The sequence below is a fragment of the Balaenoptera ricei genome, chromosome 3, assembly GCF_028023285.1.
Source record: "Balaenoptera ricei isolate mBalRic1 chromosome 3, mBalRic1.hap2, whole genome shotgun sequence".
Classification (NCBI taxonomy): Eukaryota; Metazoa; Chordata; class Mammalia; order Artiodactyla; family Balaenopteridae; genus Balaenoptera; species Balaenoptera ricei.
This window is the reverse complement of record NC_082641.1, coordinates 52224269-52800984: the sequence shown is the minus strand read 5'-3', so window position 1 is coordinate 52800984 and position 576716 is coordinate 52224269. Positions and strand designations below refer to the sequence as shown.

General features: G+C 36.0%; 9 protein-coding genes across 24 annotated transcripts; 5 read left to right on the top strand and 4 right to left on the bottom strand.

The window, feature by feature from the left end:
• Positions 1 to 199: 199 nt before the first annotated feature.
• Positions 200 to 97861, bottom strand: NLN (neurolysin). Of its 3 annotated transcripts, XM_059916488.1 has the most exons (14): positions 97669 to 97861; positions 56408 to 56667; positions 52512 to 52660; positions 43674 to 43781; positions 41029 to 41131; positions 40256 to 40416; positions 35288 to 35423; positions 32893 to 33259; positions 24850 to 25051; positions 14462 to 14648; positions 14217 to 14375; positions 13796 to 13924; positions 12444 to 12580; positions 200 to 2151 (listed from the first exon to the last, which is right to left on the bottom strand). In XM_059916488.1, exons 1-14 carry the CDS (start codon positions 97707 to 97709, stop codon positions 2017 to 2019), a joined length of 2274 nt encoding a protein of 757 aa, XP_059772471.1. In that variant the 5' UTR covers positions 97710 to 97861; the 3' UTR covers positions 200 to 2016. The 3 variants fall into 3 exon arrangements, with proteins under 3 accessions (XP_059772471.1, XP_059772472.1, XP_059772473.1); XM_059916489.1 differs by lacking the exon at positions 14217 to 14375; XM_059916490.1 differs by lacking the exon at positions 97669 to 97861 and having other exon boundaries at positions 56497 to 56563.
• A 135-nt stretch (positions 97862 to 97996) lies between these two features.
• Positions 97997 to 146297, top strand: SGTB (small glutamine rich tetratricopeptide repeat co-chaperone beta). Of its 3 annotated transcripts, XM_059916484.1 has the most exons (12): positions 97997 to 98181; positions 99326 to 99447; positions 109136 to 109239; positions 112235 to 112304; positions 115847 to 115946; positions 135759 to 135863; positions 139924 to 140062; positions 140165 to 140227; positions 140918 to 140955; positions 142234 to 142317; positions 142487 to 142593; positions 143409 to 146297. In XM_059916484.1, the coding sequence occupies exons 2-12, from the start codon at positions 99348 to 99350 to the stop codon at positions 143456 to 143458; spliced, it is 960 nt and encodes a 319-aa protein (XP_059772467.1). In that variant the 5' UTR covers positions 97997 to 98181; positions 99326 to 99347; the 3' UTR covers positions 143459 to 146297. The 3 variants fall into 3 exon arrangements, with proteins under 3 accessions (XP_059772467.1, XP_059772469.1, XP_059772470.1); XM_059916486.1 differs by lacking the exon at positions 142487 to 142593; XM_059916487.1 differs by lacking the exons at positions 142234 to 142317; positions 142487 to 142593.
• A 545-nt stretch (positions 146298 to 146842) lies between these two features.
• Positions 146843 to 182300, bottom strand: TRAPPC13 (trafficking protein particle complex subunit 13). 5 transcript variants are annotated; one of them, XM_059916483.1, is made up of 13 exons: positions 176975 to 177375; positions 171163 to 171231; positions 170493 to 170592; positions 169285 to 169369; positions 162764 to 162891; positions 159941 to 160013; positions 158815 to 158859; positions 155895 to 155912; positions 153849 to 153982; positions 152008 to 152206; positions 150836 to 150936; positions 148467 to 148617; positions 146843 to 148341 (listed from the first exon to the last, which is right to left on the bottom strand). In XM_059916483.1, the coding sequence occupies exons 2-13, from the start codon at positions 171227 to 171229 to the stop codon at positions 148234 to 148236; spliced, it is 1209 nt and encodes a 402-aa protein (XP_059772466.1). In that variant the 5' UTR covers positions 171230 to 171231; positions 176975 to 177375; the 3' UTR covers positions 146843 to 148233. The 5 variants fall into 5 exon arrangements, with proteins under 5 accessions (XP_059772466.1, XP_059772464.1, XP_059772462.1 ...); XM_059916479.1 differs by lacking the exon at positions 176975 to 177375 and adding an exon at positions 181633 to 182300 and having other exon boundaries at positions 146845 to 148341; XM_059916480.1 differs by lacking the exon at positions 176975 to 177375 and adding an exon at positions 181633 to 182299 and having other exon boundaries at positions 146845 to 148341; positions 148467 to 148614.
• On the bottom strand, positions 177527 to 178636 carry SHLD3 (shieldin complex subunit 3). The gene has a single exon (XM_059919325.1). The coding sequence runs from the start codon at positions 178549 to 178551 to the stop codon at positions 177796 to 177798; it is 756 nt and encodes a 251-aa protein (XP_059775308.1). The 5' UTR covers positions 178552 to 178636; the 3' UTR covers positions 177527 to 177795.
• Positions 182301 to 182384: 84 nt separating the features above from the next.
• On the top strand, positions 182385 to 221491 carry TRIM23 (tripartite motif containing 23). 2 transcript variants are annotated; one of them, XM_059916477.1, is made up of 11 exons: positions 182385 to 182509; positions 187091 to 187253; positions 192840 to 192961; positions 201740 to 202018; positions 202588 to 202770; positions 205388 to 205603; positions 209653 to 209787; positions 214492 to 214621; positions 215114 to 215224; positions 216838 to 216962; positions 219124 to 221491. In XM_059916477.1, exons 1-11 carry the CDS (start codon positions 182429 to 182431, stop codon positions 219301 to 219303), a joined length of 1725 nt encoding a protein of 574 aa, XP_059772460.1. In that variant the 5' UTR covers positions 182385 to 182428; the 3' UTR covers positions 219304 to 221491. The 2 variants fall into 2 exon arrangements, with proteins under 2 accessions (XP_059772460.1, XP_059772461.1); XM_059916478.1 differs by lacking the exons at positions 182385 to 182509; positions 187091 to 187253; positions 192840 to 192961; positions 201740 to 202018; positions 202588 to 202770 and adding an exon at positions 202862 to 203013.
• On the top strand, positions 189377 to 190900 carry LOC132362050 (F-box only protein 27-like). The gene is given in 3 exon segments (XM_059916020.1): positions 189377 to 189474; positions 189556 to 190078; positions 190080 to 190900. Coding segments are annotated over 3 exon segments (999 nt in total). The 3' UTR covers positions 190458 to 190900.
• A 1731-nt stretch (positions 221492 to 223222) lies between the features above and the next one.
• PPWD1 (peptidylprolyl isomerase domain and WD repeat containing 1) lies at positions 223223 to 251134 on the bottom strand. 2 transcript variants are annotated; one of them, XM_059919323.1, is made up of 11 exons: positions 250942 to 251134; positions 247677 to 247779; positions 245725 to 245825; positions 245461 to 245581; positions 235939 to 236386; positions 231659 to 231849; positions 230624 to 230813; positions 227335 to 227516; positions 226023 to 226104; positions 224522 to 224704; positions 223223 to 223483 (listed from the first exon to the last, which is right to left on the bottom strand). In XM_059919323.1, exons 1-11 carry the CDS (start codon positions 251129 to 251131, stop codon positions 223340 to 223342), a joined length of 1935 nt encoding a protein of 644 aa, XP_059775306.1. In that variant the 5' UTR covers positions 251132 to 251134; the 3' UTR covers positions 223223 to 223339. The 2 variants fall into 2 exon arrangements, with proteins under 2 accessions (XP_059775306.1, XP_059775307.1); XM_059919324.1 differs by lacking the exon at positions 250942 to 251134 and adding an exon at positions 246252 to 246344 and having other exon boundaries at positions 247677 to 247733.
• A 4097-nt stretch (positions 251135 to 255231) lies between these two features.
• On the top strand, positions 255232 to 288541 carry CENPK (centromere protein K). Of its 2 annotated transcripts, XM_059919322.1 has the most exons (10): positions 255232 to 255281; positions 262075 to 262225; positions 263931 to 263987; positions 267382 to 267454; positions 272213 to 272259; positions 280956 to 281038; positions 281129 to 281227; positions 281566 to 281692; positions 285628 to 285681; positions 288311 to 288541. In XM_059919322.1, the coding sequence occupies exons 2-10, from the start codon at positions 262109 to 262111 to the stop codon at positions 288467 to 288469; spliced, it is 816 nt and encodes a 271-aa protein (XP_059775305.1). In that variant the 5' UTR covers positions 255232 to 255281; positions 262075 to 262108; the 3' UTR covers positions 288470 to 288541. The 2 variants fall into 2 exon arrangements, with proteins under 2 accessions (XP_059775305.1, XP_059775304.1); XM_059919321.1 differs by lacking the exon at positions 255232 to 255281 and having other exon boundaries at positions 262065 to 262225.
• Positions 288542 to 304856: 16315 nt separating this feature from the next.
• ADAMTS6 (ADAM metallopeptidase with thrombospondin type 1 motif 6) lies at positions 304857 to 574705 on the top strand. 5 transcript variants are annotated; one of them, XM_059916474.1, is made up of 25 exons: positions 304857 to 305157; positions 312117 to 312491; positions 314674 to 315038; positions 324680 to 324848; positions 330417 to 330628; positions 331075 to 331158; positions 331672 to 331817; positions 412112 to 412155; positions 416248 to 416353; positions 454056 to 454202; positions 462452 to 462593; positions 473887 to 473994; positions 483836 to 483981; positions 486127 to 486190; positions 502152 to 502254; positions 509691 to 509824; positions 511448 to 511571; positions 512096 to 512176; positions 522709 to 522872; positions 523310 to 523436; positions 539808 to 539937; positions 547351 to 547555; positions 556276 to 556452; positions 558945 to 559101; positions 571611 to 574705. In XM_059916474.1, exons 2-25 carry the CDS (start codon positions 312395 to 312397, stop codon positions 571718 to 571720), a joined length of 3342 nt encoding a protein of 1113 aa, XP_059772457.1. In that variant the 5' UTR covers positions 304857 to 305157; positions 312117 to 312394; the 3' UTR covers positions 571721 to 574705. The 5 variants fall into 5 exon arrangements, 4 of the variants coding, with proteins under 4 accessions (XP_059772457.1, XP_059772455.1, XP_059772458.1 ...); XM_059916472.1 differs by having other exon boundaries at positions 523298 to 523436; XM_059916473.1 differs by lacking the exon at positions 304857 to 305157 and adding an exon at positions 305758 to 305793 and having other exon boundaries at positions 523298 to 523436.
• The last annotated feature ends 2011 nt before the right edge of the window (positions 574706 to 576716 follow it).

Genomic DNA, 576716 nt, shown 5'->3' with positions numbered 1-576716 from the left:
TTCGTTTTTATGGCTGAGTAGTATTCCATTGTATATATGTACTACATCTTCTTTACCCATTCATCTGTCGATGGACATTATGTTCTTTGGTAGATTCTAAATACTGGATGTGAACCCTAAATAAAAAGAACACCACAGCACTTTTGTTTTCTTATGCATTTCAGTTTTAACATTAAAGTATGAAAGAAATGTGAGTTCATTCTCATGGATAATAATGTAATTTTATTGTGTGCAGCCTTTTTCACACCAAGTATTAGTTTTTCTATGTGAAATAAGTTAAGATTTAAAATGATAAAGTTATTGTTAAGGAGACGCATTGGACGATAGAAAAAGCTGAAGAGAGTTTTTGCCTGAAACTGCAAGACAGAACAGTCTGGAAAAAAACAAATATGAGAAAAGTATCATACATTGCTCAGACCAACCCCCTTCCCCCCAAAAAAACCAGCTTCACGGACCTGAGGTGGTGATGCTGAACAAATGTCGGGGAGAGAGGGCCAGGCAATCGTCTCAGAAGGGAGGGTGGGATTTCCTGTGATGTTAAGGGTATTTGCTTGACAATAATAACCTGAATTTTCTTCTGTGTCTCTACAGCTCTTGATTTTTCCTGCTGTCTACAGTTTGACTATACAGCATAATCTTTTTTTTTTATTTAGCACAAAGTCCATTTGGACTAGAGAATGGAAAGGTTCTAATTTTGTTCCTGGCCAGCAAAGTCATACCTCAGGTAAACACTGGACAACAATTAGAAGTCCTGTGAAGAATGCATACATTCAAAGTTACTTTTTTTTAATTAAAAAAAAAAAAAATTATCCTGTTTTGGTTTCTTTATTGAGTAGACTCCTAGAGGAAAAATAAGTATGTGAGTTTCCTGGTCTGCTGCAGAATTGGAATTTGGGCCTACAGTAAAGAGAATTAAAGTGATCCAAAGGTTCACTTACAATCACCAGACAAAATAAGCCATGGAAGAGCCTCCTCGCCATGGCTGAGTGGCAGCACACATAACACTTGGGGCAGCCGTCCTCAGACACTTCTGTGCAGACCCCACTCCTCTCCTGGAATTCCTGGACTCTTCATGCTCTACATCAGCTTCAGCTCTCTTCCTGTGGCACTCGAGGTAGACCTTGTGACATGTCCACCTGCCACTTCGGGTGAGGGGTACAGTAAAGGAGGCAAAGTCCCTACCACTTATTAGAAACATGAGAAGAGAAAAATGTCCTTGGACTTGCTTTAGTGTTCTACTTGGCAAATATGCAGAAAGCCTGACACTCTTGTATGCTGAAGTGGAAATGAACCTCTAATCCAAGATCCAAAATTCTCTAATACAAGATATTAAAACCTGCAATATGCATTAGGTAATTTCAGCTAAAACTCATAATTTTCTGGTGTTCTCTGACTGGACGTTAGACAGAAAAGACTAAACCAATTGGAGTAACATTATTCAAGTGTGGCAGAAAGTTGGAAATCAGGAGGCCTGAAATACAAAGATAAATGCATTACTGAGGCATATTCCCCGGGCCCTGAGGTACGCAGGCAAAGAGGTCAGTCACACTTTACTGGGAGACAGAGTCAAAGTGGATGCAAGGCTCCGAGACAATATTTAACAGAGGAACGTGGTGATTCATTTATCAGTTCAGAAATCCCAAGTACAAAACTTCAAGATATAAGAAGGATCAAAGTATATAATGTATATGATTCAATTTAAAAATTCTTAGATAATAGTAATCTAGATTACAACAGTAAAAAAATCAAATTACATTCATATGAAACTTTTATAAAATGAAATCAAATCCATTTTTATGAAATTTTATAGTACAATTATTTTCTAATGGGTCTTTTCTTAGGTCACAGTATTTATAATTCCATTTACATCTGTATAATTTTTCAAATCAAAAAACAAAAGGAAGTCAATAGAAATCTACATTTTCATTTGCAAAACTCCCTTCAGTTTCCAGGCCAGTAATACAAGATGATGTCAGCTTGTCCTCCAGACATGGACTGCTCCCAAAGATCCCCAGTTTACGGAGCATGCAGGCCTCTACTCATTAGGAACGCTTTTTGGTTTGGCTCACGTTTCAAGAAATTCTGGAGCATGTCCATGCCGTCCATAGATCCCCCAGGTTTCAGGATTAGGTTTCTGTATTTCATTCCAACCTGATAAAATAAAACATGCCTAATAATTCATGGTCATAGCAATTTCCCAAATCTCTAGATACGAAAGAGAAGAGAAAAAGGGACTTCAGCTTTGTCTGGATGTTCCCCCTCACCTAGACTGCAGCTCTGTATTATTTATTTACTTTGGTAGCTAAGAGATCTGGAGCTTCGACCTTGGTCTTCCACATTTCCCTTTATTGCTGTCTTGTCTCCTTAGACTCTTAGCAGCATGCTGACTATGTGAGCAAACAGACAAACAAAAAATAGCCAAGTGGAAGATAGAACAGGCTCTTATTTGCCACCCCATCCCAAATGCGATTTCAAAAGGGTTAGTAAAGCAAGTGTTCAATTAGGCTACAAACAGGGGTTCAGTATACCTGGAAACAGTAGCCCAGCTACTGTCAAAATGGCTTCTGCTATATTTTTATGAGGGGCTCAGTAAAAAAACCCTTTTTCCTTATGGATGGGGGTAAGGCAACAGCACATGTCCCATGGTGTAGGGTAGGACATTTCTGTGGGCCCAGCATGGGGAAGGAAGACCTTTGTAAAGTTTTCTTTGGGGACAAGGTCTGGAATTTTAAAACACATCATAGTTCTTCTGCCTTTATTTACACACATACATGAGCAGATAAAGCAAAAGAAAACAACTGTAATTCAGTATCAGCATTATTCAATATTTTCACCGTCCTTTTAGGAAAGAAAGGCAAGACAATTCAGTGAAGCCTAATTCTAAATCTACGCATAAATAGTTCACAGAGTAATACTCAAATTTATATCCATTATATCATTTGAACAATCACTAATAGTCTCTCCAAGTACATAAATAGCTTGAGAATTTCTGGAGACAAAAGTAGTCTCATTTTTGATTTATGACAATGATTCTGCTTGGTACAACCATCAGAGATAAGTCTAGTCAAACTGTTAAGGAAAATAAAATGTTGATGAATGAAATCCACCAGGTTAGATACAAACCTACTTAATGTTTTACAAGGGTTGTAAAATCAAAACTTTCCGGGTTATCTTTTAGTTATAAACAGAAATAATCTTCAACTTATTAATGATCTACAGGCAAAGAGCTAACTTCACAGATGGGCCTTCATCAGGAGTAAACAATTAGTCAAAGTTACTTCCTATAAACTCTAGAGAGCACTGTCCAGTAGAAATATAATGTGGTCCATATATATCTTTAAATGTTCTAGTAATTGCATTAAAAAAGGGAGGAAAATAGGTAAAAGTAATTTTAATGAAATATTTTATTTAAACCAGTATATCTATAATGTTATCATTTCAACATGTATCAGTATAGACTGCTATTGAGATTTATTTTTTGTGGTATGTCTTCAAAATCTAGTGTGTTTTTTACATTTACAGCACATCTCAATTCAATTCTTCAGAAGCACTGGCCACATTTCAATGGCTCAGTAGCTACATGTGGCTATTATACAGGTCTGGGGCCTAGCGAGTAGCAATCTTGTTGCCTTATTTACAAGCTTTGAGAAAATTTTCTTAAAAAGTGTGGGCCTGTAATCACTGATATTGGACTTCCTGAAAACCTTGGTAATGACAGTTTAGAGCTAGATCTAATTTTGTTTAGGAAAAAAAAAAAAAGATATGTCATTTCTTGCTTGGTCTGCATCAATTAATTACTGTTAGAGTAGCGATATAGAACCTAAAATATGAGTGATGGCTATTCTCATCATAGACTTTATTATTCTAAGAAGTAGCAGATCAGAGCTCTTGAGCCCAGCACAGCTTACCCCACTTCCCTTTCTTTCATTGCCCAATGTGTCTAAATTTGACCAGTGTTAGATTAGTGGGGGGGGGTAAGGAAGGGCAGTTATCTCTGGACAAAGCAGTATAGGAAGAACTTAGAAAATGTGAATTAAATTGATCTGAATGATAAAAATATTTTAAACCACTTATTACGGAAAAATTAATAGTAGAGAGAACAGTATAGTGAACCCTCTTGTACCTATCATGTAACCTCAATTATTAATATTTACCTGCAGAGGGCTTCCCTGGTGGCGCAGTGGTTGAGAATCTGCCTGTCAATGCAGGGGACATGGGTTCGAGCCCTGGTCCGGGAGGATCCCACATGCCGCAGAGCAACTGGGCCCGTGAGCCACAACTACTGAGCCTGCGCGTCTGGAGCCTGTGCTCCGCAACAAGAGAGGCCGCGATAGTGAGAGGCCCGCGCACCGCGATGAGGAGTGGCCCCCACTTGCCGCAACTGGAGAAAGCCCTCGCACAGAAATGAAGACCCAACACAGCCATAAATAATAAATAAATAAATAAATAAATAAATAAATAAATAAATAATAAAAAGAAACGTCAATCTTTACCAAAAAAAAAAAAAAAAAATTTACCTGCAGAAATTCTTAATGCTCAAGATCTGAGAGTCTTTTATTTATTAAAAAGACATACTTCATTGCACAAATATTATAGGAACAGTAATGAAAATTTAAATAAAGTAAAAAAAAATTATCACCAAAATGTGGACATCTGCCAGAATATTCTCATTTTGTACAGAGAACTGTAGTTGTTGGTAGTAAAGAAAAGCAAGCGTTAGAGGACCTGCATGTAGCAGTGAAGAGCCAGCTCATGCCTCCTCTGCCGTAAAATCACTGTGGAGCAGGGCACCGTTTGGTCTCACAATATGTGACTCAAGGCAGTGCAAGTCCTCCCCTGTTTATAGCTCCAAACAAGTTGATTCAATTTCCTGAATTACAGAGCAATCGTCTTTTAATAGTTTCATTTCCTTTGCAATGAAGTTTGGAGGAGAGTTTAAGAGTCATTTTGGTAATCGGATCTTGCTTTTCTTTAAAAAAAAAAAAAAGTTAAGCAAATTTGTGTGTTAGGAAGGTACCGGCTTCTCTGGGCGAGAGAACACTGTTTGGGAGACATATGCCACAGGTGGAAGGAGTCTTTGCTGTGAATTGTTCTACTCTGTTTATATAATTAAGGAACTGTAACGCTGAGCAAAGCAGGAAGAGAAGCTCTAAGGCAACCACTAAAAGTTTTCACGCTAAAAAAATCGTTCAGGGGGATCTGCATAGCGCAGGAGCTCCTCTTAGTTCAGGGAAGGAAATCAGCAGCAGTCACCTCTGTGGTTTTTACTCCTGGAAGGTTAACATGTATCTTTTGGCAACTGTGCAAGTCCTCTCTAACACTGATGTTTTCTTTCCTTCTTTTCTTTTTCTTTATCTATTTATTTATTTTTATCTATTTATTTTTAAAATTTTATTTATTTTTGGCTGTGTTGGGTCTTTGTTGCTGCGCGCCGGCTTTTTCTAGTTGTGGTGAGCGGAGGCTACTCTTCGTTGTGGTGTGCGGGCTTCTCCTTGCGGTGGCTTCTCTTGTTTCGGAGCACGGGCTCTAGGTGTGTGGGCTTCAGTAGTTGTGGCATGTGGACTCAGTAGTTGTGGCTCGCGGGCTCTAGAGCGCAGGTTCAGTAGTTGTGGCACATGGGCTTAGCTGCTCCACGGCATGTGGGATCTTCCCGGACCAGGGCTCGAACCTGTGTCTCCTGCATTGGCAGGAGGATTCTTAACCACTGTGCCACCAGGGAAGTCCTTCTTTTTCTTTTTTAAAAAATGTTCAGATGATTGATTGATTGATTGATTGCCAGGCCATGCAGCAATGTGGGGTCTTAGTTCCCTGACCAGGGATCGAACCTGTGCCCCCTGCAGTGGAAGCGTGGAGTCCTAACCACTGGACTGCCAGGAAATTCCCCAACACAGATGTTTTCTAAAGCAGGATCAGGAGTTTTGGAGTCAGGCCCAGGTTTGAATCTCAGCTTCACCCTCACCTATGTGGCCTTGGGCCTTGGTTTCCTTACCTGTAAAGTGGGAATATGCCTACCTCCCTCAGTGTATGAGGAATTAGAGGAGATGATTTTAGTACCTTGCCTGCTCCCTAGAATCATTCCTGCCATATGGTGGTATTCAATAAACTTAAGTAGTCATCCACCCCTCCTTTCATTTCCCTTCTCCTCACACCGCCCCTAAGTTCAGTCACTTATACACAGTCAGGGAAACAAATGCATTCCTGTTTTCAGCATTTCCTTAAAATTAGTTCTGTCTCCTAATAAAGCTAGAAAAAAGCACAAGAGATTTCATCTCCACTATTAGTATAAAATAGAATATATAGTTCAGTAGGAATACTAAGAAGAGACAAGGTACTCATTTTATGCAAGAATCTATGCCCTTTATTTGAGGTAATATTTTAAGAGCAATCATAATTATCCGAATGAAGGACACCCATCATCTACCAACAATGAGAACACATAAATTGGGAAACAGATTGGGTCTCCTGCCATCTCTGGCTTCTCTGAAGGAGCACATGCAAGCTCCCACAGCCTTCCAACCCTCCCTTCTTTCTCCTTCCTCTTGTGACAGACAGGGAGTGGAGCCAGGTATCTCCTTCCTACACTGAGTAACAAGCAACAGGGCAGAAAGCATCCGCCCAAGGGCAGGTGATGACGATCAGGCACCTCCCAGCCTCACCAGCTCGCTTTTAAAGGGGACTTTGAAACCTTTCCTTCCGCAACTCATCTGTAAACTCCTTTCCAACAGCACATACTTTGTTTTTTATGAGTGAGGGTGGGGAGGTTGAGGGCAGAAAAAGGATACCTTTGACAACATACAGGAAGGAGGGAGAGAGTGAAAGATTGGTGGTGATGGAAACAAAGAATGGTGGTAGGAATCTTCCCTTGAGTGAAAGAGGTCTTCTGGAAACCTTAAGCGAAGTTTCAATTTGTGAGGATGGAAGAATAAATAATTATGGGGAGGGAGGAGATCTGGACAAAAAAGGCACCCTGGGAAGTCGTGTGTAGTAGTGGGACAGACAAGTGGAAGCAGTTGGAGCAACTACCAGTTGGGCCCAGTAATAGTTCAATGTTCTGAAGCAGAGGATGAACACCAAGATGAACAAAACAGTTCCTATTACAAGAGCCTTATGATCTAGGAGGTGAGATAAAGAAATAGACAATTAACAAGGCAGATTATTAGAGCTCTAAGAGAAACACAAAGAAGGGCTGTAGGAACACAAAAAGGAAGAAAAACTGCTTCCAGCTGGTTGGGATTCAAGGCTTAGAAGGTCTGGCATTGTAAATATTCAAAAAGTAGGTTGGAAATCAATCCCATTTCCTTCCTTTGTCCCTTAAATCAGGCAAAATTTAATGCTGTTAGAAAAAGTTGAAGTGTAAGAAAAATCAGCTTTGGGGTGGTAGACCGGGAAGCTGAAGCAGAATTTAATCCATTTGTAAGGACCGTCAGGAGAGGAATTTCATATTCTCTCTTAGCAACATATTACAGCAGGAATTGGTCCTAGGATTCTGTTTGAAGAGTCCTGGAACACTTAGCTTTATAAAACACTTTCTGTCAGGTAATTCTTTTCCTTATTTAACCAAGATTCTTCCTATGTTTCTGTGTCTGTTATTGAATGTAAGATCTAGCTCCTTCCATATGGCATTGTGGATAGTTACACTTAACTGTCTTGACTTTCTCAGTATTCCTTTCTGCATGTGATACTTGCTTGTATTTCTTCTTCACTGATGGAAAAAAACAAAGCTTAGCAATTACTCTAAATGCAGAAGAGGAGGAACATCATTCTAGCTTAACAATATAATTGCCTTTGAATCCACAGTGTCTATTACCTTTTAGGACGATTTCCCACAATGAAGTTGCCTTATAAAAAGAAATGGCCTGGGCTTCCCTACTGGCGCAGTGGTTAAGAATCCGCCTGCCAATGCAGGGGACACGGGTTCGAGCCCTGGTCTGGGAAGATCCCACATGCTGCAGAGCAACTAAGCCCGTGAGCCACAACTACTGAGCCTGCGCTCTAGAGCCCACAAGCCACAACCACTGAAGCCCGTGCGCCACAACTACTGAAGCCTGCGCTCCTGGAGCCCGTGCTCCACAAGAGAAGCCACCACAATGAGAAGCCTGCACACTGCAACGAAGAGTAGCCCCCGATTGCTGCAACTAGAGAAAGCCCGCCCGCAGCAACGAAGATCCAACGCAGACAAAATCAATTAATTAATTAATTAATTTTTAAAAAAAGAGAAAAAAAGAAATGGCCCTAGTTAAAATGCCCTCATTCTTTCAACACTATGATTAGCTGCTAGATTTTGAAACTACATTTGGCAACCTTAAAGTGCTCCTGAAAGAGCTAGAGTTTGCTGGAAAATGTTACTCCCAAGCAGCTCCCTTCCATAGTTATTTAAGAGATGAGTTGGAAAAGTAAAAGGTACGTCTGTTGAGACAACTTCTCCATGTTTACTAGAAAAGAAGGCTTTAGGTAATATTTAACAAACGAATTAAACAGTCAAGATGTTACACCTATTTACTATGAAGAACATAGAAAATTACAGATAAAACCAGAGGTAGCAAACTTTTAGGCTATTACAGGTAAGTGGCCAGTTCTAACACTTTGATAGAGGCCATCGAAACAATAAAAACGATTGTACTGTAAAATATTCTATTGCTAACATTTGATATTCAGAAGGCTGCAGGTTTGTATTTGACCCGTCCCATTACTGTTTCCCCAGTGAGTAGCACACTTTCTACAGTTCTGCTTGTTAAGATCTGAAATGGTTCTCAACCAGACCCTGGGCTTTGCAGGATGGTAAGAGGTTACAGAAGGAGGGCCTGGAGGTGTTCTTTTGTCGATACTAATGACCATGAACAATAATGTCAACAATACATGATCTTTCAGCCCCCAGCCTCTCTAGAGCTGGGGACTAAGAAGAGCAGGCACTGACTCCTTGAAGGGGCATCCTGCTATCTTCTCAAAATGCTCCAAATATACACTAGGGAGTGTGAGGGGCCTTGAGACAACAAAGTCTGCATGATATATTGTGACTGCTCTGATTCCCATGACTTCAGATCAAATTCAGTATTTCTTTATACCACAAAAATTCTTTCCCTTCATCACAACATAGTTGTAATAATGACTGAAGTTTTTTTGTAGAATAGGGTTGTTATTCCAAAGTGTTAATTTTAAATAAATGGATATTTGAATTGTGTAAATTGGGTGTTATTTTAGAGCAAACATTTGTAAAAATAAAAAAAAATTAAAACAAAACCAAACAAGCAGTACACTGTAGGAGGGAATAGAATGGCTATTTAAAAAGCTGTTCCTGGGCTTCCCTGGTGGCTCAGTGGTTAAGAATCCACCTGCCATGCAGGAGACACGAGTTCAAGCCCTGGTCCAGGAAGATCCCACATGCCGCGGAGCAACTAAGCTTGTGTACCACAACTACTGAGCCTGAGCTCTAGAGCCCGCGAGCCACAACTACTGAAGCCCATGCGCCTAGAGCCCGTGCTCCGCAACAAGAGAAGTCACCGCAATGAGAAGCCTGCACACCACAACGAAGAGTAGCCCCCGCTCACCACAACTAGAGAAAGCCCGACGCACAGCAATGAAGACCCAACGCAGCCAAAAATAAATAAATAAATAAAAAATAAAAAGCTATTCCTGTAACTGCCACAGCAGTGAAGAGCGTGAGGGTGGGTGCAATGGGATTCTCCTTGGCCACTGGAGCCAGACTCACTATCGCTGTTGACAGCAGGGGAGCAAGAAATGACATGATAGTCCAGAGTATTTAATAGGAAGGAAAAAAGAAGGGATTAAAGCCAGCTTCCTGGCATAAGATGAGTAATAATACATAGTACAGCTGAATTCAGAATTTTAGTAAAACTGAAAACTGTTTTTTAACATCACAAGGCAACAACTCCAAGTTGTAGGGAATCTTGCTTTCTCCACATTCAACCCAGACCTTTTGTCTGAATTAAGAGTAGGCTGGCTGCCTGCCAAGCTGTGAAGCCTGAGAAAACAGGAGGTACCTAGAAGCATAATGGCAGGGATCGCTCCTGCTGGACCTGCAAGTTCCTTGGGATCCACTGGGATCAGTACTTTGGCTGTTACCTTGACAGCCGGAAGAGGAGAGGAGACAGTGGAGGCTCCTGGGGATGTGGTCATGTGAGCGGACCAGGGGCGGTGAAAGAGGTGCTGTAGCAATTACGCCAGGAAGCCTCGCCAACTACTAAGAGTGAGTGGAGTTCATAATTGTACCTCTGCATATCTGGACCTTGTGTCTCTCTAAACATTGTTTTCTGATTTCTACAATAATTCATGCTCTATGTAAAAATATGAAAAAGCTCCATAAAAAGTACAGAAAAATATTTAATACTCAGAAACTTACCACTCAAAGATAACAACTGACAACATTTTGATGTACTTTTTTTCCTGAATGTATATTTTAAAATCAAAACTTGCGTTCTATGGTGTAAAATATTTTATAACCTGATTTTTTTCATTTTGTATAATAGTTATATTAAACATTCCAGACACAAGAAAAAGCTCATTGAAACCCTTACCCCATGCCCAAGTTCACTCTTCTGTTCAGAGAATGGAAAGATCACTTCTGATTTCGATGATGTGGAAGATTTCATTTGAATAGGGCCTTTATGAATGGTACGATTTTGGACAGGCATAGACAAGGAAGGCATACGTTTCAGGTGGAAGAAGTACAATGAATAAATTTGTGAAGGAGGAAAGACGCAAGGGAACATACAAATTTGGCTGACACACTGGGAGTTCTGGGAAGTGCAGAGGGATTTGTTTGCAAAGCTAAGGGCTGTGACAAAGAGAGGAATACCAAGAAGCAGAAAGTAAAACAAAAGGTAGATGAGGGCCTTTGGGAGTTGGCTATTGGATCATCAGTGGTAGGTAACCCTGGAGGGAGGGTAACTTTCCAGTTCAGTTGGTGGAGGCAAAAGCCAGGAAACAGAGGTTTGCAGAAACTGTTTCTTACACCAAGAGAGTAGGCTGTGAAAGGAAGAACAACTGAGTAGTAGCACTGAGATTATCAGAGTCAGTGGTAAGTTTTTTTCCTGAGATGGCAAACCAGTAAGTCTTAGAATTACAGACATGTCTCCTGAGATAGGAGGAAAGAAGATAAATATTGAAGTACAGAAAGAGAAAGAAAGATGAAGGTACTCACTTTCAATAATCTTAATGTTCTTAGTACAGAGGAGAGAGCATCTCCTGAGAGAGAGAGAGAGGGTGGGGACCCCAATAAGGTAAGTAGAGCAGGGCTGTGGAGTCACACTGGGGGTCCAATGCAGGTTCGACAGCGTGACTCTGCAGTGGGGCATTAAGTGGAGCCGCACGATCTTCCCCAGAAGACTGAATCCCAAGGTCACCATCTCTAAACGAGACGGTAGAGGAATCCAGGGCTGGGCACTGGCTGAAGGTCATGCAGGAGTCAGGGTATTTATGAGAACAAGTTAGTGGTTGATCGTTGTAAGTGGGGTGGCCAGGGAATGGAAGGAGACTTACAGGGACCTAACAGCCTGGGTAGGGTGGGACTGAAGATGCAGGGATTGGAAAGGTTAGTCTATAGAATGTTAAGTGTCCTGGAGGTGGTGTTTTGGGGGCGAAGGGTGGGGGGAAGGGACGGTGGCCTAAATTACATCAATGTCTTTCAGTGCATATGTGTAAGGTAGTATGCAATCTAGAAACATAAAGTCTGGAGAACAAGTCAGTTGGTTGAAATAAGCACAGAGAACCCGATTTTGATAACTTGTTCTTCTAATTTCTAAATCAAACAGAAGGAAAAACACACTGGAAAATCCATCAGCCCTAGAAATAATCTGACAGCTGAGTCTTCAGCAAGAGTGGAGACTGAGGGGCTGTAACTCAGGAAGGTCTGGCTGGCAGCCACCTGGCAGTCAATTCACTGTACTCAGAAAGGAACGGCTCAGGTTAATGAAGCAGCTTAAATTACTTAAAGGCATTTAGGTTACAAACCATGTAGTAGGCGGCGCATGCCAATCACAGAAAAAAGGGTGCCTTCCACCGCAAATATATAATGAAAGTGTGTAGAGCGTATCAAAACATAGGCAGACCATTTATATCAGGAAGGAGTTTACCTTTCTTTCCCAACCTCCCATAAAACTAAAACACTGTATGGCACATGTCAAAACTGGCAGCTGTAAATGCTCAAATGCATAAACAAAGCTTTGAATTTTAATTATGCAATATATTGGAATGTTAATAAGCAAGAAAATGCAGTAGGGTTTTTCTTTAACTTATAGGATTAATCACTTACACAAAGCAACTTAATGATGTATGATGATGTGAGAAGATGCCAGACTTTAAAGTTAAAATTTGTTATCAGATCTCTTCCTCTAAAAATCTAGGTGTGATAAATATTTTTTTTACTAGGAGTTAAAGGGGAGGGGGCAACTACAGAAGTAACAAAAGGAGGAAAAAAAATACAATACCTCTGGATTCATTATCCCTTCTTCTTTAAAACAGCTGTAAAACATGTCCATGGAAAATACTTCACTCCAAAGATATCCGTAATATTGGCCATCATATCCCCCCGCCAAATGTCCAAAAGTTGCTGGCATATTTGTGTCTTTAAAGAAAGATACATTTCAATCAATGTGACAGCAAATGTTAAATAGCAGGTTCTCAGCTAGCTAAGGTTTCCCTATGGGGAGTCCAGCTGTGGGAGGAGACAGTGATAGGTCCTCACCTCTAGTACTCCCTGAGTTTATGGGTGCCGTTGGCCAAGATGTTTACAAACTTCTCTCCTATGACAGCTCCACCTCAGAGCCGGTTTCGGCCCTAAGCTCTGGAATGCCTAACAATAGTTTCAGAGGCTTTGTCCACACCTATCAGACAACTCACTCCTTTCTTATCCCTTAGACACATATGTGTCTTACAAATACTCTAATAATATTAAGCCTACTCTTTGTCACACCTATTTATATCTGAAACGTATCAGTATGGCACTTATTTGAGGTTCATAATTACTGAAAAAGAATTCTTTACGTGAAGAGCTAAAAAGGTCTTACCAATTCAATCTACCTCTAGGGCTACTTTACAAAAGGATTTTGTCAAAGTGGCCTGAGGCACAAAGTTGCTGTTCAGTCTACTAGAAACAGATCACAAAAGGAAGCGAGCAGCCTGGATGAACTCAAAGGACTATTCTGACCTTTAATATCGCTATAAAATGTGACTGACTCAATTAAACAACAATTTCTTTGATGCAAAAAACTCACCTTTCCAACTACGTATACACGTACAGCTACATGTTTGCTTAAAATATACAAATGTAAACGTAACATAGCCTATGTCTGAGCATCTCCCACCCACTCACATGAATCTCATAAATAATACCAGGTTAGAAACTGCTAGTCAAACTGCCTTAACTGACCTCAGAAGCAGAATCAGACACAAGGTAGAAGCTTGTGCCTTTCTCTCAAACTGCCCCTTCTGGCAACATCTTACCGAAACCCTAGGGAAGTCACGGTGCATACAGGGAGGGCAGAGCCAGGCGGTGCTGCCAAACGCAGTGGCTTTCTCTGCTCTGGGGTGGAGGCCGACTGCTCACGCCTGATCACACTAAAATGCTGCAAAGCTGGCGCCGCCTCCCCTTCAAGCACATTTGGACAGGATAACTCTGAGGACAGAGTATGCTGACCTGAAAGTCATGGCCTGATTTCAGAAATCAGAAACAAATTATATTAGGCAACCTGCCTGACAAACTCTACCTTCTCTGGCAGTGTTAGGAGTATACCCTGTGCTTCACAGGAAGAGTGAACTTTTAGTGATCGTATTTACGTACCTGGAGTAGCTGCAACACCTAAAATTTCTGTGCAGTATTTGGCATATTCACTTGCAGCATCCAGCGAAGTGTTGGTATGGAGAGACTGATCAACTTTGCTCAAAACAATCTGGCGTAAGGTCAGGAGACCTGATAACATAAGAATGTTGGACATGTTTTGGAGAAGAGAGAACTACGTGTTCTGACCATAGATCATAGATTTCAAAAACTGATTCCTGTAGTACTCATTGCAAAATCGGAGCAAGACATCTCATTCTATTTAAGATTTTAAAGGAGATGTATTTTTTTTTTCTTGGACATAATTTCAGGGTTCAGTATTCCAATATACGTAGCAGTCTTCCCTTCTCATATTAACACTCTGGGGGTACTATCATTACAAAAGACAAAATAAGTTCTATAGAAGATTCAGCAGGCCTCTTGCCTTCTGAGATGGCCCACACCCAGTCCGTGGAGAGTGTCTCTCTCATGGCCGCTCTCACTTTCTGAGACGACTCCATGCTCTGGTGCCACTCTTGCCTTTTGAGACAGTCCACATTCTGTCTATGGAATGTGTATCTCTCTAAATAAATCCACTTCTTACCTAAAAAAAAAAAAAAAAAACAAACAAGATGCCACCAATCCTCCATTAAGCAATTCTAGTTTATTTTCTAAAATTATAAGTCATACCTGTGTTGACCAGTCTAGAAGCCACAAGTTTTTCAAGCAGATCATCTGTAATAGGGCTTCCATCTTTATAATGTTTTGACAGTCTTCGGAGGGAATCAGCATCCCACACCCAATTTTCAAGCATTTGTGATGGCACCTCTACGAAGTCAGTTTCCACATTTGTTCCACTAAATCGTGCAAAGTCGGTCTAAAAAGTAAACATAAAGGTCTTTTTTAAAAAGCACTGAATGAAAACTACATATATGATGAATTATAATTAAGACTCACCAAAACTTAAGTCAGAATCAGAGTCAACTGCTTCTTTGAATGGTTAGGATAACCTCAAATTTAAATGAAAATAAAACACAGTAGCCAAGCAGCCTGAAAAATAACCCCCAAATACCCTATATTAAACTAATATTTCATTCTTTTGAATCACAGAACACACTTGAAACAATCATTAAGAAATCATAACTGAAAAAAATCAGTCTAAGTTAAAAGAAGCCTTAAGCTTTGAAAGTAAAAGTATTTTAGAAGAATTTCCCATTAGAATTCCCTGGCAGTCCAGTGGTTAAGACTCTGTGCTTTCACTGCTGAGGGCATGGGTTAGATCCCTGGTTGGGGAACTAAGATCCCACAAGCCATTCAGCGTGGCCAAAAAAAAAAAAACCAAAAGGAATTTCCCATTAAAAATGAAGAGATCCATAATCTAAGACAATCTCTCCCTAGCTCCCCTTTCTATTTGCATATTTTTGTTTACTCAATACATGCCTTTCTGGGGCATTCATCAGTCTATTATTTAACTACTCAAGTTTTCACCTAAATCAGTTAAAGAGTTAAATTACAACATTACAGACAGATGCCCTTTTCATGTGTGTGGTGTTTTGTGTTCTAAACTTTATATAAGTGTTTCTAAGACAACCGTGTTGTAGAAAGCCAGAGTTGTACCTCTCAGATTGGGTAGAAGATGTTACCTTAAAACAAGAAGCCCCTTCAGTGGGATTTAGCACTATAATAGTTGGCAAGTGAGGTGAGTTAAATGCAGCTATGAGAAAAGAGAAACAACTGATATACTCAGAAGTTAAAGTACCCACTGTAAAAAATAAGGGACTTATTCTGAGGGTGTGGGCTAAGTGTTAAAAAAAAAGTTTTATTTAAAAAAGGAAGGTTTAGTAAATTGTTGAATCAGATGTTAGAAAGCTCTTGAGCAGAAAGATGGGAATTCACTAGACAGGCTGGTGTTTTTCAACCTTCACACCATCCAGAGAACTCATGTAAAATTGCCATTGGCAGAGGAATATTTAGCATTTACCCAACTGGGTCAGCAGCAGAATGGGGGTTATTCTGTTATCTTTCCCTGAACCTCTGTCCTGTTTCCCTATTTAGACGCTTCACATCCCAGTCTTCTCTCTCTGACTTCATCATCCCTGGGGCTCTAAATGGAAGGAAGGGAAAGGAAGGGGACTTAACCACTGGAGAAGGCAGCAGATTGGTTGCCAAATCAGCAGCAAATAACCATTCTGTTTTTGGCCCAGGGCAGAGGCACAGATGTCAACGCCACCTCACATTCTGCCTTCCTCTCTTTATGAAAAAAAATGTTTTGCTTGACTTCCTATTATAATTGTGCTGATTCTAGATATGAAGAGCTGCAACTACTGAAGGGCCAAGGGAAACTAAATTCACTAGGCACTGGAATTAGGTAACCTCTGTTTGAGGACAGATACATAATTTTTTATCCCAATAAAAAATTCTTACAGGGAAAGAGTCAAGGGGTCCAGAAAAATGAGTATTTTGCCACTTTCTTGTATATAATCTTCTAAAAATAACTACATCTAACATTATAGATGAAATAATTTTATACAATAATTATAATAGTCAACATCTATGGAGACTTTACTATGTCAGGCATTTTGCTAGGCTCTTTGCATGGATTATCTGATTCAAATTCCAAAACAATTGTATAAAGCACTGTAATCTCCATTTATGAGATAAGGAAATTGAGCTATACTGAGATTAATGGTAGAACTAGGATTTTAAACCTGGTGGTCGGACTACAGAACCCCAATTTTAACCACAAGTGTTATTATACCACTCTATCTCAGAGAAAAATCAAAGAAAAAAAGGCTAAATTATAATGTGACAAATTGATGAAATCATCTTGGATCTAGTCTTATATCAAACTTGCCTTTATGTGAATAGTAAAAGCGAGGTTTCAGTGTGCTTCCTTAAAAATCTGATTTCCTCTATATACTGGAAGATTTTTCAAAGATCAAACATGAGATTGAGGTGTAAACGCCAGCCTTTGTAACCAACTATCCTGGATTTGGGATTCTGTAATACTAACTGCATAGCTTTCTAAATATTATAGTTGTAAAATAAGTAAATAAAGACAAAATCACACCATCAACTATCACTGTACAATATTTTGAGAAAAATATAAATTTTGTATATCCTGCTTATGTGAACATTTTTTGGTTAGTGTTTGCTGATGAGAGGGAAAATCAACCCCAAATAACAATAAAATGTATGTGCGTATTTGGTGGTGGCGGTGGTATTTCAGAACCTAGAAAAACATGAACAAATGAATAACTCATGAGTTAAAATTAAATTAACACAATTCTGTCACGCAGAGTAGAGAAGAGAGGGCTTATTCTATCTGAAGCCACCCTGTAGTTGGGGAGAGAGCACAGCACATGAATGAACAGATCAACAATGTCTTCTAAAGAACAAAAGGAAATGTTTGCTAGGAGTAAAAGCTAAAAATAACTCTACTGCTTACTAATTTCCCGAAAGTCATGCTGTTTCTCTGTGTGCCCTTTGGGCAATACCATTTAAATATTTTCAAATGAGGAGGACAAAGAACTTACAAAATCCAAAAGCTCAATTTCCAGCAAATAACTGAATTTGAAAGTGCTAAGGAATCCACAGTCAGTCACTGTGTACGTCCACAAAGAAACCACGGGCAAGTCTTAGGATCCAGCAGCCTGATGGGGGCCTGACGTGCAAAACAGCCTGGCTGTGGAATTCCATTACTCATTGATGACCAGCCGGCAAATACCACTCCCCAGTTTTCAACTGTAGGTTCCAAAGAACCCAAGAAGTACTTTATACAGTTTTCAACACGAATAATTCAATGGTGTTGAATATAGTACCTTATGAGCATTTTTGTTGCAGGAAATATTTTGACAATAAAAGCCTAGAAAACAAGGTAAACTAGGTTCCTGTTTGGTTAGAAGTTCTCGAGAGGAAGAAAGTTGTCTAAAACTATGAGACTTATCTATATTATCTTTTTAAACAGACAGTCGGATGCCTAAAATATACTCCGTTATAGATTTTTACAACAAATGACTTGATGCTACAGAGATTAATTTCTCAATTGATACAACACAGTGAGAGCTGGAGCAAAATTATATAAACTAAAGCTCAAAAAGTTATGCGAGCTTTAAAGACCAAATCCTATATGGGTTATTGTTCTAATTAAGAGACTGGTTGCTTTTAGCATTTACAAAAAGGCAGTTGCTGAAGTCAATAAGTGTACTGTGCTGAGGAAAAAGAACAGGGCTCAGGAGAGCGGACCTTGGTTGTCTGAGATGATCCCCTATTGATTTCTTAGCAGTCATTCCATGTCCCCTGTCTGATCTACCCCTAAATCCAGGGATGATGAAGTTTAAGTAACAAGGCATTGGAGAAAAAAAGTGCCACTGTCTCCTAGGCTTTGCTATAAACAGAAGGTTAAAGGTCATACTTTTAACTTCACATATACCTAGCAATCACTGGCAATGAAAATAGTAATAAAGAGAACTTGAATAACACTTTGTTAACTTTTACAACAGCCCTATAGTTCCACAGGTCAGTATTACCACCATCATTTAAGACGTGAAGCAACACATTATCTGCAGAAGATTTTTCTTTTTGGCCACGCCACGCAGCTTGTGGGATCTTAGTTCCTCAACCAGGATCGAACCCGGGCCCCAGCAGTGAGAGTGCCGAGTCCTAACCACTGGACTGCCAGGGAACTCCCTGCAGAAGTCTTGAATACTGCACCTTAAATTCACATGCTCACCCCCAAACTGGCTATACGTTCCTGACTACTACTTCTTATACTAAACTACTTCTTTTTAGAGGAAAACAAAAATACTATTCAAACTCAAATGCTAAGAATAACCCTATATGTATGTATACCTAATTAAGAACTGTACCTCCAAAATCCAGCACATGCACAGACAGTTGTAGATGGTCAACTAATCTTTGTGAAATAAGTGAAGCTGTGAGGAGAATGTTTCTGTGTGAAGACCCAACCTCGAACAACTCTGAGAGAGTTCTCTTATTCTCATACTTGACCTCTTAGCTTCCCACCCAACATTACCTCTCTACTCTGTCTTCTTTCAATACTTAATCAGTATATCATTTGTATCATTTTACTTAATAATATTCTGGTTTTAATTTTTTAATTGTTACATTTCATATCCTCACACTTAACTCTAAACATTCAAGATACTGTATCTTTTGAACCCCATTCTACCATATCTAGTATAACAGGTCAGACACAATAGATAATAACTCTGTTTCTAAGGAGTCAATGAAACATTTCTCTTTTAAACAGATTTTTCTAATTATTAAAAAAAAAATGCAGAAAATACAGTAATGAAATGAAAAAAAAAGTCTCTAAACAGAAATAAACAATGTGTATGCCATCACATTTGGTTTATGACTTCAGCATTTATTCTATGTACAGGTGTCTATGTGCTTGTGTATGTAAAAACAAACACACAAATATTCAAATAAAAAAAATTGGGTCCTGAAAGAAATTGCTCCTAACACTGATGTTGGAAACTGTAAAAGTGTGCAGGGTTGGGGGCAGGGAGTAGAGGCTACAAGGTTGTTGATAGGTCTTCAGTGTACTTCAGGACTGAGACCTAAAAGGTCAGCTTACACAGAGGGAAATGTGGAACTAGATAAACTCATCATTCCACACAAGTTCACATGAGATTGATTTAGAGGGAATGCGATTTAAGAAACTTGGGAGAAAGAAGTCCATCCAACAGGAATACACACCTGGGAGCCCGAATTCAGACCACATGACATAATGCCGTCTCCACCACAAGGATGGGGGGATGCAAAGAATGGTTACAGGCAATAAAGGAGAGGGGTGAGGAGCACGGTGGTCAGATCTTGGGTGAACATTTAACCTTTCTAAGTCTCAGTTTTTTTCCACTTGGAAATGGGGGCAATAATAGTATAATAATAGAAGTAGACAGGTAAACCCACTTCAGAGAACACTATAAGGATAAAATTAATTAATGAATGTAAGGCACTGACTATGATGCCTGGCACATGGTCAGTGCTCAGTGAATCTTGGCTGCTATCATACTTCTTGGCCTGCCCAGTTTGCCTGACCGAGCATGATCCTGGCTCGTCTGACCAAGCCTGTCCTCGGCTTCCTCCAAGTACCTACTCCTTGGTGTTAATGCTGAAGATAAATGGACCCACGTTTCCCTTCGACTAATCTTCCACCTTTGCCAATACTCTAAACTGCTCATTCTGTTGAACTCCCTGGTGTTCCAGTGGTTAGGACTCTGTGCTCTCACTGCCGAGGGCCCGGGTTCAATCCTTGGTCAGGGATCTAAGACCCCTCAAGCTGTGTGGCTCGGACAAAAAGAAAAAAAAAAAGATACTTTCAAAAATAAATAAATACATAAATAAAGCGCTCATTCTGCTCCAGCTCCAGGAATCAAACTTCTAAGTAGGCAGTAATCATTAAAACAAAACAAAAATACAAACGTGATGTTTTCCAATCACCTTCCACAGATGTTCACCCAAAACCCATGGCGGGTAAGCATTTGTGAACTCTTTAAAATCTGAAGGGACAGTGCTTTTCCTCATGGCAATCTTTTCCCCCGCCTCAATTGGACCTGTATGCACTTACTGATTTCAAAAGAGTTGAATTATATATAAGCATAGTTACAAGAACACTTCAAACGTGTATGGCACTTTATTCTTTCCCAAGTACCTTTTCACACATTATTTAATCTCATCAGCACTCCAGGGAAGCAGATATGAGAATTGTTGTTGTTTCTTATTTTATGAATAAGAAAAAAGAGATGGCCCAAGGAGGTCAGAAAACGTGCGAAAAGTCACATAGCCAGGCCTACAAATACACGGATGATTTTTAATCCAGTTCTCTTTTCATAACACTAGGGTGCCTTCCTAACTGATATAGGCTACATTTATTTAAAACAACATCTAATCCACAATATTTAAAGCAGACAAGATGCTCTACTAGTCTTTAGATGAAATAACAGGTTATGTGAAATGTGAAGTTTTTCTTTCACTTTAATAAGGCTTTATTGTGATTCTCATGTGTTGCTTTAAAATAACGATCTCTAACAGTCTAAAACTCATTACTGCTCTTAATGCACAACCAACACAGAGACATCACAATGGAGGCTGTTAAGAAGCATTACTCTTCTTTTCTACAGGAAGTTCAAAAGTCCAGCGATTACTGACGCCCAAACCACAATAAAGCCATGAAACAGGAACAGATACTAAGGATGCCACCTCCTGACTGCTATCTTCAAAATTATCTACCCTGTAGTGTAAACACAAAAATATGAGTGAAACTCATTCTCTTGAATGATGAGATAGTAGACACCTTGAACTAGTCCATCTACATGTTTGAAAACTGGATGTTCCTGCTGACATATTTAAATATTACTATGACAAGCTCTAGCAAGCTCTTCTGGTCATCAAACTTGCAAACTGCCACAGTGGAGAACTCAAACACTTGGCTGCCATATCTTAAAACCAATCTACTGAATATGTATGGCAAACTTATAAATTCACTATATATTTCTCAGATAAGTCAGAAGTATTACTGAACACAGAAACTATTAAACTCCTTTTTCACTGCCATCTACTTTAGGTCGGTACAAAAGGTTTTGAAATCATTATAAAGCTGCAAATATATGGATCTGCGTCTGTTACTTTTAAGACAAAAGCAGTGATCACTGGTTTCAAATACGTTACTTTAAAAGATCTTAAAACATTACAGGACATTTGAAAGGATTAACAGACAAACAAGAGATTTTTCGAAGATAATGTCATTAAGTGATGACCCCACAAGGGACTGTACTAATACACTATTCACCTGTATGACACATTTCGTGTTCAAGAAGGAGGTTAGGCAAATTCTAAGAATTGAATATAATCTACTGTTTCAAGAAAGAGACATCATTCATCATCAGTATATACACTGATTCATGTATATATTCATATGTATAGTTGTCATATATATATGTTCGTATATATAGTTGATTCATATGTATGTGTATATATGAAACATACATGTATTTCATTCATCAGTATATATATTGATCAACAGTAAATGTTATCAGCAGAATATCAGTATATATACTATCATCAGTATATCAGTATACATACTGATTCATATATATTCATGTGTGTAGTTCAGTCATATATATGTTTGGGCATATATATAATTATATATTCATATATAGTTCATTCATATATAATATGTATATACATTTCATTCATGAGTCACAGAGCTTTAAAATGAAATAATACCAAGACAGTTATTTTCCAGTACTAAAATGAGTATTTCAAAGAATCAAAATTACTGTAAGAAATAATGAGAATAACAGAGTTGTAGAGAACTGTATCGTGAATACATGATAAGCATACAATATTACGGTTATAAGAGGGCTGTGTTTGAACACAAGAACATGCATCAAAAGCATGGAAAACCCTATTTGAGGATCAGTGTTATTTTAATAAATGTGATTAAGACACCAAATTACTTCCTCAGAAATCATTAGCTAATAATCAACATCCAAATAAAGGAGGAAACTGCTCTAACCCAGTTTTTAACTTGGAATTCAGTATAGTCTGGGCTTCAGGGGGTCGGTGTGCCTTTGAAATTTCAGGTAGAAATCTGACTGTATAAGTGTATGTGCATTTTTCTGGAAGGGGTATCTATAGCTTAAATCATATTTTCATAGGTTCTCAGATCCAAAGAAGTTAAGATCCACTGTTCTAAAAGCAGACTATTGTTTATCTGTGTACAAATACGTAACTAAGATCTTAGATAATCTAAGTAACCTAAGTCTGAAATTAAGAAAAATATTTGACTTTTCCAAATTATTCATAAAATCACTTGAGAAAAATGGAACCTAGACTTACCCTAATTAAAGGAAATGTCAGTCATAGAATGAACACTGATGGAAAATAAATATTTCAGGAACCCTATTGCTGTGAAAATAGACTTTAAAATTACCTAAGAAAGAAAATTTAGGTTATTCTGAAAGCTTTATTTTCCTTGGATTAAACAGAGAGTAGAAATGGCTATATCAGTATATTAGGATTTATTTATCTGAATAGATTCATATCGGAGTCCCCTCTGTTTTTTAAAATAAAACATGGAAACACCAGAATGTAAAGATAAAGTGTTCAAAGAACTAAATACTTTTTTTTAACAAAAGTGATAGTAGTATTCTGGAAAAGAGTGGGTACATTTTTGGTTATTACAATGATTAGGGGCTGCTCTGGGGGTGGGATGCTGGATGTCCAGGACTGAACTGCACATGTCAAGACAATAAAAAATTGTCCCCTATTCTGCATGTCATTCATATGTCCTGCTGGACATTCATATAAATGAAAAATCTATAATTAAGTGAGCCTAGAAACTAACTCCATTGCACATATTTTTACAAAAATTTTTTTGCACACTTAAAGTTTCCAAGACTCTAACTTCTAGAATCAATCGTGTAAATCAAAGTAAGATTACTTTCTATTTGGAAGTGTCCCAAGAGATAGTCACCATTTTGGAAAATCATGTCACTACTGAGGCCTGAATGTTTGTGTCCCACCCCTAAATTCGTATGTTGACACCTAACCCCCAATGTGATGGTAGGAGGTGGGGCCTTTGGGAGATGATGAAGTCACGAAGGTGAAGTCCTATGGATGGGATTAGTGCCTTATAAAAGAGATCCCAGAGAGCTCCTTTCCACTATGTGAGGACACAGTGAGAGGGTGCTATCTCTGAACCAGAAAGCAGGTCCTCAGCAGACATCAAATCTGCCAGCACCTTGATCTTGGACTTCAGCTCCCAGAACTGTGAGAAATTTCTGTTATTTTTAAGTCACCCAATCTATGGTATTCTTTTATAGCAATCTGAACTAAGACAACTGGCTATACCATTCTTGGACTTTAATGGACAAAACAAACCGCTTACGTATCAGTCTGCAGTTTTTGCTGCAAGATTCAGGGTCATTCACATATAACCTGAATACTTCATTATGTCTTACTACACAGCCATGCCCAGGCATTACAATTTGAAAAACATAAACAAAATGTTTTCTTTTATGCAGTGAGGATATTGCATAGATTAAAAAAAATTATCTGTATAGAAAAAGACCGTTAGGGAAAAACTAGTTAAATCCAAATAACGTGTTGAGTTTAGTTAGGAGTACTGTACCAATGCTGTTAGCTTCTTAGTTGTGGCAAATGTACTATAAGATGTTAACAGTAGGGGAAACAGGGTGAGGAGTACTGTCTTTGCAACTTTTCTGTAAATCTAAAACTATTCTGATAAAGAGGTTATTTCTAAAAAGTTCATCTTTAGAGATGCATGGATATTTCAAATTTGGAAAACTGCCCCTCCACTTCTGTAAATATCAGTTTTTTAAACTGTTAGGCTGAACAACTGAACTAGATGTTTTCGTATGTCAACAGCGGTTAAATATTGGCATGTTCATATGGTTCATCCTAGAATAGTGTGGGCCTAGTTTACTGGTCTATGTTACAAAGTTTAGAATAAATACACTTTTCATTTTTAAAAATAAAGAGAAATTAGTTGCAATCCGCTGCATACACACATTCTCTTTCTTAGTAAATTCTCCCCATGGCTATACCATGCTATCTGCGATTTTAATTGAAGGCTAGTAAAGGAAGGTGTTACAAAATATTTATTATTAAAAAAGGAGTACAAAGTCTGGATGAATGAAAACCATTGAACTAAACAAAGCATTAATAAGCAGAAGAGACAGATTACAGCACAGTTTATCTCTGAAGCTTACACCAAATTCCTATGAGGAAAAGATTTAAAAGGAAAAAACACAGTACTTGTAACCCTTCCTTAACGACAGTTTTCATTTTTTTTTCATAGGGTGGTATTCAATGAAGCTCTCTCATTAGTGGATCAATCTCTGAGTAAAAGTATGTTGTGAAACATAGTAAGAAAAATTTTGTGTTTTTGCAGAAGGCCTATGACATTTTTGAACATGTTCAGATTCTGAGAAAGCATGTTAAGAAACATGTTTCTGACATCGGTGGAAAAAAAATCTGGAAAAGCAATTAGTAGGTCTATCATAAAAAAAAAAAAAATCACTCACCTGTGCACAAATCTGATGCATGACGTGACCAAATTCATGGAAGTAAGTCCTCACCTCATCGTGTCTCAGGAGAGAGGGACGACCTGCTAGTGGCTGTGAGAAGTTCACCACGAGGGCAGCCACAGATATCATGCGGCTCCCATCAGGCAGGAGGCAGCCAGGCTGGAGACCGAAGCAGGCTGCGTGGTTATATTTTCCTTCCCTAAGGAACCAGAATCACAGTTGGTGAGATACAAACACTCTTCTCTGGCAACAACATTGGCATGGCCTCTCTCAGTCATTTAACCATATTTGATAACAGAAGATGCTTTGAAACATTTAATTCACCTTTTACAAAGTAGGTCGATGTTTTGTTGAAATGAAACAACGAAAACTAGACAAACAAAAACCCCACTATCACTTGATATGAGTTATATTTCCAAGGTTTCTTTTGTTGAAATCTTAATATGAATTAAGAATATACACAAGTAGGGTACAGCTGAATGTCCAATTTATTGTAACAAGCTCCTGCTTTTCGTCTTCAAAGATAGAGTCATTAAACACTAAATAGTGCTGAAGCAAAAGTGAAATAAGGGAGTTTGACTTACTAGGTAGTTTTTCCTTAAGGTTAAAATTGATTAAAAAAAACTGATAAAAACTAAAATCCAGACAGTAATATTGTCCTTTTATTCAATGAGGGAAGAATCAGTACTCATAATTAAATGAGCTCCTTTTATAAACCAGACAGGCCTTTTTTGAAACAGAATGCTTTTAGTTAGTCTTGGAAAAGGCATAAATTATACTATAAAGTCATCTATTCTAGGACAATGTGATACCAGTGATGGTAGCTCTCAAAAGCTATGGGCCATTAGACTTTATTACAGGGATAGGTTTCCTCCCTTTTTCTTTGCTCATAACATGAACGTACATTCAGGTTCAGTGTGAATTTTTTAGTTTGATGTTTTGATTTGTATATCTTTTTCTGTATTATCTTTTCTTGGTGACTCATAACTGTTTTTTCCTGAAGTTATTCAGGTAAAACAAAAACAAAAACAAACTAGTCTTTTTACTGCTTCCTATTAAGATGTAGAAAGCTGAAAAGGGCATTGCTCCTATTCTTACAACAACATGCTGGACAATTTGCAAATCACAACTTTTCTTGAACCCATCAGAAAGTGAAGGTTGAAAGGCAACCAACCTACAATCTATCTAAGACAGATGCCTCCAAGGAGAAAGAGAAAAGAAGCAAGCACTTTTTTGGTTTTTCGTTTGTTTGTTTTTAACCTGGGGCAGACACTGCAGACACCAGTAAGAAAATTTTTAACAAATTGATAAAGATTGATGGTGGACCAGCAAAAATAGGGAACCACTAGGAGTTATTAGATAAGGGAAATTTTGCATTCATTTGCAGGGTCTTCTCCTTAGACCTCACTGAGTACACACAAAAAGGACAGGGGCAGGATGAGAGCTCTGAGAAAGAATCAATGCTGATGCAAGCCTGGTGGAAGGGAGCATTTCCTAGATCCATTTCACCTCTCTCCTAGTGGACACGAGCCTTGAACCTCTCATGGAAAGGCAACAAACCCTGTTGCCCTAAGAGCACTGGTAAAAACCCACTGCCACTGGGGGGATGGTAACAGAAAAAACACTCTACTCCTGAAGGTAGGGCAGGAAAACATCCTGGGCCCAGACCTACAGCTGAGGGTGGGTCAGTATCACTATATAGGTCTACTCCTCAGACCCAGGGTAAGACTGAACAACAGAAAAGACCCTCCCCTTTCCAGGCTAATAGGCATCTAGTAATAAACAATAGCAGTCTACTGCAGGGAGAGGAACAAGAGCATGAAAAGAGACCTGCTCTAAGGCACAGCACAAATGAACAACCTCAAACTAAGTGGAACAGACACTGAGGAAAACTCTGGCAAATAAGCTCTCATCCTAAACACATACAGGAATCTGAAGCTTTGGGTTCACTGAGGTTAACCATAGCAATAACAAGGTCCAAACCCAGCTCAACTACTAAATGGAATGAGTCAAACATTCACATTAAAGGCCTAGCAGAAGTACGTATGTGCCCACTGCCAGGTATAAAAACTATTTACCTTAGTCTTTTCTGTCTAATATAAGTGTCTGACTTCAAAAAAATATTGTAAGGCACATGGAGATGCAAGGAAAAAAGACACAATGTCAAGAGGCAAAGAGAGCAAGAAAAATAGACTCAGATATGACAAAGATGTTGGAGCTATCAGACAGAGTATTTACAATAACTTAAATGTTAAATGTTAAAGATTCTGGAGGAAAATGCACAGTCAGATGGATAATTTTGGCAGAGAGCTGGAAACTATGAGAATAAAATGAAAATGCTAGAACTAAAAAGCACAGTAATGGGGATGAAGAATGCCTTTGATAGTCTCATTGATAGACTTCCCACAGCCAAGGGAAGAATCACTGAACCAAAGGATAGGCCAATGGAAATTACCCTAAAACACAAAGATTTTTAAAAGGGTGCCAAAAACAAAACAAACAAAAAACAAAACAAAGACTCAAGAGCTGCAGAACAATATCAAATGATCTATTATATATGTAAGTGGAATTTCAAAGGAGAATAGAGAACAGGATAGAAGAAATATTTGAAGAATAGCTGAGAATTTTCCAAAATTAGGGAACTCCCTGGTGGTCTTGCGGTTAGGACTCTGCGCTTTCACTGCCAAGGGCCTGGGTTCAATCCCTGGTTGGGGAACTAAAAGCCTGCAAGCCGCGTGGTGTGGGCCAAAAAAACCCCCAAAAAACCAAAAGAATAGCTGAGAATTTTCCAAAATTAACAACACTAAACCACAGATCCAACAAGTTCAAAGAACACCAAGGAAGACAAATACAAAGCAAACAACCAAAAAAAGAAAAAAGAAAAAAAATTATCCCATATGCCTAAGTGCATGGAACTACTGAAAGAGAGGAACAAAGAGAAAATCTTGAAGGCAGTCAGAGGAAAAGAACACAGTACAGAACACAGTAAGAACACAAAAAAGAACACAGTAAGAATTACAGCCAATCTCTTGTCAGAAACTATGCAAGCCAGAAGACAATGGAATGCCATCTTTAAAGTACTGATAGAAAATACCTGTGAACCCAGAATTCTATAAATAGTAAAAAATATACTTCACAAAAGAAATTAAAGGAAAGACTTTCTCAAAAAAAACTGGTATATATTACCAACAAACTTTAACTACAAGAAATTTTAAAGGAAGTTCTTCAGGCAGAAGGGATGTGATACCACTCTAAACTTGTATCTACAAAGCAATTAGTGCTGAAAATATAATAAATGAAGATATATTACAATCTATTTTGAATTGCTGTGAATAATAGTTGACTAATCAATAATACTAACAATGCACTGGGTGTTAAGCATATGTGAAAATAATATGTAGGCCAACGATAGCACAAATGATAAGAAATATAATATAACTTGAAGGTAGACCATGATTAATTAAAGATATTGATATATACTTTAAACCTTCAGGCAATTTTTTAATTTAAAAATATTAAAAGGAGATGTAAATAATAAGCCAATGGTAGATACAAAAATAAATCATAAAAAAACCTATCAACCCAAAAGAAGTCAGAAATGGGGTTAAAGTATAGATGGGACAAAAAGTAAGATGGTTATACTAAATGTAAGTTTCCTAAGCACGCCAATTAAAACATTATTAGAGTGGATAAAAAAGCAAGCACCAAGTACAGTGTCTATAAGAAACCCACTCTAAATAAAAAGACAAAGGTAAAAAGTTAAAGGATGGAAAAAGATACACTATGCAAATGCTAATCAAATGAAAGCTGAATGGCTATAGTAATAGCAAACAAACAGAACAAGGAATATTACTAAAGATAATAAGGAACATTATAAAACGATAAAGGGGACAGTTCTCTAAGTAGATATAACAATTCCAAATATGTATATAACTAAAAGCAGAGCTTCAAAATATACTAACAATTCAATATCCTGTGACAAATCATAATAGAAATGAATATAAAAAAGATTGTGTATATATATGTATAACCGAATCACTTTGCTGTACAGCAGAAATTAACACAACATTGTAAATCAACTATACTTCAATTAAAAAAAATACATGAAGCAAAAACCGATAGAACTGAAAGAAGAAATAGACAAATCACTTAGAGACTTCATTCCTTTCTCAGTAATTAATTGAACAGGCTGAGAGAATATCAGCTCAGATATAGAAAACCTGAACAACATTATCGGTCATCTTCACCTAACTGACATTTATAGAACCCTCAACCTAACAACAGAAAACAAATACTCAAGTGCACATGGAACATTCACCAAGACTAATTACATGTTGGCTGTAAATCAAAACAATTTAAAAGAATTCAAAGGATATAAAGTACATTCTCCAACAATAACAGAACCAAACTAGAAATAACAGAAGGCTAGCTGGAAAATACCCAAATATTTGGAAAGTAAAAATATACTTCTATAAATATTGTCAACTTCTCTTTGACAAAAGGGCAAAGGCACAGATAAAGACAATGGAGCACAGACACTTTTTTCAACAAATGATGCTGGAACAACTAGAAGTCCACATGCAAAAAAATGAGTCGAGACACAGACCTTACACCATTCACAAAAAATAACTCAAAAATGGATCACAGACCTAAATGCAAAATGCAAAACTACAAAATTCCTAGAATATAACATAGGAGGAAATCTAGATGACCCTGGGTTTGGCAATGACTTTTTAGATGAAACACCAAAGGCACAATCCATGAAAGAAAAAAAATCAATAAGCTGGATTTCATTAAAATGAAAATTTTCTGCTCTGAGAAAGACACTGTCAAGAAATTGATAAGACAAGCCATAGACTGTGAGGAAATATTTACAAAAGAGACATCTGATAAAAGACTGTTATCCAAAATATACAAAGAACTCTTAAAATTCACCAATAAGAAAACAAACAATCTGATTAAAAAATACACCAAAGACCTTAACAGACACCTCCTCGAAGGAGATACAGAGATGGTAGTTAAGTATATGAAAAGTTGTTCCACATCATATGTCATCAGGGAAATGCAAATTAAAACAACAATGAGATACCACTACACACCTATTAGAGTGACCAAAATCCAGAATACTGACAACACCAAATGCTGACAGGGATGTGGAACAATAGAAACTCTCATTCATCGCTGGTGGGAATGCAAAGATGGTACATGCACTCTGGAAGACAGTTTGTGGTTTCTTACAAAACTAAACATACTCTTACCATACAATCTAGCAATTGCACTCCTCGGTATTTACCCAAAGGGACTGGAAATTTATGTCCACACAAAAACCTGCACATGTTTATAACAGCTTTATTCATAATTGCCAAAACTTGGAAGCAACCAAAATGTCCTTTAGTAGATGAATGGATAAATAAACTGTGGTATATCCAGACAACGGAATATTATTCAGTGCTAAAAAGAAAAGAAATGAGCTATTAAGTCATGGAAAGACATGGAGGAACTTCAAATGCATAATGCTAAATGAAAGAAGACAATCTGAGAAGGCTACATACTGTATAATTCCATCTGTATGACATTTCAGAAAAGGCAAAACTATGGAGAAAGTAAAAAGATCAGTGGTCGCCAGGGGCTGGGGTGGTGGGGTAAGGGATGAAGAGGCCGAGCACAGGGGATTTTTAGGGCAGTGAAGCTACTCTGTATGATACTATAATGGTAGATACACATATGTTTTTTCAAATCCCAAGAAAGTATAACATCAACAGTGAACCCGAATATAATTTGGGTGACAATGATGTGTCAAAGTAGGTTATAACAAATGTACCACTCTGGTGGGGGACGTTGATAAATGGGGGAAACTCTGCATGTGCGGGGCAGGGGATATATGGGAAATCTCTGTACTTTAGGGTCAGTTTTGCTGTGAATCTAAAACTGCTCTAAAAGATAAAGTCTGTTTAAAATAAATAAGTAAAAATAAATAAATAACAACAACAACAGAAAAGAACTGTGTCAGGCTGAGCTAGGAGTGAGCAGGGACATGGGAAGGGAAGGCAGACAGAGGAGGGGAGAGAAGGGAAGAGAACCGACGGACATGTACACCAGAAACCGTGCACTGAATTTGATAACATTTTCAGCCGGTCCAGCCTCTGGATGTTCAATGGGCCCATCAGTGTTTCTGGAATGATTTCATGTAGTTAGACTGAATTGTTTAAACAGGTAAACAGATCTATAAATATTATTTTTACCGGGGAAAACAAACTAATCTGCAAGGTGTTTATCCTGTTATATTTTATACATCTTGGTCCATTATGAAACACCATAAGGACTTTCAACCAATTTAAAAATCAGTGCCATTGAGGGGTTTTTATCTTTCTTTTTTAAAAATAAACTTGATTTATTTAATATCAAAGGTTTCCTTACTCTGAGAGTATGTCTTTTTTACATTGTGTTTATAAAATGATGGTGATTTAAAAAGATGCCCTTACCTGGCAATCTTATGTTGGAACCATTAGAGGGTTTTTTTTCCTGTTGTTTTGATAATCTCAGTGTTTGATGAATAAAAATTGATACGTGATTTAAAAAAAGAAGAAACTGGTCTTTCCTAACCTACTACAAATATCCTTTTTTTTGAGTCAAGTAGACAAAGAAAACAAGAAGGAAGCACGTCAGGTGACAGAAAGTGAATATTAACTAGGTCACTACCCTCACAAAACATCACTCTCTGGTCCCCATACCTGAGTGCTGGTAGCAATGGCCAGATCTCTGAGAACAAAAGACACCAGTTATATCTTGGCAAAGAAACAGCAGGATGGGGTAGCCAGACTTGCTATCTTTGGCCATGGAAAGAGAATCCGGGGACAGTTATAGGAGGCTCCAATGCTGAAGGAGTTCCCCTGAAAGAATTCTTGGCCTAAAACTGTATCCTGACACTTTTCAATTAAAAATAGACTTATCCAATTTGACATGGGTTTATTTTTAGATCATATCAGAAGTGAAAGTAAGTCCATAAAGCAGTGGGATCAGACAACTCTGCCTCCTGTCTGGTTGACAATAGTTAACCAGCCTCCTTCCTGAAGTCATGCAAAATCAGTAGGTTACGAACTTGTATGTGCTGCTGATCTAGAGATGCTATTGATATAATTTACTCTGGCCTAGTTAGTAAAATTGCAACAGGCTGGCTTTGTTTTAGAAAGCAGCCTACAGAGAAAGTAATCCAAATCCTTTCATGTCTGATGAAACACTGTGGAGTCCATAGTTACTACATGCTACAGAGACAATAATAATAATATTTTTAATTCTTACTACTGATTGAATGCCCAGGCTGGGTGATTAGCATATATAGTCTAATGCACAAAACAAACCTGTAAAGCAAACATCATTCCCATATAATAGAGGTGGATATAGAGACTCATAAAGGTTATGTCACTCAAGCATTCCAACTCAAGTTTGACTGACCGCCAAGATTTTGCTATTCCTTTATACTGTGCTGCCTTTCAGCCAGACTGAAGGGAGTGGACATAGACTTAAGAGTACTGGCAGACAGATCACCTGAATAATAAACATTTTGAGGTCCATTTTAAATTAAGAAATGCAGGGAATTCCCTGGCGGTCCTGTGGTTAGCACTCTGTGCTTCCACTGCCGAGGGCCCAGGTTTGATCCTAGATGATGATGATGATGATGATGATGATGATGATGATGATGATGATGATAGAAGCTCACATTTATTAAGCACTTGCTGTGTGCTGTGTAGTCTTCTAAAAGCTTTGCATGTAATTAACCATTTTAGTCCTTACAACGACCTTACAAAGCAGGTATGATTGGTATTCCCATATCATAGGACCCTAATATAGGTAAGGAAACTGAGGCAGAGAAAAATTAAGTAACCTGCCTATTAAGTGATGGAGCCAGACATTCTGGCTTCAGAGCCCACATTTTTCATCCCTTTACTAGGAATCACATATGAGAATTATGAAAGACAAGAATCTTAATCTGGGTAGGAGCTGAATCCCTAAGGTCCCTTCCAACACAGTGATCCTCAGTACCTTGGATAGAGGTCCAAGTAGAACTGTCCTAATACTTCTCCCGTAGCTTTATCCTTCACAGTGTAAAGTGTAACACTTTTATGCCAAACATGAGCATCTGTCACTTGCTCAAATGAAAGTCCCAACAGCTCCTGGTAGATGTTCAGTAAGCCTTCAGTGACCACTTCAATTGGGAAGTATTCCTTGAGGATCTCTTGGTCTACAGAGTACTTGAGTTCTTCTGTCTGAGTCATGTAGTAATATAGATCCCAGGCATTGATTTTCCCATCGTATTCAAGACCTCTCTCTTCACATTCCTTTTTCTTCAAATTCAAAATAAACTCTCGTTCTGCTTCACCCAAGGGTTTTAATTTCTGGCTTAAATCATCTGTGAGGAGAGGGAAAGGTTGGCAATTCATTGCTCTTGGAAGCAAGCATATTCATACATACCACCAGTATTTTAGCATGGTGCTTCCTCCTTTGTCACACTCAATACAGATACATCAGGAGAAAAGAAGGAAGGAAGGGTGGAAGGAAGGGGAGAGGAAGGGAGGGAGGGAGAGAGGAAAGCAGGCTTTATTATGACAGCACTGCTGTTCTCTTCAGGGTAATTTATTTTATGGCTCTTCACCCTTTTTTTTTTTTGCACCACCCAAATCAGGCCACAACTTCCTTACAGCATCAACAAAGCTGAAGTTTATCTCAGAGAACTCTGCCTTAAGAATGTTATAATTCAGGGAACGAAGCGATAGTGAAACTAAACTCATGTACGTGATTATTCTTCAATGAGGTTAGGCTCCTCAGAGACCTAGGGAAAACAAATCAGAAGTGACCTGTGGTCAGAATTACTGAAAACTGTTCATTGCCTTTGATAGCCATGGGTTTAGTTAATCACTACCCCATTCCTATGAAGAAGGTCTATTTGGACATGGCAATTCTACTTTTTAGATGCATACTGCAATTTAACACTGTGGTCAGTTTTTGACTATTGCACTGTATTTGGCTAAAGGAGTATGCTTTTATTATGTATTTATTTTCCACAATTTGCTACATATGTAAGATAAAAAGCTTTGCCTCTGTAAGGGGCATCCCCATGGTGTGAGGTGAAGGCAGCGGCTTGAGGAGTGCTGCGAAACAAAAAGAGGAAAATCAGAGAAGATATAGAGAGATGCAATTCTGATTAGAGAGAAAACTGCTTTTAAAAAATTAAGTTAATGAGGTATTATTAAGGAAAACTTTCAGTATACACAGTCACCACTAAAGGAAACATTCTCACCAAACCTATTAACTCCACAAGCCAATCTCTTGTATAAAATACATCAGAACAGATGGCAATTACTGGTTCACATCTCTGTTGTTTCCGCTCAGCGGAAAATTCATTGAGGAAAGAACCTTGCCTTAGCCCTTTCTATAGTCCAACTGTGTATCATGCACACTAATACAGGGCAGTTATTTCATAAATGTCTCCTGAATGAATAAATGAATTATATAATAATGAACAGCTACTATTTGTGCAACACCTGCTACATGTCATATATGATGTCAGCATACACATTAATAATTCAAAGTATGGCCATCGAGAACACAAAGGACTAAATTGCAGGCTGCATGCTGATTTTGACACATTATTAATCATCTCCAACTTAACTAAGCTAATAAAATTATACACTAGTTGTTAAAGGTGAATAAAGTCTGAAAGGGGTCAATTTGAAAGTTAAAAAATAAATCATACTCTGGTAAACTCTGATTAGAGAAGATTAAAACAAAAATTAGTATTTTTGCAATGGTTATGTTATTCAACCATTTTCACTAAAATGAAAGAGAAAACCAGAGTGACTGTTGGAATAGTGACACTGAGATTGAGAGGGGTAAGGGTGATAGAGTGCCACTGACTAAATGTCATGGACATAAGCTCTATGGTTTTAAAAAGATTAATGAAAAAGTGATTTTAAATGAATGTGAAGATAGTTATTAGATAACAGTTTTGATGCATATTATTTTATATTCTTTTATGTATTAACAAGTGGCTTCTGGAATATAAAATACTTTTTGTTTCTATATGCTCTATTTTCATTTATGTCCTATTTGTCAGCTTATTTCATACAACAGGCTAATCCTCTCTCTGTAGGTCCCTAGATATCTTCTTAGAAATTAATATAAAAATCCCCATCAAGATACAAATAGAATGAAGCAAGGACCATAATAGTAATATAAACAATGAGCAACTCTTAGGGCCAAGCACAGTATCTAACGTATAGTAGGTGACCAATACATTTCTCTTGCATGAATGAAAAGCAGAATGTTCTCAAGGGCATATTAAGTTCTGAGGCCCTCTGTCAAGTTGGTACTATGCAGCAAAACAGTCACAGAAAAAGAGAAATGGCAATATACAAGGGATTAAGAAAAGAAGACTAACCTAGAAAGGCTGTTACGTGGCTTGTACTCTTCGCAGTATTCATTTCAAGGACAAAGTCAGCATGTGTGCTATAGCCGAGCAGTTTGGCTACTTTGGCCCGCAGTGGGAGTAGCTGATGCAGAATTATGGTGTTTTCCTGGTAATAGACAACAATAATAAAAACCAAAATAAAGGTTAATAATTAACTGGATCCAAAACACTAAAAACAAGAGTTTCTACATTGCTTTCAGGTTGGTAAAACTGTCAAATATTTTTAGACCATCTCAACTTCTAGTAAGTTATTCCATTTCAGTGTTGCAGACTTTTTTCTGGATTCATGATCCAATTTTATTTCTGAAATAATTGACTTTTTAAGTCTCAGGAGATAGCTATGAAGGTCTTAACAAAATTTTAGGTACTGTTAAATTTGAGTAAAAACATAGTCTTTTTTTTTTTAACATCTTTATTGGAGTATAATTGCTTTACAATGGTATGTTAGTTTCTGCTTTATAACAAAGTGAATCAGCTATACATATACATATATCCCCATATCTCTTCCCTCTTGCATCTCCCTCCCTCCCACCCTCCCTATCCCACCCCTCTAGGTGGTCACATAGCACCGAGCTGATCTCCCTGTGCTATGTGGCTGCTTCCCACTAGCTATCTATTTTACATTTGGTAGTGTATATACGTCCACGCCACTCTCTCACTTTGTCCCTGCTTACCCTTCCCCCTCCCCGTGTCTTCAAGTCCGTTCTCTAGTAGGTCTGCATCTTTATTCTCATCCTGCCCCTAAAAACATATTCTTAAGGACTATACTGATTCCACATTTAGTCTCGTCAATACTGCACCAAATATTGGTACTTAAAATTTTTCTTTTATTGTGGTAAAATATACATAATACAAAATTTACCACTTTAACTTTGTACCCATAAGTATGGCTATTTAAAAAAAAAGGAAGGACTTCCCTGGTGGCACAGTGGTTAAGAATCCGCCTGCCAGTGCAGGGGACACGGGTTCGAGCCCTAGTCTGGGAAGATCCCACATGCCGCAGAGCAACTAAGCCCATGTGCCACAACTACTGAGCCTGTGCTCTAGAGCCCGCGAGCCACAACTACTGAGCCTGCATGCCTAGAGCCTGTGCTCCACAACAAGAGAAGCCACCGCAATGAGAAGCCCGCACACTGCAACAAAGAGTAGTCCCCGCTCGCCGCAAGTAGAGAAAAGCCCGCGCGCAGCAACGAAGACCCAATGTAGCCAAAAATAAATAAATAAATAAATATTTTAAAAAATAGAAAAAAGGGAAATAATAAACATTGGTGAGGATGTGGAAAATTTGGAACCTTTATATCTGATGAGAGTGTAAAATGGTACAGCTGCTGTAGAAAACAGTATCATGATTTCTCAAAAAATTAAACATAGAATTCCCATGTGATCCAGAAATTCCACTGCTGGGTATACATCCCAAAGAAATGGAAGCAGAGACTCAAACAGGTATTTGTATACCCATGTTCACTGCAGCATTATTCATAATAGCCAAATGGTAGAAGCAACCTAAATGTCCATCAATGGATGAATGGATAAAGAAGATGTGATATATACATACAATGGAATATTATTCAGCCTTAAAAGGGAAAGAAATTTTGACACATGTGAAATTATGGATAAACCTAGAAGACATTATGCTAAGTGAAATAAGTCCGTCACCAAAGGACAACTACTGTATGGATTCTACTTACATGAGGTTCTTAGATGAGTAAAATTTACAGAGACAGAGAGTAGAATGATGTGTGCCAGGGGCTGGGGCTGGGGCTGGGGGGATAGGGAGTTAGTGTTTAATGGGTACAGAGCTTCAGTTGGGAAAGAAGAAAAAGCTCTGGAGATGTATGGTGGCGATGGCTGCACAACGATGTGAATATACTTAATGCCACAGAACTCTATGCTTAAAAATGTTTTAGGGATTTTGCTCAAATTATTACAAACATTTTATATATTTTATTTGTATTAAAATGCAAATAATGATTTTGCTTTATTGTTTTCTTAACAATAAAGGAAAAAATAACCTCCTAGAGAAAGTAAATAAATGTTGAGGTCAAAGAAAAACTACTATTAAATCATCAAATTATTTATAGACATGCTTCTAAGGAAGATCACACTCTGAGGTCAGACTACCAGGGTTCAAAATTTGGCTCCACCATTTACTAGTTGTCTAATTATTGGCAAGCCCCTTAATCTTCCTAAGCCTCAGTTTTCTCATCTGCAAGACGTAGATAATAAAAGTAGCTACATCATAGGGTGATCATGAAGATTAAGTGAGAATATAAGTAAAATGCATAGAAAAACTCCTGGCACAAGAGCAAACACCATATAATTATGTTATTATTATTTTAAAATGAGAATGGAAACATGGATATGAGAAACACATAATACATTTCTCCAAGTTCTAAAGTTAACTAGTTTGAGTCTTTCAAACTAGTCTTGGCCCCCTTCTTCAGTTTCCCTAGACCTTCTCCCTAGACTGCCAATTTTTTCCTAATATCTATTCCCCCATTCTTCCTTTTAGTAACAGAATTCTCTGAGTTTTTGCTGGACACACGGTCACCTGACTACCTTTCCCAGCCTTTCTTAAAGCTAGCTGTGGCCATGTGATACACAATGGGACAACGGAATACGAATGAGGCGATAAGTGAAATTTCTGGGTCATCTCTTTATAGATGCTTGTCTCGCTAGCTGTGAACTGAAGATGAGAACAATGACCTTGGAAGCCATATACTAAGGACAGCAGAGCTGTCTTCCAGCTCTGGACCCCTCACCTCTGTACTGTTAGTTGCAAGAGAAATAAACCTTAAAAAAAAAAGTGTACTAAAACATACCTAACACAAAATATACCATTTTAGCCCATTTTTAAGTGTACAATTCAATGGCACCAATTACAATTTACACTGTTGTGCAACCATTACCACTGTTTCCAAGACTTTTCTAACACCCTAAACAGAAACTTGGTAACCATTAAGCAATAATTCCCCAGTCTCCCAGCCCCTGGTATCCACTAATCCTTTCTGAAGAAAAATAACTTTTAGCTTATTTGAGTCACTGGGCTTTTGGTTGACTTTGCACATTTGTTTAACCTGTAGCCTAATACCCACAGAGACTAATAGTAGGAATAGGGTGCTGCTATAACCCAAATGAAAAGTGTACAGGAATGGAAGGTGAGGACACAGATGCTGTTAAGTGGGAAGCTGGTAATCCTCATGATATCATGGATAACATTTGTTAAAACTGTTGCTCGCCATAACTTGGAAGGCAGGCCAGTCACCTACTGAGTCTTAGCTCTAGGGTAATTGTTTGGGAAAACTAATAATGTTGGTGTCTGTTTGTTGGTTTTTGTTGCTTTTGGAAAGATTACATGAGAGAGAGCTCAAGTGAGGATTGGTCAGTTTGCAAAGATGGAGGGAAAAGAGTTCTGCTAAGAGAGGTTCTGCCTGTGGCCCCTGATGTGGGGCTTCAGGTGACTGGAAAAGGTAATTGCTCTGTTCTCCGGAGACCAGGAGAAAAGACTGCCACTCAGAGTTACTGAACTGTGAAGATTAGTGCGAGGGTGCTGCCTTTTTCCTCAAGCCTACTGTTTCAGGGGGCCCTGAAGCAGACTCCATTAAATTGAAGAACAGCAGGATGGACACCATACAGGAGCCTGTATATAAGGAAAGATATGGTGGATTTGAGGGCTATGACCAAAAGCGGTATTTGGGTGTTGTTATTTTAACATGAATCTGATCGGAAGCAAACAGATAAGAAAGCTGTTAAGTTTTTGAGGGAATTTTATTACCAAAGATGTCATTAAGCCTGGCCTACTAAAGCAACCCTCAGGCTTCAAAACTGGCATCAGCAGGAATCTATACCAGCAGCTGCCCAGGATATGGTCATGGAGGGTAACAGACAAGAAAGAATTCCCTGCAGGCAAAACCAGGGGCCATGGCATACAATTGCTAAAGGAATTCCTGCTAGAAAGGAGACCCAAGTAAGTCCAACGGGCTATCCCAGGAACTTCACCAGAGCTCGGAATCCTCACAATTCCTGCCAAATTGTTTCTGAAAATTGGTATGGGCTTAAAGTTGTTTCCCATTCTTTCCTTTTCCAAATGGGAGTCTCTAGTGTGGTTTTCTGTTCCTATTCTACCACTGGGTACGTGGTGGAGGTGAGCGGGCTAGACAAGTTTTCTAACCTTTCACACGCGGCCAGATCACGAGAAGGTATAACTGGGGAGGACTGTGTACCACTCACAGATCCTGGTCTTTGAGCTAAAGGCAGTAACTGGTTGGGATCTGACATACAGTGAATGGGTTCTATGTGGGGAAAAAAAGGGTGCTCAAGATTACTAGGATAGCCAGAGAGGCAGACTGTGGTGAAGCTGGCTAGTTGACTCTTAGAATTCATTTCTAATTCTTCCTTTTTTTCCTTTTAGTAATAGAATGCCCTCAGCTGAGCAAATGGCTATCAACTGAAGACTATATTTCCCAGTGTCCCCTGCAGCTAGATACAGTTATATGATGGAATTTGGGTCAGTGGGATGTGAATAGAGTTGATGGATGTCATTTCCAGGTCTTCTTCTTAAAGATGCTTGCTCTGTGTTTTATTTTCCCTCTTCCCAACAGGCTGGAAAATGGTGACAACTGCCTTAGAAGTCACTTGTTGAGGAGAGAGAGGTATCCCGCCAGCCCTGGACTGTTGACTTGGAAGAAGATACAACTTTTAGTTTCTTTAATCCATTCTATTTGTATTAGAACAGCTTAGCCTATGGCCATACCAAGCAGGTTGCCAAAGAACAAGGAAAAAGGTGTCTTGTAAGTCTGAGGATTTAGGAGGCATAACCTTCACACAAATAGAAATTCACACAGAGGAATCAGCCTCTGGTTCAACATTGGTAAACAAAGCAAACCCTTTTCTTAAAATCTTCCATAAAAACAAAAGAAAGACAAACATCTATAGTACCTCTTTGCATCTTGTATTAAAAGCCATTTCCATCTTCCTTCTGGTTTCAGGGATACAACATTTCTTCATGACAGGAAAATAGTGTGGATATTTTAAGGTAATTTTATACTTGTCATCATCTGTCTTTTCCAAACTGTCAATGAAATCATCAGGAAGAGCACCTGCAAAAAAATCATTTTCTTGTACTTCAATTTTTCCACTCATTATTGGTTTATTTAGCATTGGCATGGTGCCTTTAAGAAGCTCTAGGAATTTTGTGGAGTAATTGAAATTCAAGTAAAATCATGACAATCCTTATAATATCGCTTTGACGTATTGTAATGGGGGTGGCAGTTAGAGGACAGGTGGCCTGGGAGATGGTAATTCAAAATATGAACAGGCTTCAGTGCGCTTGTATAGATGGCGTTTTGATGAAGAACAGGCAAAATTAAGCCAGGAAAAATCCATCACAGAATAAGGAAAGACTAGTTTAAGTTACAATGTAGAGGACATTGTGAGGCAAAAAAAAATTCAAAGCACTGAAGGCTGTTAAACACTAGCATGAGTTACCAAGAAAGATTATGAAATTTCTTCTGGACTGTCTCTAGAAACAGTATACATTCTTATAGCCTAAAATCTAGACGTGGTTTGGTTGTGTTTTTTTGTAGAAGGGGTGGTGGGTTCTGTAGAAGGTACATTTTAAAAAGAATTCTTCTAACTTTGATTTGGCAAACTGTGAAGTGACATTATTTGCCTAAATTACAGATTTAATCTAAAAAACAACAAAACTTTACCAAGTTCAGCCTTGGAAAATTCAAGGAAGGTATCATCCTCATTGAGGTTTTTGTTAAAGTCAATACATAGTTCACTCATTCTTTTCTTCATTGCTTTAATTTCCTGAAACAAAGATACAAATGCAGGACCTTAGCAATAAAATGAAATTTTCATTTTTATTGCCATCAGTCAAGTAAGTTTCACTTTTATATGAAGACTGGGTTCTGTACCCAACTCTCAGGAAGTACTTTCTTAGAGATGTGCTTGATACCATAGTTTTCTGCAATCTTCCACATTGTGTCCATGAGTATTTGTATGTAATATGTACAAAAAAGCAATCCTGGTGATGTGTGAGAAATTAGGCGTAAATTTGTAAGAACTAAATACATTTAGGAGGTATAGTCAAAGCAGAGTCTGGCATATAGCACATACACAATAAGTAGCTTGCTGAGTGAATGAATGAATCTAGTAGCCTGTTAATAATTAACACTTCGAATCTTTCCAAATTCTAAATTTTAATTTAGTAAATCAGTATTGGGTACTGAAGTAAGCCAAGAGATAAGAACTGAGTGATTACTTCTATGGTTCCTTTGGAAAACAAGATATGTCTTAGTTTTATAGAGCGTTTGCAAATAAAGGCGATTTATGGGCCCTAACATTTACATAAAAAGTACTAGGTGGGAAAAAAAAAAGTATTAGCTGGGAGATCAAAGGAAGCAACAGAAAGAACACCACAAGAAACCACATGAGATAATTTATTAACCTGTCCCACTCTTCTAAAAGTGCTAGATAATAAAACTTACATAAACTGCACACTTTCTCAAAGTGTGCTTCTGACCAGAAGCATCAACATCACCTGGGAACTTGTTAGAAATGCTCTTTTTTTAAAAAAAATAAATTTATTTATTTATTTATTTTTGGCTGCGTTGGATCTTTGTTGCTGCGTGAGGGCTTTCTCTAGTTGCAGCAAGCGGGGGCTATTCTTCATTGCAGGGCGCTGGCTTTTCATTGCGGTGGCTTCTCCTGTTGCGGAGCACGGGCTCTAGGCACGTGGGCTTCAGTAGTTGTGGCACACGGGCTCAGTAGTTGTGGCTCGTGGGCTCCAGAGCGCAGGCTCAGTAGTTGTGGCACACGGGCTTAGTTGCTCCGCAGCACGTGGGATCTTCCTGGACCAGGGCTCGAACCCGTGTCCCCTGCATTGGCAGGCTGATTCTTAACCACTGCACCACCCAAGTCCAGAAATGCCAATTTCGAGACCCATACCAAACCTGCTGAAACACAAACTCTCAGAGGTGGGGCCTTGTATAATCAGAGCTTTAACAAGCCCTCCAGGTAATTCATATACACAATAAATTTGAGACTTAACACATACTGTGCAGTGTCATTTTTGGACACTCTGGTCGTGTCCCCAGCTCCCTTCCACTTCTCCCCAACTCTACAGCAGCCATGCAATTTAGGCGGGACAGGATCCTATCTGAAGTCCAGGGTGTGACCTCTACACCAGTCAGGTAATCCCATCATCACTGCAGCAGTGACTGGTTCAGGGAACCCAGGCCTGGCATTTCCCTGACTAAAGAAGGATTCAGGATTAAGCATGTGATCCCATCTGGGCCATTAAGACATGAGGGGAGGTCTAATGTGGGCTTCTCTATGTCCTTCTGGATGGTGGGGTTTTTATATTTGCAGCCATTTTAGTAATAAAAGGAAGCCAGCCTTTGGATAACTTAACACTGAAGGAGACAGAGTAGAGAAATAGAAAAATCAGGTGGCCAATGACACCACTGAGCATCTGACTCAAACTAACTCCTGAACCCCAACTGCCTCTGGATCTTCCGCTTATACAAGCAAATAAAACTCTTCTATTGTTTGGACTGTTTCAACAGGGTTGACTATTACAATGTTCATGAAGGCAAAGCGAGATCAGTCACACTTCTCCTGTAACTAGGATGAAGAAGATACAAGGTGTCTGAAGGGCATTTTGATGGAGGAAAGGTGCCCATATCTCAGTGGTGCCTTCACATGTATCTACCATGCTGACATCACTTGGTTTGAATTTCTTTCCAACTTGTTTCCAGTTCTACTGGCGAGAAGAATAACCTGGAAATAAATCATGGGTTATATATCCTGTCCAGAAGAATGAGTTAATTCTGCAGCTGAGTTTACTTCTGAAACTGAAAGATCTGAATGGTATTAGACAAAGGAGAAAGTCTGAAAAGCTAATCTCTCCGCCTTTAAGGAGCATATATTACTCACGGGGTATTCCATTCCAAAATGCTGGTTTGAAAACTCTCCATCATAGGGATTGTATTACCAGTGCCCTGTCTCTTTATGAACAAGGGAGTAAGAATACAAATCAACGATTAAGATCTGAACTAGCTACCAGAGAATGTACACTAGAGCAGGGAAAATAAGCCTGGCACACATGAAACAAATAAAACCTTGACAGGATTAAAGAACAATTAAGTTATCAGTTGTTTGTCAGTCATCATGAGGTTAATAGGAGTTGTGGAATTTAAAATCGTTGACTACTAAATACATTGTAAACTGATTTGTATTATGGGTTATTTCCCATATTACAAACATGTGTTTCCCTAATTCCTGTTTTTTGTTGTATTTTGTTTTATCTATTCTTTTGTTTTCTAATAAGAAAAGGAAACAAACTCACATTTTGTACTTGTTCTGGAAGATGGAGTCCGTTCCTTTTTCCCATTTTCACTGATTTTTCCAAGTATCGTCTGGCTTCAGGCTTTATCTTTCCCAGATCACACGTTTCCTGAAATTAAAGAATGTGACAACCTCTTTGATTTCTGTTACAACAGTGCATGGGTAAATTATAAACTATGAGGCCAACAGCAAAATTTATTCAACATCTCTGGTGGGCTATGAAGTACATAGGTGATTATGAGGCAGGTCTTTTTGAAAACCTATGTTCTTTTATGCTTCAGTGAGCTTCTGCTTATTTAAAACTGAAAAATTAAATAAATAAAAAGCTAACCAGAATTTCCTTGCCTTGCATCAGAATCAAGCGTGCCTGTACCACTTGAAAATGCGATAATAGGGAACATTTGCATAATCTCATAAAACATTCTTTATGACTGAGTAGTCTTTTTCACAAAACATATTTCTTATCACAAATCATCTGGATTTAATTTTCTATCATTTGCTAACCTGGTTCCACTTGAGAGGCAAAAATAGAAATAATGGGCAAATTCTCCAAAAATGGAGAGTAGGACTCTTTTGCCAACATACCAAACAAGGACAGCTGGATAGAACCCCAGCAAAAGGCTTCCAACACTTCAAAAATGCCTTACTGTCATTTGGTAAGAGAGATCAAGGGACCACATCAAGCTGCATGTGGGCAAGTATCTGGGGAAAATGAGTTAGCACTGCACAAAGAGGAGGAGAGCTGGACAGTACATGTGAACCTACATGCAGCAAAGCAAACAACACTCACTCAAAAGGACGGAGGACCCTGAAGGAGAGTGGAAAATTCCCCCAGCCACAGCAAGATAGTAAACACACCAGATGTTTCTTCAAAACACGTGGCAGAATATACATGGCACATCTGGGTGGCTGGTTAGTTTGTGGTCCCTGGGAGGAAAGGGGCGCCAGACAAATTCAACAGGTGCAAAGGATTCAGTGTGGTCGAGAGCCAACGAGGGACTTCTGTCTCTAGAGCCTTAGAGCCCTCCCAGCCTCAGAGACCTACTCTGGTTACACTCTCTCCGTGAAAGACTTGTGCTGTTCACCCCAAGCTTTATATTTTCCCACCTAATCAGATCTTTAAAAGGACTGTGCTTAGCTTTAGAGTCTGCATTTTAGACTGCTGGTAAAAGGCTCTTGCTGCAATAGGTCTCGTAATTTTTTATATTTTGTTGCAGCAGGTAAACAGAGTTGTATTTTAACTGAGGGTCCTACTTAATACAACAATCTGTATCTCACTTTACCTGCCAATAAATAATTTTGTGTCATAGTACTAAAGCACTTGTTATGCATACATTACTCACAGTTTCCTCTGAGTTTATTCTCAGTGGGGGCAGAGAACTGTTAGACCCCTTTTTCCATAATAACCCCTTCTGTGCCCTTGGAGAATTTCTGAGCACGCTGGCATGAGTGGAGTGGGAACCCTCCCTAGCTGGTATTGGCACATACTGGGATCCTGGCAGCAGGTGCCTGCAATGGCAAGAAACCCAGAATGGCTAGGGAGATGGCTGGGCTGTGGGCTGATTCCCTCAGAGACGGCCAGCAGTTCAAATCACAGTGTTCATATGGATGTGATTAACGTGGGTTGACTGAGGCTGGCTTTAACAGCACCAGGAAGTCTGTACTGAGATATGGGGCATGGCAACAGGAGTCCCTAGACAGGATGATACTACAAGTTGTAAGATTGGGGAGAATCTAGGCAGTAGCTATATGCAGTGGAAGAGAGGAAAAAAAAATCCCTGGTGAGCAGGGCCCGGCAAGGGCTGGGTACACTGTGAGGACCCAAGTGATCAGGTTGAGGTACAAAGCAGAGGACCTTCCCACCTGGGCAGTGGGCCAAGGCAGAAGCAAGGCACACAGCTGGACAGCAGCGTGGGTTTTTGGGTTCCTGGCATTCACCTGGTCACATGTGGCCCTGAGCTTAGGACAGAGGCTCGTCATAAGCCTCACCAGCTGATGTAAGCAGAATTCTTACTCTACTCCAATGCTTGATCAGGATGGGCTCTCATACTCAGTGGGCCTGGACTTGCCATATCTGGGAGTAGCAGGGCTGCTACTTCAGAAAGCCTGAAAGTGTACTCGGCACAGTAAACTCAAAACTCCTGGTCTAAATTAGGTAAAACTACCTATCTCCCCAAATAGGTAATCCAAGTGTAAACAGGTAGAAGGATGTTCTGAGAAAAATCAGCTCTGAATTAGGTCTAATTAAATATGAACAAATTACCTGTACTGAAATATTCGACTTACCAGAAAAATGACACATAGCAAAAATCTGATTCAATTATATCCAGATACCCTTTGCCAGTCAGACTCTGAGGTCTTGGGAAATCTCCGGAGGGCTCTGGTAGGAGTAAAGCATGTCTAAAATGTGCTTCTAAAGCACATTCCTCTCCCAAAGCTGATCATAATAATATTCTCCCTTATAATCTCCAGGCAAGATCAGAATTACTGCCCAAGGATTTTCTAAGTGGGAATCAGCCAACACTTCTAGACTGCTCTGCCGCAGTTGCATCTTCCTTCCTGAAAAAGAATTTAATCCCCTTGAATCTGAACCAGGTCTCATGCCTCTTTGGGGGAGTAGGGAGCTAAAGTTCTCTGAAGTAATTTTCAAATTTATATAATCTGACAGCAGGGGATCTTATTTTAAACTCTGTGATGACAAGATTTAGTTTTCCCCATCTTCCTCCTGTAACTAAGAATTTTTATATAAAAGTGTGAGCGCATACACACACACATTTTTAAATGTATGCTTATATACTAATTTCACAGACAAGAAAATTGAGATTAAATGATTTCTCCAATATCACACAGCTGTTTAGTGGTAAAAATGGGGGTAGAAATAAATTCTTTTATATTTGCAGTGTCTCTCCCTTTTTTTCTGTTTTTTTTTGTTTTGTTTTGTTTTTTCAATCACATTTGCTGTCAGGTTTCTTTCTTTCTTTCTTTTTTTTTTTTTGCTGTCAGGTTTCTATCCTACTACTGTGAAGAGGACGCTCTTAGGCAGCTGCCTGCACTCTGGACAGGAGGGCTGCAGAAAGGCCTCTTGCTGACTCCGAACTCAATACCCTATCATGAGTCTCTGCTTTCGAGTGGGCCACAGGCAGAGTGAGGACACGGAGAGGGGAACCGCACTGCATGAAGACACATTTAACTGAGACTAGCTCTGTTCCATTCAACAACCATTTACTGAGCTCCAATTTACGTCAGGCACTAGGAAAACAAAGATGAATATCCTTGAGGCTCTTTAAGTCAAATGAAGGGAAAAAAAGATATATCAGCAAATAATGTTAATATCATGTAGTGAGTGAAAACAGAGTAAGTATTGTATTTGAGAAGCACAAAAGAGGGACAACTGGCTAACGGGGAAACTAAGGCAAGGTAGTTGATGCTTTATATTGGATCCCTCGGCTTTTAAGAGCCTGACAAAGGTACAAGGTTCAGTAGTATTATGACCAATGACTAGACTTATGCATTTCAAAATCAAGAAGGCATGGTAAGTAGAGGGAATTACCACTGCTATGTTGAATTTTGGACAGAGCTTTTCCTCTTCAAAAAAAATTTTCTTTTTTCTCTCTCTCTTTTTTTTTTTTTAAACCGTAGTTTTAGGGCACTGATTCTTCCACAGCTGGTAGATCACATAATGCTTAAAAGCATCTATACTTAATTCTGTGACCTATTCATTTACAATGTAACATTAAAACTTTTCTGTTTAAATTACTAATTGGCTAAGATGAACTGGCAAAGACCAAATTCCACAGCTCTGAAAAAAATATAAATAATATTACAATAGATAATTGTATTTCTCAATTTAGCTTGTATAATTCACTCAATTTCACTAAAGAATCCCTTTCCTGTACTTACTACTCAGTAGGCCACTGGAATAAAATATTACAGGCCTGGATTGTTTCAACATGGAAACATTGTACATTTTTTCTCACCAATGTGGCTTTTTTGATCTTTGCAGGCTTTTTAGCCAATGATCGAGAGAAGCCTTTGTCAGCACAGGGAAACACCAAGACTTCAGTCCATACTGCTGGCTTTTGATAACTGGACATTTTTTAGCTAAAGGGATGAGGACAACCTTGTTTTTCACTTCTTTTTGTTTTCTTCTAGAAAATTAAGAATCAATTTTAGAATTAAGGATACATTAAATGTTATATTTTTATGTAATATTTGAAATCTACAAATGACTATAACTACATATATATGTTTTAAAGACAAATTAAATCCACCCTTAAACTTATGAAATACAATATTAAAACACTGTTGCCTTTATCTATGTTAACAGGTAACCACTCTCTTGAATTTTGTGTTACACATTTTCTTCCAGCATTACCACTTATGTATACATTGTTTAGTTTTGCTCCTTTTTGGCCTTTTTATTATTTTTTTATTTATACTTTTTTTAGTACAAACCTTTTATTTTTAAATGATATCATGTTGTATGCAGTGCTCTGCAATTTTTTTTCTTTCTTTGTTCCTAAGATTCAGCCATGCTGTTGCATGTTGCTGTAGTTTATTTCCTTCACTGCGAAAAAACATCCCATTGTAAATCTACTACAATTTATTGCTCCATTTTCCTGTTGATGGAAATCTGAGTTGTTTCAGTGTTTTGCTATTATAGATAATGTTACGAATACATGTCCCATGTCACTGTGCACAAACGCAAACCTATTTCTAGGTAAATGCTGAGGTGGGGGTGGGGAGGGTATGCTAAGTTATGGAGAATGTAAGATCCAACTTCATAATATTAGATTTTTCTCCGAATTAGTTATTACTATTATTTAAAAAATCATTTTACACCTTTACTAGCAGTGCACAAATATTCCCAATGACTCACATCCAGACAGATACTTGGCATTGTCAGACTTGTTCATTTTTGCCAATCTGGTGAGTGAAAAATGGTATCTTATTGCAGTCTTTATTTGAACTTCCCTGACTTAATGAGGTTAAACATCTTTTCATATGTTTAATTGCCATTTGTGTTTCATCTGAAATACCTTTCATGTCATCTGCCCATTTTTCTATTGGGATGTTTGTCTTTTTTACTGATTACAGTAGCTCTTTATATATCCTAGGTACTAATGCTTTGCTAGTGTCATATTTTGTAAATTTCTTTTTTTAGTATTTGAGTATTTTTTTTTTGTATTAGTGTCTTTTCACTTTATTTATTTATTTATTTTTTTTTTTTTTTTTTAATTTTTTTTTAAAATTTTATTTATTTATTTATTTTTGGCTGTGCTGGGTCTTCGTTTCTGTGCGAGGGCTTTCTCCAGTTGCGGCGAGCGGGGGCCACTCTTCATCGCTGTGCGCGGGCCTCTCACTGTCGCGGCCTCTCTCGTTGCGGAGCACAGGCCCCAGATGCGCAGGCTCAGTTGTTGTGGCTCACGGGCCTAGTCGCTCCGTGGCATGTGGGATCTTCCCAGACCAGGGCTCGAACCCGTGTCCCCTGCATCGGCAGGCAGATTCTCAACCACTGCGCCACCAGGGAAGCCCTCACTTTATTAATAAAAGTGCTTTATTTTAATGTAGTCATGTTTATCAGCCTTATATTTTATAGTTAAGTACTTTTGGTGTCTTGTTTAAGAAATACTTCCCTGATCAGATGTCATAAAGGTATATTTCTATATAAACTTCCAGAAGCTTTAAAGTTTAACTTTTTAAGACTTTAATCCATTACGGATTGTTTTTCATTTAGTTGTGAAGAGCAATCCAGTATTTTTTCCCCCACATGGATAACCCAGGTCCTTGCATCAATTACTGAAGGCCTATTTTTTGGATCTGTCACCATTTCTCACTCTAGTTTGAAGAACATTTACTAAGTGTTTACTGTACTTTGTACCAGGCACTCTGCCAGAGATGCAAAATAGAATCAAATGTGACACCTCCCTCCCTTGAGGGTTTTAATGTAAAGTCTACATGATTTCTGGCAAGCATTTACCAGCCGCTTCTATGGCTCCTGGAAAGTCACCATTTCTGAGCCTCAGTTTCTCTACTAATAAAAAGGGATACTTCACAAGATTGGTATAAAAGTTAACTTAGATAACTATATTGCTATACAAATGTAAAGTAGTATTACTAGCCACACTTGGGAAGGAGGTAGGAAGACTATAGCACACTGGTTAGTCTCATGCTCTACTATGATTTCATCTATCCATTTAGTCAACAAATTGCTTATTTTAAAGGTTTTGAAACATGACTGCAAATCAGATGATACTTCCTAGACTGTGATGTGGTGCCCCTTGAATCCGGGTAGATCGTAGCGACTAGCCCATCAGTATGGTATTGCAGAAGTGATGCTACATGACTTCTGAGACAGGTCATAAAATGCAATGCAGCTTCCATGTAGTTTATTGTAACATCCGCGTTGAAGCCCTCTGTCTCCATGAAAGAAGTCCTACCACCCTGACGCTGTCATGCTGTGAGGAAGTCCAAATTAGCCTACATAAAGACACTACATGGAGGTGCCCTAGGGGCACACGAAGACAGAGATACCTGGTTAGCCTCTACATGCTCCAGCTCCAGCCACCACTGCCTGAAACCACATGCAAGACCCCAAGCCAGAGCTGCCCAACTAATACCTTCCTGAATTCCTGATCCACAGCAACTATGAGAGAAGATAAAATGATTGTTGCTATGTTCAGCCACTAAGTTTTAGAGTTACATATTGTACATCAACAGATAACTAGGATGCTTACTGAGCACAGATTTTGCCATAAAGAACTGTGAAAAGTAATTTCACATTTCTATTCATCAATATTAAGTGAAAAATAACATAAGAGCTAAAATAACATTTTATATCTAATTAAGATAATACATTTGATTATTGCCTACATTGGTGGCATCTTGAGACCTCAATATTATTCAGAGCACCCTCATTTTAGGAGAGCATGCCTGACATTGATGACTCTACATAAATTTAAAATCCTATTACCCAGCCTAAGGAAGGCTTCATGTATTATATCATGGTAGCCCTATTTTATTTACGGTGTTACAGGAAAAATTAAATACAAGATTTAGATATATCTAACTTTGTCCTTTAGGTAAGAATGGGATGAGATTTACCATCTATTAAAGTGTCCAACTCTAGCAGAAAACTGATTCTGATAGTTCTAGATTTTTAAAAATACTGACTAAAAAATGTAACTATTTGTCAAGGAAGGTATTTAAGTTCACCAAATAAGCTCCAATTCATAAACAAACACAATAGTTATTTTTAAAATTATTCTGATGTAGCCTTAACATTCTAAATGCCCCTGAAATTGTTCACACAATAATCCACACGTATGAGAATAAACCCCTGTGGAAAGAGGAAAAATTATGGAACTAAATCTGAAACTATTATAAATTAATATAATAAAACACTGAAGTGAACCAGCTCAAGTAAATGAACAAATCTGATAAATGCACTGGTGTTTATGAGGTCACTTACAGTGTGCTAGGCTGCTGTCTCGTCTACTACGCAGGCAGCAATTTGTTCCCAAATTTAGTGGGATCAGAGGCCAATATATACAAAATTTAAAAGTATAACAAAGAACTCTAAAGCGACAAACCTCCCATATCTTGATAACATTTGTAAGAATCAGAAACAGTGGAAAAGTAACAAAAACATTAGACTCAATAACATTAAGATTGCAATACCTTTTTGAGGCTAGAAAATCCCAAATGAGAACTTAGAAGTCAGGATGAAAAAAGAATTAATCAAAGGAAATTAGAAATGTGGGGGAAAAGCTCTATAGTACATATATAATATCCAGATAGAAAAGAAATAGATTATTTTGGGATGAAATAAAAATAGGAGACTATAAGGGCCATGATTTGAATTGTACAGAATAACAACTGAAGCTAAAAGTTGAAAAGAGAACAATTTAACTAGCAAAAAATAGTCATAGTTATTTTAATTTATGTTATTTTTATAGTGCCAAAGATGAACAATTATGAACCATCATAGATGAACATAAATTAAGGGTGAAAAATGTTTGTCTGACATGAGAAAATAGGCAGCATGTACGTCTTACATGTCTAAATAAATAAATTCTGGATTACATATTCTACAGTGAGTTACAAATAAAACATTTGAAATAAAACTGCTTTTTATTTCAATCCCTGTCATAACTTGCTAAAAAGAACACAAATTTTGACATTTTGCCTATACAACGTGCAAAATTAAACAAAAATGCCTAGGATTGTAAAACACTGGTTGTTTTCCAAACAAATTGCTGAGTGCCATGAAAATAAAAATTCAAAGCAAAGACATGATGAAAATGCTAGGAAGCAAACCACCATCGTTGATGAAAAGACCCGAAATACTCAAGGCAGACCCACTTAGAGCTTTCTTAATACATAATTTCTGTGAGTCCTGAAAAATGTAAGGATGACAGATAGGAATGTCTCTGGCATACAGCATCAACAGTATGTCATCCGTATTATCGCCAAAACCACATGATATTTATAGATAACTCAACTCCATTTGCTTCTAGTTGATCTGATCTAATATAAACCTTGCAAAATTTTGAAAATTCAAAGAGGTTTTTACATCAAACCATTAAGTTCATGATGGCTAAAAAGCCTTAGATTTATGGATGCACACTCTTTTATACTTGGTCTTAAAAATTTTAAGTGAATGTAATTAGTAACTTAACATAAACCTAAGTGATATAACACTATGTTGTGCCCACTATCATAATAATTAGAAACAAAATCTAGGAACATTCAAATACTTTTTATCATTGGTCAAAGATTTTTACTTCTTTATTGTCAGTTTTTTTTTCCTTTTAAAGGGAATTATAAGACCATTTACCTTTAAATGAACAATTCTCAGAAAGATATCTTCTCTCATGCTCATCTCGATATCAAAACGAGAAAGTCTTTTGTCTGCTTCTGTACTTGCTGCTCGTACTTCTTTGTCAGAGGAGACGTGCTGGGGAAAGTCTAGCATGGTTCGTTCCACTGTTAACAGAGGAAAAAACCAGAAGGACTCATTAAGTCAGTATTAAGAAAAATACCTCGTACCTAGATGAATGATTATCCGAATATAAGTTTTTCATTACATACTTTCCATAAAGGCTCCTAGGGCTATCAAGAAACAGCATCTAACACAGGACTTGGCTATTCCTGGGGCATTGTTAGGAACAATAAGGGTGTACACTGAGTACTTACCAAAGGATGTTTAGTGTGCAATTTATTAACTGGGAATGTAGAAAAAAAAAAAGATGTAGTCCTTTTTAAAAAAATTTTTGTTGGAGTATAGTTGATTTACAATGTTGTGTTAGTTTCAGTTGTACAGCAAAGTGAATCAGTTACACATGTACATATATCCACTCTTTTTTAGATTCTTTTCCCATATAGGCTATTACAGAGTATTGAGTAGCGTTCCCTGTGCTATACAGTAGGCTCTTATTAGTTATCTATTTTATATATAGTAGGGTGTATATGTCAATCCCAATCTCCCTATTTAAAAGATGTAGTTCTTGGGGACTTCCCTGGCAGTCCAGTGGTTGAGACTCTGTGCTTCTATGGCCGGGGGTACGGGTTCGATCCCTGGTCGGGGAACTAAGATCCTGAATGCTGAGCGGTGTGGCCAAAAATAAAGAAAAGAAAAGAAAAGATGTATTGATAGTTCTTATACTGAGGCATTTTATAGTCTGGGAGTCGGGGGTAGGGAACAGTACATGAAAAGATAACAATACAGGACAGAACAGCTTAGCTGTCAAATGAATGGGACAGAAACTCAAAGCCTGCAATACCGAGGGCTGGGGCATTATGCCATGCCTTGTGGAGAAGGCTGGATCTTAGAGGATGGGCGGGGTGAGAGGAAGAGCTCAGTAGGGGACTGGAGAAGTAGAGACTGAAAGCATGGGGACCGGCAAACAAACAGGATGTTTAAGAAACAAGCAGGCCAATTTAGTGGGATGGGGCTTGTTTAGAAAAGAAGTTCTAAACCTTCATGACAGACTCCTTAGAAAATCTAATCCAAGTCATGGACCCTCCCCCAAATGCAAACATTCATACACATATAAAAAGCTGCATAGAATTTCAGAATTCTCAGAAATCTCAGTGGACATATTCAGTAAGCAGCTGAATACTGGGGCTATTCTTGTTAAATGATGGTAGTAATGTCATTTGCTCTTATTTTCACATATCAAAGTTGGTTGTTGGGTTTTTCAAACATTTGCATTTTGACTTTAATTAGGCAAAAATCTGATGTCAGTGAAATAATCCATACTACAGCAAAAAAAAAAAAAATCAGTATGGTTTATAACCATAGTTGTGGTTATGCTGTGACAATGAATACATTTTAATTTTACTATCTTTAGCACTTTGAAGGTATTATAAATAGGTAACATTTACACATGTGATATATGGTAGACAGTAAAGCTATCCTTTATATACCATGGAATTGTCCAGTTAAACAAGCTACCTTATGCATATCAGTCCCCTTAAAACACTGTCACAAAGAAAGCTGTAAAAAAATTGCCACAGATCAATAAATTCATAGTGTCTGTTTTTAAAAAATCAAATTAGATAATTATTATTTTAGGATTTAATATATCATTTTTGTCCCTTGATTAAAGAAAGAATAGAATGCAAGATTTAACATTTAATACATACAGCACTTGTTTAAGTGAGTTAACTAGATAGTCACAATTTCTGTTTACTTTTAAAAATTAGCTCAAAAAGATATTAAGAAGGAATCAAAATTGCTCAAGAACTTAAATGAGCAGAACAAAATGCAGGAGTCTAAAACTGGAAACATATTCTTAAACAAACAATAATATTGAAAACCATTTCCTTCCTTACTTTGCCACAAAGACCTGGAACCAGACTTATGTTCTCACTGCCAAACTATAAACAATGCTGATGCCCGGTACCTGACACTGGACAAATGGGGTTTTAACAGCTACTGCAGGAGGCTGAGAACATACACAGATAAGAGAAAGTTAGTCTTTAAAAATCTATTCCGAAACTCAAACATTTTTATGATTAACCCATAAAGATAAATTTACAGGAGAGGAAGAAAAAAATCACAAAACTAAAGGTATATTTAAAAGATGTATGATTGGGAGAAAAAGCAGAATTTAAGATAATTCTGTTTTAAAGATTTTTTCCCCACCTTTTTTTACATTTGCTAAATGCATAAGCTACTAGGCTGGCACACCGTCTTAGTCATAAGTGACTGAAGAAGTGAGTATGTGAACCAAGGACAAACCACGTACAGGGTGGGAGATGCACACGAAATTGCCTGCTGGGAAAGCTCTGCTGAATGGGGACCTCCTCCATTCCTTTGCCTTTAACTACAAGACCAACCAGACTTTTTTTACTAAAGAGTTTAAGCTCAAGGCTTGTAGCAAGATTTAGTGGCTATTAATGAGAGTGAAGCAGTTGGTAGTAAGAGGCAGAAACTGAAACAGAAATGCAGAGGGAAGAGAAAGTAGCCAAGTCCCTATTACGGTGGGACATAGGGTAGGGAACTCTTGGTGGGGAAAAAGAGATGACTAGGTCACTAGGGCTGTGCAGGATTTTGGACAACCTTCCAAATTCCAGAATCCATACAAATGCTTATGATAATTCAGTTCTACAGATAACCTATGTTCTTATGATGCCTGGCTACACAGCCAAGGTTGTTTAGCCATAATTATCCTACAAAATATATCCAATTCTTTGAGAAAACGGGCATGAATCTGCATTCTTTACAACTCAAAGGGTTTAATACTTATATTATTAAAATAATATATTTTAAGTGTAGGAAATATGGAAAATAGAGAAAAGCATGAAGAGTAAATGAAAAATCAACTATAAACCTGAAAAAAAAAACGAATGGCTGCTTCCACTGTTCCTTGAGAAAGATCACTTAAAGTATCAAATTTATCTCAGCTCAATTGTTCTGAAAGTCTCCTCTGGATCATTTATTTTTGTGATCATTGTTTTAATCCATATACTGGCATTTAGACAGGTGGGACAGATGGACAATATCTTAAAAAAAATACAAATGTATAAAAATGCACCCATTATATCTCTACTGAAATATTAATGATAAAGAAACTAAATTGAATGTGTTCATTTTTATAATAACTTTAAAGAATTCATGTTTAACTAAAAGTGATCTATAAATCACAATAAAACTATAAACCTAGTACCAAAAATATTGGCCATTATTAAAATTTGTTTTCTTTCTTTGTCCTTTTAATGTTATTAAATACTTCTCCTAAACATATTTTAATGGCTACATAATGTTACAGAGGGTGAATGTACCATAATTTCTTTAGCTATTCTACTTGTTGACACTTAGGGGTTGTTTCCAAGCTTTTGCTGTGATAGAGTACCTGTTTATACATAAGTTTATACATTATTTTTCCTATATCTGATTATTTCCTTAGATTATGCCTAGATGTGGAATTAATTACGGGGCTAGGGTATGAACTTCTTAAAAGTTTTGATATACATTGCTCTCCAGAAAGCAGTTGTAATGAGAGTGTACATTTTACAGCACCTCTGCCACATAATAAAATTTTTTAACTCAGGTAATATAAATAATTCTAAGCAATTATGAATCATTAATCATTAAAGCAATTACAAATCATTATGTAAAAATCAATGTCTTGTAAAATTGGAAAATGAATTGCCAAGACAGGAAGCATAAAATGGTTTATGATGCCCACAAAATGCAATATTGATGTGCTTTTGCATCCTACCCACCTATATACTTCACTTCTACATCTGCCAGTGCCTGCAAACAGTTCTTGTAAGTTACTTCCTCAATGTCAAGCATTGCAATAGCATCGTACACCTGTTTGGTCTGTGCAACAAGCTCCTCAGTTCTTGTTTTAATTTGCTCTGGTGAAAGATCCCATCTTAAAACATTTCTGCCAGCTGCAGTATAGGAAGACATTGCCTGAAGAGGAGACATCACTTCTTTTCCTAAAGTCATTCCGAATAAAATCCTGGAACCACCAATTCTACAAAGAATCAGAAAAAAGATAAAAATTAGGCATTTTGTTGGTCCAAAGTCAACACACAAATGTGTATTATCTAATTAAATTTTAAAGTAAAAAGAACTTTTTACTAAAATTGAGCAAATTTCTTTCAGGTGAATACATATGCACAAAACTAAATGCTCTTTACTTTCTTGTTTTCTTGAATAGTTACAGAGTTAATGGAATTTGGACTTTCCAAACACTGAATTGCTTACGTAATTAAATCATACAGAGAAATAAAGTTAGGTGTCAAAGACATAATAATTGTCCTTTATAAATTAAACCAGTAATCTTTCTTACTTAAACATTTTTCCTGTGCTAATATCCACCTACGATGTATGCAGAATCAATATTTTGATATTCAGCACGGAAACATTTTCAAAATTCTTTCTATATTGAACAACAATTTAAAAAATGTTTTACCAAAATTTCATGAAAATCAACTATGGCAATTTGAATTTAAGACTTAAAAAATAAAATCTGGTATAGCTATGGCATTATCCTGAAAGATAAAGGAATGATACCAACCCTTTATCCACTTAAAACACTGAAACTAAAAACTGATGCCATGTGTGTGTATATATATCTATAATATATAATTCTAGAACTTATAAATAAAAATATTATAATTAATAGCTAACATTTATTGTGTTTAGGCACTGTACTAATTACTTTCCATTTATTAACTCAGTCCCTACAACAATGCTGAGACAGATACTGTGGTTATTTCCATTTAGCCAAAGAAGTAACTAAAACACAGAGAAGTTAAGTAACTTGCCCAAGGTCACACAGCTGGCTACATGGTGGGAACTAGGATTAAAAACCAGGTAGTACAGATCCAGAACCCACTCTCTTAACCACAATACTAAACTTAATTCCTATTATCTTACAAGACCCCAAAACAACCATAGGCAGGACAATATTCCCTTTTAACAGATGATGCAGTTGAGACTCAGAGAGGCCAAGTGACTTGTTTAATGTCATTTGTTCAACAAATATTTATGAGCATGCACTGTGTCTGGTCATTGTGACAGGCACGAAGGATAAAAAGGCAAATTGACTGGGACCCTGCTATTTATATCGTGGAGAAGACTAATTGATAAACGGGCAATTGTACTGCATTGAGATGAGTGCCATGATAGGGTAAACAGGGAGAACTCTGAAAGAGCAGAGGAGCTTTTCTAGAAAGATTTTCTAGAAGGAACAGTGAGCAAGCCAAGATCTGAACAATGTGCAGAAATTATCCAAAGGTCAAAGGTTGTAAGGAAAGAAAAATCTGAAAAAGTTAAGTAGGGACTAGAGAATGAAGAGCCTTGGGAATCATCTGAGTTCAAACCTACTCTGAAGACAATGACAGAGCCACTGAAGGGTTTTAATCAGGTGAGAGATGAGCAAAGACATGCATTTTAAAGAAATCACTCAAATTATAGTGAGTTGAAATGTTTAGAAGAGAGATCTTTCCCAGAGAGAAGCTATAATGGTTAACTGGGGCATAATATTATGGTATACCTAACTAGGAAATAGGGGGAATTGGAGTGATTTAGTAGATATTCACTAAGAAGAATCAATATGACTTGGTACTGAATGGATGTCAGGAGGAGGTGAGATACTCAAGGATGACGTCCAGGCTTCTGTCTTGGAATTGGAGGGATGCACAGAAGCTCTGTCGCTAAAACAGGGGACTCAGATGAAGGAGGAGGCTCTCTGGTGGGACAAAGGGAAATTCAGTTTTGGACGTGCCAAGTCTGAAGCGGCTGTAGCACACATAAGTGGAAATTCATTACTAGTAAATGTAATTGGAAGGGACTTCCCTGGTGGTCCAGTGGTTAAGAATCGGTCTTGCCATGCAGGGGACGCCGGTTCCATCCCTGGTTGGGGAACTAAGATCCCAGATGCTGCAGGGCAACTAAGCCTGTGCAGCGCAACACAGAGCCCGTGTGCTGCAACTAAGACCTGACGCAACCAAAAAATAAATAAATAAATAGATAGATATTTTAAAAAAATGTAATTGTGGAGGTACATGGGAGGTTGAACTAGCCCAAGGGAATTTGCAGAGTGAGAACAGAAGAACAACTGAGCTCTAACTCTAGTTTAACCATTGAAGTAGAAAGAAAACCAAGTAGGTTGGGTTCTAGGAATTGTGAAAAGTAAGCACTGAAAAAGGGAGTGAATAACAGTATGAAATGTTGTACAAATCTCAAGAAAGATGCAAGAGTCTCTGTTGAATTCAGCAACAGGAACGTCATTGATGACTGGCAAGAGCAGTGTTAGTGGGGTGGTAGAAGTGGAAGTCAGGTTGCTATGATTGAGGGCTATGGAGATGGTAAAGAACCGGAGAGAGTGCACCTCAGCAACTCTCCATAGAGCTGGCTGTGAAAACAAGGAGAGCTAATGCAGTATAAGGGGCTGAGACATACAAGGGTGCATTTTTAACATAGGAGAAGCCAGAATACTGACCCCCTTTAACTGTCTCTCCACAATAACTGATATTGTCTATGTGAAACATACTGGTTGATGGTTACACTCAAGGCTGGCACACTATTTTCCAATGTATTTCCACATTTCTCCTTCAACCAGTTGAGTTATATATTCACCAAGAGTCAAGTTTAATTGCTCCAAAACCTGTTTATGCTTACTATACTCATTTCCTTTTAATTATTTTATTTTATAACAATTTTTTATTGGAGTATAATTGCTTTACAATGTTGTGTTAGTTTCTGCTGTACAATGAAGTGAATCAGCTATATGTATACACATATCCCCTCCCTCTTGAACCTCCCTCCCCACCCCCATCCCACCCATCTAGGTCATCACAGAGCACTGAGCTGAGCTCCCTGTGCTATACAGCAGGTTCCCACTAGCTATCTATTTTACACATGGTAGTGTATTTATGTCAAACCTAATCTCCCAATCCATCCCACCCTACTCTTCCCCCCGTGTCCACATGTCTGTTCTCTATGTCTCTGTTTCCATTCCTGCCCTGCAAATAGGTTCATCTGTAGCATTTTTCTAGATTCCACATATATGCATTAATATACAAGGTTTGTTCTTCTGACATTTCACTCTGTATGACAAACTCATCTCTACATTCATAGAGACGTGGATGTAGGTCCATCCACATCTCTACGAATGACCCAATTTCGTTCCTTTTTATGGCTAAGTAATATTCCATTATATATATGTACCACTCTTCTTTATCCACTCATCTGTTGATGGACATTTAGGTTGTTTCCATGTCCTGGCTATTGTAAATAGTGCTGCAATGAACATTGGGTACATGTCTCCTTCTGAATTATGGTTTTCTCAGGGTGTATGCCCAGTAGTGGGATTGCTGAGTCATATGGTAGTTCTATTTTTAGTGTTTTAAGGAACCTCTATACTGTTCTCCACAGTGGCTGTATCAATTTACATTCCCACCCACAATGCAAGAGGGTTCCCTTTTCTCCACACCCTCTGCAGCATTTATTTTTTGTAGATTTTTTGATGAGGGCCATTCTGACCAGTGTGAGGTGTAGTTTTGATGTGCATTTCTCTAATAATTAGTGATGTTGAGCAGCTTTTCATGTGCCTCTTGGCCATCTGTATGTCTTCTTTCGTGAAATGTCTATTTAGGTCTTCTGCCCATTTTTTGTTTGGGTTGTTTTTTTGGTATTGAGCTACATGAGCTGTTTGTGTATTTTGGAGATTAATCCTTTGTCCGTTGATTAGTTTGCAAATATTTTCTCCCATTCTGAGGGTTCTCTTTTTGTCTTGTTTATAGTTTCCTTTGCTGTGCAAAAGTCATTAGGTCCCATTTGCTTATTTTTGTTTTTATTTTCATTACTCTAGGAGGTGGTTCATAAAAGATCTTGCTGAGATTTACGTCAAAGAATGTTTTTCCTATGTTTTCCTCTAAGAGCTTTACATTTAGGTCTTGAATCCATTTTGAGTTTATTTTTGTGTATGGTGTTACGGAGTGCTCTAATTTCATTCTTTTACATGTAGTTGTCCAGTTTTCCCACCACCACTTATTGAAGAGGATTTCTTTTCTCCATTGTATGTTCTTGCCTCCTTTGTTATAGATTAGGTGACCATAGATGCGTGGGTTTATCTCTGGGTTTTCTATCCAGTACCATGGATCTATATTTCTGTTTTTGTACCAGTACCCTACTGTTTTGATTACTGTAGCTTTGTAGTATAGTCTGAAGTCCGGGAGCCTGATTCCTCCAGCTCCATTTTTCTTTCTCAAGATTGCTTTCGCTATTAGGGGTATTTTGTGTTTCCATATAATTGTAAAAGTTTTTGTTTTAATTCTGTGAAAAATGCCATCGGTAGTTTGATAGGGATGGCACTGAACCTGTAGATTGCTTTGGGTAGTATAGTCATTTTCACAATATTGATTCTTCCATCCAGGAACATGGCATATCTCTCCATCTGTCTGTCATCTTTGATTTCTTTCATCAGTGTTTTATAGTTTTCTGAGTACAGGTCTTTTGCCTCCTTAGGTAGGTAGGTTTATTCCTACCTAAGGTATTTTATTTATTCCTCCTTAGGTATTTTATTCTTTTTGTTGAAATGGTAAATGGGATTGTTTCCTTAATTTCTCTTTCTGATCTTTTGTTTTTAGTGTATAGGAACGCAAGAGATTTCTGTTCGTTAATTTTGTATCCTGCAACCTTACCAAATTCATTGGTTAGTAGTTTTCTAGTGGCATCCTTAAAATTTTCTATGTATAGTATCATGTCATCTGCAAACAGTGACAGTTTTACTTCTTCTTTTCCAATTTGTATTCCTTTTATTTCTTTTTCTGCTCTGACTGCCGTGGCTAGGACTTCCAAAACTATGTTGAATAATAGTGGTGAGAATGGACATCCTTGTCTTGATGTTCCTGATCTTAGAGGAAATGCTTTGAGTTTTTCACCATTGAGAATGATGTTTGCTGTGGGTTTGTCATACATGGCCTTTATTATGCTGAGGTAGGTTCCCTCTATGCCCACTTTCTGGAGAGTCTTTTATCATAAATGGGTGTTGAATTCTGTCAAAAGCTTTTTCTGCATCTGTTGAGATGATCATATGGTTTTTATTCTTTAACTTGTTAATATGGTGTATCACATTGATTGATTTGCGTATGCTGAAGAATCCTTGCATTCCTGGGATAAATCTCACTCGATCATGGTGTATGACCTTTTTAATGTGTTGTTGGATTCTGTTTGCTAGTATTTCGTTGAGGATTTTTGTGTATAAATTCATCAGTGACATTGGTCTGTAATTTTCCTTTTCTGTGATATCTTTGTCTGGTTTTAGTATCAGGGTGATGGTGGCCTCCTTGAACGAGTTTGGGAGTGTTCCTCCCTCTGCAATTTTTTGAATGAGTTTGAGAAAGATAAGTGTTAGCTCTCCTCTAAATGTTTAATAGAATTCGCCTGTGAAGCCATCTGGTCCTGGACTTTTGTTTGTTGGAAGATTTTTAATCACAGTTCCAATTCCATTACTTGTCATTGGTCTATTCATATTATCTATTTCTTCCTGCTTCAGTCTTGGAAGGTTATACTTTTCTAAGAATTTGTCCATTTCTTCCAGGTTGTCCGTTTTATTGGCACAGAGTTGCTTGTAGTAGTCTCTTTTGATGCTTTGTATTTCTGTGCTGTCAGTTGTAATTTCTCCTTTTTCATTTCTAAGTTTATTGATTTGAGTCCCGTCCCTTTTTTTCTTGATGAGTCTGGCTAAAGGTTTATCAATTTTGTTTATCTTCTCAAAGAACTAACTCTGAGTTTTACTGATCTTTGCTATTGTTTTCTTCGTTTCTATTTCATTTATTTCTGCTCTGATCTTTATGATTTCTTTCCTTCTATTAATTTTTGGTTTTCTTTGTTCTTCTTTTTCTAGTTGCTTTAGATGTAAGTTTAGATTGTTTATTTGAGATTTTTCTTGTTTCTTGAGGTGAGACTGAATTGCTATAAACTTCCCTCTTAGAACTGCTTTTGCTGCATCTCATAGGTTTTGGGTTGTCATGTTTTTTGTTGTCATTTGTCTCTAGGTATTTTTTGATTTCCTCTTTGACTTCTTCAGCAATCTCTTGGTTATTTAGCAGTGCACTGTTTAGCTTCCATGTATTTGTGTTTTTTACAGTTTTTTTTCCTGTAATTGATTTCTAATCTCATAGCATTGTGGTCGGAAAAGATGCTTGATACAATTTCAATTTTCTTAAATTTTCCGAGGCTTGATTTGTGACCCAAGATGTGATCTATCCTGGAGAATGTTCTGTGTGCACTTGAAAAGAAAGTGTATTCTGCTTCTGGATGGAATGTCTTATAAATATCAATTAACTCTACCCGGTCTATTGTGTCATTTAAAGCTTGTGTTTCCTTATTTATTTTCTGTCTGAATGATCTGTCCATTGGTGTAAATGGGGTGTTAAAGTCCCCCACTATTATTGTGTTACTGTTTGTTGATTTCCCCTTTTATGGCTGTTAGCATTTGCCTTAGGTATTGAGGTGCTCCTATGTTGGGTGCATAAATATTTACAATTGTTATATCTTCTTCTTGGATTGATCCCTTGATCACTACGTATTATCCTTCCTTATCTCTTGTAACAGTCTTTATTTTAAAGTCTATTTTATCTGATATGAGTATTGCTACTCCAGCTTTCTTGTGATTTCCATTTGCATGGAATATCTTTTTCCATCCTCTCACTTTCAGTCTGTATGTGTCCCTAGGTCTGAAGTGGGTGTCTTGTAGGCAGCATATATACAGGTCTTGCTTTTGTAGCCATTCAGCCAGTTTGCGTCTTTTGGTTGGATCATTTAATCCATTTACATTCAAGGTGATTACTGATATGTATGTTCCTATTACCATTTTCTTAATTGTTTTGGGTTTGTTTTTGTGGGTCTCTTTCTTCTCTTGTGTTTCCCTCCTAGAGAAGTTCCTTTAGCATTTGTTGTAAAGCTGGTTTAGTGGTGCTGAACTCTCTTAGCTTTTGCTTGTCTGTAAAGCTTTTGATTTCTCCATTGAATCTGAATGAGATTCTTGTGGGGTAGAGTGTAGATTTTTTTCCCTTTCATCACTTTAAATATATCCTGCCACTCCCTTCTGGCCTACAGAGTTTCTGCTGAAAAATCAGCTGATAACCTTATGGGGATTCCCTTGTATGTTATTTGTTGCTTTTCCCTTGCTGCTTTTAATATTTTTTCTTCGAATTTAATTTTCTTCAGTTTGACTAATATGTGTCTTGATGTGTTTCTCTTAGGGTTTATCCTGTATGGGGCTTTCTGCACTTCCTGGACTTGGGTGGCTATTTCCTTTCCCATGTTAGGGAAGTTTTCAATTATAATCTCTTCAAATATTTCCTCTGACCCTTTCTATTTCTCTTCTTCTTCTGGGACCCCTGTAATTCGAATGTTGGTGCGTTTAATGTTGTACCAGAGGTCTCTGAGACTGTCCTCAATTCTTTTCATTCATTTTTCTTTATTCTGCTCCTTGGCAGTTATTTCCACCATTCTATCTTCTGGCTCACTTATTTGCTCTTCTGCCTCAGTTATTCTGCTATTGACTCCTTCTAGTGTATTTTTCATTTCAGTTATTTTGTTGTTCATCACTGTTTGTTTTTCTTTAGTTCTTCTAGGTCTTTGTTAAACATTTCTTGTATTTTCTTGATTTGTGCCTCCATTCCATTTCCGAGATTTTGGATCATCTTTACTATCATTACTCTGAATTCTTTTTCAGGTAGGTTGCCTATTTCCTCTTCATTTATTTGGTCTTGTAGGTTTTTATCTTGCTCCTTCGTCTGTAACATATTTTTTTGTTTTCTCATTTTTTTTGATGGGTGGGGCTGTGTTCCTGTCTTACTGGTTGTTTGGCCTGCGACATCCAGCACTGGAGTTTGCAGGCAGTTGGGTAGAGCCGGGTCCTGGTACCGAGATGAGGACCTCCGGGAGACCTCACTCTGATTAATATTCCCTGGGGTCTGAGGTTCTCTGGTAGTCTAGCAGTTTGGACTCGGTGCTCCCACCATAGGAGCTCAGGCCTGACCCCTGGCCTAGGAACCAAGAACCTGCAAGCCATGTGGCATAGTGAAAGAAAAAAAAAAAAAAAGAGCAGTAAAATAACAAAGAATAAAAAATAAAATAAAATTAGAAAAATGAAAAATATACTAGGAAAAATAAAAATATAAGTGCAGTAACAACAACAAGATAAAACAGAACAACAGAAAAAAAATGGGGGGGAGAGCAAGCCAAAAGGAACAGAACAACAACAAAGAATAGAGAATAAAATAAAAGTAGAAAACTAAAAAACTTATTAGAAAAAATAAAAATATAAAACAGAACCACAACCTAAAAAGAATAAAAGAAAAGAAAAGAAAAGAAAAAAAGGCCAGGGGCTTCCCTGGTGGCGCAGTGGTTAAGAATCCGCCTGCCAATGCAGGGAACGCGGGTTCGAGCCCTGGTCCAGGAGGATCCCGCATGCCACGGAGCAGCTGAGCCTGTGCTCTAGAGCCTGCAAGCCAGAAGTCCTGAGCCTGCATGCCACAACTACTGAAGCCCACGTGCCTGGAGCCCATGCTCCACAGCGGGAGAGTCCACCGCAATGAGAGGCCCATGCACCACAGCGAGGAGTGGCCCCCGCTTGCCGCAACTGGAGAGGGCCCACGCGCAGCAGCGGAGACCCAACACAGCAAAAATAAAATAAATAAGATAAATAAATAAATTTATTAAAAAAAAAAAAAGAAAGAAAGGCCAGAAAAGGCCTTGGCTGTGGGGGGTGGAGCATAGGCAGGGGGCACGGCCTAGGCTCAGGACCCACGCAGGTGGAGAGAGGTAATAAGGCCCTGGGTGGAGATGTGGGGGTGGGGCCTAGGCTCAGCACGGCCAGAGGGAGTCTTGGAGGGCAGACGATCAGGCCTGGGACCCGCCTCCTGTCCTACTTCCACTTCTCCTCCCCCGTCCACCCTCCCCCCCCACGTCCTACCCAGTCGTTTGGGGGTTCCTTCTACCCCCTTAGGTGTCCATGGTCCCCCACCAGTGCCTGGTAGGTGCCCTAGTTGTGAGGAGACTCGAACTCCACATCCTCCTGGTCTTCCGTCTTGACTCCACCCCTCTATACTCATTTTAACGTAAGTTAAATATTTAACTGATTAAATGCATGCAAAAAGAATGATCTGTTTTTTCGGTAAACTATCTTGGGAATACTTTAAAAAAGACAGTTACTAAAAAGCCAACCAAAAAACTGCTGTTATAGAAGATTGAGAAAAGAATTACAAAGATTCAGAAGGCTTCTGAATTCAGATTACTTATGTGTGTCTGGAGTGTTCTTGCTTCACTTTAAAGAAACTGAAACTGGAAATGAAAATAATGCATTTCTGGTAGAGTTTATTCAAGGACAGTGAGGGATGCCAATCAAGTGATTCACCCTTAACCAAAAGGCCTTGGTCTTACCTCAAAATATTTGAAAATAAATACTCATTTATGTTTTCTTTGAATACATGGCTTGAGCAATTTAACATTTTTTATGATTCTATTTGGAACAAATTTTAAAAATTAATTATTAAATGACATAAGCACTGGGACTTCCCTGGTGGTCCAGTGGTTAAGACTCTGTGCTTCCATGCATGGGGGCATGTGTTTGATTCCTGGTCAGGGAACTATGATCCTGCATCCGCATGCTGCACGGTGCGGCCAAAAAAAAAAAAAAAAAGACATACGGAGCAAGGTCTTAATGGAGGTAGGAAGAAATGGCATGTATACCATGAGCAGAGCAAATTGTTTTAGATAGGAAGAGACTACAGTCTCAGTAAAATCAATGAAACAGGTAAAATGGAAGTAGTTAGGTTAGAGTAAAAAAAAAAAAGAGAGATGTTTGAATTTAAGAAATCAAAGATTAAGCCTGACAAGAACCAGGATACTTTCTTGGAAGTGGACTGATATAAATGAGTTGAAGAGTGCAAAGAACCGACAGCCCAGTACTGGACAGACTGTCTCCGTGAACACTGGCATCAGCAGCTTGATGGCTGGGCCTGGGAGTAGAAAGGAAGACTGAACCAGGAACCAAAACCTTCAAAGAATGGAGGGGACCAACCAGGTGGGTGAGAGAGGACATCATGAGCAGGGTCCCGTGAGCCTTGAAGGTGTTTTTACACCATGGTGAAGAAGTGTTGGTCTGGGAGTATAACGGGAGACATGGTGAGAGTCGGGCAACGAAGAAGATGTGGATCTTTCCTCCTTACTTAGTGGGATGGGGTGTAGAAGAAACAGAGATGCGGAAATTTTCCTCAGAGTTGAGTGGATTTCAGTAAAGGTTAAGAGGAGAAGAGAGGATCCAGAGAATATGAAGAAATGGAGGAGTTTGTTTACTATGGGACAAGGGCTCTGGAAATAACAAAGGAGGAGTCCGAGTACAACCAATAGCTAAATATGTGTTGGCTGTCCAGTCATTCACCTCTCCCCCATCTTATTACATACGCATTTTCTTCCCAGTGGCCACGCCTCCCCAGCAAAGTCCATGACCTTTGAAGGTGGCTGCCCCCACCCTCAGAACTCCTGTGAGAGAAAGGGGTATCATTCCTATTGAATGTAACTGAGCAAGCTGGTGCCCTTGACTGCAGCTGGCATCTCTCTTATGAGAAAGAGTGGAACCTGACTTATGATGAAATAAACACTGTGACTGGAAGAATAAAGGAAGGAAACCAAATATTTACTGACATCACCGATCCCTTAGATCAACTAATTCTGAAGCCTGACCTAGAGCTAGACTTTCTAGTTATGTGAGCATATTGTTTAAAGGCAGTTTGAATGTGGTTTTATGTTATTTGCCTCATACGGGATCCTAACGGAAAAAGGAATGAAAACTGATAAAGGAATGAGCACGGAAAAAACAAGTAAGGAGGTCAGAATATAAGAAATGATGGATGACTGGAGGGTCTCACAGGCTTGGTGGTGACCTAAAATAATAGGGATGTGAAGTTCAGTGTGTTGGCTGAAAACTTCCAAAATAATTATTCCCACAATCCCTCATGGATACACAGAACTGAGGCCTTAAACAAGGAGTCAGCCATGACCATGACTGGTTGGGCTTCCAAGGAAGTTGCAGTACAGGTGAAGGGACTGGCCATGGGATTACTGAGGTAAGGAACAGCAAGAGGGAGACTGATGAATAAAACGTAAGACTTCCGCATCTCAATACCCTGCTCTTTTCACCACTCCTCTTAGTACAAACCAATTGCTATGAACAAATTTTCATTATTGTTAAACAGCTTTAAAAGAAAATTATGTCAAACATTTCACTGATAAGATGATCTCCACTGGTTTTCATTTACTTCCGAACATTTATCAAAAGGTTGAGTGTTTGGCCACAGCACACCTCAGTTAAACTGATAAAGATGTCAGCAGCAAAAAACAAAACAAAACACGAAAAGATGTCAGCAGCTCTACCTTGGCTAAACAGCTATATCAATAATCACCCTTGCACAGTTTCTATTGCAACTAATGTAAAGCTACCCCTTCCTTAAAGTAGTATTATTCCCTAAATGTGGAAGGGGTAAGAAGAAAGGAACAGAAGTTAGAAATCATGACTTCATGGGTCAACAGAACACATGAAAATTTTTATCTTATACCTTCTTTTATTGCCTTCTGGAATTTTGTCTTAATTCCTTTCAGGATTTATAATTCTTGTTACCAAAGAAAAGAAATGGAGACAGAAGGATTCCCTTATACTTCTAACTAAAACATTTTGATCTATTGAGAATTTTTCTCCCTGCACTGTCTCCGCTTTTCCTCTTCCACAGTTTTTTTGCTGAGTATCCCTCCTTTTCCCCTTTATTACGATTTCAAGCTCATTCAGTACTTCGGATGCTGGTACACTGATCTCTTCCTCCCCTTCAGTGTCTCTGCAGCCCTGGAGAACTGCACTTGGGTGGGAAAACCAGTGCACCTGCAGTCATTCTAGCAACTGTGCTTGTACCCTTGAGAATCTGGTGAGGATTTTTTATTGACTTTTTGCAACTGAGAGCTACAAAATTTGAAAGCAGGCAACACACCATGATCTTGTCTTTCTCTACAGGAGTTATTACGTGCAATTATGTGAACATGAAAATCTAGATTAAATCCGAGATTCCTACTGTCTGATTAAACTCTAGGCTTTTTTTCCCCCTACAAACTCCCAGGCTATTATTTCAGTCCCAACTACACCTTCATTTTCTCCTGTCTTTAAAGCACTTTCAACACACAACTCTGAATTTCTAACCAAGAAATAATACAGAATACCCTACTAGAATTGACAGGAAGATGCATTTGTTAGGGTTCTAGTCTCCTATGTCCAAAAACCAAATAAAGTATTTAGGCAAAGAAAGCAAGTAGCACAGATTTTGACTGAGATCACCAGGCTAAAGAATTTCGTTTGGACAAATGAGCATGCTCCAGTTACTGTGAGTTAATTATTGTCCGAAAACTTTAGCAAAACATTTTATGGAATGTACTTTCAGAAATGTTCTGATTTGCTGGATTCATTTTCTTTTGAAGCATAGTTTAAAGGCCTCCAAGTCCTCCCATCAAGGCGTCTTTGACTGTTCCAGTTCATACAGATCTGAGCTTCTATCACCTTTTATCTGTGCCATTCATTTTAGACATTTAAATTACTGTCATCCACCTGTTCAACTGGTTTGTGTATGTCAAATCAGACTAGGACTTGTCCAGCACAATAACCATTGTACATACCTTGTGTCACAACCCTAGCACATTGCTGAGCAAATACAAGATGCTTTATGTATTTGAAATGAGATGGTATTGACGTGGCTAAAACATTACTGCAACACCATCTCCTTTCATCATCACAAATAAACATCCATGCAGGAAACTGTGTTTTACTAGGGCCAGGACTAGAGTGAAACTCCACTATGTAAAATGTCACAACTTCCATTTTCCCAGACTTTACGTTTAATCCATGCTCCCATCCTTTCCCTATAGTGTTACTGTGTTGTAGTACACATTTTGCATGGCATTTCCTGAAATTTGCCCCAATTCTTTAAAATACTTGGCAAATATTCCTAGTATTTACTTTGGAACTAATGTTTCTCTACAAGCTATGAAGGCTGCATTTCATCAACCCCTTCGACTGGAATTTCTATACGTTTCTTTTAGTTATTTCTCATCTGGTTGTTTTGTCAGAACCATTTCTTTTTAATCTTGATCCCTACTGGTCACAAAGTTGTCATTTTCAGCCATTGATTTAACTAAATCGCCCCTCTCCTTACAACTTACAGGCCACAGCTCAAGTCCAGGCTCCTTTCATCAGAGCACACAGGGCTCCTTAATTTTGGATTTCACCAGTGCCAAAGCCCAGCCATGCACCTCCCCAAGGCTCACCTGTTCTTTTAGGCACTTAGCCTACTTCTACCTTGAAGCCTCCAGCCAAGCAGCACTTTATCCACTACATCTATGCTTTCTAATACAGTAGCCACCTGTGGTTATTTAAATTTAAAGTAAATAAAATTAAAAATTCAGTTCTTCAGTTGCACTAGGCACATTTCAAATGCTCAACAGCCACCATGGCAAGTGGCTCCCATACTGGACAGCACAGATAGAGAACATATCATCACTGTAGAAAGTTCTAATCAACAGTGCTGAGCTAGATGATCTCACTGCGCAGAATGAGATGTACGCCTGTATCCTCCTATGGGTATCCTTTCTCTTTTCCACTCGCAAAGCAGTTCCCCTGGTGTCTTCTTTGGAGGGAAGAAAGAACAGAGAAAGTGAGGAAGGGAGAACTCATTTACTGAGTAGTTCCTATGTGCCAGGCAGTGTTAAAAACACTTATTTAATCCTAACAACATTCTGAGAAATATGTCTGAGGAAGCACTATTTTTAAGAGCATTGGTGTAGAAGAAAAGACTTTTTAGTTCTTTCTACAAGAAGCAGGGCCAAAAGGTACTGACAATATCATTAAAATATAAAAAACACTTTTCTACAAGATTGTTTAAATTCCACAAATCCTTTATTTTTACAACTGAGAATCAATCTTAATAAGCTGTGCTTACCAAGATTGAAAATTCAAGTTACAAAATTTTACCTGAAGGTTCTTGGTACTAGTCCCTCAACATATCAAACATATATGAACTTACTGTTTTCTCTCTGCTGTAAGTGTCCTGTTATGTCTCACATTCCTGCCAATGTCCCAAAGGTTAAAGCATCTCCAACTGGTGAACCCCTCCCAGACTCCCAGTCTCTCTCCTGATACTCAAGTTCCTGTACATCCCCAACCTCTTCAGAGCACGGTCTTTTCCACTGTCTTAACTGAAACCTGGATCCGTGCAGAACCCATCGCCTTCCCCAGGACGTGTGCTCATTCTCTCAAGCTCCTCATGCTACTGGGCCTTGTGACAGGGTGAACTTTCTCCTAGATCCCCAACATAGTTTCCAAATCATTACTGTGCTACAACCGTATTCCTCTGAGGCTGCTGCCTTCCTGCTATACTTCTAGCTATTATCAACCAACCTCTTTGCCACCCCCTCACATTTATCAAGATTTGGCTCTACACTCTTTTCCATCTTAAGCTCTAGAATCATCCCGGGAAGACCCTAAGGAGAGATGGATGAGCTATACCACTACCTTAACTTCAGTTTCTTGACCTACTTCCAAGAACCTTCATGCTTATTCTTCTTACCACCACTTGGAGATGCTCCTAAGAGATGATAAATTCTGATATTCTACTCTCTGATCACAACCTTCTATCTTTTCAGCCTCCATTTCTCTACTCCTATGATTCTTACTTTTCTATCTCCTTTAGACCTCAGGTCCTTTGATCCTTCTCTTTCCTCACTCTACTAGGCATCTCCTGTAGCTCCCCTCAGACCTGGGAAATTACTGCACTTTAGAGGGGCTCACTTTGGCCCTCCTGCATCTGCACTCTGATCAAAAGAGCTGAGAGGAGGTGCCCATGCAGAGCCTCACACCTGCTGACCACACAACCATGCTTTGAGTACCCAAGATCCCAGAATCCCTTGCTCAAATGGCTCCCAGAGCCTATGCGGGTCTCTTCCCTGGGTCAGTCCTCCAGAGGTTGAACTGTACCATTGGTGTGTACATCTCTTGGACTGAGGGGTGGTCATAGGTAGGAGAGGGTGTGGTTGGAGCTTGGACTTACAGGTGGAGATACCCATGCACATGTGAGGCGCACCTCAAGGTAGAGGAGGGAGCCTGGGTGGTCTTCCAATTGGACTGTTCTCCCACGTTGCACAAATGTCAAAGTGAGCCTCATCTATCAATCCAACATCCTTCACTAAAACCCCAACTGCCCTGCTCCTGGTCCTTCTGCTGTATCCACCTTAAAAACCTCTGCCCAGGACCATTTTAACCAGCTACCTTCCCTATTCTTACATCCAGATTTCTGAACAGGGCTATGGATTTTTTTTTTTTTATAAATTTATTTATTTATTTATTTATTTTTGGCTGTGTTGGGTCTTCGTTTCTGTGCGAGGGCTTTCTCCAGTTGTGGCGAGCAGGGGTCACTCTTCATCGCGGTGCGTGGGCCTCTCACTGTCGCGGCCTCTCGTTGCAGACCACCGCTCCAGACGCGCAGGCTCAGTAGTTGTGGTGCATGGGCTTAGTTGCTCCGCGGCATGTGGGATCCTCCCGGACCAGGGCTCGAACCCGTGTCCCCTGCATCGGCAGGCAGACTCTCAACCACTGCGCCACCAAGGAAGCCCCCAGGGCTATGGATTTTGATGTTACTGTATCATGGTCTCTAATTTGAGCTGAACTCTCAAGGCTTCAGGAAATCCATCCATGAAGGTCTGCCTCCCATTTCCCACACCAATTACTTCAAACCATGACCAGCCTCCCCAAATTTCTCCTCTCACTGTCACTAGCTGACCTTGCTGCCTACATTACTGAGGTCATCAGACAGAAATTCCCTCAACTTCCCACCTACAAACATAGCTACATCTGTATAATCTTCTCCGCTGTACTCCTAACTAGTATAATGGGTACCTTGTTCAAAGCCAATTTCTCACTCTGTGCTTGGGTCCTATCCCATCTCCTCTAGGACATCACTCTGAAATATTATCTCTTTTAGTAGAATCTTAAATGTCTCATTTGTACTGCCTCTTTATACACATATACATGCTTGAGCACTTAGGTTTCTTCATCTAAATAAAACAAAATCTTCCTTGATACTGGGTGCCCCACTAGAAAACACACTATTTCTCCCCTTTCCTTCATCCCCAAGATTTTTCAGAGTGGTCTAGCCAGCCCTTGCTGTTTTCATGTCCTCATCTCTCTTTGACTCTTCAACCTACTTCAGTCTGGGTCCTGGCCTCATAAAGGATGAAAACTGCTCTCAGCAGGGTCCCCAATGATTTCTAATAAACCCAACTGACATTCTTCAGTACTTACCTATCCTGACTTTTTGTGATATTTGACAGTGTTGCAATTCCTTCTTTTTTTACTCTGTTTTGGAATTTTTTTTCCCCTTAGCATCTGTGATAATGATACCTCTTTTCATTCTATGTCTCTGGCTGTATCTTTACAATCTCCATCATCTGCTCTTTTTTTATCCTCTTCCTTACGATTCTTTAGTGATCCTCAGGATTCAGTTCCATGCCTTCTTTTCTTCTCTTTTCATTTTGTACACACTTCCTGGGTATTCTGGTCCACTTGCATGGCTACATATGCCTCCTGTAGCTAAAGACTTCCACATCTGTATCTCTAGCCCAAATCTCCTAAGTTTTAGACCCATATAGCTAATCCTATTGGACAGCTCCACTTGGCTGTCAATGGTCACCTCAAACTCAGTATGTCTAAAATTAAAGTGACCATTTCCCTTATTTCCCAGAACCAAACTTGTCTTCCTCCTGTATTCCTTATCCCAGTGAAGATCACCAGTGTGCATTTAGTTGCCCAAGTCAAAAGCCTAGGAGACCTTTCTGGATGCCTTCTGATCTATTTTCCAGATTGCTTGCAGAGTAATCTTCCTGAAAGGTAAGTCTGATCATGGCACCCCTTCAGTGGCATGGTTCAGGATCAAGTTTTGACTTCACTGACTACAGGATCAAGTTCAAGCTACTTAACATACAAGGCCCTCTGGATCTGCCCCTATTTTGCTGGCTTTCTCAATGCCACCTTTCTGCCCTCAAATCTATGCTCTAGGCATCAATAACTACTTTCACATCTCCCTAAAATTGTTAGGCTTTCTTCAGGCCTTTGCAGTATTTTCCCTCTCCCTGGAACACCTTTCTTCTTCCTTACCTGAGGAACATCACCTCTTTCATGTCTCACTTATCTTTCAAATCTCAGTTCAGACTTCATCTTCTCCAGGAAGGCTTCTTTGACTACCTCCAGCTGTTTCAGAAATTCCTTCTCTGTGCTACTAAACTATCCTACATGTACACTGACCAAAGCACTTATCACAATGAAGAGTATTCACCTACTTACTCAGCTGTGTCTCCAGTAGACCCTGAGCAGACACTGGGTTTTAGTGATATTTGTAGACCCTGAACCTAACAGTTTGTGGTACACGTATATTTTAACTGTGACAAGTTTACCCAAAAAATTCCACTTAGAGTTATTTGTTTAATACTTCTATTATCTACATGTCTAATATACAAGTAGTTCCATCTGAGAGCATTTAACTTCCATGGAGCATTATACAGATCCCTGATCTGCAATGAGGGAATATAGACTGGATAGAATGGCATATATTGGATACTCAAGTATCCTGAATATTGCTAATAATTCTTCTTCTGAATGGACCGCTGCATTAGGGAATCAGACTCAGGAGTAGTACTCACCAGTTATTGAGCCTCCCAGTTTGCGTACGTATAGCCCCCTAACAAAGCTAAGCATCTGGTATTTGAGCCACTAGTGTTCCAGACAACAGCTTTTTCATTTGCGGACCTTTTAATCTGACTTAGGATCAAACTGTTTTATGAACAGAATGCTCTGGAATTAAATGCCTTAGAATAAGTCAACTTTAACAGCAAACAGAGAATCACATTCTTAGCCAAGACTGTTTCTTTTAATGTTCTTTAGTAGAATTAATGTCCAGAAAGGTCATTCCAGCTTGTTTCTAAGTTTATAGAAAATGTAATTAAAATATGATAAAACGTATTTATATCTCTACTCATTCCCATCTTCTTTCTCTCAGTTTTAAAGAAAGATGTGTCCCCCAACCTATGGTCTTCAGCTTTGAGTCCTGTAATTTTCTCAGGTACTGACTACACTGCCTTGCCTATCACTAATTCTTCCACATCATTCCACCAAAAGTGCTCTGGCAAATGTCACTTTGCTATTTTCCTAGTCCTTCTTCCACTTTTCTGACCATTTCTTCTCAGTCTCCTTTGCTGGCTTCTTTTCCCGTACCTATTCAAAAAAGTTGGGTGTTTCCCATGAGTCCATCTAGATGTCAAGCTGGAACTCCAGACCCACAGATATCTCAAATGCAACATGTTCAAAACTTGGTCTTTCTCATGACTTCCCAATCTCAGTTTACCACTCTTCACCTATGCTCCTAAACTAGAAAGTTGTCACACATATGAATGATGAGTATTATCATCACCCCTAAAATTTATTAACAGTCTACTAACGTGCCAGGCACTATACCAAGAGTTTACATCCATTTTCTTATTTAATCCTCCCAACAAGCCAAGAGGTAGGCATTATTAACACAATTTTACTGGGCAGAGAGAAGTAGCTTGCTCAAGGTCACACAGCAGGTATGGAGCTGGGATTTAAACCGAGGCCTGACTACAGAGCCCACATTCTTAACTACTATGCTATATTCATGTTGCACCTGAATCCTAGAAAAGGAAAACATCAGATGTGTCACCAACTGCACCTCCCTGATCTTCCACCCCACTTGTAATGGGGAAAGAATAAGGTAGGTAGTTAAAGCATATATACTGACATCACTGGTCTGATCTGTTATCTACACCACTCCCTGAAGGATTGCTGCAAGGGCTGTGGAGAAATGCTCCACTTCAGCTTTCATCCAGCTCTGAAAAACAGGCCAGCTAGGCATGCGCACCTCTTAGTCACCCATTTCCAAAGAGTAAAACAACTCAAACTCGGACAACCTGATGGTGACCTTTGCACCCAGGGCTCACTTTTTCCAGAGCCCTTTGATTAACTACTCTTAGGTAAGCGGTAAACCACTTGATAAAGTGTATTCCTAAGAAGTTGCAAATGCTTTCTTAAAGTACTCAGGCAAACGAATAACCTACATTTCTTGTGGATAAGGTTTAGTGGAGGCATTGTAAGAAAACTTTCTATACAACAAATGCTAGTTGTCTATTCCCTGGTGATTTCTCAGATAAAGATATTGACTTGTTACCATCCTCTGTGATTATGCCTACATTGCAGATTATATTCCTCCCCAAAAAGGGCTCATCACAAAGGGCTTTCCCATGAAGTAAATTAGTTGACTCAGTCACTCCTTCAGTAAACACTGAGGTTACAAAGATGAATAAGACACAGTTACTGCCTTCCAGGAGCTTACAGACTTGTGAAGATGAGACACAGAGATGGATTAGAATATCAGGCAGCAAATTTTTTTTTAAATATATATGTATATTTTTTATTTATTTATTTTTGGCTGCGTTGGGTCTTCGTTGCTGTGCGTGGGCTTTCTCTAGTTGCAGCAACTGGGGGCTTCTCACTGCAGTGGCTTCTCTTGTTGCAGAGCACGGGCTCTAGGTGCACGGGCTTCAGTAGTTGTGGCGCAAGGGCTGAGAAGTTGTGTATCATGGGCTCTAGAGCGCAGGTTCAGTAGTTGTGGTGCACGGGCTTAGTTGTTCCACAGCATGTGGGATCTTCCACGACCAGGGCTCGAACCCGTGTCCCCTGCATTGGCAGATGGATTCTTAACCACTGTGCCACCAGGGAAGCCCCAGGCAGCAAATTTTACATGAATAAAGCAATGGGGAGTTTAGAAGACAGAGCAAGTAACTCTACGTTGGGGAGGTTCTTATATTTCTCTCACTCTGCACACACACACAACCTTAAAACTTGGTTCTCCTCTTTCTTTTATATTCTTTGTATAAAGTACTTTATTATTATTATTATTATTACTACTACTATTATTAGCTGTCAGTAAACAGCTAACAGAATTGATCTAGAATAGCTTACTTTAATTTTATTTTGACTAGCGTTTGTGGAAGGTCTTCTAAGTATATTCCAGGAAATGTCCCTCACATTAACTACTTTTAAATCCTTAAGTTCAATGTTTTAGTGTCCATATGTCAACCTGATCTATATAATATGAATTGAAAAATTTTAAAATGAATGATACTTCTCCTGAAGAGCATTTCGGTCTTTTTATGGTGGCGCAGTGGTTGAGAATCTGCCTGCCAATGCAGGGGACACAGGTTTGAGCCCTGGTCTGGGAAGATCCCACATGCCGCGGAGCAACTGGGCCCGTGAGCCACAACTACTGAGCCTGCGCGTCTGGGGCCTGTGCTCCACAACAAGAGAGGGTGCGATAGTGAGAGGCCCGCGCACCGTGATGAAGAGTGGCCCCCGCTTGCTGCAACTGGAGAAAGCCCTCACACAGAAACGAAGACCCAACACAGCCAAAAATAAAAATAAATAAATAAATAATTTAAAAAAAAATTGGTCCTTTATTTAAAAAAAAAAAACAAAAAAACTCTGTTAGGAAAAAAGCACAAGTTTAGTAATTAAGCCCCTACATAGTACTTGGTACCCAGTAAATATCTGTTGAATGAATTAAAATTTCCGTGAATACTGAATGCCAGCCACAGGTTACTTGGAGATACACTAGGAAGGCTGAATGATCTGTTCTCCCAGGTCAGGGGAAGAATGAAGAAGACATTCTCCTTCTCATTCCACTAGAAAGTAAGCTCTTTGAGAATGCAGACCATGTCTTAGTCATCTTTTTACTTGTTGGCAAATGTGGAAGAATGTATCAGCGCATAGCATATATGTTGTACCTGTTGAATCAAGTATAAGAAAGCAATGAAAAATCTAAATTAGCCTGTCTTAGAATGACTAATAGTTTCGGCCCCAGACACTAATAAGGTGATAAAGCAATCAAGAGAAGGTGCTAAGACAATAAAGTTGTTAAAGAAAAGTAATTAAAGTGATATATCAAAGATACTCTGAGTCATGGATAGATTATCTACAGGACATGCTGGTACACTTAGAAAGCAAAGTACTACAATTTGACTGCTCTTGCTTCCACCTGCTGGTATAGGAAAGTAATTTTTAGATTGGGCAGAAAATGTTTAGCAGCTCTAGAAAGAAACCTTATGAAAAGACTGAACTTTCAAAGTGCTCTTGCCAAAGTTACACAGTACACTGCCCATAAACAGCCATTCACAAAAATGTACACCATGAACTCAGCTACAAACATACTGAGAACAGAGCAGATCTATCCTAAACATGCAGACATTCCAGTGGCCTTTATTCTGAGTAGCCTCCAGCATCTGATAAAGCCAAAAGCATTACCCATTTTCTTTTATTGTGCCATCCCATTTTGGTATTCACAAATGTAGCATTCAAATTGGATGACTAAAGTGACCAGTGCAACAATAATGGTCCAATCTTGGTCTTACACAGTGAAAACATACTATTTTGGAAACAGTACCACATAAACTCTCAGTTGTGTACAATTTCCTATATCAACGAGGCTTAAAAGTAGAATTAATTATATTATACAAAGGCTCCCTTAGGAATGAATGATTTACTTTCAACTCTTTCTTAAAATGTTAGTGACCCATTTAAAAAAAGGAAAAAAGGCAATTTTATTTTGGATTTTGGAATGTAATGGAAGTAAGTTCTTGTTTCCAAATTTCATTGTAAATAAATGAAAAGGGCCTCTTCAAAGTCATCTTTTCCAAGAAATAGAAATAAAAATTAAAAAATGTTAGAAAGAAACTGCTTAAGGTCTTTTTTTTTTAAACATCTTTATTGGAGTATAATTGCTTTACAATGGTGTGTTAGTTTCCGCTTCATAACATAGTGAATCTGTGTGACACTATGAATGCTTGTAATATTTCTACTCTTAATAAATAGAACTTTTAGGGCTTCCCTGGTGGTGCAGTGGTTAAGAATACGCCTGCCAATGCTCGACCATGGGTTTGAGCCCTGGTGGTCCGGGAAGATCCCACATGCGGCGGAGCAACTAAGCCCGCGAGCCACAACTACTGCAGCCCGCGCGCCTAGAGCCCGTGCTCTGCAACAAGAGAAGCCACCGCAATGAGAAGCCCGCCCACCACAACGAAGAGTAGCCCTCACTCACCGCAACTAGAGAAAGCCAGCGCGCAGCAACAAAGACCCAACACAGCCAAAAATAAAAAAAAATAAAAATAAAAAAATTTATAAAAAAAAATAAATGGAACTTTTACAAAAGGTTCATATCACTAAGTTATAAAGAATGAAGTAGAAAAATCTCAGGTTCTGAAAATAAGAAACAGAAGATAATAGTCTAATTGACTTGTATAGGACAAGTGGTTTAATAATTACAGGTTTTAAATAAAGTTATAATAAATGAACATGCAAAGACTTCTTTTCTTAAATCCTTTAACTGGCTTAAGAAAAGCCACCTGAGACCACAGAGCATCTAAAATCAAGTACTGTGTCACAAATGAAATCAAGACTTCTTCAATAATTCATTAGTAAAGGGTGTACCTACATACGTGGAAAACCACAACTCAAAAAGACATTCCACTTTTATTTTTCTCTAGGCGGATGAATCAATTGCTTCTGGCACATTTAATTGGTGTTTGGGGCATAATTTTCAGAATTGAAATGCTTAGTAAATTACTCAGGAGAGAGACTTCTCTCCTCAGTACATTATTTAATACTTAGCCTCTTTTTTTTTTTTTTTTTTTTTGGGTCATCTATGCATGGGTATTTTGTTGAGTGAATAATGATGCCTAAATCCTCTTCCTAGGCCTGGATAATAACTAGTTTGCTTTTATTTTTGAAGACTGGTTCAACCACAAATGGGTGTTTATTATTTTTACATGTGACAATGGTATTGTGATTATTTTTGAAAAAAAATTTTATCTCTTAGAGCTATTTATATACTGAAATACTTATGATTAAAGTAGTATCAATAAAATGTTGGGCATACGTTTAAAAATAATTGGAGGATGAAGAGGTATATGAAAAGAGATTGGCCATGAGCTGACAATTTTAAAGCTATACTAATTTCATGACTTCTATTTGTGGCTGAAAATTTACATAATAAAAAGTAAAATTTTAAAGCTATACTAATTTCATGACTTCTATTTGTGGCTGAAAATTTACATAATAAAAAGTAAAATTTTAAATTAAAAATAGCTCTAGTTGCTATTCTAACCTCAGACATGTGGTTTGAAAAACATAATAACTCAACATTAAAACAATACTCATGCTGACAAGCAGATTAAAAGGGATAATAATGGAGCAAATCCTAAGGGAAAACTAGAGCACACGTAAGAAGAAGCTAGAAGAAACTACAGCACAAAATATATTTGACCAGTAAATGAAGGTTCATAAATTCACAGTTGGAAGGGGCCTAAGAAACCAGCTGGTTCAAATCCTTTAATTTAGGATGAAGCTCAGTGATGTTAAGTCAAGTAATTAACTATACTTCACTGCAGATACAGTGAATGTTACATTATAAATGGATTATTAGAGAAGATTCAAAGTGATACTGCCTTCTAGTGTATCTAAAACTTGAGGCTGACAACTTTGGACATAGCTATCAGATGGCTGGCTTGCTACTTCATCTAGTTAATGAATAAGCTTCTAGTTGCTGTTTGGCCACTGCCACTACCATCAATAAGAACAGTGTCAAACATTTACACAGCCGGCACTGCTTTGCATATACTAACTCATTTATTCCTTTGAACAACACTGTGACAGAGACTCTATTTTATCTCCATTTCTAGAAATGATGAAACTGAGGCACAGAGAGGTCAAATAACTTATCCAAGGTCACACAGCTATAAGTGGTAACTCCGGCAGTCTTGCCCTGGAGTCAATGCTGTTAAATACTAAATCACCAATCACACCATTCACTTTGGCAGTTCTGCCATTCTCTTCAAGTTGCCCACAGTTATTAACCTAACACCTTGTCAGTGCCTGCTACTTTTCTTTACTCTCTCCTGTCCTTGTTGAGACAGACAGAGACATAATCAGAGGGCATGGTCCATGTGGCTCTGTGTTGACCCATGCCATATCCCAATTCTCCTGCTGGTCTGGCCAGCAACCCTTAGAAGCCAACTGTCATTTACTTATGTGAGAAATAAGTAAATCAACAGACTATGTGAGAAAGGAAAATAACAATGACACCTTGTATTTAATTTACTTCGAGATGGTAAAAATGATTTCAAATTCTTTGACTGTCTGTATATCAGAAGGCTATTCTTTAAAGCAGAGAAGAGAGTTTCCTCACCGATAAAAGATAAAAGGCAGGTTTTAAAAACACTTCCTAACAAAGATGAAGGATGAATAATTACCAACCTGAGGTCCTTGAGGTTTGGAAGTCACACTGAAAGCAAAGAAAAGCACCTACTTGAATATAATACAAAGTCACTTATGCACTTATGAAGTGCTAATTATGTCCATGCACTGTGCTGTTTTTTTAATGCATTATCTCATTTAATCCTCATTGTACAGATGAAGAAACCGAGGCAGAGAAAGGTTGACAATCATGCCAGAGTCACACAACTAAGTAAGTGGCAGGTCTGGGATGTGAACCAGGCAATCTTATTCCAGAGTCTGAAATCTTAACTATTTACTAAGCTCCTTCTTTCAATCCCCAAAAGTTATATTATTTCGCATAAGCCAAGCTGCTGCTTACCAACAGAACAACAGAGTTTCAGAACTGGAGGGTCTAGACTGAATCTTTCAACAGCAGCCCCACAACACTTGGTGAGACGAGGGTGGGAGGAGAGAGGGAGTCTAAGATGACCACTTTTGGCTTTGCATGGATGTGAGTGATAGCTAGAGGGTTCAGGAGGAGAAGCAGATTAGAATGTTTCCTTCTTTTTCTTTTTTGGGGAGAGAGTGGGAAGACTGGGGGAAATTGGAGCTTTACAGGCATGCAATTTTAGACATACTGAGTTTATAATGTCAGTAAGATATCCAAGTAGAGAAGTGGAGCATGCATTTGGAGCTCTGGGGGGAAGTAAGCACAGAGCTAGCTGCTGAAGATAAAAGATGAATAAGGCTTCAAGGACCCTACTGGCTAGTATGGCAGAAAAACATACTAAAATGAATGTAGCAGATACTTATTGATATTATGTGTATCAGACACAGATAACAACAATATCATGTAAATGCAATTACAGAATTATATACAAGATGTTACAGTTGGACAGAGAAACAATACACAGACTGGGAAGTCAGAGCAAGCTTCTTGGGGAGGGGGCATCAACAGGAATTATCCAGGGAAGGATGGGGTGTGGTGTGTGAAGAAGCATAAGGGCAAGCCTGGAATAGAGGACAGGATTAGCAAAGGCCTATTTTCAATCACTGGTATAGTGTATTGCAAGAATTACAACCAATTTGGAAGTTAGAAATGGGAATCAGAGGAAGATGAGGCTGGTGAGGTTGATAGGCAAGATTCCATGGGTTTATTTATGTCATGCTGGAGACCTTAAACTTTGTATCGAAGCCCTGAGTGAGAAGGTAAGATCTGTATTTTATTTATTTTTTTATTGAAGTACAGTTAATTTACAATGTTGTGTTAGTTTCTGGTATACAGCACAGTTATTCAGTTATACATATATATTCTTTTTCATTATGGTTTATTATAGGATATTGAATATAGTTCCCTGTGCTATACAACAGGACCTTGTTGTTTATCCATTCTATATAGAAGAGTTTGCATCTGCTAATCCCAAACTCCCAATCCATCCCTCCCCCACCCCCCTCCGCCTTGGCAACCGTAAGCTTGTTCTCTATGTGAGTCTGTTTCTGTTTCGTAGATAAGTTCATTTGTGTCATATTTTAGATTTCACATATAAGTGATATCATATGGTATTTGTCTTTCTCTTTCTGACTTACTTTCGCTTGGTATGATAATCTCTAGGTCCATCCATGTAGCTGCAAATGGCATTACTTCATTCTTTTTTTATGGCTGAATAATATTCCACTGCATATATGTACCATATCTTCTTTATCCATTCATCTGTTGATGGACATTTAGGTTGTTTCCATGTCTTGGATATTATAAATAGTGCTGCTGTGAACACAGGTGTGCATGTACAAGATCTGTATTTTAGCTAGGTATTCTAGCAGCTGTGGGAAGTATGAAGGGTCCGTTTTAGGAGGCAAAGGAGGCCAGTTAGGAGGCTTCAGTAATTTAGATGAACAACTAAATTAAAAGTGGTAGTAGGAGGCCTTCCCTGGTGGTCCAGTGGTTAAGACTCTGCACGCCCAATGCAGGGGGATGGGTTTGATCCCTGGTCAGGGAACTAGATCCTGCATGCTGCAACTAAGAGCCTGCATGCTGCAACTAAGAGCCCACATGCCGCAACTAAGATCCCGAAGATCCCGCACACAGCAACGAAGATCCCACGTGCCACAACTAAGACCTGGCACAGCCAAATAAATAAATAAATATTTTTAAAAAAAGTGGTAGTGGGAGTGGAAGAGGAAACAATGGGTTCAAGAAATATTCAAGAGGTAAAACTGGCAGGACTTTGTGAAAGACGGGATGTCATAGTTTCCAGTTTGGGTGGGTGGGTTGGTGGGTGGGACTGTAGCAAATGAACATAGCACATTTACCCTTGCAAATAGAAAATGCAAGAGCAAGGTCAGGTTTGGGGAAACACTACTAGGTAAGTTTCGGAAATGTTGATTTTTTTCAGTGCTTATGACATACGCCAGGGTATGAAACTGTGGTGATCTGGCAGTTGGATATATGAACCTGAAGGCAAGGAGAGGGCTCTGGGTGGGAGACATAGCTGTAGATGTATTCAGATGTACAGTTCTTAGAATGGACCAGGGCATCTAAGGACAGCATGTAGATAAGAACACTGGGGAAGTCTGGAACAGTATGGAAAGGAAAAGTGCATATCAGGTGGGTTGAGGGAAGGTTTCAGACAGCAGGGTGTGTGGGAGAGACTCCAGAATGTATGTCTGCTCAAAGAAAGGAGACAAAAAAAGAGATTTACAGTAGAAGTTAAGAATAGAAACTTGAGAAAAACTAGGGCTTGAGAGGCAAGTGTCAGGAAAAGGAAGCTTGAAAGAAATTTGAGGATTGCTTGTAATAAAGGAAAATTAGGAATTTGATTCTCTGGAAGTCAAGAAATCATGTGTGGTCAACAGTGTAAATGTTACATGGAGACCAAGCAAAGTCAGGACTGAAAAATATCCACTGCATTCGGCAACTAACACCCAAGACTTAAAGTGTCATCTGATTAGTGGCTCTTTCCTCTCTTGTTCTTTGGCAGCCACATCAAGCTGCTAATTCATACTGAAACCGAAAACAACTCAAGGTTCTAAGTTTTTCCCATGTGCTGCTCTTACATCAGCCTGCTCTCAGACAGGTGATGTGTTTAGCTTAAATATAAGACTTCATATTTGATACTATTAAGAATCTCCTCCCGATTAGAATGGTGTTATAGTGAGTTGAGATCCTCTGGAACTTTAATTTTTCACTACTAATTTCATTAGTAGGTCATTTATATCCTCCCCCCAGTGACTGATAAAGCATTTGTGACTTTCAATATTCACAAGTATAGACAGTCCTTGAATTACAGTGGCTAGACTTAAGATTTTTGACTTCATGATGCTGTGAAAGCGATACGCATTCAGTAGAAACTATACTTCAAACTCTGAATTTTGATCTTTTCCCAGGCTAGAGATACATGGGACGATACTCTGTCATGATGCTGGGCAGTGGCAGTGGGCCACAGCTTCCAGTCTGCCATGCAATTATAAGGGTAAACAACCAATACGCATACAACTATTCTGTAACCACACATTTCTGTGTTTTACTTTCAGTAGCGTATTCAACAAATTACACGAGACATTCAACACATTATTATAAAATACGCTTTTGCTAATGTAAGTGCTCTGAGAACATTTAATGTAGGCTAGGCTAAGCTATGATGTTTGGTAGGTAGGTGTATTAAAAGTATTTTGACTTTTCAACTTAAGATGCGTTCACGGCGACATAACCCCACTGTAAGTTGAAGAAGATCCCTAGTCAGTTCTTAATTATCCAAGTCCTTAGGGCTTCCCTAGTGGCGCAGTGGTTAAGAATCTGCCTGCCAATGCAGGGGACACGGGTTCGAGCCCTGGTCCGGGAAGATCCCACATGCCGCGGAGCAACTAAGCCCGTGCGCCACAACTACTGAGCCTCCACTCTAGAACCTGCGAGCCACAACTACTGAGCCCGTATGCTACAACTACTGAAGCCCGCGTGCCTAGACCCTGTACTCCGCAACAAGAGAAGCCACTGCAGTGAGAAGCCCGCGCACTGCAACGAAGAGTAGCCTCCACTCGCCGCAGCTAGAGAAAGCCCGCACACAGCAACGAAGACCTAACACAGCCAAAAAAAAAAAAATCCAAGTCCTTAGAACTATTTTCTTCTACCTTGAATGGAAGGGAGCAAATTATAAGTTACTATGTACCCACTTGGAATCAAGCACTGTGCTAGATGTTCTCACATAGGATGGTTCCTGCACTCCTTACAAAAACTGTAAGAGGTAGTAAATGTTATCTCTATTTTCGGGATGAAGAAACTGAAGCTTAGTGAGATTACACAAGCATTTGAAACCAGGTCTGCCTCCAACGCCACGTGGTTTGCAAATTCTCTCTTTTTTATTAAATGTATTTTTTTTAAAGATTTTTTTTGACGTGGACCATTTTTAAAGTCTTTATTGAATTCGTTACAATACTGCTTCTGTTTTATGTTTTGGTTCTTTGGCCCTGAGGCATGTGGGATCTTAGCTCCCTTACCAGGGATCGAACCTGCACCCCCTGCATTGGAAGGTGAAATCTTAACCACTGGACTGCCAGGGAAGTCCCTGCACATTCTCTTTCCCTTTTGTTTCTTTTTTTTTGGTGTAAATCTCTACATACTGAGCTTTGTTCTTTTTCCAGCTTTATTGAGCTATAATTCCCATATAACATTGTATAAGTTTAAGGTGTAGCACATTCTCTTCCTTGGAGTCATTTCATTAGTTTTTACCATGTTTGCCTTGGACACTCAACTTACTCAATGTGCCTATTTCTAAATTCAGGTAAACAGTCTGAAGGGAAGAGAACTCCCTCCCCTGGTCTTCACACATCCAAATCCTACCACCCTTCCAGGACCAATTATGACCTTGCCGCTTCCTTTTATCCTGAAAATAATCTCTCCTTCCTCTGAACTCCCATATCAATTTCTCTATTACTCTCTGTGGTACATATCACCCTCCATCTTGTATTCTAATTATTTATGTATGTGCCTTATCACCCTTACTAGCCGGTACTGCCTTGGCCTTTTAAGAAAGATCAGAATAAGAAATTGCCCATACAAAGTCTACTGATGCATTTACTATGTAAGTATTCTTGAGGCTATTATTCATTGCATTCACTCAACTTCCCCTATATAACCCACATGATAAATTTATCTCACGAACAGTACCAGGAAAAACTCTGTTTCTGATAACTTTTAACGGTATGTTTTCCTTTTGCCTTTACTGCCAGAAAGTTAACAGTTCTGAGCCCAGTTAAAAGAATTAGACTGACTCTAATGTTTAAAAAAATTTTTTGCCTAACATTCTTTTCCCTTTATTAATCTTAAGGTGTATTTTTAAGGTAAGCAATCACAAATTAATTATGGTAAAGAGGGGGAGTATAAAGTAAATTTCAACGAGCAAATATTGGGCTGGCCAAAAAGTTCGTTCGGGATTTTCCGTAACATTAACTGCATTCAGTTAATATTTGTGACATGAGTGAATGAAGATTTGAAAGTTATGTATAGGTTTCAATCAACCACATTCTACTATCTGTCATTTCTGTAACTTTACAATTTTTCAGTGGCATTAAAAACATTTTTAATGAGCTGTTATACACCTTACTGAGCAGCCTTGGGTCCTTTTTGCCATTCTAAGCAAGTTTTTCTTGTTTTTATTTCCCTTCAGTTTCTTCTGTGCAGTTATGGGAGTATGGTACTTATAGCACAGGGTCTAGATCTAATAGAACAGAAATGAGATATGTTCCAGTATATGAATCCACCATCATGACTCTTTTGGGTTCTCCTGGGTACTTCTTCCACCAAGTAGGGCAAGCTGCATGTCATTACCTTCCTGGTCTGAACAACAAGTTAAGTATTTTGGCTTTTCTCAGGATTATGCTCTGCTTAATGTCATGTGTTTTTCCAGTGCCAAGTAACTCCCAGGTCATACAAGTCCAAAGAGTCTGGTTTCTCTGCCCTGGGCTGACCCCAGACCCACTCATGAGAAGTTCAACTTCTGTTACTTCTCAGCTTGGTTGCTTCTGACCCAGTACTTCAGAAACTAGCACCTCTTTCAACTTCTTTCATATCCAGGTTGACAATGTAGAATGAGCTTTGCTATTAATATATTAATGTATATTAATATACAGAGTATTCATTAATTAGACTATTAATCTACAGATCCACCAACTGGTCTGTAAGGCACCAAGTCACTATTTGAATGCCCCCAGTGGTGACAAGGGAATATGACAAAGATCATGTCTTTTAACATATGGCTTCTCTTCTGCCTCATACCACCTAGTATATACTCAAAATTCCTATGAGTCTGTTGGTTAGGTTAGCTTCCTACTGTGTATTACTCTACTCTGTAATTTTTTATTACACGACTACACCTAAATTAATACTTAGACATAAATTTCCTCTTGCAACTTTTTTTTTTTGCATAAAGAAATTCACAATGAGCTATTTCATATAGGGTTTGAAACATTTACTTCCTACTAGAAGTTATACTGTCATTGTCAATATAAAAATGTCAAATCTAGGCCTTTCATAAACATGAAAACAGCTCAAACGCATTAGTAAACACAGCAATACATAAAAAACCAAGAGATACCATTTTACAACCTTGGATTGGTAAAAGGTCTGACAACACCAAGAATTGCTAAGGATGGAGGATCAATGGCTACTCATGAAGGATATACAGCGAGAGGGAGTAAATTAGCATCACCACTTTGGAAAAGAATTGGACATCATTTGGTAAAGTTGAGAATGTACATATGTCCTACAAACCCAGCAATTTTTCTTAGGTCTTCCCCTTGCACATATGTATCAGGAGAAAATACAAGAATATTCATAGCAGTATTGCTTATAATAGCAAATAACTGGGAACAACCCACTGACAAGAAAATGGATAATAAATTTTGGAATGGTCACACAAGGAAAGATCTAACAACCAAAAAAATGAACCACAGCCATGTCAAACTAGTTCCATCGTGTGAAACTAAACCATATATTGCTTAGGGAAACATATATTTGTGATAACATTTTAAAGAAAAGCAAGAGGACAATAAATGTAAATTCAGGACAGTGGTTATCTCTCTGGGATAAGGAGAAGAGATATGGTTGGAGAGGGGCACAGAAGAGCCTTCAAAGATGCCAGAAATATCTTTTTAGATATATATACCTTTTCTCATTCTTTTAACTACATATATATCTATTACATTTTATGTATAATATTTTATAATAAGTTTTAAGATGAATGACAAGTATTAGGAAAGGTGGAAAGGTAGGGGAAGAGAAGCATACTCCGAATAAGATATTAACATGTGTTAATTTAATGCCAGGAGATGAGGATATGAATTCTCTGGCTGAAACGTTGAGTAAGAGAAGCCGGGAGAGTTAAGTCATGGTCAGACTGTATAGGGCTTTATAAACCATATGAAAGAGTTTTGATTTTATCCTAAGATTCATGGCAATCAAAAGAAGAATTTTAAACTGAAGTGTGGCACATCACATTTGCGTTTCATAAGGATCTCTGTTTTCATAAGGAAAGTATATTAGTAGGAAGCAAAAATTGAGGCTGCGACTGATGATGACGATTTGGATTATAGCAGTGGTACCTCGAATAGAGAAAAGAGAAAGAATTTGAAGACTTGGGAGTTGACGGAAAAGTTACAGAGAGAAGAAGGCCAGGAACAGCTCCAAGGCTTTTGACTTGGGTAACTGGTGACATTCACTGAGACAGAGGACAATGGCAAAAGAGAGGATTTACAAGGGAATGCTGTATAGTTTAGGATAAGGTGGTGCTGAGATTAAACAATAACATAACAGATGCTCAGTAAATATTTGTAAAATGAAAAAGTGACTGAATATGAGACCTTCAAAAAAGCTGTCCAACTGGTAGTTGGAATCTACTATCATTCATTTTCTTCTCGTTTGCATAAATAATTTGTGTTTCTTTATGTTGTGTCTTGGCAGAAAATTCCTATGAGGATGTGAAAGCTGTATAAATATATAATTTTCAGTGTTAGAATAAGATCTAACAATGTAGCCTTATAGTATATATGTCATGCTTTGTGGCAAGCAGGCGTCAACTGAGAGCTATGACTGTTTCAGTCCCTACAACCCTGTCTACGATGTGAGGTAGAAAAAGAATTTTCTCTTGGTCTTGACAGCAAATAAGATTAGGTATCAAAGATACCAGCTAAGTGTGGCTGAGAAATAAGAGGGTGCCCTTTCGAATGCTAAGCAGGAGGTATAGATAATCTCAGAGTAGGTGGAAAAGGACAGGGTCTTCCAAAATAAGCTATGGTAAGTCAGAAACCCATATTTTGTAAGCTGGACTTTCTCTTATACTTACTGCAGTTTCTGTGTTGATTTCCTTTTGTTTCACTTAATAATAAGAAAATGTCTTTCAAAAAAATGTCAGTCTTCATGATAGAGAAAGGGTTTAACTGTGAAAAATGAAACATAAGAGTACTAGAAGAAATGTAGGTGATTTAAAAAATTTATAATCCTGGGGTAGGAAAGGGCTTTCTAGGCATGACACCAAAGGCAGAAGTCATAAAGGAAAAAAGACTGATATGCCTTATTACAGTAAAAATTTAAACTTCTGTAGGGCAAAAAAGCAAAAAGCAATAACAATCTACCCCAAATTTCAAAGACAAGAAAAGTCTGCAACATCTATGAAGGGCTCTTACAAATTAATAATCTCAATCTGAAAACCCCAAAATACAACTAGGCAATTCACAAATGTAAAAATAATAGCTAATATTTATTGAGCTTTTATGTGCCAATGTGGCAGACTAATCACTAAAATGGCCTCCACCCCTCTATGTATCTATGTCTTCCTATAATTTGAGTTTGCTGTTCCCTTCCATCAAAAGACAGGGTCTATTTCCCCATTTCTTGAATCTGGGCTGGCCTTATGACTTGCTTTGGCCAGTCCAGTAAAATGTGGCAGAGCTGACGGCCTTCCAGTTCTAAGCCTAGGCCTCAGGAGGTCTTTTTACAATCCCACGCTCATGGAACCCTGCCCTGCCATGACAGCAAACCACTTAACCTCCTGTACGATGGGAGATAATGTGAAAGAGAGCCAAGTGGCTGCAGCTTTGGCCATCCTAGATCCCCAAACATGTAAGAGAGCTCAGCCAAGATCATCAGAGCTTCCTACACAACCCATGGGTGATTGGAGGTGCAGAATGAGCCCAGTCAAGACCAAAAAAAATGCCCAACAAACATGTAGATTTGTCAGCAAAAATAAACATTTATCATTGTACTCCAACAGAGATTTAGTTTGTTATACGGCGTTACTGTGGCAATAGTAATGGATTTAGCCAGGCAATGCTCTAAGTGCTCTATATTTATTATGTCTCAATCTTAAAAAGGTGATGTGAGTTAACAGAAAATATATTACATATTGTTCTCTGCCCCTGGTTCCTGGCACAGCACTCCTAAAACCCTTGTAATTTCCTAAGTGATAAGAGCATCTTTTGTTCTAATATTTGGTCTCTGACCCTGGTTCCTGACACAGGGCTCCTGAAACCCTTATAGTTTCCTGGGTGATAGGACTGTCTTTTGTTCTCATGAGGTGAGTCTGGGTGGGCTCCTGGATGAGGGCTGGTCACTAGAAAGACCAAGCTATGATTAAAAGCTTGGAATTTTCAGCCTTACCCCCCATTCTCTTGAGAAGGGAGAAGGACTGAAAATGGAGTTAATGATTGATCATGCCTACCTGATGAAGCGGCCATAAAATCCCTTCAGAGAGCTTCCAGTTCAAAGAACACATCCACACTGGGAGGGTGACACACCCCAACTCCAAGGGGACAGAAGCTCCTGCACTCAGGATCCTCTAAGACCTTGCCCTATGTATCTCTTCATCTGGCTGCTCACCTGTATCCTTATAATATCCTTTAATAAACTGGTAAATGTTAAGTAAGTGTTGGGCTTCCCTGGTGGCACAGTGGTTAAGAATCCGCCTGCCAATGCAGGGGACACGGGTTCGAGCCCTGGTCCGGGAAGATCCCACATGCTGCGGAGCAACTAAACCCGTGCGCCACAACTACTGAGCCTGCGCTCTAGAGCCCGCGAGCCACAACTACTGAGCCCGCGCACCACAACTACTGAAGCCCGCATTCCACAACTACTGAAGCCCGCGTGCCTAGAGCCCGTGCTCCACGAGAAGCCACCACAATGAGAAGCCCACACACCACAACGAAGAGCAGCCCCCACTCGCCACAACCAGAGAAAGCCCACACGCAGCAACGAAGACCCAACGCAGCCAAATTTATTAATTAATTAATTAATTAAAAAAAATTTTTTTTAATGTAAGTAAGTGTTTCCCTGAGCTCTGTGAACTGCTCTAGCAAATTAATCAAACCCATAGAGAAGGTTGCAGGAACCTCAGATTTACAGTTTACAGGACTGTAAATCTCACGTGACAACAGGGACTTACAACTGGGGTCTGAGTCGGGTGGGGGCAGTCTTGTGGGACTGAGTCCTCAAGCTGTGGGATCTGATGCTATCTCCAGGTAGAAAGTGGCAGATTTGAGTTAAATTACTGGACACCCAGTTGGTGTTGCAGAGAATTGCTTGTTGTGGTGAAACACCTCCAACACATTTGGTGATCAGAAGTGTCAGAAGTGAAGTGTTCTGTGTGAGTAGTAAAGGAGACTCACAGGGGAAGGGAGAACTAGGTTTTCTAGTACAGGTGAGTATAATTTTCCCCTCTCTTGTCTCATCTCCCAGTCTATTTGAGGCACAGGATCACCTTCTCAGGGAGCCCTTTCCTGTCAAATCTATAATGTTGTTCCCACCAATACATACTGGGTAACCCCCTTTGCTGCGTTACTTTTGCTCTTAGCACATTTCCCCATTTAACATACTCTATATTTCCCTTAGCTGTCTCTTCTGCGAAGGTACGGACACAGGGATTTTCGGCTGCTTTATTCAGTGCTGTATCCCTAGACTAGAATACAGTTTGGCACATAATAGATGCTCAATAAATATGTGGTGAGTGAAGAAATCAGCCAATCAATTCCCAATTTATGGATGAGGAAACAGACACAGAGAAGTTAAGTAACTTTGCCTGAGATCACAGTGCTAGTCAGTGGCAGAGCCAGAATACAAATTTAGGCAAACTGGCTCCAGATTACTATAGCCTGTCTAGACTAGTCTAGACTACTGGGCTACATGCCTTCCTAATGCAGAGCTTGGCATATACATATGTACCCAGTAAACATCAATTTCCTTGGTTCTTCAGATTTTAATCTAGGTGCCTCATGGAAGTTCTGTGCTTTGTCTTAATGAAAGAGGTGACAGAACAACAACAATAATAAAAATAAATCCTCCTTTACAACTTTTAAAAATCCATTTTTATAAACAATCTCAGTCTAGCTTTTGATAATGTACCTAAAACCTTTTCTTTATTAGTCGATTTTTCTTTTTCTAGCACCATTGCTCTAAAAATTGGGGGCATATATCTATTGGATTTGGGGTAAGAATTTCAATTTTATTTAATTACAGTCAGATATATAAATATTGCTAAATTTATGAATGACTGTAATTTAACTTGTCTAAGACTTCCCATATGAATAAATTCTCACATCAGACAACAAACAACTTTTATTATAAGAGAAGTTTCCACTTATCAAATTGGTAAGGATAAAAAATATTAAAATGCTCAGTGTTGGTAAAGGTGTAGGAAAGTAACATCGCATATTCTGCTGGTATAAGCATAATTTGGTAGAAACATTTTGGAGGAGAATATGTAGTAAGTACCAAAAGCCTGAAAGATACACATACCATCTGATGTACAAATTCCATTGCTAAGGACTCATACTATGGAAATAATTAAGGACTTAGGAAAAAACTTGATAGCTAGAATGTTTATCTAAGCACTGTTACTCATAGCATGAAGTTGGAAATAGTTGATATATCCAAAAGTAGAGATTAACTGGATTATCATACATCCCCAAATGGACTACATTATAGGTGTTTACATTATGGAATGATGTTTGTATTACAAAAAAACTATAATAGAATAAGTATTATATAATCTCATATTTGTTAAAAAATATGTCTCTACACGGGAAAGATTTTGGAAGCTATTAATAATTGGTTCTTCTGGATGGGTGGATTGTGTATATTTTCTTTTGCTTATCAATATTTTCTAAGTTTTCTACAAGGAACATGCATTGCTCTCATAATTTCACAAACCAAGTTGCTTTTTTTTAATTGAAAGAGTAAACTAGGGCTATTATAGCTATAATTTGGACTAAGTACTGTTAAATCACTTCTCTCATTTTTTTGACCATGCCATCCATCCCTTACTCCATAATGTACATCAGATTTTGCTTGGCTCACATGCTCTGCAATCTGGCCTCTAGGAGGGGAAATTCTTTTGGTTTAATCGTTATGGCAATAAGAGTTGAAAGAAATCTTCGATGTCATTTAATCTAGTCCTTTTCATTTTACAAAATAAGGAATTCAAGAGAAATCCGGGAAATTGGGTGATTTAATTAAGGTCACAAGGTTAGTTGAACAGCAACTACAATTCAATCTCCAGATCCCCAGTCTACTTGTTCTCAAGAAATTGGCTAAATACCCCCATCAATGATCCTGGCTGCAAAGCTGGCTTTGGGAAACGGGTATATAGCAACTATAACAACAGGAAAACGCAAGAGAAATCATAAGCCAGTTGAGTAAAAACCTAGTTACTCATATAACACTAAAATGAATTCCCAAGTGTCAAAGGAAATAGGAAAACAATCGGGAGTACATAGAGGGCCTTCCATGTGGTCGGTCAAGTACTGACTCCTTTAGGAAGATACAGATTTTGAAACAGAGATTCTGCGATTAAGTCACTCACAAGAACCATGGGTGGATGACTACTACTACTGTAGAGTATGTTGATTAACTGCAATATATGCCCTTAAGTAACAAAATAGTTAATATATTTACGGTAGATTGCTAGCTTCTAAAAAAGTAATAATTGTACGGCTTTTTACATTTATTTTCTTCCATGCATAAACAAAGAATATGCATAACACATACCAGTGGTTCTCAAAATGTGGTCTGCAATCCCATGGGGAGTGGTTCTTGAGACCATTTCAAGGAGTATGTGAGGTTGAAAGTATTTCATAAAAATACTAAGACACTATTTACCTTTTTCACTTGGTTGACGTCTGCACTGATGGTGAAAAGCAATGGTAGATAAAATTGTTGGCACCTTAGAACAAATCAAGGCAATGGCACCAAACTGTCTTAGTAGTCATTATATTCTTCACTGTCACTCCCTCATGCTAAAAACAATGTGAATTTCACTTTAGAATGTCCTTGATGAGATAGTAAAAATTATTAATTTTATTAAATCTCAACCATTAAATATATGTGTGGCAAAGTAGGCATAAAGTGCACTGGCTGCATACCTGAGTACAATGGTAGTCCAGAGGATTTGGTTGTGCAAATTAAAAGCACTTGTGCAATTGACTGAATTGTGAACAGAAATAGCTGCTTTTCTCATGGAACACCATTTATACTTGAAAAAATGACTGACAGACAAACCATGGTTACTCAGACTTAAGTGTTTCGCAGAAATCCTCTCAAAAAAGGAACATAGTAAGGCTGTCACTTCAAGGAAAACAACTGATAGTATTTGTTACCGATGATAAAATTTCAGCTTTCAAATGAAAATCAGAATTTTGAAAAATTGTATCTGCCACCATGAGCTTGCCAGCTTTCTAGTATTTGAAGACTTTTATGATGGGATGATGATATTAAGGAATATGATTATTTGATAATGTAAAATATGTCAACATTAGGAAGCTATGTATAACACAGTGAGCCACTATTTTCCAAATGAATAGTGTCTGATATTACAAAATCATGCATAGATAAGACTCATTCCAAGTGTAAGACAGCCTATGGATTTTAACGTAACAGTAAGAAAAAGTACGTTGATAGTTTCATATTTCACATTGCAACCATTCTTAAAAAAACTACCCCTTGTCAAACTTTGATGTGATATCAAAGAATACCCATGATTATCTAAAAAGTCTATTAAAATTAAAATACTTTTCTTTTTCCAACTATATGACAGGTGGGATTTTCTTCATCTTCTTAAACCAAAACGAACCAGTGCAACAGAATAAACACGGAAGCAGATGTAAGAATCCAGCTACCTTCTATTAAGTCACACATTTGTTTTGCAAAAACACAAAACAATGTCACTCCTAGGATGGTTCTTATTTAAAAATAAATAAATAAATAAAACAAGTGTTGATGAAAATGTGGAAAGACTGGAACTCTTGTGCTTTGCCAATAGAGTGTAAAATGGTACAGCTGCTGTGGAAAACAGTAAGGTGGTTCCTCAAAAATTAAACAAAGAATTATCATGTGATCCAGTAATCCCCCTTCTAGGTACCTATCCCAGAGAATTGAAATTAGAGACTTAAACAGAAATGTGCATGCCAATGATCATAGCAGCATTACTCAAAGTAGCCAAAAGGTGGAAACACCCAAAGTCCATGGATGAATGAGTGGACAAATAAAATGGGGTATATCCATACAACAGAATACTACTCAGCCTTAAAAAAGAAGGAAATTCTGACACATGCTACAACATGGATGAAGCTTAAAGACATTATGCTAAGTGAAATAAGCCAGTCGCAGAAGAACGGATATTGTAAGATTCCCCTAGTATGAAGTACCTAAAGTAGTCAAATTCAAAGAGACAGAAAGAATAGTGGTTACCAAGTACTGGAAGAGGGGATAATGAGAAGTTTCAGTTTGGGATGATGAAAAAGTTCTGGAGATGGATAGTGGTAATGATTACATAACAATGTGAATGTACTTAATGCCACTGAATTGTGCACTTAAAAATGATTAAAATGGGGGCTTCCCTGGTGGCGCAGTGGTTGAGAGTCTGCCTGCCAATGCAGGGGACACGGGTTCGAGCCCTGGTCTGGGAGGATCCCACATGCCGCGGAGCAACTGGGCCCGTGCGCCACAATTGCTGAGCCTGCGCGTCTGGAGAGGCCACGATAATGAGAGGCCCCGCGCACCGCGATGAAGAGTGGCCCCCACTTGCCACAACTAGAGAAGGCCCTCGCACAGAAGCGAAGACCCAACACAGCCATAAATAAATAAAATAGTGTTAAAAAAAAAAAAAAGATTAAAATGGTAAATTTTATGTATATTTTACCACAATTAAAAAAAAAAACCCAAAGGAAAAAAAGCCACAATATCACTCTTCTCACTGATTTTTTTGGAGATGTTTTGGAAAATAGTTATTTTTTGTTAAAAATGTTATTTATGCATGTAATGAATTTATTACTGTTTTAAAAATAAACTAATAAATACTTAAAAAATCTCCCCGGTTTCATTTCTAATATGGTAAATATGGAAAGATATAACCCACATAAACAGAAGCTCTTAGGTCCTCAGCAATTTTTGAGTGGTAAAGAGGTCCTGAGACCAAAAAGTTTGAGAACTACTGTCATATATGAAATTTATTCTCTCTTCTCACACCTGCGTTAAAGGAAGATATGTATTTCTTCATTTGTTGGTATAGCTTCATTTGAGAGCTATACCACTTGCAGCCTGCAGACTAAAAGGACAGTCTGAAATATGGTCAAAATCATCACATTAACTCTTTATGATCACTACTGTCCCCAGATGCGCCCAAACTATAAGGACTGAGCAGCCTAAAGCTCCACACAGATGAGTGGCAACGTACAACAGAAAACTGATAAAAAGCTTACAGGCTGATTGCTAGGTTCTAAAGTGGTTTTATAAGGATCTAGCAAGAAAAACACATTTCCCTTTTTCTGTTGGTTCTTCATTCAGATTTTCGGTTCAAAGCTAGATTTGGGAATGCGGGTGGTAGTGGCATTGTTTCTGAAAACCATTCCATCCAGCGCATCCGTGCAAAGAATTTAATTCTCTCACCATCTTGCTACTGGTCTATGGCACAGGGGTGTGGCGAGGGCGCTAAGGAAGCAGTCTAAAACAGCAGCTGGGGCTGCACCAAACCGTGTCCAAGCAATCATTTCCTCCATTTGGGGCCAACTCAATTAGCCCCGGCCAGAGGCCGAATGTTTTATGGGAAGTAAATAAAAAGGAAATTAGAAAGCATGGACGGAAATAAGCAGCAAAATCATAGCGGCTTCATCTTGTGCGAGTGTTAAACGATGTGTATGCTAACGATGTGCATGAGGGGTAAATGAGAATTGTTATTCGAGTCTACAGCTGCTGGCACTGTTAACGACAGGTCTGCAGTTCTGGATGGGGACGAAAGTCAAATGATTTTCTTATCCCGACCATCTTTCTGCCATTCGTTTTGGGCTGGGCCTGGGACCAGTCTCACTGCTTTCAGCTGAGGCAGTCCCAAACAAAGGGGAATGGACGCCCTCTCAAGGGAGCGGATGAAGGAAAAGTGGCCCCAAGTTCCCGCGCCAGGTGTCCCTCGGGGTAGACCATGCGGACTGTGGGGGGGGAGGGTTCCAGAAGCGTCGGAGGGGTGCTGTCTGGAAAGGCTGGGAGGAGGCGCCTGGCAGTGACGGGGCAGAAGACCCCGCTCTGCCCAAGGTCAAGGTTAACCCGCGCACGGGAGGTACCTGTGGAGGCTTCGCACAGCCGAAAAGCACTGGGCGATCATGGGAGCGCCGAAAGGCGACGGCGGCTGAGGGCGCGCTGTCCTCCGCTTTGGGGGTGAGGGATTCGGGACGCCGGGAAGCCGCGCGGCGGCCTAGCAGAAGAGGCAAGAGCGGCGGCGGCAGCGAGCTCCGCCTGAACCCTCCCACGTGCGGCAGCCCCACGCCGGCGCCCACTTCAGCTCCGCCCCGGCCCCGCCCCGGCCTGCGCCCTGCCCCGCCCCGCGCCCGCTCCGCGTCCCGCCCTGTGCGTCTTGCAACGCCCCGGGGGCGGTTCTGGCGAGGCTCATCAGCCGGGTTGAAGCGCACAGCTGGGTGGGCTAAGAGGTGGCGGCCGTCTGGGAGCTGGGGAAGTTTGGGCCACCGCTCGCAGTGCTGCGCTTCGAAGCCAGGCTCAAGCCCGGAGAACGAGGGGGCGGCGGACCGACTTACGGACGCCCTCGGGCCCGCTGCCACCGTCTCGCGTCCTCTTCCCTGGTAAGGGGCTTCTGTATGGGAGGGGTCCGTCTCCCGCCGCCCCAGACCGGGCCTGCACCGCGCACCCGCAGCAAACCCCGTCAGGGCCAAGGCGAGGCCTGGGTACCGAAGGGAGGGAGATGGAGGTCGATGTACTCTGGGGAGAGGAAGCGGGAGAAGCCCGGAGGAGGTTGCCCTTCTCCATTTCCCCTCGCACCCCCGCTCCCCTCCCCCCCACCCCATTCTCTTTTCACCATTTTGCCCTGGGGCCTTATTTAGTACTTGCAACCCCGTGGCCTATTGGCTGGACTCGCTTTTAAAATAAGCACACAAATAATAAACGTGCTAGTGGTGGGTACCACACCCTGGCTTTGAATTAGGGAACCTGGGGAGCAGATGGATGATTCGATTTAGTGGAAATAAGCCATTAATGCCTGATGGCCCTGCGCCACCGTTTGGATGCGATAGTATTCCATGTGAATGAACATGACCCAGAGCTTCCAGTTTGTCCACGAGAGCACAGCTACTGCAGAGAGCATTGGCCGGTTTGTAGTATCCATCGACTTAGGCAATGATTTTCTGACATGTCTGTTGATTAAATAGAAATGCCGTTTTTATTAAAAATGACACTCAATGGCTGAACAACCTTTCCCTAATATATTTCCTCATCACATAACTGTCTCCACCTACAAAAGTAGGTGGAGTGTAAATTGTGCATACATTTGAAAAAAATCTCATGAAACAGGGGAAAATACTCAGCGTGGATCAGCTTCTGAGTCAGCAGTATGAAATCTCCCTCAATTTAGTACTAAAGCCTTTTGGGGATTTCTATATCTGTATCTATACCCCTGTCCTTTTCTGGATCTGTACCATATACACTGTTAAGATACAGTGAACTATTCAGTGAGAATCTAAGCTATGTTGTACATGTTTTGAGAAAGATTTTACTTTTGCAAGTTTTAACATAACCTAATATTACTGGGTGTAAATGAAAATGTCATACATTAGCATATCTATACTTTGTGCTCTCTTGACTCTTTAAAAAGAAAGGAGTGAAGATAGTACAGGCTTTTTACTTTTAATGTAATTTATGACCCTTGTGATTTATAATCTTCACTGATTCTTTAAAATTACTTATTTCAGTGTTTTCCTTTTTCTTATCAAGGAAAAGTGTTTAAACTCTAAAAATGTCATCCATCAAGCACCTAGTTTATGCAGTTATTCGTTTCTTACGGGAACAAAGTCAGATGGATGCTTATACTTCAGATGAGCAAGAAAGTTTGGAAGGTAGGCACCTGTTCTCTATGTTCATTTGTGTTATAAGTAAAGACTAAAATAGTTATAAGCGTGACTTTATGATCTGTTGTATCAAAATCAGAACATTTTGTTGATTTTTCAAGGAGAGAGACCTTACAATAAGGTTATGGTGTTTTCATTCTCTGAGGCTTGTTTTGTTTTTTTCAATTAACAACAAGAGGACTATTGTTTTTTATTTATTTTAAAAATTATTTTATTTTATTTATTTTTGGCTGCATTGGGTCTTGGTTGCTGCACTTGGGCTTTTGGCGAGTGGGGGCTACTCTTCGTTGCGGTGCGCGGGCTTCTCATTGCGGTGGCTTCTCTTGTTGCAGAGCACGGGTACTAGGGCACACAGGCTTCAGTAGTTGTGGCTCGCGGGCTCAGTAGTTGTGGCTTGCGGGCTCCAGAGCACAGGCTCAGCAGTTGTGGCGCACGGGCTTAGTTGCTCCGTGGCATGTGGGATCTTCCCGGACCAGGGTTCGAACCCGTTTCCCCTGCATTGGCAGGTGGATTCTTAACCACTGCGCCACCAGGGAAGCCCAACTATTGTTTATTTATTGAACAACTATTATGTGTCAGAACTATGCTACTCATATTGTAGGGAAATTTTTCTCCACAGTAACTGTTAAGTTAGATATTATCCGCATTCAACAGATAAGTAAATGAAAGCAGATAAAGTAATATAACACAGCTAATATGTGACAAAGCTGAGATTTAAATCCTGGTTCTTACTTTGAAGATCTTGTTGTCTCTTCCTAATAGGAAAGCATCCAGTTTAGAGTCAATATATGAAAACACCTTAGTCATCATAAAAGCACTATGCAAGTCTAATAATTATATCACTATTAAGCTCTGATAACTTCCTCTTGGGGGACTTGAAATAAGAGGATTTCACCCTTGTCTATGTTAGCTTTAAATATTAGATTCAGTAATCTGTAAAGTTGAGCAGGACTTGGATGATAGCATCACATGTTTCCTTGACACCATCTTTTCTGCTTCATGTTTATGCATTAGAAAATTTAAATTCAGTATAGCCGTAACAAGATAGAATTCTGCAGCTGGGCTTGTGGAGGTTCAATGAGCCCAGCTTCCTTGTGGCCTAAAGATTTAATTATTGCAATGAGACAGTACATTTGAGAGAATTTAATAAAAGTACAATTTGAATTGCCCATCTTGAGCTGTTTCTCCTCTAAAGGGGACACATCTATTAATTTCAACAAGTACTTCCCTTGTGAATATGCTTTTAGGAAGTTGGAATGAAAATTGGGCATTTGCTCTAAATCTGCTTGCAATCTGGTGAGATTATCTTTCCAGGTGGCAGTGAAAGGAGCTGCTGACACACAGTTGGAGATTGCAATCAGTCCATTAGGGTCTTTTTGTCCTCCTTTATGGTTAGACTATGTGAAGATAAAGGCGACTGGTTATCTAAGGAAAATGTTGTTTATGGTGCTCTGTAGCAAACAGATAAATGGAATCATTTAATAAAAGATGTTTTTTTCTCATCAAAGGCAGTATAATACTTTTAAGGGCCAGAAAGAAAATTGAGAGTTTTTTAAAAACCAAGATGTTGTGTCCTATTTTTAGGATGGTATTTGGCCAGAACTATGTGCCTTCAGCTGTGTGTTATATGGCAGTCAGAAGTGGTGCCAATTGTTTTTGACCAACCCCTATTTTTGACTCTGTGAGTCTAATTTAATTGAACATGAAATCATGTGGAAATGTCTGCCCACCTTCTAGACATTTAAAAAAGCCCTAGGAGGACTTCCCTGGTGGCGCAGTGGTTAAGAATCCGCCTGCCAGTGCAGGGGACACAGGTTCGAGCCCTGGTCCAGGAAGATCCCACATGCCGAGGAGCAGCTAAGCCTGTGCGCCACAACTACTGAGCCTGCGCTCTAGAGCCTGCGAGCCACAACTAGTGAGCCCATGTGCCACAACTACTGAAGCCCGCATGCCCTAGTGCCCGTGCTCTGCAACAAGAGAAGCTACCGCAATGAGAAGCCTGTGCACTGCAAGGAAGACTAGCCCCCGCTCGTTGCAACTAGAGAAAGCCTGTGTGCAGCAATGAAGATCCAACGCAGCCAAAAGTAATAAATAAATAAATAAAATAAAAAAGCCCTAGGAGAGGAGCCTAAGTTCTCATACCAGCTTTACCACTACAGTGAAGCTGAGGTATTGTCAGCTTTGAGCCTTGTCATCAGATTATGTCACTCACTCCTAATTATTGTCATCTGCTGACATCTGCTTCATGTTTTGACTATCGTGGCTCCTGCTCACTGTCTCTCTGGCAGTACTCCTGTCTTAATTCTTGGCAATTGTAATACACTCATACATGATTCTTCCAGTTCTCTCCCACTTGGTTCCTTGACCTTCTCTACTCCAGTGATCTCAACCACTTTCACTTGCTTGGTCATACCCTAGACCGGTGGTTCTCAGTTTGGGGCGATTTTGTAGTATCTGGAGATATTTTGGTTGTCACGACAGGGGGGGCTGGTATTATTGACATCTAGTTGGTAGAGGCCGTGGATGCTGCTAAAGATACTACAAATGCTCAGGACAGTCCCGAACAATAAAGAATTGTCTAGTCCAAAATGTCAGTAGTTGCTGAGGTTGACAAACTCTTCCCTAGACCTTGTTATTGTTATCCTCCATAATCTCTATCTTAAACATTTCACTTCTTTTTTTTTTTTTTTTTAAGAAATTCACGTTCTTTTATTTATTTATTTATTTATTTATTTATTTATTTATGACTGTGTTGAGTCTTCGTTTCTGTGCGAGGGCTTTCTCTAGTTGTGGCAAGTGGGGACCACTCCTCATCGCGGTGCGCGGGCCTCTCACCATCGCGGCCTCTCTTGTTGCGGAGCACAGGCTCCAGACGCGCAGGCTCAGTAATTGTGTCTCACGGGCCCAGTTGCTCCGTGGCATGTGGGATCTTCCCAGACCAGGGCTCGAACCCGTGTCCCCTGCATTGGCAGGCGGACTCTCAACCACTGCGCCACCAGGGAAGCCCAAACATTTCACTTCTGCTGCCTGTCTTTCCAACTCACTCCCTATAGAATCCCTACCCCAACAATTCTTTGACCTACCAATACCTCCAAGCTGTTGATCCCTTACCTTTTCACACCCCTCTTCTTACCCAGCTTAAATTCCATTGTTGATCATTATAATCATGCTGGTGTATATGGCTCCCTTTCTTGTAAAACCCAACCTTGTTTGAATCCAGCTCTCTACCTACTCCATGCACATATCCATGTGACTGTGTATAGATGGAATGAAACACCCAGCTTTACTGACTAGTCCCACTTTGAGTTCATGACTGTGAGCCTCAAGTGGACCTTTAATGCTGCCCTCTGTTCCAAGTTCATTCATATTTTTGCTCTCTAGATGACCACTTTAACACTTTCTCATGCCTTCTCAAAACCCCAAACCTCCTCCCCCGTACTCACTTTTTGTTGATGACCTTGGTTCTTACTCCATCAAGAAAATTGAAGTAATAAGAAAACAACTTCCACAGACTCTCTCTGCCCCATCTACCCACCTACCAGCATCTATACTCACATACTCTGCCTGTCTGCCTGTCTAACTATTACCATATACTATGGATTAAATATTTGTGTCCTCCCAAAATTCATATGTTGAAACTTAATGCCCAGTGTGATGGTATTAGGAGGTGGGGTCCTCATGACTGGGATTAGTGCCCTTATGAAGGAGACCCCAGAGAGCTCCCTCACTCCTTCTACCATGTGAGGACACAGCAAGAAGGTGCCGTCTGTGAACCAGAAAGCAGGTCCTCACCAGATGTTGAGTCTGCTGGCACCTTGATCTTGCACTTCCCAGTCTCCAGAACTATCAGCCACCGAGTCTATGGTATTCTGTCATAGAAGCCCAGGCTGACTAAGATACCATAGATGAACTATCCATTGTCCTTTCTAAATGAAACCCCTCTACTCGCAGACTGGATTCCATCCTGTCTCACCTACTCCAGGATCTCACTGTAGTTATTTTACCCTCCTTGTCTTACATGAGCAAATTTTCAATCTCTTCTAGATCATTTCCATTAGAATATAAACTTTCTCCCTTCTTAAAAATTCAAAAACAACAATTAATTATTCTTGCCATACTACTACCTACCCCTCCCCCCACTGAAATATTGCCTGCTTTTTTTTGTCTCTCTTTTGCTGGAAAGCTCTTTGAAAGAATTGTCTATACTTGCTTTCTGCAATTCCTCTCCTGTCCTTCTTCCTTCCTTCCTTCCTAATATTTATTTATTTATTTATTTTTGGCTGCGTCGTGTCTTAGTTGCAGCATGCGGGATCTTTTGTTGCAGTGTGTGGGCTCTTCGTTGTGGCACACGGGCTTTTCTCTAGTTGTGGCATGTGGGCTCCAGAGCTCATGGGCTCTGTAGTTGCGGCACATGGGCTCAGTAGTTGCGGTGCGTAGGCTTAGTTGCCCTGCGGCATGTGGGATCTTAGTTCCCCGACCAGGGATCCAACCCGCATCCCCTGCATTGGAAGGCAGATTCTTAACCACTGGACCACCAAGGGAAGTCCCATCTCCTACTCTTTCTTAAGCACTCCAGATAGGCCTTTGCCTCCATCTCTCCACTCATACTGTTCTCATCAAGGTTATCAGCAATTTCTGTGTTAGGTAGTTCAATCGTCAGTTTTCAGTCTTCATCTGACTTACTAGCTGCCTCTGATAAAGTTGATGATGGTTCCCTCATCCCTCTCCCCCCATATACTTTATTCACTTGGCTTCCAGGATACCTCATACTCTTTTGGTTTTCTTCTAATCTCATTGTTTGCTCTTTCTCTGTTTCCTTTGCTTGTTCCTCTTGTTTTCCCTCACCTGGAATATCCAGGGTCCAGTGCTTGATCTTCTTCTTTTCATTATCTGCACTCACTTTTTTGATGATACAGTTCAGCTTCTTGGCCTTAAATATTCTTTTTTATATGCTGATATCTCTCAAATGTATGCCCTCAGGTCAGACCTTTCTTCTGAACTCCAGACTTCTATATCTAACTGCCTACCACCTATCTCTACTTATATGTCTAACGGGCATCTCAAGTTGAACATTTCCAAAACTGAACTCCTGATCCTCCCACCCAAAATCTGTTCTATTCCACAACTTCCCTAACTCAGTTGATGACAACTCCATCTTTTCAGTTGCTCTGGCCAAAAGTTTTGTTATCATTCTGGACTCTTGTCTTTCTCTTAGACTCTGCATATAACTGTTCAGTAAATCTTGTTGGCTGTGACTTCAAAGGATATCTTGACTTTTTCCCACCTCCACTGATATTACGCCTGGATAGAACTAAGTATTTATTTTACAGTGATGGCCTCTAACTGGTCTCTCTGCTTCTATAATTGCTGCTTCATTGACTTTTCTAAACGCAGCCACCAGTGATCCTTTAAAACAGACTGTGTCAGATTCCATCATTTTTCCACTCAAAATCTTGCAGTGACTCTTCATGTTACTCAGTCATTGTTTAAAGGATCTATATAACTGGGACTTCTGTGATGTGTTGTTCACAGACACCTCCGCTTTCTCGTTTGACTTAAGTCAAATTAGCTTCCTCACTCTGGATGTACCAAATGCTCTTTCCTAAAGGCTTTTGCTCCAGTTGTTTTATCTGCCTAGAATGTTCTTCCCCCAGATAATGGTAATATCCCCATCTCCTTCAAGTCCTCTTTTCTGAATGAGGCCTTCCCTGAGCATGCCATTAAATCTGCAGCCTGCTTCCCTGCTCTGCTCCCCACGCTCCCATCCTCTTCACCCTGTTCTACTTTGTATAGTTTATTGTTTACAGTCTACGTCTCCATCCCCCACTGCAATGGCAGCCCCAAGGAGTCAGTAATCTCTTCTGTTTTATTCACTGTTATATACAAAGCTCCTAGAAAAGTGCCTGACACATGATAGGTGCTCAATAAATGTTTGTTCAATTGAATTGATGAATCAAGTGATCCTGGGCATCTCACTCACATGGTCTGTTTCTTTTTTTTTTTTTTTTTTTTTAATTCTGGCACTTAGTAGATATGTATTCTTTTTTTTTAATTAATTAATTAATTTATGGCTGTGTTGGGTCTTCGTTTCTGTGCGAGGGCTTTCTCTAGTTGCGGCAAGTGGGGGCCACTCTTCATCGCGGTGCGCGGGCCTCTCACTATCGCGGCCTTTCTTGTTGTGGAGCACAGGCTCCAGACGCACAGGCTCAGTAATTGTGGCTCACGGGCCCAGTTGCTCCGCGGCATGTGGGATCTTCCCAGACCAGGGCCCGAACCCGTGTGCCCTGCATCGGCAGGCAGATTCTCAACCACTGCGCCACCAGGGAAGCCCCTGGTCTGTTTCTTAATTTCTAAGTCTGTTAGGTGGAGCTCTCTGCCCCCTCCATCTAATAGATTTGTCAAGACAATCAGAATTAGTGATGGCAGGTAATATAGCATATGGAAGCTTTAGTATAAAGTGCTATATAGATGGGATATGGTATTATTGAGAATTCTTCCCTTGTCCTTCTCCTTATCAGTACCAAACAGACTATTATTGTTTGGTGTTAAAGTGGAGCAAAATTGTATATAGAATTTCTTTAGATTTTTATGATTTATTCCTGAGTATAACCTTCTGAAAGGAGGATCATATATAATAATCCCTGTTTCATAAATGAAAATCTTGAGGTAAAAGTAAGATAAATTATTGCACCCAGGTTATTAGATTTTTTTTCTGGATTAATAATGATAATAAATGTCCTGAGTTCCAAGGCTGTGGTAGGTTTTTTCACTAAACCATTTATCTCTCTAAATATGTGTTAGTGTTGAACACTAAACATTTTGGCAGCAAGTTTACATATCAAAACAATTGTGTTTACTTAATGTGGAATCTAAAATAGTCAAACGCATAGAAGCACAGAGCAGAATGCTGGTTGCCAGGGGCTGGGGTAAGAGGAGATGGGGAGGTAATGGTCAAAGGGTACAAAGTTTCAGTTATGCAAAATAAATAAGTTCTAGAGACCTACTGTTCAGCACAGTGCCTATAGCTAACTGGATTGTATACTTAAAATCTAGTAAGAGGGTAGATCTTATGTTAAGTGTCCTTAACACATACACACACACACACACACACACACACACACACACACATACCCCAATAAAGGGGACAAGAGGAAATGTTGGGAAGTGATGGGTATGTACATGTCTGTGGCCTTGACGGTGGTGATGGTTTCACGGGTGTATACTTATCCCCAAGCTTGTTGAGTTGTGTCCATTAAATATGTGCCGCTTCTTACATGTCAGTCATACTTCAGTAAAGTGATTTTAAAACAGACGAACAATTGTGTTTAAAAAAAACCCCAAACAGCCACCTCCTTTAGTAATACTTGATTGTGTCTAGAATGTGCCAGATCTGTGTTCTAAGGTCAGTGGCAGCAGAGGTAAAGGAGCTGGACTGGATTGCCTCAACAAGTTAGAGTGTAAAAATCCCTCATATATTTATGTGGCCTTTTCCCCTGTCAGTGTTTAGCTGTGACGTTCCATACTCTGGTTCCGGTTAAGGCCTCGGTTGGGTTCTATCCACCTTTCACAAGGCTGTGAATTAATGTTTTGGGGGGAATAAGTGCTCTCTTCTGCAGATTTTATTGTTTCTATTTCCTCTGAAATTAAACTGTTACTTCCACTGTAAACAAAGTCGTAGATTAAATTTATTGAGCATCTATTATTTGCCAGGCTGTGTTAAAGTCAAAAGATAAATAAAATATAGGCCTTATCGTCAAGGAGACAGTCTAATATGGGAGACCGATGTTTTAAGTGCATGTAATGTAGTATGTGTGATAAGTACGATACTAGAAACATGTACCAGCTAGCTACATGGCACAGTAAAGTAAATGACCAATATGATCAGGGAAGAAAGATGCCAATCAAAAATAAATATATACATATACATACATGTATTATTATTAATAATAATTGATTTTTAATTGTCTTCATGGCAATGAGAGCCTACTTTCTTGTGGCCCAGTGTGTTTAGTGCAAGTACAACTGAAGTACAAGAACAACTACTTAGTAAGGATAGAAAGGGAGAGAATGAGGGTTGGGTGAACAGTGCATTATTTTCTTTCTAAAAGACACTTTGACTTTTGGTAGTTGGTAACTCAGTTTGTTATTCAGTCCCTTTTCTAAGGAGAATTGATCTGTGGATAGTGACAGTAATAGTGTTTCTTTTATGATAGAGGTAATTTTCTCAGGATCATAATGTGTCTTTTAAAAGTCATACACAAATGTAATTGGATCTGTAGTAAGTCAGAGTAAGACAGATATATTATCTCTCTTATATGTAGAATCTAAAAAATAAATAATAATAGTAATAAAAACCCAAGCTCATAGATACAGAGAACAGATTGGTGGTTGCCAGAGACAGGGAGTGGGGAATGGGAGAATGGGTGACCTGTTTTTAATTTTTGTTTTTGGTTTAAACAAACTGAATTAAAAAAAAAAAAAGTCCTACACAAATGTAAGTGAATCTATTCCACACTGTCTAGAAGTACACTGGACATTTTGGCTACATCCCCATCTTGTTGAGCCAGAAGAGAATTCTTTTTCAAAGGAGAGGACTCTCAGGATAAGAATCTGCCTCCATTCCCCTCAGTGAGGACTTGTAAAAAGGGCAGGATATGCTTTCTTCACTGTTTTTGCCCTAGTCTAGGCTCCTTGTTTGTTTAGGTCATTGATGTAGGAACCCATAAATGGGTTCCTGGTTTTCTGCTCCCATTTTCTCCCTCAGCTTCCCTCTCTAATTCATTCTCAGCATTCTTACTAGACTTCTAGTTCTAAACACAAATCCAGTTATGTTGTTCTCCTTCACTAAAATCTTTAATGTCTCTCCATTTGCCCATCGCATCAAATCCATGTCCTTTAAAACTATTATTTAAGGTGCCTCATCATCCAGCGACAGACTTCGTTCTAGCATAATCGCCCACCATGTCTTTCCACCCAGTCTGTACCCTAGCCATACTGGTTATCTTGCCATACATCAGTGTAGATGAGGCACCTGTCAACATTTAACATGCCGTGTACTTTACTTACTGTGTTTGTCTGCCTCCTTCTATTAAGGGTGAGCTTCATCACGTGGATCGTGATTTTTGTGTTAGGTTAACTGTTGTATCTCTACCACCTTATAACAGCACCTTGAACATAGTAGGTGCTTGGTAAATTTGCATGCCTGAATGAATTTTTAAAAGCCAAACTATTTTAACATAAGTAAGTACACCAGGATGAATATTTAGTGTTTCCTATGTGCCAAAGACTGTTTCTCTTACTATTTTTAATCAGGTTGAGATTTCTGTTTCTCACATTAAAAAAGATAATTTTTAAAGTTTTATTCAAGATACTGGTAATGGGGAATATGTTGTTAATGACCTGCTTTAAGAAGAATATGATGTAATACATATACTGAGAAGTTATATTCTAGGTAACATTTTTCTTTAAGTGAGGAATAAGAAACTAAGTTGTCTTCCCTCAATAGCTGGTCTATAAACAGAAATCTTTATGCAGATGAACCATTTAGTTTTCCATATGTTCTGTGATCAAAATGCTGAATTACCACAGATTGCAGAGTGCAGATTTCTACCAGGAAAAAAGGTTGTTTCTTTTTTTAGGTTGCTAATTTTTTTTCACTATTAAAATTTATTTCAAGTTGCAATTCAGTGCTTGGAGACAGTTTTTAAAATCAGCGCAGAAGATACACATCTAGCAGTTTCACAGCCTTTGACAGAAATGTTCACAAATTCCTTCTGTAAGGTAAGCTGTTTTTGTTTTCTCATTAGTATCTCATTATCTAAGTATGACTGCAGTATTATGTTGGATTGTTAATATTTGAGGGGCCAGGCTTCAAGTAACTAACTTCTTCCTGGGTATAAGATAGTTGGTCCACATGGATGATTTGGGCCCTAAAATATAACTTTTAATGTGCTTTAGATTTTCATATTAGTAACTCTTCTCATCCTCTCACCTTCTTTTATATTTAATGATATATCGTAGTTGACTTTTTAAGTCCTTTACGGTATCCGGGTGTTTTTAGATTTCTGACATCTGAATTGATATTCCCCGAAAACATGAAATACAAGTTAAAAGTAAAAGTCTTAATGTTTAGGAAGAAACCATACAGAAAAGGAATCATCAGGAATTGCATCATCATTTTGAAGCAGATTTTATCAAATTTGGCCATTGATGGGGCTCTTTAAACAGGGAAAGGTTCAGGGTCAGTGTGCAAAACCAAGACTGAAATCCAAGTGTTCAGATCCCTGCTCCCTAGGACTGTTTGCATGGTCTCTGGTTTCTGGCCTTTTCAGGAAATATGGACTATAAGATTGAAAAATCTTAAGGCTAGTGAGTTTAGGGCCCCAGGGGGATCGCCCACGTGGTTTTTCATTACATTTTGGTGACACATGAACCTCTTTTATTATTCTAACTCTGTATTCAAGCTTCAGTACAGAATGAGGAACTCAGGAGAGGAGCTGAAACATGCAGGGTATACTTCAACTTGGCAGGGACATTGCTGAGAATACTGCACAGACTGTTTCTAGAATTTGTTGGGAAGAGGTTCTTAGAGTTGCAATGAAAATGGTAATTTGGCAGTAAACTGCTCCCTCTTTTTATACTTGGAAAAAGGATAATACAGTTATACATTAATTCATCAAACAGATGAATTCTAGTTATCTGACAAGATGCAAGGAGATAGTGGAATGTCTCTGTGGTCCTTTTCTTCTCTTTGGTTTTTGTGGTTCTTTCATTGTCTGAGCTTGTGGCATCCTTAGGGAGCCCTATTTTAGAGGCTGGACATGGCTATGGCAGAAGTCGACCTTCTTTACTCCGTGATGCCCGAGAGGCTTGTATGTGAGACGGCACTTGGATTTGCTCACTCTTTAGCTCCTGTTATCACTGACTAGTACTGAAGAGATCAATACTTTTTTTTTTCCTCCCAGGAAGCTCAGATTGACTGAATAGAGCTCTTTTTTTTTTTCCTTCTATTTCTCTCTGATTGTACTTAATTGTAAAAATTTGTTGCTTACTATTTTAAAAATATAGTTTCTTAAAACAGGCTCCATAGTATATCTACATGGTGTTATTTGTGGTATCAATCCTTTAACACTCCTATTTAACAGCTGTGGCTTCATTACGTATGCGTCTGTTAGCAGAGTATCGCAGGGAAAGTCTAAAACTTGTTTGAAGCAGCATCAAGACTGTTATAATTAAAGAAACTACTGCCTCTCCAATTGTACTTGGTTGTTAAGTTAAACAGTTTATTTTTAGGATACTGCTTTTCCCCCAATTAAGTTTATATACTAAAAGGATTCATTCCTTTTATATAATGTGGATAACACTTGTCCTCACATCATGGGCTGCTCAAATGTATTGAATGAACATGAGAATTAATTTTCAAAATTGTTAAACTATGGCAATTTCATTAAAATAATTCAAAAGGATTTGGAAGACAGAATGGATTATAATCCATTTTTCCATATGCCATTTTTCTGACCCCCTCAAAAGTCACTTTTTTCACATATAAACTGCCTAGGCTTGTTAGAAGATTTGAAGTAGAAGGAACCCTAAAAGCAAGTACTGTAGGGCAGTAATGAGTCTTTGAACTACACTTACATCCTGAGTGGCTACACAGTCAGTTTTTAGTATTGATCTCTACTTATTAAGTCTCCCATTTTGATTCCATACTTTTTTATACTAATACTTTATGTTTAGAAAAACTGACTGATAAAGATTTTTTAAAAATAAGAACAACTCATATACTTTATAGTGATTTTGTACTTGTGAATACTTGTGTGTAATTAGCACAATGTATTTCAAATGTTAGAGCTATCAAGTTCATTGACGTTTTAGTCAAGACAAAGGTAATGGTGAGTATATTTTAAATATGGTACATAGGTATATTGACTACAAATTATACTTTTTTGAAAATTATAAACATTTATGAACTTCGGAGTCAAGTTTAAAAGCAACACAATTTAAAAAGAATCTTCCAAAAATGGAAAAATACACTGTGTTCCCAGTGCCACTCAAGACATTTCTAAATTTTCATTTAGTTTTCATAAGCACTTTGGTTTGAACCGTATTGAAAAAGAGGTTTGAGGATGATAGTAGGTGCTAAAAACAGGAATCTTATACTGCTTATTATCTTAATGAGGAAATAAATCTATGACCATTGTTTTAAAAAGTTTAGACAATATGGAAGGATATAAAGAAGAGACTGAAAATCCTACTTCCAAATATTCCTACTGTTAACCTTTTGTGTATACCTTTCCAGTCTTTGATTTTCAGCCTGTGTGCATGTGAATGTATGTGCATATATTTAAACAATAAGATCATATTATAAATGCTTTTTTTGGTACCTGTGAATTTGACTTTCTCTTCGGATATTAACGTTATGTTTCAAAATTTTCACTAAACAATCCTTTGAGCATAATTCTATTACTATTCTTTGTATACTGATTCTATTTTTGTTTATGAAGTAGGATTTCTAGATACAGTGAAAGCAAGTAAAAAAAATTGATTCACAGTTGCCCATTTTTTTCTAGAAAAAATTCCATATATTTGTTTTTCTAATAAAAGTATGTGGGGGGACTTTTTCCCTATTTCTTGCTGACAGTGTTATTTAGATGTTAGATTTCATGACATAGATTTACAGATGATATACTAAATAATTATTACTTTAATTTATAGTTCTCTGGGATGACTCTTTAAGTAGCTAAATGGAAGTACATTGTATTTTATTTAATTTCAGAATGACATTCTGCCTCTCTCAAACTCAGTGCCTGAAGATGTGGGAAAAGCTGACCAATTAAAAGATGAAGGTGAATATTTCATAGAAAAATTACTTACTTAGTAAAGCTTTCTGAAACTCTAGGGAAAGTGACTCTGTCACCCAATAAGATTCTGGTTTATACTGCCAAGATGGGGTTGTCATAAGTCCTCGTGGCATTTGTGAAACAGAGATGAGCCTGGAAATATAGAATGGCTTGTGAACAATATAGGTATGGCTTGCTTCAAGAGAAGCAGATCTGTTGTGAGTAAAACTTGCAAAACAAGTCACTTAAGGGTTGATTATTTGCAACTGTATTTGCTGTGTGTACTCTAGGATCCCAAATTCTTTATGCTTAATCAAAGACATGAAAATGATTTTCAGTATTATTTTTAACTTTTGTGTATTTAGCATTTTTGAGTTCTTTGAAATTTAATATATGTATATGGCACTTAAGGATTTATTAACTAGCACATTTGATTACTATGTTATTAAGTTTTCTAATAGTGACTATTGGAGCATACTTGATTTTAATAAATACGTCACCATTGAGGATCTGTGTTCAGTTTTTATATCATGTCAGTTTTGTTAAGCTATAGAGGCAAGCCAGGTAAGGCCTACAAGATTTGTACTAAGGAACTGTAGGGCAGAGTCCTGATCTTGACCAGTGAATGAGAGCCAACAAAGACCCTGTCCTATAGGCAGAGAGTTATTAGGGAATGTGCAATGTTCTGAAGCTGTACACAAATGGTTCAGAACCATTTTCTGGCCTTTTCTTTAGTTTATACTCTGAAGAAGGCAGTTGAGTTTTTTCTTAAAAAAATTGGTTGGTGTCTAAAAAGGTAGATATGGAAAAGAGTATGCTTTTCCTATTCCTCGGGCATGGTCCTTTCTATTAGGTCTATAAATTACACTCTATCACTGCTTTTAATGGCTGCATAGTGTTCCATGGTACTGTTAGACCATGATTTACTTACCTAGACAGACAATTTTGTAATCCTAAGTAACACTGTCTTAATATCTTTGTCTATATTTATTTTCACTATTGTGTGATTATCTTCTTTGGATTATATTAGAAGGTGCTGTGTTTCCTACAAATAGACTGGTTTCAGTTTTTTATTTCCTCTAAGAAATCTTATCACTACAGTGACTTAAAATTTTAGAATTAGGACTTTCGTAAATTACATGTAAAATAAAGTAACAACCAGATCCTCATTGTCATTTGAATTATAGTATTCCCCAAAGAATTTGCATTTGAACTATCCAGATACAAATGCATTTTTCATATATTATTCTAATTGAAACAATTTAATCTGATGTTTCTTTTTCCTTCTACTTAGACTTTTGTAGTGTGTGAAATCCTCAGTGATGTAATATATGCTCCACTAACATTTTGCTTTTGCAGCTCTCTTGTTTTAGCTCTAGTACTAAATGGCAAATTGAAATTTTATTTTTGTCCCTCATATTTACTCCCTCTGCATGACAGAACACTGGGAGACTGCATTCCCTGTAGAGTTTGTTTTGATATAATGAATGTTAGTAAGTTGAGGGTTGGAAGGGGATGCAGGGTGAGGCTCATTTACTCTGGCAGCATGGGTAGACTGAATTACCTACTGCTTTCGGCTTTAACCAAAAGCTCTTATTCTTTGTTACTAAGACATGTCACATCTAAGACATGTTACACATAAAGTTAAAGCAACTGTCATACAGATTTTGCTACTCGTGTGAAAACAAATGGCCATGGTAGACTGTCAAGCATAAGGTTATTCCAGGCTGCATGTTATACTTACCTGAGTTAATCAGGGCTTCTGGCCAGCTAGTGCCTTCCTGGAAGGTTGCTTTCAAATATTTTTGTGTGCTTTGCTTCTGAAGAGCTGCAATAAGATCAGACAAAACCAAGAAGGGTTCATTGCTCTAATTCCCTGCCATGTCACAGAAGTAAAGGCATATCTCAAAGGGTTGTCTTGAGGATTAAAGGAGACAGGAGAGTTCTATGTATAAATATAGAGTGCTGTGCAGTGCCTAGTTATATTTATCTTCACAAATATCTGTGTCCTGAGTTTTTGTATATTGAATATTTTCTGACTTGAAGCTTTTTATCATTAATATCGCTATATATATATTTAGTATCTGTACACTTAGTGTGGTTTACGGGAAAAGACATACACTAGGGTTTACTGCTACCCAAGAAATGCCATCCCAAGACAAAAAGACCCAATGGCAACAAGAAAATCCACATAACCCGGAGAATTTAAATCTTTTACGTGGAAGAAGCAAATCTATTTAAGTACTGAGGCTAATGTAGTTAATTTCTTGCTCAATCATAAAAGCTATGTAACCTTTTAGCTTCATTTCTTTTTGGGCGTGGAAATCTAAATTAATTTTTTTACCTTTGAAAAAACAGCTTTATTGAGCTATAATTGACATACCATGCGATTTACTGTAACATGTATGAATTCATTGGTTTCTAGTATGTACACAGAGTTGTGTAGCCATCACCAGAATTTTAGAACATTTTATCATACCAAAGAGAAATTATGTAGAAATCACTTTTTATATTCATTTAGCAATCACTCTTTATATTCATTTCTGCTTCTTATTTGAAGTTACGTTTGTATGATTTTAGGTACTCTTATCTACCTGTCTTTCCTTTAATCTTACTGTTATCTGCAAATTTACACTCTCCTCCCATTAAGTAGCTAATGATCTGTTAAGAAAACAAGGCTAATAGGAGAGCTTCTGGTTCAGAGAAAGCTGGAAGGAATAATAGAGGCTTTTGAGATGTAAACACTTCCTCGTAATCCCAGTGTTTTAAAAATTTCAATTTTGAGCATTGGTTCTTAATAGTGATCGTGACATTTTTTTTCCGTTTAATGGATTACAGAAGATAGCCACGAGAAATCCCTTATTTTGCTGACCAGTCGTTAACGTAGCTAAATTATTGCCAGATGTATCTGCAGAAGCCCTTCCTGAAGATCAGTATGCTGTGGGCTAGCTGTGGTATCTGAAATTCTGTCTTTCTAGAAATTAATCTCCAATAATCTTCTTTAAAAGAGAATCTATCTCTGGAAGGGATAGCACATAAAAATATCTGCCAATGACATTGACATGAGTAGTTTCACTAGCTTACCCTCACCGCATGTTCTGAGGGCTTGCTCATCAGCAGGTGCATGTTTTGACAGGGAAGGAATGGAAGACCAGGTCCAGACTGAGATAGTGATTGTAGAGGGTGGTCCACCTGGAATGGGGTGGGGCAGCTCTAAAAGGAAAGAGAGAGATGAAGACAAGGAAGGTGAGAAGAGATTAGGTTTTGCCAAGAGGTAATCATAATTGTTACACTTACTCACTTATTGAAGTCTGGTTTTATAAGATATTTAAAGATTAATTTTTTAAAGACTCTCCACTGTTAAAAATCATTCAAACACACTGAAAGCTAAGGGGTATCAACTCTATAGTACAATATAAAATTTATTTCCAGTATGAATGAAAAATCATGTTGCTGATCTTCATATTACTGTAGTTTCTATGATTAAAATTTATCTTACAGACTTTTTTTCTGTATATTGTACTTACTGTACCTATTGGTTATTTTAGGCAATAACCACATGAAAGAAGAAAATTATGCTGCTGCAGTGGATTGTTACACACAGGCGATAGAATTGGATCCAAATAATGCAGTTTATTATTGTAACAGGTAAACTGGCACTGTTGTGGCAGGTTTACAGTTGTTAAACATTTGCATTAATAGCTCTGAAGGAGTTTTTTATAGCTCTGTAAAATTTGTTTTTTTATTTAGAAAATTTTGAAAGTTTGGAAACGTATAAAAGAAGGAAAAAATAAACTCATAAATTTACCACTTAGAGGCAACCACTGTTACTAATAACCTTTTGGCATATGTTGTTTGATGTAAGAGTAATCAATTTCAGATTAATCTTTATTCACTAGGCATATCACAAACACATCCTTATTTTATTGAAATCCTTCATAAACATTATTTAAATGGATACAAATTAGTCTATTATTACCTCTTAATCTTTTTTATATATCTAGCACCTTTCATTGTGGCTGGTAAACAAGCAGTATTATTTTTTAATAAATTGATAGATGTACCTGACTTTGCCTTACTTTGCTTTGTCCTACTGGTGGACATTGAAGGTGTCCTTTTTATTTCAATATTATAAAGCTGCAATGAACATCTTTGTTTCTAAAATTATTTTCTGGACTTAAGATTTTTCTAGACTTTGTATCTATCCTTGGAAATGCACTCAGTTGGTCTAACAGTATAAACATTTAAAAATTTGTTGATGCTAATTTCAAAATTGTTCCGGCTTCCTTGAAAATATTTTGAAAATTCTTTTCTTCCTCTAGGATATGTGACTGTATCTGTTTTTACCACACGCTTATCAGCACTAAGTACTTGAATTATTATTTATTATTGTTAATTTAATATTATTCTTATTTTAATAGTGATTTGTAATTTACATTTAATTACCGGTGAGGTTGGACATTTTTCAAATGTTGGCCATTTGTGTTTTTTTTTTTCTCTCTAAATTATTTGTACCTGTGCCAGACCTCAGCCTGTTTGACCTCAGACATTTCTTTCCTTTCCTTTTCTGCCCTTTGTAACAGAGGGTCTGACCCCTGCAGGCTGTATTTCCCAGGCTCCTTTGACACCTGGGTTTTGTCTGTGTTCAGCCGTGGGAGGTACTGGCAGGAGATTGGAGGGCAGAAGGAAGGCAGAAGTTAGGTATTTCTTCCCCTCTTTTTACATCAGGGTGTTTATCCAGCAGGGGCTGCTTCTCCTCCTTGTCTCCAGCTCCCACCTAAGACACCCGCCATGGTCCCAGCTTTTTCCAGGTGACATTGGGTTTTGGGCTCTGCCCTCTGTTCTGTCTTAGGGACGGTAATGGCTTCCTGATGTTGCTAATCTCTGCACTGATGCACAACCCCCTGTTTGGCATCTCAGCTCTTCCATCAGCTATGTAATGAATTCCCTGCACTAAATTTTTTAAATATTAAAATTCCGATAGAACTTTCTGCAGTGATGGAAATGTCCTGTATCTGCATTGTCCAGTACAGTAGCCACTAACCACAGTGGCTGTTAAGAACTTGAAATGTGGCTAGTGCAATGGAGAAACTAAAATTTTAATGTAAGGTCAATTTAAATTAATTAAATTTAAATAACCATATGTGGCTTGTGGCTGCTGTACTGGACACCATAGCTCTATATTAAAGATAAAATCCCTTTGTCCTAATTGCATAGCTTATTGTTTGCCTTTTAATGTTTTTCATATGTAAAAGTTTTAAATATTTCTGTAGACAAATTTGTTTATCTTTTCTTTTGCATTTTATTACAGTGTTTTTAAGCTGAAAGCTCTCTGCATTTACAGACTTGGCAAATAAGTTTTATTTTTTATTTTTTCCTTTACGTTTAAATTTTGTCATGCCAAGTCTATTTTGGTCACTGATATGACTATTTTAATCAATCTGAAGCTTTTTATGACAGAGATTTATAAAAATTACCTTTTATTATATAGTAAGTTCTTAGATTTGAAAGAGATCTTCAGGTTAATTTGGTCCAATCGTTCATTGAGTTATTTTTTATCATATTTAGGGTATTCATACCCTTATGAGATAGTCCCTTCTTTCCCACCTTTTCTTTTGTGGTTATATCTGTTAGAAAAGTCTTCCTTGACTCTGATTTTGTTTCCATGTAGCTCCTGTAGCTTCTCTCAATTGACTTTATTTTTATTCTTATGGACAATTACAGAATAAGTGTGATTCTTCTTTTTCATGACAGTACCTTACATTTTGAAGTTTGCTACTGTGTTCATTTAAGTCTTTCCTCCACATTAAATGTTCACAGCTTCTTCCATTGTACCTCACATAGGTCAGTTTTAAATCTTACACTTTTGCTCTGAACTTTTTCCAGGTTACCTGCATCTATTACTCTGTAGTTCCCAGAAGTTAGCACAGCATGTCTGGCGTTGGTCTGACTAGAACAGTCTTGCAGAGTGCTCATTTAACCTACTTCTAGGTAACATGGTTATATATTAGTGTTTTGTAGCATTACCTATTAAATTTATATTTTGCTTTGGTTTTATTAAAGCCTGTCCTTTCTCACACACTCTCTCTACCCTGCCGCTCAATCGTACATTCATTTGACAGGTTCTTGCCCAACACCTGCTGTGCACCAGTGTTGTCACAGGAGGTAAAGTTGGTTGTTTGGACTCAAATGCAGGATCTTATATTTTATCCCTATGGGATTTTATCTTGTTAGTCTTTTATTTATATGTCCCTTAATCGTTTGGGATAAATTGTAAAGTAGTATATTTGCTTTTGCTCCTAGCTTCATGTCAACCACAAACTTGACAAGAGCACCGTATATGACATTGTATCAGTTACAGAGTCAACTAGGGGAGCAGTCATGGGGAAGTGGTTAAGAGCAGGGGTTCTGACCCACACTCTTTGGATTCTAATTTCTGGCTCTTCCACTTACATGTATGTGACCTTGAGCAAATTATCCTAACATCTTAGTTTCCCCATTGGTAAAATGTGGATAATAGTATTTATCTCATCGCATTGTTGTAGAGATCAAATAGTTAATACATATAAAGTGCTAGGAAAGTGTCTAGTAAAGAGTATTGTACACAGCAGTAACTATTATCATTATTATTTATGCAATCTGGGGGTTTTGCCTTAATCAGATTATGAAGAGAGATCCAAATTTATCGGGGTCCAAATACATTGTCAATTGTTTTTCTCTGAGTTACCAGTCTGGTGGTAATCCCGGTAAAATAGAAAGGAAATGATGTTAGCCTCATAGGACTTGTTCTGAATTAATCTAATGTTATTTTCCTTCTTTTTTTTTTTTTAATCTATAACATATTTTTAGTGAAAATTTAGAAAAATCAAAGAGGTTTCCAGTGAATATGCATATATCCACACCAAGATTTTGCCATTAATATTTTAGTATATTTGCTATATCAATATTTATTCATCTATCTGTGCCTATCTTATTTTTGTTGCATTTCAAGGTAAATTGCAGCCATCAGTACGCTTTCCCCCTAAATATTTTAGTATGCATGTCATTGATACAGTTCAATATTTTACATTCTTTTCTTTTGAGGCAAAATTTACATGCAATAAAACACACAGATCTTAACTGTATGTTCACTAAGTTTTGACAAATGCATACACCTATATAACTCACCACCCCTGTCAAGATAGTGAAGATGACCACCAACCCGGGAAGTTCTGCCTGCCCCTTCAGAGTCAGTTGCCTAAAACACTCTCCAAAGAAAACCACTGTTTTGTTTTGTTTTGTTTTTCCACCATAGATTAGATTTGTCTCTGTTAGAATTTCGCATAAAAGGAATCATACTGTGTATACCCTTGTGTGTGAGACCTTTTTTACTCGACATAATGGTTTTGACATTCAATCCTGTTGTTGCATGGTTCTTTTTTTTAAACTGTTCAGTATTGGTTGTTTGAACACATCACCGTTTGTTTAGGCATTTTCCTATTCATAGGCACCCAGGCTGCCTTTAGTTGTTGTTGTTGTTGTTTTTTGTATTTTGTCCAGAATTTAGAGTTGTTATTTTTGGAAGCATTGGATCCATAAGGAATTTAGTTGGCCATACTGAAAACCTACATTTTCTCTCTTCACACACACACACATGCACAAATCACTTTGTTAATCTGTTCTAATAATACAGCTCAGAAAAATAGAAAATCCAAATAATTTGTGGAGAATTAATTTCCCAAGCTCTGCTTTTATGTTTGAATTTTATTCTCTGTAATCAGATGACTAGACATGTTTTCATTTAGCGTATGAAATCTTGAAATAAATACATTTAATACTGCACAGAATGTTATGACCAGGTATAAATGTTATCAGAAAATTGATTATTTATAGAGCTCCATAAGCCATATACTTTTAACTATGAATATGATGAATCTGAGCCTAGATAAATCATTTATTTTTAATGAGATTAGTGTTTGTTAATAGTCGCATGTCCATTAGTACAGTATTAGAAGAGATTCTTGGCAGTACCTGTACTTGCTTTTCATTTAATTATTGTTAAATTGAAATGAATAATTATGCTTCTTTTTTGCATTTAAATAGTATCTTCTTCCCTGAGGAGTTCAGTAATAGAGTATGCAATTTAATATTAAATAATTAGAAAACTTTATTTGTATATGTATTGCAAATATTAAGTAAAGCTTTAGGAATTTTTTTTAGACTCTAGTGGTTATAAATATCTCAATAGCCTGTAGTTTGCCAACTACCCCTTGCCATTTTTCTTAGCCAGCTGACTGCCACAAGTTGGAAGCTCAGAATAGCAGATCTAAATCTTTCTTTTGATATTCATTTTCACAGTTTATTACTAATCAAAATATTGTTCACATGTTAAACTTGCTAGGATGAACCAAAGTTTACTTTTTATAGAAGTGACTTTTTTATATGATTAGAAAACAATCAATTGGTATATTTCTTAGGCATGAATCTTTCTTTTCTAGACTTAATCTTCTATTTTGGGCTTTTAGGATCCTAATGATGCTTTAGGCTCAGCTCAGATACCAGGACAACATGAGTCCTTCCTTGAAAACCTGTTATTTAGTTTTGCTTTTATTCTATGTTCCTAGCACTTACTATGATATATAACACTTATATAAGTTTATCATATATGTTCTGCCTTATAATTATATGTATACTTGTTTTATTTCTTCAGCTGAAGGGCAGAGATTGCATCTTGTATCTATTCGTATTCCCTGTAATACCTAGCACTGTGCCTCACAAGAGTTCAGCCAATTTTTGTTGGATGCATGGAAGACTATAGAAGAAATATAAGAAATTTCCAGTGATGTTGAAGTGACCAGACACTCAAATTAACACTTGTATACATAAAGCAACAAATGATTTATAGGTCTAAAATATTTCCAAGTACTTTATAATATGAAATGATATTTCATATTAAACTCGCTAGTTTTCCATGTCTTCCGTCCCTAAACAGTACAGATCTTCCTCGACTTACGATGTTACATCCCGATAAACTTGAAAATGTCATAAGTCAAAAATGCATTCAATACACCTAACCTACTGACACAGCTTAGCCTAGCCTATCTTAAATATGCTCAGAACACTTACATTAGCCTCACAGTTGGGCAGAATCATCTAACACAAAGCCTATTTTATAATAGAGTGTTGAATGTCTTGTGTAATTTACTGAATACTGTACTGAAAGTGAAAAGCAGAATGGTTGCATGGTTACAGAATGGTTGTAAGTGTGTCATTGTTTACCCTCGTGATCGCATGGTTGACTGGGAGCTGCAGCTCGCTGCCACTGCCCGGCATCACGAGGGAGTATCATGCCACTTATCACTAGCTCTGGAAAAGATCAACATTCAAAATTTGGAGTACGGTTTCTACTGTATGAGTATTGCTTTTGCACCATCGTAAAGTCAAAAAATTGTAAGTTAAACCATTGTAAGTTAGGGGCCATCTGTATTCTTATAGGTATTTCTTTTTTACAGCCTCATTGCTGAGTACATTACCTTACACAGAATCATCTCCTGTTTCTGGGATGGATAGGTGGTTCAATGACTGAGTCAATAAATGGAATTAAAGATATCGGGAAAGAGAGTGCATGATGGAGAGAGTTTGTCTGGAAGGCCTGTCACGTGATGGGGAATTTGAGTTGAAGGTGGATTTGGTGGACGGGTAGAACTGGGATAAACAGAGGAGAGGGGAAGGCATTTTAGGTTGGAGAGCGTAGTTTAAAAGGCAGAATTAGGAAGCATCAGGGCATTGTACCAAGGAATGCTGGTGACAGCGGGAGCTCTAGAAAGATGGGAACAGAGACCTCATTGTTTTGCACTTTGTTTTCTTCCACCTCCATAAGCAGCATATAGTCATTGGGTTCAGTGGGACTTGACTTTGGTTTGTTGAACTTAGAGTTGAATCTCAGTTCAGCCACTAACTAGCTGTGTGACCTTGGGTAGCCACTAAACCTTTCTGAGCCTCAATTTCCTCACTTGTAAAATAGAGATAATACTAACCGCTTCACAGGGTAGTTGTGAAGAGTAATGATATGTGTGTGTATATATATATATATATATATATGTCATAGTTCTAGGCTTTCAATATTTGTTTCTTTCAAAAACAGTGTAATTCCTAGTTGTAGGAGTAGGCTTTTGCTATAATTTATTTATATGTGATATACAGTATGGGAAATGTTAGGTACCTGTAATTTTTTTTTGCCTTAATTTCCTATAAAAATAGAGCACAAGTTATATTCATGCTCTCGCTCTAACAAGGTAAAGAAAGCAAGGGTGTCTGAAAACATGATGACTCTGACTGTTTTGTTCTGCTGGAGTTTCATTAGTTATGCCCTGATAACTAGACAGCAGGGTCAGAGAGAGCAGACCACATTGTTATTCAGTTCAGGCACTGGTGTGTTTGGCTGCATCTCACAGAAGCTTCAAATATAGCCTGATTTCTCTTCCCTTTCCTGGATGCAGATTCAGACGCCTCTCCTCTTTCTTCTGTGAGCTGCACAAATCTGCTTTCATCCCAGCTTGCAGTTTGTGATCTAAAGCTAAAGCTTTCAGTATTGAAACATAGTCATACTCTTTCCTTCTGCCCACTCTTCTTTCTGGGTCTGATTCTCCCTGCTTTATTCCTTGTTTTATTATCAGTATCTGAAGCTAAATATCAGGGAGTCTTCCTCTTTGTTTCCCTTTTCCATATACCTTCCAAATAGCTCATTTGTTCCCTCTTTCACTTCCATCCAGATTCTTAACTTTTGCTAAACTAGTGCAATAGTAACTTCAATTGGCTTCCCGTTTCTACTAGCAGTCTCCACTTCAGTCTTCTGTCAAAATGATCGTTCTAAAATATGAAATTAATTGTCTAACTCTTGCTTTCTGTTCACTAGTTCCAAATACCGTGATCAGATTTAAGCTCCTCTGGATGATACATCAGATCTTTTATAATATAAGCTCTCTCTTTTCTTTTAACTTTATTATCCTCACTATTCTTCTTACCCCATTCCTCTCCTCTGCTCTCTATGCCCATGTGACGTGAAATTTACTGATTTCCTAAAAATGCCATGTTGGGACATCTCTTCATACTTTTATGTGCTTCTTTCTCTGCATAGAGTATTTCCTACCTTATCTAATTGGGCAAATTCCTGTCATCCTTCAAGACCCTGTTAGATGTTGCATCTTTTGGGAAGACTTTCTTAATTTCTTCTCTCTTCAACCTCCCCTTCCCTGCCATGCCCTATGGAGTGGTGCTGTTCAATATGGTAGCTTCTATCCACATTTGGCTGTTCAAATGTAAATTAATTACAATTAATAAAATAAAAAATTCAGTTCCTCAATTGCAGTAGCATATTTCCAGTGCTCTTTAGTCACATGTGACTAGGGACTGCTGTATTGGATAGCACAGGTAAAGAACTTGTCTATCACAGAAAGTTCTATTAGACAGCTCTGCATACAGTTAACCATATCTTTCTCTGTGTTGCCTCTTCCTTTGATATCTCCACTGTTGCACTTATCATACTATTTATTTATTTACATGTCTGTTTCCCTATTAGACAGTGAATGTTTGAGGGCAAAGATATAGCCTCTTCATTTCTGTATACTTGATTTTTAGCTGGATTTAGCATATTGCAGGTGTTCAACAAAATTTTGAGTTGAATTGATTCAGTGAATTTTAGAAGGGAGACTTGCCTCTACTTGAAGACTTCTACTGGTGAAACAGTCACATGGCAGGCAGCATGTTGCATATATATATTCACAAATAATACATATTTATTATATATAATAATTTTATATGATATATATTTAGGGAAACAAATTTCAACATATTTAAAACCTATTTAAACTTACTGGAAGAGTAATACAATGAACATCCATATATGTTTACCCTAGAGTTAATAGTAGCTAACACTTTGCCGTGTTTACTTCCTCTCTCTTTCTTGCTCTCTGTCTCTCTACAAGGGTGTGTTTGTGTGTGTGTGTGTGTGTGTACACACATATAAAATTTTCTTGCTGATCCCAAATACTTTAGTTATATCTCCTAAGACATACCCTGCATAACTACCCTACCATTCACATGTAAGAAAATTAGCATTAGTATTGAAATTTCTCCACTTGTCCCTCAAATACCATCTATAGCTATGTTTTTCGATCTAGAATCCAATCAAGGACCACACGTTGCATTTTGATATATCACTTTAGTCTCTTTTAATCTAGAAAATATTCCTGTCTTTTTTGGTTGTTTATTTTTCATGACATAGATTTTTCCAAAGAGTTAAGGCCAGTGATTTTATAGAATGTGCCATATTCTGGATATGTGTGATGGCTTCCTCATGATTAAATTTAGGTTACATTTTGGCATGAAGCCTACATAAATAATTTGTATACCATTTATTGCATTATATTAGGAGGCCCATAATTTCAAACTGTCCCACTGATGGTGATTCTGAAATTTATATCTTAGGGTGGTGACTACCATATCTTTCTATTACTCCTTTTATAATTAAAAATAATGTATGAGGAGCTTCCCTAAGATGGCTGAGTAGGAAGACCCTGAACTCGCCTCCTCCCATAGGCACACCAAAATTAGAACTGCTTACAGAGCAAATATCTAGGAGGATGACCTGAAGACTAGCAGAAAAGATTTTCCACAACTGAAGATATAAAGAAGGAGCCACACTGAGGAGGGGCAGAGATGTGGTATAGGCAGGATACACAACCTCAGGTTGATGACCCACAAACAAGAAAGATACTGCAACTGCAGAGGTCCTCCTCAAGGAGTGAGGAGGAGTCCAAGCCCCACCTTGTGTTCCTCAGCCTAGAGGTTCTGAACCAGGAAGGCGAGTCCCCAGAAAGTTTGGCTTTGAAAACTACCAGGGCTTACATTTGGGAGAGCTGGAGGGCTGTAGGAAAGAGGAACTCCACTCTTACTGGGCGCATGCAAAATCTAACACCCTCAGGGTCCCAGTGCAGAGGCAGTAGTTTGAAAGGAGCCTGGGTTAGACCCACCTGATGGTCTTAGAGAGCCTCCCAGAGAGGCAGGAGGCAACTGTCTGTCTGGGGACAGAGACACTGGCAGCAGCCATTTTGGGGAGCTTGTTCTACTGTGATGAGACTGGCACTAGGAACTGCCATTTTGGAATCCTCCCTCCAGCCTATTAATGCTGGAGGCTAGCACTGCCTACCAGCATGCCCACAGTAGTCAGCCCACCACAACAGAAGGGTGCCCACAGCCCACATAGAGGGCACTCTTAGATCATATAGCCTGGTGATCAGAAGGGAGCATGGTGTTGGGCCCCATAGCACATCTCCTACGTAAAGCTACTTCTCCAAGATTGGGAGATACAAGTGACCTACCTAATACATGGAAATAAGCAGAGAGAATTAGGCAAAATGAGGAGACAAAGGAATATGTTCCAAACAAAGGAACAAGACAAAACCTCAAAAAAAGAACTAAACAAAGTGGAGATAAGCAATCTACCTGATAAAGAATTCAAGGTATTGGGAGAAGAATGGATGAACACAGTGAGAATTTCAACAAAGACTTAGAAAATATAAAAGAATGAAACAGAGTTGAATAGTAAAATACAATAACTAGAATAAAAAATACATTAGAATCAACAATAGATTAGATGATAAAGAAAAATGGATCAGCAATCTGAAAGACAGTAGTGCAAATCACCCAAGCTGAACAGAAAAAGAGAAAAAAATAATTTAAAAAAATGAGAATAGTTTAAGGGACAATCAAGTGTACTAACATTTGCATTAAAGGGGTACAAGAAGGAAAAGAGAGAGGGAAGGGGGCAGGTAACTTATTTGAAGAAATAAGTTAGCAGAAAATTCCCCTAACCTGAGGAAGGAAACAGAAAAGAAACAGGTCCAGGAATCACAAAGAGTCCAAACAACATGAACCCAAAGAAATTCACAGCAAGACACATTATAAATAAAATGGCAGAAAATAAAGGTAAAGGGAGAATCTTAAAAGCAACAAGAGAAGCTACTAGTTACATACAACGGAACTCCCATAAGGTTATGAGCTGCCTTTTCAGCACAAACTTTGCAGGCCAGAAGGGAGTGGCATGATATATTCAAAGTGCTGAAAGAAAAAAACCTACAACCAAGAATACTTGGCAAGATTATCATTCAGAATTGAAGGAGAGATAAAGAGTTTTACAGACAAGCAAAGATAAAAGAGTTCAGCACTACTAAACTGGCTTTACAAGAAATGTTAAAGGGACTGCTCTAAGTCGAAAAGAAAAGGCCACAACTAGAAATATGAAAATTATGAAAGGAAAAATCTCATTGGTATAGGCAAACACACACTAAAGGTAGTGGATCAACAGTCTATAAAGCTACTATGAATCTTAAAAGACAGAAGTAGTAAAATTATCTATATCTAAAATAATTACTTAAGTGAATCACAAAATAAAAAGATGTAAAATATGACATCCAAAACATCAAATGTTGGAGAGGATTAAAAATGTAGTGCTTTTAGAATGCACTTGAACTTAAGCAATATCAACTTAAAATAGACTACAGTGTACAAAGGTTGTAGGTATATGAACCTTGTGGTAACCACAAACAAAAACCCTATACAGATACAAAAAAATTAAAAGGAATAAAGACACAACACTAAAGAAAGCAATCAAATCACAAGGAAAGAGAATAAGAGAAGAAAAAAGAAACAGAGAGGAACTACAAATACAACTACAAAACAATTAACAAAATGGCAGTAAGTACGTACCTATCAATAATTACTTTAAATGTAAGTGGATTCTATGCTCCAGTCAGAAGACTTAGGGTGGCTGAATAGAGAAAAGAACAAGACCCATATACATGCTGCCTACAAGAGACTCAATTCACATATAAAAACACACACAGACTGAAAGTGAAGGGATGGCAAAAGGTATTCAATGAAAATGGAAATGAAAAGAAAGTTGGGGTAGTAATACAAATGTGAGACAAAATAGACTTTAATACAAAGGCTGTAACTAGAGACAGGAAAGGACATTACATAATGATAAAGAAATCAACCCAACAAGAAGATATAATTGTGAATATATATGCACCCAACATAGGAGCACCTAAATACATAAAGCAAATATTAACATAAAGGGAGAAATTTTTAGTAATACAATAATAGTAGAGGACTTTAACACCCCACTTACATCAATGGACAGATCATCCAGACAGAAAATAAGGAAACACTGGCCTTAAGTGACATATTAGACCAGATAAACTTAAATGATATATATAGAACACTCCATCCAAAAGCAGCAGAATACACATTCTTTTCAAGTGCACATGGAACATTCTCCAGGCTAGGCCACAAAACAAGTCTCACTAAATTTAACAAAATTGAAATCATATCAAGCATCTTTTCTGACCACAGTGCTGTGAGACGAGAAATCAACTGCCAGGAGAAAGCTGCAAAAAACACAAGCTTGTGGAGGCTAAATAATATGCTACTAAACAACCAGTGGGTCACTGAAGAAATAAAAGAGGAAATAAAAAATACCTGACAAATGAAAATTGAAACACAGTGATCTAAAAACTATGGGACTCAGCAAAAGCAGTTCTAAGAGGGACGTTTGTAGTGATACACACCTATCTCAGGAAATTTAAAAAATCTCAAACAATCTAACCTTACACTTAATGGAAATAATAAAGAAGAACAAACAAAACACAAAGTTAGTAGAAGGAAAGAAGTAATAAAGATATGAGCAGAAATTAATGAAGTAGAGACTTTAAAAAAAAGAAAAAAAAATCAATGAAACTAAGAGCTGGTTCTTTGAAGAGATAAACAAAATTAATAAACCTTTATCCAGACTTATCAAGAAAAAAAGGAGAGATGGCCCAAAGAAACAAAATCAGAAATGAAAGAGGAGAAGTTACAACAGACACCACAGAAATACAAAGAATTATAAGATATTATTATGAACAAATATACACCAATGAATTGGACAACCTAGAAGAAATGGATAAATTCCTAGAAATGTACAATCTTCCAAGACTGAACTAGGAAGAAATAGAAAATATGAACAGACCAATTACCAGTAATGGAATTGAATCAGTAATTCAAAAAAAAAAAAAAACTCCCAATAAACAAAAGTCTAGGACCAGGAGATTTTCAGGTGAATTCTACCAAACATTTAAAGAAGAGTTGACAGCTATCCTTCTCAAAAATCTGAAGAGGAAGGAATGCTTCTGAACTATTTTATGAGGCCAGCATCACCAAAACCTGATACCAAAACCAGACAAAAACACCACAGAAAAAGAAAACTACCTGCCAATATCACTGATGAACATAGATGTAAAAATTCTCAACAAGATATTAGCAATTTGAATTCAGCAAGACATTAAAAGGATCACACACCATGATCAAGTGGAATTTATCCCAGTGATGCAAGGATGGTTCAATGTCTGGAAATCAATCAATGTGATATACCACATAAACAGATTGAAGAATAAAAGTCATATGATCATCTCAATAGATGCAGGAAAAGCTTTTGACAAAATTCAACATCCATTTATGATAAAAAGTTTCAACAAAGTGGCTATAGAGGGAACATACCTCAACACAATTAAGGCCATCTGTAGCAAACCCACAGCCAGCATCATCCACAATGGTGAAAAGCTGAAGTCATTTCTTCTACAATCAGGAACAAGACAAGGATACCCACTCTCACCACTTTTATTCAACATAGTTTTGAAAGTCCTAGCCAGGTCAGTCAGACAAGAAAAAGAAATAATAGGAATCCAAATTGGAAAGGAACAGGTAAAACTGTCACTGTTTACAGATGACATGATACTATATATAGAAAGCCCTCAAGACACCACCAAAAACTATTAGAACTAATAAATGAATTCATTAAAGTTGCAAGATACAAAATTAATATATGGAAGTCTTGCATTTCTATACACTAGAGATGGACTAACAGAGAGATTAAGAAAACAATCCCATGTATAATTGCATAAAAAAGAATAAAATACGTAGGAATAATTCTAACTAAGGAGGTGTAAAAGACCTGCACTTGGGAAACTATAAGACATTGATGAAAGAAATTGAAGATGACACTAACAGATGGAAAGATATACTGTGCTCATGGATTGGAAGAATTAGTATTGTTAAAATGACCATACTACCCAAAGCGATCTACAGATTCAGTGCAATCCCTATCAAAATACCAATGGCATTTTCTACAGGACTAGAACAAATAATTTTAAAATTCGTATGGAAATAATTTTAAAATTTGTATCCAAAAGACCCTGGATAGCCAAAGCAATCTTGAGAAAAAAGAACAAATCTAGAAGTATCATGCTCCCTGTTTTCAAACTAAACTACAAAGCTAAAGTAATCAAAACAGTATGGTACTGAAACAAAACCAGACACAGATCAATGGAACAGTATAGAGAGCCCAGAAATAAACCCACACTTACATGGTCAATTAATCTACATTGAAGAAGGTAAGAATATACAATGGGGAAGAGACAACCTCTTTAATAAATTGTATTGGGAAAACTGGACCAGTTTCTCACACTGTATATCAATACAAAAATAAACTCAAAATGAATCAAATAATTAAACGTAAGGCCTGAAATCATGAAACTCCTGGAAGAAAACATAAGCAGTACACTCTTTGATATTGATCTTAGCATCTGTCTCTTCGAGCTAGGGAAACAAAAGCAAAAGTAAGCAAATGGGACTACCTCAAACTAAAAATCCATTGCAGAGCAAAGGATACCGTCAACAAAATGAAAAAGCAGCCTACTGAATGGGAGAAGATAATTTGCAAATGATATATCAGATAATGGGTTACTATTCTAAACATACAAAAAAACTCATACAATTCAGCATCATAAAAACAACCCAATTAACAAATGGGCAGAGGACCTGAATAAACATTTTTCCGAAGAAGATATACAGTTGGCCAACAGACACATGAAAAGATGCTCAACATCACTAATCATCAGGTAATTGCAAATCAAAACTACAATGAGGTACCACCTCACACCTGTCAGAATGGCTATCATCAAAAAGACAGCATATAACAAGTGTTGGTGAGGATGTGTACCAAAGGGAATCCTCGTGCACTGTTAGTGGGAGTGTAATTTGGTACAGCCACTATGGAGAACAGTATGGAGTTTCCTCAAAAAATTAAAACTACAACTACTGTACAATCCACCAATTTCAGTTCTGGGTTTATAAATTAATAAATTTATTTTAAAAAAAAATGTTCAATCACTATGTAGTTCACCTGAAACTAACATAAAATTGTACATCAACTGTATTTCCGTTTTAAAAAAGGAAAAAATTATCTATATGGTCAAATCATGTGAATATCCTGTTTCCCAGCAATCTTTTTTTTTTTTTTAATATTTATTTATTTATGGCTGTGTTGGGTCTTCGTTTTCTGTGCGAGGGCTTTCTCTAGTTGCGGCAAGCGGGGGCCACTCTTCATCGCGGTGCGCGGGCCTCTCACTATCGCGGCCTCTCTTGTTGCGGAGCACAGGCTCCAGACGCGCAGGCTCAGCAGTTGTGGCTCACGGGCCTAGTTGCTCCGCGGCATGTGGGATCCTCCCAGACCAGGGCTCGAACCTGCGTCCCCTGCACCGGCAGGCAGACTCTCAACCACTGCGCCACCAGGGAAGCCCCCCAGCAATCTTCTAATGTTTTTTCGGCTGCACCATGCAGCATACAAGATCTTAGTTCCCCGACCAGACATTGAACCCAGGCCCTGGCAGTGAAAGTGCCAAGTCCTAACCACTGGACCGCCAGAGAATTCCCCACAACGATCTTTTACTCAGTGTTTTATCATCCACTGATGATCTGTCCCTGAATCATTAATACATTGATGGTTACAAAATGGTGATTTTTCTAATTTTATCATTTCCTTTACATAATATTTTCTCACATATTTCTGAAAAGAAGAGTTTTCTTTCCTTTTCACTCTTTTTGGCTTTCCTCCTCCTTTGTCCTCTGAAAGTATTGTATGGACTCATGAATTTTTAAAAATTTACTATTCAGTGTGTTATAATAAATTACCATAATTATTATTTTGACCCTTAAATTATTCTATACAGTAAGTCCTCTACATACGAACGAGTTCCATTCCAAGAGCGCATTCTTAAGTCCAATTTATTCATAAGTCCAACAGAGTTAGCCTAGGTACCAACTAACACAATCAGCTATATAGTACTGTACTATAAGAGGTTTATAATACTTTTCACACAGGTAATATATAAAAAACAAACACAAAAAACATTTTTAATCTCACAGTACAGTACCTTGAAAAGTACAGTAGTACAGTACAACAGCTGGCATACAGGGGCTGGCATCGAGTGAACAGGCAAGAAGAGTTACTGACTGGAGGAGGGAGAGGAGGTAGGAGATGGTAGAGCTGAAGGATCGTCAGCAATAGGAGATGGAGGGCAAGCTGCAGTTTCACTCACGTCTGACATTGATGGCACAGGTTCTGGTTCCTTGCTGGAATCAATTCTATCTACCTTCTTGAAAAAATGATCCAGTGATGTCTGGGTAGTAGCATTTTTTTTTCTCATCATAGATGGCATAGTAGCAATGGATTGCATTTTGAACAGCTGCTGCCACCTTTGTGTACGTGTACTGTTCTACATTTGGGTCTTGTGCCTCAAAAACTAACAGTGCCTCCTCAAATAAAGAAAATCCCCTTGCCATTTCCTGCATCATGAATCTCTTTGGCTCTTCAGTTACTTCTTCCTGTTGTCTCTCTTCATCCTTTCTCTGGGCCTCCAATCCTAGAGCTTCTTAGCAGTACCAGCTACATCACTGTTGCTTTTACGCTTGCCTCCTGACGTCCTGGGCTTGAAATAAAGATACTGTACTACAGTACTGTATACAGTACTTTACAGTAAAGTACACAAAAGCAAAATCACTTGTAGAGGATGCACGCACATGACAATGTATGCCAGACACGTGAACTAATTTATGGGATTGGACATGCAAACGCACGTTCACATCTTTGAAAGTTCTCAACTTGAAGGTTCATATGTAGGGGACTTACTGTATTTGTCTAGTGGGAGTCCCTTAAACTGGCTGTGTGCCCTCTTACATACCTTCATTTGTTTTTGAACACTTTCTTGTTTTGTGGGAGAACAGGATATTCCAGATTTGCCTTGTACTTTCTCTGCCCCTAGACCTGGGCTCAGCTATTTCTGCAAGGAGCTCCTGTTCCTTTTAGTGCAGAAACCAAGATCTGATTGCAAGACCTGATCGTTGCTACTGAAGTGTTACTGCTTCTAGGTCCTTTTAAAGGACAGAGCTAGGAAATATATTTTTGGAAAAGTCATCACTTTATCCAGATACCCTCAATTCATATCCAGTGTCACAGAGGTTATCCTTACCTTCCCCCATTTTATATTTGTATCTCTCTCTCAAGAGAGCCCTGCTTTCCAACAGCACCAGAGTACTTACTCATTAGCTCTGTCCTTCAGTTGATATTACAACACCAGTGTTACACCACAAGCAAGCCTACTAAGGAAACTTAAGGATTTCTTTGCAATTTATTTTTTATTCTTAGACTGCATCTCACTAAGGATATATACTCAGAATACTGTGTTTAAAAGTTACTGGGTTGGCCAAAAAGTTCATTTGGGTTTTTCCATTAATATCTTATGGAAAAACCCAAACGAACTTTTTGGCCAACCCAATACTTGAATTCTTTCTTTTTTTTTTTTTTTTTTTAAAAATATTTATTTATTTATTTTTATTTATTTATGGCTGTGTCGGGTCTTCGTTTCTGTGCAAGGGCTTTCTCTAGTTGCGGCAAGTGGGGGCCACTCTTCATCGCGGTGCGTGGGCCTCTTATTATCGCGGCCTCTCTTGTTGCGGAGCACGGGCTCCAGACGCGCAGGCTCAGTAGTTGTGGCTCACGGGCCCAGTTGCTCCGCGGCATGTGGGATCTTCCCAGACCAGAGCTCGAACCCGTGTCCCCTGCATTGGCAGGCAGATTCTCAACCACTGCGCCACCAGGGAAGCCCGAATTCTTTCTTTTTGACATACAGTTAGGATCATTTGTTTCTGGTTTATTCCGTTTGAAGGTTTTCTTTTTCATCCTTTTTGAAGTGTCATTCCCATTTCTATCCCATTTACCCCATTCCCACCCATCCTCTAGAGGATGAGAGTGGGGCTTTTAATATAGGTTTGAATTCTGAGTCATGTAAATGTTTTTCATAAAATTAAACGAAAAAGACTGTTAATAAATGATGACTTTGTATGCTTAATAATGTTCTTTGCCTTATGTCTAATATTAGTGTTCCTACACTTGCTTTCTTTTGCTTGGTTTTCAGTTTGTCTCATTGTCTTTTTCTACCCCTTTAACTTCAGCCTGTGTGTGCTTATGTTGTAGGTGATACCTTATGTGTACAGTTTTAGAATCTGATGTTTATCTAGGCAACTTTGTGATTACTTATATATTTGAATTATTTTCTGCTATCTTATATTTTGTCTTCTTCTCCCTCTCCTTCTCTCTTTTTTTCTTTTGCCTTCTATTGTAGTGATTGTTATTTTTACCTCATTTTTTCTTTCTAATTATTTGGAAGTGATACATTCTGTATCTCTCCTTTTAATGGTCATTTTTTTTTAAATTTATTATTTATTTATTATGTTTATTTTTGGCTGTGTTGGGTCTTCGTTTCTGTGTGAGGGCTTTCTCCAGTTGCGGCGAGTGGGGGCCACTCTTCATCGCGGTGCGCGGGCCTCTCACTGTCGCGGCCTCTCTTGTTGCGGAGCAGAGGCTCCAGACGCTCAGGCTCAGTAGTTGTGGCTCACGGGCCCAGTTGCTCCGCGGCATGTGGGATCTTCCCAGACCAGGGCTCGAACCCGTGTCCCCTGCATTGGCAGGCAGATTCTCAACCACTGCGCCACCAGGGAAGCCCTTAATGGTCATTTTTAATGGACATTCTTGTCATCCTGTTAGTTTTTTGTTTTTTCTTTTTTATAAATTTATTTTATTTATTTCTATTTTTGGCTGTGTTGTGTCTTTGTTGCTGCACACAGGCATTCTCTAGTTGTGGCGAGTGGGGGCTACCCTTCCTTGCAGTGTGCGGGCTTCTCATTGCGGTGGCTTCTCCTGTTGCAGAGCGCGGGCTCTAGAGCACAGGCTCAGTAGTTGTGGCAGACGGGCTTAGATGTTCCGCAGCATGTGGGATCTTCCCGGACCAGGGCTCGAACCCGTGTCCCCTGCATTGGCAGGCAGATTCTTAACCACTATGCCACCAGGGAAGCCCCATCCTGTTAGTTTTGTGTTGAGTATTCAGTCAAATAAACCCATACCACTTTTCCACATGAACTACCAAAATGGGTTTATTGAATCATCTACTTTCATATTTATATTTTTTAACTCAAGCAAAGAAGACTATGTGTTTATTTTTTTCAAATTTTATAATCTCAGTTTGAGAAGTAGTCTCGGTCATGCAGTATAAACAAAGGTTGACAGAAAACTGGACTCACCACAACCTTTTCTTTATAGTCTGCCAGCCCTCAGCCATCACCCCTGCCCCCGGCCCAGAATCTAAGCACTATTAAGGCCAGGAATATTATTTTGATTACTGTTCTGTCCATTATGTCTAGAAAAGTATCTATGCATTAGCTCACCCTTAATAGATATATTAGTTGAATGTATAAGGTAGAAATACTTAGTCTGGAGAAGAAGGAATGGGGTAATGGTGGGATGGAGGGTAGGAGACATTACGTAACCTTTTAGTTTGAAGGACTTGCGTGTTGAACAGTAATTCTACTCGTTTAGTATGGCCCTGAGGGTTGAGGTGAACACTACTACAGGGAAACAGAGAGCTGTATACTATCAGGATTGTGTGGAGGGGGGTAAGTAGCTTCATTGTCAAGTCCCAGTTATTTCAGGAGAGTTTTGTTAGAGGTAACCTGGACGGGTTTAAATAGTCCTTAATTGCTCTGAGATTCTATGCTAAGTAGGTGGAATACATTGCCATACTTAATTTACAATCAGATTTAGGCACACAGGTTAAGTTTCATTTTTCATCTTAGACTTGTAGATGATCTTAACTCTACTAATAAAGTGATCATTTAACAGCACAACACTCTGAGTGGCAATTCACAGCAATCAATCACTCTGTGTGCCTCCCCAGTAATCCCAAATGTTCTCGTGTTTTCAGTTTTCTGTTTGGGCAAATTAGAAAGGCAATAAGCAGGTAGATCAGTTGTAGGGTTCTCATATTTATCTTTTCTATAGCAAAGCAAACTGGGAAAAGCAGACTGCATATTTTCTCTGAATTTTGTTTCTGAGTTTTCATTTGATTACAGAATTATCTTAGTTTGACTTAGATATTTACTGGGAGTGATACACAAATGGGGACAAGTTAAATGTAGTTTTATTAGCACCTGGAAATCTAAATCAGTGCCTTGAATGCTCCTTATAATAAAAATCTCTTCTTTTTCTCTTAGGGCTGCTGCTCAGAGTAAATTAGGTCACTACACAGATGCAGTAAAGGATTGTGAAAGAGCAATAGCGATTGATTCAAAGTACAGCAAGGCCTATGGGAGAATGGGGTAAGTTTTGGGAGAACGTTCAAAGTAGTACCAAGTAGTATCAGATATGCTGTTCTTAATGGCTTGGTTTTGAATTTCCTGCTTCATATTGTACCCTCTGAACTAAAAAGAAGATAAATATAACATTTAGGTAGGAAATGACTGCAGTTTCTGACTGGGGAGAGAGATGATTAGTGTATGATGAGTGGTTGGTTTTGGAGAAAATCATAACAACCATACTGAATAGACCTACTTCATATTCAAGGCTACAAATCTCAAGTAAGCACTCAGTATTTTGGCAGATAATGCTACTACAGTTCCTTCTGGATTCACCTTAGTACTCTCTGAGTTGACTGTTTCACACCTACTCTTTTCAAATTTCCACTGCACATTCCATGGTGACTCTCAACTTTTTACTCAATTGAAAAATAGAATGTATTTAGAAGAAAAGTGATTCATCTTCTTACTTGCAGATCCACCAGTCTACTTACACTTATATCTACAGAGATTGCCTTTTTTTTGTTAAAATGGAAGGGTTCTTATCTAAGACTACTGCATTCATTCATGCTTGAGATCTCATTCCTTTGTACCTTCTCCAGGACTTTACACTTGTAATCATCTCCTTTATCTTCTACAACACCAGCTTTCCTATCTCTAACAGTGCTAATGACTGCATGTGAAAAGATCATAAAAAATCATCTGTTAGAACCATCTTTTACACAGCTACATCATTCCTTAGTTCCTCTTTCTCTGCAAAGACCCTAATAGTTGTCTGTACTTGCTGTCTCGTCTTCACCGTCTCTTACTCTCTCTTCAGCTCACTCCAGTAGGACATTTGTCTGTATCACTCTGTTGAGAACTCTATTCAAAGTCACCAGTTGTCTATATTTTTCCAAGGTCAGTATTCAGTTCTGTATCCTCACCCTCCTGCATCTTTTAGTATTTGGCATGATTAACCTTTTTTTTATTTTTGGCAGTGAGGCTTGAGGGATCTTAGTTCCCCAACCAGGGATTGAACCTGGGCCATGGCAATGAAAGCGCCAAGTCCTAATCACTGGACTGCCAGGAAATTCTCTTGATTAGCTTCTTTTTGAAATACTTCATTCTCTAGGCTTCTGTGACACCACACTTTGTGGTTTTCCTTCTATTTCACTGGATGCTCTTTTCCAGTCTCTCTTACTAGTTCTTCCTCCTCTGCCACCTCTAAATAATGGTGTGCTTCAGGGCTCTTTCCTCTGCTGCTGCTGTTCCTCTGTTTATATTCTCTCTTTGATTTCATCCTGTCCCATGCTTTTAAATTCCATCTACAGTCAATACTCTGTATTAATGAATACTGTATTTATGATTCACGTACTTGCTAAAATTTTTTTTGTTATCTCCAAATCTGTACTCAGTATGCTTTGTGGTCATCTACAGAGTGGTGAAAAACTTGAGTCATCTGATGTGCAAGATCTCAGCTGAGGTCAGATAAGGCAATGCTCTACCTTTTTGTTTCAGCTCTCATGCTGTAAAATGAATGTCCTTTTCACAGTCTATTTAGTGCTATATTTTTTGCATTTATGTGCTTTTTGTTGTTGGTTTCTCTGTTTACAGTGGCCTGCAAACATAGGCTGAAGTGTTGTCTATTGTTTTTGCATGCAAGAAGGCTTCAATGTGCCTCACCAAGAAGATACATGTGTTAGATAAGTTTTGTTCAGGCATGAGTTAGTACACTTGGCTGTGAATCAGTGCTATGTATTAAATAAGGTTTCTTTAAACAGAAACATACATAAATCAAGGTTATGTGCTGATTGGTTGATGAAAATATTGTTGACCAGAGGCTCACAGGAACACAACTTTTATTTCCCCTAGAAGCAATTGTTCCATATTTGCTAATTTAGTATTTGCAGTGACCTTTTAGAGCATAATTACTGTGGATAAAGAGAATCAACTGTATATGTTGATGGATCTCTTAAGTTATATGTCTGAACTCCATACTCATATATTCAGCTATTTTTCATCTCCACCTAGATGTTTAATAGGCATTTTAAACTTAACATGTCCCAAACAGAACCCTTGTTCTCTTCTTAAATCTTTCTCACCTCAGTAAATATACTGTCATTCTACCTACCCAGTGCTCCAGTCAAAAGTCTAGGAATCGTCCTTCATTCTTATTACACCTGACACATCTAATCTATCAGCAAGTCCTACAAATTCTAGTTTCCACATATAACTTGAATTCAAGTATTGAGTGCTCTCTTGCTTGCAACTGTAGTCCAAATTACCATCTCTTACCTAGGCTGCTGCAATAGCTTCTTAACTGGTCTCCCTGCCTTCACTTCACTCTCCCCAGAGAAGCCAGAGTGAGCTTTCTAAAGCATAAATCAGATCATGTCATTCTGTTGCAACCAGAGTAAAATCCAGACTCCAAACCATGGTCCTGTAATATTCCCTGACGTCATCTCTTCCCACACTTTGTTTTCTGTGCTCCCTCCTCAACCTTTGTCCTGTTCCTTAAGCATACCAAGCTTGCAACCTTCTCAGGGCCTTGGTGCTTACTGTTGCTTCTATTTAGAATGTCTCTCCTTTAATTTTCATATGACTGCTTTCTTCTCATTGTTCAAGTCCTTTCAATATGGCTGCCTTTGAGCAGCTCCCCTATTCATTCTCTTTAAGATTACTGTTTTTTTATTTGCATGTTTATTGCTTATCCTCCCCTGTAGAATGAAACTTTCTTAAACTCAAGAACTTTTCCTTTTTCACTGAGGAATCTAAAATAGTGCCTGGTACATAGTAGCATTCCAGTAAATATGTATTGACTTAATTAAGTGAGAACTCTGATGAAGTATCTTTCATGGTTGACTGGTAGAAAACTAATTAGGTTCTGAGATTTTTTTCTGTGATTAGGCATTATATTTTATCTAGATCAGAAGTCTGTGAGATAAGTTGGCCAAGAAAGAATTGGAGTAATTTGTTAAAAATAAACTTAGGAAAAAAAACACTCTATACTATCTCTCCATATATACCATTATTGTTTAGTTCTGAAGTGATTTTCCAAAAAATAAATTCTAACTAGGTGGAGGAAAACATTAAATTTAGTAACTAACTCTTTGACCTGTGCTAGGGATAATGTGTTATTGAGGTGTAAAGGTTCCCAATTTAGTTAGTTGTTTAACAATTTAGTTAGTTGTTAACAACTAACATGTCTTATTCAGGAGTAGTTAGCTGATACCCCACAGCCTACTTTTATTTTTTATTTTTCATGGTAAATTGATATTTATTGTGTCTCAATGTCTCTGCTAAGAAGGAAGAAAGAAAGTGGGACATAGTGAAGGTCAAATCTAGTTCAGAGTTCTTTAAACGGTTTTAGCATCATGGAGTTATATGACCACAGAATTGTTAGTCAGCTCACATCTTTATGGAGCTTAATCATTCATAATGCAAATTACTTCACATATTAGGCTTAAAAATGGAAGGGTATGTAAGGTTCATTTCTAATCATTAAGTTCTTTTTAAAAAAATTATTAAAGTATAGTTGATTTACAGTGTTGTGTTAGTTTCAGGTGTACAACAAAGTGATTCAGTTATATATACATACATATCTATTTTTTTCAGATTCTTTTCCCTTTCTAATCATTAAGTTCTTGATTCATGTAGGACAGCCGAGGTTGTCACCAAGGAGAATGGAGAGAGTCCAGACTTACAGAATCTTGGAATTAGAAGGAAGTGGTACTCCTGTGAGCCATAGTATGGTTGACCCTTGAACAATGTGGGTATTAGGGGTGCCGACCCTCCGCGCTCAAAAATCTGTGTATAACTTACAGTCAACCCTTTGTACCTGCAGTTCCTCCACATCTGTGGTTCCCCTGTATCTGCAGATTTAACCAATCTCAGATCGTGTAGTACTTCTATATTTACTATTGAAAAAACTCCATGTATAAGTGGACCCATGCTGTTCAAGCCCTTGTTGTTCAGGGGTCAACTGTACAATGAATAAATTAAGTGTAATCTGGATTCAAATTGAATACAAGATAGATGTTTGACTACATTTGTGGTGTCCTGATGTTCTTTAATCATATATCTTACACTGTATTCTTTTCAGGCTGGCCCTCACTGCCATGAATAAATTTGAAGAAGCAGTTACAAGTTATCAGAAGGCATTAGATCTTGATCCTGAAAATGATTCCTATAAGTCAAATCTGAAAATAGCAGAACAGAAGTTAAGAGAGGTATCTAGTCCTGTAAGTTACTAATGCCAAATGAGTGAAATATTTTGTCATTCACAATTTATTGTAATCAAATTGTAGTGTTTAGAGTAATTTTTATATATAATTGTTTTACAGACAGGAACTGGATTGAGTTTTGACATGGCCAGCTTAATAAATAATCCAGCCTTCATTAGTATGGTGAGTATATTTCCTTTTCTGCTTTGCTGGCTCTATTTTCCGTTAGAACTATATAGTTCCAAACTTTTTAGAAACAAGTAAGAGAGCTTTTGTGATGGCTGTGGTAGGAGAGTGGTGATATAAAGCTATGGCTGAGGTTTTAACCTGCCCCTGTACTGCTTTGTGAAAAAGCCATGGGTGGACTTCAGGAAGCCCATGGATTCCCTGGAATTGTAGATGAAAATTTGTGTACATGTGGATACATGCATTTTTCTAGGGAGAGAACCATATTTTTCATCAGATTGGCAAAGGGGTCTGCAAATCTACAAAAGGTTAAAAACCACCCTCTTACATGAAAGTGACCCTAGGAAAGTCTAGTAATCAGACTTCTAATAGGATTTTGGCTATTGTGGTTTCCTAAGCTCTTTTGGCTTTATTGGTCTGATAGTAGGAAGTAAACTGCTGTCAATATCCTTAGTTTATAGTGTTTGTAATCTCTTTATCCTTGCGATATATTTTTAATACCATTTTTTCCTAGTACCTCCTTTTTTACATTCCCACTCACTTTGTATAGCACACTAAAACTCTACAAAATGTTAGTATATACATGGTTTAGCTTTCACTCCTCTGCTTAAAAAAAAAAAGAAATCCTTGTTAAAGATCCCTAAATATTTACTGCCTTTAATGGGAGATGCCATTTTTCAATTCTAGGCAGCAAGTTTAATGCAGAATCCTCAAGTTCAACAGCTGTAAGTATATAGAAAGAGCATATTACGTTTCTCCCTTCCACTTGCCAGGCTCCTGATTTGAGCACAGTAGCTCCAAAATGATAAAACTGGCCCAAATGCCAGTCAGTTGGAACTTAAAGCCACACCCAAATGGCCTAACCTACACAATGTGGGTATATCTACCTGCTTTTCCTTGCCGGTATCCTACTTATTAAGAATATATGCCAATTCTTTTTAAGTGCTTTGACTCAGAAAAGAATAATAGACCATCAGTACTAGGGGTTATTTAGGTTTATGAGATTGGGTTTCCACTTGATATGCATAATGATTTCTGGGTTCTTATTGTGAAGGGTAGGCAAAGATGCCAAAAACTGACTGACTGGGGCTTCCCTGGTGGTGCAGTGGTTGAGAATCTGCCTGCCAATGCAGGGGACACGGGTTCGAGCCCTGGTCTGGGAAGATCCCCCATGCCGCGGAGCAACTAAGCCCGTGAGCCACAATTACTGAGCCTGTGCGTCTGGAGCCTGTGCTCTGCAACAAGAGAGGCCGCGATAGTGAGAGGCCCACGCACCGCGATGAAGAGTGGCCTCCACTTGCCGCAATTAGAGAAAGCCCTCGCACAGAAACGAAGACCCAACACAGCCATAAATAAATAAATTAAAATAAAAAAAAAATTAAAAAAACAAAACAAAAAACTGACTGACCCCACACAGAATTGCCTTTTTAAAAAAAAAAATTTAGTTTTGGCTGTGTTGGGTCTTCGTTGCTGCGCGCGGGCTTTCTCTAGTTGTGGTGAGCAGGGGCTACTCTTCTTTGCGGTGCACAGGCTTCTCATTGTGGTGGCTTCTCTTGTCACGGAGCACGGGCTCTAGGCACACGGGCTTCAGTAGTTGCAGCACGTGGGCTCAGTAGTTGTGGCCCGCGGGCCTTAGAGCACGCGGGCTTCAGTAGTTGTGGCACGTGGGCTCAGTAGTTGCAGTGCGTGGGCTCTAGGGTGTGCGGGCTTCAATAGTTGTGGCTTGTGGGCTCTAGAGCGCAGGCTCAGTAGTTGTGGCACACGGGCTTAGATTCTCCCCGGCATGTGGGATCTTCCCAGACCAGGGCTCGAACCAGTGTCTCCTGCATTGGCAGGCAGATTCTTAACCACTGCGCCACCAGGGAAGTCCTGCCTTTTTTTTAAAAATTAACATTCTAAAAATACCAATCAGTGAACCAATTTTTAAAAATACACTAATTTATTCCAGCAAAAAATATATATATATATGCCAATTTGAGTGATATATCTCTTGCCTACTCTAGAATGTCAGGAATGATGACAAATGCTATTGGGGGACCTGCTGCTGGAGTTGGGGGCCTAACTGACCTGTCTAGCCTCATCCGAGCGTAAGTGTTATTTAAAATAGAAATAGTAAAAAAGTATTTTATATTTTACAGTTTGTCTCTAAGGTAAGGGGACCAAGGCTTTCTTTTTAAATTTTCATCTTTTACTGTTAGTATCAGTTACCTCATTAGTTATTAAATTTAAAAGTGGTTCATAAATTGAAATTTTCAGACTGAAGGGCAGGAATCCAGAAGATCTGGATCCAAGAAAACCTTTCTCAGGAGACTTGAATAGCTACTCAAGGATATATATGAATGTCAAATATCAACTTAAAGTAGGTATGAATTTAGGTACGCGTACATATTTAAAAATCATATATTGCATATATTAGTGTTCAGACAACTTAGGCAGCTGTTTTATTCAAACTCTGCAGTGCACTTCATTGCTAAAGGAACTCGTTTCATCTTCTCATTACTTGAACACATTACCTCCACCTCCAACCAAGTTGCTGAAACTCTGTGCTTTTTGAATCTGTGTGATGCTGTCACTGGAGATATTATATGAAGCAACAAGTATTATTTTCTGTTTGTGATCACAGCTATGTAAACTCACTTGCAATATGGCATTTTTAGAGTGATCTTTAAGTGGCATGATTATAGTGATACCTAACACTTGCAGTTGGGAGGCACACACTCAGGAATTTGGATTAAATTTCTTTGCCTTTCTAAAAATCAGTTCTGTTGGGTGACTTCATAAGCATCCCAAAATGGGTGTGACACCTGTTATATGAGAGACTAAGACTTGAGTACAAGAACAAATACCCTGCATTATATTTGTGCACATACAATAAAAACATATACTTTTTAGCCCTTTACTTATCTGTGGTTAAGCACTGGGCGGGGGGTGGATTTCACTCAATTCAGGAACTCACTTTTTAGCTTGGGTGTTTCATTTCTCATGAAGAACACTGCACTGTAGTAATACTATATGGAGGCACTGGTAAACTTGCAGATACTAAAGTCATGAATCTAAAACTTGCTTTAATAGAAAAAGTTCCCTTTGGGTAGTACCCACATCTTCTGCAGTTCTTTTTGCATTGGTATTGTGTGATTGGAAATTCCCTAATTCAAATGACTTTGCCTCTTTACTACAGGGGACAGCAGTTTGCTCAGCAGATACAGCAGCAGAATCCTGAACTTATAGAGCAACTTAGAAATCACATCCGGAGCAGGTCATTCAGCAGCAGTACTGAAGAACATTCCTGACTTGACCAGGGGCCCTAGCCCAGAATGCAAATGGCGATGGCTCTGAAGTGTCTGCTGTAGATAGTGGCCAAAACAAAAACAAACCTAAAAAATAAATCTGTCTAGACAATAGGTTTATCACAAACAGACTTGAACATAACACGATTCCTTTGTAAACGAGTGATCATCAGTAGCCTTGTTAAGTGCCAGTATAGCACTTAACTGGACAGGGTTCCATTTTCATATCTTCATCATATTTGTATACTAGATTTAATAGCAGAGTATATTTATTGAACAGTAAGGCTGTTTACTGGTGAATTCTCTAGCACCAAATTCCTGTAGGCAAACTTTTTGAAAGGGGAGATGACTAAGAGGAAAGGTTTCTCACGCTGATTTAGGGGAAATATACTTGCCACTGAGCAGCATCTCTAGAGAGAAGAAATTCGATACTGGGTTTAGCTTTGATAGTGCAATCAGTAATGAATAGATGATATGATATGGACCAGTACTATCTTTAATGCTGCTTGTTCTGTTGGGTGATGAAATCTTAAGAGTTGGTGGAAAGCAGTATTCAGTGTTGTTTAGAAAAGCAAAAAATAGATGCTGTGAATGTATAGAAAGTGAATGTAGGGTGCTCAGGTTTTTTGCATAGTTCTTAACTAATCTTGCCTGCAGTTTGGTATTGATAACATTAGCATGGCCACTTACGCTAAGTACGTAATAAAATACATTTAGAAACCCTTAATGATACTGGTTAGGTCAGTTGTGTAACTATTCAGTTTAATTAGCACAATTTCCCCAGTGGTGACCTTACCATGGAAACTCTCAAATATATCTACATTTAAATAAACCAATGGCTTGGCCCTTAAGTTAAGGATTTTCTAGGTGGCATTTAATTATGTGCCTGTAAACACTGATTTTTTTAAACTCAGTAATTATTTGATGGGTTACAAAAAGCATCTATCACTATCACTGCTTGTTCATGTTAATCCTCTGCTATAATTTGGCTTGGCATGTCGCTTTTATGCTTAACCTTAATTTGATGTAGCTTAAACGTAACAGGGGACTTGAAATATTTTCTTGAAATTAGAATACATATTAGTGGAGAGACGTGGCACTAAGTGTTAGTGGAACGGCTTTAACTATAGTGATGGATGCAACTGTTCTAATTCCAACTGGAATTTCTTTGGTTTGTTATTATGAAATTGGTAAGGTTGGCGGACACATAAATTTCACAAATGTTGTGAGATAAAACTGAAATAGAAAGTAATATAAAATTAAATCAGTAATACCGATGATGATCAGGGCTTTACTATAACTGTTCTCCTCAAAAGGCTAATTACTTGGTATTTTGAAGTTTAAAAGCCAACTTTCCCTTTTTTCCCTTTGTGAAATTAGAACAGTGGTTCTAATCACTGTAAGAGTCACCTGGGGATTTGTTAAAAATGCAGATTCAGGGGCACACTTTTCAGTTTTTATTTAGTAGGTCCTGTAATAAGGTCTGGGAATCACCATTTCAAATAGCACACCAAGTGGTTCTGATGTAGGTCCAAAGGACTCTTAATTTAAAGCAACACTAGGTTAGAGATTTCTTTTAGGCCAGCAAAACACCTAACTGCCTGGGTTCAGGCTACAAGGAAGAGCTACATGAACCTACAGTTCTGGTCAGAGCAGAGCGGGACTTAAATCTAAGCTAAGCCTTCTGAATTAAGTCTCCTATATTGCATCTAAATCAACTTAATTTTTCATGAAGTTAAATTCAGATCCTGGTGTTCAAATGTTACACACAATAAAGTACTAACTAATCATAGGAAAGTGATGACTGTGATAAAAAAAAAAAGCAGAGTTGATCCTTAATTAAAAGTTAATCACTCTTGGGAATTCCCTGGTGGTCCAGTGGTTAAGGCTCGGCGCTTTCACTGCTGAAGGCCCAGGTTCAAATCCCTGGTCAGGGTACTAAGATCCCACAAGCTGCGCGGCACAGCCAAAAAAACCCAAAAAACACTCTTATCCAGTGTTGAGTAAGAAAAGGTTCCTAGCATAACTATCATCTTGAGTGCATTAAAAATGCTTTCAGATAAGTAAAATTGGTAAGCCTCTAACTGACTAGGAAAATAGAGAAAATATGAATCAACAGTATCAGAAGTGAAAGAGGGGATATCACTGCTGACCCTGTAGACATTTAAAAGATTATTAGAAAATACTATGACCAACTCTACACCCATGTATTTAACAACTTAGATGAAACAAATTCCTTGTAAGATGCAAACTACCAAAGCTCACTGAAGAAATAAAGATATCCTCCAGAAAAGAAAGATACAGGCCCAGTTTCAATGGTGAATTCTACCAAACACTTAATACCAATTCTACACAATCTCTTCCAGAAAACAGAAGAGGAAACACTTCCCAACTCATTTTATTTCACCATTACTTTGATACCAAAATTGAAGACATTATAAGAAAAAACAGTTTAAAACAAATGTTTTGATTTACTAATATCTGTAGTTAAGGTAGCCATTCTTTTTACATGCAGTAATGCGAATTGGTGTATTTCTTCCATTTCATCCTTCTAGTTTGTTTCTTTTCTAATATACCATCCATAACAAATTAAACCTAGATAATCTGTCCACTTACCTGGATTTCCATTCTATTCAAGCCATTTTTGCTTTTTAAGTACTTTCATCACTTTGGAATTACTGCATTGCACGCTATTGCAAGAAGGTTTTGTGTAGCTGTATTGTGTTAGCTACTCTTAAAATGATAAACAATGCTCCAAAAGTTATTTTGCTTGTCTGAAACAAGAGGGCATTAAAGTAAATCTTTTTTTTTTTTTTTTTTTTTAAATTTGATGAAAGTTCATAATAATGCAGTTGACAAGAAAATTAGTTATTTCTGAGATATACATTTTAAGGTAATAACTAGGATTATGACTTATAACATTAGTAAATCTTTATATACATTCTACTTAGGAATAACTGACTTCCATTAACCACTTTTCATTATAGTAGCTGTAGCTGTTACGATGCTATGTAAAATTTACAATGTCCTTTTTACGCAAATGACATTTCCACTTAATGTACCAAATTGTTTAGCTAATTTTTATAACATGGTTTAAACAGATCCTTTCTAAGATGACATTTTCTAAACTTTACTTAAAGAAGGAACATTATGTGTCTAGGTATTGCTTATAAAAGGAGTCTTTGTAATTAAAAGTCAAATTATATAGCAGATTCCAAGTGACCATTATATGTTACTTTAAAAATTTGAAACAGAATGAAACAGAAGGTTCAGTCATGAGAAGATGCTTGAAAAGTTATCGCAGTATCCAGTGCAGTGGCTATAAAGTCTTATTTCATCATTTAATCAATTGTACTCATTTTGGAGGAAACACAAGACTTCAATTTTATACTGCTTGCACTTTATTTTGCACAGACATTTCATTGATTACCTCTCCAATTTAAGGGCACATCTCATTCTGAATATAGCTTTCATTTTGGACCAAACAGTTTGTCATGGCAATAAATAATTATGCATTTAAGAAAAACCAACTTTTGTATTTGACTTTATGCACTCTTTACATGTAAGCAATTATATATACATCCTTGAATTTCAACTTAGCAAAATAAGTTTTTATTTAACAGTATTAGCTTTTGTTTTCAAAATATTGAAACTTTTATTACATTCATGATGTAAAGTTGTTTATAGTCTTAACTTTCTCATTGTTTTGTATATGGCATAAGTAAATTAGTGTGATTACATGCAGAGATAGAAAGTTTTATAATAATACATGATGTAGAGTTCAAAAGCAAATATCAGAAGCTGGAAATCCTTTAAGTATGCCTTATGAAAATAACTGGCTTATTTTTCAATGGGAAAAAAAAACAGGACTTTTTTGGCTTAGAATTAGGAAATTATCAGACTTCTTAGTTAACAGAGTAATCAACAATTTAAGAAATAAAACCAATTCTGATCTGCTGTTAGTAACTGAAAGTTAGACGTGTGTTTGTATGTACACACAAACACAGATACCAATACGATAATTTTGAAAACAGGTAGAAAAACTCATATTGTGTTAGCAAATACAAGATTACATGAGGACCACCCCGGTTATTTTAAACTTTTTATATTGACTGAGGGAAAAAACTGGGGTTAACGGAAATACTTCTAAGTAAAGTATGGTAAGAATTCTAAAGTTTTAAGAAACAACTGTATCTTCTAGATTGAGGTCAGCAAACTACGGCCTGCAGGCCATATCTGGCCAGCTGTCTGTTTGTGTAAACGCTGCTGTGCAATTTTTGCCTAATGGCTGCTCTTGCACTACAACAGCAGAGTTGAGCATTTTCAATAGAAACCGCATGGACTGCAAGGTCTAAAATATGTAGTATCTGGCCCTTTACATGAAAAGTTTGCTGACCATTATTCAAGATACCTGCTAGGGACAAATGGCCTCAAATATAGAGCTTTTGGAGAACAAAGTCCAATGGTCATTTAAAATGAAACAAAATAGCATATGTGTGGAAAATATACAAATGTTCATCTAGACTGTAACTCACAAGATAAAATCAGTAGATGGTTCTTTTCAAAACAAATATTTAATATTTTAACTGTTTTACAGGAAAGAAATGTAAATAATATATACTTATTTTTACTGTTGACTTGATCATTTTACAAAAGTGACAAAAATACAGAAAGTTCTGGGAAACTCAATGACAAGCATAACGTTGGAAATTTTCTTCAGCTTTCCACTTTAATGGCCGAAGATACCACGCAGACTTGTGCGATGTCATCATATTCATATGTTCTCTTTAAGAACGTGTCTGTTAGTCTTAAGCCGGAGACACTCTATTGAGAGAAAAATATAGACCTAAGATCTCATTCACTGGTAATGAACAGAGAAAGAATGGATATAATAAATGACTATGGATTAATAGCCCCCAAATACCGAAATTATTGAAAAGAGAGCATACTTGCAGTCCCTGTACTGAAGACAGTAGAGTGAGGGCAAGGCAGAGAGAGGAACTTGGATGGAGCTTTCCAAGCTGTCTTCCTGAAATGCCACACCAGTGGATAGAACTGGTATTGCACATTTCCAAAACGAGATCCATCGTCCTTTCACTGCTGGAGGAATCAGAAAAACAAGAATAAATCTTGTTCCTTTCACAAAGAGGTACTGCAATATTTCTTCCACTATTGTGGGTGAATTTCTTTTCTGGGTGTCCAACAGAAAAACAGGAACAGAAATGAAAAGCTATCATATCATTTTTATTTCACTTAAGGTAGAATCAGGAAAATGAAAGATGGTGTCTTCTGGGATTTACAGTGACACTGAGACTAATCTGCCTGTCTGGATGTAGGCTTTCTGGTTCTGTTATTGAACACTGGCTCCCTGGTGCTGATCTGTTAACAGTTTGCCATTTCTCTGGAAGACTTCCAGACATCTGTGTCTAATCTTGTTGCTATGCATCCTTCCTATTTCTGTAGGGCACTCTACAGGAAAGAAAAAGATAAACTGAGTCTGGTCCAGTGCTTTTTCTATTTAATCTATGTTCCTCTACCATGCAGATAACATAGAAAATGGCAAGATTTATAAGTAAAACTATTCAGATGTTCAGTTAACACGAAAAGACTACCTCTGCTTATAATTGATACCACCAGTTCAACTTAAACTTAAGTTAAAAAAAAAACTTTTAATGAAAGTATGCACATTGTTTTTAACAACAAAACCAAAACCGAAAGGCTCATAATGAAAACGGTCTGCTACTCTACCACCATTCATGACTTGCTTTCAACTCTTTAAAGCTCTTTTTTGCTGCTTGGAGTTGGCTCCACATTTTAAATACTTATTTAAATTTTAAATTCAAACTTGATTTTTAGACATGTTGATTTAATGATGTTTAAGCTTTTATATGTCTCCATCTCCCCCCCGCAAAATGTGAAATGTTCACTGTGTGCCACAGGCCAGTTTAGGTGCAATGCATGAATTTTCTCATTACGTTTCACAAAACTCCGGTAAGTGTATGTTGTGTGTATGTGTCTTTGTGTGTTGGGGGGAGTGGAAATCCCATTTTTAGAGATGAGGAAACTGAAGATCTAAGAAACAAGTGCTTTTTAAAAAACTTACTTGAATCACCAAAAGGTAAAGTGAATACCCAAATAAACTTCTTTATTTATTACAGCACTTTGTCATTTGGTCAATAACTGATTTGTTATAACTCAAAAATGCAAAACAAACCAAAAATCCAAAAGCACACCCTATATGCACAGGGTCTTTATCCTGTGTGTGTTGTCTACTGAGCTCCTATGATGTGGCAGGCACTGCATTTATAATGCTGGGTAAGACATGATCCCTTTTCTTGAATTATTCACAGTTCAGTGAGGAAGAGACTAATGATTATAGCAATATATTAATACCACTAAAAAACTATATTACAATTTGCTATGACAGAGAAAGGGATGATTGCGCACGGGAGGGTCTAGGAAGCTTCACAGGAGAAGTAGGTATTTTTGTAATTCTGAAGGATGAATACTTCTTTCTTATCTCCCTAATATCATAAAGTTGTAAGGAATATAGAATTTAAAAGGATTATACATTTGGACTAAGAGGATAGGGATTCATCACTGCAATATTATCAAAATGCCCCAATTAATCATACACACCAAGTAGTAATACAAGCAGTAGAAAAGTGATAGGACTGGGATTTAATCCTAGGTTTTTCTGGCTTCAAAGCCCTGTGCTCTTTGTTTCGCAATAGCTAGATTATACTCTATTATCAAAGCCCTGTTTTCCAATCTATGGTTATCCCCTATATTAAATTCATAACCACTTCTAACTTTCTTAATACTTAAGATACAGGTCAGGTATAAGTATGGCTCAGAAAAATCTATCTCATTACAGTAAATCTATAATGTATTCCATAAGAAACTACTAGTTCATGTTTTACTAATCTGAAGTGTGAAGGAAGTGTAAATGAGGAAAAGAACATGGACTTTGAAGTCAAATACACCCGATTTCAGATTCTGATCCCATCTTTTCTAGCTCTCTGAGGGTGAATAAGCCACAACCTCTGAATTGGCTTTCTCTTGCAAAGAATGTGAATAATTAATACCTACCTCATAGGTACGGAAACAAAATACAAAAAATGCCTAATACAGTAGGACCTCTAAAATATGTAATATACAGCTACCAGATGAAGAACTTTACAGCATTCAATGTCAACATCAGAGAAGACTATACGGCAAGAGGAAACTTACAAGGAGATAGCATATTTAAAAGATTTTAAAATTCTCTCAAGTAGGTGAGGAAGAAAGGACATCCATCCACAAATACTGGCATTACCTGCAGTTTGTTATTTTACAAGTAATATGAAAAGGTTCTTCTAGGTTTACAGTATCTGGGATTGCCTCCAAAGACAACCTAACGTCTCCATAACCTGGAGCCTAAGAGAAAAAGCAATACAGTTAACATAAATCTATTACAAAACCTTTCCATTTTAATGAGGGTACCACAGTCATTCTAACTTCTTTTGCTGCTATTGCCTACAGAATAGCACTATAGACCCCGACTGTTTTTGTTATAATTACTCCATGTTACTCCAATTACTCCAAAGTTAAAATGAATCTCACAGGTAAATAGTAAAGGAATTTCAGGGGGTCTGATCTTAAAGGGATATTTTCCAAAGATACTGTAGCTTATACATACGTAACTCTTCATAGGTAAAACAGGAAAAGGAAGGTCACTGAAATGATCCAAGAAAATCATGTCTGTTCACAAGACACACTGGCAGGGACAGACAACAGAATCAACATGCCATGGCAGGATGATAGCTAATGGCTATATTTAAAAATAGGCCCAGTGATAATCTCTCTCTCTCTTTTTTTTTTTCAATTTTTACCTCAAACAGTAAAAGAAAAGTAAATTTTAGAATATATCACAGTAGGTGATATGCAGTATAAACAGAGGACTCTGTAGTATAGTCTCACTAGCACAAGAAAAAGAAGGCTGGTAGCTATCCATACTCTCGGAGTAGAAATTAGGTAAAATATCCAACCTATGTTTACAAGATAATTTGAGTGGGACTCGCCTGAGTTTCAGATGACCCACATTTTAAATATCTTTAAAAAAGGTATGAACTGAGTAGGTAAATGTAGTATAAGTCCAAGAGTTCCAAGACATTGCAAAAAAAGAAAACTTTAATATAGTGGAAGTCAGATAATGGTGAGGACAAATTACCATAGGAGGAAACAATTGATATGCAGTTATTTTAATTTGTTTGGTAAAGTAAAAAACCATGTATAATGCATAAATTAACTTTGAAAATTTCCCATTCATATCAATACCAATTTTCTACCTAGATATCAGTGAAATTATTAGTCTTTTTATTCTCCAGTAATATCAATGTCTTTTATAGTGCTCTGAATTTTTAGTGACAGACCTAGGAAAATTTAAGTTGTTCTAACTATCTACACACCACACACCAAAACCCCCATCAGTTTTTTTTTTAGACTCACCATTCTTTGAAGTTGGCTGGTCTGTAATCTTCCCCTTTCACCTAGATTTGTTTTCCATACTATATCCAATTTTCCAATTACCGTTACTCCCTTAATGATGCCTGCTTTTTCTGCAAACTCCTTCTTGGGTTTTAGGCAGTACAAGTACTGGCGTGTATCCATTGGCTGCAGATATGCTCTTGACCCAAATGTAGTTACACTGTGGGGTGGAGATAGAGATGGAAAAAATTCTCTAGAACCTTTTAGAAGAAAAACCATAGCTGTGATTGTTCCTTTGGACAGGAACTGAATGATTTACCATCCAAAGATCCAGAATACAACAGGTCGGTGGTTTCAACACAGTGAAAAGGACTTGTACTGAGAGGACTTATTTTTCTTTAATTTTTTTTCAGTTGATATGGAAAATCTTGAGATTCTTTATAATAGAATGCAATATATTACCTGAAGCATTGGACATACATCGATTAACTGAAAAAAAGCAATAGAAATCAGAACCTTAATTATCCTGTCTCTTCTCTAAAATTATGAAAGCAAATAGTTTAGAATAAAAAGAAACATACCATTCTAACTAATCATTTTTCAAAATTAATTAAAAGATCAGGGAGCTTCCCTGGTGGCGCAGTGGTTGAGAATCTGCCTGCTAATGCAGGGGACACGGGTTTGAGCCCTGGTCTGGGAAAATCCCACATGCCGCGGAGCGGCTGGGCCCGTGAGCCACAACTACTGAGCCTGCGCGTCTGGAGCCTGTGCCCTGCAACGGAGGGGCCGCGATAGTAAAAAGGCCCGCGCACCGCGATGAAGAGCGGTCCCCGCACCGCGCTGAAGAGTGGCCGGCACTTGCCGCAACTAGAGAAAGCCCTCGCACGAACCGAAGACCCAACACAGCCAAAAATAAATAAATAAATAAAAATAAAGTAGCTATAAAAAAAAAAAAAAAATGGAACTCCTTTAAAAAAAAAAAAAAAAGATCAGGAAATGAGTGGAAAATTATTGTTTTCCTCTGTGGGGGTATGAGAGGCTATGAACTTTACTGTAACCCCCATAATAAGTAAAAGTAAATTTTTCATTCTTGATTATTAAAATCAGGTACTTTCTCCAGCTATTACCTTCTTATCCATATTAATATCAACCCTACATTTATTTATTCTTCTTTTTCTAAATTACCTATAAAGATGTGTATTTCATTTTCATGAAAAATTAGATCATCTATTCCTATGCTCACTCCTTTTGATGTTAAGAGAATACTCCTTAAAACTCACTGCTTACTCTTACCCCTTCTAACTTCTCCATCATTTCTTCCCATGCCTCAGTTTTATCATTTGCAGGATAAGGATGAAATGTTCCATATTTATCTCACTGAATTGTTACAAAAATTTAAAAGAATAAGTGCTTCAAGTACAAATGGCTAGGATCTTATTTTCATGTGAAGGGAGGGCTGAACAGGTGGACCATAGATTTTTAGGGCAGTGAAACTATATTTTATATCCTACAGTCAGGATGGCTACGTGTCACCGCATTTGTCAAAACCCACATAATGCACAACACAAAGAGTGAACCCTAACGTAAACTATGGACTTCAGTTAACAAGTATCAGTATTAGTTCATCGATTGTAAAAAATGTGCCACATTAAACAAGATGTAAATAACAGGGGATCCTGTAAGTGGGGAGGAGGGCATGAGGAAATGCTCTGCTTTCTGGTCAATTTTTCTATAAATTTAAAACTTCTCTAATAAAATAATGTCTATCCCTTAAAAAAATATTTAAACCACCCACGAGTAACAACGTTAGAAAAGTTCATATCTTTCAAAATAAAAGCAAACACTTCATAATCCATATTCACCATTCTCCAGCTTGGTTGACTGAATTTAATTCTGCTACATTGTACATTATAGATGGCTCCAATGAAACTTTCTCCATAAACATGGGTGAGGTTGTAATATTCTGAATCTGGGCTTCAAGAAATACTTCATCAGTCTGAAAATATGAAAAAAAAATACACCAAAGTATGCTGGTGTTTAAAGTACTTTACCACAACAACAATATCTGATTTATATGAAGAAAAAACATTAACCACAAATGTGATTAGTTCATGCCTGCAAATCAAAGTTATCATAATTAATGCAAGAAAAGAAATTGTTCTCCTAACATAATTCACAGGGGCAAAGTCAAGTGTTAGTCAACTAGTAAGTTGTCAAACAATGGATGGGGGATAACTATAATATTTTTTGTATTGATATCCAAAAACGCTTAACTGGAATTTCATTTACATATATCCTAAATTTTCTGGTAAGTCATTAAAATGTGAAAATGCAATTTAGTATAATGAATATACCTGTGCACCTATCATTTCAGAGATGTGTTAAGATAATTAGGTCTTTGTTATAATATTCCAGCATAATTTATTAATTTCAATTTTCATGTTACTTCAATTTAGATAGTATAGCAAATAACCTATTTTATAATCTTATAAGAATTTAACTTTATAATTAAAGCATTTTTTTAAGTAGTCATTAGTGATTTCTTGGTTCATTGAAAATGTATATTTAGAGCAAAAAAATATGTGAATTATACTTGAAATCTTTAAGTTTTTAAATCAAACAAAAGGTATTTTGTGGTCTTAGTGACTTAGTGAAAACTGGTGCTATACAGCAGTATTTCAGTCAATGGGTAACTTACATATGTACTTTTACATAATATTTTAAATTCCCTAATTATTTACGTTAAACATTCTTCTTTTTATGCTATTTGGTTATTTTGGGGGGTATATATTGGAGGATAACAGAAAACTTGGCTCATTTTTGATAAAAACCTATACATAAAATGGTATACTAAGGATATTCTAGAATTATTTTATTCAGAAGTTTCATAGTAATATATATACAGAAATAAAATAAACTATGACCGAAAATTTTTGGCACTTATGAGCTTTTTTAACACTAAATCCAGGAAAGTAGAAATCATTTGCAAAAATATAATGATGAAGTTATAATTTAATGTATTATTATCTAAAACAAAACAGATCCTTTAGTCCTTGGCACATGTGCTCTAATGAAAATAGAAATACGATTTATCAGTTTAAAAGAAGTACACACTCAAAGGCATTATTCTGTTACTTTTTCTCAAAAAAAAAATATCCCATCGATCCATTGCTTTAAAAAAAATAACCATAGACCCACATTTCAAATTTAAAAATGCAATTTCTGCATAAGCTTAGAAGAGCTTAGATAAAATGAAAGAAAAACAAGCTGCATAATGGAAAATTAAGCTAGTTTGAACAGTTAGCATGAAATAACTTGACATTTAAAAAATTAAGAATTCAGTGCTAAGGCAGTTGATGTTTTTATCATGTATATAATGTGTTATAAGCAAATGCTGCTTATATTAAATAGAAATTTGAAAATATGATTTTAGTCAACATGGGAAAACTTAATTTTCTTCTGTTTACTGTTGTCAAAGGGCCATCTTTACCTGACCCAGACTTAAAACTAAAACCACTGCTCATTTGAAGATGAATTTCAACTACACAGTTTACTCAAAGAATTGAAGTATAGTAGGATATTTTATATTAAGAGGTTGAAAATCCTGAGGCTATTTTAAACAAGGTTAATATGCCTCTTTTTAAAAGTACCTACAGGAAACACACTAAAAATAAGAATATAATTGTTTCAATATGACAATTTAATCTTTGATGTATTTTTTCCCATAGAATAAGACGATCAATATAATATAAAAAGTACAAGTTATATACATGTTTTTGAAGTCACGTAAGTATATTCACAACTAACTTTGTTTTTCCACTATGTTTTGTAAAGAGAGATTAATTAGGCAGAGTCAAAAAGTGGTAAGTAAGAAAAGCATATAAATTTATAATAAAAAATCAAATTACCACAGAACTGAGGTCACTCTAATGGAAAAATAAAAAAGAAAAATTAGAAAAATCAGATTAAATGTTAAAGAAAAAGAATAACTAACTTTAAAATAAAATGCATTTCTGCATTTTTTTAAATTTACTAAACAAGACAGCATTAGTAAAACAAGGAAGTAAACAGAAAGTAACACAAAGAAATATGACAAATCATTCTTCTAAAAAGGTGAAACTGCTAAGGTTAAATGAATAGAGAAGAACACTATAGATGAATACTTAAACAGGAGCAAATATTCAAGGGCATATCTTGGGGGAGAGAGGTATATCCCATGCCTTTCTAGTTCTATAAATCCTTTACTCACTTTGTAATTCTTCATAGATTACTTAGGTTGGGCATATACTATCTGCCACATTCAGAATAGATACACACTGTATAGCTTCTCTTAAATTTATCTAATAATGGAATCATTTTTTCAAGGAGGATCTTGGGTGATTAGAGTTCCACTGATCACACTTCAGGGAATGCTGGGCTAGACCACTTCAGACAACTGAGAGTTAACAGATTTCACAGTTTGTCTTTTTTTCACATATATATTGCTAAAGCTACTTATTTACCAAGGGCCATCTCAAATGTCAGCTCTTTCATCAAACACATAGCTGGAAATCATTTTTCACCTATGTTCCCAGAGAATAAGTACACTTCATGATCGGGGTGGGTGGGGATGCTTACACTGTATTTATGTCATGTCAGTCTCCTCCACTAGATCTAAATACCGTGAGGACTGGGAAGATGTTCAGTTTATATTTATTTCTCTTTAGTACCTGGCATGGAGCTGTCACCAAAGGTTTGACGCCTAGCTTCTAATGTTACCAATTCTTTTTTTTTACAAGGCTTTCTTATATTAGAAGACTACAACAAAGTTTCTCACAAAAAAAGTTTCTTGTTTTCCCTTAGGTGATTCACATAGTATTAGAATTTTTAGAAGCAGCATAAAAAACATGTTTGAGACAAATGTGGGGCTAATAACAGTTGTCGTGTAAGGACTAAGGCATAGTGTAATAAACATGAACTACTGATATCAGAGTGGTTAACTAACTCCTACAATTTACCTGAATTTCCTAGATGGAGTCCATAGAATCTGCTTCATGTTACAGGCAGAACAGTATTTGTTTGCCTAATAGGTAATACCAAATATCTTAGAGAGATTCTAAATGCTATTTGTTCACTCCTCATTTTTAAAAAAATGTCTATTTTCAAAAGTTCAGAATTTTACTAAAATTTTTTAGCTGAAGTTTGTTGGCAAAGTTTAGATTAAAAATTATGTCTACACTTAATGTTAACTGAAAAAGCAAACAAAATTGTTACTATGATTATAAAAACAGAATATTATATATAAATGAGTAAAGACTGAAAGAGAATATGGGTTAATAAAGAACCAACTACTTTTTAGTGTGGTGGACTTGTGGGTTTTTTCCTTTCTTTTTGGGGAGTATGTTACTTTTATGTTATTTATGGAATAACTAGCAATTTAAAAAACAATTTGCAACTCACTCTGAATATTGCTGTGATAAAACTACTTGACAAGTATCTTAATGTACCACCATACTTCAACAAAGAAAACCTGAAATAGTTTAATATGTGCCTTCCTGTATGTGCCTTTAAATGTCTAGTAATCTCCTTGATGAGACTGTATCCTCGCATCAAATACGTATACTCTTCACTACGTACTCTATGTTCCACTTGTATTTCCAACTCTGCTTGGAATGCCTTCACTGCTCTGACACTCTGACGTTTCTAACACCTATTCCTTCTAGACACTGATGCAGTTCTCTTCCTTTTCCATGAAGCTTCTTTAGACTACTCCAGAATCTCATCCCCTGAGTTCCTGTAGCACATCCTTTTGTGTCATGCTCTTTTCGTCTCACTATATACTATACCAGCTACTTTTGTTATTTTATGCACTTTTTTCTTTTCTCCTAATAGGTTTTTACTTTAAGGTTAGGTTCCTTATCTTAGATGTCTTAGTATGCCCAGCTGTAGTATAAACTTTATAGTGAATAAAAATTCAGATGCTGATGGTAAAAATATGTATCAAATTTGACATGTGACTACAAATTTCTGATCACCTGGTTTTGGAGTAATAGACAAAATTTTCATTTCAAAATACTGCATTTGAATATCTTTGAGTTTATCACTGTGATATGAAACACATGATTTTGGGGGGGTAAAAGGCCCATTAAGAAATCTGCTTTTTCTGGAGATCTAGATACCAGGATAAAATAGAATTTTGTAAAAGAAATCCAAGCCATAAAACCTTTTCCTTATGGAAAATTCTATTTTATCTCTTTTGTTAGGAAAGAAGATAATCTTCTATTCTAAAAGTTACTTCTTTCTGTATTTTTGCCAAATTTGTTTCTCCCAAGGAGCATTTCAAACCATTCACTAAACTTAGCAACCTAACTCTGGCTGGCACACTGACTTCCCAGGACAAAGAATTTAATGTACTGAGCTCTACTTAATATTTTTCTATGTGAATATTAAATCTTTTTTGCAGGGTTGGATCTACCACTTCAATTTTTGTAATATCACAACCACATTTATAAAATATTTAACAGATTGCTAATGTTTTTAGACAGTAACAACAACTATTAAATGGAAGCACAGGGCAATCATTTAATGAAAGGGGGTGAAAGCCTCACAAAATTAACGAGAATAAAAATCAAGGCATATTGATTCCATGTCAGTTGAAAACAGCAGACTAAAAGAGATCTGCAGTGAAATTATTCACTTTCAATTGAACTTTATGCTCATTTTTCACAAGTAATTCACAGTCATATCAGCAATTTACTCTGATATGAAAAGAAATGTAATACATGAGAATTTTAGTCAAATAAGATCTTAATGTTGAACCTGAAATCCCATTAAGTGCTCAACACTTACCTCTGCATTGTAAAATTTGGTTTTCACATCCAATGGTTTGAGAACCTAGTTGAATAAAGCATATCAATCAAAGGAGATTATTATCATTTGACCATTTATTTTGTTTATCTGTTTTAAATCATAGGGCTTAAAACTGTCAAAGGCATTTTCCAATTTTAATTGTAATAGACTTTTCTAATGGGTATGCAATACTCTTGTAAAAACAAAAACAATCCCAAATGCATTTTTAAAAAAGCCACCGTAATTTCTTGACTGGGTAATAGTTACATGAGTTATATGGATTTGTACTTCATAATAGTTTGTTAAACTGAACACATATATTTTTGTGTATTTCTCTCCATATATTTCACAAAGCATGTTTATCAAAATAAGCAATCAAACCTTTTATTTTCTCTTAAAAGGCATGCAAAATCTTAAACAGATGAGTGATAACAAAAGCAATAGAATAAAGCAAAATTTTTCTTCCTATTGCTGGTACTTTTTCTTCCACTTACAAACAGAGGAATGAAAAATATATATAGTATCATATCTAGCTCTACATAACTGTATATGGTAATCTCATTTCCCTATCCACACACATACATGTGTTAAAACAGTGGTTTTTAACTATTTTTGATTATGGACTTTGAAAATTGTGTATAAATAAAAAGTTCTAACTACAATTTCAGTGACTCATGAAGTCTCTGAAGGAAGCTTGGTCCACTTAGCCCAAGACAATAATCTCTCATTTAAATATTTCTTTAGAAATCTGATATTGTTTACACTTACTTTGTCTGGACTTTACACTCATTTTATCCTTCTTCTAGATTCTTTTGTGTTTTGTCAAGGAATGAAAACACAACAAATTTTTTTTCTGGATAAAACATTACATTGCCAATGATAATTTCTCTGCTTTTATTTAACTTACTTTAGTCCAACTTTAGATTGCTAGTAAGCACAATGATAATTTCTCTGCTTTTATTTAACTTACTTTAGTCCAACTTTAGATTGCTAGTAATAAGACAAATCCAAAAATATTAAGCTATTTGCTTTATTTGGAGTTTGTTTTTACTGCAGATAAATAGTAGTAATTTCCTAGGGGAAAAAAGGGCATCTAAACACTATTTACCACTGTCATATTCAATACCTGAAATTTGAAGAATTTTCTAAAATACATTTTTTCTCCACCCTGAGTTGTATAACTCACTGCACACACCAAGCTGAAACAGAAAGATGTTTTAATGATTTTGAATCACTTTCAACTTTGTTTTTTAATAGTTAATCTACTACACTTCAATTCTACCAACGAAGTTGGAAAATATTTATACCAATAACACGAAAGTGTAGCCAAATGAGCCTAGAGCAGGAAAAAGAGAGTTCCAGTAGATATGGATATAATTCCATGAACAAGAAAGCTCTGATTAGTAAAATAAGATATACCATTTTTAGAGCAGGAAGTCAGAAACTTTTTTCTTCAGAAAGTAAAGCATAAGCCAAAATAAATCACAGGATAACTAAATAGTTGAATGTAAAAAGTTAAGTTCATATAAACTAGAAGAAAATACAAATTTTTTTAAAATTCCAGGATGAAGAAAGACTTTTTAATGTAAATGCAATGGAAAGGAAAAGACTTCCACAAATTGAGAAATTGGATAAATCAAAAACACTAAAACAAAATTTTAAAAAGGACAACAAACTGGGAAAAAATGCTTCTAACAATATGAAGAGAAATTCTTGTGAGCAAAACATTAATATCTCATTCAAAATAGAAGAAAAGGATATACACATAAATTGTAGTACCATAATCGACTAACAAAAATGTGTAAATGTTCAGCCTCACAAGTAGTCAAAGAAACAAATTAAAATAATGAGATAAGATTTTTCCTTATCGTAGGATTTGGCAAAAATTCTTTCCAAGAAATATCAGGGTTGGTGAGAGTTTAGAGAAACTGACTCTCTTTATACTGTTGGTGGTTATGAGAAATTTAGAAAAGAATCCTTCAGGAAAGGAGTCTTAAAAATGCTTATATGCTCCTATAGTAAACCCACTTCAAGCAATCTATTACAGGAAATATTAAGATGCTCACCGCTGCATTATTTATAATAGTGAAAGACTGGAAATAATCTGAAGTCCAACATTAGGGTAAACAAATTACAATACACAGTCCAAGTGTGTAAGATAAAGTCATTTTAAAAAGAATGTTTTCAAAGAATACTGACTCAACTGGGTTCATGGTGTATTAAAAAAGATAAAACCATGTGTAATATGATCAAAATTTTATAAAATATTATTTATTACTTATACACATCTGTTTTTTATATATATGCACATAAAGGATTGAAATATACCAATATTATAATAGTGGCTATACTAGGTGGTGACATTACAGGTAATTTAGTCTCTATTTTATACTTGTACCTAGTACTAAACTAGGTGTTCGGTATTTAGAGTTGATCAAAACTCAATACCTGCTCTCCAAGTGCTCACAGTTGGAAGCAGTGTAGCAAGGTACAGGTTATGAAGTCAGATTTAGATTTGAGTTCTGTGCCATTATGTGCTAGCTATTAAATTCTCTAAGAGTCTCATTTTCTGTAAAATGGGGATTTTACACATTTAATGTCATTTCAATAAAATCAATTTCAACAAATACTGACCATTGTTCTCGCTAAATCCCGGGGATGCAGCTGACTTTGTGGAACTCATACTTTAATGGGAATGGCAGGCACTCAGTAAGTAATGACAAGCATAAAAGACATAGAAAAAAAATGACAAGTTGTGGATGCTATAAAATAGACAAGAAGGGGGATTTTATCTAGTCTAGGCAGTCAAAAAGTCTCTTTGAGAAAGTCATGATGAATCTGAGATATGACGAAGTAAAAGTAAACTAAACAAAATGACACAGGCATTCCTTTGTAAGGGAAGGATACATTTCAAGTCACAGAGCAGTTCAGAGGTAAAAGAAGTCCAATATGGCTGCAGAGTAGAGAGGGAGGGAAGCATGAAGGTGAGAACTAGAGTACGTAGTTGGTAAGGATTAGTTGTGGAGAGCTCTGCAAAACCTACATAGTTAGAATTTCCTAAGGGTAGTAGGAGATCACTGAAGTGTTAAGTGACTTATCCAAGATCACATAATTAAATAAATAATCAAGCTAAAATTTGAACTCCAGAAAATCTGACTCAAAGCTCATAGCAACCACAGAATATATATTAAAAAGTGCCTACAACAGAGCTTGTCACCAAAATGAATTAAATAATAGATAATATTACATATTTCTTTAAGACAAAGAAGAGAAGCAAAAATGGTGACGTTAAGTGGAGATGAAGAGAGGCTACTGAGAGACAGTTAACAAGAACTAACAGGACTTTGTGAATCAACTGGATATGGGGGTGGTAAGGCAGATAGAGAAGTCTAAAATTACTTTAGCTGGCTGAAATTTTCATATTTTTCTCTCAGACAAAGAAAAATACAGCATTCACATTCAAATACATACACAGGCCAGGAATACAGAATTTGAGATTTTTTTTCCCTCCTACCTTTACTTTGGTTCTCTATTTTTGAACTCTCAGGGTAGAGTATATTTGTACAGCTAAATACAGAACTGAAAAATTGTGAATTTAAAAATAAATGTTATTAACATCAGTTGTTAGCATTTCAAAAGAATAAATGTACTTTTAGAGTGCTACCTGGGTTTTAAAGGTTTGCATGGACTTTTATTTTTAGATAAGATTGTAGATGCAAAAATGAAACTAGAGATAAGTGAAGATAAATTAAGATACTTTTTCCTTTCAAAAATAAACATTTTGTTTAAAGTTTGTTTCTGGCAAGTATGTAAACATGGTACATAAAATTCCTTCTGAAGTAGGTTCTTAGGCTTAATAACAAGTGGAATAAGTGGAAATAAGGCAAAAATTTCAAATAAAGGCATATATAAGTAAAAGCCTCTGAGATCTAGTAAAATTAATTCTTACATGTGTGTTCCAATCTCCTTTACTTCATGGTGTATGACATCATCTATACAACAATCAGGTTTAAGTTCAGCCACTGCAGCATTGGAGGCTGAAAGATTTAAACGCTGAGAACTTGTCTGAAGATCAGCCTTGAAAGAGAGAATAAAATCCAAATGAGACTGGTTACCTACAGGGTGTGGATAAGTATAGGTGGAAAGAACAGGGGAACAAGAACAAGGAAGTAGGGATGAAGAGAGAGCAACAAGTCTCTGTGTACATCTTTTTGTATAGCTCTGATGCTTAGGAACAGGGTAATGGTTCACACACACACACCTAAAAATAAATATTGATAAAATCAGCTATAAAGTAGGGGGAATCCAAAATGGAATACAAACAGTACCAAATGAATCTAACTGTATTACAAATGAACACAACCATGCTGGGAGGAGGAAAGGGAAAAAAAGAACTAACTTAAGTTTGGCAGACAAAAGCTAAAAATGAAAAGAATGGCACACAAATGTTTTACTCTAGCTAGCCCATTTGCTGTTTTGCAGGGGTATGGATTAGCAGTTCTGAAACTTCTACATGTATACTAGGACTAAACAAAAAATATATATATTATGGATAACAAGAGACAAGTTTCTTACCTTTGGAGAAAAAAAGGTACAAATAAGGAAAGGGAGAAGCCTGCAATGAAACCTTTGGTGCTGGGCTGGAATTTGGGGCATCAGTATGAACATACGGTTTTGAAATTTATATATATACAGATGGATATTACAGAAACATATATACATGTGTACACATGTGTTAGTATATAACACTAAAAGGTAAAAGGTAAATAATCATTCAAAACAGTATTAGATGTCAGAGACCAGCTGATTTGTAGAACTAGAGATCAGCATTAAAGTCATCAACTAAGAAAGGATCACTTTCTCTCTTGCCCCTACCAAGTTACTTTCTATCATATTCCCTCCCTTATTCCTTTTGAACATTGATCATTTTCTCTAATTCTCTTAAATGGCATCCTCCCTTAATCTCAGCTACTTTCTATCACATTCAATTTTAACTTTCTTTGTAACATTTATTATGATCTATAATTACCTTATTTATGATTTTGTTTACCTGTTTTCTTCTGTCTCCCCTACCAAAGATGTAAGGTCTGTTGAGGCAGGAACCTCTTGCCTTCTCTTGTTCACCACTGTAACATGGTGCCTGGCACACAGTAGGCAATTAATAAATGTTTGTTGCATACTGAATGAAGTTATGATAAAACTTCAAGGCAAATGTCAAGAAAAATTCAGAGAAAGCAAAGATCACATTAAGTCATGGGGATTAGGGGAGGTTTTGTCCATAAGGGCGCAGATTTTTTAAAAGCTTTTTTTTTTTTTTTAAATCAGTTAACACGTTTTCTGCAGTTAATTCTAACCTAACATTCTTAATGCAGGCACTTCCAAGTGGGATATTTATTAGTGCTGTCTTTTTTGTTATTATATTCAGTTATTAAACAGTAGTAGCTCACATTTATTGGGCACCTACTATGTGCAAAGCCCTGGTCTAAGCACATTACTCATTTAATGCCCACAACCCTGAAGCAGGTCATTATACTATCCCTATTTTACAGACAAACCAAGGCACATGGAAGGAACAACTCCCCTTAGGTTATACAACCAGTAAGTAATGAAGCTGAAATTCAAAATTCTTTAACAAACATTTTAGAAATTAGAGAAGAGGGGGAAAAGAAAAGAAACAGTCAAACCCATGGGCTTTCTGTCCAATGTGTTTTCCTATGTATCATTTTTTAAACATTAATCATAACTACAGCATGTATTATATATGGCTGAACACTTTTACTTTTCTCCTTTTTCATCTTATAAACACTGCTGCGCTTAACATTTATTTCCTAATTACCTATGAGGGCTTTTCCAGGAGCTGGAGATACACCAGTGAACAACAGACCAAAATCCCTGCCCCTAGGGAATTTAAATGTTTGGGGAAAATAATATAGAGTAAAGGAGGAATGGAGGGCTGGCTTGGGGTAGGGGAATACAATATAAATTACAGGGTCGGCTTCATGCTGCAAATTGGTTTTTGGATGAACAGGATTTAAAAAGGGAGAGAGGAAAAGGGAAATGGAGAATCATTTTAAGTAAGTTAAAAAAAGCAAAACACCTTAAGTGTAAAAGCTCAAGATCAAGAAAGAGTTCGGTATAATTAAGGAATTCATGTTAAAAAATAAGAAAAAAGCATTTAAAAACATGTAGACTAAACTTCAAGTGAATAGAGGCCTTGTCTCTTTTGTTTCCTGCTATAACCCCAGTATCTAGAATTGTGCCTGGAATATATACTTGTTGAATGAATGAGCAAATGCCTATTACACACCATTGGTTCTCAAAGTATGGTTCCCAGACTAACAGAATCAGCATCACCTGAGAACATGTTAGAAATGTAAATTCTGGGAATTCCCTGGCGGTCCAGTGGTTAGGACTTTGCGCTTCCACTGTCAGGGGCCTGGGTTTGATCCCTGGTTGGGGAACTAAGCTCCCACAAGCCCCGCGGTGTGGCCAAAAAAAAAAGGTAAATTCTTGGGCACCATTTCAGATTGATTAAATCAGAAACACTGGAGGTGAGGCTCAGCAATCAGTGTTTTAAAAAGTCCTCCAGATGATTTTAATACCTTCTAAAGTTTGAGAACCAATAGTACAGGGACTTCCCTGGTGGTCTAGTGGTTAAGAATCCATCTTGTAGTGCAGGGGATGCCAGTTTGATCCCTGGTCGGGGAACAAAGATCCCATATGCTGTGGGGTTACTGAGCCTGTGTGCCACAACTACAGAGCCTGTGCACTCTGGAGCCCATGCAACGTAACTAGAGAGAAGGCTGCAAGCTGCAACTAAGACCTGATGCAGCCAAAAATAAATAAATAAAATAAAAATAAACAACCAATGGTACAGATCATTAACGTTATTTTTTTAAAAATAAATTTATTTTTTTATTGGCTGCGTTGGGTCTTTGTTGCTGCGTGTGGGCTTTCTCTAGTTGTGGCGAGCGGGGGCTACTCTTTGTTGTGGTGTGCAGGCTACTCATTGCAGTGGCTTCTCTTGTGGCGGAGCACAGGATCTAGGCACGCGGGCTTCAGTAGTGTGGCACACGGGCTCAGTAGTTGTGGCTTGCGGACTTGGTTGCTCCCCAGCATGTGGGATCTTCCCGGACCAGAGCTCGAACCTGTGTCCCCTGCATTGGTAGGCGGACTCCCAACCACTGCACCACCAGGGAAGTCCCTACTATTTTTTTACTTATAGTACACTACCCTGTCTTTTGTTTATAGAACACTTCATTTTTTGGTAGCATGCTAAGGTTTCCAGACTTATTGCTGAAAATTATTTTTCAATTAAAAAACAAACAAAAAACCCCCTAGTGGTTTCCAGTTAAACATGATAGATTATATAGCATTTTTATTCTCAAAAACAACACTAAGATGTCAGTACAGGAATTTAAAAAGTACAGATTCATAAGCTCTTTTCCACATTCCAAAATTCCAAGAGCTATAACAAATTAAACTTTTGAGAGCAGAATTCTGAGTAGCTGAAGTAATGGCAGTAGAGTAACTGAATCTCCCGAGTCATCCTCAAATAAATAAATAAAATTTAAAAACTATACAAACTCAGTGTTAGTATAGCTAGAGAGCAGCAAATGTCTAAACTTCAAATTTCTGCAAGCTATTTCTCATACTCTCGTCATAAGTCTTTGCAAAGAACAAGAGAAGTTCATGAAAAATTGAGCTTAAGAGAGAAAAGGAAGGTAGAGACAGGCCTAAGAATGATGAAAAGTACTGCCAGAAAGACAAAGTCTATCCTAAGTGTCAAAATACTGAGAAAGTGCATTACTGGAAGATGAGAGCACAGCCTACAGGAGACATAACAGTATGTTTAATGGTGAAGAGGCAATTCTGGAAAGATAACAATTCAGGGGAAGAAGAGAGTTAAAAAGGAGAAGAACCTTTTGGAAACTGTCAGTGAAGAGAAAATGAAGCAGGAGGAGAAAATTGAGGATGCTGTCACTTAAAAGAAAGAGAAAAACTGAGGAACACTCAACCCTTTCTTCTTCCACCACCCTCCCAAAAGCCACCCGATAAAGAAACGACACTTTGCTTGCAAGGCTCTAAGAGAGTATTCTTGAACTAAGAATATCAAAGCACCCCAAACTGCATTTCACAGAATGCAAAGCTAGCAACAGTCTTAATCTATACAAAAATACTATTAAAAAAAACACACAGGGGCTTCCCTGGTGGCGCAGTGGTTGAGAGTCTGCCTGCCAATGCAGGGCACACGGGTTCGAGCCCTGGTCTGGGAAGATCCCACATGCCACGGAGTGGCTAGGCCCGTGAGCCACAATTGCTGAGCCTGCGCGTCTGGAGCCTGTGCTCCGCAACAAAAGGGGCCGCGATAGTGAGAGGCCCGCGCACCGCGATGAAGAGTGGCCCCCGCTTGCCACAATTAGAGAAAGCCCTCGCACAGAAACGAAGACCCAACACAGCCATAATTAATAAATAAATTAATTTAAAGAAAAAAAAATTAAAAAAAAAAAGAATGACTGCATTTATAAAAAAAAAAACACACACAATGATAATTTAAACAATTCACTGATCCAAACTGCCACCCCAAACCAATAGTGAAACAGAAGAAAACTGCAACACAATATTCAAAGTGAACTAAATACCCTCATAAAAACATTTGGAGATAATTATAAGGCACCCAAGGAAATATAGATTTGAATGAAAATTTACTAAGGGGAACTAAAGAAAAGCAGGCAAAGAAGAGCTAATTTATATGTAATTGGAGTCTGTAAAATGATAAACAAAATGCTAGTTCTTAGTTAAGAGTAAGAAGACTCTTGGTGGGCACTGTACTGCTCAATAAACATTAGCTATCTCTGTTATTATGCCAAACACCACTGCCTTTATAGAAATTAATACTGAGCAAAGCCCACAGAAATATAATCACATATTTTATAAGAAATACATTATGGTAATATTTGTTCTTTTTAACATTGACTTAAATTACACACATTTGCTGATTTATTCATCTTAACAAAAATAAATTCAGCATTTACTGAATGCCAACTGTATGACAGGAAAAAAGTATACATTCTAGAAGTTCTGAAAGTCAGTCCTTTTCATAATCAAATGCAGAGGTCAGCAAACTTTTTCTTTAAAAGGTCAGATAGCAAATATTTTAGACTTTGCAGGTCATACAGCTTTTGCAACTACACAATTCTGATGTTATAGCTTGAAATCTGCCACAGATAATACATAAATGGATGAGTGTGGCTATGTGTCAATAAAATTTTACCTACAGACTGAAATTTGAATTTTATATAATTTTCACATCACAAAATAAGCTTTGTTTCTTTTCAATATTTAAAAATGTAAAACCTTTCTTAGCTCGTTCCTAGCATAGCTTCATACTGTCTTGCAAAAACAGGCAATGGATCAAATTTGGCCTGCACGCTGTAGTTTGCCAACCCCTGATCTAATGAAAGGCAGAAACCCTATCCATAGAGTGACAAACATATGCACATGTATGCAAAAATTTGCATCCAGTTTCTGGAAGTTGGGTCATATACGGAACTTGGAATATTTGCTCTCTGAGATCTTTTTCAATTCTAGTACTTGTTGATCATTTTTCAATCTCATTCTAACTGGACTTCCCTTTCCCTTCCATAGGCGATGCTCTAGTGACCTAAACTCACCACTTGAAGACAGCTTTGACCACTTCTCAACAACATACGATGAATTTTTCCTTTTTTTATGCCCTTTCTTTTTGGGAATAAACTTCCAGTTGTTTAACTGAGCTAGCATATTCTCTCTCTTGATTTCTCAAAACTGCAAGAATATTCTAACTGGCCTATTTCCTACAAACCATCCCATACAATGTTTTCATGACAGTCTTCCAACATAGCCTGAATACCTCTGCTCAAAAGTCTCCACTGACTGCATACTGTCTTAAAATAACCTTAGCCTTAGTCTTGCTTTTAAGATGCTCCACTGTATGGCTACTACATATCTCTACAACCTTACCTACTCTTACTAAGTGAATTCTTTTCACTGCTACAAGAACACATTACGTATTCCTATGTCTCTGCTTCCGATTACCATGTCCCTTTTTGTCTTTTCTTCTAAATCCTGCCATTCTTTCAAGATCTCTTGTGCTCCCTCTCCTTCAATAAGCCTTCCTGAATGATGCAATCCCCAGTGATCTTTCCTCCTCTTTCAAATTTTATTATGTTAATCACAAATTATTAACAAAAATTTAAAGTGTTATTTACCTGTGGTACATTTTCTCATCCAAGCTATCACAAATTTTGAGGATAAGGAAAAATGATTCTGTGCATAGCATATCTTAGAACTTTAGGTGTTCAATTAATAGTTGTTATTAATGACAATTAAAAAGTCCAGTATCAAGCAGGCATTTTAATGAAGTTTCAACACATAAGAAGAGAAATTAAAAAGTTAAAAAAAATTATCCCAAATAAGAATGCCACTTACTTTAACCAATATATCTTTTACAACTTGATTGCTATCATTATGAACGCTGATATAACTGGAAAAGGTCTCTCCCAAAAATATATTCCTGTGAAATAAAATAAATTTTTAGGCAGAAATCCATTCAACTTTTATCATAAATCTTCTATTTGTGCACCACTGAGAACGTCAAATGGAGAAATTACTAAAGGATAGAGATCAGGTGAAATACTATTTCAATATTTCTTTGTTTACACTAGGCTGCTCACTCATTACCTAGTGCAATTAAAAATACAGATTTAATCTATAAAACATGCTATATATCTTGACCCTCAACTACTGCCAAAACTGCCAGCCCTCCTAAAAATAAGTCATTGAAATCAGATCCATGTTGAGAGTCTGAAGATTTGATACTGAGGAGGCTACAGAAAGGCAGTTTTTGAAATAACTTATGCCCCGAATCTAGAAGAGACCAAGTTACTGATCTCAGCGTATTTTTTACCAATTTATTTTATTTTTATTTTTCTAAGTCATTCTAATAAAAATAATGACTAGTGGCATTAGTTTATATGTTATATATATAATGCATATAAACATATAAATATATGTAGATATATTTATACAAATATTTTAATATAAATACGTTTTTTACATGAATATATTTCTAAGCTTTCAAGACACTAGTCAATGACCACATTCTGTAAATCTTTTGAAAAAACCTGAAAAATTCCTTTTGGTCTAAAATTGTCTCAGTTGCAAACAGAATGGAACCAGGGACTTCTACCTCAGTAATAATCTAGAGTAAGAGAATAGCTAAGAGCAAGAGAAGGAATAAAATATTTAGAACTCCTAATGAGCTGACAAGTCCAATAACTTAAGTTGGTAAAGGGCTGTGATGGTGAATAAAAGAGCTGCTTCTGAAAGACACTGAGATTAAATCAGTTAAAATAAAAGGAATATGTAGGCATTAAAAAATATAATAAGATCTAAAGAAGAAAGTTAAAATTCTACCACCCCAGGAACCACTGTTAATATTTTGGTATGCATCTTACTTTTTTAATTAAAAAAAAAAAACAGAATCACATAGCATAATTTTGGTAAAACTTTTTTTTGTTTTCAGCCACATACATGTATCATGAGCATTTTGCCATCCCATAGTTACTTTTTTAAAACATGATTTGTAATGGCTTCAGAGTGTTGTTGTGTTTCTAATGTGAACATATCATTCTTACCCAAAATTCTGTGGTAAAGTCAACATTTCTCCCAACATTAAAATTTCTGCACCATTTACAGTTGAAGGATCATCTCTCATGAGCTGGTTAAAGAGGTCTCCTGTAGAAAGAGAAAAACATCAAATTCTAACACCTACCTTGGAAATAACTTTTATTTATGTGAAGAAACAGCTGGGAGAGATATTTAAAAAAATAATCTCATAACAAAAATTATATTTAAAAAAATCTAATTTCTAATCTTCACTACAACAAATGCATGCCAAAAAAATTCTGTTTCTACAGAAAACGAACACTTCAGGAACAAAGGAAAATGTAGGTCATGAGATATATAGAAAGCTCCAATGATTTTTAAATAAAGGGAATGCTAACATACATTGATGGAACATTTGAGGATAAATGAAATTTTAATAGTGTCATTATGAGGAATGTATTTTTACTAAAACTAAAATAAAAGTCTCTTGTTGCCATGGGATATCAATAGTATTTTGATGTATAGATTATGACTGAGACCTATTACTCAGATGGCCACCATTCACATGTACAAAAACAGGCAACAAATAATGCAGTAAAGAGTTAGCATAAGATTGGCAAGGTTAGGCTTATTCCAAGGTAAGGCAATCCAGGTTTCAAATTTTCCCTAGGTGCAAGTAGGATAAAGCATGTGTCATACCAGGTAAGTCTTTCTCTTCACATGTTACTGGAATATTGGTGAATAAAGTAGGCTTAGTCAACCGCATCACTGTGAATTGGGAAAGTAGAAAAAAAAGAAAAAAAGAAAGAAAGAAAGAAAATATTAATACCATTTTATGCCAGTATTCGCAAGTTGAATGTATGGTATTCATCAATTTTATACTAGTATAAAATATAATCTGAATACTTCCCAAACAATATAATATTAAGTATTTCCTAAGATTATTACACAGCAATGATTTACTAATAAAAATCTTAGTATATAACAAAAAGAATTTTATATATGACAAAAAGAAAGAACAATTTTGCTTTTATTTACAACCTAATGAATTATAAAAATTAAATGCAAACACAATATGGCTCATTATACAAAAAGTAGAAAATAAAATAATTTCAAAGCTTACAGTATATTACAAGAATAAGGCTTTAAAAAAATCTTGAATGACTTCACTGTAAACAATATCAACAAAATATTAACCAATGTTAGTCTGATAGGGACAAGAATTTAGATGTACCATTCTGAATATGAAACAATAATTTTATGCCAAAAGGATTTTTGTTAACTTTATTCCTTGTTTATAATCACAGGCCACTGAAGTTCAGTAAGTGGCCCTTTAAGTAATAGTAATTCTTTGTAAAAATTATGAAAGTGTCAGTTAATGTGTAGGTTTATAGAATTCCAACCAAAACTAGTATTTGTTCTTGGAACATGACAGAATGTATCTAAAGTTTATCTAGAGAAACAAATAAATAAAAATAAGCTATAGAAATTAATAGGAAACAATGATAAAAAACTGCACATGGGTTTCCCTAGTGGCTCAGTGGTTAAGAATCTGCCTGCCAATGAAGGGGACATGGGTTCGAGCACTGGTCCAGGAAGATCCCACATGCCGCGGAGCAACTAAGTCCATATGCCACAACTACTGAGTCTGTGCTCTAGAGCCCGTGAGCCATGACTACTGAGCCCACGTGCCACAACCAGTGAAGTCCACATGCCTAGAGCCCATGCTCCGCAACAGAGAAGCCACCGCAATGAGAAGCCTGTGCACCACAACAAAGAGTAGCCCCCGCTCGCCACAACTAGAGAAAGCCTGAGCGCAGCAACAAAGACCCAATGCAGCCAAAAATAAATAAATTAAATAAATTAAAAAAAAAAAAAAAACTGGACATAACATGTAGTAAAACATTTAAGTCCATAATCAACTAATTGGCTTATTAATACAAGACCATACTGATATGTTAGATAATTTTTAAAAATTATTAGGATGCAGCAAAAACAAATCAACATTATAAGGTGCTAGGACAACTGGTTCACTATCTGAGAAAAATGAAATTTAGTTTACAAATTCATTTCAAATATCAAGCTGCATATGTATCAAATAGTTGGACAAAAATTAAGTAAGAGAAAACTAGAAAAAGTGAAAATTAAACCTAGTCTAGCGGGGACAGGACATTCTAATTAAAAAACCTTTTTCAATTTTTCGTTAAGATTGACATTTGACCAAATCAAAATAAAGACAAAAATATAGAAGTAAAAATCATACAAACTCATAAAACATTTCAGAAAATGAATCCCAGAAGACTGTTTCTTTATAGTCTATTAAGATGTTCATTCAACTCAAAACTCAAATCTTTAAAGACTATTGATCTAAATGGTCAGTGCACAATATGTGGTATTCGTTAACGTATGTAAAAATGTACCACCTAACTACTAATTAACTAGCTATATCATTCATATCAAATTTAGTGCCTTTCTCATTTTGGTCTTATCTTAAATGTCATCTTTCTCAGAAAAGAAGTAACAGGTCACCCTGTTTCTCTCATAGCACCTTGTATTTATCATGAATTATGTTTATTCACTTATAAGTTTATAGCACTTCTATCCAAACTCCTTGAAGTTTAGGCTCTTATGTATCATGTTAAGTTTTGTGGGCTCGGTGCTTGACACAGGTTCTGGCACATAGTCTGGCACATAGTATTAACACCTCACCAAAATCTTCAAGTAAGTGGTATTTTTGATGATGTAAAGTTTCAAGAACTGAGGCCATTAAATAATGTTATATTAAATAGATGACCGCAGACTTCACTCTGCTCAAAAATAATTTTCCCTATTATTAATTATAAGCCCAGGGTCATAAACCTGGAATGTCATGCTTTATTAGAAACATCCCATGGGAACTCAAAGTCCGACTCTATTTCAAACAGGACATTAACCAGCTACACATCAATGATGTGGGTGGGGGAGTGAATGGGGAAGCGTTTCAAACCTCTTTCACTCTTACTTTTAACCAGGAAAATATTAAAATTAAGCACAATCTGCAGGGGATAAAAAGGTGTTCTGAAAATGACATACAGGAAACAGTTTTTTTCACAATCTTTCAAGACTCTAAACTCAATTTTAACACCAATTGGTGCTCTCTTTCTCTCTCTCTTTTTTTTTTTTTCATTTCAGGTGAGACCAAATCTTAACAAATAAAGAGGAAATACACTCTCAAGGGAATCCTGAAACACTTTTTAAAAAGTGTTCTTCACAACGCTGTACATCAACTATATACCCCAATAAAAATTTTTTAAAAAAGAAAGTTATACTCAGTTAAGAGTAAAAAGTAAACAAGTTAAAATAAACATAAATTTGGAGTGATCAAAAAAAAAGTGTTCTTGAATTCACCTAGACGTGTAGCCAGCTTACTTGCTTATTATATGCTCAAACTTCCATTATGTACAAAAGTCCTTTAAAGCTTAGTTTTTACTGATGCTATGGTTTTCTAGGGGATGAGATAGTAGAGGGTGGGTAAAGAACAACCCTCCATTAAAAGGAAAAACATCCCAAGCTGGTATTTAAAGTACCAGTTTTCTTCCTATTTTCAAAAGAGGGTAAAAAATCAGCAAGAGGGGATAGCAGTTGGTAAGAAATACTATCATCCTGTGGAGGCAAAGAAAATTACTACAAAGCACAATTTGTCATACTGCAGATTTTTAAACACAAACTGAGAAAGCCAAGTTTGTAACATAAAACTATCTCATTCCTTTAAAGAAGATGTGGCACATATATACAATGGAATATTACTCAGCCATAAAAAGAAACGAAATTGAGTTATTTGTAGTGAGGTGGGTGGACCTAGAGTCTGTCATACAGAGTGAAGTAAGTCAGAAAGAGAAAAACAAATACTGTATGCTAACACATATATATGGAATCTAAAAAAAAAATATGGAGACGCAAGAGGGAGGAGATATGGGGATATATGTATATGTATAGCTGATTCACTTTGTTATAAAGCAGAAACTAACACACCATTGTAAAGCAATTATACTCCAATAAAGATGTTAAAAAAAAACAAACAAAAAACTATCTCATTCCTTGAAGGATGATCCAAAGTATGTCCATATCAAGTATAGATTTAAACCTTAGTATTTCCTGTCTTATAATGAATTAATGAAACTCAAAAATTAAATACAATGTTGGAAAAGAGCAAATATCAACAAAAAACAGGGTTTTAAAAAAAACTGGCAGAGAAACTACAATAAAGCACTGGTTATTAAATGGTAATTATGTATCCAGTCTTGAATGTTAAAGCAGGTTCTTGGTCAAAAATTAAAGAGGCAAAAAAGAATATGTGATTTTTAGACGAGTGACAAATATTCACTACACACAACGCATAGTTAGTGCCATCTGTAGAAACACTCTCAGTGGAACTCACAAAATACAGACATTTGATTTACTTATGAAATTCAGGTTTCATCTAAAATCTTATAAAAAAAACTTTTTAAAGTCTTCAGTAAATTAAAAAAAAGATAGGCTTGAGGTTATAAACTAATGAATTAGGCCAGTTCAACTTACATATACATTTTGCTTGGCCAGAACATTAAAAAAATTATGTCGAATCTTCTTCACTTTCAGAGTCCTTACCACATTCTATAGTCTTACTTTTCTAGTTCCTGAAGGCATTCAAGTTTGTGAGCCTTGGAATAATCTGGGGCGTTTTGAGCAGATTAAATCAAAGTGAACCATTATGCAGGAACTCATCTTAGAAATTTTCAAAAAATGGTCTTTAAATTATTTGCTAAGTTGGCAAATAATTTAGTTAAATTCATGTGATGCCCTCCACATCTTTTTTCTTAGAATTTGAGTTAACATTTATTTGAAAGTGGATAGCTCGTCAGGGAAAAATAAAATTATGGCACTGTTGCCACTTTCCTAGAGTAAATGCTTCGGCATTTTACCAAATGCCCTCAGATTCACCTTCCTGCATATGTCTTTGTTTCCCCAATTTATTCATGTCTGTGACTTAGCAGTGGAACCCAGAAATACTGGTGAGCCCTACTATTAGCTAGTGCTAGAATCATCAGTCCTAAGGTTCTCAATACTCTAAGAAGCCTTCAAAGACATGGCAGCGGATTCTAAATTCTTAGCCCTTAATTACTACCTAAGCATTGTCTAGGTAGATAAGTGAATCGCTTCTTCCTTTAAGATCACAGCACTAGTTGCAGTAAAACTCAATCTTCATTTTCCCAGTTCTGATTCACCTTTTCATTGTTTCTCAGAGGGGTAGAAAGCAATTTATACAGAGTAAATTAGAGAAATTTAAATCTGCCACATATGAAGACAAAGAAGCTCTTTTTAATGTGTGATTCTTGAATTTAAAAACTGCTCATAAGAAGCCCATAAGAAAATATTCATAAGAATATTTTCAGTTCTGTGTATAATCATTGCAAAATAATAAAAATGTATCATAAAAGAAATGCTGTGGTCTATATAAGTGACCCTGTCTTATGATTGCCTAACTTTTAACCCTTGATTAGCAACCTAATGCTAAATAAGACCTGAACAAAAAAACCCCAAATCCACCATTTATGATTGCCTAATAAGATTAGCCAACTCTTATTTGCAAAGCTCGCTGGTAATAATGAATAACTTCTTGACTTTTCTCCAGCACTCTTGATTGAAAAGTAAGATGACTAATGAACGAAAGAGGAAGTAATTACTGATGAAGTTACCTTGGAAACTCCCTCTACACCTGGTGATTTTTCATTTAAAGACTTTTGGAAGCATTCATGCACATGATGATTATTTTCTACAGAGCTGTCTCATTTGAGACAATAAAAAAGGTATTAAAAGTTAAAAACAAAAGAGTGTTTGGATAGTGTGAAACCTAATTAGAAAAGATAACCTCTTTAGTTAAAAATTGGTAGACTCCTTATGTTTTAAGGAACCTCAGCCAGCTCAGGCTATGAGAAACTCCCCCAGAGGCACATTTACCATGTATTATTGAGCCCCTACCATGCCAGGCACTGTGCTACAAGGCAAATGTGTTTCTGCCTTCCTAATGAGTACAGTCTTACAGGTTTTTTTTCAGGGATATAGTTTAACTACTTAAGAATAGTGACTCTATGTTAGCTCTGTGAGGGCAGGAGCCATGTGTGTCTCCTTCCCTACTTTACTCTAGTACCTAGCTCATGGTACGCATTCAAATTTGTTAAATAAATATACTTTTTAATAAAACTTTTATTATATAATCACTTTGAATATTTTTATAAAATGATGTGTAAACCCAATTTACAACATTTTGCTATGGGAAACCCATGACTCCAAGAACCAGAGCATTAGTAATCAGCAATAACAGTCATTAAGATTGAATTATCTGTATTAAATAAAGAATAACTTGATCTCTTACCCATATTTGATACCTCACTTCAAAAGAGCTTATTGCCTTAAAGATATCATGGTCTTAGACAAATTATACATTTTACACTTTTGTTTCAGAACAACACATCAACTATTGTCTATTACATACCTTTGGAAATATCGGCAGAATCTGGGCTGGTCTCTCAATTTGAATACCACATTCACGGCACTTGAATACCATTCCCAACAGAACTGGTTTTAGTTTCATTTTTAAAAAAATCACTACACTTGGGGGCTTCCCTGGTGGCGCAGTGGTTGAGAATCTGCCTGCCAATGCAGGGGACACGGGTTCGAGCCCTGGTCTGGGAAGATCCCACATGCCGCGGAGCAACTAGGCCCGTGAGCCACAACTACTGAGCCTGCGCGTCTGGAGCCTGTGCTCCGCAACAAGAGAGGCCACGATACTGAGAGGCCCGCGCACAGCGATGAAGAGTGGCCCCCGCTTGCCACAACTAGAGAAAGCCCTCGCACGAAACGAAGACCCAACACAGCCAAAAATAAATAAATTAATTAATTAAAAATCCTTCCCTCTACTTTAAAAAAAAAAAAAATCATTACACTTTAGGTGAGTAAAGAAAAAATACTATAAAATTAGATTTTGGGGATTTACCAAAATCCAAACTAGTCACTGTAATTCATAGGAATATCTAATTCAACCATTGGAAAAGTAACAGAACAAAAGGAATAGAACATTTTACCTTTAAATTCAGTAAAAATAATAATTTATCACAATTCATTTAAAAGAAGGCTGCTCAAAGTAAAACGCAGCAAGTTCCTGACTTAAGTGACAAGCCTAGGAATTCACCTGGTATTTATTTCTGGGATACAAACTGTACATATATTACCACACAATTAAAAATTTATTCATCTGTTTCAGTTCCTACTCAGTTCATTCAGAATATTTTTCTTTTTGACAATTAGTGGAATTCATTACATACTAAAAATAACACCATATTTATGCACAAATAAGTTAATCTTCCCAGTAAGAGCTAATCTTCCTTTAAGAAGATTTCCCACATATTCACAGTACATAACATCACAGAACACCCATATCTGGCCTAAATGTCTCTGAATTGTAGCATTACAAGATGGAAGTTCATTGCACCTGATAATTCGATTGAGTTTTGCCCAAATATCTTCCAGAGTTTGGTTGTTACAAATAGTGTGCTCTATTGTCCATCTTGCTCTATAAAATGAGTGCAAATTTAGTGCCTTTAAACTATCTTGCAATTTTTCAGACAAAGGAAAAATATTTTCAGTACAATTACTGCTGGGAAGTGAAACACTCCAAGACCTCTTCTTGTGCCGTTTTCCTTTTTCTGATTGTTTATCCAGACTTGCAGAATTAGTCTGTTCATTCAGTGTGTGTGATTGGATTAAGTGCTTCTTTTTTTTCAAATTAGGTTGAAACTCCAGTAGATCTACTGTGCAATCATAACTCTGCAATTTAATATCATGTTCTGAGATGGTTAAGTACTGTCTCACATCTTCAGTTGCCTCTTCAGAAATCACAGGTGGTAATCTTTTAGGTTTGAGTGGAAGTCTGGACCCATCAGGCAGAAACCAAGGAATAAATCTTGATAGTGGACGTGTAGGAAAGTCTTGAATTGCTTTCTCTGCAATTTTTGGCAGTTGTGTGGTTTCACTCTCATATGGTCGATAATGTAATATTACTTCTGTAGTCATTCTGCAGTAATCCAGTTACTCTTAATGAAGAGAATATTTCTTAGCTGAGCTCCTCAGAGCTAGAATGCAATTTATAATTACAAGACTCTCTCTCTTTCCAAATCAGAGGGAAACAGGACCTAAAGTGGAAGTATTGCAAAGAATAAGATATGGTAGGGATAGCCTATATACAGATAGGCAGGGAAAAAAGAAAAAAACAAAACCAATTCCAATATGATATTTTACCAAAGTGCTATTGGTAAATGTGAATGTAATCCACAAAACTGGAAATACTTTCTCTTACCAAAATAAGGGATCTGGATTAGATGCCCTGTCATATCCTTTCAGCCTAAAACTGCTAGTAGTCAACATGTTTAACTGAAGAGATATAATGGATTTGGAAGTACTGATATTAATATGTTAGGTAATAATAATCTTAAGACTATAGCAGAAACAAAAGGGAAATTAGTGATTTTTAAAATACTAGATTCAAATGAAGATAATGAACAAAAATGTAATAATACTAAAAAATTTGAGACATGTGAATTGAGGACAATGAAAATCACTGTAATTTTTAATCTATTTTGAAGAAAATGGATCATTTTATACTTTAAAATTACATGAATTCTACCAAACAAATATATAGACAGAATACTTAATGATTTTTTATTTCATTCTCAGTAGTAAATACTGAAAACACGAAAATGGTTTAACTTTGCATTTTAACCATGCTAGAAACTAGTTTCCTGACAAAGTCTCATTTGTATAAATGAGGCACTTAAGCAGTGTCAAAACCTTAGTAGCACGGCTCCTGAATTCCAATTTGGAGGATGAACAAGAAGACTGGAGCCTTACTTTTTTTCCTCTTAGAACACAGATGTCTTCAAGTTGCCCCAAATTAAGTCATCGATAATAAGTTCCAGCATACAGTACACAGGCTCAAGAATGGAGCCTACCAGGATCTGCAAGTTGGGTTTCCTAATCGGGCCCAAAGTTGCCTGAGCCATAATGCAGGCTCTTTCAAATCCTAGCTACCAGAGAAAAAAACAAGAGGTCAAATCCCTTCTTCCAAAAATCATTAGAGAACTACTTGACGGGGGTTCTCCCATTGCCGGGATGACTGTGAGTGGGGTCTCCTTGGCATGATGTCACAATACTCATTTAACCACTGACTCTGAAAAGTCAAAAGAAGTAACCAATCTCATAATAATTCTTTTCCTTACTGTTAACGTCCACTGACTGACAGATTTGGCAACTCAAATTCATAAAGGACTGTGATCCTTAACGTCCATAATTTTAATATGGATCTAAATATAGATAGCATATTCTTTCAAGAATAATGCTTTTATTTTTTTCTTCCCTTTTCCTTACATTTTCACATTTTAAGACATGCCACTGAGAATTCTTTCATTGTTGTCTGAACTTACTCAGTGCTGTATTCCAGGGACACTGATGTTGTGAGAGCTCCTTAATATTTTACATACACATGAAAGTAAACTTATATGACAATACAAATTGATATATTTGGCATCCAACATAGGTAAAATTAAAACTTGTGAAAATTCTTGGATAACTAGAACAGTGGGGAAGAATGGGGCCAAAGAGCTTTAAGAAAGCTGAAACTAACACTGAATTTCAAAGCACTTGTCCTCTTAGGTTGCTAAAATACTCTTCTCCAGGAACCTTCTGTTTTGGAAAATAGAAAATACCTGGGAAAGACTACTGTAGCAGCCGAAAAGGACTACGGCACTTAGCCTCCACATCACTGGAATTTAACTGTATTTAATAGCTTCCAATTTGTATAAAATGATACCTATCAGCTAACAGAACTGCTCTAAATTCCCATCAAACTACTAATGGAATGATATCTGAAAATGCTCTTTCCTGCATTAGGAGGCAACATGGAGTCTTGGAAAGATGAAGGCCTTGTGTTGAAACATTACCTCAATCACTTACTAGATGTGCGATCTTGAAAAAGTTTAACTTCTGAGAGTTAAGTAATATATATTTCACATACTACATATGAGTCTGAGATAAAGAACATGACAATTTCTCTTCTTTCTTCAGGAATAAGCCATTTCAGTCCAGGCTAAGCTCACAGGTTCTATTGCTATTACATTAGTTAATATTTTAGTTTCTTAGTTCTACAGTCAGAGACAGTTCTGATAACCCCAACTATCAGTATATGATTTTATGCTACAAATGAAACTGGTGAGCTTCTGGAAGGTGTGATGCTTACAACATAACTAAGGGGATAAGGGTCCCTCAAAATGGATCCCACAAGTTAGGTAAGTGCAATTCACTTGAGTTCACATGTCTATCGAGCATCTTTTCAGCTCAGTCCAAGAAGATACTGGTAACCACAGAGTAGGGCATCCAAGAAATAAGTGCATTTGTGGTAGTAGAAAACAGATGAAATAAAGCTGAAAGCGTTTCAAATAAAAGGTTTCACAAAACAACAGGAATTCCAGAAAAAGAATGCCCTGCTCATTTCCCCTAAATAATGATCCAATGAAATCATCAAACTTTCTCAAAATTGTTTGCTGTGTATGCAAACTGACATGAATTTCCCCCTATACACAATACTTTGACGTAAACAGTGAGTTTTAACAAACCTAAATTATATGTTGTAGTACTATGTATTTCTAAATCCTTGGCACAATACTAGACTAATTTCACAGATGAAGCTGAAGCCTGGTAACTTTGTCATTGCCGCATGAAGAGACAAGAGACAGAAGGAAAAACCACTTTAGATACCCGCTGTTAATCATCACGGTTCACAAGGCTCTCCCCGGGTAGGGTGGGGACGTCAGCATCTGCGGCTAAAATCTGTCTGGTGACTGCAGCAGCATGTAACAGAGTAAGTAATTTACCAGGTATCTATTCCATTCTAACGGGGGCTCTCAAACCTAAAAAGCAAAGAGGAGAAATAGTTTCCTTTCGCTCGGCGCCAAGGAACCAAGCAGGAGGGCCTGCATTGACAGTGTTTAAGAAGGACGAGGCCTATATCCCAGAGGCCAGGTCTATGTGTCAAAGGCTTCGAGAACTAGTGAGAGAAAGGGAGAAAACAGATTAAAGGGAGTCGGGTTCGCAAAAGTTTACCTTTCAGGGCCAGCAGGTGCTCCTGTTTGGGGGGATTCACTTCCATTTTGACCGGCACTTTGGACCCACTGCCTACGGAGGCTGAAGAGGGTCAATCAGCTCGGAAGAAGACAGAAAAGCGCACGTTCGGGAAGACAGGGCATCAAACACACTCCCAACAGTTTCTCTCTGCCGGTGGTGCCTTAAATTCTCTTCTTACCACGTCCTTTACGAACCCAACCGCTTTTTTACCAAAGCCATCTCTTGCCTCTTAGAGACCTATACATAAAATACTTCTCTATTTTCCAGTCACAATCACACACCGCGACTTCAAGAAACCACTCCTCGGTGACAATTCACGGCCTCCCAAATACCTACATTGCAGATTAAATGATATAGATGTGGCATGCTGGGACTTGTAGTTCAAAAGCCGCAGGGCATGCAGGGACATGTAGTCCCCTCTCGCCCCGTCCGTTTTGCAGTTGGGGAGAAGAGGTTGTTCCTGGAGCGGGAATTTCACCCCAAAACTTTACTTTTGTTTTATCCCTTCTTTTTCCTCTTAATTTTACTCCTTCCATCAATTTCAGACTCCTCAATAATAACAATAAAAAATAACAAAGTACCCACGCACAGGCCTGCGAACCCAAACACCTAGCGGCTGGCGGGAGGATACGCGAAGAGACCGTCCCAGCAGCGCCCCGCGTGGTACTGCGCCTGTGCGCCCCCGGCGAGCGCCGAGGCTTCTGGGTAGGTGGCTCTACCCCGCCCATCAGGTGAAGGCCTTGAGGGCTGTTTCTGCGGCGCCGCTCGTTCTAGGATGGCTGCCCTGGTTGTAAACAAGCCTGGAGCCGGACTAGACAGTGGTCGTCAGGGCAGCCGGGGGACGGCCGTGGTGAAGGTGAGGGACCTTGCGTGCTCTGTTCTCCACCATCGGCCTCCCTTCTGTTTATCCCGGAGATCTGGCGGCTGCACCGCGGCCCTGGCTTTTTTGGGGCGGGATGCGCGGCCTCTGGCCCCTCTCGGCTTTACAAGCCTGTCTCTCGCCTCCGGACCTTTATCCCAGCAGGCCTGAGGTTACCTGGTCTTCTGGCCACGCTAGTCCTCTGCTTGGAGTCGCCAACGGGGACGTTTGTGAAAAGGAGCTAATGGGCCTGGGAGAGTGACCTGGGCTGGTCTTTCCCCAGGCCCTCTGTTTTTAGTTAAGCCCAACAGGCATTAATTAGCTTATTTTTAGGAAATTGAGCCGTTATTATCGCCAGGTACTAAGTTAGGTATTTTAGCTCGTTAATATCTGTTTAGGAGGTAAGTGTTGATTACAGTCTTAAAGGTGAGGAAACTCAGGTTTCAGTTAACATTGTGTAGCAGAACCAGAGTTGACTGGCTGTAAAGTATGCTTTTAACTATCGCACTACTTCTGTAATCAGACCTCTGTTATTGGTTGACCCGCCTCCTCCTTCTTTGGGAGTACGGTCTGTCAACACCTTTGAGAAGTCTCCAACAGCCCCATTAACGCTGGGGAATATGAATTACCCTGTGCTTGAAGTTTGAAATTCTAACATGTGTAAATGCTCCAAAGTGGGTTTACTAAAAATTCAGATGAAGTATGTAGAATTCACTTTTCCATAGGTAGATAGATCTGAAAGGGAGAACTGATCTTAAAGGTTTGTAGAATAACCTTCAGGATCATCTGTAGTCTGAGATATTGGCAATTCTTATTCCTGGCTACATATTAGAATCACTGAGGACTTAAAATTAAAAAAAAAAAAAAGAAACTACTTAATCCCCCATTTCTGAGTAAGTTGACATCAGTATATATTTTGCAGTCCCAGAGTGATTTTAATGTGCAACTAGGATTCAGAACCACTGGACCAGATATCTGAAGTTCTTTTAAGATCTTGAGTAATAGACACCTATGGTTTTTCACCTAATGTTGGTTTTATGTGACAAAAAATGATACATTTCTGCTTACAACTGTATTATCAATCAGTATTGGGGGTTGTTGATTTATCTGACCTTTATATATTAATGAAGTTATTCTGAAGGTACATAGCATATCTGAGATGCAGAGGAGCCCTCTTATTATTCAACTTGTTGTATGGTTGAGATTTTATTTATTGAATTGTGCTTTTTCTATGTAGAGAATACCTGAAGGTTATTTTGTGAATTAACTTCAATTAAGAAGTAATTGGAATGGATATTATTGCTGTATCTACTTTTGTTACCCTGTTTGCCTTAAAATCTGAAAAATATACCAAAGCCTGATGTAACTCCAGTTTATTATAGCACAGAGTTTGATAAATTAGAGGCTCATTTTGTTAATCTTCATTTTTATGTGTAAATTGTGACTGAGATGTGCAGTAGGATAGTCCTTTTTGGCAAGATCCTCATGCTGTAATTTGTAAGAAATACAGTGGCATAAATTTAAAAAAAATCTCACAGATGAAAGCAAGAAGTGTTCATTGGAAAGTAAAAGTTGAAGTATATAATGGTAATATATATATATGTAAAATGGCTTCTTGCTTAATGAACAAGTAGATGATGACAGGGTTTTTATCGTTAGGAAAAACAGACCAAAGTTGGTCCTTGCATTCACAAAAGACTAGTGAGCTTTCTTAGTCCTTTGAAAATATGGCCTGGTGTATTAAAATTTGATTTTCACGTAATAAGTTTGAAGCCCTCTTTGGCATATTGTGAAGTTTGTAAAATAAAGAGCTTTTTTCCTATCTAGGACTTAATTTCTTATGCTGTTAGCCACAATTCCTATTAATAAATACTGAAGAAAAAATTTCTTACTCTTATTTGCTGAGTTGATGCAAAATAGTCTAATAACTGTTTTTGGAATTATGTTTGGTTTACTAATCAGTGGAATTTTACTAGTGCTTTTTGGAAAAAAACCTACGGTTGCAACATGAGTAAGTTCTCTTATCTTGTGTAATGATGGGGTTAAAGATGAATGAAAAAAGTAAAATTTTAATTTGGTTCTTTGGAGTTTATTGTCATATATAAGTTTAATATGGTGTCACTATAGTGAGGACATTTATTTAAAATGTTGCATTTATAATACCTAATTCTGTTGTGAATATCTTTTCTGTACTTAGTTGAATTTGATATTTAAGTGAGGATTTTTTTTCTTTTGTTCTTTTTTTTAAAGTGAGGATATTTAAGTGAAACTTTTTTCCTGCCTTTTTAAAAAATACAGGATAATTTGAAGTGTGTGTATTGTGTGTGTGTGTATGTGTATATATATATATATGATTTATGTGTAGCTGTTCCCCAGCTGTTTCCATTCCTCAAAGAGAACTACAATTCGAATATAATGTTTCCTGTGTATCTTGCCAGAAAGATAGTATGCTTGTAAAACAATATATATGAAAATATATGCTCTCTTTATTTCCTTTCCTTTATGCAAAAGTTAAATATTCTATGTCATTTTTCACTTTGCTTTGTTGATATGAAATCATTCTGTGTTTGTACATAAAAAATTTCCTAACTTTTCCTCCCCAGATTGCACAGTTTTGCAGTATATGAATGTGCCATAATTTATTTTCCATATATATTTACTTTGTTTCTAATCTTTTGCTAATGCAAAAGGTGCTCTAAGGAATAGCATATAGATCTTTTCACACATGTGATATTTGTAGGATAAATTCCTGGAGGTAGAATTACTAAGCTATTCAAACTTTTGATAGGTATTGCCAAATTGCCTTCCATAGAGGCTATATCAGTCAATAAACATTTCACAGCAACCAGCAGTTTATTTATTCTCCCACACTTTCACTAGCACAAAGTGTTATCAACTTTTAAAAATCTAATCTGAAAAAAAGTATATTGGGATAGCTTCAACTGACTTCAAAATGTTTTGGGTGAGATTGGACACCTTTTCATATAATTAATGAGCTGTTTTCTTTTCCTTTTCTGTGAACTATGTGTTACACTTCAGCTTCTTTTGAACCGTACGGAGATGCAAGCCAGCTATGAATTATCAGTTTATTTACAGTGAAAGATGTTTACATTTCAAGCACTGACTCCAGTTTAATTGTGGAGTTAAGATTAAAATTTTAATGAATTAAGTCTGACTTCCACTCTGGGTTTTCTGTTTTTTACCTTGTATTATGCATTTGTTGGGGGATGGTGGTTGGCTGTTTTAAAAATTTTATTTTGTTGGACTTCATTAATATAAGCATGTAGGTGCTTGGTCTTTGGAATACCCTGTTCCTGAGGGCTTTTTGGTCTAACAGGGAAAGACAGGCTGTAACGCCAATAAAAGTATTAAGGTGTTTTGGATGTTAAGATCGACACTTATCCATGGTACATGGGGGCCCAAAGGATAGTGTGTTCATTTACGAATTTGTTGGTTTATTAATGTAAAAAAAGAATCCACTAGGAAAATGTCTATTTAGCTGTTTCTTCAGCATTAGCATAAAGAAAGAGGCAAAAACAGTTTGTTACGTGCTGGGAACTACAAATTGTTTGATATAGTTTGAGAATAGAGTTTGGAAGGGAAGAGAAGCAATAGGACGGGGGCCAGATTGTAGTAGGTCATGGATGGTGGGCACCGAGTTCGGGGTACAATCAAACAGTTCAGTGTGGGTATTTTTAAAAAATTAATTAAATTGTGAAACACTTCAGGTATATTAAGAAATAAAAGTACCTTCATTGATATAAATATAGTTTGTTGACTAATTATAAAACAAACTGATGGACCGGGGAATCAGAATATGCCGCTTCTTGTCACCTTTCTTTCTCTCTTTTTAGTTGAAGTATAGTTGATTTTTTTTTTTTTTTTAATTTAAGTATAGTTGATTTGTCACCTTTCTTTTGACTGACTATGTGGCCTTGAGCAAGTCATGTACTTGTAATTGGAACTAGATAAAGAAAATATTTTCTGTTTTCTAACCCAGGGGCATATTTATTAATTGAGAACAAGGAATTGAAATTTAAGTCTAATTGCATTCTTATCTTTACATTGTATAATGTAAATGAATAGTATAAGACACTTGAAAATTACTTATAGTCTTTTCTTAACAAGTTCTTTATAATTTACAAGGTAAGTTGTCATCCTAGCACATATTTCAAATTATTTTTGTCCAAATTAATGATGGTTTTTTGAGGGTTAGGTAATTGCGGAGAAATTGTTTAAGAACCCAACTTCGGTAGAGTTATATATGGTTACGGATTCAGATGTAATGAATCATGTCACAATTTTCAAAAGCTAAAGATGTTTGTTTACAATGTTATCTTGATCCCTAACACTTACCCTTTCAAGGAGATTTCACTATGATATAATTGTGGTAAGATCTGTCAGATGAAAGGATAAAAGGTGATTTAAGATTTTATACCTAGACCGTTTTTTTCATGGAGGAATAAAGTAACTTAACAAGATTGATTCATTAAATTAGATCAGGTTTTTCTTTTTAGCCTGAAATATTTATGCTTTTAAAGTCATTTAAAGAGCACATGTGTCCTTTCCAAATATTAGGTGCTGGAGTGTGGAGTTTGTGAAGATGTCTTTTCTTTGCAAGGAGACAAAGTTCCTCGCCTTCTGCTTTGTGGCCACACAGTCTGTCATGACTGTCTCACTCGGCTGCCTCTTCATGGAAGAGCAATCCGTTGCCCTTTTGATCGACAAGTAACAGACCTAGGTAGGAAAAAATATATATAAAATTGTTCACGTAATACAAATATCATAGAAAACAATTTTTTTCTACTTGATTTTAAAAATCATAAAATTCTGGGAATTCCCTGGCGGTCCAGTGGTTAGGACTCTGGGCTTCTACTGCAGGGGCCACGGGTTTGATCCCTAGTTGGGGAGCATGCTGTGGTGCAGCCAAAAAAAAAAAGAAAAATTATAAAATTCCAAGGAGGTTTCAGTTTCTATTAAAGCCAGTAGTCTTGAAGCTATAAACTAGCCCACTCTTAGGTACTAATTTTATTTCATCTTGTGAAATTTTTATATTCAGTACTTATAGATCAATAGTTTTAAGACACCTGAGAAAAACATACTAACCTTTTTCATTTGCCTGTAAAACAGGGTTTACCTTAGACATGAATAGGCCAATAATGAAAATACAGGTAAGTAATTTGAGTTTCAGCATGTTGTTATTTACTGATATCTGAGGCAGAAGTGTTTGTAGCTAGTGATAACTACTAACTACTTGTTTTCTGTTAAAATGAATTTAAAGGTCTGGTGGATTTTTTTCAGTTTCCTGCATACTTTTATTTATTTTATTTATTTATTTTTAAAATAAATTTATTTATTTATTTTTGGCTACGTTGGGTCTTCGTTGCTGTGCGTGGACTTTCTCTAGTTGAGGTGAGCAGGGGTCTACTCTTCCTTGTGCGTGGGCTTCTCGTGGAGCACAGGCTCTAAGTGCGTGGGCTTCAGTAGTTGGGGCACGTGGGCTCGGTGGTTCTGTCTCGTTAGCTGTGGAGCACAGGCTCAGTAGTTGTGGCACATGGGCTTAGTTGCTCCGTGGCATGTGGGATCTTCCTGGACCAGGGAACGAACCCATGTTCCCTGCATTGGCAGGCGGATTCTTAGCCACTGCACCACCAGGGAAGTCCCCCTACATACTTTTAAAACTTCACTTTATATTTTTCAAAATGAATTAATTACTGTGGGATACCGGATTTGGAAATAACATTTATTAACATTTGAACAGTTACTTTACAACCATAAATTCTATGTTTATTCTTTTTAATAATTGAATTTCTCCAAAAGTAATAGTTTAAGGTTGTCAGTTTTTTTCAGGTCAGTAGCACTAATTGTTTTAAGACTGTTTTAATGTATTCATACTATATGTCAAGTGGAACACATTTAAATAATTTAACCAGCAAAAAAAGGAAGCAAGAGTACCCAGATGTTTAGACTGAAAAGCTTTAAGATGCTAAGAAGCATGGTTGTAAAATATTTTCTTGTAAGGAAAGAATGGGTTTCTTAAGGTTTTGGTAGTCCTTGATTTAAGTAAGTAGTATGCCCATTTGCCAGAAAACTAATATAGGAAAGTGTTAGCATTAACTTACTGTTAGCCAAGAAATAATAAAGTGGAGGGGGGAGATGTCTATTTTGACATTCTTTTATTTGGCCTTTTATTCTGTAATTTATATATATCATACCATCTTCTTTATATAAAACTATATAAAAGTAGTAATATTTTGCACACAGAGGATGGACCCTTCCACCACTTTGAAGGGCACTGTCTTCTCTACATAAATCCACAATGTGGGTTGTTATCATCCTCACTGTGATAAACTAGGAATTTATGACAGGTAATGGTTAGTCGTATCCTAGGTTGAAATCAGACATGATTGCTGTCATATCAACATTAGAAAAAACAAGCAAACCAACAACTCTGCCTCAGGTATAGGTTGTAATTATTATAGGTAATTACTATAGCTTGTAGGTAAGATTTTTGCCGTGATTCCAGCCTACGGAATATGTGCTAATGACCTTTGCTATAGTTTGCTGTCATTGTTTTTTAATCTATTTTTAAATGTATTCTAGAAATAATGTATATATACATTGCAGAAAATTTGAAAAATCTATTAAAAAGTATAAAGAAGAAAAAAAATCATTTTTTGCTTCTAAAGAAGCAAATTACTGTTTTTTTTTCCATTATGGTTTATTACTGGATATTGAATATAGTTCCCTGTGCTATATAGTAGCACCTTGTTTATCCATTCTGTATATAATAGTTTGCATCTGCTAATCCCAAACTCCCAATCTCCCCCCCACCATGCCCCAATCCCCCAAACTATTGTTAATATGAGAGAATCAGAATTAGAATTCTTCTCTAGTTCAAGAATAGTATCAGAGTCAGAGGGAGGATGGGGCTGGGGCGGGGGGCAGGGGTCTGGGGCTGGGTATTAGGAAGGGAGGGGCGGGGGAATAAAAAGGGCGGAGGTGGAGAAGGGAGCACGTGAGGCAAGGTGATGGCCCACCAGGGAGGAGCAATGGCTGAGATGCCCACAGTGGCAGCCGGGCCTGGCGAGGAGACCACGCACGTGCACCTCAGCCTCCAGGGGCCTGCCCGCCAGAGTCTCCGCTCCGGACCCCGAACCCGAGGAGGCGCTGGGTCTGGGCCAACTGCCCATGGAGCTCCTCGAGATGGTGCTGAGCCACGTGCCCCCACACATGCTCCTCGGGCACTGCCGCCGGGTGTGCTGGTGCTGGCGTGACCTGGTGGACTGCCAGGACGTGAGGCTGAGCATCCTGGCCCGAGACCGTGCTGCCCTGTCACCTGTCCTCCACACCTACCTGCCCCCCGCTGACGACCTCAGGCCCTGCATCCTGGGCTGCTTCTGCGAGCGAGGACCGATAGGACGCAACCTGCTCCGGAACCCCAAGGGCCTAGAAGGCTTCCGGGACTGGACGATGCAGAGCAGTGGAGACGGCTGGGGAGAGGAGGATAACTTGGAGGTCAGGCCTGGGGCCGCTTCCCGGGCCTCCTTCCTGTCTGCCTACAAGGTGGTGTCACAAGAAGGAAATGTTGGACCTGGAGGAGGAGGGTCTGTGGCCAGAACTCCTGTATAGTGGAAAGGTTGAGATTTGTGTCTCTGCCGGGTGGACAGACCAACAAGGCAGGGCCTGTGTATATGAGCTAACTGTCCAACTTCTAGATGCCAACCAGACCATGCTGCATAATTTCTCTCCTATGCGTGTTTCCATCCGGCAAGGTAGAAACAGTGTCCGCTTTGAGGTCAACCATGTGTTCTTCAGCTTCAAGATTGGTGTCCGCTTTGTGTCTGTTGAACACTGGGTTTGGGACTTGGGGTTCTGGCCTGAACAAAATGGAATCTATCTGCCCAATGCCAGTGTGATTCCACGGGTACATCTGTTCAAATGAAGGACTGTCCTAGTAAAACAACCTGACCGTGCTTTCCAGGAGTTGGGACCATTAGCTGGGCCATCTCATTAATCAGGCTCTTATAGCTCCTGGCATCCTGGGATCTGCTGGGGCCCATCGAGGGTCCTACTGGGCCCTGTCTTTAGAATCTGGAAGCTACTAGAAGAATGTTCTTCCGTCAGATTTACAGCTGCTGCTGCTGTAAGGCAGCCCCTGGTCTATTGAGTGGAAACCCACAGTGAGCACAGGGAAATGCTGGATTGGGAGAGGCCCTCACCCTCCCCTCACACCAGGCCCTTGAAACCACCTTTTGTGGTTTCAAGACTGGGACCAGGACTCAGAGCTGAAAGTCAAACTAGCTCCAAAAATGTTTGGAGACAGAGGTTTCTGTCCACCCTGTGAACAGTGAAGTGGTCCCCTGAGCCCAACCCTACCCTGAATTGTATGGTGTATAAAATCATTTTGTTGTTTTGAAATTCTTTTCAAACATGGAGAGAATAAATATATTTTATTTATAAAATATCTGCCAATCATAGGTAATAAAGGTATTATTTTGCCAAAAAAAAAAAAAGAATAGTATCAGTAGTTGTTTGTCATGGTTATTAATACTGGTCAGCATTACTTATGGTTCTTCTCTTCCGTTCGCATGGTAAAATTACACTTCCCTGCCCTCTTATGATTAGGTAGGAAGAGCTGTGTGATTTCCCTTTAACCAGTGAAATTATGAGTAGAAGTGAAGTGTTAACTTCCAGGTAGAAGCTGTTAAGAATGGATTTATGATGGTTTGCAGTAAATCCTTCTCCCTGCTATAGTGAGGTGGTCCAGGTGGTTGGAGCCGCAGTGGCCTGTGTCCCCTGATTGTAGGGAACAGAGCCTCTCTTGGCTTCACCAGCCCTTGAGCTGCTGCGTGAGCAAAAAGCAAATCTTTGTTGCTTTAAGCCATTGAGATTTTAGAGTTATTTTGACAGTTACAGGAGTATTAAGTGATATACTAGGCAGTAGATAGATACTGCCTAGATACTGCTAGGAGTTTACGTGTATGTGTTTACTATATAATGACAGTATTTGGATATCGTCAAGATAATACTTTTAAATAAAGGACTCAGTATACTTCTTAATCTTTTATGAATAAAGTGGATAGAACTCAGCTTGAGGTAGAATATGTGTGAAAAATTAAAACAGTTGAGAAAGCCCTGTGGGGTGGCAAGGCTGAGGCCCTGCCCTTCCCTTCCCTTCCCTTCATCTTCCTTTCTTCCTTCCTTTTTTTCTTCCCTCCCTTCCTCCCTTAGAAAAGAGAGGCCAAGAGGAAGGGGAGCCATGTAGCCAATGACCCCATCATCCTTTTATTTATTTGCTTTTTTGTATTAGGTGGCAGCTTTGTGTCACATGGTATTTGTTGTATAGAAGCTCATCATAACAGACAGATATTCCTTCTAATTGCTGAAGGATCTGGCTCTTATTTATAGGCTTAGGAAGAGTTTGTGTGTGTGTTTGCACGTGTGCATGTGTGTATGCACATGCCCATATTGTGTGGGCACACGTGCGTGCACATATGAATGCTTACCTGGCCTTTTATGGTCAGTTCTGGGGAAAAGAAGCATTGGTCCTTATTCAAATGTGCCTAGATTCTTACCTACCTAAAAGGGACTATTGTCATGCCTTAGTGTGAAGCTCTGTGTATTTGTGTGAGAAAGAGTTTATATGTTCATTGACTGCTGTTAGGTTCTAGGTTAGATGAGGGGTGCGGAAAATACTATCTTTAGCTGTTATAGTTTCAGTTTACTTAAGAGACGGACTTATTTTTGGTTAAGTGTATCTTTCATACAGTGGTTTTCAGACATGAGTCATAGCTTATTTGTAGTCATAAAATCAATTTAATTGGTTGTGAATAGGATTTTTTAAAAAGAAATAGAACAAAAACCATCAGAGTGTGTCGCAAACTGTGAGGGTGAATATTGGTGTGTAAATCTTTTGTTTCAGGTGTGTGTGTGTGTGTGTGTGTGTGTGTGTGTGTGTGTGTTATCCTGGGTTGCAATGTGAAATGTATTTCTTGCTGTAGGTTGCTGTTAAAAATATTTAAAGCACTTGTTTTAGTATATGTAGTAAAAGTCAGTGACAAAATAGGATTTATAAAGTTAAATTATAGAAAAATAATAGAACTTTAAAATATGTTTCCACTTAGAATGCTAAGGAATTCTGTATTTTAAAGAGAATATTAAGACAACTGTTATAGCATTAACAGAAAATGGAGAAATTTTGAATTTTTAAAATTTAGACATTATTAATGATTGAACTATGAGACATAGAAATTACTATTGAGATTTGAGGTAAAATAAATAATATTCCATTTTGTTAGATTTAGTTTTTATTTTTATATTCTAGGAGATTCAGGTGTCTGGGGATTGAAAAAAAATTTTGCTTTATTGGAGCTTTTGGAACGACTACAGAATGGGCATATTGGTCAGTATGGAGCTGCAGAAGAAGCCATTGGGATATCTGGAGAGGTATTGATTGAACTTGTTGAAATTTTTGTTATGAGCATGAATTTTTTCTTTTAGTTTAAAATATTTGCTATTAGATGCACAATATTACCTTACTTACCCCAGCAGGTAGGATTCCAGAAACACAACTTTTCATTACATTATAGTTCTGAAGGCAGCAAAATCCCCAACCAAACAAAAGTAAAACTGAAATTTGAATTCTTTGAAAATGCTGTACCCAAAGTATGTTTAGTGTATTAACTTGTTTCCTTATCATCATTAATTCTATCTAAGGGTAAAGTGAAAAAGTAAGATTATGGATGAATAAGAAGGATGTGTAAGCTACATTAAAGCAGAGGATGCAAAAGTGAATCATTCAACAGTAAAGCACAGAGAAAGAAAGAGGAACTCCATGAAAGGGGCCTTTTAGTGTAGAGGCAGAATGCCTTAAAGATAGCAGTAGCTCCTGAGGGAATTACTATTAAATATCTTCATGAAAAGTTAAATTGTGCGTAGATGTACTCTCTTTATCCAGATAGGTAAGTATCCAGTAAATATTAGAAGACCACTAACACAAATTAAAATACATTTTTTTTCCCTTTATAAATCTATTTATTTAGTTATTTATTTTTGGCTGTGTTGGGTCTTCGTTTCTGTGAGAGGGCTTTCTCTATTTGTGGCGAGCGGGGGCCACTCTTCATCGCGGTGCGCGGGCCTCTCAATGTCGCGGCCGCTCCCGCCGCGGAGCACAGGCTCCAGACGCGCAGGCTCAGTAGTTGTGGCTCACGGGCTTAGTTGCTCCGCGGCATGTGGGATCCTCCCACACCAGGGCTCGAACCCGTGTCCTCTGCATTGGCAAGCAGATTCCCAACCACTGCGCCACCAGGGAAGCTCTAAAATACATTTTTAACACTTATAAAATTGTCTGCATAGCTCATACACTGTTCTGATTATAGGAATAGTTGTAGTAAATAGCAGGTAATAGTTTTGATGATCAACTTTAAAACCACATGTTTATTATGAAGGAAAACATGTCAGATTGACTTTTTACTTCTCTTTTATTAGATCATGATTTCCTTATATAAAATGAATCAGTGAAATGGATTTCAAACTGAAGCACTGTTTTCTAAAATTTGCAGTTTTTTCCCATGATTTATCTTTTATCTTTATTTTGAAAACCATTGAGTATTATCCGATGTTGGTCTTGTAAATTATTTATCAGGTCTGGAAAACAGAAGACATGACTTTTAATTTTATATGTATATATTTCTCATAATTGCAAACAAAACTGTTTAACTTTGGGTTCATTTTTTTATTTAGCGTGATATTGAATGACATCATTGATATATTTTCTAATTTTTATTTCTGCAAAAATTTATACCAAATCTTTCCCTTTCTAATTATGGCCTTTTAACATGCAGAAAAGTTTTCAAAGATTCTTGAATATCTGACATGTAAAATTTACAACTCATAATGCTTTTTACTAATTCATAAAAATTATAAATATTTAAAAGGTTATGTATGACATAGGGTTTTTGTTGTTGTTGTTGTTTCTTAAATCAGTGATTTTCAACCAGGATAGTGCAGTGGACTCACCTGTGGAGCTTTAGAAAAAATACACAACTTCCACTTCATCTCTCCCTATTGAGAAATAAGTGTTTCTCAGGTTGGGGTCTAGGCATCTGTGTTTTTAAAAGCTTCACTTGGTTATCTAAATAGCATTTGTGCTTCTCTTCTCCTATACATCATACTGACAAGTAATAGTTAAAGCAGTGAGGATGTATTTACTATCAGTTTTTTCAGTCTTAAAAAAAAAAGACTTCTATCCTCTATTGTCAGTTTCTTGCACGTAAAGTGACGGGATTTTGCAGAAGACATCTTTGCACTAGCTGTGAATCTATAACAGTGGTTTTATTTTTGACCTCAAATTCATAGCATATATTGATAATCAGTTTTGGAAATACCTTCTCACTTACCTATAGAAATGAGTAGCAAATGACCTTTGTACTTAATTACCAGTATATTTTTATGTATGAAGTCTGGTCAGTTAAAAAAAAAAATTATGGGCTTTTATATTTCAAAATTTGGCATGTTATTTATTTATGGTTGAACAACAGAAATTTATTTATCTTAATCACAGTTCTGGAGGCTGGTAAGTCCAAGATCAAGGTGTTGGCATTCTGAGACCTCTTCTTTTGGCTTGTAGGCCACGGCTACCTCACTGTGTGCTCACCTGGCCTTTCCTCAGGACATGTGCACAGGGAGAGAGGGAGGGAGATCTGTCTCTTCCTCTTCTTATGATGCCACCTACTGGATTAGGGCCACATCCTTATGGCCTTATTTAACCCTAATTACCTCCTAAAGACCCTATCTCCAAATGGCAGTAACACTGGGGGCTAGGGCTTCAATATATGAATTTTGGAAGAACACAGTTCAGTCCGTAGACCTGGGAAAGTCTATTCTAGGAAGGAAATAAAGATGAATGGGAAGGAGGTAAAGGAGACAGTAGAAGAAGAGAGGCATCCTGTGATGCTTACTCAGATTTTTTAGAAGTCTGACATTGAGGTGAGAGTAAAGGATTGAAATAGGATCCTAAAAGTACACAAGGAGCTACTTTTATTAATACTAAAATTACCTGTTGGGAAGCAGGTCCTGTGCTCAGTGCTGTAAATGCAGAAAACAGTAAGACAGTGTTCTTGCCTTCATGCAGCTTATACCTAGTTGATGACACAAACAAGTAGACGATTTCATTATCATGAAAAGTTCCAAGAGATTATCTCAGTAATGGTAGGCTTGGTTATAGACACTATCTCGTCTGCTGAAAATAAAGTGGAATTAATTCACTAAAAATTACTTTAAAAGCATTAAAGACCTGATAAGTTAGGAACAAAATATCAGGCCAAATCTGAAGGGAAAATGGAAATTCACTGAGATACAGGAGCAAAGAATGTGCTTTTGCCCTGAGGGCATTAGCCTATTCAGGAAAATGTCTGGGTTTTTTAATGGCCTTCAGTGGTGAGGAGGCATAAATCAAATACCAAACCCACACCTAGATGAGACATCCAGCAGAAGACATTCACAATAAGCCAGGACACCAGTTGAAACAGACATGCTATTGCACAGAATTAGATTCAGAGTTTGAATCTTTGGATTGTCCAAGTAATACCCATTTTTGCACTCATATTAAGGTGGTCCACTATTGATAATACGATAAAATCATGAAAAAATAAATATGAATCCCTTTCTAGAGTAAACTACCTTCATCCTAGGTCTCAGTTACCTCTCTAAATAATTTTTTTTGTCTTTCCTTGTATTTTCTTTTTTTTCTTTTAATTGGGGTATAGTTGTTTTACAATGTTGTGTTTCTGCTGTACAGCGAAGTGGAGTTCCCTGTGCTATACAGCAGGTTCTTATTAGTTAACTATTTTATACATATTAGTGTATATATATCAATCCCAATCTCCCAGTTCATCACACCCCCCATCCCCTGCTTTCCCCCCTTGGTGTCCATACGTTTGTTCTCTACATCTTTATCTCAATTTCTGCCCTGCAAACCCGTTCATCTGTACCATTTTTCTAGATTCCACATATATGCGTTAGTATACGATATTTGTTTTTCTCTTTCTGACCTTACTTCACCCTGTATGACAGTCTCTAGGTCCATCCACGTCTCTACAAATGACCCAATTTTGTTCCTTTTTATGGCTGAATAATCTTGCATTGTATATATGTACCACATCTTCTTTAACCACTCTTCTGTCGATGGGCATTTAGGTTGCTTCCATGACCTGGCTATTGTAAGTAGTGTTGCAATGAACATTGGGGTGCATGTGTCTTTTTTTTTTTTATTATTATTAAATAGGAACTGCTATTTATTTATTTATTTATTTATTTATTTATTTGCTTTGTTGGGTCTTTGCTGCTGCGAGCGGGCCTTCTCTAGTTGCAGTGAGTGGGCTTCTCATTGCGGTGGCCTGTCGTTGTGGAGCATGGGCTCTAGGCGCGTGGGCTTCAGTACTTGTGGTTCGCAGGCTCTAGAGCACAGGCTCAGCAGCTGTAGCACATGGGCTTAGTTGCTCCGCGGCATGTGGGATCCTCCCAGACCAGGGCTTGAACTTGTGTCCCCTGCTCCGGCAGGCAGATTCTCAACCACCATGCCACCAGGGAAGCCCACATGTGTGTTTTTGAATTATGGTTTTCTCTGGGTATATGCCCAGGATTGGGATTGCTGGGTCATATGGTAATTCTATTTTTAGTGTTTTTAAGGAAACTCCATATTGTTCTCCATAGTGGCTGTATCGATTTACATTCCCACCAGCAGTGCAAGAGGGTTCCCTTTTCTCCACACCCTCTGTGGCATTTGTTGTTTGTAGATTTTCTGATGATGCCCATTCTAACCAGTGTGAGGTGATACCTCACTGTAGTTTTGATTTGCATTTCTCTAATAATTAGTGATGTTGAGCAGCTTTTCATGTGCCTCTTGGCCATCTATATGTCTTCTTTGGAGAAATGACTATTTAGGTCTTCTGCTCATTTTGTGATTGGGTTGTTTGTTTTTTTGATATTGAGCTGCATGAGCTGTTTATATATTTTGGAAATTGATCCTTTGTCCATTGATTAGTTTGCAAATATTTCCTCCCATTCTGAGGGTTGTCTTTGGGTCTTGTTTATAGTTTCTTTTGCTGTGCAAAAGCTTTTAAGTTTAAGTCTGCTGATCTTTTTTGACCCACGTCCTAGAGTAATGGAAATAAAAACAAAAATAAGCATGGTGTATCACATGATTGATTTGTGAATATTGAAGAATCCTTGCATCCCTGGGATAAATCTAACTTGGTCATGGTGTGTATGATCATTTTAATGTATTGTTGGAGTCAGTTTGCTAGTATTTTGTTGAGGATTTTTGCATCTGTATTCATCAGTGATATTGGTCTGTAATTCTCTTTTTTTGTAGTATGTTTGTCTGGTTTTGGTATCAGGGTGATGGTGGCCTCATAGAGTGAGTTTGGGAGTGTTCCTTCCTCAGCAATTTTTTGGAAGAGTTGAGAAGGATGGGTGTTAGCTCTTCCCTTAATGTTTGATATAATTCACCTGTGAATCCATCTGGTCCTGGACTTTTGTTTGTTGGAAGATTTTTAATCACAGTTTCAATTTCATTACTTGTGATTGGTCTGTTGATATTTTCTATTTCTTCCTGGTTCAGTCTTGGAAGGTTATACCTTTCTAAGAATTTGTCCATTTCTTCCAGGTTGTCCATTTTATTGGCATAGAGTTGCTTGTAGTAGTCTCTTATGATGCTTTGTATTTCTGCAGTGTCTGTTGTAACTTCTCCTTTTTCATTTCTAATTTTATTGATTTGAGTCCTCTCCCTCTTTTTCTTGATGAGTCCGGGTAAAGGTTTATCAATTTTATTTATTTCTCAAAGAACCAACTTTTAGTTTTATTGATCTTTGCTATTGTTTTCTTTGTTTCTATTTCATTTGTTTCTGCTCAGATGTTTATGATTCTTTCCTTCTGCTGACTTTGGGGTTTTTTTGTTCTTCTTTTTCTAGTTCCTTTAGGTGTAAGTTTAGATTGTTTATTTGAGATTTTTCTTGTTTCTTGAGATAGGATTGTTTTGCTATAAACTTCCCTTTTAGAACTGCTTTTGCTGCATCCCATAGGTTTTGGGTCATCATGTTTTTGTTGTCATTTGTCTCTAGGTATTGTTTGATTTCTTCAGTGATCTCTTGGTTATTTTGTAGCGTATTGTTTACCCTCCACATGTTTGTGTTTTTCACATTTTTTTTTCCTGTAATTGATTTCTAATCTCATAGCATTGTGGTCGGAAAAGATGCTTGATACGCTTTCAAGTTTCTTATATTTACTGAGGCTTGATTTGTGACCCAAGATGTGATCTATCCTGGAGAATGTTCCATGTGCACTTGAGAGGAAAGTGTAATCTGCTTCTTTCAGATGGAATGTCCTATAAATATCAATTAAATCTATCTGGTTTATTTTGTCATTTAAAGCTCGTGTTTCCTTATTAATTTTCTGTCTGGATTGTCTGTCCATTGGTGTAAGTGAGGTGTTAAAGTCCCCCACTATTATTGTGTTACTGTTGATTTCCCCTTTTATAGCTGTTAGCATTTGCCTTATGTATTGAGGTGCTCCTATGTTAGGTGCATGTATATTTATAATTGTTATATCTTCCTTTTAGATTGATCCCTTGATCATTATGTAGTGTCCTTCCTTGTCTCTTGTAACATCCTTTATTTTAAAGTCTATTTTATCTGATATGAGTATTGCTACTCCAGCTTTCTTTTGATTTCCATTTGCATGGACTGTTTTTTCCATCTCCTCACTTTCTGTCTGTATGTGTCCCTAGGTCTGAAGTGGGTCTCTTGTAGACAGCATATATATGGGTCTTGTTTTTGTATCCATTCAGCAAGCCTGTGTCTTTTGGTTAGAGCATTTAATCCATTCACATTTAAGGTAATTATCAATATGTATGTTCCTATTACCATTTTCTTAATTGTTTTGGGTTTGTTTTTGTAGGTCCTTTTCTTCTCTTGTGTTTCCCACTTAGAGAAGTTCCTTTAGCCTTTGTTGTAGAGCTGGTTTGGTGGTGCTGAATTCTCTTAGCTTTTGCTTGTCTGTAAAGCTTTTAATTTCTCCATCAAATCTGAATGAAATCCTTACTGGGTAGAGTATTCTTGATTGCAGCTTCTTCCCTTTCATCACTTTAAATATATTGTACCACTCCCTTCTGGTTTGCTGAGTGTCTGCTGATAAATCAGTGGTTAACCTTACGGGGAGTTCCCTTATATGTTATTTTTTTGTTTTTCCCTTGTTGCTTTCAATAATTTTTCTTTGTCTTTAATTTTTGCCACTTTGATCACTATGTGTCTGGGTGTGTTTTTCCTTGGTTTTATCCTGCCTGGGACTCTTTGCACTTCCTGGACTTGGGTGGCTATTTCCTCTCCCATGTTAGGGAAGTTTTCAACTATAATCTCTTCAAATATTTTCTCAGGTCCTTTCTCTCTCTCTTCTCCTTCTGGAACCCCTATAATGTGAATGTTGGTGCATTTAATGTTGTCCCAGCGGTCTCTTAGGCTGTCTTCATTTCTTTTCATTCTTTTTTCTTTATTCTGTTCTGCAGCAGTGATTTCCACCATTTTCTCTTCCAGGTCACTTATCTGTTCTTCTGCCTCCATTATTCTGCTGTTGATTCCTTCTAGTGTAGTTTTCATTTCAGTTATTGTATTGTTCATCTCTGTTTGTTTGTTCTTTAATTCTTCTAGGTCTTTGTTAAACATTTCTTGCATCTTCTTGATCCTTGCCTCCATTTTTTTTTCCCCAAGGTCCTGGATCTTCTTCACTATCATTATTCTGAATTCTTTTTCTGGAAGGTTGCCTATCTCCACTTCATTTAGTTGTTTTTCTGGGGTTTTATCTGATTCCTTCATCTGCTACATAGCCCTCTGCCTTTTCATCTTGTCTATCTTTCTGTGAATGTGGTTTTTGTTCCACAGCCTGCAGGATTGTAGTTCTTCTTGCTTCTTGCTTCTTCTTGCTTCTGTTGTCTGCCTTCTGGTGGATGAGGCTATCTAAGAGGCTTGTGCAAGCTTCCTGATGGGAGGGACTGGTGGTGGGTAGAGCTGGGTGTTGCTCTAGTGGCCAGAGCTCAGTAAAACATTAATCTGCTTGTCTGCTGATGGGTGGGACTGTGTTTCCTCCCTGTTGGTTGTTTGGCCTGAGGCGACCCAGCACTGGAGCCTGCAGGCTCTTTGGTGGGGCTAAGGGCGGATTCTGGGAGGGCCAATGAGTACTTCCCAGAACTTCTACTGCCAGTGTCCTTGTCCTCAAGGTGAGCCACAGCTGCCCCCTGCCTCTGCAGGAGACCCTCCAACACTAGCAGGTAGGTCTGGTTCAGTCTCCTGTGGGGTCACTGCTCCTTCCCCCTGGGTCCTGGTGCGCAGACTACTTTGTGTGTGCCCTACAAGAGTGGAGCTTCTGTTTCCCCCAGTCCTGTCTACATCTTGCAGTCAAATCCTGCTGTCCTTCAAAGTCCAGTTCTCTGGGGATTACTCTTCCTATTGCCAGCCCCCTAGGTTGGGAAGCCTGACGTGGGGCTGAGAACCTTCACTCCAGTGGGTGGACTTTTCTCCAGTTTGTGATTTTCTCACCTAGCGGTTATGGGATTTGATTTTATTGTGATTGCACCCCTCCTACCGTCTCATTGCAGTTTCTCCTTTGTCTTTGGATGTGGGGTATGTTCTCTGGTGAGTGCTAGTGTCTTCCTGTCAATGATTGTTCAGCAGTTAGTTGTGATTCCGGTGCTCTCACAGGAGGGAGTGAGCGCATGTCCTTCTACTCCGCCATCTTGAACCAGTCTCTCAAAATTTGGCATGTTATGATGATTGGGGTTCTGTTTAAAAAATTTTTTTATATTGAAGTATAGTTAATTTACAGTGCTCTGTTAGTTTCAAGTGTACAGCAACATGATTCGGTTGCTGTACACCTGAACCATGATACATATATTCATATACATGATACATATATTCTTTTTCAGATTCTTTTCCTTTATAGGTTATTACAAGATATTGAGTATAGTTACCTGTGCTGTACAGTAGGTCCTTGTTGTTTACCTGTTTTATATATAGTAGTGTGTATTTGTTAATCCCAAACTCCTAATTTATTTCTCCTCCCCCTCCCTTGCTATCTATCCCCTTTGGTAACCATAAGTTTGTTTTCTATGTCTGTGAGTCAGTTTCTGTTTGATAAAGGGGTTTAGTTGTAATACGTTACTTTTTTGTTTATCAGAGCATCATTCGTTGTGATGAAGATGAAGCTCACGTTGCATCTGTATATTGCACTGTATGTGCAACTCACTTGTGCTCAGAGTGTTCCCAAGTTACGCATTCTACAAAGACATTAGCAAAGCACAGGAGAGTGCCTCTAGCTGATAAACCTCATGAGAAAACCATGTGCTCTCAGCATCAGGTGCATGCCATTGAGTTTGTTTGCTTGGAAGATGGCTGTCAAACTAGCCCACTCATGTGCTGTGTCTGCAAAGAATATGGAAAACACCAAGGTCACAAGGTATGAATATAGTTAAACTGGATGACTCTACCTAGTTTACCAGCCCGCCATTTATTTTCACTGACTTGGTTTTTTATGCTAAGAGTAGAGATCAAAGAAGAACTAAATGATGAATGAGTTGAGCTGGGTAGCATGAAAATAAATGAGAGATTTATTTTCTGAATATTATAACAAGAATTTCAGAGTCCTCATGATTCTTTCTTTATTGATAAATGGCTTTCCAGCATGAAACAAAAGTTCTTTGTGTGCCTGTTTTTGTAATGCACTGGATTATTTTGATAATAATTATGTCTGTTGACGACCTAATGCTTGTGGTAAAATTTTAGAGAGGGTTTCTTGGATTCTTGTTTAGCAGTAAATGGACTTCCTAATTTTAAATTATTTCTTTGAAAGGTAAATAGTTTTGGGGCGAAGGCAAAGTAGTATTTCTTATGCTGTGTTTTTTGTAAATGTGTTATAAAAGCCTCTTGTGGCTGATGCTTTTTTATTAATAGGAGCCATTTAAGTAGCATTTTATATCATTAGTCAATACTGCGAGTTCTTTTCTATAATTATGTTGCATCTTATAGCATTCAGTATTGGAACCAGAAGCTAACCAGATCCGAGCATCAATTTTAGATATGGCTCATTGCATACGGACCTTCACTGAGGAAATCTCAGATTATTCCAGAAAATTAGGTGGAATCGTTCAGCACATTGAAGGAGGAGAACAAATAGTGGAAGACGGAATTGGAATGGCCCACACAGAACATGTATGGGTTTTTTTCTTCCTCACCCTTTTCCTTGTCACTTTTTCACCTTGTAGGATTTATTGAGCAATTACATTGTGCCAGTACTGCACTGGTCACTGGAAATAAGTTTTTTAAAAAGTCTTTGTCTTTATGGAAATTTATAATTCATCATGGAAGAGAGCCAGTTTCAAGTGTGGTAACTGTTACTTTGTGGGGGAAGTACAGGATGCCCTGGCAGTGTGCATAAAAACAGCAATAACTTGGGTAAGTCTTAGAAGGCTTTCTAGAAGATGTGGTGTCTAAACTGAGATTTGAAGGAGTTTAGTCAGGGAGAAGAGCGGGGTGGGGAGTGAGTTGTTCCAGAGAGGGAAGCATATGTTAAAATACATGGAAGTGAGAATTGGACATATCGTAGAAACTTAACTAAGTTCGCTATGGTTGAATCTTTGAGTATTGGGGTGGGGCGTGGCAAGAAAAGATGTTGGAGAGTTAAGGGCCAAATCCTGCAGCATCTTGTTAGACATGTTAAAGAGTTTGGACTGTATCTTACGGGCAGTGATGAGCTGTTGAAGAATTGGCATAGGAATAACATAATCAGGTTTGCATTAAGAAAGGTTGCTCTTTAATATAAAAAATGAATTGGAGGAGCAACAAGATTGGAAGCAAGGAGGCCTATTGTGAGGTTGCTGAAATTATCTACTTGAGAAATGTTTATGGCCCATAATACTGGAGTAGTGAGAATGGAGAGGAGTACATGGATTTGAGATTTTAAAGAAGTAGAATAGTGATTTACTGATAATATTAGTGATTTAGTGATAATACTGATTGGATAGGTACTTTGCAGGGTCAGGCATAATGCCTAGATTTCTACCTTGCCCAACCTGGTGGATGGTGATATTGTGCTCTAATGGGGGAGGAAGAAGAATTTGGGAGGGGATAATGGGACCAAGGTGATAAGTTTAATTTGCATGTTGAATTTGTTATTTCTGTGAGATAAAAGGAGATACCCTTCAGTAAATTGAAGAGTCAGTGGGTGTTAGGAACTGTGTCTAACTTTTAAGAAGTTTGGCTGTGAAGAGAAGGAAGGAACTTAGGTGGTAGTGGTAATTGCATTTTAAAATTGAATTATAGAGGAGAAAGGGATATTTTCACATGGGAATATAAAGTACAGGGACAGACACAATGTAGTGTTTTTCTTTTGTAAAGAAACCAAGTTAAGCTAAGTCATTGGGGAATAATGCTAGAACTGCTCTCTGTCAAATATAGTAGCCATTAGCCTCATGTGGCTATTTAAGTTTAAATTATTTAACAGTTCAAGAAAATACAGAATTTACTTCCTCAGTCTCACTAGCTACATTTCAAGTACATTTTACGTGCATGTAGCTGGTGGCTACCATATTAGTCAGCACAGATATAGAATATGTCTATCATCACATAAAATTCTATGGGACATTTTTGTGCTACGGTGGAAATATTTTATTTATTCCCTCAGCAAATATTTATTGAACACATCCCAAGTGCTAGACACTGTTGAAGTCAAAAATACCTGCTTTTGCAAAGTTTACATTCTAATGTGGGGAGAGAGACAGTACATAAGTAAAATACAGAAGTATGTCATTAGATACTTTGGAGAAAAATAAGGGAAAGGGGGAGTGCACTTTTATATGGGGTGTTTGAGGACAGTCTCCCTGAGAAGGGGCACTGAGCAAAGACCTAAAGGAGATGAGAAAGGGAACCATGCTAATATTTGGGGGAAGAGCATTCTAGGCAGAGAGAAGAGCAAGTACAGAGGCCCTGAAGTTGGAGTGTGCCTCGTGTGCTTAAGAAACTTTGAGGAGGTTGAGTTAGCTAAATTAGAATGATTGATGGGGAGCATAGCAGGAGTTGAGGTCAGAAAGGTCCTTAAAGGCACTTGCTTTACTTTCTTCCAGGAATGCCCTTGAAGATATTCACATGGTTCCCTCTCTTACCTCCTTCAGGTCTTAGCCCAGATGTCTCTTTCCCAGGGAGTCTGTCGTTGAACATCCCCTATAAAGGACTTTGGCATTTACTCTGAGTGGGAAACCACTGGAGAGTTTTGAGCAAAAGAATAATTATCATTCTGACTTAACATTTAAAAAAGGATCAGTCTGGCTTCTGGGTGGAGAATACATTATAGGCGGCAGAGGTAAATCTAGTGAGCCCAGTTAGGAGACTATTATAATAATCAGGTGAGAGATGATAATGGCTTCAATCAGGTTGGCAGAGGTGAAGGTGGTGAGGCATGATCAGATTCTAGATATATTTTGAAGTCAGCAGAATTTGTTGAGAAACTAGTTGTGAGATACGAAAGAGAAGTGTTAAGGGTGACTCCAATTTTTTTTAGCTTGAATAACCTGGAAGATGGAGTTGCCATTTATTGAGATGGAGGAAACTAGGTTCAGGGTTGAGAGAGACTGGAGATTAGGTATTCCTTGTTGCTTGAAATGTCATTTAAACAGTTGGATATCCAAAGGCTGTGGTTAAGGGGAAAAATTTAGTGTGGAGATAAACATTTTGGGATTTTTAAGGATATAGATTGTATTTAAATTTTCATTATTTCACATATAAAATCTTTGTTAAGGTTACAGTTGTTTAAAACTTATTTTTATTGCCTTAGGTACCAGGTACTGCAGAGAATGCCCGATCATGTGTCCGAGCTTATTTTTCTGATCTACATGAAACTCTGTGTCGTCAAGAAGAAATGGCTCTAAGTGTTGTTGATGCTCATGTTCGAGAAAAACTGATTTGGCTCAGACAGCAGCAGGAAGATATGACTATTTTGTTATCCCAGGTTTCAACAGCCTGTCTCCATTGTGAAAAGACTTTGCAACAGGTATGTGTTTTTTGTTTTTTTTTTTTTTAAAGGCTAGTACTCCAATACCAGTAAACGAAGTCAGTTTTTTGTTTTTTTTTTAAACTTTGGGTTTGTTTGTTTATTTATTTATTTATTTATTTATTTATTTATTTATTTATGGCTGTGTTGGGTCTTCGTTTCTATGCGAGGACTTTCTCTAGTTGAGGCAAGTGGGGCCACTCTTCATCGCAGTGCGCGGGCCTCTCATTATCGCGGCCTCTCTTGTTGCGGAGCACAGGCTCCAAACGCGCAGGCTCAGTGATTGTGGCTCACGGGCCTAGTTGCTCCGCGGCATGTGGGATCCTCCCAGACCAGGGCTCGAACCCGTATCCCCTGCATTGGCAGGTAGACTCTCAACCACTGCGCCACCAGGGAAGCCCCAGGTATGTGGTTTAAACATGATGAGGACATAGTTTAAGAAGGAGGATTTGTAAGCTTAAGTATATCATTACCAGAGGTACACACTAGTCTATTTTATTAATTTAATAAATATTTTTATATTATTACTCTGTGTTACTGTGGGCATTAACATTGTGCTTAGGACATGGTCTCTAACCTCAAATTGCTCCACTCAACCATATCAATGTCCTCTCTTTCATGTGTCTTCCCCACCATAAAACCATAGGTTCTAGAACCTAACTTCTTGTCATTCTTCAGTCATCCCAAGCCCATTAACCCTTCTTTGCCAAGCATATACTATTCTTTCTGCTTGATGGGCTTATGTCTCCCTTTTCTGATATTGGAAATCCTTCTTCAAATGTTTGCTGTTCTTTGAAGCTACTTACCCTTCCTTGCTCTTTTTTGTTTTTGTTTTTGGTGGTGGAGGTGGGGTGCCTCTCTAGCATGTACTCCCTATCTCTGCTCTAATTTATTGGTTCTTAACTTTGATGTCACAGAAAACCCGTGTTTTTTCATGGTTGAGGTATCATAAGCAATTTGTTACCCAGTTTGCAGATAATGTGCTTTTAAAATAGATTTAAGGTTATTCTAACAAAAATGCCAGTCTTACTCATTACTATTTTGGATCTGCCTTCACGATGTGCAATTTAAGGCTAATTATTGCCCTAGGAATTCCTGATAAGCTTCAGTCACTCTCATCTTTTGATATATTGCTAATGATTGTGTTGATATCAAATCATCATAGAGCTAAACTTTTTACTGTTGTAGAGCTTTTTCTCTTAAATATCTGATTAGACTTAAATGAATGTGGCCAGGCTGTAACCACATCAGTCTAGAGTCCTTTAGTCCTTATCACATTGAATTGTAATAATTGATGTTTATGCCATTTATTAAGTTGTCTTTGAGCTCCAGTCCTGTTCTATCCTCTGCTTTGTGATGCTGATACTGGAACTCTGCAAACCACATACCAGCTCTGCCAGCTGCCTCCATGCGATTTTAGGCTCTGCCAGTAGGGGACAGTAGAAGGAAGCTGAAAGGTGGAGGCGGTTTCCTGTGCATTCCCATTTGCTTGGGGTTCCTGTGAATGACACTGCTCATACTATGAGACCACTTTCCTTAGAGATCTGAATTTCAGCTCCATGGGATCCCTCCTATAAGTTTTTAAGTTTTAATAATTCTAGCGTCTCGCCTTTATTCTCCCAGCCCTGAGGGTGGTAGCCATTTCCTACGGTTGTTTCCTCCATGATACCTCAGAGTTCTTTTCACCCTTTCAGTTGCCTACTTAATAACTACACCTAGTTAACAGTTCTTCATATTAATTTTTTCTATTCATAATGACTGTTGTGGTTTTTATCTCCTGATTTGAACCTAATGATACAATATGCACATTTGTCCTTCTGGATGTACCTATCCAGATACAAAGAATTTAGAGATACAAAGAGCTTAATAAATACTTGTTCAGCTCAAGCTACACAGCAAAATTACAAATGGATCATGTCCTAAATCATACTTAAGTGAATACTTCGAAGTATTTTTATATTTATTTTATTAAAAAGAAAGCTCATAGTTACTGAAATATTTAGAAGTATTTGGAAGTATTTTAGAGTTTCTGAAGCATTTTGTCAAAGTGACTGATAATTGTTAATGACATGGTATTATCTCACTATGTTAATGCAGATGAAATTGCGGTCTTAGATTCATTCTTCATATGGACCTATTAGTTTTGTTCTGATTTATGGACACAGAACCCTAATCTCAATCAATATTCTTAAAAGTTCCTGCCACAGAGATAACTGAACAGAGGAATGGATGGAACATCACATATATATTACCAATTTTGAGAACAAAATCATCCCTCCCCTCCAGAAAAAATTGATGCATCATCTAAGTTCAAGGCATAATACTGAATGGTTAGGATTTGTTTATTAGGCAAATATTTGTTGTGTGCCTACTATGTGCCATGTATATTCTAGGTACATGGAATATGTCAGTAAACAAAGCAAGCAAAAAGCCATAATCTTGTGGAATTAGCATCCTAGCAAGGAGAAGGCAGACAATAAGCTATAACCATATCTAATAAGTAAATTATATAGTATGTTAAAAAGTGATCAGAGCTAAGGGAAAAGAAAAAAGTATGAGGGTACAGCAGATTGTATTTTTAAATAGGGTAAGCATCACTGAGAGAAGGTGAGATTTGAGCAAAGACTCAAAGGGGAAGAAGGTGAAGGGAACTAGCTCACACCTTAATGAAGAAGATTTCGGCTGAGGAAATGGTTAGAGCAAAAACCCTAGGTGACATGCCTGGTGTATTTGAGGAACAGCAAAAGAGGGCACTGTGGCTGGAATAGAGTAAGCGATGGAGAGAGTAATAGGAGCTGAAATTAGAGGTAATAGGGAATTATATGTAAGGAGGGCCTTGTGGGCCATTGGAAGGACTTCAGTTTTTTCTGATTGAATTGGGGAAACCATTGTGGGGTTTTGAGCACAAGAATGATTTGATCTTACTTAAAAGGATCTGGCTGATGTGTAAAAAACAGATTGAAGGAGGGCAAAGATGGAAGGAAGGAGCTCAATGGTTAGAAGACTGTTGTAGAATTCCAAGTGAGAGAGAATAGTGGCTTGGATAGTGGGGGCTAGAAGTACCCAAATTTTGGATATCCAGTAGGATTTGTTGACAAATTATATGTGGGAATAAGGGAGGAGAAGGCAAGAATGACTCAAAGTTTTTGTTCTGGCAATTGGAACAACCAAATTGCTATCACCTAATATGAATATGCAACTGTGAGCAAAAACTGACAACACCGCTTCTCTCATGGAGGTTAAATATTGTTGGGAAATCTCTGTCTTATGAAGAATATATTGGTATATGTATAGAATATCTCTGGAATAATATCTGAGAAACTGAAAAGTGCTTAACTTTGAGGAGAGGGCCTGGGAATCTAAAGTGAGAGGGAGACATTGCAGTTTGACCTTTAGTCTTTTTTTTTTTTTTTTTAAACCAATACATGTGTATCTTAAATTATTTAAAAACTTTTTATAGGAGTACAATATATATATACAGAAATATGTGCATAAGTGTTCAGCTGGCTGAATTTTCAGTCTGGACATTACTGTGTAACGAGCATCCGGATCAAGTAACAGAACATTACCAACCCCAGAAGCCCCTCAGACTCTCTTCTAGTAACTACGCGCCTTTCCTCCTAAGGATAAACCACTATCCTGATTTCTAATATATACCTTGTTTTGGCCTGTTTTAGTAATTAATAAAAGTGGGAATCATGCAGTACAAACTCTTCATGTCATTTCTTCCCTTACTGTATGTTTGTGAAATTCATATCATCACATGTAATTGTAGTTCATTCTTACCTGAATGAACCTGTAGTTCATTCAACCATTCATTTTGGTTGTATTGCATTTGTGAATATACCATACTTTATTTATCTACTCTTCTATTGATGGGCTCTTAAATTATTTATTAATGCCTGATTATTGTTAACTTAGTCAAATTTATATATAAGTTAACTTTCAATACTGTAATGTTAAATGAGCTTTTCTTGAGTTTTAGTGATATCTCTTTTTTCGTTGTTTCTTTACAAAGTTTATAAGAAATACCGTCTTCTCTTTTCTAGGATGATTGTAGAGTTGTCTTGGCAAAACAAGAAATTACAAGGTTACTGGAAACATTGCAAAAGCAGCAGCAGCAGTTTACAGAGGTTGCAGATCACATTCAGTTGGATGCCAGCATCCCTGTCACTTTTACAAAGGTAATATATTCTATACTTCGTTTTTAGGTGTGTTTTTGAACAAATCATAATTGTTTTACATTCCATGATAATCAGCTAAGAGACAACTAAGAAATTAATGAACCACAGAATTAGGGAAAAAAAAAATGACTGTATCAGTGGAAAATAGAAGGTGGTGTAATGAGTCTCCCTGTATCATCACCTACTTGAACAATTAAAAACTTTTTATTTCATCTACCCTTTCCCCCAGTCTCTTTCTACCTATAGTCTCCCAGGTTATTTTGAAACAAATCCCAACATATTTCATCCTAATATATCATTTCTTCTATGTAATATTTTCATGTTTCTAAAACACGGGTTCTGTTCTCTTTTTCAAAACACAACCAGAATACCGTTACCACACCTAAAAAATTGAATAATAAATCTCTAATATTATCCATTATCCAGTTAGTATTCAGATTTCCCAGATTGTTAAAAAAAATTTTTTTAGGTTTGAGACAAAATCCAGCAAGGTGTGTATTTGGCATTTGGTTGATATGTTTTGGTCTCTTTTCAAGTGGATTCCCCCTAATTTAAAAAGGTACGTGTATTCCATTTTGCTCTCTATTTTTAGGGAGTGGCTTTTTTTTTTTAATTTATTAATTTAATTTATTTATTTTTGGCTGCGTTGGATCTTGGTTACTGTGCGCAGGCTTTTTCTAGTTGCGGCGAGCGGGGCTACTCTTTGTTGTGGTGCGCGGGCTTTTCACTGAAGTGGCTTATCTTGTTTCGGAGCACGGGCCCTAGGCACGTGGGCTTCAGTAGTTGTGGCTCGCGGGCTCTAGAGCGCAGGCTCAGTAGTTGTGGTGCCCGGGCTTAGTTGCTCCGCGGCATGTGGGATCTTCCCGGACCAGGGCTCAAACCCGTGTCCCCTGAATTGGCAGGAGGATTCCTAACCACTGCGCCACCAGGGAAGTCCTAGGGAGTGCCTTTTAAAACTTTTTTAATCTTGTTTTATAATTATGTGAAACATTCACATGGTCCAGAATCAAATCTACAAAGCAAGGTTCATTCAGAGAAGTCTAACTTATATTCCTGACCCTGCCACCCTTTTCTTCCCTTCTCCATAGAAAACCATTAAGAATTTTCCTTAGTTTTATTCATCATTTAAAAAAAATAGAGAAATATATTTGCATGCACACTCCCCATATTTAAAGGTAGAATACTGTATGCACTTCTCCACCTTGTACTTTTCTCTGAAGTGTACATCCTGGAGGTCAGTCCATAGCAGTATATGGTGACATTTTCTGTTCCCTTTTACAGCTGCAAGGTACTTTATTGTGAGAATGTACATTTTTTTATTATGGTGAAAAACACATAATATAAAATTTACCATCTTAATCATTTTTTAAGTGTTTAGTTCAGTATTGTTAAGTGTGTTCACATTGTGTGAAACATTTCCAAAAATTTTTCATCTTGAAAAACTGAAACTATACCTTATAAACAATGACTCCCCTATCCTCCCCCCTTCTCACTAGCTCCTAGTAGCCACCATTCTACTTTCTATTTCTTTGTATTTGACTACTCTAAATTTATCACGCAAGTGGAATCATATAGTATTTGTCTTTTTGTGACTGGCTTATTTCACTTAGCATTATGTCCTTAAAGTTCACCCATGTTGTAGCATGTGACAGAATTTCCTTCTATTTTGTCTAAATAATATTCCATTGTTTGTATATACCACATTTTGTGTATCCATTCATCTATCTATGGATATTTCGGTTACTTCACCTCTTGGCTATTGTGAATATTGCTGCTATGAACATGGGTGCACAGATATCTCTTTGAGACTTTGCTTTCAATTCTTTTGGATAAATTCCCAGAAGTGGGACTACTGGATCATATGGTAGTTCTGTTTTTAATTTTCTGAGGAAATGCTATACTGTTTTCCATAGTGGTTGCATCATATTATATAAATCCCACCAAAAGTGCACGAGGGTTCCAATTTCTCCACATTTTCACCAACACTTGTTATTTTCTGTTTGTTCTGGGGTTTTTTTTTTTTTTGATAGTAAAACAGGATGGCTTACACTAGTAGCCATCCTAATTGGTGTAAGGTGATATCTCATTGTGGTTTTGATTTGCATTTCTCTGATGATAGTGACACTGAGTATCTTTTTCATATGCCTCTTGGCCAGTTCTTTGGAGAATTTTGTACAAGTCCTTTGCCTGTTTTTCTATTGAGTTATTTGATTTTTTTGTTGTTGAGTTGTAGGAGTTCTTTTTATATTCTGGATGTGAATCTATTACCAGATACATGATTTGCAAGTATCTTCTCCCATTCTGTAGTTTGCTTCTTCACTCTATTGATTGTGTCCTTTTATTCACAAAAGTTTTTAAGGTTGATCTAGTCCCATTTGTTTATTTTTGCTCTTGTTGACTGTGCTTTTGATGTCATATCCAGGAAATCACTGCCAAATCCAATGTTATGGAGCCTTTCTTCTGTGTTTTCTTCTAGGAGTTTTATAGCTTTGGTTCTTATGTTTAGGGCTTTAATTCATTTATTTATAATCCAAGTATTTATAATTGTTATATATTCTTTCTTTATTTGCCCTTTTATCATTATATGATGAAATTCTTTGTCTCTTATAACAGTTTCTGACTTAAAATCTATTTTGTCTGATATTAGGATAGCCACCCCTGCTCTCTTTCGGGTATGATTTGCATCTCAAAGATTTGCATCTCTTTCCATCCTTTCACTTTCAGACTATGTATTTCCTTAGCTATGAAGTGAGTCTCTTGTAGATAGTATATTTTTGGATCTTGGTTTTTCACGCATTTAGTCAAACTGTCTTTTGAGTGGAGAGTTAAGTCTATTTAAAGTAATTATTGATAGGTAAATACTGTTGTCATTTTGTTCATTGTTTTCTGCATAACTTGATAGGTTTTTTTTGTTTCACCTTTCCTCTTTCATTGCCTTCTTTTGTGTTTTATTGATTTTTTTATAGTGTCATATTTGATTCCCTTCTCTTTTCCTTTGGTATATATTCTGTGGATTTTTTTTGTGTGTGGTTACCATTGCAATTACATAAAACATCTTAGTTACAACATTCTATTTTAAACTGATAGCAGTTTAACTTCAACTGCATACAAAAACTCTGTTCTTTCACAGCTCCATCCCCCTGTACTTTATGTTATTGATGTCACAAATTACATCTTTATTGTACACCTATTAGCACAGGCTTATAGTTTATTTTCATGTGTTTGTTATTTCAATTCTATGAAGAATTAAATTTATGCACCCAAATTATAATACAGGTTACTATTTGTCCATGTAGTTATTGTAACCATTTTAGATTTTCATATGGCTTCATGTTGCTGTCTACCGTCCTTTCATTTCAACTTGAAGGACTCCTTTAGCATTTCTTATAGAGCAGGTCTAGTGGTAATGACTCCCTCAGATTTTGTTTTTCTGGGAAAGTCTTGATTTTCCCTTCATTTCTGAAGGACAGTTTTGCCATATGTAGCATTCTTGGTTGACGGTTTTTTTCTTTCAGCACTTTGAGTGTATCATCCCACTCTTTCTGGCCTGCAGTGTTTCTGCTGAGAAATTTGTTAATAGTCAAATTTATGTGATGAGTCACTTTTCTCTTGCTGCTTTATCCTGTTTTTGACTTTTGACAGTTGGATTATAATGTGTCTCAGTGTGGCTCTCTTTGGACTTATCCAAGTTGGAATTGAGCTTCTAGAATTTTTATGTCCATTTCTTTCCTCAGATTGGGAAGTTTTCAGCCATTGTATCTTCAAGTAAGATCTCTTTGCCCCTTTATTTCTGTATCCTCCTTCTGGGACTCCCATTCCCATATGTCTCTTAGGGTCTTTTCACTTTTCTTCATTCTTTTTTCTTTTTCCTCCTCTAACTCCATTAGTTCAAATTACATGTCTTGTAAAAAACTAATCCTTTCAAAAATCCTATGTACGTTTGGTACAATTTTTAATCACCATTTTACAGATGGGAGAAGTCAGGCAGAGAGGTCATGCAGCTAGCAATATATACAAGTATGTTCATTGCAGCATTATTTGTAATATCAAAAAATCAGAGATGACCTAATATCTCTCAGTTGGTGATTGGTTAAATTGTGGTACATGGAATATAATAAAGCAATTAAAAGAAAAAGGTAGGTCTATATGTTTTGAAATGAAAGGATTCCATAATGTACTATTGAGTGTAAAAAGTAGTTGCAGTGTGTATTTTTTTTTTTTTAAGTGTATCTGCTTTGTGTATGTCAACCAATGTCTGCACAGGAAGATATCTTGTGGGGTATATGTGAAATTGTTAACAGTGGATATTTATGGGAAGTGAGTATCACTTTTCATTTTTAATTAATATATTTAACACAGAATGAAAAATCTTATTTAAAGAAGATTCAGTTGAGTTAGAAAATCTGGGAGAAATAAGTGGGTATGTGTATTTTTTTTAACTTATATAAAAACAAAGTAAGTAGTAAGTTTTACTAAGCTAAGATTTAGCAAAGCAATGAGGATTGATTTCCTCTTTCTAAAGATCAGAATAAGGGTATTTTAATAAGGGTATTTTAATAGGGGACTATAACTTTGATTTTAATGGATTAAGGAATGAGTAGGAGACACAATAATTAACAAAGGTATTTTATAAATAAAAGTGTAAGTACTAATACTTTTAATTCCATATCAAAATAAAAAGATTAATTTTTTTAAAAATTATAGGACAATAGAGTTCACATTGGACCCAAAATGGAAATTCGAGTTGTTACGTTAGGATTAGATGGTGCTGGAAAAACTACGATTTTGTTTAAATTAAAACAGGATGAGTTCATGCAGCCTATTCCAACAATTGGTAAGTATGAGTATTGCTTTTACCTTAATGGACATTTTACAGACAAACCCTAGCTTACAGCTGAGTCCTTTGGGACTTATTTTTTGTCAATCTGGTGTGGAGATTGGCTCTAAGACACCAGCATTTCAGAGAAAAAAATGCAAGATTCAGTGGCTGTGGGATTGAAATGTGGCTGGGGAGGATAGCAAGAAGGAACAGAATACTGGTGGGACAGTGGAAGGAATAAAGGATTGATGACCCTGGCTGAGGATTAGGGTAGTGATGCAGATCTGGTACTTGGGTGTCAAGGTCTTAAGGACTCTGGTGATTAGAGGGCTAACCCTGGTTAAAGGTATACATTTCCCCATGCATGTTTATCACGAGTGGAGTTGGTTGGGGAGCAGTAGATAGTGCTGTATGCAGATAATTTGTAAGTCACAGTTATAAACAGGGTTGCCTGTGTTTGGTGTGTAAATGTAAGTTCAGTATTAAAGTAAGTTTTTTTAAAAACAGGTTTTAATGTGGAAACTGTAGAATATAAAAATCTAAAGTTCACCATTTGGGATGTAGGTGGAAAACATAAATTAAGACCATTGTGGAAACATTATTACCTCAATACCCAAGGTAAGAATGTAAAAATTACATCTTAATTTTTCAAATTTTTAGGATGCCAGTTCAGTTTTCAATTCATTGATTTAGCTAATAAAACTGATATTTTAGCATTGTTTAAAAATGTGACTATACCTTTAAATATTGGTAGCAAGCTCCACATTATTAAGAAAATTAAGGTGGATAGACTGGGTTATGTACTCTGGTCTATTTCATGAAAAACCATAATTTAGCATAAAGACCAAATTTATCTTATATATGTAGGTAATTAAGTGTACTTTCCTCTTGCTGCTCTTAACAGTTAAAGTATATTATTAGTGTTCATATGAGCATGATCACTGGCAATATTGTGTTATAGGGTAGAATTTGTGGCATATAGTTCTCTTGCTCTATTCAATTAAATTCAACTCAACAGTTATCCCATTATAATCTCTCAATAGCGCCACTCCTTCATTTCTATTCACAATTAGCTGTTATCTGCAGAAGAAACTACAGTGGTTTGCTTTTTTTTTTTTTCTTTTTTTTTTTTTTTTTAAGTTTTATTTTTTATTTATTTTTTATTTTATGGCTGTGTTGGGTCTTCGTTTCTGTGCGAGGGCTTTCTCTAGTTGCGGCAAGTGGGGGCCACTCTTCATCGCGGTGCGCGGGCCTCTCATTATCGCGGCCTCTCTTGTTGCGGAGCACAGGCTCCAGATGCGCAGGCTCAGTAATTGTGGCTCACGGGCCTAGTTGCTCCGTGGCATGTGGGATCCTCCCAGACCAGGGCTCGAACCCGTGTCCCCCGCATTGGCAGGCAGACTCTCAACCACTGCGCCACCAGGGAAGCCCCAGTGGTTTGCTTTTGACCAAACTGTGTTATATCACATATATTCCACTTAGCATTTATTCACACTTGGGCCCCATTCTACACTTTGCCTCTTGTACCCCAACATAAAGCTTATTATGTTCATGCTACCTGTTCCATATGTCATCCTATTTTCCACCTAGAAGAAAGACTAGATAATTTTTACTTTGGGATTCTTGATATTAAGTTTAGTATGAGACAGTGATTTAGGGGACAAAATGGAATTTTGAACATGAGGAATGGTTGAAAGTCTGGGATGTTTAGCTACCATAAGGTAGCTGGAAAGATTTCAAAAGAGAATTAATTCAGTAGATATTTATGAAGTTTCTGCTGTGTATTTCGAGTACAATCTGTGGAAAGTGCTGTGCCAGGCACCTAGAGAGAATACTTTGGAGAGATAAAGACAGTGATTTATTTATTTTTAAAACACTATCTTTTGGTAAAGCAAGTAGTAATCAAAGAAATAACATCAGTAGGTAGATCATAAGAGCTACATTTTCATTCATTAAGAGAAAAATATTAAACGATATGCACAACAATCTGTGTTTGGTAGGCAAGCATTGTAAATCCTGTTATAGATGGGGAAACAACAGCTGAAAAGTTAGGTGAACTGTTTGAGATTATATCATTAATTATTGCTAGGTGTTCCTATAATAAGCAGCCTTTCTGTGAAAATAATGATGGTAGACTAACCATAATATATTAATGAGAACATTAAAATATTTAGTCCATTTACTGAAATTTAACAAGTGACTAAATGAATATTTTTCTCTTTTTTTGGTAGCTGTTGTATTTGTTGTTGATAGCAGTCATAGAGACAGAGTTAGTGAAGCACACAGTGAACTTGCAAAGTTGTTAACAGAAAAAGAACTCCGAGATGCTTTGCTCCTGATTTTTGCTAACAAACAGGTAACACATTTTTATTTCAGAATATTTATTTTAGCATTCCACATTATAAGTAGCTGTTAAGATTTCAAGGGAAATAATTCAGTAGATATAAAATTTCTGCTCTGTATTTTGAGTATAATCTATATGGAAGGTGCTGTACTTGGTACCTTGGAGTATACAGAAGGAAATAAAGTAGTTGATGCTCACTAGACGCTCCTATGTATTTAGGTAAGCATGTTAAGTGTATATTTTTAATACAAAGAAAATTGGTAAGTGACTTCAGTAATATTAACAGTGTTAAGGAAAATTGGAGAGTAGTTCTAAAGGTGGTATTTTGTAAGATTTGTAAAAAGTAGGATTTGAATTGAAACTATAAGAGTTGAAATTATGGATAAGACTTTGAGTTAATATGTGAAGGAAAGAACACTGCAGGCAGGAAAAAGTATTTTTAGGGAGCATCAAGGAGATCTGTATGTGAGGGGTAGGTAGAGGATGAAGAAATCCTAGAGTAACAGATGAGGTTGTGTGATAAAGGCCTGACAGGGCCAGGCTGAGAAATTTAGGTTATATTCTATGAGTAAAGGAGAACCATTAAAAGTTGGTGATAAGATCATATTAGTGTTTTAGGATTGTTATTTTGGGGGTAGGATGTAGAATTAATCAGGGGCAAGGGAGTAGAGACATGCAGATGCCGTAAATTGCTGCAGTAATTCAAGTGACAGTTAACAAGATCCTGAATTAAAGGAATGGAAGTGTAGAAGCAGACTGAAGAAACTTTATGGACATAGAATAGTTAGAATTTGGTGACCGAACGGGGAGGATGAAGGACGGGGAATAGCTGAAGATTCTTAGATTTTGGGACTAAGCTTCTGGGAAGATGAGAATGCTTTTCTTTAGTGCAATAGGGGGGCTTAGATGTCATAAGAAGGAAGAGTAGGATGGACAGGGAATTTCCCCTTAATAAAAAAAAAAAAGCAAACTATTAAGAGCTGATATACTTCACTTTATTTATGATTAAAGATATGCAAATAAGACAGAGTGAAATACCATTTTCCACCTATCATATTGTTAAAGATGAAAATGTTTGCTAATCCTCAGACTTGCATACACTGCTGGTGTGCTTATTAAACGGAGACATTTTCTTGGAGAGCAATATGGCAGTACTTTGTCAAAGTTTTAGGTGCATATACCCTTTTACCCTGTAATTCTATCTCTAGTAATGTATTCTGCAGACAGATATCCTAAGGTTATCTTAGAGATAATTTTGTAAATGTATGTATGTAAAAATACATATGTTTATATGAATGTGTATGCATATGTAGTAGCACATAAGCACACATCTTCAATCTAAATATTCAGTATAGGACTGGTTAAGAAAATTATGTTGCATCTACAGTGGAATGCAATACAGATGTTAAAAATAATATGGAAAATCTGCTTGTCCTGATAATGGAAAGATATCTTTATTTTCAAGATATGTGTTAAGTAAAAAACAAAAAAAGAGAGTATGTTCCTGTTTATTTGCGTGAGTGTGCATGGAAGTTTTCTGAAAAATATGAAAGAAACTGTTACTGATGATTGCTTCTGGGAAGAAGGGGTATTCAAGGGTATTTGGAGAGCTTTTTTTAAATTTTTTTATTTTACTGATAGTTGCTTCTGGGACGAAGGGGTATTCAGAGGTATTTGGAGAGGTTTTTGTGTTTTTTTTTTTTTTTTGGCCGCACCACGTGGTTTACAGGATCTTAGTGTCCTGACCAGGGATTGAACCCGGGCCCCTGGGAGCGAGAGTGCTGAGTCCTAACCACTGGACCACCAGGGAATTCCATGGAGAGTTTAATAAACTCTTTACTATATAAACCCTATGTAAAAGCCATTTCTTACAATGTACATGTATTAATTTTTTTTTAATTGATGCCTTATAATGACCTGGGCAGTTTTTTCATTCAGGGGGCACAGCCTTTATTGATTTCATTGCAAGACTTCTTACAGACTATATTATAACCAAAACTCAAATTTTTTCTCATTAATCTCAAAATAATTACTGAAAGTTGAATTTAGGTTTTAACTTTAGTATAGGCTTCTGTTAGAATGGTACCAACAGAACTGTAAATAAATAACAATAATTACAAATACGATAATTTTGATGGACTGATTAAAATTCTGATGTGTGTATATCTTTCAGGATGTTGCTGGAGCTCTGTCAGTAGAAGAAATCACTGAACTTCTTAGTCTCCATAAATTGTGCTGTGGCCGAAGCTGGTATATTCAGGGCTGTGATGCTCGAAGTGGTATGGGACTGTATGAAGGGTTGGACTGGCTCTCACGGCAACTTGTGGCTGCTGGAGTATTGGATGTTGCCTGATTTTAAATGCAGCAGTTGTTTAAAGTTTTGTGGTTAAGAGTTATTTTGCACATAATATGATGTAAGAAATTATACATCTCAAAGGTAGTTAATTTACGATGTATATATAAAAGGAATTTTAGTTTGGGAATTCAGTACAATATTGCTTTTAAAAAACTGTAGTAAAATTTAAATATCTGATGGACCAGATTAAATTGGATTAAATAGGGACTTACTGGGTATACATTTTTTTTCAACATACATTTGTTATTTAAGTTTTTCAGATTATATGTGACCCATATATTGGGAAAGAAGTAGTCACAAAGAGTAGGTGAAGGTTTATTCTTTCAAAGGAAAAAGGATAGCCAACTGAGTGCCTAATGGAACCTCTGTATGAAGCAAGTGAAGCATGGCTTCTTCAACTTGGCTTTTCACTGGATTTTGGCAGTATTTAGTAGCAAAACAGGCAGTGACTTAATGAAATACAATTCAAACTGCATCTTTGGGTAGTAGGATTACTTTAACATTCAGTATAACAGAACACCTTTAATGCTAAGAACTATAAGCTATAGAAAATTAATATTTTATAGTGTTTTATTAAAGCTCTCCTAAAGCCTTTTGTAGAAAACCCAGTGAGTTAGAATGAAATGTAATCTAACTAGGCCTGATGTCGGATTAGTACTACACTGAAGAACAATTAATAATAAAACTGTGAAAGTCAGTTATATTCTAGTTGATCTTCACTTCTGAAAGACCCATTTGCAGGGCTGAACCTGAATGTATTATTTCCCAGGTCAGAGCTCTAAATTCGTCCTTCTGTTTTTCAGTATATTTACAGTACTTAGCATTGTGTCTTTTAAAAATAATATTGCATCTTCAGTGAGAATGACTATAGGTAAAATGTAGTAAGTTACACACAGAAACCAGGGTTGGTTTTACATAAAAGGTAGAGATATAAGTAGAAAACTACCTCTACCACAAGAGAGGTTATTTATGCAGTAGTAGAAAATGCTTATTACAATTACTTTAAAATGTTTTCCCAAAATAAGTGTATTTATGTTAACAATAAAATGTGATCAAGGCTTTTCTTGACAAGGCCTTGAAAAGTTGTTTGAGAAACAACATGTCTAAGGAAAAGAAATGTTCAAAAAGTTTACGTCACATTTATTATGCAGTGCTGTGAGTAGAAGTTTAAAAAGTTTGTGCTCTTTACTGTTTTTCATTTTGTAAGGAAACTCCCTTATTATGGCAGTACGATTTATATTTAAACATACCTAGATTGAATTTTATGGTTTTTGTTTTTCTTTTTAAATGCTCTTTATACTTTAGGATGAGGTTAAATCCTAAATCTTATTATTTGAAACGCTATGAGGACATTGATGTCTGATGATAAGATGTGACTCCTGGGTGGCACTGTTTTGGTTCAGTCTCTTCAAATGTACTTTTGTTTAAAAACAACAAAACTTTTAGAAAACAAAGCATTAAAAAAAAGTCCGTCAGTATTATGGGCAGTGTGTAAATAAGTAATATTACATCCTTTATTTTTCAAGTAAAAGGTCATGCTGTTACAAGTGTAGTTTGTGCATATAAGTTAATACTTCTGAATTAAATTAACATTTGACTGATTGCAATAATTGTGAAAAATAAAAAAGATGTTACATTTGCCTGTGAGCCCTTGAACTATTTTCTCTACTAGGTAATTGGAAAAAAAAAAAGTCTAACACTAACATGTAAACTTGCATTTTCCTTGCAAATTAAGTTTATTTTACTAATTTTGCTTAACTTTTAAATTCACATTCCTAGCATATTTCTGAAACAATTTAAAAATTGCGTTTAGACTTGATTATAACATAAGTGATAGTACTGTTTGTTACTATTTTTTTAAAAAATACTTTTCTCAGGCTCTTATTACTATTTGTGGTTGTATTCTTTCACTAATTATTAGTTAAGATTGTGCTTGCTAGTTCCCTCTGGGAAATGTCGAACTTCAGAGAGAGGTTTTAAATACGGTCTCTTTGGATTTGCCTCCTGTCACTGAATTTCTGTATCAAGCCTAAATATTATTGTATGGTTTATGTAAAGCAGGTTTTTCAAGTGTATAGTCTTGGTCTGTAATTCTGGAATGCTTTATAATTACCAGAAGCCGTTATTTGCATTACACATATGATCAGTATAGACAGCAATAAAATGTTAAAATCATTTTAAAGAAGTCCTATCATTATTCTAAAAATTCTGTTTCTTGAACCATCTATATAGTAGTATTGCTGGTAACCAATTAAAGTTATATTTGTGCTGTGGTTAAGAGAAAACAAAATGGGATAGGGATTGACTTGTATGACAAATTTGAGATATACTTTATTAAAAATTTAGAAATACCATTCCGCCATTCCGTATTTGCAGTTTGGCACATTTAAGTATTATAACTGTAGTGTTTTTAAAGGAGAGCTAAAATTTTGCATTGAACAAAGTGAAATTATTGCTTTTTAAATTTAAAATTTAACCTTGTTTCATACAAGAACATAGCATTTTAAATAACTGTTTTTAGAAAAAGGCTTGGAAAACTTAGCTATATCCTATGAGCTAATGTTGCTAAAACACTTTATGTGACACTGAGATACTTCTCAATTTGCAAAGTGGTAATAAGGAAGAAGATAGCTGTACTTTTCCCTAAAAGAATAATGAATGGAAAGGACTAATGAATAAGTATCAGATGGTATCTTGCTAATAATTTAAAACATGCTTTAAAAAAGACATCTGGCAGTGTAGGTTTTTAGGTCTACTGATTATGTTAAATTTGTGACATGGAATGGAAAAATTCATTAATCAAATATGATTTTCACTCAAAGCAAAATAATTTTATTTTGGGAAGAATGAGGCATCACTACCACCACTTGGTGGCAGTATTACCAAAAATTTAGGATTAAGCTTTTACGAATGAATTGATAGGTAGATAAGTCTGAACACCTAAAATTATTAGGGAGAAAAGGTAAATGTCATAGTGAAGAGTCATTTTCTGTCCAAAATCTAGTTCTTTTTAAAAGGAGGACACAATATTAATTTAAAGTTAGCACAGTTTGGCATGTTCTTCCATCACAGTTTATGGTACAAAAATGGGTAAGGGAAATAATCCTGCTGATCAGTAGAAGGAAAAATGTAAGCTTAGATATAAAGCATAAGAATGTGAATTCCCTAAACACGTCTGCTGAACATGTTCCTCTTATAAGTTCTTAAGAGTCTGTTTGGAAAGTAGAAGCAGTGATTCTGAAGTAATTTATGAGGGTAAGTGAAGAAGAAATGAATTAAGACTTGGACTCATATTGTTTTATTGCTCCAATTTCTACTAATCTCTCCATTGTTAGATAGATATTAACATTTTTACTCAATATATACTTTCTTGATGGTAGATTTAGTAAGGTAAGAAAAAGTATACTATATAAACCGAAGACAAAAACTGTTTAGCTACATTAGAAAAATGATGTGAAAATAGTAAATGAATCAGTATATAAAACCAAGGACTCAGGTGTTCATTTATTCTGATTTTTATATTTGAAGAATATTTCCTAATTATTAAGGAATTAAAACACTTTTGACCAAAGGCACTTCCTATTTATTTATTGAAGTTTTACTTACCACTACTTACTACTTAACAGTGATCAAAGGACAAAACTATTTGGCATGTAACACAAACCTTGTAAAAGGAAATGGTATATCACTGTCACATCCTGACCGTTTCTTTTTGGATCTAAAGAAACATTTGAGGGCAGATTATCTGGCATATTTTTAAAAAGCTGAGGAACAAATGCATACCATTCTCATTGTTTAATATGGTTTTAAGTCTCATGAGAAATTATGTATAAGGAGTGCTATTTGCCTGAGTTTTGGTCCATTTCAGTTTATCACCTCTTAGGATGAGAAATAACTGCAAGAAAACTCAAAGGCAGAGTTTTTAAAAAATGGCCTTTAATGAAAAATATAAATCTTAAGAGCTTCCTTATGTAAAATAATCCTGTGTTTAATATATGTGTATATTTATAAAGACAATGAGACAAATTTTATTTTACTTGACAGTAATATTTATGATGCTGACATCCTCATAGGGCTTATCTGTTTTGGGATTGACTTTGACGTTGGAGATCCTCTGTACAACTTCCATTCCTTTAGTCACTCGTCCAAACACTGTGTGCTTATTATCAAGCCAAGGCTATGTTGGAGGACAAATAGAAAATCTTGGTGAACTCCAAATTCTTAAATCACACCCTCTGGGTGAGCAAATTAAAGAGAATTTAAACTTCAGCTTCATTTAAAAATATAATTAAAAAGATGTACTTTCACTTAGCAGCTTTTAAGAGTAATTTCCATGTTATATTAAAAAATATAAAAGCATAATCTAATGTTTAATTAAATATCTGCATCTTTCAGACCAAACAGCACTTGAAGATGTTTGCTGAAGGTAAGTCCTTTGCATGGCTTAAAGAATTATGGCTAAGGCTTTAAAAGTTTTCTGCAGGAATCTTACCCTGCACAAGAGGCAGTTTGGAATAGTTTAGGCAGCATGTGCTTTGGCATGAGAGAGAGAGGAGCTCAAACTCTGGCTCTGCTACTTACTTGACGTTTGTCAAGTTAATCAGGTCTCACTGTTTCCTCATCTGTTTTTTAAAACTGGGTATAGTGATAGTAGAAGTATTGTGAATATTACATGAGTTCATGTGCCTGGCAGACGATAGTTATAAGTATTTTTCCTTTACTGCTCGGTGCCTAATTCTAAAAAATAAAATGTATAATTTTTATAATTTTGTGGAACTGCATAGGAATAGAGCTAGATATTCTTACACTGTATTTCATCAAATCTACAATGTCATTGATTAAGGGCTGCATTCTGATTTCAGAGACATAAAAATGTGGGAAAAAATGTCTTAAAATTGGGAATTCTTACACTCTGATCCTCTCATTCTAAAGATGAGGAAACAAGTCCAGAGGTAAAATAATTTTTGGATTGTCCAATTAATAGTGGCAAAGCTGACTTAAACTGTAGTGTCCTGAATTACAAAAGTACTGTTTTACAAAGTAAAATCTGATTTGTTAGGTAATTTTACGTTTTCTTCTCTAAATTGTTTTCATTTTTATATCCTGGCATATATAAATAATGTAGAGAATAATAAAGCTCTCTTTTCTACTAAATTCACTCTCTTAGATCAAAACCTATGAATCTTTGGCTTATAGACAATGCTGTTCTACTTACCGTTGGTACTACTGTTATGAAAAACTGGGATCCATTAGTATTCGAGCCAGCATTGGCCATGCTGAGTGTATATGGTCTGTCATGTCGTAATGTTGAATGAAATTCATCTTCAAATTCTCCTCCCCATATGCTTTCTCCTCCCATACCAGTACCTGTTGGATCTCCTGTCTGAATCATGAAGCCCTTAACAGAAAGTAGATAAAATCACATTACACGTGTTACATATATGTATGCCTTGGAGTCTTACGTTTGTCAAGAGTGCTTTGTAGTCAATAAAATCTTAACTTTATTAACAGTCATTCTATAAAGTGATTTTATTAAACTCTTAGTTATACTTTAATTTGGATGATATATTTCCATTGCTTAACTGCTACCTTATTTCAATGATTGAAACAAAAATGTAAAGGTCTTTCCATTTATAGATAGGTACTATCTTGCTCAATAATCTAAAGCCAATTAATAATTTAGATAAGTTTTAGGATCTTACATAATGTGTTAGGTCTTAACATAATTGCCCCGCTCTTCTCTCTTCCCTTTCCCTGAACACTCTGGATTTTCTGGTGAGTCACTTCACTAATTCCTTCAGAACCCTGAAATCTGATTTTTCCTTCTGGCATTTCTCCTGCCATTTCTTTCTTTCTTTTTAAAGTTTTTCTTTAAATTTATTTATTTTTATTTTTGGCTGCCTTGGGTCTTTGTTGCTGCACCTGGGCTTTTTCTCTAGTTGTGGCGAGTGGGGGCTACTCTTCGTTGCAGTTTGCGGGCTTTTCACTGGGTGGCTTCTCTTGTTGTGGAGCACAGGCTCTAGACACGCGGGCTTCAGTAGTTGTGGCACTCGGGCTCAGTAGTTGTGGCTCGTGGGCTCTAGAGTGCAGGTTCAGTAGTTGTGGCACACGGGCTTAGTTGCTCCACGGCATGTGGGATCTTCCCGGACCAGGGCTTGAACCCATGTCCGCTGCATTGGCAGGCAGATTCTTAACCACTGCGCCACCCGGGAAGTCCTCTCCTGCCATTTCTGACCTGCCAGTAATTAAGAACTACATCACTGCTCCATCCATTTTATGGAATGCTGCTCAACAAAATCCTGGGCTGAGTTCATTCTGCTCATCAGGTATTAATGGTAGTTTTCACAGATAAAGTGGTAACATGGCTCTGCTATTATTTAATCTTATCTTCTAGATCCAGACCTTATCTAGCCACTAGGAACCGATTACCTTGGCTGTTGGTCTTATCTCAGCAAGATCCTTTATTCATTATCTGACCCTTTGCTTTAACTGCTTTAATTGCTGCAGTGTTTCTAAAAAGGTAACCATGCTATTATTCTTATCCTTGATTCTAGATCTGATTCATGACCATCCATTCTTCTTTTGACTTCCATAGTCCATTTTTCCTATTCCTAATAAACTGCTAAGTGTGAGAGAACAATATTCCTTAGGTTTTAAACCTCTTGTTACGGAATAACATACTATTCCTTAAATCACATAAAATTTGCATAACTGACCTTAATTATGCGATGAAATGTATGTCCATTATAATAACCATTTCTGCTGTGAACACAGAAGTTTTCCACTGTCTTAGGGCACCTAGTAAGACATATATTAAAAATATGAAAATTAATTGGAGCACCTTAGGACAGTTGTCTTTGTAGTTCAGCTTCCTAATGGTGTTTTCAGAATCTTCTGACAGTTTCAGGACAGTCTTTTTTTCATAATTTCTTCTGATCTCAGGATAAGCAAGAGTTGACAGGGCATATAAGCAGTAGCCTATTCTTATAGTTTAATATACTATCTTTAGATCATGACTGCTTATTATATTTGAGTTTGACAGTATTTAGATTCCAAAGTCATTGAGCAGTTTAAAAAAAAACAACCATAGCACCTTAACCCACTGCATATAGTGGGTTAAGTTCCTGGGAAAGGTAATTTTCTTATTAAAAAAATGATATAGTATGGTGATATTTCCTGACCAATGACTAATTCACTGATATGACAGCTACTAAATTTAATAAACTTTAAATGACAATCACACATTCAGATACACTTTCTAAATAATATTAACTAATCTCATGAGATGATTTAATACAGTACTTTATCATGTAATAGCTCCTAAAGCTGGGAATGGCAGAGACAATCAGGAGAATCTGTACCAAGCACATCAGGGAATAGGCTTAATGGATGCATGGGTTCTGAATGCTTAAAATGAGATGGTCCAGGAGTCTAAAACTGCCTAGTTTTTTGTTCAATGCCATGATATGGTAGAACACTGGACATAAAACATTCATATCCAAAATAACTAAGTACTTTTAAGTCAAGGCATTGTAAAAGATGTCATCTTTTGGATCAACGATAGCCAGCCATACTGTATTATATATAGTATTGTATGTTCATTCTGCAAACTTTTCAAACATCAGGAAGGAAAAATAATTATCCTCCCCTTAAAGATGTGCTTTGAGAGGAAAGCCAATTATAACAAGTGACCCACAAAACCTATAGTTGGAATGTGTATAGTTGATGGTAGTGGTAATATATGTTTATCACTTTACAGTTACATGCAGCACTGTCATAGCTATGCTATTCTGTCCTTATAATAATAAACCTGTGAAGTATGTATATTGAAGTATGTGTATATATTTATAAAATTTTCCCATTTCCTAGCTTAACAGTTATCAGAAAGCTCAGGAAAGATGCTCTATCTAACATTTCAATTCTTCTAAATTCCTTAAGTCAAAATGACAAGAATTTTAAGTTGCATAGTTTCTTCAAATATACACATTTACACTGGTGTTTATTTACGACAACAAAAACAGTACATACTCAACAGGAAAAAGTTTGATGTGAATGTCTCCCATGCTCGTGTGGATAATGGCACTATCTGACACTCGTTTAGGTCCCTCAGCTTGAGTAGCTGCCATGACTTCTTCTTTAGAAGGTTTCTCATTAAAAACATCTCGGTCAGAATCCGCACTTTTTGTATCTTCTGGTTCTCGTTTAGTAAACTCAAGGAGGAAAATAAAAAGTGAGTAAATGAATTAAATTTTTCATCTGGTTAAAATTTACGAACAAGAAAATTTCATTTCTAATGAAGTATTTGAGGAAACTAAGAATTCACATCAGAATAAATGCTTATTTCAGGAATCACTTCCTATCATAGGATGTGTAAGGCAGCTAAATTATTTCTACACTTGTCTAATATGAAAATTCATATGACGAAGATGTATGATTTCAAATGGAATTTAATTTCTTTTTTGGTGGAAATTTTTATGGATACCCATTTAACAAGATGCAGTTTTATTTGAGGTAGCTCTCTGCTTCTGCCTTCTACTATGTCCTACCTAACCTGCAATCTATTGCTTACTTTTCACTATTTAGATTGCCTGAGTAATTCCAGCTCTGCCACTTAACTAGTTATGTGACTTTGGGGAAGTAAATTGATTACTTTCATTTCCTCATTCATAAATGGGGATAATAATAAAAACTACCTCAAAATGGCACCTGATATGAAGATTAAATGAAGGGATGTAAAGTACTTAGAAAACAATGCCTAACACATAGAAGGCACTATATACATATTAATAATTGTTATTTCTATGAGTAGGACCTTGTGCTGGTAGAATGAGGATTCAAAGATGAATCAGTAATGGATCGTGATCTTTTTTTTTTTTGTCAGAGCCCATCTGATCTATCTAAACCCTGAAGCTTGGAAGAAAGGATTACATTTTGAGTGAAGTTGTAGAAATCTCAGGATCCTCGGGGTTTATGGAGAATTGAGAAAAATCTTTCAGTTGTTGAAATTCTGGACTTCTCAAGGCCTGTTTCTTTTATTTCACTCTCAGTAAGCAGAAATCTTTTCCCCCAAGAAAGTTCTACTGGATGTCAACTAAGTTCCAGGAAGGTAAAGCTAGTGCCCAGGCCCTGTCTTGCCTGTCATTCCTTGATCTACTTGGATCAATTCCAAATAAAGGAACAACTAAGCTAGGATGTTACTGCCTTAACATATTATTCTCCAGTTATCAAAGGAATGGCATGTCTGTTGTACTATTATGTGAACTTTAGAAGTTATCTTGATTTAGTTCACATGTGGAACTATTAAAGTTCAAATTCTGTAAAATTTTACTTTTATTTCATGATAGTGGATTTGAAAAAGGGATACGAAATTTGTGTATATGTATAGCATTTTAGTTTTGCTTAAGAATATGTACATCTAATAAAAAAAATTCATGAAAATGTTAGCAGTATAAATACACAGTGAGTGACTTAACATTTTGTTTTTCTATTTCTTCAAAGTTTCCAAGGAACATGTGTGGTTTAATCAACATAAGCATAAACTCTGAGGAAAGATAAAGAAAATTTGTTAAAGTTTTTAAATAAAGTGGATGGAAAATTAGTATATGTGTTTTTAGTGTATATCAAGAATTATCTTTTATGATTTATTTTTACCTTCAAAACAGTTAAATTACAGGTAAAAACAAGAAAAATTATTTTCCTTTAACATATATTAAGAAATCTTTAACAATGACTTTGAAAGTTATATGCAAAATTCTCATCTTAAAAGAATATACCCATTTTAGGCTAAAAGCTTGGTTGGAGGAGATAAACTGCTATCCTACATTTACCAAATGCTGGTAACCTTCATAGCATCACAGCTGCTTCTAATGTGTCAGATGAACGAATGAGTATACTATAATGGGCCAGATACTTTACAAAACTGTGGAGTTTGGTATGTGAAGAAAACATAGTGCCCTGTAATTATGGATTTTATATTATCTTGAGGAAGAGAGGATAGTGTCAGAGACAACCCCCCACCACCAAAAATCAGCAAATTATTCCAAAAGTGTGACACGTAACACAAGCAGGCACACCTAATCCAGACTTAATGTCAAGAGAAGGCTTCCAAGCTGAGACCTGAAGTATGAGTAGGAACTAGGGAGAGGTGTGTGGCTGGTAGAAGGAATAACCTGTGCAAACACCTACAAGTAAAAAGAACACTCAAGTCTTGTAAATGGGATCAAGTTCAGTATGGTCAGTATAGCAAATGAACTAAAAATGAAGAAAGGTCTTCCCTGGTGGCGCAGTGGTTGAGAATCTGCCTGGCAATGCAGGGGACACGGGTTCGAGCCCTGGTCTGGGAAGATCCCACATGCCGCGGAGCAACTAGGCCCGTGAGCCACAACTACTGAGCCTGCGCGTCTGGAGCCTGTGCTCCGCAATGAGAGGCCGCGATAGAGGCCCACGCACCGCGATGAAGAGTGGCCCCTACTTGCCACAACTAGAGAAAGCCCTCGCACAGAAACGAAGACCCAACACAGCCATAAATAAATAAATAAAATTAAAAACAAAAAAAGACCTATGACTTTAAAAAAAGAACAAAAAAACACAAAAAAATAAAAATGAAGAAAGATAAACTAGGAGGGCAGCTAATATAGATAGCTGGGGAGTTATTAAAGGATTTTAGGCAGAGAAATAATCACATTTGGGTCTTAGAAAGTCTCTGACTGTGAAGGATAGAATGCAAGCACAGAAGTCTCTACACTTCAGATTTTTCTGTTTGACTGAACAATTAGAACAGTGCTACTCCTAGATAGCTTAGTAGTCTGATTTTAAGCCCAATCTTAGTTAACACTGCAAAGTACTTTTAGTTCTCCAGAAAAAAAAAATCCCTCAGGAATGTACAATTCCAAGGTAGCATCATTACAATGGAATCAAAAGGTAAAAAAAGATATGTATGTAGAGAAGGAGGTGTGCAGGCTTATGTTCAAGAGTAAAAGGTGAAAAATACTAAAACAAGAATTTTAAAAACTCCACAGCAAAAACTATTTTGGATGCAATCATTACCATAGCCACTTACTATCATCTTAGACAACACAAATAGTTGTAGAAGCCAGGTTGAAAAACGTTCAAAACAGGATGTAAAACAGTAAATACTTAAAATCAAACCCTAGTTAAAAATTCTACAATATTAATGTTATAAGATAGTATTCTGGTTGTTTAGAAAGTCTGCTATTATTGCCAACATTTTCTTCAGTTGAAAGCACAAGCTAAAAAAATAAAACTCCAACTAAACTGGAAGAAATATTAAAGTCTATCTCCTAGTACTTTCACATACCATATAAAATCTATTCTTTTTGAAAGATGTACAGACTATTGTTGGGTCAGCTTGAATATTCTGAAGAACAGGGTTTTCAGAAGCTTTCATTTCTATAGTAGTTGCAGCACGATGTTTTTTGGCTATTCCCTGGAACAACGCCAATTGCATCACTCTAATATTTTCTTGCTTGCCTAAGATCCGCACACACCTGGAAAATACAACAATATTTTATTCAACAAAATTATCAGGATTAACTCCAATTATAACAACTTTACAGATAAAAGCTAGGAATCAACTATATCCTTTATCTTTGTACAAAATAACTAGTGAAAGGTTTTTAAAAAGTGTTTCTCTACCTCTCCTTCTCCCCCCAAAAAGTTATTTTAAATTGGTAGCTATCTATAATTTTCAGATTAAAACAATAACAATCATTCAGTCATACAGCTTTAACCTATCCCTGTCATTTTAATCTTTCTGCAAGTCTTCAAAGATTTTGTATTGCCAAGAACTACAATATAAATTTGTTTATATGTGAGAATGTATAGCACAAGATTTTTTTCCTTTAAATATACTTTAAGTTATTTTCATTTACATTCTGTGATAGTATCTGATTAGAGCAATTTTGTTCTAAGACCAAATGGACTGTTTGCACAAAAGGCTTACTGTGGTTTCATACATTTTAACTTCTGATTTTATGTCTAGCAGGATGTAATGCTGAATTCTGTGGTTAAAATATTTGGCAACATTTAACATGAACCAGGCTAATTTAAATCAATAAGCAAAAGACAGACTGAAACTTGTTAAAAAAAAAAAATTGAAACTATGCATATCTTCCTTCGATTTCTTTTACAAACATGAGTGGAAACTTTTTACATAAGATTATAAACAACCAAAAGACCACAGAAAAATCCAGTCAAAACATTTGGTTAAGTTTAGACATTTGGGACTATTCCACTTGTCTTAGAACAAACAAAACTCCCATTGTTTCCCAAAAGGAGGAAATGGTCCCTTAAAAGTACATTTTTAAAAAGCATAAATTATATTAAAGCTTACCGGTTTGTTTCTACATTTATAACTTTAATGCCCAGCATTGTTCCATATAGCACAAAGTGTCCAGTTTCATCAAAAACTATATTAATTAATCTTACTGCATCCACCTTCTCCAATTCACGTTCTACAGCCATGCGTCGGCCAAATTCCATGTCTGGTAGCTGTTGCCTCATCTGCTGCAGTTCAGTAAACATCTAGGAAACAAACCATTTATTAACAAAAAATGTTACATGATAAAGGGAAAGAGAATTTAAATAAAAGCAGAGTATACATTAAGAGCCACTAACAGTTTATGTACTTATATATCTTCTTAAGGAGTATTCTAAACACTTGAAGCAGGAAATCAAAAGACGTTAGTAAGTTCAATCATAAAAAATAGTATTTATACTAGTTCTTCTAATGAAAAAAAAATAAAAGAGTAAATATAACTACTGCTTTCTCTGCAGAAACAATATATCTGCTGCATTTTATAAGCCACAGACTAACACTTTCCAACAGAAATATAATGCAAACCACATACATAATTTAAAATTTTTTAGTAGCTACATTAAAGTAAAAATAAACAGATAAAATTAATCTTAATGTTTTATTCAACCCAGTATATCTAAAATATTATCAAAAGATTTAAATTTAAGTAACATAAAAAATATAAAAAAGCAAAATAAAGATTAAAACATTAAGCAATATTTAAAAATTGAGATATATTCTTTTTTTCTTATATTAAGTCTTTGAAGTCCAGTGTGTATTTTATACTCAGTCCAGCTCAGTTTGGACCAGCCGCATACCAAGTGTTCAACAGCCATATGTGGTTAGTGGCTATTAAACTGGACAGTGCAGCTACGGACTGTGAGGTCCTTGTACAAGGATCATGGGCCTGCCATATAACAAGCACTCAATTTTTGTTGAATGAATGAACTCTTTTATGATTTCACTAATTTATAATAATTTCATAGTTCAGAAAATGTTTCAAGTTATTTTGGAGCACCATTACAGTTAATTATCATTAGGTAAATGTGGTTTAGGATAGACGAATATTTTTATGAGTGCCCTTTATTTTGGACATTTGGTTTACTTTTGTTTAGATATTTAATACACAGCTTTCAAGATGGAGGTCACATCTCAATTACTATGTACTATCACACTACCAGCCTCCCCAAAGATGTGATCTTTACAGTTTTCTAGATATTTAGGGCATCAAACTGCAGAAATCAAAAGTAGCTCTCTATTGCACATGAAAAGAAGTCAGGCTTATGTCCCATCTACTTTTTTTTATGCTTGCATTAACGAAATACCCAGTTTTTCTAGATATGGAAAGAACAACATACATAACTCCAAAAATGTAAAGGAGGTATGTGTTAGGGAACAACATGAGGCCAAGTTCTTAAAGAATAGCTAAAAAGCTTGGTCATTAGGGTTTCTTGTCTCCAGTCTCTGAGACTGATATATTGCTTTACTCATTTGCCAGAAATAGCCTAGATGCCAGACTACATTTTTGTAGTGTGGGACCCTTGATTATTTTTGCTAGAGAGAAGATTCATTTTCAAGACTTAAAGTCTGTACATGGCCATCTGCCCACATATATGTATTTAATACATTTAATCCAACCTTTTAAGCACATCAGTATCTTTTTTTTTACAGTATTCTAGCTTTAATAGCTGGACCTCTGTAATACACAACTGCATGGCCATATGCAGTGCTCCTGATTAATAAAATACCAAAAGATACAACTTCATACCATCTAATTAAATTTGTCTATTAAACCAGGACTCTAACTAGTTAGAAGCTCCCTCCCTTAACATGGGACTGTGAGATTCTAGTCATTAACCAGTCATTAGCATTGTAAATAATTTAATTGGCATTTGCCTTTTTTTTTTTTTTTGCAAACTCTCTCATTCTGAATTTCAACTTCTGTCATACACTTTGCTACTGACCTTCTCGTATTACTTTAGTCCTATAATTTCAACATATGTTAAAGACAACAGTGAAGAAATAGTGGATTGAACATCTCAGAGTATATGTGTTAAGAGATTTATATCTGGAGAATAGATTTTAAGTATTTCTTTTCTTAAGGAATCTGGGAAGAGCCGCAAGTTGTAAAGAGTTTTAAAATTATATTTAAGTTGAAACCAATATGTAGTTACCAGCCACCATTAAAGAAGAAAATATCAAAAGGAAAGGTTTCTCCTTCTCCTAAAAGCATAATGGAAAGCTATATTCTTCCAATAAGAAAATGAGTGGGCTTCCCTGGTGGCGCAGTGGTTGAGAATCTGCCTGCCAATGCAGGGGACACGGGTTCGAGCCCTGGTCTGGGAAGATCCCACATGCCGCGGAGCAACTAGGCCCGTGAGCCACAACTACTGAGCCTGCGCGTCTGGAGCCTGTGCTCCACAACAAGAGAGGCCACGACAGTGAGAGGCCCGCGCACTGCGATGAAGAGTGGCCCCTGCTTGCTGCAACTAGAGAAAGCCCTCGCACAGAAATGAAGACCCAACACAGCCAAAAATAAATAAATAAATAAATAAATTTAAAGGAAAAAAAAAAAAGAATGTGATCTTTCCATTTAAAAAAAAAAAAAGAAAATGAGTTATGAGGATGATTTGATTAGCAAAAAAATCTTCCCTTTTGTCTGGATTCATATTCCTTCAGGCAGATGATCAACCCAACGTGTTACTACTTGCCACCAAACAAGAGTATCACTAATAAGGGTGATAACATTTTTAAAGCACTTAATTCAGGGAATCTAATGTAAACTGGTGACTACCAAGACTGTATAATTGACACCGTCATACAGTAAACATTATCACTACAAAGGTTCAACCCACAGCCTTTCAGAGGATTCAACATACCATTAGCAGTTAGAGAACCACATGATGGAAACACGTGATGAGACTCAAATATCCACAAAAAGCAATTACCTTAGCATGGATAAAAACTCTTATTCTACAACTACATGCTCTAATAAATTCTTTTTTTTTTTTTTCTGTTTCATTGGCCACGCTGCACAGCATGCAGGATCTTAGTTCCCCAACCAGGGATCGAACCCATGCCGCCTGCAGTGGAAGCGTGGTGTCTTACCCACTGGACTGCCAGGGAAGTCCCAATAAATTCTTGTTAGCCGTAATTATGTGTCAAGTATTGTTCTTAATGCTGGAAATACAATCATAAGCAAAACAGATACAGGACCATAAATCACACACAGTTTAGTTTACTGGGGGTTGATACACATTAATCATATAATAAGACCAAATATTTTAAAAGAAAATAAACAGTGATACAACAATCACATTAAAAAAAAAAAAGTTGTCTGAGACTGTAAGAACAGTGGAAAATTACCAGGGAAAATGACTCTTCAAGATTTGAAGGATGAGTTCAATAGGTAATGGGAGGAACGGGGAGAGGGGTCACTCCACACATGAGGGACAGCATATGCAAAGGCCCTGTGGTGGAAGACATAGTCAAGAACTGAAAGAAGGTCTGACTGGCTAGAGTAAGAGGTAGTAGAGGTAGGTTGAAGGCACAATAAGGCAGGCCACAATTTGGTCTTGATCCTAAGAACAACAGGTAGTCACTAAGAGATTCAAAGTATGACAAGATCAGATATGTGCTTTGAAAAGATTCCTTTGGGTGTAGCATGAATAACAGATTAGGAGGAAGCCAGAATAGATGCAGGGAGTAGTCCAGGCAATAGGCCAGGCAAAAGATCATGAGCTAGGGTAGTGACAGCTGTGCTCAAAGAAATGTATGTAAAGTATATGTAGAAAGTAAAATTAACAGGACTCATGATGAATTAAATAGAGTGGTAAGGAAAAACAGGTAAAGATGACTCAGGTTCTGGCTTGTGCAAGCAGATGGATATTTGTGCCATTCACGAAGACAGCAAAAATAAATAAATAAAATAAAAGGATATAATAGAAAGCTGGAAAAATAAATTTGGAAGTAGTCATACAGACAGACAGGAGTGTAGAGTGAGAAGAGAAGGGGGCCTAGCATGGGTTTTGAGGATCTCAAAAGAAGGAGCTTGCAAACAAAACAAAACTGAAAAAAAAGACACATAAGTATAAGAAAACTGGCTCAGAATTTATCATATCATAAACCTAAAGAAGGGAGTTTTGAAGAGCAACAATGCAAGACAGCAGACAGCTGAATAATATCTTTAATGTGCTAAGAGAAAATGATCATCAATCTAAATGTCCATATCCAGAAAAAAAAATCTTTTAAGAAATAGCACAAAATAAAGACATTTTCACAAAAGTAAAATCTGATTAAATTTATATGGCACTTACACTTAGTGATTCATCAAAGACTCTCATGAGTTTTCCAGTTAAAAATCTGAAAATTCTAACTTTTCTATCAGAACCAATAGTAGCTATTTTCTTCCCATCAGGTGAAAAACATATGCTGGTTGGATAAGCCTTGCACTTGGCAAATTCATATAAATCTGTGTCAGTTTTATATTCCCAGTTCACATTTTTGGGGAATTTATATTCATGAAGAGGACCGGTCCAGTATTCAATCATTCCAGATTTGTCAGAAGACACTATTGCTTTGTAAACTGGGTTTAGCCGTATCTGAGTAAGAGGTGATATATGGAGTTTGTCAAAAATATGTAGCGGCTGGTTATCTCCTCGACCATCATAAATGAAAATTTTTCCTGTACTCTTCTCAGAAGCAGCAACTGAAGATATGGCATCCCCTGGGCAATAGATCCACTCACACTGTCCAGGAAAATAGCTAAAATAGTAAAGAAGTGAGGGGGAAAAAAAGAGGTCAATACAAGAAGTAAGCATCCTTCCTCATTCTCATCACCAAAAAATGTCCTGGCCAGTGATTTAACTTGTTTTGGATTCTTTGCTCAGAAGTAGCAGACAGAGGTACAGAATGGGGAAGAATAAGAATACCTACTGATTTTTCTCTTTCTGACTTCATCAATGCAATGATAATAACTTCTGAGGATTTATCAAACCACAGGAAGAGAACTGCATACAGCAGATCATTTACAAGGAAACCTGAACAGACGTGGGCCTTAAAATACTCCAGGGCATTGTTTTTTGGATCTTTGTCTATGTCTCCATCTATGTATAACTTACTTTTAAAGGTTAGCATGTAACAGTATACTTCACAAATCCATTCTTGAAATATTTAACATACAAATATTTTAGTCATGACTATGCTCAACAGAAAAACATTCTGATATTACACTCTCATTATCAGTTGCTTGATCTTACAACTATGAGCTTTGAACATGCTACCTGATAAAGTGTAAAAGAACTGGACAGATTTAATCAACATACAAAACTTATATATTCAATTGTGTGTTGTCTCCTTCAAAATAGTCTGAGAAGTTACACAGTTATTCCAATGATTGAGGTAATGTTCAAAACCTTTTAGGGACTCCTAGAATTTCTATCAAAGCTTAAAAACTATAGGCATACCTTGGAGATATTGCAGGTTTGGTTCCAGACCACTGCAATGAAGCAAGTCACATGGATTTTTTGGTTTCCCAGGGCATATAAAAGTTTATGTTTACACTACCTGTAGTCTATTAAGTGCGCAATCGCACTATGTCTAAAAATATAAATATATATAAATATATGGCTATACGTACCTTAATTAAAAAATATTTTATTGACTCCCTCTTGCGAGAGCACCAGAATCACAACTAACTGCTGAACAATCAATGACAGGAAGACACTGGAACGCATCAAAAAAGATACCCCACATCCAAAGACAAAGGAGAAGCCACAATGAGACGGTAGGAGGGGCGCAATCACAATAAAATCAAATCCCATAACTGCTGGGTGGGTGACTCACAAACTGGAGTACACATATACCACAGAAGTCCACCCGCTGGAGTGAAGGTTCTGAGGCCCACGTCAGGCTTCCCAACCTGGGGATCCAGTAACAGGAGGAGGAATTCCTGGAGAATCAGACTTTGAAGGCTAGCGGTATGTGATTGCAGGACTTCGACAGGACTGGGGTAAACAGACTCCACTCTGGGAGGGCACACACAAAGTAGTGTGCGCATCAGGACCCAGGGGAAGGAGCAGTGACCCCAGAGGAGACTGAACCAAACCTACCTACTAGTGTTGGAGGGTGTCCTGCAGAGGTGGGGGATGGCTGTGTCTCACCGTGAGGACAAGGATATTGGCAGCAGAAGTTCTGGGAAGTATTCCTTGGCGTGAGCCCTCCCAGAGTCTGCCATTAGCCCCACCAGAGCCGGGTAGGCTCCAGTGTTGGGTCGCCTCAGGCCAAACAACCAACAGGGAGGGAACCCAGCCCCACTCATCCACAGAAAAAGTGGATTAAAGTTTTGCTGAGCTCTGCCCACCACAGCAACAGCCAGCTCTACCCACCACCACAGTCCCTCCCATCAGGAAACTTGCACAAGCCTCTTTGATAGCCTCATCCACCAGAGGGCAGACAGCAGAAGCAAGAAGAACTACAATCCTGCAGCCTGTGGAACAAAAACCACATTCACAGAAAGATAGACAAGATGAAAAGGCAGAGGGCTATGTACCAGATGAAGGAACAAGATAAAACCACAGAAAAACAACTAAACAAAGTGGAGATAGGCAACCTTCCAGAAAAAGAATTCAGAATAATGATAGTGAAGATGATCCAGGACCTCAGAAAAAGAATGGAAGCAAAGATCGAGAAGGTGCAAGAAATGTTTAACAAAGACCTAGAAGAATTAAAGAACAAATAAACAGAGATGAACAATACAATAACAGAAATGAAAAATACACTAGAAGGAATCAATAGCAGAATAACTGAGGCAGAAGAACGGATAAGTGACCTGGAAGACAGAATGGTGGAATTCACTACTGCGGAAAAGATTAAAGAAAAAAAGAATGAAAACAAATGAAGACAGCCTGAGAGACCTCTGGGACAACATTAAACGTAACAACATTCGCATTATAGGGGTCCCAGAATGAGAAGAGAGAGAGAAAGGACCCGAGAAAATATTTGAAGACATTATAGTCTAAAACTTCCCTAACATGGGAAAGGAAACAGCCACCCAAATCCAGGAAGTGCAGAGAGTGCCAGGCAGGATAAACCCAAGGAGAAACACGCTGAGACACACAGTAATCAAATTGACAAAAATTAAAGACAAAGAAAAATTATTGAACGCAACAAGGGAAAAACGACAAATAACATACAAGGGAGTTCCCATAATGTTAACAGCTGATTTCTCAGCAGAAACTCTACAAGCCAGAAGGGAGTGGCATGACATATTTAAAGTGATGAAAGAGAAGAACCTACAACCAAGATTACTCTACCCGGCAAGGATCTCATTCAGATTCGACAGAGAAATCAAAAGCTAAGAGAATTCAGCACCACCAAACCAGCTCTACAACAAATGCTAATGGAACTTCTCTAAGCGGGAAACACAAGAGAAGAAAAGGACCTACAAAAACAAACCCATAACAATTAAGAAAACGAGAATAGGAACATACATATCGATAATTACCTTAAACGTGAATGGATTAAATGCTCCAACCAAAAGACACAGGCTCGCTGAATGGATACAAAAACAAGACCCATATATATGCTGTCGACAAGAGACCCACTTTGGACCTAGGGACACATACAGACTGAAAGTGAGGGGATGAAAAAAGATATTCCATGCAAATGGAAATCAAAAGAAAGCTGGAGTAGCAATACTCATGTCAGATAAAATAGACTTTAAAAATAATGATTGTTACAAGAGACAAGGAAGGACACTACATAACGATAAAGGGATCAATCCAAGAAGAAGATATCACAATTATAAATATATATGCACCCAACATAGGAGCACCTCAATGCATAAGGCAACTGCTAACAGCTATAAAAGAGGAAATCGACAGTAACACAATAATAGTGGGGGACTTTAACACCTCACACCAGTGGACAGATCATCCAAACAGAAAATTAATACGGAAACACAAGCTTTAAATGACACAGTAGACCAGACAGATTTAATTTATAGGACATTCCATCCGAAAACAGCAGATTACACTTTCTTCTAAATTGCGCAAGGAATATTCTCCAGGAGAGATCACATCTTGGGTCACAAATCAAGCCTCAGTAAATTTAAGAAAATTGAAATCATATCAAGCATCTTTTCTGATCACAACACTATGAGATTAGAAATCAATTACAGGGAAAAAACATAAAAAACACAAATGCGTGGAGGGTAAACAATACGCTATGAAATATCCAGGAGATCACTAAAGAAATCAAAGAGGAAATCAAAAAATACCTAGAGACAAATGACAACAAAAACACAACAATCCAAAACCTATGGGATGCAGCAAAAGCAGTTCTAAGAGGGAAGTTTACAGCAATACAAGCCTACCTCAAGGAACAAGAAAAATCTCAAATAAACAATCTAACCTTACACCTAAAGAAACTAGAGAAAGAAGAACAAACAAAACCCAAAGTTAGTAGAAGGAAAGAAATCATAAAGATCAGAGCAGAAATAAATGAAATAGAAACAAAACAATAGAAAAGATCAATAAAACTAAAATCTGGTTCTTTGAGAAGATAAACAAAATTGATAAGCCATTAGCCAGACTCATCAAGAAAAGAGAGGACTCAAATCAATAAAATTAGAAAAGACAAAGGAGAAGTTACAACAGACACCGCAGAAATACAAAGCATCCTAAGAGACTACTACAAGCAACTCTATGCCAATAAAATGGACAACCTGGAAGGAATGGACAAATTCTTAGGAAAGCATAACCTTTCAAGACTGAACCAGGGAGAAATAGAAAATATCAACAGACCAATCACAAGTAATGAAATTGAGACTGTGATTAAAAATCTTCCAACAAACAAAAGTCCAGGACCAGATGGATTCACAGGTGAATTCTATCAAACATAGAGCGAAGAGCTAACACCCATCCTTCTCAAACTCTTCCAAAAAATTGCAGAGGAAGGAACGCTCCCAAACTCACTCTAAGAGGCCACCATCACCCTAATACCAAAACCAGACAAAGATACTACAAAAAAAGAAAATTACAGACCAATATCACTGATGAATACAGATGCAAAAATCCTCAACAAAATACTAGCAAACACAATCTAACAACACATTAAAAGGGTCCTACACCATGATCAAGTGGGATTTACCCCAGGGATGCAAGGATTCTTTAATATATGCAAATCAATCAATGTGATACACCATATTAACAAATTGAAGAATAAAAACCATATGATCATCTCAATAGATGCAGAAAAAGCTTTTGACAAAATTCAACACCCATTTATGATAAAAACTCTCCAGAAAGTGGGCATACAGGGAACCTACCTCAACATAGTAAAGGCCATATACGACAAACCCACAGCAAACATCATTCTCAATGGTGAAAAACTGAAAGCATTTCCTCTAAGATCAGGAACAAGACAAGGATGTCCACTCTCGCCACTATTATTCAACACAGTTTTGGAAGTCCTAGCCATGGCAATCAGAGAAGAAAAAGGAATAAAAGGAATACAAATTGGAAAAGAAGAATTAAAACTGTCACTGTTTGCAGATGACATACTATACATAGAGAATCCTAAAGATGCCAGCAGAAAACTACTAGAGCTAATCAATGAATTTGGTAAAGTTGCAGGATACAAAATTAATGCACAGAAATCTCTTGCATTCCTATACACCAATGATGAAAAATCTGAAGGAGAAGTTAAGGAAACACTCCCATTTACCAGTGCAAAAAAAAAGAATAAAATACCTAGGAATAAACCTAGCTAGGGAGACAAAAGACCTGTATGCAGAAAACTATAAGACACTGATGAAAGAAATTAAAGATGATACCAACAGATGGAGAGATATACCATGTCCTTGGATTGGAAGTATCAATATTGTGAAAATGATTATACTACCCAAAGCAATCTACAGATTCAATGCAATCCCTATTAAATTACCAATGGCATTTTTTACAGAACTAGAACAAAAAATCTTAAAATTTGTATGGAGACACAAAAGACCCCAAATAGCCAGAGCAGTCTTGAGGGAACAAAACGGAGCTGTAGGAATCAGACTCCCAGACTTCAGACTATACTACAAAGCTACAGTAATCAAGATAGTATTGTACTGGCACAAAAACAGAAATATAGATCAATGGAAAAGGATAGAAAGCCCAGAGATAAACCCACGCCCCTATGGTCAACTAATCTATGACAAAGTAGGCAAGGATATACAATGGAGAAAAGACAGTGTCTTCAATAAGTGGTGCTGGGAAAACCGGACAGCTACATGTAAAGGAATGAAATTAGAACACTCCCTAGCACCATACACAAAAATAAACTCAAAATGGATTAGAGACCTAAATGTAAGACTGGACACTATAAAACTCCTAGAGGAAAACATAGGAAGAACACTCTTTGACATAAATCACAGCAAGATCTTTTTTGATCCACCTCCTAGAGAAATGGAAATAAAAACAAAAATAAACAAATGGGACCTAATGAAATTTAAAAGCTTTTGCACAGCAAAGGAAACTACAAACAAGGCGAAAAGGCAACCCTCAGAATGGGAGAAAATATTTGCAAGTGAATCAACTGACAAAGGATTAATCTCCAAGATTTACAAGCAGCTCATGCAGCTCAATAACAAAAAAATGAACAACCCAATCCAAAAATGGGCAGAAGACCTAAATAGACATTTCTCCAAAGAAGATATACAGATGGCCAACAGACACATGAAAGAATGCTCAACATCATTAATCATTAGAGAAATGCAAATCAAAACTACAATGAGATATCATCTCACACCAGTCAGAATGGCCATCATCAAAAAATCTAGAAACAATAAATGCTGGAGAGGGTGTGGAGGAAAAGGAACTCTCTTGCACTGTTGGTGGGAATGTAAATTGATACAGCCACTATGGAGAACAGTATGGAGGTTCCTTAAAAAACTACAAATAGAACTACCATACGATCCAGCAATCCCACTACTGGGCATATACCCTGAGAAAACCATAGGTCAAAAAGAGTCATGTACCAAAATGTTCATTGCAGCTCTATTTACAATAGCCAGGACATGGAAGCAACCTAAATGTCCATCGACAGATGAATGGATAAAGAAGATGTGGCACATATATACAATGGAATATTACTCAGCCATAAAAAGAAATGAAATGGAGGTATTTGTAATGAGGTGGATGGAGTTAGAGTCTGTCATACAGAGTGAAGTAAGTCAGAAAGAGAAAAAGAAATACAGTATGCTAACACATATATACGGAATCTAAGGGAAAAAAAAGCCATGAAGAACCTAGTGGCAAGACGGGAATAAAGACACAGACCTACTAGAGAATGGACTTGAGGATATGGGGAGGGGGTGGGGTGAGATGTGACAGGGTGAGAGAGTGTCATGGACATATATACACTACCAAATGTAAAATAGATAGCTAGTGGGAAGCAGCCGCATAGCACAGGGAGATCAGCTCGGTGCTTTGTGACCACCTAGAGGGGTGGGATGGGGAGGGTGGGAGGGAGGGAGATGCAAGAGGGAAGAGATATGGGAACATATTGTATATGTATAACTGATTCACTTTGTTATAAAGCAGAAGCTAACACACCATTGTAAGGCAATTATACTTCAATAAAGATGTTTAAAAAAAAAAAAAAAAAAAAAAAGCAAACAACCCAATCCAAAAATGGGCAGAAGACCTAAATAGACATTTCTCCAAAGAAGACATACAGATGACCAAGAAGCACATGAAAAGCTGCTCAACGTCACTAATTATTAGAGAAATGCAAATCAAAACGACAATGAGGTATCACCTCACACCAGTTAGAATGGGCATCATCAGAAAATCTACAAACAAATGCTGGAGAGGGTGTGGAGAAAAGGGAACCCTCCTGCACTGTTGGTGGGAATGTAAATTGATACAGCCACTATGGAGAACAGTATGGAGGTGCCTTCAAAAACTAAAACAGAATCACCATATTACCCAGCAATCCCACTACTAGGCATATACCCAGAGAAAACCATAATTCAAAAAGACACATGCACCCCAATGTTCACTGCAGCACTGTTTACAACAGCTAGGTCATGGAAGCAACCTAAGTGTCCATCAACAGATGAATGGATAAAGAAGATGTGGTACATATATACAACGGAATATTACTCAGCCATAAAAAGGAACGAAATTGGGTCATTTGTAGAGATGTGGATGGATCTAGAGACTGTCATACAGAGTGAAGTAAGACAGAAAGAGAAAAACAAATATCATATATTAACACATATATGTGGAACCTAGAAAAATGGTACAGATGAACTGGTTTGCAGGGCAGAAATTGAGACACAGATGTAGAGAACAAACGTATGGACACCAAGGGGGGAAAGTGGAAGGGGGGTCGGGAGAGGGGGGTGCTGTGATGAATTGGGAGATTGGGAGTGACATATATACACTAATATGTATAAAATGGATAACTAATAAGAACCTGCTGTATAAAAAAATAAATAAAATTCAAAAGTTCAAAAATATATATTTTATTGCTTAAAAAAATGCTAATTGTCATCTGAGCCTTCAGCAAGTCATAATCTTTTTGTAATAGTAACATCAGAGATCACTGACCACCGTAACAAATACAAAAATAATGAAAAAGTTGAAATATTATGAGAATTTCCAAAATGTGAAATAATGACACAAACTGAGCAAATGCTGCTGGGAAAATGGTGAGTATAGACTTGTTCATGCAGGGTTGCCACAAACTTCTATTTGCCCAAAACCCCACAGTATCTGTGAAGCACAATAAAACAAGATATGCCTGGTGCTCTTTCAATATCCTCAAAGGGGGCAACATAAATGTTCAACATTTATGAATAGATTTGATTTTTTAAAATAGCTAAAGTCTGAGGGAAACAAAGCTGGGGAATAAGACACATGATCAATAGGTATTTCTATTTGTAGTCAAAAAATAAGTTCTGACCACAAATAATGAGACTGATTTCCTTCAGTGTCTCATAAACTGATTTTGAAGGAAATTCCAAAGAATTCCTGCTACATACTGAATTGTGTAGTTCCAACCCCCTACTCCTCCAATTCATATGGTGAAGCCCACATCTCCAAAGTGACTGTATCTGGAGAAAGGGTTTTAAAGAGGTAATTAAGGTTAAATGAGGTCATAAAGGTGAGGCCCTAATCCCACAGGCCTGTGGCCTTCTAAGAAGTGGAAGAGTAAAATATTCCCCATTCTTTCCCGTCTCTAATGAGGACAAAGTGTGAAACCTGGAAGAGAGTCCTCGCCAGAAACCACACCCTGCTGGAACCTTGATTTTGGACTTTCCAGCCTCCGAAACTGTGAGAAAATAAATTTCTGTTGCTTAAGCTACCCAGGATATGGTCTTTTGTTTAATCTCATTACTGTACAGTCTAAACACATAGTTTGGATGTCAGTATACTTCAAAGTTAAAATAACCAACAACTCCAAAAATGTGCATAAGCCTTATACAAACACAATGCCATATTACTGAAATAAGCATAACAAGGAAGTTAATTCTATGCACCAGTAAATTAGACATGATGGATACTCATTAATTTATTAAGTAGTGTCAAATGGATAAAATGAATCCTTGTTGTGGCGCTGTTGGGACATTTCTGCTGTAATTAATGACAAAAAACACAGCAGGAGCTCCCGAACAGCATTGTAACAAGGATTCATAATATTTAATTTTCCCAAGTAAAATCAAAAGTCACATTTTTTAATGGAATGGTAATATATTCTGTTTAGAAATACCTATGGAACAGGGAAGTTTAGTTCAAGAATTCTTCCGCTAAGTTAAAAAAATATATACTTTAAAAAAGACTCACCCAAGCTTCAGCATATTGATCATGTCAAAGTTCACTACATCAAACACCTTCATTGCTTTATCATCACCCACGGAACAGAACAATGCTCCCTCAGAGCTAATTGCAATACTCTCAATAACTCCTATTTAAATAAATCAAATTAAAACATTCTAGTAAACACCAATGAAATGGACATAATTGAAAGAAAAAAATATTTTAAAAGAAACTTTAATCAGTACAGTTTAAAAGAGAGCCAAAAGAAAAAAAAAAAAGTGAAATTCTTACCTAGGTGACTGCGAAAATGTTTAACAAATTCAATCCCCTCTTCTACTTTTTTCCAGAATTTAACATGTCCATCATGACTGGCAGTAATAATAAAGTCTGTCCTGCATATATAAAATTGTAGAAGTTAATTTCTAAAACAGATCTATGAATCACTTAGTACTCCCAAAGCAATCATTCACTGAGAATCTTGGACTCTTAAATAACAGGTTAAAAAAAAAAAACCTTCCTTTATGCAGACCACTATATCACTATATTAGCGTAGACAGAACATTGCAAAATTTGATGCTCTTTTTTGGATATCATAACAGCTTCCGCTGCACTAATTTTAAATCCAAGAGCTAGGATCAGAATTGAGCTAGAACTTGACATTAAAAAAAAAAAGAAAAAGAAAAAGAAAACTCTCACCAGGAATCACTAGATCTTAGGGTCCTTTAATGCTAAAATTACCCTATAGGCAGTCTTTTCACAGGGAAAATGTACTATCTTTCAGAAGTTGATAAATAATTAAATTCCAACATACTACTTACATATACAGCAAAATTCAATGTAAGTTTGTTTCAGATACTATCCAAGGTATTTTGGTTGTTTAAGTATCAAAATCTTGTACAGTATAGCCTCCTCTGTCAGGTATATAAAAATAGAAACCATTTGTTGAAACCTAGTAAATGTCAAGTACTCTACATACATTATCTTAGCTACAACTACCTTTACAGCAACTCTATTAGGGTGAATATTTTTTACCACCTTTTTAAAAATTAGGAAATAGTTTTAAAATGTTAAATGTATTTGCCACAGGTCCATAGCTGGAGAGCAGCATTCAATACTGGGTCTGCCTAACTTCAAAATCTAGGTTTCTATAAAATCTTCAAAAATCTTTCTATTACACCCTGCTGACTTAGGTTAAACAAAGAAACTTGGAGTGATAGAATGCTAGTCCTATATGCTGCTTTATACACTGACAACTTTGGACTAGGAAAAAAGAGTTAATATTTGGTTAAAATTATCCCATAAATGAAATATAAAGATATTTAATTTAAATCTTTAACTGTCTCCAAGAGATCAAGAATAGACTGATCCAAAGAGCAACAACTCATCTTCTTCTTTCCATGCTCACTGCCAATATCATCCCAGCCACTATCATATCTCATCTAGGTTTCTGTATTAGCCTCCTAACTGCTCTCTCTGTATCCATTCTTGCTCTATTTGAATCCATTCATCTCACCACAGCCAGAGTGATCTTAAATATATATATATATATATATATATATGCATATATATATATGGTGTTACTCTCCCAATCAGGTTCAAATTCCATATAAGAAATAGAAAACCCTCTGGGGTTTAGTCCTTGCCTTTTTCCTCCAGCCTCATCTGCCATTTAACCCCTCTAAAATCTGCTTCCTTATCTGTAAAATGTAGATGATACTACCTTATAAGATTGTTAAGATAAATGAAATAATTTATGAAAAAGCCTTGGCACTGTACCTGGACATAATATGCACTCAACAAAGAGCAGAATATTACTATTATTATTATTATCCTTCTACAAATCCCTATTCAGCTATTTTGAAGGTCCTGTGACATTTCCAGAATGTCTTAGATCTCATCATTTTCCCCATTAGTACTGAAGAGGCCAGCTACCAATTACTTCCATCTTATCTAATAGGCTCTTCTTCATGGAAGCTCAGACACTACCTGGACCATCCCCTTTTGGCATTTATCTCCAAAAGACATGTACACAAACCAGGGAATTTTGTCTTAGAGAATGCATTCCTTGTATGATATAGGAAAGACCATGTAGGTCTTTATTTAACATAAACTATTACAAAACCTATGGAATGAAATAGAAATCCTTAATATCATAAAGCTACTTCTACAAATCCATCTCAAAATTGAAGCATTTTAAAAAAGGATAAACTTCTCAGAAAAAAATTAAGATGTGATAGACTTACTTGGTGCACACCACATGGGTGATAACATCTCTATGCATGTAACTGCGCTCATACATGGATGCACTGGGGAGATTATCAAGATAGACTCTTTCAAACTCTAGAACTAAGGAAAAAAAGTAAAGAAAAATATTTTTTAACAACTGGAATGCTATTTTGTATTTTCTTCTAGATTTTAATTTCTCTCAATTCACGTATAATGAAAAAAAAATCCAGTGTCAGTTATGTCAGTTGTAACTTATTATTTCACAGTACTGAATAGCACCATTATTTAGTCGGTCATAACAGGTTCTCAAGTACTATATAGACGTTTAACTGTTCCCAGAACTTAAGAATTGAGTGGTTCTGGCTTAATATAAAGGTTCCATTAAAAACCAAAAATCTTAAAGTTTCATGAAAATATCACAACCATATTTCTAACCACGTAGATCCAATTATTAGTGCTCATTTAAATAAGTAATAAGAGGCCAGTGACAATCTAGAATGTCTCAGTTTATCTTGAAGGCAATGATCCTCTTTGAAGTGACTGATACCAGGTTTGAAACAGGTAAACAAGATAAATGCTTAGATTTTTGGAGCTGAGAAAATCCTAGAGAATATCCAGTTGAGTGCTTCTCAAACCTTTCCCAAGGGAAAAACATTTTTAAGAGTGGTAATCTGAGGAAATATTTCATTATATGAGCTATGAAAAATTTTACTAGTAAAAAATGCCATTATACTTGTAACCAACAAAACAATCCATGATGGCCAAACACGCCTATAAAAAGTTCCTAAATTAAGCATGATTGTTTCATGGTTTTTCGTAACTACTATATAGCAGACTCAAAGTTGTATCCAACAAATTACTTTTCCCTTCATTTTTAGTAACAGAACCCCTGTTTTTATATGGGAATATTGACATCCAGCCACAAGATCTTTCTCACCATCTCTGCAATTAGGTGTGACCAAATGCCAATGAGATAAAAGTGAAAGTGTCGTGTAACAGTCAAGAAGTCTCCTTGAAGAGTTGTGCCCTTCTTCCCTTATTCAGTCCTACAGCTGGGAACTGGGAGATAAGCACTGTTAATTCTAACAAACACTAAGGACAAAGATGAGGTCCATACCCTAGTGACGTTTGGGCAGGAAGTTGGAAAGAACCTAGGTCCCTTTGGAGCCTCCACACCAATCCTAGATTGTCTACTTTAGGACTTTTATCTTTTTAATGTTACTGTCATATTGAATTTTTCTGTAATATGCAGCTAAATTTAATCCTATCTGATGCATATTCCTTTTGTTGTTTGTTAGTTCACTTGTTGAACAGATATTTATTGAAAACAAACTAGGTTCCAAAAGACATGGACATAAAGAAGAATTAACACACAGTTCCTGTCCTTGAGAAACCATCAGTTTAATTAAACGTAATGCCATATCATCATTTATAGTGTCTTTCTGAAAATGTGTACAAAAGTCCAATGTCCAAAGAACATGTTAAAGGGGATGGTTCCATTTCTAGAAAGTTTTAAACCCCTGTCCTTTTAGATAAAATCTTCAATGATATTTTTCTAACATTTCAGACGTTTTTAAATTTCAACTTTTTCTTCAAACTGAATACACTACTGACTGGCTTAAATAGAATAAACATCTAATTGTCTCAACTGTATCAAGTTTATAAGCTTTTTGTCTCCTAATGCTAATATCAGCACTTTGATATTTTTGTATTTTTCCATTCCCTCCACTCATTTACACAAAAAAAGGACATGAAATCTAGTGCAAGAAAATAATTACGAGCATAAACATTATAATATTCAATCATTCAATACTTATTGAGTATCTGCTATATGCAAAGCACTGTACCAAGCACTGGAGCAAAACAGGCATGTTCTTTGCACTTATATGTTTACAGTCTTAACAGTGAAGAGAAACATTAATCAAACAATCACATGAATAAATATACAATTAAAAATGTAGCAAGTGTAATGAGGAGACAATTGCTATGGAAACACTTAACAGACAGACTTAGTAGTAAAAAAAAAAGGTAATGCACTTTAAGGGTGTTAATGTACAATGTTCAAAAAAGTAGCTTCTTCAAAATTCGGATACATAAAATTTGAAGGCTACCTATAAATTCAGTGTGATAAACATACCTCAGATTTATGATCAATGTGCTTTAGAAACCTAGCCCAGACTGGAGAAGTCACAGGTTTCCCAGAGGAGGTGATAGCTGAGCTGAGTGCTAAAGGTTGAACAATAGTAGGTTAAGTGAAATGGGTGAGGGAAATTATTCCAGGTAGAGACACCATGACAGCCACACAGGCATTCACAGGAGAAAAAGGGCATGCCCAATTCTCAAGTGTTTTAGTATGGCTGGAGCACAGAGTAAGAAGGAACTACAAGGGTTTGGTAGAGGGAAGTAATGGAAATGTGCTGAGGGAGGTAGGGAGAAATCATATCAAGAAGGACCTTGTATGCTATGTTAGGGAGTTTGGACTTTGTTTTGAAAATAATGAGAAATCATTTAAAATTTTTAAGTAGGGAGAGTAATAAAGATTTGAACTTTCAGAAAGATCACATTTTAATGGTCTTACACGTTTAAGGAAAACACTTCAAAGAACTTGAAAAATAAGAAAATTTAATATGTCCCTTTCACCACTGCCCCCCCCGCCCTTTTTTGGACCACCCTTTTTAGTTGATAAAATTTTGTCACTAATCCACGTTAGTGGCAAAATGCTTCAGGCCATGGTATCTCACGAGTATGGTTTGAAAACCACAGACCTTGGTTTTTAGATGAAAGATTTGTGATCCAGGAAACTTATGTAACTATGTCAGAAAACTCATCAGTGGAAGAGTCAGGATTGAAATTACCTTTACCTATTCTTTACCACTCTAAATAGGCACCGTCTAACCCCGGCGGCCCAACACACTACACCGCTCTTGAACTGACAACCTTAAATAGAACCAGTATTCTTATCCACATCTGCTAAACGGGGTTAAAAATTCCAACCTCATACGTCTGCTGTACGGATTAAACGAGAGGCGCCAAACACGTAAGTACCGGCATAAATTAGCTTTAGCATCTATTGTAACAAATCAGAGATTAATTGTGTTAGATATTATCAAAAAGACGCTTTACTCAAACCAAATAACTATTTCGGGAGTAAAGAACAGCCAGAAGTGAGAAGACGACCCTCTGTTCCAAGGGCACAAATCCTCCGTTTTGGGGTATGGCTTGAACTCTCCTACTCGGGGGCCACAGCATTCCAACCTGCCCTGTGCCTATCTCTGTAGCTACCTTTCCTCTTCTTGACCAGCGTTGCCTCTACAGGTAAGGGCCCAACCCAGCGCTCTTCATTTTCTTCTTCGTTCTCTTGGGCCACAGCCACTACCAGCTCTCCCTCGCCGAGTTCCGTTTTTTCAGGTTCCTCCGGGTCCCGGCGCCTTCTCCTTCTCAGCTGTGACTCGCTGCCACCTTCGGCCGCCATGTTGTCCGAATCGTCAGAAAAGGCGCGACACCCACAGCCCTGCTACCAATCCCGAAGCAGCGGCGCGGCCTGTTTGTCAGCGGCCGAGCAAGTTCCGGGATTGGCTGGGAGCAGAACCAATCAGCAATCAGCGCGCGCGGGTCCTCGGCCGTAGAGCCGCGTCTCCCGTAGGCTGACACGACCTGAAGTCCGGGGCTCTGCTTGGTGGTAAGCGATGCGCCGGGGAGAGCGCCATAACGGTTGAAACTTGCCCCGGGATTGGCAACTCCCAGGATATGGAGCTGCAGCCCCAGTGGTGGGACCCTTACCTCCGAGGAACTGAATATCTAACGTCCAGCCAGGCCTTGAGTCCCGTTCTTTTCCGACTCTAGAATCCCACCTGTTAGGACAGAAAGACACAGGGGTGGGGAATTGAAAGAATTGGTTAACTTGCGGGCTTCCCTTCAGGTGCTCCAAACATGTCTTTTTTCCTGAGCTTCTTGTTTCTTTCACACAGTCTCTGAAGAAGGTAGTGAACGCTTGTTACTGTGGGGCGTGGGGCGTAGGGGGTGGGGAGGGACGGGGCAGAAAACCAGTCACGGCTGGTAACCTAAGTGGCCCAGGCAGGACCATTCACCCTTCTGCCTTCATTCTGGTCTAGTTTTCCATCTCTTAATGGCCTTCTGGACTTAAGCTCTCTTCTTTAAAAAAAAAAAAAAAAAAAAAAAAATTTTTTTTATTGTGGTAAAAACACAAAATTTACCATTAAAAAAAATTGAGGTATAATTGGCATATGTTATATTAGTTTTAGGTGTACAGCATAATGATTCAATTATTTGTATGTATTGCGAAACGATCACCACAGTTAGTCTGGTTAACATCCATTACTATACATAGGTACAGAATTGTTTTTTTCCCCCGTGGTGAGAAATTTTTAAGTCTCCTCTCTTATCAATTTGCAATTATGCAATACATGTTTTTCCTTTTCAGTATTTTTTTTAATAATTTTTTTAAAATTTATTTTTATTTATTTATGGCTGTGTTGGGTCTTCGTTTCTGTGCGAGGGCTTTCTCTAGTTGCGGCGAGCGGGGGCCACTCTTCATCGCGGTGCGCGGGCCTCTCACTATCGCGGCCTCTCCCGTTGCGGAGCACAGGCTCCAGACGCGCAGGCTCAGTAGTTGCGGCTCACGGGCCCAGTTGCTCCGCGGCATGTGGGATCTTCCCAGACCAGGGCACGAACCCGTGTCCCCTGCATTAGCAGGCAGATTCTCAACCACTGCGCCACCAGGGAAGCCCTGCAATACATTATTATTAACCGTAGTCACCATGCTGTACACTATATTCCCATGACTTACTTCTTTTACGTTTGTACCTTTCAACCCTCTTCACCCATTCGCCCCCACCCCTGCCATCTTCGGCAACCACCACCAATCTGTTCTCTGTATCTGTGAGCTTGGCTTTTTTGTTTTTATTATTATTTTTAGGTTCCCCATGTAAGTGAGATCATGTGGTATGTCTTTCTCTGTCTGAATTATTTCACCTAGCATAACACCTCCAAGGTCCATCCATATTGTTGCAAGTGACAAGATTTCATTCCTTTTTATGGCTGGATAAAATTTACCTATCCATTTGTTATCTGTCTATATTACATTTTCTTTATTCATCAGTTGATGGACGCTTAGGTTGTTTCCATATCTTGGCTATTGTAAATAATGCTGCAATGAACATGGGACTGCATGTTTCTTTTTGAATTAGTGTTTTTGTTTTCTTTGGATAAACACCCAGAAGTGGAATTGCTGGATCATATGGTAGTTCTATTTTTACCTTTTTGAAGAATCTTCATTAATTTCCCATAGTGGCCACACAATTTACATTTTCACTAGCAGTGAACAGGGGATCCCTTTTTTTCCACATCCTGGCCAACACTTGTTTTTTCTTATCTTTTTGATAATTGCCGTTCTAACAGGTATGAAGTGATATCTCATTGTGGTTTTGATTTGCATTTACTTGATGGTGTTGAGTACCTTTTCACATAACTGTTGGCCATCTGTATGTCTTCTTTGCAACAATGTCTGTTTAGATCTTTTCATTTTTAAATAAGATTGCTTTTTGGTATTGAGTTGTATGAGTTCTTTATGCATTTGGGTAGTAACCTCCTATCAGATATATGATTTGCAAATATTTTCTCACATTCAGTAGGTTGCCTTTTCATTTTCTTAATAGTTTCCTTTGCTGTGCAGAGGCTTTATAGTTTGATACAGTCCTACTTGTTTATTTTTGCTTTTCTTGCCAAACCCCCAAAATCATTACCAAGACCGATGTCAAGGAGCTTACCACTTATGTTTTCTTCTAGGAGTCTTGTGGTTTTAAGTCTTACATTCAAGTCTTTTAACCATTTGGAGTTAATTTTTGTGTATGGTGTAAGATAGTGATCCAGTTTCATTCTGTCCAGTTTTCCCAACACCATTTATTGAGAAGACTGTCCTTTTCCCATCATGTATTCTTGGCTCATTTGTCATAAATTATTTGACCATATATGTGTGGGTTTATTTCAGGGCTCTTTATTCTGTTTTGTTGATCTATGTGTAAAAGTTACAATCTTAATCTCTTCTTTTTTATCCAATAAATGTAACTTGTCAAATGCCCTCCATAAAACACTGCTTCCAAAAGCCTACTGAAAGCCTTCTGGTTGCCTATTTCAAACCAGATAAGTCTCTTCTTTACTTTTGCTTTGAGGTGGATCCCAGATACAGGGAAGTAACTGCCCATAGGAAATACTTCTTAAAGGTTTTTTTTTTTTCCTTAAATTTTAAAGGTTCCCATTATTTGACATGTCCTACCTTGCAAGTCTCATTTCTTCTCTGTCTTCTGCTCTAATCAGACCAGTTTCTTTTGTGTCTCACAAATTTTACATGCTCATACTTGCCTCCAATCTTGTTTCTAATGCCTTGAGAGCATCTCCACAGCAAATCTAGCCGTCACCTTTACAGCTTCTCATAATCATTATCATTCTAGGGAGTTAGTACTGTGTACTGAGCACTGTACTAAGCCATTCGTTCTTACAGGTAGATTTCTTTGATCTTCTCTATTGTGAATTCTGAAAGCACTTGCAGTCTTTGTTGTATAATTTACCACATCATAGCACTTCTAACTACCTGAAATGTATCAGGTATTTAGTTGTCCATTTGTTTATATTGTCTCTCTTCAGTGAAAATGTATGCTCCATGAGGACAGAGACTTTTTCACCTACACAGCTAGAGCCATAGTGTCTGACAAAGGGCACACATTAAGATAATGTGTTGGATAAATGAATACAGGTTAGGATTACATGGGTACTTTCTGTTACTTGATTTCATGTATATTACTCTTTTTCCAACGATAGTATGAGGTTCTTTAATTAGTATTAGGTCTTGGTGTTAGATCTTTTAAGTTTGTATGCCATAGTATCCCTAAATATAGCACTATTGTTCTTTAGTAAATGATTCGAAATTGTAGTACCAACTGGGGATCTCAAAAGATTGACTTGTTCTCTTTACAGAAAGGTAGATTTAAGGGTACAAATTGTGGGGAAAGGATAAATTTAAACCCTTAAGTGATTTTATTTATTTGTATTCTAATGCTACACTGAGCTGCACATTCAGCTAACTTGTTGAATATCTATATACACATACACACACACACAGACTTTCACATTTTGCATACTGATAATGTATTTTATTGGTTAGTATTCTAAAAGCAGGGAAAGTTCAATTTGCACTTAATTTCTAAATTAAGGTATATTTAAAACAAATATTTATATAATGTTAGAATATTTTTAAGCAAAGAAGTCAAAAATTGTTAATGACTGCTTATGGCTTTGTGAACTTAACTGTATCTTTTGTGTGTAGCAAGGAAGATGTTTAGTGTAAACAGTTTTGGATATGGCATAAGTTACTTAACCAGCTTTCTACTAGTTGACATTCAGTATTGGCTATTAACATTAATATTAATGTTAATAGCCAATACTGATATAGTTCTTTATATGCTAGGCACAGTTCTAAGAGCTTTACGTATATTAACTAATTTAATTGTCATAACAATCCTATAGAGTAAGTAATATTATCTTCATTTTACAGATAAGGAAACCAAGGCACAGATAGTTTAAGTGACTTGTCCAAGGTCATACAGCTTGTAAGTATTGAAGCCAGAATTTAAACCAAGACAGTCTGATTGAAGAGTTCACTCCCATAAAGTTTTTTTATAGATAATGTTGCAGCAAGCATACCTGTGTAGACGTATGCAAATGTATCTATCTGTAGGATTATTCCTAGGAGTAGAATTTCTGGGTAAAAAGATAAATGCATTTAAAATTTTGATGGATATTGCTAATTATCCTACAAAGGGATTGGTCTACAAACAGTGCATGCCTTTTGTTCTACACTCTTGCCAATATTGTTTTTTATTAATTTTTCCATTATTGCTAGTCTGAATGAAAAATAACTTTTGTTTAATTTGCATTTTTATGACTTATGAGTAAGGATAAGTGCATTTTTCTATATTCAAAAGGTAATTCCGTTTTTTTTTAATTCCCCATTTGTGTTCTTTACTCATTTCTATTAGATTGTTTTTATTGTTTGCCTTTTTATTGCAAATACAATACAGATGTGAAAAACCCCACACAAAATAAATATAAAGTTTATAAATTGTTATAAGACGAACACCTTTATCACCACGCAGATTAAGAAATAAAATTTTGATAATCACTTCGGAAGTCTCTCCATTTGACCCATCCCAATCAGAGCTCCCCATCTCCTTTTACCTCCTCTCTCCCTCCCTCCAAAAGTATTGGGTTGGCCAAAAGATTTGTTAGGTTTTTTCGCTACGATGGCCCTACTAACGCTTAGTTGTCTTTAACTTCATTTGAAACAATTTTGTTAGATTGTATTGTGACAGCTGTCATATCTGCGTGCATTTAAAAAAAAACTTAACAAAATTGGTGAATTTTTGTGTAGCCATTTTAATATTGAAGATGGAAGAAAAAAAGCAACATTTTTGCGTATCATGCTTTATTATTTCAAGAAAGGTAAAAACGCAACTGAAACACAGAAAAAGATTTGTGCAGTGTATGGAGAAGGTGCTGTGACTGATCGAACATGTCCAAAGTGGTTTGTGAAGTTTCATGCTGGAGATTTCTCGCTGGACGATGTTTCACAGTCGGGTAGACCAGTTGAAGTTGATAGCAATCAAATTGAGACATTGAGAACAATCAACGTCATACCACGCAGGAGACAGATGACCTACTCAAAATATCCAAATCAAGCATTGAAAATAATTTGCACCAGCTTGGTTATGTTAATTGCTTTGATGTTTGGGTTCCACATAAGTTAAGCGAAAAAAACCTTCTTGACCATATTTCCCCATGCGATTCCCTACTTAAACATAATGAAAACGTTCTGTTTTTAAAACAAATTGTGACAGGTGATGAAAAGTGGATACTGTACAAAATGTGTAACGGAAGAGATGGTGGGGCAAGTTAAATGAACCACCACCAACCACACCAAAGGCTGGTCTTCATCCAGAGAAGGTGATGTTGTGTATCTGGTGGGATTGGAAGGGAGTCCTCTATTAATGAGCTCCTTCCAGAAAACCAAACAATTAATTCCAGCAAGTACTGCTCCCAATTAGACCAACTGAAAGCAGCACTCGACAAAAAGTGTCCGGAATTAGTCAACAGAAAATGCATAACCTTCCATCAGGATAACACAAGACCGTATGTTTCTTTGATGACCAGGCAAAAACTGTTACAGCTTGGCTGGAAAGTTCAGATTCATCTGCCATATTCACCAGACGTTGCACCTTCAGATTTCCATTTATTTCGGTCTTTACAAAATTCTCTTAATGGGAAAAATTTCAATTCCCTGGAAGACTGTAAAGGCACCTGGAACGGTTCTTTGCTCAAAAAGGTAAAAAGTTTTGGGAAGATGGAATTATGAAGTTGCCTGAAAAATGGCAGAGGGTAGTGGAACAAAAGGGTGAATATGTTGTTCAATAAAGTTCTTGGTAAAAGGGAAAAATGTGTCTTTTATTTTTACTTAAAAACCAAAGGAACTTTTTGGCCAACCCAATAATTAATAGCCTGACTTTATAGTGATCACTTTTTTAGTTTTTTTTTTTTTCTTTTATGATTGGTTGTTGGTTTTTTCTTATTAATTTGTGGGCATTCATTATTCATTAAGGAAATTAGGTCTTGGGTGCCAAGTATATTACAAATTTCTTTCTTAAGTTTTTGGGTTTTAAATTTTAACTTTTTAATGATATCTTTATCTATTCGGAATTTTAAAAATTTTATACAGTGATTTTACTTAGTTTTGTCTAGAAAGGCCTTTCCTAATCCAAGATCTAAAAAATGTTTTCTCCCTGTTCTTTTTTATGGTTTGGATTTTTTGAGGGATGGAGGAGTAGTATAAAGATTGAGACGTATATCTAGGCTTATTTTTCCCCACAAATACTATGCGTTTGTTAAAAAGAATGAGGGAGGTGTGTATGGGCCAAAATATACCTGAAAAAAAAAAGCAGTATATATCATAGGTCTGTAAATGTATGACTCTAGAAAGGCTTTGTATTGTGTATCATTGTTCAATTGCCTATCTATGTGCTGATTGAACACTATCATAATTAGTATAGTTTTTAAATAAGTTTAACATGTGGTAAGGCAAGTCTTCCCATCTTAATCTTTATGAGGGTCTTGGCTGTTTTTGGTCATTTGCACATCCATATGAATTAGAATTAGTTTGTCAAGTGCCACAAAAACTTAGAATTTTGAAATAAGATTGAATAGATCAACTTGGGAGGAATTTACATCTTTACAATATGGAGTCCTCCAATCTATGACATATCTATTTACGTTTTTAAAAACTCTGTTGATAAGTCATAGATTAAGCAATATAAAATTTAAGTTTCATGTGAAAGAAGTATTTTTGGGGGGTGGGTTATTCTGGTTTGCATTTGGTGTTGTGGGATAGACATCCTCATTGTTTTTTATTGCTCTGTCCACCTCCTTAAAGTTACCCAACATTGAATCTTATGCCATCAGACTGTACCACCAATCATTTCTCCTTGCAGCAGTTATCTAGCAGGATTATGTCAGGCTCCTTCATTCCTTGAAGATTTTTAGCTCCTCTCCTGCAATACTGTTGTAATACTGTCACCCTCTCCAGCAATACTGTCGTAATTCTTGGTGATTTTAATATCCATATAGATGATCTTTCAAATAACCTGGCCTCTCTTTTTCTTGACCTCCTTTTCTCCAGTGGTTATATTCTCCATCTTAGCTACTCACTCCTCTGGTCATACCTGAGAGACTTTGTCATTCTTTTACTTTGTCTCTGTCTTCACCTATGCTGTTAAACTATAGAGGAAAACACACAACCATGTTCTACTTTCACTTTAAATTCATGACTACTAATCTCAAGTGGGCGTTTAATGTTATCTAGTAATCCTACTATTTTACCCTCTTCCACTCTCTTATATATCTATTTTATACATTTTTTTTGTTCTTAAATCTCCAATGCTTTTTCCCCATCTTCATTTATAGCTGATGACTTTAGTTACCATTTCATTAATAAAAGAGAAGCAATCCAAGTAGAACTTGCACAAGCTCCTACCAACACATTTATTCACCTACCTGTCTGTATCTGTGCCCCTAATATTCTGCCTACCTTCCCACTGAAATGGATGAACTGTATGTATATCTATCTTAAGCCAACCCCTCTACTCGTGTATTAGATCTAATTCTTCTCTTTCCTCTTCTTTCTCTTCAACATCAGCAATGTTTGCTTCTCTTACTGTATCATATAAAGATGCTGTATTTCCTCCTAACTTAAAAAAAGAAAAAGAAAAAACTCCACCCCATATCTCACTACAGCTGGTACCTCACTTCTCCTTCCCTTTAGAGAAAAAAATTCTTGAAAATGTTTTATGTACTGGATATGTCCAATTCTTTTTGCCTTCTATTCTCTCTTGAGTCTACTTCAGTGAGGCTTTCACTTCCACCATTCTCCTGAATCTACCGTTATGAAGGTTAACAATGACCTCCATTTTTGTTATTTACTTTAATGAAATTGTGTGACAAGTTACTCCAAAACTTATGTAATAGGAGTGGGGCAGGCGTGCAGCCATTGGGGCACGACTCTTAGCATGGCGGTTAGAGGTCCTGCTCCAGCAATGGTCAGTCTTGCAGTGGTCCTCACAGCAGAGAGTACAGTGCGAGGAGGACTGTGGGCTTCTCCCCAGACCCTCGGGCCTCAGGCTGGTGGGTGAGCTGGGGGGCCCAGGGACAGGCTAAGGGCTGTGTCCCATTGAGCACCAGAGCCCTCGCCCTGGCCACCCACTGGCCGGGCCCAGGCCTTGAAGCAGCAGTGAACCTCTGCCCTATCCCTACCTCCTCGACCTAATGGTGGTGGCAGTCTCCATGGGTCACGGTCCGAGGAACCTGGTTTGGATGGCCTGAGGAGCCTGAGGGCAGGTTGGGTACTGGGCACCTTGCTCCCTCAGTGATGATGGCTGGGCAGGGTCTGGGAACCTGGCCCTGAGGGCGCCGCCAGCTGAGATCTGTCTTTTCAGCCAGGCCTGGGCACTGGCGGGAGGGCCCAGACTGGGTGCAGGATGGACGCTCCTGGGCAGGATAACTGGCCTGCTCCTGGGCAGGATACACAGGATACACGCCCCCACACAGGGGGGCAGGATAACCCCCTTCTCTTAGCCAGGGCCTGGACCTCGGAGGGTGAAAGTTGAGCCTTGGGACCTTGCCCTCTCTTGTCAGAACAGAGAATAACGTTTGTTTTGTTGGAGGTTTACGGGAACATTGTGACCTGACCGTGACCTGACCTCAAGAACAAAGGACCTGACTTGAAGAAGTTTGCAACAACTAACCACACCCATCCCTCACCTTTCCTATAAAAGGGCTTTCCTGAAACTTTTCAGGGAGTTCCGGGTTTTTAAGGATAAGCCACCAGTCTCCTTGCATGGCCCCACAATAAACCTTTCTCTGCTCCAAACTCTGACGTTTTGGTATTGTTTGGCCTCACTGTGTGTCGGGCACACAGACTTGCATTCATTAACAGAGATGTAAAACAACCATTTATTGTGCTCAGTGATTCTTGCATCAGGAGTTCAGACAGGACATAGGAGGGACAGCTTGTCTCTGCTCCACAATGTCTGGGTTCATATCTAGAAGACTCAAAGCCTGGGGGCTGAATCATCAGAAAATTTGTTCACACGTGTGTCTGATGGTTGATGCTAGCTTTTGGCTGGGAACCGCAGTTCCTTTCAGTGTGGGCTTCTCCAAGTGGTCCCTTTATTTGTGCTAGTTTGGGCTTCCTTATAGGATGGCTGGGTTGCAAGTGTGAGTATTCTGAGAGAGAGACAGATGTAAGCCTTTTATGACTTAGTCTTGGAAGTCATGTGACATCACTTTCATTGTATTCTATTCATATAAGTAGTCAGAAAGTCATACTCAGGTTCAAGGGGGAGGGTAAAGAGGCTCTGCCTCTAGTTGGGGAGTGACAACCTGAAATATTGCTGACTATTTTTGGAAAATACAGTCCCTTATCCATATTGCCAAGTAAATTGTCAATTCTCTGTTTTTATCTTATTTGACCTATCACTAGTAGTTGATAGTTCATCACTCCTTCCTTGAGCACTGATCTTGGATTTCAGGATATCATACTCTTTTTTTCCTTTTACCTTACGCGTCACTCCTTCTCAGACTATTTAGGTCACTCCTTCTCAGACTATTTCCTCATCTCTTCAGTCTCTCCAGGTCTGGAACTCTTCTCATTTCTATCTGTACACTCTTCCTTTTCTGATCTCACCTAGCCTCATGGCTTTAAATATCTGTATGGGGATGACTCTCAAATTCTAGCTCGAAACTTTCCCATGAACTGCAAACATGTATATCCAGTTGCCTAAATAGCAGCTCCACTAATAGACACCTTAAATTTAGCACGTCCTGAACTGGATTCTTAATTAGCATCACCTCATGCCTTGCTGAATCTGTTTCTTCTATCATCTTCCCCATCTCAGTAACTGGCAACTCCATCTTTCCAATTGCTTAGGCCCAAACTTTTAAAATAATAATTGATTCATCTCTTTCTTTGACACTCTATAAACAGACTGTTAGGAAATCCTTTTGGCTCTATCTTGGAAATATATTTAGAATTGGACATTTTGTACTCTCTCAATATTATCCTGGTCCCCATCTTACTTGGATCATTGCAGTAACTTTCTAACTGGTTTTCCTACTTCTCTCCTTACTGGCTGTAGTTATCCAGAGTTATAATGTTAAGATACAATTCAAATCATGTCATCCCTCTGTTCAAAACCCTCTAATCACTTAACATCCCAGCCTATGTCGTTAAAATGACTTGCAAAGCCCACATGATCTCATCCTTATTATCTCTCTGACTTCATCTTGTATTCTCTGCCTTACTCTGCTCTAATCACAGTGGCTACTTTAATGCTTTAGGACACAGCAGTCATGTTCCTTCCCCAAGGCCTTTGTACTTACATTTCCCTCTGCCTGGAGCCTCTTTCCCTAAATATCCACATGTCTTACATCCTTCTCTCCTTCATGTTTTTGCTAAGTTGTCAACCTCTCATTGACCTTATATGACCACCTTATGTAAAATTACATTGCCCCTGTCTGAGCACTCCCTGTGTTTCTTCCTTGTCTTGCTTTTCTTCATTGTACTTACAAATTATTTGATATGCAACACTATATTTTTAAAATCTTTTTATTTATAGCTTCTTTATATTTGTTTTAATCTTTTTAGTTTATTCTGTTTTCCTCACCTAGAATGTAAGCTCCATGGTTGGAGGAATTTTTGCCTATTTTCTTCACTGTTACATCATTAGCTCCTAGGTGAGTATCTGACAGGTAATGGGTATTCAACAAATATTATTAAATGAATATTTTTTACTTTAGTTTTTCTTACAAGGCTAAGAAAATCACAAGGCCCATGTCAGTGAATCAGCAACATCTAGATCCAGATAGTACTACAGATGTGGAAGATGTTACAGATGCTGAAGAAGAACTTATTAAAAAATGTGAAGAAATGTGGAAAGATATGGAAGAAGTAAGTATCAAGACATAAAAGTGATATCCCAATTACTTACTATAAGATTGAATTCCATTTCAATAATAGACTTAGGAAAGAAATAATTATGCTGGATTCTGAAAGCCATTATATGATAAATAGTTATATATTTTTTAGACCTATAAGCATTCATTTAAGAAACTTTATACTAGGTGAGCTGTAGAAAGAGAAAAAATTATGGCAGTCCCTACCCTGAAGGAGATTATCATCTAATGGAGGCAATAACAAATAATATTAGAAGTGTGGTGGTAAAGTTCAAAGACTATACTTAGGAGGAGTACTAAGCCTAGACTGAAGGGGCCAAAGATAGCTTTCTTAAAGAGGAAATAACTGAGTTCATTTCTAAAGAATAAAAAGGAGTTAGCCTGTGAAAGTGGAAGAGGTATACAAAGCAGAAAGAACAAAATATTTAAGTGTTGGGAGAGTTTAGAGAACTCTAAGTAGAATAAAAGGATCATAAACATGAAGTGACCTGATGAGATATCTTGATTGAGAAAATAACTGGTGGTTTTGAAGAAGATGGAATGCAGAAGAGTGAGACTATACAAAGAAAGAATATTTAGGAGTCTCTAGTAGTAGTCCTGTAAGAAGTACTGAAGCCTAAGTCTTGTCATTGCAAATAGAAAAATGGATTCAAGAGATGCTAAGAAGTTTGGACCAAAAGGACCTGGAGGTTAATTGTTGTGAAATGGGGAGGGGGAATTACACATAGTTTCAGGTTCCTGGTTTGGGCTATTGAGTGGTTGGTGAGGTTATTTCCCAAGATAGAGAATATAAAGGGGGAGAACACATACTTATGGAGTTTGAGTGAAAATATGAATTAATTTAGAAAATGTTGTGTTTGAAGTATATGTACATTTTCTGAGTTACTGGGGTAGAATCACTTCTGGTGCACTATAGTATGCTGGTAAAAATTTGTTTTACTTAAAATAGTGTAATGTATAATATAGGCCACAGACGTTTTTTTACATCCTATTCTTCCCAGTAAGGTTTCAGATTAAGGCAGGTTAGTGGGGGTTTTTTCTTTTAAAAAAAATATTTTTTTAACATATATCCTTGCTACTCTGTATCGTTACTGTATTTTCAAGATAATATGTATTGCTTTTGAAATTTTTTCAATATAGAAATTTGAATTAAAAAAAGTGAAAATTTTTTTTGATGGGAAAATACTGCACCTTGAAATAAGCACAAATAAAATTTAAATTGCCCATATTTTTACTCAGATATAATCACTATTAACAATTATGGATTTTTTTTTTTAATGGCATAGTAGCAATGTTTCCTGATGGCTTTATTTTCTTATGATCTTAACTATCTTCTTACCTCTTTTGTTATCTTTCTGTAGTGTTTGCCCCCTTGTTCTTTTATTTCCCATTTTTCCATTATCTAGTTTCTAATTCACCCTAGCTATTAATTTTTGTTTTTGTTTTTCTTATGCTCATCTTTTCATTCTGTGTTGAGTTAAGCATCCACTTGTACTTTTGATGTGTTCACGTTGGGTCCTATTTGGCTGCCTTCCTGATCCTCTTGCTTAGGAAGTAAAGAATTTAAACAAACTCTTCTCGTATATCAGATATTTGTATATTGTTTTAGAGGAATATTACATTGGTATAAAAGGACAAGGAAAAGGAATTGTTTGTGGTGTATAGTGTGTGACTTGCTTTTCTTTACTTTTTAAATCAAGTGTCAGAACAAATTATCGCTTGTTGGAACTGAGACACTCACTGATTCAAATGCTCAGGTATGATTCTTTTTGCTTTTCCGAAAAGTAGGTAAGTGGAATTTATTGTTTTAGATAAGAAGTGTGTCATCTATATTTATGCCAAGTATAATAGCTTTGTTAAACCTGTGTGCTTAATGATTTGGAAAATTTTCTACTCTTTCTGATTTAAGAGGAGTATTCTAAAAACTTTTTGAATAATCTGTTATAAATAAATTCTTTATTATTTATCTTTTAACAACTACACATACATTCAACTTTGAGTGAATTGCTCATTGTCTGCTATTATGATACCGTGTTAAAAATTAGAACAAAGACTGTCCTACTTTGTGTTAGGTGCAGTAGCCACAGTTATTTTACTGTCTGTGTGGAATCTTAACTGATTTTACCCTAAGCTTAATAAAAGGATTAAAATATTCATTTCAAAATGCAAAGACCTATGGAATTGGTTTAGAGATACACCAGTGGTTCAGTGCAACAGATTAAGAATTTAAAATATGACAAAGATGATAGTTCCAATCTTTGGGAAAGGGATGAATTAGTTAATAAATGATAGTGGTACAACTGTATATCCATCTGGGAGAAAATAAAATTGGACTTCTATCTTTCATTATATAAACATAAATTCTGGATGAATTGCTATGAAAATCTTACAAGAAAAGCTGGAGACTATTTGTGCAATCTAGTTAGAGACCAGGGGAAAATGTCTTGGCTGATAATAGAAATTTAGACACAGTAAAAGAAAACTTAGATACATTTGACCATAAAAAAAGTTAAAAATGTTTTAGTGATAAAAATTCTAAGAACAGATTTAAATATACAAATAATTCCAATGAAAGTTCTCCAAAACTAGTGGGAGCATGTCAAAAGACATCGGAACCAATTGAAGGCACTTGGCTGTCCAAATTTAGTATCATGTGAGCATTAAAAGAAATAATGGCTTCAATTGATTATAATGATGTGAAAACATAAAAATCTATGAGCATAATGATACTCAGTAATAAATGAGAATGAGAGAGAAAGAGGAAAAAACTAATTTGTCACTTTTGGAAGTGCCTATTACACCAGATCTTTAAAAATTGGTGATAAAAAATTAAGCCATCTTTTATAAAAAGCTTTTTATCCATCAATAAATAGTGTTCTTTTGTACAGGGTAAAACTGAATATTTTATTTGGAAAAATATTGTACAATAAATAAATAATTATCTGGTTTTCTTGGGAAATGTGGTCCTTATGTTGTAGAAATTGAGACCTACTGAATCAGAGTCACTAGGGATGAAGCCTGTAAGTTTCCTGAATGATTTTCAGGCAGTAAGCCAAACACTTGGTTTTGAGGGAAGTGCTTATGTAGTTGTAGATAATCAGTATCCTGAGATAGTCAATAATAACATTATCTAAAGAATCCACAAAATGTCTTTTCCTATTTTGTTAGAGATCCCTAATATTCCTCCCAGGTTTGATGATTCTCTAGGAACACTCACAGTACTCATAGTCATACTCATGGCCGGGATTTATTGCACTGAAATGATACAGAGTAAAATCAGCAAAGGGAAAAGAAGCATGGGTTGAAGTTCAGAGGAAACCAGGCACAAGCTTTCAGGAGCCTTTCCCAGTGGAGTCACACAAGACGTGCTTAATTACCCCAATGAGTTGTGACAATGAGTGTGAAATGTTGTCTACCAGGGAACCTCATTAGAGACTCAGAGCCCAAAGTTTTTTGTGGGGGGTAGTCACATAGGCACCCCTTGCCTAGCAGTTATCAAAATACCAGACTCTCAGGAGGAAAGCAGGTGTTTAGCATAAATTGTATTTTCTCACACTTTAGGCACAGAGAGCCACTCTTGTGAGTTAGGTTGGTGGGAACCTTCTGAAGCCAGATGCCAGCCAAGGGCCAACCTTCCAAGCAGGCCTTTAAGCATAATTTCAGGCTTGCTTTGTTAACTCTTTTTGGCATATCTGTTAACTTCCAAACTTCAATATTAAAACTCAATCCATTTTCCAAAGCAAGAAGTTAGATATTTAAATGAGAAAATGGCAGGATTTCTCAAACATGTGTGTTTAAATCACTTTAGAAATACTACTGTTATTTTGTTTTTCAGAAAGGGTTTAATTTTATATAAGTATCAGAAATAATTTGGGTGTTTGCTTTAGCTGGGCTTTAAAAGGTAAGAGCTGAGTTTCGTCAGTATAGTATGAGGTTAAATTACAGTTTTTTAATAGGTTCAAAGATAAGTATCTGTAATTTTATATATTTCAATCTAATATGTCAGGAAAAGTGATATAGACACCTTATCATTATGATAGTTTTGCCTAGTTTAAATAGTACTTTTTAAGTATTTGTTATCCTTTTCTAGTAGTAATAATAATAATTAACATTTATAAATCACTTTATAGTTCACAAAAAACTTTTTTACATTCTTATTTAATTATCTCTAAAAAAATAATGTTAAACTCCTTTTTGGTAAAAATTTTAATACCTGTAAATGCATTTTTATATAATTATATAAATCTTTCAAAGAGACTAGGATTTTCTTCTCTGACTGTTCAACAGCCAGCGTTATGATCCAGAGCAGGGTCTTTGAGCTCTCCGCTCTGCATCATAAAAATTTGTTAAAAAAGAGTACTTGGTGTCCTTTTAGTATAAATATTACAGGAATACCTATTGCATTTTTGAAGTGTGAATTTTTGATCTGTTTGTCTATGTATAAAAATTATATAGAGGAGATAAAAAATGTTCTGAAATTTAAGCATGCGTAAGTTTTAATTTTATGGTCTAATCAGGCAAGAGATTTATCACACAGATTTATAATTATCAAATTTACAATGATTGGAATCACCTAATATTAGAAACATTTATCCTAATTTATTTTTGGCTAAAGGGGTACACAGTTTACAAACTATTGTGTAGTAAAACTGGTTTTTATATGTGATTTGTGGAACCAGTCTCATTTTATAATTGTCTTTATATAAGTATTGATATTTAAACTTATTTTTAACTGCTCAGCTTAACATACTTGCAATTTTTCTGAAAGTGCATAGAAAGGAAAAAAAAAAGCATATTTAAAGCAAATTTGTTTAAAAAATGTTGGCAAGAAATAACATTCTTTTTTTAAAAGAATATTAATTTAGGGAATAAACTTAATGTACTTAGGTTTTTTTAGGTTGAATGGAGAAGTTAGAATTGATCATTTTTAATACTGTATTGCTGGTGTAATGGCAATTTATAAGCCATTTAAAGGAAAATTCTGTTAGGAGTGATAATTTTTTTATAGTTTAGATTGCTATTATGTTAACCATTTATGTTAGGAACTTGTGTTAAAGTATTAAGACTGTCTACACTTTCGTCTATGAATAAGTATGAATATTCCACAAGAAATGACTTTGTTTTATTCTCTTGTTCTTTTTTTTTTAATAGCTGTCATTATTAATTATGCAAGTGAAATGTTTGACTGCTGAACTCAGTCAATGGCAGAAAGAAACTCCTGAAAGTAAGATTCTTATTTTTAGGCTTATATTTTTGTAAACAAATTAATGGTGAATTAATTTAATGATCACAAGAAGAATTCAAGGTCCATTTACCCTCTTGAAATTGCCTAATTTCCATTGCTATTAGGAAGTCACCTTATTTTTCTTTTTTTACACACATTATTTCATACTTCATTATTATTATAGATGAACATATCTGTCTCACATTAGAATATAGTAATCTTGATTATGGAGATTTTATTACAGCCATCACTGTATCCTCATAGACACTGTTTTATGTGCTCAGTAGAAACTGTAAATTGTTTCTTAATGAATGAAACTTACCTAGTGGAAGAGAGAAATTATTTTAGATACTTACTTACATAAGGGCCACATAGATTTTATGTTGCCTTTTGACTTGTCCAACTGAGGCCAACTATATTTTTGCCTTTGGTTGAGCAATAGAAAATGGCTTAAAGGGGACTTCCCTGCTGGTCCAGCGGTCAAGACACCACACTCCCAATGCAGGGGTCCCAGGTTCAATCTCTAGTCAGGGAACTAGATCCCGCATGCTGCAACTAAAGATCCTGAATGCCTCATCTAAAGATCCTGCATCCTGCTATGAAGATCCCGCATGCCACAGCTAATACCCGCTGCAGCCAAATAAATTAAAAAAAAAAAAAGCCTTAAAAATCTGTAGTTATAATACCCAACTAGGAGATATTTTTCTATTATTAAAGCCTACATTCCTTTATGTGGTATGTATGTCTGTATTTGGTCTTATATATGGATTGTACCCTCTTTTTTCATTTACGTCTCCCTTCTGCTTTCTCCTGCCCCTCTGTCCTCTTTCTTTTAGGTGCCCCCCATCCCTTCTTAGTTTACTCTCCATTCTCTATCCCAGTTATTAGGATTCTTTTCTCCTCATTCTCTTCCCAATTTTATCTGCATTCTTGTTTTAAACTACTATATTCATGCCAATGTCCACCATTGTTTTGTGTCTTCACTACCACCTAGTAGTCTTTTTTTTTTTTTTTTTTGGCTGCGTTGGGTCTTCGTTGCTGCGCATGAGCTTTCTCTAGTTGCAGCGAGTGGGGGCTACTCTTCGTTGCAGTGTGCTGGCTTTTCATTGCGGTGGCTTCTCTTTTTGCCGAGCTCGGGCTCTAGGTGCACAGGCTTCAGTAGTTGCAGCACACAGGCTCAGTAGTTGTGGCGCACAGGCTTAGTTGCTCCGCGGCATGTGGGATCTTCCCGGACCAGAGCTCGAACCCATGTCCCCTGCATTGGCAGGCGTATTCTTAACCACTGCACCACGAGCGAAGTCCTCGCCTTGTAGTTTTTTTAATTTCAGCACATCAGATAGGTATGTATATACAATTTTGATTTTAATTTGCATTCAACTGTTTATCTTATTGCCTCCTCTAGCATTATATTGGGCATCTCAAAGACTGCTCATACTCTGCTATTAAAATGTTGGTGTTCTCCAGTTGACTGTGTTCAGCGATTTTTGCTTCTTACTCTATATGCTATTTCAACATTATATTTTCTGCTCCTGTTTTTATGGGTTATATCTGTATTAATGACTTCTATATTAGTTTGCTAGTGCTGCCATAACAAAGTAGCATGACTGAGTTGCTTAAACAACAGATTTTTTTTTCCTTCACAGTTCTGGAGGCTAGAAGTCCAAGATCAAGGTGTTGGCAGGGTTGGTTTCTTCTGAGGCCTCTCTCCTTGGCTAATAGATTATCATCTTTCTGTGTCTTCACATGGTTACCTGTCTGTGTTCTAATCTCTTTGTACAGGAATGCCATTCATAATGGAGTAAGGCCCAACCTGATGACCTTGTTTTAACTTAATTACCTCTTTAAAGATCCAGCCCCAATATAGTCACATTTTGAGGTACTGGAGATTAGGGCGTCAAAATCTGATTTTGGGTCGGGTGGGAGAGGGTAGGGGGTTAGGGAGAGGACACACAATTTCCACAACTTTCAAGTCTGTGTATCCAAACCAGACTTCTCTGTAACATCACACTTACATATCTTTCTACCTTCTAGACTTCTTTTCCAAATTATTCTACAGATGCCTCAGATTCATGAACTGATTGCCATTCCCTGACACATTGAATGGAATCTATTTGATCAGCTACAAATTTAAGAGTCCTTTTAGATTCTTCTAGATTTTCCCATTTCACATATAGCTGGTCGTTAAATATTGAGCCCTACTGCCACAGATTTACTTTAGCCCTTTATCACCAATCCACTAGTTTGTTAAAATAGACTTTTTACCTCTTGATCAAGAATTTTTTTTATTAATTTTAGAAATTTTCAAACTTAATGAAAAGTTGAAAGTCCAGCTTCATTCTTTTGCATGTGTATTATCTAGTTTTCCCAGCACCATTTGTTGAGAAAACTGTTCTCTCCCCCATTGAACTGTCCTGACACCATTGTCAAAAATCAATTGATGGTGGGGGGGGAGGCGGGGGGGGAGTGTGATGAGTTGGGAGATTGGGATTGACATATATACACTAATATGTATAAAATGGATAACTAATAAGAACCTGCTGTAAAATAAATAAATAAAATTCAAAAAATCAAAAAAAATCAATTGATCATACAGTGAGGATTTTTAAAAATATTTATTTATTTAATTTATTTTTTTGTCTGTGTTGCATCTTTGTTGCGGTGTGCGGGCTTCTCTCTAGTTGTGGCCTATGGGTTTTCTCTCTCTAGTTGTGGCACGCGGGCTCCAGGGCACATGGGCTCTGTAGTTGTGGCATGTGGGCTCCAGAGTGTGTGGGCTCTGTAGTTTGAGGCACGTGGACCCTCTCGTTGAGGCACTCTAGCTCAGTAGTTGTGGCCTGCTGGCTTAGTTGCCCCGCGGCATGTGGGATCTTCCTGGACCAGGGCTCGAACCTGCATCCCCTGCACTGTAAGGCAGATTCTTTACCACTGGGCCACCAGGGAAGTCCCTACAGTGAGGATTTTTATTTCTGGGCTCTCTATTCTATTGGTCTATATCTCTGTCTCTATGCCAGTAGCACACTGTTTTGATTATTGTAGCTTTGTAGTAAGTTTTGAAATTAGGAAGTATGAGACTTCCAAATTTGTTCTTCTTTTTCAAGATTGTTTTGGCTATTTGCAGTCCCTTGAGATTCCATGTGAATTTTAGGATGGATTTTTCTATTTCTACAAAAACATCATTGGGATTTTGATAGAGATTACATTGAATCTGTAGATTGCTTTGGGTGTTATTGACATCTTAATAACATTAAGTCTTAACAGTCCTTGAACACAGGATTTTTTTTCTTTTCATGGGTGTGTCTTTAATTTCTTTCAGCAACATTTTGTAGTTTTCAGCATATAAGTTCTTTGCCTTCTAAATTAAATTTGTTCTTGAGTATTTTATTCTTCTTGATGCTATATGTCAAGGAATTTAAAATTTTTATTTTTCTTATTTTCATAATCTTTTACATACAGACCTTGTACTGCCAGCACTGAACACACTGACCTGTTGGTCAAATACCCACCTTGCTTAAGGTTGCAAATCCCATACACTGCCACACTGGAAAGATTATTAAAATCTTTATATTCTTAGAGCCTGTCATATTGTATCGGTTGAAATGATTGTTTTAACATTGAAGTGCTACTTTTGGCCACACTCACCAAGAGGGAGATTTTTGAACTTTATGTTTTTAGAATCCTTTTCATTGTATAGCCATCCTAGGGCTACCTATAATTAGTTCTAATACAGGGCCTATGAAGTACATAGCTCTTTTCTATTAGAAAACCCTCTAGAATGGCAAATAGCTTAGAAAGTTTTCAGTAGCATATCATTTGAGAAATTTAAATAGCACTTTATTAAGAAAGATAAACTTTTCTTAGTATGAGTTGAACTTTTCTAAGTATAAGGGATTTGATTTTGCTATGTAAATTAATTAAGGAATATTAGTTTATACTCATTAGACTGGCAAAAATTTTAGAAGAGTTTATAGTATCTTTTGCTGTTTTTTGTTCATTGCTTCTAGAAAAATTAAAAAAAAGAATCTAGCATCCTGTTTTAAAATTCAAAATACACATTTCCTTTTATGAAATTCACTTTCTGAGAATCTATCCCACAGGAATGAGAGCACCAATATATAAAGACATAAATAAAAGAATGCTTCCTGTGTCGTTGTTTTTTGAGGCTAAAAACTAGACACAAAGTCAATGCTTAATCAGTAGTGAAATCCCTGAACACATTTGGTGTATTTACCCTGCGGAATATTATGCAGTGATTTAAAATTATGAATTAGACTTACACCAGATGAATATACAGGATTTCCATGGGGTTTTTTTTGGGTGAAAATAAGAATAATGTATATGATATTATCTCATTCTTGTAAAACCAGCAATAACAAAATTAATAACACTTGCATGTATATGTACAAATATGTACAAATATGTATATATGTATGCATAGAATCATGTAACCACAGAAATATTTAAGGAACACACTGTAGATTATTAATTTTGTTTTTGATGGATTGGGAAAATAAAATGAGAAAAGAAAAAGACACGGAAAATAAAATGCATAAATATCACATTTGTCTAAAATGATATATAAGTTGGCTATATAAGATGTTAAATTTAAAAATTTCATAAAAACTGTACACATCTCATAAAAAGTTCTGTAATATATAAATGGAAAGGGAAAGGGGTATCTCAGAAACCACGAAATCAAATTCTTGATTTTTGAGAGTTAACTAAGCATATGTATAATTTTGATTTGTTTTGTTCCTGTAGTGATTCCACTGAATGAAGAAGTTCTGGTAACATTAGGAAAAGAAGAGGTAAGTTACTGAATTTATAGTAATCCAAAATAACTTATAACTAGAAGTGTTTTGGATAAGCTCATGCCATAACGAGTAAGATGAAACCACTTTAAAACTGTATTAATTATGTTTTATTGAACAGGATATTTTAGATGATTTGAATTTTGAATTAAATATGTAAAACTTACTCTTGTACTTAATTTTTAGTTGATTAAACTCTTCATAATAACAGCAAAAAGGTTAAACATAGCTAAATGATCATACATGTATATCTGTCCTCAAAACTTAACATAAATGTCAATAAAGATTTTTTAAAGTGTCAGTTTATTAGATCAAAGTATAGGAGAGAAGATAGAGGCAAAGAAGAATTTTAAACAAGGTTGTAGAGCATGGAAATAGATAAGTATCTGTGTTCCAAGAGACAGAAGTAACGATGACAAGAGAGATTATCTGCCCTACAGAACTTAAGAGAAAGGCTTTGAATTTGAAGGAACCTCGTACTTCAAAATTCAGGGTTCAAGTGTGGAGCTAAAAACGAGATTTTTTTAAAGTAAGAACAGACTACTAGACCTTCTCCCTCTCTCTTTTGCAATCAAGAGGCTAACTTTTACCCACACACCTAAAAACTGGAGGTATATGGTGTGGAGACATTAAACTATTGAGGAGGTATATGGTGTGGAGACATTAAACTATTGAGGCTTTGGACTCAGCACACCAAGTTGGGTGCTTAGTAGGGGTGGTGTGAGGTCAAAAGTCAGAAAGTTCAAGTTAACATTTTTATACTGTGTGGTGAAGTACCAGCTTCTTCCCTTGATCTATCTCCAGGGGTCCTACAGTATGGTATAAAAGTAGCTTCAGACTGGAGATAAAATAATCTCTGGAAAATCTAAATGGCCCGAGAAAAAAGGTCTATAAGTATTAATATATGGGGATTCCCAGTGAAAAGCAGGATGGCCATCCATCAAAAAGCCATTTATAAACAAAGTTTGTTTTTGAGTTTTAAATGAGAATACCAACTTTTATTCAACATAGTGTTGGAGGTCCTAGCCACAGCCATCAGACAAGAAAAAGAAATAGAAGGAATCCAAATTAGAAAGGAAGAAGTAAAACTGTCACTGTTTTCAGATGACATGATTCTATACATAGAAAATCCTAAAGACACTACCAGAAAACTACTAGAATTCATCAATGAATTTGGTTAAGTTTCAGGATACAAAATTAATATACAGAAATATGTTGCATTTCTATACACTAACAATGAACTACCAGAAAGAGAAATTAAGGAAACAATTCCATTTACCATTGCATCAAAAAGAAACCTAGGAATAAAGCCACCTAAGGAGGTAAAAGACCTGTAATCAGAAAACTGTAAGACACTGATGAAAGTAATTGAAGGTGACACAAACAGATGAAAAAGATATACCATGTTCTTAGATTGGAAGAATTAATATTGTTAAAATGGCCATAACTTCCCAAGGCAATCTACAGATTTAGTGCAATCCCTATCAAAATACCAATGGCATTTTTCACAGAACTAGAACAAAAAAAATCTTAAAATTTGTATGGAAACACAAAAGACCCCCAATAGCCAAAACAATCTTGAGAAAGAATGGAGCTGGAGGAATCATGCTCCCTGACTTCAGACTATGCAGCAAAGCTACAGTAATCAAAACAGTCTGGTCCTGGCACAAAAACAGACACATAACTCAATAGAACAGAATAGAGAGCCCAGAAATAAACCCACACACTTACGGTCAATTAATCTACAGCAAAGGAGGCAAGAATTTACAATGGAGAAAAGACAGTCTCTTCAATAAGTGGTGCTGGGAAAACTGGACAGCTACATGTAAAAGAAGGAAATTAGAACATTCGCTAACACCATATACAAAAACTAAAGATGGATTAAAGACATAAGTGTAAGACCAGAAACCATAAATCCCCTAGGAGAAAACTTAGGCAGAACACTCTTTGACATAAATCATAGCAATATTTTTTTAGATTTGTCTTCTCAAACAAAGGAAGTAAAAACAAAAATATACAAATGGGACCTTATTAAACTTAAAAGCTTTTGCACAGCAAAGGAACCATCAACAAAATGAAAAGACAACATACTGAATGGGAGAAAACATTTGCAAATGCTATGACTGATAAGGGGTTAATATCCAACATATATAAACGACTCACAACTCAACATCAAAAAAACAAACAAGCTGGGACTTTCCTGGCAGTCCAGTGGTTAAGACTCCATGCTTCCACTGCAGGGGGCATGTGTTCAATCTCTGGTTAAGGAACTAAGATCCTGCATGCCATGTGGTGTGGCCCCCACAAAACAAAACAAAACAAAAACAAGCCAATTAAAAACTGGGCAGAAGTCCTGAATAGACATTTTTCCAAAGGGGACATTCAGATGACCAATAGGCACGTGAAAAGAGGCTCAGTATCGCTAATCATCAGGGAAATGCAAGTCAAAACCACAATGAGGTAACACCTCACACCTGTCAGAATGACTGTTGTCAAAAAGAACACAAATAACAAGTGTTGGTGAGGATGTGGAGAAAAGGGAACCCTCATACACTGTTGGGAATGTAAATTGGTGCAGCCTCTGTGGAAAACAGTATGGAGTTTTCTCAAAAAACTAAAAATAGAACTGCCATATTACCCATAAATCCCTCTGCTGGGTATATATCAAAAAAAAAAAAAACCACTAATTCAAAAAGATACATGCACCTCATTGTTCATAGTAGCATTATTTACAGTTGCCAAGATATGGAAGCAACCTAAGTGTCCATCAACAGATGAATGGATAAGGAAGATGTGGTGTATATATGTAATGGAATACTACTGAAGCATAAAAAAGAATGCAGTTTTGCTGTTTACAGCAACATGGATGGACTTGAAGAGCATTATGCTAAGTGAAAGAAGTCCGGCAGAGAAAGACAAATACTGTATGATATCACTTATATGTGGGATCTAAAAATATACAACAAACTAGTGAATATCACAAAAAAGCAGACTCACAGATACAGAGAACAAACTAGTGGTTACCAGTGGAGAAAGGGCAGCGGGGAGGGGCAATATAGGGGTAGGGAATTAAGAGATACAAACTATTAGGTACAAAATAATCTACAAGGATATATTATACAACAGAGGGAATATAGTCAATATTTTATAATAACTATAAATGAAGTATAACCTTTAAAAATAAAACTAAATAAAAAATACAAAAAACTAGTGAATATAACAAAAAAGAAACAGACTCAGAGATATAGACAACAAACTAGCAGTTATCAGTGGGGAGAGGGAAAGGGGAAGGGCAATATAAGGGTAGGGGATTATGAGGTACAAACTGTCATGTATAAAATAAGCTATAAGGGGACTTCCCTGGCAGTCCTGTGGTTAAGACTCTGCACTTCCACTGCAGAGGGACGTGGGTTTGATCCCTGATTGGGGAACTAGGATCCTGCATGCAGTGCGATGCGGTGGGGGGCAGTTGGGGGGAAGCTATAAGGATATATTGTACAACATAGGGAATGTAGCCGATATTTTATAATAATTATAAATGGAATATAATCTTTAAAAATTGTGAATCACTATATTTTACACCTGTAACATACGGTATTGTATGTCAACTATACTTCAATTAAAAGAAAATGTTGAATGGCCAGCCGATGATCATTGACATTTGTGAAATGCCTCCAAATGGAAAGGCGGAAACCCAAAACAATTGATGAAGATGACTCTTAAGAAAATAGAGGCAATTCAGGGAACAAAGAGAATTTAATAAAATAATATCTTCCTAATTTGATTAACTCTATTTTATCAAGTTTTATTTTAAGGCAGCAGTCCCCAACCTTTTTGGCACCAGGGACCAGTTTCGTGGAAGACAATTTTTCCACAGACCGGGGTTGGGGGTGGGATGGTAATGTGAGCATTGGGGAGCGATGGAGAGTGGCAAAGAAGGAAGCTTTGCTTGCTCACCCACCGCTCACCTCCTGCTGTGCAGTTCCTGTACGCAGCCCGGGGATTGGGGACCCCTGTTTTAAGGTTTGTGCTCAAATATAAGAAATACTTGTCCAACTTAAGGTCACAAAGACTTTCTTGCCATTTTTTTTTTTTTTAGAAATTTTAATATTTTAGGTTTCACATTTAGATCTATGATCCATTTTAGAATAACGTTTGCATGTGGAATGAGTTATTGATAAAGGTTCTTTTTTTTTATGTAGATACTAATTATTCTAACATAAATTGTTGAAAAAACTATCTTTTTCTTTTGAATTTCCTTTGCATATGTGTTGAAAATTAATTGATCATATATGTGTGGATCTATTTCTAGACTCTCCATTTGTTCTCCATCCTATGTGGTGGATATATCTTTTCCTTTGTTCTGTATTTCTGTCTTTAGGCCAATACTGTGTTGGTTTGTTTAGTGAAGCTTTGTAATGTCTTGAAATTAAGTAGTATGAGTTCTCTAACTTTGTTTTTTACCAAAATTGTTTCATATTTTCATATAAATTAGAGTTGGCTTGTCATTCTATCCCATAAAGAAGCTTACTGGAATTTTGACTGAGATTGCCCTGAATCTATAGTTCAAATTGAGGAGAAGAGACATATTGAGTCTCAGTCCAGACCCATGAGCACTATATAGTCTCTGCATTTATTTAGGGCTCCGTTTATTTGTTATTTAAAAAATTTATCTCACCAATGTTTTGTAATTCACTATATCAACAGACTAAAAAAGAAAAAAAGCATTTTATCATTTCAATAAATTCAGAAAGAATAAGTGACAAAATTCCATATTAATTCATGATTCAAAAAAAGACTTTATAAATTGTGATAGAAGTGTGCAGGTCTTGAGGGACTTCCCTGTCAGTCCAGTGGTTAAGACTCTGCGCTTCCACTGCAGTGGGCACAGGTTCAATCCCTGGTCGGGGAACTAAGATCCTGCATGCCACAAGATGCGGGCAAAAAAAAAAGAAAAAAGAAAAAAGATGTGTGCAGGTCTTGTATATGTTTGTCAGATTCATCCCTTTAGTATTTCATATTTTTGGTGCTATTAAAATGGTATTCTTTTTTAAAATTTCAATTTCCAATTATTTATTGCTGGTACATTCAAATACAATTAATATTTATATGTCGATCTTTTATCTAGTGAACATGATAAACCCCTTTATTCTAGTAGCTTTTTTGTAGATTATGTAGAATTTTCTTTTATATTTAATTAATTTATTTATTTATTAATTTTTAAATTTATTTGGCTGCATGGGGTCTTTAGTTGTGGCAGGCAAACTCTTAGTTGCAGTATGCATGTGGGATCTAGTTCCCTGACCAGGGATCAAATCCAGGACCCCTGCACTGGGAGCACAGAGTCTACACCACTGGAACACCAAGGAAGTCCTCTGTAAGATTTTCTACATAGCTAGTCACGTCATCTGAGATCAAAGGCAGTTTTACTTATTTCTTTCCATCTGGATGCTTTTTATTTCTTTTTCTTGGCTTATTGTACTGTCCTAGAATATTTAGTAATGTATTGAATAAAAGTGGGGAGAACGGACATTTTTGCCTTGTTCCTGATCTTAGTGGATAGCATTCACTCTTTGACCATTAAGTGCGATGTTAGCAGTAGGTTTTTCGTAGATGCCATTAATAAAGTTGAGAAAATTACCTTTTATTAGAATTTATGAAGAATTTTTCAAATCATGAATTAATATTGAATTTTGTCACTTATTTCTAAATTCACTGATTTCAACTGTTTAATTAACTTGATTCCTAAGATAAACCCCACATTGCTATAATGTATTAATCTTTTTTATTTATTGATGGATTTAATTTGCTAAAATTTTATTAAGATTTTTGTGTCTATTTTTTTTTAAGTATTTATTTATTTATTTATTTATGGCTGTGTTGGGTCTTCGTTTCTGTGTGAGGGCTTTCTCTAGTTGTGGCAAGTGGGGGCCACTCTTCATCGCGGTGCATGGGCCTCTCACTATCGCGGCCTCTCGTGTTGCGGAGCACAGGCTCCAGACGCGCAGGCTCAGTAATTGTGGCTCACGGGCCCAGCTGCTCCGCAGCACGTGGGATCTTCCCAGACCAGGGCTCGAACCTGTGTCCCCTGCATTGGCAGGCAGATTCTCAACCACTGCGCCACCAGGGAAGCCCTGTGTCTATATTTTTGAGAGATAATGGTGTGCGGTTTCCTTTTTTGGTGACATCTTTTTCAGGCTTTGGTATGAGGGTAATACCAAGCTCATAGAATGATTTCAGAAGTATTCTTTCTTCAAAAGAGCTTGTATAGAATCAGTATTATTTATTTGTTAAATGTTTCTTAGAATTTATAGGTGAAGTCGTCTGAGGTTAGAATTTTTTTGGTGGGAAAATGTTAAACTAAATATTCAGTTTCTTTATGGCTAGTCAGGTTATCTTTCTCTGAATGAACCTTGGTAGTTTGTGACTTTCAAAGAGTTTGTCTCATCTAGTTTGTCAAATTTATTGACAGAAAATTGTTCATAGCATTCCCCCATTACTATTTTAATGTTTGTAGCAACGCTCCCTCTCTTATTCCTGATGTTGGTAATTTGTGTCCTTTTTTTCTCCTTTAATTAGTCTGGGTAATTTTATTGATCTTCTCAAAGAATTAGCTTTGGGTTTCATCGATTTTTCCCTGTTTTTCTTTTTGTTTTTCTATTTCATTGATTTAAAATTTTTACCATTATTTTTTCTTCAGCTTACTTTTGGTTTTATTTGCTCTTTTTCTAGTTTCTTGTGGTGGAAGCTGAGGTCATTAATTTGAGAGCTTTCTTTTTTCTCATACAGGTTTTTAGTGGTGTAAATTTTCATCTGAGTACTTCTTTTGCTTTATTACAGAAAATTTAATCTTTTCATTTTCAGACAGTTCATAGTAATTTCTTATTTTCCTGCTGATTGCATCTTTGGCCCATGAATTATTTAGAAGTGTGTTTTTAGTATACAAATATTTGCACATTTTTCCAGGTACATTTCTATGGTTGATTATTTTTTTTGAACTTTTTAAAAGTTTTATTGGTGCAGTTATTATAGTGAATTGCAATTTATATACTGAACTATTTCTTTTTTTTTAAGTATGGGCTCTGACACTTTTTATTTGTGAAACCTCAGGCAAGTTACCTAGCTCTTTTTTTTTTTTTCATACATCTTTATTGGAGTATAATTGCTTCACAATGTTGTGTTTGTTAGTTTCTGCCTTACAACAAAGTGAATCATCTGTATGCACACACATATCCCCATATCCCCTCCCTCTTGAGCCTCCCTTCCACCCTCTCTATCCCACCCCTCTAGGTGGTCACAGAGCACCAAGCTGATCTCCCCGTGCTATGCAGCAGCTTCCCACCAGCCATCCATTTTACATTTGGTAGTGTATGTATGTCAGTGCTACTCTCTCACTACATCCCAGCCTCCCCTTCCCTTCTGTGTCCTCAAGTCCGTTCTCAATGTCTGCATCTTTATTCCTGCCCTGCCACTAGGTTCATCATTTTTCTAGATTCTATATATATGCGTTAGCATGCAGTATTAGTTTTTCTCTTTCTGACTTACTTCACTCTGTATGACAGACTCTAGGTGTATCCACCTCACTACAAATAACTTGATTATTAACTTAATTCCATTATTGGATCATATTTAATGTAATATCATTATGGTTGCATTAAAATGTACATACTTGATTTTTCTTTCGTATTTGTCCTACATTTTCTCTGTTCCTTTTCTCCTCTCTTCCCACTTTCCTGGATTAATTGTGTATTTTTCAAAATAAATGCATTTTATTTACATTATTAGCTTATTAGGTATATCTCTTCTTTTTTTTTCATGGTTGCTCTAAGGTTTATAATATACAATTTTATATTATTACTGATTTAGATTTATAAGAAGCTAATGGATACCCTTAACATCAGGAGAATGGAACACTAGCTAATGTGTTCTAGAAACAAAAGGATACTAGAAAAAGTTTAGTTTATTGTAATCCCCTGTAGCCACACAGTCTTCTTATATGTTCCTCAGATACCTCATACTTCTGCCTCAGGGCCTTTGTACTTAAAATTCCCTTTGCCTAGAACATTCTTTTGCTAGATGGTGACATGGCTTATCTTTTGCTGTCTTTCTCTGTTGCTAAACTGTTAGTTAACCTGATCAGAAAGGTCTTTCCATGTCATACTACCTACCTAAAAGAGCCATCCCTGCTCCTCATTTCTATACTCTCGTTTTGACCTATTTTTACTTTATGGTATTTATCCCTCTCTGGAGTTACAAGTTTGTTTCTTTGTTTGGATTTGCCTCTTTGTTCTGTTCATCTTTGCATCCCTGACTCCTTCATCAATGCCTGGTGGTCAACAACTGATCAATAAATATTTGTTGAATGAGTGATATTCATTTGTGTCTGTTTTGTATAGTCTCCTTAGAAAAGAGACCTAATCTGCCTGGTTACTGAAAATTCACCATTAAATTGCCTTTCAGTATGAAATTAAAAATTATTGCTCAAAACCCCTTATATTTTTAAATTTAACAATGAAATATTACAAAGAACTTAGTACCTGCTGTATAATTTCCCTTTCAAAGATTTTTTGCTAGGCTTTTTTTTGCTGTTGATTTCTGAATATATACCCTAGTATGTAAATTTCACTCATTCAGAAATATCACTATTTACAGGAGTAAAGACTAACCAATTAATTTTAATTATTTTGTTCTAGTTCCAAAAATTGACACATGATCTTGAATTGGCACTATCTACTATTCAGTCAAAGAATGAAAAGTTAAAGGAAGACTTAGAAAGGTATATTTATAATTACTATTAATCATTGATATATATTGAATTGGCATTAATGTTTTATTTGAATACTGTTTTGTTTTTCCATGTTTAAAGGGAGCAAAAATGGTTGGATGAACAGCAACAGATATTGGAATCTCTTAATGTACTACACAATGATTTGAAACAGCAGGTTGTGACATTTTCTGAATCAAGGTATTATTGATTTTGTGTTCTAGGTTTTCATAATAGCAGAAATTATTTCCTTTTTTATGTTACATGAAATACATAGATGAAAAGAAGGTAAATTTTACCAGAAATTGTGAGTCTTACCCTGACTTTTGCCAATTGTTAAGTTACCTAATCTTTTATGAATAATTTGACTTTTAGTTTTCCTACATGTTAAATAGAGACTATTTATCTCATAAAGCTAGTTATTTTGAGCAATGAAGTTTGAACAAAGTTTTTGATTAATTTTATGAGTAACCAGTTATATATACTTAAGTATTTTATCAGCAAATTAATTCTCTTAAATTTAAAAAAAAATCTTTTAGACTCTTTAATGAGCTGAAAACGAAAATGCGTGATATAAAAGAATATAAGGAGAAACTCTTGGTTACCTTGGGTGAGTTTCTAGAAGACCATTTTCCTCTGCCTGATAGAAATGTTAAAAAGAAAAAGGTAAGTTTTAGAGAAGACATTCATGTAGATATTCACATATGAAATTGTTTTAGAGAGGTTCAAAGGTAAATTTTCTGATATATTTTTACGTTTAATATACACTTCAAAGACATACACAAATAGGTACATGCACAGAAATAGTCCATCGTCACATTATAATACTTAATGAAAAATTAGAAGCAACCTAGTTATTTAATAAAATAAGATTAAATACATTTTTTTACATTGTATTCATATTGATGGAAAAATGCAGCTTTTAAAAATAATGTATTAAACACTATCAAAGGAGCTTATGAAATCTCACAAATTATTGATTGTTAGATAAAACACAGATGATTAAATTGTGTGAGTCTAATTTGTACCAAAGAATGTAATAGTGCTTATGCCTGGGGCTAAGATTGTAGGTAAGATTTGTTTTTGTTTTCGTTTTCATTGTTTTTCAAATTTTCTATGATAAACATATGTAACTTTTAAAATCAGAAGATACCTGTAGTTAAGGTAAGTTATTGACTATTTTAATAATAGTTATGATGGAATAAACCTTTTTCACAAAAGCAAATAAATATTTCATTGAGTGACAGAAGGTTGGGAACAAGCACTTTAATTCCTTTTTTAAAAATAGTATAGGTATAAATAAATAGAACTTGTGGAAGTGGAATAGGCATTGAAACTGGGACCAGAACAATCTTTCTAAAAATATACATATTTAACAATTTATTTAATCATGTATTTTAAAATATACATATTTTAATCATTTTTCAACATAAAACTTTTGATGCCTCCCTCTGGGATGAAGTCTATAAACTCCTTAGACGAATGAATTCATATTCTGGACTTTGTCTATCTCTTTAGCCTCCTTTTCAGCCATTCTTTATCCATCTCTTGCATGAGTCCATTCAACCATAGTACTACAGTTCCAGCAGGTATGCAATGACCTGTCACTTTTTTGTGCCTTATGCATTCTATTCCCTCTGGTTACAAAACAGTTCCTATCTGGTGAAAATAGTAAATTCTTTCTTAAAGCAACTCAAACATCATCTTTTGTGTGATGCATTGAATGAAGTTTTGGTGTCGTTTTATTAGCATTTATTACATGATTTTGTAGTAATCATTTATGTCTCTTTCTCTGTTGACCCACCACGCTCTGTGAGCTCCTTGGTTTGTTTAATTCATCTTTGTGTCTGTACTGTCTTGCATACCTATTGTAGTACCTTCTGAGTTCATATTTCTTGAATGACTGTGAGCATACTAGGAAAAGGAGAAAAAAGTTTTGTTTGTTTTCTTATAATCTGTGTTTATTTATTCTTCCCTGTCTTCTTTGTAATTATCAGTAGGCTTTACATTTGTTATGGACAATTTCTCCCATTCTATCCATTGTTATTTACGCCCCTTAGTCATTTCTGAAATTGTTGACGGCCTTCTGTTAACGATTTCAGTAAATTCATGATCCCTTACCTCTGAATGATCATAATCTTAAAATAACTCAATGATTTATTTTCTGATTCCAGTCTCTCTTTTTTTCAACTTTTTTCTTTTTTAACCTGTTAAGGTTCTCCACTAATAGAACCAGAGGTTTGAGACATTCCTAAACAAAAGCATTGATTACCAGAAGCCACCATGAGTTTAAGTCATTTTGGATAAGCTCACTTTTTTTAAATGAAGTATATGAACTGTTGATACATATTACAAACTGATAGGTTACTTTCTCTCTCCCTCTCTCTCTCTCTCTCTCTGTCAAGCAATAATAATGGATGTATCAGTGGGCTCAAGCTGCCATAACAAAATACCAAAGAACAGGTGGCTTAAACAAAATAAATTTATTTTGTCATAGTTTTGGAGGCCAAAAGTCCAAGATCAAGGTGCCATCAGAGTTTTATTTAAAATAAATAAATTGTGTTATTTATTTTAACTTTGGTAGTTTCATTGCATTTATATTCTGTTCTGATACCATCATTCATGTATACATTTAGTCTTTATTGTACATTATGTTGGATTCAATCCTTATCATCTTTTACCATTCATTTTTGAGTTTTTAAGTTTAATCCATTGTTTGATATGATGGGTTTGTTTGACAAGTAATTTGTTCAAGAAGAATTCCTGGGTGTTTTATTTTTTGAATTCTTAAATGCTGAACATACTTTGCTGTATACTTAAAGGCTTATCTTAGGCAGAGATTTTAAAAGTCACAAGACTTGGTAAGGGGTTTCTCCATTCTTCTCAGATTGAATGTACTGTGGAGAAGTCTGAGGCCAGCCTGTAGATGTCTTGCTCCTTCTGACTATTTGCCTGAAGGATTCTTTATCTCTGAACTTCAGTAACTTAACAGGGATATGTCACAATGTTGATCATTCAATATCAGTTTTGCTTTGAAGATGATGTATTGTTTCCAGGGGCAGATTTAGGTCACATTGCATTTCATGGCAATTTTATTTTATAATATTTTACATTGTTTATCATATCCTTATGTTGAAACATTTTTTTTCTTTGTTTTCTTTCATTATATTTTTCTTCTGCATTTTCTTTGATTGTCTCAAACCTTTATATTTTAATCTGTGCCTTGCTGCTTATTTCTTTAATATATTTGTATTTCTATAAAACCTTAGGAGGACTCCATGCTAATCTTTGACTATTGTCAGGAAAGTACTAGATGTCACAATAGTAGGAGACCTTGTAGTTAATTGAATGTCTGAACTCAAAAGCTGCTGATTAGATTTAGTATTATCCTAGAAGATTTCCCTTAGAACCTTATCCTATGGAACATTTTTAACAGTAATTTGGATAAAGAGGTAGAGGACATAGTCATCAAAGTTTACAAATGATATGAAATTGAGAGAGGACTAGATAGTAAATTTGTTGGATGACAGAATTAGAACTGTATTTTTTAACTGGCCAAGATAAAATAGGACGGTCCAAATAAAATAGGACGATATTTAGTGGAGGTACTTAGAATATCTTTCTTGATTTTAAAACATTGAAGAACGAAGGAGACATATCTTAGCTATATACAATGAAGGAAACTTCGGCACTTTAGATGATAGTTTTCTCAGATAGAGGTCATCAGGGCAGAATAGATGTCCAAAAGCTAATGCAATCTTAAACTTATTGAATAGAATTCCAGCTTCTACATGTATGGAAGTGAGTCTTCCATTTCATCTTCGGTTTTCTAATCACAGCTACATCATTGTGGAGACTGGATTTTTAAAAAAAGGTAAATTAGAGCACAACTAGAGAACAACCATGCTATTGAGAGGCTGCAAGTCTATGAGAAATAATTGAAGAAACTCATGATGATTAATATGGAGAAGGCAGGGAGCTCATAATAGCTGTCTTTAGATATTTGAGAACTCTAGGGTGGAATTGGAATGAGATTTATTCTCTGTCATTCCAAGAAAAAAAGAACTAGTGAGTTGAGTTAATATTAGGAACTGTCAAGAACTATAGAAAGATGAACAAACCTCCCTGGGAAGCAAGTTTCCTGTCCCGAAGCTGTATCAATACAGTCTGGAATGTCATTTGTTTGGGATGTTTTGATTGGGAAGGTTCAAACATTAGATTTTCATTTATGTGAATATATATAATATGTGTAATATAATTTATCCATTATATATTTATAGATAGATAGATAGATAGATAGATAGATAGATAGATAGATAGATAGGTGGATACTCTGAATTGTATCTTCTAGTAATTGCAAAAGATTTCCCTGTCTTAGAGGTTGTTTCAACTATTTTTATGAACCTTACTGTTTAGTACAGCAGGTTGTTTTCTTTCAGAACTCTTTTTAAATCATCTCATTATAAATGTTTGGTTTTAGTATATCTTGTACTGCTGCAATTGAGGAATATTAATTTTTGAAATTTTGTAATAAATACAGTGTAATATTCTGCCATTAGAACTGAAATGTTAATTCTTTGTTATTCACACTTCTCTCAAAGAAAAACATTCAAGAATCAACTGCACAGCTGATAACACTGCATGAAATGTTAGAGGTAAGTGTTTTGTGTAGTTGTTTTGTCTTGAAGATATCTCTTCATTAGTGACTTGTGAACAATTATACATAGGCTTGAAAAAGAAAAAAATGCTGCTTTAGTTCTTAAGGTATACACCAAACTTTATTATATATATTAATTTATCTTAGTATAAAACTAGTTTCTATTTTCTATGTAGTAAGAAAGAATATTATTTTTTAGAAGAAGATGAAACTAAAGTCTTACTCTTAATCGTGTTCCCGATTATTACTTTAAGAAAATTTTTATGATGTTGTTTAGTATCTACACAGTGAAAGCCTATGCTGTTACATTGATGTAATCTTTAGTTGGCCAGTCTGTATTCTATCTAAAATATACAATTGAGTTTAAGGATTCTTTCCACAAAGTTGCAGAACTTCATTCACAGATTTTCCTTAAATAACATCAGCTTCTTTTTTCATAATGTAAGGACTCATTACACCTTTTTCTGCCTGACATTTGCTTTTTATTTTTTTTACAAATATCTTTGACCTTTTAAAAAAAGAAGTTTTTGAACTTCAGCCAAATTACCGACTATATTAAATACTTAAATCTTGATATGATGACCTATTGCAGATTGGGTGGAGAGGAAGGTAGTCTGTGAAGAGCTATTTAACAATTAATGTGGCTTTTTAAAGTCATTGGTAAGTTTAGAATAAAGTGATTTCAGAAAACTTGTTTCACATTGTAATTTTATGCATTGGATGCTAAAGTCTCTATTTATCTAGCTAAATGGTTTTGGTGCCTCAGGATATCTTAATATAGAATATTATTACTTTGAAAAGCAAAATACAATTATTGTTTAGATTGTGACTTGAATCTTTTAACATATTCCTATTTACTCCAGTTTATACCGAAACTACTGTTTCTCGTGGATGACTTGACTTTTTTTTAATAAAAGTTGTATATGTGGCAAATATTGACAGTTGTTAACTGGGAAATACATGTGTAATTTTTGAATAGTGCACTATGGGATACCATGTAAAACTTAGATTTGGAAACTATTTTTGTCTCCAAGGCTTGTATTATCAATAATAAATGTAAACAGAATTTAAACTGTAGTTCAGTGAAGAATAAACCAATATACATGTTCATGTTAAAGTAGAATTTTTAGCATTTAATTATTTCTGGCATCTACTAGAATTTTGATTAATATAATTGAAGTTAGAAATGAAAGGTAAAATTTTAAATTATATTAAAATAAGCAGTTGCTCTAAAATGGGAATAATATTTAATTATTTTATTATCATACCTAAAAGAAATGAGGCCAAGAGCTTTTTTCTCCAGGATGTGGTTCTGAAGTAGCTAAAGTTAGGGAGTTCCCTGGTGGCCTGGTGGTTATGATTCCGAGCTTTCACTGCCACAGCCCACATTCAATCCCTGGTTGAGGAACTGAGATCCCACAAGCCACATGTTGCAGCTAAAAAAAAAAAAAAGAAATAGCTAAAGTTAATGACAGACGAAATTATTTCAAGAATTGAGATTAAAAAAAAAAAAAGAATTGAAATGTTGATATTATTATGAAATGTGATTGAGATGAGAGCTTTATAGTTTTAATTTTATTTCTATGGCACTTTATATTTGTATAAATTGTATTTTTCCTTTTCTGTGTTTCTTAATATAATATATTTAAATTAAAGCTTTGGCTTGGCAATTCAGAGATATGGAGTCTAATCCATGATCTATTACTAATTATGTGCCCCTTGAGGAATCTTTTAACCCTTCTGGATTCTGGTTTTGTAATTTGTGAAGGCACTGTGTGGGAGCTGAGGAGGTAGAGTAATAATTGAAACATATTTAGCATTTTTCAGTATGTTTCATAGAACATTAGTGTTTAAAGAATTTTAAATGTGTGTTTCTTAAAAAAACTTTTTAATGCCAGTGGATCTGGGATATACAGGTAATTCTGAGTGCACATTGGCAGTCTTTCTCCATCTTATATAACCATAGAACCCTGTTTCTCCATACTAAGAGCATCCTTAGGGAGACCAATTCCATGGAATGTAGTTCGGGAAATGTTAGTCTTATATAATTTACTGCAGATACTCAAAACGTCCCAATTTGTGGTTGTAACCCCTCAATATCCTTAGTGAAGAAATCAACGATGTTTAAGATAATTTGAAGGAAATAATGATGATAGAATTGTTGTTTCAAAGATTTATCAGATGAATAGGTGTTTTTTTGGGGAAGAGTAGCATTGGTGATTTCTCTTTCCCCCAAATATTAAGACATGTATGCTGTTTTTGAACTTTGTGAGTATTTAAGTTTTTTATTTTTATTTGTAAGATATGGCTATAACCAATCTTGTAACATAAACAAATTATTAATCCTAAGAGAAGTGGGAGAATTGTAAGTGCCTTTTAACTAGTTTTTAGGAATTTTAAAAGTTAAGGTGCAAAGATTCATTTTAAAGCTATTTCCATTCACTACTATTTGTTTTTTTAAAAAAGAAAATCAACTATTTAAGTTAATACATAGAAATTATGATATAAACAATTACTCAAAGAGAAAAGACATTAACATTCTTTGGTAAGAAACTTCATTAATGTTTTATTATAGCTGTATCAGTTTTTTTCCAAGTAAGGTATATTTTGAATGATTTTTTTTCTAGATTCTTTTAAATAGATTATTTGATGTTCCACATGACCCATATGTCAAAATTAGTGATTCTTTTTGGCCACCTTATATTGAGCTGCTTCTGCGTAATGGAATTGCCTTGAGACATCCAGAAGATCCAACCCGAATAAGATTAGAAGCCTTCCATCAGTAAAAAGATGGTCTTTTTTTCACACAGTACTTAAAGAATCTTTTCATTCAAGGATAATGGAAACACTGAGAATTACTTGGATAAGGAACATTATTTGCAAATCAAAGCACATAGTCCCATCTTTCTTTTGTGCTTAAAATGACTCATGCTGCCATCCACTATTCATTTAAAAATGGTCCTTTCGCAGTCAGTCATTGCTTTGGTATTCTCAACTGGGTGGACAAGAATGCAAGTGAAAAATATCCTAGACTTAATCATTACAAAACTTTAAATATACCTTACTTCTGTGATATTCTTTGGAAAATTCGTTGTTAATTTATGATATTGATAATGTAATATTTTTCTTTTAAAATTTATGACAGTTTCTTTTATGCATTTTGATTTCCATTTGGTGCTTACATCCTTTAAATTTACAAATTGTAATGGAAAGACCATTTAATTTGCAGGAGGTTTAAAAATTGACTTAGTATCTTAATGTAGAAGGAAGCATAATTTAAAAGTATTTAGTAAATCTGTTCCATGTATACTGCCATATTTCTAGATTTGTTAAAAATTGGAATGTTAAAAAAACTAATGGATAAAGGTAGCATGAAAACTATATTTTAATGTGTATTATATTACAAGTGATAATATATATTAAATCATTCTTGATTCTGTTAATTATTACTAACAATACTGTGTTCATGAAATTTCGTTAATCCTCTGTGACTTTTCTGTAAATAAAATTCTCATTTAAAACTCTAGCTTTTTTGGGGATGTGGCATGATATTTTAATAAACTAAATAGACTTTTTCATAGGTAGATAAATGATGATATTATAGAACTACATATAAACTAAACTAGAGAATTCCAAATACTTTTTGTATCATTAGTTTTCTAAGACGACTTAGTGTATACTTTTATTTTTGAAAATGCTTTCTACTGCATTATAGTATCCAAGTTTCTTGTTTACCTTAAATACTTCATCTTTTTTAAAGTAGGCAAAAACTATTCCAAGTATACCATGTTCCTTTTATAGAAAATACAAATACTGTTATATTTTAGAAAATGTGTAAGTTCTTTTATGGGAAGATGACATACAAAAGTACCTTCCTAGAATACTCTAGTTGGGAGTCAAAGGATTGAGCAACCTATTATTCCTCAAAGTTACTGGAGAAAGGAAAAATGGTGCTAACAGTATAAGTCTGACAATAATTCTGTCTGACAAGAGCAGATAATACTGTTGTCTGTGAACTTCTCTGTGTTGCAAATTACAGAAAGAAATAGATAAAGGCAATAAACAACTTGATGATTTATTTGGCAAGTCTTGATTTCACATACATCTATTGGTTTGGATCTTTTTACTGTAGCATCTTGTGTAAAGTTTTAAAGAAAACTGTGATGATTGCATCCTACTTTTTAATTTGTTAACCCAGCCTTCTAACATAGCATGATTTTTTGCCCACTTTTCATCTCAATTATAGACAAAGTAAATTATAGCAGAATTAGTCTTGATTTGTACTCCATCTAAGCTTACAGCCCTTGAAGGTTTTTTTTTGTGGTTTTGAGTATGCTGGAGAAAATGTTTCAAGTTCTGAGAACCTATATGTGGGGGCCATCACTACAGATCCCAGGAACATTGAGGGTAATAAAAGAATATTTTGGGGGCTTCCCTGGTGGTGCAGTGGTTAAGAATCTGCCTGCCAATGCAGGGGACACGGGTTCGATCCCTGGCCTGGGAAGATCCCACATGCCACGGAGCAGCTAAGCCCGTGTGCCACAACTACTGAAGCCCGCGCACCTAGAGCCCGTGCTCCGCAACAGGAGAAGCCACTGCAATGAGAAGCCCGCGCACTGCAATGAAGAGTAGCCCCCGCTCGCCACAACTAGAGAAAGCCCACGCACAACAATGCAGCCAAAAATAAATAAATACAATAAATTAAAAAAAAAAAAAGAATATTTTGAATAACTCTGTGCCCACAAATGTTATAACTTAGATGAAATGGACCAATTCTGTGAAAGACACAATCTACTAAAACTCACACACGGAAAAATAGCTACTTTGCATAAGCCTATATATTAAAGAAATCGAATCAATAATTAATAAGCTTTCAAAACAGAAGACATCAGGCCCAATGGTTTCACTGGTGAATTTGAGAAGAAAATGATGACAATTCTGTGTTCCAAAAAATAGAAGCTAATTCATTCTATGAGGCCAGCATTATCCTAATACCAAAACCAGACAAAAACATTACATTACCCTAATACCAAAACCGGACAAAGACATTGCAAGAAAGGAAAACTACAAACAGATACCTTTCATGAACATAGGTACAAACATCCTCAACAAAATAATCAAATTCAACAATATAGTACAAAAAATTATGCATAACAGCCAAGTGGTATTTATTCCAAATATCCAAAACTGGTTCAGCATTCAAAGATCAATTAATGAAATCCATCATATCATCAGACTAAAATAGAAAAATCATACGACCATACCAATAGATTACAAAAAAGCTATATGACAAAATGAGATAACACATTCATGATGAAAACTCTCAGCAAGCTAGGAATAGAAAGGAACTTCCTTAGCTTGATAAAGAACATCTACAATCTGATGCATTATTACTTATTCTTTAAAAAAAAAAAATTCAGAAAACTTAGAGCTAACATACTTAATTGTGGGAAACTAGATGCTTTCTCTCTAAGATCAGGAACAAGGCAAGAATGTCTCCTCTTACCAGTGCTAGTCAGCATTGTACTGGAAGTTCCACCTAATGCAGCGAGACAAAAAAACATCCCAAGAACCAACAAAAAATCTCTTGGAACTAAAGACCAATTATAGCAAGGTTGCAGGATACAAAGTTAGCATAGTAAAGTCATTTGTTACCTATATACCTGAAATTCGAAACATTATTACATTAACATCAAAAATATGTACAAGACTTATATGAGGAAACCTACCAAAGTTATAAAAGAAATCAAAGAAGATCTTAATAAATGGAAACATATTCCATGTTTATGGGTAGTGAAACTCCATATTGTTAAAAGTCTCAATTCTTTTCCAAATTGATTTATAGGTCTAATGTAATCCCAATCAAAATCCCAGCAAGTTACTTTATGGAAATCAACAAATTGATTCTAAATTTATATGGAAGGACAAAAGACCCAGAATAGCTGCCATAATATTGAAGAAGAACAAAGTGGAAGGACTGACAGCAACCTTAAGACTCACTATAAAGCTATAGTAACCGATACTGTGAAATCGGTGAAAAATCAGACAATAGATCACTGGAACAGAATAGAGAGCTCAGAAGTAGACCCATACAAATATGGTCAGCTGATCTTTGACAAAGAGGAAAGGCAAGCAACCCAATGGAGAAATCTTAGTCTTTTTCAACAAATGGTGGTAGAACAACTGTACATGCACTTGGGAAAAAAGAAAGAGAAACTGGTCACTGATAATACTGATATTATACCTTTAACAAAAATTAACTAAAAATGGATCATAGACCTAAATGTAAAATGCACAACTATAAAAATAACATAAGAGAAAATCTAGTCTGACCTTGAGTTTGGTGAAGACTTTTTAGATAAAACACCAAAAGCACAATCCATGAAAGAAAAAATTGATAAGTTGGATTTTATTAAAATTAAAACATTATGCTCTGTTAAAGACACTGGTAGAATGAAAAAAATAAGCCACAGATTGGGAGAAAATGTTTGCAAAACACATATCTGAAAAAGATAACACAGAACTCACCAAAATATACAAAGAACTCTTAAAACTCAACAATGAGACAACAAACATCCCAATTAAAAAGAGGGCAAAATGTCTACACTGACACCTCACCAAACAAGATAAACAGATGGCAAATAAGCAGGTGAAAAGATCTCCACATTGTGTGTCATCAGGGAAGTGCAAATTAAACAACAGTGAGATGCCACTACACACCTATCAAAATGACCAAAACTCAGAACATTAACAACATCAGATGCTGAGAAGAATGTGGAGCAACAGGAACTCTCATTGATTGCTGGTGGGAATGCAAAATGATACAGTCACTTTGGAAAAAAAGTATATTCTAAGCATACTCTTACTATACAACCCACAAATTGTGCTTCTTGGTATTTACCCAAATGAGTTGAAAACTTATGTTCACACAAAATCCTGCACACCAATGTGTATAGCAGCCTTTTTCATAATTGCCAAAAATTGGAAGCAACCCAGATGTTCTTCAATAAGTGAATGGACAAATCATGGGACATCCATACAATGGTTTATTCAGACATGAAAAGAAATGAGCTATCATGCCATGAAAAAACAGAGGAAACATTAATACATATTCCTAAGTGAAAGAAGCCAATCTGAAAAGGCTACATACTATATGATTCCAGCTGTATGATATTCTGGAAAAGACAAAAGTATGGAGGCAGTTAAAAACTCAGTGGTTGCCAGAGGTTGTGGTTTTGGAGGATTTGTAGGGGGGAGGGCAGGGAAGGGTGGGATGAATAGGTGGAGTACAGGGGATTTTTTGGGCAGTGAAACTATTCTTTATGATACTGTAATGGTGGATACATAACATTATGCATTTGTAAAAATCCATAGAACGATACAATACAAAGAATGAATCTTAATGTAAACTATGGACTTTAGTTAATAATAATGTATCAGTATTAGTTCATCAGTTGTAACAAGTGTAACACAAATACAAGATGTTAATGATAGTGGAAACTATAGGCAAGGGGAAAGGGGGTATATGGGAACTAAGGAATTTTGGGAAAGATTTTTCTTACTGATTAAAAAAATTCTCAGCAAGAGATGGCTTCTCTTGTTCTGGTGAATGTTATTGGGTCTGCATGAAACATCTGTAACTCTTTAGCCATTCTGAAATCATTAGGAGAGCTGCCATGGACAAATCTGGCATATTTAGTATGGCAGAATCTCAAAAAAGAACAAATCATAATGTTATTGAACTGGGGAATTAATTGACCCTAGAGCTGCCATACTGGGGAGCATGATTTACAAGATAATAAATTTTCCTTCTGGTTTAATCAACTGAGACAGGTTTTTCATGTTTCTTGAAACTGAAGACATTCTATCTGCTAGCAACATTCCACCAAACCATTAAATGGAACTTTCACTCTCGCTGAAATTAATTTTATGGAACAGTCTGACAAAGACTTTAAAATGTGTATTTTGAGGTTGCTGGAAGAAATAAATTTCTTTTTTTTTTTTTTTTTTAAACATCTTTATTGAAGTATAATTGCCTTACAATGGTGTGTTAGCTTCTGCTTTATAACAAAGTGAATCAGTTATACATATACAATATGTTCCCATTTCTCTTCCCTCTTGCATCTCCCTCCCTCCCAACCTCCCCATCCCACCCCTCTAGGTGGTCACAAAGCACCGAGCTGATCTCCCTGTGCTATGCGGCTGCTTCCCACTAGTTATCTATTTTACATTTGGTAGTGTATATATGTCCATGACACTCTCTTACCCTGTCACATCTCACCCCACCCCCTCCCCATATCCTCAAGTCCATTCTCTAGTAGGTCTGTGTCTTTATTCCGTCTTGCCACTAGGTTCTTCATGGCCTTTTTTTTTTTTTTTTTTTCCCTTAGAGTCCGTATATATGTGTTAGCATACTGTATTTGTTTTTCTCTTTCTGACTTACTTCACTCTGTATGACAGACTCTAACTCCATCCACCTCATTACAAATACCTCCATTTCATTTCTTTTTATGGCTGAGTAATATTCCATTGTATATATGTGCCACATCTTCTTTATCCATTCATCTGTCGATGGACATTTAGGTTGCTTCCATGTCCTGGCTATTGTAAATAGAGCTGCAATGAACATTTTGGTACATGACTCTTTTTGACCTATGGTTTTCTCAGGGTATATGCCCAGTATTGGGATTGCTGGGTCGTATGGTAGTTCTATTTGTAGTTTTTTAAGGAACCTCCATACTGTTCTCCATAGTGGCTGTATCAATTTACATTCCCACCAACAGTGCAAGAGTGTTCCCTTTCCTCCACATCCTCTCCAGCATTTATTGTTTCTAGATTTTTTGATGATGGCCATTCTGACCGGTGCGAGATGATATCTCATTGTAGTTTTGATTTGCATTTCTCTAATGATTAATGATGTTGAGCATTCTTTCATGTGTCTGTAGGCCATCTGTATATCTTCTTTGGAGAAATGTCTATTTAGGTCTTCTGCCCATTTTTGGATTGGGTTGTTCGTTTTTTTGTTATTGAGCTGCATGAGCTGCTTGTAAATCTTGGAGATTAATCCTTTGTCAGTTGCTTCATTTGCAAATATTTTCTCCCATTCTGATGGTTGTCTTTTGGTCTTGTTTATGGTTTCCTTTGCTGTGCAAAAGCTTTTAAGTTTCATTAGGTCCCATTTGTTTATTTGTGTTCTTATTTCCATTTCTCTGGGAGCTGGGTCAAAAAGAATCTTGCTGTGATGTATGTCATAGAGTGTTCTGCCTATGTTTTCCTTTAAGAGTTTGATAGTGTCTGCCCTTACACTTAGGTCTTTAATCCATTTTGAGTTTATTTTTGTGCATGGTGTCAGGGAGTGTTCTAATTTCATACTTTTACATGTACCTGTCCAATTTTCCCAGCACCACTTATTGAAGAGGCTGTCTTTTCTCCACTGTATATGCTTGCCTCCTTTATCAAAGATAAGGTGACCATATGTGTGTGGGTTTATCTCTGGGCTTTCTATCCTGTTCCATTGATCTACATTTCTGTTTTTGTGCCAGTACCAAACTGTCTTGATTACTGAAGCTTTGTAATATAGTCTGAAGTCAGGGAGCCTGATTCCCCCAGCTCCATTCCTTGTTCTCAAGATTGCTTTGGCTATTCGGGGTCTTTTGTGTTTCCATACAAATTGTGAAATTTTTTGTTCTAGTTCTGTGAAAAATGCCAGTGGTAGTTTGATAGGGATTGCATTGAATCTGCAGATTGCTTTGGGTAGTAGAGTCATTTTCACAATGTTGATTCTTCCAATCCAGGAACATGGTATATCTCTCCATCTATTTGTATCATCTTTAATTTCTTTCATCAGTGTCTTATAACTTTCTGCATACAGGTCTTTTGTCTCCTTAGGTAGGTTTATTCCTAGATATTTTATTCTTTTTGTTGCAATGGTAAATGGGAGTGTTTTCTTAATTTCACTTTCAGATTTTTCGTCATTAGTGTATAGAAATGCAAGAGATTTCTGTGCATTAATTTTGTATCCTGCTACTTTACCAAATTCATTGATTAGCTCTAGGAGTTTTCTGGTAGCATCTTTAGGATTTTCTATGTATAGTATCATGTCATCTGCAAATAGTGACAGCTTTACTTCTTCTTTTCCGATTTGGATTCCTTTTATTTCTTTGTCTTCTCTGATTGCCGTGGCTAACACTTCCAAAACTCTGTTGAATAATAGTGGTGAGAGTGGGCAACCTTGTCTTGTTCCTGATCTTAGTGGAAATGGTTTCAGTTTTTCACCATTGAGGACAATGTTGGCTGTGGGTTTGTCATATATGGCCTTTATTATGTTGAGGAAAGTTCCCTCTATGCCTACTTTCTGCAGGGCTTTTATCATAAATGGTGTTGAATTTTGTCGAAAGCTTTCTCTGCATCTATTGAGAGAAATAAATTTCTTCCTTTTAAAAAGGGCTAGTCATTGTAACACAAAAATAGGAACAAATGAAACAACAGTTGGTTATGAAAAGGAATTAATTATAAATCCCATATCTGATTAAATATAATAATTTAAATACAAATTCTACAAGTAGGATAAACTCTTGACTGGATAAAGGCTGAATTAATGAATTGAAAGATTATTTGAAGAATTCATCCAGAAAAATAAAGAGAAAAAAATTATGAAGAGCGGACAAAAGAGATAGAGAACAAATTGAGGCACTTCACCAACATAGAAGTTCCTGATGAAAAGAATAGCAGGAATGATAGATAAGCAATATTTGAATAGATAATAGCTGAAAATTTTTCTGCAGAGCAACCGAAAGCCTCAGAAAAACATGCACACTGAACACTGTGTAGGATAAACCACACCATCAAACGGTTTAGTGAAGCTGTAAAATATCAAGAAGAAAGAATTTTCAAAGATACTAAAGAGAAAAGATAGTTTACCAAGACAGAAATAGCAATTATATTGTTCACCTGCAAAAATAAATGTTGGTGCTGAGGGAAAAGAAAGACCATCAACCTAAAATTCTGTAACCAGCTAAACTATTATTCAAGAATGAAGACAAAATAAATTTTCTGACAAATAAAAACTAAAAACCTTTCCCACAACATACTCTCCCTGAAAGAACTGTTAGCAGACATACTTCAATAAGAAGAAAAGTTAATCTAGGAGGATGGTGGGGCATAAACAGTCATGAACATGTCAATTTATTTAATGTCAGTTATGAAAGGAAGACATTTAGAAAGAAAAAGTGTTTCTGGAAAAGATGTTGCAAAGATATCATACTTCAGAATATCTGGCTATTTAAATTAAAAAATACAACCTATGTTTAAAGGAAAAATCCCTAAAGGGTTACCAAGTTTGTATTAGCCTGTTCATAGTGGGAAAAAATAGCAATTTTTTTACATCATCATATGCATGTATCTTTAGGCATCAGTATTGCGGAAGTAAGGAATAAAAATTTGGTAGGAAGTTAATTTGGGGGAAATATTCAAGGTTTTTTGGAGATGAAATAGGATTTCCCTCTTAATTTTGGCTTATCTTAGGGTATAAAGTGTTTGTTTTGACTGTGGAGCATGATATGCGTTCTTACTGTTAATGGCAGCAGAGCAAAGGGTTGTTTTTGCTTCAGGACCATTGCATACTATAAAGAAACCAATGACTTTTGCTTTTTTGTAAGAAAAAAATGTATAGCAAGTAGACAAAAAATTTCTTTAAGAGAATATAAAGAGCTCTAAACATAAAAGAACAAGAATTGAAATAGGTTATATTAAAATTCGGAATTTCTGTCTATAAAAAAGGAAAACACCTTGAGAGAGAGTTGGAAGGCAACCCATAAAATGGGAGAAATTGTTTACAGTATCTATAACCAACAAAGAACTCTAATCTGAGATATATAAAGAGTGCCCCAAAATCAACAAATAGAAGACATTCATCCCAATTAAAAATTACATTGGTAAAAAGATTTAAGAGACGCTTCATAGTAGTGAATAAATATCTTTTTTTTTTTTTGAGAATGAGTATCTTGAAAATGTTTTTAAAAGCAAGGAGAAAGAGCTTCTTAGTTCGTTCTGGCTGCCTTAAGAAAACACCACAAATTGGGTAACTTATAAACAAGACATTTATTTCTCACCGTTCTGGAGGGTGGAAGTCTGAGATCAAGGTGCCAGCATGGTCAGGTGAGGGCCTTCTTCCTGGCTCACAGCCAGTGACTTCTTGCTATGTCCTCATATGGTGGAAGGGCTGAGGGATCTCTGTATGATCTGTTTTATAAGAACACTCATCCCTTTTATGAGGGTTTTACCCTCATGACCTAAGCACCTCCCAAAAGCCCTAGCTCCTAATACCATCACATTGGGCATTAGGATTTCCAGAGGTTGGGAGTGATCAACTGAATTGAATGTTGTTGGGAGATCAAGTAAGCACTACAAAATTGACCACAAGATTTCTCAACATGGATGTCCGAAAAATCATTATTTAGACTTCACTGAGTTCTCTATTATTTGAAGCCCATAGTACTTACAATATATGTCACTAAATTATGTAACTTATTGCAGTTTGCAGTAACTGCAGTATTGTAGTTAACTTTATTGGGGGAAGGAACCTTGCCTTTTATTTTTATACTTCTTTGCCCTTCACACAATGCTAAAGAGTAGGCAATGGCTATTGGCATATCGTCTTTGCTGTTAGCTCAGTGATATCCTCTTTCTTTCTTTCTTTCTTTCTTTCTTTCTTTCTTTCTTTCTTTCTTTCTTTCTTTCTTTCTTTCTTTCTCTCTCTCCCTCTCTCTCTCTCTCTCTCTCTCTCCCCCTCTCTCTCTCTCCCTCCCTCCCTCCCTTCCTTCCTTCCTTTCTTTCTTCATTCATTTTTGGCTGCATTGGGTCTTCATTGCTGCGCGTGCGCTTTCTCTAGTTGTGGCAAGCAGGGGCTACTCTTCGTTGTGCTGCGCATGCTTCTCATTGCAGTGGCTTCTCTTGTTGCAGAGCACGGGATTTAGGAGTGTAGGCTTCAGTAGTTGTGGCACGCAGGCTCAGTAGTTGTGACTTGCAGGCTCTAGAGCACAGGCTCAGCAGTTGTGGCACACAGGCTTAGTTGCTCTGTGGCATGCGGGATCCCCCCAGACGAGGGCTCACAACCGTGTCTCCTGCATTGGCAGGAGGATTCCCAACCACTGAGCCACCAGGGAAGCACTAACAGGTGTTACCATTTTATGATAATAATTCAGGTTGTTTTGTTTTTCAAACAAAATTTTATAGATTTAGTTGATTCTCCCTTTGTGCTCCGCCTTAATTGCATCCTCTTCTCTTTCTCTGCCAGGTAACTATGATCAAGATACCATATGTTCTTCCTCTGCATACTTTGGTAAGTTTGAGATATATATTTGGTGTTAAAAATATTTATAATTAAAACTTTATATAAATTATCATATATATACAGCCTATCCCAGTTTGAATCATAATGTATCCTACTGCAGCATTTCAAATTAATGTTATATAATTTACCCATGTTGACATGTGTGGATTTTGTTCATCATTTAACTGCCAAATAATACTCCGTTGTAGAAATAGATCACAGCTGTTTTTTGTCCCCTATTGATAATCATTTAGGTTGTTTCCATTTATTCACTGCTACACATAGTGTTGCCTTAATTATTAATGGGGATTTTCATGTGCAAGAATCTTGTAAGGTTATATATTTAAAAATGAAATAGCTGGGTCAAAGATGCATATCTTCCTCTGTATTAGATAATGCCAAATTTGTTCTTTGTGGTGTTTGCACTTAATTTGCACTTCCATCAATGCTCTATTAGATATCACCTCACATCAGTCAGAATGGCCATCATCAAAAAGTCTAGAAACAATAAATGCTGGAGAGAGTGTCAAAAAAAGGGAACCCTCCTACACTGTTGGTGGGAATGTAAATTGGTGCAGCCACTATGGAGAACAGTATGGAGGTTCCTTAAAAAACTAAAAACAGAGCTACCATATGATCCTGCAATCCCACTCCTGGGCATATATATGAAGAAAACTATAATTCAAAAGGATACATGCACCCCCAATGTTCGTTGCAGCACTGTTTTCAATAGCCAAGACATGGAAACAACCTAAATGTCCATCGACAGATGAATGGATAAAGAAGATGTGGTATATATATACAATGGAATATTACTCAACCATTAAAAAGAATGAAATAATGCTATTTGCAGCAACATGGATGGACCTGGAGATAATCATACTAAGTGAAGTAAGTCAGACAGAGAAAGACAAATATCATATGATATCACTTATATGCAAAATCTTAAAAAAAATGATACAAATGAACTTATTTACAAAATAGAAACGGACTCACAGACTTAGAGGATGAACTTACAGTTACCAGGGAGGAAGGGTGGGGAGGAGGGATAGATTGGGAGTTTGGGATTAACATATACACACTGCTATATTTAAAATAGATAACCAACAAGGACCTACTGTATAGCATAGGGAACTCTGCTCAATATTCTGTAATAACCTAAATGGGAAAAGAACTTGGAAAAAGAATAGATACATGTATATGTATGACTGAATCACTTTGCTATACACCTGAAACTAACACAACATTGTTAAACAACTATACTCCAGTATAAAATAAAAATTAAAATAAATAAATAAATAAAAAAGAAAAAAAGAAAGGAAAAAAACCAAAAAACAATATACTAGATGTTCCGTTTGCCCAGTCCTCCAAAACAGTTGATATTATCAAATTTTAACATTTTTGCCACTCTGATGAAAGAGAAACATTTCCATTTCTGTGATTGCTATCAAGATTGAACATTTCATTCTCATTTATTCGTCATTAGGTTTTTTCTCCTGCAACTCTCCTGTTTATGCCATTTTCTTATTTTTTATTTTTTTTGGGCTGTCCCTTATAGATTTGTGAGAGTTCCTTCAATATTCTTGATATTTATTATGATTCAGTTATATGTGTTACAAATTTTTCTCCCACTTTCTGGCTTATATTTTCACTTTTTAATGTTTTTAAAATTTTCATTTAGGAAATTTAAACTTATCAATCTTTTCCTTTATGCTTTGAGCCTTTGCACATTACTATAGAAACCCTATAATAGTCTTTCAAAAGATTAGAAACTATTTATTTTAACTATATCAAATTCACATCCAGTCTCATTGAAAGAATAAAATATTTTGTGTATTGAATCTGGTTTTAATGTCTGGGAGGTAAATTCAAAACTCATCATCTTTAGAGATAGTCACCTGCTCCAATTTAATAATTTCAAACAAGCATAAAATCAGAATTCTTCATCTCATTTTTTTCTGAAAATACAAGAGAACAGTCTAATTTTAAGACATGCCTTGGTTTTTAACTAAAAAAAAAATTAAATTTAATGTGCATGCTAATATATTAAAAATTGTAAGGTAGAAGTTTATTCTTACCTGTAAAATGTCCTCAGTCCCTATTCTTTGACTCTCAGTCTCTTCTGCCTTTCTGTTTTTCAGTCTCTGAAATAAATACACACATGCTTGCAGGCATACATATATACAAGTTCCTTCCTCTCCCATATTTCCATTTATTCTATCTTTGATTTCCTGAAAGGGCCCATTCATTTATATTTAACTCGATTTCTAAAGACTGATAGCAAAGCTTTTTTTAGGTAGGGGGTTTGCTATCACCTCCACTTTTCCCATAATCTTCATTTCTTTTTTTAATTGTTAAATTTTTAAATTTATCTTTAATTTTTTTTTAAAGCCAAGGTGTCTCCCACTGAGAGGTGAGTGCTTTAATTATATACACTCTTTTTCTATTCTTTTCCATTACAATTTATCAAAGGATGTTGAATGTAGTTCCCTGTGCTATACAGTAGGACCAGGTTGTTTATGCATTCTATATGTAATAGTTTGCATCTGCCAAACCCCAAACTCCCAGTCCATCCCTCCCCCACCCCCACTCCCCCTTCATTTCTTAATTAAACAGAGAATGAGAAGGAAAGCTGGAGGAAAATTTTTTCAAAGAATTTCTATTGCAACTTAAATTCATTCAGGGTTTGATTTAAATTTGTTTCATATAATTCAACTAAGAAATAATGCCTGTGTAGTGCACTAAAACACTTCCATGCTAACGGAAGTGCTGTATATAATATTAGGATGGCAAGATATTAATATAGCATTTGTACTGCAAGATAAAAAACGAGGAGGAACCAATAGATTGAGTTAGACGGATACATGGGCAGGTTCTGTTTGTGAAAATTCATTACACAACACTTTTCATCAAGTTATATATTTATGTACTTTTCTTTATGAATATTCTACTTCAATAAAAAGTTTTTAAAGACATAAGAGGTAGATCAACCTAATGCAATGTATAGATACTGATTCCAATAAAAATAGTTTTTTTAAGCCTTTATTTGCAATTGAGGAAATCTAATATTTGACAAAATTAAGGAATTATTATTGTTTTAAGAGTCATAGTGGTATAGTAGTGGTTATTTTTTTAGTCCTTATATTTTAGAAATACAGGTAAATATTTAATGTATGCAACAAAATGTTATCTGACATTGCCTTTAAGGTAATCCAGTGGGGTGGAACAAGTAACGGGGAAAAGCTGGTCTGGTTTGACACTTATTGAAACTGGATAATGGATACATTGGGATTCATTGTACTATTTTTCTACTTTTGAATGTGTTTGAATTTTCTGTAATGCAGTGAAAATGTACACTCACACACACACATGTGCACACATACAAAGTTAAATTGAGAATTCATCATTTCTCATGCTGATAATTTTTCACCCTTACTCATATCATAGTTTTTTTGATTTAGTCATTTGGAGAAAAGGAATCTCTTGGAAATTTTTCATTACTCTGTTTAGACGCAGGATGGCACTCTTTGAATAAGTAATTAGCCAAAGTCCACTTCTCATTGAATAAGCTCCTTTCCTTTACAATGCTGCTACTTCCTAAGGTAGTTTGTCTTAGTTGAGAGTAAAAACTTTTCAGTCAGCTTATACAGATGATTACTACTCACACTTTAATTTTAGTTTTCTCTGCTGGTTGTGTCTATCTACTACCAGTTTTTGAAAAATTAAGGGTAAGTTTCAACAACCATTTAAAGGGTGGTTTGATGCTAAACCAGCTCTGTGCCCACCCTTATTTTTAGTATTTACAATTATTGCTATGAGATTAGCCATCTTGTGTATTTTAATGCAAATATCTATATCTATATATCTATATCCATATCTCTCCATGTGAATCACCTTTATTTAAAACTGTCAATTCCAACCACAGGTCATATTTCTACATTTTAAATGGAATTGAGCTAGATACTACAGATTAAGGTCAAGGTGAGGACTATTGACTGTGGACAGATGCTTTCCCCTTTCAGTCCTCAAAGAAGAATGGAAATAACTGTATTCTTGGATGTTCTCAGTCTGATTCATGCCTTCTTTTAGCCAACTATTCATGTATTCACCAGAAGAATTACACCTACTACCTCCGGTGTAGGAAGAAAAAAAAAAATCAAATGAGCAATAATGTTAACAGAAGCTTGAAACTTAAGAGCTGGTATTCAGAAAGGTCCTCCTCCCTGTCCCCTTCCCTCCGGTCCAATTCCCCTTTCTGGTTCTGGCCATCGGAAATTGACTTGGCTTTAACTGCTGGAATTTCAAGGCGTCAATGCCGAGCCCCTCCCCCCCGCCCCCCCCCTCGGAAACTCTTAAACCTCTCCCTACCCTACTCTCAACCGTAGAGGCAGATAAATGATGCAGCAGATTACACCGCTGAAAGGCAACATTTGTCCTGAGCTATTTTCACATTTTTTCCTGTTTCCGATTTGTGTGCCAGACTTTGTTTGCTTGCTTAGGACATGGAAAACATATTTGGGCATTTCCCCACAGTTTAATGCTAGTAGCTTTCTCCCAGCAAATGAAAGTGAAAGTGCTACGTAGTAGCCGTGTTTTATCCTTAAAGTATGGACTGGCAGCTGGTGTGTATGGAGCTGGGGGGGAGGGGGTTGGATTGGGAAGCTTGAAAAACCAGTTTTGAGGTTTTGTTTGTTTATCTTGAGATAGTAGCAGGGTTCCTGCCCCACCCCCCACCCTTGGGGTCTGAGTTAGGATTTATTTTCATTTGGGCAGTCATTGAAATTTCATTCAATATACTGTATTAAAAAAAAAATACACTCCACTTGTAGCTTTCCCCGGTTGCACTTTAAAACACCATCCAGTCTCACCCTCATCTGGAAATAATGCAAGCTTCTCTCTCTTCCCCCGCCCCCCCTCCTCCCCCACTTCTCCTTCTACTTTTTTTTTTTTTTTCTTCTAAAGCCCCGCATAACCTGAAGTCAGTAATCAGATGGAAAGTATGCTGGTCTTAGTTTATTTTAGTCTACTTTCCCTTTTGGTGGCAATTTTACTTGTTGAGGTATATTAGAAAACAAACAAACAAACAAAAAAAGGCATTTTGTGCACATGTAGCTACCGAGTCTTGAAATCTGACACTGATTGAGTTTACTATAGTTTCCTCAAAGACACAGTTTATGTGCAACTTTTAACATTACTGTTGCGTGGACTTTAAAAATAATACAGGGAGACGGGCACTACAGATCTTAACAGTGACATTAGTTCATCTAAAGCCATTCATCCTCCCTCCCCCTTCCCTCTTCCAAGAAACAACTAATCACAAACCAGGCTAGAATTTCTAAAAGAGGTTAGAGGAGGAGGAGGAAAAGAGGCGGAGTGGGGAAGGGGATTGAGGTTAGAAGGGCCAGAATTTCTCTCATTCACAGGGTGGAAAAGTTGACATTGTCTAAACCCTTCTGAATGGCTGGTAGTTGGTTACCCCGATTGTACCTCTACCTCCCCTCCCCCTCCACGTGACGACCCAGGACACATGCGCACCCGACGCAGCCCGGCACATCTGCAGACTGACGTCAGTGTGCTCTGCCTCCGAGGAAAAGCTGCCAAAATTTTCTACTGCTGCAATTCAAGTTGGCTGGGGGCCGGTAGTGAGATCTAGGGCTACTTCAACAAAACTTTGCTGCCCTTCCTGCTCCTCTTGTCTTCTTTTCTCCTGATACCTTTTGATGCTCTTCACATGTTATTTGCATAGCAAAGGCACTAAGCTGTCCAGGAAGAGAGGGCACCACTTCCACCCCCAATAAGTCTTTTTTTTCCCTTCCTTCCTTTCTTTTTTTTCTTCCCCCCCCCCTTTTTTTTTGGAGGGAGGGGGTACGGGAGAGAAAGGGGGTTTGCAAAGGCAGCATCTCAGGATGATAGCCTGGATGTATTGAAGGCATCTCTTTTTCTGCCAAATCGGAAAGTCCGTTCTCTAAAACCCGGGTTAGCCAGACTATAGGGTTTTATTCTGGCTGCAGAATAACTAACTCACTGCTGTGGCTTTGCAAAGGGGGGCAGAAAAAAAAAAAGAGGAGAGGGAGTACGTGAGTCGTCCAGTGCAATCTCTATTGTTTGAAACTTACTTTTTATCAGAATTTGAAGATGAAAACGGTAAGGAAGACTTCACAATATTCAATGAAACCTTTTTTTTTTTTTTTTTTAAATTAAAACTTGTGCTTTGCTTGTCTTCCGAATAACGCGTAGGAAACTTTTTTCTGTGTGGTTTTTTTTTTCTTTTTTTTTCTTTTTTTTTTTTTTTTTTTAAATGGCAATGAGTGAGCTTGACTGAACTCATTTTACAGATAGAAATCTTTTAACTCCAGACTAGTCGGGGGTTGGAGAATTCTGGGTCTTGCAAATATTTTATGATGCAAAAAAATATACGTTTATTATACAAATAGACATGTTTTGTGAAGTATGACTTGATGATGATTTTTGTGGTCTTTAATCACCAAGTAGTAATCGGGAAAGTAATAATGATGTGTATTTTAATCTGATTTTCAGTTTTCTTAAAGAAAAACCTTCTGCATTTTATAGTTTCAAGTCAGTGTCTTAAGTAGTCAGACAAGTGCATATTTTATGCCTGGGCTCAGAGGGCAGAATTAATGTGCTAGCTATAGTCCCGATGCTCTAGATATGTTAAGCTCTTAATAGGCTAATCAAAGAGATGGAAATGTGTGTTTTTGATTTACTTTTGGCCACTTGGGACGTGCTAGACTCATAACCCTCCGGAGCCTTGAATATCGGGTATGTCTGTATATATGGTATATGGGATCAAAGTTCAGAGATTGGGGAGGGGTTTGTGCTGGAGGGTTTATTGGAAAGCTGCCTTCAGATAATGTGTACTACAATTCCTGTCTTTGGTAATTTCTTTCCTTGTTGTACTGGAGGCAAAGAGAGCAAGAGAGTGAGAAAGCGCACTGAGAGGGAACAAGAGAGTGAGTTTCTTACTCTTGTTTTTATTTGAGCTGCCGGTGCAACGCGTTTGGGCCAAATGCCAACTGTCTGGGTCACACGCGTTTTATCCAAATAGATTTAGCGCTGCTGTCTGGAAATGGGCTGCTGAATGTTAACTTTAGGATCAACTCAACCAGGGCAGCTCAGACTGTTACCCTCTGTCTGGGTGAAGTGGGATGGGGGTGGGTGGGCGAGGGTGTGCAGAACGAGGGAGGAAAGGGGAAACTGAACTATTGCTTGGAACTTTTAAAAACACACTGGAGTGTGATTTCCAACATATTCCTTTAGGTTCAAATTTCTTGGACAAATTTTTTTTTTCCTTTCCTTTTTTAGCTTATGTTGATTAGACTGAAACTTAGATGTGTGAATGATAGCTCTCAAAATTCATGACAGGGAAAGAAAGGTAACATAAAACTGGTGTAGTGGAAAGGAAATTGAGAAAATTAATTTTAGAGATAATTGTTTTCCTGTGTTTCACCAAAGTGGTAGCTGCAGTTCTGGTTTATATTAATTTAGTGTTTTTATGTGATCATTGGTGTTTTGGGCTTTTAAGGAATAGCTATAGAGGCAAATAAGTTGATTTCAAACAAATCAACTTCATTCATTTCTCACAAATGGCGGCAAATGAAATCTGTATTGTGGTATTAATATTTTTGTGATTCTCAAGGGCAAAAACCTCTACCCTCAAGAGCTGAAATACTTTAATATTTTTCATGACTGGGCCAATACGTGTAAGATTAATTCCTACTCTTGTCTACTCTTACCACTTCCTCTTCATTGCCTTGGCAACCATTAGTTACTACTAGTGGATGGGCCTCTATGCCAAATCTTACCCTGTGTGTGACTTCCATGAGAGAATAAAGAGAGTTAACATATTAAGAGAGTTAGTATCACATTCTTTGGAACATTTGGTGGGGGAAGAGTAAAAGGTGGAAGAAGTGGACGGCTCTCTTGGTTCTACCAAAGGGCATAGTTGATTATCAACATTTTGAGCTAACGTCAAGAGAAAAAGGTGTTTCTGTTTTTCAGGAGAGAAGTTATAATACGGATAACATATATTTAACTTGCCATCTGGAAAAAAACAGTTTGGGACTATAGGAATTTGGGCCTTGATTTTTGTAGAATAATATTTTGTATTTTTGCTTTTGGCTTATTTGCTTTTCTTGTTAGTAAGTTTTAAGTCTCTTTAACTGCACCTTTCCTTGGAAACCAATCTCGCAAAATTTATAACTGATCTGGAAACTTTTGTACTTCAAGCCTTGGCGTATGGTAGGTGACAATAAATATTTGTTGAGTGAATAAATGGAAAATGAGATGAAAAGTTAATTTTCACATATAAAAATTGAGTACCTGAAGGAAGCATAGTATTGTTGCTTCCTCTGTGAAGATGAAATCGGCTTTAAAAGAAATATCCAGAGTTAAGATGAATGAAAGAAGTCGAGAAGGGTGTTATACATGTTCTTTAGCTCCATAATGATAGTTCATGAAAGGAAATTGTTACTTGGCTACTCTTAGATCATTTGAGTGGGAAGTAAAGATGATAGAGGAAAAAGACAAGTTAAGTACCCTTCAACCAGGGTAGACTACTGAGGGAATCACTAAAGTGCAAGTTGTCTGATCTTATTTCTACTTAGTGTAGCTTTGATCCATGGAAGCTGTTAAATGATCCCTTAACTCTACTGGTTGGTGCATTTGTCTTAGGGAAAAACACCTATGTGAAATCAATGTAAAATGGAAGTTTTGATTCTGTTTTCAAATTTAATATAGTTGTAAGCCCAGTTACCATGACTTAAATTCTTTACTGTTTGCTCTAAAAGACAATACAATCTGGTTGATTGATTCCATCATCATATCCAACCATTCCACATTTAAGGGAAGGAGGAACATGAAACTATTTTTGAAGGAAGGCCTTTGAAAAGTGATGAGTCAGATAACAAGGAGAAGGGGACTAATATTTATTTAACCATTAAAATGAAGTATGTGAACACTTTACATCATGTGTAATCTAGGAAACATCTCATCTATAAAAGTTAAGTAACCTGTAGTCAAGACAGGACTCAAAACCTTTGTGCTTTCCACAGCTTAATGCTTCTGCTGTACAATGTAAGGAGTTAATGCATTATGATTTCTGGGTAATTATGTACTATTTTAATATCAATCTGAATTTTGGAAACTATATCTGGATACATTAGTACCTATACATATTTGTTTATGATATCCAGATTAACTTCTTCAGTAGGTATCAGAAAGTAGGTTCACCCGTTCATTTTTATTGTGTAGGTAACTAAGAGTGGTTAGACAGGTAGTTGTTGTTGATTTTAGTTGAACTTGAGCCCACTCATTTACTTATTGTTAAGTTTCCTCACTGGCATTGGAGGCTTGAAAAATGTGGGGAAGGAAGGAAGGAGTGAGAAAGGAGAAAGAAACTTAAATTTATTGAGTGCCCATGTGCCAGATACTGTAGCTAGTGGTGGAACCAAGACTGTAGCTCTGGTTTGTTTAACTTCAAAGCTCCTGCCCTTTCTATTATGCATCAGTGCTCTTTTTACTGCAGGTCCTTAAATCAAGTGTTAGTGTACTTTTGACCAGGTAGTTACATACTACCTTTTCCTTCAAGGCTACTGGCTTACTTAACTTGGGCATTTATAGGACAGTGCTAGTAATGGTAAGAGTGGAGGTTAAAAAACTGTGAAGAGCAGGAAATTTCTCAAGGGGAAAAAAAGAGTTGTTCCCTAAACCCAGGTAATTATATTGTAAGTTTGTCAGTTTCAGAGCCCAGGAAAATAGGAAAAAAGGATGAATGTGATTCAGTACAAATCTGTCACCACTACTAGAAATTAACTCGAATGTGTTAATTATATATTCCTCTTTAAAGGAAGATTAAAGTATATGAGGGACTCACTTAATGTCAGACATTTTTATGCAAAACACTCAAGTGATCTGAAAAAAAAAATGAAGAGTAAATGTTCATGAAGCAACTGTTAAGGAGCTGGAGACTGTACATAAGTAGGTTGGGAATCAAGATAACTGGATTGTTTTCTTTACCGTTGACCCTTGAACAACACTGGTTTGAACTGCAAGTCCACATATACAAGGATTTTTTTCAATAATAATACTACAGTAATACACTATCCTTGATTGGTTGGATCTATTATGGAGAAACCATGTGTGTAGAGGGCCAACTGTAGGTAATATTCAGATTTTTGCAGAAGGTCAGTACCCCTGGCTCACATGTTGTTCAAGGGTCAACTGTGCTGTTATTGAATGACGGTGTGATTTAATCTCTTTATAGATTTTTGCCTGCGAAAGGACATATAGTGCCTGTTGTTTTGCCTAAATCATTGTAGAAGAAATTTTGAGATGAAACAGTTATTGTGTATCAAGTTGCTTAAAAGTTCATGTTAATTAACATATCATTTATGAATATCTATTTTGATACTGGTTGTATGCAACTGCTATTGTATATTTAAGCTAGAGTGACTTAAAATGGAAGCGTGAAAAAAAAACATGGAAGCGTGATATAATAGAAAGAATTTAGACTTTAGAGTCAGGTAGTCTTATGTATGACTCTGGGCTCTGCTGTTTTCGAGCTATGTGGCCACTATGAGCTTCAACTTCTTTACCTGTAAATTGGCAGCTGTATTAGTTATCAATTGGTGCAAAAAATATCACCATAAACTTAGTGGCTTAAAACAACACATATTTATTAACTAACAGTTTCTGTGGTTCAGGAGTCTGGGCATGGCTTAGCTCTATCTTGTGCTTCAGAGTCTCTCACGAGGCTGCAGTCAAGGTGTTGGCAAGGACTAAGGTCACCACAGAACACTTGATTGGGGAGGCATATGCTTCTAAGCTCACATATTCAGGATTTAGTTTCTTGCAAGCTATTGCATTGAGGGCCTCATTTCCTAGCCAGTGGTTATCTGAAGGCTGCTCTCAGTTCCTTGCCATGTGAGCCTCTCCATATGGCAGCTTGTTTCATCAAAGCCCGACTAGGGAGTCTACTGTTAAGATGAAGTCAGAATCTTTTGTAATCTAATCATAGAAGTGCCATCCCCTCACCTTTGAGGTATTATATTAGTTAGGATCAAATTACTCAAAGGAAGGGGGTTACAGAAGGGCATGGATTTTAGGAGGAAGGATCATTGGGGCCATCTTCCTGACACAGGGGCAATAATACCTACTTTACAAGATTGCTGTGAATATTAAAAGAAGTAACATATATTTAAAGTTCTCTTTATTTTTGGACCTGACCTTAAACTACCTTTCTAGATATTATTACCTGTTAGTCTTCTGCATAGGAACCAAACTTACTATTATTACTAATAATATTTTCCATTTTTTTCTTTCCATCTAGACTTTGTAGACTCTGTTTCTTTAATTTGTAATGACTGCCCCCAGAAATCTGACTTGTGAAATTCTGTTCATCTTCCAGAGCCTATCTGAAATGTTACTTTTTTTCATAAACTTTCCTTCACCCATCAGACTCAGAAGTCATCTCCCTCATCTGATCTCCTCTAATACCTTTTATAACTTTATTATGGCATATGTCAGTCTGTCTTGAGTTTTTTCTTTGTTCCTTAGATTATGAGCTTCTAAAGGGCAAGGATTGTGTCTTAATCTTTTCTTAATCCCCATGTTGTTATAACATCATTTTTAAAACATTGTAAGACAACAGTTGTTGATTAATAAATTAGTTTTTCCAAGGTTTAGCAGTTTAATAACTTGTAGACACAGATGTAAGGAACTTTAAATGGTTGTGGTTGTTTTATATGTTGTAATAACAGTATTTCTAGCACTATAGGGAATGAAGTATTCCAAAAAAGTTAATTTTACAGTTAATCTTAAATATCCTTTAATATCCCTAAATTGACTTTATTTTAATCACTATTAATTAATTCATTCATTTACTCATCCATTTTTTTCAATCAACAAGGATTTATTATATGATATTTATTTATTTATTTATTTATTTATTTATTATATGATAATCCCATGTATTAGGGTTTTGGGATGAAAATCTAGTATCTTTTGTGTACTTCGCTGTCATAACAATAAGTTACATTATTAAAAGTAATTTAACCTTTTATTCCTGACTCAGGCATAGTATTTTGAATATCAGATATTCAGCTGTAACACAGTCGTAATACACAATATGAACTATTAAGCTACATAAGGGCTATTTGTCTCTACCTCGAACTGTATTGCTTGGGCTTCTAAAACTACTTTGTAGTTTTTCCTCTTTTTTTGTCACTTTTGTGCTTTTACTGAGCTAGTTTCTAGTCCCTTTGTTATTTTCTTATTCTACAGTGCTATGTGCTGGGAAATTAGGTAGCCAAGTATGTCAGTGTTCTGTATAAAATGTGAATTCACGGACTCTGAAGTTGTAAGTCGAAAGAAAAGTACGTGAGATAGGACATGAAATCTGTTGTGATACCTGAATTGAATTTTTAAAAATTCTTTTCAGAAAATGAACTACTTTTCTTTACAGTTACATTCTAGATAGTTTAAATTGTCTCATATGTGTTGCTTTATGAGTCATAAAAGACTTCCAGATAAAGTCAAGGGTTACAGTAAATATGGTTCAACTTTTCAGAAGTTTAGTTTATGCTACTGTCTGAGTTTTCACAGACAGCTGCTTAATGCCACTGTGTATTTGTAGATCTACTCTGTAAGAAAAAAAAGATAGGTGCCTCATAAAGCAACAAATCAATCTCTGGACAGCAGTGTACTGAAAAGCATGTTAAGGAATGCAATCACATACTGTTTATCACTTTCACAAAATGAACTTTGTAAAGTCAGCCTAGTTTTTATTTTATCAAAAGGTTAGTCACTATACCCATACATTGTTATCTTCAAAGTTTTAAAAAGAATTTTTATAATCCTCTTCAGGTTCCTTCTTTGATTATTAAGTAGCTTTGGCATTATCCTGCTAACCATTTAGGTTTCTAATTTGGTATTTAGTCTTGTGAATGTTTATTTAAACTATAAAGGACAACAATGGTTTGATTTAATTATGTTATTTTGTAGTATATGTCCTTTGGCAAGCATTCAGCAATATAGATCTGTCCATTCAGAATATTTTTCAGTTAACTTAAATTTTTTTTTTCTAGGTTAAAAAATGGCCATACTTTAGTGACTAATCAGCCTAATGCTCTGCTTATGAAAATTTTACCATCATTATCTTTTTCATTTTGGACTGAGAAAATGAATCCAGATACAGAAGAAAGTACGGGATGTTGGAAAAAAATACCCGTTAAACAGTGGAACATCTAATAACTAATCTGCAAGAAGTATTAAAGAAATAAAATTGTTATGCTTCGATTTTGGCATGGTATTGACTCTCTAGCACATAGGTAGCCCTCTAAAAAATCATCCAGTTTTCTAAATTATGGAAATTTTGTGGAAGACGTTGACCTGGATTTTGAGCCTCGTCATGGCTTCATCGGAATTTCATAGTGACCACAGGCTTTCATACAGTTCTCAAGGTAGGATTCCTGCTTTTGAAACTGACAAAAAAAGTTGCTATTAATCTTACAAGAAAAGATTCTGAATATTTAGTTTGGATGAACGTTTTCTTTGGGATGTATACTGGTAGGAGCAGAGGCCTACTGTGTCAATTCAGTGCTAGTTTCATAAATGTTAATGACTCTAAAAGAGTCTGTTTAACTTGTCCTGCTAGGATTTAATATCCAGTGCATTTTAGAGTTGACTGGTCTTTCTTAGAAGATGATAAACCTAGGCCTCTTCTTCTGAATTCTAAACTTTAATAGGGTTACTCATTGCCAGGATTTACAGGCAAGGTCATGTTCAAAAGGAATCCAAAGGTTTTTCTTGTAAAAGAGCAAGAAAGCAGACAAATTCTGATATAAGATCCTTCTAATATGGACCCTTAGTGGAAAAATATGTTTCCAAACTTAAGAATTCTGATATAAGGACTGGAAGCTGGATAAAAGAGTAAGAGTTATAAGAAGTTCAACTTTTCAAATTCTAACCCATAGGTCCCTATAATTTTAATCCATAAAATTGAACTTCATATCATAGAAAAGATCTTAACAGAGGTCCCAGGGGTGAAGGTCATTTTGTTTTCCATGGACCAGTCCAATTCTTATGGAATTATTGAAAGCATACATTTTGGATTCTCCTCCCATGAATGTATAGTTCATTTTTTTGGTGCTGATGAGCCAGATTTTCAAGGCTATTATAGATTGATGTATATATCTAGAAGTCCATATGTACAAAATGTGGCTCTCAAAGTAGATCAACAAAGCCATAGCATTTAGTATGAACTCTTATTTATGAGAAGTGAAATAAATATTATTTTTCAGTTTTTTTCCATTTGGTCATGGTTTCATGGGAGTTTATATTTGTGGATGAACTTCATGTGTAGACAGTGAAGCAATTTGAAGACATTTGGTTCTGCCTTAGTGATAAACTTAGCTAAAGGAAGATGTGGTTAAGAAGGTAGATTGGTAATATTTAGTACACCTAAGTGAGGAAAATATATTTAATAGTCCTCTGAATTTTTTGTCAATCTGATAATTTTTAAACAACTTTATTTTGATATAGTATACATACCATGTAATCACCCATTTAAAGTATACAATTCAGTGATTTATGGTATATTCACAGAGTTGTACAACTATCATCACAATCAATTTTAGAACATTTTCATTACCCAAAAAAGAAACTCTGAAATCATTAACAGTCACTCCCCAGTTCCCTCCAAACCAACTTACCCCCAGCCCTAGGCAACCTCTAACCTATTTCTCCCTGCAGAGATTTGCCTATTCTGTATACTTATATAAATGGAATAATATGTGACTGGTTCCTTTCACTTAGCATAGTGTTATTATAGTATTAGATAATGAACTTTGATTATGAAGACATTCATGTCATACCATGTATCAGTACTGCATTCCTTTCTGTTGTAGAATAATCTGTTGTATGAATATACCACGTATTATTCATTCATTCATTCATTCGTCAGTTGATGGACATTTGGGTTATTTACCCCTTTTGGCTATTATGAATAATGCTGCTATGAACGTTCATGTACAAGTTTTTGTGTCGATGTACGTTGTCATTTCTCTTGTAAAAATACCTAAGAGTGGAATTGCTGGGTCAGGTGGTAGTTCCGTGTTTAACTTTTTGAGGAACTGCCAGACCGTTTTCCAAAGTGGCTGCTGTATTTTACATTGTGACTGATAATTAAAAAAAAAAAAAAAAATTCTACAAGACTGTAGAGATTCTATATAAACTCTTTTGGATAACTTTCATAAACATATTTTATCTGAATGAAATTCTGTTCTTTTACATATGTGTACTTTTCACTGGTTTTTGTTTCAATATAAAATATTCATATTTACTGTAGAATTTAGCTTTTAGAATTCATGTCTTTAAAATTAGATTTAAAAAAGAAAAATAGCCTTTCAAAATAATTTTAGAATTTTTTTTAAGGAATGGAATATTTGGAACTTAATTCATTTTGAGATTTTTAAACTTCTACTCTTTCATTTTTGTTTACTATAACATTTTTTGTCCATACCTCACATATAATGATGCATAGTTTTAAGCAATATAGTTGTTTATACTGCTACTTCTTTGTTCTGTTAAATTTTCTTTTCTTCCATGTGTTTTTTCTGGATTCTCTGCCTTGTGATTACAAAGAGGAATTCCTGACTTATCTAGAACACTACCAGCTAACTATTCCAATAAGGGTTGATCAAAATGGAGCTTTTCTCAGCTTTACTGTGAAGAATGATAAGCACTCCAGGAGAAGACGGAGTATGGACCCTTTCGATCCACAACAGGCAGTATCTAAGTTATTTTTTAAACTTTCAGCCTATGGCAAGCACTTTCACCTAAACTTGACTCTCAACACAGATTTTGTGTCCAAACATTTTACAGTAGAATATTGGGGGAGAGATGGACCCCAGTGGAAACATGATTTTTTAGACAACTGTCATTACACAGGATACTTGCAAGATCAACGTAGTACAACTAAAGTGGCTTTAAGCAACTGTGTTGGGTTGGTAAGTAGATGTTATAATTTTAAATTTCTGATGGGGAGATAAATTCACAATATAAATGTCTTTCTTCAGATTAATAAAATATATACATATATATGTGTGTGTGTGTATATATATATATATATATATATATATATATATATATATACGGCTTATCTAGGGAAGGTAACATTCTAAAATTTTTTGTTATTTCTGCTGCCTTTGCTTTTGATAATCTTTTTTATAACGTTTGCATTGACTTTTCAAAGTAAGAACAATTTTTAAAGCCCTATATTATTAGTAGAAGAATGAATGAAACCTCACGTTTTCTTTTAGAGTTACATTTTTCTGTTCAAATAAGATATCCTTAATGCATAAAAAAAACTCAGTCATTATGAGGAGCTTAAGGGTATTGTATGTATGTATATATATATTATGGCAGGAAACCATGACATGGATTGCCTCCTTAGGTCTCTTTCTATACTATCTTTCTCTGGTAATCAACATAGCTTAAAATTACTTATGACCTACTTATGTTTATAAGTTCTTGAAGAAAAATCTTTTATATCAATGTCTCTTTATGAAATAATTTTCCCTATATTTATCTGAAAATTGATAATAAATCTTATTTTACTTAGAAATTGGATTTCAAGAGTATAGGTTCTAGCCTGGGCATTTGAGTCCATTCTAGTCTAAAGGTAAATACATAGTTCAAGGTGGCACATAGTAATGGTTGTAGAACAAAGCATGTTCTTCTACTTCTACTTCCTCTAGTTCACACTTCCTTTACTGCTTTTATCCTGTTCAGGCTAGTATAGATGTTTCATTAAAGCTTTATCTGTTTAAAAGATTACACACATTTTGATGCTCAACTCACATTTTCAGAAGCTGTTTTTCTTCCTTACTCTATCACGTCCATATCCTCATTTTTACTTCAGTATAAACAACTACATAATTAGAGTTGGGTTTAAATAGTTCTAAATTTAGAAGGAGTTTTAAGAACCACCCAGTGGAGAAAAATTTTCACTATAGGTATATATAAGAATTTGCTCAGATTATCTATTTTCTTTAACTATTAATAAGTCAAAATGATTACTTGGATTTTAATATTTGGGTTTAATTCCTATAAAATAGACACATTGAATACATTCCTCACTAGCTTCTTTCTCTATAAGCAGTGTTAAGCTTTATATACAAAAGAGATTTATCTTTTTGAATAAAGATAAATTATCCAAAATAAATCTGTTTTAAAACTTCTTACATGTTAAAATGACATTTGCTGTTAAGTACAATAGAAAAATACTGTTCCTAGTCATTGACCAAGCTCTTTAAATTTGGCATTAACATTAATTATGCCACTGATAATTTTAACAGGGTGATGAAGTGAGCAGATTTGAGATTTAGGGGAAAAAAACTGATTCCATTGTGAGATTTGAGGGAAGAGGAGCAATTGGAAATATGAAGATAAGTTAGATCATGTAGGAGATAATGAAGGCCTATAGCAAGGCTATGGCACTGGGAATGGAGAAGATACAAAGAATTTGCACCACATTTTGGTGAGAAAATTTATAGGATTTGTGTCATTAATTTTTCTTCGCTGGCATATAGTACATAGTAGATATTTAATAATACTTTTTAAAATTGAAATATCATTGAACTGGGTGTGGGATGAAGGAGAGAAGGTAATTGAAGTTGATTGAGGTTTCTCTTTTTGATGAGACTGTATATGAATTTACTAGCAGAGAAAGGGAATGGTAGTGGAATGTTGGATTAGAAAGGAAGATGAAGAAAGTGATTCTGATATAGTAAATGTGAAGAATCTGAAGAAATAAAGGTTAAAGATGTCTAGTTGGCTTTTGGGAAATATAGCTCTGAAATTTAGAAGAGAATTTAATTCTGGAAACAGTTGAGAATTGCTGATATAAGTGACTACTGATGAAATGGTGAAAGATGTTGATGAGGGAAAAGTGAGAAGAAGTTTGTAAATGGAAACTTTTCTATACTTAGGGGGATAGTGGAGTGTCATTCATCTATTTTTTATCCTCATTGAGACCTTCTGTGTGTCTTATTCTCTCTTATTTCTATTCGTTAACACCTGTTTTACTTTGCTTCCTATTGAAACTGCATGGTCCATGTTGACTCACTTTTTTTGTTGTTGTTGTTAATTTTTATTGGAGTATAGTTGCTTTACAATGTTGCTCGATCTAGGTGTGGTCTGCCAGGTTTGTCCACTAAAGTTACTATTTCCCCTTGGCAACTAATAAGGAATTTGTGAGCAGATACTTTGTGAGCAGATACTATGTAAATATCCTATTCTTCATCTCACTTTTACCCACCAGTTTTAGTAACCCTCACCTTCATTCTTATTTTATATCATGTTACATTTTTAATCAAATGGAATATGTAAACAAGTTTTTCTAAAATCCCACTTTTCTAAGGCCCCTTTTAACCAATTCTGTTTTTAATTGTTCTATGTAAAATAGTTTTCAATATAGAGATCATTAGTGTTTTCTAATCATACTTCCTTACCCATAGTTTCAGTTTTACAATGCTTGCACCACTCAAAGGAAAAAATTCCTAACATTATAATCTATCAGTTGTTTAAAATAATGTTACTTTTTAGTTTGCTTTATATTTGAACCATGGCTTTCTTATTTAGGTTTTGTTTTTCTGGAGTTTCTAGTTACTTTTATTTTGTCTTATTGAGAAAAAAAAATATGATTTCTTTACCAACTGATCAGTTTCATCCAGTTCCTTAGTCCTTATACCTATTGCTTGGACTATATTCCATTCTTCTTTGGAGGCATTTTTCTTGGAGTGTATGGGTTAATTAATTTCTTGAGCTATTACACTTCTCTCATCTTGGGATTTCTTTTTTCCTAGGTTAGTTCCACATCTTCTTCTTTCTGAGTTTACATCCTGGTTTTGTTGGAGAACATCTTCAAGTAATTACCTCAGAAAAGGTGCCTGAGAAGTAAAATTTCTGAGTCCTTGCCTATTTGAAAGTGACTTTATGTTACCCTCATGTTTGGTTAATAATTTAGTTGGATATAGAATTCTAGGTTTAAAAATAGTTTTCCTTCAGAACCATGGATGGTAGAATTGGAAAAGGGAAATATGGTGTATCAAATTTATCTCTATGGTTTTATATCTTAGGAAAAGATTTAAAGAGCTAAAAAAAATTGGCATTGATACATTTTGGGTGGCAGATAGAAGTCTGCTTCTTGTTCTTTTCCTCTTCTTTAAAAAAACTTTTTTTTTTCAAAATGATATGCTTTTCTCCTTATCCTTCCTGTTTCAAGAATTTTATAAATAATGTGGTAAGCTGTGGGTCTTCTTTCCTGACCCCTATTTTGTATTTGATGGGTGATTTCAATTTAAAGACCCTCCTTCAACTTAGAGAAATTTAAAAAAATATTTCCTTAGTGATTTTATCTCCTTGTCCCTCACCACCCCATTCTGTAATTGGTTTTCTGCTTCTCTTATCTCTCTTTTCCCCCTTTTTTTTTTTCTGTTCTGAGTTCTATGAGCTTTTCCCACTTTTACTTTCTTTTTCTTTAATTGATTTAAAAATTATAGCACAGTCATATTTCTAATTTTCAACAGATCTTTCCTGCATTGTTTCTTTCTTCATATTTTGTTCTTATTTGATGAAAAATGATTTTCTTCTATCTCTCTAAGATACTAAAGACTGTAAACCTAGTTAAAAAAGACCAATGACCCCATTAGACTTTCTGTTCATTTAGTTACGTTCATAGTTGCTTCTCTACTTTTTCCATTATTAATTCATCCATTCACCAAGTGCTTATAAGTACCTACCATGTAACAGGCACTGTTCCAGGTGCTAGGAGGACAACAGTGAACAAAACAAGAATCCCTGTTATCATATAGCTTGCATTCTAGTGGAAGAGATACACAATAAGATAAATAAATAAAAATCATAATATGTTGGATACTGACAAGTTCTAATGTAGAAAAAATATTGAGTAAAGACCTTAAAAGGAATGAGGAAAGGAATACTGACATCTGAGGGATAAGATTTCCAGGTGGAAATCTTCATGTACAGAGGTCTGATATGAGAGTGTTTGAGGAACAGCAAGAAGACTACCATGGCTAGAGCTAAGTGAGAGAGAGGAAGAGTAATGGAAGGTGAGGTTAGAAAGAAAACTTGGGGGCCAGTTGTTAGGTTTTAGAGGACACAGTTAGGATAGAATCAATGATGATTCCAAGCTTGGGGCCTGAGCAACTAGCAGAAAATAGCAGCCATCACATGAGATGAGAAAGACTCAGACATTAACTGAGATGGAAAAGTTGTAGGAGGAGTAGGTTGGGGGGTGGTATATATCATAACTTCAGTTAGACATGTTAAACTTGAGATATTGTATAGGATGCGGGGTATGCAAGCCTGGAGTTCAGGAGAGAGATGTGAGTTATGAAGTTATTTTGGGAGTCATCTATATAAATATAAATGACATTTAAAGCCAGGAGATTATATGAAATTGCTTAAGGGAGAGTATATGTAGAATAAATAAGAGGTCTAAGGACTGAGCCTTTGGGTGCTTCAAGGGGTTAGGGAGGTCGGAAAGATGTGGAGGGGACAGCAAAGGACAGTGGAGTAAGAAGGTTGAAGGGAAACCAGGCAAATATCCTAGAAGCTAAGAGAAGGAAGTATTTCAAGGGAAAAATGCTGCTGAGTCAAAATAAGAGTCTGACTGAAAACCAATCATTGAATTTAACAGTGAAGAAGTTATTGATGACCTTGGCAAAAGCAGTTTTGGTGAAGTCATAGTGGGGTTTGGAAAAGAGGCAAAAGCCTGATGCGAGTAGGTTTAAGAAGGAATGGGAGAAGAGTAAAGAATATATAGACAATTATTTTGAGGACTTTAGGAAAAGCAAGAAATGATCAGTTGCTGCAGGCAGAAGTGGGAGTCTTTATCATTTTGTTTTATAAAAATGAGAATGGTTGTGTAAAGAGAAGAGAAATTTCTGGAGTGAATTGTTTGATAGGCGAGAAGGGATGAAATCATCTACATAAATCGAATAATTGTTCTTATCTAGGAGAATGGACAGTTCATCCATAATAACAGGAAATAATATAGAATATATGGACATGAGATGCAGGTAGGTTGGTATTTGTGGTTGTAGAAGTTTGCAGGAGGTTGTGTGCTGTTTTCTGTTGGAATGGAAGATGGAAAGATGAGGTGTTAGGGGATTAAGTAGAGAGGAGAAAGTATGAAATATTTATCCCAGAGAGCAGGATACTGAATGAACTAGAGAAACATAGTATAATTGCCATGAAGCGTCAAGGACACAGTTGAGATTACGATGATGAATTTAAAGCAAGACTAGTCTAAGATAAGATGGACAAGATAGTCAAAGGAGAGGAAGCCAAGGAAGTGAGAGGACAGGGATTGAAGAGACCATCTATGTAAGTAGTTCTTAAGCTGGGGTCTATGGATAGAATTCAGGGGGTTTGTTAACTGGAATGGGGAAAATTTCATCTTTATCTTTACTAATTCTTAAGTGAAATTTAACATTTCCTTCAGTTAACAATATAGGTAACAAGCCAGTAAAGTAATAGCAGTACCTGTAACTTTGTCTTGATAGAAATGATATTTTCATATCGTGTTACAGTTTTTGCAGGTCCCTTAAAATATTATTTACGTTAATCACTATTGTGAAATTATAGTAGTTATTAGATCTATTGCAAAGCTTCTTATTTAAAGTGTTACAAAAAGGCATATGTATTACTATATTACATTTTTTAAATATTTTGATAACTGTATTTCATTACAATTGGCTTTATTTATAATCCTATATATTTCTTTTGCATTTAAGATATTATTCTGAGAAGTGGTCCCCAGGCTTCACCCCTAGACCTTCAGAGGGATTCAGGGCATGTGCACACACACAAATTTTAAGAACAAATGATATAAGAAGATACTGAAGTCAACAATTATTCAGGAGTGGTATTGCAGAGGGTGACAGTGACCCAGAAGCTAAGATCTTTGAGGAATGAGGAAAGTGACTTTGGGTCAGTAGATAACTACAGCTAGCAGAGGGAGAAGGTGATGGTATGGGATTTGAAGGTGGTAAGGTTTTTTCTTTTTTTGGAGGAGAGAGGGATAATTGTTTAGAAATGGCAATGAGTACAAGAACTCTTAACCCTACCTCCAGGTCCAATAGGAGGTATGTAGGAGAGAAAGTAGCCACCATTCCAGAAGAATTACATTACATTACAGGGAAGAAAGAATGTTATCTAGGGCGATTCAGGTTTTTGTTTGAGCAAGATGAAGTGAACATTCACAGATGAGGCTGAGTGTATAGGAGATTTTGTATATAATCGACCTTGAGTTTGAGAGGGCACAGTAGAAGTGTTTTAAATGGTGAAGGGGGAAGTAGAAGATGGGATCAGAAAACATGATGTACTTAACCATATGGGGAGTAGAATCCAGGGGATGGATCTTGGGCGTTTTGGAGGGACTGGCATGACAAGGAAAGGGGGCATGATGAGATTAATCCTGATGGTCCTGAGGCCAACAGCGTAGAGGTGAGTGGGGATGCTGAGGCAAGTGGGAGTAGGGCTCTTGCTAGGCATGCACAGATTTCTGGGACCCCCACCTAACTCAGGTCCTCTATCATCTGGCCTCCAGCACCTTTCTAATCTCATAGTCATTTTACTCTTCCCTCCCTTTAGCCACAGTAGCTCCTTGCTGTTTCTCAAATACTGCATGCATGCTCCTACCCCGTTGCCTCTGCATTTGCCATTCCCACTGTCTGATCTGCTCTTTCCCAAGATATCTGTTTGGCATGCTCCTTCACTTTATTCAAGTTTCTGTTCAAATATCACCTTATTATAGAGGATGTTCCTGACCATCCTAAATAGTTTATATAATTCTCTCTGTCCTCTGATTACTTTCTGTCCTCTTACTGTTTTATTTTTCTTCTTGACATTTCTTACTACCTGATTGATTATTTATTTATATAATGAATGAATGACTTTTTTCTACCTCTTCCCACCAAAACGTAAGCCCCATGATAGAGCCAGAACTTTGTTTTTTTCACTTTTGTATTCCCACCACCTAGAACAGTACCTGCCGTGTGATAGTGTGATAGGCACTCAAAACATACTTGGTGAATGAATAGACAAAGTTAGAAGCACTCCTCAGGGGACTTCCCTGGTGGTCCAGTGGTTAAGACTCTGTGCTCCCAATGCAGGGGGCCTGGGTTCGATCCCTGGTCGGGGAGCTAAGATCCCACATACCGCAACTAAGCCCACGTGCCGCAACTAGAGAGCCTGCATGCTGCAGTGAAGACCGAGCACAGCCAAAATTAATTAATTAATTTTAAAAGAAAAAGAAGAAGCAACCCTCAGAGGATAAGGGAATGATAGTGGCTAAGAGTCCAATCTCCAAAGATAGTTGAGTGAATTTGTTACTTAGCTTTGCTCAGTATAGGTTTCTCATCTGCCAAGTAGACCTGATAGTAGTACTTACTTCATAGAGCTATTAAGATTAAATGAGATAATGAGTGTAAACATTTTACAGAGTACCTAACTCTGGATTTTCTTCCAAGGCCTTTCCGTTCTTGAAATTAGAGATTTTATTTACTTACCAAGTTTCTGACTCTATTTTTCTCCAGCAACCTGAGTTTTTTGCTGAGGACCTTTTGACATCTTCTGCCCACAATCCAGCATCACATGACTTTAGTGCTCGGCCCTTTCTGGGCAGTACTCTAGACACTTATCAAAACTTCTTATACAAGCCCTCTCTTCTGCATGCGTCCTCTTTTCTTCAGGAGCCTTGCTCAGTTTGCTATTACTTTGTTAATCTTGATGGTAAAGTAATTCATGATCAGGTATTAGAGTTTGTTACTGGCGTATTATATTATTCCTGTCAGTATTTGCATTTAATTTAGGGACTAATATCCTTAAAGTAAAGCAAACAGTGGTGAAAATAACGTGAAGTGACTAGGTCTGCTTTTTTGTTTTTTGCATTGTTTAGCTCATTTCATGTAGGTGGCTGCCAACTTCATCTGTAAGTTAGAGCAGCTCTGATTATGTCTTATTTTTCTTTCCAAGCATGTGGTACTTAGCATGAATTTCCCTAAACAGAATCATAGAGGTTTAGATTCAAAGGGATCTTACAGATTATCTGGACCAGAGGTTTTTGGCTTTTTTTTTTCTTTTTAAATCGGCAAAATTCTTTTCTCAAATGAAATGTTATGTGGAAACTTAATATATAGATTATTAAAAGCACAGCTGATTCCTAATCCCAGGAATCCAAGCCCTGTAGGTCTACCTTTGTTGTCTGGGGCAGTCCCCTAAGGGCACTTCCATGGAACCCTTAGGGCTCCCTAGAGTGCTGTTTTAAAACCACTAATTTACACCAACCCTTTCATTTTTCCAGCTGAGGAAATACGCTCAGAGAGTTTATGTTTTATCCAGTGTTACAGGGTAAATTAGTTGGGTTAAGAACAGTCCTCACATGTGCCATTCTTAGGAAAACACTATTAGACAAGGATGGAAGTTCTTATTTCTGATGTACATAACTTACTATCTCATTTCCTTTAATCAGCAAATTTTATTTGCTGTATATACTACATATGAGACATTTTCTATGGGTGTAACTGATACCAAGAAACCCTTTCTTTAAGAGAGCAAATAGTATGGTTGGGAAAATAAAACATGCAGTTGGAAAGTTATACCAAATTTAAATACAGATTCAAGACTTGAGATGCAGCAAAACAGAATAGAATTAATTAAAAATAAATGATACCAATAATAAGCTCTGTTGGAGATCAGAGGAGGCTGAAGCTACTGCAGTTGGACTGAAAAAAGTTTTAAAGAGGAGCTATGACTGAGCTAAGTAGGACTTGGCTAAGTAAATAGATATAAGGCAATATAATACTGTAAATAAGAGCAGAGCTTTGTGGGAATACCAGTGCCTTCACTTACCTCTATATAATACTGGGCAGGTGCTTAACCTCTGAACCTATTACTTCATCTGCAAAATGGGGATGTATGGGACATATATGAATTAAGGACATATATACTGGTGTAACATAGAACTTTAAATGGGAGTAGTTTATCACAATAGTTTATTTCTCCCTTATGTGTGTCTAGATTGGACAGGTTTCCATGAGGTCAGTCAGGGACCCATGTTCTTTCTCTTTTGGCTTCCACCTTTCCTAGGTCTTTTCTCAGAGAGAGTAGAGAATTCCACTGGAGAGGTTCTCGGGGGTTGGGCCTGAAAGTGGTATATGCTCTGCCTATTTTCTATTGGCCAAAACTCAATTACAAAGCTATACCTAAACACATAGGAGTCAGTTAAGTTGTGTGCACAATTTGGAAAGGAAATAAGTCTTAGTGAACATACAGAGGTCTCTGCTACCTCACATCGTTATTGGGAAGATTAGGGGAAATAATGTATGTGTTATGCTTAGTACAGGGCATAGCATGTAAAGATATTTAGACATCCTTTTTAAAGAATAGGAAAATTTATATAATGTTTTGCTGAGTATAGATAATTCACTAAATTTCTATTAACATGTGTTTTAACCTCCTTTTTGGAGAGGTATCAGTTTATTTTTGACTCCTGGTAATACTACTAATTAATATTTAAAATGATTCTTCTTGGTAAATTCTTTGTTTCCTTTTCTTTTAGCATGGTGTTATTGCTACAGAAGATGAAGAATATTTTATTGAACCATTAAAGAATACCACAGAGGACTCCAAACATTTTAGTTATGAAAATGGCCATCCTCATGTTATTTACAAAAAGTCTACCCTTCAACAACGGCATCTATATGATCACTCTCATTGTGGGGTTTCGGGTGAGTGTGGGGCTTTTAGAAAGTATAGTCTTGTATTGCCAGTTTCTTCTGGCACGTAAGGTAAGATTAATAATAAAAGTAAATAGGAATTTGAGTAATTAGAATGATAATGTCCAGAGTCCTCTTAAAAGATGTCACCTATTGATAGTTTTAAGTCAGTTTTGGAAGCTCTTAAGAAGTCCGTAAGATACAAACCTGTGTAAAATTTGATAGTTTTTTCTTTGAAGGGGAAACCTTATTTTATCCAGGTAATAGTTACAGCTTTCATGCACAGGTGTTCCATAGTACTCTGTGCTGTTTGGTTTGCCTGATATTTTTATGCTAGTGGTAGGAATCTAAACATTTGAATGAGACTTGAAGAGTCTTAAAGGTAGTATTCAAAGATAGTGTAAGTTGGAGTACTATAGAAATACATAATAGGGACAACAAACCTAGCCTTTAGTGGTCAAAGAAGGCTTCAGGGAGGAAGTGACATTTAAGCTAAGGGAGTAATGGGTAGAGTGTTCCATATAAAGGGAATAGCCTTTACAAAGGTTCTGAAACAAAAGAGAGAATGTCACATTCCAGGAACTGACAGTTCATATAACTGGATATTAGAGAAGGGGTGAGATTCATAGTGGTTGGTGGGGAGTGGTTGTGAGAGGTGAAACTGGAGAGATAAAAAGTGGCCAAATCACAAAGGACTTGTAAACCGTGTCGAGGAGTTTATCTTCAGTATACTGGAATCCCACTGAAAGGTTTTATGCAGTAGAAATCACATGATCAGATTTGGGTTTTAAAAAGATTACTCTGGCAACCATATGGAGACTGATTTAGAGACGAGAAAGACTAGGGTAGGGGGTTAGGAGGCTGTTTAGTCTAAAGATTAGAAAGCTTAGAGAAATAGAGGATATAGCATAGCATAGTAGAAAGAACATGGGCTTTGGCATACTTGTGGACAAATTACCCAACCTCTCTGAGTACTCCTTTCAGCGCACATTAGTTACTCAGTACAATGGTAGCTATCATTATTATTGGGATGACTTTTTCTAGCATTTAAAGAGCCACTATATTAAAAAAAAAAAAAAAAAGGAGTAGATTTATTCCATGTAGTTCTAGTAGCTGAAACTAGGAGCAGAATATTTCAGAAGGGGATTTCAGCTCAATACAGAGAAGAGTTCACCAACAAGTAAATTTAATAAAAAATAGAATGGGTTCAACAGGTAGATTTGTAAAAATGGAATGGGTTGCCTTGTGATTTAGTGAATGCATCACCCTCTTGTTTCTTCTCTGTATCCTTATAGGCTCTTTTACTTCTGCTTCAAGTACAAGTGTTCTTTGAAGTTCTCTTCTCAGCTGAAGTTCTCATTCTCCATACTCTCTTCTTGAGTAATCTCTGAGGCTTTTAATTATGGGAGGTTCTTGTTGGTCAAGAATAATTGGTACTAGAAAAAGGTCACTTAAAGTGAATCTAGTTGAGCTATGAAATACAGTATCATGGTAAATAATGAAAAAAGGTTTGATTTGTCTTTGAAATGAATAAAGAAGCTAAACATTATGCAAATAGTTTCTCTTATATTTAACAAAATTTAGGCTATAAGTACAACTTTATATAAATTTTTTAAAAACTAGGATTCAAATATTTAGCTGTTTATTGTTATATAATTTTCCCACCATTTTTTCCACAACATGATGTTTAAAGATCACCTTTTGCAAAAATATTTAAAGATTTCATCATGTTCTGAAAGGTATCTCTTAACTGTTTGAGATTCAGGTTATCCTCTTTTGAAGTGCCTATTTCATTACTAACTGGTATTTACCAGGCAGAGCCTTATTTTTCAATGGTTTAGGCATGAATCAGGCAGTTCTCCAAATCTACTTTTATTGCCATCATAGACCACTGTAATGACTTTCTATCTAGTCTTCCTATCTCCAGGTTTGTCCTTTTCTGTCTTTAGTCAAGTCTATCTCCTAATTCTGGCTTACACACCTTCACTGGCTTCCCAATAGTGGAATTATAGTAGTAGCTCCCTAAATTCCATGGGAATGTCACTAGATGTTATTGGGGAAAAAATCACTTTAGGTTTAATAAGTTTGAGAAATGTCTGGTTAAGAACTACCTTAATTGTGATACTAGCTCAACAGTGTCGTTCAAGTGAGATGTGCATTTATAGGCATACATTGCCAGTTAATCTGTTAATCAGGAACTCAAGTTTATATCAGAATATAAGATATGAAAACCCTCTTGACAGTGGGTATTTTTATCTCATATTCAAATATGAATTTTCCCATTCTAATTAGATTTAAGCTATTGATTAAAAATTTTTTATGAAAGTAATATCTGTTCTTTGTAGAAATTTTAGAAAATACAGGATAAAAAGAAAAATAAAAAAGAAGATGAAAGTTGCTCTTTTACCACCCAGAGATAACTGAATGTTCTTATAGTCTCTTCATATAGATATTATTTTGTCTTTATACCTGCATTATCTACTTATGTATTTATTAAATAAATATTAATTTAGCATGCACATGCAAGACTATTCTCAGTGCTGGGATGCAGTAACAAATAAAGCAGGAAAAGTCCTTACTCCAAGGGATCTTATATTCTAGTGAAGAGAGACAGTTAACTAAATAAGCTTTTAAACAAACATATAAATACATGGCCAACCGTCAAGAAGTAGTAAGTGAGTAATGAAAAATAAACCAGATCAGGGACTTCCCTGGTTGTCCAGTGGTTAAGAATCCGCCTTCCAATGCAGGGGATGCAGGTTCGATCCGTGGTCCGGGAACTAAGGTCCCACATGCCACGGGGCAACTAAGTCCTCGCGCCGCAACTACTGAGGCTGTGCGCTCTAGAGCCTGCAGGCCGCAGCAAAAGATCCCTCATGCTGCAACGAAGATCCCGCATGTCGCAACTAAGACCCGATGCAGCCAAATAAATAAATAAATATTAAAAAAAAGAAAGAAAAATAAACCAGATCAGTGAGATAATTTTGCATGGCTGTATATATTAAAAATATTTTGAGATTGATCAAAAACTCAAAATTATATTTCAGATGACAGAGATCTATGTACTTGGCTTTGGGGGAAAAGTTCTTTATTGCATATGTTTGTGGAGGAACGTTTTCTTTAACATTCAGTACTCAATCCAAAATTAAACTGAGCAAAGCACATGTAATGAGTATCATTTGAACTACTAATCTCTATTTTGAAACAAAATAAAACAAGTCAGTTGTGTATTTTATTTTAGACTAAAAGAGATATTCATTACAGATCATTAAACTTAACGTTAAGCAGTCAGTTGACAATTATAAAATGTAGATATTGTTTTGTAATGATCTAATCATGTGGGAAAGATTTTAATCTTTAGAATGAAACTAAAGATGTTATCTTTTTAGATTTTATTCATTCAGTATGCATGTGTGTATATTACATATATTTATCAGACTACAAATCTTTTGAGTATAAGGATTATATCTTTTCATTTATGAATGTCCATCAAAGACACTGTATATATATATTTCTGATGGAGCAATAGCCAAGCAAACTAACAATTAAAAAGCTAAAAAGTTGAAAATTGTGAATATGATGATAACAGCAGCTACCTTATACTAAATCCTATCAAATGAGAAACACTATTGCTAAGTGTTTATGTTGCCCAATCATGGTCTAATTCTTTATACAATACTTTAAATAAAATAAGGAGAAATTGAATGAGAGTGAAAATTATCAAAATAATGGAAATTCTATCCTGTATTTAGACATTTAAGCTGTCCAGCCAGAGGAAGGAGAAGACTAGGCATGATTTGAATACATGAGTGGTTTCATGATCACAGAAAACTGAGCAAGAGAAATTGGAGTAATGTTAATGCAGAAAAGATTTGGCTGTCTCATAATGATATTACCACAAACCCAATGGCTTAAGCAATACACTTTTATTATCTCACATTTTCTGTGGACCAGGAATCTGTGTATGTATAGGTTATTTATTTAACCTCAGCCAGGGCTGGGTTCTTATCCAGAGTCTTTACAGGGGAAGAATTCACTTCCTCACGCCCATGGTTGTTGGCAGCATTCAGTTCCTTGCTGTCATAGGACTGAAAACTTTAGTTTCTGGCTGGTTGTTTGCCAGAGGCCACCTGCAGTGCCTAGGAATGTACAATTCACCAACTTGGTTGTTTCCTTCCTCTAAGTCAGCAAGGGAATGACTTTAGTAAGATGCTACAATATTATGTAACATAGGTATGTAGTCATATACATGTAATCATGTACATCCCATTATCTTTCCTGTCTTCTGTTGGTTGGAAGCAAGTCACAGGTCCGGCTCATACTCAAGGGAGGAGATGAGGACACAGGAGGTTATGGGAGCCACCTTAAGAGTCTGTCTGCCACAATGGTCATAGGGGAATACTCACTGGCTGTCTTGGGGATATGCTATTGAATTAAGAAGTAGTATATTTCTGCCTCTCTTGACCTTTAGGAATAAAGACATTCTTTTAATTTATATGAGTTTCAAAAGTATTTGACTGATGCTTCTTGTGGTCTTTCCATCTCTTATTTCTTAAAATTTATAACTTCTCTCAAAGTAATTTTTAAAAGGGAAAGGCTGAAGAAAAACAGTATAGTGCCACTTTCTGTCAAGTAGATTATATAGATTACTCTTAACTTTTCGTCACTAAATTTTTCAGTAAGTGGCGGTTAGAAAGATTTCCTGTTCAATATAAGGATATGAAAGTGAGGTATACAGAGGACCTGTACTTGCTCAAGTTTATTAAATGAAGATGAATATAAATGAGGCAAGTGTTTACAAATGCCATAGTACTAAAAGTTTCCTCTGTGCTGAAGGACCAAATATCTAGAAATCAAAGGATAAAGCTGCAATCCACACTGAAATGTGGTTTAAAATGAGTCATGTCGGAATCGTTGTCTTTCAACTCTCAGTCTAATGCCATTGACCTCTAGGTTTCGGAAAAGGAATACTTTGGGTACTTTGTCAGGATAAATAGTTGTAGAATACAAAATTAAATGGAAAAGATAATTCACAGCCTTTTAGATTTGAGATTTCTAGAGCAGTATAGAATTGCTCTATTAAGATAGTTTAATAAAAGCATCTTACTTTAAAATAAATGCTCAAAAAGCATTTTAGGAATAGATTTTTGCAACATTAATATTCTTCATCAGAACTGTCTTAGGCTGTTTAGAAAGTCAATGCTTTAGTTGCTTTTTAAACAACTCTAAATGATTCTTTTAAAGTACATATTCTAAATTTAAAAGTATTATGACATAATCACTCACTGGAAAAATATGAAATGATTATTTGAAGATTCCTTTTTTAAAGTAAACTATTAGATTTATTTTGTTTTGTTTTCATGAGCAGTTGAATGTTATTAATTTTTTCAGGTAATATGATTATTTTGAAAAATTTGAAGTTTAATTTTTTCACTACTGCATTTCCTCATCCCCTTCCCTCACTTTGAAAAATCTTAGTGTGTTAGAGAATTTATGAGAAGTATGTCTACATGAAAACTCCATGAATAAATACGTTTAATTAGTGAACCTATGTGAACTAGATAATTGTTTTTATTGTAGACCTCCTAAGAAGTGGCAAACCTTGGTGGTTGAATGACACATCTGCTTTTCCTTCTTCACTACCAATTAATGGCATACATATCCACCAGAGACAGAAGAGATCAGTAAGCATTGAGCGGTTTGTGGAGACATTAGTAGTGGCAGACAAAATGATGGTGGGCTACCATGGCCGCAAAGACATTGAACATTACATTTTGAGTGTGATGAATATTGTAAGTTTGATCCCTCTATATAATTTTTAACTTAATAGTTTGTTATGGTTTTTGACTAAGGTCATGGATTTTTATTGTGAAATAATGATTTTGAGAATTAACTCATCAAAAGTTAGAAAGAATCGATCTATTACTTTTTCAGTTCCATAGAAAATAAATTTAAAGGTGACCTTATTGTTCATTTAGATCAGCTCACCCTCTTAATTAATTACTATGTTGTAATTCACCTTTAGGAGACAATTTTTCTTGAAGTAGACTTGTATAACAGATCTTTTACCAAGGCATCTTGAGGGTAGAGTTCTAAGTGATATGGGATAAAAGAATCTTTTTATATAAGCAGTGGTTAAATGGATGAAAAATTGTTTTACCGCTTTAAAAATAAAATCAAACAATCACCTTATGATTTTTGTCTGACTTTGTGTCTTTTCTTATTTTCTGGAGGTCAGGTTGCCAAACTTTACCGTGATTCCAGCCTAGGAAACGTTGTGAATATTATAGTGGCCCGTTTAATTGTTCTCACAGAAGATCAGGTAAGAATGAGTTAGTTTATAAATCTAAAGCTCTTAACAGACAGACTGTAGAATTATGTATTAAAGAATAATATATTTTATTATTGTTCCTCTTAGAAAGTTCTAGTTGACTATGACTTTCAGCTCTAAGCATTTAATATTTTAAGCAAATTTGAGTTTACAAGAATATACCTCTTATGTCATGTTAAAGCTATATGTATGTGTGTTAGCTATATGTTTCAGCATAAAGATGAGCATTTGCATGGCAGACCTTATAACAGTGGTTTTGGTTGGTTTTGTAGGCTGATAATCACATATATTCACATTATCATTAAAGCTGGAACTGGAAAGAATGTCTGTTCAATAATACACTAAGTTAATTCTAGGTCAAATATTACAGAGATAAAAATTGGCAAGAGGTTATTCCTAGAAACCACTACTTCTAATTATAGTCCCACTTTAGCCTTCAAAAGTTTTAACAACTGACCTTAGTAATTTGTTTGGAACATTTCTGGTATGCATGTTGTATTGCAGCCAAACTTGGAGATAAACCACCATGCAGACAAGTCCCTCGATAGCTTCTGTAAATGGCAGAAATCCATTCTCTCCCACCAAAGTGATGGAAACACCATTCCAGAAAATGGGATTGCCCACCACGATAATGCAGTTCTTATTACTAGGTATGGTTTGTTGCAAGTATTTTACCTTTGATTATTGTGTTTGATATTGTAACTATATTTGGTCCTATCTAAAGCCTCATTCAGGTAATGAGTATAGAGAAAGCAAAATGGTAATTTATTATTCACCACTGAGAAAGAATATACTGCAGTATTGTTGTGTTTGCATTAAATGAACCAAATAAGAGAAAAGATTTAGCATTGACTTAGAAATTTAATATATATCTTTTCTTCTACTAAGGTCTATTCATAAATTTTAACTGGAAGCACATATATGTTTTGTTAATTGAACAAAATACATGCTAAAATCAAGATTGAAAAGTATGAGAAAAATCTGTTTTAAACATAAAAATGGGTCATCACTCTTGGTTATAAAATATATTAATTAGTCTTACCTCCAAATTGTTAAAAGGGAGGAGGACATCGGTGGTTACTCAGTTTACTTAGATGAATGTTTATTTAATTTAAAATATTTTAATTAAGAGATATAAAGAAGCATATTTACTATACTATATGTTGAATAGCTTTTCTCTCAGGCAAAATTATTACTTGATGATAACCCAATGAATTCATATATTTCTTTCCTTTTTTATAAAACTGTATTCAGATCCATTTTCTCCTTACTCTCCAACAAAAATTCTGTGAAGTAGATATTCTTATTATTTTTCCCATGTAAGAAATGAGGAGACCAGTTCAAAATATTTAAGTGAAAGAGCAGGGCTCAAGCCCTGGTGATCCTGTCTTCTTTGATTATACTTTGCTGTCTGTCTTAACTTTTTAATACTCTAATCATGGTTGGTTAGAACCATGCTTAAATCATTTAAAGATGCTTGTCTTTTGATCTCTTATTAGTATTTAAAAATGAAAACAAGTAATAACAGATAAGCAAAATGGGAGCGTTATTCTATCTTGGCTAAGTGGATTATTTCTTTTAATTTGCACGGCAGTATTTAACATATGCGTCATCTGTGGTGTGCCCATTGACTGACTCCACATTAGACTCTGTGGAGGGGGAGTATAAAGTATACAGGATCAGAATCTTGAGACCCAGTAAGATAATGTGAATTTAGCATTTTGAAAAATGTTCCTGTTAACTGAGTTGTAGAGTTAAAGTTTCTGAGTTCATGTATTTTTTTACAGTTACACTTATTTTAATTGACTTCATCTACCTCACATTGTAAACCAAAAAACTTTGATTATGATATGCCTGCTGAATAAAACCAACATTTTAAGGTTCTATATTCATATGTGTTGACATGTCAGTCTGATAAATTCTGCAATTCCTCAGGTCTTGTGGTCTGGAATGGTTTCCAAATATATTTGAGGAGTTAAAAATATACTAGGAATTGTGCAAATATAGAAACTTTTGTGTAAAAATATATATGATATGATTAGTTTCAATGAAATTACTAGAGGAAAATATCTGTTATATATGTTTAACAGAATGATCACAGATATTTGCATTGGCATCTGTACTTATATTTATAAAACTCTACCTCTCCGCAAAAAAGGCAATGCCCAGTGGGCTTTTGATGCTTCATTTTTTTATTATTGTATCTGCATTGGATTTAAAAATTTTTTTTTTTTAAACCAATTTATTTATTTATTTGGCTGCACTGCACCATGCTGCACAGTTTGCGGGATCTTAGTTCCCTGACCAGGGGTTGAACCCAGGCCCCCCTGCAGTGAAAGTGCCAAGTCCTAACCACTGGACTACCAGGGAATTCCCGGATTTTTAACTTTTGCATCAAATGACAGGAGTTACACTAAGAGTGCACATTTATAAGTATTTGAGTAGGGAAATACATCTGGGCAGTTAGCCACCCTTTCTTTGTACTGGCTACAGCATTCAACTGTCTGACTTGTTACTCTGAATTGGCCCGGATATTTTTCTGATCCTCTGCAGAGTTCTTTGCTTCTGTAAGCTACTTTGAGTGCCTGTTTGATGTCTGAGATTTGAACACAAAATTTTCTTTTGAAACTTTTCTCCTGGTGTTCAGATAGCACTAGAAATTATCTCAGGATTTAAAGAACAGTACTACAAAAAATTCATACCTCATATCATTTTAGATTAGTTATGTAATGGAGGTTAGAAAAATGCCCTTTGGGACAGTATAGAATGCCTTTTTGAATTGTTATTGAAGTCTCAAATTAACTTTTAGCTTACTTAAAAGTCTACAATTATCTTTGAATTATTAGGGCCACCGAGTGACTTATCTAAATGAGATGACTATCTGAGTATTATCTCTAATATTTAAGTTTTTATTGGTTGGGGGTTTTACCAGTTCTTGACTCTCCCTTATATATTTTTGATTTGTGAAATTGAACATATGTTTAAATCACAGTGCTACTTTTAGTAAAAATAATTATGAGAATTCCATAGATAATTTTATATTAACTTTGAAAATTGCTTCATGTAACTCACTTATTAACATGTTCAGGGTTGTGACTCCACCATTTAGAGGTAAGATCATGATTTATGTTTGCTCGAAATGTCAGCTCACTAGGGAGAATATATAATGTGTTTATCAAGAATTCCAGAGAAAAATTGATGGATATGTTTATCTTTACTAGGCCAAATTTTGTCCTAGGGATTTAAATGTTTTAAGCAGAAAACCATTTGGAACCTAGTTACTTAGGTAATCATAGTTACTTTTGGAAAAAAGTATAAAAACTCAAAATGTTATCTCCTCTTAGCAAATGATATTTTATTGTTTTATTTTATTGATATAATTTTAAAACAAACTGCTGTACAAAGATATCAGATCACCATAACTAGACAGAAAGAAAATAAAGAAAATTTAAAAATAAAATTTTGTTGTTTTATCTGGTATCAAAAGTATTGAATTAACACCAAAGAGCATATTAAAAATGATTAATATATACATATATTTTTAAATTTTTATATACATTTATGTTTATTTTTATGTGTAAGTATATATGTATATATAATATATAGTGAAATCTGTTCTATATCAGCTAGCTTTATCTAACCTTTTTTTAAAAAACTGAGGCTGAGAATTCCCTGGTGGTCCAGTGGTTAGGACTCTGTGCTTTCACTGTGAGGGCCCGGGTTCAGTCCCTGGTCAGGGAACTAAGATCCCACAAGCCGTGAGGTGCAGACAAAAAAATTAAAATTAAAACCAAAAAAAACCCCTGGGGTATAATTGACAAACAAAATTGTGTATATTTAAAATGTACAGTGTGATGATTTGATGTACATATACATTGTGAGCTGATAGCTGTAATCAAGTTAATTAACATATCCATCTCATAGTTATCTTTTTTTTTTTTTCTTTTTTTGGATGAGAATGCTTAAGATCTACTCTCTTAACAAATTTCAAGTATACCTATAGCATTATGTGTAGTCACCATGCTGTACCTTAGATCCTCAAAATTTATTCATTTTATAGCTAAAAGTCTGTGCCCTTTGACTAATATCTCCCCATTTACTCTACCCCCCACCCCCCCAACTCTGGGCAACTCCCATTCTATCCTTGGTGTCTATGAGTTCAGCTTTTTTTTTTTTAAAGAGTCCACATATAACTGAGATCAAACAGTATTTGTCTTTCTCTGTCTGGCTTGTTTCACATAGCAAATTGCCCTCCAGGTTCATACACATTGTCACAGATGACAAGATTTCTTTCTTTTTTATGACTGACTAATATTCCAGTGTGTGTGTGTGTGTGTGTGTGTGTGTGTATGTATTTCACCTTTTCTTTATCTATTCATCTGTTAATGGTCACTTGGGTTGTCTCCATATCTTGGCTATTGTGAATAATGCTGCAGTGAATGTGGAGTACAGATACCTCTTCAAGATACTAATTTACTAAATTCACTTCCTTTGGGTATATACCCAGAAGTGGGATTGCTGGGTCATATAATAGTTCTATTTAAAATTTTTAGGGAATCTCTATACTGTCTTCCATAATGGCTGTACCAATTTACATTCCCACCAACAGTGTACAAGGGTTCCCTTTTCTTCATATACTCAATACATTTGTCATCTCTTATCTTTTTGATAATAGACATCCTAATAGGTTTGAGGTGATATCTCATTGTGGTTTTGATTTGCATTTCCCTGATGACTGGTGATGTTGAGCACCTTTTCATGTGCCTGTTGGCCATTTTTGTTACCTCTGGAAAAATATCTGTTTAAATCCCTTGCCCATTTTTAAATTGGAATTTTTTGTTGTTGTTCTTGGGTTGTATAATTTTTATATATTTTAGGTATTAATCCCTTATCAAATATATGGTTTGCACATATTTTCTCCCATTCCTTATACTGCCTTTTCATTTTGTTGATTGTTTCCTATACCATGCAGGAGCTTTTCAGTTTGATGTAGTCCCACTTGTTTATATTTGTTTTGTTGCCTGTGCTTTTGGTGTCATATTTAAAAAATCATTGCTTAGACCAATGTCAAGGAGGTTTTCATCTATGCTTTGTTCTAGGCGTTTTAGTTTCAGGTCCTATATTTAAGTTTTTAATCAATTTGAGTTTATTTTTGTGAGTTGTGTAAGATAGGGGTCTGATTTCATTTTTTTGGCATATGGATATCCAGTTTTCCCAACATCATCTATTTCAGAGACTATCCTTTCCCCCCACTGTATGTTCTTGATGCCCTTGTCAAAGATTAGTTGGTCATATATGCATGGGTTTATTTTTGGGCTGCTGATTCTGTTCCACTGGTTTATGTATCTGACTTTATGCCAGTACCATAGTATTTTGATTACTTTAGCTTTATAATATAGTTTGACACCAGGATGTGTGATGACACCAGCTCTGTTCTTCTTTCTCAAGATTGCTTTGTCTATTTGAGATCTTTTGTGATTCCATATGAATTTTAGGATTTTTTTTCTATTTCTGTGAAAAATGTCATTGGAATTTTAATAGGAATTTCACTGCATCTGTAGATTGCTTTGGGTAGTATGGATATTTTAACAACATTAATTCTTCTAGTCCAAGAACAAGCAGTACCTTTCCATTTAGGTGTTTTGTCTTCAATTTCTTTCATCAGTATCTTATAGTTTCCAGTATAGATCTTTCACCTCCTTGGTTAAATTTATTCCTAAGTATTTAATTGTTTTTGATGCTATTGTAAATGGGATTGCTTTTAGATAGTTCATTGTTAGTGTATCAAAATGCAGCTGATTTTTGCATGTTGATTTTGTATGCTACAACTTTAGTAAATTCATTTATTAGTTCTAACAGTTTTTTGGTAGGCTTGTTATTTTTTTTGTATATAAGATTATGTCATCCGCAAACAGAGAATTTTACTTCTTCCTTTCTAATTTGGATACATTTTTTTTCCTTTTCTTGCCTAATTGCTCTGGCTAGGACTTCCAGTACTATATTGAATAAAAGTGGAAAGAGTGGGCATCCTTGTCTTATTCCTAATCTTAGAGGAAACGTTTTTAGACTTTTAACACTGAGTATAATGTTAGCTGTGGGCTCGTCATATATGGCCTTTGTTTTGTTGAGGTGTATTCCATCTATTCCTAATTTGTTGAGAGTTTTTATTATGAACAGCTGTTGAGTTTTGTCAAATACTTTTTCTGCAGCTATTGAGATGATCATATGATTTTTATCCTTTATTCTATTCATGTGGTGTATCACATTTTTTGATTTGTGAATGTAGAACCATCCTTGCATCCTAGGGATGAATCCTACTTCATTGTGTATGATCCTTTCAAAACTCTGCTGCATTTGGTTTGCTAGTATTTTGTTTAGAACTTTTGCATCTATGTTCACCAGGGATATTGGCCTGTAATTTTGTTTCTTGTAGTATCCTTATTTGGCTTTGGTATCGGAGTAATGCTGGCCTCTTAAAATGACTTTGGAAATGTTCATTTCTCTTCAATATTTGGGAAGAGTTTAAGAAGGATTGGTATTATTCCTCTTTAAATGTTCTGTAGATGTCACCAGTGAAACCATCTAGTACTGGACTTTCTTTGTTGGGAGATTTTTGATTACTGATTTAATCTCCTTACTCATCATAAGTCTATGTGTTTTTTTAATTTCTTCATGATTCAGTTGATAGGTTGTATGTTTCTAATAGTTTATCCATTTCTTCTAGGTTATCCAATTTGTTGGTGTATAATTGTTGCCTGTAGCCTCTTATGATCCTTTGTATTTATGTGGTATCAGTTTTAATGTCTCCTCTTTCATTACTCATTTTACTTATTTGAGTCTTCTCTCTTTTTTTCTTAGTTTAGCTAAAGGTTTGTCAATTTTGTTTATTTTTTTTCAGAAAACCAGCTCTTAGTTTTCTTGATCTTTTCTATTGGTTTTCTAACCTCTATTTCATTTATTTCTGTTCTGACCTTTGTTATTTCCTTCCTTCTACTAACTTTGGGCTTAGTTTGTTCTTCTTTTTCTATTTTCTGTAAGTTGTAAAGTTATATTGTTTGTCTGAGATATTTCCTTTTTCTAATGTAGTCATTTATTGCTGTAAACTTCCCTCATAGATACGCTTTTGCTGTATCCCATAAGTTTTGGTACATTGTTTTCCCATTTTTGTTTGTGTCAAGATAGTTTTTGACTATTCTTTTGATTTCTTCTTTGGTACATTGTTTGTTCAGCAGTGCGTATTTTTAAATTTCCATGTATTTCCTGCTTTTTTCCTGTTGTTCCTATTTCTAGTTTCATACCATTGTGTTCATGATTTTAATCTCAAATTTGTTGACACTTGTTTTGTGACCTATTATATGATCTATCCTGGAGAATGTTCCTGATGTGCTGGAGAAGAATGTGTATTCTGCTTCTGTTGCATGCAGTGTTCTGTACAAGTCTGTTATGTCTGTTTGGTCCAAAATATAGTTCAAGTCCAACATTTTCTTATTGATTTTCTGTCTGAGTGATCTGTATGTCCATTGTTGAAAGTGAGGTATTGAAGTTCCCTACTGTTATTGTATTGCTGCCTATTTCTGCCTTCTGATCTTCCGGTATTTGCTTTATATGTTAAGGTGCTCTGATTTTGGAGTACATATATATTTACAATTGTTATATACTCTTGATGAATTGATCCCTTTATCATTATATCATGACCTTCTTCATCTCTTTTTCAGCTTTTGACTTAAAGTCTATTTTGTCTGATATGAGTTTAGCTACCCCTTTTCTATTCTGGTTTCCATTTGCATGAAATATCTTTTATATGTTTTTCCATCCCTTCACTTTCAGTCTATATGTATCCTTAAAGCTGAAGCATTTCTAGCTCTGGAGAAGGCCCAGCAGTGTCGTCTTCATGCAGCTTCATCAGCTGAGGTTAGCATTGATGAAGATTGCAGGGTCCCCAACGGCTAAGGCTGCTTTTGTCTGCAGCAGCAGCAAAGGCTGCTGGAGACCATCTGATCTCTTTTTCTCACATAGGTCATGGTGCAGGGGATTTCTCTTGGTGCTGGGTCCGGCTTGGAAGAGCTTACACCAGTGCTGGTGTCTGATGTGTGGGCACCTGTGGAGCAGTCATGGACCTGGGGACTGGAGTGCTAGTGCTTGCAGAGTGACAGCAGCTCTCGGGTTGGTGTGCTGGCTGTACCACAGCAGCAATGATGTATGAGTTGCAGGTATGTGTGAAGTGGCCGTGAAGACGGAGTCTGAAGCATGAGCACATAGAGAGCAACAGTGGCACTTGGGTCCAGGCGCTGCTAGCTTGAAGTGTGTGGAACAGAGACAGGGGTGGAGTCTGGAGCATGGATGCCACAGAGTGGCCCTAGATTGGGGCTCTGGAGTGTGGGAACAGGTGGAGCAGCTATGACTCTGGAGTCTGGGATGTGCTCAGGGTTGGGGAGTGCTGGAAGTTCTTTTCCTAGGCCAGCACAACAGCAGCTCCTTCTTGGGGTGGACACAGTGACATCTCCTTCCCCAGAGTCTGTGGCAGCAATAGCTTTTGGCCACCTTGGTGGTAAAAACTGCTGGTATCCTCTGGAGCAGGCTGCTGGGGCTTGTGAAAACCAGCATTACGGTGTCTTCCACTGTGAAAGCTTTGGCGAGTCCACAGCTGTTGTCAAGGCTCTTGAGGCTTGTGGCTGATAGTTCCCACCCTTCCTCTTTGTTCCTAGTTGCCTTTAGACATCTCCACTAAGCTGATCTCCCCAGTGATCCTTTCTATGCAGTTATTCTCCATTTTTTGCCCTACTATGTTGCTGTAGGTTCTTAATTGTACTGTTGAGCCCTCCCAGGGCTACTTTCATTTGTGGATTGCTATCTAATTTTTGTTTCTGTTGGGTGATGAAGGTTGATATCTTCTACTTCACCACCTTGCTGACATCATTCTCCTAGCTTTATTAAATCTTAACATTTTTGCCACATCACAGAGCAGTTTCATGTTACTTTCTAAAGTGATATACTTTTAAAAAAATAAATTAATTTATTTATTTTGGCTGCATTGGGTCTTCGTTGCTGCGTGCCGGCTTTCTCTAGTTGCGGTGAGCGGGGGCTACTCTTCGTTGCGGTGTGCAGGCTTCTCACTGCGGTAGCTTCTCTCATTGCGGAGCACGGGCTCTAGGCGCGCGGGCTTCAGTAGTTGTGGCACGTGGGCTTTAGTAGTTGTGGCTCGCGGGCTCTAGAGCATAGGCTCAGTAGTTGTGGCACATGGGCTTAGTTGCTCCACGGCATGTGGGATCTTCCTGGCCCAGGGCTTGAACCCGTGTCCCCTGCATTTGCAGGCGGATTCTTAACCACTCCACCACCAGGGAAGCCCTAAAGTGATACACTTTAGAAACAATGGTTACTTCTCTATAGTGTATCAACTATACCTGACATTTTAGTTCTGAATACCAGAGTTAGTGCTATAATGTATACATTTGTCCAAATATGACCATATGATGCTTTATTGAATAATGGTGCTTTATTGAAACTGATCTTCCATTTTTGTGATGTTTTTAGTTAAAATATCAGTAGTAGTAACTTACATTGCTTGTTTCTATAGTCTAGATCTATTAGGATTATCTGACAATTATTAGTGCTCATCTAAATCAACTTGACATTTATTAACTCTTTTAAAATAATGGACTATGACACTCTATAATTAGGTCAAGAAATGATTAATAGTTTGTATTTGATACTCTAGAAACAGAATTTAAGAAGATAAAACAGAACTTAAATTCTGTAATCTACTTTTTGTCTCTATAGCTTTGCTTATTTTAGACTTTTTGTATGAATGGAATCATACAATATACAGTCTTCTGTGACTGGCTTCTTTTACTTTGCATAGTGTTTTCAAGATTCATCCATGTTGTAGAACATACGAGGATGTCTTTCCTCTTATTAGCCAAAATTCTTGAAAATTCAAGATATAGATCTTTTAAGAGTGTCTCTGTTAATAGGCTATTCTTCAAAAAATATACTTTCTTTTCAATTTTTCATTAATGAAATGCATAGGACATATAAATGCAACTCAAAGTACAGATGCAAAAATTGCACACCGAGTGACAGACATAATTTAGTCTTTAATTAAAATGAACATATTTATCCTCTTACGGGATCATGAGTATTTGCTTTGATGCTGCTGGATTTTAAAGGGATTAGAATTTCCAAAGTCAACTAATGTTTTCAGGTGGGAAATTAAAAGTAGCTATAAAAATCGTTTCTTGCTAAAACTTGGCCTGTAATATGTGGATTTAAACAAGTTTTAAAAAAAATTTTAAAGAATATTTCAGAGTTATATATTGACTTTATGATTATATATTACAAACAGAGGAAAAGGAAATTAAATGTGGTACCTTAATATTTATTTGGTATTCATTTATGGATTTTTTTTAATCCTTAAGGAAATGCCAGTTAAATTTTTTATGAAGTATTACTAAGCTTTTAAGAATATGCTGGGTTTACAGGCAGCAGGGGAATCTTGAGTTTGGGTTGTGGTTGTATTGGTTTTGGTATTTGGACATTTTGAAGCATTTATTATTCTCTTGCCACTCTGGCTCTACCATTCTTACCTATCCCCACTGCCTATACCTTTCTTCCTCCTTTTTCAGGTTTTTCTTTCTTTCTTTCTTTCTTTCTTCATCCCTGGTTTGTTTGCTCCTTACGCAAATGTGTTTATCTAGATTCAGTTTCCATTCCAATCTAGGATTATGACACACTTCAGTGACCTTAATTTTTGTGCAGTCTGGGACACTTTAAGAGTGAAAGAGGGTACCATTGGCAGTTTTGCCTAGATAATAGGCACAAACGAGGACCATAAAACAGGATTATGGTCATCCCAGACATTACATATGTTTGCTTGTTAAACTTTGATTTAAAAATGCAAATAAGAAGATAACTTTTCCTTCAATGCCTAAGGTTGACTAAATAACATGCAATTTAGTAAATTATATTTGTACACATCTTGGCTAAAACTGTTCTTTTTTTGTAATGGGCATCATTAAGTAGTTAAATCAAAGAAGGATGTTGTTTTTATGGATGTATTTGTGCAGTTGTTTATTATGTGCCAAATACTTGGTGCTTTTCAGAACTATATTTAATCATTTAAACCTCACAATAACTGCATGAGATAGGTTCTATTATTATCTCTATTTTATAGATGAGGAAACTGAGGCATGAAGAAGTTAAATGTTTGGCAAGATCACACATTAATTAGAAGACCCAGAATTTAAACCAGGTAGTCTGGCTCCAGAGTCCTTTTAGAGAAATTATAAGGGGGTTCAACAAAAATTAATGCAGAGATACTTTACTAATATTGGTACCTATGGTAGGCAGTCTTCTAAGATGGCCCCCGATGATCTCTGCCTCCTGATGTTCAGGACTTTGTGTAATCCCCTCCTCTTGGGTTTGGGCTGGACCTCGTGAATTGACATCTTAACAATGAGAATTCTTCCTACCTACAGCCAAGGTATATCTCTCCATTTGTTTAGGTCTTTTTTAATTTCTCAGCAATTTTTGTGGTTTTCAGTGTTTTCACACCTCTTGTCCTTTTTTGATGTTATTGTAAATGGTACTTTAAAAAATTAACTTATTAATTGTTCATCACGAGTATATAAAAATGCAGTTGATTTTGTATAACTGTGCTAAGTTTATTTACTACTTTAAGTAGTTTTTTAAAGATTCCAATGGTATTTTCTACAAAGATAATCATGTTTTTTGAGATTAAAGATAGTTTACTTCTTCCTTTTAATCATAAAAGACATTTCTTTCTTGCCTTATTTCACTGCTAGACCCTCTAGTACAATGTGGAATAAGGTGGCAATAGCAGACATCAGTGTCTTGTTCCTGATCTTAGTGAGAAAGCATTCCATCTTTCATCATTAAATGTGATGCTAGCTCTAGGGTTTTTGTAAATGCCCTTTATCAGGCTGACAAAGTTCCCTTCTATACCTAGTTTGCTGAGAATTTTTATCAAGAATGGATGTTGGATTTTGTCAAATGCTTTTTCTGCATCTATTGAGATGATCATATATATGGTTTTTCGTTTTTTAGTTTAATACAGTGAATTGCATTGATTGGTTTAGGATGTTATATCAACTTTTAATTTCTGAGATAAACCCAATTTGGTCATGATGTATTATTCTTTTAATATATCACTAGATATGATTTGCCAAAATTTTGTTTATAGTTTTTTGCATCTATATGTATGAAGGCTATTGTTCAGTAGTTTTTTTTTTTAATAATGTCTTTGTCTGGTTTTGGTATTAGGGGGGTAATGTTGACCTCACAGAATGAGTTAGAGAATATTTTCTCCTTTTCAGTCTTCTGGAAAAACTCTTGTAGAATTGGTATTACTTCACTATAAATGTTTTATAGAATTCACAAATGAAGCTATCTGGACCTGGAATTTTCTTTATGAGGTGATTTTTAACTACCAATTCAAGGTGTTTAAGAGATATAGGGCTATTAAGGTTATCTTATTCAGTGTGCTTTGGTAGTTTGAGTCTTTCAAGAATGTATTTCATCTAAATTGTAGAATGTATTGACAAAGTTGTTCATGATGGCTTCTTATTATCCTTTTAAATAGGTACCTGGTAGGGAGGCACAGTAATAATTTGGAGATATTATTAACTGTATGTTAGGTACAAGCAGGTTTTGAGAAGACAAAGTATAGTGGAATCATAGAAGCAGTACCTAATTTTACATGAAAGTATAATATTTCTTCAGGGACCTGAAAGTTTAATAGGAATTTGGATAAATAATAGGTGCTTGTTCAAGAAGGAAGCACTGCATGTGCAATGATATAGAATGTGAGAGAGAAAATTGGGGAAACTAAAAGTTCATTTGGGTAACTAAAGCACAGTATTTTTATGGTAGAAAATGTAGGTAAGGTTGGGAAGGTAGAAATTCATTCACTGATTCATTCATTCAAGCTATGTTTATTGAATTGATAATATGTCATGCTGCTGTGTATATATTTGCCTTATTTATGAGTATTTAAATTGATTTCTTTTGTTTTTTAATTAATTAATTTTATTTTTTAATTTTTTGGCTGCGTTGGGTCTTTGTTGCTGCTCAGGGGCCTTCCCTAGTTGCGGTGAGCAGGGGCTACTCTTCGTTGTGGTGCTCGGGCTTCTCATTGTGGTGGCTTCTCTTGTTGTGGAGCATGGGCTGTAGGCACGTGGGCTTCAGTAGTTGTGGCACACAGGCTCAGCAGTTGTGGCACACGGGCTTAGTTGCTCCCCGGCATCTGGGATCTTCCCAGACCAGGGCTCAAACCCATTGTCTCCTGCATTGGTAGGCGGATTCTTAATCACTGTGCCACCAGGGAAGTCCTGTTTATTTTTTAATTATTAAAAACAATGGAATTCTCTTTGTACACAGGTACAAGTATGTCCATACTATGCAATGCTAATCCGGAGTATATGGACATGGAAAATTCTTCATGACATAAAATAAAGCAAGGCAACAGAGCTACAGAATAATGCATAAAGCATTATTTCTTTTATTTTTAGAGAATCAACAAAACTAGTAAAAAAAATTTAGCTTTTATTTTATTTACATAGTGGATGGTATTGGAGAAATTTAAGCAGAAAAGTGACATGAACAAATTCAAAAAATGTCCCTGGAAGGGGTGTAGAGGATAGATGATTTGTGTGTGTGTGTGTGTGTGTGTGTGTGTGTGTGTGTGATTAAGTGCTAATATATGCAAAGCAGTGAACAATGGGTAGAAAAAATTCAGTGCCTCTTTTCTCTCCCATTCAGAAAGGCTTTTTAGAACCATTTGAATTAGCATTTCACTTTCCTTTTTTTTCTTATCCCAAAGAATTGAATGCCAGCCAAAAATCTTTGAGTTCTTGTATTGGAAGATGAGGACTTCTTGATGAGTGAGGTAAAAGGGTAAAGGAGAAAGAGAAAAAGGAGATTTGGGGCTTAAAGAAGGGGGGAAAACTCCACTTGGAAACATTTATGATGAGTTCTTCCTCTTCTTTTGGTTAAATTTTCACACTGGATTCTTTTGGGACAATATTTACTAAATTGGCTTTATCTTTCTTACCCCACTCCCCCCAAATTTATCAAAAATCAGCATCCCTGTAAATGATATCTTTCTCATTTCATAAATTCTCAGCACCTTAATAATAAGCCAATGTTAAAGAAATGTTGATAGAAATAATTCTGAAACATCCTTCTAGAATAAGAAAAAAGTAGTGTTTGTGTCTTCTACTGATTTCTCTCACAATCTCTTCTCAGCTTACATTTACTTTTAGTGATCTCATTTATTTTCATGATTTTAAGTAACATCTATATGGTTAGGTACATCTATACAGGGTTTTTTTTAACATCTTTATTGGAGTATAATTGCTTTACAATGGTGTGTTAATTTCTGCTTTATAACATAGTGAATCAGCTATACATGTACGTATATCTCCATATTTCCTCCCTCTTGCGTCTCCCTCCCACCCTCCCTATCCACCCCTCTAGGTGGTCACAAAGCTCCGAGCTGATCTCCCTGTGCTATGCGGCTGCTTCCCACTAGCTATCTATTTTACATTTGGTAGTGTATGTATGTCAATGCTACTTTCTCTCTTCGCTTACCCTTCCCCCTCCCGGTGTCCTCAAGTCCATTCTCTATGTCTGCGTCTTTATTCCTGTCCTGCCCCTAGGTTCATCAGAACCATTTTTTTCTTTTTTTTTTTTAGATTCCGTTAAGCACAATTTATATTTAAATATACATCTTCAGCCCAGACCCCTCCCCTAAACTCTGTATTTGTGTATCGAGTTGCCTAATTTACATCTCCATGCATCTCAAACTTCACATGTCCTAAACCAAATTCCCAATCTTTCCTTTAAACCTGCTCTTTCTGCAGCTTTTCTTATTTCAGGTTGTCCCTGAATGGCAATAACAGTATTTTTTCCTGTCATAAAAAGCAAAAGAGGTTCCAATTTGGAAACTAATATCGAGAAATTAATAACTTGACCCTGGGAATTTAATATATATTAAGTTCAGCTCTCACAGAATTTTCAAGCATTTCCTCTGTTTCCTTGCTTTGAATTGATATTTTTTGTTTGCTAATCTCCCATATCTTTGTTCCTGGTTCCTAATAGTTTACATATGTTGTGAGCTATGTTAGCAGAACCTACACACTTCAAAACACTATTAAGAGGGAAGAAGATGAATTATAGTTCTTGCAAAGGTATATGATGTATTTAGGGGATCCGGCCAACCAGTCCATTTCTCTGGAGTTCTAGGTTTAAGTTTCAAAATGGGTTTAAGTGCCTGAAAGATACGCTTGAAATGATATAGTAACTTCAGAAGTTCCTTCATAAAATAAACTGTTTCTACATTTTACTATTGATAAAGGATAATTGAGAAAGCAAAGACTAAGAGATTTATATAGGGCTCTATAGGGCTGCAGTGGAAAGACTGGAAAAAAGAAATAGGTAAGCGATTTAAAAATAATCCTGAGATGTAAAGAAATTGTTATCTCTTCCAAGAATATCATAAAGCTGCATTTATTCATTCACTGAGACATTCAACAACACTTATTAACATATATTCAACATTTATTGAGTGCTTACTGTGTATAAATTGTTGGGATCACAGTGACTAAGATAAAAGTCTGAGCCCTTAGCTTTCACTCTACAGAGAGAAATAGATTATGAATAAGTAAACAAAGAAATGAATGTGATATGTATAGAGATAAACTATGTAAGGTAGTAGAAAAGTCTCTTTAATAAGGTGACTGGATTTAAAAGTTCTGAAGGATGAGGAGTTAGCCTACTGGAGGAGGACATGACAAGGGCATGTGTTTTAGGCAAAGGAAACAGCACATGAAAATAATAAACACTAGTAAGTAAAATAGGTGGTAAAGAGTTTAGTTTGTATGAGAATATTTGCTACAAGTGCAAGCACAGTCACTCTTTTTCCCCTGTTTATTTTTGCTTTCTCTTTCTTTGAGCACCCTTGGCTGTCTGTTCATATTGAAAAAATGCTAATTGGGAACCATATTTACATTGGGTAGGGCTTGTTGAGGAGGGTTTCCCTTAGGGTGATTTCAAGTGGTTTGATTTTTTCGTGGGAGCAAAAGTGTCAGTGTCTATGGGTCTTTTCTGTGAGACCATTCCGTTTCTCCAGAAAATAACCTAACAGTTTCCTGCCTAATTGCAAGTGTTCTGAAATCAAGATGGGGGACGGAGTGGAAAGTTTCCGTGTAAGCACACTCTCAGTTTTTTCAGCCTTGGGCTTTAACCTTTGCCTGCCACTGGGTAAGATATCCTTGAAACTGAGCCTCTCTAGTTTCATTTCTGCAGAGAACAAAACTGGAGGTTAGGGATGTGAAGGAGGGCGATTTTCTAGACTTGTAGAAATACCTAATCTTTTGCATACAGATTTTCGAACCAGTCCCAGTTTTCAGCCTCTTGTCTCAGTCTTTTCAAAGGTGGTTAATTTTTAATTTTCCATTTCCTTTTAGCAAAGATAATTTATTTAAATCATTCAGAAATATAGGACTAATGTTGATAATGATAGCTGAAGTTAGCTATCATATGATAGTTAATATCATATCAACGTATATTGATAATGATGTATGTGGAATTGACAAAATTTGTAAAATTCAAGATAAATTATTAAGTGTAGTTTTGTGACTTCATGGAAGGTACCATGGTAACACCTTAATTGTTCAGTAAACAGTTGTTAAAATACCTACTTTCTTAAAATACTACCTATAAAATCAGACATGATTGGAATACATAGTATGTAATAACAGTTTCTAATTTTGTTTATAAAATGTTGATTATTCAAATAGAATTACTGTGTATTTTTTCAATGTCAAATGTATTACTAGCCTTCCATTTTATTGACTTTCTTTTAAAATAGCCCCAATTTAGTGATTTAATTTTAATTTTGTCTTGTTACTTAGGGTTGGTTAGTTATGATTAATCCTTCAGTAGTATGATGGTAAATAATATAATGTATACAGTAAATTTATTTTTATTTCCCATTAACCCTGTTCCTTCCCATGGCAATTCTTCACTTTCTCAATTTTTTTCTTAAGTATTTTGGTTGTGATCCTTAGTCTAGTTAGAAAGAAAGCTTTGATTTCCTACTTTTTGTACAACTGTCAATTCAATATAGACTGAGCATCCCTTTGGACTTCTGCCAGGTAAACTCTCTAGGAAATCATCAGGATTACCAGGTAGCAAGGTACTTTGTTGTGTAACAGGGTCCTCAGGAAAATTCAAATATGTAAAATAAGTTAATAGTTTCCAGAAAAAAGCAAGTATATTATCTACCCAACTTGGGTGCAGCATGTAAACTACTGATTCATTTCAGTGCTTCTCAGGCAAGTACTACTTGAAGCCCTATATCTCTGCTCTGGCTTTCTTCCTTTGGCATGTAAGTACTTTTACTTTTTCATAGAGTTTGTAGACGAATAATGATTATATTCATGGGTCTGAATATTTATTAAATGAAAGGTGACTAAAAATAATAACACTTTCTCAGTGTGTGCTTAGTGAACCTTTCTAGTGGGAATAGAGGCAATGATTAAAATGACTTTCAAGTCATGATTTTTGAGCTTCTTAAGTATACTTGTTATATTACATCTCCTTTTTCGTAAATAATTTCTTAAAACAAGAGAAGTTTGTAATAAAAATTCTTATATAACTTAATTGCGATTAGAATTTTGATTAGTTATGTTTTCTCGTTTTCAAAACTTATCCTTTTTTTTTTCTAGAAGTATAGCTTTAAATTAAAGACAAAAAAATTTTTTTCAAATATTGTTCTGAGTCATACTGGCATTTTGATTTATACCTGCATTTAGTGTATTTGGTTATCTGTCTACTCTTACTTTAAACTTTGTTTTTTTTGTATACCAAATATACATTTTCCTGTCAGTAAGCTCTCTTTTCTACCACTGCTGTTTTTGTGCTTTTTGTAAACCAGTTATGTTTGCCACTTACGGTAATCAGTCACAGTTTTAGAAATCAGTGCATTTATAGAAGAAACCAAAACATAGTTGTCTTATTTCTTTTGGATTGAGTTTTTTTGGTAACAATTTTATTAGATACTATCCACAGACCATACAGTTCACCCTTTTAAGGTATACAATTCAATGGTTTTTAGTATATTCACAGAGTTGTGCAACCATCACCACAGTGTATTGATTGAGTTGTTTGCTTATTTCTTTTTATTTTTTATTTCCCCCCTCTCCTCTATTTGTATGGAAGTTATATATTTCATTTTTATGCTTTTAATGGTTACTCTTGAAATTTTATCAAGCATACTTAACACAGTAAAGCTAATCAGTATCGTTTTTTGCTGAACAAATCAAAACATTAAAACATCTAGGTATGACCACTCCTCTTGACTTCTATGATATTGTTCTGTATTATTATTTCTAATTTCTTTTTAATTCCACAGACTAGACACCACCACCACCATGCCACCATCACTACTCTCCCCATCATCATCATTGCAATTTTTATATAGATAACTATTGTTTTTACTTATTTACATATGTACCAGTTCCTTTCTTCACTATACTGCCTTGCATATTAGGGATTATTTTCCTGTTTCCTGAAGTGCATTTTTAGAAGTTTCTTTAGAGAAAGTCTGTAGTAAACTTTCTCTATCTTTGATCTGGAAATGTCTTATTTTGCACTAGACTTTGAAAGATAGTTTTGCTGGGTTCACAATAGTTAGTTAGGTTGATGGTTACTTTCTCTCAACATTTTGAAAATAATATTTTATCCTCTTTTGGTTCCTACTGTTGCTGATAAGATGTGTGAGGTTAGTGTGATTACCATTGCATGTGTGATCAATCTTTTTAACTGTCAGGTTCTTCTCTGTATCTTTGCCCTTCTGAATTTCTCTTAAGGAATATATTTCTAGGTATTTATCTTGGTTAATATAGAATGTACCTTTTGTATCTGTGGATTTGTATATTTCATCACTGCTGGAAGTTTATCAGGTATTAGATTTACAAATATAGGTTTTTTTTAACTTTATTTCCTCCTGGGTCTCTTTAGATGTATGTTTAACCTTATCATTTAATCTTCTGTTCTTTTAATCTTTTTTTTTTCCCCGTAATTTTCATCTACTTGTGTCTTTGTGCTGCAGTCTGGGTAATTTTTTCATAACAACAAGTTCCTAATTCTCACTTCAGCTGTGATTAATCTTCTGTTTAACTCATTCACAGATTTTTTATTTTTAAATAAATTTATTTATTTATTTTTGGCTGCATTGGGTCTTCGTTGCTGTGCACGGGCTTTCTGTAGTTGCAGAGAGCGGGGGCTACTCTTCGTTGTGGTACATGGGCTTCTCATTGTGGTGGCTTCTCCTGTTGCGGAGCACGGGCTCTATGTGCGTGGGCTTCAGTAGTTGTGGCATGTGGGCTCAGTAGTTGTGGCATGTGGGCTCAGTAGTTGTGGCTAGTGGGCTCTAGAGCTCAGGCTCAGTAGTTGTGGTACACAGGCTTAGTTGCTCCATGGCATGTGGGATCTTCCTGGACCAGGGTTCAAACCCGTGTCCCCTGCATTGGCAGGCAGATCTTAACCACTGCACCACCAGGGAAGTCCCAGATTTTTTGTTTAAAATTATACATTTTTTTTCTCTTTTTTAGAAGTTCTTTTTCCTTAAGTCTGCCTACTCTTTTTCCTGGCTTTTAAAATACTTAATTTCATTTTTCTGTTTTTAACATCTTACATTCACTTTCATTTTTTTTCATATATCCAGTTCCCTATGTAAAATAGAAAATAGATTAATCTTGAATCTAATTGAACCCATTAGTAAATTTGCCTTTCCTTTTTAAAGTTTATTTATCACTTAATAATAAAGTAATGATATTTTAAGAATGATAGTGGCTAAATTGCACTAAAGTGTACTGTATCCATTCATTGTTATACTATTCAGTCATAAAAAGGAATGAATATATGTTTCATGCTACAGTATCGATGAACATTGAAAGCATACTATGTGAAAGGAAACAAATAGGCTGTATCTATATTATATGGTTCCATTTATATGAAATGTCCAGAATAAGAAAAATATAGAAACAGGATATAGATTAGGTGTTGCTTAGGCCTGGGAAGAAGTAGAGAGTGACTGCTAATGGGTACAGGATTTCTTTTGCTATGGTGATAAGAATGTTCTGGAATTAGATATTGGTGGTGGTTGTACCACTTTGTGAATATACTAAAATAACAGAATTGTACACTTTTAAAATGTGAATTTTATGGCATATTGATTCTATCTCAGTTTAAAAAATAAACAAAAAAGTGGGGGATAAAGTTAGAAAGGTAGAGTAGAGTCAGATGGTAAAATTCTTTATTGTTGATTTATAATAGTTTTTTATATATTCTATATACTAGACTCTTATCAAATATATGATGCACCGATATTTTTTTCCCCATTCTCTGGATTGTCTTTTCACTTTTTTGGGAGTGTTTTTTGAAGCCCAAAAGTTTGAAATTTTAATGAACTCTGAAATATTTTTTCTTTGGTTCTTGTGCTTTTGGTGTCATATCTAAGAAACCAAAGCTGAATACAAGGTCACAGAGATTTAATCTTATGTTTTCTTCTAAAATTTCTAAAAATTTTCTTCTAAAATTTTTTAGCTCTTACACTTAAATCTTTGATCCATTTTGAGTTCATTTTTGTATGATCAGAGGTAAGGGCAAAGTACACTTCTTGTCCTTCATGTTTACAAAACACATTTTCATAATTTTTGCCTTTTTTTGGAAGTGTTCCTGCACTAGAACTAGTCTTCTCCCCTTCTGAAGCATCTCCAAATTCTATCTGTCCTTTATGGCTTGTTCACATGCTTAGAAATCCTGTTAAAATTTGTTTCCTTTATCCCCCCAAGAAACCAAAAATAATCACGTCTCTCATATGGCTTTATCTATGTTCTTCTTACAATACCTTTGTCACTTTGTATCTAATATTATAGCTACTTATGAAAATCTATTAGCATTCCCTCCCTTAGGGCAAGTTCATAGTTTGATTTGTTTTTCATAGTTTAGCATTTAGTATTGATAAATATATATCTGTTAATTGAAGTATATAACAGACTATAGAGGAGGCAAAAGGAAATTATAATTGTTTAGAGAAGGAATAAGATTAATCTAAAACACTAGTAGAATAGCAGTCTTCAATGACCACTGAACTTATAGAGTGTGTGTTTAGTTGGTTCTTTATTAATTGTATTGCTTTAATGTGTAAGAAAAGGGTATACCTTTATTGTAAAATGACTTTTACTTTATGGAATCAAGTTACAAATGCAGTTTTTTCTGGGATTAAATATGGAAGACATTAGATGAACACATTCTTTGGGGATGGAAAGGGATCTTTCATTTTATAATTTAACTGGCTAATTAGGAATGATTAATAATATTGCTTATATTTTGTCTAATTTTAAATATTAATCTTCTTTTACAAATGGTCATTTATAGATAATGATGAAACAAGTTTGCTTAAAAAAATTTCCCTGCAGTGCTTATTATTGGACATGTTTCTGGAAAACCTGAGTAATAACATTGCCCTACTGAAGGAAATTGCCTGGGAAAACTATGACTGACAACTTATGCTAAGGTTTGCAATCTTGCATAGGTATCATGCCAAGTTTTCATTTATTCACTTTCTTGAAAGCGGAAAGAGACTTAGGAAAATATAGGCTTACCGCCGAGTTCCTTTAGAGAAACCATTGTCATCTGAGAGGATGTCCCACTGGGCCTGCCTATAGTTGTAGCCCGTGATTCTTTAAGAAGATATGGAGGCCTGTTGCTAGGTTTTATAAGGTCATTTTGAGAGGCTACAGGTTGATCAGAACTACAGGTTCTTCCTTTGATGCTACAGAGAAGTAAATACAGTTCTATGAACTTTGATTTTTAATGTGTAGTTTAGGGCTATTTATTAGCAAACTCTTAAGCAAGTTATAAAGGTTTGTGAAAACTTGATATTCATAAAATTAAGCAACATAGTAGAAAGTACTGAGATATACGTAATTGGGGACTTGTAAACTAACATTAAACAGTTTCTAGCTGCAAATAGTTGGATTTTCAGAAAAACACTTTATTAGTGTTATTTTGAATGGTTTTCAATAAATTAATTGTTGCTTTTCAATTACATTATTAATTTAGTTTTATTTAATTAATTTTGTTATTTGGTATCAAATATGTACTTTGCATAAACAATCTTTTCTTTTTGCTTTTCATGTATGATAACTATCATACATCTCAATATGAATCATCTATATCTTTATTGCTAAAGCAGATGTATATAAATTATATATACATCTTCTCCAAGTTTATTTGTGTAGGCATATTGGTGATGTGTGCTATGAATGTATAACATGTAAATAGTTTACAACATACTGTCAAGGTAAGAGTAATAAGATTATTTCCTTAAAATATTTATAGGACATTGTTTTACACTATAAAATTATGTGTGTATGGTCAAGTAATATGTGTATGTGTGCTTGCACAAAAAAAGTAGTTATACATGACTTTACAATCGTAATTCACTCTTCCAAGGACTAACTGTTAATAAGTGAGGCTCTGAATTCATGTTTGTCGTTCTACTATTACAATTTAATTTCTTGGTTCTTAAAGGCTTTTAGCATTTGATATTCCTGTTTTCACTTTTGAAAATGTATATTCTCCCAGAATATACCACATTGTAATCATTTGTTGCATTAAAGATGTCCCTTGCTTTTCCTGTGTGTCCTTGGACAAATCACTTCTTTGTACTTAATGTTCCTCACCTATAAAATAGGGATTATAATAATGACCTACCTCATAGAGTGATTATGAAGATTAAATAATTCTTGTAAGTATTTTAGAACAATGCCTGGTACAAATTAACACTCAATAAATGATAGCTATTATTAATATTTAGCACCCTAGTGAGATTAATTGACTTGTAGGAGACTTACAAATGGAATTCATTGTAGGGCAGCTCTAATTCCCTACTTCCCCACCCTTAAGGGCATAGTATTCTTCTCTACAGGAGAATCTAGATTTTAGCTTGTGACAACCTTCAACAAATGCATAATTTCTTTCAAGGCTTCTGTGCACCTGTTACTCCATAATATATCCATGTTTATTTTAATAATAAATAATTTCAGTTAACATTTAAATTGTTTTTGTCTTTTCCCCAATGTACCCCTATCTTTGAATAAAATTGGATCAGCAGGAAGATGCACTATATTTATCTTATGATTTTGCCTACCTAAATCTAATTACCTTCTTAAGGCCCAGCCTCCAAGTACCATCAAGTTGGGACTTAGGGCTTCAACATATGAATTTTGGGGAGGACACAAACCTTCAGTCTACAGCATAAGAAAAAAAGAATGCTAACGACTATTATTAACTCTAATTTGTATCTGTAATTTATTCAACTTAATGAGTTATGCATTGCTCAATATAAACTGTTAAGTGTAACATGATTGAATTTGTATGTAATAATAATTTTTATAAGATTAAATGTTATTTTTCATGGTACACAGACATATTTCTAAGTTGGTTACCAACAATGTCTGGGACTTGAGCACTTGTGACATGTCCAAGTTTGTCACTGGGACTCCCAGCTTCTCTTTCTGATGCCCTGTCTCACTCTTCCCTTGCTCCCAGTATTGCCTGGGAGCATAAGTATGTTTTTAGGAAAGAATATGATAAATTAACCAAATGGAGTTGAAAATAATTTTCTGAAATTATAAATACTATGTTTTCTCTTCTTAGAGTATGTGATTTTCATAGAGGCCAAAGCCTTTAAGTAACCTACAGTGCTTATATTAAAAAACTGAGTCAAATATATTTTCTTAATTCATTGATTAATTAATATCAATACTAAAATGTGAAAGCTTATTAGAATTTTTGATATATCACATCTGGATATAATGGACAACTTGGATGAAGACTTTTAAGCAGTGATTTTAAATTGGGATAATGTGTAATATTCATGAATTTATTTTTATCGAGCCCTTATGTACCATGCATTCTAAGAGCTGAAGTACAACAGTGAACAAACAAAATTCCTGCTGTCTTTGGGAGAGCTTGCATTTAAGTTCGGGACACAGATGAAAAGCAAGATAAATGAACACAGAATAAGTTAGCTAGTAATAAATGCATGAAGATATTAGAATCTTGAAAGTCCATTATGTGTTTATGTATGTGTGTGGGAATCACTGTTTTATATAATGTGGTCAGGAGGCTTCTTGTAAGGGGAAATTTAATTTTAGAGACTCAGTTGAAGTGATAGAGTAAGTCAGGTGGATACTCGTAGATATTAGGAGAAAAGCGTCTGGTCAAATGATACAGGGAGAATAAAGGCCTTGAGGCAGGAGCAAGCTAAACATATTCAAGGGAAAACCAAGGGACCAGTGTGGCAGGAGCTGAGTAAATGATAAGGATGGGGAGAGAGGTAGAAAGTAAGATCAGAGATGTTCATGGACTAGATCTTATATGAACTTGGAGACCATGGTAAGGATAGTATTTTACTGAGTGAGAGAGAAAGGCATTGCAAAATCATTTTGACTTCTAGGTGGATAACATGCTGTAAAAAGAGCAAGGGTGAAAGCCAAGTTACCAGTTAAAAGTTATTGAGCATTTCCAGTCAGACTTGATAGGAGGTTGAACCGGTATCATGGCAGTGGAGTCACATTCTAAATATATGCTTAGAAGGCAGAGTTAATAGATTTTTGCCAATGTATTGAATAGGGGCTAGGGACATCAGAGAAAGAGAGGAGTAAAGCTCCAAAGTTTTAGACTGACTAACTGGTTGAATGAAGTTGCTTTTTTTAAACATGTTTATTGGAGTATAATTGCTTTACAACGTTGTGTTAGTTTCTGCTGTATAACAAAGTGAATCAGCTATATGTGTATATATGTCCCCATATCCTCCCACCGTCCCTATCCTACCCCTCTAGGTGATCACAAAGCACCAAGCTGATCTCCCTGTGCTATGCAGCTGCTTCCCACTAGCTATCTATTTTACATTTGGTAGTGTATAAATGTCAGTGCCACTCTCTCACTTCGTCCCAGCTTACTCTTCCCCCTCCCCATGCCCTCAAGTCGATTCTCTACGTCTGCATCTTTATTTCTGTCCTTCCCCTAGGTTCATCAGAACCTTTTTTTTTTTTTTAGATTCCGTATATATGTGTTAGCATACGGTATTTGTTTTCTTTCTGACTTACTTCACTCTGTATGACAGACTCTAGGTCCATCCACCTCACTACAAATAACTCAATTTCGTTTCTTTTTATGGCTGAGGAATATTCCGTTGTATATATGTGCCACATCTTCTTTAGCCATTCATCTGTCGATGGACACTTAGGTTGCTTCCATGTTCTGGCTATTGTAAATAGTTCTGCAATGAACATTGTGGTACATGACTCGTTTTGAATTATGGTTTTCTCAGGGTATTTGCCCAGTAGTTGGATTGCTGGGTCATATGGTAGTTCTATTTTTAGTTTTTTAAGGAACCTCCATACTGTTCTCCATAGTGGCTGTATCAATTTACATCCCCACCAACAGTGCAAGAGGGTTCCTTTTCTCCACACCCTCTCCAGCATTTATTGTTTGTAGATTTTTTGATGATGGCCATTCTGACCGGTGTAAGGTGATACCTCATTGTAGTTTTGATTTACATTTCTCTAATGATTAGTGATGTTGAGCATCCTTTCATGTGTTTGTTGGCAATCTGTATATCTTCTTTGGAGAAATGTCTATTTAGGTCTTCTGCCCATTTTTAGATTGAGTTGTTTGTTTTTTTGATATTGAGCTGCATGAGCTGCTTGTATATTTTGGAAATCAATCCTTTGTCAGTTTCTTCGTTTGCAAATATTTTCTCCCATTCTGAGGGTTGGCTTTTCATCTTGTTTATGGTTTCCTTTGCTGTGCAAAAACTTTTAAGTTTCATTAGGTCCCATTTGTTTATTTTTGTTTTTATTTCCATTTCTCTAGGAGGTGTGTCAAAAAGGATCTTGCTGTGATTTATGTCATAGAGTGTTCTGCCTATGTTTTCCTCTAAGAGTTTTATATTGTCTAGCTTACATTTAGGTCTTTAATCCATTTTGAGTTTATTTTTGTGTATGGTGTTAGGAAGAGTACTAATTTAATTCTTTTACATGTAGCTGCCCAGTTTTCCCAGCACCACTTATTGAAGAGGCTGTCTTTTCTCCATTGTATATTCTTGCCTCCTTTATCAAAGATAAGGTGACCATATGTGCATGAGTTTATGTCTGGGCTTTCTATCCTGTTCCATTGATTTATATTTCTGTTTTTGTGCCAGTACCATACTGTCTTGATTACTGTAGCTTTGTAGTATAGTCTGAAGTGAGGGAGCCTGATTCCTCCAGCTCCATTTTTCTTTCTCAGGATTGCTTTGGTTATTCAGGGTCTTTCGTGTTTCCATACAAATTCTGAAATTTTTTGCTCTCGTGCTATGAAAAATGCCACTGGTAGTTTGATAGGGATTGCATTGAATCTGTAGATTGCTTTGGGTAGTGTAGTCATTTTCACAATGTTGATTCTTCCAATCCAAGAACATGGTATATCTCTCCATCTGTTTGTATCATCTCTAATTTCTTTCACCAGTGTCTTACAGTTTTCTGCATATAAACTTACCTATGGAGTCGCTTTTTTACAAGAGATGGGGAAACAGGCTTGAGGAACAGGTTTGTAGAGAAAGATCAAGAGTTCCTTGTCTTGCTAATTTTAAGATGCTTACTATATAGCCAAGAGGAAATGTCAAGATACACAGGTCTGGATTTTAGTAGGCAAAATAGGACTGTAGTTAAACATTTGAGAGGCTTGAGTATATAAATTGCATTTAAACTTGTTGAGTTGGATTAGGTCATTCAGGAAGTAAGCACATGTAGAGAAAAGAAGTGGTCCAAAGATTGAGTCTGGATTACTTTAATGTTTAGCGGTCAAAGAGAAGAAGAAAAAAATCAAGAAAGGAAACTGAGAAAAAGCAACCAGTGAGGTAGAAGGAGGACCAAGAGAGTGTGGTGTTCTGGAAGACAAGTGAAGAGAGTGTTTCAAGGAGGAGAGCATGGTCAGCTATATCAAATGTTCCTGTATGAATAAAATGAGGCCCGAGAAATCACCATTAGATTAGGAAAGATGGAGGCTATTGTTGATCTTGGAAGGAGTGGTTTCAATGGAAGAGTAAAATGAAAGCCTGATTGAAATGGGCTCATGGGGAAAAAAAAAATGAAAGGGAAAATAGTGGAGACAGGGAATATACAAAAGTTTTTTTCAATGAGTTTTGCTATAATCAGAGAACAGAGTTCAGGCAATAATGGGAAGGATCATGGAGTCCATGGAGATTTTTATTTTTCTCTTTGCTTTATAGGATGGAGAAATATTACATGTATTGTATGATAGTGAGAATAATCAAAGACAGGTAAAAATTGGTAGTATAGGAGAGTGAGGGGAAATCTGCAGTAACAGTGCCCTTGAGGAGGTTTAAAGGGATAGGATCCAGTACTCAATATGAGATAGAGTCCTTGGATGGGAGTCTCTTGAATTTATTCACTGTAATATGAGGGAAGGCAGAGTATGTGCATCGGAATATAGTTAGTAAGATTTGGTGTGGGAACATCTGAATGTTTTCTTCTGGTTGTTTCTATTTTCTCAGTGAAATAGGAAACAATCAACTGAGAGCAAATAAGGAGGAAGAAGAAGAGTTACTGAAGATCTGAGGAGAGAAAAGTATGAAATAATCATTGATGAAAATAGAGTGAAATGTTGTAGTATTGTTGTGAATTGCTAAGGGCTTACTTGAGGTTACTTCTTGAATTTAAAAGTACAATCAGTCAACATGGTCATGTTTTTTTCTTCAGTCACATTCATCTGGTTGGGTGTCAGTGTAGGATAGGTGGAGATTTGGATTTCCCTAGGATTGGGGTTTTTGCAAGTGGGTACACTGGAGGGAGAAAAGGGAAAGGGGCGTGAAGGGTAGATGCAAGAGGGTGATGATAATGCCTGACCTTGGTGTCTAAGCCTGTTAAGAAGGAAGTAAGTACACAAAGGTGGTGAGGAACAGTGAAAAGTGGTAAGAATCTGGGAAGACACAAGATAGTGGTCAGAGAGTGGAATGCTTGAAATTAGTAATGACAAGGTCTGGTATATGACCATGAGATTAGGTGAGGGGACAAGACTACTGAAAATAAGAATGTCGAATAAATGAGAAGCCAGGGTATTAGGGTGATTTAAATTGGTATTGAAATCATTGGGAGTTATGACAAGTGAGAGTGGAGGCAGAGAAAGGGAAAGAGGAAGGGAAAAATGGAAAAGGAAGAAAGAGGTGGAGAGGAGGAGTGATCTGGAAAGGTGATATCTTCTCTGTACAGATCATTTTGTTAGATATTGTAATGATTACAGAGAAGTGTAAGATATAAGGATCTAGACAATGAATTCTTATATAAAAAATATTTGTTCTAAAAGCGGAAGAAAGATGAAGAAGTGAGGTTGTCTTAGAGAAGACTAGAATACGAATTGGTTTAGTTAATCATTTTTAAGTACCCAAGTGATTTTTGAGTGTGGGGTGCTGAGCAATTATTTTCTATTTTCGCAGAGGATGGAATATGTGTTTATGGTTCCTGATTACTTTAACTCTGCTGTAATGCACAGACATGGTACCTTTAAGAAATCAGCAAAATAGCATGTATTTTTATTCTTTTACTTTTTATGAATATAGGAGATTTTAAGCAAATTGCTGTTAAGTAGTCCTTCCATAGGGAGAAAAGAAAGTTCCTGTGAGACTAGCTGAAAGAGATTGAAATTATCCTATGAAAAAAAGATATTATTCTATTCTTCTTAAGTATATTAGAAGTTATCTAACAAATTAATTGGTCAAGGCTGGGATTATGGTGGAGAGAAGTTAAAAATTTGATATGTTTGAAATACCTTTGAAACTGACTTGAAAGTTTTTAATCAGTGGAGAGCATTTTAATGAAGATCTCATAAGGAGCAAAACGAGTTCTTATAAATTATGCCATTATATTAAGTGAGTGCTTCTCCTAGGTTATCCATGGCCTCACAGTTTGATACTTCTAGAAATCCTTCTTCATCTTGCAATTCACCACACAGGCAAAGTGCTGGCAACATTACTGAAAAGCTTGTAAGAACTTGAGCTTGTAAGAACGTCATAGTCCACAATGAAGCTGCGACTTTGAAGGTACAGGACATTCATCGGCCTCAGTTTTTGTTTTTTTGGTGTTTTTTTTTTTCCCTTCGGAAGTACTACCTCCATTATTTAAGACATCTCTTTACAGGAGTCTAGTATTAGAAGGGCTCTTAGAAGTTGCCTTGCCCAATTTTTCATTGTATTGCCAAGGAACTAGGGGAAAAAAAGAATTTTATTCAGATGCTAATTCAAGGAAGTGAAATCTAATTGAAATATTTAGACATTATGAAATAAAAAAGTATGTATGACCTTATGGAATCAGAGGGGTCTTTTGACCACTCAAAGTGGTCATTAAGTGTACAGGAAAATACTGAACCCTCTTGAAATTTGTGGTAACATAAGTAGCATAATTTACACATATTTATATTTAATATCTATATAATCAATATATGTATAATTCATATATGACTATATATAGTATTCAAGAAGAAAATACCATAGATCTTGAATGGACCTAACAGAAGAAAAATTAGAAGAAAACTGTCAGGAGTTAAACAATAAAACAAAAATAAAACTGAAGTTAAATGTCAGGAGTGATTGTGGAACATTAAAAACAAAGCACCAGTTAGGATTTAAGGTAGAATGATATTCCAATAGATATATATTCTATTTATATATCTTTATATAAAATTCACAGCTTTATGCTGTGAAATCTCTGATTGTTGAAGAGCAAGTTGGAGAGCTGAAAATAGAAGCAGGGGAGAGGTTCACAGTACCAACCCAGGTGGGTTAGGTGAAGAGTGACCAGGGGAGAAACTGGGTGGCCATAGATAGGAAAGGTCTGTTCCAACCAGATAGCAGTGTAGTTTTCTTTCTTATCTCATGATCAAGACATATTAAGCCCTGTAAATTTTATCATAATGTTTCTTTTTCGAACTTAAATGTTTTACTTAGATAAAGACTGTTATCTCATTCCAGTTCTTGGCAAGAATTATTAAAATGGTTGTATACATACATAAAAGCAGGGGGGCAGAAACTAGAAATGACATCATCTGGACTGTTTATTAACTTTCCCAAAAAAGGAGGGAGGGACAAAAGGTTTTTAGAGTTCTAGTTTATTTTCTTGAGATAGCTAGTTTACCTTATTGTCTTTTGTCTCTGTAAATTTTCTAGAGGAAAATAATCAGTTTAAATTCTCTTGGCATATTACCTTCATTGTATTTATTTGCTTATTTTTTAGGCACTGAAGTGCCACTCTAGTGATTAAGCAAGTGCATTGTGGCTTATGGCAGGCTAACGTCACAAGTATGTGGCTTGAAGCCAGTGAAACGTGTCTGTTGTAATACTACAACTTATTGTTTATCTGTCAAAGTGTAAGTCGTGTGGTTTCTTCAGACCATCAGTTGGAAGAATTTTTTTAGTATATCTTTTCAATGTTGCAAAAGGGACCAGGATTTACAGTAGAACTACAGAAGCTTTAAAATATTAACAGCCCATTAAGTACAGGATATGGTTCATGAGGTTTAATGGGAAGTTGTTAAAAGGAGATGGAACTATTCCAATGGTTAGGGAGGGGTGGTTAGTGGCAAAGAACAGGGCAAAGAATTTAAAAACCTTGTTTTTTCTATAAATATTCAATGTTTGGGTACACTGAACAACAAAAACAATAGCAACAAACTTCTTCTATCCTGATAAGCAGTACTTGGAGCTCTATGAGAATTCCATTTGGTCTATATGTTAATTTTCCTTTTTGGAGGGTGTCCAGCAATGTTGTGTTAAAAAAATTTCCTGTGGATTTGAGATGCTTGGCATTCATTAAATCAAACCCTTGGACTTTGAAATAGCACCTACTTTGTTTAACATTTAAAATATGACAAGGCTTCTGAGACTGTTCCTTGGAATAGCATTTAGTGATTATCCATCGAATAATAAAAAAGCAAGTTTTTCAGAGGAGGGTATTTTTAAAGCAAAAGAGTATAACACTTGGGCTTCCCTGGTGGCGCAGTGGTTGAGAATCTGCCTGCCAATGCAGGGGACACGGGTTCGAGCCCTGGTCTGGGAAGATCCCACATGCCGCGGAGCGACTAGACCCGTGAGCCACAACTACTGAGCCTGCGCGTCTGGAGCCTGTGCTCTGCAACAAGAGAGGCCGCGATAGTGAGAGGCCCGCGCACCGCGATGAAGAGTGGCCCCCGCTCGCCACAACTAGAGAAAGCCCTCGCACAGAAACGAAGACCCAACACAGCCCAAAATAAATAAATAAATAAAAATTTAAAAAAAAAAATAAAAATAAAAAAAAAAAAAAAAAAAAAGAAAAAAAGAGTATAACACTTAAGAGCATAATATTTAATATGCACCTGAGTCTTCATTCTTTGGCGAGTGGCACACTTCTAGCATACAGCATATGGTCAGTGACAATTAGAGTCTAACATATCATGTGTGCTCCATGCACATACGTAGGTCTTGGATCCAAGATCAGGCTAGCAAGTCTAGTCTTCTTTTTTTTTTTTTTTTTTTAATTATTTATTTTTATTTATTTATTTATATATGGCTGTGCTGGGTCTTCGTTTCTGTGCGAGGGCTTTCTCCAGTTGCGGCAAGTGGGGACCACTCTTCATCGCGATGCGCGGGCCTCTCACTATCACGGCTTCTCTTGTTGCGGAGCACAGGCTCCAGACACGCAGGCTCAGTAATTGTGGCTCACAGGCTTAGTTGCTCCGCGGCATGTGGGATCTTCCCAGACCAGGGCTCGAACCCGTGTCCCCTGCATTGGCAGGCAGATTCTCAACCACTGCGCCACCAGGGAAGCCCTAGTCTTCTACTTGTATGGATTAACAACATTTTTCCCCCAGCTCTTCAATCCTGAGCAATTTGTGTAACTTTTCTGAGTCTCAGTTTTCTTTCTGTAAGGCCCTGCTACTTCACAGGATTATTTATAAGATCAAATGAAATCAGGTACATGAAAGCACTTTGTAAATCATTATTTACAAAGTATATATAATATTAGTATATTAGAATAGGTAAATCAGAAGCTAAGACTCTGGAAGTTTGGAGATAGACCCAATTATTGGAATCATAACTCTACTTAATGCTGCTGCTAACTCTTTCTAGTAGGCCAAAGTTAGCTTTACCACTTATGCTTCATGATGTTTTTTGCTTTGGAGTTTATTTAGATCAATATTATTGAATGAAATTTGAAGAAAACTGAGAGCCCTGTGGACACTTGAATGAGAATTACAATAAACATTCAGCATGACTTTCATACCTTTAATTCTTTACCTGACATTCCTTTTCAAACCAGTCCATGGTATTATTCACTATTGACTGTCTGGAATGCTAACATGTTATGCTGCATAACAAATCACCCCAAAACTCAGTGGCTTAAAACAACAGTTACTTTTCTTATTGCTCACAGATCTCTGGGTCAGAATTCGAGAAGCACTCAGTTGGGCAGTGCTGGCTTGTTCTCTAATGCAGTTGCAGTTAGCTGTGGCCAGAGTTGGTAAAGGGGGCCAATGCAGCTAGGGACTGACTGGGCATCTGTGTCTCTTCATGTGGTTTCTCCATATGATCTAGTTGGGGCTTTCTCACAGCATGCTGGCCTTAGGGGCAGCCAACCTGCTCACAAAAGAATCCAAACTTGCCAAGGTTCAAGAGGAAGAACCATAGATCTCACCTCTTGAGAGAAATGTCAAAATCACAGGCGCATGGGAGACGTTATTATGACCATCTTTGGAAAAAATAATCTGCCACATGAATGATGGTTGATCTTGTCATTTCATATATAGCTCTTGCCCCCTGATATCCTGACCTCTCTAGGGCCACAATATGGAATGACTTACTTTCATTTTTCTTTTGTAACTACCCAAATTTCCTGCTATATATGAATAAGGGAGAAACAAAAGCTAACTAAAAGTAATAGGACTACTCTTTTTATATGCTCTTAAATCTAAAATCAGCCTCATCTTCAGATAATCTTTGGAAAGTTTATTTGACACATCTAACGAAAAAAAAAACCTCAATTTTATCTGGAGTCATACTTACTTACCAAAAGTGTGCTATTAAATATTAGTTTGGAAAGCACATATTAAACGTATGTATTGCCATTGACTTGCATTAAAACTCCAGAAACTCTTCTTGGGAGAATAATTTGTGCTATGACAGGTAGTGAGGATGTTTATTCTTATTTCATATGGCACTTTTTGTACACTTTTCTGATCAAATTTATCACTTTACACTATGTTATAGTTATATGCATGTCATCTTCAGAATATATTGCCATCTCTTTATAAGTAAAATTTGTTGCTGATTTATCATTACTGTAGGTGCTTGATAAACATTTGTTGAATTTGATAAAATAATCTATATTTTCAGGGAGTTGACTAGCACTAGTTGGCTAGTGCCCATAGGTAGTGACAGTTATTCAGGATTAAAGAACATAAGTTATTAGCCCATTTCTGGTTTTGAAACCCCCGTCTATTAATTCAGAGATTAATTGGGTAATTTACCCATACTAAATTAAGCTCATACCTACTCTATTCTGTTTCTTTTTTTCCCCCAAATTTTTTGTGATGTAATTGACATATAACATTGTGTAAGTTTAGGGTGTACAATGTGACAATTTGATACAGTATATATATATTATAAAATGATTACCACAATTAAGTTAGCTAACAACTCCATCACCTCACATAGCTATGTTTTCGTCTTTCTTTTTGTGGAGAGAATTTTCAAGATCTACTTTCTTAGCAACTTTCAAGTTTACAATACAGTTTTGTTAACTGTAGTCATCATATTGAACATTAGATCTCAGAACTGATTCATCTTATAACTGGAGATTTGTACTCTTTGACCACCTTCATTTCCCCCCCATTTTCCTACTTAAATCTCTGCTACTCCCTGACAACCACTGATCTGCACTCTACTTCCATGAATTAGGTTTTGTTTAGACTCCACATATAAATGAGATCGTATAGTTTGTCTTTCTCTGCGTGATTTATTTTACTTACCATAATGTCCTCAGTGTTCATCTAGGTTGTCAGAAATGGCAGGATTGCCTTCTTTTTATGGCTGAATAATATTCCATTGGGTATATACAACATTTTCTTTATCCGTTCATCACTCACCCATGTCTTGGCTGTTATAAATAATGCTGCAGCAAACATTGGGGTGCAGATGTCTCTCTGCAACAGTGATTTTATTTCCTTTGGAAATATACCCAGAAGTAGGATTGTAGTTCTTTTTTTAGTTTTTTGCGGGACCTGTTTTCTGTAGTGTTTTCCACAGTGGCTGTGTCAATTTACACCACCATCAAAAGTGTACAGTGGTGTCCTTTTGTCTATATCCTTGCCAGCACTTGCTATCTCTTGTCTTTTTGATAATAGCTATTCTGACAGGTGTGAGGTGATAACTCATTTTGGTTTTTATTTGTATTTCCCTGATATTTAGTGATATTGAGCATCTTTTCATGTGTCTGTTGGCCATTTTTATGTCTTCTTTGTAAAAATGTTTATTCAAGTCCTTTGCCTATTATTTAATCAAATTATTTGTTTTCTGCTATTGAGTTGTATAAGTTCCTTATATATTTTGGATATTATCCCTTATCAGATATATAGTTTACAAATATTTTTCCCATTCTGTAGGTTGCCTTTTCATTTTATTGATTGTTCTTTTGCTATGCTGAAGCTTTTTAGTTTGTTGTCCCACTTGGCTGTTTCACTTTTGTTGCTTATGCTTTTGGTGTCATATTCAAAAGATTATTGCCAAGACCAATGTCAAGGAGCTTTTCCCTTATGTTTTACAGTTTAAGGTTTTATGTTTACATCTTTATTCTATTTTATCTTTATTATATCTCTATTCTATTTTAAGTTAATTTTTGTGAATGGTGTAAGGTAGGGGTCTAATTTCATTCTTTTGTATGGGAACAGCACCATTTATTGAAGAAACTATTCTTTCCACATGAATTTCTTGGCTCCCTTGTCAAATATTAGTTGACTGTATATACATGGGTTATTTTAACAAATTTAACTCTTCTAATCCATGAATATGGGATTTATTTTCATTTATTTGTGTCTTCAATTTATTTCATAAATGCCATACAGTTTTTAGCATATGGATCTTTCTCCTTGGCTAAATTTATCCCAAAGTTTTTTTTTTCGTTTTGTTTTGTTTTGTTTCGGTGCTATTGTAAATGAGATTATTTCTTTTTTCAGAAAAAATGATTCATTATTAGTGTACAGAAATGCAACTGATTTTTTGTGTGTTGATTTTGTATCCTGCACTTTATTGAATTCATTTATTGGTTCTAACCATTTTTTGGTGGAGCCTTTAGATTTTCTATAGACAAGATCGTGCCATCTGCACACAGAGACAGTTTTAGTTTTTCTTTTCTGATTTGGATGCCTTTTATCTTTTTCTTGCCTTATTGGTCTGGCTAGGACTTCTAGTACTATGTTGAATAGGAGTGGCAGGAATGGAGAGACCACCCTTGTCTTGTTCCTGATTTTAGAGGGAAAATTTTCAACCTTTCGTCATTGAGTATAATATAGCTATGGGCTTATCATATTTGTCATATGGGCCTTTACTATGTTGAGGTATGTTCCTTCTATACCCACTTTGTTGAGAGTTTTTATAATGAAAGAATGTTACATTTTGTCAAATGTTTTTTCTTCATCTACTGAGATGATCATATGATTTTTATCTTTCATTTTATTAATGTGATGTATCACATTTATTGATTTGTGTATGTTAAGCCATCTTTGTATTTCAGGAATGAATTCTATTTGATCTTGTGTATGATCCTTTTCATGTGCTGGGTTTTTTTCTTTGCTAATATTTTGTTGAGAATTTTTGCTTCTATATTCATCAGAGATACTAAAAGGAGTTTGTAATGACTTTTCCTACAAACTTTAAGCAATTTTACAAATTATCAACTGTCCGTGTGTTCAATAAATGTAACGTTTTAAGCCAAGAGAGTAATGAAACAGACATACTTTTTATTGTACTACCTATTTGTCCTCTGGAGAAACGATAGTTTGTTAAATACTTTTTTGACTTTGATGTTTGAATTAATTTTCAAGATTGCCTTTAAATGAACAGCTATGAAATGATAGATATGTGAGCACATTTTGAAAATCAGTTTTCATCAGGGAAAATAAAAGTAAAGTATTGTCATTTTGAAATGTTGATAAAATTTGTCAGAGTTGGCAAATATTTAGAGTATACCACTCATATCCTGAGATTCTAGGTAAGTTAGAAAGAAATATAAAATGTAATATTTTTAAAATTTCATGATTATCATGTTTTAGATGGCTGTAAATTTACTTGATAATTGAGACATTTAAACTTTTAAAACATTGGAGAGCTTTAAAATGTGAAATCACCAGGCAGTTTTATAATGTTGGCTTCTCCATTGTTTTAGAAACTGGATGGATGATTTCGGGAGTAGGTTAGGGTCAGTGTTCAAAAAATGATGGTGCCATCTAACAAGAACCCAAGAGCCCTATTGAAGGGGTTCACATTGGCCAACGTGGGACCAATTGAGCACCAAAATAATTAAGTACAGTAGTAAGTTATAAACCATTGAAAAACTAGTAACTGATGGGTTCATAAATAAAGAAAGGCTCTTGCTTATAATAGAATGCTGAGGGCTGACTGTAAATATAGAGGAGGTCTGAGCTGGAAAATCATCATGATAAAGAGTAGATCAGGGAAGGATCATGTATGGATGCTAAATCTAGGGGGAAATTTTGATGAGGAGCAGGATATTTGATTGATTTCAAGTGTCATTCTACTTATTAAGTTGCAAGCGGAAAAAAATCCCAGTAATTATGTGTGGAGAAATCAGGCAACAGCTTGACCAGGTGATTAAAATTTACAAAATAAATGAAGGACAAATAGACCCGGTATGTCTCCAGATGTGATATTCTGGTCAAGAATGCCTGACTTGGGCTTCCCTGGTGGCGCAGTGGTTGAGAATCTGCCTGCTAATGCAGGGGACACGGGTTCGAGCCCTGGTCTGGGAAGATCCCACATGCCACGGAGCAACTGGGCCCGTGAGCCACAACTACTGAGCCTGCGCGTCTGGAGCCTGTGCCCCGCAACGGGAGGGGCCGCGATAGTGAAAGGCCCGCGCACCGCGATGAAGAGCGGCCTCCGCACCGCGATGAAGAGTGGCCCCCACTTGCCGCAACTAGAGAAAGCCCTCACACGAAAACTAAGAGACCCAACACAGCCATAAATAAATAAATAAATAAATAAATAAAGTATTAAAAAAAAAAAAAAAAAAAAAAAAAGAATGCCTGACTTCATCCTAATCATATCAGACAAATGCAAAATGAGGAATGTTTTATTTAAAGAAAGGAGGGAGGACTGTGTCCTTTAAAACTGTCAATGTCATAAAAGACAAAGACTGTGGAAATGTTCACATTAAAAGAGATTGAAGAGACATGACAACTAAATATAATACCTGACCCTAAACTCTTTCTGGTACTGGAGGAGAAAAAATACTGTAAAGGGCATTATTAAGTCAACTGACAAAATTAGAATATTAGATAAAAGTATTCTTATCAATGTAAATGTATATAGTTGATAATCTTTCTGGTTATACAGCAGAATATCCCTAAGTGGATTTCTTAGGAAATACACACTGAAATATTAGGGGTAAAGGACCATGGTGTATGTATCAATAACTTACTATCAAATGGTTCAAAAAAAAAATTTGTGTATGTGTGTAGAGAGCATGGTGCAAATAATACAGCAAATAGGGTAAAAGGTTAACAATAAGTGAGTCTGTGTATATGTGTTCTTTGTGCTATTTTTGTTTTTGCAACATTGTATAAATTTGAGATTTTCAAATAAGGTTTTGTTTTGTTTATAAGTTTGTTTGGTGGGGGGGGACTGAAAACACCTAGCTGATGTTAGAATTTAAAAAAAATAAGGCAAAACCAAAAACCTCTCAAGGCATAATTTCATTATTTATTAAGCTAGTAGAGGATCCATTACTTTGAGACATTTAAAACTATATCTCATAAAGACATGAAAGAGATTATTTGATGAAGGCATTAAAGTGAACAACATGATGAAATTTCTTCTGCTGTCTATGATTCTTTCTCTCTGTGATTTTGGCAACTGGTATAATCAAAGCTGTGAGAAAAGGTTATTGTAGTAAAGATAAAGGAAAAATAACAAAGAGCTTGTTGATAATGTCCTGACTTGTTTCTATTATTTTGAGGTATTCAGATGTGTAAGCAAGAAAAAGGGACCCAAACTAGTGATATTATCCTTTTCTTTTAGAATTGCAGAATTAGAGAGGAAACAATATATCTTATTTTCAATGACCTGAATGACTATGAATTTATTGTTACTTGTGAGAATAGTTGCCAGCCTGTGCTACTGTATTAACCATTCCTTTGTTTATATCTTGCTTTGAAAGCTCCCTTTGCTTCTGTTCTGCAGCCCTGTAATTAGATTCATTAATTTTCTAATCTACCCTGATTTTCACCAGCTTACTAAAATCTCTGGCAGCCTACTCTATCAATACCTTCCTTACTTATTTTCTCCTCTTCTCTTTGACCCAGGGATGAAAGTTCCTGACCAACTGAAACAGTTTTAAAATGCTTGACTAAGCAAGTCACAACACCAGGTGTTATCTCTCACTGCATTAGAACTGGTCTGTGATGAAATTTGTCATATTTGTGGCTTTGTTAATCTTAATATGCTTGTATCAAATTCTTTATGGAAAGAGGTTATAATTAAATGAATAAAACTAGTTTGTTTTCAACGACTTTCTATTTCTACTTTCAGGATTGTTAGGGAGGACTAGAATTATGATGTAACCTGTTAGGCCCTAATTATAATCACTTCTGCTTCTAAGAAACTGTATGATTCTAGGCTTTGAGAGTTCTCTTGAATACCTTACATCCTGTTCTCTTCATTAAACCAGAGACATACATTTCTAATGATAAAATTCCAAGAATGGCTGTTAAATGTGACTTCTTTTTTTTCCCACTCTAATGACCACAAAAGTGAGTACTAAATCTGTCAATATGTACCCATTATTTAATTTCTGCTGTATAATGCCTGAAAATGGAAATCAAATCATGCCCATCAGACCACTCCTTCTCCATACCCCAACTATTACCATAAACTGGGAGAAACAAACACACCTAGCCAAATGCCAGATACCTATATAATAATAAATATGCACAGGGGAAGGGATGGGTACTAAATTTTACTAAGAGCTATCTTGGGCTAAGCACCATGTATACATTATCCTACTTGAAGAAAAAGAAAAGTACAGACTTATTTTAAAGAAAAAAATATTGTCTCAGATACTCCAGTATTAAATTAAAATATTTTTATTATCATTGTTATTTAAATGTAAATGTACAAATATAAAACAAAGTATAAGTTTCTTATGCTTATAACTCTTATAGAATCATAAAGCCAAAATGAATTATAAATTTAATAACAAGAAAAGTATGAAACCAATAAAAGTTATGTCACCTTCAAGGCAAAAACTATTTTTTAAAAAAATTTATTCATTTATTTATTTTTGGCTACATTGGATCTTTGTTGCTGTGCGAGGGCTTTCTCTAGTTGCAGCGAGCGGGGGCTACTCTTCATTGCAGTGCGTGGGCTTCTCACTGTGGCTTGTCTTTGTTGCAGAGCATGGGCTCTAGGCGCGTGAGTTTCAGTAGTTGTGGCACACAGGCTCAGTAGTTGTGGCTCACAGGCTTAGTTGCTCCGTGGCATATGGGATCTTCCCGGACCAGGGCTCGAACCCATGTCCCCTGCATTGGCAGGCGATTCTTAACCACTGCGCCACCAGGGAAGTCCCCAGAAACTACTATTGAAAATAAATTGCCTCTCAAAGTGAATATGACACATTTCTCTGAGTTCAGCATGCCTACACCGCTGTGTGATGATAATTCTCCCACCATCTTTCTCTATTCAAACTTCTATTCAAAAACCTTCATTTATATAGCATTGTGACCTCATTTGGCCTTAACCTGGCACAAAATCATTTTTTATGGAAGTATTCCTCTGCCAGTTTCTCATTAAGCTATGACAATTAAAGTAGTACTTTTGGGGGACAATGTGATCCAGAACACAAATGCCAAAGCAGTGCTGACACGACACAGCAGTACTTTAAGGTGTTCATTCACTTTATATGCTTATTTTTTTTATCATACTTGTGTTCATTATTTTAAAAAAGATTGTCATCAAAATGTAAACCTAAAACTAAAAAAAAAGTATCAGTATATCCATGACCAGGAGGAGTTTGTACACTACCAGGATGAGAGACACTGCATTATTAGATTTAATCCTTATAACAACCCTAGGTTGAGATTATTTTTTACCATTTTACAGATGAGTTGATTGAGGTTTAGAGAAATTAAGTAACTTGCTTCAAATCACACCGTAGAAAGTAGATTTAGGGGAACCCTAGATGCAGTGAACTACAGAAGGATGGTAGTGGAGGAGTGACAAGTGTTGGATTGCATGTTATACTTACTGTAACAGTCTTACAACATTTATTGTACAACTTCTACCATTTATTTTCTTCTTTGGTCTCATACCTTACATAAGTATTTATTGTTTCAATTCACTGAATAGTCTTTTGTATATGGTAGCATATGGTAATCACACTTTTTTTTGGCCAGAAGATTTACCAACAAACCTCACTATGGAAATTTTCAGGGTAACCCATGAGTTTAATCCACATGAGATGCACAGCAAACAACTTATTGATGGCCTCCTTCTTTATCACCTTCTGAGATCATAGATGTCAGTACTATAAAACTGCTGATGATTATGTGTAAGGAATTTGTTCATGCAGTCCAGTGCCTTGTTCCATCACTCAGGTATCAGGCTGGCTTGACTTAACCATGAATCTGAAGTTTACAGTGACCTTACTGTCAACCTGTCAGACATTTTTAAACTTTTGATTTAAAAGGCACACTGTCACCATATATAAAGTATAAAATTCTAGTCCTGTGCTGGAGATAGAATTATAAAGTTTGAAAAATGTGTTATTGAACACCTATTCATAATAGTTTAATGACTAAGGAATGAAGGAATTAGCTAATCTATGAGGTACATTTTATCTTATTTTGAATATGCTTTAGATGAAGTGAACATGAACATATTTTTTACAGTTAAGGGTAATTACATACGTATATAACTAGTTTTCTATCTTTCACACTAAAATTCAGACTAATAGCATAGGTTTTGTTTCTTAGCACTGATAATTTTAAAAAAATAAATAGATCACCTATGCTGAGATCAATAAATGTCAATTATCATACATATTGCCCCATGTTTTGAACCAAAGAATGACTCTGCTGAAGCAACTTCAGGTACCATAGAAGGCCAACATGAGATAATTTTAAAATTGTACAATTTCCAAATGACTAACATAGAAACCAGCTTGCATTATTGTTCTTCCTTCACAAACCCAGTGAAATCATCTTTGTTTCTCAATAATCATTTTGTATGCATCAGGACCTAAAAGTTAATAGTCAGCGCTTGTTAAGATGTTGATTAAAGAAGCTAATAGCAATGCTTATTAAGGTATTGTGTCATAAGCCCTCATATCCCCTGTGTTTGGTAGTATAAATTGGTATAACATTACTGAAAGGCATTTTGTCAATATGAATTAATAGCATTAACATTTATGTGTCTTTAGATCCATCAAGTGCATTTCTAGGAATCCCTTTTAAAAACATAAACAAATACGTCATTAAAGATTTGTGTAACAAAGATATTCGTCACCGTATTATTTATAATAGAGGAATATTGGATGCAACTTAAATATCAAGTAATGGAGGATGTTTAAATGTAAAATTTCAAATATATACAAAAATAGAGTAGATATACTCATTACCTAACCTGAACAAGGAACTTTTTTTAAAAAAAGAAAAAAGAGAGATATTTTCAATGCCAGGCATAATGTAATAATATATGGGTTAAAATTCAATTAGAAGAAAAACATCTAAAGATGTAGGCGAGAAGCCATTGATACAATTTTTTGTAGAGTACTCACAACCCTGGTAGAATATAGCTTAATTAGTAAATTACAGAGCCTATATTGTGAAAATATTCAAATATCAGGCTGGAGGGGTTCTGATAAAATAAACTAAAATCTGGTTGCCATAAACAGCTTCTCTTTTCTCTGACCATAGAGGTCATCACTGCCCCATAATTCTTAGTCCTCCATGCTCAGCCAAAATGAGTAGTGGTAAATTGTAATGACCACATTGAACCTTTCATTTGGGCAGTGCTTATACTCTGAGATATTTCTCATACTATACTATTCCTTTTGGTAATTTTTTAATTCCTACAACTGCTTCTTCTCGGGTATTATAAAATTGGATGTATTTACCCCTTTCTTTGTAAAATACTCAGTAATTGGATACAATGTCATGTCATAGCAAATAGGAAGAAGAAGCATCCTTCTATCCCGATGCTGTTCAAGTTTTCTGGGGAGACTTCCCTGGTGGCGCAGTGGTTAAGAATCCGCCTGCCAATGCAGGGGTCACGGGTTCGAGCCCTGGTCTGGGAAGATCCCACATACCACGGAGCAACTAAGCCCGTGCGCCACAACTACTGAGCCTGCGCTCTAGAGCCCGCAAGCCACAACTACTGAGTCCACGTGCCACAACTACTGAAGCCCGTGCGCCTAGAGCCCGTTCTCCGCAACGAGAGAAGTCACTGCAATGAGAAGCCCGCGCACCGCAAAAAAGAGGAGGCCCCACTCGCCGCAACTAGAGAAAGCCCGCGCACAGCAACGAAGACCCAACATAGCCAAAAATTAATTAATTAATTAATTTTAAAAAATTTATTGGAAATCAGAATTAGTTTTGAGAAATTGTTGATCTTTATATAGAAAGGATGACTTATACAATATAAATAATAATATAAGGGATAATAAAAATGTGGACGATAAATATAATAATAAAATGATAATAATAGTTTTTTTGTTTTGTTTTTTTTTTACTAAATAATACTGTGAACCGGTCCTCTGCTAAGCACTTGATATATATTAATGGAGTTTTTAAAGAGGATTCACATGTTGGTGAAAAGTGAAGAAAACAGTATATTTGAAATGGATTGCTTGAATGGGGAGACCTTGAAAGTAGGGAGGCCAATTCAGAGACTGTTGGAACAAATCAGACTCAATGGATTAAACTTTTTAAAATTATTGCCATATTAAAAGAAAGATTAATAGAATTGGTGGTTGATTGAATATTGGGAGATGAGAAGAATAAGTTAAAGATTATTCAAGAGATCTGGGAGCATAATGATAGCATAGAAAAATTTGTAGGAGGAAATAATGCATTTTATATGATGGGATAATGAGACATCTAATTTGAAATATCCATTTGTCAGATGCTATATGGGTTGGATTGTATCCCCCTAGAAAAGACATGTTGAAGTCCTAACCCCCAGTACCCCAGTGACCTTATTTGGAAATGGGGTCACTGCAGATGTTATTACTTAAGATGAAGTCTTACTGGAATAGCATGGGTCCTTAATCCAACGTGCCTGGTGTCCTTATAAGAAGAGAAGAAGAGACACAGAGACAGAGACACACAGGGAGAAAACGGCCATGTGATGACGGAGTCAGATATTGGAGTGATGCATGTACAAGACAAGGAATCCCAAGGATTACAAGCAAATACCAGAAGCTCGAAAAGGCAAAGAGTGATTCTCCCCTACAGGTTTCAGAGGGAACATGGCTCTGCTGACAACTTGATTTCGAACTTCTACCCTCCGGAAATGTGAGGCAATAAATTTCTGTTCTCTTAAGCCACTGAGTTTGTAGTACTCTGGTATGGCAGCCACAGGAAACTAATACAGATGCTGGTGCTATTCTTTGATTCTTCTTTTTAACTATTCCCTTCCCCCAGCTTCCTCCCTGGGAAAAATTTACAAAAACAAGACACAAATAAGTATATGGAGTCAAAATAGAAAGAACAGTTTGTTAACTTTTTAAAATATCTGTGCATTTACTAGTATTTTATTCTCTTATCATCATCATTCTTAAATGGGATTTTAATGTGGGCCAAATAATCTTGTTGGATTGTGCAGGGATAGGTCATTGGAGTGTGTGCTCTGCATATGCTTTTAGGGAGTAAAGATAATTATAAGTCTTTCCAGCTTGTTTGGCAATCTAAAATCCCATTACCTACATTTTCAAGAGTATCAGTTGTCAGAGAAAGTAGAAAATGATTGAAATGATATCCAGGTTGTATTTAATTTTAGTCACCGTTCCCTTTTCCCTTGATCTGCTCTTCTGGCTTGGTTTCTGACATATATATACATATATATATATATATATATATATATACACACACATATATATATATATATATACACATACACATACATACATACACACACACATATATATGTGTATATATACACACACACATATGTCTTCCATACACACACACACACACACACACATACACACACACACATATGTCTTCCAGGCAGGAATACCCTTTGTTTTATTCTGACTGTTAAGTTTTGGAGATTGGTCAATTAGGCTACCAAATATTTGATGTAATTTGGAAAGTAAAACTGTTTTAAGTGCATGTGGACATCTGTTTCTTTTGGAACTCCCAGTGCCTAGGCCACAGCTTTTTATTCTTTTTTTTTTAGTGAAAATATAGACTTTGACGCTCATTGAACATAAGTTCCTTTTCCAGAGGGTATACACTGTCCATTTGGTTTCCATGCAAAACTCTCCCTTTGAACATACTGGTAAAGGGAGGTCTTTATTTCCCTCAGTTCTATTATCAACTGTGAAATCTGAGTGACTGTACACTTTTGCTGGTTCAGATGATTTATAGAATTGTTATCTTGTTACAGAATTAATCACAGCAAGAGAATATATGCCTATGTGGAAAATTTATGCTGAAAGGCAAGCCAGATAGCTCATATTTGTATTCTTGTTAATAATATACCTAATTTATAGTACTTAATATCCTTATTCAGTTATAATAATTTGATTAAATAAAATGCCAGAATATTTTAATATTCACTCTTAATAAGATGTTATAAAGCTATTTAAGCGGGGACTTAAATTTTTTTGATGTATTAGTTGTTTTCTATAAAATCTGAGTTGGTTGTAATCATAGTTCACATTAACTTTATTCAGATTTTAGTGTTTATTTTATTTTTTTAAATAAAGCATAACAGTGATTAATAGCTCCCCAGCTAAGAACATAGGAAGATTTGAATGCTTAGCCAAGAAAAAAAGATAGTTTGTCTTTCTGAATTTCTGTGCTTCTTAGTTTGAACCATATGAAACTGCCATTTTTGTAGGTCAAATAGAGAACCTCATATGGTTCAACCTATGATTTAGTTTAGAATAATAATGTTCATGGTCTACCCTGCTTTAGCCACTTCTATGTAATACTATAACACACGTGCTATAAAACAACAATTTATTCCATTTATGTATTTTTTGGCATAATTAGAATGGATTTTCAGATGTGGAACATAGTTTATTTCTTAATCCAGTGCTTTAATTATTTTATAGTTTAAGGTCAATTCATATTATGAAATTAATGTGCTTTCACTGACGAAAGTAGTATTCTTTTTATAAGTAAAAGTCCCCTCTTACTGCTTAAATGGATATTTGATTGTTTACTTAGGACAAACAAAATAAAGATAGAAAATCAAACTGTTATTGGCTTCCTTATGGAAACAGACTATTCAAATAAAACAACATTCTGGAAATACAATATTAAATTAACTTAATTTGAACAGATACAAAATTGTTTCCTACGGGGGAATTCTGTCTTTTCCTCTAAGAGTATCTGCAGTTTATCACTGCATATCTATAATATAGATTTTTGTTTTGTTAGCACAGAACTCCTGCACAAATGACATTTCTTAGTAACACCACTCTTGCAGTTTTAGAAAGGGTTATCCCAAAGGACATGTTAAACATTCATCCTTCTAGGATAGCCCTTATTTTATAGCAAATTAGATTACTAAACTAAGTAATTCAGCTTTCAGAGACCCAGATTATAGCTGTGTGTCTCCTTTCAATTTACCCCTATCTCAGTTTCCTTCCCTCCCTCCAGCCTCTTCATTCTTCCTTTCATTCATTATTATGCCTGGAGTTGGTAAATACGGTTCAATCCCAGACCACTCTTAACACATAGTCTAACTCAGGGAGACATCCAAAGAAAATGTTATACAGTGTCCCTATGTGAAAACTTGGTGAGAAATTCTTTATATAATTTAATGTTAAAAGAAGTTTGTTTCTCTTAGCACAAATATGAATCCTGTTGTTATTAAATAATGGATGTAATGGAAAGCTAAAAGTAAGTAAATCCTTTACTGGTTTAAGTCATTATTTTTCTTATGTAATAAGAAATGTGGAGGTAGACAGTCCAAGGGCAGGTATAGTGGCTCCTTTTATATTTTCACTCTGCTGTACTTAGCATATGGCTTTTATTTTCTTTCTTGGGGCTTCAAACTCAACATGGCTGCTGCATTTCTGAGCCTTACGTTTACTTTCCAGGCAGGAAGAAGAATAAAAACCCTCATTTTTGTGAGGCTTCCTCTCACTCCCTACAAAGAAGCGAAGTTCTCACCAGGGACTTCTGCCTGCATCTCATTGTCTAGAATTTTGTTACATGCCTGAAAGTATTTGTTTTCTAATCTCTGCAGTAGAGGAATGCAAGAGAAAGAGACATTGAAATGGGTATTGAGTGACACCATTAAGCAACTAGTGATAAACCATTTAAGACTAGTAAATTTCAGGCCAATTGAGTTGGTCTTTGCATTCTGAAAGCAGATATGCTTTGAATAATAAAAGGATCCAAAAGAAATCTTGTTACAGGTGAAATGATAGCTTAAATAAGCAAAAGGAGTTTCTCCTCTTAAACATAGACAAATTGATTTCTGATGACCATATTTGCTACAGGGAAATGTGAAATTAGAATGAAGAGGCAAAACAGACATACTGTGACCAACTCTAAAAAGTTAAGTGACCTGAAGACTTATCTTTATTAAATCTTTCCTTTCAGTGTTGTACATTACATTCTTAATTATTTTAAGTCTGTACCCCTTAATCGCTTTCACTGATTTCACATCCCCTTCCACTGGCAACCACCTGTTTGTGCTCTGTGTATATGAGTGTGTTTTTGTTTTGTTTGTTTTTTAAATTGCACATATAGGTGAGATCATAAAGTATTTGCCTTTCTATATGTGCCTTATTTCACTTAGCCTAATACCCTCTAAATATGTCTCCTAACTGGCTGCTGGTGGGCTGGCTCCCTGGTAGGCACAGCCAGGTCCCAGGGTCTCTGACTGCCAAGCCCTGGGAATCTGGAGTTGGTGTCAACCCGCTGGTGGGCAGAGCCATGGCCTAGAGCATCCTGAGGGTGCCTTCCCACAGGTGGGGGAGGCTGGTCCTGGGACTAATGCTGGCTTACAGGTGGGTGGAGTCAGGCTCCAGGGACTCTGGCTGCAGGGCCCCTGGGAGTCCTGGAGTTGGTGTTGGCCCACTGGTGGGTGGGATCTGTCTTCTTAAATTTATTGAGACTTGTTTTGTGGACTAATGTGTGATCTATCCTGGAGAATGTTCCATGTCCTTGAAAGCAATTTGTATTCTGCTGTTTTGGGGTGGAATGTTCTTTATATATCTATTAAGTTAGCCTGATATAACATGTCATTTACGGCAACAGTCCCCAACCTTTTTGGCACCAGGGACCGGTTTCATGGAAGACAATTTTTCCACAGACCGGGGTGGGTGTGGGATGGTTCAGGTGGTAATGCGAGTGATGGGGAGTGATGGGGAGTGATGGAGAATGGCAGATGAAGCTTCACTCACTTGCCCACCACTCACCTCCTGCTGTGTAGCCCAGTTCCTAACAGGTCAAGGACTCGTACCGGTCTGTGGCCCAGGAGTTGGGGACCCCTGATTTAAGGCCTATGTTTCCATGATTAATTTTCTGTCTGGATGATCTATCCATTGATGTAGGTGAGGTGTTAAAGTCCCCTACTACTATACTATTGTATTAGTGTTGATATCTCCCCTTATGTCTGTTAATATTTGCTTTATGTATTTTTGTGCTCCATGTTGGGTTCATAGATATTTACAAGTGTTATATTTTCTTGTTGGATTGATCCCTTTATCATTATGCAATGCTCTTCTTTGTCTCTCTTTACAGTCTTTGTTTTAAAGTCTATTTTGTCTGATATTTACATTGCTACCCCAACTTTCTTTTTGTTTCCATTTGCATGGCATGTCTTTTGCCATCCCTTCACTTTGAGTCTGTGTGTCTCTTTAGATCTGAAGTGAGTCTCTTGTAGGCACCGTATATATGGGTCTTGGTTTTTTTTCTCCATTCTACCACACTATATCTTTTGCTTGGAGCATTTAGTCCATTTATATTTAAAGTATTTTTGACAGGTAAGCACTTATTGCCATTTTGTTAATTGTTTTCTGGTTGTTTTTGTTGTTCTTTGTTCCTTTCTCCTTTTGTTCTCTTCCCTTGTGATTTGATGCCTTTCTTTAGTGTTAAGTTTGTATTCCTTTCTCTTAAGTTTTTTTGTGTATCTGCATAGGTTTTTGGTTTGAAGTTGACAGTTGCTTAAGTTCGTGTGCATTCTAAAAGCACTACTTTTTTAATCCTCCCCAACATTTTATGTTTTGGACATCATATTTTACATCTTTTATTTTGTGTATCACTTAAGTAATTATTTTAGATATAGATACTTTTGCCTTTTAAGCTTCATACTATAGGTTGTTGATCCTCTACCTTTACTATATGTTTGCCTTTACCAGTGAAATTTTTTTCTTTCATAATTTTCTTGTTTCTAGTTATGGCCTTTTCTTTTCCATTTAAAGAAGTCCCTTTAACTTTCTTGTATGGCTGGCTTAGTGATGATGAACTCTTTTGTTTGTCTGGAAACTCTTTATTTCTCCTTGCTGGGTAGAGTATTCTTTATTCTAAGTTTTTTCCTTTTAGTACTTTGAATATATATTTCCAGTCCTTTCTAGCCTGTAAAGTTTCTGCTGAAAAATCAGTTGATATTCTTACAGGGTTCCTTTGTATGTAACTAGTTTTTTGTTTTGTTTTGTTTTGTTTTTCTGATGCTTTTATTTTATTTTATTTTATTTTATTATTTATTTATTTATTTATTTATGGCTGTGTTGGGTCTTCGTTTCTGTGCGAGGGCTTTCTCTAGTTGTTGCAAGCAGGGGCCACTCTTCATCGCGGTGCGCGGGCCTCCCACCATTGCGGCCTCTCTTGTTGCGGAGCACAGGCTCCAGACGCACAGGCTCAGCAATTGTGGCTCACGGGCCCAGTTGCTCCGCGGCATGGGGGATCTTCCCAGGCCAGGGCTCGAACCCATGTTCCCTGCATTGGCAGGCAGAGTCTCAACCACTGTGCCACCAGGAAAGCCCTCTGATGCTTTTAAGATTCTCTATCTTTAACTTTTGACATTTTAATTATAATGTGTCTTGGTGTGAGTCTTTTGAGTTCATCTTGTTTGTGCTGTCTATACTTCCTGGACTTGGATGTCTGTTTCCTTTACTAGGTTAGGGAAGTTTCCAGCCATTATTTTTTCAGGTAGGATTTCTATCCTTTTTTTTCTCCCTTCTACTTCTGGGACCTCTATAGTACAAATGTTAGTATGCTCAATGTTATCCAAGAGGTCCCTTAAATTACCTTCATTAAAAACTTTTTTTTCTTTTTGCTATTCCCATTGGGTGATATTCACTACTCAGTTTTTTGGATCGCTGATCAGATTTTTCTGCATCCTCTAATCTACTGTTGATTCCCTCTGGTTTATTTTTCAATTCACTTATTGTATTCTTCAGTTCTGATTATTTATTTTTTATATTTTGAAGTTCTCACTGAGTTCATCCATTTTTCATCCAAGTTTGTTGAACATCTTTATGACTATTTCTTTGAACTCTTTATGCGGTTAATTGCTTATCTTCATTTCATTTAGTTCTTTTTCTGAGGTTTTATCTTGTTCTTTTGTTTGAAAAGTATTCCTTTGTCTCCTCATTTTGCCTAACTCTGTTTTTCTATGTGTTATAGGTATATCAGCTACATCTCCCAGTCTTGAAAGAGTGACTTTATGTAGTGGATGCCCTATGGGGCCCAATATCACAATCTGCCATGGTCACCAGAGCCAGGTCCTCCAGGGGTATCCCCTGTGTGAGCTGTGAGCTCCTCCTGTTGTAATTGGGCTGTGACTGCTGTGGGCAGGCTGGTGGTTGTGGCTGGCCCCTTGGAGTGGGAGTCACTTTGGAGGGGTGCCATTGCTGGCCAGGGATGCCCACAGGGTATGGTGGTTTGGGCACCACTTTGGAGGGGCACCAGTGCTGGCCGAGTTGCCCTACCAGGTGGAATGAGGCAGGGGCAACTTTGGAGATACTGGGGGTGGTGGTTTGGGCAGGGCTGGTCCTTAATGGAATGCTGAGGTGGGGCATTAGCTAATGTTAACAGTGTTAGCTAGGTTGATAGTGAGTGACAGAAATGATGCCTGCCATTGCAGGACCAGGTAGGAGAAAGAAGAGTAAAAAAAATAAAATTGGTACCTACCAGCACTTTCATCCACAGAGTTCCACCAGATCCCTGCCTCTCTGGCACATGTCCTAAAATTAGTCAATGAGTTTCCTTCTTTTATGACCCAGGTGCTTTTCAAGCTACTGCCTCTGTGCTGGAACTTAGAGCAAGTGAGTTTGTGCATGATCCCTTCAAGAGTTGACTTTCCATTTCCCACAGCTCTCTGGCTTTCCTGGATGTAAGCCCCACTGGTTTCAAACCCAGATATATGAGGGCTCCTCTTCCTTATGCAGGTCCCCCAGGCTGGGGAGCCTCATGTGGAGCTCAGACCCCTCACTCCTCAGGGGCGATCTCTGTAGTTGTGATATCCCTCCTCCTTGTGGGTTGCTGCACTAGGAGTGTGGGTTCTAACTAGACAGTGTCTGTGCCCTTCCTTGTTGTCTTGATGTGACCATTTCTTTATATCATTAATTGTGGAAAATCTGTTCTGTTAGTCTTAGTTTGTTCTCAGAGATAGCAGTCTTGTATGTAGTTGTAGTTTTGGTGTGTCTGTGGGAGGAGGTGAGCTCAGGATCCCCTTACTCCACACCCTTGTTATTGCTTTTTTAAAAAATAGAAATAAAGCCTGAATTAAGAAAAAGAATTTTGTACAGTAGCATAGGATATAGTATGATCATAAATAGAATTTTATGTGATTAGTTATATATGTAGTCTTGTTTGATTTATATAAGTAATCCTATTTGATTTATCTACAATAGTTGCAGGTTGGTTCCCCAGGAAGCAGGATTAATATGCTGGATGTTGTTAGTGAGAACTTTTGGGATTTACACCCATGGGGAAAGGGAAGGAAGCAGGATTGGGCTGAAGGAAAAATAGGGCTGTGCTGCAATCAGAACAAAGTTCTCAGCCATACCTACGGGGAGGCTGTTCAGAGCTGATCTAGGTTGAAGTAAGGAGGATGGGTCTTTGTACCCTTACATTGATCAGGCATTTGATGCAAGCTGCCCCCAAGTGGTGGTGTAATCTTGGGCAAAGTGATTTATAGAACTGAGAATAATTCCTGGAGAGGACTGACAGCTGAGGGCTGACAGCAGTTGCAGAATAAATTCTTCTAATCTAATTTAACATTGTAACCATGGGAAAATCAGATCTAACTTACAAATTTTAGTTTTACGTTACGGTTTTTAGGAATATTACCCATGGTAAGTGCAAGATCTATTGATATGTGTTCTTTTTTTTTTTTTCATTTTTTATTGAAGTAGAGTTGATTTACAATGTTGTGCCAATCTTACTGATATGTGTTCTTATTTAAGACTCTGGAGTTGAACTATTAAAGAGTGACTTATTCTAATAAAGAGGGTTTTTTTTTAAAGATTAATATGGAAGCTTCACCTTAGTCTCCCCTGCCTCCACAAATGTTAAGTTAATTCTGTTAAATCACATTTGTAATATCATTCTGCATATGTTGAATACTAAATAAGAATAGTGAATTGCCTTTCAGTTTTTTTAGTTTTAAATTTAGTTTATTCATGGGAATATTCATTTTAGTGCATCTCCATAATTATCTCTGTAATATTTTGAAGAATTCTGATGTGATGCATAATTCTCCATTCTCTTGTCCTGGCTCATAAATTAACTGGCCTATATTGAAAGAATCCCCCCTTCCTTCCCATTCTTTTTCTTGGAATGGAAGCTTAGAAAGGAGAGAATCTGTCTTGGTTGTTATCTGTGCCTTCCTTGCCTCTTGGATAGACTGCTATAATTTATTTTCTTTTGGGCTTTCCCTGAAAGTAATCCAGAAGCAGCAGTATTTATAGAACATAGCAGCTCTACTACTGAACGTGGCAGGGGGTAGAGGGGTGGGGGATATCTGGAGCTTGTATTGATTACAAGAACAGCAATCAGGTGGATTGAATTTAGATTTTACTGATTTAATAGTTAGAATAATCTGGACTTTAAATCTATGACCAGTTTGTGAGACTATGGGATCAGTCAAGTAATAGCTTTAGGAACATGGATTTTTATCACAAGCATACTAGTTATAGGAGAGTCTCACACATCTTAAATAGTAAGGTTATACTTTTTGGAGTGTAAATCCACAAGGCCAAAAAAATCAGTAATGATTGAAGCATCATTTTACTCAGCTGCCTGGGGCATTGTGAGTAACTTCTTGCTTCATGTACTCCTGATCTTGGTTGGATTCAAATAAGTTTGGTAGATTTTGGTAGAGTTTCTACATTAAGTATTTTCTTCTTCTTCTCTCACTCTTTCTCCTTTCTCTTTGGCTATTTGAAGACACAATCAGAATGGAAGTTATAGAGATGCTACTTTTTTTAGGCCTGCCAAACTTTTTACCATTACCATTAGCAAACAATTTGAACTAATTGACGTAGGGTTCTCTGAACAATAATTCTCACTTCTACCTTTATGTAGCACTGAAGGTTTTGTACCCCTTTGTTCCCTAGGAGATTGCATTTATGAAGTTAGTTCCTTTTTTTCAGGTTCGTTTTGGAAGCACTGAAAACGTTTTTGTTACCTGAAATCTGATGAAATGGTCTGGTTTAAACCTGGAACAAATGGATTTTTGTTTTTTCAGTTTAGTTGATGACTTTGTGCCTATGGCATCAAAAGAGATGTTTTTGGTTTCATGTGATGACTGTAAAGTCCAAAAACAGAACCAGAAATTTATCTGCTAGCATTTGCTTATATAGGAATGCTCATTTCCTGAAACTATAGATGTAATAAATCTCTAAAGTGCTAAAAAGTCTGTATGTAAGTAAAGCAGTTAGCACGCAAAGACACTGTTGCATATTATAATCTAGTAATCTTTATTCTACCTTGTAGAAAGAGTGACATTGCTTGCTTCTTTAATTCAGGTTTAAGCTAATTTTACATAAAAATGACCCATCTAAAAAAAGAGACCCTAAATACAGTGCTTAGAACAAATTCTGTTCCAAATAATTTATTAACATTGCTATGTTCAAATAATATTGAGAAAACTTTTTTTATTTTGTTATTTTTTAAATTAAAGTATAGTTGATTTACAGTGTTTCAGGTGTACAGCAAAGTGATTCAGTTACATATAGATTGTATACATATACACAAACACACACATATATACATACATATACATATTCTTTTTCAGATTCTTTTTCATTATAGGTTATTACCAGATACTGAATATGGTTCCCTGTGCTATACAATGGGTGCTTGTTGTTTACCTATTTTATATATACTAGTGTGTATCTGTTAATCCCAAATACCCAATTTATCCCTCCCTTACCCCTTTCCCCTTTGGTAACCATAAGTTTGTTTCCTATGTCTGTGAGTCTATTTCTGTTTTGTAAATAAGTTCATTTGTATCATTTTTATAGATTCTACATATAAGTGATATCATATGATATTTGTCTTTCTCTGTCTGACTTACTTCACTTAGTATGATAATCTCTAGGTCCATCCGTGTTGCTGCAAATGGCATTATTTCATTCTTTTTTAATGGCTGAATAATAGTCTGTTATATGTATATACCACATGAGAAGACTTTTCCATTAAAATGTTCCCTATTTACAGAATAATGTTTGCATACTATGTTTCAACTTACAGAGTACTTTGGCATATTTTTTGGTGATTATCATAATAATTACATGGAATGGTTAAGTCAGTTACTGTCCCTTATCTACAGATGGGTGATCTGCGGCATATGATTAATAAAATGGTAGATCTCACTCTAGTGGTCCTTCTACCACATTGTACTATTTCCCATGGATGATCAGTTGTTTTGATTTAAACAGAATTTCTCTCTATCTCTGCCTTGAACAAGCAAAACCTTTTTTAAAAAGGTAGGAATAGGTGTTGTAGGATAAGAGATGCAGATCTTTTTGAGGCTGCCAAGAACTATAAAGTGGTAAGGTGGTCTGATCTGGGCAGCATATCTATGATAAGTAGATTATATCAAAATAAACCAGGATTCCATGATCAGGAACTTAGCAAGGAAGCAAGAAAGCTTTCATGATGATGGTGATACTTGGGCTGAATTTTGAAACTCCAGGGGGCATACTCATATTGTCTTCTCTATGAATGTTATCCTCTCAAGTTGTGCAACATGGCAGTACTCTATTATGTATTAGGAATACTAAAAGAGAATAGTTATTCGGTGAAGAAGCTCTGAAGACTGAGGTCTTTTATTCTGCTAACTTTGATAATCAGTAAGTCATTTTCCCAGACAGAATCCTTTGGTCTTAAAAGACTGAGGTCAACTCTCACAGCTGTAGTTTCTCCAAGGAAAAATACTCCTTGTACTTTGCCAAAAGACTTTCACATCAATATTTGAAGAGAGAAAACCGTGTCCTACAGTCAAATTGAGGATATTTATGCCCCTTCCAAACACAGAGAGGTTGACTTTTTCGATGGTGAACTCTTTGGCAAGGTGACAGGAGTTCAGAACACCAGACTCCTTACCATATATTCATGTGATTTTTGCACTTAAGTTTTTCTAAACTCAAAATAGATTGTGAAGGTAGCTCTCAGTTGGCTCTGAGAAATTTAAATTATGGCTTAGATCAACTTGAAATATCCTGGGATGATTTTAAAATGATTAATAATTAGCTATAAGCTTTTCATGATGTTATTATTTCTATTGGACACAGAAAATCACTCTTTTTGAATAGTTGATGATTTGTTTTGATTTGAAATTATAAATCCCAAAGATAATTTTCTTACCATCAATGTTGTGTGGTTTGGCAGGTGGTTCTCCCTAAAGATTATTTAAAAGTCTCTTACCTTTAATTGAATATGTTACACAGCATAAAAGTCCACTAAGCAATGCTTCCAAAAATTATTTGCATTTAGTGGGTAATGTATAACCCCCTTTTAGAGTTGATGAACGGAGTCAATAATAGTAAAATAAGCTTAAATGAATTTTCAAGATGCCAAAGAGAAGAATAAATATTGGTCTGAAATGAATTAACAATAAACTTTGTATCTTATTTCACAAAGTATCATTTTAGAGGGAAAAGTTAATGATTTTAAAAATTCATGTTAATGCTAAAATTTTCTTTTGCTTTGCTACTGCTAACTTTAAAATTGGCCAAAATAGCATTATTTGCAGTCTAGGCATAAGCGATATGTAATTTTACTACAGTAAAAGAGGTTGAAGCTCTTGTTACAACCTTGTTGGCCATAGATTACCATCTTGGTATCTTATCATATTGACTTAAAAGTAGGAACACAGGGAAACCAGTATTTGAAGCAGCTTAAGTTGAAATTACATCAGTAATATGCTATAGTATTCTCTATTTTTTTCTTCAAAAAGATGGGGTATTAGGTATTTTACTTATATGAGAACTACAATATTTTATCCATGGATTAGTATATATTCATGGAGCTAGGCTACAATAAATACTTAATATGAAACTTATTTTGAATATAATTTAATACATGATGGATCAGAAATCCTGATAGGCTCCTGCATTGTCTTGGGTATATCTTTATGAATTCTAGATATTATACATACCATGGGAAAATGCTAGTTGTTTTAATCTTACCTTTTGGATTTTGGATAAACTGGGGTTTGTTATATATTCCTTCTACATTCTTTGATGCCATATTTTTGGAAACAAATTATTTTTATTCAGTGATATTTAAAAGATTCCTTTTTAAAAAAGTTCTCTACTGAAACAGGATAGTTCCCTTTGGTTTTAAAATCACATTTATGAATGACTTATTTCCTGGAGTGAAAATTGTAGACTGGCCTTTGTTTGTCTCTTCCCCAACTGGGGCAGAAATCTCTAATGAAGTCAATAAAAGGTTAGCAAGAGAGAAATAAACTATGTGATTGGAAGAATTGAGTCCACTAATTCCTGGTATTATGTTAACTTTCATCTGAAACGTGGGATGCTCTTCAAGCTCTATTTCCTATTGTTGAATCAATACAATAAATGTCTATAGAATATGATTTGAGTAGTGTTTACTTTTCTAGATTTATGATTTGATTTTTTAGGAAACAGTCTCAGAAAAGTAGTTAGCCTTGTATAATTTTTTTTGGAGGACAAATAATATTCATTGACAGAATTCTCTCTGGTTTAAAAAAAAACAATAAAGTGAAGTTATTTTTATTAATTTTGATTAGTTAGTTTATTACATTCATTAAGTACATTTCTGTTCATGTGGAATATTTCATCTGGCTCTCCTGGCCAGATACTGTGAAGTTGAGGGAGCCAGTATGAGAAAATGAAAATGAACTCTTTCAAAAATCTACCAGAATGATTCCTTCAGGTACACCACCATTAGTTCATACAAAGCAGGTTTTTTGAGTGATAAATACAAAATTACCATGGTAAAAATAATTTTTGCTCAAAAAGATAGAAATGGAAATAAGGTGATGTATTGGGTTAAGGCACCAATTTCTAGCCCAACCAACTTAGATCTTTATCCTGGCATGAATTTGGTGGCACCTCCTAGTCCCTCATGGACTTTTTTCCACATCAGACAAAACCACTGGATGGTTTTGTACAGTCTGGCAAGATTGTTAGTTGCAGTGTTGTAGAAACGGAAACAATTTGGGAGTTGTAGGTTGAAACTGAGGTGCCTGGTTCTATGAAGTGGTATTGGTACTGAGCTTCGAGTACCAAATTTATGTATATATTTAAAACAATTTTTTTAAGGTAGATGGTAGTGGTGGCTATTTGAGTGCATTTGGAATACTGAGACATTCAATATAATTGCACATCTTATAAAGAGGAATTTTGGAGTAAGGGTGTCTTGTAAATTCACTGCAGATTTAGAATCCAAACAAAACTCATTTCATGTTTGTATAAACTATTCTAAGCCACCTTGTTCTTACTGAAATTTTTTTTCTCTAGTCTGTAGTTTTTGTTTCTAAGGCCAGTTTCCCCTTTTTCACTCTGGGATTTGTATTCATGGGCCTGCTGAATCACTTCTAAATGGTCCCAAAATAGGTTGCTGCCACTCTATTTGATTAAATACATTATAATCTTTATTTGCAAATCATTTTTGAAGATCCACAGATTTCACTAAGTTCTTGGAAGAGCTTACATGGTAGAGAGAAGATATGATCACTACCTTCCAAAAGTTCATTTTAAAGGGTTATTAGACCAGCATGGTAAACTATTAAAAAATATGAAACATTTTATAAAAGAGATACAGCATTAAGGTTGTATTTTAGCAACTTCTATACATGAAATAGATAAATTTGGAGTTGTTTTGAGGAAAGACTCTCTTTCTCTTCTTTTTTTTTTTTTTTCTCTCTTTCTCTTCTGAACTCTCTTATCATTCACTATCTTTTCTGAAGTCTCTGGGTCAAAGGACTATTTGCTTTGTAATGGTAATTTCTCAATGTGTGAATGAAATAAGTAAAATGGTTTTGAATTACAGATACAATATTGCCTTAAAATTTACAATTTCATTCATTTATTTCAAAGTCATCTTATCTAAATGCTTCTCATGTAACTACAACACATGGAGTAGTTTTGTTTGTTTGTTTGTTTCAAGCCTTTTTAAAATTTAAGTATAGTTGATGTACAATATTATATAAGTTACATGTGTATAATATAGTGATTTACAATTTTTAAAGGTTATATTCCATTTATAGTTGTTATAAAATATAGTCTATACTCTGTGTGTTATACAATATATATCCTTGTACCTTATTTTATACATAATAGTTTGTACTTTTTTTTTTTTTTTTAATATTTTATTTATTTATTTATTTATGGCTGTGTTGGGTCTTCGTTTCTGTGTGAGGGCTTTCTCCAGTTGCGGCGAGCGGGGGCCACTCTTCATCGCGGTGCGCGGGCCTCTCACCATCGCAGCCTCTCTTGTTGCGGAGCACAGGCTCCAGACGCGCAGGCTCAGCAGCTGTGGCTCACGGGCTTAGTCGCTCCGCGGCATGTGGGATCTTCCCAGACCAGGGCGCGAACCCGTGTTCTCTGCATTGGCAGGCAGATTCTCAACCACTGCGCCACCAGGGAAGCCCGTTTGTACTTATTAATTCCCTACCCCTACACTGCCCCTCCCCACTTCCATCTCCCCACTGGTAACCACTAGTTCTCTATATCTGTGAGTCTGCTTCATTTTTTTGTGATATTCACTAGTTTGTTGTATTTTTTAGATTCCACATATAAGTGATACCATGCAGTATTTGTCTTTCTGTGCCTGGCTTTTTTCATTTAGCATAATACCCTCCACATCCTTCTATGTTGTTGCAAATGGCAAAATTTAATTCTTTTTTATGGCTGAGTAGTATTCCATTGTGTGTGTGTGTGTGTGTGTGTGTGTGTGTGTGTGTGTGTGTTTATATATGTGGGTATGGATTTATGTGTGTGATTTGTATATATACACACACACACATATAGCACATCTTCTTTATCCATTCATCTGTTGATGGACACTTAGGTTACTTTCATATCTTGGCTATTGTAAATAATGCTGGTATGAACATTGGGGTACATATATCTTTTCTAATTAATGTTTTTGGTATTTTTTTGGGGGGGATATATATCCAGGAGTGGAATTGCTGGATCATATGGTAGCTCTGTTTTTAGTTTTGTGAGAAACCTCCATACAGTTTTCTACAGAGGCTGTACCAATTTACATTCCCACCAACGGTGTATGAGGATTCCCTTTTCTCCACATACTCACCAACATTTATTATTTGTGTTCTTTTTGACAATAGCCATTCTGACAGGTGTGAGGTGATATCTCATTATGGTTTTGGTTTGCATTTCCCTGATGATTAGTGATGTTGAGCATCTTTTCATGTGCTTGCTGGCCATCTCCATTTCCTCTTTGGAAAAATGTCTATTCAGGTCTTCTGCCCATTTTTTGATCGGGTTGTTCATTTTTTAATGTTGAGTTGCATAAGCTGTTTATATATTTTGGATATTAACCCCTTATCAGTCATATCATTTGTAAATATTTTCTCCCATTCAGTAGGTTGTCTTTCATTTTGTCAATGGTTTCCCTTGCCGTGCAAAAGCTTTTAAGTTTAATTAGGTCCCATTTGTTTATTTTTGCTTTTATTTCCTTTGCTTTGGGAGACAGATCAAAAAGATATTGCAATGATTTATGTCAAATAGTGTCCTGCCTGTGTTTCTCTCTAGGAGTTTTATGGTTTCCAGTCTAATATTTAGGTATTTAATCCATTTTGAGTTTATTTTTGTATATGGTGTTAGCGAATGTTCTAATTTCATTCTTTTACATGTAGCTGTCCAGTTTTCTGGCACCACTTATTGAAGAGACTGTCTTTTCTCCATTGGATATTCTTGCCTCCTTTGTCATGGATTAATTGACTGTAAATGTGTAGGTCATGGAGTAGTTTTATACATAGTTGTGTTTTTTTTTTTTTAATTTATTCTTGGCTGTGTTGGGTCTTCGTTTCTGTGCGAGGGCTTTTTCTAGTTGCGGTGAGCGGAGGCCACTCTTCATCGCGGTGCGCGGGCCTCTTCACTATCGCAGCCTCTCTTGTTGCGGAGCACAGGCTCCAGACGCGCAGGCTCAGTAATTGTGGCTCACGGGCCCAGTTGCTCCGCGGCACATGGGATCCTCCCAGACCAGGGCCCGAACCCGTGTCCCCTGCATTAGCAGGCAGATTCTCAACCACTGCGCCACCAGGGAAGCCCTATACATAGTTTTGAGTGCAGTAAATTCTGTTAAATTTTCTTTTACTATTTGGCATTCTTTGCCTTCACCCCTCCCCTACCACACTCCACAGCAAACTCCATGCCAAATCCAGTTAGTGCCTTCCAGTCTGCACTAGAGGCTATTTCATTATTAATCTTATCACTCCTGAAAAATGTGTGATATCTTCATTTAAACGTAAAATAAAGATGAGTTGAGATATGGAAGGAAAGCAGAGGTAGAAGGCTGAACACCTTCATTGTTCATTCTCCAAAGCACACAATTTTAACATACCCTTAAAACTTCAGGGAGCAGCTGCATCAATATTTGGTTGGAACTTAACATCCCTAATAAATTCCAACTTCCCAGCGAAATAGAGTTTGAGCAAAGTGATAAATATTAGTATGGTGTCATTGGCTTGGATTAATTTGAAGAGACATACACAGAGGCGATCCTTGGCAGGGATGAAAATATACATAAACAAAAGGTATTAAATTCTAAACAGGAAAAAGTGCAAAATATTTTCCCTAAGACAAGAACTGAAAAGCATGGCTCTTTGGGGCTAGCCAGCTGCTCTCTGGATCCTGGGAGGTGGGGTCCTGTTGTTTGGCTCTTCCTTTCATATTGCATGCCTTCCATTCTTATGGAATATGCTTTTGAGATAAAGGAGGGAAAGAATAGCACTCCTCATCTGACATAATTGTAGACAGGTTCAATGACACACCAGAACACACCACACCACAACAGGATTTAGTTCTCCTATTTGCCTAGATCAGAGAGCTCTTTCTTTTGAGAACAACTAGTTAGAAAAAGACCCACAAAAATGTTTTATTTTCAAGATAAAAAATATTTGTAAATGAGATGATTTCAGTGGATTATTATTAAAAAATATCTGTGCCTTTAATTTTTTGTGATTCCTTGTATTTTTCTGCCTATGAAGCTTGCAAAATTGGATGTATGAAATATATTGACAAAATCTGTAAAGGTATACATTTTTAATCACTTAAATGTATGCTAAAAATATGTCTACTAAAAGTAGGAGCCCTGGTACTAAAATAAAATCTCATACTAACATGAATGGTTTCTTAGCATCACTTTATTGTATGAATGTGTGTGTTTATGTTTGAGCTAGGAGTGAGGAATGCAATGATGAAATTAGGGGATGGAAGGAAGCATTTTAAAAAATAAAGAAACCGAATTAAAATACATAGTTTAATGTTATGACAGCAATTATTATTTCAGACATATTTTCTGAAATAATCTCATACATGAAGAGTATGTATTATTAGTATCATTAAACATGTTCCTAGACCTATTATGATACTAACACAAACTCCAAAAAAATTAATTTAAATGAAGCTGATAATTTTATTAAAATAGCATCTTGGCCATGCATGAGAGAGGGTGTTTGATTTCCTAACTTACTCATTTCCCATGGGTAGAGTAATCCCGATTCTATTTATCCAAGGTGGCTTTGTGTTTTATCTCTCAAGTGGTCACTATTTTGAAACCTAAGTGACTAAGTGACATGACAGGCTAAAGATGAATTTAGAGAAGTCATTTGATTTCAAAGAGTAAAGTACTATCTTTACATTGGTCAAACTTCTTTTCTTGGTTCAGTGATGCCAAATGTGGGTGTCACAGTTCAATTTCCCTTTTGCCATAACGATTCCTTGGTAAGAGTAGAATCATGTCCTATATAGCACAGGCATTAAGTTCATAATGGAAGTTGAAACTTTGGGTGAAGATAAATTTTCCAACTATTTTGGTATTTTGAGGGTCATTCTGCATTCTAGAATTTTGCTCTTTGTGTCCAAAAAACGGTCCCATCTTGGATTATTGCCTTGTCCTTGTACAGTTTTAACATATCCTGTCATTACATCTTTTAACTATTGATATTTACCCAGTGATTCATTTTCATGAAATATTCATGTTGATGTTCACGTCAGTATGATGGTTTTGTGACAGAACATTACCACGTTGCATTGCGACACACCTTTGGGTTATGATGAATCCACAAGAGTGGCCATTAGGACTTTTGCTCAGAAAAATTTTTAGTCTTGGAAGCAATGTAAGGGGCAAAGAACAAGAGGAAAAAACTAGACAATATACTAGATTTGGCCAAAAAACAGCAGGAGCACTTTAGGGATTTCAAATTTGATTTATACCTCTTCTAAAAAAAAGTTGACTACTTTTACAGTGCTCACGAGACTAAAAGGATAGTGGTTTTGGAAGAAAGGTTATGGATTCTTTAAATTGGCAGATAGAAAAAATTTACCAGCCAAACAGGCCTTCATACTTGCCACAAAATGTTTCATGACACTTCATTTATCTTAACTACATTAGGGCTAATAATTTTTTAGTTTGGCACCCTCCAAGGAAACCTTGTTGAATATTCAGAATAAATTGCGAGGCAGTTCCTAGCTTGCTATTAGTTACATTATAATTCTATAAATATCACCTTTCAGTGGCTGTTTTGTGAATTCAATTAAGTGGGAATCTACAGAAAGTAGAATATTCTTAATTGCTTCATAATCTTTAAAAAAGAGTTATTGTTATTTCTAAATTATGCAGTTTTTACTGATATGAAATTTGGAATTTGTGATTAAGTTTTAATAAAGCGATGAAAAATTTTAACACCAAAATAACGTATTGTTATGGTAATAAGCAATAGTCTCGCCCCATTCCTTTCCAGCTGTTACTTCTGAGAGTTAGTGCTCTGTCTATAAGTAATATGATTTTTATGACAGTTTTTTGATTTGTCAATTTTATACATTCTCTTTTATTTATTTCTCTTATGGATAACAATTTCACTGATTTAAACCACTGACTTTATGCCCATCTTCCTAATATAGTTAATCATTTTTAATTCTTCTTTTGGTTACCATTTAAATTTTTTTTTAAATAGTATTTTTTCGATGTGGACCATTTTTAAAGTCTTTATTGAATTTGTTATAATATTGCTTCTATTTTATGTTTTGGTTTTTTGGCCACGAGGCATGTGGGATCTTAGCTCCCTGACCAGGGATCAAACCCGCACCCCCTGCATTGGAAGGCAAAGTCTTTAACCACTGGACCACCAGGGAAGTCCTGGTTACCATTTTAATTTTAAACAATGAATTAACCTTTGTTTCTTATTTATAACTATAAAAGTTAGAAACATCTTTTGCTTTTGCACTTTGTAGAGGACAGTATTTGTACTCACTTGATATTTTTAATAAAAGTTTGTCGGGGGGCTTCCCTGGTGGTGCAGTGGTTGAGAATCCGCCTGCCAATGCAGGGGACACGGGATCGAGCCCTGGTCTGGGAAGATCCCACATGCCACGGAGCAACTGGGCCCGTGAGCCACAACTACTGAGCCTGCGCGTCTGGAGCCTATGCTCCGCAACAAGCCGCGATAGTGAGAGGCCCGCACACCGCGATGAAGAGTGGCCCCCGCTTGCCACAACTAGAGAAAGCCCTCGCACAGAAATGAAGACCCAACACAGCCAAAAATAAATAAATAAATAAATAAATAAATTGGGGAAAAAAAAAAAAGTTTGTCGGGAACAGCTTTGTTCAGATGGAACATAGAACACCATGATTACTTTTCTTTTCCATGGCATTTATGTACTGATCTTTGTCTTTCATCTCTTAAGTACCTTTACTCTTTTTTTTTTTTTTTTTTACTACAGATAAAAAGGTATAATTTATAATGATACAAGAGTCAATCTAACAGTGTTTAATATATAATTCATGTCTGTGTGATAGCAATAGGTGACTTGATGGATCTTATCTGGCTATATATACTTCCATCTTAATAAGTTCCTACCCAGTGGAAACCAGGTCAATTCAATTTTCTTGGTATTTTATCTGAAATAGCTCAACATGTAATAAGGTCATTATGAAAGTACTTTTTTTGGTACTTATCAGTAAACTTATTCAAACAAATCTTGTTCAGTTAATGACAGAATGGAAGGCCTGCCTAGTAGAGCAAGGTAACCCAAATAGTTATAATGTATTGTGATTCTGCAAGCTTTTTATTGTTTTCTACAAAAGAAACTGGTCAGTATATTGGGAAAATGTTAATCTAGCTCTTTGAGACCTTTTGAAATTATGAAAGCATTTTGGTTTTTCATATCTCCTACCCTCTAGCCCCTGAGACAGACAGTGCTGGGCTAGTGCCTGAAGGTGATGGAGCAAATTTAACAGGGTCTCCATAATCATACTTTTTCAGAGGATAAATGCTGGCATTCAATTTTTTTTTCAGAACACTTAATCCCCTCTTATAGACATGTAATGATCACTTATTCTAATATTCTTAATAAATTATTACAAATTGGAATTGGAGAGAAATATGACAAGAGACATCAATACCTTACTATATCAGAGTAGAAAGTGGTGTTAGACTAAAATAATTCAGCAAATTGGAATATTGATTAGAAACTAGGATAATGAAATATGTTAGGGTACAGATATGAAGCAATATGATTAGAGAGGAAGAATATCATAAACTTCAGAGGGTAAGTAACTGACTATATTTAAGTAAAGTTGGAAGGCCCCTCAGTAATAAAGGAATAATAAGATTATTATGGGTTAATAATGTAGTGTTGTGGTTAAAGCAAACACAATGTAAGGTCATATAAATAAAAATCAAGAATGTGGGAAACTTGAGATTATTTTCCCATTGTACTTGCCACTGGTCAGACCCTTTTGAGAGCATTGTTTCTAGTTCTGGGCTCTACCACTAAAGAAGGACATGGAGAACTTGGAGGAAGTTCAGAGGAGGACCACAAAGATGATTAAAGGGTTGACAAAGAAACCTAAAAGAAAAATTTTAAAGTAGCAGGGATTATTATTATTCCAGAGAAGACTTAGAGGCATTTATGTGTAAAGGATGGAGAACAGATGGTCTCAATCTTCACTGAAGGTCAAACAAGACGAAATCAATTTAACCTGTGTCATGAAGGATTTAGTTAGATATGAGGAAATTTTTACACATAGAATGTTAAAATAAGTGACTATGGGACATGTGAAATCTTTTGCAACACTGTGGATCCTAAGTGATTACATCAGACTGCTCAAAGGGCATTTGAGGCATTTATGATCGTAGTAGCTCATTAAGTAAACCTGCATTTTTTTCATTCTCTTTTTCTGACTGAGGAAAATTAACAGTTAATTCTGACTTATGATCAGTCCTTATGGAAAATATGTCTAGTTGACTTGATAGAGGTAATGTAATTCAAGTTATAATCAATTCTGTTAATAAGACAGTGTAGTATGATGTTCCATTAAATCAGAAGGATAGTCAATATGACCTCTTTCCCCACTTTCTTTAACTAGACCATATTTTAGAATACAAACGACAACTGTTCATTGGTTTGATGGTGAATATCAATAAAAGAGAGAAATGATTATGTTGAAGTTTTAAGTTATATTTCTATTTTATATACATATTTACAAATGTTAAGATGCTGTGGTTTTTTTCTAAGAGTAGCCTGTTCATATGCATTTTGGAAACACAGTCAGACTTTCAAAATCAATGTTGTTAAATAGTTTACTGACCACAAATAAAAATTATTTATCTTTTCAAATCAACTACTAAAGTACTGACAAACAGAACTAGACTATTGGTTGCTTGTGGCTAGATTTAAAAGACCCATATACTAACAATAGAAAAATTCTTCTCCCTATTGAGCAGTGCTTTACATGTATATTATGTTTTTCCTTTTTTGCTTTAAATAGCTTCTTTGGTTTTGAGGTTTTTGAGGAAAAAGACAAAATAAGCTATGTACTTTATTTTAAGGCAAAGAGCTCTTGTGGTCTACCATGTTCTGTAAAACTAAAAGGATGCTATAGTAAAAACTTAGAAAGAAAAAAAATTTGTATGTAGTAAGTGTGTAAAGTTATTTGTATAAACTGTCCTTATATTATAAATAATATAAAATGGACTGATCAATTTTACATTGTTTATAAAGCATTTCCATCCTATGTGATGTCAAAATTAATTTTTAGTACTAAACGAAGCTGTATTTTTTTATAGGTAGGTAATTTGTTTTCTAACCAAAGAGCAACCTATTAATTATTTTATTTTTTAGAAAACGAACCTTTTTTTTATTCAACAATCTTATCCATTTTTGTTCTAGGTGCTGTGATGGTTGAAAATATTTTAACATTAAAAGTACATGATGTGTTTGTTCCTACAGCTGTGAGGGAATATTGAGATTCTTATTTACTCCCTAAAGAAGAAAATATATAACTCAGGGTAGCATTTATTAATTAGGTGAATTTATTATACTCTAGAACCTGGCCCTTAACCTTGGAGATTTAAAAATCTGATTTTTGTTAGCCTTCAAATGCACTTTTAAAGATATACAATTAACCAAACTTTTGAAACTGATCTATATGGAATAAAAATGCCCCATTCATTATTAATTTACAGTGACAAATAGGCCTGACAGTGGACTAAACTGTACAAGTTAACATAATCAGCACTTTTCTTCTTTGTTGCTAAACCACATGAAAAGCTTAATCATAATCTGAGGACCATTTAATAATTTTACAATGAGAAATATAAATATCCCAAGGATAAGAAACCCATCAAACTCTCATAGTCATTATATTTTGTTTTCTTTCTCTTTTTTTGGGGGGGGGCAGATTTTATTATATCCCCTAAATACTGATGAGAGTATCTGGGAGGAAAAGGAAGTTTATATAAGAAACTGTGGTATAAAACAACACTGTGAAACACAGAATGCTGTAATAATTAGAGAAGGAATAGGTCACTTCAGGCATAATGAAGGATAAGATATTGGAACTGAGCCTAAAGAATGTCTAGAATTTCACAGTATAAATGGAGGAGGATATTGCATGATCAAAGTGTGGGACGTGAGAAAGATGAGGGCCTTTTTAGACAGTGGTGAGTATCTAGTCAATTTTTTTTTTTTTTTTTGGCTGCGTTGGGTCTTCATTGCTGCGTGCGGGCTTTCTGTAGTTGCGGCAAGCGGGGGCTACTCTTTGTTGTGGTACGCGGGCTTCTCATTGTGGTGGCTTCTCTTGTTGCACAGCATGGGCTCTAGGCACGCGGGCTTCAGTAGTTGTGGCGCGTGGGCCCAGTAGTTGTGGCACGTGGGCCCAGTAATTGTGGCACGTGGGCTCTAGGGCACACAAGTTTCAGTAGTTGTGGCACGTGGGCCCAGTAATTGTGGCACGTGGGCTCTAGGGCACGCAAGTTTCAGTAGTTGTGGTGCACGGGCTCAGTAGTTGTGGCTCACGGGCTCTAGAGCACTGGCTCAATAGTTGTGGCTCACGGGCTTAGTTGCTGTGTGACATGTGGGATCTTCCCAGACCAGGGATCGAAGCCGTGTCCCCTGAATTGGCAGGCAGATTCTTAACCACTGCACCACCAGTCAAATTTAGCTAGAATAAAAGACATATATAGGGAGAAGTAAAAGATAATTCTAGAAAGGTAAATTGAGATTTTTGAGGGTTCTTGAACTCCAAGCTATAGTGTTTAGATTTTTGGAGAGAGTTGAATTTTTGAGTGGGAGAATGGCATGAGCAGAGTTATGCTTTAGGAATAATAAGCTACATATAAGGTAGAGTTGGATAAAAGATATTTGCATTCACCCCAACAAGAGATACTTAAGGATATAAATTAGGGTGTTATAAGTAGAGTTGGATCTCAAAGGATGAATACAGCTATGCTGAGAAAAGGTTATCCAGTTCTTGTGAAAGAACAAAGGAAAAAGAGGGCACAAAAATAACTAAAATGAATAAAGTTGAGTCCAATAAATTGTACTCCAGTGGTGTAAAAGAGTGAAAAGAGTTTCTCTTTCTCATGATGCCTGATTAAACCTTTACTGATCTTAGAAAAGTTTCTAAGCATCTTCAGATGAAGAGTAAGTTAGTTCTGTCCATGTTTTTCCTTATCCCAACACATGGTAAGCTCTCAGTAAATATTTGTTGAAAAAGTGGTTTCGTTTTTAAATTTATTAATATGAGAGAATCTTTTAGTAGATAAATTTTTAATGAATCAAACTTATTCCATTATCTACTTACCAAGACAATGCTATATTAAATGTACCTTTAAAAAAATTCTGCTTCCCTGACAAACACACAAGAACTTCATTATTTAACTTTGTTTCAATACCTTAAAATAACTTTCTTCTCATTAACTGGTGACAAGGGTATCAGGAAATAGGATTGTGGAAGCATAAATTGATATAACTTTTCTAGAGGGCATTAATTCTATAAACACTAAATACCTATTGTGCTCCAGGCATTGTGCTGGGTGCTGGGATACAGTAGTGAGCAAAACAGCCCAGTCCCTAATCTCAAAGAATTTGCAGTCTAGTGGGAAAGACACATACATGAAAGTACCAGTCTGATAAGAGCTATGAAGGAAAAATTTAGGGAGTTCGACAAGTATTGATTAGGGGAACCTCATCTAGTCAAGGAAGACTTCCTTGAGGAAGTGCATTGACTAGGAATCTGAAAGATTAGTAGGAGTAACCTAGCAAAGAGAGTAGGGTTGGTAGAAAAGTGTTTCAGATAGAGGTGAGAGCAAGGTCAAAGTTCATGAAATGGAAGGAAATATGGTATGTTCAGGAAACCAAAAGAAGGTAAATACGACTTGAGATTGCAGAGAGGGGAGAGAGGTGGACATAAGGTTATTGAAGTGGGCAAGGGTGAGATCATTACAATATGAATGATAATCCTTAAATGTGTTTCTCTTCTAGGATTTTAATATGAAAAGATTATCAGATAAATGTGCAAAATTATAGTGATGTTCATTGTGATTAAGTTTATATCAGTGGAAACCATTTAGGTTTTCAACAATAGGGCATTGTTTAAATTTTGTTACAGCAGAATTTGACAAAGTCATTAAAATGATGTGCATATTTCTTTACTGACATAGAAAGATGCTCAAAATATATTGTTAGCTAAAAGACAGGATGCAAACAACGTAATATCCCATTTTTGTGAATGTGTAGAAATATAGAAACAATTTATTCATTGTAAAGAATATATCATGATTTAGTGACAAAACAATCAAGGAGAAAGTTAATCAGTTAACCAGGAGATGGAAAAGGATTGAAATACTATTGAGGATAGCCCCAGAGGACAAAAATGATAATCTGTTGAATTGAGGCTACTGATGATTGTCAAGGAACGAAAATCCTGTGTTGGTAGGCTTTTATAACTTAGATACGAAAATTTCAGTCTTGTCAGATAGATCAACATTTTGCAATGGCTTGGGACAGTTTTGCAAGGGCAAAGGCATTCTTTGCTAACTATCTCTGTGCTTCCCAATAGAAAAACCCTAGTAGAATGAATGGAAAATTCATATTATCATGTGAATAGCTAGGGCGGGCTATGTTTTACAATCTAATGGTAAATCTTTAATTCATTCCATGAGGAGAAACACTGGTAGCCTCTGACATAAGACAAGAATTAGTAGCTAAATACACCTAATATTTATTAAGCAAATAACCCTGACATATCTTTGAGAAGTATTGTATAAGATAGTCACATAATAATATAAATATGTTACCTCATCAGATAATATACATATGGGTGGTCTTGGGTTTTAAGGGTTCAAAAATATCAGCAAGTAACTTTTCCAAGATAATTAATGTCATTTGGAAAAAGAGATGAGTATTATAAAAAATGTAACTTGTGAAGTTCATAAACTGAATCAAATTCACTGTTTAAAGTAGTGTTGTGGACTGAATGTGGTCACCTAAAATGCATATGTTATAATCTTAACCCCCAGTGTTATAGTATTAGGAGGTTAAGACCTTCAGGAAGTAATTAGATTTAGATGAGGTTTTGAGGGTAGAGCCCCCATGATGGAATTGGTGCCCCTATAAGAAGACAACAAGACCAGACCCCCCTCTCTCTCTGCCATGTGAGGATACAGCAAAGAGGCAGCTGTCTGCAAGTCAGCAAGAGGGCCTTCACCAGACAAAGGATCTGCCAGCACCTTGATCTTGGACTTCGTAGCTCCAGAAATATGAGAAATAAATATTTGTTGATTAAGCCACCCAGTCTATGGTATTTTGTTATAGCAGCCCAAGCTGACTAATTCAGCAATTGGTACTGAGAAGTGGGGTACTCCTGTAACAAATACTTTGAAATGTGGAAGGTTTGAAACTGGATAGTGAGTAGAGAATGAAAAAGTTTTGAGATGCCTGCTAGAAGAACCTAAGATTGCTGTGAAGGGACTTTTAAAGATGATTCTGGTGAGAGCTCAGAAAGAAAAGAGGAGAGTTGTAGAGAAAGCTTCCATGTTCTTAGAGAATACACAAATAATCATGAGCAGAATGTTGATAAAAATACAGATAGAAAGACCATGTTGGCGATATCTCTGTCAGAAATGAGGGTTATTGGACAATGGAGAAAAGGTGAACCTTGTTGAACCTTGTCATAAAGTGGCAAAAAACTTGGCCAAATTATGTTTGTGTTCTAGTATTTTGTGGAAGGTAGAACTTGTGAGCGATGAAATTGGATATTTAGCTGAGGAGATTTCTAAGCAAAGCATTGAAGGAGGGCCTTGGTTCCTCCTGACCGCTTATAGCAAAATGCAAGAAGAGAGACATGAAGAAGGAATTATTAAGCAAAAAAGGAACTGGCAGTTCAAGATTTGGAAAATCCTCATCCTATCCAAATTGCAAAAAGTGAGGAAGCGTGTTCAAAAGAGAACACTAAATGTGTGGCTGACTGACCATTTAATAGGGAGAGTAGTGTGGATATGAACTACACACCTAATCAGCCATCTAAACAGTCAGGAATAGAGATGGGATTATACCAGGGAAAACACTGCCAGCTGGGACAAAAGGAAACAGAGAAAATAGGATGTAATGAAGGAAGGATGTGAACATGCATTATCCTTTAAGAAAAGGGAAGAAGGACCCCAAAGACAATTCAGAGATCAGCAGGGCTACTACTCCCACCACAGGCCCAGACTGTGCAGCCTGGGAGGCAAGACTATTTCTACCCTGGTTTCAAAGGGCGGGGCCATTGCCCTGCAGAGCTGCATGGGAGGGCCCTCATAGAAGCAGAGTGGGTGAAGCCAGGTGGGCAGCCTCTGCCAAGCTGAAGGGGTGAGGCCACCTCATAAAGCCATGGGGTGATGCCACCACCCCAGTGGTTCTGGAGGGGAGAACGTCATACCAAAGAGGATTATTCTCAAGCCTTAAGATCTAATGGCATTTGCCTTGCTAGGTTTTGGACTTACTTGGGACCCATCGCCCCTTTCTTCCTTCTGATTTCTCCCTTTTGGAATGGGAACATTTATTCTATGCCTAATCCTCCATTTGGAAACATAACTTTTCTGGTTTCAAAAGTTCACAACTGAAAAGGAATTTCGCCTCAGGATGAGTTATACCTAGAGTCTCACCCATATCTGATTTAGATGATATTTAGGTAAGACTCTGGACTTTAGAGTTGATACTGGAATGAATTAAGACTTTTGAGGCTGTTGGGATAGAATGAATGTATTTTGTACGTGAGAAGGACATGAATTTGTACGTGAATCTGAGGGGTAGAAGTAAAATGTTATGGACTGAATATTTGTCCCCTCCACCCCCCCAATTCCAGTGTTGAAGTCCTAATCCCCAGTGTGATGGTATTTGGGAGTGAGGCCTTTGTGAAGTAATTAGATTTAGTTGAGGTCATGAGGGTAGAGTCCTCATGATGTGATTAGTGCCCTTATAAGAAGAGGAAAAGACACCAGAGCTTTCTCTCTCTTCATGAGCAAGCACCAATCAAAGGCCATGTGCACACACAAGGAAAAGCCAGCTGTGTACAAGCTAGGAAGTGGGCTCTCACCAGACAGTGAATCTGAGGCCACCTTGATGTTGGTATTCCCAGCCTCCAAAACTATGAGAAATAAATATCTGTCATTTAAGCCACCCAGTCTATGACATTCTGTTATAGCAGCCCAAACTAAGGCAGGTGGTCTTATAATCTTTTTCATTTATCATAAAAAGTGGTGTACATTCTCACACATATTGGGTTAAAATAATTTTTCTCCTCATTATTTTATTACAATTGTCTTTAGAAGTGAGGTCGTGTTTCATATCAGTACATGTAAAGAAAGCTGAAAAGTGCTGTGTCACTATCACTTGGCTTTCACCACCACATCTAAGAGAACAAAATGAGACAGCACAGTACATAGGACATTCTGTTTGGAAGCTAGTCTGTGACTCAGTGTTAAACAAATGAGACTCAAAGTTTAGATTTTAATTCATTCCATTTTCAAAAGTAAATCTTTGAAAGGAATGCTTCTTTGCAATGATCATTTCTCTTACATAAGAATGGAATGTAGTTTTTGGAAAAGGTTTGAAGAACCCATCTAGGTATTTCATCATTGTAAGGTAGTGCTATATTTTGCAGACCTTAAAATGGAGCTGCATCATGTGTTTTGGTCAGTTTCTTCTGATAGCCATGCCTAGCCAAAGTGATTAGGAGATTCAGTAGCTGAAAGTATCCACAGCAGAAAAGTATACCCATGTTATAGTAACAGATATTTAGCCAACTCTGGTTTTGATCTTGCTCAGAATTCAACCATATGAATTTAGGGTAAGGAAATGACAATGTATGCATTCATCTACTCACCCAAAAGGAACCCTGATTTCCTTTATGTACCTGGCTTTACATAGAATCCCCATGATCACGTTTCTTAGCTCTTTTTCACCTGCCTTGATTGAGCCCTTTATTATTCTTTCATGAAAAGAAAACAAAGAAAAAAGTACCACAGTGATAAAGTGCTGTTTTTCAGAATCCAGAGAACCTCTTCTAATCATATTTCAGCTTTTCTCTCACTACTTAGGATGCCAGTGTACTTCTTAGCCTAGCCTGTAGTTTAGACCAAAGGCCCAAGTTTTGGTGCTCCTGCCACATCTGGGTTGGTCAAGATTTAGTAGAGACGATTTGTTTAAAGGGTGCTGAGAGTGGGTAATGGGAAACTCCTTTTCCTCTGTCTCTTCTTTCTTCAATTTATGTGGCAGCAAGGTAAATCCTAAAAGCACACAGATTATATCTTTGGGTTAAAGCAAGATTCCTTGCACTTTTTTTCTTTGCAGTTTTTCCCGAAGTGGCTCAGGTTTGGAGGAAAATAAGGCAAAACCATGGTATGGCAGAGAAGAGTTGATAGAGTATAGAGTGAACTTGATGTGAGGTAAAAATGAGAAAATCACAAGAAAGGGGTGCAGTGTGAAGTTTGTGAGGATTATCATAGCATAATGTGGAAAACTGATGTTTAGAGGTTAGATGTGAGAAGACTGAGGGATATATATATAGAAGCTGAAATAAGCTGGTTCATCCTTGGCCTAATTTGAGAAGTCCTGGTTTAAGCATAGCATAGCTTGAATTAGATAACTCACCAAGATTCTTATCGTCTGTAGAAATATGGGGCAAAGATGATATTTGTAGGAAAGGAAAGATTCAGAAATATATGCATGAAAAAGAAGGAAAAATAGTTATGAGAAAACGGATGGAATATGAAATAACATAAAAAACACATTTAAAAAGGTAAAATGTGAAAGACTAAGTTTATAAAAGTATGGAAGTAATGGAATTAAAGCAATTTTTAATTTTTAAAAAATGTCTCAAATGATTACTTTGCACTTAGGCTGAACATTTTGTTATGTACAGATAACACAATGTTGAACAAGCACACACAATCAAGGAATGGAAAAATATTTGTGTTAATCAATTCTGTGTTGAAGTGGAAATTCAATCTAGTCTTTTAGAAGTATGTATCATGATAGATATAGCTACATGTAAATATTTTTCTTATTACTGTATCACCTCTTCCTTCCATCAATCAGGAATTTTTATTGTTTCAAATTGACCTAAGTGAATATGATCAGGCATACTCTGAGGGTTTGGTGAGTGAGTGTTGTTATCTTTTGTAATGAAGGGGAGTTTTAGATCAAATTTCATTAAACATACAAATATTTATTAAATAAACAAGGAGGCACAAAATAGTTCATACTCCTTATTTTATAAGTTGGATGACATTTCAGTTGTTATTTCAGTGCTCTGACAATACTTTGCGTGAAAAAATGCACTCAATGTGTGCATGAACATATTTTAGGGACAGAATTCTGTTACCCTTATAGTTGTCAGTTGGCACCATGATCCTCCAAACCAATGAGTGGACACACAAGTCTCAGAAGCTTTACCTAAGTGTATAGCCTACAATGTTTGCTGAATTCTTGTAAGTGTTCATGAAGAGCAGTAGAGTGCTTCTGAAATCTTTTGCAAATCTACAGATCTGGAACACCATTACTTTTTTTCTTCAATGAAAAACACATTTTCAACATTTATTAAACATTAATTAGACTAGCTATAAACTATCTCTTGTGTTGATCATCAGAGGCCAGCATAGCTGAAATGCTTCCTGATTAAACATTAGCTATATAGAAATTTATATAATAGAGTAGAAATCATTATATTCTCCCTACTCTCCCACCTCCTTCTCAGCTACCCACCGTTAAGCTCCCAGACTTTTATCTGTGTACAAACTTAATCTGTATACACATTCATATAAACATACTTTAAAAAAAAAAAATTTCCTACTATGCAAATTTATTTTCTAATTTTCTTTTGCCTGTAGGAAAAAAGAAATCTGGTTTGGCATTCAAGGTAGTTAATAGCCCTCCTTCCCACACCAACTCTCCAAGTTTGTATTCTGCTATTTTACCCTATATGTTCAATGTTTCAGCCTCTCTGAACTTTTCATAGTTCCCCATTTATGCCATACCCTTTCCTTTTTTATTTTATCTGGCTACGTCTTTAAAATCTGTTTCAGATGTTATGTTATATATGAATCTGTTTCCTAGTTTTCTATTGTAGAACCATTCCTTCATCTGTATTTCCATAGTATTTTGTATATAACTTGACTGTGACAATAATTATAATAGCTAATAAGTATTGGCTCTGTTGTATTGTTTAACTTTTTTTACATTATTTTATTTAATCATCTTCTCACATTATTTTGTAACTTATCTGCTTATGTGTCTTTTCCCAAATAGACTACAACTTACTGATTCATCTTTAGGTTCTAGTATATGGCACTATACCTGGGCATGTGATAAGTGCTCAGTACATCCGTATAAGAAAGAATGAATATAAAAATGTTGCTCTTTAGTACTTGGTATTAAAGGTGAAGCATAGATCATAACTGCTCTCTGTGAATATAGAATAGAGAAGGATAGAGTGTGAATTGAATGAAGAAGCCACTAGGAAATCCCATCTTTTCCCTATAGAATGGCTTATGGAGAATTCTATAGGTATATTAGAGGATTGGAGAAAGCTGAAGAAAATGCAAATAGAATTATCCTAGTCTAAGATGCTTTAGCTTGTATTATTTGTTGGTGGCTTTAGCCTTTGTGTAGGTATTTTTGCAGTCATGGCAGAATGAAATAATATTCATCATGAGTATAATATAAAGGGTGTAGGCAAAATGAGAACAAGGAAAGGAGATGAGAAAGGACTGCTTTGAGGTGGAAATATAAGTTGTATTTATCTGTGCTTTTCAAATTTTTTGCTTAATTTGCCTCCTAAAATAATTTTTTAAAATGATGTACCACTTTGTGTATATTAAAGCTGATATCTAAAATACTTTTTATCAACGGTACTGATGAAACTAGTGGCAGGGCAGGAATAAAGACGCAGGCCTAGAGAACGGACTTGAGGTCACGGGGTGGGGGGTGGGGAGGGGAAGCTGGGACAAAGTGAGAGAGTAGCATTGACATACATACACTACCAAATGTAAAATGTGTGGCTAGTGGGAAACTGCTGCATAGCACAGGGAGATCAGCTTGACGCTTTGTGATGACCTAGAGGGGTGGGATAAGGAGGATGGGAGGGAGGCTCAAGAGGGAGGGGATATGGGGATATATGTATACATATAGCTGATTCACTTTGTTGTACAGCAGGAACTAACACAACATTGTAAAACAATTATACTCCAATAAAGATATTAATGAATAAATAAAAGCAGTGAGTTGAAAAGAAAAAAATAAGTAAAATAAAATACTTTTTATCACAAGTTTAAGTAGCTACAGAGACTATAGCTAAAAACATTTTATATATTGTGTATATGCTTTAAATAAATTTTGTCAAAACTTTGGAGCTGCCTATTTCATTCGGTCATGAAAAATGTCTGCATAAAATCTGACTGGCTAAATCATTCCTTGTTCCCAAACTACTTAGCTAAGTCAGACTTACTATCAGTCAATAACAAGCCTGACTTCATTTTTTAGGTCAAATCAACCTGTTAATACACTCCATGACAACCATCTCACTTCTGAATTCTAAATGTGAGATAGGTATATAGATTGATTTATAAACAATCAGACTGACAGACCCCAGGTCTTCCCAGGATGAAACAAGTGTCATCCCCTTCAATTTTTCTTGCTTTGCTCATAAAGGATTATCCTCCAGGATCAATGCATTCTTTTTTTTTTTTTTTTTTTAATTTTTATTGGAGTATAGTTGCTTTACAATGTTGTGTTAGTTTCTATTGTACAGCAAAGTGAATCAGCTATACGTATACAGGTATCCCCTCTTTTTTGGATTGCCTTCCCATTTAGGTCACCACAGAGCATTGAGTAGAGTTCCCTGTGCTATACAGTAGGTTCTCATTAGTTATCTATTTTATACATAGTATCAATAGTATATATATGTCAATCCCAGTCTCCCAATTCATCACACACCCCTCTTTCCCCCTTGGTATCCATACGTTTGTTCTCTACATCTGTGTCTCTATTTCTGCTTTGTAAATAAGATGGCCTATACCAATTTTTTCAGATTCCACATATATGCATTAATATACGATGTTTTTCTCTTTCTGACTTACTTTATTCTGTATGACAGTCTCTAGGTCCATCCACGTCTCTACAAATGACCCAATTTGTTCCGTTTTATGGCTGAGTAGTATTCCATTGTATATATGTGCTACATCTTCTTTATCCATTCATCTGTCAATGGACACTTAGCTTGCTTCCATGTCCTGGCTATTGTAAATAGTGCTGCAGTGAACATTGGGGTGCATGTGTCTTTTTGAATTAGGGTTTTCTCTGGGTATATGGCCAGTAGTGGGATTGCTGGGTCATATGGTAGTTCTATTTTTAGTTTTTTGAGGAACCTCCATACTGTTCTCCATAGTGGCTGTATCAATTTACATTCCCACCAACAGTGCAAGAGGGTTCCCTTTTCTCCACACCCTCTCCAGCATTTATTGTTTGTGGTTTTTGTGATGATGGCCATTCTCACCGGTGTGAGGTGATATCTATTGTAGTTTTGATTTACATTTCTCTAATAATTAGTGATGTTGAGCATCTTTTTATGTGCCTCTTGGCCATCTGTGTGTCTTCCTTGGAAAAATGTCTGTTTAGGTCTTCTGCCCATTTTTTGACTGGGTTGTTTGTTTTTTTGATATTGAGCTGCATGAGCTGTTTGTATATTTTGGAGATTAATCCTTTGTCCGGTGCTTCATTTGTTCCTCTTCCTTAGTTGCTCTGCGCCTGGGGCTCAGCTGTGGTTTTAGCCCCACCTCTGTATGTGGGCCACCCCCATAAGTCTGCTCCGAAGGCTGCCCTGGAGCATTCGGGTCTGCCCCGGTGAGGACAGGGCGCAGAGGTGGCACGACTTCCTGGGTCACGGGGGCCCCGGTGGCGACAGATGCACGGGAAAGCCGGTGGCCACAAGCACAAGAGATCTGGCCCTAGGGTGAGCGTTTCCTAGTGCCTGGCGGCCGGCGCGAGACGGTCAGCTCTGGTGGGGGCTTTTTGTAGCTCCTGGTGGCAGGCATGAGAAGGCCAGCCCTGTTGGGGGCTTTTCCTGGTGCCTGGCGGGACAGCTGGCCGGCGCGTGGGGAGAGAGAGGCTGCAATGGCGGCTCCACCCCCTGCACATCACTCAACAGTGGTGCCTTGCTTCTATGGCAGTCTGGGTTTCCTCCACAAGCATTCCTGGTTGCGGATTTCCTCCCTCCCGTCCTCTCAGGCTGTCTCCTCGGCGGCCAACAGCAGTTTTGCTCCCAGGTTTGCTCTTCAGTCCGCATGTTCCAACTCTCAGCGCCTCCCCCCGCCCCCCGTGTGCACCAGCAGACACACGTCCCAGTCTGGGGCGCCCAGGGCTGTGGCAAGGACCATCTGTGTAGTTCTCACTCTGTCCTATCTGCCACAGACAAGCCGTTTCATCCTCCTCCAGCAGCCTCAGATGCTCCCCTTCTGTCCCAACTGATTTCCCCGTCAGTGAGGGGATTTCCCCAGATGCGGGAACCGCCCCTCTGCTTTAGCTCCCCCCCCAACCCCAGGGGTACAGATCCCGTTCCGCTGCCTCTCCTCTTCTTTTTCCCTTCTTTCTTTCATCCTACGCAGTTGTGCGGGGATCTTTCTTGTCCTTTCCAGTGTCCAAGGTCTTCTGCTAGTGTCCAGCCAGTGTTCTGTGAGAATTGTTCCATCTGTAGATGTATTCTTGATGCATTTGTGGAGAGAGATGAACTCCACGTCCTCCTACTCATCCACCATCTTGGTTTTCCCCCAATGCACTCTTGAATTATCCCTTTGCATTAATGCGCTGAAGACTTTTACCCACAGGGGTGGGTGGGGAACAAGGCACCATAGCAAGGTTTGGGATGGGTGAGAAGTATGCTTTCTTTTTTGTAAAGTAGAAACAGGATGATTGTGAGACTCGAAAGAGGGACAGAATACTGGTGACTTGCAGATGCATCCTCAGGCAAATCAATTTTAGGAAAGGGTACATATGGAAATTGAGGATTTGGAAATAGGCTTCGTTTAAACATTTATATCTGCATTACCCATGAGAAGCCTTTTTTTGCATTTTGTTGAAGACTGCTGGTATGGGTTCTGTCTATGTAATGTCATAGGCATTACACATATAATCACAAGACAAATTGGTTGTGACACCCAGAATATACTTTCTGGTGCTTTGGTAAGTACACCAAGTACCCTCTCTCTATCTTATATTCAAGAGTGTACCAGATACTGCAATCCTGTGGTTTCCAATTACAAGAGAAGAGAGGAGATGAATATGTGAATGGTCAGAAGAGAATGGTATGCAAGAGGAGAAGAAATCCCTTTTCTCAAATGTAAAGTGAACAAGATGAAGATTTTGAAATTCAAAAATAGGCAAAGGGAATCTCTAGGGATTTTAATGAGAATAACCAGTGGTATGCTGGTATATTTGTTTCTTGAAAATAAGTTTCGATCTGATAAACAAGAATGGGATTAATTATTAACGCCTTCCTCTAGTACTATGGACTAACCATTATTTATATACAATTAAAAAAAAAAACTTACAACCTGGATTTTCATTTAGTTGGTGAAATTTTATTTTTTTCCTGAAAATCTTTTCATTTGTCGCATAAATTGTAGGCAAATAAAAACGTTCAGTCTTTTTAACTTTATTTTTTATTCTCACTTTAGAACTTTGAATACTTTTGATTTTAGAGATTAGTTTACAAAGATATTATAAAAATACTAAAAATAAATGTCCACATCAATACTGATTTAGCATTCTAAATGTAATATATTTTTAAATATGCAGCATTATGGATTCCATCTTTTGTATTGAGTTATAATATAGTACAGCATTAGAATAAGTATCTGACCATCATTAGGAAAGCTTTCTATTGAGCTATTTATTTAGCTGTTTGTAAAATATTTGTGTTTTAACCACACTAAATTGCTGGTATACAACTAGGAAAACTATGTGATATCAATTTTATTCCCATTGCTGTATTGCCCTAGTTTATTCTTATTTTTAAAAATTAATTAATTAATTAATATTTTATTTTGGGCTGCGTTGGGTCTTCGTTGCTGCGCACAGGCTTTCTCTAGTAACGGTGAGCGGAGGCTACTCTTCGTTGCGGTGCGCGGGCTTCTCATTGCAGTGGCCTCTCTTGTTGTGGAGCATGGGCTCTAGGCGTGCGGGCTTCAGTAGTTGTGGCTCACGGGCTCTAGAGCACAGGAGCGGTAGTTGTGGTGCACTGGCTTTGTTGCTCCGTGGCATGTGGGATCTTCCTGGACCAGGGTTTGAACCTGTGTCCCCTGCATTGTCAGGTGGGTTCTTAACCACTGTGCCACCAGGGAAGTCCCCTAGTTTATTTTTAAACAAGAACCTGTGTTAGAGTTAAGGGAACTCCAAATATTGCTTATAGCTCAGAAGTATAAAATATAGTCTGTGGCTATAATAAAAAAATATTCCAGCAGGTCCAAAAGATATTGGGAATAAAAAGTCACCCATTTGCTTTCTGTAGAAGCAGTAGCAATCTGCAGACAAGCTATTCTAGCTTCAAAACAGTATGGTAGATGGTTTTATGGAACTTGCAATTACAAAAATCCACTTTAACCTTTCTTTCTTACTGGCAGGTGTCCCATTGGCTTGCAGCCAGAGGCTGTGAGTGTAGTGCAGCTGGCTTGTCCCCCAGAGTGCTGAAAATGCCGACACTCCAGCTGGCTGCTCATAATTGCGCTGATTGTGGTCTGACAACCAGAGCTCCATGAAAGAAATGTGATGAATATACAAAAATATTTTACAAATTTGATCAGATTACAAATTTCATTTCTCTTTTTTCTCCTCTATAGATATGATATCTGCACTTATAAAAATAAGCCCTGTGGAACACTGGGTAAGTTTTTATAAAGGGAGGATAGTTCAGATTGTCTTTTTGGTCCAATGGCTTTACTTTTCATTATTATTAATTTGGTAATTTTCTTTTCTGCCACATCTGAAATTATGCCTATAAACTGGTAAACCTGACCTTTGTGTTTATGTCACTTACTAGGAAACAAGTAGAATGATGATTAAAAACAGCTTAGGAGGTGATTCAAAATCATCAAACAGTAATAATAAATCAAAAGTTACCACTCATTTTCGTATAATCCATCTCTGTAATGTGTTTTCCAAAAATACTAAGGAGTTTGAGAGCAAATTAAAGCAACCAGCTTTAATCTCAGTCTAGGACGGAAAGGGAAAAAAAACTTAGGGGATACTTCATGGAGAGGCATTAAGAACAGTACTTCTTTTGGTCCAATTTTGTGGAAAGATTATATCCTCATAAATAAAGATATTATTGGAACATTTTATTACCTGAACAGAATAAAACCAATTTTATAAAATATTACAGCCAGAGGTGGAGAGAGAGGACAGAATTATCTTTCTTGTGCTTCCCAAATATCACTTGTTTTTTTTTAAAGCAATTCTATAGTATTCTAGAAATTAAAAAATCATTTTGTTGCAGAGCATAACTTTGTAGTGGTTAAAAGTTAACTGCAAATACAAATGGGGGAAAATGGTAGCTTTCAAGTAGACTAAATTTTAAGCAACTAGAATTATTTTAAGTAAAAGCAGGAGGCTTTTATATGGTGGGTTTTTTTTAGTCATAGAGACTTTTTACAGACTCAGAAGTTAAGCAACTGAAGGTGAATTCTCTAGATTCTCTGACAAGTTTCACTTTTCTTATCTGTAAAGGAATAGTTATGAATTCTGTTCCTATGCGCCTCATGAGAATTTGGGGATGATCAAATTTAAAGTAGAGGTGGGAGAAAAGGTGTTACCCTACTTCCTGGAGAGGTCAGTGAAACATCTCTTCAAAAATGAAAATTTCTCTTGATGATCTTACCTGCCTTCCCAGGCTTCTCCTTCCTCATTTCCCTCAGGATTTACAGCAAAAGGAGAAATCCCAATTTGCCGATGACAAGTATTATGGTGGAGAAGTTTGCTGGTTAAAATCATAACACAGAGAAAGAACTCTTTGCTGAGAGAGCTCACATCAAAAAGATTTTCTTCACAGTGTTTTAGGTTAACAAGACCAACAATTATCCAAAGGAAGGGAACCTGAGCTAAAAACCAACAACTGGCTTTGGCAGTTTCAGTGCATTACCTTTTACAGTTTATTTAGCTCTTTGTTCCTCAATTTCCTTATCTATGATGTAGGAGTAATATCTGCTCTTATGCTGCAAGGATATTTTTTAAGTCATTTAAGGAAATATAAAGGCGTTTACTATAGAAATGAACTGGTGTTATTTAATGTAGAAATTATACTGTTTAACTTATTCCCTGTATTGTACACACTCCATAAGCATTTACTAAGTGCTTAATCAGTTTTAGGTATAATATTCACCAAGTTTCAAAGAGGCTACAAGCTCTAGCTTGTATTCTCTAGTGTGTTTATTTTGAGGAAATATATATGTATAGCTATATGCATATGTATGTATCTATACATATTCTATTCTGCTTTTTGAAGGTAGTTTATTTATACTGAGATAAGTTCTTCATTGGGACATGAATAATAACACTGCCTAATACTTTGGGATAGTTTATTAATTTCCAGAATCAATATTTTAATACTTGGGTACATGTCAGTATATTTTCAATCCTAATATAAATTATTTTTCAAATTATAAACCATTATAACTTATTTTTATACTATTTCTTATACTGAAAACTGAATGAATTGTGTTGTTTATACATGTGTTGATTTTAATATGTGGAAAATGTATTATCAGCACAGTTGATCAGGTTTTTTCTTTTTGAGTGGTCTTTCTGGTAACTTTCATATTGGTTTTCATGCTGATTCTTGGATATTTTCTTGCTTAGTACTGCTGGTGACCAGTTGTAACCTGGCTAAGTAGATTTCAGGGTGCGAACTGTGGCCATCAAACTGAGGAAATCTAAATGACCCGAATAGTAATCAAACCCCTATTAACACAATCACACATAAGAACTCTGACAGCTTCAATTTTACAGGAATAGAAAAAATGGTGGGAAGTTGTGAAAAATACATTAGCATCTAAATTATTCTTTTATTTTAGTTAAGATTTACCTTATACTTTCAACAAATAGTTATTTCTCAGATATGTTTTTTCTTAGGTTGTTCTTTTAGTAGCGCTAACAATTTTATATCAGATGCATAAGTAAATCTGTGCTTACAAATACACCTTGGGGAGTCATCTGGAATTCTCAATTAAAAATAGGGCGATATGGCACATACCAAAGAAGAAAAACAACAACAACAAAAAGATAATGACATAATAGATTTCAGGAAATATAAGTAATGTTAATTTAACAATAAATATTAGCAATTTTTTAAACCAAATTTCATAAAGCTCGAAACAGAAACAATATTCAAATAGAGTGGCTTTGTTTTTCCCATATCATGGACCATGTTGAACCCAATAGCTTAAAGGCAGATAAAGTACTGCAAACTTTTTCGTATTTTCCCTCTCTCTGTCTCTTTATCTCTCAGTGGAATTTGGAAGTAATATTCATTAAATATTTTTGATTAACCAAAAAAAAATTAAGTCATCCTGCCTCAACTAGTCCCTCTTTACTTCCTCTTCTTCAAGTCCCAAGACCTCTAAGTGAATGGAAGGGCAGAACAAAGGTATCACTATTATTAACTCTGTGAGGCAAAAATCACCTCCTCCCCAACTCCTGCCCCCCTTGCAACATAAATCAGTAGGAAAAGCAAACAGTCTATCAGCAAATCCAACACTAACCTCAGCTCTTTTCCAATGTGGTTATTAATGTTGATATTTCATATTAGAACATACAAAAATACACAATTTCTAGAGCTTTCTTGTCAGTAAGAATATGAATTGAATAGCTTTTACTGTTCCAAATTAGTGCAACTGGACTTTGTACCTAGCGCAGAACATTGTTTATTGCATTTGATAAATATTAATTGAATTGGATTGAAATCACTTTTGGTGGGAAAGTAATTATTAATACCTGGGTGTTGATAGTAGACTACTATCATATAAAATATTTTTCCTACTTTTCCTTCAATTTCTTCTAAATAACTTTAGTACATATGTGTGTTAAGTATGACTTGGCATCTGTTTCCTTGTAACACATGACATTATATCTTTCACACAAAAATTCTTTTTTCTCAACACTATTTTAAAGTTTTGAACTAATCACAGAGCATGATATTCATTTGGAAATAAATATTAAAACTTTTACATACTAAAATTCCCAAGGGAAGAATACCTTGAGTAATATAACATTTCACTAGAATCAGTGAATTAACACCATAGTTTTTGCTTTATTTCTAAAACTAATGCATTTAAGGGGGATGAGAGAGGGGAGAACCACGCTGAATGTGTGAATGACTTTCCGCCCATTAAAATACTTATAGAAATTGTTGTATCACTTGCAGGACTAATTTCAGAAGATTAAAAAAATGCAAAAACCTCCCATCTTTAACAGTTCTTTTTCTGTTTTGAATCATTCATTTTTGTTTTTATAAAAATGTCATTTTTAAAAACCATTTGGGATTCCCTTTTTTTGGTAACTAAAAAGTTGCTTGTATATTTTTATGAACCCACTAAACTTAAACAGATCTCTTTAGAAAAATAATGTGGATATATTTTGCTTTCTACAGCCTGAAGAATGTTAAAATAGAAATGCTTTCTTGAATTCCCTCTTCTGGCTCAAGTTACTAGGTGGTCCCAAGTTACCAGAAGTAAAATTTATAAATCTAACCCCTAGTCTAGACATTTTCCAGCACTGACTGCAGTTCAAAAAATATTAATGTCTAGCCGGCAAAGTGAAACTCCCCCCAGTGATTTTGCAAATGACTAGAAAGTTAACCTTTTGCCAACTGCTCCTTCTGTGCATGGAGGTTATTAAAAAGAATCCAGGCATTTATAAGTATGGGCTTTTTAAGACTGAAACACCTTGGCTTGACCCTTTGTGTCTCCTTCTGTTTATTCAGGCTTGGCCTCTGTGGCTGGAATGTGTGAGCCTGAAAGGAGCTGCAGCATTAATGAAGACATTGGCCTGGGTTCAGCTTTTACCATTGCACATGAGATTGGTCACAAGTGAGTGAGTTTAAGAAAATCAAAATAAATTTTAGAACTCCACTCTTTTGAGCAACTCATAACTACTGTGTGGAACGCCCGTGCTCAACCATATTTTACTGCCTTTTTGTCTGATTTCAATAGAGAATGTTATCATTTAAGGTATTGGGATAAATCATCTTAAGAACTGGAGACTTGTTAAATAATCTTTCTGATTCAATGACTAGTGTCCTCAGAGTGGTGAATGCACCACACTTAAGTTTTGTTATGTACATTTGAAACAATTTAGCTTTACCGTGGTCCACTCAACACCGAGTTTCTCACAGTCAAATTGTTTAAATGATCTTTCTTTTTCTCAAGTGACAATACATATATATTTAAAAATCATCATTGACACCATTACCGTAAAGTGTACTTTGAGTTTTCACTCTTCATAACAGCTGTGAGCATGCCTTTTCTAGGTTTGTGTAATCACTGCTATGCAACTTGTATTTTCAGGTGCACTTGTGTATCAGTGGAAAAAAAAAAAACCCTGATATTACAAGAGTAGTGAGATATCATCCTCACTACTTTTCAGGAGGATCTGGAGTTTTTAATATTTGTTTTAAATAAATCTGTGCCAAAAACTATCCTATGACTTCCCCCTCCCCCAACCCACCACCCAATAGCGATAAAACCCTTACTTTATTTCAAATAGACAGGCAATAGTAAACGTAAAAGCTTGCTTATGTGGAGGGAGAGAAGTTTGAAAACTTTAAAAGGATAGTCAAACATTTTAAACTAAAACAAGCAGCCTATTTGTAAGAACTTCTGATGTTTCTATGATTTAAATTTTACAGTCTGCTTTTTTTGGTAGAAAAATGGATGGGGGGAAAAAAGAACAAATAAAATGAATGTTTATTATATGACTTGCCTCAGAGGTCATTCCTGAGATAAATCTGTAGTTCAGCTTTTTTTTTTTTCCCAAAGGGGAGAGTAAAATTGGGTCAGTCTGTTGCATTATTTTGAAAATTGCAATTTAAATTTTACCAAATTGGTATTGATTTATGTGTGAATTCAAGTAACCAACAAGTTTCAAACCTGACTTAATTCAGACACAGGGAAAAGTCAGTATTACACTTTTAGTGGAATCCTAAGAATATTGGTATTCTAGTTTCCATTTCAATAAACAGTGGGGGAACAAAAGGGAAAAGCCTTAACCAGGCGGTTTATCTTCAACTCACTTAAAAATCTGACTCATTAATTACTGTCATAATCTTATGCAACCAGGCTGAATTTAATAGGTTCTGTTAGATTCAATTAAATTGAAAGGTTAGGACAAGTAACATGTAGTGGATAAATAATGTGTGTATGAGAGCAGTATTACCTCATGCAGCCATGAGTTAGTCAATGTCAATGTATGCATTATAAGTCCCATTCTTATATGTACTTAAACAGGCAAGGTGAGGGTTTATCTCTCTTTTTATCTTTTATTAAGATTCTAACTGAGCTACTCTGAGGCTTCCTAGATTTTTTGGTTGACCTTATGGATAATTCCTTTTAATTCTTCCTAAGATGAATGGTTTGTACCTTATGTAGAAGAAATGTAGAAGAGAAGTAGAATATACCTCTTAAAATTTATGTGCTTTGGTGTAACTTTATTTCATAGCTAATTCTTTTTTGATGATGTGAGTGTTAAAAATGGGGGGGGGGAATTCACAAAATGCTTTATATTGAAAGCCAGAAGAAACGCTTCAATTCAAAAATGTTCTTTGAAACCCTAAAAATTAACTTTCTTTCCATGTTGATTCCTATGTCACTATCCCCCTATCCCTTTGTCCTCAGACAACTAGGTAGGGTATGTTTAACACAGTGTCTTATTCATGGATGAAAATCCTTTTACTTACTTTTAAGATCTTAGGGTTTAGCATTAAGGAATTTATCAAGTCAACTCTAGTACAACTCATGTCATCATTAAAATATAGTGCTCTCTATTCTTCCTGAAACAAAATAATAGTCATGGTAAATATATCAGGTATACTTTTCAAATAGAGTATAATGTGCTCTATACTCTATAGAGTATAAAACAAAGGTTTTTGTAATTTTTATCATTTAGTAGAATGAATGTTAAGTGATGTGATGATATCTCCAGATTAATTACAGTGAAAAATATTCGACCATGAATTAGTGAGAAGTGCCTCTACTGAGTCACTAGAATGCGAATACTTTCTACCAATCTTTAGGTTGTGTAGAATATGGTTTTGCACCCATTGTATACTTATGTAGGGATATTATATCCATTTTAAACAGCAATGGATAACTTCTTTTCTTTGGCTAGGCCTTAGTGACCACTTTTTATTTCTGTTCACTCCCTTATCCAAACAAGAAATTAGTTTCCTTGTCAAATGAAAAACTGAGCTTTATGCTATATTTAAATGACATGTCTAGTTTTAATGAAGGCTATAAGCTATCAACACTTAATGAAATCTTATAGAAAAGAATATTCTTTGAAAGACTTTTTTATGAATAATGTAGTTGCCATAGTTTTCAGAAGTTGAAAAAAATTATGATGTTGAAGACAGGTGGCAAGAATTCAACCAGATATGTAGTCTATTGAGAAAGCTAGCTAATATATTCATACTGTACAAAAATAAGTAATCTTAAAAAGAAATCTTTTTTAAAAATTCATATTTTTTAGAGATGCATATTGAAGTATATGTGACTGAAGTGTCAGGACATCTGAGATTTGCTTGTTAAAGAAAGGAGATAAAAAGAGAAAGATAAAGCAAGAATAATAACATTTTGAATTTTATAATGTTGATGACATGTGGATGGGAGTTCATTATGGTGCTCTCTCTACTATTATATATGTCTGACTTTTTTTCACAATAAGTGAACAGGTCCTATCATCATAAAACTTTTAGATTTGACTTAACTCATTTATTAATTAATAGTGATTGAGTGAACTGTTACTCTAATTTTGAAAGAATTGTCAGAAGTTGTATTGAAAGCTGCAGGGGTTTATCAGTCTTGCTTTTAGAAATCATTTTCAATGTTTGGTCTTACCAGTAGAGAGATATTTTTTATAGAAGATTGGTTAGGAGATGAAGTTTTTAAAGAAGGAGAAATGTGGCAAGACTTCAGGATAAAATTGTAAATTAGATTACTGTGTTAGGAAGCTATTATTACTGTTTTCTTTATCCAAACTTCCCCTCTCCTGCTGCAAATACCTCAGTATCTTTAAATGCTTGATCAGTGCTGTTTTCTTTTTCTTTTCTTTTCTTTTTTTTTTTTGTGGGTGTACAATATATGGAGACTTTTTAAATTTTTTTTTTACTTTTTATTTTATATTGGAGTATAGTTGATTAACAATGTTGTGATAGTTTCAGGTGTACAGAAAAGTGATTCAGTTATACATACACATATAGCTATTCTTTTTCAAATTCTTTTCCCATTTAGGTTGTTATACAATATTGAGCAGAGTTCCCTGTGCTATATAGTAGGTCCTTGTTGGTTATCCATTTTAAAAATAGCAGTGTGTACAAGTGCTGTGTTTTCTTGATAGAAGGCTAATAATAAACATACACCAAGGTAGTTGGCACTTTAATGCCTTTGTCTAGTTTTGGTATTGAAAAAGTGTTAGTCATAAAATGAGTTAAGTGTTCTATTTTCTGGAAGTGTTTGCTTTCCCGTGAGTAAGTTTTAAAACATTTAGTTATAATTTATATACAATAAATATGCGCCCATTTTGTGTACAGTTTGAGAAATTTTGACAAATGTGTATAACCATGTACCCACCACCACAATCAAGCTACCAACATTTACATTGCCTGAAAAAGTCCCTTTGTTCCCTTTTACAGTCAGTCTCCACACTCCTCCCCCTTTCCTTGGCCCCAGACAACCACAGATCTACTTTTTATCTTTATAGATTAAACTCATCTTTTCTATAGTTTCATTTAAGTGGACTCATATCGTGGGTATTCTTTTGTGTCTAGCTTCCTTCCCCCAGCACAGTGGTTTTGAGGTTCAGTCATGTTGTTGTTGTGTGTATCAATAGTTCTTTTTTTCCCTAAGGAGTATTCCATATCATAATAGCACACATCACATTTTAGATTGTTTCTAGTTTGGAGCTATTATAAATAGATCTGGTATGAACAACCATGTACAAGAATTTGTCTGGACATATGCTTTTATTTCTCTTGGGTAGTGCTGCTGGTAGTACGGTATATGTTAGTTTCACTTTATAATAAACAAGAAAACTCTAATTCAAAGTGGCTGTATACCATTTTGCAGTCCCACTAGCAATCTATGAGAGTTCCAGTTACTGCAGATCCTTGCCAATATTTATTATTATAAATCTTTTTGATTTAGCCATTATTATGTGTTTTAGTGGTATCTCATTGTGTCTTTAATTAGTTGATTATTTTCTGATAAATAATGATGTTAGTGATGGTGAACATCTTTTCTTGTGCTTGTTATTCATTATCTTCTTAAATGTCTATTCAAATCCTTTTCCCATTTAAAAAAAAAAATTAGGTGTTTCCTTCTTATTGAGCTGTAAGAGTTCTCAATATATTCTGGATAAAAGTCTTTATCATGTATACATAATGTGAATATTTTCTCCAAGTCTTTTGCTTGCCATTCATTTTTTAATGAGGTCTTCTGAAAAGCAGAATTTAAAAACTTTGATGAAGTCTAATTTATAATTTTTCCTTTATGGTTTGTGTTTTTGTGTCCTAAGAAATCTTTGCCTACTTCAAGATTGTGAAGATTTTCTTCTATATTTTTGTCTAAATTTTATACTTTTAGCTTTTATATTAAGATCTATAATTCATTTTGAGTTAACTTTTTTTGTATGGTGTGAGGTAAGGGTGGAAGTTCCCTTTTTTCCTCATATGAAGATCCAAGTATTTCAGCCCAATTTGTTTAAAAAAAGTTTGTTGGTTTGTAGTTTTCTTTTAATGTCTTTGACTAGTTTTGGTATCAGAATAAAGTTAGTCTTATAAATCGAATTAGGAAGTGTTCTATTTTCTGGAAGAGTTTATATACATAAGGTTGATATTATTTCATCCTTAGGTGTTTAATAGACTTCACCAGTGAAACCATCTGAGCCTGGAATTTTCTTTGTGAGAATATTATTAATAATTTAATTTTTAAATTAGATATAGGATAACATATCTAAATCTTTTGAGTCTTTTTTTGGTTAATTATGTCTTTCAACGTATTAGACTATTTCAGCTAAATTGTCAATTTTGTTATATAGTTATTCTTAATATTCTCTTACTGTCTTTTTTAATGTCTATAATATAAATAATGATGTTCCATCATTCATTCCTGATATTTGTAATTTGTGTTTTCTCCTTTTTTTCCAGCTTTATTGAGATATAATTGACATATAACATTGTATAAGTTTAAGAGGTACAACGTGATGATTTGATACACGTATATATTGCGAAATGATTACCATGATAAGGTTAGTTAATAGATCCAGCACATCATATAATTACCTTTTTGTGTGTGTGTGGTGAGAACATTTAAGATTCATTCTCTGAGCAACTTTCAAGTATACAATACAGTATTATTAACTATAGTCACCATGCTTTACTGAGCCCCCCCTAGAACTTATTCATCTTACAACTGGAAGTTTGTACACTTTGAACAACATCTTCCCATTTCCTCCAGACCCCGATCCGCTGACAACCACCAATCTACTGTCTATGAGTTCAGCTTTTAGATTCCACATATAAGTGAGATCATACAATATTTGTCTTTATCTGACCTATTTCACTTACCATAATGCCCCCAAGGTTCATCCATGTTGCAAATATTTTCTTCCATTCCCTAGTTTGCCTTTTCATTTTGTTGATTGTTTCTTTTGCTGTACAGAAGGAAATGGCAGAATTTCCTTCTTTTTTATGATTGAATGATATTCCACTATGTGTGTGGGTGTATGTGTATCACATTTCCTTTAGCCGTTCATCCACTGGTAGGTACTTAGGGTGTTTTCATATCTTGGCTACTGTGAGTAATGCTGCAGTGAACATGGGGGTGTAGATATCTATTTGAAATAGAAATTTTATTTCCTTTGGCTATATAAGCAGAAGTGGGATTGCTGGATCATATGGTAGTTCTATTTTTAATTTTTTTGAGAAACCTTTATACTATTTTCCATAGTGACTGTACCAATTTACCTTCCCACCAACAGTGCACAATAGTTCCCTTTTCTCCACATCTTTGCCAGCACTTGAAGTCTCTTATTAGCCATTCTAACAGGTATAAGATTATATGTCATTGTGGTTTTGATTTTCATTTACTAGATGATTAGTGATGTGAGCACCTTTTCAACTACTTGTTGGTCATCTATATGTCTTCTTTAGAATAATGTCTCCTCAGGTCCTTTGCCCATTTTAAAATCAGATTGTTTGTTTGTTTTGGCTATTGAGTTGTATGAGTTCCTTTATATTTTGGATTTTAACCCCTCATCAGTTGTGTGGTTTGCAAATATTTTCTTCCATTCCATAGGTTGCCTTTTCATTTTGTTGATTGCTCCTTTTGCTGTGTAGCAGCTTTTTAGTTTGATATAGTCCAACTTTGTTTATTCTTGCTTTTGTTGCTTATGCTTTTGATTTCATATCCAAAAGCTCATTGCCAAGACACTGTCAAGGAGCTTTTCCCCTATGTTTTCTTCTAGAAGTTTTATAGTTTCTGGGTTTACATTTAAGTCTTTAATCTATTTTAAGTTAATTCTTGTGAGTTGTGTAAGATGGGGGGGGGGTCCAATTTCTTTCTTTTTTTTTTTTTTTTTTTTTTGCATGGTAATGTCCAGTTTTCCCAACATCATTTATTGAAGAGACTATCCTTTTCTCATTGACTATGCTTGACTCCCTTTTCAAATATTAGTTGACAATATATGTGTGGGTTTTTTTTTATGGACTCCCCATTCTGTTCTATTGGGTCTATGTGTCTGTTTTTATGGAATACCATACTGTTTTGATTACTGTAGCTTTGTAGTATAGTTTGAAATCAGGAATAGGCATGCCTCCAGCTTTGTTCTTTCTCAAGATTGCTTAGGCTATTTGGGGTGTTTTGTAGTTCCATACAAATTTTAGGATTGTTCTTCTATTTCTGTAAAAAATGTCATTGAAATTTTGATATGAATTGCATTCAATCTATACTAGATGGTTTAGGTAGTATGAACATTTTAACAGTGTTAACTCACCCTGTCCATTTACATGGACTATCTTTTCATTTATTTGTGTCTTTTATAAATGTCTTATAGCTTTCAGTGTAGGGATCTTTCCTGTCCTTGGCTAAATTTATTCCTTAATATTTTTTATGTTATTGTAAATGAGATTGTTTTCTTTGTTTTTTTGTTTTTCAGCTTATTCATTGTTAGTATACAGAAACACAACTGATTTTTGCATTTTGATTTTGTGTCCTGTACTTTATTGAATTCATTTATTCTAAAACTTTTTATGTGGCATCTTTAGGTTTTTCTGTATACAAGATCATAATGTCTGCAAAGAGGGACAATTTTACTTCTTCCTTTCTTATTTAGATGCCTATTTATTTGAATTTTTTAATGTAGGCATTTATTGCTATAAAATTCCCTCTTAAAGTTGCTTTTGCAGCATCCCTTAAGTTTTAGTATATTGTGTTTCCATTTACATTTGTCTCAAGATAGTTTTGATTATTCTTTTGGTTTCTTCTTTGACCAGCAGTATGTTGTGTAATTTCTATGTATTTGTGAATTTCCTTGCTTTATCATGTTGTTGACTTTAGTTCTATACTACTGTGGTCAGAAAAGAGACTGGAAATTATCTCAATCTTCTTAAATTTGTTAAGACTTGTATTGTGACCTATTATGTGATCTATCCTGGAGAATATTCTGTGTAACCTTGAGAAGAATGCGTATGCTGTTACTGTTGGATGGAATGATCTGTATATGTCTTTTAAAGACCATATAAACTAAAGTGTGATTCAAGTCCAATGTTTCTTGATTTTTTTGAGTGATCTATCCATTATTGAAAGTGAGGATATTGTAGTCCCCATTAATTATTATTTTATTAATTTCTTTTTTTAATTTGCTTTATATATTTAGGTACTTGTTATGTTAGGTGCATAAAATCTTTACAGTTGTTATATTCTCTTGATGAATTGACCCCTTTATTATAATATTTGACCTACTTCATCTTATATTAGTTTTTGAGTTAAAGTCTGTTTTGCCTATTATAAGTGTAGCTACTCCTGTTCTATTTTGGTTTACATTTGCATCAAATATCTTTTTCCACCCTTTCATTTTGAGCCTATTTGTTTCCTTTAAGGCTGAGTTAAGTCTCTTGTAGGCAGCATATAGTTGTCTTTTTTTTTTTTTTTTATCCATTTAGCCACTCTGTGTCTTTTGATTGGAGAATTTAAGCCATTTACATTTGAAGTAATTATTGATAGGTAAGGACTTAATAATGCCATCTTATTAATTGTTTTTTTGGCTGTTTTGTAATTCTTTTGTTTCTTTTTTCCTTTCTTGCCGTCTTCCTTTGTGAATGATGATTTTCTGTGGTGGTATGCTTTGATTCCCTTCTCTTTATCTTTGTATATCTCCTGTAGGTTTTTGCTTTGTGGTAACCATGAGCCTTACATAAAACATATTATAGATATAACATTTTATTGTAAGCTGATGACAGCTTAACTTTGAGTGCATAAAAAATTCTACCTTTTTATTCCTCCCCATATTTTATATTTTAGACATCACAATTTACATCTTTTATATTGTGATTGATTAGCAAATTATTGTAGCTATAGATTTTTATAATTATATTTTATGTGTTCTTAACCTTTATGCTAGAGTTAACTGATTAACACATTACCGTATTACAATATTGGAATATTTTGAATTTGACAATATACTTGCCTTTACCAGTACGTTTTATATGTTCTTGTGTTTTTGCATTACTTATTAGCATCCTTTCATTTCAACTTGAAGAACTTCTTTCAGCATTTCTTGTAAGGCAGGTGTAGTGGTGATGAACTCCCTCAGCTTTTTTGATCTGAGAAAGTCTTTATCTCTCCTTCATTTCTAAAGGACAAATTTGCCAGTTGTCCTTTGTTAAGTGTTCTTGGTTGACAGTTTTTTTCTTCTAACACTTTAAATATAGCTCATTCTCTCCTGGTTGCAAGGTTTCTGCTGAGAAGTCTGCTGATGGAGTATGGGGGGAGGGGTTCCTTTGTATGTGAGTAATTTTTTTCCCTTGCTGCTTTCTATAAATAAGCTTTCTGCCCCATTCTTCTCCCTTCTCTTTCTCTAATAATGCATAGATAGTTTCTCTTAATGATATAGCATAATTCACATAGGCTGTCTTCCCTGTTTTTCATTCTTTTTTGTTTGCTTCTCTGATGGGATAACTTCAGTTGACTTTTCTTGCAGTTCACTGATTTTTTTCTTCTGTTCGTCAAGTCCGTTGTTGAAGCTCTCTACTAAATTCTTCAGTTCAGTCATTGTATTCTTCAGCTGCAGCATTTCTGTGTGTGTGTGTTTTTTTTTTAATGGTCTCTTTTTTAGAGTTATCTATCTTTGTTTTCTTACAGTTCACTGAATTTCTTTAAGAGAGTTATTCTAATTCTTTTTCAGATAGTTCATAGATCTGTATTTCTTTGGGGTTAGTCACTGGAGCTTATTAGTCTCCTTTGATCCTGAATGTTTACCTGATTATCTGTGATCTTTGTATCTTTGCACTGGTGTCTATGCGTTTGAGGAAACTATCTCCTCTTCCAGCCTTTTGCAGCAGTTGTGTTGGGCTACTGATATGCTTCTTTGTCATGGCTGAATATCAGATATGCTGCATAGCTACCTGGCATCGCTGGCCAGGCTTCCTGGTTGAGTAGGGATGGAGGCTCTGGTCAGCAATTGGGCAGGACTAGTGACTTGTTTTCCTGTGTGGGGCTCTAGAACGGGTCCATGGCTGAGAGAGGTCAATAGCAAGGGACACAGACCTGGAAAAACTGCCAAGCAAGTTGCCCAGCCAGAAACGAACACCAATTCAACTCTGCAGATGAGCAGAACCACTGGGATCTCTGCTCAGGTGTCACCATTAGCAAGAATGCAAAGTGTTCATTGCTGTGAGCCTCATGCTCCCTTTTCCCATCTTTATCTGATTCCCAAAGTGATGCCCATTAGGCAGTATCTAAGTGGTTCTCCTGGTATGTGTCCTGGAATGCTGGGGAAACTGGATGGCCACCTTGAGATCTCCTTTTTCCACTAGCGTAACTGTAGGCCCAGGGAGATCCACTTGGTGCAGTGATATGCTGCCCTGGGAGAGGGACAATGCAGTCAAAGTGAAACTGTTCCTATTACCTTTCTTTTCTTTTTTTTTTTTAATACATTTATGTATTTTATTTATTTTATCTCTGGTTGTGGCGAGCGGGGGCTACTCTTCGATGTGGTGCTCAGGCTTCTCCTTGCAGTGGCTTCTCTTGTTGCAGAGCATGGGCTCTAGGCACACGGGCTTCAGCAGTTGTGGCATGTGGGCTCAGTAGTTGTGGCTCATGGGCTCTAGAGCGCAGGCTCAGTAGTTGTGGCACATGGACTTAGTTGCTATGCGGCATGTGGGATCTTCCCGGACCAGGGATCAAACCCGTGTCCCCTGCATTGGCAGGCAGATTCTTAACCATTGCACCACCAGGGAAGTCCCCCTATTACTTTTCTAATGTGGTTTTTCTTTTTTTTTTTTTTTTTTTTTTTTTTTTCTTGTTTTTGTTTTGTGTTTTGTTTTGGTTCAAGTGGGTGCTTCTAACTCATCCCTGGGTTCTGGGTTCTTCACAAAGGCATCTTATCTACTGATATTTGCTAGCTGCTCTCTCTGTGAAGGGAACCAAGTTGGGAATTACTTATTTTGCCATCTTGCTCATGTCTCTTATCCTTTTTTTCTTGATCAATACAGCTAAAGGTTTATTAATTCTACTGTTTTCTTAAAAGAAAAACAGATTTTGATTTCATTGATTTTCTTAATTGTTCAAGTGTTCTATAGTATTACAACTTTTCTTTACAGCTGATCTATCAATTACTAATAGAGAAGTGTTGAAATCTCCAAATGTATATGTAGGTTTGTCTGTTTCTTCTTTCATTTTTGTCAGTTTCACGTCATATATTTTGAAGTTCTCTAATTAAGTGCATTCACATTTAGGATTATTATGTCTTCTTGATGAATCAACCCTTTAACATTATGAAATACCCCTTTTTATCCTTAGTAGTATTACTTGTTGAATACTTGAAATACTTGTTGAAATACTTGAAATCTATTTTATCTCATTAATACAGTTTACATGGAATATATATATGTATGTATATATTTAAATCCTTTTACTATGAACTTACCTATGCCTTCTTTTAATGTGTGTGTTTTAAAATATTTGTTTATTTATTTTTAATTAATTCATTTCTTTTTGGCTGCATTGGGTCTTAGTTGCAGCACTTAGGATTTTCGTTGAGGCATGCGGAAACTTTCATTGTGGCATGCAGGCTTTTCTCTAGTTGTGGCATGTGGGTTTTCTCTTCTCTAGTTGTGGTACACAGGCTCCAGGGTGCGTGGGCTCTGTAGTTGTGGCGCACGGGTTCCAGAGTGCGTGGGCTCTGTAGTTTATGGCACACAGGCTCTCTAGTTGAGGCACGCAAGCTCAGTAGTTGGGGCACATGGGCTTAGTTGCCACACAGCATGTGGAATCTTAGTTCCCTGACCAGGGATCGAACCCATGTCCCTGCATTGGCAGGTGGATTCTTGACCACTGGACCACCAAGGAAGTCCCCCTATGTCTTTATATTTAAAGTGAACTTCTTTTGGGCAACTTATATTTGGGTTTTGCTCTTTTAAATCCAGTCTGACAGTTTCTATCTTTTAACTATATTGTTTTGTCCACTTACATTTAATGTAATTTTTGATATAGCTGGGTTTTGGTCATTAATCTTGTTGCTTGTTTTCTAGTTTTTCCTATCTATTTTTGTTGCACTTTTTCTCTATTAATTAACTAAATATTTTTTAAATGTGTTATTTAATCTTTACTATTGCATTATTAGCTATACCTCCTTGGTTTATTTATTTATTTTTTAGTGGTTGCTCTATAGTTTACAATTTGGATTTTTATCACAGTTTATTTTTAAATAAAATTTCTGCAATTTACCTATAAGATACTGTATTTCCTTTTCCTCCCTCTCATCCTTTGTTTATTATTGTCATAGATTTCTACTTCTTTATATATTGTAAATCCTATAAGACCTTGTTATTATTTTTGCTTTAGATGGTCAATCATCTTTTACCGAAATTTAAAAATAAGAAACAGTATATTTTATAAGTACACACACATTACCATTTCAGGTACTTTTTTCATTCCTTGATGTAAATAGATCCACATTTTCATCTATTATGTTCCTTATACCTGAAAAACTTCCATTAGTATTTCTCATAATGCAATTTTCCTGGCAAGTTATTCTCTTACCTTTTATTTGTCTGAAATTTTAAAATTTTACCTTCACTTTTGAAGGATATTTACATTGGATTAAAATTCTCCATTGGCAGGTTTTTTGTTTTTTTTGTTTTTGAGCCATGGCACCTGAAATATCAGAGAATATGATGCATCATGATAACTATATGGAGTTTAATGATGCTGGGTGTTGAAATGCCTAACCAAGAACTTGTGAAATGAAACTGGTGAGGTGGACAAAAAATAGATGATAGATTGCCTTATGTATATAATAACAAGCTTGCATGTTATGTCTTAGAACAGTGGAAAGTCACTGAGTAATTCTGAACAGAAATAGCATGATAAGATTTTTATTTTAGATAGGTCACTCTGGAAGCTGTATGGGATATGACTTTCACATAGGAAACCATGCTGTTGCATTTGTCCAAGTTAATACTACAAATATTATTTGGGGGGTGGGGAGGATTGCAGTTGTTCTAGAAGTGCCAAAACCTTTCTGCTGTATACGTTATAGATAATGAGGCCTGCAACTTGGGTAGTGGCATTTGGATGGATTAAAGACATATTGAAGAGATAAAATTAGCAAGGTTTGATACTTGGTTAAGTGTGAGTGATGAGAGAGGGACATCTGAGTATTACTCTCATCTTTCTACCTTAGTGAGTGAGACTGTAGACTCATCAGTACCACCCACTGAAATAAAGGTGGAACCTGTTTAAGTAAAGGAGTAATGAGTTCAGTTTTTTATAGGTTTAGGCTGAGATGTCTGTAGAACATCTAAGTGGAAATGTACAGAAGACAATTACAAGGCTAAAATTATTAAGAAAGATGTGGGCCGAATGTATAAATTTAGCAGTTATTCATAATAGTAGAGCCCCAGAGAACTGGCATAAATTCAAAAGAGCAGAGGGCTCAGATCTGCATACATTAAACCTAGTAATAATTTAAAGTTTAAGAATTGCCATATGTCCCAACTGCTGTTTTTTATAACTGTTATTATAGAATAACTATCAGTAAGGAATTGTGCACATAATAAAGCTTATTGAAGCAAGATGGTAAAGTTAATAAGTATTTAGACATGATAGTTGAATTAAGAACTCTAAATCTTAAAAGATACAACTTTAGGACAGATAAATTATATTTAGCTTTTTTCACAGTAGTAGACTTATGAAATTATTATATTAAGAGGTGATTCAGCATGAAAATATAAATACAGGATAGTTAGGAGCCCTCTGCTCTTTTAACTCCTCTCTCCTTGAGAGTAAGGATCATTACTTATTTTTGCATTCCCAGTTTCTACTATATACTCAGTTTTTATCTGTGGAACCATAGGCCTTTGAATACTAAATCCAAAAGGGGTACAACTTGACAATTAAATCTCTGTATCTTATGAATTAATGTCGTACTTACCTTTTGTTGCTACTGTGGATATTGAATTCTGAGCTTATATAAAAAAATCTGAAACATATGTTAAATTAAAGTAATGTAATATGTAAAATCATTTTTTAAACATGGGGAATTGATAAAGTAAATATTGAATTTAAAAATTTTTACAGCAATATTCCCTTTTGTGTTTCATCAAGCATGAGAAATGTCTGTAATTTAAATGTTAGGTCTAATAGATTTAGAAGTATCTAAATTAAAATCAAATTTTGAACACAGTGATTGAGTGTATGCCTAGTTATGCTTGGAGTGGACTGGTAGATTATGCAATGTCTGAAGTGGGGGAAAGCCCTACAATATTACTTTTTAATCTTAGCACTAATATTGTAATATGTTGTTTCAATTTCGTCTGATATTTGTATTAAGCACTAAATATATAATATGTTAATTCTTGTAATTACTCTATAAGTATGTAATATATATTTATGTATGTAGTTTTATAGGTCATACATGTATGATAATTTTTATACCTAATGAAAAGCAAAAATTGCCATTTACCCCTTTCTCCTACAATGCCATCTTCCTCAGACTGTCACATTTGACACATAGATTTCTAATCTGTACATTCACACATATAAATGTGTTTTTTTATAAAAATGATATCTTCCTATATGCTTTGCTTTTTAAATTTAATGTTGTATTTCTTTATATCCATGAGCCTGTTATGAACTCCATTTTGTACCTTTTATGTATTTGTCTATTCCATTTTAATCACTGCAGTTTCGTAATGTATTTGACAACTTGTATTTGAAATCCATGTTTGTCTCTTCTGTTTTAGTTACTGTAGCTTCCTTATATTTGACACTGTTTTGCATTTTCAAGATTTTTTCACCATTTTTGTACATTTCTTTCCCAAATAAACATGAGAAATATTTTTAAGTTTCCATAAAAATGTGTATAGGAATTTTGATGGTAGTTCATTGAATTTATAAAAAGGAACATAATACAGTCAGCCCTCTGTATCCATGGGTTCCACATCTTTGGATTCCACCAAGTACAGATGGAAAATATTTGGGAAAATAAATCCAGAAAGTTCCAAAAAGCAAAATTTGAATTTGCTGCACGGTGGCAACTATTTACATAACATTTACATTGTATTAGGTTTTATAAATAATCCAGAGATGATTTAAAATATATGGGAAGATGTACATAGGTTATGTGTGAATACTATGCCATTTAATATAAGGGGCATACATTCATGAGCATTCATCTCATGGACTGCTCCATGAGAGCATTCATGGATTTTGGTATCTGTGAGTGGGTCCTGGAACCAGTTCCCTGTGGGTACTGAGGGATGACTGTATTTCTCTCCATTTATTAAGGTGTTTATTATATCCATTGGTTTAGATTTGTTATTTCTTCATAAGGTCTTACTCCTTTTTAAAAAATTTCTAGGATTTTTGTTATTGCTAACTTGTAAACAGGATCCTTTTTCATTATATTTTCTAATTCATTATTGTTGAATCCAGGAAAGTCATTAATTTTTCTTAATGTAGATCTTATATCTGGCCACTTAAACATTTTTATTAGCTTTAACAGTGAGTCTTTTGAATTTTCTCTGCAGTCAATTGTAATTTCTCCAAATAATTCATGTTTTGGCTCTTTCTTTCCAATATTTGTACCTCTAGATTTATTTATTTATCTATCTTGTTTTGGCTAGGGTAGCCAATTAAAATCTTAGATATAATTAGTAATAGAGGGTATCTCAGTCTCAGTCTTGATTTTAATAGATATAATTCTAATGTTTTATCATTAGACATGATTAAATCTTATTTCTATTTTTTCAACTTATTTTTATGTAAATTACTAATGAGTATTGAATTTTATCTTGTTTTTTTTTTTTGGTATCTGCTGAGATAAAACTGCCTGAATTCAAATCTGTGATCTGCTGCTTACCAGCTTTATGACCTTGAGCAGGTTATTCTGTGTCTTGTTTTCCATAGCTGCAAAATGAGAAATTGTGATAAATTATGGAGTTATTATATATAAAGTATTTAGAATAGTGCCTGTCTTACACTATATGAGAGTTTCCCATTATTATTTTTTCTTTAATTTATAAATATGTAATTAATACATATTTGTTGATATATAGTGATATAAATAATAGATTTCTTAATGTTGAACTATCCTTACATTCTTTTTTTTTTTTTAATTATTTTTGGCTGCGTTGGGTCTTCGTTGCTGCCCGTGGGCTTTCTCTAGTTGCGGCGAGTAGGGGCTACTCTTTGTTGTGAGGCGCGGGCTTCTCATTGCTGTGGCTTCTCTTATTGCAGAGCACGGGCTGTAGGCGCGTGGGCTTCAGTAGTTGTGGCTCGCGGGCTCTAGAGCACAGGCTCAGTAGTTGTGGTGCACAGGCTTAGTTGCTCCACGGCATGTGGGATCTTCCCAGACCAGGGATTGAACCTGTGCCCCCTGCATTGGTAGGGAGATTCTTATCCACTGTGCCACCAGGGAAGCCCTATCCTTACATTCTTAAGGTAATCTTTGCCTGATCAGGAATAGTATTTTTTGGGGTGGGGGGGGAATGTTGCTATATTCAATTGGCTAGTATTCTACTTAGGATTTCTGAATTTATGTTTCTAAATACATTAAATTGGTTAAGAGGTTTTTTTGTTTGCATGTGCTGTTTTTTTTTTTTAATTAATTAATTTTTCTGCATTGGGTCTTCGTTGCTGCACACGGGGTCTTCCTCTAGTTGCGGCGATCGGGGGCTCCTCTTCGTTGCGGTGCGCGAGCTTCTCATTGAGGTGGTTTCTCTTGTTGTGGAGCATGGGCTCTAGGCGTGCGGGCTTCAGTAGCTGTGGCACGAGGGCTCAGTAATTGTGGCTCGCGGGTTCTAGAGTGCAGGCTCAGTAGTTGTGGCGCACGGGCTTAGTTACTCCGCGGCATGTGGGATCTTCCTGGACCAGGGCTCGAACCCGTGTCCCCTGCATTGGCAGGCGGATTCTTAACCACTGCGCCACCAGGGAAGTCCTGCATGTGCTGTTTCATCCAGTTTTTATATTGTGGTTTGTCTAGGCTCTTAGACCGATGAATATATTTCTTAACCTTGATCTTTTCAAAATCAAGTTTAATGAGAACCTGAACATTAATGCCTGTATAATATTATTTCTTGTTTTTTGGTTCCTATTTCGTAGTATGTTGAATAATGTCAGTAGATCAGTTTTAGGAAAGAATATTGCTATATTTTTCTAACCTTAGTATGTTATATGGAAACCAATAGAAAAATTCTGTCTTTTGGCAGAGTGAAGAGGTTCTTAATCAAGGTTTAAGGTTCTTAAGATTTTTGAGATTCAAATTTTTTTGAATTATTTTTTAAAACCTTTCTCTTATTGAAGACAATTAAAATTTATCCTCCAGTTGACAAAATTCTTCCTCTACTGCAAGAATCAAGGAATAGTGATTTCCTTAATGGATATCCTATTTTCTCTGTTATTCTGTTGCAGTTATACAGACATATAACTTATGTAAATTAGAAAATATTTCATAACTTTGGTAAAATGATGTATTGCCAACATAGACTAAAATATTTCAGTTGTGAGGTTTGAAATATCATGAATCTAGTCATTGTGATATATTTTTTATCCTTTATAAATAAAAATTATTTCTAAGCTTAGCATTATGTACATAATTCTAAAGTCAGTAGTCTTACATTGGAAATCTTTGATCAATGAAATATAATACAGTTTTAGCATATCTTATTAAAAGCCTAAGAGAAGTGGAATGTGTAGAGGTTAACAGAAGGGATAGACAACATGTCATTAATTTTGGTTTCATGTTCTGAAGAGAACTTTTATAGTAAATCCTATTTTTTCATAATTTGAGTAAGTACAAAATTGTCTGTTCTATCAAAGATCAGTTCACTATATTTGTGTGTCTATTTCTGGGTTCTCTACTCTGTTCCATTGTTCTATGTGTCTGTTCTTTTGCCAGTACCACACCATCCTGATTATGGTAGCTTTATAGTAAGTATTGAAATTGCTAGTGTGAGTTTTCCAATTTCATTTTCTTCTTCAATAGTGTGTTGGCTGTTCTGGGTCTTTTGTCTTTGCATACAAACTTTAGAATCCATTTTTCAATATCTGCAAAATAGCTTGCTGAGATTTTTATTAGGATTTTATTTAATCTAGAGATCAAGCTGGGAAGAACTGACATCTTCAGTATTCAATATCAATACTCAGTATTAACAATATTGAGTCTTCTAATCCATTGACACAGAATATCTCTTCATGTATTTAGATCTTTCACTTGTTTCTTTAGAATTGTGTAGTTTTCTGTATATGAATCTTGTGCATATTGTAGATATGTAGCTAAGTATTTAATTTTTTGTTGCTATTGTAACCAGTATTGTGTTTTAAACTTGAAGTTCCAACTGTTCTTTGCTAGTATATTGAGAAGCAGTTGTCTTTTGTATATTACTTCACTTTCTGTGACCTTGCTATACTTTGAGTCATTCCATGAGATTTTGTTTGTTTGTTTTTGTCTCTTTGGAATTTCCTATAGAGAAAATTGTGTCATCTGTGAACAAAGACAATTTTATTTCTTTCTTCCCAATCTCTATATCTTTTAAAAAATTCATTCATTCATTTTTGTCTTACTGCACTAGCTAAGATTTCCAGTATGATGTTGAATAAGAAGGGTGAGAAGACATACTTTCCTTGAAAGTTCTCAATCTTAGGGTGAAAGTGTCTAGTTTCTCACCATTAAGTATAACTGTAGGGATTTTTTCTAGATATTATTAATCAAGTTAAGCAAGTTGCCATCTATTCCTTGCTTGCTGAGAGTTTTAGTACAAATGGGAGTTGGATTTTTGTCAAATGGTTTTTATGCATCAATTTTTGGATTATATGCTGTTTTTCATCTTTACCCTGTTGATGTGATGGAATACATTGGTTGATTTTTGAATGTTTAACCAGCCTTGAATACCTGAAATAAATCCCACATGGTCATAATGTATAGTTCTTTTTGTGTTGGGTTGGCCAAAAAGTTCATTCGGGTTTTTCGTCTGTAACATGTTAATGGAAAAACCTGAACTTTTTGGCCAACCCAATACATTGTTGGATTTGATTTGCTAATATTTTGTTGAGGATTGTTGCATGAGAGATATTGGTCTTTATTTTCCTTTCTTGTATAATGCTGGCTTCCCAGAAAGAGTTAGGAAGTGTTTCCTCTGCTTCCATTTTCTAGAAAATATTGTGGAGAATTGGTACAGTATCTTCCTTAAATGTTTAATACAATTCACCTGTGAAATCATCTGGGCCTGGTATTTTCTAATTTGGAAGGTTAATAATTATTTAATTTCTTTATAAACTGTGTGAGTTTTGGTAGTTTGTGTCTTTTAAGGAATTGGTCCATTTCAGTTAAGTCATCAAATTTGTTGACTTAGAGTTGTTCATATTATTTCTTTATTATTGTTTTTCTATGTCTAAGGGATCAGTAGTGATAACCCATATTTCTGATACTGGTAATCTGTGTCGTCTCTCTGTTTTAGTTGGTTATCTTGGCTAGAGATTTATCAATTTTATTGATCTTTTCAAAGAATCAGCTTTGGTTTCTCTATTTTTTTTCTGTTTTAATTTCTTTGATTTCTGCTCTCATTTTTATTATTTCTCTTCTTCTTCTTGTTTTAGGCTTAAATTGGTCTTTCTCTGGTTTCCTAAGGTGGAAGCTTAGATGTTTGATTTTATGTCTTCTTTTTTAATGTATACATTTAATGCTATAGACTTCTTTCCAAGCACTGCTTTTGCTGCATCCCACAAATTTTGATAAGCTGTATTTTCATTGTCATTTAGTTCAAAATACTTTTAAAATTTCTCTTGAAACATCTTCTTTGGGACATGCATTATTTACAGGTGTTCTTTAATCTCCAAATATTTTGAGATTTTCCAACTATCTTTATGTTATTCATTTCTAGTTTAATTCCATTGTGGTTGAAGAACATATTTTGTATGATTCCTATTCTTTTAAATCTGTTAAGCTGTCTTTTATGACCTATAGTGTGGTCTATCTTGGTGAATAATCTATGTAAGCTTGAGAAGAATGTGTATTCTGCAGTTTTTGTATGTAGTGTTCTATAAATGTCATTTGGATCAAGTTGATTGATAGTGCTGTTCCGGTCAACTATATCCTTACTGATTTTTTTTTTCCTGCTTGATCTATCAATTATTGAAAAAGGGGTGTGGAGGTCTCCAATTGTAATGGTGGATTTGTGTATTGCCCCATGCTTTTCTATCAGTTTTGGACTCAAATGTTTTGATACTATTGTTAAATGCCTACACTCTAATTGTCTCCTTGGAGAATTGACCTCTATATTATTATGTAATATCATTCTTTATCCTGAGAATTTTCCCTTTTCTGAAGTGTGCTTTGTCTAAAATTAATACAGCTACCCCAGCTTTCTTTTGATTCATGTTAGCATGGTATATCATTTTCTATCCATCCCTTACTTTTAACTTAGCTGGGTCATTATATTTATAATGAATTTCTTATGTTCAACATACAGTTGGCTCTTATATTTCTATTCACTCTGGTAATTGCTGTCTTTTAATTGATGTATTTAGACCATTTATATTTAAATTGATTATTGATATAGTTGAGTTAATATCTACCAATTTTGTAACTTTCCTCTTTGTTGCCCTGTGTTTGTTTTCCTTCTCTTTTTCTCCTTTCTCTGGTTTTAACTGAACATTTTATATGATTCCATTTTATCTCTTCACATAGCTTATCAATTATGCTTCTTTTAAAAATTTTAATTGTTTCTCTTGAGTTTTAGCATAAAATTTTAATATAAAATATATTTAATAATATATATACATAGATAAATATATGTTTATATATATTTATAAATTTTTATATATGTTATAATTAATCTAAGTCCCCCTTCAAATAACAGTATCCTCCCTCATGTGTAGTGCAGGTACCTTATAGCAGCATACTTTCAATTCCTCATTCCAATCTCTTATGACAGTGCTGTACTTCATTCCATTTAACCGTTTACTATAATCACCAATATATTGTTACTATTATTATTCCTTTTAGGAAACAGTTACCTTTTGTATTTTTCAGAATAAGAAAAATAGATTTTATTTTTGCTTTATTTATTCCTTTTCTGATGCCTTTCCTTTATTTATGTAGATCCAAGTTTCTGACCTATATAATTTTCCTTTTCCCTGAAGAACTTCTTTTAAAATTTCTTTCAGTACAGGTCTGCTGATAATAACCTTCCTCAGTTTTTGTTTGTTTGAGAAAGTATTCATTTATCCTTCAGAGCTTTTGAAGAATAATTTTACTGGATTCAGAATTTGCATGGTGTCTGATCAGAAATTGCTGTTATTCCTTCCCTTGTTCCTCTAGAAGTAAGGTTTTTTTTGTTTTGTTTTGTTTTGTTTTTCTCTCTGGCTTCTATTAAGATTTTCTTTGTGTCTTTTGTCCTCTGTAGTTTGAGTCAATGTGCATAGGTATAGATTTTTTGGGTATTTATCCTGTTTGGTATTCTCTGAACTTCCTGGGTCTGTGGTTGGTGTCTGTTGTTAATTTTGGAAAATGCGTGGCCATTACTTCAAACATTTATTCTGCTCCATTCTTTCTTTATTCTATCTCCGGTATTCACATTACATATATGTTATACCTTCAGATATTGTTCCAGAGTTCATGGATGTTTTATTCTGTTTTGTTGTGTGTGGGGGTTCTTTTTCACTCTTTTTTCTCTCTGCGTTTCAATTTGGAAAGGTTCTATTGAACTGTCATCAAGCTCACTGTTTCTTTCCTCAGTGAGTCCAGTCTACTAATGAGATCATCAAAGGTATTCTACATTTCTGTTATACTGTTTTTGATTTCTAGTATTTCCTTTTGATTCTTAGTTTTCATTTTTCTGCCTATATTACCTATCTTATTTTCTATATTGTCCACTTTTTCCATTAGAGCCCTTAACATATTAATTATAATTATTTTCAATTCCCTCTCTGTTAATTCCAAAATTTGCATAATATCTCAGCCTAGTTTTAATGCTTGTTTGGTCCCTTTTAACTGTATTTCAGCATGTCTTGCCATTTTTTATTTAAAGCCAGAGATGGTGTATTGGGGAATGGGGACTGAGGTAAATAGACCTTTAATGTGAGGTAATAGGCATTCTGTCAATAATTGTTAATGGATGAATGAATGAATGAAGAATGTTTGTATTGTAAGGTCTAACTCTAAAATGAATGTTGTGGTTCTTTTAAGGTTTTTTACCCTTTGGAAAAAGCAAATGAACGTATTTTTTTCTTGTATGGAAACATTTTTAGTCTATGGAACATGGCAAACATTTTACTCTGTCAGTTGATTCAGCTTTAGAGCTGTACAGTGCCATTGTTACTTACCCAAACTAGTAATAAAAATACCATGCATGGTATTATTTTCCTGTTTTTTCCTATTTATACTAGATTTTATGAATCTACTATAAAATTTTTATATATTTTAAATTAGAACATATTGCTATTATTATTAAAATGCTACTCCATTACTGTCAGGGCCAGGAAGATGCCAAAATTATGTTACCTATTTGTCCACACACACATACATACACACACACACACATATGTATATATTATATATACAATATACATTTTCATATATAGGCTGTCACATATGCAGACATACTCCCATAGTAGCTAAAACAATGATAATAACATAAAGATGTTTTTTAGAAAAGTTCTTATAATAAAATCTAACAATTAAATTATTTCAGTGATTAAGTCTTTGCCATGACATGCAGTAATGACAAAAAATAGATTAAACCAGTCAGGTAATTACTGAATTAAGTGTCTGGAATTACAGAACAGAGTAGGTGTATGTATGTGTGTTATAGAAATAATAAACCTACTGAAGTAAAATTTAATCACTATCAACTTTAGGAACTTTGATAAGGCATTCCCTTCATTTTGCTGGAAAAACAGAAGTGAATTTGTAGGCAGACACCATTGTACTAATTGGTTGATATGAATTTCAGCTGCCATAAACTAATTCATTTACATTCTGCTCATAGTACAAGGAAGATTATAATAACAAAGGTTTCCTTGTTCCAGCTACCTTCCCTATCTTTGCCATGATTTCCCTATCTTCCCTACCTTTTCCCTACACACACACACACACACACACACACACACACACACAAATGCACATACACCTATACACCGCACCCAAAATCTTAGTATATCTCAAATAGCTTGTTTCCTCTGGTTCCTGGCATCTTTACAGTTAGATGAAAGGAAAAAAGTGTAAAGTAGTAGTAGAAAAGATGTAAATGTATTACAGTGATTTCATTGGCTTTGGAAACCTAACTTTCAAGTCAGAAATGTTTATACTAAATGTGAACATTGCTTTCTACACATATGGAAAGAGTCTAGGTCCTAGATTCCGTTAGGCACCCCCCTCGTTAAATATCTTCCTAAATAAGTTCAGAATCTTGAGTTCACTTAGTTTAGTAAATTGTATATAAAGCCCAGAAGTAGAAGTGAAATTCCAAACTCTGTTTTAGAAAACACATGAACAAATTGTAATAACTATCCTAGTGGGTAACTGTTAAATCTAAAAAATGTTTGCCAGATGTGGGTATAGAAGTTTCTGAATACAGCCCTTAAATTTCGTCTTTGCTTTTTTATAACAAGTGATTCATAGCCAAGATCAGTTATGAATAAGAACAGATCAAAGAGATTATAAGTGGAAAATAATTGTAAAGAAAGATGTCCCTTTTCTTCCTTTGTATTTTTCTGCTACAATGAGAAGGCTTAGTTTTGAGATTTTATAGTTGTCACAATTTAGACTATAATTATCTCATCACTTTTTGAAGACAACTTTAATCATATTAAAAAACATTAGGAAACTGTTCTTTTTTTCTGTAATTGTAAATGTGTTATCTTTTTGAAGAAATGATTGATCATCTACTGATTTTTTCTTTTAGTGGAGAATTTAAAAGTACATGTTCTATGTACTAGTGATTATTTAACAAAATGAAAGGCAGGGTTTAAAGTACCATAGTTATCTAACAAGAATAATGATAATATATTAGCAACATGGTAAAATTGATTGCTTAGACACAAAAATTCAATTAAGCATTTTAAGATTTTCCTTAGCTGTACAGATTTTGTTAGGTTTGAAAACATCTATTTTGATTTTTAAAAGAAATCCAGACTAAATGCATATTAAATTTATACTCAGTAGTCTATGTTTACTCTTTTTCATTTTTACAAATCTTCCAAAAGAACCAGTAATAATAGTGTACCAAAATCAAGAGTAAGCTGTTATTTTGTGATACAATATACATTGTATTACTTTTGAAATCTTAAGTGGTCATATAATATATGGTGAAATGATGTAAAATATAATCACAAATGAGCTGCCTCTTATATATCCTAAAAAATACAAAACTTAAATTCTCTCCTTATATATCTCTCCATATCTATCTATCTATCTACCTTCGTATAAAAGGAAATTTTGTTTTGTTACATATAGTTTCAAATGAAAAAGTATCAGTTTCATAGAAAACTATGTACTTTACTAAAAAAAGTATTCGAGAAAAGCGTGTGTAACAATAGATTAATATATATGATAGACTCTCCCTGAGTTATAGAAGCTTAACTTAACGAATAACCTTTAGTGCATAATCTCTCAGTCTCTGTATAGCCACCACCTTGTCTCTGACTGGTGATGCCATTTATTTTGACCCCAAACCTCTCCTCTCCCCCTCTTATTACTTTTTATATGATACTACATACTTTTAGTACATTATTTACTATCAAGAGAGGTATACATGTATGATACTTACCAAATTATGTCTCATGATTTACAGTTGATCAGTAGGTATTCTGTCAATGATGTACAATTTAATTGATTCCAGAGATTCACTGAGCACCTGCTATATTTACCTAATATAGAATGTATTGTGTATACAGTGATAATGAAGATAAAGGCTCCTCTCCTGAAGGAAGATGTCTTTTTATTCACTTTCTCTTTTCCTACTCTTGGTCAGTTTTCCAACTCTTGATCAACTGCTTCAAGAACATCTTCGAACTCACTTCTTTTTTTGTATCTTTTTTCTTCCAGTTTTATTGAGATATAATTGAATATAACACTGTGTAAGTTTAAGATGTACAGCATAATGATTAAACTTACATACATCATGAAATGATTATCACAGTAAGTTTAGTAAACATCCATCATTTCATATAGATACAAAATTAAAGAAATAGAAAAAAAATTTGTGATAAGAACTCTTAGGATTTACTCTCTTAGCAACTTTCATATGTAACACATGGCAGTGTTAATTATATTTATCATGTAGTTACATCCCTAGTACTTATTTGTAACTGGAAATTTGTACCTTTTGACCACCATCATCCAGTTCCCCCTCCCCCTACCCGCTTCCTCTGGTAATCACAAATCTGATCTCTTTTTCTATGAGTTTGTTTGTTTTTGAAGTGTAACTGACCTACAACACTATGTTAGTTCCTGTTACACAACACAGTGATTTGGTATTGTTATACATTTCAAAATGACCACCACAATAAGTCATTACCATATGTCACCATACAAAGATATTACAAAGTTATTGACTATGTTCCCCACACTGTACATTTCATACCCATAACTCATTTATTTTGGAACTGGAAGTTTGTACCTCTGAGCCAAAACGAAAAGCAAAACTGCTAGGTTGGGGTTATGTAGTGTTCGTGGTATATCTTTATGAAGGAAAATAAGAAAAACACAAATTTTAAGATTCAGACATAAAAGAGTCAGAACCATTTACCTACAGAACTTTTTGATAATACTTACAAGTACCTTTTAGTACTTCTTCAGTAACTTTCACTTATCTTTTCCTTTAGTAAACCTGCTTTTCTTTGAGTACTATTAATTCTACAGAAAAAAAATTAAAATGTATTCCACTTTGTTTAATTGTTAGTTCCAACAGTGTTGTCATATACTATTTTTCATTTCAGAGGCACAGTTTTAGCCTGTAAAATAGGTTAAATAGGCTTGTGTAGGCTACCCTGGACATAGAAAAATTTATATTATTATTTCTGGAGTAAAATGTTTCAAGGTTCCCAAAATTAGCTTTAAAACTTTAGAACTAAGTCAATTTACAAAGGCAAGTCAGCTATCTTGTATAATTGGTCTGAAAGGAAAATTTAATTGCTAAGTTTTAGAACAAAGTATTCTTTATATGTTCAGGTACATGTAATTCGCTATATATTTTCTTTTAAAATATTTTACTTTGAAATATTCTGTGTTTGTGTATGTATGTTTGTATGCATGTGTGCATGTGTTACAACAGGCATCCATGAGCACACCAATCAGATTTAACAAATGTTAGTATTGTTCCATTTTTGTTTTGGAGCTTTTATTGTTATTTTCAAAGGTTCCCTGTGCCAAGATCATGTTGCTTTAATTACCATAGTTTTATAACAGATATTGAAGTTCTCCCCTCCTTCTTCAAAATCCTCTTGGTTTTTTTCTGACCCTTTACTTTCCTATATTAGTTTTGCAATCTTAATGTCAGTTTTCATAAAAAATATATGATAGGATTTTAATTAACCTTTTTATTAAAATGGCGTTGATAGGTTAACAGGTGCTTTGTATGATTCCTGAGTGTTTCTCCATGCACTGAATGAACACCTGTTCTCATATGGGGTGAAGTCAAGAACCTAGGTTGCACTTTAGTGAGAGGGACCATCCAGGTAGGACTGTGCCCCAGAGAAGAGAAACCCTGCTGGATAGGGCAGGTGAAGAAATCAGGCCAAATGAATAGAGTGCCTTTTTCCCCCCTCTAATGGTATAGTTGTAATTCTTAAGATCCTATGTTATTTAAAATTATGTTTTTAAATGTTTACATATGAAAAAATTGATTAGCAACCAGAGTTTCAAACTCACTGCTTTACAATTTTTCCTACAGAAATTAAACTGCTAAGGGTTTTGATCAAACCTGACAAACCTAATTGCATCATCTTTTTCTTTTTAACCACACTCCACAGCCACTGTCTTCTCTGTCCCTTTTCCTTGACCTTATATTTTTGCCTAGAGCAGCACAATGCATAAGCATCAATAGTTCTTAACAAAAGCACACAAAACCATGAGTAAAATAACACTCTAATAAAGCAACTATGTGTTCCTATGCCATAGTCACAAGCTTTTGTTTTCTAAATTGGTCTAGTTCCCAATACCTCCTGCTATATAATCAACAGGATCTATTTAAAGTAAATTATGTTAACTAATTAATTAAGCACATCATATCCAATTCACTTTGTGAGAACTTTACTAGTTTAGTCTGCCAGCAGTGTTTAGATAAAAGTTCAGTCAGGAAATTGTCAATATCAGGGAAGTCCTGTAGATAGCTGTAAGTGTGTATCCCAGAGGGTGAAGCATAAGGGAACCTGGGCCACATACCCAGAACTTTAATACCACTAAGCCCAATGGAATCCCTGATCAAAAAGAAGTGGACTACTGGTCAAGGTCTCAGAGTCTCAGGAGTAGATGAAATAATCAAGGAATTCAGTTACTAAAGATTTATGTGCAAGGTAGTGTCTTTTTCACAAGAAGTAGGACCAGAGCCCAACAACTACGATTACCTCAAAAACTAGAACTGAACTGGACCAACAACATGCCATATTTATTGCTGTTCCACAAAGCTATTGGCTTCAGTCTCTGTATATTCTCCCTAATGGTGAACAAAGTTAGTCCCAGAACCCATGAGCAGAGTTGAGCCTTCCTGTAATTGTGAGTTATATAACTCTAGTTATGGTAATTTCAAGAACAAGTGCAGAAAAAAATTAAGTTCATTGCAGTGAATATGGAGCGTCAGATTCTATGGATTCCATGCTTTATAAGAGAATGTTTATTAGATCTGCATTTTAACCTTGTGAGTCTCCTCAGTTTATCCAAGTTAAATCTCAGCTGATAGATTTTTCGTTCACTTCACTAACCCTCTAAGTGTTCATCTCCAATTATTAAACTCTGATCAGATGTTAAGTACTGTGAATAAAACAAAATATTAAAAAAACCTTTCTGCTTAGTGAAGTAACTAGTATAAATAGATCCCTGTGTCAAGCCATACATAAGCTTAAGATGTATTATTAACAGTCACTTGGGAAGACAGTTTGGCATTTTCTTACAAAGCTAAATATATTCTTACCATAGGATCCAACAATACCGACATGTAGAATTCAAACCATTACAGGTTTTAGGACATATGATAGAAGTAAGACATAAAGAATACTAACCATTAAGTATATGATTGACCAAATTAACTACATTAAAATTAAAAACTTAATTGAAAAACACCATAAAATGAAAAGATAGGACACAGTGTAGGAAAAGATGTTTGCAAATGACATGCAGCTGATGTAAAGAACTCCTACAAATTAAATATACAAAGTACTTGAACATTTTACAAAGGAAGAAATCCAAATGCTTGATAAACATATATGTCAAAAGATGTTCAATCTGATTAATAATCAGGAAAATATAAGTTATATCCACCATGATCAGCACAAATTTAAAAGTCTGAAAATACCAAATATTGGTGAAGATGTGGTACAACTGGAATTCTTATACACTATAGGTGAGAATGCAAATTGGTGCAACCACTTTGAAAAGCTGTTTGGTATTATCTAGCAAAGTTGAAATTTTATCTAACTATGACCCAAGAATTTATTTTCTACAAATATCCCAGAGCAGTGGTTCTCATATTGTGGTCCATAGTCCCTGGGATTCCCAAAGCACTTTCAGATTAAAACTACTTTCATAGTAATACTAAGACTTAACTTGTCTTTTTTTCTTTTTAAACTGTGTTGTTTACTCTGCGCAAAAACAGTGATGGGTATGTACTGGCACTTTAGCATGAATCAAGGCAACCATACTAATAGTCATTGTATTTGTCACCATCATGCCAGTTTCACTTAAGAATGTCTTTGATGAAGCAAAAGAATTATTAATTTTATTAAATCATGACCCTTAAGTACATGTCTTTTATCAGATCATCTGTATCACAAAATGGGAAGTATGTAAAGCACGTTTTGCTCCATATCTCAGATGAAATAGCTGCTTTTTCCCTGGAACACAATTTTTTTTTAAAAGAACAAATGAGAAGGTATGAGTTGTTGGCAGAAATTCACTTGAAAAATGAACAAATGAGCTTATTGTTCAAGGAAAACAACCAACATTATTTATTGCCAATGATAAAATTTGAGCTTTTGAGCAAAAATTCAAATTTAGGATAAGTTCCAGCTGTCAATATGAGCTTGACAGCTTCCTAATGCTTAAAAGACTTTTCCAATGAGATTGGTGATATTGATGAAACAGGATACAAAGAGATCACTGATAATGGATTCAGAATCCACATTGCAACTAACCTTTAAGAAATTACTAGTTGTCAAGTTTTCTTGTAGAATCAAAAAAATCTATCATTATCTGAAAGGGCTAACGAAAATACTCTTCCCTTTTCTAACTATACATTAGTGTGAGGCCAGATTGTCATCATATACTTCAACCAAAACAAAATACCACAATAGACTGAATGACAAAGGAGATATGAGAATCCAGCTATCTTCTAGTAAGCCAGACATTAAAGAGATTAGCAAAAATGTAATTAAACAATGCTATTATTCTCACTGACATTCTTTTGTTTGGGAAGATTTTTTAAATTAAAATGTTTATTTATGTTAGCATGTATTGGGTTTATTATTACTTAAAATGAATTAATAACTATTTTAAAAGTTTCTCAGTTTTAATTTTTATTATGATAAATATCACCACATACACCCTCATAAACAAAAGATCTTTGGGGTCTTCAATATTTTTAAGAATGTAAAGGACACCAAAAGTTTAAGAAGCTGTTTTAGAGATACTCTTACATATATGACCAGGAATTATGTTTAAGAATGCTCATAGCAACATTATCCATAGTAGCCCCATATCAGGAACCACAGCAAATCCTTCATCATAGAATGGATAATTAAATGGTGTATTTATAAAGGAAATCTATATAGCAGTGAAAATGAGTGATGTATATAGCTAGACGGCTCAGCAGAGATGATGCTTTCTAAAAAACTGTTGAATAAAAGAAGCAAGTTTTAAAAGAATATATACAGTGTGATTCCACTTTTATAGATTTCAAAACCAGGCAGAGTTAACATATATTGTTTAGAGATGCATAGGGAATGATAACCACAGAAGTCAAGATAGTTCTCTCTCAGGGGAGGAAGAAGAATATAACTGTTAAGGTGAATACAGGAGACAAGCTTTTATTATTCTGAAAATGTTGTACTTCTTAAATTTGGTAAGAGATAACATGGATGTTTGCTTTATAATTATTCTTTAAAATGTAAATATATGTTTTATTCTCTCTTAAGTATGTATGATATAAAATATCATATATTATGAACATAAGAGAATAAATTAACCTCAGAAAAACAAAACAAGAAAATATAATTAAGAAGTATGACAAGGGAGTTAATCTGACTGGTGACCAGTTTCACTTGTGTTATATGCATTGCCTGCTATGAAACTCAAATAGAGTCACATAGAGTCAATAAACCATCAAACTTTTACATTATTTTTAAACAAAGCTGAAGTTTATCTTGAAGCAATTTTTGTTAGAATGATTCATAAGGTCTCTATTTCTTGAGTTCTTGTTCAAAATGATTTTATACTCAGTTTGGCTGGATGCAAGATTTTTCCTAGGCACTGCTGTATTGTGTGCTGGTGTTAAATGTCACCATGGAGAAATCTGAAGTTAATCTGATTGTTTTACTATTACAGGTAATTTGTTCTTTTGCCCTGATTGCCCAAAATATATTTTATTTTTGATGTCCAGTAAGTTTACTAGGATGTGACTCAGTGTGGATTCACCTGTGTCAGTTTTTCCTAGTAGAATAGTTCACATTTGATGAGATTTTAGCCATTTTTGTTTCTTGAAATTTTTCTTGTATTTTTAAGTCACTTTTCTTTCTGTTTATTATTTTGATTCTTCTCTTTGGGGACAACAGTGATATATATATTGGATTCCTTTACTTTGATCCTTTTAAACTCTTTGTACAATTTTATTTTGCTTGCTCTTTTTACTTCTATGAGGAATGTTTTCAGCAGTTGCCCTTTTTTTTTTTTTTTTTGCTACCTCATCATGGTCTTTTTCCTGTGATGGTTTTATTCAAACCCCCCCCCCCCACATTTATTTCCTCTGACAGTTCATGCTTTCATCTCTCATCTTGCCGTATCTTCCCTGATTGCTTGTATCTCTGCGTTAAATTCTTATTTTTATGAAATGATGGCTCTGTTAAGTTTGAGTTCATATGTGTCCAATTTTTATCTTTCCTGTAGCAATATTTTTTTCTGCCAAGTGTCCCTCATCTTCTGTTTGTATTTTCCTGTTCTTTTTTAAAAAAATTATTTAATATATTCTAGACATACTTCTTGTTCCTTTTGAATCACACATCTTTGAATGAGTTTGATTTTTCTGGATGAACTACTTGTAGAAGGTTTATGTTGGGTAGGCACCAGAGCTACTTTCTCAGCAGGAATTTATTACTGATATACAGTATTGTATGATTCAAGTTCTTTAACCGTGTATTTCTTTAACAACTGCTGGCAAGGTAGAATCTCTCTTTCACCTTTCCTCACTGACAGACTGATTCCTACAAATATGGTTTTTATGACTCCCCAGTTAGCCCCATCTACTCTTCCTCTGACAGCTAGAACAAGGGTGTATATTCCAACAGTTTGCACCCTTACACCAATTGCTTATGAGAAAGTATTGTTGGTTTTGTCCCTCAGATTGTTGCACTTAACTTTGGAGAACATGCTCTACTCGTTTTAGCTTAGATCACTTCTTGTTGTCCCCTCTGTGTGTCTTTCCACATTCCTCTGATTTTTCTGTATTCAGTCATCCTCCCACATACATTATGATATGGTGGTTTATGGTTTTAGAAGTTTCCTACTTTTCATTAAATGTAAAGTTTGTGTTTCTTTTTTCTTATTTTTCTTATTGCTTTTGGGTGATATCTTAGAGGAAAAGGGAAAACTTTTTACTCACAATGTAGAAATAAGAGTGTCCTTTAAACTTTTGAAATAGATCAGAAGTACTAAGATATGAGAAAGGGAATTTCTGATCTTTCATTTGTTTCCCCTGGGAGATTTAGTTGAAAATCTTCAACATATAATTTATTTCCTGGGAAATAACTTACTTTGTTTTAATAGATTTGGGGCTTCATTTTCTGAAAAATTAAGACTAATTTTGAAGTACTTTAGTTTCAGGATTACTTAGCTTTCCATAATTGGGTATGTTATCCTAATCAACTACAAACTTCTCTCTCATTGAGTTTGAGGTTTGATTTTACCTTATTTATAAGCTAATAAGTTAGCTTATTACCGTTGCATGGATGCTAGCAAAAGACATGAGATTCCTGGATCAGAGACTTCAGCACAGCAAGCAGCATAAGCATCAGCATATTTATTTTGGTTCCTTTTGGCCCCAAATCCCAAATGGGCAACACAGTATGGCCCAGATGAATGCCACACATGTAGTGGGTTTGCATCAAAACTGAGAAACACCGAGCTTGGGAAATCTAATACTTTTATAGCAAGTAGTAAGTAAACGTGCTTTGTCCAGGGGGAGATGTTACCTCATTTCCTAAAGTTGTCCTGAGGAATGGCCTGGGTTAAGAGCAGGCCTTGCAGACTTGGCATACTCAGCAAAATGTGGGGGAATCACAAGAGGCCTAAGGAAGACTTTCTCTCCCGATTTTCTCTCTTTCTCTAACCCTCCACAAATGAGAATCATTGCCTAATCTATTAATTTTATTAAAATTAAATGATTAATTTTATTAAACACATAAAACCAACCATGGAAGTATTCTCTTGTTATCACTATTCACTCACTGGGGTGGGCACCAGGTTCACCAAACTCTCTTTTGTTCTTTTTTTTTTTTTTTTAAATTATTATTTTTTAACTCAAGAGCAGAGAGTTGAGTTTATTTTCTATCTATCTATCTATCCTTATTTCTTGGCACAACATCATTATCAGTCCCAGCAAGGCCCCTTTTTGTTTCATATATGTGTGTATATTTCTATATTCCTATTTTTCATTCCCATTTCTTCCCTCCCATAGATAACTCCTTTAATAAATTTGATATCTATATTTGAATTCATATGTATCCTTGCAGAATATTGCAGGTTGTTTTATATATGCCTGTGTTTATTTTTTAACTTTTTAAGTTTGAAATGTTTTCAAACTTATGGAAAATTTGGTACAGTAGAAAGATTTCCTATGTGTCCCTGAGTCAGATTTAAAAATTGTTAATATTTTGCAACATTTCTTTCTCTCTTTTTGTATATGTACATGTATTTTTTTCTGTACTATTTGAGAAGAAGTTGTAGACATGTCCCCTATCCCTAACTATTTCAGCATCTGTTTCCTGAGAAGAAAAGATAATCTCTTACATAAGAGTATAATTATCACATTAGAAAGTTTAACATTGATACACTACTATTATCTGATATATAGTCCTATTCAAATTTCCTCACTTGTCCCAGCAATATTTTTATAACCTTTTCCCCCTCCAATCCAGTTTCTGTTGCATTTGGTAATGTCTCTAAAGTCTTTAATCTGGAACAATTCCTTGGCCTTTCTTTGTTATTTGATAAGATATATGTAATTTTTGTTTGCATGTATGATATAGTGCTATAGACCTTGTTCCTTTTCTCAATTTTTTCAGTGTTTTTAAGATCTACCTATATTTATGTGTAGACATCTATCTTGTTTGTTGCTTCCAACTTCTGCTTAGTATTCCATAATATGCATCTGCCAAAGTTTATTTATCCATTCCCCAGTGATGAATACCTAGATTGTCTTCAACTCCTTGCTATCATAAATAACTCTGTCATGAACATCCTCATACATGTTCCCTTTGGGAATATTTCTGGGATATCTCTCCAAGAACAGGATTGCTGGGTCATAATGTTTCCTCTATTTAATATGACCAAATACTGCTGAATTGCTCTCTGGAACTGCTGCCTGACCACACTATAACTGTTGTGTGCTAAGATCCCAGTTTCTCTACACCACTGTCAACACTTAGTCCTAGGTAGCATTCTAATTTTTGCCAGTATGATGGTTTAAAGTAGACTCGTTTATTTTCTCTAATCACTAGTAAGTTTCATTTCTTTTGACAAACTCCTCACTGATAGAGTTTCCTCAGGAAGGAGCTTATCTGTAATATATATGTGTACATATATACATACACACACACACGCACGCACGCACGCACACACACACACACACACTCTCTCTCTTTCTCCAGCTTGGTCAGTGTATTAGAGGGATCTTTTGAAGCTGATGTCATGAACGGCAATTGTAAACTCCCATTTCACTTTGTGTCACTGTCAGTGAACTAGTTGACATTGGTCAGGTCATTTCTGGGTTGTCTTATGTTTTAAATATAAGCTGCAAAAGTATACATTCTCTTAGACACCTGAAACTGAAATCCTTAAGACAGCTATCTGCATCTGACACTTAAACTATAAGGATTGTAAGTAGAACTAGAATTTAATACTTGAGTTCATTAGTTTTTAAATCGTTTCCCTTATATACTTCTGAATTTTTTTTAACATCTTTATTGGAGTATAAGTGCTTTACAATGGTGTGTTAGTTTCTGCTGTATAACAAAGTGAATCAACTATACATATACATATATCCCCATATCTCCTCCCTATACTTCTGAAGTTTTAAAAACTATGTACCCTATTGTTTATTTTTCAGCTGATGTCCAAAATTTTTTGTCTGACTAATTGCAAAGGATAGAATTTCTAGAGTACTGCAAAAATTAGTATGTAAAAAATAAAAACCTCCTTTAAATATACCTGATTGAATGTAAATACCATAGCAATTTGGTAACCATCATTATGCATTTTAAAAATACACTAACAGGGGACTTCCCTGGTGGTCCAGTGGGTAAGACTCTGTGCTCCCAATACAGGGGGCCCAGGTTCGATCCCTGGTCATGGAACTAGATTCCACATGCGGCAACGAGGATCTCACGTGCTGCAGCTAAGACCCTGTGCAGCCAAATTAATAAATAAATAAATATTTCTTAAAAAGATTATTAAAAAAATACACTTAACAGCTTCTTATTTTATAGCCAAAATTTGCATCTTTTTTCCCTCCTTTAACTCAATATGTCTGCTCTTCCTTTCCCTCCCAGAATATCAACCCTAATGTATATTTTAATATTTCTTAATATACTTTTAAAATATGTTTTTATGCTTAAAAGTATTTTTAATTATATCAAATATCTCTGTAACAAAACAATTTAAGTTGTAATTACATTTTTTAAATTTCCTGTGATCATAAAAATTTTTTTTCTGAATTATATGTTCATTACATTACAACTATTAGTTAATAATTGATTAGAAGAATATATACATATTATGAATTTTAATAATTAAATATAAAAATAAAGTTTCTGTTAGAAGATGTATCTTTAAATGTATATTTTCAGTTACTGCCGTTACTTCATTACTGCTAGAATGAGGCAGGATTTCAGCACCAATTCAATTTATTTTGTTTCTATAGATGTGAATGTTGAGAAAATTGGATCACATAAGTAAATAGATAAGATGAAAGGAATTTATTATAGAAATATCACTCTGTTCTTTGAGCTCCTTTTGAATTCTTTGTCAAAACGTAACCATGGTGATCTATCATCAAATTTTTTAACAACCCGTCAGCTGTTAATTTGATTATATCTTCCTATAAACTTGTTGAAAACAAGAAACTACGTATGTTATTCAATCAATAAAGTCATTCTTTTTCTCAGTGCTGACCCTAAATGTTTCCAATTGTCTCTTTCCTTGACACCCATTTTTTTATAGCCAAAGGCAATGAACTATTGTAAAATTATGGATGACTGAAAGATAAGTCTTACTTTTATAACGTGGGAGAAATATGATTTCAAAAGAAGCTTTACTTTTTTTTTAGAAAAGAGTAAGTAAGGAAGTTGGGAATCTCAAAAGTGATTTTCTGAAAGCTATCTGTGCCTGCCTACAACTATCTTAATATTACTCAGAGATTTGTATGAGACTACTGCTAAAAGGAAATAATATTTTTTAAGCTATCAGTATCATCATTTGAAAAGAATCATAGTGTAATCACATCGTAGCATCAACCTTTGAGAGAAATGTAGAGTATTAAGTTTATTGAATTATAAATTTATAGTAAGGAATTTTTAATGTAAATCTATAGCTGATTGTTTTCACAGAATATATGTCTAAGTCAACAAACAGTAAATTCTACCATTATGTTCCTAGAAGAGGTTGACTTGAGTGTGTTGATGTCAAACACAAGAAGACTAAGTATTGATGTTCTTGGAAGGTTATTTGGTTATTTGGAAGGGCTCTCATATGATTCTCTTCCTTTGCTTATGTTAGTCCCTATACCTGAATTATTAGTTCCTCCTCCCTCCTCCCGCCATACACGGACATATTATATGTCTTTATTATAGCTCTTTTATATTGTATTTATGAAGGCCAGTTAATTCACCTTCCTGAACATGTCTCAAATCTAATCCCACTTCTCTATGCCGTGCCCTAGTTCAGACCTACATCATTTCTTAATTGGTTATCATCTTCTCTCTGCGCTCCCTGGCTCTATTCTCTTTCCACTCTATTGTTTCCACCACAGAATTACTATAATGATCTGTCTAAAATACAGGTCAATTCCACATTTTCCTACTCAGAAATCTTCAGTTGCTCCTTCTGACAAATCTTCAAAGTCTGTACACTGCCAAAAGTATTGATATTTACTTTCATTTATTATCTTGTCATTATCTGTTCTCAACTATCTCTCCAAATTTTTCTCCAGCAACTATTCTTATCTGTATTATACTCATGTCACACAAATTACTTATTCCCTTGAACACATATCATGGTGCATTTATTAGAATGTCACAGTGGACACAATAAGGATTTTTTTAGTGATTTTCACCTAAACTTCTGGCTACTTGTGCTGAAAGGCTTAAATTTATTCATATGCAGTGGATAGATCCTTTACAGAAAAATTTTATGATTTATCATTGAGATATGTTTTTAAATCACATTGATAACACTAAGCATGGCTACAGGACACAGGAAAAAATGACAAAGAAAAGCTTTAAAAAATCAGGGAGGCCATGGTAAAGAAAAGGCTATATTCATAATCCTTAAATGTATCAGGATTTTTCAAAAGGTGTTTTGAAGACACATACACACACAAACATAAATTACATAATGTATTTAATTCTCCTTTATCCATATTAATAAGAAAAAGGACTTTTATGTTTGACCTATAACCTAGAACTCTGGATCATAACTATCTTTTCATAATTCCCTTTTGGATTCAGCAAGTGAAGTAGCTTGAACTCTAGCATGTTAGAGGTAGGTTCTACTAATAATTTCAACACTTATTAACTGTGTGATCTTTAATAGGTTAATTACCTTTAGTAAATCTCAGTTTTTCTCATTTATAAAGTTAGAATTAATATATATCCCCTCTCTGTTCAAGGAGAGACTGTATCATATGAAATAACATTTGAGAGTATATGATAAATTTAAAGAGATTTAGAAATATATTGTATCATTGAATTATTCCTTAATCTCTTTAACATCAATTCTATATTTCCTTAGAGGATCTGGTCTATCTTGATGGAAGCCATATGTTGATAAGGCTAATAAATGATCAAATAAGGAAATAAAGGATGTATTGAGGGTTTGTTTGTTTTATTTTTTCTTATTTTTTTCTTTTATGTTTCTTATGTTTCTTCCTTGTTAAAACAGTTTTGGTATGAACCATGATGGAATTGGAAATTCTTGTGGGACGAAAGGTCATGAAGCAGCAAAACTTATGGCAGCTCACATTACTGCAAATACCAATCCCTTTTCCTGGTCTGCCTGCAGTCGAGACTATATCACCAGCTTTCTAGAGTAAGTAATCTCTGGAGAATGATGATGAATTGCTCCAGAAGTAAGCCATTGATAGAAGCCTAATATGTAGTGCTTCAAACTTTGCATAATGAGTAACTTTTATAGGGCCCAGTGTTCCCATATTTCAGGCTGTTCCCAAAATACTTTACTATATCATTGTGGCAAATTTTCTCCTGCATACTCAAACAGAACACAAACTGAACAGATTAGGGGAACTGAAACGAGGCTGTAAAAGGGGTTGATGATGTGAGTGTTAGAAATGTTAAATAAATGGGAAGCAATATCAGAAAGAATTTAGATTTATATAATTTAATAGCGCATAAGCCAAGCTTTAATTCAGTGATTACATATTTCATTTTGTTGGTAAAAAAACTAAGTTCTATAGGAATGCCAAAGTATCTAATAGTAACAAACAACAACAACAAAAAACCAACGCCCAGGAAATGAAAATGAGAAAATGAAAATTTGTCTTTGAAAATTTATTATAGTGACTCATCTTTTCTACAGTTTGAGAACTTCTTTGCTGGTCCTTTAACATATATTCCAAGAGTCTAGTTATTTAAATATGAAGAATATAAATTAGCTCAGGTATAACTAACTATATTTAGGAAAGCAGATGTTTTTCCACGTGTCATCTGCATAGGGCTCCAGGATTAGACTTTGGAAACTGATAGACTTAGGTCTAACTTCCTAACAGTGTGACCTTGGACATATTACTTAACTTTCCTAATATTCAGTGACCTCATTTGTTGAGTGAGTTTAGGTAGTAATACACACATCATCAGGTTGTCATGTAAATAATTATGTATAACACTGTAATGTATATAAAACACTTAATAGACGTTCATTAAGTGGTATATTATTTTTTTAAATAATATCGAGGTTTTAAGCACTATTGCTCTATCATTACCTTCAACTATTTTGTGCCATTTTTTTCTGAGAAGGAGAGATTAAATACTTTGTGAAAAAGTGAGTCATACATAAAGTACAGGCAAGCAACAAAAATTCTTTTTAAAAATTGTCTTTGTTCAAAGTTCACCTTAACATGATTATAGTGTAAAGTTTTAGAAATTCAGATAGGTTATGTAGGGCAACATTATTCATTAAAATTTTGGTTCATATCTGCTAATAGCCAGATTATATTCTTAAAACTTATAGTTACATATTTTTAAAAGCCCCAAACAAGAGATTTTCAATTACCTAGCACAATGCTTTACTCAAAGATCAAAAGATAAATGTTTAAAATGGGCTCTTTTGAATTAATTAATGTGATGATGAAATTGAAGGAATTGGAAATTTATTTTAGAAGGTAGCTCTTCTGAATAGCCATACTATAACCTAACAATTTTTAATGTTAGTAATAGATAAATTATAACACTGTACTTGCCTTGTGCCAAAACTGGGTAAGTGGCTGTAAAGATAGACCACAGAGAATTTGTTTGACATCTTTTGGTAGTTATTAACAGAAAGCACTAGCAATATCATTTTCTGAGATGTTTTTAGCGAGATCATATAACCTAAATATTAAACATTGTTGAAGATCTACTCTCCCCAGAAATCAAGCCAGTCTGGAATTTCTCCCTTGACTTGGCTCATGTTTTTATAATGGAATCTTAGTGTCTACCACCAGAAAGACAAACTGTATGCATGCTCAGTATTCCTGTGCATTTTTGAAGGCTTTCCTCCGCTTGCTTTTTTTTTTTTTTTTCCCAAGTACCATTTCTCTCTCCTCTATCCTGTTTCTATTGCACAGCCCATTTGCTAGGACAATCTCTGTATACTAAATACAAGGACCGGTTTTGATCTCTTGCCAGACCCTGCCTAGTTAAAGCTCTATGAAGGCCTTTAAACTCCAAAAGGGAATCCCTAAATTGCTGATAAAATACAGTCAAGAAATCACCACTGGTTTTGTCAGAGATGTAAAATTATTGCAATAAAGTGTTCCATTGAATTAATTGAAAGAATTAATCCAAAAAGCATTATGTAAGCCTTATTGCCTCTTTGCATTTTCTATGTGTAAGCATGATTAGTGTTGACAGGGCTGTAATGGGTTTAATTATCCTGTATTTTATAAAAATTTTTCAGTTGTGCATCCTCATGGGAATGCTCACAAAGTTAAAGCCATTAGTAAAAGATAGATGTGAAAGACAATGGGTAGAGATTTTGGGGAAAGTTGGTGCTTTTTTTTCCCTTTTTTAATAGTAAACTGAACAACTCTGATTGTAATCTGACCAAGCAATAAAGTTTTTTAAACACAAGGCCCTTTAAAAAGGTCAGTTCACTGGAGCACAAAGACATAATAGTAACTTTCTTGAATTTCTTTTTTCCTCTTTATTAATGCAGTGGACTTAATTGCTTTAACAGCTATGTGTGATATTTTTAAAAATACAGTGATATTTTGATCAGGGATTGAGATTACATTTATGTTTTATAGTTGGCTCAAAAAGAGTCATAACATTTTATTTTAGTTTCTCTTCTCAAGAAAAAGAAATCCTGAAAGATGAATTGTTTAGGAACTGCAGCCCAGCCAACAGAATGCATACTTTTCTCTACTTAGTGACTGTATAGGCCAAAGATGATGGTGGATTTTAACAATGAGCTTTCTATGATTTATAGAGATTCACTATTCACTATGTTCAACTGAAAACAGTTTCATGGCCTTTAAATGCCAATAGAGTAAAAAGTCTCTCGTGTCATTCTGAAACACTAGGTGCTATTGATCAGTCAGGAGATGGTGTTTACCAACTCCCAATATTTTTTTTCAGATTTCTTAAACTCGGTGATTCAATAAGTGGTTCATGAATCGCCCAGAAGCCGTCCTGATTAAATAATAAAGAACCCATTACCGTTAAAATGGACGTGTTATGCCAGCTTCTGATGTTTTCGACGACGGCTTTGCAGGTAGTGTCCTTCCTATCTGCCTGCGGGACTTATTTATTTATTTATTTATTTATTTATTTATTTAGAAACTAGAGAAGATGAACCTGGTGTTATGGCTCACACTCACTGATGTCTGTGGGCTAATTTACCAGGCAGTGGAAGGCAGCCAGAAGTAATTTAGGCCAGTTTTTCATACATTTTCCACCACTCAGTGGTAGTACAGAGTAATTTCATATAGTCTTCAAAAATCCTGGGGCCTCTGTGAAGCAACTCTTGCTCTATTTAAATTAAAGTCTGTTATATTGTTTGAACTGTCAGAGATCCATAGCAAAATTTCCTACAGTTCCAAATTAAATACAGAGTAGCCATTTTCACAGAAAGGATGGAAGCTGAAAAAAAAGAGAAGCAACATTATGGTTGAAGATGAACTAGGAAGAAAAGTAGAGCTGCAAGAGAAGTGATATAAGATGAACAGGACAAGCAAGGTGCTTACAATTCCTCTATAGCAATTACCTTTGAAAGTCGCTATCAATAATTTATTAGAGAGAAAACAAATTTTATAGTTGGGACCTCTTTTTTATGTGGAACCCCAAAACAGCTTAGCAAAACAGATTTCTCCTTCCATTTATCTGACACATTTTGGGACTTCACTCTAACCCATAAATATCTTTGATAAGTCATAACTACATATGGAGAAAAAGAGCATAACTTAGTAAACATTACTAGTATAGTGTTTGTATATTGGAAGCCTCAAGTTCAGTTGTATTCAAGCATCCTAGTCATATAGAGGGCAAGAAAGAAAGGTCTGACTTAGAGTAACTCATTTTAGAAGGTAATAATATTGTTAGTTTTGTGAAGATTGATAGAGCAGTTTATGAGAATGTAGTAGGTAAGACACTTGACTTGCCATAGATGAGTTAACCTAATTCATTTTTGCTTAATTTAGGTATATTAGCACAATTTTGTGGGAAAAAGTAGGAGATGGTATTATCTGTTAACTTTTTGTTGTTGTTGTTAAGAAACTGTTAAGATATGTACAGGGTTATATAGAAAGATTTATTTCTTAGATTGACCCACTGTGTTGTAGACTGAAGGCCTGTCCTTTATAGTATAATTGTTTAAGTGAAAAATAAATCTAAAATTTCAATTAGGAGTATGTCTTCATGTGTTCTGGAAACAAAGCCAACAGACCGTATTTTACATAAGGATCTGTAAATTTTAATTGAAGACTCAACTCTGGCTCATGTACCTATTTTTAAGGCTAATTTTTGAACTATGTGAATAAGACTTCTCTAATTAGAAGTAGAATACATAAAACATGACTTTGCTATCATACTGCAAGGATTCTGGAAATGTAAACATACTTTGATTTACTAATTTCATAATCAAGGGAAAAGCATGTTCTCAAACTAATAGACATTTTTTTGCCTTGTCTTAGAAGCATAAACAAAAGTAGAGTGTATTAATTCAATAATTACCTATAGTGCTATAGATATTAATCAGGATTGGGCTTTTAGTTGTGAAATATATGCTGCTAGGGAATTAATCATAGTTCCACTTTTTATGTATACAGTTTTGCTCAGGGCATGCTTATGCTCTATGCTTAACAACAGTAAGTTGTAATAACATCTCATATATGGAAACTACAGTGTTCTTCATTTCATTTATTAATGAGTGAGGTTTATGTTTTCTAAGTGAAAAAATTCACATATGACACCAGGGCACAAACCAGCTATACTTAAAAGTGGCATTTTATGAGAAAATTCAAGATGATTTATATATAATATTACCACTATTAATTTGAAAATAGTAGCATAAATAACCCTAGGCTCAGTATCATAAGAATTGTATATTGATTAACTAGAACCCTAGATTAAATAAAAATTACTCAGAACTTCTTTTTGTTAAAAGGAGACAATTACAAAATATAAGAAAATAACTCATATCTAATATTTTTAAGAAAAGCATTGGTACCAGAAGACTATACAAAAATGTTTATATCAGCATAATTTGCAATTTCCAGAAATTAGAAATAACTTAAATGTTTATTAATAGAAGAATGGATAAATAACTGTGGCATAGTCTTAAATGGAATATCAAAGAACAATATAAATGAGCAGCTTACAGTTACACACATCAACATGGATGTGTCTCACATTCATAATATTGAGCAAAAGAATAAAGTCACAAAAGAAAACCTACAGTATGACTCCTTTTATATAGAATCCAAGAGCAGGCAGATGAATAATTGGGATATGAATAATTACTGAGAAAACCAAAGAAATTATTATTTTAAAAATCAGAATACTCGTTAATTCTTGGGGAGACAAAGAGGAGTATGATTGGGGTTGAAAACTGGGAAATTTTCTAAGGAAAAAAAACAAAGAAAAGCACTCCTAGGGTTATATATACATCTCTCAGATTCATGTCCTCTACCTTCCATACCTATATCTGTGATATTTCATAATGATAATTGATGGTACAAAGGCATGAACATATCCAAAATTATTATCTTCTAAGAGTTAATTAATAATTGTGGTCTATAGATTTAGCTTACTTGAAAGTAGCAGGAAAGTGGCACACAAGTTATAGTAACATTATGCAAAAAAAAATATTTTCATAACTTAACCCTCAGTTAAGAATTAAAGTATGAAAACTATCTCACCCCCCAAATACTTTAATCAAGGTTTTACTGTATGTAATGTTTATGGTTACTAGAAGGAAAATATGTAGTACATTTTCTACCCAAAATGTACAAACAGTTTAAATCAACCTTGCACGTATCCCACACTTGCTATCCTGGAGCCAATACTAGTAGGTAAGACACTTGACTTGCAAGCATTGATATTCTGTACAAATATAGACAAACCCATTTTAAAAGGTCTTTGTTGATGCCATATTCCTAAATACATGTTCATTATTTAAAGATCTATATAATTTTTCGCTTATTGTATTTCATATGGTGTTTTGTTCTTCTGCAAAAATATACTGGAAGAGAGAACGAGACATCTAGATATTTAACTAGACCACATTAATACAAAGCAATAGTTACTTCCAAAGAATTGAAACACAAGTCACTTTTGGGATAGACTTTCTCAGAAGAATTTTCCCACAGGTGACCACAGTGCATGCCATTACTTTGTCGTCTGGAGGCTCCTGCAATGGTCATCTAATTTGGTATTTTTTTACAGAACGTGAACTGTGATTTGAAGACCATTAATACCTGGGAACAAGAACTTTAAATGAAGCAATTATTCTTGCTTCCTCCTGGGTTAAGCCAATTCTCAGTTTGCTATCAGGAAAGAATTTTTTCCTCAGGTTATTTTTTCCTCAGGATTCTCAGGTTATCGTAAACTATTTTTGGGGATCCACATACTTCTTCCTCTAAGTTTTTAGGGTAATTTTCTGTAGTAATAAATGTAATTATGTACAATAATTTTTAATGGATTTTGAGTTGGTGCCACTTAGGTGAATATATCTTATACTTTCTTTGTTATGCTATTGGCAAATATTTTTATCCGTAGGATCCTGTACTTAAGTACTTCAGTGCTTAAAATTTTCCCGTTGATTTATATAGAACTTAGCTTGATATTTTATTTTTATTACATATTTAGCTCCTTTCAGATAGACTTTTATAGTTTTGTTGTAGATAGAGATGAAACTAATATTTTAGGAGGAAAATTAGGAAATTAAACTACTAATACAATTATCTCATAAATTCTTCTTCCATTATACTTTTCGCATTGACCACTTTATCACTAACCTTAATATAAATTTTGAATTTACTAGTAGAATTACATTTGCCTAAAATTTGCATACCCATATATTTTGCATAATAAAATAAAAAGAACTTACTATTTTTAAAATTCACTTAGAAATAGTTTTTCTTGCTGAGGTACATGACAATTTCTAAAAGTACAAAAAACAGAAAATAAAAAGCATTCTGTCATGAAATCTGGATAGTTGGGTGAAAAAAAGTTGTTCTCAAAAAAAAAAAAGTTGTTCTCTATTAGTTAGACACCTAGAGCAGTGACAAATGAAATGATTATAATAGCCAATAATAACATACATCTATTCAGTACCACATTTAATATTCCATTTAAATATTTTTATTGTTTAAAAAATTTATCAAGAGGGGCGTAAATGAAAGAAAAAGGGCATAAAGAAGATAATTTTCTATCCTTTGGGTCTTTGAATCTATCACCTTATGCATAGTATGGTTCAGTTTTTTAAAGGTATTTGCTACTGTGCAAATATACATTTTTATATAACAAATTTGCTTTCGCATTTTAAGAATATGATAAAATTTTAAGTGACTATGAAACATTATTATGCATGGTTCTTTCTTACTTACCTATAAATGAAAATTTGTACTGTCCTAAATAATAGTTGAGGAACTTCTACTTGTGAAATTATTTTCCTTTGGCAAAGTGGATGGAAAAGATTTGGAAAAAAAAACACAAGTGCTGGCACAATTGACAGGAATGTTGGAAAAAATTTTTAAATGTTGGCATAGGAATTCTTTAAAAATTCTGACTTACTCACATATGAAATGAAAGTAAAAAAGCATCTGTCCTATTTTATGCACACTGACTAAATAAAAATGAACAATTATATTTAGCAAAGTATAAAGCTGTTTAAACTAAGATATTCTCTCTGGCTTTTGGCGATCTTTATGTTATTTGTTCCACTGAATTAAAATATTATGTTTGAGTGCAAGCATACTTTGAAAAGCAGAAATTATAGAGAGAGGAGAACATTCTCTTTTCCAACTCTGATGATCCTAGATGAAATATGAAATTTTTGAGAGACTAAACATTTCTAATATACTTGAGAGGACAACTTTGGATCTTGGCCTCATCTGTCATTCAGCCCATTTGTTATTGAAATATTTCAAGAAGCTTTGGACATGTCTTACCACAGCATCTATTGTTCTGCCCAAGGTGGAAGTATATAGATTAGGTCTTTAAGGATCACAACCACAGTTTTTTTCCCACATTTTATGTTTTTGATTCTACTACCAGATGTGGTTATATTTCCACTGAAAACAAACAAGAAGCTTAGAGCAGTATGAAATTGTTTTGATTCCTTCAGAAATTAGTTTAAATCAGTGTTTAAAGGCCAACATGACATTTTTAGATTGTTTTGTGAGATGCTTGTATTGTGTCTTGGTGCTGGAAAAAACTATTGGAGCTCTTATTCAAGTTGTAGTAAAGATATACTATTTTGCCATATGATTATTTATTTGTAGAATATATTGTTTTTCATGCATCAATTATTAAAACAAAGAGCTCAACACATGGTTTCATAACTGTGATTGAAATAGTCCACAGTGTACCTAATTTCCTTTGATCCTTTATGTTGAACAGTTCAGGCCGTGGTACTTGCCTTGATAATGAGCCTCCCAAGCGTGACTTTCTTTATCCAGCTGTGGCCCCAGGTCAGGTGTATGATGCTGATGAACAATGCCGTTTCCAGTATGGAGCAACATCCCGCCAATGTAAATATGGGGTAAGAAGTCTTAATCCTTATGTTTAGTCATTTATATGTGTTTTTCATGACACAGTTGTTAAGATGGAATTTTGATGAATGTAGTTTACCTCTGGTAACAGTATTAACACAAATATGGCCTTTAACACTGCTCTTTTTCTGATATAATTTGTATAATATCTATTTCTAAATGTTTGAGTAATCCTTAATTAGACAAGTTTCAAATGTCTTGTGAGGGTTGTGGGCAGAATTTTAAAATTTTCTAATGTATTCCTTTTTTAAGTTCTGAGTTTACAATACCAACTTTTGTTTGTCTTTGAAATATTATGATTTTGAAACCTCCCTGACTCCCCACCTTTTCTGGTACTCTAATAATTGGGTTAAGGGCATTTTTACTTTGGCTAGGAGCCTTTATTTTAACTTATACTTTTAGTATTGAGTCATTTCAAGTTACTTTATCCACTGCCCACATTCTAACACGATAACTGAGTACGGACAAGATGACGTTAACCCAAATAGAGAAACAAGGAAAATTGCTATGGAAAAAAATGGAGGTATAATGATTGACTCTTCTTGTTTGCCTAAAAATGTCTCAGTGTCTATCTCAAAAAATGTGGAAAAAAAAATTCTTTTTTAAGTCTCATAGAGAAAGATTTCAGTGTCTAATATTGGAAGATGTTCATAGTAGATACACAATAAAAGCATGTTGAGTGAAAGAATAGGATTTTTAAATGAAGAGTTGTTTGTCAAAAAATATTCAAAAAATATTTAAAAAGCAAGTTTAAGGCTTAGTTCCAACTTTTACGCAAATAGTGTATTTAAAATCCCTTTTTAAAAATAATAACAATAAAAGGAATTAAGTTTTAAGGTAGTTAAGACTAAACAATATATGCGTTGTACTGTACCAATTATTCTTCTTGGGTACAGTACAAAGGAAAGTGATTTTTTAAAATATCCCTTGAGTGACAAGTATATTATTATTCCTGGTAGGCTTTGGCAGCACATTTTGTGCACTAGATTCAAAGATTGTGTGCAACTATCTAAAGATCTAGAGCCTTGAGTAAAACTTTGGCATTTCTTGTCTCTCTGTGAAGAGTCTGTACTTGTTTCTTGTTTCTGTATGGTTTTAGTTTCTTTTTTCCCTTGGGTTGTTTTTTCCCTCAGAAAAAGGCAGTCAAACTTTAATCACAGTCTTTGTATATACTTGTAGCTTAGTAGGTTGAAATTCATGATCAAATGTGATTACAGATTTTCTGTTAGATTATTCTCATCTATGGTCTCTCATTTCTTTGTTAGCAAGTGAAAATGTTAATCTACATTTACTGCTATATATTACTAACAAAGTTTCTTGGGTTGTAACAGATTCTTTACAACCACTTACACCTCTTAAGCTTGTGCCTGAAAAATTGGGTTTACACAATTGACAGCACACACACACACACACCCAAAACACACGTGTTTTATCTGGATTATCCCTAAGATTTTTAAATGATTCTAAATGCTACTTTAGAAAATAATAGTGGCTTTGAAGGTGAGAATCCAGACAGGTAAACAAGTCATGCTTCAGATGGTAGCTGGAGGGAAAAACAAACCAGCCCTGATTTAGATGGCTATCTGAGTGTAGTATCCTGAGATGAATGCTAAACACAAGCACTGGAGGTTTAGAAAAGCACTGTAGCCTTTTAGTGAGGAGATACATTTGATGTTGAAGCATCATGAAATGATCCCTCTTTCAACTAGCAGGTCTCTAATGATGTCAGGGAAGATTTTAAACAATGATCTGCAGAATGACCCAGAACTGGAGCAGTGGTCAGCTTTCCATCTCCGTCATGTGGTCATTGTGGAGATTATCAATGACTACATCTGTAGTTATGAAAAATCTTGCCTGAATTCCTTGTGAGTAGGTTCATTAATATACATTTGGCAATTTACCAGTGGAACAGAATAGAGACCCAAAAATGAACCTATGCATATACGATCAACTGATTTTCAATTAGGGTGCCAAGAATACACAATGGAAAAAGGATAGTCACTTCAATAAATGGCTTTGGAAAAACTGAACAGCCACATTCAGAAGAATAAAACTGGACCCTTATCTTACAACAGATGCAAAAATTAACTCAAAGTGGATTAAAGACAAATGTAAGACCCGAAACTATAAAACTACTAGAAGAAAATATAGGGGAAAATCTTCTTGATTTTGGTCTTGGCAGTGATTTCTTGATATGAAAAGCACAGGCAACAAAAGTAGATATAGACAAGTGGTACTACATCAGAATAAAATGCTCTGCACAGCAAAGGCACAGTCAACAAAACGAAGAAGCAGTTTATGGAATTTGGAGAAATTATTTGCGAACCATATACCTGCTAACAGGTTAATGTCCAAAATGTATAAGGAACTCCTACAGTTTTAGCAAAAAAGCAAGTAATCCAATTTAAAAATGGGCAAAGGAACTGAATAGACATTTCTCAAAAAAAGATATACAAATGACGAACAGGTATATGAAAAGTTGCTAAACATCACTAATCATCAGGAAAATGCAAATCAAAACTGCAATGAGATATCACCTTACACCTGTTAGGATGGTTATTATAAAAAAAAAGATAACTAGTGTTCACAAGAATGTGGAGAAAAGAGAATTCTTATACACTGTTGGTGGGAATGTAAATTTGTGCAGCCACTGTGGAAAACAATATGGAGCTTTCTCAAAAAATTAAAATAAGAACTACCATATTATCTAGGAATCCTACTCCTGGGTGTATATCCAGAGGAATTGAAATCAGGATCTTTGAGTGTGTATTCTCATATTTATTGCAACATTATTCACAATAGCTAAGACATGGAAGCAACCTAAATGTTCATTGACCACCAGCAGATTTTACTCAGCAACAACTTTTTACAGCGAACAGCAGCTAACTTGTTCTTGAAACCTTTAGAAAGTTAAAGAGTATGACAAGCATGCAAAGTGCTTTTCATTTACCTGGCACATGGCAGATATTCTATACATGTTTCCCTTTCCTCTATGAATATCTATGTCATCCATGATACCATCCTATATAGCTGATATGCTAATAGTGCTTTAGGAGAATCTGAGCCATCTGTACTTTGGGGACCATGTTAAGATACTCTAAGGGTCATATTTTGACTCATTCTCATCCTTCAATCTCAGCTCACATGCAGTTTCTCTTCAGACAGATTTTCTGTCTGATCCATCTATATGCAAAGGCGTCTCCCAGTTACTTACATTTATGCTCCCAGTTAAAGCATAAAGGAAATTATGCTTTTTATTTCCTTCATAGCACTTATTACAATCCATAATCATTTTGCTTATTTGATTGCTTGTTAATTAGTTAAATGTGATCTTCTAGGCAAGGCCTTCCCTAACAACCTTATCTAAAATTGCGCATGCATGCATGCACACATGCACACACGTACACAGACACACTCAATTCTTGTCATTTTTCCTTGCTTTATTTTTCTCCTTACCATTTGTTACTTTCTAACATACTATGTATTTTACTTGTTCATCTTGCTTACTGCCTGCCTATTTATTCATGGCTATTTATAAAGTGAGTAGCACAATGCCTGCCTCGTAATAGGAGCTCAGAAAATATTTGGTGAATAAATGAGTGAGAAGAATTATCTGGTAAAGAGAGAGAGGAGTAAGTTGATACAGCCACTATGGAGAACAATATGGAGCTTCCTCAAAAAACTAAAAATAGAACTACCATATGACCCAGCAATCCCACTACTGGGCATATACTCTGAGAAAACCATAATTCAAAAAGAGACATGTACCACAATGTTCATTGCAGCACTATTTACAATAGCCAGGACATGGAAGCAAGCTAAGTGTCCATTGACAGATGAATGGATAAAGAAGATGTGACACATATATATACAATGGAATATTCCTCAGCCATGAAAAGAAACGAAATTGAGTTATTTGTAGTGAGGTGGATGGACCTAGAGTCTGTCATACAGAGTGAAGTAAGTCAGAAAGAGAAAAACAAATACTGTATGCTAACACATATAAATGGAATCAAAAAAAAAAAAAAAAAGGTTCTGATGAACCTAGGGGTAGGGCAGGACTAAAGGCACAGACGTAGAGAATGGACTTGAGGACACAGTGAGGGGGAAGGGTAAGCTGGGATGAAGTGAGAGAGTAGCACTGACATATATACACTACCAAATGTAAAATAGCTAGCTAGTGGGAAGCAGCCGCATAGCACAGGGAGATCAGCTCCGTGACCACCTAGTTGGGTGGGATAGGGAGTGGGGGAGGGAGACGCAAGAGGGAGGGGATATGGGGATATATGTATGTGTATAGCGGATTCACTTTGTTATACAGCAGAAACTAACACAACATTGTAAAGCAATTATACTCCAATAAAGATGTTAAAAAAGAGAGAGAGAGAGAGAGGAGAGAGGACCTTTGTGAAGACCGTGAGGCTGTGTATTTGAAGAGCTCAGAGAAGATCAGTGAGGCCGAAGCTCTCAAAGCAAGCATCATATACCTGAGGCAAGAAAAGAGTAGGATCCAAATCAGACTTATAGGCCATGTTAAGAATTCTAGGTTTTTAAGAGCAAAGGAAAACTACTGAAAGATTTTTAATGAGTGAAACCAAGAGAACTTATTGATGTGCAGAGAATCACGGAATTTCAAAGACACATTATCTTAGGAAACAAATATGATTTTGTAATCTGGGAAAATCATATTGGAAAATTGATGACTTTTGTAAAGTGATCTATGTCCTCTTCCCTTCCCTTTTCTCTTCCCCTCCAAAAACACCCTACACAGAGTACTAAAGCAACTCTGCCACTGATAATACTCCCTTATAGCAATGCCCTTGTTTTTCTAGGGAATTGCAGATTCACTCTTATTTTATGGGAGGGTGCTGCTCCTTAATTTTATGAAATGAATGGAGGTGTTTATGTACAGAAGTATGTGGGCTCCATAATTTTGACTTTAATATTGCAGAATCCCAGTGTATTGTGGTGGAAACAGAACATACAAAAAGAAAATATGACATTGCTTTGGAAACTTTAAGACTTCTCATTCATTTTGAATCTTTCCAGGGGAAATGTGTTTGTGGCAAGTGCTCTATTTTACTTACAGATCATTAAACTTTTTAATGTTTTGCTTCTACATGCCTCAATTAAGTGATTAATGATAGAATAATCTATAAATGGCTAAGTGTACTATATTTGTTCCATACTTTAAGTTATGAGAGATTTTTAGGATCTAATATTAGACATGAAAGATCAAGGGAATATATATGTTTATATATAAAATTGGATTTATTAATTTATAGTAAGAAATATAGCCTCTGTTTATATTCAGTCAACTGTACTGAAATCTGAACATTTTATTACCTAAGGAAGTCTACCCAGTAGACAAATTTATTATCAAAAGTTGTTTGGTAAGCATAGAATTAAAATACAGGATAGTATAAATTTTTTTTTTTTTCTCCCTCTCCCTCCGTCTCTCCCTCTCCCTCACTCCCTCCCAGAGAGAGTATAAATTATTTTTATTTAACATGTTATAATTAATATTAATAATAACATGTTAGTTTAATAAGCATGCCATCAAGCTGTGTCTGCCTGAAGTATAGCTCTTTGGAGTAAGGGTAACCTGCTAAAGATAAGATATTTGAGTTCTCTAATCAGGGTATTATCCCTGTGGAGTATACTCAAGACAGACCTCTTTTGTCTCTTAGACTCAGTTTTTAATGTTTTCATGCTTACTCCCTTTTGTTTATTGTTTTATCACTATCAGCTAAGATTCAAGTAATTTTTGCTTTCTCATTGAGAATCATTCCAATAAAAATATTTTATTAGTCTTTTTAGGGTACTATTGACTACCTACCTAATTTTTTTCTTAAGAGATGCAGATAACTTGGGAGAGGATAATAGTGAAATACTTAGAAGTACATATAAGGGAAGTTTAAAGAAATTGAGTTTGAATAGCCTGTGAAAAAGAAAGCTAAATGTTGGCTTCAAAATCACTTTCAGGCTTTGGAATATTTATTATAGTTTGATTCCTGGTAACAAATTGTTCTCCTTCCCCACCAAGAGCATAAAACAACACAGTCGCCTTAATTTTTACAGCTGGAAGGTTGTAGATTAGGTAGTAGGAAGAATTTCAAGTTATTAAATATTGAAATTTTGTACTGAGGGAGATTGTAGAATCATTTTCCTTGAGGATTTTAAGTTGGCATAAATATTCTACAATATGGTTTGATATGGGCTTAGGGAATAAAAGGTATGGAATTGTTTTAACACCTCAATATTCTTTTGGAGTCCAAACATATATATCAGGCATATACTTGACAAGAAGTTGACGTAATTTTTATTTTTCCTTGAATTTCAAGCCAAAATCATAGGTTCATAATCACTTGTGTTCTTAGAGATCAGTAGTTTTTACTCTGGGTTTGCTTCTTAGAAGTATTTTTTTAAAACAAGTTAATAATTTTTAACCCATTCAAATTGATAATTAATTGTTTAATCTGCATTTCTAGATTAGTTTTTTGTTTATATATGTATATATGTGTGTGTATTTAATGTATATATAAAATACATATATAACAAAAAACATATATAGATATAATCTTTTTTTTTTTTTTTTTTGCCTTTTTTAGGATCTCTTGCACTTAAATTATCCACATAACAAGATTAACCTATTTAAAGCTGAAATAAGGGTGCATTATTTTCTTTCTTCAAATGACTACTAAATACCTGGAGCCAGGCCACAGGGTCACCATATGTTGGTTTTCAATTTTCCTTTGTGTGATACAATGATAAGTAACCTTTCTAATCACTGATGCTCCTTCTTGACTTCTTCAGTGCTCTGCTCTCCCCCTGGGTCATCATGATCCTTTATTCCAAACAGCTGTGGAGAGATATTACCAATAGGATAATGAGGACAAAGAGAATATTTCATATCCAGAAGCAAGGACCCAAGATGGCCTAGGCTTTAGGGTTTCCCAAGGGCAGAAAATTTGTGTGTATATCTTTATTGATCTTTACAGTTGTTTAAAAAATTAAAAAACAAAAACCATCTAGCAATAAAAATGCCATTTTCTCTTCATATACTGTTTTACTTTCTTAATGATACAATAGTTGCGAAATGGTTTTGCGCTTTTATGATATCCCTTTCCCCCTTATGTAAACTGCAAATTTTAATTTTCCCAGGTAAATCAAAGGGCTTTTCTTCACATTTTTAGCATCATTTAATAGCTATAGTTACTTGAAAAGAATGGAAACATTAGAAAAGATAATCCTAATTTCTTTTATTGTACTGAAAGGGTCTTTGACTGTAAAATAATCATTCTATTCTGATCAAAGGAGCCCGAGTTCAGTTCTTTACAAAGTTATTTTCTGAATATCAGGTAAATTATTCTTCATTAGGTAATTACTTTAAAACCCTCTCTATATATTTTTAATTATGATTTATACTTGCTAATATTTTCTTTGTTATTAATGTTTGCAAACCGTGTCATTCATTTGAAAAATCAAATAAAATAGAAATCTGGGAGTTGATATTAAAATTTTAAATAAGCAGGAATGTTTTAAATGTCCTGTCTTTTGGAAGACCATGGAACACTTTTGAGGAGTATGTTAACAGTATCCGTAAGTGGTGATGTTACATTTAGAAGTTCCAATAATAATAATGTATAAGTTGGTGCCTAAGCTCATATATTGAATGGATATATTATGAATTAGTACATAATAGTCTTAATTTGAGATATCGTCCTTTAAAATACGGGTAAAGGGTAGGAGGATATTACAAACATTTAGTGAGTTTTTTGTATTGTATTAAAATACAAGTAAACCTTTACTAATCAGCCTTAATTGGCCAATGACTTTATTCAATTTTGATACATTTAAAAGAAACTGAAAAGTAGCTTAATTGTGTGGAGATATTTTGGGCATTGATATCAGACAGCTGATTCAAATCCAGATGTAGTTAGGATTGAAGCAAATTGCTAAGTCTTTCTGAACCTAAGTTTCTCATGCTTTCTAAGATAAGAAGATTGTCATGATGCTTAAATGAGATACAAAGATGCCTAGCACAGTAGTTAACAGTATACCCTGAAAAAATGTTAGTTTCTTTCTTTTTTTCCTGCCGACAACATTGCTGCTAAGAGGTTATTTAGTGTATGCTGGAGTATCTCCAGTGATGGGAAATTTCAGTTTTATTTTATGATTGTTCAGGTCTGACTTTTGGAAGATTTCTGTACATTGAACTGAAATCTGCATAGCCCCCAGCTTTTTTAAACCTTTTTCCCCCAGTTTTATTGAGAAATAATTGACATAGATCACTATATAAGTTTATGGTGTACAGCATGATGGTTTGATCAACCATGGTCTAGGATCTAGCAGTTTAGAGAAAGAAGGGTATTTCTGAAAGTATGAAATTTTTCTCAGATTCTTTCAGGAAGTGTACATCTTGCTCTCTCGGTAAGAAATAAAATTTTATTGTTTTTTGTCTTCCAAGAGAATATTTTTTATCTTGGGATTCTTAATTGGGGTATCAAAATCTTTCTTAACCAAGTTAATATTCTGAATGAGAGATCTATTTGAAAACTCTTCAGAGTCTTCTCCAAGACTAACTTAACATCTTGAGAGTGTTTCCCATCCTTAGATTTCTAGTCCCATACTTTAAACAACAATCTGTGAGAAGTTAATGCCCTAGCAGAATTCAAATCCCCGAGAGCCCACTAACATAATAAAATCTTTCAAAAGCAAGAATCAAACTTTCAAAATGTGTCATTCCCTGAAGGATAAGAGGGCTTTATCAGAGGACTGTATTGTGAATCTTGAGATTAAAGTTTTGGAAAGAGTATCTTGAGCACTTGCCATTTTGGGTAGAGATTTTCAAGGCATTTCTGGAAAATAGAGTTTCTATAACTTGACTAAATAGTATGTTTTCCTAATAGGTTCTATGAACATTGTCCTTTTCAATGATAGAATTTTCATTGCATGGTTCTGTCTAAAGAAACTTTAACTTTAGGCTTCTTTTACTTCTGTCTAAAGTAATCATAAAATATCAAGAGGATGGTCCAGGATTATGGATAATTTTGTTAGCAATTTCCTAATACATTGTCCTAGCAGTGCGTCTCTGTTTTTGTGAACATATTTCTCTTTGAATATGAATATTTTTGATACATGGGATAATATTTTAAGAGCTTAAAATGGTAATCCTACTGCTTTTAAAATAAACTAAGAGAATATATTTAGGAACATATAGTAAGAAACCATCTCCTATAGAAAAGGAAGAATAAAGTAGTATAAATAACATTCTCTTTAAACAGAAACTGAAGCTTTGAAAGAAAGTAGAATTTGTAATACCTTGGATTGTAAGAACAGGAAAGTTTTATCTTTATATTATGATCCACAGCACATGTTTTTCTTTTCTGATGTTTTAACTTTCTTCTAGCTCAGTAGTTCTCCACATGGAATTTAAAGTAGATGAATAAATTAGATATAATATATAAATTTTGAAAAGTATTTTAAAAGTCTAATATAAATTTTATGTCTCTTTCTCTGCCTGGTGGAGTGGAGCACCCTAAAGAGGGGCCCATAAAGATTCTTTCTTTTTGCTATACTCTGTGAGGCATCTCCATTTGTAGTAATGGTTAACCAGTGAATTCAATGTTACCGCTGTATTTCTGAATTGTGTTTATGTGACATAAATTCTTTTTAAAAATTTTTAATTAAGATATAATTGACAAATAACATGTTAGTTTCAGTTGTGCAACATAATGATTCAGTATTTGTATATATTGCAAAATGGTCACAACAATAAATCTAGTTAATATCTATCACGATACACAGTTACAGACTTTTTTCTTGTGATATGTGACGTAAGTTCTTACAATTATGTTTTGAGAAGAAAAGAGCAGTTGGGGAATAATAGCAATAGAATTGAATGTTATATATAAATGTATCTTTTTTTTTTTTTAATTAATTAATTTATTTATTTATGGCTGTGTTGGGTCTTCGTTTCTGTGCGAGGGCTTTCTCTAGTTGTGGCAAGCGCGGGCCACTCTTCATCGCGGTGCGCGCGCCACGCCTCTCACTATCGCGGCCTCTCTTGTTGCGGAGCACAGGCCCAGACGCGCAGGCTCAGTAATTGTGTCACGGGCCCAGTTGCTCCGCGGCATGTGGGATCTTCCCAGACCAGGGCTCGAACCCGTGTCCCCTGCATTGGCAGGCAGATTCTCAACCACTGCGCCACCAGGGAAGCCCCTATAAATGTATCTTTACATTCAAGATTAATATATTTTTTATTGCAAATATATATTTTTTACTTAATGGTTCCATTTTAAATTAAAAACCTTTAATATCAGTAATGATGCTAGTCGACGATCATATATAACAATAAACTGAAAAATTTGAGTATTTTCTTCAAAGCAATCTGTGTTTTGGCTGTTCAAAGACTTTACTTTGGGATATGTTGGACAGCTTATTTTAAAATCTGATAGATTAATATAAGTGTGAACAAAATGAGGTATTTTATATTGCCAACATTACAATAAGTGTAGTTCTCCCATGGTGAGGTGGGATAATGAGAAATCATAATAAAGAAGACAAGACAGCACCAAATAACATCTGAAATATATCAGTTATGGAAATGGCACATAAATAGCAGCATTTGTTCAAAACCAAATTTCCCTTTCATGAAAGTGGGCTACATTGATGAACTGCAAATAACATTGCTAGATTGTTCTTTAGGCATTTATGAATTTTATAACTTATATATATATATTATATATTATATAATATATATATTATATAATTATAATTTTATAATGGGCTTTCTGTCCATTCCCATAGTCTCTCTCTTTCTCTCTTTTTAAAAAATACACTTTATTTGAATATTTCAGTAGGACTAGGAAATCACCTACTTGGCCACTCTATTAGTAATTGGAAAGTTTGTGCTATTGTATGTTTTGGGGAATAATAAACATATATTTCCTTTCTACATATTCATTCTTTCTCACTACTCTTCTCTGTTAATGAAATTTCTGCACATTATTTTAAAAGGATTCTAATCAGTATTAAAAACTAAGATATACTTTATCCACTGAAATAAGAATTATAAAGACAAATATTAAAATGATTTTGTGAAATGAGTAACCTACCTTCCAGAGGGGCCACCTCCAAAATCCTCATCTCTGATGCTTCAACACCAGCAAGAGATGAGTAATGCTTAGTATTGCTTATATACTATGGGTATTTTTATGGAAGAGTGGACATGATTTTAGTCTCTACTTCTGATCAACTTGCTTTTGCCTTCTTTCCTAGGAAGTGTGTAGAGAGCTCTGGTGTCTCAGCAAAAGCAACCGCTGTGTCACCAACAGTATTCCCGCAGCTGAGGGAACACTCTGTCAAACTGGGAATATTGAAAAGGGGGTAAGCTCAAATGATTCATTAGCTATTTAACATGTAGACTAAACTGATAAATTTCTGGTGTTGATATTCAGCCACTAGGAAATCATGCATACTAATTAAAATGTGCTTGAGAAAATAATAAATTCCTAGCCTAATGAATTATCTTGATATCTGCAAATATGCATTGTTTAGGAAAGTATAATGAGCATTTTCTGGGTCAGTTTCACCTTTCTATATGTATACGTTTGAGTTATATTTGCACAAAAACGTTCAACAGCAATCTTATTTAATAGAGTCTGTTTAGTCATATGTCTGTTTTTTTTCTGACAGTATCCAAGAAAATTATGTGATCCTAAAATAGATTTTATAACTATGGTCTAATGAGTCACTTTTAAATTGCAATGTGAGAGAAAGATCTAGTAGTAGAAGAATAGTTAATTTATTGAGCATAGAAATTGTTGCTAAATAATTTTCAGTTTCATCAGCCTAGTTTTCAAAAACTATAATTATTAAGAATTGTTCAAACAGATAAGAATATTTTAGGGTATTCCTGAAATTCTTTAGGAATTGCTATATATGTGGATTCTAAAATTTATTGCTATGGCCTGAATTTACAACAATAACGACACTGTCATCTGTTCTCAGTTCTGACTTCTTCCATGTTAGTTGGGCTAGTTTCAAAAAAGATTACACTGAATTCAGCTTGCAATCTGACGTTTAAATAAAAAGAATGAAAGCTTTTGGGCAGCTGTCACAGTTTATTAATCCTTGCTGACGGCTTCATTCAGGACCCATGACCTAGTGCCATGTTGATGGCTTTTCCATGCTGAGTTTGGAAATGTTGGTAAATTATGCTAAATGTATGAATTGATAGGGTCATTTTTTAAAGATTAAGGATCTTTTTTTGAAACTTTTGTAAGTAGCCAATAAAAATACAGAGACCTTCACACACTACCAAAAATTCCTTGCTTTTTTTCATGGATGTAATAGAAAATATTAGGAACTGCATTCTTGAAACAACAATCTGGGTTTATTTTGGAACCAACAATTCTTGTCAACGACAAGTAGCAATTTTTTTTTTTTTTTTTTTTTTTTTACAAGTAGCAATTTACATCAATCTGTACTTAGAAGAAATACACAACTGTAAGGGGAAAGTCACAGTGAGAATCTGGTTCTTTATTTGCCACTGATTGATTATTATTATTGTGATGTATACCAGTCGGCCACTGTTTCTATTTGCCTGTAATAATACTATTACTAGGCCTGATGGACCTTTTTATTTTACTTTATTGTTTAACCCAAAGCACAAAGAACTCATTCTTTTAAACGTAGAGCTCTCCTGAAAGCATTGTATAAACTATATAATCACTCTAAATAGGTAAACAACAAGTAGTGGCTATCTGAGAACACAGAACTCAACTCAGTCATCTTTATGGTAAACACATATTTAATATCTTATCATTTGTGCTTAATGGCAGGACTCTGGAATGTCATATCTTACAGCTTATGTGCGTATATTTGACAGAGATGACATTTACATGCCAATTACAATTTTGAAGGCTGCTTAGAAAATGCTCAAAATAATATCAAAGCTAACAGTATTGAATTTAAATTTAGATAAGCGAATAGAAGGGAAATATAATTACTTCTAAGCATAAATAAGAATAAGCACAGACAAGAGAAAGTGAATAAAATGGGGCAGAAATGTATATCATTTCTAAATATTCACTTTCTTAATCTAGGCTAATGGTTGTCAACTTTTTGATCCTTAAACCCTTTATTCAAATGCATTCTACATAGTCCTGAGATATACATTTGAAAAAAATGGAAAAGCTCAGGTTAAAAGAACCCCTTGGCTGCCTCCTTACCCTGTCCTTAGAATCTTGTCAGCTTCCAGAGTATCTTGGCACAGCATTTTGGGCTTCATGAAAATCTATTTAAGAACTTGGAAGCGTAGCAAAGTTTGTATACCAAGAGGTCATTAATATTCACAACATTGGAGTGTAGTTTCGTAAAGGCAATACATTGGATTTCATCATCTCAAATTAATCTACGAAACAAATCTTAGCCATTCTTCCAGAGGCATGGAAGGTCTGTAGACAGCTTTAGGTATAGCACTAGGAGGTTTTTAAATGAATGAATAAATGAAAATAACAAATACACATGCAGACTCCTAGAAAGAAAAAGGACAGAGTACTAGGAGAAGACACTCAAAATATCCCTATCATTAACTTTGAATTTATAAAAAGGCTTTTAAAGAACTAGATCAACTTACATTTTTAAGGGAAAAAGAATACAAAGAACTATTCATGTGAGCTGAGCACTTCATTATTTTTAACTTATTTTTTAACTAACTGCATATGCCGTGTTATCTATTCATGAATCTTCTTCGTTGTTGTTGCTTTTTTCCTTAAGAGAGAAGCATGTTTACTATTGACAAATGCGGATTTTCCTCTTAAGGCTATACCTATTTGGATATTAAACAAGAGCCCAGAATTTTGACTCAAACCAAAACAGTCATGCAAACACTTAATGACAAAATTAAAGTGAAATTTTCAGTTGGTCTGGTCAACTTTGTGTGGCTAGTCTGTGTTCTTTCCATCTATAAATAGTTGACATTATCAGTAATAATGATGATAATATAATGAGTAGTTTTATTTTTTATTAAATTTATTTATTTTATTTATTTATTTTTGGCTGCATTGGGTCTTCGTTGCTGCGCACAGGCTTCCTCTAGTTGGGCGAGCAGGGGATACTCTTCGTTGCAGTGCGTGGACTTCTCATTGCAGTGGCTTCTCTTGTTGCGGAGCATGGGCTCTAGGCACGTGGGCTTCAGTAGTTGTGGCGCACAGGCTCAGTAGTTGTGGCTTGTGGGCTCTAGAGCGCAGGCTCAGTAGTTGTGGCACACGGGCTTATTTGCTACGCGGAATGTAGGATCTTCCTGGACCAGGGCTCGAACCCGTGTCCCCTGCATTGGCAGGCAGACTCTTAACCACTGTGCCACCAGGGAAGTCCCATGATATTGAATAGTTTTATACTTACACTATGCCAGGCGCATATTTGTTCGGTTTACTACTGACAAAAATTCTATAAGGTGGGTACTGTTTTAACTCCATTTTACAGATGAAGAAAGTGAGACTTGAAAGCCTAGGATTACATAACAATTTAATAATAGACCTGAGATTCCAGCCCGAGTCTTTCTGATTCCAAAGAGGAAAACTTTACCCCTCTATACTGCCTCTGATTATACTTTACTTTCAGATGGGAAATTGTGTAGAATAAAAAGCAGATTTTCATTGTCACAGGAATAGTGAGTCACTGAGCCTGAGATGGGTTTACAATATGTTTTACCCTTTATTACTAAGTGTATTTTTCATTTGTTTACCTGTAACAGTTTGTTACCTCTGGAATCACAATAAAAAAGGCACCCAGACAGAACATTGAGCTAAGAATATATGATAGTGTTAAAATTGGCAAAATAATGAATCTCCACTTTAAAATGAGAGAAAATCTATTTCTACAATATTTCATAGAGATATTGTGAGGATGGAATGAGATAATATCTCAGTGAGCTTTTTGTTGCGTTCCTCAGAGGGAAGGTGTTAATTTATATTACTAGAGCATCATCATTACTTTTCATTATTATGTGCCAGCCTTAGATGATGGTGGGCAGAAAATTCTTTGCCAGACTGTTTTAACTGGCAGTAATGAGCATAACAGACCATAAGCATGAGTTTGTGTGTCTCAGAAGCATGAATGGTATATCCACGACCTCTGATCTTAACTCTGAATTTCAAAACTACTCTCACCAGAAGGAACAAGAAAGAACCTACATCCTGTCTAGCCAGCAGGATAAAACCAAAGCTGCTCATAGCTTTTTGAATAAATCTTTTTTTAAAAGGTTGGGGGGAGGGGAGAAATATGGCTCAAGTGATAGCATAGACATATCCAGAGGACTGGATCCACAATGATCTCGTCAAACTCTGGCTGCAAAAGATATGGGATCTTTGCCCGGGGGCGCAGTTCCACAAATGTTCCATGTAAGTATGGGAACTGTTCCATGCACATTTAGCAGATGGAGTAAGAAATATGGCCAAAAAATTAAAAACTGATCTTTGCGTGAGTCCTGGGGGGTCTGACATCGCTATTACAGCCATTGGATGTTTGCCTGAATAAGCCATTCAAGGACTGAATAAGAACCATATGGTCTGAATGGATGTGCTCAGGGACAGTAGCATTAACCAAAGGAGGAAATTTGATGAGCCCAGACAGTGCGCTGGTACTGTGTGTCCATGGGTCACGCTTCTACAAATCAATCAATGTAACTTTCAGCCAAAAGAACTTTTCTTAGACGTGGCATCAACAATAGCCCTTTGGACAGAAATCGGAGGGATGCCATATTTGATGAAATGGTAAACAAAGATCTACACTATAAAAATTCTGATAGCAGTGTTGACATTATTACTGAACAGGATATTAAGGATAATCAAAACCCAGTCCTTGCAAGCTCTGATGGTGACCACAAAGAAGGTTTCAAATACTTGGTTTATTGCCAAGAGATTGATTTAATGATTCTACAAGCCCCAATTAGAGACATAACCCAGCATTTGGACTTACATATACATGACATTGATTCCTAATATTTTTGCATGGGAAACACAGGGCTGGATTAGAATAGGATTATTACATGCCCTTCTAAAGCACTGGATATATAATAGGACATTTGCAGCCTTAGATCTTAATTCACTTAAAGTAGAATGTAATATATTTTGACTGAGTCCCAAACTATAAACACAAGAAGTGAAGAAAGAATGACTCTTCCAGTTGCTCTAGAAATTTAAATAGTATGGGATGACAAGTTCTGATTTAGAATTTAGGGTGAAATAAAATTTAGCTTTCCCGCACCTGCAGAGCAGAAAGATCAGGCTTTTAATAGCACTGTGCTCCAACTCTCAGCTTTTCTGATTTAGGAAGAATGTTCTATATTGAATCACCAATATCACTTCCTTTAAAATCTTAGGATTTCCTTAGAGATATCTTATTCCAGATGCTGGCTAGACCCAGTGCTGGCTGTGGTACAAGATCTACCATAATCACATCCTAAAATATATCTAGTTTTAAAAAAATTATTTTAAAATACTGTATATATACTCATTTTGAAATTTTCCTTTGTAGAATTCTGACAAATTTTCAAAGTTAGATTTTTTGATTTATAATATATCTTGCTTAAGACAATTCCCTGATGGAGATCGTGAAATTCAGTGGCCTAACAGAAAGAGATGTTGTTTAATGATGAATAAGTGTTTCTTAAGAAAATAAGTGTCTCACTAGATATATCATCTTTCTAAATAGTTTTAAAGACATATTTCTTTTATTTAGAAGGAATGTGAAAAACAAGAATGAGCAATATGAGATTTTATTTTTGAATGCGATAGTTTCACTTCTTTCACCTTTCTGAATCTGGTTAAACACACCTGAATTAGCAAAAAGAAAGCCAGATTTATCCAATTTATCTGGATAATTTAGGCTATAGTAATATGACTGATATTTAGAATAGTCCAAAATCACTAGATTGGATATAACCCTTGGGAATAAAGATTAAAAACTAGCTTCCATCTGAATATTGAACTCTTCTAGTTTAAGACATGAAGTAAAATTCTATGCCTATGGAAATAGAGCTTTTACAGTTTTAGCACCTTTAGATTAAAAAAAAAAAAAAAGGATAAAAATAGGAAATACAAAACTCAAAATTCTCACCTTTAATATGCTTGTAGGATTTGTATACTTGAATCTACTTTATTTGGTGTAATCCAATTATATTAATTATGACTTACATTAAAATCTTAGTATGTATTAGTTAATATAGTCATCTAGAAAATTAGCTCAAATAACTTGATTCACTTGAAGTTCCCTATAGGTTTCTTAAAAAACTTATTAAGTTAAATAAGTTTCTTCTGTTAAAATCATGTACTACATCAAGATACTTAATACTACCAGAAGGAGAATTAGCGAAAATTCCAAGGAGATCCTTTCCTATAAACACAAGGTGAGGGGAAAGCACAAAAGAACATTTTGCTAGAGAACAAAATTAAACAAGTCGTTTGATAGATTTTTAACTTCTTTGAGGGTATGTCTGTATAGAACTAATTTCTATAGTCATCCTAATCCAAATCATATTATAATCAAAAACTAAAGTTAGTCCCCATTTTGTAGTCAGGGAAACTAAAGAAAAGAAACAAATGACTTGCTCTGGACCAAAGAAAGATATTGCTAGAATGAGAGCTCAAGTTTGCAACACAGGATACCCACAGACTGAAGTCATCCCCACATAGACTGAGTTGTTAATTAGTTGTTAAACTAGACACTAGTCTCTTGTCAACTGCTAAATGACTGATACTTATATTATTATTATGAATTCTTCATTCTTTACCCATTAATCTATGTTATTTAACTTTCTGATATAATTGTCTATTATATTATAACTCTATGGAATAGATATAATCAATAACATAAATTTATGCAGTAAAAGGTTTTAGCAAACCACTTATAGAATACTGCTGCTGTGTAGATATTAACTAATAGTAAGAACTGAGCAACATTTTACAAACTGAATATTTGTATTTATCTTTTACCTTCAGAATAAGTTTTAAAAGGAAAACAAGAGAATTTATGTGACTCTTTCCCTGTGCTACATTTTGTGTGCATCTAGGACACATGTAAAACAATATTATTAAATACTTTAGAATCTACAACTTTCAGTGTTTTTGTGGCCTTCACAATTTCGTCCCCTGAAAAATACAAAAAGTGGGATTTTTTTCCTCTGCTAATTATAAGAATACTCAAGGAGGTATGAAATAACATGTGGTTGTATACTTGCAGCTAAGTGGGTTTTTTAAAAAATCTCTAGTGTTATTTTGTATTGTATGTAGTAAAAACAGTTCAGTAAAATATGCTAATGTATTCTTTAATGTCTTCAAATATGTAATCCTACACATCCAATTGATTTTTTTTTTCCACTGTTTTTTTGTGCGTATTTGGACAGCTAATCCTTTTCTGCCAGTAAGTGACCTTGGGCAAGTCAACCTCCTTCAGGTTCTGGTTTCCTCATGTGAAAAAATGAAGTGCTTAGACCACATGAGTTCTAAAGGCTCTTTGAGCTTTAAGTGCAGCTCTGTGATTATATAAAATAAATGTAAAATCAAATTTTATTGTTATTTGAAATCAGTAATACTAAGTTTCCAACTTGAAGAAAATAGGCAAATTTTAAGATTTGGAATTTTTTAGTATTAAGTGTCATTAATTGAAACCACAGGAAAAAACAGTAATTGCTGGTTAATACTACATTGCTCAGTTACTCTCATAGGTGCAGGCATAAATATTCTTACACATAGCTACTTGTAATAACAAAAATGTAAAACTGGAGATTATTTGGTCCACTGTTGTGACTTTTATATAGACGAAAATCTAACGCAATTGGTATATCATTATGCACACGGTTGGTCTTCAAGATCAGTTAGGTAAATCATAAGCTGGCAGCTGGAACATTCTCCCTCTCACATGTACATTATTAGCAGCCCTGCTCCCAGAGTTCGTACTGTATTATCAGTTCAGCCAACTACCTCTGCTTCATCATTTTGGACAGATGATTTTCTTTTTCTTCATGGTAATTTTTGTTGCCCAAAACTCGTAATCTTTTTTAATGTCCTACTTCAATATTTATTAGATTTAGGGTCAGAATGTTTGGTCTTATAGCCAACCAAATTTTGACTTCCTCTTGCCTAATTGCTTAGCACTTTTCTTAAGAAGTCCTTTATGTTGTTACAACTGCTGTAATATTTGCTGAATGCCAACTACCAGGGAAGCAAAGATGAATATGACTTTCTTTACCCTCCAGTGTCTCCAGTTCCTTCCTGAAATGTAGTAACCAAAACAGGACACAGGATTCTATAATTTAATGTATTCATTCATTCAATAAAGTTTTGTTGCATATCTACTACATACTAGGCACTGTTCTAGACATTCAGCATTTCCAATTAGAACATTCTGTGATGATAGAAATGTTCTATATCTGCTCTGTCCAAAATCATAGCCGCTAGCCACATGTGGCTATGGGAGCCCTAGAAATGTAGCTAGTGGGTCTAAGGAACTGAATTTTTAATTTTAATTAATTTAAATTTGAATAGCCACATTTGGCTCTCAAGGCTTTTACGTACTAAGGAGAGGAGACAATAAAAATAATGAGGAAGTAATCTGAGAAATAAATAGGGTGATTTAAAGTAGGTGTAAGAGGGGACTAAAACAGGAGGATGTAATCTCTATACATCCTGGAGTAGGGGGAGGGGAGGGTGGAAGGGGTAGTGAAGTACAACCACTTCAGAATAAGAGTGATCAAGGAAAGACCTCTCTGACTGAGTGACACCTGACCTGAGACCAAACGATGAGAAGACAATATAAGGAATCTGAAGAGTATTCCCAGGAGGACCAACAAACGCAAATGCCCTGAGGAGAGAACAGGTTTAGTGTATGGAGGAAAAGAAATAAGGCCAGTGTGTCTGGAGCATTCTGTACCAGAAAGAGAATAAGGCTGGAGAAGGAGGCAGAGGCTAGGTCACAAAGGCCACCATTGACCAGAGTTAAGGCAAGGAGGAAACCACCACAGTCTTTTAAGCAAAAAAGTGACATAATGCCATAATATGTTTTTAAAAGAGCTCTCTGATAGCTCACTGGAGAATAGATTGATTATAGGTAGAAGAAAGTGAGGCAGGGGGACCAGGTAACAAGCTGTTCTATTTGCTAGTTTGATCTAGAGTGGTACTAGTACAAATGGTGAAAGTGAAAGAATTCTGGATATACAGAATTAATATAATAAACTGATTACTTTCAAAGCATCACATGTCATAATCCCTTTACATTTTAATATAATGGTTGAATTTTTATTTAACAATCTAACATTGCTGACAGTTACTCAACTCTAATAATGTTCCCTATTGTTATTCGTATAAACAGATGACTTTCATAGCATCAGTATGGTTCATCAGATTTTGATAACTCAGAAAAATGCACCAATAAAAGCCTAGCCTAATGCTTGGTTTAAAAAAAAAATCATTTTTACCAATTCTGCAAATAAGATTTATCATGTTAGAGTTATGAGCTGATTATGTGATGTCTGCATCTCGATAAATTATTCCTGGCTTTCTACTTATGTGCAGTATGTGTGGTTTATTGCAGAGAGTAAAGCTGAGAAGAATTCCAGTACACATGTTCATGCAGGGACTATACACATGGCTAGTCACTGTATATAAGGGTTTTTTTGTACCCTGTCCCTAGTGTCTTGGCATTACTTTTATTATGTCTGCAGCAGTCATGTAGATGAAATGCCACAACACATTCTTTTACTATTGTAGCCTCAACCGGCCTTTTTTTTTTTTTTTTTAAAGAAAAAGCAATTACCATCATAAAAATTCCTTACTGGGGAACTTTCCATATTGCGTTATCATTCCATGAGTCTAATAATAGTGGAATATAAAGAAAAAAATGTTTTAATACTAAAATATCTAAAAAAGACTTTTGAGGTCTCTATAATGAGAAACACTAAAAGTCTGGAGGAGAAGAAATAAGGAAAAAAGAAGTAAAGTCAAGTTTTTTAGACTCCTGGTACTTGTTAGAGATTTATAAATCATTGCCTAGCTAAAGATAATTTGCAAATCACATGCACCTTTACCAATGTCTAAACACAGTTAAAGAACTCTCAGTCTGTTATCTATTGGGAGAATGCTAATGCCTGACCCTTATGTATTTATTTCTATCCTGATAGCTCTATCTGCCTAAAAGCTAATTCTGTGTTTTCTGTGAAATCTTGCAGTGGTGTTATCAGGGAGATTGTGTTCCTTTTGGCACTTGGCCCCAGAGCATAGATGGGGGCTGGGGTCCCTGGTCACTATGGGGAGAGTGCAGCAGGACCTGCGGGGGAGGCGTCTCCTCATCCCTAAGACACTGTGACAGTCCAGCGTAAGTAGCTAAAGTAAGCCGGAGCCAACAAAAAGACACAGTTGGAAATGATTCAAAGCTGTGGTTTCACATGTTATCTGTAAAAACGTTTCACTAGAGAGCCAAGTGCTTGTCTTCAGAACAAGCAATAGGCACAGGAAAGTGGAGGAGTCTTGTTAGACAGACTTTCTTTTTCTTCTTTTCACCTTACTATGTAACTAAAAATAAAAGAAAAAGAAAAAAGAAAAGCATTGTGTATCTTATCCCAGGTATAGCCAGACTTTTACTCTAGTAATAATCAGATAGATTTCCTCCTCCAAAAACTACTGAATTATGGATGAATCCAGGTCTTGTCTTAGCTACATTACCATTATTCCCAGGAAACATAAGGTCTTTTCACATGTCACATAAAATTATTACTGCTACATTAGTATTAAAAGGACCAATGAGAGCACTTTGAGGGTTGAAATGCCTTGATTCGCATCACAAATCACAATGAAAAGAATACTGCCCATGTGTTAAAATAGTTTCCATTCACATGCCCCCATTAATCACCTTCCGGAGCTGCATCCACTTTTCTCCTCACGATTGTTTTATGCAGGTCAGACTGCTCCTCTCCCACCACTCTTTTTCTCCAGCCGGAGTCCCCCTGGCATAAAGCCAGCCCCATCAGTATTTCTTGCTAGCTGTATTGCTTCTCCCTTCCACCAGTGCCCTTTGCAGGTGGATGATTCCTTTAGTTGGTCTTGCGTGTCCTCCTGGAGACTAAACTGCTCCTTAGCTGCTTCTTGTCGAGTGCTCCCATTTCTGTCTAGAGCTCAGGTTGAGGACCTTCTTTCCTGACAATTATTTGGTGCAGAATGGTGTTATAATATCACTTCTGCTTTTTTCCCCCTGCTGGGGTAGAAGATGGTCTATTTTTATTTTTTATTTTTTCTCATTTTAACTCAGGATACCTGTCTTTGGTTCCTCTCTCTAAATGTCTCTTTTCTTCTCTTTTATTCTTTTTAGCATGAAATTGTTTCCCTTTGTATTAGTTCTGTGTTTTCATTCTCCCACTTTCTATTATTACCATCCTGCTAAACAGAGCTCACTGTCACCCACTCATAAAACAGCATTGCCACCACCGTCCCCACTACCTTGTTTTTGTCTGACCAACCCATTTCTCCCAGCTGGTTCAAGCTGGGCCATTTCCTTCCCTTGCTTAAAGTCAGCATTCACTAGCATTCAAAATATATTCAAAGTGTAACTTTAATTTTCTCATTGATACCTGTGGGCCAAAATTATAATTGAGACTTGATCTTTTTAAAACAAGTGCAGAATAGTTAACCTAAGTTCAACTGCAGGCTACTGTAATTTAATAATCAAAAGTATAAAACCCTATGATAATAAATAATATACCCAAATACTTAAGAGAATGACTTGGACCTCTTTTAAAAGAACAAGTTAGTTTTTTCCATTCAAAATTTGCATGTCCAAATAATAGCATATGACTTTCTCTAATGTTAAATACTCCAAAAATTAATTTATATATAACACGTGTTTAATATCCTAATTTGAATGTAATATAAAGTATCTATATAATGTAAGCCTATCTTAGATTTAGATTTAATTTTTTGAAACTGAAGTTTTTAAAACTTCATGTAATATTTGAATTGAGATAGAAATTTATTTCTGAATTAAAAACTGAACTGAAGCTATTTCCAGGGAGTTATTTTGTGTCCTTTCCTTATTTCCAGTCTGGAAAAAAACACAAACTTTCCATTTTCTACTTGGTGAACATATAGTATCAGATTATGTGTTTTGTTGAATATGATTCAAATGGCTTTTCATTATAAATGATTTTTAAACTGTGTTGAGCTGAATACCTGTTTACTATGATAATTAGAAAATACATTGATTTAATTGCATTTTCTTAAGAATGTATATCATCACAATTAAGAGCCTTATAAAGTTACTCATAGTAGATTGCCTTAATCTTTTGTTCAACAACCATAATCATTATTGCTAACTATCACCAGCATGATTATTATTTTAATAACTAATAAAATGTCAAATTTTTTATTTTCTTAAAGTAAATATTAATATGTTTTCATCAAGCAATATATATGCTGTTTATGTGGTTAGATATATTATATTCACATGTTAAACAAAATGTGTTTGCAGACCTTCAGGAGGTGGAAAATATTGCCTTGGGGAAAGGAAACGGTATCGCTCCTGCAATACAGATGTAAGTAAAACCAAACTCTGCTATGAAAAATTAGCTTACATTTCCCCTACAGCAGGGAAATTTTTTAAATTGTGAGCTATTTGATCAGAAATCCATGTGCGTGAGGGTCACATGAATTTTTGAAACTGAATGGAACCAGCCTCAGGTCCATCAATTCCTTTAAGAGTCAAGAGGAAGCTCCAGCACTAGAAGCAAATACACTCTCCCCCAGTAGGAATCAAGAGAGAGAGACACACCCCCTGAACTTCCCTGGCCCCCCAACACTCACAGCTTTGCCACTGTTATCTTTCTTGAGTTCAAGAAACAAGGATTAATCTTATTATGGCTTGTATTCCATTTTATGTTTGCCACTGCAAGAAGTCCCAGACTTCCATGTCACTCCTCATCTCTTGCCATCCAATTCCATAAATCTCTGCATATCCCTTCTTCTGTCTCCTATCCCTGCCCAACCACTGAAACTCTTCTGTGCCCTCAGAAACTCGTGGTCCATCATCAGCAAAATCCCTTACATCCTGACATCTCTGAATTTTTCTTCCCTTCACCTTCTTGTTCTAATGGAAACTGGCTCTCCTCTGAAGATACTACTTCCTCTGCAGGCCTCTAAAGTTAAGGACATGTATTTTCTCCCTTAGCTCTTGAAAGACTGGGCCTGGAAGTGAACTGACTATCTTCTTTATATCTTATTACTCCTCCCAGATAATTTTTCCTTCCTCCTATCTAAAAACCACAGCTTTTAATTTCATATCATCAGACTATTACCCACACTCCCACACTATTCCTCACTCTTACGCTCTCCAACCCTATGCCTATCCTAATACTTGTTTATTCATAAACATGTGGATGATTTTTTCAACATCTTCTCTTCTGGGTTTTTCCATAACCATACAAACATGCTGTTATTTCTCCTATTTTGAGAAAAACAAAACCAAAAATACTTACCATATCTAATTCCTCTTCTCATTTTTCCCTAAAATTGCTCATATAAAGTTTTTGCCTCCAACATTCTACTGAAAATGTTCCTGTCAAGTCAGAGATGTCTTCCATGTTGCTAAACCCAATAATCAGTTCTGAGTGTTTATTTTACTTGATCTTTACCAGGCTTCCATGACACTATAGCTTTTTGGTTGTCCTTCTATATTGCTACTTATTCTTTCTCATTCTCCTTTGCTGGTTCCTATTCTTTTCTCTGACTTCTTAATGTTAGAGTACCCAGGACTTACCCCCTTGGTCTTTTTCTCTGCCATACCAATACTCATGTCTTTGGTGATCTCATTCAGCTTCATTGCTTATGATACCATTCATATGTTATTTGACCCCAAATTTATATTTTCATCCCAGACTTCTTCCATGGATTTCAGACTCATATCTTACCATTTATTAGACTTTTAATAGACATGTACTATTTAACATGTCCAAATGCTGTCTCCAAAACATTTCCACAAACATGTTCTTCCAGCAGTTTTTCCCATCTCATATGTCAACTTCATCTGGCTCAAGCCAAAAACCCTTGAGTCATTCTTGATTCCTTTCTCTGTCTCACAGACTACATCCAGTCCCTCAGAAAATCCCATTGGCTTTGCCTTCAAAATATATCATGGATCTGACTTCTTCTCACTGCCTCTACTGCTGCCTACCACCCTTTCACTGGATTACTCTAAGGAGCTTTTTCAGTGGATTTCCAGATACTACTCTTGCTCCCTACAGTCCTCAGTGTAAGAGGCAGAGTGATTCAGTTTCAGTACATCCTTTACCCAAGACCTTTCGATGGCTCCCTGTTTTACTTACATCCAAAGTTCTTACAAAGGCCTGCAAGGCCTTCACAATCTGGCCTTCTATTACTTCTCTGAACTCATCTTTTATTATTTTCCTCCTTAGTCACTCTGCTCCAGCCACACGGGCCTCCCTCCTTGTACATGCCAGGCATGCTCCCAACGTAGGGCTTTTGCATTGGCTGTTCCCTTTGCCTTGTATACTCTTCCAACCCAAATATCTACATCACTAACTCCCTTACCTCACCTTTACTCAGCTGTCATCTTCTCAATGAGGCCTGGCTTGAATACTGTATTTAAAGTTGCAACCCTCCCTACTCCCTACAACCCTGGGATTCCTAGTCTTCCTTACCCTGCTCTATTTCCCTCATACTACCTCTAACACACTCTATAGCTTATTTATCGTATTTAATTCTATTAAATTTACATCTTGAATTCATTACATGTAGCTTCAATTACAATGATTATATTGTTTCCAGCATTATTTATTCATTCACTCAACAAATAATTGAGTGCTTACTCTTTATCAGACTGTGATAGAGTGAGAGAGGCTCTGCCCTCAAGGATTTTATAATTTCTTGGGAAGTCGCAGAAAATCACAATGCAGGGTGATAAGTGATATGATATGATATGATATGATATGATATGATATATGATATGATATGATAGAGTAAGTATGGAATGCTGTAAAAGCATGTGGAATTGTCACATAGCCTAATTAGGGATTTAAGGATTTCTTCCCATGGGAAGCTAAAGATCTGAAAGGGCAAATTGTAGCTGACCAGAAAAGAAGGAAATGACAATGAAAGCATTCTAGGCACAAAGAAAATTAAGTGCCAGGTGGGTAGGTTAAAAGATTTAGCCTCAGATTTATGCTTTAGATAAAAATGGGTTAGGGAAAGATGAGATTACAACAGAACAGTAAACAAATCAAGAAGAATTTAAGGATACTGGTGAGAATGACATGCTGAGCCATGCACTCTATACTAGGGAATGACAGTGGAGTCTAAAGAAGGCTAACGGGGAGAAAATTAAGGATGTAACTTTGAAAAATCCATAAAAATTAAAGAACCAGTGTTGTAGGAAAAACAGGGTGAGAGAGAGAGCAGGTGAGGGGATCAGAGAGTGGAATGTATTTGAATTTAAGATATGAGAAGTGAGACTGTTCTCAGTGGGAACAAATCTGGAGTGTGGCCATGGGAGTGCATGCCTAACCTTGAGTGGAGGTGAAGGAGTTCTAGGAATGTTAAGGCTAGGGAGTTTGGGGAGTCTTCCGTGTGGATGTTGGATTCGCTCAGGATGTTATTAGGACTTGGAGTGTGTAGTGAGACTGTGAAGCAGGTATCAAGCTCTTTAACAAATGAAGGGAAATGACCATCATAAGGTTAGGAGAAAGCAGTGATGAAACTAAATAGTGATTTGGATGAATAACATGAATCTCGGAAAATAGAGGTTTTATGCAAGGGAAGAAGAATGGAGTACCTACTGCATATTAGACTGTGTTAGGTAGGAGTGAGAAAGGCAAACCCACCTCTCAATTCCCAGCTATTTCTGTTATGTAGTTGTAGGGGTGGGCACACATTTTGGGTCTAATAACACAGGTGCTATACAATATGAATAATGTATGATAGGTAACAGAAAAAGGAAAAAAACGTGCCAGACACACATGCCAGGCTTGTTGCATTTTACCCATGAACTATGTTTTAGATGCTTAGATTGTGGAGTTTGTTATTGGTAGATTGACGTTTCTATTACTATCTTTGTCTTCTGTTTCAGCTTTTTGCAAATGTTAAGGAGATATATTTAACATATATGTATCATGAATATACAAATAATTATGTTTTCTTCATTAATCTTGTCTCTACTAGTTCAAAATTTGAGACAATTCAGTTACCACACCAAAATTTATTTTCACGCTATCCAAGTTAATAAAGCTGTCTGAACATAAGCTGTATAAACTGGAGCCTTTTAAAATGTAATCTAATACATGAAAATTTAAACTTTCAAAACACGTAATCTAGCCCAGCACTGTCCAAGAGAACGTTCCTCAATGATGGAAATATTCTATCTGTGCACCGTCCAACCTGGTAGCCAGTAGTCAAATTAGCTTTTGAGTACTTGAAATGCTCCTAGTGCAACAGAAGAACAGAATTTTTAAGTTTAACTAATTTAAATTTGAATAGCCACATGCGGCTAGTGACAACTGTACTGGGCAGCACAAAGCTAGTCTAGCTATGCAGTAGAAAAATAACTGTTATGAAGAAGATTGTATCTGTTAATCCCAAATCCCTAATTTATCCCTCCCCCTTCCCCTTTTGCTAACCATAAGTTTGTTTTCTATGTCTTTGGATCTGTTTCTGTTTTGAAGCACAGGGGACTATATTCAATATCTTATAATAACCAATAGTGAAAAAGAATCTGAAAAAGAATATATATAATATATATATATAACTGAATCACTTTGCTGTACACCTGAAACATTGTAAATCACGTATACTTCAATTTAAAAGAATTTAACAGTATAAAAAGAAGACTGTAAATATTATAAGATTCTCAAAACAAGTCAAATCAATCTTAGTTCATTTTAGAAACAAACGTGAAATTTCTATTTTTGGTAATGATAGATTATTCTGACAGAAAAATTTTTTAGATTGCTGAATAAGATTTTTTTTTAACATTTTAAAATCAGCAAAGAGCTGACCAGATAGTAAGGGAAATGCCCTAAGGTCATATTTTTTGAAGGCAAACTCAAAAGCATCAAAAAGGAAACATCAGAGCAACTAAGGTACTCTTACCCTGACAATATTCAGAGAAGAGATTAAGTGCTACAGTGTGCCTTAAGTATATGAAAAGTTTTTCCCGAAGCTTCTCCCCTGCTACCTCAGCAGACTTCCTTCATGTTTTATTGGCCAGGAGGCCGAATGCCCACCCTTAACCCAGTCATGGGCAAAAGGAATGGTATTACCATAATTGGTTTTGACTAATCCAGATATGCCCCTAAAATGGGGTTAGAGTCATTTTCTCTGAGAGGTAGATTCCTGAGCAAAAATCAGAATTCTGTTAGCAAGAAAGTAGGGAGTGATAGATATTGAGTATGCCACAGATGTCTGCATCAGAGCTCTTTTAGTTTCCATCTTTACTAGTAGAAGTAGCAGCAACAAAAGTAGTAACGGTAGTAGTAGGACTAGTACTAGTAGTAGTACCAGTAGTAGTAGTAGTGATGGTAGTAGCTGCTGCTAACATTTATTGAGCACTTACTACATACCAGACCTATTATTTTAACCATATTTTCTTTCCATACTGAGAGTTCTCCTCAGTGGTGAGTTGACTTGGTAAGATATTTTTAATTTCCATTTGTTCAATATAAATCTAGAAAAACTATGCTCTAAAGTTGTGTTATAATCTGTTTTGTTAAAGCCTTGTTTCTGCAACACAAATTAGCTCATAAGTGACTGAGTTATTTTGTGCTGCTAAGAAATACAGCAGCTGAAGTCAAACTTCGTTTTGACTTTATACAGCTGAACAGCTGATGAAAATTGTACTGTACATGATGACCATTCACCTCACACTCTTCTTTGTGTTCACTTTGGCCACATGCTCTGTCATTTCTGTGTGTGTTATTGTGTGTTTCTGCCTGTTCTTTGTGCATTGGCCTCTTGTCTCTATAATGTATAATGTTTTAAATGTTCTTTTTTTTTTTTTCTATAATGCCTGGGTGTCTGTGTGAACTACCCTAATTTAAGGGACTCAAGATAGTATACTTGTCTTTTATCAGATCAGCCTCCTGCCTTAGTGCATGTTTTATCTAATTTAATACTTTACACATCATATTGAGTGACCCTGTAAATAAGATGTGAGAGAAAACTTTCCAATTAGTTAGAATCAGTTTGACAGTCAAGACCTAGAAAACAATTCATAGGCATTGTTGCTTTGTCATTTGTGATCCAAGAGCTTTTCTGGAGACTTAAATAGGGATAAAACAATGGATAAATTCAAATGATCCTAGAAGAATTTTCAAATCAGTGTCCAGAATGAGATTATGTTAGGCAATCAAACAGTAAGAGCACCAGCGTTCCTTATCTAATGTCATGAATCTTTGAGGCTTGCTCTCTGCTTTCTAACTTAAGCATGTTATAATAGAAAATAGGAAATCTAGGAGATATAAGCCTGATTAACATATATTTGATACATCCTACTTGCATTTCTTTTAAGATCTTGCGACCCATTCCAAACAACCTATCAGTTTGCCGTATAGTATAGCAGTTTTGACCCTATCTTTTCTGTGATTGACCAGCTGGTACTATAGATTACAGCTTAGTTCTTACGTTTTTACATATAATAATAATTATAATTATTATTTATAACTCTCTTATTAGAATTGAATTAGCTTCATTAAAATCACAACAGAATAGAATAAATTAGAAAATCAGAAGAAAAGGAAAAATAATATAAGGCTGGGATCAGTACCTTAAATATGTACCACAAGGTCCTTTCACTCACTAAAAGTGGGCCATAGATTTTGCTCTGAGTTTCCTAGTAACCTGAGTAAAGAAGCAAACACTATCAGTTCTAAGATTCATAACGTCTGATAGCTTTGACAAAAGGAGATATATCCACAAAGGAACACTTCATTATTTTGAAGCTTTGATACTTCTCCTATGTGGATCCCTACACTAGTGAATCAGATTGAAACAAACAAGGCTGACAGTGTTCTCTCTGCTTAGGTTGAGGAGAAATTGGACCTAGAATGCAGGCCAGTCTTAAAAAGTGGCAAGCACAAAAACAAGATAGCCACGCTTTCTCCCTAATGCCAGTGTAATTCCTACCACAGACATTTGAAGGGTACAGGAATGGTAAGAAGAGAAGAGCTCTCCAGTGGAAAGACAACAGTGTTCCCATTAAGTCCTGTCCTACTTACCCCAGTTTCAAAGAAAGCGATCCACAGAAATAGAAGAGGCAACTTATAAAGAGAGAATCTTTAAGATTTTAAAATAAAACAGAAAAGCATAGCCAGCTGTAAAATTGGCCTGACCACTCTCAACAGCAACATAACCAGCCTAGAGGCCAAAGGTATTCACACAATAGACTCTGAGGCTGGTTATCTGCATCAGGATGTATTGGATGTGCAGTTTGTTCCCTACATCACCATTGGTCACCCTCAGGAGCCTTCAAAACCATCTAGAAAAAGATTCATTCTTTGACATTAACATCATGGTCTCTAGGACAGAATACCAGGTAAAGACAACAGCTGTGGCAGGAACAACTGAATATGTTTTTTGCCTTGAAGCTACTGAGAAACCAGGAGCATCTACTAAAGACATAGGATATTTGGATGAAGTTTGCTCTCACCATTAAACCAGGAACTTCAGTAGAATATTTGGGATCATAAACTAATCTAATAGATATGGTCTTAGGGAACTTGGGTTTGGAGAGCAGAGATTTATGGAAGTCATGATGCTGAGGGTTCATTGTTTGAGGACACAGTTCCCCTCTTAGGACTTAAAGATAAATGATTGATAAGGTCCTGACAGTTTTTATAAATGAGCAAATGTAGGAACTAGCATGATTATCAGGTAGTGCCATTATGAGAAATAAAGACCCCAGATCTATGCTCAATCTTCTAAAAACTGCTTTGCTCAAGAGCTGCTCAAAAAATACTTTATTATGTATATGGAATCTCCCTTTTATTGACACAAAAGAATATTGACTATTAAGCAGGCATTTCTGCTTTCCTGAGCAATTTTCCACTGCAGTGACTGAAACTATCATGCAAAATGTACTCAGAGGGTAAAAGTTGGTGTACATAATATAAGTATTTTAAGTAGCAGAATTTATAGGTCAGTGTTATAAATACTTGAAAACTTGCTATTTGTCAAGAGTAAAAATATTGTTATATTGAGGTTATAAATCAAATTTTATATCAAAGCCTAAAGAAGAAATATTAACTACTGTGCAAAGGACTCTTCTACATTTCTAAAAAGAATGTCCTGGTGTTGCTTGGCTATTTTCCAGAAAATCCTTGTGTTTTTCCTATTCCATTTTATTTGTGATTTGCATGTCTGCTTGATAATGTGACTAGGATAGAACTTCTGGTGAAAAGCCTAAGCTCCACCTTGGCTGAGGTGAAGTCATATTATTCTTGCATCTTAAGCATCTCATTTCCTCCTTTATTTTATGCATCAAAACTATAAAAAATTATGGAGACGAAGGATTTTCCAGGTTATCTGTGGTCTGTTCTAAAATTTAAGCATAGGTTATGTAGTACAGGCACATTTTTTCACTCAGCTTTGCTAGAGGCGCATGCTGTTCTGCAGTTTTTTTCTTCTTCATTGCGTAAGGTCATTAAATGGTGTCATTGCCTTGGTTGTGGTACACAGGAAAAGTATAGCCTATATTCGGAAGTAGTACTGTAGTGAAAAAAGTATGGACTTTGGATTCAAACTGACTTAACTTTAATCCTGACTCTAACAAGATTGTTTCTGTTTTACCTTGACAAGATATCTAACTTCACTAAACTTCAGAGAACTCCTATATAAAGAGTATAATTATATCAAACTTGCAGGGTTGTTTGAGAATTAAAAGAAGTAACACTTTAAAACATCTAGTGCTATTCCTGGTACTTAATCTGTATTTACTACAGTGTAGCTATTACTGTATACACTTATGTTTTATAGATTACAAAGTACTTTTTATATAACCTAATCAAATCTTCAAATCACTTTTATAAAGGGAAGGACAGGGTTTTGTTTTGTTTTGTTTTTTAATATTTTAAAATGAGGAACTAAAGCTCAGCAACAGGCTAGTGTCTTGGAAGGGATTCAGTAAGGCATAGAATTCCTGAGTGCTGCTCTAGCACTCTTAGAACAGATGGAGCCTTTGGGCGGTGGGTGTGGCAAAGTAAGCTCTGAAAGAGTTTGGTCACCTTTGACATTGTCTTACTTCCAGTCTAACCTTACCCTGCAACAGAACCAGATAGCTGAGGACATTATGAAACTACAGACCTTGCCCCCAGGGAAAGGTGTGGGGTAAGTGATGCCAAGGTACAGAGTTGATCCATTAACTAAGTGTTATAACTGTGTCCCAAGTTATAATTAGAAACCATATATGTATCAACCACATTATTCTCATATACTTCAATATACTTATAAAAGTATACTTTCATATATATGTATATATATGTGTGTGTATGTATATATGTATAGATATATGTATATATACATATATATATATATATAATGGCAAAAAATAGCAGGAGCAGTGTCATTAATCTTTAGTATGAATTTTATAGAGTGCATCTTGTTGTGAGAAATAAAGATTCGCTTTTAAGCACAGAATAGAGCTTGCTTATTTATTTTGTTCTTTAAAGCAACATTTAAAAAATCACAAAGTAAAGGTTTGTTTCTTAACATTTTTACAGGCTTAGGGGAAAGGGTCATGCTATGGATAGATGACATTTAAATTAAATTTAGGCCATACAAGGCATATAGAAATAGCTTTAATTTTGAACACTTGCATACAAGATTATGGTATCAAACATGACAGCTAGATTTAAGTTTGTCTAGACAATGTAGGTTTATCAGACTTTTGTTTTCTTTTTCTTCAAAAGTAAAGGTACAGTGAAATTACTCCCCCAAAAGCAGAAACTATTTGGGGGAGAAAATATGAGAAGTTTGCCTCAAAACTGGGGTTGAAATGGTTCACCACATGCATTGAACACTAAATTTAACCTTGGAAATGCCCTTGTGAATTACTTTAATGAGCTAATTAGTACCTGATAATTAGGAAATCAGGAGTTTTGTTTGCAACTTGTAAAAGAGGGTGTGGAAGCAAGGCTTTTGTTAGCCCATGTGGCATCTTTATGTGTATCACTCCTGTCTGGGTGAACAAGCAGAAATATGTCCCTTCTTCACAGTCTCAGGTCAAGTGCATGACTTGCTAAGCAAAGCAAAGGTTGAAATCCAGCCTCCACTTATGCTCCTTCAACTAACAGGGTATAATTGACTAAGAGTATGTTGCTATCCTGAAGAAAAAGAACATTAAATTTGGGGAGTGTAGAAGGTTGGTCTAGTGTAATAGTGAAGAAGCACAAGTGCATCTGGCATGAAAGTAAGAAAGGAAGAAGAAGCAGAAGGTGGGAAAGAGAGAGAAAGGGAGTAGAAGAACAAAATGCCAGTTTTGCTCAGTTTGCTGTGTTCCCTGAGGCTGTAGGAATCCTGGCATCTTCCCAGCCTGTAGGAATGCTGGTATCTTCCCAGCCTACGCATCTTTTTTTAGGAAGAAAAGAGGAAAGGAAAAGGGGGGAAAGAGTTTCATTCTCGGCTTGCTTCTCACTCTTTATTACCCATAAGACATAATACAGTATTTGCAGAATTTTCCTCATTTGGAAAACATTTTGGGATGTATTGCTCTTGAAGGTAAGGGTATTTGGGGTGTATTTTGCAAATGAAAAAAAGAAGGCACAAAGAGATTCCGGGACTTTCCAAGGTCACCTATTCTTTGGGATAAAATCCAGATTACAACTCTAGTAACAGAAATGCTCCTAGACAGTTGGTCAGCAGAAGCTGAGATTTCTTTCTGCAGCAACTTTTATGCCCCAAGGAATTTTTTTTTTTTTTAGATTTATCTACCAATAAAAAGCATAGTCAAAGGAGATTCTTTTAATCTATCAGTATAACTGGAAGCATAAGATAGTCTATAGAATGTGCTAACTTACATATTTCTCTTAAAAAAAAAAAGGTAGTGAAAAAAGATACTAATATTAACTTTTTGTATCTTTGAAAATACTAAGATCAAAAGATACTGAGACCTGCAGTGTTGCTTTCTGGATCTATGTGGGGCCCTGCTGGTTACTTTTTAGAAGAAGAGGATGCTTGATAAGTATTAACACTAGGAGGCTGAAAACCCGTCAGGCTTCACATAAAAAATTTGTTGCTATGCCTACTGTTTTCTGTTGCGGTTTCTGCATAGTGTCAACATTTATTATACTTAAGTAACTTAAAAAGCATTACTCCCTAAACTCTCCACTATTCTTAAACAAAACAAAAATATACTTTATGTAATTTTTCCTTAAGAAATTACTCTTTTCTTTGATCTCTCTCATTCTTTGCAGCCGGAATACACAACTCCTACTGAGCTTATTTCTAATCAACACAGATTCAGAGCATTCACTGAAGGAAACATTTAAATCAAGAGAACAGAACACTAGCTGATATATGCTAGAAACAGAAAGGCATGGGATCAAGTCCCCAAGTCTACTACAGTTTCCAATTACAGCACCTTCCATTTTCCATGTTTTTCTGTGAACATCCGAAACACTCCTGCCTCAGGGCTTTTGCATTTAATGTTTCCTGGAACACTCTTTTCACAGGTTTATACGTAAGTCACTTCCTCAATTTCTTTTAACTCTGCTCAAGTGCCACCTTATCAGAGAGAATTTCTCTTGCTCTACCATTTAAAACAACTCCCTCACCCGCGCCCAGCCCACCCCGCCACCTTAGTACCCTGCTTTATTTTTCTTCTTTCTCATCTCCAACTACAGTGAGCTCCAGGAAAACAGGGACCTAATCTGATTGGTTTATTCTCCAGAGCCTAGATCATATGCTATATATAAAAGCTTTTTATATATATTTGCTGAATATAAAACAGACACTTAAGGCCAGTTCTTGGTGCCTGGTTTTAAGAGTACTGATGACAAGTTATTATGTCCCCACAGGAAAGCCATCAAGGTCTAGATACCTTTCAATAAGGGATTAGATTTGTTCAGTGTGGGTCCAGAAGAAAGGCACAAGACCACTGGGTTATGGGAAGGAAGACAGATTTTGGCTGAAAGAAAGAACCAGATGATAATTGCAGCTGTCTGAAAAGTATTTGATCTATCTTTCTGTAGATTATGCAGATTGTATGACCACTTTGGGGGTAACTGTACAGGAAGTTTAAGAGTTTTGTGCAAATTATGTTATATTCTGACATCAATTCTTAAAAGTGTATGATTCTGTATTGACTCAAAAATTAATAATTGAGCTTGGTTCTTCTGCAAAATGCTGCCAGACAGATGTATCTATATGTTAACACCCGAAATAAGGGGTTGGCAAATTGCACCTTCTGGGTCAAATTAGGCCCATCGCATCTTTTTGTAAATAAGATTTTAGTGGAACACAGCCCTGACTGTCATTTACATAATGTTTATGGCTTCTTTCACACTATAATATCACAGTTGAGTAGTTGTAACAGAGGTTATATGGCCCACAAAGTCTAACATATTTACTGTGTGGCCCTTGACAGAAAAAATTTGCCAACCTCTGCCCTTAACCAATAAATTGCAAAATGTAACACAACGAAACATAACTCTATTCAGTCTCCCGAGTACCACTACCACTACTACCATTTCCTCCTCATTCTCCTCCTTCTTTTCTCCTTCTTCATCATCATCATCATCAACTATTTTTTCTGTAAGATCCAACCATAATAATATAAACCACTCTAAATATTTAAACAGAGGGAATCTAATGCAAAGAATTAGTTACGTGGATAATGGAAGAGGCTGACAAGCCCATAGATCAGCGTCAGCAGAAAGATACCACCACTCCTACCAGAAAAACATAGGAAGGAGGTAGTTTTATTAAAGCCTAGAGGCTGAAATCACACAGCAGAATCTGGAACCATACAATTGGGGGTGGGGGTGGCTGTTGTCTGATGTTGGAGCCACAAAAATATTCTGCTTCTGCCTAAGATGCTGCTTGAGGTAGAGAGGAAATGAGAGAAATACCCTGGCTTCTCCCACTAGTGCCTTCCATTGCCTGAACTCAACCAGAAGTCAGCTGACACAGAGGCCTAGGAAATGGAGCCTGCAGATTTGTTCCCCCGAAATAAAGAGCAGAGCAAGAGAATGGTGAGGAATGAGTCTATGGATGCCTAGACCAAAGACCACACAACTGCTAATGGTTATTGAGTGCTACCAGCACCAGGTACAGAGCTAAACAGTTTACATGAATCCTCACCTACTGAGTAAATACTACTGTTATCTCCAGTTTATAGATGAGGCTTGGAAAATTAAGTACATTGCTGAGGGCTATGAATTAAATACATAAGTTAGAATTGAATCCAGGTCTGTCTTACTCCAAAATTCTTACTTTCAGCCCTCTCATTTTGTAAATAAGAAAAAAGTAGTTTGCAGCAAATAAACTTATAGCTGGTAAAGACAAGGCTAGGTCTAGAACCCAAGTTACTCCTATTAGGTTTTCGTACATCTTAAGAACTTAAAAACCTATTGTAGCATTTAGAGAGTCCAGAGGAGGCCCCCACTCAGATGCAGGAAGTGTCTTTGCACCTTGAAACTATTACTAAGCAGCCTTCCTGGACACAATTTACTCAGTTATAAAATGGAATTGTTAATCATAACTACCTTATGAGAGTGTTGAGAGAGCTTAAATAGATACAGATCTAGAGACCTCTGAACAGTGTGCCATGAGATAGGTACTTACTAAATGCTTGGAAAAAGGTAAGTAGGTGTTCTTATTGTTAATATTTTTATTATGCTGAACCTGGGAGTGGTTATCACAGGAAAAGAATAGATCAGAAATCTTATGAAATGTTTATCCAAGTTTGTCATTAAACAGTAATACCCTCCTTTTGGACCTTTTACTTCTCTTCTATCTAGGATAATAATTACAAGATAGTCAAGAATAGGATTTTTGTTTGTTTTTGTTTTTTTTTTTGAAGAGAGACTTTATTTTTATTTATTTATTTATTATTTATTTATGGCTGCGTCGGGTCTTAGTTGCGGCACGCGGGATCTTTCATTGCGGCAGGCGGGCTCTTCGTTGCAGCGCGTGGGGCTTCTCTCTAGTTGCGGCACTCGGTCTCAGTAGTTGCAGTGCACAGGCTTAGTTGCCCTGCAGCATGTGGGATCTTGGTTCCCCGACCAGGGATCGAACCTGCATCCCCTGCATTGGAAGGTGGATTCTTAACCACTGGAGCACCAGGGAAGTCCCTGTTTGGTTTTGTTTTAAGTGAGTGGCCCTCGAGATGCCTTAGTTTATTAATTCAGGGCTTTTTTTTTTTTTTAACCGGTTCTTATCTATGAAGTGTTATTTCTTATGCTTCTATACAGTTCCTTTCTTTCATCCAGGATAGCTGTTGTCCAACTATTCCCAAAATATGACCTTTTCTTTCCTGTCCCCGTGGCTTTACTTGGCTTCATTTTTAATAGAAGTCCTTTTTCTTTCTTAACCAGCTCAATTCCTATAATACTTTATAATATTATAAATATTGAATAAGTATGTATGACACTTTATTATAATTCTTATAATATACTCAAGATTTTCTTCCTCAACAAATATTTCCCTAACTAATCACATGACGCATTGATCTTTCACCTATGTACAGCACCTGTAGACAATCTATAATGTGCTGTCATATACTTATTGGCTGAGATAGGGCTGTAGCTTTTCCATTTTTATCTTGTTACTCCAAATAGATTGACAGTCATGCTTGGGTGAAGTTTTAGGTGGTTGGTGCTTTACAAATACTTAAGTATTGTGTGAAAACTTGTGGCTAGATTTCAAATTACCTGTGTTTTATTAAATTGATGATATTTGCTTAAAAACTAGCTAGTCTTGCTACATGGCAAAGCCACTGACAACCTTGGTCGTTTTCTGGGATTCCCTGAAAATGGCTTGTAAAGGGAAGCATTTCTTTATTCCAAAGATTAGCATACCATGAAACAAAAGACCCTGGAAGCATATCCTTCCAGTGTCATGCAGTATATAACCTATGGTAAATAGATACTTTTCACTCTTTTAAAAGGCAAATAAGAAGGATAATTCGACAGACAGAACCATTAGGTTTAGCATTGTAGTCTCATATTTTAATTTGCAGAAAATATTTTAAAATGCAAGGCTCATAACAGAATGTAGACCTGCTGTCACTATTTTCAGAACATGAGGCTTTGGACTTGATATGGTAGAAATTTTAACCACAGTATATAGGAAGTAATGATGACCATACACATATTTGCACCTTGTGGTCTATTTTGCACATGCTTCAAGGGACCATTTGCAATGTACTGATCTCAGGAAACTGTATAAAGTAAATGTAGAGATCTAAGGGAGGGTAGTAAAATGTCCTCATAATGATCTCTGAGAATGTAACATACTCGCCGTTTATTCACAATTGAGACTTTTATCTAATGACTTATTTTGTTCTGTCATATTTAAGGGAAATGTTTTCCCCACCCATGTTTCAAAAGCAGTACTTTGCTTTTTAAGTGCTACTGCTCCAGAACTCTAAAAGATAAGTCAAATTAGGTCATATTTCCTCAAACACTATGAGAAGTTATACTTTTAATTCTTTGTGAACTTTAAGATTAAATTTAGGATGGCCCTGTGGTATTTGGAATCCAGACCTAACTAGATTGGCAAGATTTTCTTCTCTAAAAAACTTAGGTAGAAGAAGCATTCCAAACTTTTAAAAACAAATAATCCTCTCTTCACCCTCTCAACATCCTTCTCTGCTCCACCACCCAACACATGTACATGTTTTGAAAATTTAGTATTTTATTTTCTGTGATGTTAATAGATTAAATGTAAATCTTAATAAGTCCGAATTCCTTGAATTTAAAGGTGTTTAGACTTGAGGCCTAGCATTTTGCCCAGTTCATTCCACATCTTAAAATATGGTTTTTGTCAGGGCTAGACAGTAAACAGCTATAGTAGTTGGGATCCAAACCACAATTAATAGTGCTGAATGTCATGTTACAAACCTGCCTCTTGATTTCTTAAAATAAAGAGCTGGGAGTAGCTGTGGCAACTGGACCTCAAATACTGTTACCGAAAAGGATTTTGCGTTTTACTTTCTTCATCTAGTTTTTATGTCTGTTTATAAGGAGATACCTGATGGATTGATTGCCAAGTGGACTATGACATGCATCTGAGTGTAAAGTTGTATGGAAACTGTTTAACACTTAACTTTGTTTAAGTCACTTCAGTTATTTCTTCTGTGGCTAAGATTACAATTCAGACACTTCAATCAGAATACTGGTTGTAAAACAGTAAAGCAAATGCCAGAATTATAGCCAGAGAATAAGGAAGTGAGCTAATGTGATGGAGTTCAGGCACTTTTAATTTTAGGGACATTGTCCCTTGGTTTTGGTATATTTCAACAATCATACTATTTATGATTTTATTTTATTTTAGCCATGTCCTTTGGGGGCCCGAGATTTTCGAGAGAAACAGTGTGCAGACTTTGACAATATGCCTTTCCGTGGAAAGTATTATAACTGGAAACCCTATACTGGAGGTAATGTATAACCTGGCAGAGTTTTCATCATGCTTGAGAGCTTTGCAAATATAAAGGAATATATAAATATATACAAACATGCCTGTACATTCATATACATACTAGTAAAAATTAGTGTTTGCAAATCACAGGAAAGTGCTTCTAGTACTATAAAGGTCTCGTGTTTTAGTTTCCCTGTAATAAAGTTAATATGTTAGTACAAATGATCAGAAATCATTTTTTAAAACCCAATTCTATTTAACAAGGTACAAAGTTCCTAGAAATGATGTAAATCCAAATAATATTTCTGAGTTCTTGAGACTTCCTTGGGGTGTATAGACATTATATTATAATAATTTACAATTATTGAATATGTGGAATTATCACCCTAAAAACAAATTATAACGATATAAATCAACTCAAAAGAGGCCAGGAAAATTTGTGTCTTTCTTGGTCACAGACCAAGGATCTTTCCATAGATGATTATTGTTCTTTTTTAGCGAAACATTTTTTGCTCTTTATTTTAGACAAGTATCAGATGCTAATTGCTCTGCAAGCACAAGAAGTTTTCTTACGCTCCCAAAATACAAACTAAATTTTGTTAAAATTTTCTCTTAGAAAAATAGAATGTACTCTTAAAAAAACTTTTATTTATTGTTTTTCCAATATCTTAGTTAGTTTTTTGGTTTTTTTCTTGGCCATGCCACACGGCTCTCGGGATCTTAGTTCCTCAACCAGGTATTGAACCCAGGCCCCAGCAGTGGAAGCACCAAGTCCTAACCACTAGACCACCAGGGAATTCCCCCAACATCTTACTTTGAAAACTTTCCAACATAGAGCAATATTAAAACAATTTTTCAGTGACAACTATATACCCACCACCAAGATTCTATCATTAATATTTTTAATATACTGTCTTTATTACATGTCTAGTCATCTCTCTATCCATTCATTAATTTATTCTATTTTTCAGGTGCATTTCAAAGTAAATTGTAGTCATCAGTATACTTTCCTCTAGATGCTTCAACTTGTATAAGTTTAACCACAGTTCAATATTTATTTTCTTTTTTCTTTTCAGGGAAGATTATGTACAATGAAATGCACAAAACTTAACTGTACTTTCCCTGAGTTTTGACAAATGCATACACCTGTAAAACCTTACTGAGTTATAGAACATTACCATTACCTCCAAAATTCTCCTAGTCCTCACTTCCTCCCATTTAGTAGCTGCCTCTACCTACTTCCAAGAGGCAACCAGTTCTGACTTTTTTTCCTTACCATCAATTAGTTTTTTCTGTTACAGAGCTTCATGTAAAGGAAATCATGGCATATTTACTCTTTTATGCAAGGCTTCTCTAAGCCTAATGTTTTTGAGATCCATCCATGTCCTTGCAAATGTAATTAGTTCATTCTTTTTTATTGCTGAGCAGTATTCCATTGTACTAACCAGTTTGTTTATCCATTCTGCTATTGATGGAAACCTGGATTGTTTCTAGTTTTCAGCTGTTATGAATAAGAGGCTATGAACATTTGTGTATGTCTTTTTGTGGGCATATAGTTTTCATTTCTCTTGGGTAAATACTTAGGGGTGGAATTGCTGGGCAATAGGGTAGCTGTGAGTTTAGTTTTAAAAGAAACTGCCAGATGTTTTTCCAAAGCAATTGTACCAGTCACACTCCCATCAACAGTGTATAAAAGTTCTGTTTGCTCCCCATCCTTGCCAACATTTGGTGTTTTCAGTCTTCTTCTGGTGGGTGTATAATGTTGTGTCAATGAAGTTTTAATTTGCATTTTCTGATCATTGAATATGTTGAGCACGTTTTCATGTGCTTATTGAGCATTTATATATCTTCTTTTATAAAATGTTTGTTCAAATCTTTTACCTATTTTTTTTGAATTTTATTTATTTATTTTTTATACAGCAGGTTCTTATTAGCCATCCATTTTATACACATCAGTGTATACATGTCAATCCCAATCGCCCAATTCATCACACCACCACCCCCACCCCCCTGCCGTTTTCCCCCCTTGGTGTCCATACGTTTGTTCTCTACATCTGTGTCTCTATTTCTGCCCTGCAAACCGGTTCATCTGTACCATTTTTCTAGATTCCACATATATGCATTAATATCCGATATTTGTTTTTCTCTTTCTGACTTACTTCATTCTGTATGACAGTCTCTAGGTCCACCCACGTCTCTACAAATGACCCAATTTCGTTCCTTTTTATGGCTGAGTAATATTCCACTGTATATATGTACCACATCTTCTTTATCCATTCATCTGTCGATGAGCATTTTGGTTGCTTCCATGACCTGGCTATCGTAAATAGTGCTGCAATGAACATTGGGGTGCATGTGTCTTTTTGAATTATGGTTTTCTCAGGGTATATGCCCAGTAGTGGGATTGCTGAGTCATATGGTAATTCTATTTTTAGTTTTTTAAGGAGCCTCCATACTGTTCTCCATAGTGGCCGTATCAATTTACATTCCCACCAACGGTGCAAGAGGGTTCCCTTTTCTCACAACCTGTCCAGCATTTGTTGTTTGTAGATTTTCTGATGATGCCCATTCTAACTGGTGTGAGGTGATACCTCATTGTAGTTTTGATTTTCAGTTTTCTAATAATTAGTGATGTTGAGCAGCTTTTCATGTGCCTCTTGCCTTTGCCTATTTTTAAATTGGTTATTTATCTTTTTATTCTCAAGTGGTTCATTTATCAGATAGGTTTTACAAGTATTTTCTCACAGCCTATGGCTTTCTTTACTTTCTTTGTTTTTCTTTATGTTTTAAATGGTGTTTTGGATGAGTATAAGATTTTAATTTTGATGAATTCTAATTTTTCAGTTTTTTAAAATTTTATGGTCATTGTGTTCTATGTCCTGTCTTAGAAATCTTTGCCTACCTTTAACTCAGGAAGATATTTTCTTCTAAAAGCCTATGGTTTTGATCTTTATATTTAGATCTGCAGTCTAAAAATAATTTGGGGGTATGGTATGTATTTTTAGTGTATTTATAGACTCTGTTTTGTTTCATTGATCTATTTGTCAATCCTATGCTGGTACGACACTGACTTGATTACTTTAACTGTAGAGTCTTGGACATGGGTAGTGTAAGCTCCTCCTACTTTGATCTTTTTTTTAAGAGTCCTTTGTATATTCTAAGTGCTTTGCATTTCCACATAAATTTTAGAATCAGTTGTTAATGGTTACAGAAGAACATGTTGGGCTTATGATTGTTGTCATGTTGAATCTTTATATCAATTGAGGAAAAACTGATATACTAACAATATTGAATTTTCCAATTTATGAACATGGTATATCTCTCCATGTTTTCCTTAATTTCTCTCAGCTATACTTTATAGTTTTAGGTGTAAGGTCATGCACATCTTCTGTTAAATCTATTCCTGAGTAATTTATGGTTTTGACACTATTGTAAATAAAAGTTTACAATTTTTATTTTCAATTGTTTCAATTGATTTTTATATATTAACTTTGTATTCTGTGACCCTTCTAAATTCCCTTACTAGTTCTAATAGTTGCTTTGTAGATTGTTTAGAATATTCTTGGTAAATAGTCATGTTATCTGGAAATAGAGATTATTTTTTTCAATTTTTGTACCTTTTTATTTTATTTTCTTACCTTAATTCACTGACTTGGCCTTTAGTACAATTTGTGCATGTATTAATTATATGTGTTTTTCTTCTTTATTCTGTTAATATAGTGACTTAGTTGATAGATTTTATAATGCCAAACTGACATTTTACTCCCAGGATAAACCCCATGTGATAATGATTTATTATCTTTTTATTTATTATCTTGTTATTGGGCTTAATTGCTAATATTTGATTAAGGATGTTTACATCTATCTTCATAAGGAATATTGATTTGTAAATTTTTTTCTTGTCGTGTTTTTGATAAGTTTTGGTATCAGAGTTACTCTGGCTTCCAGAAATAGAATCCTTATTTATCTTGAAAGAGTTTGTAGGGTTGATAATACGTCTTCCTTAGAATAGGTTTTACTAATAAAATCATCTAGGCTCGGTATTTTCTTGTGAAAAGAATTTTTTTATTACAAACTCAACTCCTTTAATAGATAAAGAGCTATTCAGATTTGTTTATTCTTATGTCAGTTTTTGAATTTGTGTCTTCAAGAAATTTGCTACTTCCATGTTGTCCAATTTATTTGCAGATAATTGATCATAACATTCTCTTATTATCCTGTTTAGTATCTATAGGATCTGTAGTGGTATACAGTCTTCCATTTCTGCTATTGATAATATGTATCTTCTCTCTTTTTCTTGATCATTCTTGCTTGAAGTGTATCAATTTTATTACTCTTTTCAAAGAATCAACTTTTGGCTTTAGTACTTTTTTTCTAAGTAATTTTTTGCTCTTATTATTATTTGGGGAGAGGGGTTTATATTGCTGTTCTGCGTTCCTAACATTTGATGTATTTTTATTTGCTTCAGTTCAAAATATTTTCTTATTTACATTGTGATTTCTTCTTTGACCCATGGGTTATTTAGAACTGCGTTATTTTTGTTTCTAAATAGTTGATTTTTTCCAGATTTTTTGTTATTGATTTATCATTTAATTACATTATGATCAGAGAATACTCTGTATGATTTAAATTTTTTAAATAGTTGAAATTTGTTTTATGATACAGCTTATTGTCCAGGTTGATGAATGTTCTATGTATACTTGAAAAGGATGTGTTTTCTCCAGTTGTTGGATATAGTGTTCTATATGATAATAAGGTCAATCTGGGTGATAGTATTGTTCAGATCTTTTATATTCTTTCTGATTTTTTTCTGCTCTGGTTTTTTAATCAGTTCCTGAGAGAAGTGTGTTAAAATCTTCAACTGTTTTATGGCTTTGCTTTTTGTGTGTGGGTGTAGGTTTTTGCTTCATGTATTTTGAATCGCTTTTATTAGGTGCATATACATTTGGGTTTGTTTTGTCTTACTGTAGAAGTAAGTCTCTGAAATAGTTCACAGATTTAATAATTAGCATCTAGATAATTGTGTGCTTTGTAAATTAACCCTAAATTCATAATAAGCTTTAACTGAAGGTAATTGGTAATGTGACCTTCCATTCAGAGAATCATCTTAAATCCCTTCTTGAAATAATAACATTACCTCTTCTGAAAACTTATTGTAGCAGAGGAAGCTGAACACATCTTCAGCAATAAAGGAAGAATAAATATATTTGTATTATTATCACACAGTGTAGTGGGCTAAGAAATACAACCAGAGCATTTATGTGTTCTGCCTATCAAATACTACCTTACATAATTAATACTAAAACTGTGTAAATAAAAGACTCATGTTCTCTTTTTATAGTCTGATGCATAAAAAGCTGCATTAAATTCCAAAGCATTACAATAAAAAATGGAGAAAGAACTACACTGGGTAGTAATGAAAAAAAAAATCCCAGTTAGATCTGTGGAAATTTAGAGCAATTTTATTCATGAGAATCTTATAAAAATAAATATAATACCTTGATTATCAGTTCAGGAAGAAATTATTTTATTTATTACTTGTTATTTCTGTGCTCAGTACAGCAAAATGTATCATTAACCTAAGCCTAATAATAACATTATGTTATACAGAAGTTCTATAGCCTGTAGACATTGAAAATGGAAGAAAACACGGACTTCAGCCAGAGGTTGTAAACTGGCAGTTCAGGAACCGTTTTTACTTATATACATGTTTTAGCCTCCACAGTATTTTTGAAAACTTTATATGAGTTGCCAAGAAGAGTTTATATTTTTAAAACCTAGGTTTCCATCTTCTTTTGAAAAAACAATGTCTGACAATATTGGGCCATCTTCTTACATGACAAAAGTCAACTGTAACAGTGATCTACTTTAATCGATTGTTCTCTCTATAATTTATCATTGTCTCCATCACTCAGTTGGCTTCTCTTTTACTTCACCCCATAGAAACCTGGTTTCTACCTTCACTGAGACCTAGGCATGTCATTTCATCTTTCTGTCTAATTTTCTTTTTTAGAGGTAGTCTTTTTTATTTCAAAGAAATTTTATCAGATCATTATAATAAGGCCAAAGTGTTTAAACATCATGAAACAAAGGTTCAACAGAAAGTATTTTTAAGTCCTAATTTTAATCAATAATTACATTTTTATAAATAGCTTTTTTATGTTCAGTTTTGAATAAAATAAATCCATATTGATTGCTACTTTTCCAATATACTGAGAAGTTATGATTTGTACTTGCTTGTTTTTTTTAAATTGCTACTATTTATACCTATTTTTCACGTCAACCTTGAAATATACACACAGCTATTGAAATACAAATTTCAAGTTACAAAATGAAAATTCTCAAGTTACTATATGCATTTATTCACAATATAAAATTAGATTTTTAAAAAATTATTCAAGTTTATTTCTTTAAGTTTTTATTCAATTTATTTAAACTAAAAAATGTTTGGGGGGCTTCCCTGGGGGCACAGTGGTTGAGAATCTGCCTGCTAATGCAGGGGACACAGGTTCGAGCCCTGGTCTGGGAGGATCCCACATGCCGTGGAGCAACTGGGCCCGTGAACCACAACTGCTGAGCCTGCGTGTCTGGAGCCTGTGCTCCGCAACAAGAGAGGCCACGATAGTGAGAGGCCCGCGCACCGCGATGAAGAGTGGCCCCCACTTGCCGCAGCTAGAGAAAGCCCTAGCACAGAAACGAAGACCCAACATAGCAATCAATCAATCAATCAATCAATCAATAAATCTTTAAAAAAAAAAAAAAAGTTTGATGCTAAGTAATATTGGGTTGGCCATCTTACGGAAAAACCCAAACGAACTTTTTGGCCAACCCAATATTTATCTTTGATTTATTAATCTCATAAGAATTTTTCAAATTTAATGCTATAATTAATTTTATCTTTGACTTGCTAATCTCATAAGAATTTATCTCCATGCTAGAGCCACTTTCATGGAATATGATATGTTTAAAGCAGGTCTAAGTTTACTTTTATTTTATAATTACCATATCTCTGCTTGAAGTAGTAGTTTTTGTATCGTATTCGGTAACAAGTGATATAATTTGCATAAATTCCTATTTGTCATACAAGGTCATTCTCAAGGACTTCCTAAACTTTATTTTTTTAGTTTTTAAAAATTGCTTTTATTTCATCCATTTTTTTCAACATTCAGTTACCTCCACTGTGATCCCTTTTGACCTAAAATATATTGAAAATATATATGGGAAATACCTGAAATTTTAAAACCTTAAGATTACTCAGCAGGTCCTCCTTCAAGTTGCACAAGCAATGAAAGTAAACATGAAATTTTAGCAAAGAAGAAAAGAAATCTACACATCTAGGTATATAGTCAGAGAGTGATGGTCTGTTATCAATCGTAAATATGCTGTGGATGATACTGAATCACTGTTCCTTAGGAGAACCACTCCATTTATTTCTCTTCTACTGTATTTGTCCAGGTGGGGTAAAACCTTGTGCGTTAAACTGCTTGGCTGAAGGTTACAATTTCTACACTGAACGTGCCCCTGCGGTGATTGATGGGACTCAGTGCAATGCAGATTCACTGGATATCTGTATCAATGGAGAATGCAAGGTTGCTCAGATTATGAATTTCATTGCTTTTTGTTGAGGTTTTTGAGACTTTTGTCTTTTTTTTCTCAGATAGTAGCTCCTAATTAATACTATGCTAATTTTTAATAAAGAGAGCTGCATTTTAATTTAATTTTCAGTAAGGAAATACACATAGTTAAAGGTAGAATTATCCATTCACATTCAAGCACCATGCAAGTGTGATTTATTCTGGTGTTCTAGTTATGTTTATAGGGATTGCTAGAGCTATGAAAATATTTTGGAATTTAATTTCCATTATTCTTCTGTTCTGTTTACAAACAAGATGATAGCAAAGAGGGGGAATGAGGATTCAGCTCATTCATATGTCTACTGTGTGTTCTCAATGAAAGATCATTTGATATATTTCATAGCAAAATATTTCCTCAAAGTGTAAAACAGCTATGCTTTTCCCATTTTGTCTTCTTTTTAAGCATTTATAATGGTTTTCGCTATAGAATTACTCTTACCTTATTAATTCATTTACTTCAGAGAATTAACCAGACCAGTTGGGAATTGCAGGAGCAAATCCATGGTATTTTCCTAGACCTGTGTATGAATCTTATCATAAGAAATTAGCCACAAAAACCACTGTTTTCTTAACATTTTTCCTTGTCTGCTTTTGTTTGACCTTAAAGAGAAGCATAAAACTAAATGCCAGAAACTGAGAAAGATGAGATAAAAAACACTGTCTATTTTAATTAGTCTCATAATTTCTTGCAAGTTTCTGTCCTTCTGGTTAACTTGTCTCCAAATGTATCTGATGTTGCACTCTGTGTGTGTGTGTGTGTGTGTGTGTGTGTGTGTGTGTATTTACTTGAAGAAAAAGTTATTTCTGGAACGGTATAAAAATGTTTTTCAGATAACCAAGACCCAGGCACAGGTTATATTCAGACATTGCATGCCTGGTATCAATGGCTAAAAGTCAAATTACAAATTTAAGTGCCAAAATATGCCAAAAATATATGAAGGCCACATTTCTATGATTAAATACAAAATTGAAAGGTAGAATTTCAGCTTCTACAATAAAATTTCATGTTTACATCTCCTTTTTCTTTATGGTAATTTTATTCAGCTAATGGAAACAGGTATTCATTTTTAGAGATTTCCTCAGGCATGAATTCCACAACTAATCCTTGACACTAACACTAACAATTGGATATCCAAAAGAGCCAATGGTTTAAAAAGGGCAAACCATAATGCTCAGTCAAGACTCTTGTTGTTATAACCCTTGTTATGTAGGACCATATGCCATTTTTTCTTAGTTCTTGCATTTCTTAATTGAGGGTATAAGTAAGAGCCCATTGCCAACAAATTACAATATTTTAAGAATTGGAGCCTGGTATCTATAAATGAAGAAGAAGTCTAAGCTAGAAATATAGGTGTACATTCCTGGGGAATCAGAATTTTTTCCTTTAAACTTATGTGTTGAGAAGTGTTAGCTAGAATTACTTAGGGAATGAAGGTAAAAGTGGAAAGAGGAAAGTATTTCCTGTTTAGATTTCCTGTACTGGAAAAACACATAAATAAATAAGTTATATTCATTTGGTTAGTGGGTCCAAGAGTTCCTCCTCTTTTTGACACACTGATTATTCTTCTCCGTTTTCAGCATGTAGGTTGTGATAATATTTTGGGATCCGATGCTAGGGAAGATAGATGTCGAGTCTGTGGAGGGGATGGAAGCACATGTGATGCCATTGAAGGGTTCTTCAATGATTCGTTGCCCAGAGGAGGTGAGTGTGTAGAAAGAACTCTTCCTCACACCTCTGGTGTACTTGGAATAGCCAAAATATTTGATTTCCCCCCTTATTTTAAAAATTTCTTTATTCAGGCAGACAATGGTTTTTCCCCAAATTGCTTTCAGTCCTTTAAATATTAAATGTGGCTTCAGGTTAGATATTTTAAGGAAATATTATTCCATTTCTACTTGACTTCATTTAGCCACATTTCTTTAAGATGGGAATTCCCGCAGAGCCTTGAAGTGGGGGCCATGTGTTGAGGGGAAAAAAAAAAATGAACCAATATTATATATCTTGAGACTTTAAAGATATCTTGAGATAATTTTAGAGGAAAAGAAAAATACTCTTAGATGTATTCATGAACCCAAAGGGGAATTTGCTCGTTATTCACAATTTTTAAAGTGCAAAAGAAAGCATGGAAGAATAAGGAAACTGTTATTACTGAATGCTTACTAAACACTCATTTTCTGACGAAAGCTCCAGATGCTGCTTATTACTGGCTGTCTTCTGTGTTCCAGGCTACATGGAAGTAGTGCAGATACCAAGAGGCTCTGTTCACATTGAAGTCAGAGAAGTTGCCATGTCAAAGAACTATATTGGTAAGTAGCATATTTTGCTAGATTTTAAAAATTAATGAGGAAAAGCACTGCAGTATCATGAAGGCAAAGACATACTGCTTTGAGGTAGAACACTTTCATGTTAAAAAGGAAGAAGTTCCACATGAAAGAACTAAACAAAAAAATTAGTATTTTATAGCTTACTCTTCACTGGGTTAGTTGATTTTTTTTTTTTTTCTTTAATTTTTGGCTGCGTTGGGTCTTCATTGCTGTGCACAGGCTTTCTCTAGTTGCAGCGAGCGGGGGCTATTCTTCGTTGTGGTACGCGGGCTTCTCACTGAGGTGGCTTCTCGTTGCAGAGCACGGGCTCTAGGCGCACGGACTTCAGTAGTTGCAGTGCACAGGCTCAGTAGTTGCGGCACGCAGGCCCTAGAGCGCTTGGGCTTCAGTAGCCATTTCTATATACATTTTAGAATCAGCTTGTCAATTTCTACAAAAAGAGATTATTTGGAATCTATAGATCAATTTGGGGAGAATTGACATCTTAAAAATATTGTCTTCCAATACGTGAAAAGACTTACCTGTATATTTATTTAAGTCTTTACATTTGTTCAGTAATGCTTATTTTTCAATGTACGTATCTTGCACATATAGATTTTTAAAAAATCTATCACTAAATATTTCATGCTTTTTGATGTTATTGTAAATGATATTGATATTTTAATCTCATATTTGAATTGTCAGTTGTTATACAGCAATTGATTTGTTTTTGTATTGACCTCATGTCCTGTGACCTGGTTATACTCATATATTAGTTCTAATAGTTGCTTTGTACATTTCTTTGGATTTTCAACATAGATTATCATGTCATCCTTCAACAAAGGCAGTTTTACTTCTATCTTTCCAATATTTATGTCTTTTATATCTTTTTTCTTGCCTTATAATAGTGATCAGGACCTTCAGTACAATGTTGAACAAAAGTGAGGAGACTGGACATCTTTTCATTGTTACTTATCTTAAAGGCAAAGAATTCAGTTTTTTGGGTTTTTTTTAACCACTAAATATAATGTTAGCTAGAAGATTTATGTAGATGCCCTTTATCAGGTTGAGGAAGTTCCCTTCTGTTTCTAAGTTTGAGAGTTTTCCTCATGAATAGGTTTTGAGGTTTACTGCATGATCAAGTGTTATTTTTTTCCCTCCGTTTCCTGTTAATATAGTAAATGCTTTGATTGGTTTTCAAATGTTAAATCAATCTAGCATTCTTGGGATAAAAATCACTTTGTCATAAATTTATTATCCTTCCTATATATTGCTACAATTGATTTACTAATATTCTGTTAAGAATATTTGTTTGCATCTATGCTCATGTGGGATATTGGTCTGTAGTCTTTTCTTATAACATCTTTGTTGGTTTTTATATTAGGATAAACCTGTCCTCATAAAGTTGGTTGGGAAATATTCCTTTCTTCTCTATTTTCTGAAAAAGTCTGGGTAAAATTGGTATTATTTCTTAATGTTTGATAGAATTCAACTGTGAAGCCATCTGGGCTGGAGTTTTCTTTGTGGGAAGTTTTAATGAAAAATTCAGTTTCTGTAATAGGTATAAAGTTGTTGAATTCATTGGCATAATTTTGTGCATAATATTCCCTTATTCTGTTTGAATGCCTGTAGGATCTGTAGTGATGGCTCTTCTCTCATTCCTCACATTGGTGATTTATATCTTATTTTTCTTGATTGTTCTAGGGGGGTGTTTATTAACTTTATTGATCATTTCAAAGAACAACCTTTTGGTTTAAATGACTTTTCTATTATTTCTCCATTTTCCAGTACATCGATTCCCACTCTTCTCTTTATTTTTTCCTTTTTGCTATTCACTTTGTGTTTAATTTGTTATCTTCTCAAGATAGAAACTTAGATTATTGATCTTAAAAATCTTTTTTCTAATCTAAAATAGGCATTTTGCACTATAAATTTCCCTCTAAGCATTGCTTTAACTTCATCCCATATATTTGATATTGTTTTTTTCCAACACTCAATTTAAAATATTTTATTTACCATATGACACATGACTTAGAAGGTATTATTCAATTTCCAAATATTTGGGGGATTTTCTTAATTCCATTATGGACAGATAAGGTACTTTGTATGATTTTAGTTCTTTTGTTGAGGTTTGTTTTTACAGCCCAGAATATGGTCTCTCTTAATGAATGTTCCATGTACACTTGAGAAGAATGTATATTATGGTAGTATTGGGTTTAGTATTCCATATATGTCAATTAGATTAAATTGGTTGATAGTTTTGTTCAAGTCTTCTACATTTTTATTTATTTTCTGCCTCCTTGTTTCAGCAAATATTGAAAGAATCATGTTGAAATCTCCAACTAGAATTGTGGATTTGTTTATTTCTCCCATTAGTTGTAAGGTTTTGCTTCACTTATTTTCAGAGTTTGTTATTAGGTGTATAGACATTTAAGATTGTTAGATTTTCTTGATGTATTGAGCATTTTATAATTATCATATGTTCCTCTTTATTTCTTTGTGTTTTTTTTTGTTTTTTTTTGTTTTTTTTGGCTGTGTTGGGTCTTCGTTTCTGTGCCAGGGCTTTCTCTAGATGCGGTGAGCAGGGGCCACTCTTCATCGCGGTGCGTGGACCTCTCACTATCGCGGCCTCTCTTGTTGCGGAGCACAGGCTCCAGACGCACAGGCTCAGTAATTGTGGCTCACGGGCCCAGTTGCTCTGCGGCATGTGGGATTTTCCCAGACCAGGGCTTGAACCCGTGTCCCCTGTATTGGCAGGCGGATTCTCAACCACTGCACCACCAGGGAAGCCCCGTTCCTCTTTATTTCTGATGATATTCTTTGATCCTCGTCTATTTTGACTATTTACTAATCTAGCCACCCAGATTTCTTCTGATTAGTGCTTGCATAGTAAATTCTTTTCCATCCATCCACTTTTCACATGTAGGTGTTTCTGAACTTTAAATATGTTTCTTTTAGACAACATGTAGTTTGACTCTGATTTCTTGTTGTATCTAACCATCTTTGCTTTTTCAATTACAGTCTCTAAATGGGGGGCTTGCCAAACTTTTTCTGTAAAGGGACAGATGGTAAATATTTTCAGCTTTACAGGACATGAAGTTTCTATCTCAGCTATTCAGTTCTACTATTGTAGTGTGAAAGCAGATACAGATAATACATAAATAAATGGGTATGACTGTGTTACAATAAACTGTATTTACAAAACAGGTGGTGGGCCATAGTTTCTCAGCTCCATGTCTGGATCATTTATATTTAATGTAATTATTAAAATCATTGGGTTTAAGTCTACCATTGTGCTATTTTTCTATTTGTTCCATGTATTTTTCCCTTTATTCTCCTTTTATGTCTTCTTTTAGGTTTATCAAGTGTTCTATAGTATTCCATTTGGGCTCTACTAATGGCTTATTAGCTATACTTCTTTGTTCTATTTAATTAGTGGTTGCTCTAGAGTTTACAAAATGCATCTTTAATTTATCACAATATACCTTCAAATAATATTATACCGTTTATGTATAATGCAAGATGCTTATAACAGTTTATTTCCATTGTCTTCTTCCATGTTTTGTGCTAATTTTTAAAAACACATTTTACTTTTTCATATGTTATAAACCCTACAATACATTGTTATTATTTTTGTTTTAAAGAGTCAGTTATCTTTTTTAAAAATTTAAAAATAAGAAAAATTATTTTCTATTTACCTACATATTTATTGTATCTGGCATACTTTCTTTGTGTAGATCTGAGCGTCCATCTGTATATATCTTCCAGTTTTTTCTCATTATATTTGTTTTCCTTTAAAATCCTTGAGTATATTTATAATAGCTGTTTGAGAGTTATTTTCTGCTAATTCCATAATTTCTGTCATTTCTGAGTCTGTTGCTTTTACTTGGCTTTCTTCATGGTTTGTACCACGTCTTCCCCTTTCTTGCCAGTTGTAGTAGTTTTTTATTGGATGTTGTACATTGTGAATATTTTTTTATTGAGAGTCTGGATTTTGTTGTTGTTGTTTTTTCCTTTAAAGAGTGTTAACTAACTTGTTGATGAGCTTGATATCTTTGAGGCTTGTATTTGAGTTTTGTTTAGGTGAGTCCAGAGTAGCCTTAATTCTAGAATTGCTCAGCCCTACTAAAAAGGCATGATTCTCTGCTGAATGCCCTAGTGGTTGAAACTCTCTGAATTCTTTCTCTAGAAATTTTTCTGCTTGTGGTTATCTAGTTTTTTGTTTTTGTTTCTGTTTGTTTTTTGGTGTTTTTTTTTTGGCCTGGCGTCATGGAATTTTATCCTATGCATACATGGAGTACTATTCAGCAGCAGATTCCCTCCTTTTACTCTAATTCTCTGGTTCTGCAAATTCCAGTTATCTTAGCCTTCCCAGTTTCTGATCTCTGTCTCCTTAACTCAGTGAGACCACCATCCTCTGCTTGGGTTCTCATGGTCTACACTGACAGAAAGTGCCTCCAGGCAGGAAGCTAGGGAGATTATATGGCTCACCTTGTGTTCCTTTTTGCCTGTGTCACAGTCCTGCACAGTCCTGGCCAATGTCTAAAAACAGCTGATTCATATATTTTGTGAGTTTTCTAGTTATTTATAATTGGAGGGCAAGTCCAATCCCAGTTATTTCCTCTGTAAAGAAGTGGAAATTCTGTTTATTTGATGTTTGATCCCTTGAGACAGATTTAGACTCTGCAGAGACCCTTATGAAATCTGGTTGAGTTCTTATTCCCCTTAAAATACCACCTCTTTTTCCTTAAATCTTTTAAAAATAAGACTATATCTAGGGCTTCCCTGGTGGCGCAGTGGTTGAGAGTCTGCCTGCCAATGCAGGGGACATGGGTTCGAGCCCTGGTCTGGGAAAATCCCACATGCCGCGGAGCAACTAGGCCCGTGAGCCACAGTTACTGAGCCTGCGCGTCTGGAGCCTGTGCTCTGCAACAAGAGAGGCTGCGATAATGAGAGGCCCGTGCACCGCGATGAAGAGTGGCCCCCACTTGCCACAACTAGAGAAAGCCCTCGCAAAGAAACGAAGACCCAACACAGCCATAAGTAAATAAATAAAATTAAAATTAAAAAAAAAAATTCATAAAAAAAAAAAGACTATATCTAGAATGCATCTTTAGGTAGAATACCAGTATCATCAGGCTCCTCCTTCCTTTATTTAGGAAGACTCCTTTATTTTTACACCATAATTTTAGATTCTCTTCTGCATCAGCAAGAATCAAAACAAAAATAAGACATCAGATGTTTTCCCTTTGATAATTCTTTGTCCATAATGCCACATCCTCCTCCCTTAGCAAATTCTTATTCAGTCCTTCTTAAATGTTTGGTGTTTTTCTGAACTACGTTATGGTACCAGCAAAGGTGAGTTAGGATTCCTTAAGTGAGTAGATGGGAAAATGGAAAGTGAGAGCTTAAATTGAAGGAGAATTCAAAGCTGCTAGAGGTTTTGTTTTTATTTTTGTTTTTACTGTTTCATGTGATACAGGCTCAGATGTCCTTATATAACCAAGTAATTTTGATGTTTCAAATGAGACAGACTATTACTGTGAGAGTTGAAAATAAAAAATTTTAAATACAAGACAAATTTAAGACTAAATAATCCTTAAATTTGGTTAACATGTTCTTATCTCAAAAGATTAATTAGATTTATTTTTGACAATCAGATGAATTTTATAACATATGTGAAGTCAAGAAAGTACAGATATATTTGCCAGGCAGATGCGGGTGGGGGGAATGAAAATGGTCTATACTCTTAAGGACAAGTGGCAGAGGTCCAGAGAGTCAGAGACTCTCTGCATCCTGACCCTTTTAGTCCTTTGGGCCTGCTTGTTTATCTGGCCTGATAAAGTTTTTGAAGAAGCTAGCATACTAACAAAAAAATTAAACTGACGTGTTTGTCACTGTCAAAGCATGATAATCATTATCAAAATTATCACTCATTTATTTATAGAAGTTTTTGTATAGTAGTGCTAATAACCCTTTTTCTATCACGTTTTTAAACTTTTTTATATGTTTTTTCCTATAGAGGTTTAAAAAATTATGCATGCATATCTACTAATCTTTTTCTTTATACTTTCTGAGGTTTTGGTCATGCTTAGAAAAGCTTTTCTATACCCCAATATTATTATTATTATTTTTTAATTAATTAATTAATTAATTAATTAATTATGGCTGTGTTGGGTCTTCGTTTCTGTGCGAGGGCTCTCTCTAGTTGTCGCAAGTGGGGGCCACTCTTCATCGCGGTGCGCGGGCCTCTCACTATCGCGGCCTCTCTTGTTGCAGAGCACAGGCTCCAGACGCGCAGGCTCAGTAGTTGTGGCTCACGGGCCTAGTTGCTCCGCGGCATGTGGGATCTTCCCAGACCAGGGCTCGAACCCGTGTCCCCTGCATTGGCAGGCAGATTCTCAACCACTGCGCCACCAGGGAAGGGAAGCCCCCCAATATTATTTTTTAAAAAGTACTCTTACATTTTCTCCTACCACTTTATGATTTAACTATGTTTACGTTTAAATATTTACCCATCTGGCATTTATTCTTTTCTCTCTTTTTTTTAAACTTTGTTTTTATTGAGGTAAGATTCAAATAACATAGAATTCAAACATTTTTAAAGTGAACAGCGTACTGGTATTTAGTACATTCCAAAATATTTTCATCACCCCAAAAGGAACCCGGTGTCCATTAAGCAGTTACTTCCCATTCCCTAGCCCCTGGCAACCACCAACCTGCTGTTTGTCCCTATAGATTTACCTTTTCTAGATATTTCTTATGAATAGATGCATAAAATATGTGACCTTTTATGTCTAGCCTCTTCCACTCAGTGTAATTTTTTTTTAGTCTCATCCTCATTGAAGCATGTATCTTCATTCTTTTTTATGGCTGAATGTTATTCCATTGTATTGTATATACCCCAATTTGTTTATCCAGTCATCCATTGATGGACATGTGGTTGTTTCTACCTTTGGCTATTGGGAATAGTGCTACTATGAACATGTATGTACATACATTTGTTTGAGTACCTATTTTCACTTCTTTTGGATATATACCTAGGAATGGAGTTGTGGTATCTATTCTTATATAAAGAATGAGACAAATTCAGCACTTTTTTTTTTTTTTTTTTTTTTTGGCCAAAAAGCTAGTCTTTTGTCTTAGTTCCATTTCTTGTTATCTTTCCTTTACTAATTTAGGATGCTTCCTTTGTTATATATTAATTCCCATATATACTTTTGTTTATTTCTTAACTGTCCATTTTTTTGTATTGTTCTGTCCATCTGTGTGCCATACCACAGGTTGTTCCCACCCCATATTTGTATAATTACCGTTTTAATATTTGGACAGGAAAATCTGCTCCCTAACCCCACCTCCATCCCCAGTTATTCCTTTAGTCATAATTTCCCTTGGTAGTTCCACATTTTTATTCCTATAGATAAGCCTTTCATTCCTTTCTATCAATAACATTATAAATACTTAATATCTTCTTGACATTCACATGGAAAATTACTATTTTAATTTGTGCTTAAGAAAATGGTCAAGAATCCCATCTCTACATCCAGCACAGCAACAGTACCCTTGGTTGAGTTTGCAACAGACTACTATCATCCAAAAAGATCTATCTAGTTTCTATAGGGGCCACACAAGTGAAGTAAATAGGTATATGGTAGAGACCACCACCCCTGCACACTTTAAGACCTTATGGGTAGCATTCACCTCTGGCAATCCACACTCCCACCGCCCCCACTCCAAGATGCAATATTGTTTGTAGTTTACTGTTTTAGCTGGGGGAAGGAGAAAAGTTTCAGAGACTTCAACCTGGTCTTCCCCACTGGGATAGGTGTTATTTTACAGATCAAGAGATAAACGTGAAGGTTATGCCAGCTACCAAGTATACTGTTTCCATTTTAAATTCACGTCTGAGAGAAATGACCACTGACTGGATTCATGGACTCAGTGGACACTCTGTGAGCTGGACCTGGTTCAAAATTCCTTTTATTACTTTACTTCTACGTGCCCTTATCCTAAACAAGGGGCACCATTTGCCACTTCAGGTCAACTCAGTCCCTGTGCCCAACAGTCCTCAATATATTTGGATTTTCCCTTTCCCTGCTGGTAATGGCTTTTATGTCCTTTGAGGAAAGACGAGGAAAAATTACCACTGAGTGCTGTGGTGTTGTGATGTTGTAGGATCCTATCTCCTAGTCACCCAGCCTCTGCTTAAGCTCAGTGGGTCTGGATCAGAAAAGTGCCCATCTCTTGGGCCCCTTGGAAGACTGTATTCTGTTAAATATCTCCATGACTGCTCCTGACTGCCATGCTAAATTGTTACTGTTTGTGATAACTGTGCCCACCTCCATTCTAATGGTTACGCCATGCCTCCTGGCCTCTAGTATGTTGGGATCATCCCTATTGCTGTCTGTGAGCCCAGTTCTGTAATGACAGTTCCAAGCTTAAAGAGAAGAGCATCTCAGTGATGCTGGTGCCTGTCTCACCAGCACATTCTTTTTTTTTTTTTTAATTAATTAATTAATTTATTTATTTATTTATTTATTTATTTTTGGCTGTGTTGGGTGTTCGTTGCTGTGCGCTGGCTTTCTCTAGTTGCGGTGAGCAGGGGCTACTCTTCATTGCAGTGCGGGGCCAATTCTAATATGCTATTAGATTGCTATAATATGTTATTAGATACATATCTGGAGCGCAGGCTCAGCAGTTGTGGCACACGGGCTTAGTTGCTCTGCGGCATGTGGGATCTTCCCGGGCTGGGGCTCAGGCCTGTGTCCCTTGCATTGGCAGGCAGATTCTTGACCACTGCGCTACCAAGGAAGCCCCAGCACAATATTGTTCTAATAAATGGAAGGTCTTTCAGGCCCTTGTGTAGAATATAGTCAGCTGATAGGGTTTTTGCCTTATGTACTATATCCACTTTTGAATGTCCACTTCTGTGAACTTTTGATCCCTTCCTCTTCTCCCTGCTTCCACCTCCTGCTGATAAATGAATGCTACCAGGCCCTGCAGCACCACAGTGCTCTCCACAACCATTTGGGAATTTTTATTGAAAGTCACTGAATCTATAGCTTAATACAGGCAAAACTGAGTCTTTACAAGAACAGGTTATTTCTCTCCACTTGTTTAGATCATCCTTGATGATTTTTATTAAAATTTCATAATTTACTCCACTAAGAGTTTGCCTGCCTTTTGATAGAATTATTCCTAAGTATTTTTATATTTTACGTTGCCACTGAGAATGTCCTCATTCAAAACTGCTTTATAACTGCTCTTCCTGATGTAGTAATACAACTGACTTTCATATATTGATTTTTATATCAAAACTTGCCAAACTTCCTTATTAAATGTCTTATTTTTCTATAATTTCTTTTAGATTTTTTACATTAAGATGAAAATTATATCATCTGCAAAAAAAAAAAAAAAAAATGAGTCTTTTGGCTCTTCTTTTCCTTCCTTATTGCCTTTATTTCTTTTTTTCCTACTCTGTTACACTAGCTAGATCCCACAGTCAATGGTTGAATAGAAGTGATGGTAACAGGCATCCTTAACTTTTTCCTGATCTTAAAGAAAATGCCTTCAACATTACATCTTTAGGTTTGATGTTTACTATACATTTTTGTTTGAGTGTTTTTGTTTGCCTTTTATAAAATTAATGAAGTTCATGCTTTCCTAGTTTACTAAAATTTCTTTTAAATCATATATGAATATTGAACTTTTAAAAATGCTTTTTCTGCATCTATTAAGGTAATCATCTGCCTTTCTTCCTTTAATAATATGAAAAAGTATATTAATTGATTTTCTATTATTAAACCAGCATTGCAATCCTAGGATAAGCTTACCTTACTTCTGATGTGTTAACTTCTATATTACTTTATGCCAATTGCTAATATTTTATTTAATTACTTACATTTTGCATGTTTGTTCAAGAGTGCTGTTGTTGCATAATTTTGATTTATTTGACTGGCCAGGTTTGAACATGAAAATGCTGGACTCATAAAATGAGATTGGACGTATTCTCTTTCTCTATCCTCTTGGAAGAATTTTCTGAAACACTGAAATTATTTTTTCCTTGAATGTGTGGTAGAACTACTCTGTACAAAGTTGTCTGAGTCTGATGTTTTCTTGTGGGAAAATTTTTATTGACTTTGAATCATCTGCATTTTTTGGTATTTTCTGAGACACTAATTCACTGGCAGGTGAATCACAGTACTTCTACTTTACCAAATTATATAGCATCATTATCTATGAGAAAGAATGTACTTACTGAATTTCTACCATCAGTGGCTGGAGATTACCAAATATTTCTGTTTCTGTGGTAGAATTCCTGGCACCTCATTAGAAATCACTTCACAATGTATATCTGAGTAACAGAAAATAAATTGTTGGTGTTGTCTGTAAAAAAAAAAAAAAAGATTCCCATCTCTAAATGGAAATAGATATTCATTGTACACGTCAGTGCAATTATTAATGAGTGACATTGTGGTAAATGAAGTTTCACATTTTTAGGTAGACAGTGATTTTTTTTTTTTCTTTTTTTTTAGCTTTAAAATCTGAAGGGGATGATTACTATATTAATGGTGCCTGGACTATTGACTGGCCTAGGAAGTTTGATGTTGCTGGGACAGCTTTTCACTATAAGAGGCCAACCGATGAACCAGAATCCTTAGAAGCTTTAGGTCCCACCTCAGAAAATCTCATTGTCATGGTAAATATGCCTTTGTCGCTTCATTTCTAATCTTTGTAATCTGCCCTGTGAAGTAGGAAGGGGCAGGCTTTATCATCTGAAATTAAAGTGGTGAAATTAAAGTAAATAAAGGTAAAATGGTATGCCCAATGGTGTAAAAGTCTGTGTAAAGTTAAGACCATAGTGCTCTTTCCATATGACTGGTCTTTTCAATGCCTGCTTGAATAATATTTTTATAACCAAATAAGGCAACTGAGAGAAATGGCTCCAAATTACCCATGAAAACAGAAGTAGAAAATTCAATATAACTGCATGTGTTCTAAAAGTTGTCTTAAATTTCCCTTAAGACTTACATTGTGACATTTTCTTCTTCAAAAGAAATAATAAATATCTGAATAAAGGCTCATTGTATTTTAATTATCTTCACCAGTTGTTTTCAATGTCAGGTTCTGCTTCAGGAACAGAATTTGGGAATTAGGTATAAATTCAACGTTCCCATCACCCGGACGGGCAGTGGAGACAATGAAGTTGGCTTTACATGGAATCATCAGCCTTGGTCAGAATGCTCAGCTACTTGTGCTGGAGGTAAGACACCCACTAGGCAGCCCACCCAGAGGGCAGGATGGAAAGCAAAACATTCTGAGCTATGCTTTGTGTTTGCTAAAGAAGCTAATTGGAAATATTTCTTGCAGGTTTGCTTCAAGCTGTAATTTAGCAAAAGAAACTTTGCTTTAATTATATTATATTCCGTTTGTTTTTAACCTCATGTAATTTGTACAGATTTGTTGGTAAAATACATCTTGGCACAATGAGTGTCTCTGCTGGTGCTTCTCCCAAGACTATCTTGAAGGTGGGCTGTTTGCTTTTCGTGAACACATTCTTGGTAAAGAACATCAAGAGTTTTAAATAAGAAAATGAGCAAGAATCAGACGGCACAGATGTAACGTCTTGTAATGGGGGATGAGAATGTATGTCTGTGTGCTTGTGTGTTTGTGTTTGTGTGCTTGTATGTTTCCCACAATCCTATTCAAACTCCCTTCTGCAGCCATCCAAGTTAAGGGGCTATATACTGGGATACTACAATAATTACTGGTGTCTGGGTCTCTGGGTTAATGGTGTTTGCAGACCCCATGATAGTCCCTCAGAGAGGTAGCTGCTAGGCGGTGGTTGGTGATGTGTTGGTTGTCCCATGTGCGTTTTTCATGGGTGCCTTTTCCCCACAATTTACTCTATTCCTAATCCTCCTCCCTCTAGTGGCCACCAATGCAATTCTTTACCTCTGGCTGGGAGAGCAGGACAGTTGGCTTCCTTCAAAGCCAACACCCTTGCTGCTGCATGGACTGGTGAGTAGAAGTGCTGTGCAAGCAGCATCTTCCTTCTCTCTGGAGACTAAATGCATCGCCTCCACCGTACACCTTGGTCCCAATAGGCAAGGAGACAAAACCTATCCCTCAGGCCTGTGCTGGACTAGAGCACCTCACCATTCCGAAAGCAAAGATTCAATTTTGAATAGTGATATTTAGAATGGGAGAGATGGAACTAAAGTGAATCATCCCATTTTACCCCATATTCCAATGTATGACCTATTTTTCCTTTCTGAACCTCTCAGAAACACATGATTTACATGGACTTCATCCTATCTTGTCCTGTACTCACTGACTCTCTAAACACTTCTGATTCTCAAAGCTTGAATCAGAGAAATTATTTTCACAGAAGTGAATAATCACAATAATACATTCGGTAATTTTAGACTCATACAAAATTAAATCATGGATAATCTCCAACTCCAACTTAAGTAGTAAACACTATGCAAAAAAAAGCAAATGAACAATAATAATGTTTTCCTCCTGTGTGAAGTGTCATGAAACATGGTTATGTGTAATCTGTGGCATATTTAAAAAGATCTCTAATTCCCATCCGTTCTATGTATGAAATGGCTGGTGATTTATAAAGTTTTAAAAACTATAGGGCTTTACTATTTCTTTTAACAAAATAAAGGATATTTGAAATTAATTGTTCAAGTGAATGCCATTATATTATATTATAGTGGCATTTATATATATATATATATATATATATACATATATATATATTTCTTTGTTCCAATTAAATTCCTTTTTATTTAATCTATAAATTAACTTTCCCCTTTTCACATACCAAAAAGAAGTCTTCATGATAACAGTAAATACATAATTCAGGCCCTGAGGTAAGGTGGGATAAACTTATTAAAGAAGAGTCAAAATAATTTAAAGTTCAGGAAATCTAATGAAGTAGTCTAAATGTCGAGGTTGATTAGCTTGGAGAAGAGAAGGCTGAGGGAAAGTATATTATGATAGTATCTTCAAGTATGTGACAGAATGTTGACTGGGAGGTTCTTAGTGCCTGTTCATCTTTGTACTGAAAATTGCTATATTTGGGGATGGTTTAGATACAGTCTTGTCTGAGGCCAAGGAGGGATTAAGTGAATTCTCAATGTTCCTTCTAACCCTATTCTTTTGTTCAGAAAGGAGATAGTGCAACAAAAAAGGGGTGGGGGAGAAGGCCAAGAGAACTGAATTTAGAAGAAAAACTATGATTTTATTAAAGTAAGGAAGTATGAAAAATCTGAATGTGCATTATTCTTTTCCATAACACTTGTATTGAGAAATCATAATAGAAGAGTGATTTCTTGTGATGGGGCATAAAACAAAAGAAAAACAAGGAGGAAGCAAAGCCCCTGGAAAGAGAATTTTCTCTTTATTTTTTATACTTCTTTCTTCTCTTCTGGAGCTACCAATCCTAGATATTTGAGGTGGTTCTGGGAACTGTAATTCTGCTCAATTGTGAGTGAAAAGCCTTTATAAGGCCATTGCCTTGTTTGGAAGAGAGATATACAGTGTTTGAAAATCAGCAGGCATAGTGTGATGAGCTGCATTTCTTGGTAAGTGGTTCTCAAAGTGCGGTCCCCGAACCAGCAGCATCAATGTCACCTGTGAATTTATTAGAATGCAAATTTTGGGGCCCCATCTCAGACCTACTGAATAGAGTCTCTCTTTGTGGGGCCCCAAAATCTATGTTTTAACAAGTTCTCCAAGTGATTCTGATGCTTGCTCAAGTTTGAGTACCACTGGTCTTGGTTGACAGAGAAACTGAAACAGCACTCTAGACACATAGAATCCACGTCCTCATCACTGGAGTCTATGCATCTTTCTAGACCCATTTTGTATCTAAAACAATGTCTGGAACATACTAGGAACTCAATAAATGCTTACAGATAAGTGAATGAACAAAAGGAATTAATTATTTTGGCAATTATATATTTGTGTTATTCTTTCCAGTGTGGGAAATGAGAGTTTAGAATTGTTATTTTTCTTGTAAGGTGGGGCAAAGCAATTGCCAGGGAAAGATAGTATAATTTTGATTGTATTCTTTTGTTTACTTTGAATAGGTTGGAAATATTTCCTAGAATATAGAGTACAGATATCAATTATTGGAGTTATTCTTCCTACACATACCCCCACTTTTAACCCCAGGTTCTTTAAATACAGGAGGTTTAGGATTGAGGAAAGGAAAATCCCTTAGGACTCAGGAATCTTGATCAAAGAGAGAGCCAGAGTCATCTGCTCAGTAATGGTAAATGGAACTTCATCTGTAGTTAGGGAATCTTTCAGGAAAAAGTCACTTCTCAGTTTTCACTCAGAAACTAAGGATGAATACTAACGTGTGTTCTTAATTGGGATACTCCACTCTCATCTTTCCAAAGTGGTGCTAGGTATCTTGAGACTGCCAGAACTTTTTAAAATGGAAAAAGAGGGAACAAGAAAGATCTCAAAGAACTTTCTATCGCAGTCTCACAAGACTGTTCAATGTTCTCACGACCTTTGGACTTTGAGTTTGGGAGCAATGTTGATATTTTCTCTTACGAGATCTTTTAAGATAAGAAGTTTTGAGATTGTTTTTCTGTTGTTTAGCAGACCCAGTGACAAATCTAAGACTGCAGGAAGCACTGCTAGTGATTCAGTCCAAGAAATGGTCTTTTCTCTGAGTCAGTGCTGACACACTTCCGTAGCCTGAATAAGAACATTGAGATGCTGTGGAGTGTTGTCTTCAGGATAAATGTGATTTTTAAGATACAGTTATGACTTTTCCTTTGAGAGAATTAAAACTTGACTATTTTCTGAACCATTGTTACTCCCACTAGAGTTTTGTTTCTATACTCTGTAATTAATCTGACTCCTAAATTTATATACTACTGTTGTATTCGTGATTAATGTGTTGATTGATAAAGCTTGGCTAGGTAGTGAGAACTGTACTATTTTAAAATACAAAGCTTTAGGAGTTTTTCTAAGTAGTAATTTATGCCGATATGCCTTTGCACTGTGACTTTTAAAGACTGAAAAAATAACGTATATTCATCTTTTGATTTTAGTTATATATACTCTCTTTTTAGTGATGTTTGGCTAGATGTGTGGTTTTCAAGTTGTAGTGTGCATCAGAATCACCTGGAGGGCTTGTTCAAACAAGATTGCTACGTTCTGCCTCCAGTTTCTGATTCGGTAGGTCTGGGGCAGACTCCAAGAATTTGCATTTCTAACAAATTTCCAAGTGATGCTGGTGATACTGGTTCAGCAACCATACTTCAAGAAACATTGGGCTAGATACTTAGATTTCATAAAATAAATGTCTATTAAAACAAAGTGACATATCCTTTAGGTAATAATCCATATTACAGTTATAATCACATTACACCTAGTGTTGTTAATGATAAATGGTTCTAGCTCAGCTATGTAATGACAAATAAAACTTTACAGTTTATGAAACATCTTTTGGTGCCCTGTTTCATTTGCTCATTCTCAGTAGCACCATGAGATAGGCACTGCTGTTGTTATTCCTGTTTTACAGATAATACTCAAGTGAAGTAACGCTGAAATCAAGACTTAGAAGTCTAGTGATTTTTTTTTTTAATGTAGCATTTTCTCTTGTAATAAAAATGGTCCTTTACCTTGAAGAGAGCTTTTTCATCAGTTGACATCATCAACAGAGCAACATGATATATTCCCCACTCAAGAATTTCTCCCTTACTAGCTTGAAATTTCATTTTTTCAAATGCTTTCCCTAAAGCAATGATTCTCAGTTTTGGCTGCACATTGGAATCACCTGGGGAACTTTAAACAATTTTGACGCTTGGGCCCGCCCCCAGAGATTCCGATTTAATTGCTTGGGGGTTTGGCCTGGGCATCAGATTTTTAAAAGGTCCCTAGGTAATTCTAATGTGTAGCCACGGTTGAGAAGTACTGCCTTTGAGGCTAATTGAAGGTTTATTTAGTATTCAAATAATTTACATTCAGATGCAAATACCTCTGGGAGCATTACTAACTCACATCTCTGTTATTAGTTGGCTACTAGTTGAATGCAAAGGTTAATGGGATTTAGGTATAAGCATCTGGGGTGGGAAAGTAGCTAGGGACATCAGAGAAGGGAATGAAAAAAGTGGTAGAATACCAATTAATTTCATAATTTTGTTCAGTGTGACCATTGGCCTTGGACATGCCTTTAGAAAGCTTTTTTGTAGTTTAGTTTATTTACATGCTTTCTTCTTTACCTGATGGATCATTTATAAGCAGCTAATTAATGCTTTCAAAACTGACTGAAATTGTGCTAAATATCATTTCTTGGCCTTTTGGCTAAGATCAAGTGCAATTGTGCTAAACAGATTTTCCAAAATTCTTTCTTCTCATTTCAAGTTTCTGTGGTACTTAGGGAGCTAAAATGAATAAGTGGTTATGTACTTAACCAACTTTAATTTAGACTCACAAGTCAGAATATGAGGCCCCTGTTTTAACTCAACATTTGTGAAAACTGATAACAAACTTTTTTTCTCTTTGTGACTTATAGTTGTAATCAGAGAAGGCCTTTTATTGTTTTAGGAAATTGTTGTTTTTGTTAGGGAATGAATTTTTGCAAAATGCAGCAGTATTCATGATAATTTCCTCCCCTATCTTTCTGGATGTGCTCTCATTTCCCACTATTCAAACCATTCCCCTTCCACCCCCACCCTACTCCCCGCCCCCCCGCAACTCCGCCTCTTATTTAATACAACCCTTAGGCTTTAAAGCAAAACTTCCAAAACCAATTAACTGAGAGTTGATGCTGTACTGTTGTACCTGTTCTGTTAGGAAAGAAACCTTAAGGATCCTTTAGTTGTGCAAAGAAAGGTCAGAAATACATATGTATTTTCATGTATTAGTTTTACATTTATACTGTAAATATACAGTCTTTGTCCTGCAATCAGTTCTACTGACACTTCTGATTGTTTTTTGAACAATCTTCAAATTGTTTTTTCTAGGCTTTTCTTTCTCTTTGTGTTGAAGTCCAAAAAATTGCATACCAATTTGGTCAGGTTTCTGCTGACAAAGGCATCTCTCTGCTAAACATTCATTGCTTAGCAGCTCAAGGGAAAAAAAAAGATAAGCTAAAGCTATGCTTAGATGGAGGACTGGGAGGGGGAGACAGGTTTATTTTTAGAGGCAATTTTCATTTTGTTTGAAGATCAAAGAGCACAGATTTTTCTTACTTATACAATGGAGTGTTTCAGGAATGTTTCTGATCAACTGTCTTTGACCATTTAGAATGTTATCATTACTTTTTCTTTTACATTTACATAGCCTAATTAATTTTTATTGTGTGTTTGACGCTCAAATTTTATATAGATGCTTGTTTTTTTTTTTTTTTTTTTTTAAAGTTTGGTTTGTTTTTTTTTTTAATTTTTATTTATTTATATTTATTTTTGGCTGTGTTGGGTCTTCGTTTCTGTGCGAGGGCTTTCTCTAGTTGCGGCAAGTGGGGGCCACTCTTCATCGCGGTGCGCGGGCCTCTGTCGCAGCCTCTCTTGTTGCGGAGCACAGGCTCCAGACGCGCAGGCTCAGTAATTGTGGCTCACGGGCCTAGTTGCTCCGTGGCATGTGGGATCTTCCCAGACCAGGGCTTGAACCCGTGTCCCCTGCGTTGGCAGGCAGACTCTCAACCACTGCGCCACCAGGGAAGCCCCTAGATGCTTGTTTTATTTGTTATTCTTTTTCTTCCCTGGATGGCATCTTAAGCCTAGTGTGTTGTGTGTGTGTGTGTGTGTGTGTGTGTGTGTATAGCATATAAATTTTAAAAAGATTTTCTATGTTTTTCCTCTTTTTAACTAGGGCAAATTCTTTTTATTTTACTTTTTGTGGTTTCACCTGGCTCACCTGGATTCTTATACATATTGAAACTGGTTTCTACTCTTTAAGATTTTTAAGATGCTTTACATAGTTTCCAAGTACTATTTTATATTTTCCTGATTTAGGGCCATATTTTTCATACCGCCCCATAGTACCCCAGGACACTACAGCAGACTCACAAGAGGCACTGCAGAATATTGTACGTTTTCAATGGAAACACAGTGACACGGTCATACACCACACAAATTATTACTATTGAGTTGTTTGGACCTAACTACTTAATAAGTGAAACTCAGATTTTTTTTTTTTTTCTGCCTGGGAGGGCTGTGAAAAAAGTACTGGGACACTAAGAGTACTGTGAACCAGGAAAGTTTGAGAACTCTTGATTTCAAACGAGTGTCCGTAAAGTTGGATAAAAATTAGTCACCTAACTTCCTTTCAGTAGATGGTGAACTTCATTTCGTAAGAGGAAAAAAATGCATATAAACTGCTTATTCAGCGTCCTGGTGATGTTCAGAGTTTAAAAATGGAGACTCTTCTGCACTTCCATTAAGAAACTAGAGGTTTTGAGTAATATGTAAATTTCTCCTTCATATCTGTATTAAGTATTTCTTCTGATGTGCCCTCCTGAATATGCTTCCTTCCTCTGTCTCTGTTAGTTCAGTTTCAGGTTAGTGGGTGATTAAAGAGAAAGAAAAAAGAGAGAAAAGAAAAAGAAACTATATATTTAAAAGAGCCCCTGATAGCAAATTCTCCCTTGCAGTTTACTACCTAACAAGTTTATGTAATAATCCACACTATTCCACTTATTAATAATAGACTTTTCAAATTATTTTAATGAATCTATCATGCAGATTACATGGCCCCTTTAGAAAGCTGGATATTTCTACACTGTTTCTATGGAAGCACTTTATGTTAATGTTACATATTTTATTGTTTTCAAGAATGATACAACAGAACTATAATTGTGCACTTAAAAGTACGGTTAAGTCCGTTCTAAAATAACAATTTTAAAAACTAATTATTAGAAAAATATAATGCAGTCTTTTTGCCAGTACTAGTATCTGACTGAAAGAGAATAGCTCTCAAAGTACCAGATAAAACAAAGGCAAATGCTTTACATATTCACAGATGTCCTTTTAATTTCTTTGCTAATTCTAACATGGCTAACATATTTAACATCACTGATAATGGTCAGCTGACCATTAACACGTATTGCAGCTTACAAAGGACATATTCACTTAACTTGGAAAGAAACTCAAAGTGGAGGGGGTCCCAAAATGGAACAGAGGAAAACAAAATTCAATTGTTTTTCAAGTTTCAAAATAGACTTGATTGAAATTAAGTGTGAAAGACATTAATAAGTCAAATCTTATAATTGTTTGCTTCACTTTGATTTAGGAATTACCATCCAAAATTTACTTTCAGAGTTAAGTAAAAGATACCAGATGGAAATTTGAATTTGAATGATTAAAAGCCCTTTAGTGACTAATTGTCATTTCTTTCCCTTTAAGAAATATAGTTATATAATTAGTGTTTAAGAAAAATTCCCTATAAAAGATATTTTCTGTGTGAAGTTATACTATTGTTTGAAACTATGAGGGTCCTTTTACATTTGGTTCCTCTATATACCAAACTTAGACATAAAACAGATCACTGTGATATTTTTAATGATACAAGTCCCTTGTAAAACGTGACTTGAGTTTACAAGGAATAAAGATTTGCATCAGCTTTGTTCATTATTCCGTAATTTTCTCTTTGGTCTTTGAAAAATAAAATATTTGTAAGACTAGACAATAGTCTGTCATTGCATTGACTGTGGCATTCCCCTATTCACTCTCTCCCATCATCCCCTTCTTTCAGTTCATTTTCATTGTTGAGAAGGAAGAGTACCCTTTAACATATGGGATTAGTTGTACCAGGCATCAGAGCAGGGCACCTGTGAACATCACAGCTCCCAAAAGCCTATGCTCTGTAGCCATCAATTGCACCTGGCTCAGTTCTCATGTAACATGCCCTTGAGAGGGCTACTCCTCTAGGTAAACTCATGCTCTTGGCTGGTTCATGGTTCGGAAGTTAATATGTTTTTTCTTTCATTTGTCTCTAATAATTATTTCTATTTATCTTTTTCCTTAAGTATGTAGTTTCCCCTATAGAATACACTTTTTAAAAAATTCTTTGAATTCTCCTGTGTATTTTCAATATAATTTAAGCTTTCTAACTTCTTGTAAAAAATTTACATATGAAAGTTTAGTTTGATACCCTGACATTTTTTACTGTTTACCCTTGCATATTGTGGCTTGCATTTTCTCTAATGTTAAGATTTATAACTGAGGGCAAGAAATCTGTGCTAACCTAAAACATTCCTCCTAATGCTGTTTTCCTTCCTCTTCCATTTCATTTCTGTTGCTTTAGAGATTATATTCTTCTCTAACATGAATAGGGCCTGGATACATCTTACTCACTGAAAAACTTGGGTAAGGCTGAAACCAAAGTTTAAGTGCATTCCTATTGTATTTATGGTCTATGTGTCACAGGTCATGTTTCACTTCACTGAAATTTTGTCCCAAATCTCATTTTTGACAATCATAACACTATGCATCTTTACAAGGTATTATGCATAAAATACTTTTGGAAAAAATAAAACTTCTTATAATGATAAGCATTATCACTCAGATTTTATAGGATATTATGATATTATTATTCCCATTTTTTATCTAAACAAAATTAAGATTTTAGTTTAAAACTATACAGCTTGTTTATGATTGTGTCCTTGTTATAATTCAAACCTGAAATATTTACTCTTTGGTTCCAAGAAAAGGATTCTATATATAATTAAAGAAAAGCTTCTTTATTGGTAATAAATCCATCACAATGTGTGGAAGAAACTCAAGACCGCCTTGTACTCCAGCATCATTCCTCTAAAATGTTTAATGAAATACCCAAAACAAATAAGCTCCTACTAAAGTTCATGGAAATTCCTTTTTAGTATAATATGAGTTAATTCTTTATATTAGGAAACTTGTCTCTCACAAAGTCCTATTTCTAGTTAGTGTTCTGCCTCTTGACATGTCTAACCCCTTTGATACGTACCTCACGCTGCTAAGAAATGAGACACTGAAACACGATGCAGAACCAAATGGAATCTAACAAATGCCTGTTTTCCAGACTTATTATTCTGTAAAGTACAGGGGAAAAGCAGACCTAGAAGGGGGGAAAAATGAACAATTGAATTGTGGAGGAAAAAAGAAAAGACAACTTTCACAGAATTTTGGATCTGAAAGGAACATTAGAAATCATCTAATTTTTTGGTCTCATTTTACAAAGGAGAATGAAAACTTGCCTTAGGTCATTTACCTAAACTGCCTAGAACTCAAAAAGAGGTAGTTACTAAACATGGCAGAAGTCAGAGTGAGAAGAAAATATCGTAACAAGATAAAGTGAAAGGGAATTACATCATAGACATTTGGCTATGAGAAGAGTTCTTAAGATCCATGAAGATCAAGGAAAGAGAAATCAAACACCAATATAACAAAATGAAGGAACTGTAAAATTAAAAATATTACATCTGAAAGTGCATTGCTATATTAGATAAGGTAGGTTCCATAATATAATTATAATGGTACTTGCCTTATCCCCTCCCTTCATTATTAATGTAATCTCATTGAGGTCAAGTCTGTCTCACTCATTTTCCCCCTTATGATAATGAAAACCCGTGGCTTAGACTTAGTAGGAATTCAATGAGTTAAGTTAGACCTTTCCATGGAAGAGATTACTGTTAATTTATAATGAGTAGTCAGAATTCTCTCCAGGGATAGAGTGATTTCAAATAAACGCAGTATATGCATGCGCCACCCTACTTTACCATCACTAAACAGAGCTGCTCTAGAAAAATAAATATTTTTAGAGCTGCATTTTCCTTTTCTTTTTTTTTTTAAACTTTTTTTTTTTTTAATTTTTATTTATTTATTTATTTTTAATTTATGGCTATGTTGGGTCTTCGTTTCTGTGCGAGGGCTTTCACTAGTTGTGGCAAGTGGGGGCCACTCTTCATCGCTGTGCGCGGGCCTCTCACTATCGCGGCCTCTCTTGTTGCAGAGCACAGGCTCCAGATGTGCAGGCTCAGTAGTTGTGGCTCACGGGCCCAGCCGCTCCGCGGCATGTGGGATCCTCCCAGACCAGGGCTCAAACCCGTGTTCCCTGCATTAGCAGGCAGATTCTCAACCACTGCGCCACCAGGGAAGCCCCTGCATTTTCCTTTTCTTAATCCTGCTTCCTTGGGACATTTAATTTTGCTTAAGACAGAAGGGAAGACACTGGAAAGGCAGAGAAAGAAAACCTTTGGGAGATAAAAACTAGCAGGAGGCTCTTGAGAAGAAGGAAGCAAATGGGTGGAGCTGATTGGTACCCTGATGCCAGCTGTTAGATCCAAGGCAGATGGGCTTTGCTCTGCCCTACAAATGCTTATGTCTGGCCAATAATCACACAGCACAGCAGCCAGATTCCAGCCATGAAAGGCAGAGCAGAGAGACATTTTTTTCCTGGCACTTGTTGCTCTCTGGATGCTATCTGCACTGAAGATTTAGATTAAATTAATGTTGTTGGCCATATGCTCGGTATACTGTGGTTATATAGTGTTGTCTTGGTTGCTAGCTACTTTGGATGCTGTGGTTAAGCAAATTGTTGCCTTAGCCACCAACCACATTTGTACTGTAAGCTCTGACTTATTAACTTTTTCCCCCCTATTCTTCAGAAAACTGTTTCTTGTGTAGATAGGATGTGCTTTGCCACTAGGTTAAATTATCTAGATGTTGATTAGCCCATCAATCCCAAAGTTACACTTTTCCTTTCTTTCTTTCCCTTACTGACCTACATGTAGTTATAGACTGGTCACTTACCAATTGAATCGTCTAGGACTGAAATGCTGGTTCTTATGAGTAGATTTGAGAAGACCTAGAAGATCTTTCTCTTGCCCTTAACCTCTCCCACATCCTTCTTGGTTTAATACATATCACTCTTTCAAATGAGATTCAAGTCGTAATTTCTGTGCATTAAGTGCCCTCTCTCTACTTTTAAAATGATGAACTACCCTGAGAAAAGCAATAAATTGCTAAATATTGTTACACATGAACTTCTTAAATGATTTAATTATCTGAAAGAAGAGAGATGGGACATGAGAACATTGAGCAGCTTATAAGAAGAGTAGAAGAGGGACTGAAAAGGAGGCAAGAAATGAAGAGGAGGAATGGTCTCTAAAGTCTTCACTCAGGATTGGCTCTGCAGCTGCTGAGCAAAAGACCCTATATTCTTGAACCATCACCATTTCCTAGAGTAAGCACAACAGATGAAGGGTTCCATATAGGACTCACGTGCAGCTTGGTGGACTTCTTGCTCATTTTCCTATGGTATATGCTACTTCAAAATACTAAATGCCATTTCTTCATGTGTAGCTTGAGCAGTGATTCAAGTTGGGTACTCCTCCCTCCCACTGGACAACAGAACCTTTGATAGGCAAGTAGATCATCTGTAACTTTTAACTATTAGCAGAAATTAAATATAAGATCTGACAAATTTAAACTTCCAGGCTAAAAATAAGAGTTACATTTCCGTGTTAAGAACCATCTTTGGGGGCTTCCCTGGTGGCGCAGTGGTTAAGAATCCGCCTGCCACTTCAGGGGACACGGGTTTGAGCCCTGGTCTGGGAAGATCCCACATGCCGCGGAGCAACAAAGCCCGTGAGCCACAACTACTGAAACCCGCGTGCCTGGATCCCGTGCTCCACAGCAAGAGAAGCTACCGCAATGAGAAGCCCACGCACTGCAACGAAGAGTAGCCCCCACTCGCCACAACTAGAGAAAGCCCGCGTGCAGCAACGAAGACCCAAGGCAGCCAAAAATAAATAAATAAAATAAAATAGATTAAAAAAAAAAAAAAAACCATCTTTGGTATCAAAGAACCAAAATGGTAAGCAAATTAAAAGCCTCTAAATAGGATACACCCATTTTAGAGAGTTTAAAGTAAATTTATATTGGTAATGGCATCTTTGTACTTAAGTTTTGTAATATGAAACCATTAAAGTTTTTGGTTTTTTTTTAAGCATGGAAGAGGAATTGCGTTTAAAAACAGAATTGGTTATAGAATTTGCATGCCAGTAACTTCAGGTGTTTAAGAATAAAATATAATTAGTGCAATTTTAAGTTTGACCAATTAAATTCTGCAGAACACCTGCATATCTCCAGGGGATATGGGTACTAAGCCACCAGAATTTTGTTTTTGATTAGGCATATACTGACTGGTTATACGGACATTTTATGTTTTGGGTTATAAACCATACATCTTTAGATTTGAAAGCATAGTGGTTTTGTGTAACTGGATGTAATTATTCCTGAAAGGGTTTAAATCAACTTCTTAGCAATGTTTTACAGATTACTTTAAAAGAAGCTATGTACAGGAGAGTTGATCATATAAAAAGATGCAAAACTCAATCATTTCTCTTGTTGACTTGGTTTAGATTATTTCCAGTTGATCTGTATTTTCTAAAGTTAAAAGCTGCATTTTCCTTAATCCAAAAGTATGTGTTGAAAAATCCATCCAATTAGGTGCATTGGTTTAGAGAGTTATTCTGTTGCTGCTGATTTAAAAAGAAAAAAAAAAAAATTCTGTAAACCTGCCAAGTGTGGGGGTAAAAGTTGGAAGGAGATTTGTGCTATTGAAGGGAGATAGTTCAGCATTTTAGGAAGGTTTGGAATAGATTACTAGTATAGTCAGTTCTCGAGTGTGAAATACCACACTGTCTAATATGACATTTTAGAAGAAAATTAATAAAAGATGAATGCAAGGAAAATGCATCTTTGTAAAATACAGTTATTTCAGCTGCTTATTCAAGGACTTTAATTTTCACTTCATAAAAAATAGCATTCTGAAATTATGAAGGTGAAATGTACCCCCAAATATCCTAAATTCTAGTTTTTAAGAAGTCTGAGAGGCATGACAAAATTAAGTCAATTTGTAATTCTCAGCACTTAGCTCAATATCTCATAAGAAGTACAGTGCCTTGTATTCAGTAATTATTCTCTATTGAATGAATGAATGAATGGATGGATGAATGAATGAATGAATGCCAACCATATTTAGCTGGCATTTTTAGTTTGTGTACTATGTAATTTTAAATTAATTACTGGATCCCACCAAAGAACAAAATAGCCTTAAAAATAAAGGTCCAGAGCAAAGATATGAGATTGTGGATAATTTTTATTTTGTTCTTTCTGGTTTTGTGTATTTTCCAAATTTTTAACAATAAATGTTATGTAGCTGAATTTTTTCAAGATCATACATGGCTAGAATTTATCTTAAAATCAAATGTAAATCTTACCTCTAATAACTAATATCTCATCTGTGATTCAGAGGCCTTGCTTTTATATTAAAGGCTACTTTTAAAAACTAATGTCATTATAACCAAACAACATTTCTAAGATTTTTAAAGGAAGTAGAATTTTATCTTAACCTGTAGAAACTAAATTGATGTTTCTGCCGCTGATATAAAACAATATCAGTTCCATTTTGTAGTGTTGGAAATGTTTATCCTCCCTCAGAATAATAAAATAAAAATAAAAAGTTTATCCTTTTCTGAAAAACAACTGAGATACTAGCTTGAATGCCAACTTCCTTATTGCAAGTTTAATCATATTTTTTTAGTTATTAAATGTATTTATAAAAGTTGGCTGAAGTTGTAAATCCTTTGTGTAAGTGGATGTTTTGAGTCTCCCCCCTCCAAGTATAATCATATTTGAATGGTTATTTAAAAAAATAACCATGCTAACCTATAAAAACAGTCCCCTGCTCCTCCTGATAGGAGCAAGTATTGAACCCAGGTAGATGGCTATTCTGAGCCACTGTGGCAGTGGGTGTTGAATCCTATGACTAATAATAGAGATTTTTGTCCAGGTGAATCACATGGACTTAGTTATCTGCCCACTGGAATGACACAATGAGGAGATATGTGGTGAATACTGTGGAACATCTGTGAATGGGTCAAAGCTATGCCTGATGTGAATCATTCTTCCCTCAAAAATCTAAAGTTTAATAGTTAAAAAATTCCAAACTGTTGTCGCATAAACTGAGATATTTGGCCTATTCAGGGGGTTGGGATGGAATGAATACAGCACATACTCTGAGACATTTTGCAAGTAAGTTGTTTGGCTATATTTTAAACCCCTAAATTTAGGAAAACCAAAAAACTTGATCAGTAAGAGCCTTGGGTCACTGCAAGTAATAAAATATACCTTCTTCATCTGCTCACCACCATCATGGAGGCTATGGGACTTAATGGTTTTCTCCATCAAGGAAAGAGATTTCCCTATCTTTAAATTCAAAGTGCTTAGTTAGAAGTGTGCAAAACATGATGACTGAGGTACTCCCACCTGCAGACGTCCCAGGATGTTTAAAGGACCTTGGGGAAGCATTTGGTGCGTAGCTCTTTAGGTGACAGTTTCCTTCACTGAATGGTCCTGTTTCACATTGATTTCCCTAATTTGGGGTCAAGCTCTTTTCTTTAGGGCACTACTAAAAGCAACTGAGGAAAAAAAAAAGAAAAACTGAAGGTTTGTGTGGGGCTAGGTAGGTATGAAGCTGTAGTTGCTTGGATACTGCTAATGCTGCTTTTATAGCTGGTTCTAGGTAATTTAGCCTACCGGGTTATAGAGATGGGGGTGGGTGAGTAGGGGGACAGCTTAGTTTGTGCTTTTATTTTCAATTCTGGGAGTAAGCTGCTACCTCTATAGGATCTGGAACATTTAACATTGTCTTGTAGATTGACTTTTCTCTGAGACCTTGATACACCTATCTTTGCTTCTTTTGATTCCTCCACACTGAAGAGAAAATGAATCTGCATAAAGTCTATTCACCAGGCATGTTTACAGATAAGAGTGTGTTTGTGTGTGTCTTCGTATTTTGTGAAATGTGAGCAAGGTGTGGTGGATATCTTTGCCAATAAATAATAAACATATATTTAGAATTTTACAAATTTTATGAGAATATTTTTAGCTGTGGCAAACAGGCTACATAGACCAATTTTTAAGAATGAGATAAGTATTTTGTAAGTTAATATTTGATGGAATATGTGTATATCTGTTTGCCAGTGGTGTAATCAACAAGGGCCGACTCTATCAAAGCAAACAGATTACTGATGGGTTGCAGTCCAAAGAGGCTCACTGCAGTCTTTAAATTCTAGACTTTGTGGGCTTTCAGAGAAATAAATCTGTAAATGCAAGGGGAAAAAATGAAATGTGTGAATGTTACGTGTTCCTAACAAAGACTAAATTGATTGGATTTGTCCTACAAAATATTAAAAAGTAAATTTGTCCCTAATGTTTTGTTTTTACATAGATATACGACCATTGTTTTGCACTGAAATGTATATTCATACATTTTATCTGATGATATTTTGGGAAAATAAAGTTTCTTTTTTTAAAGGAAAGCATGAAGAAGAATATACAAATGGGAATACTAATTGTTTAAAATTACCAATAGTTTCTTTTCTGAACTTGAAAACAGTTATGTTTCTAAATATGAGAACAATAATTTTGCCTAAATTTGCAATATAATGACCAGGTCTTCTCTCCTTTTTAGAGGAGCAGTCAAGTGTTTCTGGAACAGATAAGACAGCAGCGATCCAGTGAGGTTGATTCCCCACAGAGGAAAGCTATGCATACCTAACTTACTGGAAGGTAAACTACTCTTCAATTAATGATGTCCTCCTTTTCTCAAGGTGTCCAAAGACAGGAGGTGGTCTGTAAAAGGTTGGACGACAACTCCATTGTCCAGAACAATTACTGTGACCCTGATAGTAAGCCACCTGAAAATCAAAGAACCTGCAACACTGAGCCCTGCCCACCAGAGTAAGTAAGAGAAAGAAGTGAGAATTATTTTCTTCAAGTGCAAAGAGAAAAACATTAGATATTCTTATTTGGAAACATACATTCATACGATATAAATAAATTAGGCTGAGAAAAGGGGGTAAAACATCACAGAGGGTGGAATTTTGATTCCTGTTTATCCACAGGACTTAGTAATTAACCCCTTTAAAGCAGGAACTTCAATAGGTTGATCCTGGCATACTGCTGGCAATTGTCATATTTCATTAATTCTAAAGCACATATCATTTGCATTTTAACATCTCTGAAATTAGATTCATTTTGCAATTGATGGTATCTTACAATAATAATCGGCATTATTTTTCTTTAATGGTACCTAAAATAATGGTATCTTAGATCCAGTAAAATATAGTAGATGGGCGTGCAGTCCTATCTTTTCCAGATATTTATCCTAAAGGCTTAAAGACTTTTTAAATGGTTTAGAAATATTCTGTAGTGGAGTATCAGTGCTTTAATTTGCTGACCCAGTTTTAAGTTCTGTCATCCTAAGGCATCCTGTCTTCTGAGTGTAGAGTACAGGCCTAGAGGTGTATTTTAGTCCCTTTCTGTTGATTAATGTAGCAATTACAACTCACTGTAAAGGGAGGCACAAGAAGAGAGCCCATCCATCTTAATGATGACTTTTAAAAAATTTAAACTTAAAAATATGAGACCTGCTCTCAGTGGGCCACACGGTATAATCTGTAGGAACAGAAAGGTTTCTTGTTTGAGCAAAAGGCAATAATTATGTGAAAAAGGACAGAGATGCTGAGTTAATCCTGAAAATACTGATCTTTGTAAGGATTTTGCCTGATTGACAATGGCAAGACAAAATATGTGTGAATGGCATTTCATTCTTGTTTGAGAAATCAGAGTAACCATTATCCCCCAGATTAGCTAATTATCCCAACATGAAATTGATAAAGAAAACGAGAGTAGGCAAATGAGATTATGTATTCCAAGCTCCCTAGAACTGGAGAGGAAAGCTCTATAATGAAGTAATCCTTTTTCTAAAAGTGGAGTCACAAAAATCTGGGACTTACAATGGATAAAGAATGCAGGTCCCTAATATGGTTAAAGCAAGATGCATTTCTTGATATTTGTTCCAAAATAATAATGCCTTTGAACTTTCAATATCCAAAGTCAGTGTCTGCCTGAATGTTTTAATCTTAAAGGGAAGTACTCACTCCTAGTCTCTTGAAAAAGTTTAGGGCAGTGGCTACCAAATAAGGAACACAGAATCTAGGGTGATAGAAGTTTTTATTCTAAGACTTTTAAAATTTCATGTCTCTTCTTTTTCAAATGTGATCACCATGTAACTAACTCCTTAAAAGCCAGACATGAGAAAGTATAGAAATACAACCTATGATATGTATTACAAAGACAAGATATTTAATTGTTTTTTTATTTTCCTTTCTTCTGCTAATTATTTTTATAAATTTATCTCAAGAGAAACTGAAAAGCTATATAAAACAAAGTGATGCTCAAAAACCACAAGATATTTTTTGACGTTTCCAGTAACTTAAGCATATTTTCATATAATTGTGAGCCTCAACCCAGTAAGTTAATTCCCCGACACCCAGTACTTTAAGTATTATGTTTGTCATGATCAGCCATTTAAGGCATCTGAGTGGGCCTGGTCACACCTGTTCTATTTTGGCCTCAGCTTTTTTATTTGTTTAAGTTCAAATGCTATTCAAACATCCTTTGAGATTTCAGTGGTTGGTCATTTCATTCCATATATCATGTGCTTGGATATTACATGGGAGTTTTTTTTTTTTAACATTTTAAGGATAATTGACGTATTGGAATTAACCTACGCAATTAAAATTGTTTCATATTTCCCTTCCTTTTGCAGTTCGGAAATAAAAAGTTACCTCTTAACTTTTTTTTGTTGTTTGGAGGTAAGAAAATGGAATTTGAAAAAGATAGAAAATTTAGAGAGACGGTTTTCTTTGTTGGAAAGAGCTAATGATACATATTTAAAATATTTCTCTTTTATCAGTCCAGTTTTTCTTAGTTCCTTTTTAATTTTTTCTTTATTCCTTTAATTCAGATGGTGAAAAAGGAAATCTTAATTATTCAGAATGGTTGTCATATGTAATAAGATACCCAGTAGACATTGGTATTATAGAGATAAGGCTCACTGAAAAACTACTGAATTCAGTAAGACTTTAAATGAGTGTGGAAGAGAGAAGGTTTTTCAGATGACAATGTGATAATCATATTTGGTTTTTGTCATACATATTAAAGCATAAAATTTTTTAAATGCAGATAAGTAGAAAGAAGAAACTAAAAAACCACAATACTTGTAAGACCACTGTTAATATTTTGATCTATATATTTCATCTTTTTCTATGTCTACATAGGCACATGTATATAAAAAATGGAATTATATTATTTATGATGCTTTGTAGTCAGTTCTCAACATATTGAACATTATGTTGTTCTGAACATTAAACATCATCTACAACATTTAGTAGATATGTCATTATTTATTTAAATTGATTTCCCACTGTTGAACAATTTTGTCTGGGTCCTAGCTTTTGATCCCTTTCTATTCCACAGCATTAACCATTTTTGCTACTAAAATTTTGCTCTCTATAATTATGCCCTTATGCTAAATGAATAGGAATAAAATTTCTGGTTCAAATGGAATTATATTTTACTCTTTGAGACACACTGTCAAATTGCTCTCTAGAAAGAATGTATGAATGTATATTCCCACCAACAGTACGTATATGACTGTCATTTTCCTGAACTGAACAACACCGGGTATTATTTTAAAAACAATCTTTAACTATTTTATAGGGAAGAAAAACGCTTGATATCTATCTAATTGCTATTTTATTTTTTGTGCTAGAATTGCTGGTGAAGCTGAACACTTAAAAATTATGTTCAGTGGCCATTTGTATTACTTCTTTTTTGCTTTTCCTCTTCATGGCCTGACCCATTTTTCTATTGAAGTGTTTATCATTTTGTTATTGATTTGTATGAACTCAATGTATTAAGAATATTAACTATTTTAGACATATTTTTTCCTAGTTTGTTATATATTTCCCATATTACTTATGGTGTTATGATCTATTTTTACTTATAAAATTTTTTAAATACTATGTAGGAAAACTGTCAAACTTTTATTTCTTTCATTGGTATAATGTTATGAAGGCCTTACCCATTTTATGATTATACTTTCAAAGTTTTTTTTTAAGGTAAACTCTATCTGAAATATATTTGCCTGCTTTGAGGAAAGGATCTATATTTATTTTCAAATATTATTGTTTTCCCAATACCATTAATTTAAAATCCTAAATGGGTTTTTTTAATCAGAAATTATCTAATGAAATATTTTAAATGTCCTTTAGTCATATTGGAGACTTTATAAGTAGACTATGGAAAAATAGAGGGCAGTAAGGTTTATCCTTGTTCTGCATAAAGAAAATACAGGGGACTAGGAAGAATAGACAAAAGAGGCATTGGTAAAGAAATAATAATAATAGTGTTTATTTGGAGGACCTTGAAAGGCCAGAGGAAGCCTTGCTGGGAAAAAGTAATGTGGTCAGAACAGCAACTCTTTCATGAGAAAAAGAATAGTAGTCAAGATGGTGAGGCGACTAGGGATAGGAAAAAAACAAGAATTCTAGAGGCATTGAATGAAGATGGTAGGATTCATGACATAGGCAGAAATAGTTAGGAAAAGGAAAAGGGAGGAGTTGATGTTAAAGAGCATGACTGATAGGAAGCTAGTGCCCCACTGTAAGAAAAGGAAGTAATGTTGAGTTGGAATCCAAAGAGAAAAGCCAAGAGTTCAGTTTTGACCATGCTGTCTTTTAATAGCAAGAATATTTGTATATATGACCTCATGTGAAGAGTCTTTGGATACTGAATATAATTCCTGTATGTTACTGTGATTTTTAAATTTGCAAAAATCAGAAAGGTAAAAACAATGGAGTACAGTACATTGTGATAATACTGTGACCAAGAATTAAAAGACATTTTTTTAAGCAACTGAGATATGGAAGGCACTGTGCCTTAGGAAATGGTTCCTTTTCCTAAGGACAATCTAATTGGGCAAATACATATAAAAATATCTATAGTACAAGGCAAAATATGTTAAGTACAGTAAGAGTTATAAGCAAAAGGGCCAAAGGGTGGTCAGACTGGAGAGAGATTTTTACCCAGGGGCTAGGTTTTCTTTAATAGTATCTTTTTATTTTGAGTCATTGCACCTCACCCCATGGACAACTATAATCTGTTATTTTAAGTTTAGAAAAAGATCATCAGAGTCCTCTATAAAACTCCAAAATGTAAGACCTGGGAAGAATCATAGAAATCATATAAGTCAACTCCCATCATCTCATTCTCTTCCCCCAATATTATTGTTTGTCCTCTTAAGGTACAGATAATGTAGATCAGATTACACACAGGTTGCATCAAGCCACTCATTTCAGACACTCAAACATGAATCCCACTAACTGTATACCTTCTTCACCCTGGTGAGGATGAAGACAATTTTATCACTGGGTCTTCAGCTCAGAAAGAAATAGCCCCAGTATTATTCAGATTATAATAATTCAGCAATTGATAGTCTCAGAGAGAATTTTCGTGCTCATATTTTACCACTGAAACTAGAGGATGAAAAAAGAGAAATAGGGAGAATGTCATCAGAGGGTCAAATACATGGAGAATGAAGGTGAAGGAAGCAGTCTGTCTTTCACTGGACAGGAGAGTGGTGAAACTGGGACTAATAGATGCAGTGGTAAAATTGCAAAACTATTTAAATAACTGGATGGTGATTTAATCCTTTAGAGGGGCATGGGAAGGGATGATTTGGTGAGCAATAAAGACGCAACAGGGACTGAATGTGAAACCTGAAATCAGAGTTAAAGTCAGAAGGAAAATTGGAAGCGTAGTTAATATTTTTACTTTCATACATTCTGAGTTAAATGCTAGAGTGATACATCTAGGTTAAAAGATGGTTGGCAATAAAAGAGAGGACGAAGAATAAAAAGGCAGAGGTGGCCCTGGCCTCATGCACCAAAAAAAACAGCAACACCTCCTGAATCACTGCTGTTACTCTGGGCACCTGTGTTTAATTTGAAGGCCTCCATCCCTCTTACATTATGAGACCTAATGAGATCATGGCTGGAGATGGTATGACTGAACTTTTTGTGGCTGAGTTATACACATTGCTGTTTTATCCCCTAATCTTGGTGATGAAATCACTGCTGCGAATTGAATCAGAGTTTCACTATGGCTGGCATGCAAGTTATTATTCTGAATACACATTTTCCTCTTTACCAAAAATGGTACTAACAACTTAGGATCCTGTTCATCTGCGGAAAATAAAACGGAAAGAATATGAAAATCACTTTAAATCTCCTCGGAAAATGACTTAGAAAAAAAATGTTAATATCAGATTTTTTAAATTCAGGATTAAATTGTCATTCTATAAATAAGTCTTATGTTGAAAATTTTAAAACTTTTGACAAAATATATTTTTAAGTTTGAGAAACTGGTTAATTATGATATTTCTAAATGCTGGTTTCCCTCTGTAAGTAAAGATAATAAAAATAATAATAAACAAAGGCCATTGTGGCTTATTTGGCTGAGTGTAGGCTCAAATTTAGGATACTAGTACTCTGACTTCACTAAGGTATTATCTTCCACATACAAAACTGGCACACATGAGCTAAGTTCATGAAAAGAGGTGAAATTTATTCTTAAACTTTAATACTCTTCCCTCTGGTTACTCTTCTACTAAGAGCATGAGCATATCCATTTAGGATATACGTGTGATTTATAAGCACAGATGGAAGAAAATGTCTTCTGACCTCATGCTTGTGATCTAGATCTATTATTTGGCAGTGTTATAAATGAAATCCAGTGGATATCAATTGATGGGGGATCTAGTCCTACCTCCATCATTGCACTTTTCATGATTTTGGAGAACTGTTTTCCTAACACTGGGTCTTACTTTCTTCTATAAAACAAAGCACAGTGCTTTGAGCATAGTAGGCATTCAGCATATATTCATTACATTAAATACAATAATATATCAGTCAGGACTCTGGTTGGAAATAACACAACTTCAACTTTGGCTAGCTTCTGCGCTTAAGAGGATTTATTGGTTTATATAACAAAGCTGAGGGAAGCATAAGAGTGGACCTAGCTTCAGGAATGGCTGGAATCAAGCACTCAAATACCTGCAGGACTCTCTAGCTCCTCTGCATTCTTTCAGATCAGCTAATACCACTTGACAGGGGACATGGCCATCATCAGCTCTTATATCTTTATACACCTTTCTGACCAGAAAGGAAAGCGTCCCTTTTGCTCTGATTGGGATCATGATTCATACCCTTGGACCAATTAATGTGCCCAAAAGAGTGAGTCCTGCAGAAATACTACACACACACACACACCTGAAATTGTATATATGAAAGTTCATTGATGACTTTAGCAGTGGTATACCTACAAATATGAGATATGTTCATTTATTAAGACACTTCTGTTTCTTCCCACATTAGCTGTGTAGAAGCTGTTTTTAAGAGTAAAGGGGTCAAAGCAAAGGATCTCCATGTTTTCACAGAGCTGGCTCAGGGCTCTGCTCTTACCGCAGAGTTTTTAGGACTCCCAAGTCTTCTGGATGGATACCTGGGCCATCTCTTCCCCTGTAAGGACAATAAAGACGTCTGTCTTATGCAGAGCGTGACATCCATTTCTGGGAATCAGAAAACGAATCCCTAGCTCCTGTAGTGTGGTTTTATCACAAAGTCCTCAATTGAGGGAGAACCTGCCTCAATGTAATAATAAAAATGGCTACTGTTTCTTGTTTGTTGTGTGTTAGACACTGTTAGAAGCTCCTGAGACCTTATTACTAGCATATCTTCTCTTGTTCATGTTCAGTATGTCAAGGTGATAGGCTGAAATTAGCCATAGTGAAGTATTTATACCACAAAAACTGGCAAATGCAACAAATCAGGATTCCATCCCTCCGATGAGGAACCAGTTGTTACCATTTACCAGCACATGGCTTGGAGCTTCATATGTTACCTTGCTTAATCATCAGGACAATCTCACGATTGATATTGTTATCCTCGTTTTAGAAATTAATAAAAAAGGACAAAAAGAAGTTTAAAAACACATAATGCATTGCTTGTTTGAACCTGGGTTCTGCCTGCTCCAAAGCCCATGCACTGTGCTCTAGAAGGCAGCCGACAGTGGGTTATCTTTTCCTTAGCAGTTCTTCCATTTGTCATTTGTCACATCAGCTGACACTGAAATGTTAGCTCTTCTGAGAAGAGGAGGTAGTCCACTGAGAAAATGCCTTCACTCTGCTGAAATCTCTGGCTGCACTGAGGGAATGCTTTTCTGTGTTTCTTCCACTTCTTGTTGCAGGTGGTTCATTGGGGACTGGTTGGAATGTAGCAAGACTTGTGACGGTGGGATGCGCACAAGGGCAGTGCTCTGCATCAGGAAGATTGGACCTTCTGAGGAGGAGACACTGGACTACAGTGGTTGTTTAACACACCGGCCTATTGAAAAAGAGCCCTGCAACAACCAGTCATGTCCACCGCAGTGGGTGGCTTTGGACTGGTCAGAAGTAAGGAAATCTGAGGCTGTATGTTTTGAGATGTCTTAGCTATCAATACCAAAGCATTTAATATTAAGGACAGCTGAGCATGTGAGCACCTTAGAACTCAACAAGTATGGGCTGCATAACTCTGAATTTGGCCATGTTATATTTTTTTTGCTGCTTGCCAGGAAGTAAAGGTTTTTGGAGTAAGGAAAATCAATGAGAAACTAGCCATCAGTTTAATTAAAAAACAAGCCTGAAGTGAATTTGAGAGACTATTATAAGTGGGTTTTCTTCTTCGTTGCTATTCTTGAACAGCATTATAGGCTCAGAATTAGTGATGTATTATATCTTTTTTTCCAAGTAATGTTCCAGCCTAACCATATAACTCTTACATATGAGTTTAATTTATCATCACATGTTATATATCTATATATATTTTAATTGCTTCTGGGGAAGAAACATGGAGTTGAGGGTTATAACATATCAAAAAGTCAAATTCAGATTTTATCATTACCTCCACTTATATGATCATTGAGGAAGATCTGACTAAGATAATGTTTTTCTGGCATACATGTATATATAAAAAGTCTTATATAATCCCGAGGCCTCAGAAAAATGGTCTTATGAAAAATGAGGTAAGAGGTAGAGTTAATTCTTGACTCTTCATCCTGCATGAGACATATACATATACACACGGTACCATTCTCTACATTTCCTAAAGAAGAACTGAATCCTTCTGTAGTGTTGGTTAATGTTAGAAAGAATGAGTATCTGGCTATATAACTAAAGGTCATTTTTCTAAGTTAGCAAAACAGGATGCATTTCCTGCTGGAAACATTGTGGTACTTGCTTTAGGTATTTCCTGTAGACCTCATAAGTTTGTCAAAAAATAAACAACAAAAAAAATTAAACATTGTTCTTTAGGAACCTCTGGATGTAACTTTTCTCCCTGTGAATCTTACTGCTTGAGTGGCCTTATTTTGCTAGAGGCACAGGGCTAAAAGAGAGACCTGTGTTTAAGATGGTACATGGAAATGGAGATTCTGACCGGTTGTGGTTATCTGTGGAATCTTTGGCAGAAGTTGGGAGTGTTCTTCCAAGTTTCCTGGCCATAGTCCAGCTTCAGTTAATTACATTCTGCCTACCTGACTTTTATTTGTGTTTCAATCAAATGTAGAGATATTCTCGGTATTATTCAGTGGTTATGGAAAACAGTATGAACTCTTCTGTTCCCTAACAGTGGGTGGATTAACTCCTACATTCATTTGGAAGATAAAATCCAGTGATAAAGAAGAGACATTTTACAGAATTGTACACATGTTAGTAGTTATTTTACTTGCAAGTCAGTGCCCAAGACCCTTATAGAAGTTCATAAATAGTCTTTGATAATAATGGCAACGTTGTTATTGGAAAATCCTAATGGGAGACCTGATAATTGGCTGCAACATTTTTAGGGTTTCAGGCCAAGTCAGTAAGTATAACTGGGTGCTTTCTAACCACACTGGGATAGGAGCTATGGAGAATTCAGAAGAATCTCATGAACTTGGGAAAATAAGAAATATCCATGAAGCAGCTAGAGAATAACATAAGACAGTGTTTAACAAAATGGTGGATTGTGAGGTATAAATGTATAAGTGATACAGAAATTCAGAGCTGAGAAGGTCAGAATAGCCTGGAGTAAGCTCAGAAGGCTTTTTAGTTGATGGGGGTTGAACTGAATGTTGTAGGAGTGTAAGATTTGAAGTAGGGAAGAGAACAAGAAACTGGAGAAGTATTCCTGATAAGAGAAACAACTGAACAGAAACACAAAGATCATGTGGTGAAAGTAGAGTGGGAGAAAAGGATTTGTTTTAAAGAATAAATGGAAGATAAAATTGAATATAAAGTAGTGATAGGTAACAAGAAAGCTTGAATACAGAACTTTATACCATATCATCTTTCTACAAAAAGTGGAGAAAACTCAACAAGTTCAAAAACAGAAACTAGAAAAAACTTCTGCTGATCACTAAAAGGCCAAAATCTTCTCATGTGCAGACTCACTTCACATTGGTCTCTGGACCTACATTTTTCTGTATCATTATATTTTTAACATAAAACACCAAATATAATCACCTTAAGGAATAGATTATGTATATTACTGTATGTTTCCATTCCAAATACCATTTTAAGATTTTCTTCCTAACTCAACTTCATACAGGTTGTAGTTACCCTACTTTTAGCATTTTGCTTCTCATCTACCCAGTCTTAGAAGTGGCTTGCTCAAATGGCTTTGCGAGGCTGTTAGGTACTCCTGGAAGCTGCCTGGAGAAATATGTTTAAGTTAAGGGGACTTTTAATCACATTTCTGCTATCTTCTTTAAGATAGCTGAGTCAAAGCTTAGGGGAGAGAAGTGGAGCTGGGGGCATAGAGTACACATGTTGGGACTATCACTTCCAAAAAAACCAAAAAATAGTGCCTGTTGTCTCTCCACAGACAACACAGGAAAACTATTCTGGGGTAAGCATGAGTCAGGAAATCCTGCCATTGCCGTCTCAAAGATCCTAGCTGAACATCATCTATACCATTATCTTCATCCTTTGTTCAGGAGGAAAGAGATGATTTTTGTCCCCATTCAGTCTCTCCTGTTTATTTTCCAAAGGAGAGGGTGCACTCTCATGCTTCCATTTCCCTTTACCATAAAACCTACCTCTTCTCTAGATAAGTTAAAAATAAGTAAAAGTAAATAGCATTAAGTGAAAAAAAATGTCTGAGTAGCCATGGAGAACAAAGTGAGAACAAGGAACCTGTTCTTCTCAGAGGAATGTAACATCTCCCACTAATGAAAAGAGGAGGTCCCAGCAGAAGAGCAGGCAGTGTTCAACCTCTTTCACTTAACTTTTGCAAAGATATTTCACACAATATCTTTTTCACACGCCCATGAAAACTTCCCTCCTCTTTCTGCCCCCTTCCCAATTCCAAATATCAGCTGTCTGAGCTCTGCTAATCACAAGAGTGAGGTTCAACTGGTGAAAACATGTTGCAGTAAGAGGAATGTACCCTCTGACCTTTTTCTTTTCTTTGCCGGCCGCTCTAATGTAAAATTTCCATTGTTGCAAAGCCAAGAACCGTTTTCATTTTCCCCATCAGTGAAACCCACCCAGTGCTTATGGCAAAAAAAAAAAAAAAAAAAAAAAAAAATTTAAGCAAAATTACCTTGGTGGAAAATGGCTCTTCTGCAGTCTTTTGTGAAACTAATGAAGCCATGGCTTTCCCATTTCCTACAATTTACCCTCACTCCTGGGATCTCCCATGCTATGTTGGACTTAAATGGCTGTCTGTTTTTGCCATCTCTTGGTATGTGACTCTTAAAGTGTTGCTGTGTACTGTGAATGGGCTCCAGCAATCCTTAGCCATTCTTTTGATGTATAGGAATGGTTTCTTTTGACTCCCACAGAGTACCCATTGAAAAAGTTCTGTTTTTTGTACTTATTCTTGGACAAATAGATGACTGGCATCATACTCAATTGACTTGATGGGATGTACATTTAGGTAGCATTACTTAAGAAGGATGGGGTGGGGGGAGTCTTCCTACGGAGGCACTGTTCTTTGTTTTGGTAGATACTTGTGCTGTCACCTTGTTTACTCCTAGGTTCTACTGTGACGCCATAACTAAGTAAATTAAGCCCACCTCTCCAGAGAGAATTCAGTCTAACCCCCAAATGTTAATGTTTCTATCCTTTACAAGTGAGAGCCAAATTATTTTCCCTGGTGTGGTTTCAAATGTTTTTTCTGCAAAATATGTTTTTGCTTCTTAATCATAGAATGTTGAACTGAAGTATAAATGTATCTCTCATAAAAATCACCTCCTGTATCCCACTGAGATGAGAACAAAAAACAAATGGTCTGGTCAGATTTTAAATAATTGTAAGATTCTGATTATATGAATAAAAGAAGAAAAAAAGATATTTATCTGCAATGAGGACAAATAGTGAGAGAAGTAATTTTACTAAAGAATCATTTTCCACTGAATTATCTTCCACCCAGCTACCTAATGGTTTATTACGAGAAGGAATTGAATGGATTTTGATATTTATAACTAGACTTTAGTCTAAAAAAAGACGTTTTATTACTAAATATTCAATTTCTAATTATTTCTAATGAATTTTACTGCATACTCAAAAAGTGTGCAAAAAATAATACCCTTTACATGGGTATAGACTAATGATTATCTCTGAAACATGCTCTGAATCATTTATGATTAATTTAATGCCTATTAATCATATACATAATTGTGGTTACATCTTGCTTTTCTAGGATTTCGTATTTTTTTAGGTAGTTAAATAAAACTGAGACTGTCAGGTAGATAAACATATTTATTTATCAGAAGGCTAGAGAGGCAAAGATGAAATGTAAGCTAAATAAAGCAGAGGGAAGAAGCAAAAATAAGAACAAGCTGAGGGATGTCTCTGCTTGAACACCTCTGACATAAGGTCAGAAGAATTTGCAGGATAGAGTTCTACTTAAAACGAAGTTGGTCTAAGTGGCATCCCTGTGCCTTTACTATTTTTTACAAGCAATTTTTAAACATTTAATTTTACAGTCACCCTCTAGAAGTGCAATATTTGCAGAGACCAGAGTTGAGATTCCGGCTATAGACATGTAATATTTGTGGCTAGATCTGCAGGGCTCAGGGCTGGTATATTCATTGAATCCGAATGTAGTTTTCAGTCATTCACTATTTTGAGAATCCAGTTGATTATCTCTACTTCCAGTGCTATAGGATAGAATATCTGTGACTTATTTAGTGGAGCTTGGGCTATAATTTTCTTAATTATTTCTTGCCTCAATAGAAGATGTCATATGTTAAGCTTTGCGTATAACTTCACATTGTCCCACAGAGGGTTTGTGTCTTTGTACATTTATCTTTCAGAGCATTATCTTTTTCAGAGCTGCCATCTGAATTTATCTGTACTTCTCAGTACTTCAGTTTCCCACTAGTAAAATTGGTGTGAAAACAGCACTTCGTGAGGTTTCCATGAAGATTAGGTAGATTGTGACATGCAAAGGACTTAGAATGCTGCTTGACACTTAATAAATTTCAATGTTGCTTTCTCTTTTTATTTTTCTCCCTATTATCGTCAATCTTATTTGTTTTTTTGTCTTTGATTCCCTGGGGACTTCTCAGACACAGATGAATGAATTGTCTGTCTTTGCATTGTCTGCCTCCCAGAACTGTAAGCAGGACTTTGGCATAGGCTCTTAGGAAAGACCGCTAGATGTTACTGCAGTCTTCAAATAATAGCAGAAGCTTCTTGCTACTGGAAAAGGATATTAGAATAAGCGAGAGACCTATGTCCTAGGCTTTAATTAATTTTTGTATTGAAGTGGAGTTGGTTAACAATGCTGTGCCAATCTCTGCTGTACAGCAAAGTGACTCAGTTATACACAGACAGACATTTTTTTGTCCCAGGCTTTAATATACATACATATGCTTTTAAAAATGCGAAGAGGGAAGGGGAATGGCACAAGTGCCTTTTTCAGTAAATTTTCCCAATATAGAAAATTAATCGTAGCCTCAAAATACCAAAACTGAATACTAAATACTAAACTGAATTCCCTGTACATCCTAGGTGTTTCTGCCTCTGTCTCTAAAGTCTGAAATACCCTTCCATCCTCTTGTACTTTATCTCATTTATTTTTATAATAATTAATACTTCTTATGTATTCTCAAGACTTTGTTTCTGCCAATGCTAGGAGCTAAAGTGTAGATCAGAAGGCTTAGGATTTAGTTCCAGCTCTACCACTTGCTGTCTGCCTAACCTCGATTAAGTTGCTTAAGCTTTCCTGTAACAAGACTCAAAAACTTATATGAGAATAATGTATGGAAAGTATTTTGTGAACTGTGAAGCTCTAATGGAATATAAGGTAGTGGTGTTATCATTATCAATAATAATATTAAGCATTAAGAGAGTGACAGAAATCCTCTAAGGCTGTGTCTTCTAACACTGGTGGACGGTGGAAGAGACTTGGTGAGAAGTCAAGAGGACCAGACACAAGTGGGACAAGCTCAAGAGACTCGAATCAGGGCTTTATTCATTCTACAGAATGCATGATTGCAAGATAGGGTTGCGTGTCTTGGTTTCTTGATATATAAAGTGACAGGGTTGTTTTGAGGACTAAATGAGATAATATGTGCAAAGTACGTGGTGTAGTGTCTAACATGCACTCAGTAGGTGGTAACGTTAGGTCTGTCATTTAAACACTGCACGACTTTGTACCAATCACTTACTCTAGGTTGTTTCTTCATTTTAAAAACAGAATAATAATTGTCATCTCACAGGATTTTTGTGAAGACTGTGTGAATTACAACGCTTAGCACAGCACTTGCTATCTAGAGTGTTTATTAATTGGCTGCTGCTATCAATATTATCATTATTAATAGCAGCAGTAGTCATAGTAGTAGCAGCAGCAGCATTAGCTTTGTGCCCGGCGCTGGGCTGGCACTAGGAATACTGTACCTTGTTTAGTAGGGAGAGGTGAATCTGAAGAGGTAAGCAGAGCCTTCCTATCAGTGTATAGTAAGCATATTTAAAGAGTTTGAAGTTTTATCTTGGAAGACCACTGAAGGATTTTTTTTTTAAATCAGAGCAGAATATAACTGGATGTGTGCTTTAGAGAGTGGATTGGAGTGAGGCAAGAGCAAGAAACAGGAGACCCATTAGAAAGCCATTGCAATGTTACATGTAGGAAATGATGTTTGTCTGTAGTAAGGTTAGTGGCAGCGGAGACAAAGAGAAATCAACAGATGTGAGAGAGATTTATGACTTAGATTAATAGAACCTAGTGACTGAGTTATATGGGTAGAGTGAGGCAGCAGCTAGAAATAAGGATGTTGATTTGGCTGTGAAAAATAATAACAGGAATCGGGAATTTCTCTCTTGATTTCTAAATCCCTAACTAAAACCTTTTTGGGAACCATATTGGAAAGAACTGGATGTTATTCTCCTTCAAAATGCATCTTAATGTAATGTTTTCTAAGTTGGAGGAAATGCACTCTGTTACCACATTCATTGTGATGAAGAGTGTTCATGAGATCCTTGATTTACACCTGAAAGAATTTTAATATTTTTCTTTCTTTCTATGACATGAACCAGGTTCAAGGATTACCCCTGACAGAGCCACTCAGGGGTGTGTACATTGTTCATGAAGACATTCCCATCCCACAACTAGTACATGTTGATTTACCTAAAAGTAAATCAAAACCGTCATCTTCCCAAATAAAGGAGGGTATATATTTATAGAGTGCTTTCTCAAAACCCTCTGCTGGATCCTGAGGATGAGGATGAGGTTGTGTACGAAAATGAAGCAGAAATGAAGTAATTTTAAGGAGCTTATAGTCTGGTAGGAATGAGAAGACTTATGAATACATAATTATAAAATAAATTGATGATTAGGGGCACAAGAATTTATATATTCTTACATCCTCCTTTATGTTACTTAACCTTATGTTCACATATCCATCTCCTACATTAAAACTGTGAGCTCCTTGAGGTACAGACTGACTTATTCATTCTTATGTCTCCCCTCCCCCCGGTCTAGTGTAGTTCCTGTAGGAAATTTGGAAATGGCTTTTGAATGAAAGGTATAGAAGCAGGGCTTCAAAATATTGTGGGTAAGGTTCTCACTTCACTGAGAAGAAGTACAGATTATAAGGAAGGGCTCAGATGTGCAGGGGAGAAAGCTGGAGGACTTCAGTCAGGCACCACGTTGAATAGGTGGGTCTAGAACAGAGCACTCCAATTAACCTGGAAAAGAGGTAAGTAATAGACTTCATGACATAGGAAGAAGGATCTTTTCCTCAGTATGAAGAGCAGACTGGTCCAACTAAAGAACAGCCAAATTCATTATGTTTAACTGATGGACAAGCAAATGTCCAGAGATTTTCTGTACAGTAAACCTTTACCTGTGATCATGTATCCTTAGCTAGCACACTCTAAGAATACAGTTGGCCCTCTAGATCTCTGGGTTCCACATCCATGGATTCAAACCAACCAAAGATTGAAAATGTTTGGGAGAAAAGTTCCGGGAAGTTCCAAAAAGTAAAACTTGAATTTGCCGTACACTGGCACCTATTTACATAGCATTTACATTGTATTAGGTATTATAAGTAATCTAAAGATGATCTAACGTATACAGGAGGGTATGTGTAGGTTATATGCAAATACTGTGTCATTTTATACAAGGGACTTGAGCATCCATGGATTCTGGTGGCCTCCAAGGTCCCGAAACCAGTCCCCTGCGGATACTGAGGGACAACTGTACACATCTAAATCAAACCTTAGCTTGCTTCACAAAGACAACTTCTGATGGTCCACTAGTAACATAAGAATTCTTTTCAGAAGACTACACCTAGCAAGTAAGAAACCAAGGATTCCACATTCCAAAAATTAGCAGAATCTTATCACAACTGAATATGGCTAAGAATAGGGAGGAATCACAGAATAAGCCTACACACAATAAAAGAAGAAAGTATACTGCCAAGAAAAGCAAACTTTGGTTTTAGCTCTTAAAGACCTTAGGGAAAAAGATAAAAGTTCTTCTATTTAAAAACTTAAGGAATTTTCATATCTGTAAGACTTTGCCTAGAATTTAGTATGTGTGTATGTTGTTTACCCAAACAGTCATTTACTTGGAGAAAGACTTTCCTCAAATTTTTCTCTATCTTTAGACTATCATTATTCATTAGTATTTGTTTTATTTACAGTGCACTCCCAAATGTGGTCCAGGATTCAAGCATCGGATTGTTCTGTGCAAGAGCAGTGACCTTTCTAAAACATTCCCAGCAGCACAATGTTCCGAGGAGAGCAAACCGCCTGTCCGCATCCGCTGCAGTTTGGGCCGCTGTCCTCCTCCTCGCTGGGTGACCGGAGACTGGGGCCAGGTAGGGCAGTTGGACTGTGGGCTCCTGCTGAAGCAGCACCTTGAGAGACTTGAGGTTCCTGATGGGGTCATTGTAGGGGCTCAAGAGATGAGTAACAACACATAGAGATCCAGGTATGAGATGTGAGTGTGAGACAGTGCATAGGCAGCAGCAGTCACACAGAGACACACTGAGCCATGTTCCTCCCACACCTGCACACTTCCCACTTTCACCTGCTCCTTGGATTCTAACATTTTAACTTAAAGAGAAATAGTCTAATGGCCAGAGATTTGAACAAGCTACCAAAACTTTGGATTCTAGTGCCAACTCCCTCAACTAATTCAAGACCAAATCAGTTAACAACACCATTGTCTTAATTTTCCCACTTGCAAAATGACTTCTCTTAACCTCACAGAAAAGATGTGGAGGTTTTAATTAGCTTGATAATATGATTGACAATCTTTGAAATGTTATTAATACTTATTCTTCAATGGATTTAGCTGATGGACACTATGAATTTGGGAAACGGGTATATAGGGCTTTTAGTGTGTATTTTTATATTGATTGGACTGATTTCTATTTTATGTTCCAATTCCTATTTTTTCTTTCTTCTTTCTCAGTTTTAAATTGTGTTATCTTGCTGAAGGTCACCTTAAATCCTTTAAAAGCAAATCGATATATTTGGATAGAAGGAAAATTAAGTATTGTTCTTTTGAATGTCAAAAAGGAAATTTATTGGGTTATGTTAAAAAATAATGCTCCATAAAGTAAATTTCTAATGAATCAATGCCCTTTTTCTGTGGCTTTATAATTAACCTTGAGCTGGTCATTTTCTAATATCTGAGACCCAAATAAATCATAGTGGCATATAACTACACCAGCATGATTTTGTTTGTGCTCTGGGCCTGCCATTACTTATTAATAATGGCATTTCATAGAAGTAGTTACCAAAATTATGGCCAAAATTCAATATTGCTAGAGTGCAGCAGTATCTACAGACGCTTTGGGGAGCGGGCAAAGATTTTCAGTCTCCATTAAGGCAAATAAATATACTTGCTCTGTGCTCAGCCCTGTGGGGAAACAAAAGAAGTATGATCATAAAATAATTAACATTTGCATTGTCCAACAAATAATTAATAATTTGCTTTTGTATAACAGTATTTAGTTTGATTTACAAAGTGCTCAAGTGGAATATACATCATAAGCTTAAGTAAGCATTGAATGCAATAAGTGTTTCTCTGTAGAAGTGTGACAGTTTCACAATTTATAATTGATATGATGCTATTAAAGAATCAGTACAGACATGCGCTTATGATTTTTATTTAAACCGGCTAGGAATTTCCTTTCTTATATATTCTTTGTTGCAATTCACTGTTATATAAAGGGCATTTGAAAGTTTTTGCGTGTTGATAATTTCACCAAATTTACAGTTGTCAGTTTGAGATTGTCCTTTTAAATGTTGTCAAGTCCTTTTCTTCTCCTCTATATTTTCAATTCAGTTTCCTAAAATTGAGATTAACCAGTGAAAATACATTTTCAAAGATGCTTTACTACATCTTTATGGTGCATTTATTTTTCATTCTGTATTTAGAAACTTAAAAGTATCTGTGAATATCCTTGCAAGTCCTGTAAGTGCTTTGAGAGTTTTTGCAAATAAATCCAACAGGGCCTCGGTTTGTTTACCTTGTAAACATCACCATCACCTGTCTTCCACACAATTAGCTCCTCATCCCTTTGATCCCAAATCTCACAGGCTTTCTGGTATTCTGGGCGGCAGGCCCAAAGAATAGACCACAGCTTTATTCTTCAGCCTGGACAGCTGATCAGTCCCAGCTGAAACTAAGCCCCTCAGAGGGTAACTTCAATTCTAAAGTAACCGAATCCCCAAATAGATGAAAAAGGAGAGAGAGACATGCTAATTGGCTAACACCAGACCTCTTCTCACATTTGTCTCAGATTTGTGTGACTGAAAATACCTCACAAAACTCAAGGTACTTATTTATGCTCTTTTTTTTTAATTTTCAAACTGGCCCCATCACCAGGCCCCACAGCAGTCACTGCTGTTATACTGAACTAATATTTTCATCAGATTAAGAGCACTCCATTAGACTATCAGGTTGTCTTCCCACAAATCTATAATATATAAATAGGCAGCAATAGTGATGTCCCAGCCCTAGAAACTCTGATTATTCTACTTCATCACAAATATTTTCTCATTATACTCTTATTTAAGTTCACCAGCACTGCTTGGAACTGTTGAAATAATAGCCCAAGAAATCTCCATCTGTTGTCTCTGGAAACTAAGTTGCTTCCATTTTCTAGGGCAATAACATGATCCTTGAGTTTCCAAACCAGTTCTGTAATAGAACGACCTAATCATATATCTCTCCAAGGTGAACTACATATGGGCTTTAAAAGCTAATATCTATGGTATTTGAAATGACATAGTATCTTTTTTACCTCCTGAAAATTGTTGAGATCAGTATTTTGTTTCTCCCTGTCTTTTGGTTTAGTGTTCTGCTCAGTGTGGACTTGGACAGCAAATGAGGACTGTGCAATGTCTTTCCTACACTGGACAGGCATCGAGTGACTGTCCAGAAACTGTTCGACCTCCATCTATGCAGCAGTGTGAAAGCAAATGTGACAGTACCCCCATTTCCAGTACTGAAGGTAAGTTTCCCAGTACCTCCAGTATAGAAGGTAAGGGGCCTCTGGTCTCTAGTGATTCACCTATACTGATTCCCAGAGTTCGAAGAGCCCCGTAAAACCACTGTTGTAGTGTGTCTGCATAGAGCATTTGTGAAAGCTACATATATACTGGATATGTAATCAGGAAACCTAAGTTTTCTTCCAGACTCTTCCATTAACTGCATGACCTTATTAAGTCAACTTTTCTGGAGCTAAGTTTACTTACCTATGCAATGAGGGAGTGGAGTGGATAATCTCTAAGGTTCTGTCCAACTCAGCATTCTATGTTTGACTTGTGCTAGAAAGATAGAGATGATTTCTAATGAACCAAGCTTAAAACTGAAAACGTCTATTTCTTTTTGGCTACAACAACGGACCTCTGCTGTTGTAAAGATTAAAATTCATGCTTGTGATACATATAATGAAAGCATATGTTTGAAACTACTTATGTTACAAATGCTAATTTTCTCCTTGAAGAAAAATAGAAGAATGTTTTTATATATAGCTGTTTATATAGGAGGACAAAAGTCTTCAGACTCTGAAATTTCTCTTTGTTATATATGGGGAAATCCCTTTATTAACAGCAGATGCCCATTCAAATCCTGAATTTTCTTATATCTTATTTAAATAAAGGTACTTTGTTTATTCAGTTAAGCATTCATTGAAATTTCCTGAATGCTACTATGTGCAAGGCATAATAACAGAAACTAGGGGGAGTATAGAGACAAATACGGCATAGTCAGGAAGTTCAGACTGCCTTCTCACATGAAAATGGAAGCATGATCAAATATACAAACATCTGAAGCCATGAATTTTAATTATGTAAGAAACCCAGCCATCGGACTCTGCTTAAAAAACAAATAAAACAAAAAGAGCTATGCTGACTATAATTTGTGACTACTTTTCAAATGAAAATGATATGGTCATTATTCTATTAAAAAGAAATTGTTTCTTTTGATCAGATCTATCCAGTTTGAGGGATTTTTTTTTAATCCTATTTTTCAATGTTTCCATAAGGAATTTCATTTTAGGAAGAGCAATCATCTTGCATGACAAGATGCAGAAAACTTGGATCTTTGCAAGTGACCTGGTTCTTACATCTGAGCCTCAACACAGTATACTTACTGTGTAACTTACTCTTTCAAAGAAGTAAAGCCTTACCCTATATTAATTCAAAATCAGAATTTTAATTTGCAAAATCTCTGGCTCTAGTGCCATTTCCTTTTTTTCCCTTTGGTAACGGATGTTCTGGAAATCTAGCTTTCCTTCTCTTGAGAAGGGCTCAAAATCTATGACAAACAGAAGTACTTTTCATAGCAAAACTATTTTCTTTAAATGATCTAAATTTTAAAAATATCTTTTCTCTAAGATTTGTAGCAAACAAGTCTTTATGTATTGTAAATTATTGGCATTCAGTCATGTGGGTTTGGGAGTCTGTTTTTCAGAGTTGGAAGATAAAAGATTAAGGTGGAAGAGAGGATATAACTATCATATTAAACTATGTTGGGTACTATGTTAGGCCCTTTATATTTATTATCCATTTTATATATCTCATATACATAAATATCTGTGTGTGTTGTATAATCGTGATAACAACCTTTTGAGAGTTGGTATTACTGATGAGGAAACTAAGGCGCAGAGAGAGATAATGGCTTACCCACATTACAAGAGTAGGAAGTAGTAGAGTCAGGATTTGAACCTAGATTTGGAAGAGCCCTAGGGCATGTCATTTTCAACTACGTTTATATGCTATTTGTAATTCACTCTTTAAAATCAGGAATTTTAACATGAAAACAGAGCTTGTGATTATGAAGTACAGACACTTCTGGCATGACTGTCAAAAGATTAAGTCTTGGGGCTTCCTTGGTGGCGCAGTGGTTAAGAATCTGCCTGCCAACGCAGGGGACACGGGTTCAAGCCCTGGTCCGGGAAGATCCCACATGCCGCGGAGCAACTATGCCCGTGCGCCACAACTACCGAGCCTGCGCTCTGGAGCCCGTGAGCCACAGCTACTGAAGCCCACGTGCCTGGAGCCCATGCTCCGCAACAAGAGAAGCCACCGCAACGAGAAGCCCGCACACTGCAACGAAGAGTAGCCCCTGCTCGCCACAACTAGAGAAAGCCCGCGCGCAGCAACGAAGACCCAACGCAGCCAAAATTAAAATAAAATAATTAAATTAAAAAGAAAAAGTTTAAGTCTTAATCGTTGTTGAAAGACTGGGTTTTTTTTTTTTTAATTAATTAATTAATTATTTTTGACTGCGTTGGGTCTTTGTTGCTGAGCACGGGCTTTCTCTAGTTGTGGCGAGTGGGGGCTACTCTTCGTTGCAGTACATGGGCTTCTCGTTATGTTGGCTTCTCTTGTTGCAGAGCATGGGCTCTAGGCACGCAGGCTTCAGTAGTTGCAGCACGCGGGCCCTTGAGTGCGCAGGCTTCAGTAGTTGCGGGGCATGGGCTCAGTAGTTGCGGCACGTGGGCTCTAGGGCGTGCAGGTTTCAGTAGTTGTGGTACGCGGGCTTAGTCGCTGTGGCACGTGGGCTCAGTAGTTGTGGCTCGTGGGCTCTAGAGCGCAGGCTCAGTAGTTGTGGCACACGGGCTTAGTTGCTCCGCGGAATGTGGGATCCTCCCGGACCAGGAATCGAACCCGTGTCCCCTGCATTGGCAGGCGAATTCTTAACCACTGCGCCACCAGGGAAGTACCAGAACTGGCTTTTTGACATGCCCACAATAATATATGTTGAAGTTATGTTCATAACTACATTTTAGGCCATTTTAATAATTTCTCCAAACACTTCTCTATAGTGGGTAATTATCATACATAAGCTTTGCAGCTGAAAATGTAGTGCTCTTTTTATAGTGGGCAGAATATCATTTGCAACTGCACTTATTTCTGCCTTAAAGAAATTCTCTTAAAATGGATAGGTGTTAATCTGATATTTCTTGGATTATTTGGAGAAATACCTCATAGTCATTTCTGTCTGGCCAAATCACCTTTTATTAATATTAATCTGAAGTAAGCAGTTAGGACAATATTTTTATCCTTCTCAGTAAAGGAGGAAACTTTTAGGAAATTATTAATCCTGCAAAGTATGACTAATCTTCGAATTGTTATTCCCTAAAGCTGTTGACTCATTTAAGACACGATCACTCTCTTTTATAAAATTAGAATTAAAGTGGAAACAGTATATCTGTTGTAACTTGTTTTGTGTTCTCTTTAGCTTCCCAATAGTATATATTGAATATATTTAAATACCTGAAACCATCTGTTCATTTCATTCAGAAGCTACTTATTGAATGCTTGCTGTGGCCAGCCTCTGCCATTTATTATGGAAAATTCAAAACACTTATAAGTTCGTAGTCTTACGGGGAAGATACTTCTTTTTTTTAAAAAGCAAGGTAGAATGTGTTATATGGAGCGGTTTACACAAGTGCTAAGAGTGCTCATAGGAATGACTGATGACTTTAACATTTTGGATCAAGGCAAGCTTCATAGACTAAGTGGTCCATGAGCCAGTTGTAATCTGTAGTTGGAAAAACCCAGTGAGTACCCTGAGAAAAAGGATGAAACAGTGGATTGAAGTCATAACTTGTCATCCACAGAGATATGAAATGGGCAGATAACATGGATTTTAAAAGAGAAGAGGCTTTTGCATGAAAGTAATGTGATGAGAGTGACCTGATAGAGCTTCTGGAAATCAGATCAGGGAGAGAGGAAGTGCCTCTTACAAAGGGGAACTTGGGAGGAAAGTCCAATTGTGGGGGAAGGAGCAGGTTCTGGTTAATGCAGGACGTAGAAGAGGACCCCTTTTTTTCTACCAGAATCAGGTTCCCTTGACTCTTGGAAAGGAGGCTATTGAGAAACTAGTTCACCTCTACTCCAAGCAAGACAGGGTAGGACTAACAGAGCTCTCTTGGGATCTAAACTACAGTCTTTCAGTGGGGTCTTTATGGGTAACACGGGCCACTGATAGAATCTTGAGTATTGTTTCAACTACTGAAGTTTAGGAGATGGTTCCTCTCCTGATATCTTATTATTAAAATAATAAAAAGTTTCAAACAAACAGCAAAGTTGAGAGAATTTTACAGTGAACACCTGCCATCTAGATTTTACCGTTAACATTTTACTGAACTTGATTTGTCACATAGATATCTATCTGTCCGTTCGGCCAGGTGATGGTGTTTAAAAAATGTTCTCTCCAGTCATCCAACCATAAAGTCATTTAATTAGCAAACCTACCTACCATGTGCCAGCCACTGAGACTAGGAAAGGTTCCTGTCCTCAAAGGAAGCACAGTTTAGGAGGGGTGGCAACATGCAAACAAATAATTTTCACAATATGGGCAGTACTGTAATAGGGGTAGAAAGAAACTACCATGAGTACACAGAGGAAGGGGTTATTCAGCAGAAGCATCATGGAGAAGGAAAGCTTGAGCAGGGCACTGGAAGGTGTGAAACAGTTGGCCGAGAAGATGTTGAAATGCTGGGCATTGCTGGCAGAAGGTGATTGTGTGCAGTCACGGGGCTGTGGAGTCAAACATAGTTCAGTATGGTGGCAGAGGGTGGCAGATGAACAGGTAGTAGAGATGAGGCTACAAAGAAAGAGACAGGGACTTGGTTTGGAGGGTCCTGGATGCAGTGGAAGGAAGTTAGGACTCTATCCACCAGTTCTGGGAACAAGTGAAGGAAATTGGGGAGTGACATACTTAGGCTGGCCGGTGTATAAAGGGGCAGAGGGAAGATAGCCTTGTGTGGGAGAAGAGTTAAAAAGTTGCTCTAAGAGTCCAGGCTAGAGATGATGAAGGCTTGAACTCAGGCAGATATAGCAAGGATCAAAAAGAGGGTAATGAATTGGAAAAAAAGAATAAAATGGAAAGGAGAATAAAAAGATCCTGATGAACAATTGGACATAGGGATGAGAATATGATGTGGAAATGTTCAGTATGACTCCCAAGTTTCAGATTTAGGGAACTGGATACTATTAATCATGGTGAGGAATTTAGGCATCTATATGGAAATCAAGCACATTAGTCCCCGAAAGCCATAATAAAACAGTGGAATTTGAATAACATTTTAAAAAATAAAAATAAACAATAGAGAGAGATTGAATAAATGGAAGGTTAAGGCAGCAAAGGATAGTAAGAGAAAGAAAATCAGAAGTGGAGCATCAAGAAATTAAAAGTAAATATTGAGAGGGAACTAGGAGGAGGAAGAAGGAAGATATAATTTGCCATGTTTAACATCTACTTTAGCTTTTTATTCCTGAAAGCCTTCGGCTAAGAGTGAAGGCATTATAGGCTTGATCTTAACAGACTGCCACTGATGAGGGTAACACTACATTGCTGCTAAGAGTGAATTATAGACACACTGGGTATCACTGCATTTGAAATACTACTCAGTAATTTTTTAAAGTACATCTGGCAGCTGAGACTAACGTACTCAAGCTCACCTGAATTTCTATCCCAAATGCCATTTTATTCATCTTTATTCAGTTTCAGGTTCCCTTGTAGTTTATATGGTGAGTCTTTTCAGCTTCTCAATAGCACAAGGCATTCTGTCATCCAGTATTTATTGCTGCCAAATAATGATTCATGGTGTGGAAAGATGAGCAGGAAAGGTGTGGTTAGTATACATTGGTTTACCAGACCAGGTTGTCTAACGGTGGCTTTGGCAGGTCTCAGTCTCCCTCAAGTACATGATTTTGAGAGAGCCTAAGTAGCTCCAGAAATCTCCTGAGAGCCATGGAACAAAACAGCTACTGAATATGGGTTTTAAGGTGGCTGCTGATGTATTAAAATCAGTGAAAGGAATGAATGGTGAAGGTCATTTGAACTTTGATTTCAAGGAGGTGAGGAAGACCAGACGTTTTTGTTGCCATTTTTTAAAATGGTCATAATCCACCTTAGCATTCAGGGTTTCATTCCCAGCTGTCTGGTTTGGAGGGAACCCTGGATTTGTATTGGGATCAAAGCACCTCAAGTTGACTGTGGGTGGCATCCAGAGAATAAGACTGGGTAAGAAGAAACCAAGAAAGCAAAGAGAGAAAGAAATGGCTTAGTCCATGGTAGGATGGAATCAGAATAAAGTTCCATAGTTGATATCACCTTGCTTCAAGGGTAAAAAGTCAGTGGACTGTTCCCACTGCAGTGAATACTGTCAGGTTCCCAAGCAAAACATGTTATTTCATCCTTTTCCAGATTGAATATGTAAAATATCAAGGACTCAGGTACAGTTTCATCAGGAAAAGTCTGCTGAGTTCACATCCCCCGCCCCCAACTCCTGCACCACACATGCACATGCACAGCCTTTGCCACCATCTCACTTCTCACCAGGCTCTGCGTCTCCATGGGCAGTTTGACAGAGGTACAGCTGGTTGTACTTTTGTAATCCAAAGGATAGACCCTTAGGTGAGAGTCATAACTCTCTCCTTACTGTGCTCTCCCTCTGAATTTCAGAAAGAACTTACAGGCACAGAGAACATGCATTCTCCAAAGAAGGATGCTGAATGGTCCAACTTGGTCATGGAAGGCTATGTCCCTGTGTATCCCAACTCCTCCATTGATATGATTTAGGCAGGCTTGGCAACATTTTCTGAAATGGATACAGTTTATTTACAGAAATAAATACAGTTGCTCTTATACTCCGGGGATTAAGTCAAGCCATCAAAGTCACAATGAATCCCAATCCAATTGCATTCTAAATTCATAAGCCTATGTTCAGTGTGAGTATTTTGAAATCATGTCTTTTAGGTCAGAGTTTTGAAATATTAATGTAAAGCACCTGGGGAAAAACTCACCGGCACTTCAATGATAAGTAGATTCATGTGTTGCCTATGAAACAGGTTGTCTAATTTTATCATTCAACTCTACCAGAACCCAGATTACCAGTGAGACCCACTCCAGCATACCTGGCAAGTTGCTTAAGATTCTAAATCATGGGTCTAGTTCACATCGTAGGGCCTACGAGCTGGCTTTCAGCCCTTGATACATCCCTAAGTCTCTCTGAGAAAATTTAGGAATAGTCCATAAATTGTCATTCCCACCAGAAATCTCTAGCCTTGGATAAAGTGAAACTTTATTTTCAGGCAGGGAGATGAGAGGAGATTTAAAAAAAGGAGAGGCTAGTTAGGTCCACAAACTATTTCCTAGAAACCGCACAGTAAGGACCTCTCACCCTTCTGATAGACTCCAAAGAAAAAAGGTAGAAAGAGTATCTTGTCATTCTCCTCCCTAGAGAGTACTTAACTGGTACATGAAGATAGTAGAAGAGAAAATTGGGCTCCTTCATCTTAAAATCTTTGACCCTGCTGGCTCAGATTCTGCTACTTAAAAAGCAGTAGATACAAGTGTATCTGTGTGGAGAAAACATGATAGTAAAGATCAAACCTTCAAAATAGATCAATTACAAAGTGATTATATTATTACAAAAAATTCTACCTAAACTAAAGGATTCCTTTCAAGAGCTCTCCTAGTATAATTGTTTATGTGCAGATTATGTATTACTTGGGTAGAGAGAAACCAATTTTTAGATATTTTAGATATTAGCTAGAAATCAATACCAACTGAGGATCATTCAGAAATTCAATCAAAACATGTCTGTTATTGCTTTGATTTCAATGGGAAAATGTGATTTAATTTATGCACAACTTTTCCAGAATGGTTTTATCACAAATGTAACCTGTATTGTGTATTGGCTGAAGGGTAGGAGTGAAGAGGCTATTTAATATTTTAAATGGGCTTTGGGGATGAGGCAGACAGACTAGTCAATGGTAAGTTTTATAATTAAGGCCTCACAACTACGTACATCAGCAAAATGTCAGTGAGTCAATCCAAGGGCTTATCAGGTCATTCCTCTCTAGCTAACTAAAAAAGTGACACATGGGCTGAATGCACCAATATAATTTAAAGCTTGTACTGATATTTTTAAGATTATACTCAGCTTTCTGTAATAATGGGGCTTTAAAACTTCTTGGTGTGTTAAAATTACCTTTCATTCATGTAATTTTACAAAATCTAGGGAGAAAAAGGGGTAGTTGAAGAAATGTATTCAGGCTATTCTGAATGCCCATGACCTAGAACCCCCCTTTAAAAAAATATTTACCCCTTCTCTAAGGTGGCAGAGCAAACCTCCTGATAAGGATGTCCCCAAAGATTGAATTATCAGGGGTATCAGCCAAGAATAAGAAGTATTGACAGGCAGAAACATTTTTGCATTAAGATGCCAAGAATGGTGCCACAATAGAGTGGTTTTGGAGTCAGACAAACCTGAGTTCTGGTCCCACTTCTTAGAGCAGCTAGCTGTGTGACCCATAGTGAGTTTCATACGTAACCTCCTTGAGCTTCAGTTTTGCCATCTGTGTAAAGCTGACATTTTATATACTTAAAATGATTAAATATATATAAATATGTAAAACTGCCTAAGGCAATGCCTGGCACATAGGAAGTACTTGATAAATTATTTTTAATGTTATCTTTACTAGATTAATCTCTCATGGAGTTAAAAGACTGAAAGAATATAAGACCAGTCATTGGTGAGTAGGTTTTCATCACTCTGAAGACTGACTCTTCCAGTCTAGGCAGTCCCTAGACAGCAAAACCAAGAAGTAGGAATGGGACCTTCCTCAGGGCCCCTCCTTCATGGGAGCCCCCTACACTCCATCAAGGCTGTGTCCTTCTACAGCCCAAGAGTCACCATTTAATATCTCATCAAGGCCCATTATCTTCTTGGCAGTCCTCAACCCTGGGTCTTCCCTCAGATCTCTCCCTATTTATCTCATCATAATTTACCTGCTCTCTGTTAAAATCTTTTCATTAATTTGCTTATGTGTGCCAATGAAGAGCCTGTATATATTTTGACAGGGATCCCAGAGAAATAATACAGGATGGTTGTTCTCAGATGTGTTATTGGTAACAGTAACAAGAGCTGATAAACTGAGTGCTCACTCTGTGCCAGGGCCACACATGTGCTGTAGGTGTTACCTCATACAAGCCTCACAACATCCTATGGGCTTCATGTCACAGATGAGGAAACTGAGGTTTAGAGAGGTGAAGTCACTTGGCCAAGGACAAACAAATGCTGGGAGGAGGCAGTGCCAGAATTCACCCCCAGATCTGCCACCCCTCACCACTGGTGCTCTCAGGTCCTGGGACACACACAAGCAGTCCCTACCTCCCTAAGCTTGATCCTGCTCCTAGGACCCAAATGAATTCCTGCCTTCAATCAAGTTACTTGGAATCAAGTTAGCTGAGAACAAACTTAAAAGAGGTATTGGGAAGTTCAGAGGGGGACACCCTGGCAGCTGGCCCCCTAGACTGGACTCTGCTCCTGACTGAAGGGCTGTGCTGGGGCCTCTGCATGCAAAGGAGGCTTCTCATTTCCAGCACCTACCTAAGGAGCTGAATCCCTGAGTATTTAATAGCCTGAATGGGTGGATGGAGGGGGTGGTTGGAGGAAGAAATAATTTATGAATATTTTATTTTATTTATTTTATATATAAAATATATTTTTATATAAAAATTTATATATAAATTATATATATATAAAATATATTTTATATATAAAATATATATATTATTTTATTTATTTTATAATATTTATTTATTTATTATCTACTATTTAATCAGATTCTAAAGTCTAAATCCAAAAGAAAAATCTGTGAATTTTCTTGTATTTTGCTCATCTCAGAATTTTCCTGGTTCAGAGACTCTTCCAAAAATGGAGTAATGAATCTCCCAATAAAGTTGTACCTCAGGAAATATTCTTCTTTGTTTTGTCTTCAAACTGACTTGTGTCTATAGGACAGCATTTTCTCAGTAGTAATCTAAATATTGCATGCTTGTGGAGAAATTCAGAGCACAACTTACTGTCATCAGGTAGTAATAACAACTAATAGTGATAATGATAATAGTAATTCAGTATATTACACTTACTGAGAGCCAATGACCATTCTATGCACTGAGCTAGGTGATATCATAGGATACACATACTACATGTGGGAGTGGGAACACTCGTCTTCCCTATTCACAGATAAGGATGCTTAACCTCCTAGGCACAGAGAAGTTAAGCAATTTGTTCAGAGTCCTAAAGTTAGTAAATGGTAAAGCTGGGCTTAAACCCAGCAGCCTGGCTTCTAATTTTATTTCCTTGTACTATTAAAACAACCAGTCGTCCTCTATCCATTTATCAACTAAATCATTTTTATATTTTAGCAAAATAGACCAAAGCCAAAGTTTATTTGGTACGTTAAGCAGTCCCACCAAGCCCTGTTAACAGAGCATGACGGTGGTAGTCTCCGCTGGAGGGCTGCCCCATTAGGATGGTGATTTGAAATTAAAGATGAGTGATATGTGTCAGCTGTCCTCATCCTTTATGCTTAGCTTTTCTCATCATTTTAATAAATGCATTATCTGGACAATATATTCCTCTAGGTAACACTGATACAACTTTTTTTTCCCACAAAAATATTCTTAGTCTAAACTTTTTTTGGTTACTTTTCACTGGTCATGACAGAGGGGGGAAAAAAATAACAGGTGATTTCCAAATTAAAATATATGGGGACTTCCCTGGTGGCACAGTGGTTAAGAATCTGGCTGCCAATGCAGCAGACATGGGTTCGAACCCTGATCCAGGAAGATCCCACATGCCACGGAGCAACTAAGCCCAGGCACCACAACTACTGAGCCTGAACTCTAGAGCCCATGAGCCACAACTACTGAGTCTGTGCGCCACAACTACTGAATCCCATGCGCCTAGAGCCCGTGCTCCACAACAAGAGAAGGCACTGCAATGAGAAGCCTGCGCACCTCAATGAAAGAGTAGCCCCTGCTCGCCACAACTAGAGAAAGCCCGCGTGCAGCAACGAAGACCCAATGCAGCCAAAATTTTTTTTAATTAATTAATTAATTTTAAAATAAAGTAAAATATATGGAAAAAATAAAATAAAATAAAATATATGGAGATATTTTCACCTCAAATTCAAGCTTGATTCACCAAATATCATCCAATTTCTTTTTTTTACTACAAAGTTTAAAGAAATTTTTAATGTCTCTCCTACCTTCTTTCAGCCAAAACTTAAATTTATTGAAAATCTTAGTGTAGAAAGTTTCTATTCAAATTTCTGTTATTCTCTTTGTAAATCAAATCTCAAGTAAGGGAGTTTGATGGTGGCAGAGCTTATGCTTTCAGAGGAGTAAGGGTTACAGTTTAAAATTTTCAGTCTTTCACCAAAAGAGCCTTGAAAGTGAGATCAATAAAATTGTTTCCTTACTTTTTAATAATAAGAACTGGAAACTTTCCCATTTCTTTGCATTTAATTTTCCATGTTTACCATATGGCTCATGTACCATGTACATGATCTTTTAGAACTTTAGTGGATTTCTGAAGCCAGGAAAGATAAACAAGGAAGCAACAACAACACTGTTACACTGAACATTTCCCAGGGTTCTGCCTGATTCTAATTACCTTAAACAGTTTACCCAGGATGCTTCAGTATAACCACCTGGAAAAACGAGGGTGGAACTTTGATTCTGGGAGGCAAACGTAATTACTAGATTTACAAAGTATTTTAAAATCCCCAGATAAAATTGAAGAGAGGACTGGAGAGGAATGTCACTATTAGCAGTAGTGAGGTTGTAGGGGGTGGCGGGGGTTTCTGAGAATCAAAGGTCAGTGTCTCTTTTTCTGCACTGGCCCCTCAGCCCCATCTTGTGCAACCAACCTCAAGGGGAGGTGGAGAAAGAATCATTTATTCACCTTCTGGCTGCAAGAACTGCAGACTTCAACTGTGGCAATTCTAGCACTGAGGAGAAAACACACATAGGAAAAAAGAAGGCCATGTCTCACTTCCAAATTAAAAAAAGACATTTCTACATGTTTCCATAACCCACAGACTGCTGCCATTTGAGGCCAACCCCTCAAAGTTTTCCTCTTTGTCTAGTGTAGTTGCTGAATCTAGGCCACTGTCAGCAATCCTTTTCATTCACCGAGGCCCATCCCCACACCCCACAGGTGCAGAAATTCTCCTGGGACATGTGTACTTTGGTATCAAACAATGCAACTCATGTTTGATTTTGGATAACCTTGCACTGCTGAATAAAATAACCCTTGAGAAAGAAGCAATAAAAGCGCTGTAAGAAAAATGACTCATGTTTCCAAGCTGTCTAAAGTGATCACTTATCCCAACAAATGGTAATTCTTTCAAGACACAGTGGGCATACACCATACTTATAAAAGTCTGGGAGAAAAGCCTTGCAATCATTTTTTTTTAATTTGTGTTCAAATGTATCAAAAGACTATTTCTGGTAGGGTGTACCAGACAGGGTATGCTTGAAAACAACAACAAAAACCACATGAATGTGAAAGCCAAGGTGCACTGGCCCAAGGAGGCGGGATGGGGCGGGGGGAGGGGGTGGTCCTTGCTGGACATCCAGGCTCATTGTTTACGTACTTGTTTATGTGCCTCTAATTGTTTTCCCCTTTCTGCCCTCACTCATTAGAGTGCAAAGATGTGAACAAAGTGGCTTATTGCCCACTGGTGCTGAAGTTCAAATTCTGCAGTAGAGCATACTTCAGACAGATGTGTTGTAAGACCTGCCAAGGACACTGACCCATGGAAAGCCAGAGAGAGCGCCTTGTCATTTCATCGTGGAAATGCATCCATCACAGAGAGCCACCCAGAGGAAGAGGATTGATGTCCTTGCAAATGCATTACCCTGTGGAAAACGTAACCACTGGTCAGCCCTAGCTGACAGGATTTCAATATTATTTTAACTTCTGTGAAGTGGGATTTATTGATCCAAAGTGCTGGACACGGTATTAGGAGGGAATGCCAGATTGGAGAGATCCAAACAACACAGGGAGACTTGTTTACTGTGGAACGTTTGTGTTCTTTCGAGTAAGTCCAATAGCCTGTTTACCTCCTTGGACCATTAAGATAATTTTTATTATGGACTTAGCAATGACACTGAATCCATTTGTATTTAAAACTGTTTAAAATGTAGCTGTTTTGACTTGGTCAACTATGGAAGTAAAGAAGATTCAGAAATCTTAAGTCATAGCTTAAAAATATTTACTATACTTTATCACTACAACAGCACCATGATTTAAATTCTAAAACGGGCTTTGAACTGTAATTTAAGGAGCAATTATAAACCAAAAGTAATGAAAGTTTGTATTATTTTTCTTCATTCCACTTAATTTCCTTAGGAATAATCCCCCTGTTCTGAACACTGCTGTGAGCCATATATAAACTATATTAAACTGAACAACAATGAAGGACTTAGTTTAAAGCAGCGCATCAGTTACTGCAGCTGTGCAAGTCTATAAATTCACTGCTAAAAGACTGTGGCTAACTTGCCATTGTGCAAGTGAAGCTGAGATTTCCATTAAAACTTTAAGAGAAAAACATTTCAATTTCATGCAGAAGCCAGACCTGGGGTATGGTAGAGACTGAAGTACCAGGCCTTTTGCTGCCATCACACAGGATGCCTCAGTTCTTATTTGAGTCACCCCAACTCACTTGTGTTTACATCCTCTCCAGCCACAGAACGGCTTCTGCCCTATTGGATTGTTGCATATGCATGTTGAGCTTGCTGAGATGACACCATGCAAAAGATAGACTGGCTCAGTGACAACCAGGCAGACCCTTTTGCTGACAATTACGATGGGTTCCAGATGTCCCTTCTTTGATATGGCAGAAGGGCATTTATTTATATGAGAACAAGTGTGTGTGTGTGCGAGCGCTTTTGAGTGTGTGGGTAGATGAGTGTGCTTGCACATAGATGTGCTATTTCTGTGAGTTTTAAAGTAGGCAAGGGATAATAACCAAAGAAGAAAAACTCATGAAGACTAGAGATCATAAAGCATCATTTTAATAGTCACTCAACCAAGTATTTTGTATTTTTTATGGATACTCTGAATGGCAATTAAATGTGAAACCCAATTTCTTGGGCAAGTCAAATTCTAGAATCAAGTCCACCTAAATTAAACTGACTAAGCTCACATTTTCCCAGTCCACATCACACTCATCAAGAGATTTGACAGTGAGATTTTTAAAAAAGAGGAAAAAAAAGAGGGTACTTGCTTATATGAATATTTTGTACTTGAACACTTGCAGCAGGATCTTGATGAATGTGTTTTGTGTCCTGCACATGTGTGCACCTTGCGACACCAACGCCTCAAACTCAAACCAAACAGCTACTCTGTAAAGCTACTACTTGCAGTTAAAGAGTATGTCTGGCTTAAATCCATCACTGTGCTCTGAAACAACATGTCAGGTGTGTCACGTACACCATAACCTAAAGTGGTTGATTAGGTTTTTTCAGAAAGGGAGACTCACAGACTTCAAAACCAAGTGTCAGCTTTGCTGTGGACAGTCAGCACGGGACGCTTGTTGCTCTGTGTGCTCAGTCGCCATCATCTGAGTCTCCTCGCCTGCTTTCTCTCTCAGCACCACAGCTCATGTCCCTGAGTTTCCAGAGAGAGCGACTGACAGTAGACAAGAGTGGCCAGGACCCCAATCTCTGCTGCCTTGGAAGATAGCCCAAGTGCCACCTCAGCCATCAGTGAAGGGCAGGCAGCCACAAGCAGCACGGCCCCAGCACTGACCTCCTTTGGCCCCTTGCAAAGAGCACTTAACTTGGTGCTAATGTGCCCTGGTGAAATAAAATAAGCGAACAAAAGATGGTTGGTTTCTCTGGCATTTTAGGCATAGGTTTGCTATCGGGATCTGCTTTTCTCCAACGTAAATACCAGCTTATGTTTTTATTTCAAAAAGATTCCTTACATTACCGACTAAAGGCTACTTTTCCCCTCACCCGGGAACTAACATGGTGAGGGCCATACCCCTGAGCCCCGTGCAGCACCCCAACTGGTGCTAGAAGAGGAGGGCAGACGTGTCCCTCTGGGGTGTGCAACGGCACCAAGGCCAGGGGTCAGAGAACTCCCGGGGACAGCATCAGATTACCTTTCTAGAAGGAACCAAGCACAGGATGTGTAACAGGACTAAACTTTCAATTGGCCTTGAATTTAAACCTGAGTGAGGAAAAGTCATACTCCACAGCACATCACAATACTGCTGCTACTCTGTCGTCAACCACGTGGCTACATGATGCTCTATTCCTAAATAATAACAATAGGATTGTCGGCAGATGCTGAGCCACCATGGCTGGCCCTCCAAAATATATATAGGCTACTTAGGGAACCCCAAGGAAACTGGTACCCCGTGGCTGAGAGCAGTATCCGCCACTGGCATAAGACCCACCAAAAAAGGCAAGGTAAGCGTACCCAACTGACTCCTTAAACAGTCCATTTCATTAAGAATTTTATTATTTGAGTGAATGTCACATAGGTATCCTTAATAATACAGAATGAAATTACCTTTGTATTATTGCGATTAGTTGTTGCTTATTATTTTATACTCAGTATTAATGTGGTACACTGTTACTTTTTTTTTGCTTTTGTAAATTATATTCTAATTTATTGCCATGTTTCCTAACACGTGTCCTACATTCAATCTCCTGCTTGTAATGAAAATGAAAAAGTCATTGTAACACTTGATGGAGTGAAATTCCACACCAGGCACAGATTTTTTTTTAACATAGATAATTTAGTAAAAATAAAATTCAGCTTGTAAGAATGATTCAGATGGAAGTTGTCTATTCCCTGAAAAGCCGGTGTTAAACTCACAATAGGAGGACTCTCTATCCCTTGCAATACCACACTACATTATCCAAATTTTCCAGATAGTGTACAGGATTGCGATAACTTGTTGCATTCTTTTTTTTGGCCGTGCCGAGTGGCATGCGCAATCTTAGTTCCCCGACCAGGGATCGGACCCGAGCCCCTTGCAGTGGAAGCGCAGAGTCTCAACCACTGGACGGCCAGGGAAGTCCCACTTGTTGCATTCTTATTACCCTCCTCAGAGATTGCATCTACTTGTATTTCAGTAACATCTAAATGCAAGGCCTCAGTTATTTCTGGTGGGGCTATATCCCCAGATGCCACCAGCCAGCTATTCTAAGACCAGAAAGGAAGTCCAGATTGGCCACTGCCACATACCTTCAGTCACACGGCCCACAACTCTTTTGCCCCCTGCTTCTTTTGCCTTCCATGTAAATTCTTTAGCATAGAAGAGGACGCAAGATATTTCACTGTGGAAAGGGTGCTGAACAAAGAATTCATACTTGAAGGGTTTTTCTACTCAGACTCAACTGGGAACGAAGAACATTGGTGAGCATACTTTTCTGCCTCCAGACTTTTCCTCTTAGGCTGAGCCGCTTTGCTAAACTGGGGGATACTATCATATGCAAAGGCAACTCAGCAGTTAATCTGAAGGTGTCCCTCCTGCATGCTTAGCTATTTGAGTACTTTCATAATGACAACTTCATCAATTACATAAGAAGATGTACAATGTCCAGACATGGTTGTGTTTTAATGCACTTACCCCCATATCCCTCCCCCACAGATTCAACTGTATACATTAGAAGAAATCAAGTGAGGTGATTAGAAAGTCCTGGGGGGTAGTTCCCCAAGGTCATCTTAGGAACCAAAAGTGGTGAAGTATTATGAATTCTTAGTTAACAGGAAGACCCTGGCACCGACTATTTTAACCTCCCACTGCATTTGCAAAGGGTAGTTCTGCCTAGGGGTCAGGGAGGGGGGGAATACTGAGAAACAAGGCTTACCTTAGCTTAGATTCCTCAGATTCAAGTCTATCTTTTCATCTACAGTTGTTTTCAAGCTTTTGGTTTAATGTTTCTCTCCCGGTGGAATATCTACAGGGCACTATCCTGCTTAGGGCTCTGACCCCAGGGACAGTCTGCCTTCCATTAAAAGATTTTGCCACTTCCCGAGGCCAGGTGACATTTTTTCAAGTAAATTAGGAAGAAAGTTGGCTATTGATCTTGGTTACAAAAATATGTGAATTTGTGTGGCAAGGGTAAGATTCATTACTTTTAAAAGAAGGGAGGAGAAATGTAACTCAGGGAGAAAAAAGTCATAGGCCAGGAGGACTGGAAAATTCTAAATAAGTGGTCACAGAAAAAAGATCACTCTCTGAATAAAAAAAGGGACAGATTAACTATTTTTGCAATTCTGTCTCATGCATATCATCAGAATGTGTGGAATAAACTAACATGTTTTTAAAAAGAGCAGCTCTTCACAATGGTTTTGTGCCTTAAACTTCAAAACCTCAGGCTGGAACTTAAAAGGAAAATGGTCTGTTCTCCCGTCTCTTTCTCAGAGGGTTATTTCTAGCATTGCTTGTCCCTCATTTCATCCACAGATGATATCTGAGGCCAGAAATGGAATAGTGGTTTGAGGACTGGAGGAAACCAAGGTTATGCCCATATTGTCTCTTGGTCAGTGGCTTTCCTTAGCCCACGGAAAGCCTTGAGCTTCTTGGATCTTGGTTTGGATACCTTACCTTACAGAGAGGTTTCACATAAGAAGAGGTAAGTTATCACACCAGCTCCAGGCCTCCTAGCAGTCAGAGTGCTTCTTCAGGTCAATGGCTCAAGAGTTGGTGGCATCCACCAGCCCAAGGCGGATATAATTCTTGGAGGGCCTGGTCTGTGCCCCCAGCAAAGGCAGTTGTGGATAGC

Excerpts from the sequence above, each read along its gene's own strand:
- ADAMTS6 (XM_059916472.1), top strand. The coding sequence starts at position 312,395 with ATGGAAATTTTGTGGAAGACGTTGACCTGGATTTTGAGCCTCGTCATG. Across the intron at positions 315,039-324,679 it reads TAAGCAACTGTGTTGGGTTG|CATGGTGTTATTGCTACAGA; the intron begins GTAAGTAGATGT and ends CTTTTCTTTTAG. Across the intron at positions 330,629-331,074 it reads TTTTGAGTGTGATGAATATT|GTTGCCAAACTTTACCGTGA; the intron begins GTAAGTTTGATC and ends TCTGGAGGTCAG.
- SGTB (XM_059916484.1), top strand. The coding sequence starts at position 99,348 with ATGTCATCCATCAAGCACCTAGTTTATGCAGTTATTCGTTTCTTACGG. Across the intron at positions 135,864-139,923 it reads AAGGCCTATGGGAGAATGGG|GCTGGCCCTCACTGCCATGA; the intron begins GTAAGTTTTGGG and ends TATTCTTTTCAG. Across the intron at positions 140,228-140,917 it reads ATCCAGCCTTCATTAGTATG|GCAGCAAGTTTAATGCAGAA; the intron begins GTGAGTATATTT and ends TTTCAATTCTAG.
- TRIM23 (XM_059916477.1), top strand. The coding sequence starts at position 182,429 with ATGGCTGCCCTGGTTGTAAACAAGCCTGGAGCCGGACTAGACAGTGGT. Across the intron at positions 205,604-209,652 it reads GTGAAAAGACTTTGCAACAG|GATGATTGTAGAGTTGTCTT; the intron begins GTATGTGTTTTT and ends TCTCTTTTCTAG. Across the intron at positions 209,788-214,491 it reads TCCCTGTCACTTTTACAAAG|GACAATAGAGTTCACATTGG; the intron begins GTAATATATTCT and ends TAAAAATTATAG.
- PPWD1 (XM_059919323.1), bottom strand. The coding sequence starts at position 251,131 with ATGGCGGCCGAAGGTGGCAGCGAGTCACAGCTGAGAAGGAGAAGGCGC. Across the intron at positions 230,814-231,658 it reads ATAAATGTAGAAACAAACCG|GTGTGTGCGGATCTTAGGCA; the intron begins GTAAGCTTTAAT and ends TGTATTTTCCAG. Across the intron at positions 227,517-230,623 it reads AAAAGAATAGATTTTATATG|TTTACTAAACGAGAACCAGA; the intron begins GTATGTGAAAGT and ends TTCCTCCTTGAG.
- CENPK (XM_059919322.1), top strand. The coding sequence starts at position 262,109 with ATGTCAGTGAATCAGCAACATCTAGATCCAGATAGTACTACAGATGTG. Across the intron at positions 272,260-280,955 it reads TAACATTAGGAAAAGAAGAG|TTCCAAAAATTGACACATGA; the intron begins GTAAGTTACTGA and ends ATTTTGTTCTAG. Across the intron at positions 281,039-281,128 it reads TTAAAGGAAGACTTAGAAAG|GGAGCAAAAATGGTTGGATG; the intron begins GTATATTTATAA and ends CCATGTTTAAAG.
- SHLD3 (XM_059919325.1), bottom strand. The coding sequence starts at position 178,551 with ATGACTACAGAAGTAATATTACATTATCGACCATATGAGAGTGAAACC.
- NLN (XM_059916488.1), bottom strand. The coding sequence starts at position 97,709 with ATGATCGCCCAGTGCTTTTCGGCTGTGCGAAGCCTCCACAG. Across the intron at positions 40,417-41,028 it reads ATTTTCCAAGGCTGAACTTG|GTGCTCTTCCTGATGATTTC; the intron begins GTAAAGTTTTGT and ends ATTTTTTTGCAG. Across the intron at positions 12,581-13,795 it reads AGGTGTTGCAGCTACTCCAG|ACACAAATATGCCAGCAACT; the intron begins GTACGTAAATAC and ends CTTTCTTTAAAG.
- TRAPPC13 (XM_059916479.1), bottom strand. The coding sequence starts at position 181,678 with ATGGAAGTGAATCCCCCCAAACAGGAGCACCTGCTGGCCCTGAAAG. Across the intron at positions 160,014-162,763 it reads AAGGAGATTGGAACACACAT|CTTGGTGTGTGCAGTGAGTT; the intron begins GTAAGAATTAAT and ends TTTCTGTTTCAG. Across the intron at positions 148,618-150,835 it reads TGTAAAATAACAAACTGCAG|CAGTGAAAGGACGATGGATC; the intron begins GTAATGCCAGTA and ends TGATTCCTCCAG.